The 576,716-nt window shown below is 41.2% G+C and overlaps 2 protein-coding genes across 3 annotated transcripts; both read right to left on the bottom strand.

Moving 5' to 3' along the window:
• Positions 1-61,440: 61,440 nt before the first annotated feature.
• On the bottom strand, positions 61,441-101,035 carry LOC124596639 (juvenile hormone acid O-methyltransferase-like). The gene is made up of 6 exons (XM_047135867.1): positions 101,014-101,035; positions 96,625-96,805; positions 80,414-80,634; positions 72,845-72,977; positions 67,304-67,451; positions 61,441-61,689 (listed from the first exon to the last, which is right to left on the bottom strand). Exons 2-6 carry the CDS (start codon positions 96,775-96,777, stop codon positions 61,505-61,507), a joined length of 840 nt encoding a protein of 279 aa, XP_046991823.1. The 5' UTR covers positions 96,778-96,805; positions 101,014-101,035; the 3' UTR covers positions 61,441-61,504.
• Positions 101,036-119,276: 18,241 nt separating this feature from the next.
• LOC124595121 (sterol O-acyltransferase 2-like) lies at positions 119,277-417,344 on the bottom strand. Of its 2 annotated transcripts, XM_047133717.1 has the most exons (11): positions 417,178-417,344; positions 387,635-387,687; positions 366,920-367,065; positions 326,286-326,456; positions 247,520-247,668; positions 238,896-239,035; positions 237,708-237,871; positions 150,307-150,580; positions 136,450-136,684; positions 128,135-128,274; positions 119,277-121,604 (listed from the first exon to the last, which is right to left on the bottom strand). In XM_047133717.1, the coding sequence occupies exons 1-11, from the start codon at positions 417,242-417,244 to the stop codon at positions 121,542-121,544; spliced, it is 1,602 nt and encodes a 533-aa protein (XP_046989673.1). In that variant the 5' UTR covers positions 417,245-417,344; the 3' UTR covers positions 119,277-121,541. The 2 variants fall into 2 exon arrangements, with proteins under 2 accessions (XP_046989673.1, XP_046989674.1); XM_047133718.1 differs by lacking the exon at positions 326,286-326,456.
• Positions 417,345-576,716: the final 159,372 nt, after the last annotated feature.

Here is a 576,716-nt window from a genome sequence, read left to right as displayed (position 1 = left end):
TTACGTCTATCGCAAAACATACGTATTGTTAACTTCAACTTTATTGGCAATAAAAAGTGGATGTATCAGCTCCTTGATACAATCCCACTGAGTGAAAAGACAAAGATTTCTCTGCTCTGTAAGGAAGTAGTTTTCAACTTGGCCAAAGGAAGACTGAACATATTTATGTGACAGCACTCTGCAACCCAGCGGGGCAGCCACCGCTGTGCACTGTGACTGACTTTGGTAGTTCACAATCCGAGTTTGCCCACCCCATGAATCCACTAACAAAACTTGTAATACAGGCTTTCAATGTATTCTAAGTTTGTATACGCGAACGCCATTAGCTTTCCTTTTTGACAATAAAACCTTTATTCTATCTATTTTCTTCTGTTGCAGAAACAGAGCAACAGATTTATTGAAACTCCCCGCTAACTGAAGCTAGTAGAGCGGAATATAGACACTACATCAGGTAACCACTGCCCGAGTAAGCAAGTGGGCGAGGGAAGGGGATTATCAAATGTATCTGCAACGAATCAATCTGGCTTAGGGGACAATGTGATACCGCTACTACAGATTGATGACGTTGGGAGCGTGGAGATACGAGTGATTATTTTTATTTTAATTACACGTCAAGTTCCGTAAGACCAAATTGAGGAGCAAACCTCCAAGGTCATTGAACGTGTCAGTACATTAAATTACAACGTAACATAACAGATAAAAATAAAACGTTTATGAACCCAAAAAGTCTAGCCATAAATTTGAGTAAATGCAATCAACAACACACTGAAGAATCGCCTTAATTTTTCAACAGAGTAGAGGGAATGACCCTTGAGGAAGCTCTTCAGTTTCGATTTGAAACCGCGTGGATCACTGCTAAGATTTTTGAGTTCTTGTGGCAGCTTACTGCAAATGGATGCAGTAGTATATTGCACACCTTTCTGCACAAGAGTTAAGGAAGTCCGATCCAAATGAAGGTTTGATTTCTGCCGAGTATTAACTGAGTGAAAGCTGCTTATTCTTGGGGCTGAGCTGATACTGTTAACAAGAAATGACAAAGAATATCGAGAGGCCAGTGTCAAAATACCGAGCCAAATGCATAGGGGTCGACAAGAGGTTCGCGAACTTACACCAATTATTGCCCGAACCGCCCGTTTCTGAGCCAAAAATATCCTTTTAAATGGGAAGAGTTGCCCCAAAATATAACACCATACGACATAAGCGAAAGAAAATAAGCAAAGTAGACTAATTTTCGTGTCCAACGATTACTTACTTCAGATACCGTTCGAATAGTAGAAACTTAGATTATTGGTCTGAAGCTCACGACGCGTCGTGCTCTTTGACGTGTCACGAAACAGGAATCTCAGTGACCAAAACCTTTCACAGAAGTTACTTTTGAATGGCTATCTAATAGGCTACTCAAGCTTGACGAAATCTGGACCGCAGGGCAACACCTCCACTCTTCAACCTACGCTGCTCCAAATGCTGCCGTATCACACTAGAGGGGTTGAAAAGTCGACTGTGTGAGAAGAAACTTAAGAGAAACTCTATGCGGCCTGCTGCCAACGGCCACGAAAACCTACAGATTTACTGGAATTCCTTCTGTTTCTATGGAAACGGTGACCGATTGACTCTTGACTGCTCTGTTGTTGCGGAGATCAAGGGCGTAAGTTGGTAAGAGCTGGTTGAAGGTGGTGTACGAAGCGTCAGTGGTGTACATTTTTCAGTCCTGCAGTCGGGTCTCTCAAACTTTCTGAAAGTGCTCAGATTGCTACAGGTTATTTGTTATTGGCATAAGGGTATTGCCAGTTTCACCCTGTCTCCCAGGAGAGTTATCTTGTCAGTGGAGCGCATTCAAGAAAGTTGAAACCGTCATTTCAAATCCGTATATTTTCGAAAGCTTTATAGCCTCCATAATATCCCGAAGTACATACAAAACTCCCGTAGCTGAAAAATTAAGTGATTCGCTTCTAATCAAGTTTCTTCCAAACAGCTTTAAGCTGACAGTACCAAATTTAAAGATTCATGTCAAGTGTTAGCAGTAATTGTTAAAAAGTAATTTCATACTTCACCTTGATTCTTTCTCCGAGTTCTTCCATGTGTGGATTTCTTAGATGATTTGGCGACACTGTAAGGAAGAAGCATAACGGATATTTAGTATTTGCAGTGCTATGTAGCCAACTGACAATATGAAAATTACACTGTCCATAAGTCTGCAAACCTGATACTGCATTAGGAGCACCACAGGAATAACTAAGGTTTCATTACGTTGTCGTTCTGTTAAGTCAGTAGCGTCAACGTTTGGCAAGGCTTCAGATATTTAGGACAGGCATTAGCGACAGCAATAGCGAATAAAAGTATGACTAAAGCAAACCTACTAAGACTCAATTAACATAGGAGATGCTCAAGACGGCAGAAATGAAGATTCAGGTACCACGGCCAGCATATTGTATAGGAGCTTTAAGTGCTAGTAAATGCTACAGTTTAAGCGTAATGCACTGAATTAGGATGCTCGAAAAATCAGCGTTATTTATATATTTCCCCGCGATGTATAGCTTTAATTAGGTACCAACCACTTACTACTTGAGACGCACTATATGTGCACGTGCGTTAACTTTAGAATTCTGTATGACAGAAGATAGTTACCAATGTTCAGTTTCATTGTGGCGCATAGTTCCAAGCTACCAGATCTCAACAGCGAAACTTCTTATAATGAACGTACATGTCCGTCTAATTACATTACATAAAAACGTTAAAATTCCGCTAACACGGGAAGTGCTGAATCCGTAACAGTTCAGTCTTTTCTTTCACATAGGTGCTGTAAGTGAAAAACTTCGCACGTTGGCGTAATTTTCCTGAATGGGCCAAAAGTGTCCTTTGTGGCTAATAATGCGAGGTGAAAGAAACAGAAGTCCCCAAAAAGTTTTTTCTGTATTTTGTGACAAATTAGTATGAATAGTGAAAAGATCATTAGAAAGCAATCCGAATATCAAGAAACATTGCCAAGCTGAGAAAGAGTATGCAGGAAAGTGAATAAAGTTTAACAATTCCGGTTAGCGGTGCTAGTGAGCAAAGATCGTCGTGTCAAATGTATCAAAAATGAACTGTATCTTTATGCATACAAATTTTTTGTTGTGTAACAATTAAGACTTCGAAATAATAACTTAAAAGAAACCAGACTGCAATTGTAAGTCCAAGGACATGAAAGGGATGCAGTAGTTCAGAAGATAGATGACTAACCTATTCCAGATGTTATCCGATCTATTAGTAGTAAACGAAACCAATTGATCATTTTAAAACGAAGTTCAGGGAGATGTTAAAACTATGAAGTTTACCGATGACATTTTAATTCTGTCAGATGACTAAGTACTTTGAAGAGCAGTTTTACGGAATGGATACTACCTTGGAAAAAGGTTATGTAATGAACATCAAAACTAAAACAAGTGTGCTGCAAAATAATCTAATTAAATCAGGTGATACAGAGGAAATTTGACGGACGTAGAAGGGATATAAAATTCAGGCTACCAGTAGCAAGGAAAGAATTTCCGTAAAAGAAACTTGTTTATGTGGAACAAAAATCTGAGAGTTGCAAAGAATTTCATGAAGGTATTTGCCTTGAGTGTAGCTTTGTGCAGAAGTGATACATGAACCAGTATCAGCTGACAAGAAGATAGAGCTTTTGAAAAGTACTGCTACAGAAGAATACTAGAGGTTGGCTGATGACTGGTTTGTCAGGCACTCAGCTGCGCAGTCATCAGTGCCCGTACACAGTCCAACTTTTACACAGTCACAAATGAAGATTACGGTGAAATGATGAGAACACAAATACTCACTCCCTCAGGCAGAGGAAACCTCCAACCCAACCAGGAATCGAACCCAGAACCCTGCGATCCAGAAGTAGCAACACTAGCCACTTGACCATGAACTGCAGGCTAAAAGGTTGGATGGCTGGATAGAGTAATGTGTTACTGAATGTAATGTGAGAGAAGAGAAATATGTGGCACAAATTAAGAGAGAATCGAAAAGTTTGAGGTGTGGTAGTACAGAAGATTGATAAATTAGGTGGACTGAGATGATGCTCTCCTCAGAATTGGTGAGGACAGTAGCATGTGGGAAACATTGATAAGAAGAGGACAGTGTGATAGGGGGTGTTTTAACACATGAAGGAGTAGGAGGGAGTGGGTAAAAACTGTAGAGGAAGACAGAGACTGAAATATAGGTCTATGCAACAAGTAATTGAGGGTGTTGGGTTTGCTATTCTGTGATGGAGAAGTTGGTACAGGACAAATTCGTGAAATGCCATGTCAGACCAGTCACAATACCTGTGACCACTTCTCTACACCCACCACCTCCCAAGAACAGCGATGGATTTGATTTACCATATCGTGGGAACATTTCCTACTTGAAACTAAACTACAGTACAAGAATCCTTTGTACAATACTATATAACAAACAGGATCTTCATGATAGTGGTTGCAAGCACTCACTCGTAGACTGCACATCTGCCTCCTCTGCCATTCTCTCCACTTGGACGTCTTCCGACTGTTGGAAGCTCCCTTCACCTTTGAAGTCTATTTGTGCTACTCCGACAGAAGCGCCAACGCTGCCTTCGCCCAGCGAGAACCGTCGTACTGGTGTGGACCCAGGGTCCACTTCTGAGCTCTATACAGCTCCACGCAACGGCCGTGTAGGATCACAACAGTCCACCTGTAAACACGAACGAGAATCTCCACAACCTTTCATACTCCACTGCAGACAATCTGCTACTCCATCAAAATAGCGTGATACTGCAACAGAACTGCTGGATCGCCCACTGTTTTATTAGCATAGTTTCATGCAGTGATCAAGGACATGGAAAATGGTGTAAGCTGTAATCCATTTATAACACAAGTAGACCCCATATCGTGAAAGTACTGTTCGTCAATATGACGTGGGGCGTGACTCAGTCCGAAGTGAACAAAGGAAGTCCTGCTGTTCTCACTTTCGATATTAAGGAAATGCAGCCAAATCAACAAATGTAATTCTAACCAAATGCTTTGCTACCTAAAATGGAGTATTGCATCGCTGTAGAGTGAACCCTATGTAAGAAGGTGAGCTTCTGGATTGACTACAGACAATGAAGGACGGAACACAGACTGCTACATTTGTTCCTCTACGAAAGTAGGCACCCCTGAGAAGTTGTCACATGAAGAAATACGCAAAGTACCTATAATTCGGTTAGATCCTAGATACCGATTCTGCAAGAATTCTCTGCGTTCCCTTCAAACTACTTGCGTGATTACAATTTTTAACAACATGTTATTCGGCACGCGTTCGCTCTACGATGTATCTCAGTAGGCCTACATGACTTATCCTCTGCTACGCTATCAAACTCATCTAGCAAGGGACCACTGGTTACAACTGAAGACATTAGCCTGTTTCTTGAAGCAGTTCAAACTGCTCCCGAAATTTGCATCCTTAAACTAGAGAAAACTTCACTGTTTACTTAATTTACAAAAACTCCAGCATGCTACAAACGTTTATTGTTCATTCTTAATAGAATACAGGGAAATATAGAAGTTTCTGATTCCATCTGTCTGATCCATGACATCATCGAGATGACGGACACCCCTATTTCCCAGCACATACTATGTGACGACCATAACGTGACTAAATACACCAGCAAGCTCTGCAATAAAATAAAACTAACGGGAGAAATGCCGGAAGTATGGGTGTTAGGGCGGTGGCAAGCTAATTAACAATAATTACGTGATGATTCCAAAACAAAACCGAAAAGTAACACGAAATCTTCGAGAATAAACTGCCCCCCCCCCCCCCAAAAAAAAAAAAAAAAAAAAAAAAAAAAAAAAAAAAAAATTGGAATCTAATATTTCATTTGACCTGTAGCTCAAACGAAAGTAGCGATACCAGCCACACACCACAAAGTAAATTTCGTTGTAAGACCCATAGATAGTACCAAACGAAACTAAGAAAAAAATATTTAGTTCGTCATGTTGTTGTTGATTGGAAAGTGTATATAATCAACAACATGACGAACTAAATATCAAACCCTAAAACAATATAGTAGCCAATAACTAACGACACAAAACTGTCACGGAAACAAACTTACAAAACACTGAGTAATACAGCACTAAGTCCAATGCCGCATGAACATCATTCATAAACACATTAGAAACACATATCCTACTAGAGCGCGCTACCGTTGGCGCCAACACGGCATCTGCAAGTAATTCCTTTCAGACACACCGTGCCTCTGTGACTTCATAATACACATTTACGTCTCGGGTCAAATCAGACTTGACTTGATCCATATACAGCATACATAATTTGCATTTCCAGTAAAAATTAGTCGACTTTTACCCAAAGATTTACGTCTGAAATTCTGCTTCATATTTTCCATTGAATCATTGCTGCCTGAGAATCACGTGTGACAAGCCAACAACAGTGTCAAAGACTGAATCCACACCACCAACAATCCTGTTTTTTGTCTTTGATGCAACCAACGCTTTATTAATGTATGTAACTTTTCCTTCATTAAAACTCTTAAAGGAAACATAAGTTGTTACGACTTTTGCCGTCATTCCAGATTCTGGAGGGTTTGACCTACCAATACTAGATGTCTGTTTTCACATCTGACAACATGCGACGTGACATCATAAGATGGCACAATCAACAGAACATTAATTAATTGTTCTTAAAATATAGGATGTGGCGAGATTGATCTGTAGCTTGTCCGAGGTCTACGTTACGTTAAAAGTTATACTTCGCGAAGCCACCTAATGTACTATAATGGGGGAAAGAAGAGTAGCGTTTAAGATCCTGTCAACATTGTTGCCATTAGGGACAGAGTACACATTTAATGTTTCAAAATGTGTCCAAATGAACCATCCCTCTATTTGTCTGGAAAGATTTAGGGGAAATCACAGGAAACCTAATTATGGCTGGCCGGACGCAGATTTGAACCGTCGTCGTCCTGCATGCGAGTCCAGTGTGCTAACCACTAAGCCACGTCGCTCGGTGGTTGTGAAGAGAACTATCTTATTATTGGGCGTATTTTACATGTGTGTGCGCAGTTCTGATCACGTAATGGATTAAAGCGGATGAGTAGCATCTGTTCCCTAGTTTGACAAGTTTCTGAAGTGGGATCAGTCCATTTCATTTACATTCTACTTGCTAAAATTCTTAAAAACTTATTGGGAAGTTCGTTAGACGCCATTTAGCGAAAAGTTATCGCTTTCATCAAATTCTACAAGACAACCTTAAGCAGCATAAGAGTGACAACCATCGCCAGAAAATGTATTATTTAAGTTTAATAAAAGAAGGCATATTCCAAAATTTTCAGAATAGTTCTCCTAGCTGTCAGTGAAAGCTTCATTCAGTCCACACCGAGTCGCTAAATAATACTGGAAAAAGTAATGACACAGCGCTTCGTCCTATACCTTGGTTGCTATACCTGTTGAGTGAACATTGAAAGTATTTGAATAATTCACTTATCAAGCTATGCTATCCAACGCATACATTTTAGGAATATTCGGATTGTTTTACATGAGAAACGTGGTTTGTAATACCCGGGTCGGAGACGATTTGGTCTCACTAATTCATAAAAAAATGAAACCCGTTTACCAAATGTATAACAATCACTGCAGTAGAGCACACCGCAGATAGCATTTTATGGCTAATTATTCACAAGGTTTCGAAACAGCTGTCACAGCAGCTACTGTGAAACCGGAAATACGGAAGCGTCCGTTCCCGCCCGTCTGCTTTGACCCATGACGTCACAAATATGGCGGAAACAAAAACAAACACACACACTTTCCATAAGAAGCCTAATGACACTAACGGGACAAGCGCGGGAAATGGGGTGTTTTGGATGGGGGCTACCTAAATATAAACAAATTTAGACGCCTTGCGTAGCTACAACGTGTAAGTGAAGACAGCCATGCATGAATACCCACTCACCTCCCCAGGGGTCGTAACCCCTGCAACCCATAGAAGATAAAGATGCTTCAGTAGCTGATTAGTGTTTTTTGTCTTTTAAAAAAAATCTCACGGGATAGAACGAACAGATCGGAAAGATAAATATAATGAACTAAAACAGAAATTGGAGGAAACAGATAATTAAAATAAGTAATAAGTGTTTTTAAATTTTAAAAAAAATCTCACGAGATAGAACGAACAGATCAGAAAAGTAAATAAAATAAGATAAAACAGAACTGGAGACAGCCACACTCAAACCAAACTCCGCGCCGTCATGACGTCACACACGACAACACCCTTACGTCACGGGTCAAAGCCGACGCGTGGGATCGGACGCTTCTGTTGACCCGTGAAATCATACAACCTGAAGGTATTAAACTGGCAGCTTTAAGTTTTCTTCGGTGAAGACCGCTAAATAAGACTAACAGCAAGATACACATCCAGGTTCACATTTTCAACCATCCAATACCAAAAGAAAAACTATTAACGTGCTATTTAAGAGTCAAATTTAAGTGCCCTCGTTTCATAACAGCTCAAGTGCGTATACTCCAGAATGAATGTGTGGAGTCTTAAGCGGAAAAGAAACGGCCAAACTAGCCCCCTCCTTGTTCACATGAGACCAAGACTAACTATTAGAATCTGTTACACCACTTCCATTGCCCTCTCACTGTCCTGAGGTTTAAAATGGAAATTTTTTCGCGAATCTGAGAAAATTTCTGCCAGTTTCTCAATGAATCTAAATTTACTAGGAGCACACCGTGTGTAACATGTGAAAGTGCCATCAGAATTACCAGATATTATAACGCTGTTCAAATTAAAATTACTTCAGTCCACATTCCTGCAGAAGTATGAACTGCAATTTTTCTACGCCTTGGGATACTTTCCATTTTCCACAGACTGGAAGGTCCTATATTCACACTTAATATGGCAGCAAAGCAATCAGCCATCGATCGAAAAACTTCGAAGATGGATTTGAATTTTAGTCCATAAATGAGGTCGATTGTGCCAAACTCAAGGAAGTTCGTTTCACGTGCAGTTGCACTTGAAATAAGTTCAAACCGAAATGGTAGTTATAAATTAATGTCTTAATTCCTATATATTACAACAACGGAAGATTTGCAAAAGTTTTCATTGCACATATAAATATTTTCTAGTACGAAAGGCATAAAAGTTTGAGTTGCACGGAAACCTTGCTGAAAAAGTATCTGGAATCACTGCCTGTATAAGCAAAACAAATCTATGTCTAGTAAATAGTTACGCTGCTGGCAACAAAATTCTTCATAACCGAGAAACATTTATAATTACGAGGCATGAAACAAACGACTAGCCTCACATTGCCACCAACGCACTCGAAAACACTGAAGTACACAAGAACTCGCCGAGACGGTGGACTATGTTGACATCACTGGGTCAAGCTCAACTCACCTCACCACTCTTTGGAAAAATAGCTAACAGTGCATAGGCAGATTTGCATCAACTGATTGATCCAAAGACACTAACTAAGCTATACCCGTACACAGGCATTGTGCAACGACAGTAGTGGTGTCAAAGTGTTCTGCAGTACGTGTGTTCAAGTACATGTTAATCTTTGCTTTGAACCAAGTAATGTCTTTTTAAAGAACCGAAAGAAATATTTGAGTTAAAGTCGGTGTTAATAAAACCGAGGCCTATAGGCTCCTATGCACGCACCAACCGACAGACCGACCAACCGAGCGACAAATTGGACGCGTGCATACGCTTTGGCCAATCGACCGACCACCTGTGTTACTTGTCGGAGGGTCGGTTGGGTATGCCAACCCGACAACCAACGCACCTCCACCAACAACGCTGCACCCAACAACCTGCGCCCTATGTAGCGCTGTCGTGCCAACCGCCCTCACAAAAGTTCATCTATTGTCATTACGGCGCTGTAATCGCTGCTTAAAGGCGGTCGGGACGTGTGTAGGCTGTACACGAATTCGGTTAGTCGATCGACTGGTCTGTCAGTTGGTGTGTCCATGGGGCCCTTAAAAACAGAACTACAAAGCAGTCTCTTTGAACTGCGTTGATCTACGGCATGTCTTCTCCTGACACTGGCATTCGACGTTATCGGCGTGGTCCTGATGTGTTCCTCCTTCATATATCAAGACGAGATGAAACAGGAATTTCAAGAGTTAGATGCACTCATAAAGGCGCTTGTTGGTCAGAGACGAAACATTATTCCCGATACAAATGGCTAAGACATTGTCCGGCACCGTGTTAGTGGGATCATCGATAATTTATCTGACAGGACTTTGGAAAGCCATAGAAAATGTAGCTCACTTTGGCGGAACCATGAACCCAATCCATTGAATAAGGATAAACGTTCTGGAGGATGACATTATTGTTAATACCAGACCACTACTTAAAATGCGATATGACATACGGAAACAAAAATGCGGCATGGTAGCAATTTATCAATTTGTGACATCAGTAATATTAGACAATTACATACAACAGATATGTACATTCATACACAGATACACATAATTTGAAGTTCGCAATCGATACATAGCTCTAAGTTCAGTCTTGAAATACAGTCAGAAGCTTGTACAGACTAATTGAGAAGGTCTTCCATCGTACCTCTGAAAGCTCTGACGCAACATTCAAGTGTTACATGACGTACAGTTTGCTGATCTTCGCCGCAGTCAGATTCAGGGGAGGATTTCCCTACCCACTGATGCAGCAATGCTCCACATATGTCCCCGTCAGTTCTGATCCAATTGCCGGCCGTTGTGGCCGAGCGGTTCCAGGCGCTTCAGTCGGGAACCAGGCGGCTGCTACGGTCGCAGGTTCGAATCCTGCCTCGGGCATGGATGTGTGTGATGTCCTTAGGTTATTTAGGTTTAAGTAGTTCTCAGTTCGATGGTGCTGATGACCTCAGATGTTAAGTCCCATAGTGCTTAGAGCCATATGAACCTTTTTTTTCTGATCCGATTCAGTACGCACTAGTGTCTTCGGGGTAGATGAAAACCTGCAGGTTGCTCCCGGGGAATTTTAATTAGTTGACGATGGTTGACGGAAGAGTGTTCCTGCCATTGATAGATGCAGGCACATTGCATGTTGAAGTTAGTGTCCTGCAGGCTGACTGCTGTGCTCGACGATGGCCTTTCAGACCTCAGTTGCTGGGCTTCTGATAATGAAATATCTGAATGATTAGTTAATTCTGGGTGCTTTTTTATTCTTTTTCACACGTTCAGCAATGACTGTGATCTTCTTATGGATGGTGGTGGAATGTCACTAAGCGCTGGTAGCCACTGAATGTTTATGGGACGAATACACCCTGTGATGAGGGGCATTGTTTGATTGTGCTGTGTGTTGATTATTTTAATGTAAGCACTGTTTATGCAGATGGAACAGCGGTATTCTTCAGCTCAGTGTGATAGAGCTGAAGCTGATGATCTGAGGACTGTTTCAGTGACACCCCAGGCGGCTCCTGTTAACTTCTGGACTGTACAAGGTCTCTTTAAAAATTTTCGGAACATTCGTAATTTTGCGCCAGTGGTGTGTTGGAGCGAAATGCGGTTGGCCTCCCTGCACAAGGCTGTGTTTAAATGTGTAACTGCCGGAAGTTTTATTGTAGTACATCTGTTAGTTATTCTTCAGTGCTGTATTGAGTAGCATCGTCCTTGGAATGCATCGTGTTGCCGCCAAGTTGGTCCCACGGCCTATGAGTCAAGACCAGAAAAACCTTCGCCTCGTAACCTGAGAAGAGCTTTTGGATAGAGCGAATGAGAACGAGATGTTCCTTAAGAGAATCATAACTGATGATGAGACGTGGGTCTACGATTATGATGTTGAGACCAATGTTCAATCTTCGCAGTGGGTCGGGAAAGGTTCTCCAAGACCAAAAAAAGCTCATCAGGTCAGATCAAATGTCAAAGCCATGCTGATAGGTTTCTTTGATTTTGAAGAATTAGTTCATCATGAATTCGTGCCGGAGGGACAAACTGTTAATCGATGGTACTACTGGGATGTGTTGCGACGCCCTTCAGAAAATGTAAGAAGCCTGAAATGTGGCGAGACAATTCATGGCTCTTGCATCACGATAACGCACCCGAGCAATCATCTCTGTTGGTGTGTGACTATTGCACAAAAAACCAAACCACTGTGCTGCCCCATCCTCCGTACTCTCCAGGCCTGGCCCTGAGGACCTTTTTTTATTTCAAAAGTTGAAACCCCCGTTGAAAGGACGAACATTTGCAACGAGAGACGAGATAAAAGGAAATTCGCAGACGACGCTTCGCGCGATAAAGCAAGAGGCGTACCAAGACTGCTTCCGATGGTGGAACCGGCGTTGGGAGCGATGTATCAATTGTGGAGGAGAGTATTTCGTAGGAGATCCACCCGCCAGGTTAGCCGAGAGCGCTAATGCGCTGCTTCCTGGACTCGGGTAGGCGCGCCGGCCTCAGATCGAATCCACCCGGCAGCTTAAAGACGGAGGCCAGTGTGCTGGCCAGCCTGGATGTGGTTTTTAGGCGGTTATCCACATCTCCCTAGGTGAATACCGGGCTGGTCCCCACGTCCCGCCTCAGTTACACGGTTCGCAGACATCTGAACACATTCGCACTATTCCATCGATTACACTAGACACAGACAGTTGGGGTACACTAATTCCGTCCCGGGGGGTACGGGGTGGCGGCAGGAAGGGCATCCGGCCACCCCTTAAATTAACCTTGCCAAATCCGATTAACCATGCCGATGCTGCGTCATTGCGGGAGAAAGGCACAAGCAAAAGAAAGAAAGAAAGTATTTAGAAGGAGATCATGCACAATAAGTAAGGGGTAGTCGTAGAAAAATTCTGTGGGCAAAGTTCCCGAATTTTTTGAACAGACCTGGTATTGTTACGAGTTTTGATTTTAGGTACCTCATTCTGGAGATGGATAATGTATGTCAAAGACCAGTGTAGGGACGCATCGTGAAAAGACCATGAAGGTAAAATTAGGGAGATCTCAGCTCGCGTGGCAATTTAGAAACAATCGTTCTCCCCTGGCACGATTTACGACGAACAAAAAAGGGGATAAGTGACATACAGGAAGTATGCTGCGCCACACACTATAAGGGGACTAGCGAATTAGAGATGTAGCTGTAGATGTAAGAGAAGAGTTCGTATCAAGACAATGCCAACTGCTGTGCCGAGGTGGACACACCGATTCCCAACAGACCACCGAAATCAAGCACCGTCGAGTGCGGCCAGTAATTGGATGGGTGACCGTACGGGTACGCCGTCTACTGTTCACAACTTTCTCTTTCCCTGGAAGACAGAGGGAACAGGAGGAATGGTGGCGTAAAGTTCCTATTCACCGCTTTTTCCGCCAGTGGCCTGGGTTAAATTCCAAACCTCTCCGCAGTGTCTCGCGAAGTAAGTATACGACACTGTTGATGGTGATCCGCCCGCGGATGGGGACATTAAGCTCGGCGGTCCCTTTGGTGCACCTCGAGAACAGTAGGCTATGTGTAGGTAACGGATTTCACCCTCATCTTTTATTACTCCTAACACCAACATGGAACTACACTCCACACACACGTTTCACTGTCATCTACCCGTACAGTAGGACAATTATTGTATTATACGAAATAATAGGACGTTCAAACTGCACGGTTGGCCGCTGGGCATGATAGGAATTAGTATGCGCATGCAAGGTTCGGTTTAGCGACGGAGCCCACTTTCATTTGGACGAGCTAGTCAATAAGCAAAAGTGTTGCAGTGGGGATTGAGAATCCGCATTTCGCGACCGAGAAGTCTCTTCACCCTCAACGAATGACTGTGTGATGTACAATGTCCAGTCACGGAATAATCGGTGCGACATTTCTTGATGGCATGGTGACTGCCGAACGGTATGTGAAGGTTTTGGAAGATGATTTCATCCACATTATACAAAATGACTCTGATTTCGACAGAATGTGATTCATGAAAGATGGAGCTCGACCCCATCGAAGCAGGAGAAGGTTTGATGTCCAGCAGGAGCTCTTTGGGGACCGCACTCTGGCTCTGGGGTACCCAGAGACCACTGGTATGGGCCTCGATTGGCCGCCATGTTCTACGGATCTGATCACATGCGAATCCTTTTTGTGGGGCTATGTTAAAGGCAAGGTGTACAGCAATAACCCCAAAACCATTGCTGAGCTGAAAACAGCCATTCAGGAGGTCATCGACAGCGTCGATGTTCCGACCCTTCAGCGGGTCATGCAGGATTTCGCTATTCGTCTGCGCCACATCATCACCAATAACGGTAGACGTATCGAACATGTCATAACCCAGATCCGAATATGTGTTGTGCCGTTTACATGTTGAATAAAGTTTGTCACTAATTTACTTTTTTTCATATATTCCAATAATTGTCACTCTGTACGTACGCAGCTGTAACAATTCACGAAGGAAACGTCCCTGTGGACGCGGAGGAGAGGGAAAACCATTCCAATTAGGCGGCTGAATCTGCCCTTCGGGATCTCCCAACCGTTCACACTTCACTGCTTTTTTTTCGTTTTTTACCAAAACATGAAAAAAGACGTAAAATATCAAATTTAAGATATTAATATACCATATATAATGTGTTGTCGCTGTATTGGTCCAGTTAGTCACAATGACAGACTGCGAACACGACCAGTTTAGTTTCTGGGACGATGGTGATTCACTAGTCAAAAAACAGTGTATCTTCCAGCACTCGCAATTAGCAGTGCTGTTCAGAGCTGAGATTACGCTGAATGGTTGTTTACAAAGATGGCGAATATGAGCAATTCCTGGTTTCGATAGTGCCACAGTCACCTGCGCTTCTAAGGAAGATGCACTTTTAAACTACCATACTGACTTTGTGTGTCTATAAATGTATGATTCATTGACATATCTGTGTTTAATTGGTACCAGAAGACTGTGAGGCATTGTGTCGAAAACCTTTGAAAGTTTCGATGCACTGAGCCTAGATGCTCACCGCCGCCAACAGTCTTCAATATTTCACTCTTTGAGAATTTCACAATAAAGCTCGTTTCTAAAACTGTGCTCATTTTGTAGAGAAGCTGATTCTTATCGAGAAAAGTCGAGTCACTCTGAAACATAGACTAGAGACCCACTAAAGACGAACATGGTGGTATGGTAGTCCGTAAGTTTGGATCTGTGGTCAGTTAGCACACCTGTATTCAGAAATCCACCTTAAGGAATGCTGCAGAAGGTACAAATTGAACCATTACCTTTTCCCCACATCTTTTCTGCCCGTAAACGATGTACAGCTAAAATCGATGCCCGAATTACACGGTACGAAAAAATGAAAGGGACATTTTTCTTAAACCTCGTTATTCTCCACAGTTGCGACGCAGAAGTGCGAAATTTGACTCAAACGTGCCTGCAACCTCCCTCTGCAATGGTGCAAAAGCGAGGCACCCGACGATGTCACCCTCGGGCTTGGCGACACTTCAAACAGCAAGGTGTTGATACATGCGAAGAAAAAGGCCATAGCCCAGAAGTTCATGTGAGGTGTTTGGTGGGTTCATGATGTCACATTGGCACCAAATTTCACGATAGTTCAGCCCAACACTACCACTTTCCCTCACTTACCCACATCTCACTCCTTCTCTTGACACCTGTACTGTGGAGGTCAAGATCGCGATGTCCAGCATTAAAATCATTCGATGTTCTTCTGAATGACGAAGGAAAACATTTCAGATACACCACCTCTCAGAATCGACATGAAAAGACCTCAGGTGGTGGTGTAAAAGACGTCAATGAAACCACCCCTTTTCCTTGGGGCGTTGATTGACACTCATTTCGCGATCGAAAACGACAGTCGGGAGTGTGATGTGCAACAGAAGGACATTTCGGACAACACTTTGACACTGCCTGCACAGCCTCTTGATAGATTAACCCTTCTCTAAATACTCGTGGGGCTGTAACCCCTTTGATCTGACCCTTTTGGAGTGTAGAGCGAGAATGTAGAGGGTGAAACCGCTAAAGGCCGATCAAAATCATTCGACGAAATCTGAATGTCATCCGAAGCACACTCCTGTGGCTTGATCACAGGAAGGATTTGGGTGGCGGTGGGGGGGGGGGGGGGGGGGGAGGGGGGCGATCCGATATTGATCATTGAGACAGGCATGAATAAAGGGTTCCTCTAAGACTTCCCACTTCTAGTCCGACAGCACACTCGGTGCCACCAGCGCACCTTTATTGAGCACCTTAACAATGTACCTATACAGAAACAACCCTTGACCGATTCCTAGGCACCTGTAGGCGGGCAACCCTTCGAAACCTTCCAGCTGACTGGCGCTATGCTTCTGCTTCAGCACCTGCTTGCAGGCATGCAGAATCTGAAACTGTCGAAGGAGTTGCCTGCCCTGGGCAGGTACCTAGCTATCATCGGTCAAGGGTTGTCTCCATACAGGTACATTTTTAAAGCAGTCGACGAAGATGTGTAGGAGGTGTGCGACAGTATTGTCGAACTGGGTATGGGGGTGGGGCTTAGACGGATACTTTGCTGTTTTGTTCCTGTGAACACGCCAGAGGTATCAGAACATTTCCAAAGGAGTCGCAGCCCCATAATGCCCTTAGCGAAGAGCTGCATCATCCTGCGAGAAGGGGGAAGGGTGCCGGCAGTATCAAAAGTTGTATAGCGTAAACTTTCAATGCTGGAAACGTCACAGATAATAAAATCTTCCGGGTCACATTGCCGTGGTCGAATGGATTTTACCTTAAAACCCAAAGTTTCGTCCCCATCTGCAAAGAACATTTTCAAGGGGAACTGTAGTTTCTTTGAACGTGCGATTCACACTCTGGCTCGCTAGTAACTACAGGAAAATTCCGCTTCCGTGCAGTGGCGTAACGTCACATGTTTTGAGTACGCGAGCGTAATTGGCCGTTGTCCACTGCCGTCGTCCACTGTTACTACCATTCCATGGTGGAAGAGAGGTACATAGCTTCTTCAGCACCGGAATGCAAATGTTATTCAATTTCACGTCCTCCTCCTCGCTACTGAAATTCCTGGGGTGTCTTGCAATCTCTATGGCTCCCTGTATAGCCTTTCATGGTATCCGCTTATGGTTGCCAGTACTTGAGTCCTGTCAAAATCAATGTGTTGATCTTCTGGCTGCAAAGCATGTTCCACAACAGCTGACTATTGATCTCCCCTCTCCTGCAATTGCCCCTGTGCTCTTCTAGTCGTTTTTTGACTGTTGTTTTTGTAGTACCCAAGTACGACTCCTCACAACTACGCGGAATCCCACAAATTCCACATTTTTCCAGCGGTAGGCGAGCATCCTTGGCCGATTTTAGGTGATCTTGTATCTTCCGTTTAGAGGTGTAGATCGCCATGATATTCCACTTTTTCAAGATTTTTCTTATGCGGTGAGTAATGTCTTTAATGAATGGCAGGAAAAAATTAAATTTTACTATGATTTCTACGCGGTGGTCTTAACGAACATTTAACCTCAGCTAACAAATAAGCAATCTTGAGCGATGAATCGGTGAGACGTTTTAGTTCTGCGTCAAGCAGCTCTGGTTCGCAGATTTTCCTTGCTCTCTCCACCAATTTTTTATGATGCCTCACTTTTGTTGGTGGGTGGTGGTCTGAATCCCAGTGTAGGTAATGGTCTCTGTGCATGGGTTTTCGGTAAACCGTGTGGCCCAAGCTACCATCTTCTTTTTTGAAAACTAACATATAAAGAAAATTCAATCTTCCACCCTCCTTCTCCTCCATCGCAGACTGAATCTTCGGACTAATCCCCTTCAGATGTTTGTGAAAACGATCTATGGCTTCCCTGTATAGCCTTTCATGGTATCCGCTTCTGGTTGCCAGTACTTGAGTCCTGTCAAAATGAATGTGTTGATCTTCTGGCTGCAAAGCATGTTCCACAACAGCTGACTATCGATCTCCCCTCACCACCACAAACCAAACGTATCATACACTTGCAGGAACCAAATATTCCGTTTCTTGTTCGCAGTTTCCAATGCTTGCTCCTCGAATTTTTCCACAAAGAAGTCCATAATAACCCGTAACATTTTATTAATAATATCGAAGGTTGTCAAGAACATCGTTTCGTTGCATATCGCGATGAAAACTGTCATTTTTGAGCGCGAAATATTTATAAATGAACGTCCCAAGGAGGGGGGTGAGTTCATCGGTGCCCTTAAGGCACCTCACTTAGCCTTTTCGTATCGATTCTGAGAGGGAGTGTGTCTGAAATATTTTCTCGCCCACACATAAGAAAATCGTGTGAGTTCTCTGTTGGGCATCGTGATGCAGACCTTCCTCGAAGAGACGTCAACCAAGGGTTGAAACGTTATGATGATGGGGGTGGGGGTGGGAGGCGAAGGAGAGTGACGACCTCCCCATAGTGTGATACGTCCAAGGCGACGTTGGGCAGAACCGTGGTGAAATTTGGTGCCATTGTGACTTAATTTTCTACCACACATAACACGTGAACTTCCGAGCTCTGGCCTTTCTTTTCGCATGTGTCGATACTTTTGCTGTTTGAGGCGTCGCCGAGCGCGAGTGTGAAATCGCAGGGCGCCACGCTTTTGAATCATTACAGAGAAAGGCTGTAGGCACCTTTGAGACAAATTTCACACTTTTGGGTCGCAGTAGGGGAAAATGAAGGGGTTTAAAAAAATGACCCTTTCACTCTTTTGCGCAGTGTATTTAACTTTATCATGTGCACTACGGAACATGCATAGACGAGAAATTAATGCGGGGTGGCTATAATTAAAGTGCAGCTACCCACGGAGGTCCAGTGTGAGCTGCAATTACTGTCTGGCAGCGGAACCGATTTGCGCTGCAAAAAATTAGTTCCAATTTTGGCCACCAGATGCAAATTTGGCACTGTACAGCATTTCGCCGATGTCTCCGCTGTTCATAATGAACAAACGGTGTAAGCGGCGATTAATAATAAAATAAACATTATGGCTTTCTCACTTGTTTGAGCTTTTTTGTCCACGGTCTTTCCTAATCCATTACATATGGTCGGCCGTGAGGCCGAGCGGTTCTAGGCGCTACAGTCTGGAACCGCGCAACCGCTACGGTCGCAGGTTCGAATCCTACCTCGCGCATGTATGTGTGTGATGTCCTTAGGTTAGTTATGTTTAAGTAGTTCTCAGTTCTAGGGGACTGATGACCTCAGAAGCTAAGTCCCATAGTGCTCAGAGCCATTTCAACCATTTGAACCATTAAATATGGAAACATTTCTATACGTCTTTCTTGCATTCACAGAGACAGATTTGCATAGGAGGCCAAAATTTGAACTTTTTTTCAGCTAAAATCGGTTCTGCATTAACGCATCAGAATATCTACCAAGTTTTGCTGCCACACGTTAATTACAAATCATTGTTGACTTCTGTGAGTAGCTGCATTTTCATTATAACCACCAGGCACATGGTATCCGAAATAAAACCGGCACAGGAAAGAGTATGACATGAAATAAGTAACACTAGTTCATGAACAGAGAACTGCTCTTTAGATGGCCATCCTGTTTTTTTCGAGCTGTTTCAAGTTTTCTCTGCCGTAAAGCTGTAGCTGTAGCTGTAGTAACTGTAGGTTACGATGAATGGTGTTGTTAAACTTCCTACGGCGTGTACGAAACATCTGCTTGTCATCTGCAACCCAACGAAGCTGACTGCTGGTAGATGAAAATAAAATGATGGTATGGCATTGTTGTCAGGGAGAGCTTGTCTGGCGGTGTTTGGGCGTCTGGTGCAAGTCATTTCGCTTGATGCCTCTACGACGAATCGTGTGTCTATAAAAATAAGATAAAATGGTAAGGACAACATAAGCACCGATTCCCCAGAGCAAAAAAGCTTCAACCCGGCCGGGAGTCGAACCAGGAACACCATAATGTAGGGGCAACTACGATAACCACTCTTTTTAATTTTTTTAATGGGCCACCTTAATTCACCTTAGCCCTTACATTCGCTCAGTTATTTGTCTTCCCGGCCTGGCTTCTGTGCCTTTTACCTTGTTTGTTAAAACAACGTAATTCTCCTGGACGATAGAAGAAATTAACTGACGTAACTACACTGGAGACCCAAAGAAACTGGTCTACCTACCCGACACCGTGTAAGGTCCCGCGAGCAAGGAGAAATGTCGCAACACCACGTGGCATGGACTCGACTGATGTCTGAAGTAGTGCTGGAGGGATTTGACACCATGAGTCCTGCAGGGCTGGCCACAAATCCGTAAGAGTACGAGGGGGTGGTGATCTCTTGTGAGCAGCACGTTGCAAGGCATCCCAGATACGCTCAATAATGTTCATATCTGGGGAGTCTGGTGGCAAGCAGAAGTGTTTAAACTCAGACGATTATTCCTGGAGTCACTCTGTAGTAATTCTGGACGTGTGGAGTGTCGCATTGTCCTGCTAGAATTGCCAAAATCCGTCGGAATGAATAGTGGACATGAATGGAAGCAGGTGATGAGCCAGGATGCTTACGTACGTGTCATCTGTCAGAGTCGTATCTAGACGTATCAGGGGTCCCATATCATTCCAACTACAATACGCCCCATACCATTACACAGCCTCCACCAGCTTGAACAGTCCCCTGCTGACACGCTGTGTTCACGGATTCATGAGCTACTCTACATACCCGTACACCTCCATCCGCTCGATATAATTTAAAATGAGTCTCGTCCTACCAGATAACATGTTTCTAGTCATTAACAGTTTAATATCGGTGCTGACGGGCCCAGGCGAGGCGTAAAGCTTTGTGTCGTGCGCTCATGAAGGGTACACGAGTGGGCCTTCGGCTCCGAAGGCCCATATCGATGATGTTTCTTTGAATGGTTTGCACGCTGACACTTGTTGACGGCTCATCACTGAAATCTACAGCAGTTTGAGGAAGGGTTGCACTTCCGTCACGGTGAACGATTCTTTTCAGTCGTCGTTGGTCCCGTCCTTGTAGGATCTTTTTCCGGTCGCAGCGATGTTAGAGATTTGGTTCAAATGGTTCTGAGCACGATGGGACTCAACTTCTGAGGTCATTAGTCCCCTAGAACTTAGAACTAGTTAAACCTAACTAACCTAGGGACATCACACACATCCATGCCCGAGGCAGGATTCGAACCTGCGACCGTAGCGGTCTCGCGGTTCCAGACTGCAGCGCCTAGAACCGCACGGCCACTTCGGCCGGCAGAGATTTGGTGTTTTACCGGATTCCGAGATATTCATGGTATACTCGAGAAATGATCGTACTGGAATAAATCTTGATAACATGCCACTGTAGCAGCAGTAACCGATCTAACAACTGCGCGAGACATTTCTTGTCTTGTATAGGCGTATCCGACTGCAGTGCCGTATTCTGCCTGTTTACATATCTCTGTATCTGAATACGCATGGCTATACCAGTTTCTTTGGTGCTTCAGTGTATTTCGTTTCATGAGGCAATTTCTTCCTAGTGGAGCTGAAAAAAGTGATAACGTTCTAGAGCGCCTTCTGATGACTGCATATTCCGTCACTCTGAAAACGTGATTTCTGCTTCTTCTCATTCTATTATGTCTCTCTTTGATGTAAAACTCGTGAGGTGAGGGGCGAATTGTGGCGCCCTGAAAATACTCTAAGTTGGCGTGACCGCACGGGCCGCTCGTTCAGCCGGGGCCCGGCGGCAGACACGTGGTTCCGAACGTTAGCCGGACGAGAGGGGTAGCCCCAGCGCATGGTCCAGCCGCGTGGCTGGGAATTCCATGGTGACGCTGTGTCAATGAAAGAGACTTGTATGCCGAGAGTGCCAAAGATGGCGGACTTTGTGACACCAACATGGCAGACATTTCACAGTTCGTATAGAAATTAATAGTAGCCAGATGAATCATGATACCTCAAAATTACACGTGTACATTACTATTATTTGCACAACGATTCTGATGGTGTAATCAGATGTTTAATATCTTTATTAGTTTAAAGTTGAGTATCTGACAGTAAATTATACAAGTAACAACCAGCAACGAATTTCCAAAATTTAAACACTTCATCCGATTTCGTCGATCGACGTGTCTTTAGAAAGCTATTAGTGTAAACCTAAATTGGTATAAATTACAGGCATCTAACTTGAATAGTACATGAGTTATTGGAGGTCAACGTGGCCGATTACTACCGATCGCGTCTGTCCATAAGTACTATACAGTTACACGAAAAACCGGTAGCAGCATGCTTATAAATGTATTTATTCATCTATGTCTTTGTTTATATCCGATATATACTAATCATGAAGAAATTGGTTAAATATTTACTGTGTTTAGAAAGCACAGAGACATTAGGCTACTGGCCTATCTTTTGTTGCTATTCTTTGATATATGTTTATTTAATTTGTTTGTGTATTTAATAATGTGTGTTAGAGCGTGTTTATGGTCCAGCCGTAGGAATATTTATTTAATTTCAAGTTATTTAAATGTAAATCCAGTATTTCGTATGTGTTTCAATATGTCCGTGATTGTGCGTTAGCTTGGAGACATGACAGGAGCGCTATCGCCAATCACAGAGCTCGTTATTAAGGGAGGGGACAACCACAGCGAATGGAGTTCGGCAGTTCTGGAGAGTACGGCGTAGGACACAGGAAGTGCCGGGGCGCACGGTCACGAGAGAGACTTGGAGTGTGGAGCGGTTTGCGCGTGGTCGCGGCAGATAGAAATATTTCGTAGTGCTGACTTATGCAATTGTGAGATTTCCACGGTTTCTACAGTGAAGACGTAGTGTGCGTTTAGAAGTGGATATCTCGCGAGTTTTGTTGTTGTTCATAACTTATTACGTGCAGTAGGAATCTAATGTTTCCCTGTTATTCAACTTTTATTTAATTGCTGGACCATCGACACCAGTAAGTGTTTTGCAGAAATATACCGCAATCTCAAAAGAGCTTCTACTATCGTACTCACCATTTAAAGTCGTTTGGATAGTACCCGCATATTTTTAATTGCAATTTTTCGTTTATAAGTTTATATGTTACTTTCATAATTCGCAGTTGCCGAGTGATAGAAACCTTCGACCATTCGATTCATGTGTGCATTCTTATCGTATACTGTAGACTCAGCAGTATTTGGCCTGTAATGCGGCAACTACATATCCTAACCCCTACACATCGAAACGTTTAATATTTCAACGTTGAGTTGGAGGGTACGTAATTGAGGGCCACCAACATCATTTCATCATTTTATATTATTTGGATAGCCCGCAAACTGAAATTTATGCTTGTTTATAAATGCATAAGTTCTGAAATTTTGTCGCAATCCAGTCACTTCGACATCTATAGAAATTGAAGTTCTTGTTTCGTTTTAACAGAAAAAATAACTAACAAAATAGATTTCTTCTCCTTCGTTGTAGCATTTTCCCTTTTTACCACTGTGATCCTACTTCCAGTGCGTAAGCTGCATTTAAAATATAAGGGGCGATCAAAAAGTTTCCATTCGAAGATCGTACAGGTCAGAGTCGGCATACCAAGCAGGCAAACTCGCCTTGATCACCGAGGTGCTCACCCCACTGACACACCAGGTTGAAGATACCCATTTGCTGAAACATCGTGTCCTGCTGCGCTAAGAAGCCTGTAGCTGATTGCTGCACATCCTCGTCCGACGTGAATCGTCGACTCCTCAACCTCCTTTTTAAGGGACCTAAGTTGTGATAATCGCATGGGGAGAGGTGAGGATTGTAGGGCGGTGTCTCCCACTTGAGTTTGCGTAACTTCTGCGTTACGACATTTGTGATACGAGAACGTGTGTTATCATGAAGCAGTAGCATCCCTTGTCGCAGTTTTCGCAGGACATTTCACCGTAATTGCATACATATTCTTCATTCCCTGATGGATGTCTGCCGGTGTTTGTTCTTCGATAGCCAAGAAAAGGATAACAGCACGTTGGTCCTGTTTGGGCGCATTTGGTAATAACGTAGCCATAGTTCATGTTCCCGCAATCACGGCATAGGCGAAGGAAAGACACGAATGCTACACTAATCCTTTGTCTATATGTCGATCTTATATACACGCATCGGAGTCACATTATGTGGCATGTAATCTGCAACAACGCTCTCAAAGGGAAACTTTTTGAATAATAGTAGTGGAAAAAGTATTCATCCCAAATACAACATAAAAAGTAGAGGATTTAGCAGTCTATGAACTGGTCGTAATATCTCACTCTTCCGTAGCTTGCAAAATTGTTTTCATAATTCCATTTCTTTTGCAGTTCATGGTATAACGTTGGTATTCTATATATTGTTTTTCTGGCCGCGGTATCCCTTTTTGTCTGATATTACAACTTCTTCTACATCTGCATCATCTACGTCAATACACCTCAAGAAACCTGAGTTGTGAATCGGAATATAAATGTATCTTCTGCATTACGCCTCCCACAATTGGACGAACCCGCAAAACGTATTGAGTATAGCTTTATGCGCACTGGAATCGTTTCAGTGACGATCTTATATCACGTGGTCCTGCCAGCTAATGTGAGCTGGTTTTTGTAAATGTTCTTCCACACTGCACGTCAGTTACATGAGGGTATTTACCTTCATTCTGTTTTATTCGACATTTTATTAATGTGGTGGTACCACTTCTTTCCATTGAACATTTTTCCTCCCTGGGTTATGTAGCTGCTCTCAACTGTGGCGTTTCTAAGAAAGCTGAGCTTTGAATTTATTTTTCCAACATTGATGGGTACTGCTTGACTTTGTGGTTGAATTACTTTTATAAGTAGATTTATCGTGTTGATAGGGCTGCACTTTTATCTCCTTAAGGACATTATGTACTAGCAATGCTTTGCATTTTGCGTAAATGTCTTTTTAATACTAATGCTCCTTCTTCTACTGGTAATGTGTTGTATCCTCGTCGCTACTGTTGTGTCTTCATACCGCAGAAGCAAGGGAAAGGATGTTATGGGTGACCAGAATCCTCTTTCTACAACACAACTGCACACATGGATTAACAGTGTTCTTTAATTATTTGACAGAAAGCTACTTATCTTTAAGAGAGTCCTGTGCTGTGGTACTAGCTCTTCCGTAATAGTCCAAGTTAGCCTTACTGCTGGTGAAGTACAAGTCCCGCTATGCGATGAGTGACAGACGCCAAACTGCAGTGCGAGTTGGTGCGTCAGTGACTGAGCTAGTAACTGAGCAACTACGTTAGGACCTGAGCGTCTCCGGTCAGCGGCGGCGGCCTCAATACTTGAAGTCGAGAAGGCGTTGGCAGCGTATTGCTTGCGAGCCTATCTTTGGCCTCTCTCCTGATAGGCGTGCTTTGTCCAACGCTTGCCATCGATCTTCTTGCTACATCTATGCTAATCAGTGTGCTGGCAACAGCTTATGCCAGCACATAATGTTGGTGGGCTGCATCTTACTCCAAAAATATTTCCACAGCATACGAAATATGCAGTCGCTGATAGTAGACTTTTGATGTTCACACTCGTATTCGCAAAATGGACACTACGCAATAAATTTTTGATAAGATGAGCCTATTCACTAGCATCAGTAGGTTTACTTTCTGAATCATATCAAGACTTCACTTGGAATGTAACTATTTGCTGCCCCAAATAAAGATCACCATCAGGTGCCAGTTAGTAGTCTGCATATGTTATGGGTCTGGAACCAGGTCTGGGGCTATACATTGTATCTTTCTTCCTGTGGGTAATCACCGTTGCTCGGCCAGCAGTAACGATTTTTTTAAGTTCATTAGCTTGTATTTGTTGCAGTTAATATTGGCTCCTTCTGCTTCAGATTAAGTGTTGAGTAAATGGTTTGCATGTGTTATCTGGTTTTGAATAGACATAAATATGATGAAATCATTTGCAAATACTCTACATATGCTTTTCTTTTACAATAAGCTCAGGCCTGGAAGCGGACTGTTAAGTTTCCTCAAGAACAGTTCGACTGCAGTTGCATACTGGGCTGTCGATAGTGGACAACACTGGCAGACTGACCGACTTACACTGGAAGCCTCAGTTAGTTGACCACTGATCCTCGTTTTGGACTGGGATCCTTGTAAAATTACTGTAACAAGATCATAAAATTTGTTCCAGATTACCAATTGCTGTTATGTTATCAGTAGAAAACTGTGGGAGATCTGGTCGAAAGCATTGGAAAAATCAGTAGATATTACATGGCCCCCTGTTTTACAAAAATGCATAATGGTTATTATGTCACAGTAGTCACTCAGGGTAATTATACTATGCGCAGAAAATCTGTACCTGCTGGGTTAGTATTGAGCAGTCGTTGTTCATCAAGGTTATTGGCCTAATGGATTCGATGTTCGTTGGCGCGGATTTCTTGCGTATCAATAAGATGAGCCGTTTGCAGAAGGTTGTAGGAAGCAGTTGGCCATTACATGCCTCGTTGAATATGTGAATTAGCTCTTTTTTGTATATATCGCAACACCTTAGGTAAAATTCAGTTGGTCTGCCATCTACACCTGGTGACTTTCCTTTCGAGCTTTTCAGTAATGCTTGGTACATTGGTGTGTAACACTTAAGAACGGAAGCAACATTCACATGATGTGTCACTGCAAAGTACAGGTAAGATATCTCGATGAAACGTGGGCCATACATGAAAGGACTGCTGTAATGTAGAACAGAATGTAACTAAAACAACTACGCAATGAAACGAACAGAAATGGAACTTTTGTCCAATGAAAACAAACTGATGGGAAGAACTTCCAACACCAAAAAATAATTGACGTAGAGTAATGAAATTTTGGGAATACATTTGTCTAGGTAAAATATGTAAGTGATTAACATTGGATGATCACTAGTTAATGTAAGCGTGAGATAAGTCATTGTGAATGTGAAATGCTGGTACATTAATAACCGGTGTAACTGCCCGTATGTAGAATGCAGGCAGATGTGCATGCATTCTGTTGTACAGATGCTGGATCTCAGTTTGTGGGATGAAGTTCCATGCCCATTGCATGTGTTCGGTCAATACAGGAACGGTTACTGCTAGTTGTGGATTACTCTAGAGTTGTAGTCCGATGATATCCCATATGGGCTCGACTGGAGACAGATCGAGTAGGCCAAAACAAATTTCGACACTCTGTGCAGCATATTGGTACGCGGACTAGTGTTATCCTGTTGGAAAACACCTCCTGGAACGCTTTTAATGAATGGCAGCACAACAGATCAAATCACCAGACTGACATACAAATTTGCTTTCAAGTTGCTTGGGATAACCACGGGAAATATCCTGCTGTCATAAGAAACCGCCTCCCAGACCAGAACTCCAGGTGTATGCCCAGTGTGTTTAGCACACAAGCGGGTTTGCTGCAGGTTTTCAACCAACCTTCTAACCAACATCCAGTCATCACTGGCACAGAGGCACAACCAGCTTTCATTAGAAAACACAAGTGACCTCCACCCTGCCCTCCGATTAGCTCCCGCTTGACACCACTCAATTAGTAAATTGCAGTGGGTTAAGGTCAATGGAATGCACGCTACAGGGCGTCTGGATCGAAGCTGCTCTTGAAGTATCCGATCTGTAACAGGTCATTATGTCACTGTGGTGCCAACTGCTGCTCAGATTGCTGCTGCAGGTGCAGTGTGATGCCCCAGAGCCATATAACAAACCGCGATGGTCTTCACTCTCAGGAGTGCTACGTGGCTGTCCGGAGCCCGATCTCCTTGCGGCCGTGCATTCTCGTGACCACTGCTGTCAGCTACCACATACAGTGGCTATATTCCTGCCAACACTTCCTGCAATATCACAGAATGAACACACAGCTTCTCGTAGCCCTATAACGCGACCTCGTTCAATCTCAGTGAGGTGTTAATAACGGCACCTTTGTCGCCTTCAAGACCTTCTTACCTAACATCAGCTCACCACGTCCAGTCTCAAAGGTAACTAACCCTCACGACCGCTACAGCGTGTATTTAATGCAAACTTGATTTGCACCCTCATAGTGGTGCTACTGGCGCCGCTCTTATGTGACTGTCGCGAAATTGTAATAGGCTCGTGCTTCAGATGTAGAAGGATGCCTACCAACTTTCGTTTATGTCGCACGACTCCTCCTTGAGGTTGTGATTTTTTTCCGTCACTGTAATTTCACTGAAGTCACCACGATTCATGACGATCCCCCAGCCACTGCAAAAGGCGAGATATGGTTCTTAATAAGGTGTGTGATTGTGGTGTCACCGCATGGCACCAAACTTGTTAGGTTGTAGGCTTCAAATCGGCCGCGGTCCGCCAGTACACATCGGACCTGCGAGTCGCCACTGTCGACGCTAGCAGACCGAGCGCCGCCACTCGGCTGGTCTTACGAGACAAGATAGCGTACTGGCCAGTTCTACAGCCGACTTTAATAGGAATGGTTCACTTGTTATAGCTTCAGAGATCTCATTTGCAGAGACGTTACTTATCACAGCCTTCAGCTAAGTCAGTAGCTACGACCCAGCCAGGCACCACATACAGTTTAAGCATTGACAATTGATCTATATGTGTGAAGCAATCAGAATTGTAAAGAAGTCTGCGCAGTTCAGTCTATAACTGCACTTGTAAATATTATTGTACAAAGTTAAGATCGACGTTCACCGCTGATGCTGAATTAAAGCTAAGTATTTAATTGTATTCCTATCTACTAGCTTCTAATCACCTAAGATGTTCCAGATACATCCCGTCAAGTATAGGTCATTGACCCTCACGTCAGCCTACGTGATCAACGCGTGCAATTAATGGCCACACCTCGTAATCAGACTAAGAGTCAAATTTCGTGACTCAGCCGGGTCACCTTATTTCCATGAGGCCCATAGTTCCGCCACATACATAACAGTGATCACTATGGACGTCCACACATGCTGGCCACAATGTTGGTAAGGAGCTCTTATGGTATGACGCTCCATTCCTCCATCAGCGCCGTTGACAGTTGCTGGATGATCGTTGGGGCATGTGAACGTGCTGCAGTAGCTCTCACCAACGCATCCCACATGTACTCTATGGGATTTCAGTTGGGGGAATCAGCAGGCCAGTCCATACGCCTAAAATCTCGTTCCAGAAGTTACTCCAGCTGCGCTGTCTGATAAGGTCGCGCACTGCCATCCATAAAAGTTATGTCTGGGATTAATACACCATTGAAAAGACAGACAGGGAGAAGTGTGACAGGATCAGAATGGCGATGACCGTTGAGTGTACTGTGTTCAAAGATGTAGAGGTCAGTACACCCATCCATCATTATTCCTCCCCACACCACGACAATAGACCACCAAAAGGATCATGTTCGACTGTGCTGCACAGAGTCTCATTTGGCGTCATGTGGGAGCACGTTATGTACCCGTACCTGTTTTGATGGTCCGGGTGTTATGGTGTGGGGAAGCATAATGTTGTTTGGGAATATCGATCTTCAAATCCTTCAACATGTTATTGTGCCATTGTGCTTCCCATGTGTGTCTTTCCGGGTGTGGATTCGGGCCTGTCCATTTTTATACATAACAGTTGCGTTCACACAGTTCAATAGCCGTGTCGGTACTTGGTATCAGACACACAACTACAATGAGGTTCTATGCCTAGCCAACATACAATGTTCCAGCCTTAGACGTGAGTTTTAGATCTACGACTCGGTTCTCATTTCTGCTTTACGAAAGATGTCCACAAATCTTCCGGGGCAATAATGTCCGAAATGGATAAGGACTTGTTTGCACTTGTCACTTCTATCATAACACCGTGGGCCGCCAGCCGTAGAAGTATATCTGTCTCCGCAACTCAGTAACAGGGCTGACACACAAAAAGGTTAGTCTTCACGACGATATAACTTCTTAAAATAATGGATTAAGTTCAGTCTACCAGCTTCTTTTATCTCAAATAAAGAGACCTGGATATCTTCCCACAGCTGTTCCCGTGAATTTGCAATTTTCTAGAAACAAAACGCCGTCGCTATTATAATGATCTTTAAATATTCTCTCTGGTATCATTAACTATTTATTTCATTTTTCACACAACTATGGACTATCGTGACTCGATACTTCATCGTCTAAATTTAAAATAAATAACTTCGATTAACATGAGCGTTCCAGCAATACAATTCAGCGTATCTGCAGTCACAACTTTACTTAATTACGAATCGTAGTCAGGTTGAAGCTGAGCATTCACATTTAATGTTATTGCCGTTCTAAATTGATTAAAACGACCATTTGGCTTAACAAAATGTATCTAACGATTGCTGAAAAGCTTTTCGAGATTACATGTTTATCAATGAAGTCCATCATGAAAGGCAAAGGTCCCGGTTTCGAGTCTCGGTCTGGCACACAGTTTTAATCTGCCAGGAAGTTTCAATGAAGTCCATTACTCTTAGTTAATATTTCTCAGAAGTACTGATTGTTAATGTAATTTCACTAAAAACATATTACGAACAGTCTTGAATTTTCAACGTCATGAGTTATTTCGATCTTCTCGACTGTTCCACCCTAGAAATCACAGTTTACGAACTGCGTATGATTCCCCATTACGATCAAAAACGGATCATCTTGAATTTCGAATAAACTGTTTATACGAAGAGATATTACTGTGTGTAATGTTGTCTCTAAAAATCCTACATACTCGGTTCGCTAGACAAACAATCAAACAACACTTATTAATGAGTTTTATTATCACAAGACAATTACAATACTTAACTTTGATAGATGTGTCGCAAGCAAAGGGCGACATACAAAGTAATCACTCTTCTTCAGAACAGACAAACAAGTGTGTGCTATGTAGAGATTCCTAACGAGGTGGCTAACGTTGAAACTGCTATCGAAGTGGGCTGCCACCAGTCGGAAGCGGCGCTTATGTCCTCTCCACGTAGGGGCCGCTGCTTTCGCGTTGTCGTCCTCGACGGAGGTCGGTCAGTGTGCCATTGGCTGACCTTCTTCTCACAGCTATCTCTTTTCTTTCATTCCTGACTGGCCTGCCGGCGCTTGACTCTACGCCAAGACCTTCCTCCCTCCTTCGCCCCCCCCCCCCCCCCGCTCGAAATCGACGGATCTTTGTCGTATATGGTGCACGACAACAGGGGAGGGGGGGGGGGGGGAGGCAGGAATGTGGTGGACGCTCTGATGGGCCGGAAGCTGTGGCTGCAAGGGAAGTCAGGCTTCCGGTCGTACCCTGCCATCCGGCCTTCGCATTGGTGGAAACGTCCCCCGAAAAGCGCCGAGAAGGGTACGCGTCCACCTCCTGAGGCCCATTCCGAGATGTAGGAGGTGTCGACCGCTGCGGCGTGGGTGGGTCCAGCTCCATCGGTAGAGCGGTAGGGCGAGAGGAGGCGGAGGAGGCGAAGGCTTCTTCTCCATGTGGTCGTCCTGCAGTGTCGTGATGACACCCTCTGACAGCTGCTGTGGCCGCGCTGTCCTCGACATCCGTGAATGTGGGTAAAGAGATACAGAAGGATCACCGTGCACATGACTGTGGCGAATTTGACTGTGATGCCGGCGCAGCATCCGTCTGGCCCTGAAATGAGATACCTGCATGCTCCAAGTCGACGAAGGATCTCGCCTCTCTCCCACCGTCTGCTGCCGCTAAAAACCCTCAAAAGCACAGTATCATGCGGCGCGAAGAGATACTTACGGCCCTCCTTCGGCGCCGGATGCTGAGAACGGTGGATCAGGTGGAGCAGTGTCCGATGGCGGCGGCCGTGAAGCAATTCCGCCGACTGTCGTCCACCTCGTGGACGCGAACGCTAGGAGGCGAGAAACAGTTGCAACGCTTGATCCATGGTGTGTGTGCGGGGCGAAGTTTGGCCATGGAACAGTGCACTAGTTAGATGCTGTATGCACTTGCGTACACAGTCTGTTTCAAATTCATTTGACGTGAACTGAAGGCCGTTGTCCGACGATATGGTTTCAAGCAAATCCTCGAGGCAAAAAATAGAGGACAACGCCTGAATTGTGCTATGTGACGTTGTCGAATACATTTGCACAGCAAAAGGAAACTTGCTACAAGAGTCTACCACTATCAACCAAAGAATGTTCCAAAAAAGGACCCGCAAAGTCTGTATGCACACGTTGCCATGGCGATTGCGACTTTGGCCAAGCAGAGAATTTCTGTGGCGGAGCGGACTGACTTTCCGCACACTCGTGACACTGTGACGTTATCTGTTCTATTTGGGTGTCGACTCCCTAACAAGTACAGTGCCGACGCGCTTGTTTCGTACGAACAATCCCCCAGTGTCCTTCTTGAAGTAACTACAGTACTATTTTTTGTAAAGCTTTGGGGATCAACACATGTGACTGTCCACTGTCATTTCAAACAACAATCCCACCCTTGTTGCCAATGTTTTCTCTAGGGATCCTGCATTCTCCGTTCGCCAGACAAACAATCAAACAATTCGTATTAATGAGTTTTATTATCACAAGACAGATACAAAACTTAGCTTTGATAGATGTGTCGCAATCAAAGCGCGACGTACAAAATAATCAGTCTTCTTCAGCATGGACAAAAAGAGGGCTGCCACCAGTCGGGCGTGGCGCTTATGTTCTCTCCACATAGGGGCCACTGCTGTCCCGTTGTCGTCCTGGAGGGAGGTCGGTCAGTGTGCGACTGGCTGACCTCTTCTCACAGCCGTCTCTTCTCTTCCGTTCCCGACTGGCGTGCCGGCGCTGGCTGTACGCCGTAACACGTAACAACGACTTTTTCCCCATTTCTATATTAATGACATACTATTCACCTTTCCTGAAACTCGAATTATCTTCCTTCGTTGAATCAGTTTTTAACCAATTTGACACGGATTAATCTCTCTTGAATATCCTGTCACAAATTATTGAACTTCCCAGTTTAGATTGAGATAACTTCGAAACATTCTTCAGAAATCATTTGAAGTGGTTTAACTTTATTAACAGTATTAATCGACACAGATTGAATGAAGCACACACACATTTTATTGTTCACATTTTGAGCATCTCTACAAAAGCGGTTACAACAATACATTTCATCACTTTTTCTTCGACATTTTAGCAATGTAATAGGAGTACTGTCAAATTCTCCGAGGCGTTCTTCCGTTGGCTGGTTGTCGGCTGGAATTCAATATCGACCGGTTCAGACAGGTTCGCGACGGCACCGCACCTCTGGAATAACTTGCCTCCCCCGTGGTCGTCAAGTGAGACAAAACAAAACATACACACTTTTCTCAGGTACAACAACATGGAAAACAATGACAAATATAATTAAGGCGTTGAGATCAGAAACGGGACTTGTCATTATTTTTGGGGTATATGAGTTATTACTGTAGTTGGTATTTTCACATGATTCCGCATCTGTTGGTTCTAAAATGGGAACTGTTCAGTGATTTTTCCCTCTCAAAATCAGTGTTGAAATTACGTTTCGTGCAGAAAGAGGACTGGTCACAGAGACAAGTCCCAATATTGCACGAAAGAACGTGAGGCGTGAGGGCAGCACTGTAGCAGTTTGCAATTATCAGCCGTGAGATTTCCAAATGACTTCGGTGACGCAACCATCAGACGAGTCCGAAGACGATTTACATGAATTTAGAAGGAAGGAAAGACGCCCCGTATTGTGGAAGAGGAATGTGATTACGCAAAAGAAGCTCAAGGGTTTGGAGCATGCCAACTGGAAAGCAAAACATTATTTCTAGGAGGGAAACAGGTGCAGACTGCAGGTAAATAGTCATACAATGTTCATTGTTTGAATTATCTGTACATAATATAGTATTCTGTAGCAGAGGCAAGTTGTGTAGAAACAGTGTACTAAAATGTGAATATAAATTCCTTTCATGGACTCAAGGTTTCAATTTATGTTTTAGTTGTAATACAGGAAATCGGTAAAAATATGTTATTCGCCGAGTATATAGTTTAATAATACGCTAATATCTGTTTACAGATGCCGGCGTAAATGTTCTGAGAAGTTCTCATTTGCTGAGAAGAAACTATTGTTGACAGAATTCAACAATATGCCCAACAAAGATGGACAGGATGGGTGCTTGAGAGCTCACATTCTTCCCTTCTTTCCAAAAGCAAGGAGACCACGCCCAAATTCCATTATCAGTCGTGGAAGGACAGCAAATTATTATAATAAGGTAACTGGCATAAGAACTGTAATATTATTTTATTGACCATTTCGTTTACGAATTAAGTACATCTTTGATCCACGTTTTCTAAAGTCTTTAAGGCAAATTGTTAAGGCATTAAGGTATTACGATTACGTAGATTTTTGTTTTATGATACTAATTCACTTGTATCTACAGGTTAAAGTTGGCTTCAAGGAAACTATGGTATGCAAGAAAGCTTTATTGTTGAAGTCCATGGCATATCAAAACGCCGAGTGGAGAGACTGTGCCACTTAAGTCAATATTTCAGTACACTGACTGTTGTTTAAATCAAAAAGAGGATATGTGAGTCATTTTCTATTAGCCTACCGTTTTCTATTAGTTACCTTCATCCTATGATTGCAGATTATGGGTACAACATTGCATTCTTCCTCACGAGTCTATGGGGTTTGGGAATAACGCTATTCAGAATTATACAGTTTTTTCAATATATCTCAGAACATCAGTTGAGTGACATATCCCCTTTCTGGTCTCAACGTCTCAATTATGATTAACAACCTATCTGGTATCACAAAGTAGAAGTAAGCACAGAGTGTTTCAAGGCTCTTTTTGAAAGACTGTAACTGCATCGAACTGCGCACATGGAGGAGCTCTTGGAACGAGGTGATATTAGGTGAATAGATTGGCCTGCCCGTTCTCCTGACTGAAAACCAATCGAACACGTGTGGGACGCGTTGGGGAAACGGGTTCCAGCATGTTCACATGCATCAGCGATGATCCAGCAGTTCGGAGGAACGGAACGCCCGACCACAGCAACTCCCTACCACCCATGTGGCCAGCCTGCGAGCACGTTGCAGGCCCTGCACTGCAATCCGTGATGATCACACACCCTATTAAGAAGAGTGTCCTATCGTTTGTAATGTCCAGAGGACTATCATGAGTCGCAGTGACCATAGCGTAATTGATGTCTTTGAATAAAACTGTCGGTTCCTTTCGTCTCAATGCGTATTTCTTTCAGTTACTTTCTACACTACATTATACTGCAGCAGTTCTTTTCCTATATGGTCAAAGTTTCATCTATCTTACTTGGCAGTGACGTACCATGCGAAAATTTCTTTCATCCGTAAGTTTTTCACACCGTTGTGCATTTCTTCTTCTGTAAATTCTTCGCTGAGATAAGCCTACCGCTTCTGTCAGAACGTTGTCGACATCATTCAGAAAAATTGATTCGAGGTTCTGGTCTTCTAAGGCAGCAAGCGACTCACTCCGGTTTCGATACAGCTTGTTGTTGTGTTATTTCGTCTCTAATCTTGTGTTTCTCTATTATTTAATGTCCTGCTCTTTCCAGTGTTTGGGTTATATGATGATACAACGCATTCCGCCCTTGGATGATATTGTCAACTCTTGACGTCACTTTCCGACCCGGTAGTTTCCTTTTCTGAACCGACAATATCTGCACCTTGTCTTGAACTATTAGCAGATATATTCCTGTATTTTGGTATAATTTTTTGAGGCGTGAAAGAAAATTTCTCTGTGCGTTTTCCTACTCACTTTCATTGTAATCGTATTGTCCAAGCAACCTCTGTAGTTTGGGTTTTACATTCTCTACCCACGAATTTAACCTGCTGTGATATTTCTTTGCGCTAGTGATACTGGTCTCCCACGTTTCCAGGACCATAATTCTCAGTCACTTATCCCTAAGTAAGGTAGTATTTAATTTCTTGTACTCTTTCCCACGGAAAGTTGTTTGTTTGCGGAAATTGAGTCTGGTAATATAAGCGCAATGATGGGAGAGAATTAGAGACCGCGTATACTTACTAAAACTTAAGTAACATAAATCCAGTGTATTCAGTTCGCTGAAGGATTAGTGACATAGATGAACTGTATACCAGTGAATCTGCTTTCGTTTATTTCCACCTGTCGATCATATTTAAACTTTTGATTACATATAAGAGTTCCACACAGCTGCTGAAATTTGGCTTTTGGTCTTTTTTGCTCTCGTAATAAAGGAGTTACAATCACCCTGCTGCATGTCGTTGGTGAACCAGATATAACATCCTGTTGGAAAAACTCGTTCCTCGCTCCTCGACGACAGCTTCCAGACAGAACATACAGATTTTCAAAGACTATATCTTCTATTTGTTCCGATATTCTTCTAGCGTTAAAAAGCCTACCAGTTTCTGCTACTTGAATACCGTCTTTTTTTAACATCACTGTGCCTGCACTTTCAGATCTGTTGAGAACTGCATCATATTCTGCAATTTTATTTACCTGTCAATTTCAACTTCCAGTAGAAGTGCTTTATCGATTTCAGCCGAGTGTAAGAATCTTTGGAGATATGTCAGTTTTATCTTAGCTGATAGACCGTTGTTTAAAGAACAAATTTCAGAACTTTAATAGGCCATTGTTGTGTTTTGTAGTTGTGAATTACTTCTTCTCTGTTTCGATGTCTACACTTGTTCCTGACCTTGTACTAGGTCTGGATTTTGGGCTGAGAATAGCCTTCGCCTCTCTTTTCCTAAATTTCCTCTTGGTTCTATTTCACTCTGCAGTCCTACAGTTTTCTTTCCTCTACAACGGTTGTTCGCAGACAATTCGAGCCCATCAAGGGAGATCGCTTCCGAGTAATGCACTGGTATACCATCAATCTCGCTTTTCACTATGTCAGTCCCATTAGAAACTTGACTCGACTTTTCTGTACCAGCAGAATCAACTGTGTCAATTTGTGATTGTTCTCTTGTCTCAGATGACGAATCCACAGCTGCTTCCTGTGGATGTACCACTGATTGCGCTTCAAGACTTCCCTCTCGAGGACCGCCCATCTTGTCTCCTTGAACAATCTCCTTGGCAGACATTTCTGAGTTATTTGTTGTCCTACCGCGACTGCACTGTCTTTTTGACAGTCAGGTTGTTTACCGTTTGTTTCCTCGACGGCGCGAATATCAGCTGAACTGTTATCTTCAGGTTTACTACTAGCCTGGGGTTGACTGTGAGCTAATGGATCAGTATGCCTATTCCGCGTTGCTAAATGTTCTGACTCTTTTTATGCGGTTTTAGGCTAGAGGACGATTAAAAACCGATTTTTCCCATCCGATGTGATACCATCTTGCTGTGGTGACTGGGCTTATGTAACTAACGGTATCACACCTGTACACCCATGCACGCTGAGTAGTACAGTTTACTTAACGTCAAACGTATGCCTTTAGCATTGTTGTATGATTCGTTTGTCATTTGTAGTCGACCACTATTAAATTATGATGTGTGTGTGTGTGTGTGTGTGTGTGTGTGTGTGTGTGTGTGTGTGTGTATGTGTGTGTGTGTGTGTGTGTACGTATACATGTGTAGTGTATTACAAGAGTATATAGCCAATGTCCATCCGAACTTTCATTAGAGCATCGCGTAAAAACTGGAAGTAAATCGCTTAAGAACTTTTCGAGATTTATGGTAACAACTCCTCTTATATATTACATATATTGCAAAAGTATATAGCATATCTGCCTGTTTCCGTCCGAATGTTAGAGTGTCGTGTAAAAATTTTTAAGTAGGGCGGTAAAAAAGTTTTCGAGATTTATGGTAAGATGCCAAAGGAGAGATGCTGACAAATGAATATCAAATTTCAAAGAGATGGGAAGAATATTTCAGTGACTTGTCAAATTGTGAAGACCCAACGACACTCTCTAACTTCCCCCTACCACAGACAGCAGACCCTGAATACCTACCGCCAACTGTAGAAGAGATCTGGAAGCATATAAAACGGCTTAAAAAGGACAGAAGCACAGGATAAGCTGGCATCTATGCTCAAATACACTCCTGGAAATTGAAATAAGAACACTGTGAATTCAATGTCCCAGGAAGGGGAAACTTTATTGACACATTCCTGGAATCAGATACATCACATGATCACACTGACAGAACCACAGGCACATAGACACAGGCAACAGAGCATGCACAATGTCGGTACTAGTACAGTGTATATCCACCTTTCGCAGCAATGCAGGCTGCTATTCTCCCATGGAGACGATCGTAGAGATGCTGGATGTAGTCCTGTGGAACGGCTTGCCATGCCATTTCCACCTGGCGCCTCAGTTGGACCAGCGTTCGTGCTGGACGTGCAGACCGCGTGAGACGACGCTTCATCCAGTCCCAAACATGCTCAATGGGGGACAGATCCGGAGATCTTGCTGGCCAGGGTAGTTGACTTACACCTTCTAGAGCACGTTGGGTGGCACGGGATACATGCGGACGTGCATTGTCCTGTTGGAACAGCAAGTTCCCTTGCCGGTCTAGGAATGGTAGAACGATGGGTTCGATGACGGTTTGGATGTACCGTGCACTATTCAGTGTCCCCTCGACGATCACCAGTGGTGTACGGCCAGTGTAGGAGATCGCTCCCCACACCATGATGCCGGGTGTTGGCCCTGTGTGCCTCGGTCGTATGCAGTCCTGATTGTGGCGCTCACCTGCACGGCGCCAATCACGCATACGACCATCATTGGCACCAAGGCAGAAGCGACTCTCATCGCTGAAGACGACACGTCTCCATTCGTCCCTCCATTCACGCCTGTCGCGACACCACTGGAGGCGGGCTGCACGATGTTGGGGCGTGAGCGGAAGACGGCCTAACAGTGTGCGGGACCGTAGCCCAGCTTCATGGAGACGGTTGCAAATGGTCCTCGCCGATACCCCAGGAGCAACAGTGTCCCTAATTTGCTGGGAAGTGGCGGTGTGGTCCCCTACGCCACTGCGTAGGATCCTACGGTCTTGGCGTGCATCCGTGCGTCGCTGCGGTCCGGTCCCAGGTCGACGGGCACGTGCACCTTCCGCCGACCACTGGCGACAACATCGATGTACTGTGGAGACCTCACGCCCCACGTGTTGAGCAATTCGGCGGTACGTCCACCCGGCCTCCCGCATGCCCACTATACGCCCTCGCTCAAAGTCCGTCAACTGCACATACGGTTCACGTCCACGCTGTCGCGGCATGCTACCAGTGTTAAAGACTGCGATGGAGCTCCGTATGCCACGGCAAACTGGCTGACACTGACGGCGGCGGTGCACAAATGCTGCGCAGCTAGCGCCATTCGACGGCCAACACCGCGGTTCCTGGTGTGTCCGCTGTGCCGTGCGTGTGATCATTGCTTGTACAGCCCTCTCGCAGTGTCCGGAGCAAGTATGGTGGGTCTAACACACCGGTGTCAATGTGTTCTTTTTTCCATTTCCAGGAGTGTAATTCAGGAAGGAGGTGAATACCTTATCGCAAGGATTCACAAATTAATAGAGACTATTTGGAACACTGAAAACATTCCATAAAACTGGAGGAATGCACTAATCTGCCCCATTATAACGGTAGCATGGCGATGTAAGGTCTGTTCTGATACTTGCAGACATATATAACGATAGTATGTACACGTAGTATTTGTTCTAGTCCTGTCCAAAGGCCGCTTACAACACTCACGGTTTCTACTCTTGCAATTATGTTTAGTACTTCAGATGTTATTCTAGCTTCGGTAGTTGAAGCACTTAAACACAACTACCTACTTAACAACCGCAAGTGACCTCAGATGCCGCGTAATGGAGAAAGCTGGGTCCAATGTGAAGTTATTGTATAGTCTTGCTTGCAGCTTTTCTTTCTCGTCGAACTACTTCTTGCGAGTGATAATAATACTGAAAAACACGGTCGCCAGCCAATATGACGAATCGATTGACGTTATTCAACAAATTCCCCAAATTTGGTCTTTACTATATCTTAGTTCTCATCAAAAGTTTTTCTTTTTTAATAATTTCTACAACTGAAGGAAAAGGCTAATGCACGTAGATAGCTGAATAATGACTGCTTTCAGAATTGGTCACACGCACACTTAGAACGTTCTGGTCCATGAAAACAACGATGGAACGACAATAATGCCTACTTACGTTTCTGATGGTAAAATCGGCAACACTGCCTCTGAAAACATGTATTATACACAAGAAATATTGTACGATACCTTTGTTAGTATCGAAATGATTGCAAAAGGTTTTTTTATACTTGGTTTTTCTCAGTTTTATTGAAATAGTTACTTTACGTAATTTCTTGGACAGAAGGCCTAAATAACCAAGTTCACACACTAGGCAGAATTGTTATTTACTTTACTCACTTTCAAGGCAATCTACAATCCTCCACATTTACTTTAATTGTAGCACTTGAGTGATAATTTAAATTTACTTTGCTAGAAAACACTCAGTTGCGCAATAATGTTCTACACCAATGGATTCTCGGTTTCATTCTCTTTAGTATAGGAAAGGAACCCGACTTGGAACATTTTAGGTTAAATGAGTAGTTTTCCGAAAAAAAATTAAATGATTACTGAACAAAACACACAAAAACTTGTCAACACAGCTCGTATACAGAACTATGGACGGTAAATTTCAGTAGTGTCGTTGTGCACATGGTTGCTGGAGATTTAAGTGCTTTGAAGGCACGTACCGTTCTGCAGCGACGGAAATTATTACTTGTCGTCGTGGCGTCGAATTATGCGACTTACACCATCGCAAATATGAATTTGGCTTTCCTGGGGATCTGCGTCAGTCTAAGTAATTGATGCCTTAGACCATTTCACATCCAGGAACCAACACTCGTTGCAGACGTAATTTTATATCTCATCTAAAGCGTTGCAAACTTGTACCTTAGCACTTCCCCTTCACTCACATCTATTAAGCAGTTAAACTTTAGCTTTGTTTAAACAATACTGCCGAGTACAGCGCGCATCAGCTTTCGTCACCTGCCTCAACAGAGTCTTACGCCTGTCTGACCCTCTCCACTTCTCCCCTCTCCTCCCTGTTTTCATTAGCAGCAAAAAATCTCCACTTTTTCCGACCTTCCAGAACATCGGTAAATCCCTACTGGTTTTCACCTATATTTAACTTTAGCCCTGAGCTGGTGCTGACTTCACTTTGCAAACAATTATACACAGTTAAATAAAAGATACTTACTGATATTTACATAATACTAAAAACATTTGTTAATTCCATATAAACATTAAACTTCACACCATCAAAGAATATTATCTTCTACAAACCCTATTACACACTGCATACTGTACAAATCTAATTCTTTGCTTCATTAGTGCAATGTCTCTCGACTCTAAAAAGGTCGATAGTGTTACACATGCCCCTGTTTTACTTCTGGATATCTTTGGATAATCAGGTGTAAAGCATAAACACTATTACGTGCTTTGGGTGCAACCGTCCTTCGTATCTTCCTATCATATTGCAATATTAAAAAATTTATTAGTTTCATTCGGACAATGCTTGACGCAAACTTTTTCAATTCTTAATTAATTTTCACCTTCAATAAAATTTCACTTTTTTGATTTAATGAAATGCACTTCTTCAGACTGTCGGAAGTCACAACAGTTCCTTTATCACATTTTTGAAAATTTATCTCTGTTTTCGGTTTCTGGTATTACTTTCAACATAACTATTGAGGTTTTCCTAAGTTTCTCAACCTTCGAAACTTCGTTAATATACAATTTTTTGTAAAGACTACAACATGTTTCACTCCTCTACTTTTCGAGGAAAATATCTTTTAATGTTCTCGACATTGTGATGACCGTACCTCCGTGTTGATATCGGAAATACCAAATTGTAGGCATTGTCATGCAGACATTTGTCTATCACAAATGGACCTTTGTAAATAAAATTAAATTTTAAAATTTGTTAATCAATTTCGCTCGATCTAGTGTGTGTCTTGACCAAGACTAAATCTCCCTCTTTGAACTTGCTTGTTATTACTTTTGCATCATGCTTTTTTGCATTCGCCTCAGCCTGTTTCTTCATTTTCACTCACATCATCTCCTTCTTTTCATCCAATGGGATATCATTACTTGCTAGAAACGACACTAATTTAGATAGCAAACTTCTGCTTTCATTTTTCAGAATTGTCTCATCTGGACAAAAGCCTGTAGAACTATGGGGTAATGCATTCATAGGTCTTGCAAATTCACTAACATATCTTCCTCAAACCTTACGGTTACTATTACAATAGGTTCTTATTGAGCATCCTATTTCTCTCATACAACATTCCACTGGGTTCCCTGCCGAGTGATATACTGCTGTATGTTTCACTTCTATTCTCAACTCTTTCAGACCCTCTTTCCAAATTCTGGAAACAAATTGAGGTCCATTAACTGACAATACAGCCACTTGAAATAAGCTTCCATCTTTTTAAATAAAACTTTTGCCGTAGCCTTCTTTATCGGACACAATTTTAGACATTTCGTGAACACATCTAGAACCATTAAAATTTGTACACATCCTCCTACTGTTTTCGGTAAAGACCCATTTAGATCCACTGAAACGAGATCCAAAGTACCTTGTAACAAAATACGCTGCATCAAGCCTTTATTCTTTAAATTTATAAGCCTAGCTTTCTGACACAGATCACACGTCTTTATACGCTCCATGATCTTCTTTAGCATATTATTTAATATTACTATTTGCTGCATCATTTTGTCATAGCATTTCTTAGCTCCTGCATGAGCTAAAGCTAAATGGTAGTGATCCATTATTTCAGTCTTGAACTTATTCAGGCAACAGATTCTCCAAATGTCTGTGTTTAAATCTTTCCTCCTAAGTAACACGTTTTCGTATCTTTTAAAATATACCTGAATTTGTGGTTGATTTTTATCATCCATTCGTGTTTTTATGTCCCTCCATATGTCAGCCTCATTCTGATGACGCCTCAAATTTTTAACAATTTCTTTAATTTTTTTATTTTCTGAGGTTTCCTGTTTGAAGTTTACTTGAAATTTACCCTCTTCATACCCTTCTTCGGGAACATTACTGGATCCCCTTGATACTCTTGACAATGTGTCTGTGACTACAAGGTCAGTCCCCTTTACATATTGAATTTCATAATACTACTGTTGCAACGACAGTGCCCAACGTGTTAGTCCAGCATTCAGCAACTTGCAGTCCTTTAAAAAGGTCAATGCCTTATGGTCGGTGTTAATTATTATATGTCGACCCCATAAGTAGTTCTTAAATTTGTTCAAACCCCATATAATGGCCAATGCTTCCTTTCCAGAAACCATGTAGTTTCTTTCGGCTTTGGTCAGGATTCGACTCGCGAATGAAATTTTTCTATGACTGATTTCTGCGTCTATTATTTCCTTTCGACACCTTTTCTCTAACGGGATTTGCCAATATCCGGTAGTCAGATCCAAGCTCGACGAATATTTAATCTCGTGAAACCTTTGCAAAACTGTATCTAGATTTTCTGGTCTGTCTAACTCTCTTTATACTATTTTATTTAAGTTTCGAGCATAGATTGCTACTCGAACTCCTCCATATTTCTTATTTACGATTATCAAGGGACTCGAAAATTCACTTGCACTCCTTTGTATTATGCCCCATTCCAGCATTTTTTCGATCTCTACTCGGACGGCTTCTCTTCGTGCGGAAGGGACGGTATATGGACCGAAACGAAACGGTTCGGCCGAGATAGTTTTGATTTGATATTCATATCCTCTTATCAACCCTGGAACGTCTGAAAATACGTCTTTGTACTCCCTCAGTAAATCCAAAACATCATTTCTCTGTTCAGGACTTCACCCTTGAACTTCCTTTATCAATTTTACAAATTCGGAATCTTTCTCTTCTTTGCTCAACATCTTTTTTACATGATGTAGAGTATAGATTTCGCATAGGCTATCACCAATTTCCTCTCTTTCATACTAATTGATTTGCTTGGGACACCTATTTATACATCCGTTTCCTCGAAACCTATTTTTATCTCTTCATCCTTACTGATTCTTATGACTTCATTTTTTGCAGTCAACCCCTAAACCTTCCTTTTCTAACCAGTCCATCCCGAAGATCAACACATTACTCAAATTCGGTACTACTAAGAAATCGTGTACAAAGTTATCACCTCTGATCTTGAAACCAACTAAAACCTGTACTTTGACGGGTATACTTAGTTTCCCTGTTGCTCCTATTACTTTTATTCCTGTTACTGACATAATTGCTAATCCACAATTTTTTCGTAAAACGATTGACACATCGCACTTATTTGCGATCCTGTATCTAACAAAGTCTCAATTTTTCCCCTTAAATCCTTATGGAATTATAGCTTGCTTTTCTGAAATGATCTCTTTTCCTTCATGTGCTTCACGTTTTAAATCTTGTACTACATCAATGTCTTCCCAAGACAAAGTGCATACCCTTTTATTCTCCCTATCCAATGGTTCTTTTGGTTTTGTGTCTGTTACAGCGTCTGCATCCTGTTTGTTCGATGCCCCACTTTGGTTAAAACAGACATACTTTTTGTCCTCGTGTAAATTTTCAATTAGTTCTGAATCTTTAATTAGGCTCCTCCTTCCCCATTCGTTTCCCTCTTAAGTATTAGGTAATTCGGAAAAATCTGCTTTTTCTGTTTTAGTTTCAACCCCTGTTTGAGATTGATCAGTTGCGGTTAACTGAAATGAACTTTTCCCTTTCCACTGAGATAGGATGCATGTTGTTTACTAGGGTATTTCTGGTTCGAAATCCTAACATGTCTACTTCTGTAGCTGACGATAGTCCTAAATCGTTCCCTTTGTTGCTCTTTGAGACTGTAGATTTTCTTTCGCGAAGTTCGCTAAATCGTTCCATTTGAGTATTCCCGAACCAATATGCTCGTCCTTTTGATTCTATCGCCGGGACAGCTCGCACATTTAATGCTGCGGCATTTTCAGTATTAATGTCATTGGGAAAATTCATGCTTTTACCAGCGGCCCTGTTATTGATTACTAAGCCCGATGTTACTTTTCGTATCGCTCCTTTGACGGTCCCATAAAAATCTTTAACTAACATAGGTTCCTCAAATTTTACTTGGATTCGATCGCTATTACTTTGCTCATCACAAAACAGTTCGTTAATCTGTCTTTGATCATCTACTCCTCTCTGCGCATGGTCATTCTTTGGAAACACTTGGTTCGTGCCCCTACCCAAAGTTGAACTCTTATCGCTTTCGTCCACCATAACTACAGCTCCTTCTCGTAAGCTTTTGCACTTATTGTAATACCTTCTTGTTCACTAACACCTGCAGATTGCGTTATTTTTCCTCCCATTCCGTCTTCCTCTAACACTCAACTTAAGATATCTAACATTTCTCCCTGTGCTTCACATTGAGCCATTATTAGTGGTTTTCTTTTGGTAGTAAGGAAGTATTTCTACCTCGACATCGTTCTTAGTGTTCTCGCCGGCTGCTGGCTGAGTTCCGCCAAGCGAGCGACCGGTTTTCCCGTTACTCCATCCACAAGAAGAATGACCGAATGGCACGTGAAAACTACTGTGGTATCGCTCTGCTCAATATTTGTTATGATATCATCTCAAACTGTCTTCTGGATCGAATCCAACCGTTGGCAGACACCATTATTGGAGAATATCAGGGAGGATTTCGTCACGGGAGATCTACTATCGATCAAATCTTTGTCCTACGCCAGATCATAGAAAAAAGGTGGGAGTTTTTCCAAGAACTACACATGCTGTTTGTCGACTTTAGAAAAGCATGTGATTGATCTCATCGTGAAGTTATCCTGAGGTGTCTGGAAGAGTTTGGTTTTGCCAAGAAACTATATAGTCTCACCAAAGCCTGCCTGATGGATACTACAGCAAAGGTAAAAATTAGAAATAAGGTGACTGAAGCATTCAAAATAGAAACAGGGCTGCGGGAGATCGATGGACTATCACCTGTTCTTTTCAATCTGGCATTAGATGTCGTCTAATGAACTCAGAGGAGTCCAGACCAGGGACGTGAATATCAAGTGCCTCAGATATGCCGAAGATATAGTGCAACTATCTGGGTGGCAAGAAGAATTTGGGGTAATGGCTGACATTCATGAAACAAGAGCGAGGAAAATTGGACTTCAAATCAATCGCGACAAGAAAGAATTGAAATTTGGAAATTAGTGGTAAGGTCTTATGGGACCAAACTGCAGAGGTCTTAGGTCCCAAAGCTACTTAATCTAACTTAAACTAACTTACATTATGGACAACACACACACCCATGCCTGAGGGGGGACTCGAAGCTCCAAAGGGGGGAGCCGCAAGGACCGACGGACCGTGACAAGACGCCCTAGACCGCGCGGCTACCCTGCGCGGCCAAGACGGAATACATGTTTCTACATCGCAAACATAATGAAACTCAAGAACCATTTACACCCTTACAGACAACTGAAGGTTCTTATCGTCAAGTCGGGGAGTTCAAATATCTGGGCGCAGTATCCAGAGATGAACCATCCAGTAAATTGGAAATACAGGCAAGGCCACAGGCAGGTAATCGCTGTTACCACGGCCTTAATGCTCTCTTCAAAACCAGAAGTTTGCCAAGACATTTCAAAATAATCATCTAGAAAACTCTCCTACGGCCAGTAGTACTATATGGATGTGCCACATGGAATACAACCAAGCAAGATCTGAACAGACTGATGATATTTGAAAGGAAGGTCTTTCGGAAGATTTTTGGAGTAGTTTGCAATAATGAGAGTGAAAAATGGAGGATTCGTCACAATACAGAGTTGTATGATATTTACAAAGAGCCGAACATCGTTGCTATAATGAAGACACGACGACTCCAGTGGGCAGGGCATATCGCTTGAATGCAGGACAACCGATGGCCGAAAACTGAACTCAACACCAAGGCAACCGGCAGAAGGCCGTAGGAACACCTAGAAATCGATGGAGTGACTGCGTATCCTAAGACCTTCAGAGAGTGGGACTGCTGGAAGGATGGTAGAAAGGAGCTGAAGACAGGCAGAAGTAGAGGCAATCGTGGTCCATTGGGTCTGATCGCATAAAGTAAAGAAGTAAAGCAAGTAAAAGTGGTAAGTAGACTTCCAGTTTATATATTACATATACGTGTCTGTGCAAGAGGTCACTTACTTTATCATAAACTGAAACGTCCCCTTAGAAAAATTATGAATTACTGTGCTGGTAAACTTCTACATTATTTGATTTACAAACAGCTGAGCAAAACTGAACGTACTCCGACATTTCTCTCTTTACTTATTCTGATCATCACTAAACTGTCACGCAACATTTTTAGCGCAACGCAATCTGACTTTCAATAATCCCTACAAAAGAATGGCCCTGACTAACGATAACCTATATCTTTCATTAATCACTTACCTCACAAAAATCTTCGTTACTCGAACTACTGCAATACAGCGAGCGCCAATACTGCCAGCTAAATAAAAGATTCTAACTACTGAAGGCGCTGTCTACTGATAGGCATAGTTAGCAAATGATAGATTTTGATAGAGAACAAACAACGTATTTACCTATTTACCTCAATAGTGTTCAAAAGTCATTATATATATATATATATATATATATATATATATATATATATATATATATATATATATATATATATATACAACCATCTTTACAAATTTCCTTTTTCTGGCGGACACACGTCCAGATCGTCCGTTCTCAAAACTCTGGCATCTCTCTCTCCACATCCACCACTGCTGGCGGCTCACCTCCAACTATTCAACGCTATGCGCTGTTCACATCCAGCTGCCCAACACAACAATAGCGAATATTCCGACAATGCCAGCCAGCCACAGACTGCACACAACGCAGTCAGTGATTTTCATACAGAGCGCTACGTGGCGTTACCAACATAAAAACCTAAACAGCCTACTTACAAAACGTAGCGTCCAAGTGACGCTAAATGTTATTATCTTTACATATAGCAAAGTATTATCTTCTCAACAGGCTTCAAATCGTGAGCTTCACCCTTAATTTTTGTGTATGAAATTAGTGAGTTTACTCTTCGCACTTTTGTTGCCTTAGTCGGCGGTCACTTTCAGAACACAAACTAATCATCAAGTTAACTAATTTAGTACAATTGCACTCTGAATTGCTGGTGTATCCATGTACCACCACAACAAAATAAAAACAGTGAATGGCTACGGAAGTTTGAATGAGAACACTGACATATAAAAGTTTACAAAAATAATGACAAGTTTTCATTCATCCTTTTATAACTACAGTCGAGCTGATAATATCGAAAAAAAAATGACAGACATAAATCAGGAAAGGAATGGTGCTTGAATGGCAAAGCATTTATTGGGATGGAAGCTATACAAGTTCTCTGCACTGGCGTAACGACAAGCGCCGACATGAAGATGAAGAACGATACAGCAGAGAGGACTGTGAGACGACGTCAGTAAATAGGACTAGGGCGTCACCACGACAGGAGCGGCATCTACACGAAGAGAATGAAAGCGACGCGCCGCCTAGCCACGGCCGGACAGTATAAGACGCGCACTAGAAGACCGGGACTAGAAGAGAGAAGAAGTGTGACTTGAGATCCATATGCACTTGTTGTTGTTGTTGTGGTCTTCAGTCCTGAGTCTGGTTTGATGCAGCTCTCCATGATAATCTATCCTGTGCAAGCCCCTTCATCTCCCAGTACTTACTGCAACCTACATCCTTCTGAATCTGCTTAGTGTATTCATCTCTTGGTCTCCCTCTACGATTTTTACCCTCCACGCTGCCCTCCAATGCTAAATTTGTGATCCCTTGATGCCTCAGAACATGTCCTATCAACCGATCCCTTCTTCTAGTCAAGTTGTGCCACAAACTTCTCTTCTCCCCAATCCTATTCAATACCTCCTCATTAGTTACGTGATCTACCCACCTTATCTTCAACATTCTTCTGTAGCACCACATTTCGAAAGCTTCTATTCTCTTCTTGTCCAAACTATTTATTGTCCATGTTTCACTTCCATACATGGCTACACTCCATACAAATACTTTCAGAAACGACTTCCTGACACTTAAATCTATACTCGATGTTAACAAATTTCTCTTCTTCAGAAACGCTTTCTTTGCCATTGCCAGTCTACATTTTATATCCTCTCTACTTCGACCATCATCAGTTATTTTGCTCCCCAAATAGCAAAACTGCTTTACTACTTTAAGTGACTCATTTCCTAATCTAATTCCCTCAGCATCACCCGACTTAATTCGACTACATTCCATTATCCTCGTTTTACTTTTGTTGATGTTCATCTTATATCCTCCTTTCAAGACACTGTCCATTCCGTTCTACTGCTCTTCCAAGTCCTTTGATGTCTCTGACAGAATTACAATGTCATCGGTGAACCTCAAAGTTTTTATTTCTTCTCCATGGATTTTAATACCTACTCCAAATTTTTCCTTTGTTTCCTTTACTGCTTGCTCAATATACAGATTGAATAACATCGGGGAGAGGCTACAACCCTGTCTCACTCCCTTCCCAACCACTGCTCCCCTTCCATGCCCCTCGACTCTTATAACTGCCATCTGGTTTCTGTACAAATTGTAAATAGCCTTTCGCTCCCTGTATTTTACCCCTGCCACCTTTAGAATTTGAAGGAGAGTATTCCAATCAACATTGTCAAAAGCTTTCTCTACGTCTACAAATGCTAGAAACGTACGTTTGCCTTTCCTTAATCTCTCTTCTAAGATAAGTCGTAAGGTCAGTATTGCCTCACGTGTTCCAACATTTCTACGGAATCCAAACTGATCTTCCCCGAGGTCCGCTTCTACCAGATTTTCCATTCGTCTGTAAAGAATTCGCGTTAGTATTTTGCAGCTGTGGCTTATTAAACTGATAGTTCGGTAATTTCCACAACTGTCAACACCTGCTTTCTTTGGGATTGGAATTATTATATTCTTCTTGAAGTCTGAGGGTATTTTGCCTGTCTCGTACATCTTGCCCACAAGATGGTAGAGTTCTATGTACACTGTACACTACTGCCCATTAAAATTGCTACACCACGAAGATCACGTGCAACAGACGCGAAATTTAACCGACAGGAAGAAGATGCTGTGATATGCAAATGATTAGCTTTTCAGAGCATGCACACAAGGTTGGCGCCGGTGGTGACACCTACAACGTGCTGACATGAGGAAAGTTTCCAACCGATTTCTCATACACAAACAGCAGTTGACCGGCGTTGCCTGGTGAAACGTTGTTGTGATGCCACGTGTAAGGAGAAGAAATGCGTACTATCACGTTTCCGACTTTGATAAAGGTCGGATTGTAGCTTATCGCGATTGCGGTTTATCGTATCGTGACACTGCTGCTCGCGTTGGTCGAGATCCAATTACTGTTAGCAGAATATGGAATCGGTGGGTCAGGACGGTAATACGGAACACCTCGTATCACTATCAGTCGAGATAACAGGCATCTTATCCGCATGGCTGTAACGGATTGTGCAGCCACGTCTCGATCCCTTAGTCAACAAGCGGGGACGTTTGCAAGACAACAACCATCAACACGAACAGTTCGACGACGTTTGCGGCAGCATGGGCTATCAGCTCGGAGACCGTGGCTGCGGTTACCCCTGACGCTGCATCACAGACAGGAGCGCCTGCGATGGTGTACTCAACGACGAACCTGGGTGCAAGAATGGTAAAACGTCATTTTTTCAGATGAATCCAGGTTCTGTTTACAGCATCATGATGGTAGCATCCGTGTTTGGCGACATCGCGGAGAACGCACATTGAAAGCGTGTATTCGTCATCGCCATACTGGCGTATCACCCGGCGTGATGGTATGGCGTGCCATTGGTTACACTTCTCGGTCACCCCTTGTTCGCATTGAGGGCACTTTAAACAGTGGACGTTACATTTCAGATGTGTTACGACTTGTGGGTCTACCCTTCATTAGATTCCTGCGAAACCCTACATTTCAGCATGATAATGCACGACCGCATGTTGCAGGTCCTGTACGGACCTTTCTGGATACAGAAAATGTTCGACTGCTGCCCTGGCCAGCTCATTCTCCAGATCTCTCACCAATTGAAAACGTCTGGTCAATGGTGGCCGAGCAACTGGCTCGTCACAATACGCCAGTCACTACTCTTGATGAACTGTGGTATCGTGTTGAAGCTGCATTGGCAGCTGTACCTGTACACGCCATCCAAGCTCTGTTTGACTAATGCCCAGACGTATCAAGGCCGTTATTACGGCCAGAGGTGGTTGTTCTGGGTACTGATTTCTCAGGATCTATGTACCCAAATTGCGTAAAAATGTAATCACATGTCAGTTCTAGTATAATATATTTGTCCAATGAATACCCGTTTACCATCTGCATTTCTTCTTGGTGTAGCAATTTTAACGGCCAGTAGTCTATATAGCGAAGGACATTGAGTGTTTCCATGTCGATATTTGCTTGCGATCCAAATTAAGTACTATCAATTCTATTACTGTTATAAACTCCATTAATATGATTTGCTTGTTTCTTGTTTAGGTATCCCGGAAAACGGATTTCGAGGCACCCCATATGAGGCGAGCGGGCAGGATCCAACATTCTCCCCTGAATTAATCCCTTTTACATGAATCCACTGTGAGGTTAAATTCTATTCAAATGGAATCAACTACGACCAGGTACACCATAAACATGAGTCATGCTGTAAAAGAAAACTCATCCGCTAAGAAAAATGACGAGCTTGACTATAAGCATTTTCTTACAGTTAGGAAATTTAATATTTTTCGGAATGCTAGTCACGAAATCCACCCTCGAGAGTGGTTACAACAATTTGACTATTCTTTACCACCAAAATGGCCAATTGGCCACAAACTGGAATTCATTTGCAGTTATCTTGAAGGAGAGCTCAATAGTACGTGAATGTCACACATATGGTGATTTTTATCACGCATTCTTATCTGCTTACTGGTCAGAGGCTACACAAGATCGTGTAAAACATTACATCATTATGATGCAAAGTTAGGATGCGCATCCGTACAGTCAGTCGGAATTAATTCGTATCTGTTTGACAAAACTGACGATCAGATTACGCCACATAATTTTGGCAGTTAGGTGCAAAGATGACTTGGAGGCATTCCAAGCTCTTCTGCAAGAGCTAGAATTTGACAACTATGAAAACACACAAAGAGATAATAGTAATAAGTATTGGGAAAATAATAATCCGCGGAATGACCGTAAACGCGTATAGAACTCGGACGAACCTCACGCGTACAGGGTGGACGAAGATAGGCGCGATATGCGACATCGACCGTATAACACAGATCATAGACGCCAGAAAAATGATTTTTATGATCATAGGAACTTTCAGTATAGTAATAGAGATCGCGGACCGCGAGGGCAAAGACGTTATGGAAATGACAATTATTTTAGAAGGAATAGTCGCGGTAGGGCCAACCGAAATTGGCGCGGACACGCAAATTACAATTCGGAACGCGGTGCTCATGCAGAATACAGAGCATCGAGCCCATGTAATAATTATGGTCATAACAATTATGAGAAAAAAAAACAGTTATGATGAGAGGACAAATCAAAATTGGCAGGATCACAGAAATTCCAATTTAGAGCGTGACGACAATGTAGAAATCAGACCACCCAACCCAAGCAATAATTCGCGGCAACACGAGCTGGCACAACAATGATTAGCAACAAGGACTACAAACGAACCGTTTGTAGCGGCGGAAAGCCGACACACAAACTATGTTAACTTTGTTGGACTGGAGGACATTAGAGACACATTATTACAAGAAAATGATAACAGCGAAACTATGTATGCTCATCAAATTATAAAAATCTCGGTAGGAAACATTCTACTTTCAGCTGTACTTGATTCTGGCAGCCCTGTGAATGTAATTTGCGAGACAATGTTTAAGAAGTGTGAACAGGCATCTGTTTGTCCAACCTTGCCATTATTAAAGACCAAATTAAAGAGAGTCATACAAGGAAAGAGTGTAGACGTACGAAATCAGACTTCTTTAGTTTTCAGGTGTCAAGGACACGAGTTTTCTGCAAATTTCTTAGTAGTCCTCTTATCAACAGAAATGATTTTGGGTGTGGAATTGCTACATGAATATAAAGCAATGTTAAACTTCTGTAATACTGAAGTCATGTTACGAGTAAATCAGATGCTAGTCACGCTTAAATTTCAAGGATGGCTAACAAAGGAGGATGAGGAAGTGAATTATCTGCGTCTTCTCTTTCCGCTTGAGGCACAACAACCACTGAATTTGTCTAACAGTTGCACAGATAACATCACTACGTTTTACTGTGAAACAGAACAACCCATTCGTACAGAACAATTAATTAAAAGGAAAGTTTACCGAGACGAAGTAGATCCTAATGTAGGCACTGATGAGTTATTTGAAATAACACAACCAACTTGTGAAGTTTTTTCTCACAAAACAGGAACAATACGTAACTTTCTTTATGGATTCAAGGTCAAGGAACGTAATAAATTTTTTGTACCACTATACGTCATCCCATTGAGATGCAGAGACAAAGGAAAACAGGAAACACAATCCATGTTAGAGCAGGGAATCATCGAACCTGCTGTGAGTTCATATAACAGCCCATTATACGTGGTTAAGAAAAGGGATAATTCCCTTAGACTGGTTCTTGATTCCGGACAAATTAACACAGTAATCCAACCTGAAACCGATAGACCGCGCGCGCGCGCGCGCACACACGCACACACACACACACACACACACACACACACGCGCGCGCACGTGCCAGAGGGAGGACTCGAACCTCCGACGGGGGGATTCGCGCGAACCATGACTACGCGCCATAGACCGTATGGCTATACCGTGCGGCAGACTTTCGGAAGAATGTCCACACAGTTCCGAAGATAGCAAGAGCCAAGTGCGAGAATTATCGCACAATCAGCTTAACAGCCCATGAATGCAAGCTGCTGACAAGCGTAATATGCAAAAGAAAGGAAAAGAAAATTGAAGATCTGGTAGGTGACGATCAGTTTGGTATCTTCACCATTCGTAAAGCTAGAGAGGCAGTAATCACGTTACTCTTGATAGTGGAAGCAACACTGAAGGAATCCAAGAGGGGACAATAAGGATGGAAGACGAAAAACGAAGTACTTGGTTTGAAATGAGTGTAAGACAGGATGCAGTCTTCCAATTCAAATGTTCAGTTTATACATCGAAAAGACAATGACAGCTATAAAGGAATGATTCGAGAGTGGGATTAAAACTAAGGCTTGAAGGATATCCGTGATAAGATTCGCTGATGACATTGCTCATCTCGAAAAAATGGTTCACATGGCTCTGAGCACTACGGGACTTAACTTCTGAGGTCATCAGTCCCCTAGAACTTAGAACTACTTAAACCTAACTAACTTAAGGACATCACACACATCCATGCCCGAGGCAGGATTCGAACCTGCGACCGTAGCGGTCACGTGGTTCCAGACTGTAGCGCCTAGAACCGCTCGGCCAGCCCGGCCAGCTCGCTCTTCTCATTTAAAGTGAAGAAGTGGAGGGAATAAACAGGCTTATGAGTACAGAATATGGATTGAGAGTAAATTGAAGAAATACAAAGGTAATAAGACGTAACAGTAATGAGAATACCGAGGACTTTTCCTGCTTTGAAGCAAAATTACAGATGATGGACGAACCAAGGAAGACAGAAAAAGCAGAGCAGCACAGGCAAAGAGGGCACTCCTGGTCATGAGAAATCTACTGGTATCAAACATGGGTTTCAATTTGAGGAAGAGATTTCTGAGACTGTATGTTTGGAGCAAAGTGAATCGTGGCCGGTGGCGGTGGAAAAACTGGAACAGAAGAAAATCGAAGTGTTTGAGATATGGTGCTACAAAAGAATGTTGAAAATTAGGTGGACTTATAAGGAATGAGCTTTTCTGCAGAATCGACGAAAAAAGGAACATAAGGAAAACACTGACAAGAAGAAGGGATAGGATGAAAGGTTCAAATGGCTCTGGACACTATGGGACTTAACATTTTAGGTCATCACTCCCCTAGAACTTAGAACTACTTAAACCTAACTAACCTAAGGACAGCACACACATCCATGCCCGTGGCAGGATTCGAACCTGCGACCGTAGCGGTCACGCGGTTTCAGACTGAAGCGCCTAAAACCGCTCGGCCACACTGGCCGGCAGGGTGACCGAGCATGAGTTACATCATCTCTATGGTACTACAAGGAGCTGCAGGGGGTAAAAACAATAGGGAGAAGACAGATTTAAATGAATCCAAAAAATAATTATGGTCGACCAGGGTGCAGGTGTTACTTTGAGACGAAGAGGTTAGTGGGTTGGGTTGGGTTGTTTGGGGAACAAGACCAGACAGTGAGGTCATCGGTCTCATCGGATTAGGGAAGGACGAGGAAGGAAGTCGGCCGTGCCCTTTCAAAGGAACCATCCCGGCATTTGCCTGGAGCGATTTAGGGAAATCACGGAAAACCTAAATCAGGATGGCCGGACGTGGTATTGAACCGTTGTCCTCCCGAATGCGAGTCCAGTGTGGAAGAGGTTAGTGAATGAGATGAATTCATGGTGGGGAGCATGAAACGAGCAACACGAATGATAAGATAGTTAGCCACTTGAGCTGGGGAAAGCATGGTGGTACCTCAGCCAGTGGCCACTCCGCCAATTTCCAGCGTCTGGAGCCCCAGACGAGGGCAAAGCCGGTCCCCATTCAGTGGCTGGAAGGAGATGCGGGTGTGGAGGCTTTCTGCAGCCACCTAAAGGCAGACTGGCGCATACCCTCACCTTGCTAAAGAATGGATACTTTGCAAAGAGTCTAGTGGACAGTGAGCCATGCAGATAACTGTTGACCCCCGCAGGGACTGAGGAAAACTATAAACACAAAACTGTCAAGAATGCATATGTGTAGGCGTGTGAATCTCCTAGCTACAGCAGCCGTTTTCAACTGCCTTAAAGCGAGAACCTGTCGAGCAGCCATGCACCCCCACAGGCACTGGATTGGAGTGTACACAGAAAGTGCCAAGAACTCGCACAGGGAGGCGCGTGAAACTAAAGAACTGTTGAAGAAATCAGCCTGCTTGTGGAAAAAAAAAAAAAAGAAAAAGAAAAACGTTATCTGGGAGTAAGGACGCTGCTTATAAATCACCAACGCCAGCAGATTCAAAGACGAAGGGGAAATATGAGACTATCCAGGCCTCATGCGGAGATAGCAGTGACAAGGAAGAGATGTGTGGTTGGGCTGCTTCAAAGCAGCTAAGGAATGCAGGACAGTGTGTGACCAACATTTGGAACAGCCTTGAGAGTGACAACGTAAGAATGACATCAGTTCTCGAGTCACACACCAGCCCACACAAGAAAGAGAAATTCCATCCTGCGCTGGATGCAGGGGGAGGGGAGGGGGGCTGTGGTCATGGAATGGCGATAAGTTATTGGGTGGCATTGCAAATTTAGTTTGCTGGTGACAATGTGGAGAGGAGGAAAAAAACTGAGCATACGTGAGCTTGATTGGAATTGAAGAGAACAAATGGTGAGGTGGCATGGAAGCAAGAAGACATAGGGCTCACCCACCCATCGGTCAAATCCACCTCCTGACACTGTGTTATCGCTGCTGCAGTTACGGAAACACACGGAAGCAACGCGGAGACCGGTCCAGGCCTCGCTGTAAAGCCGCCAGTTACCTATGACACTTGCCAAGACCCAGCGGCCGGCCGAAGTGGCCGTGCGGTTAAAGGCGCTGCAGCCTGGAACCGCAAGACTGCTATGGTCGCAGGTTCGAATCCTGCCTCGGGCATGGATGTTTGTGATGTCCTTAGGTTAGTTAGGTTTAACTAGTTCTGAGTTCTAGGGGACTAATGACCTCAGCAGTTGAGTCCCATAGTGCTCGGAGCCATTTGAACCATTTGAAGACCCAGCGTCTGCTGCCGTTACCACCACACGACCAGTGACTATGAAGAAGAGTTAGCGGATACATTCCCTCCTCCTTCTCCTTAATAGCTGAGTCATGTCCATGCCCTGTCAAAATGGCCCTGAGATACATAATTCTTGTGTAAAGATACTGAAATAAATGTTAGCATTCATGTTTCAATCATTTAAACTATATGTTCTATTTACTTCTCCACCCTTTAATCTCATAACCTTTTGCTTTTTGATTCCATTTAATTGTTGGCGTCACTTAATTGTTGGCATCACTTAATTATTGATGTCAATTACTGATGCCACTTTATCATTGGCACCCGACATGGGATTATACAGCACTGTTCAAAAAGAAGGAACAGGTTTCAAATATTTATTGCTTACGACCCACGAAAGATAGAAATACATCTCCAACGTTCCTGGAAAGAGAAAAGTTCAAATTTTTGTGCATTCAAAGTGAGCAACATGTGTTACACGATCAATATCAAAACGGTGGCTCATTTCCTGCCAAACACACGAAGCAGCTGGTCTCTAGTTGTCGAATTCACAGCTTCAACAATGCGATGTCGCAGACTTTCAAAAGTTCCAGGCATAGGGGGTATAAAAACGCAGTCTTTTACCTAACCCCCAGGTAAGTCTTAGTGTGTGAGGTCTCGAGATCTGGGAGGCCACTGGTAATCATCTTCTACACCACCACCACCATCACTTACTCCTCCTTCTCCTCCTCCTCCTCTTCCTCTTTCTCATCTTCCAGTCCAACGTTCTGGAATGGTGTCATTTAAGTAACGTCGGACGTGCTTGGAGAAACTGCACCGTCGTTCTGAGACGACATTAAACTTCTCGTCCCCCTACAACTGGCTGGGCCAGTGAGTTCAGAAAGCGGGGGAAGGCAAAGGCATGGCACCTCCAGTAGTACCATCATCTAGTAACATGGTGTGCTGTTACAAACCAACTATCAGGTTGATGGCAAGTTTACTTACTAGGTACCTGACGTTAAGTGGATACGTTCACCACTAAGGGGGTAAAATTGTGTGTGGAAGCTTTTTTTGTTTATTTAAACAAATGTTTAATAAAATACTACTAAAGCATTTTTGAAGCTACATCTCTGAAAACTGGTATTTTACTTTGCGGTTAAAAATTAAAAATAACTGTTTAAGTATCTTCGGAAATTCAGACCCTAATGGGGTGAAACAGGGATGAAAACTTTTATAAAAATATGTCGTTACCTTTATACTGAAACATTTTTAAAACTATATCTATAAAACTAGTATTAAACTTCAACGAAATAAGTGTTAGGGAATGAAAGTTTCTATGGAAATATCACAAAAATTCAAAAGGCATGATTAACGAATACCAGAATCGCTTTTTTGTCAAAAGTAATTTTACATTCGGAGAAGACTATGCTTCTATGGCTTCTTTGGCTTAATTAGTGTGAAAAGATTGGATGTTGGGATTTGTGAACAACATGAAAAATTCTATCAAACATTAAAAAAATACTGAAGATCATGCAGTCTACGCGAACGACGCTACGACCGGTAAGCTAGTGTGCGTAGGACACACGAAATCCAAGTTGCGTTATTATCAGTTTATTAATCTAAGCTAGTTACGTGCTTAATACTAGCAGTTGTTGATCCAACACTGCCGGCCGTGGTGGCCGTGCAGTTCTAGGCGCTACAGTCCGGAACCGCGGGACTGCTACGGTCGCAGGTTCGAATCCTGCCTCGGGCATGGATGTGTGTGGTGTCCTTAGGTTAGTTAGGTTTAAGTAGTTCTAAGTTATAGGGGACTGATGACTTAAGATGTTAAGTCCCATAGTGCTCAGAGCCATTTTTTAATCCAACACTAAGTTGTTAAAATTTTCTTTCAAATTCATGTAAAGCTGCGTTTTCTAAAGTGTGTGCACTGTCTTTCATACTGGCCAACACAAACATGAATTACATATTATACAAGAGTTGTCATAAGCCCATACCAGGTAGTCTATGGCCAATGCCGATGGTTACGAGAAAGACAGTCCATAGGATGTAATAGATCCTCTGACGATTTCATCAAAGCGTCCAATCTGGCATCGAGCTGTATATGAGACCACAACTGGACTGTATGCTTGCAAAATTAAAGCGGTCAATATTATTTCGAAGGGTTCCTGACGTGTGTTTGTAGTTCACCCACAATAAAGAAAAAGGCGAACCGCGGTGTTAAATACACTTTTCCGCCGCGGTGATAAATACACTTTTCCGCCTGTTTCAGTAAACCTTGCCATTCGGTGGTCAATGTTTCCACAACATTAGAAACATACATCGAACAATTAAAGGCATTTCAAAACGCGAAACCACCTTCACGATGTAATTGTATTGGCGCCTAGTCGAGAACAGCACATGACTACCTCAGTGTTGTTCACCAGCCTGTAACACAACCCCCGTTCGCAGACAGCGAGAGTTCTTACTCATTGTCTTCGGGCTTGTCAAACCCTATCTTGGCCTGGAGGGTCGTCGGATCTCTTCCCAACTGAGAGAGTTAGGAACATTATGGGCAGAGCGCTCCAACCAGCTTACGGTTTTGACGATCTAAAGCTCCAGTTGCTCACAATTTGGCACGATATCCCTCAAGAGGACATCCAACAGCTATATCAACCAACACCAAGGCGAATAAACGCTTGCGAAAGGGCCAAAGGGAACAAACGCGTTATTGACTTGATAAGTTTGTCAAACCCGTTCTCCTGAACAAATCGTCATTTTGTTGTAATAATTTGTTTCTCTGTATATGTGCGTCACATATATCGGTTTCCGTCTCATTCGGATAATTAATTCGTGGTGCGCTGTTTTTCTGTCTTACAGCGTATGTAGTTGTTTCAAAAACGTATGCAATACATTTAAGAATGACTTGCCTCGGGAAAAGTACGTCAAACTGCGGTGGCACGATGCAGTTACCATTACAACACGCATCAAATTAAACAAATTAAATTACTGGGAATAACTTTGTCAGCTTTTTTTTTACCATACAAATGCCATCGCATTTACCTTCTGCTTTTGGTGTATCGGGCCATGCTGACTATTGTACGTCTTCATTGTTTGAAAGTACTCTTTGTTCCTATCGACTTCCATGTGGAAAGTGTGGTGACAAGTGTTAAAGCGGACTACAAGAAAAAGGATATGCATTTTCGACTTTGTATGAAAGTACACATGATTCGACATGGCATTCGGTCATTCTGCTCTCAAACAATTACTGCACAATCCTCATACACGTTCACTGAAACATAATAAACCTCACAAAGTGAAAAAATATGATCAACTATAGGATTCTGAAAATGACTTGCAGAAATCATTTAAATAAAACTGAAGTTATTATTCAGTAGATCATGAAATGTATAGGGATAAAACATTGTCGAGTTTCGAGCTGTGCCAAGTGGTCTGAAGCCCGAGAATATTTTATTTATGGATATCGCCGCGAGAGAATGCATCCATACACGTCGTCTATAACAGCAGAAGTGACATAACAATAAAGGAAGTCCTCCTTTGACAAAACTTAGTTTAGAAAAATGAGTGTCCCAGAGCAGAGAGTGTCCTTTCTCGCTACATTTAATACAGACTCTCTGGTTTTTAAGAAACATGTTTTTCTTCGCCTACTAATTGGTTCCTTTTAAGAATTTACCAAAAACAGTGAAATATTTACACTTGTTATATAATTTACTGACTTGGAATCCAGTTTAGCGAATATTACATACCGACAATTTCAGTGTTTGACACAAGAGTGACGCATGTCGCACCTGCAAATTGTCAACAACAGGCATTTAAACTGAGTAAATACATTCTTGTCATAATTCTGTTGACACACACACACACACACACACACACACACACACACACCATACAGAACTATATCAACCATAATTCGTGGAACTAGCAAATAATAAATTACTGTAACAAATAACAAATGCTGTACCTACTGAGTTACAGCACTTGCGTTGTCAGTGCGGATCACTTCCATGACCAAAAAAGAAAAAAAATTACGTCTGAAAGCAAGAGGCTTCCATTGTTTATCATGGACAACTTTGAAATCATTATCCAACATAGGTGGACAACCGAGAGTTCCGATGAAACCGGTTCTAGGCGCTTCAGTCCGGAACCACGCGGCTGCTATGGTCGCAGGTTCGAATCCTGCCTCGGGCATGGATGTGTGTGATGTCCTTGGGTTAGTTAGGTTTAAGTAGTTCTAAGTCTAGGGGACTGATGACCTCAGATGTTAAGTCTCATAGTGCTTAGAGCCATTTGATGAAACCGAACAGAGACATGTTAATGATTGTAGGTGCACGGCATTGCATCTTGACTAGTCTAGTGAATAAATACCACGTAAACAAAATGATAGTTTTATATCCAACTCAACGATGTCACGAAAGCGTGGTACTTTGCGATTTAGGACTTGACCATGTGAAAAGGTACATAACTACTTTCTTCTCATGAACAACGCCGTTTTCTTGATAAACACTGAGAGAACGAAGCAACTATGGAGGAAAATTCATTTAACGCACTTGATAGAAAATATATACTGTTGTAATCAAATACTGACATAAATACATACATACAAAAGTTAACTGTATAAATGTAGCGTTGTAATTAGCAATACATCCGATACAAATACGCATATCTATTATGACAAAGACAATGGCACACTGCCTTCATTAGGACATCCCCCACTTCACTAAGCCAGTATTCTAGCATAGTTCCCATATTCAAGTACAAAGCAAAGATATCCAGTAGGGTAAAGGTACTGCAAATGCAGTGTCAATGCAGCTCCTAAAAGCGTTTTACAATACCTGTCCAGAAGAACAATACTTCATTACCACATTTACGTCTGACTTCGTTTTATTATACGTAGATTTTTTTTTGCAGCTTAATGGAAAGAGAACTTCTGATTCATAACATAAAAATGACATTAAATATCGTTAATCACAGCTGCGAAGTGTGTGGATGGCTCTGTATTATAGTTTCCTGCCTACGGCAGCCACTGTCGTACAGTGCATGCAGAACTTCGTCTCCCCCGTGGGCTCAGTGTAGTTTGTTAAGCCTCCAAGTTTCTCCATATGATGCATCCAGTCGTCCATAAAGTCATCCTGATGGTCTTCTGGTATGCGATTCAGAAACGCATTTACTGATTTTAGGGCAGCTGAAACAGTAAGAGGTGAAATTTGTTAGTACAAATCAGAAATGCCTGTGGTGGAGCAAACACATGGTATCATCGCTCGTAACGCAGGCATCATTTGATGGTAGGCAATTAAAGCCTCGTAGCTCTGTTTTCTTAAATTTAACAAGAGAAGCAAAAACTGTTATTTAAAAAAATATATAATGGTCGAAGCAGACGAAATGAATTAAAATTTGTGCTACACGTGCAACTATATGCCAGAAGCCTACTTATTGACAGATCAGAGAAATCCATGCACTTCTAAATATCTCTCTGTAAAGGAATACTGGTAACTGGAATCATGAGGTTTTCAGAGACATATCGAGTTACAAGGTTTTGAGTGCCTACCGACGCATTAGTATTTTAGAAACAAAGGTATCGAAACTTTTTTCAGTAGGTGAACCGTTTGTGTAGACCTTGAAAGTTGGATGCATAGTTTCAGTATTCACCCTGGATGGAAGTTCTCTTTCTCATGGGCGTCTCTAGAAATCTCTCCAACAGGATGCAAGCCTCCGTCCCACCTTTATTACTTTGAATAATTTAAGTGTTCACTCAAATTTTGTGGCAGTCAGAAAAGTGGAAGGGGCTCGTTACATCAGATATTCAGGCGGCTATTAAATTGAACTATGTGACTAAACCAACCTCCGCTCGTCATTCTATACGTATGGAAAACTATTTTTAATGATCGCTCTGAAGCGAGTACTCAGATCAACCACGGTTTAGTTTACCACTTACAGAAATTTTAAAGTCCCTCAGTAGTCTCTTTCAATCCTACATCACCTGACCTTAACAGTCACGTAAGTCAGTTTCTTTCAGCTAGTTCACAGTACGAATCTTTTGCTATTTCGTTGTTGTTGTTGTGGTCTTCAGTACAGAGACTGGTTTGATGTAGCTCTCCGTGCTACCCTATCCTGTGCAAGATTCTTCATCTCCAAGTATCTACTACAACAAACATCCTTCTGAATCTGCTTAGTGTATTCATCTCTTGGTCTCCCTCTACGATTTTTACGCTCCACGCTGCCCTCTACTACTAAATTGGTGATCCCTTGATGCCTCAGAATATGTCCTACCAATTGATCCTTTCTTCTAGTCAAGTTGAGCCACAAATTCCTCTTCTCCCCAATTCTATTCAGTATCTCCTCATTAGTTACGTGATCTATCCATCTAATCTTAAGCAGTCTTCTGTAGCACCACATTTCGAAAGCCTCTATTCTCTTCTTGTCTAAACTATTTATCGTCCATGTTTCAGTCACGGAAATCACTACACTCGATACAAACTCCTTCAGAAAAGACTTCCTGACACTTAAATCTATACTCGATGTTAACAAATTTCTCTTCTTCCGAAACGCTTTCCTTGCCATTGCCAGACTACACTTTATATCCTCCCTACTTCGACCATCATCAGTTATTTTGCTCCCCAAACAGCAAAATTCATGTACCACTTTAAGTGTCTCATTTCCTAATCTAATTCCCTCAGTTCACATGATTTAATTCGATTATTATCCACATTTTGCTTTTGTTGACGTTCATGTTATGTCCTCCTTTGAAGACACTGTCCATTCTGTTCAACTGCTCTTCCTTTGCTGTCTCTGACAGAATTACAATGTCATCGACAAACCCCGAAGTTTTTATTTCTTCTCCATGTATTTCAATTTCTACTCCAAATTTTTCTTTTGTTTCCTTTACTGCTTGCTCAATATACAGATTGAAGAACACCTAGGATAAGCTACAACTCTGTCTCACTCCCTTCCCAACCACTGCTTCCCTTTCATGCCCCTCAACTCTCATAACTGCCATCTGGTTTCGGTACAAACTGTAAATAGCCTCTCACTCGCTGTATTTTACCCCTGCCACCTTTAGAATTTGAAAGAGAGTATTCCAATCAACATTGTCAAAAGCTTTCTCTAAGTCTACAAATGCTAGAAACGTACGTTTGCCTTTCCTTAATCTATCTTCTAAGATAAGTCGTAGGGTCAGTATTTCCTCACGTGTTCCAACATTTCTACGGAATCAAAATTGATCTTCCGCAAGGTCGGCTTCTACCAGTTTTTCCATCCGTCTGTAAAGAATTCATGCCAGTATTTTGTAGCCGTGACTTATTAAACCGATAGTTCGGTAATTTTCACACCTGTCAACACCTGCTTTCGTTGGGATTGGAATTCTTATATTCTTGAAGTCTGAGGATATTTCGCCTGCCTCATACATCTTTTTCATCAGATGGTAGAGTTTTGTCAGGGCTGGCTCTCCCAAGGCTATCAGTAATTCTAATGGAATGTTGTCTACTCCAGGGGCCTTATTTCGATTCACGTCTTTCAGTGCTCTGTCAAACTCGTCACGCAGTATTCTCTCCCATTTCATCTTCATCTACGTTTTCTTCTGCAACAGGCCTACTAAAGATACTGCTTATAACACACTTGTTCCCCCTATTCTGGAGTTCTGCTGTGAAGTGTGGGACCCGCATCAGATGGGACTCACGGATGACATCGAAAAAGTACAAAGAAGGGCAGCTCGTTTTGTATTATCGCGAAGTAGGAGAAATAGTGTCACAGACATGATAAGTGAATTGGAGTGGCAATCATTAAAACAAAGGCGTTTTTCGTTGGGACGGGATCTTCTCATGAAATTTCAATCATCAGTTTTCTCCTGCTATTGCGAAAACATTCTGTTGGCACCCACCTGCATAGGGATAAATGATCATCACGACAAAATAAGAGGAATCAGGGTTCGCACAGAAAAATTTAAGTGCTCGTTTTTCCCGCGCGCCGTTGGAGATCGGAACGGTAGAGATGGTTCAGTGAACCCCCTGCCAGGCACTTTATTGTGAATAGCAGAGTAATCACGTATATGTACCCTTAGTAATATGTGTCTCTACATCCTTACATGTGTCCTCTAGCCGTCCCTGTTTAGCCATTTTGCACTTCCTGTCGATCTCATTTTTGAGCCGTTTGTATTCCTTTTGCCTGCTTCATTTACTGCATTTTTATATTTTCTCCTTTCATCAATTAAATTCAATACCTCCTCTATTACCCAAGGATTTCCAATAGCCCTTGTCTTTTTACCTACTTGATCCTCTGCTGCCATTCAGTAATATCACCTAAAAGTGTTCGAGATACTTCCGATATTCCACTTTGACACGTGGCTGCCTAGGAAACTAGTTTGGCACATGCTACTAATAACTGCTCTACACGCTACACTTTTTGATGTTCACACTGTTTAAAACTCACGATTCTACACACTTTTGTTTTACAAAACTACTTCCCACCAATTTTCCGTAAGAAAACATGTTACAGATTCTTCTCCTTATCACTTTCTAACTCATATTGCAATATTAAACTTTAGTTCGCAACAGCCCGACTGTCACCTTTGGCCCCTTAGCCGTAGACTGAGTCGCTCTAACGTCTCGAAAGCGCGCGCAAAATCTGCTTGGGATTCCCCGACCGCTGGAGCGTGACTGTCTTCCAGAACCTTCTAGAATGCCAGGATGTCGCAGCCACCGAAAATGAGATTGTGTATCGATCTTTGGTAAGAGTGTCTATAATGGTGCTGATACAAGGAGACACGATTCTGAAATTTCCGTTTTTGATGTAACTGAATTGGTAGATTTCAAGATCTACTGTGGCCCCACGTGAACTTGAGTCAAATCCTATTGTATACCAAACGATTGATACCCACTCAACATATTTTGGAAGGTGAATAACTTTGTATCTAAAAGGTACGCATATTTCATTAGTAGACCTATGTACAAAGGACAATTTATACACTGTTAATATGAAAACTGACATCACTTTACTTGAATTAATGATCAATGACGCGTATTCATTTAGCTAGGAAATAAAGTTCACTATGTCCACTGAGTGGCGACAGGTTGCTTTCCCGATTAATCAAATTTCAAATTCCATCGGCGTAAAACGTCTGAAAGCAGGCACCCTGAAACAATCGGCAGAAGGATCCAGACAGGACGTGGAAGTATTATCGTCTGGGGAGCGTTTCTTTGGCATTCACTGGGTGATCTCCCATTCTGGAAGGCACAGTGAATCAACACGAGTGTGCTTCTACCCTTGGGGACCATGTGAATCCCTATAAGAAGTTTGTTTTTTCGGCACAATAGCGTTTACTATCAGGACAATGCAACGTGTCACATAGCTCGCCGTTTACGTGCGTGTTTCGCTTTCCTCTGTCCACCAAATCCAATTGAGAATCTATGGGACCACCTAGATTCGACTGTTGGCGCCATGGATGCTCAGCCGAGAAACCCAGCGAAGCTGACCACGGCACTGGAGTCAGTATGGCTCCACATTTCGGTCGGTACTCTAACAACCCTACCACAACAAAGGTCAAAAATTAATTATGATTGTAGTGTTGCTCACGCTGCTAAATATTGCATTTTCGGGCAACAACAAAGTTATATTATGTGGCATGTGTCATAAGAGCACAGTTAATAAAGTCATTTCTTGAAATAATGGATAAACTAGGCACTCATCTTTTCGTGTTTCCCACGCTGGTCTCATTGTGAACTCATGGTTCAATCGTCGAAAATCTAGGTAGTGATGATTCCAAGCCCGGATGCAAAGAGGCCTAGGTGTTATTCTGCGATATTCAAAAGTTTTATAGATGTGTTTCATAAACCATTCTTGAAGATTAAACTTTTGCAAGTTAGGACAATGGTGACGTGAAAAAGTAATCAGCACTCCGAATTTGAGTTACACTTCTTTTTTATTACTTTTGTTGCAATATCACGTAACTCGTTCCAAAACATCACTTCACAATATAAAACATACTTGAAAATATCTTCCTCACTGTTAAAGTTCACATTTCATAAACTGACTACAATTTGCGTCTTTTTAACATGATGACCACAGCTTGACTCTCTAATAACCACTTACGTGCCCAAAAATCAGAGTTACAAGTACGTCAAAGATCATAGTGACAAAAGAAAGAATACACATAAGAATAATATCATTGCAATACATACATATCGATGTATCGAAGTACCTCTACATTAATGAAATCAAATCTAAATGTTGTCACAGAAATATGTTAAGTATTTTATAGAAACACAGTAGAATATTGCTGGTACCGAGAGGTTGAGGTGAGGTGCCGTAATGGTTACGCAATTCAAGTACCATTACAGTAGCTTCCAGAACCAGACTCTCTTCCTAAGGAACTTGTGGCACTGTCTCCAGTGGCCACAGGTTTAGTTCACTATCGTAACACATCACATGTATACTGTCATATTTTGTAAACAAAAAAAAGAAAAAACAAATCGTAACATTACATATACACACATGCCATACTAACAAATTTAAATCCATCTTAGAAACGCGTCCGCACTAGAGAAGGTGATTACTCAGGCTTTTGACAGGTGGTTATTTTAACGTGACTAAGCAGGGTACTGTACTCCAGTAAGGACATTACTCTAATTAGTAACTGGAGTCAGACACAAGTGTTACTTTTTACGAAGACTATTCGAGATGATTTACGATAAAGTGAGGACGTAAATCTAGGTGTGGAGCAATGCTAACATGGAGATAGAAGAGGACTATTCTAAGGAAGTTAAATTCGCGAATTAGGTGGCTGGTGAAACACAGAATGACCTTACCTCTGTGCTGCGCTTCGGATGGGAACACGAACGTCTGCGGACTCATGTCGCAGCGCACGACGTGGAAGCCCTCGCTCTGCAGCAGCTGACGGAACTCGCTGGCTGGGTCCTCACTGCGATGATAGGGTGACACAAACGTCTCCACGTCCTGCTGGAAGCAGCAGATTAATTCACTTCTTTGATTCAAAACTAGAAGTGTATTTCCTAAAGACATCTTCTTCGTTCTATAAGGGCATTAGAAAAACAGACAATGGTCTTTCTTTTACATATTAAAGATAGTGATTAACTGAAACAACAAGTTTACCGTTCCCAGTCACTGTTTATTTATCTCCACGGCGCGTTTCAAAGGTTTAAACCTCCATCATCAGGTGGATTTACATTTGTTAGTGTGACATGTATGTGTGTGTGTGTGTGTGTGTGTGTGTGTGTGTGTGTGTGTGTGTGTTGTGTTACGATTTTTCGGAGGAACTTGTGGCACTGTCTCCAGTGGCCACAGGTTTAGTTCACTATCGTAACACATCACATGTATACTGTCATATTTTGTAAACAAAAAAAAGAAAAAACAAATCGTAACATTACATATACACACATGCCATACTAACAAATTTAAATCCATCTTAGAAACGCGTCGTGGAGATAAATAAATAAACAGTTACTGGTAACAGTAAACTTGTTTCATTTAATGTCAATGTCCGCCACCGTAGCTGAGTACACAGCGAGATGGCTTGTCATGCTGAGAGGCCCGGGTTCGATTCACGGATGGGTTGGAGATTCTCTTCGCTCCGGGACTCGGAGTTTGTGTCGTCTTCATCATCCTCATTTCATCCTCATAGACGCGCAAGTCGCCGAAGTGGCGCCACATCAAAAGACTTGCACAAGGCGACCAGGTCTATCCGCCGGGAGGCGCTCGCCACACGACATTTCTTTCTATTTAATGTCAATAACAATCACGGTAATGCCTGACCTAAAATGTTTACTTATAAAGATAGTGACTCAAGATTGTAGTTGACTCTGGATATAGGTTGGTTGGTTGGTTTGCGGTAGGAGACCAGACAGCGTGGTCATCGGTCTCATCGGATTAGGGAAGGATTGGGAAGGAAGTCGGCCGTGCCCTTTCAGAGGAACCATCCCGGCATTTGCCTGGAGTGATTTAGGGAAATCACGGAAAACCTAAATCAGGATGGCCGGACGCGGGATTGAACCGTCGTCCTCCCGAATGCGAGTCCAGTGTCTAATCACTGCGCCACCTCGCTCGGTGCCAACGGTTTTGGCGACAAGTTTTGAGTATGTGCGCTGTGTATAACTACATTTTTGAGTTAATAAAATCGTTACCGTTACTTTACTTTACACTAGTGACCGGGTTTCATTTGAATGTCCCTTATACTTACCAGTATCATTAAACCACCAAATTGTCCGAAGAAGCTAGTTCATACACACATTATTTCAGTACAGAACTGAAATGTTTAAACCGCGGTCAGTAGCGGTCTGAAAAGGTTATTACGGCGTTGCTGGGTACGTTATGTAGAGAAATAATTGTTAACAAAAAGTTCGATACATTGCACCTTTTCTGAGTTAATAGGCATTGAATTTAGTCCACCAGACCATTGGACGCGCAAATTCAAGCAACCTGCCAGATATGGTGTCGCCAAATGTGTTCTTCGTTTGGTTTCCTGAAACCGAACAAGAGAGCGATACAAAAAGTGGACATGGGACGGTAGTAAGGATTGAACCGGAGCCAAAGGCTGAGCCGTCTCGTGCGTTATCATCTGCACTACCATAACTACCGACACTAATTGGATATGGTGTGCCGCCTGAATCTGCTCACGCAGCGGCGTGATTGGCTAACTTCAACGCCAGTTAACTCTGAAGCGGCACAACACACCGATTTTTTTCCTCAGTAGTTATTTCTCAGTAAACCTACCCTACAGGGTTTGCAGATTGCTTCTGACCGCCTTGCATAAATAATAAATGAAAACTAGTTTCATTCAAAGGAACAGGTGGATATTTAGTGATTTACAAACAGCTACTAAATACTAAAAATTGCCTACAATATTTTCTAGAAAGCCATATATCTAATAATTACTGTAGTTCCAATGTAGTATTAATTCCAAAAAATAAATGTGAAAACAATATCTGACACTAGGTTCACACTTCCTGGCCGCCTCAAACATAGAATTTAACTGGACGAAGTATAAGTCTACCGCAATGTTAATGCAATTGGTTTTAGCCTATATCGCTACATATTTACGATGCGGTAGTCACTAAAACTTAGATTTCTTCATCAGTAAAAACTTAATATATTGTCACAGTATAGTGAAACTTACTTGAGGACTAACTATTAGAAACTATTTCTGTTGGCTGTATTAATAATTAACTATCATAAAACTGATCTACTGTAGTTAGACCTAAATAGGCAATAATGGTACGCAATAAAAATTGCAGGAAGGCACTGTTTCCGAATAAGTCACTACTGCCTCAGGAATATTAAGCAGTTACTTCATTTATGTTTACACGAGTTCACTGATGACTTTCTTGGAATAACGGTTACGTACACCCTGTTTGAAAAAGGGGCGTACCGACAAAGAAAATTTTCTCACTGCATTAATAATAAACATTTTAAGTGACAAAATCTTCGAGTCGTATGTAACCAAACAGTTTACTGAAATGCCTATGATTTCTTCACTTTTTATTAGAAATTGCATGTACTCAAAATTTATTGTTTTCTACGAGTAGTTGTACTTTCCTATGTAGCACGCGTATCTGCGTCATCGTGTTTTATACGTTTCTGTCTGGCATATAGATAGCTAACACATCCACTATGTGATCAAAAGCATCCGGACACCTGGATGAAAAACAGATTCGTGCCGCCCTCCATCGGTAATGCTGGAATTCAATATGGTGTTGGCCCATCCTTAGTCTTGATGACAGCTTCCACTCTCGCGGGCATACGTTCAATCAGGTGTTGGAAGATTTCTTGGGGAATGGCAGCCCATTCTTCACGGAGTGCTGCACTGAAGAGAGTTATCGATGTCGGTCGGTGAGGCCTGGCACGAAGTCGGCGTTACAAAACATCCCAAAGGTGTTCAGTAGGATTCAGGTCTGGATTCTCTGCTGGCCAGTCCATTACAGGGATGTTATTATCGTGTAGCCACTCCGCCACAGGCCGTGCATAATAAACAGGTGCTCGATCGTGTTGAAAGGTGCAATCGCCATTCCCGAATTGCTCTTCAACAGCAGGGAAGCAGGAAGGTGCTTAAAACATCAATTTAGGCCTCTGCTGTGATTGTGTCACGCAAAACAACAAGGGGTGCAAGCATCCTCCATGAAAATCACGATCACATCATAACACCACCACCTCCTAATTTTACTGTTGGCGCTACACACGCTGGCAGAGGACGATTATCGGCATTCGCCATACCCACACCCCACCATCGGATCGCGATTCGTCACTCCACACAACGTTTTTCCACTGTTCAATGATCCAATGTTTACGATCCTTACACCAAGCGAGCCGTCGTTTGGCATTTACCGGCATGATGTGTGGCTTATGAGCAGCCACTCGACCATGAAATCCAAGTTTTCTCACCTCCCGCATGTCATAGTACTTGCAGTGGATCCTGATGTAGTTTGGAATTCCTGTGTGATGGTCTGGATAGATGTCTGCCTATTACACATTACGACCCTCTTCAACTGTCAGCGGTCTCTGTTTGTCAACAGACGAGATCGACCTGTATGCTTTTGTGGTGTACGTGTCTCTTCACGTTTCCACTTCACTATCACATCGGAAACAGTGGACCTAGGGATGTTTAGGAGTGTGGAAATCTTGAGTACAGACTATAAAACAAGCGACACCCAATCACCTGAACACGTTCGAAGTCCGTGAGTTCCGGAAACGCCCCATTCTGCTCTCTCAAGATATCTAATGACTACTGAGGTCGCTGATATGGAGTATCCGGCAGTAGGTGGAAGCGCAATGCACGTAGTATGAAAAATGTATTTTTTTGGGGGCGTTCGGATATTTTTGATCACATAGAGAAAAGTCGCGGTCATTCTAATGATCTCGATACATTATTCTGTCTGGAATTTGTTCGAGAAAATTCGCTAATATTCTACTGTTTTCTCGTACAGAAAACCTTCGACAGGTAGCGTTATAAATACGCACTATTCGCCGGACAGACTTAATGGCTTAGCTCTGCTGAACACTCACCCTGGCATTGATTATCCTATTGGCGATGTAATTAACCAATTAGCCAGGAAGAATAGGCGCATGGAATTCATCATTTAAGGAATAGAACCACAACTGCAACTTTTTTGTATCATAAGATGGCACTCTTTTGTATATGTGTACAATCAGTTTAAATAAAACTTTCTTAAACTTTGCATGTGACTATTATTTTTTATTACGATAAAAGTAAAGGTAGCTCAAGGCATCTTTAGCGCCCCCTCCTTGAAGTTTTTCTGTAACCACCACTGGTGACAGCTCGTTAAAGTTATTTGCACGAGAATACCGAACCTTAATATGAAAGCGTGACAAAGGGGTAAAGTCACCATAGAAATTAATTTGGTCCTCCATCATGGTTGCATAAGTCATAAACGACCTTAATGACCTTCAAAAAATAAATTATTGCTTGATTTTCCTAAATAAATATTTAATTTAATTTAGGTTCATTAGGCCTCCTCCTCCATTAGCCTAATTTGATTATGTGTTGTTAACCCTGTACTGACCTAAGCCGAAGTCCTGTTCTTCCTGCCATCGTACTTCACTAACTCCAGCTATATCTAACTTCAGCCTTTTCTCGTTTTAAATTCTCTAACCTACCTATTCGATTGAGGCATCTGACATTCCACGCTCTGACCCGTTGACTGCCAGTTTTGCTTTTCCTGATGACAACATTTTTACAGGTAGTCCCAGCTCTGAGATCCGGATGGAAAACCATTTTATCCAAGAGGATATCGTAATCATCCAATAGAGCTGCATGCCCTCGGGAAACATAATTGCAGTATCTTTCCGCTTTTTTCAGCTGTTTGTAACACCAACACAGCAAGGCTATGTTGGTTAATGTTACAAAGCCAAATCATCCAGACTGTTGCTCCTGCAACTAATGAAAATGCCTATGCCCCTTATATTGTTGCATCTATTATATGTGCGAGTATATCTCTATGGTTGAGGCACACAACCCATCCCACCATTGCTAAGTCCATGGTTCGTAGAGGTTTGTAACTGTATCAAGCTTTTTTTTTCGCAGGACACAATTTTTAGCAGTATCCTGCAAATCGATTAGGCGATGCAAGACAAAAAGAGCGAAAAATTTCGTTCAGAAACGTGGCTCAAAGAAAATAATTGCTTCTCTTGAGTCTTCATACTTACAATAGTCTCTCAGCCAAATGATGTCCCCATCATTTGACTGAATAAATTTTCCGTAGTTAATAGTTGTGCTTTGGACTGAGCAAGAGAGGATATCTGGCCAATGCTCTGATCAAATGTCAATGAACAAAGCATAAAATAATATTAAGTGAGCGCTGTTTGCGCCTGTACGTTACCTTCATGTACCGAGCCCAGCGAGGGTCTTTCGCCAGTTCTTCATAAGCAGCCAAATGGGCACTCTTAGCTAGTACGGTAAAGACAGCCTCTCCTCCCGGTACCAGCAGCTTATGCATATTCTGGATGGCACATCTGTAAAACGAACGTTCATTATGATTTCTGAGATTATGTGAAACATTCTCCATTTGTTGAGTTCATGTATGTCTTTATACGAAGAAACAACGGTGTACAGTTATGCATTGCCTTTCTTTGGGTAGGGGGTGCGTGGGTGAAGAGAGGGTGGATAGTTTACCATCAGACTATCTATGTCGGTACTACGACCGTTGGGCACAAACAAATACTCCTTGTAATTCTCCCTAAAGCGTCTTAACGCTTTCTCACAACTTGGCTTCTAGTCCCTCAGTTCCTCAATCACTTAAATAACTCCTGAAGGGTTTATTTTATCTATTATTTATTTATCTTGATCTGATTAGGGCCACCAGGCCCTCTCTTACATAGTACCAGAGTTTCACACATACAGTACCTTTTTTTACATAATAGTTACCTAAGAAATGACAAATCTATATGACAGATAGTATTAAAATGATTTGAGGATCTATAGTGAGAATGTGAGCAAGTATTACTATGAACTAATAAATTTAATATTGGCAGTACTTCTACTACTGATGTTGCTGCCACTAATAGTGATAACAGTAGCAACAATAACAACAATAGCAATAATGATAATAAAAATAATAATGATACCAATAATAATAATAATAATCATAACGGCAGATATAAAAAGAATTCATAGGTGTACAAGTTAAATATTTTCTGGTAAAACGACTTCTGGGGAAACGAGATTTAAGGAGACTAAGTAATTTAGGACAGTTACTAGAAGGTAAGGGTTTAATTACATGATGATCTGGAACATTCAGCATAAAAATCTTCTGTACACGTGTTACCTGCAACTAGCGCAAGGATAAATGGGGCAGAATTTTATCCAAGAATAACTTTCCCTCAATACATGTTAGGCCAGTGTGCTACGTTTCTGCAGTTCTTAGAGTGTACCTTACTCACTGATGAGGCCAGCCTTTCAAGTGACGGGATCTTCAATTACCATCGTAACAATCACGTCTGCACTTATGAAACCCCTCTTGAAGTAAGACAAAACAGTCGTCAAAACTGGTTCATCCTCAACAGATAGAGAGGAATCATTCATGATCTTCTCATTGGCCCCTACTTCTTTCCGCAACGTAAACGAACCTAAGTCTTCTCCGAGGCGAATTGCTTTATTTACTAAACGATGTACGTTTAGTCGTCATCCAGTCGATATGGTTTACGCACGATGGTACTCCGCCTGACTTTAAACAATTAGTTCTTCGGTATCTCGACAACAAGTTTCCGAACAGCTGAATTGGTCGAGGGGGTCCATTGCATTGCCTACCATATCGGCAGATTTGAATTCCATGGATTCTTTTTTCTTTGGAGATATTTTAAATCCTTGGTGTATTGAACTCCCATACCCAATATCGATAGCTTGAGGGAGCATATCCAAAATGAATTTGACTAAATACAAACCGCACGTACGGCAACGTATGAAATGCAGGCTTAGGGGAGTCACAGAGGCTGGAGGAGGGCTCTTCGAGCAACTTTTTTAAATGTAAACGGGTTTGGCAAACCTACACTGATGAGCCAAAACATCACAGCTCACCGCGACGTCGAATGCCGCCTGGTGGCGTTAGGACCACGTGAAGCGGTAATAGGTAACAGAAGTATGAAAGCGGAGCAAACACGGACTTGGGAATGCCCTAGTGAAGATAAGGGCTGTAAATGGGGAAATCCATTGCGATAAGCGACTTCGACAAAGAGCAGATTATTATTACGCAGAGCCTGTGAACGAATGTCTCGAAGAGAGCGAAGTTGTTCTATCTACGGAAAGAGATAGAAGGACAGTGAAACTACTACTAGGTGGTAAATTGTTGGACATCCACGACTCTTCACAGAACGTCGGATTCGGAGGCTTGTCTGCTCTGTGGTCTCTCTGCCGAAACAGCACGGTGCTGGTGGAAGCGGAAGTGTTTTGGAACACGCCGTTCATCGTAGATTGTTTAACATGGAGCTCCGCAGCAGACCACTCCTACGTGTTCACATGTTGATCCAACGACATCGTCAATTGCGACTACAGTGGGCACGGGACTATCGCGATTCGACAGTCGATCAATGGAAACGTATCGGCTTTTCGGGTGAATCACATTTCAGCTACCGTATGTCGATGGTCGTCTCCACAAACGCCGTCATTGAGGTGAACAGAGCTGCAGGCTGCAAGGACGCAGGTTGGTGGGAGCAGATTATGCTATGGAATGCATACTCCTGCGTTTTGCGTAGGACCTGTGGTAGTAACCAAAGACACGCTGACAGCTGCGTACCACCTTACATCTTTTCGTGCTTGATGTCTTCACTGATGGCGATGTCATCTTTCAGCATTATAAGCATTATAATTGTCCGTGTCTCGGAGCCGAAACCGTGCTACAGTGGTTTGAGGAGCATTTTTGTGAACTCACGTTGATGTCCCGGCCACCAAATTCGCCTGATGTAAATCCTATGCAACCCATCTGGGCCGCTATCGGACGCTATCACCGCGTACGCAAATCAGCGGCCAGTTATTCACGCGAATTACATGACCTGTGCATATCTCCACAAACCTACCAACGAACTGTCGGGTCCCTGATACGCAGAATCAATGACGTATTTCGTTCCAAATACGGACAAACACATTATTAAGCAGGTGGTCATAATGTTTTGGCTCATGAGTGTATAATTTTTCTGCCATAAATTATAAATCCTGTTGCACATGTTAACGTATATAGTAAATGAATCATTTTTTGCCGTGAATAATAAAACCTTTCATTCATTCCTCTATAACGAAGAATTTTCGCGTCCATGTAGAGGAGTGTGTTACACTTTGGAACAGTTTTGAGTCTTTCACCTCTAGTCAGCCTTGTGATAGAATTTTAATGTTGTTGTTGTTGTTGTTGTTGTTGTTGTGGTCTTCAGTCCTGAGACTGGTTTGATGCAGCTCTCCATGCTACTCTATCCTGTGCAAGCTTCTTCATCTCCCAGTACCTGCTGCAACCTACATCCTTCTGAATCTGTTTAGAGTATTCATCTCTCGGTCTCCCTCTACGATTTTTACCGTCCACGCTGCCCTCCAATACTAAATTGGTGATCCCTTGATGCCTCAGAACATGTCCTACCAACCGATCCCTTCTTCTAGTCAAGTTGTGCCACAAACTTCTCTTCTCCCCAATCCTATTCAATACCTCCTCATTAGTTACGTGATCTACCCACCTTATCTTCAGCATTCCTCTGTAGCACCACATTTCGAAAGCTTCTATTCTCTTCTTGTCCAAACTAGTTATCGTCCATGTTTCACTTCCATACATGGCTACACTCCATACAAATATTTTCAGAAACGACTTCCTGACACTTAAATCTATACTCGATGTTAACAAATTTCTCTTCTTCAGAAACGATTTCCTTTCCATTGCCAGTCTACATTTTATATCCTCTCTACTTCGACCATCATCACTTATTTTACTCCCTAAATAGCAAAACTCCTTTACTACTTTAAGTGTCTCATTTCCTAATCTAATTCCCTCAGCATCACCCGATTTAATTTGACTACATTCCATTATCCTCGTTTTGCTTTTGTTGATGTTCATCTTATATCCTCCTTTCAAGACACTGTCCATTCCGTTCAACTGCTCTTCCAAGTCCTTTGCTGTCTCTGACAGAATTACAACGTCATCGACGAACCTCAAAGTTTTTACTTCTTCTCCATGAATTTTAATACCTACTCCGAATTTTTCTTTTGTTTCCTTTACTGCTTGCTCAATATACAGATTGAATAACATCGGGGAGAGGCTACAACCCTGTCTCACTCCTTTCCCAACCACTGCTTCCCTTTCATGCCCCTCGACTCTTATAACTGCCATCTGATTTCTGTACAAATTGTAAATAGCCTTTCGCTCCCTGTATTTTATACCTGCCACTTTCAGAATTTGAAAGAGAGTATTCCAGTTAACATTGTCAAAAGCTTTCTCTAAGTCTACAAATGCTAGAAACGTAGGTTTGCCTTTTCTTAATCTTTCTTCTAAGATAAGTCGTAAGGTTAGTATTGCCTCACGTGTTCCAACATTTCTACGGAATCCAAACTGATCTTCCCCGAGGTCCGCTTCTACCAGATTTTCCATTCGTCTGTAAAGAATTCGCGTTAGTATTTTGCAGCTGTGACTTGTTAAACTGATAGTTCGGTAATTTTCACATCTGTCAACACCTGCTTTCTTTGGGATTGGAATTATTATATTCTTCTTGAAGTCTGAGGGTATTTCGCCTGTCTCATACATCTTGCTCACCAGATGGTAGAGTTCTGTCATGACTGGCTCTCCCAAGGCCATCAGTAGTTCTAATGGAATGTTGTCTACTCCTGGGGCCTTGTTTCGACTCAGGTCTTTCAGTGCTCTGTCAATCTCTTCACGCAGTATCTTATCTCCCATTTCGTCTTCATCTACATCCTCTTCCATTTCCATAATATTGTCCTCAAGCACATCGCCCTTGTATAAACGCTCTATATACTCCTTCCACCTTTCTGCCTTCCCTTCTCTGCTTAGAACTAGGTTGCCATCTGAGCTCTTGATATTCATACAAGTGGTTCTCTTCTCTCCAAAGGTCTCTTTAATTTTCCTGTAGGCAGTATCTATCTTACCCCTAGTGAGACAAGCCTCCACATCCTTACATTTGTCCTCTAGCCATCCCTGCTTAGCCATTTTGCACTTCCTGTCGATCTCATTTTTGAGACGTTTGTATTCCTTTTTGCCTGCTTCATTTACTGCATTTTTATATTTTCTCCTTTCATCAATTAAATTCAATATTTCTTCTGTTACCCAAGGATTTCTATTAGCCCTCGCCTTTTTACCTACTTGATCGTCTGCTGCCTTCACTACTTCATCTCTCAGAGCTACCCATTCTTCTTCTACTGTATTTCTTTCCCCCATTCCTGTCAATTGTTCCCTTATGCTCTCCCTGAAACTCTGTACAACCTTTGGTTCTTTCAGTTTATCCAGGTCCCATCTCCTTAGATTCCCACCTTTTTGCAGTTTCTTCAGTTTCAATCTGCAGTTCATAACCAATAGATTGTGGTCAGAATCCACATCTGCCCCTTGAAATGTCTTACAATTTAAAACCTGGTTCCTAAATCTCTGTCTTACCATTATATAATCTATCTGATGCCTTTTAGTATCTCCAGGATTCTTCCAGGTATACAACCTTCTTTTATGATTCTTGAACCAAGTGTTAGCTATGATTAAGTTACGCTCTGTGCAAAATTCTACAAGGCGGCTTCCTCTTTCATTTCTTCCCCCCAACCCATATTCACCTACTATGTTTCCTTCTCTCCCTTTTCCTACTGACGAATTCCAGTCACCCACGACTATTAAATTTTCGTCTCCCTTCACTACCTGAATAATTTCTTTTATCTCGTCATACATTTCATCTATTTCTTCATCATCTGCAGAGCTACTTGGCATGTAAACTTGTACTACTGTAGTAGGCATGGGCTTTGTGTCTATCTTGGCCACAATAATGCGTTCACTATGCTGTTTGAAGTAGCTAACCCGCACTCCTATTTTTTTATTCACTATTAAACCTACTCCTGCATTACCCCTATTTGATTTTGTATTTATAACCCTGTAATCACCTGACCAAAAGTCTTGTTCCTCCTGCCACCGAACTTCACTAATTCCCACTATATCTAACTTTAACTTATCCATTTCCCTTTTTAAATTTTCTAACCTACCTGCCCGATTAAGGTATCTGACATTCCACGCTCCGATCCGTAGAACGCCAGTTTTCTTTCTCCTGATAACGACGTCCTCTTGAATAGTCCCCGCCCGGAGATCCGAATGGGGGACTATTTTACCTCCGGAATATTTTACCCAAGAGGTCGCCATCATCATTTAATCATACAGTAAAGCTGCATGTCTTCGGGAAAAATTACGGCTGTAGTTTCCCCTTGCTTTCAGCCATTCGCAGTACCAGCACAGCAAGGCCGTTTTGGCTAATGTTACAAGGCCAGATCAGTCAATCATCCAGACTGTTGCCCCTGCAACTACTGAAAAGGCTGCTGCCCCTCTTCAGGAACCACATGTTTGTCTGGCCTCTCAACAGATACCCCTCCGTTGTGGTTGCACCTACGGTACGGCCATCTGTATCGCTGAGGCACGCAAGCCTCTCCACCAACGGCAAGGTCCATGGTTCATGGGGGGAGAATTTTAATATACAGTAATTTCTTACCTTTTTTAAATGATGGCATTAATTTTTCGTGTTCTGCTCTTTATTTATGGAACTACAAAAATTCGTCAGGAGAAGTAAGGTTTTTTAAATGTGAAAAAAATCTTCCAACGTACAACATGGTATTGCACCAAGGGACGTCTAGCTTACTGTACTCTAAATGCCAACGTTAAATCTTCTCATTACTGCATTTAATAGTCTGTCTGTTACATTATTGCTCTACTACACATCAATGATCAGGAAGTGACGTCAGACTATGTAGACGTATTATCAAAAGGCTACTGCAAGTTAAATACGTTCAGAAATAGAAGCTATTGGCAACTAGCACAAATTTTCGTTTAGAAGACAGGTAAAAATATGAAGGAAACACAGAATCTCAGTTCATTTTTAATTATATTATATTTAACTATCATTTTCAACATAAAAGACGGTGATTTGGTGTATTACAGACGAAGTATGGCTTAACTGTTCACATGCTATAAACCTACTTCTAAAAAATATAGAATTTTACTCATCATAGAATTCTTTACCGAAGAAGTAACGGTGTCTTCCAAATAGCTTTAATATATCACACAGCACTTAAGTGTGTGGAACTCAAAATATTTAGAAGTCCTGCACAGAACACAATCTTGTGTCCCGCAACGACAGAAACAATAAGAAATGAGTAGTACGCCTTCCTCCATGTGACAGTGAAATCAGTTACTACGATGAAACACCTACTGGGAAATATTATGAGTTGCTAGGTGCACCATTCTCCAGGTACAACACTCTCACGTACATATGAAGTTTTGTAATGTTGTAATGCCAAGAATAAACTCTAATATTTCTGAGATGTGCTATTATACACCCTGCATTCCTGGTCTCCCCACTCAGTGACGGTGGCAGATGCTACCAACTTGGATGACACACTACAGAGTCGGCCAATGTGGCCGAGCGGTTCTACAGTCTGGAACCGCGCGACAGCTACGGTCGCAGGTTCGAATCCTGCCTCGGGCATGGCTGTGTGTGATGTCCTTAGGTTAGTTAGGTTTAAATAGTTCGAAGTTCTAGGGGACTGATTACCTCACAAGCTAAGTTCCATAGTGCTCGGAGCCATTTGACACACTACAGACAGCAGATGGTATGCTTGCTACACCTACTTTACACTTGCTGCGCCCATACACTGTGTATTGGATTTCCTATTCTGTCAAGATGTTCATTTCTTTGTTCAGTTCTATGTATGTTCCATGTTCTAATACCTGTCGTCAGACAGCCAGTGTATGACCATCACGGCGAACACCTTGCCGAAGGGTGCGTACTGCCACACGGAAGATTTCTCCAGGTGAGGTGTCATTGCGTCAAATATCTCGTACGTAATGGTGCCAGGTAGTGTGTTGTGCTGCCTGCAGAACTCCAACATCTCTGGGCTGATGTCACAGGCCACCAGCTTCGTGCCAGGCGGCAGTCGCGGAGCTATGACCTGTCAGAACAAAGTACACTTTCTTGTTTTGCTCTCTGCAGCTGTGACACAGCTCAAAAAATAATTCCGTGCTTCACTCTACAACATTGGTGTGTGGAAGAGAATATAAGTTCACCAGACAAATATCACACTCTAGCCAAACCTTTACAAACTGTATCTTCTTCCCGTTACATAATGAACTACTAAATAACACCAACAGTTAACTCCAAGATAAAATCTGTAGGTAGCTTATTTATCTCCGAATGTCACATCTCTCGACAGTTTACCACAACAAATCGTACTAAAAGACCCGTTTTGGAGATATCTTTAATGCAGTGTATCTTAGCTTTGGTACATGCTTCATTTATTTGGTATTTTCGTTTCTAAACTTCAAATGTTTAGCGTTTTGTCTGCTCAAACCGCGGCGTTTATGAGTTCGCATGAGAAAACAGTGATGTCTCCATGATGTCACCCATCTTTCGCTCTGATTGGATGATGTGAGCAACCTGAACAACTGCCATGGTAAATTACACATTGTATTTGTCGTATTTTTACTTGTGTATTACAAAAATATGCAAATTAAGTGATATAGCGCACAAAATGACTCATCTACAGTATACACTGGTCTGTTGAAATTGCTTGTATTCCCTTATCTGGATTTACGCAGATTTTGTCCTTGATCCATGTTTACATCGGGTCTGGGAGCACCAAGTTCCTTTACTTTCATCTTAACCGCATGTTCCAAAATTTTACCTGATAAATTCCACACCCAATTCATATTGTGTTGTTTTCAAACTCGTCGTATGCTGCTGTTATTCGCAAGAACCTGTAACTCAATAAACCCATGCATAATACACTCACAAAAAGAAACTTGCTAACAACGCACATTAACCGCAGTTAGCAAGCAAGGAAACTAAAGTAACGGGACATATTTCGCTTATGGGGTATGTTTCCTCCAGTCATTCGTTAAACTCTCGCTGGGCGGTGATAGTTATGTTACCACACTCTAGTGCACTCTGGCGAGACATTTACAAATTTATTCAGACGTTGGGTGGGATATCCAATAGCATAAAAAAGCACTATGAAAATAATAATGCTAAATGGCACATAATGATGCAATTAAACATAAGAGAGATACACAGAGCCATGGATTCGATAGTGAAGTTTAGCGACCCTGTTCATTTCCCTTGGATGTAAGCAGTGGAACATGAAAATTGTACGCAGGTTAATAGGACACGGGTAGACTGAAACACCAGAGCTTTCGGGGCGCCCATAAGAGCTGTACTTTGAGAAGGCCAAGGGCCCAAACCTCTGCTGCACATGGCTAAGTGGCATTTCAACGCGCAGCTGGAGACTATAATCCGTTCATCATAAGAATAAACCTGATGTAAACAAACACAAACACGATGATTGGTCAGAAGCCGTAGCACACGTACACTGGTGTTGTTACGCTCTTGGAAGTAGGTCCTACTTATGTATTAGATATCTTATTACTAAGTTACGTTAAATGAAACTTTAAGATATTCAAATGTATTAAAAGCCACAAATGTTTTTCTTAATCACGCTTTACCTACGTAGTTTTTATTTAACAAATCGTGTACAGTCACAGCCTCTGCAGTGTTGTGCTTTGATTGTCGCGATGGTAGGCTGGGCGCACACTGATCCAGCATTTCACCTAAAGCAAGTGTAGCGAAATAAAATGTTTTGCTAGGTACGAGCGCTCCATGTATTTCAATGGGAGCCCGCACACTGATCAAGCAAACGTTGCGAGGCGTTTCGCAACGCCTTGAAACATTTGAGCAGTTGGTCGACGCCTGGATCCGATACAGACGATGGTTGATGTTTCAAGGAGCAAAACGTTCTGCGCATACGTCAACTCCCTTCCACTACCCACCATTACAACTGTAACGCCCAGCTCTGACCGTACAGAAGCGCCTGCTTTGTGTTTTCGGATCTGTGTTTTAGTCAAGTGTATTGTGTAATGACTGAAACAGGGGAAGATGGCGTGATCGACGATACAGTTATCGATGTTGATATACTTGTAGCCCTCGTGGAAACCAGACCCGAGTTGTACGTGATTACCAGGAAAGATCACCACAACCAGGACGTGATCGCCAAAGCATGGCAACACGTAGGTCAGGAAATAAAGATCTCAGCTAAGAAATGCATAATTAAAAAACAAATTAATAAAATTCGTGCAGTTTTATCAAGAATGGCCTTAATGAGTTATAAAAGTGTTCATATCTTGAAAACCTTTTCTTTCAATCGTTTAACAGCTTTAAACATAATGTTGTATTAAGATTTAAACAAAAATATTTCTAAATTGATTGAAAATTACTATTTAGTACGATAATAAGGTAATAATTTAATCATAATCTTTACTTTTGTACATGAGTTCATTTCTACATTCAGGTCTATACATTAATAATTCTTCACATATTGATTGATATCTTAATTACAAAAGGCCATCCTGTCTTGCCAAGGAACAGCACCTGTTGGGCTATTAAAAAAGCGAACGTAGCTTTCTCTAGCTTTGTAGGCTGCTTTTGAAGCTCGTGTTCCAGCCTGCTGTGGTTCTTCATCAACCTCAACAATATGCATAAGCTCATCATAGACTTCTGCTAGTTTTCCTTCCCTTTTTCTTATGAAACTGTGCAACACACAACAGGCTAATACAATTTGTTTAGTGACATCTGGATGAACGAGCATTGCTTGCTCAAGAATTCTGAATTTTTTAACCATCATACTAATCGCGCATTCTCTATTCTGCGAGCTCTAGATATCCTGTAGTTGTATATTTTTCTGTCATTACTTAGAAGTGTTGATCTAGGAAATAGTTCCATCATATTGATAGCCAAACCGTGTGCATCATCACCTACAAACACGTAAGGAAACGAAACGTTTTTGTTTGGGTACAACAATCGGGGTACAGGGATATTTAACCTCTTGTCAACGAATCTCTGTCCAAAGCTCGAAGAGAGAAAAACACCAGCATCATTTTTTCTTCCCGGTGCTCCTACGCCAACTACCAAAAAGTTTCCTTGAGCATCTACCACTGCTTGTAGCACAATAGAGTGAAAGTTCTTGTAATTGTAGTAGGCTGATCCACGGTTCCATGGTCCCTCAATTCTTATATGTTTTCCATCTACTGTGCCACAGCAGTTTGGAAAATTACACAAGTCTTCAAAGCGTTCAGCTACCGATACCCATTTTTCAGGTGTAGGCTCAGTCATCATATACAACGGTGACTACTTCCCAAATATAAGTACATGTCTCAGCTAATATTTTTCCGACTGTCGTTGCACCAACACGAAGATTGTAATGGACGTATTGAAATCTATCCCCAGTAGCCAGAAACCTGAAAATACCAAATACCATTAGCATACAAATAGTTTTTCACTTATTTTACTAATTTTTCATGTTTTGTTGTAGGTAATGAGTGCAAGTCCAAGTGGCACGTTCTGAGGTCCTCATACGCGAGATATCTGCGTGAGCTGAACAAAATGCCAAGTGGATCAAGTGGGAACAAGAAAAAATGGTATTTGGCTGACGCAATGAGTTTTTTGCTGCCCTACATTGGACATCCAAAAAGTACAACCAGCAATATGGCTCAAACGCGAACAGATGTAGCAGCTGAGGAAGGAACAGAAGGGAACTTGGAACAACCCACAACTGAGACAGATGTTGCCGCAGTCGCTGGTCCTTCAACTTCACTTACAGCAGCGGTCGAAATGAATCCAAGGGAAAAAAAGGCTAAGACACCAGCGGAGGTAGTGGCAAAACAATGGCTGCATATTTTAAATCGATTACCCCCAAAAAAATCATCATAAGAACATCCTATGATGCTTTATTTTAGAGGTCAATGCCGGAAATTGAAAAATTGTCTGACACCTCTCAAAGACATTTCAAAATGGATGTTGTAAAACAGCTGAACTACTATCTTGATCAAGAAGAAGGGGTTTATTCAGGCCAACCGCATGTCCCTCAAATTTCACCAGCATCAACTTCCTGCAGTTCTCATGGCAGAAACCCGCCAGGTGATTCGACACCATCTCAGATATCTGCTCAAGACGAATATAATCTTTTACAGTTTGGTGACTATTATAATTCAAATAACCTTTTGTGGTTCAACAAAAAGTAACTCTTCCTTGAGAAATATGTTTTGACGTTTCATTATAATGTAACAATTATGTTTTCAATTTCAATTGAAAAGTATTGTTTTATTTCGTTTGGTATCAATTTTATTTTATAATTAATAAAATGTTTCGACTCAGGTCTTTCAGTGCTGAGTCGAAACAAGGCCCCGGGAGTAGACATATTCCGTAAGAACTACTGATGGCCTTGGGAGAGCCAGTCCTGACAAAACTCTACCAACTTGAGAGCAAGATGTATGAGACAAGCGAAATACCCTCAGACTTCAAGAAGAATATAATAATTCCAATCCCAAAGAAAGCAGGTGTTGACAGATGTGGAAATTACCGAACTATCAGATTGATAAGTCACAGCTGCAAAATACTAACACGATTTCATCACAGACGAATGGAAAAACTGGTAGAAGCCGACCTCGGGGAAGATCAGTTTGGATTCCGTAGAAATGTTGGAACACGTGAGGCAATACTCACCTTACGACTTATCATAGAAGAAAGTTTAAGGAAAGGTAAACCTACGTATCTAGCATTTGTAGACTTAGAGAAAGCTTTTGACAATGTTGACTGGAATACTCTCTTTCAAATTCTAAAGGTGGAAGGGAAAAATACAGGGAACGAAAGGCTATTTACAATTTGTACAGAAACCAAATGGCAGTTATGAGTGCCGAGGGGCATGAAAGGGAAGTAGTGGTTGGGAAGGGGGTGAGACAGGGTTGTTGCCTATCCCCAATGTTGTTCAATCTGTATATTGAGCAAGCAGTAAAGGAAACAAAAGAAAAATTTGGAGTAGGTATTAACATCCATGGAGAAGAAATAAAAACTTTAAGGTTCGCCGATGACACTGTAATTCTGTCAGAGACAGCAAAGGATTTGGAACAGCAGTAGAACGGAATGGACAGTGTCTTGCAAGGAGGATATAAGATGAACATCAACAAGAGCAAAACGAGGATAATGGAATGAAGTCGAATTAATTCGGGTGATGCTGAGGGAATTACATTAGGAAATGAGACACTTAAAGTAGTAAAGGAGTTTTGCTATTTGGGGAGCAAAATAACTGATGATGGTCGAAGTAGAGAAGATATAAAATGTAGATTGGCAATGGCAAGGAAAGCGTTTCTGAAGAAGATAAATTTGTTAACAACGAGTATAGATTTAAGTGACAGGAAGTCGTTTCTGAAAGTATTTGTGTGGAGTGCAGCCATGTATGGAAGTGAAACATGGACGATAAATACACTCCCGGAAATTGAAATAAGAACACCGTGAATTCATTGTCGCAGGAAGGGGAAACTTTATTGACACATTCCTGGGGTCAGATACATCACATGATCACACTGACAGAACCACAGGCACATAGACACAGGCAACAGAGCATGCACAATGTCGGCACTAGTACAGTGTATATCCACCTTTCGCAGCAATGCAGGCTGCTATTCTCCCATGGAGACGATCGTAGAGATGCTGGATGTAGTCCTGTGGAACGGCTTGCCATGCCATTTCCACCTGGCGCCTCAGTTGGACCAGCGTTCGTGCTGGACGTGCAGACCGCGTGAGACGACGCTTCATCCAGTCCCAAACATGCTCAATGGGCGACAGATCCGGAGATCTTGCTGGCCAGGGTAGTTGACTTACACCATCTAGAGCACGTTGGGTGGCACGGGATACATGCGGACGTGCATTGTCCTGTTGGAACAGCAAGTTCCCTTGCCGGTCTAGGAATGGTAGAACGATGGGTTCGATGACGGTTTGGATGTACCGTGCACTATTCAGTGTCCCCTCGACGATCACCAGTGGTGTACGGCCAGTGTAGGAGATCGCTCCCCACACCATGATGCCGAGTGTTGGCCGTGTGTGCCTCGGTCGTATGCAGTCCTGATTGTGGCGCTCACCTGCACGGCGCCAAACACGCATACGACCATCATTGGCACCAAGGCAGAAGCGACTCTCATCGCTGAAGACGACACGTCTCCATTCGTCCCTCCATTCACGCCTGTCGCGACACCACTGGAGGCGGGCTGCACGATGTTGGGGCGTGAGCGGAAGACGGCCTAACGGTGTGCGGGACCGTAGCCCAGCTTCATGGAGACGGTTGCGAATGGTCCTCGCCGATACCCCAGGAGCAACAGTGTCCCTAATTTGCTGGGAAGTGGCGGTGCGGTCCCCTACGGCACTGCGTAGGATCCTACGGTCTTGGCGTGCATCCGTGCGTCGCTGCGGTCCAGTCCCAGGTCGACGGGCACGTGCACCTTCCGCCGACCACTGGCGACAACATCGATGTACTGTGGAGACCTCACGCCCCACGTGTTGAGCAATTCGGCGGTACGTCCACCCGGCCTCCCGCATGCCCACTATACGCCCTCGCTCAAAGTACGTCAACTGCACATACGGTTCACGTCCACGCTGTCGCGGCATGCTACCAGTGTTAAAGACTGCGATGGAGCTCCGTATGCCACGGCAAACTGGCTGACACTGACGGCGGCGGTGCACAAATGCTGCGCAGCTAGCGCCATTCGACGGCCAACACCGCGGTTCCTGGTGTGTCCGCTGTGCCGTGCGTGTGATCATTGCTTGTACAGCCCTCTCGCAGTGTCCGGAGCAAGTATGGTGGGTCTGACACACCGGTGTCAATGTGTTCTTTTTTCCATTTCCAGGAGTGTAGTTTGGACAAGAAGAGAATAGAAGCTTTCGAAATGTGGTGCTACAGAAGAATGCTGAAGATTAGATGGGTAGATCACATAACTAATGAGGAGGTATTGAACTGAATTGGGGAGACGAGGAGTTTGTGGCACAACGTGACAAGAAGAAGGGACCAGTTGGTAGGACATGTTCTGAGGCATCAAGGGATCACAAATTTAGCATTGGAGGGCAGCGTGGAGGGTAAAACTCATAGAGGGAGACCAAGAGATGAATACACTAAGCAGATTCAGAGGGATGTAGGATACAATAAGTACTGGGAGAAGAAGAAGCTTGCACATGGAGAGCTGCATCAAACCAGTCTCAGGACTGAAGACCACAACAACAACAACAATTAATAAAATATGTTAATAAAACTTATGGTTTCGTTTCGTTTCACCTAATGACATGTGTGATTGTATAAATAAGCAGTGCTTATTTATTATGTTCTATGAGCATGATATTTAAGCCTAAAGACTTGAATTTATGTACCATCATATTACAATATGAGCAACATATAGAAACAAAAATATACAAAATAAATTCAACTATTTTCTTGATAAATGCAGAAGAGAAACAAATTTAAAAGACGAAATAGCCCACTGATTTTATATGGATGTCCCATTTCTGTTCATATATGAACTGTGAATTGCTGCCAAAAAGAAAAAAAATATTCTATTTACTTATTTAAAAACGAAATATTGTATGTGGTCCGCCTCGGATTCTGAAGGGTAAGAAGTGGTCCTCAGCAGTAAAAAGGTTGAGAACCACTGGTATAGCTGTTCCACATTACAAAATACAGGGTGATTCAAAAAGAATACCGCAACTTTAAAAATGTGTATTTAATGAAAGAAACATAATATAACCTCCTGTTATACATCATTACAAAGAGTATTTAAAAAGTTTTTTTTCACTCAAAAACAAGTTCAGAGATGTTCAATATGGCCCCCTCCAGACACACGAGCAATATCAACCCGATACTCCAACTCGTTCCACACTCTCTGTAGCATATCAGGCGTAACAGTTTGGATAGCTGCTGTTATTTCTCGTTTCAAATCATCAATGGTGGCTGGGAGAGGTGGCCGAAACACCATATCCTTAACATAACCCCACAAGAAAAAATCGCAGGGGGTAAGATCAGGGGTTCTTGGAGGCCAGTGATGAAGTGCTCTGTCACGGGCTGCCTGGCGGCCGATCCATCGCCTCGGGTAGTTGACGTTCAGGTAGTTATGGACAGATAAGTGCCAATGTGGTGGCGCTCCATCCTGCTGAAATATGAATTGTTGTGCTTCTTGTTCGAGCTGAGGGAACAGCCAATTCTCTAACATCTCCAGATACTGTAGTCCAGTTACAGTAGCACCTTCCAAGAAAAAGGGAGCAAAAACTTCATTGGCTGAAATGGCACAGAAAACGTTCACCTTAGGCGAGTCACGTTCATACTGAGTTGTTTCCCGCGGATTCTCAGTGCCCCATATACAGACATTGTGACGGTTGACTTTCCCGTTAGTGTGGAAAGTTGCTTCATCACTAAACACAATCTTTGAAACGAAAGATTCATCTGTTTCCATTTGAGCAAGGATAAAATCACAGAAATCGATTCTTTTAATCTTATCAGCTGCAGACAGTGCTTGAACCAATTTCAGACGATAAGGTTTCATAACCAACCTTTTTCGTAGGACTCTCCATACAGTTGATTGTGGAATTTGCAGCTCTCTGCTAGCTCTGCGAGTCGATTTTCCTGGGCTGCGAACAAATGCTTGCTGGATGCGTGCTACATTTTCGTCACTCGTTCTCGGCCGTCCAGAACTTTTCCCTTTGCACAAACACCCATTCTCTGTAAACTGTTTATACCAACGTTTAATACACCACCTATCAGGAGGTTTAACACCATACTTCGTTCGAAATGCACGCTGAACAACTGTCGTCGATTCACTTCTGCCGTACTCAATAACACAAAAAGCTTTCTGTTGAGCAGTCGCCATCTTAGCATCAACTGACGCTGAAGCCTAGTCAACAGCCCCTCAAGCGAACAAATGTACAACTAAATGAAACTTTATAGCTCCCTTAACTCGCCGACAGATAGTGCTTAGCTCTGCCTTTTGTCGATGCAGAGTTTTAAATTCCTAAAGCTGTGGTATTCTTTTTGAATCACCCTGTATAACTATAAATTTTAATTATAAAGTTATTATGAGGCTAATTACGGCACTTACGAAGTTCATCAAGTGTCGTAGGTAACCACTGTGATAACTGCACATTTTACATAACCGTTTGAATCGTAACTGCAGTAAATTAAACTTACCTTAAAGTTATTAACAGTCGTTCTCCATCCAACTAGTGTCCTTTTTGGAAATTTTGTCTCCGACGAGTTCCAACAACACTTCAAAACTATTGACACTCATTCTACAATAACTGTAAAATTTTCCCGGATCTAATTTCAGTTCTGAGAGGAAAGACTTAATGTCTCTCCTCTGACTGATCAGGTGAACCCAATGTTTCCTTTCATTTGAGTCCAGCATTTGCAAAAACTGCCATAAAGCAATAGCTATGTCGACTTCCTCGTCACACATGTTAATTGCGCCACTACTGGAGGAGAACAATACAAACAATATTATGTACTGTTGCTTGAAACAAAATATTACCTCCCGCACACTGGAGTAGCAAAGAAGCAAAACGCTTGCAGCAAAACGTTGCGCAACATTTTGCTTCAGGTGAAATGCTGTACCTGTGTGCTCCCAGCCTTAATGCGCAGTTTGAAATTGGCCAAGGCTGCTTTCTGTTCCGTAGTGAAACACACGCGTGCAACACGGTTAAAAAGTACTGATAAATAGATTGTTCTTAATGCTTTTCATAAATTTACGGAGATAATCGGCTTTGAAGTTTTCCCAGCGTTGTATACCCTGCAGTCGGTAGCGAATTGGAATATGAACCAAAGATGTTATTAGTGTGGTGTTTCAAATCTCCCCGACACTAATTTTTTCTCGTTTATTTTGAAATACCTACATCTCGTAATTATAAAACTCATCATCATTTTTTATGAAGAATGCACGTCTCCTTGTTTCTAGTTACATATTGGACGCGAATTAGCGTTTCCATTTCAAATACAAATTCTTAATTATCGATGTTTTATGAAAGACTATTCATAAAAGTTGTTTGAATTAAGAAAACATAATTTAATTTTTAAGGTAATAATGAAAAAAACCAAATCCTCTTTATCTGGACTATGTCCATCGTTTTATACCACAGACATACGTAAGTATCGTAGAAATGAGAAAAACAGTCATTTGTACAGCATCGAACACATAATACAAATGCATTTTTTGCATTTGCTACTGTACCATTACAATATTAACCCAACGGAACTGATCTGGAGCCAAGCTGCGGGATTTTGCCCGAGAAGTAACAAAGCTGCCACACGTGCTGGAACTAACGCAAGCAGCTTTTTCACACGTCACTGCCGAACGCTTGCGGTATATAGAACGGCTCGGCTAGTCGTAAAAGAAGGAAAGAAAATGCTGCGCCTAGTTGGCTTCGTGGATTCCGTTGTTGATAGGCTCGTTATCAACGTAGCACGCGACACTTCCGGAACTGAAATTTATTTCTCGGATTCAGATAAGGAAGGAGCTAAGAGATTACCAGCCTACTGACTGTAATTAATGCCTTCTGTGGCCTCGATATTTAACTATACGATGAAATCCTTCAATACTCTCATACGCTATACACAGCTTATGCAGAAAAATTACCCTGTGGATAAGTCAGGCACTTTCATCATTCCTGTTTTTAATTACAGTAGTACGTTAGCTAAAAACGATAACAGGTTGTGGTTTTCGTCTAGTCGTCTAAGAAGCGTATTGTGGGAGATTTCCAGTGTATTATTTCATTCTGATTAAAAATAAATTGACATTCGAAGCTGTATTGCTCCTCTGCTCGTCTCTTTTTACGTGTGAACTGCAACTAGCCACGTCACTGCAGGCTAACTGTACCAGCTGACCGGCCAGTGCTGTCCAAGTAAAATGCGCCGGTAAAGCTGTTGTTCCGTATTACCGCTAAGTCGATGTGCGCGTAACGCATAGCACAAAACGTACCCTTACTGTCGTACTTGACAGTACTCAAGACAGCTTGGCCGCAGCCCCACGTAAAACTGAAATCCAATGAAGTTCCAGCAAAGGAGGAATACGTTCTGCAATGTTTACATCAGGTTTATTCTTATGATGAACGGATTATAAATGTTAGCACATTTCTCAGATATGCTATTTCATTCACTACATACTGTAGTAAAATTAGAATACACGCCATTATATGTTATAATCGTACTGGCAGCAAACCTACACTCCTGGAAATGGAAAAAAGAACACATTGACACCGGTGTGTCAGACCCACCATACTTGCTCCGGACACTGCGAGAGGGCTGTACAAGCAATGATCACACGCACGGCACAGCGGATACACCAGGAACCGCGGTGTTGGCCGTCGAATGGCGCTAGCTGCGCAGCATTTGTGCACCGCCGCCGTCAGTGTCAGCCGGTTTGCCGTGGCATACGGAGCTCCATCGCAGTCTTTAACACTGGTAGCATGCCGCAACAGCGTGGACATGAACCGTATGTGCAGTTGACGGACTTTGAGCGAGGGCGTATAGTGGGCATGCGGGAGGCCGGGTGGACGTACCGCCGAATTGCTCAACACGTGGGGCGTGAGGTCTCCACAGTACATCGATGTTGACGCCAGTGGTCGGCGGAAGGTGCACGTGCCCGTCGACCTGGGACCGGACCGCAGCGACGCACGGATGCACGCCAAGACCGTAGGATCCTACGCAGTGCCGTAGGGGACCGCACCGCCACTTCCCAGCAAATTAGGGACACTGTTGCTCCTGGGGTATCGGCGAGGACCATTCGCAACCGTCTCCATGAAGCTGGGCTACGGTCCGGCACACCGTTAGGCCGTCTTCCGCTCACGCCCCAACATCGTGCAGCCCGCCTCCAGCGGTGTCGCGACAGGCGTGAATGGAGGGACGAATGGAGACGTGTCGTCTTCAGCGATGAGAGTCGCTTCTGCCTTGGTGCCAATGATGGTCGTATGCGTGTTTGGCGCCGTGCAGGTGAGCGCCACAATGAGGACTGCATACGACCGAGGCACACAGGGCCAACACCCAGCATCATGGTGTGGGGAGCGATCTCCTACACTGGCCGTACACCACTGGTGATCGTCGAGGGGACACTGAATAGTGCACGGTACATCCAAACCGTCATCGAACCCATCGTTCTACCATTCCTAGACCGGCAAGGGAACTTGCTGTTCCAACAGGACAATGCACGTCCGCATGTATCCCGTGCCACCCAACGTCCTCTAGAAGGTGTAAGTCAACTACCCTGGCCAGCAAGATATCCGGATCTGTCCCCCATTGAGCATGTTTGGGACTGGATGAAGCGTCGTCTCACGCGGTCTGCACGTCCAGCACGAACGCTGGTCCAACTGAGGCGCCAGGTGGAAATGGCATGGCAAGCCGTTCCACAGGACTACATCCTGCATCTCTGCGATCGTCTCCATGGGAGAATAGCAGCCTGCATTGCTGCGAAAGGTGGATATACACTGTACTAGTGCCGACATTGTGCATGCTCTGTTGCCTGTGTCTATGTGCCTGTGGTTCTGTCAGTGTGAGCATGTGATGTATCTGACCCCAGGAATGTGTCAATAAAGTTTCCCCTTCCTGGGACAATGAATTCACGGTGTTCTTATTTCAATTTCCAGGAGTGTATTTTGTGGGTTTCTGAATGACTTACAGTGTATTCAATTATGAATTTCATCACACAATAATCCATTTGAGGCGGTGAGAATCATATGGGTCTAAAACACGGCACTGTCGGTTGTGAATTTTGTGGCATTTACTCTTGCTTCTGAAAGCTGTTGATCTTATGGTGAGTCAGATTTATATGTGCTGTAGGCCCACATTGTATTGTATTGTACCTCATTTGTATTCTAGTCAAGTGACCATGCTGACACACATTACTACTTAAGTTTAATCATTTCCACAAACGGTACTTTGTGTTTGGAGTCACATGTTTACTGTGCAGGAATCGGCTTTCATGTGTAGTGTAAACAAGAACTATGTTGCATCTGTTTTAAATGCTAACAGAAACGTAAAACAGTGAGGACGAGCCGTGAGTCGTGCTTGGATATCTCAGTCGATAGTGCACTTAACCACGAAAGGCAAAGATGCCGAGTTCGAGTCTTGGTCCGGTGCACAGATTTCATCTGCTAAGAAGTTTCATATCAGCACACACTTAGGCGCAGAGTGAAAATCTCATTCTGGGAACAGAAAAGTAAATTACCAGGAAAAGTTAGCCGCAGTGGAACTAGGGCCTCTGGGAACAGATACTTTTATTGGGAGAGTGACGAAATCAAATAAGCATGACTACAAGCGTACATGTAACAAGGAAGTGTACGGTTAGCACGAGTTGTTGTGTGTATGCAGCGTAAGAATATCTGATTTTCAGACCGGAAGTAAATTCGTGAACTACTACATCTGTTAGGAATCTTGTACATTTGTTCGAAAGTTGGAAAGGCACGAAAACTTCAATTAACAAAATAACGTGAAATGGAGAACTACGAAAGCTTACACATTATTTCGTTACTGCCCTAGACTGTACTTAATTATGTACAAAATAACAAGATTCCACAAAACAATTCTTTCTTTTTTCGGTAAAGATATGCATATTATAATAATTCTTATTATCATTACTGTTTTTATTATTATTGATAGTGTTTTTATTATTATTGGCAGTGGCTCTAGTTGCATAAACTTGTTGATAAGCATAACTGTTATATAGCAGACGCTATTAATTTCACACTCTCGAATTTATCAGAATCTGAAAACTTGTGAACGCCCAAAATGTATACTCACGAGCCGCCACAGGAGATGTTCTCTCAAATGATGGTACGATAGCAGCAGAATAGTGAAAATGCAATTGATGTAGAAACAGAACGGTAAACTCACCGATTTTGCATTGTGTCCGCCAGGTGAGATACGAGTTCAGTACATTGACAAAATGGCGGCAAGAAAAGAGCTTTTGTAGGTTGGAATATGCGAGATGTTTATCTATTACAAAAGTACAGCGTCCATTCAGAAGTGATAAGAGAAAATAATCGCCATGCAAACAGAGCATTATGCGTTGGTATCGACAATTTCAGGGTACTACTGGTTCTCTCTGTAAACGGGAACTGCTGGTCGACCAAGTTTCGTATCAGCACACACTCAGGTGCAGTATGAAAATCTCATTCTTGGAACAGAAAAGTAAATTACCAGGAAACGTTAGCCGCAGTGGAACTAGGGCCTCTGAGAACAGATACATTTATTGGGAGAGGGTGAGGGAAAGTTTCGTACACAGTCAAAAAAATAAAAAATTAAAAAAATCAACGGTCTGAGCAAGCCACGAACTTGGAACACCACAGCAAACTGTATGGAAGATTTTGCGAAGGCGGTTACATTGCAAACCATTGCGTCTGCAGATCGTGAAAGATTTAAGACCGGAACATTATGGCCGGCGCCTTCAATTTTGCATCACAGTGAAGGAAGCACTTGAGAATGAACATTTCGCCTCCCAGCTGTTATTCAGCGACGAAGCAACCTTCCTTTATCTGGAAAGGTTAATCGCTACAGTGTGAGTTTCTGGGGCACTGAGCATCATCATGAAATTCCGGCGCATGTACCAGATTCGCCGAAGGTTAATGTTTGCTGTGCAATGTCACAGACGAAGCTGTATGGGCCTTTTTTTTCTGTGAGGAAACTATGACGGGTACCACTTACGGTGGTATGTTGTAGCTGTGGTTGTTTCCACAGCTGATTGCTGATTCCATCTTCCAACAAGACGAAAGCTTCGATGTTCGCCACTACCTAAGGTGATGTGGCTCTGCTCACTTGGCCGCCCTGGTCCCGTGACCTTACACCTCGTGGCTTTTTTCCTTTGAGGGTGCATTGAGGACCGTGTTTACATCAATGCTGCTGTGATGACTGTGTTGTGAGACCAGAGGGGCACCCATAGAACATTTGTAGAGTGAAAAATTCAATCTTGGTGAATTTACGGTTCTATTCCTGCATCAGTCATATTTTACATGCAATACTTTGGAAAACATAGAGCTTTGAAACCGAATGAATCTTTTATAGTGGTCCAGCATTTAGTGGTAGCTATTACATGCTCAAATGGTTTGCAAGTCGAAATCAGGACGCCTTCTTTGAACAAATGCTCCAGCAACCAGGCAAACTGCTACAACAAATACTGCAGGTCCATGTGGTACGGAGTCTGACTATACGTTATGTGGAAATGCATGTTGATCTCTCCAAGGTGGTCCAACAGCGAGGGTCACTGATTGCAGTTTAAAATTTCTGCTATCAAAGGAAGTTGTCGACAGACCAAAGTGGCAACATTTTTATGGTCAACCTGTGTCTTTTGCTGCAGTTCCTGAAGTAGCTCTCTGGAAAGTTCAGTCGCCACACACTGGCATCTTGTTATGGCCAGCTTCACCTTGCAGGTATATCCATTCACATGGAAGTATTCAAATTCGCACAAAAACCTGGTGATAGTAACCTGTATAACGTAACTAAATCAAACACAAAAATCGGGGAAAGGCGCATCCGTGATTATGCATCATCATCATCTAATTATTATCCCTCGAGCACCCTGACACCATTAAGAAATTGATGCCCAAATTAAGCACTCATTAATTATTGTAGTTTCCGAGTTAATTTTTATTCTCAAGTGCTTCATTTCCTTTAATGTATGGAATAACAATTTTTTATCGTTTTATTGCTGTCTCTTGAGGATTTGGTATCACAGACCCAAATTCATCGCAGTGTGCGGAAGAGACTAACAGTCTTCAATTGCAACTACCCTACGTCCTCTGTAACACATTCGCCTGTTTCTAATGGGATGCCATAATTACAATGTGATGTCATAATTACAACAGACACTGAGGGTGGCGCCCTCTTTACAGTCTGTGTTAATAGCTGAAAGTAATTCAATCTTCAAAATGATTTTGTATCCAAACGGGACATTTCCGGAGAGGATCCCTTTCCAAAACTGTATCTACCAAGTCCGCTTTACATATCATAGAAGTCTGCAATAGGAATTTTGAAACACCCAGTATAGTGATAACACTTCCCAGAAAACATCAGGGACTGCAATGAGACTACAGAAAGAGGTACCTTCTTAGTGACGTCACCAGGACCGCAGCCAACGTCGAGCACCGGCAGTGGGTCCTGGGGCCAGCTGAGGGCGGACCAGAGCTCTGCAATCTGAGCGTCGGCCAGCGCTCTATATGGCGTTCCAGCGCAGCTGAACAGTCCTGGCTTGTCCATGTCGCTGCGACGTGTGCGAGCTCAAGTCCTGTAAGAATGATCGGTGAAGTTATCCCAATGCAATCAGATATAGCCTCGAAACAGGGAAAAATTAATCCAAGGAGAGGAAACGCAATAACTTCCCGTCAGTGTCCAAATCATTCGGGATGGAGCATTGGTTCAGATTGGTAGTAAGTCGATTGTAGTCTTGTTCAGCGGCTCATCTTGACATTCAGCTGAAGTGACCTATGTAAACGACTGAAATAATACATCAGAGTAGTTAGACAGGGACTGCAAACGCGTTCACTATGAAAAAGAGTCCAGTGTCTGGACCAACGTGCCACTTCTCACGGCAACCCTGTGATCACCAGCGCGAGTCTGGACAGAGGTCAGCACAGCGCGCGAGGAGGTACTCGTAACAAGTGGTGTTCTCAATCTGACCAGCAGACTACACCTGAGCCTGTGCTATTGGCAGAGTATCCGGCCACAAAGTAGCTCGTTGTCAGGTGTCTCAAGGGTTACTGCGATTGGTTCTCCCCAAGTCGAGTGGACATTGCAGGTCAGCATGTGGCCTGGAGCTGAGGTCATATATCATTTGCGGCCGATTAGAGAATGATTCTGCTGCCGCCAAAAAACATTTCCCGGAAGAACCGTGAAGGCAATGTAAGAGACATTAGGACTCGTACAGAGGCATATAGGCAGTCGCTTCTCCCTCGCTCCATTTGCTAGTGGGACGCGAAAGGTAATGAGTAGTAGTGGCACAAGGTACCCTTCATCATGCACCTTGCGGTGACTTGCTGCGCACTTATGTGGGTTTAGACGTAGATAGTACTTTAGATGTGGTCAATGGAAATTATGAGTATATTTATTACATTTAAAAGTTAATAAGTTCCAAACGCCTCAAAGTTCTTAATATCTTAACGAACAAAATGTGCGCTGGTAGCTCTTGAACAATACTACTGCGGAATTAACTTCAGATTTTCTGTTTCGGTAGTACAAATATAGTTGATTGCGAGGGTTAAAAACCGCATTTTCGTTCAAAATAAATGGCTAAACAAAAAGGTTGGGGCACTTTTACATAATAGACAACAACAGCTATGTTCTGAGATTTAATTTTACTAAGGTTTAAAATTTCACCGAATCAGATTCCTATATCCCAAAAAACCAAGCACTTCGTAAAAACTGTCATGAAGGAGTTAGTGCGCCAGTGATATCAAGTAAAGTGTTTAGATGTGCAGTTTGTATCGTAATATGTACAGTACGTGTGTAATTTTGTAGGTTTTTCTGCGACAGATCGAGGCTGTGTGAGGGCAGTGGCCATGTTGGGCTGGGTCAGTGCGCTTCGAGAGGTCGGTGAGTCAAGACGAGCGCTTATGAATGGTGTGCCTATCTCGACAAGTGTGGAGATTGGTAGAATTTCTGTAGGAGTTCGAAAACTTAGATTCGTGTCCGACAGATCTACTCGACGATTTTAACAATGAATAGCAGAGTGGTGTTAGCCGTGGCAAAATTCTGATGGACGACAGGTCTACAACTTTCTGTCGCCTTCATGTGTTAAAAAGTAAAGTAAATCATTCATCAACCCGAAGATACTGTGGCTTTGAACAGTGCTTTACTAGATGTGGTCCTGCTGAAAGTCGTATGCTGTTGCCTTCCTCCGATCTTCGAACTTAACTTACCTAGTCAGTTTTCCTAGGGGGACCTACAGTTTAAGTGCAATTCGACATTTCTTACATCAAAAAACATTGCCAGATCTTTGGATTTGTAGTCTTACACTATACCATTACTACTTTTGTGTGTGTGCTATTTCTTTCGATCTGTTTCTTCTTCGTTCTGTCGTCTGCGGTCCTTTACGGATTTCGCAAGATACCTTTCTTACTTTCTAGATGAGATCATCACTCATTATTTTGTTTTAGAAGGTGTCTACCCCCTTGATCGAACACGCTGAGCTACCGCATCGGGTGAACCACCGAGCCACACGTGTGTGTGCTATCACTAGAGAACGAAGTTGTATGTGCTAAAGAACTTTGATATATCTCGTTTTTTTATCTGGAAAAAATATAAAAAACATGCATAAAGATGCAAAAACATTTTGTTTCAATGTTGCAGAAATGTAATCACTTACGTTAAAAGATCACTTATCCATCAAGCTGACGTAGTGGTGGATTGAAACAACTTGTTATTGCAGTGAACCACGAAACATTTTCTCGACGTTTTGCATTACAAGGGTAATAGTCTTGTATATTACAGCAAAAGAAATTCACTGGCACGCGCATTTTCGATTTCACCAACGTCTACTTCCCCTTCCAAAACTTTCAGCAATTTTACACATTGTATGAAAACCATGATTTTGTTGGAGCACACTTTTAAACTCCAGTTCAATAGTTTCCACTTTTGAGCCAATTAATTTCTTCCTCAATCTTGTGCACTTCATTACCTGTCACAGTTAACAAGCTAGTTGATCTTTCTTTCTCTTTTTTATAGAGTGAAACAAAAACACAAATTTTCATATGTGTAAGATAATTCATTTTTAGTGTACTGTCGTTGAATACGTTCTGAAAAATTTCAGTTGAAGAAGCATCATCCTCATTTAGTTCTTCGATCACCGATTTCAAAATGTTTTGCATAATACACTCCTGCTTCCAACCGTGTCCCTCAACGAATGACTATAGGTCCAGGTAGAAGAGCAAAATGTGTATTTCTGGCTCTGAACATATCACTTCATGTTGGCGCTTTCACACACACCTTTTCGCCATTTGCGAGCGCCCGATTTGTCCACTTAGCAAAACAAAGTACCTATCTGCTCACATAACTCTGTCTGAACTACGTCCTACACAAGTTACGTCTATCATGTACGGTAAGCTTACAGAAAAGCTTTCCACTGCCTTCTTCATACGTGGATCAGCATCCGTAAGTAAGAGTAAAACAAATTTCATCTCATTCGAGCACAAAGCCGCTGGGATTCATTGAATAAGCGAGCTGTTATTCGATCCCGATATTTCTTTACAGGCTAATAGAAAACACCAATTGGAAACTATTTTATCATTTTGTAGCACACGTACAACATTTCCCACTTTCCTAACGCTAGAGTCCGGTGATTCGTCAATTCTTACCCAAGTTTTTATTTTATTTTCACAGTCTACTCTGGTCTTTGTTAATACTGATTTTTCTGATGTTTCAAAATTAGTGTACTTTTTAAAATGTTTCTGAGCGCCGAATTTTCAGTTTATATAAAGGAATATCACGCGAAAGAAAAATGTTGCATAAATCTGCATGACTTATCACATGACACCGTTTCCTCTGTGAAATTACGAGTTGCGTCCATGATGGATGCTTTCAAATTGGTCACCATGTTGGTAACAGCTTTGCACGTTTTTCCCCCTCTCTTATCTCATACCACTTTAAATTTCTGGTTATCCAGTTGTTTTGCTTTAGAAGGGTGGGCCCTTACTTATGAATCACCCTGAGTAAGTTACTCCATTTCGAGAATATTTCACGATGTTTACCGGCGAAAATGTAAAAGTACATTTATTAACATTGTTAGTGTTGTGTTGTATTGCTGGCGTGGTAATCATCAGAAAGCAACCGACTGATAAGTGTGTGTGTGTGTGTAGTGTTTGAGGGCACACTGCGAAACTGGTATTTAATATTAGAGTTGACTCAGACGCAGAATAAATTCATAAGTTTATTATTACTTACTTTTACAACTTACTCATTATCAGAATGCTAAATGTTTCCTTGCATGGTAAATATTGTTCAAGGACGGTTAAACCGGTGCAAAACTGCAATGAGCGTTTCAGTTTTTATAACAAATCTTAAAAGGAACATGTACTGTGCCTTGTTGTGATGAATAACACTTCAAGTCTTAACACTGTGATTTGCCGGGGTACTGGTAATTACAGTATAGCAAATTTCTCATAATATTATGAATTTCACACGCATTTTTCGTCCTTTATATGATACGTGCGCTCTGATTGCATTAGAAACCAAAACGAACAATATTCATGTCAAATACTCCTTATTTTACGATTTATTTAACAACTTCTAAAATTTATTTATTGAATTTTTGACTTATCACCATTGAGACCGTAGGGTTCTTTCTTACATTTAAAAAGTCAAAGTTTTGCCAACATGGTGAGTGGTAGGTTAAATGACTTAAGGGCTAAAGCTATGGAATTACCGCAGTCTAAATAAACTCTTTATGATTATTATTTTGATAACCAGATTACGAAACAATAGATTGAAAATGAAACAAACCTTCCAGCAGAGACGTAGAAGTGGCGCTACTTCGTCAGGCAGTTTTGCTGGCTTGACTTTATATAAAACTATCATGTGTGTCTGTGATAAGTGAAATTAGATTCCAACTGTGTTGGCATCCGGAATCCACGGTGAGAGATAATAAATCATGTCTGGTCTTTGTATTGTGACGTATCTTTATATAAAAGCTCTCTTGTCATTTCTGTTTTGCAGGTATGTCTTTGTGATAAGAGCTTCCAGGAAAATGGGCCAAAACAAAGAATCAGTGGTGGTGCGTGTGTGCGAAGTATTCTAAATCCAGTCTGTGTTTCCTTGTGTAACTCATAAAAACGTAGCGTTAGCTTATACTATAGGTTATTACTATAAGAGCAAGTCCTCTAAAGTGTTACTACTTCGACAGGGATTTAAGTTTGACCGTGATCGTGTACTAATGGAAATTAATCGGGCTGTGTTTTGTCACTTGAAGTGTTACGTTTTGAACGGATGCAACAGATATTCTAGTTTGAATCGAATCAACAGTATTGCCGTTGGAAGCTGAACTATGACAATCAGAGATGGTCGCAAGCCTAATTAGGCAAAATAATTTTAAGTAAATTATGGTCTATACTTGGTTTTGTAACCACTGTTTTACAGTGACAAATTTAAGTACCGCACAGTCATTTTAATAATAATTCAAGTTAGCCACTTAAAAAAACACTTTTTAATATTTATTTCTTTGTTGTACTTTAACTATGCCACGTGAGGCACTTTATAGAGAGAGTTAACTAGCCAATAAAGAAAATTATAGTTCTACGAACTTAAACAGCACTTTTGAACAATATTGATTACATAGTTCACAAACTTTGAAAGGAACTCCGAATATCTCCGTAACAGGAAAAGGACCATATAAAGGTAACTGATTTAGGATTATCAGTGTTCACGATACACAGTCCAAGATAGATCACTTATCATTCGAAAGTTCAGGAAATTCCTGGTCCATGCGTATATGTGCAGTACTAAACTTTACTTGAACTGCCCGTAGTTGCCGTGGCGCTCGCTCTTCTGTGGCACATTTTTCCCTGTGAATATACTTCAGAAAAGGACTTAATATTTTTTGTGTAATATGTGGAAAACATTGATTTTTGTCATGTGCAGAGCATCGAGCGAAAAGGACAAAGACAATATCTGCGTAGACAATGATTAAAGAAGACAATATATACTCTGATAACTTTCATTTGTCTGGTAAAAGAGAAGACACTGTACCTTTTCGAGTTTTATCGCTGACCTAGCAAGACGTCCTCTTCCTGCCTTTCACATAAGAGGTCTGTAATAAGTGTAATAATTGTTGATTTATCTAAATCGTTTTCAGAATACAAAATGATATTTGTTACTATTGAAACATTTTTATTTATAGGAGAATTGTGTCCTTTCCTGCAGTTATTGAAAGGTTTTTTAGTTACGATCTTACCCCATTGTTGTCCGCCGTTACGGTCGGTACAGCTATTTTTGGTAATTACGGCGCTTCTAGCCCAGATATTACTGACAACACTTATTTATTTTATACATTTATGAAAGTAGTATAGCATCTCCGTTATTATTTTCATTTTCTGAATCAAATTTTGCCGTACTGTACCACTAATGTCGAGCACGTTATTTTTCACGCAGGAGCCATTACAGATAAAACTATAACTAAATATACTTCACGCAGTTAAAATTAACAAATCAGTGTGTTACCAATATATGTATAGAATGCTGCAGTTTCAAACCCTGAGACCAAAAGAGATAACTTTCGTATTTTGTTTCTGCTTTGGTGTGCAATAACGTACCCCTACGTTAACATAACTTCAAGAATGAAAAAAAAAAGAAAATACTTACGATCAGTTATTTAGCACCCCGAAATATTGGGTGTATTAAGTCAGTGTTAACATTTTTACAGTTTAAAGGATTCTAAGAAGACCCGTGATAAAAATAGTTAACCAGTATCTATTTAAAAGACAATTTCATACAACATGTTAAAATTACGCTACACACAGACGATTTATTCACATTTACATACACAGACAAGTTACACTACAGGCATCGAAAGAAATCCGAAGATCCGATCATGACTGTTGATGTTATATGCTCTGTGAAACGTCTTGCTGGTGTTCGAATTTAAAGTTTCAGAGCAAATCAACAGATGAGACGGCATGATCACAAATAGTAATTCACATTCGAGGCATAATTGTTCCACTCATGCTATAATTCTTGCCTCGGTAAGCACTGAAGACGTTAGCTTGTTGAATGCTGACTACATATGCCACAAAGACTTCCTGCACTACTTCGAGTCAAACCACCTTTTGCACTATCGTCTAAGACTTTTCGTTGCGAAGGGAAGCCCCTCCAGTTTTTACATGTCATACAGTCTTACAGTTCCTACGCATGAAGTAGTTATTCATATCATAATTTAACGCATTTATACCACGAAAGAACGTAGTTTAAAAAAAGGACATTTACAAAATTAATTCTGGTTACATGAAGTTATGGAATAAGGAAAATTATTTAACTATTTTTCACGTCAAAGAATGTACGTAACACCGATATTACAGTATTACAGGAAACATGAAGGCCAAAAAGAGACGTAATCGATACTAGACTAAGTGCTACAGGCTGAATTTACTACACGTAGTACATTTTATGCAATTTGTTGGAAGAAAAGTGATTGAGAGCGTGTCGTAAAGCTGGTCCACCACACACGCACACACACGCACACGCACACACACACACACATATTTAATCAAACCGCTTCTTGTTTTTGCACTAATGAGGTGCGGTGCTGGATCTTGCACCACAATTTCCCACCGAAGAAAAGTCCGGTGTGGTCAATGTCAATCGAACTAGGGACCTTCACACTAGCAGCTGGTAACGCTAATCGTGTTTTAAGGTCACTGGATCGATATTAAATTCATCTTACTATTGTCACTTCTCTGCTGGTGTCGTCCTGTCAACAATATCGTATCCAACCTTGAGACACTGTGCGATAATTGTCGGTAACGCACCTGAGCAGCAGACACGCGGTACATTTTTCGTTCAGCTCCACTCTTCGTATAAAAAGAACTGGCACCTGACTCAGTATTATCCGCGAAAACGATTTTACAGCATCTCTTAACTACAACTAGCACTGTATCATTCGTTTCCTACCGCAAAAAAAAACAAGATACAAGCAATGGTTTGATCTTTACATACCAAGCGTAGATTTCGCTCTTTTCCGCTGCTAATATAACATTCTACACTCCTGGAAATTGAAATAAGAACACCGTGAATTCATTGTCCCAGGAAGGGGAAACTTTATTGACACGTTCCTGGGGTCAGATACATCACATGATCACACTGACAGAACCACAGGCACATAGACACAGGCAACAGAGCATGCACAATGTCGGCACTAGTACAGTGTATATCCGCCTTTCGCAGCAATGCAGGCTGCTATTCTCCCATGGAGACGATCGTAGAGATGCTGGATGTAGTCCTGTGGAACGGCTTGCCATGCCATTTCCACCTGGCGCCTCAGTTGGACCAGCGTTCGTGCTGGACGTGCAGACCGCGTGAGACGACGCTTCATCCAGTCCCAAACATGCTCAATGGGGGACAGATCCGGAGATCTTGCTGGCCAGGGTAGTTGACTTACACCTTCTAGAGCACGTTGGGTGGCACGGGATACATGCGGACGTGCGTTGTCCTGTTGGAACAGCAAGTTCCCTTGCCGGTCTAGGAATGGTAGAACGATGGGCTCAATGACGGTTTGGATGTACCGAGCACTATTCAGTGTCCTCTCGACGATCACCAGTGGTGTACGGCCAGTGTAGGAGATCGCTCCCCACACCATGACGCCGGGTGTTGGCCGTGTGTGCCTCGGTCGTATGCAGTCCTGATTGTGGCGCTCACCTGCACGGCGCCAAACACGCATACGACCATCATTGGCACCAAGGCAGAAGCGACTCTCATCGCTGAAGACGACACGTCTCCATTCGTCCCTCCATTCACGCCTGTCGCGACACCACTGGAGGCGGGCTGCACGATGTTGGGGCGTGAGCGGAAGACGGCCTAACGGTGTGCGGGACCGTAGCCCAGCTTCATGGAGACGGTTGCGAATGGTCCTCGCCGATACCCCAGGAGCAACAGTGTCCCTAATTTGCTGGGAAGTGGCGGTGCGGTCCCCTACGGCACTGCGTAGGATCCTACGGTCTTGGCGTGCATCCGTGCGTCGCTGCGGTCCGGTCCCAGGTCGACGGGCACGTGCACCTTCCGCCGACCACTGGCGACAACATCGATGTACTGTGGAGACCTCACGCCCCACGTGTTGAGCAATTCGGTGGTACGTCCACCCGGCCTCCCGCATGCCCACTATACGCCCTCGCTCAAAGTCCGTCAACTGCACATACGGTTCACGTCCACGCTGTCGCGGCATGCTACCAGTGTTAATGACGGCGATGGAGCTCCGTATGCCACGGCAAACTGGCTGACACTGACGGCGGCGGCGCACAAATGCTGCGCAGCTAGCGCCATTCGACGGCCAACACCGCGGTTCCTGGTGTGTCCGCTGTGCCGTGCATGTGATCATTGCTTGTACAGCCCTCTCGCAGTGTCCGGAGCAAGTATGGTGGGTCTGACACACCGGTGTCAATGTGTTCTTTTTTCCATTTCCAGGAGTGTAGAATTGACGATAGAAAGGTACTGTACTCGACATTTTCCGGTATTCGGAGATTTGTGCGTTCTAAAATTATTTGTCTTTATGATCATAACAATCTTCTCAGGTCTGATAATACCTTATTATTGTTACACTTAGATTTCAACAATATCTTTTACGCTAAGGTTAGCGCTGCTGCAGTTCTTCGCTCTCGCCTGTCCCAACACTTGTCTTATTCGTAAATCAGTGATGACGACGATTACGGTGTTGATGACTGTTGAGTTTCGGCTCTCGACACTGATGTTACAATGCTGACCTCGGGTCCAGTGTTACAGTTGCGGAAACAGTGTATGGTGACTGTTGTTACCTGAGGCACACTGGTTGGTTCTCTCTGGCTGTCAGTCTTCTGACTAGTTTGATGCGGCCGACCACCAATTGGTCTCCTGTGGCAACCCATTCAACTCTAAGTAGCACTGGCACCCAACGTTCTCGATTACCTGTTTGATACATTCCTACAGTTTTTACCATCTCCATCGCCCTCAAGTACCATATCTCAAATGCTTCCATTGCCTTCTTTTTCGGTTTCCGCACTGTCCATAATTCACTCCACAGAATGCAGTTTTCCAAATGAACGATCTCCGAAATTTATTCCTCAAAATAAGGCCGATGTTTGATACTAGCAGACCTCTTTTCGCCAGGAATATCTTTTTGTCCTGTGATTGTTTGATCTTTTACAGTGGAGTGTAGAATTTAAGGATGAAAGTTTTACCAGCAACTACCACTATAAACAACTAGTACAGAAGGCAACTGAAATAAATAAGCAGTGAGACAAACAGAAATGACACTTTTATTCCAAGACAATAATTAAACTAAAGTCACAGTAATTTATGATGGTCCCCTGCACACTACAAAAGGTGGGACATGGTTCTTAATAGGTTGTGTGATAATCCAGGCCGGCAGTACGTGCTCCACAATGCGCTCCCATGCTGGCGGGGTTGGTATGGAGTTCGTGTGGTAGGTCGTTCCATTCGGTTGACAGCTTTGGATGGTCGTTGTTGTATACGGCCGTGCTGAAATACGTTCCCCCAACGCATTCTATACGTGCTCGATCGGATTTAAGTCGGGGGAATGGGTAGGCCAGTCTATTCGCAAAATATGCTATCGTTGCAAGAGGCTCCATTATCTTTTTCACCTGCGCTGTCCGCTGTGATCGTGCATTGTCATCCACCCCTGAAAAGACGCGCATCGGGAGGGACTAAAATGTTGCAATAACTTTTACTGGTGGGTGTGTTGTGTCCACAGATTTGGAGGTCAGAACGCCCATACAAAATTATGCCTCCCCATACCATAACACCTGGACCACCAAAACGATCAAGTTCGACTATACTCGAACAGTCCACGGGTGTACGGCCGGTCCATTGCGTCCAACGGGCACAATATTTCGGCGATCAGACATGTCGCCATCGTCAGGTGCGCTGACGAACTGAACTCCTGAGGGCGGGCGGCCGTCTTAAATCCCCTCCCCCTGCGAGGCGTTCTCTCCGCGGTCCGCGCCCAGACCGCGTGTCGGCGATCGCCAAGACGCTGACATCGACGTCAGTGGTGGCGTCGGTGTAATTGCCTTGTCCGCCCTGGACGCCCGTTCATTTTCTTTGCTGGGCGTCTTTTAACTTGGAATCAATGCTGGTTCCCCTCCCTTGCTGAGGTTATAGCCGCAATCTCGGCTGATGAATCCGTCCCTGGCACGAATTTCGATAGCCTCTCTAACGACGCTGTCATGGACCGGCAATACACCTGTGGACTGTTCGAGCAAGAAATATGCCGGGAGAAACTGAAGAATCAAGTTCGACTATGTTCCTGGCTACATTACATATTCCCATCTCTCGCCATCGACTTCACTCCTCGTTGGTCCACCCCTTATGCTCGTAGCACCATCGGAGCGGTGCCGCCAATGCGTGAGTGTCAACGGAACACTGTTTTCGCACAACAAGAACATCACACCACCCCCTCCCCTCTCATGGAGTCGCTGTGCCACTGTAGGGAGAGAGGTTGTTTTGCAAACCGGTTAAATTTGTTTCCAATTGCACCTGATGTTTGCCTATTGCACAATGTAGCTGTCAGCTGCTGCTGTAGCTGACTGTGGCCAACCACCAGGGCCGGCGCAAGGCACGTGCGAAACGTGTGGCCGCACGGGGCGGCGCTTTCTGAGGGGCGGCAAATCTGCCCCCTCCCCCCCCTTTTTTTTTTTTTTTTCAAACTCAACATCCGTGCCCTAGAGGGTATTCGAAACCAAACCTCGGAGGGAGTGGCTTCGGGAGCTGTGGCATGGCGCTTCAACTACCTGCCACTAGCCGCCCCTGTTGAACAAGGGGAGGCAGGATGACTAATTTCTTCCTCGCCACTGTGGCAGCCCCGTGTTGTTTACGCCAGAGGAACAGAGAGGGGGAAGCAGTCTGGCATAAACGCCAGTATTAAGAGTGGAGCGCTGTCAGCCTGTTAAGCGCCGTGCGTTTTCTCACAACTAATTTTGCAGAAGACGAAATCTAATTGAGAAATTCGAATGCAAAGTTCGATACTTGCGGTTACATGTTAAGCCTGTAGCAATTATGCTAAGCACTTCAATGGCAGTTTCCGAGTGTTTTATTCTTCCCGCATTATGGGAAAAAAATGGTTGAACATTACTACAGTCAAACATGTCCAACGCCTACAATGGCTAGAAGTATTCCGAATGGGTAAATACGCTGCGAGTAATTACAAGTTATAAAGACATTGCTAATAAGCCTGGCATAAGTTGGGTTTCAACGTATTTTTGAAAATTTTTGCTATCTGTTTCTGATTGATAGTCAGACGTTTTGGTTTTTAAGCCATGAAACACCTGTCTCCGCTTGCATGAACAATAATTAATTAACCGGCACTTCTGTTTGGCAATACTACTCGCACACTATCACTCTGCCAACATTTATTTACTATATAATGCGTGTGAATCCATGTTTCATCTTAGTAAACTACTGGTCGCTTTGATTCTGATGAAAATCTGAGAAAGTATGGTCTTTTAGCAACAATTTCCTCTCGTCCGCACAAAACAAAATGGTTCAAATGGCTCTGAGCACTAAGGGACTTAACATCTGAGGTCATCAGTCCCCTAGAACTTAGAACTACTTAAACCTAACTAACCTAAGGACATCACACACATCCATGCCCGAGGCAGGATTTGAACCTGCGACTGAAGTGCCTAGAACCGCTCAGCCACAAATGCCGGCCCACAAAACAAAATGTTAATTTTGACACCTTCTAAAACGAAAATCCATGGACAGAATATTGCTTCTGAGGGTTTCCTTGCTAGCTTTGAAGCTCATTTCTGTTTGACAAAAGTTGTGCAGTTTTCGCAAAGTTGATATTTCTTTCTATTGTTCGTAATGCTGTAGAAATTGCTGCCTGATAATACATTTATCCATATCATCGGTCACATACTTATTGTGAGCTTCTTGATTCTTCTTCTTGGGCGCTAGGCTAACCGTAGCCTCGCTGTACCTCGTCACGTGACCTAGTTCCTGGCACTGCCGTGTCACCACTTCGCCTTTCTAGGCAATAGGTATTGTTGCGTTCTCCACAACGAAAACTACAGAATTCGTTTCGGTAGTGGCCGAGGGAGTCAAGATTGGTCAGAAGCACTTTCATTGCGTTTCGTAAGAACAGAAGAACTGGTGCGTCCGAATTTCTTGCAATTTGGGATGTAATAGGTAAGTGCTTTTCATATAACGTACAATTAGTATAGCGCATGCACGTTACTCATAAGTTAGAATTTTTCTATTTCACGATTGCAGAATAGGAATTTTTTTCCTTCTGATCTGTTACTTCAAAAATTGGCAAGTCGGCAAATAAACACACGTCGTCCCAATAGCTAGAATGAAAATAAAGCGTAGAAAAGCGAGGTGACACGGCGATGACTAATTTGTTACCCATTATTCCATAATCAGACACGAAAGAAGTGATACATGGAAATTACGACAGATGACGAGTGTCAGTTCTTTAAAATGGACAACCGCAGTGCTGTGAGTTAATATATTTCGACTAGCATTAGTACCCGTCGATGCCCAGGTGTGTATTTATTGCATTATCATGTTACTCCATCTCCTTATTCTTCCTCTCTCCATTGTCTTACGCCCCACTCTTTACGTTTCACCTGCGTCTGTAGTGAAATTCCGCCTGAAATTCAATTTCACGCGGCTCCGTTCTTATGACTTCATCTCCTGAACAGTGTATCCTACAGTAATATAATTTTCCGCTTAAGTGCAGTGGAATATCAGGAAATAGTGTTGCAAGTAAAGTTAGTACACTGACATCAGCAGTTAGTTTCACGTAATCGTTCTTTACAGGCTGGATCGAAACATGTCCGACGGTATTAAAAGACTGTCTCGCAGTGAATGTAGGAAAAGACGGGCGCTGAAGGAAGATGACGATAAGAAGCAAAAGGATGCACTACAACGATATTTCAAGCCAAAGAGAGAACGACCTAGCAGCGGCGAGGGTGGAAAAATAGATCCTGAAAGTACAGAAACTAGTGGAGCTACTGCAGCTACATCTTTATCTTCAGGACATGACCAGAAAGTCGACGAATACAGTACCGCGACCACTGCATACAGTAGCAATGCTGTCGGTGGGCCATCCACAACATGTTCAACATACCTCGTCTGGACTCAAGACCTGCTTTGTGCCGGAAGCTCCGAGATTGAAACATCAGGCAGAACTGAAATTAGGCGACCCGATTCGGAAAATACCCAGGAACATCAGCCGAAGTACTCACCACCGGAGAAGGGATTGAAGGTGAGCCTAAACTGGAAGACACAATTGACTCAGATCCCGGAAGATGGCCGGATATTATTACCGACTGCATTCGAACGACTTTGGTCATGCGATGTCCTCCCGAGTGCATTAAGGAAGTTGAAGAATGTCCTAAAAACGCGGACAACCGGCGTTTCAGCCCTGTGCACAACAGCTATTCTTTGAAGAATTCACAAGAAGCTGATCGACATTTGTTGGTATACTCGAAGAGCAAGGATGCTGTGTTCAGCTTTTGTTGCAAACTTTTTTCGTCATCTACAGTAAAAATTGTAAAGAACGATATAAGCGACAAGGGTCATCATTATCTTGGAAAATAAACACAGAATGAAATAATTCATCTTATTGGATCATCTATAACCAACAACATTCTATTAATGATGAAATCTGCAAAGTATAACAGTATAATTCTGGACTGAACACCAGATATTTCAAAAGTTGAGCAGATGACAGTTGTGGTACGTTTCGTCCAGGAGACAAGACTCGACGGGGTATACGATGTCCGAATTCGTGAGCATTTCCTGGGATTTCTTCCAGTGCCCGATTCTTCAAGCTCCACTTTGACGCGGGTCGTACTCAGGTTCTTGGAAGACAAAATAAAAATCCTATTGTGTAATATGAGAGGGCAAGGACACGACAATGGAACAAACATGAAAGGAAAGAAGTCTGGTCTCCAGAAAAGAATTTCAGATGTGAACAAGAGAGCATTTTATGTACTATGTAGCAGTCACTCATTGAATTTTGTTGTAAACGATGCCGCTATGTCTTCTAAATATGCTGTTTCCATGTTTCCGACAGTGAAAAGCTTGTATGACTTCTTCTCGTCCTCCGTTCGACGTTGGGATGTCTTGAAGAAGCATCTGCCTAACCTGTCGCTGAAGCCAGTGAGCGATACTAGGTGGGAAAGTCGCATCGATGCACTTACTCCCATGAGGTTTCAAATTGGAGGCGTTTATGATGCACTGGTTCAGATATCAGAAGAATTCGATGGCATGACTACTCACGAAGTAACGTCACTTGCGAATCAAAAAATTACACCTTTCTCACTTCTTTGGTAGTCTGGTACAATAATCTGGTACAACGTTCTGCTTCACATCAGTGTAGTCAGTAAGACCCTCCAGGCCACTGACATAAATGTTACTGAGGCCGTGGAAATGCTTGAAAAAAGAAAGCATGTTTTGAAACCTGCAGAACAGAAGAAAAGGTTATGTCTTTCTTAATGGATTCCAAAGAATTGGCTACAGAATTAGAGGTAGAAGATCTAACGTTACCACTGATAAGCGTTGCCCGGCGACGAAGTAAGAAGCCAATCAATACACTTTACGTATGAAGAAAGGGATGAGACAATAGATGACCCAACAAAATGTTACAAGATTGAATTCTACTATTATCTTTTAGATATAGTAATCACATCTTTGGATGAGAGCTTCAATCAACTGAAATCTCATTGTGATTATTTTGATTTTCACTACGACATCGGCGAGCTGAAGAATCCACTTCCTGACAGCCTGGACACAAAGTGTAGAAACTTCGCAGCGATTTTGCAAGATCACGAGTCAAGCGACATTGATGCACCGGAGTTGAGGGAAGAACTAAAAGTGTTTTCAACATTGTTGAAACTTGGAATAGGTCCAAAGGAGACTCTGAAGTTTATAGGAAGACATAATTTTTGCCCTAATGTTAACATTGCTCTGAGAATTCTCCTAACACTCCCAGTGGCAGTTGCGAGTGGAGAGATGGGTTTCTCAAAACTGAAATTGATAAAGACATACCTCCGATCAACGATGAGCCAAACTCGTTTGAATGATCTTGCAACAATATTGATTGAGCACGAGCTTGCAGAGGACTTAAATTACACAAATCGTGTGAAAGAGTTTGCACAAGCAAAAGCCAGGAAGGTACGATTTGTCTAGTATTTTTTAAAATTTTTTCATTATGATCAGTGTCTTGGTTATTTACTGTGTTGTTTCTTATTTTGTTCACCATTAAATAGTTATTGTAAATATTATTGTCCAAACCAAATTATCGTTAAATTGTAAATATATTTTGTTTTCCGTTGAATACATTATCTGTTCACAACCATTGAAAAGTGTTTATTTACGTTAACTGTAAGTTCATGCCGCGCGGGATTAGCTTAGCGGTCTAGGCGCTGCAGTCATGGACTGTGCGGCTGATCCCGGCGGAGGTTCGAGTCCTCCCTCGGGAATGGGTGTGTGTGTTTTTCCTTAGGATAAATTAGGTTAAGTAGTGTGTAAGCTTAGGGAATGATGACCTTAGCAGTTAAGTCCCATAAGATTTCACACGCATTTGAACATTTTTGTAAATTCACAAGGCTTATTAAAATTAGCTAGATTTCTTCAATCAGGTTTGACTCAATTTTAGAGCTGGTGCCAAGCGACTGTTTTGTACAAATCTGTAGAGAATGTCACCAATCAGTCGCAATTTTTGTTTTTATTTTCAAGATCTATATAGATTTCGGGACATTGTGGCTATTCTCAATGCTTTATGTTTACATCTATACCGTCATGCTGAACGTAACTGTCAACATGACGGTTTAGATGTAAGCATATATTAAAAGCTTTGAAACTGGCCACTCAATGGCCGAAACCTAGGTAGATCTGAAAAGTAAAAACAAAAATTGCGATTGATTGCTGACATTTCCTAGGTATTTGTTTAAATAAAATTCCACAAATATTTTGTAAAAAAGGGGGGGGGAGGGGGGCCGGCAATTTAGCACCTCGCACGGGGCGGTACTTGGGTTTGCGCCGGCCCTGCCAACCACCTCCTCTCCTCCCAGCAGCAGTGCCCATGGTTCGGAACGCTCACCATACACGTTAACCAAAGCTGTGAGCAGTATCAAACTTTTGCGTTACACTCACCACACCTCATATTTCTTTCAGTTTAGCGTGTGAAGTCATCCATATGATGTCTATGGGCCTTGTTGAAACGAAGAAAATCACCACGGTGAAACATAACTGTTCACTGATCCTTTCAACTGTCTCGTGTTGTGGGGCCAACCGCATGTGACACTATAGTCACGCTAGCTACACACTATGTGACGTCCAACGTTCTGTGCACGACTGGGAGAGTTCTGGCAACATACCCCTACACTTTCGTTCATTTCCACCAAGTAGTTAATGTGATACATTACTTAATCTATCTCGCTTTTCAGAGCAGCGTATGTTTTTATTGATTTATCCATCATGTGTTATTTTGCTTACGAGGTATCATAATTCCTTCATTTCGTCTACTTCGTGGTAAGTTTATCTCTAATAGCCATACACCATCACAATACGTTGTGCGGGTGCAGAGTGACGCTGGTTAAGATTAACATCATGTGGGCGCCTCTTGGGGGCGTTAAATTAGAATGTTCAAAGAAAATGCGTCTTAGCTAGCTCGATGCCGGTGAAAAAGAGAGAATCTGCAGTTTTGGTCCACACTCATGGGTGCCAGCAGTCAAAGCGTGGTTCCTCCCCCATGTTCCGTATACTTATATGCGTCGAATACCTATAAACCCTGTCGCACATGGAGTAAGGCTCACCGTAAGTTTGCTAGATGGCATGCTTGACTGCCGGGTTTCAGGGAGCGGAGATAGCTACCTCATATGCTGAACTTCCCAAACAGTGTAAAATTCGGCATGTGTGAACAGCAGGTCTCCCAAGATGGCCGATATGAAGCTTCTCTCAAACGATTTCAAATAAATTATACGCTAAAAAAAATTTGATTCTTTCACATCTTATAGCTTGATTCATCAGCATCATGTGAACTGCCTATCGTTTCTTTAATTATCACAGTTATTGAGATATTTCGAGAATAAGTAACATACTGCAATAAATTGGAAGGTTTAGCACTGAAAATAGGGGGCGCTAGGAATTTTCGTTTGGTAGATATTAGATCATATGTTGCTGAATATGAAATACAGCTGACCTACTGAATCATTCTTTAAACTTTGGAAGATATCGCTGTCGGTCTACAATCTCGAGATAACGGAAGGTATGTAAAGCCCTGCGGCCCGAACGCGCGTGACAGCCAAAAAGAAGAAGTATTTATAAATCCCTCGTATCTCGTAAACGGTTTGAGAGATCGAAACAAGATTTTGGCAAATGATAGCATTCAAAGAGGAGAGTATTTTGACAAATGACTGATACGTGAAACTTACATAACTACCACAATATTCAAGCTATTCCAGACTTTTCAGTTAAATAATGTACTATTTAAGGCCAATGATAGTTGTTGAAATTAAAATTGTGGCGTGTTTTGCAACAATATAAGTAAAGGCATTTCTCGTTCATTTTAACACTGAGTATGGGCTTTTTCATAAACTATCTTGCCCCCAGTTGCTGATTTGACACTACTGGCTATTAAAATTGCTACACCACGAAGATGACGTGCTACAGACGCGAAATTTTATCGACAGGAAGAAGATGCTGTGGTATGCAAATGATTAGCTTTTCAGAGCAGTCACACAAGGTTGGCGCCGGTGGCGACACCTACAACGTGCTGACATGAGAAAGTTTACAACCGATTTCTCATACACAAACAGCAGTTGACCAGCGTTGCCTGGCGATACGTTGTTGTGATGCCTCGTGTAAGGAGGAGAAATGCGTACCATCACGTTTCCGACTTTGGTAAAAGTAGGATTGTAGCCTGTCGCGATTGCGGTTTATCGTATCGCGACATTGCTGCTCGCGTTGGTCGAGATCCAATGACTGTTAGCAGAATATGGAATCGGTGGGTTCAGGAGGGTAATACGGAACGCCGTGTTGGATCCCAACGGCCTCGTATCACTAACAGTCGAGATGACAGGCATCTTATCCGCGTGGCTGCAACGGATCGTGCAGCCACGTCTCGATCCCTGAGTCAACAGATTGGGACGTTTGCAAGACAACAACCATCTGCACGAACAGTTCGACGACGTTTGCAGCAGCACGGACTGTCAGCTCGGAGACCATGGCTGCGGTTACCCTTGACGCTGCATCACAGACAGGAGCGCCAGCGATGGTGTACTGAATGACGAACCTTGGTGCACGAATGGCAAAACGTCACTTTTTCAGATGAATCCAGGTTCTGTTGACAGCATCATGATAGTCGCATGCGTGTTTGGCGACATCGCGGTGAAGGCACATTCGAAGCGTGTATTCCTCATCGCCATAATGGCTTATCACCCAGCGTGATGGTATGGGGTGCCATTGGTTACATGTCTCGGTCACCTCTTGTTTGCATTGACGGCACTTTGAACAGTCGACGTTACATTTCAGATGTGTTAGGACCCGTGGCTCTACCCTTCATTCGATTCCTGCGAAACCCTACATTTCAGCATGATAATGCACGACCGCATGTTGCAGATCCTGTACGGGCCTTTCTGGATACAGAATATGTTCGACTGCTGCCCTGGCCAGCACATTCTCCAGATCTATCACCAATTGAAAACGTCTGGTCAATGGTGGCCGAGCAACTGGCTCGTCACGATACGCGTCACTACTCTTGATGAACTGTGGTATCGTGTTGAAGCTGCATGGGCAGCTGTACCTGTACACGCCATCCACGCTCTGTTTGACTCAATGCCCAGGCGTATCAAGGCCATTATTACGGCCAGAGGTGGTTGTTCTGGGTACTGATTCCTCAGGATCTATGCACCCAAACTGCGTGAAAATGTAATCACATGTCAGTTCTAGTATAATATATTTGTCCAATGAATATCCGTTTATCATCTGCGTTTCTTCTCGGTGTAGCAATTTTAATGGCCAGTAGTGTATCTCAGTAACTATGACTATTAACGAAAAGGTGGACAGTTACTCATGAGGCTGACCAATTAAGCTGTGAGAAGTGTGAGAATCAAATTTGCGCCAAATAGTTTCTTTATAATCGATTGACAAAGATTACAGGTCGGCAAGCGGGCGCTTGACATTCTGTTTCACCTCAAGGGTTAACTGGCGTTGTCGGAGATTTTCCGCCCTGCAGGTCGTGATGTCAGGTGCCGAACAGGGCTCATGAATCAGCGCAGGAAGCATTCACGGAACCTTACAAGGATTTACGAGGAAAATATTACCAGAGCTATCATGGAAAATTTATTCAGGGTAAGGGAGAGTACATGTTCTAGTGAAACAGAGATAATTGTTTGCAGGGTTTAACACATTGTACATGAGCTTACAACCAGATTCCGATGAATGCCATGAATACACGAGGATGTCTGTGCCTACGGTTGATTATATTTGGAATAAGCCCGATGCACACTTGAGAGTACGCTGCACCAATTTCCTTTCAACCATATTGCCACAAGAAAAGCTTATAGTTACCTGGAGGTAAGTAAAACAGAATTCAACAAGTTTTGTAGGTTTTTCATAATTTCATTTTTAACGAAAATAGTTTAAACAATTTCTTTAACATCTAATAGTTTTAAGTCTAGCACGGAAGAATAATTTGAGTAGTGTGTGTTGTTTGATACTGATATAGTATGGGAAGAGACGAATAACCAGTCTGATCCTCATTCAACTTTTCAGTCAATCACTCACTGATTTCTTCCTGAAAATGCAGTTACTGTATTGTAGACCACTTCTTCATAGAAGGCAAAATGCTCATGACAAACATGTAACCATCATCTTGTTTTAATTTCTCATTTGGTTCATTTTCACTCTAACTTTTCTCCATCAGTAAAAATTTCTGTTTTTTTTTTCTTTTTTTTTTCTTCAATGCCAGCATGTCTTCTTGCTTCCTTTTTGTGGAAGCTAATGGATGAGTTGTGGGTTGGGACAACCCGTCAGTCTCATAATGTTCAACTTGGCCATCTCAGTAGACGAAATAATAGTTCGTTACTAACAGCAAGAAATGTGTGAGACATGTTTGTGAATTACTTTTGTCAGAACTGACTGACACAATAAAATGTATATGCACTGTCAATATTAGCTAAGCTTAAATGCTTCCAAATGACCTGTTTTTGTACTGACAATGACTAGACTGACAAAATTCTGTCCTTTATCGTACCGCTGTGACATTTTCTTCTGTGGTTATAGCTCACGGCTCCCTGCATGCATGAGAAACACAATTTGGCATCTGTGACAAGGGCACGCTCTGCTGGGCGCTGTTATTGCCAATTGCACATGCCTCCCAAAATGCTTGCATCTAAGACACTACAGTATTGTCAACCCAAGTTTGCAAGGGAAATAGCAATCAGCGCTGTCTGATCTGTGCTCCATTCAGGCCATTACTTAAGGGCCAGACTTCAGCAGTTCAGGGAAACAAATGATTTCTGCTGCTGAGACAACGTTCATATTTAGCACTAAGACCACAATGATTCATAAATGAACAATAAAACGAAATATTTTAATGAAAAATTACAATCACTGATTAGTCTGAGAGCTACCTCAGCTGTAATTAAAATTACACAAATTTAGTCAGAGCTGAATTTGATTTTAGGCAACACTACATAAATACAACATGTAATTACATCTTAACATGTTCAGAAAATGCTGCTGGTGCGTGCTCAAATGTAGGCACACCATCTACCAACAAGTACAAATGTTTGTACAACATCAATAATGTTACCAGCCTTTGGCTTAATATTAGCACCATTCAGCTTTTCAACTATGTTCAGTATGAGAAAACTCACATGTAAGTATGTGAAGTATTTTTCAGCTAACGGTAGGTTCACTCTATTGAGATTGTAGGTTTAAAAAAAATATATAATGAGAAGATACAAAGTGAGCATCAGAATATAAATCAGTCTGTATATGACCTCTTGCAGAGCCTGTGTGTGAATGCAGCTCAGGCTTAGTGGCCATAAATTGCACAATTTCATATCATTACAATTATTGCTACTTAACATACACAAAAAGTAATATAATTTGTACCAAAGTAAAGTCTGAAGCCAACACAAGTAATGGAGTTCAAGAAAATCTAGTATTTTCCTAATTCTGAGTTCCACCAAGATGCAAAAAGTCACCGACCTGTAGTTGTAACACCTTATGATTCTATAAAGGAAACGTTCTCCTGTCAAACTTGTTCAGTTATTTCCATTATTTTTCAAGTTGATAAGTAAGCCGTTTATCTATGTAAAAACAAAAGACCTTGCAGATTACGAATTTTTTGGCTTAAATAACGCAGTATTAATTTCAGAACCATATTTACTACATAATACAGAGTCTTTCAGGAGGAACAGTCACCATTTAGGGATGTTACACGAATTCTCATTTGAAACAAAAAACTTCGTATGGACATATGCCTATAGAGAATGAGAGAATGTTACTGAGCAGACTGCAAATCATATTAGTGATTTCAGTTGTCTGAAAGTGCAGACGTGTGTGCAAGTTGCGTTTTTGTTTTCGTGTGTGTGTGTGTGTGTGTGTGTGTGTGTGTGTGTGTGTGTTGCTGACAAAGGCCTTAATGGCCAAAAGCTGTAATTGTGTGAATCTTTTTGTTGTGCCTATAGCAATTCAGTATCTCCACTATATGGTGAGTAGCAACTTTCCTTCTGTAATATTGTTACATTCCATACTGGATTTTCCATTGTTTGATATTGGTGATTGAGCATATCATATGCCAGCAGAACTCTTGATCAAATGTTGCACTACTATCATACGTTCCCCTGGTAATTTGCTCATGCTTAGTGATCACACAGTCTTTTAGTAGTATTTGCTGTATACACAATTCTGAGGCACCAAACCATTTATAAGGTAATAAATATAACTAATCTCTGAATTATTTCCAGTTATAATAATATAAATATCATTAATATCTGTATATTTTATTCAAACAAGAAAAAAGCTTATGTTTTTGTGTCCTTTTCTTATTAATGCAAAGCTAGGTAGAATATATCACATTTACATTTATGTACAAATACTATGCACTGCACAGAACGTCTAGACCAGTTCACTTCCTAAACAAATTCCTATTACATAAATAATTAATCGTAACATGTTGATTAATGTCTAACAAAGATTGCCTCTTTGCAACAAATTCTGATAAGGAGTAGTATCCACCATTCTCTATACAAAATATTTAATGAAAGAAAATCAGTAATCAATTAACACAACATAACTCACGTAATTACAATACTATGACAACTGCCACCTGCACCGTGTATTGATTTCAGTGTCAAAAACATTTATATTCCATTTAACAAAATTGTTCTGTGATGTAAGCTATTCTGTTCATGGTGTGGCAGACCCATCTACTGGCAGCTCTTGGATTGACGACAATGCAACCTAATGACTGGTAGCAGTGATATTGTACTTTCAAATCGTTATAGCACACTGGCAGTGTGGTTTCTGTTGCTTGAGACTGCAGTCATGTGTGTGATTTGCATTTGTGTGAATGTGTGTGTGTGTGTGTGTGTGTGTGTGTGTGTGTGTGTGTGTGTGTGTGAGTGTGTGTGTGTGCGCACCTCTTCTATATGGTGAGTGGCAACTTTCCTTCTCAAAAACATTGTTACATGTTTTCCATCCTTTGACATGTTCAAGTGTTTACTAAATCGATTGTCTACACACATACCGACTAAACTAAATGATATTGATGTTATTGGGACTAAAATCCTACACCATGACAGAGTTATCATTTTATCTGACAGCCTTATCCACTGGGAATGTGAAGAACTACCCAAATTTCTTCTGTTGTAATGCCAACTATGACATTGCTGTCTCCTATTGTAACAGGTAATATGGAGCCTTCAAAGTGACTGGTAGACGTTATATACCCACAGATTAGATGAACTGAAATAGGTGCCCAAAATAATGCTGTCAGACATGGATGATAGGGATTCATAAGTCAAAATGATCATGAACCTGAGTGGCCTTGTGTCAGCTGTGAAATTGTTTCTGATCCCACTGCAGTGAATCTCACTTGTAGCATACCAGAAGCAAATGGGTAGTATTGTATCTAGAAAATGCATATTACACAAGAGGTTCTAGGATTCAAGTTGCTGAGCAGGTATTTTTGTTGAGGAAGTAGAATAAGAGTGTGGACACACCAAAGCAAAGCAACTGTGGAGCCAGCTGTGACTGAAAGTGGGTATGATGTTGGCTGAGTAAGTTTGTAGGTGGTGGTGGTGTGACTGCGAGGTACTAATCATGAGTCTTACTCTGGTATGAGGGCCACCATGGGCTCAGACTGGGGGAAGGCATAAGGCATCTTCTTTTGCCAAACTTATGAAGACAGGCGATAGACGTCAGGCCACGAAACAAAAATCCACGGGATGTGACAGCTTTGTTAATCTTAAGTTAAATGAACCAACTGATATGGAAGACGTAATTAAGAATCACGTATTATGATTGTATCCTCTCTGCTTCAACAACTACCTTGTAAGAGAACGTCAACAAGACACTAACTCAGATGTCCTCCAGTATTACAGCTGTGTAACACAGCAGTTGGACAGATGACAGTATTTGCTGCATTTCTTAGAAAAGGAATCTTTAATGTGGTGTGGAGTCACTTATGACTTACGATGATGTACAGTTTTGTAACAAATATATACTTGTGTTACTTTTGTGTACTTCTCTAAAAGTCAAACAACTTAACACATTTACAATTAAGACAAAATTCTGTCATTTACTTATGTACAGAAACTCATTAAGAGACTTATTCTGTACTTTCATGGTCATCAGTACTTATTGTATTATTACACAGTACCTTCAGTGTTTGTACATTAAAAGCAACATAAGGGGCTTGGGGGAGGGGATGCTAAAATGTAGCATGAGGATGCTGGTTGATAAGTAAAAAAACCAAAATAAGAACGTTACAAATGCCATATACATAGAAACATTTCACACCACAGAAGTGCAAAAGTATATCACATACAGAAGTACAACTTTCACAGTCACATTCTTCACAGAGTTAACATTGCAACAAACTATGAATACTGTAACAAAATGGACTTACTAGAACACAATTAAAATGTCTGTATATATACACTATAAAAATAATTTATTCTGGTGCACTGACATATTTTAATAGTTAGTTCTATTCTTGAAAGTTAGTTCTCTTGAGTATCCACAACTTTTGAGAGCAATCTTCAAAGTGAAGTCCTGCTTAACTTATGGTACACAAGTTGTTGTTATTCAGATGTGAGTGGAGAGCAGAACCATGACCTTGGCACAAAGAAGTCCCATGTAGAATCCTGCAAAACAAAAACCATTAACACAATGCAAGTTTGGCAGCTATGATTTTTGTATGAATGTTTGTGAAAACTGAAGTACCATGTAAGAGAGTGAGTGTAAGTGTGGATGAAGCTGAGATCTCCTGCTAATGACAATATAAATGTCATCACGATGTAGTTTCACAACATTGACAGCTGTCCCAGCTCAGGTGTAATGTGAGAGGATCCAAACAAATGTACTCTTTTACAGAAAGTATCTTTGGAACAAAATTAAACATATTTAAGATTTGTACACAGTACTGTAGTATATTATTGTCCCAGAATACATACTCAGCATGCATGGTACAAACAGAAGACGGCTGAACGAGGATGGTTGAGAGGAGGTTTTCCTTCAATTGGTGCAAAATTGTATTGAAGTTATGCTCGAAGTGTGTTTATATTAAAGAAGTGTAGGAACAATGACTAAAATAATTTGGATAAGTTCTTGCATTTGTGGTAGTTTGAAGACATGGTACTGTTCATTATGGGCATATTGTAAAGATCTTGGTAATCACGAACAGCGACAATTGATATCTCAGTTCTATGGTGATGTGATATTTCATGAGGTCATTGAAAAAATTTGGGACTCGGTGTGCACATTAAAGTGGAATAAGTGATTCAAGTTTACAGAACACTCTGAAGGTTGAACAGTGGAAGTACTTACTTGAATGTTACTAGATGCTATCAGTGAGGATAACCTAAACAAAAGGCTTCAGTAGCGAGTTGTTTGAAGGCATGTAGGCTATTTTCAAGATTAAGAAGTTTATTTGGTCGTAAGAAGTTAAATAAAAGTAAAAGGTGCCATAACAGTCACAGACTGTAGGTTCCGTGAATCCATTTGTTGATGCTAAGAGATAGACCTGCGAAGAACCGATGTGTGGTTAGTCATCATGTGATTGGATTGATCTGGTCTTCCTTGAAAGTACTTTAACTCAACAGATGCCTCTGATATATTTTAGACCTCAATAACTCCCTGATATTAAAAAGTTCTATGAACATAAGAGATTATTACCTACAACAAGATTACATTTTATCTCATTACCATTGAGATGTTGGGACATACTTGTATGACCCTCTACCTGATTGGTGGGTTAGTTGGAGAGGTGTTATTGAATACCTATTGTCTTTTACAAACCTAAATCCTCCTAACTTCTATCTATGGGGAGCACTGTAATGTCAAGTTTTTCAACAAAGGTCACCCATGCTAAATATGCTACAAGAAAACACGTAAGCTGTGGTGCAGCAATCATACCAGACACATGGAAAGCTGAAAGTCTGCACACCAGTTTGATTGTATCAACACTGTTTAGTCCAGTTGTTTCCAAACAGTTATACCTTTGCAACCACGTGTCTTATTTAAATACCCAATGATATTGTTTTCACTTGAACAATGGTTTTCACATCTAACTTGAATTTCTTTGCTCCTAAGAGTTTCTTTTATTTTCCATACTTTTACTCTATGAAGTTTTTGTTGTTGCTATGAGTCAGCTTTTAGATATTAAAGGAACAAGATCACTATTCCTAAAAGGGTTGTGTTCTTACTATATAGTTACTAAGTTAATCATCTCATCATCTTCTCTTCCGGTATTAGGCAGGAATTGCCTGTTATGGTACCTGTCTCTGTCGTGGTCTTCCTCTGTCTCTTCTCCCATGGAACATAATTTCTTGCCTTTAAGGGAAGTTTCTTTGTAGATGTTCGTTCCATTTTCTTCTGTAATCCAGAATTTTATCACTGGGGCTAAAGATTTGCAGTTCTTCTCTAATATCTTGATTTCTTAGCCTGTCTTCTCTTGTGCAGCCTCTAACACCTCTAAGGAATTTCATTTCTTGTGCCTGATTCTGGCTTTCTTGCTTCTTGGTAATCACCCATGTCTCACTCCCACAGAGCAGTGTGGGAACTGCAACAGTTTTGTAAAATTTAATTTGAGTGTCTTTCCTGGTTAAGTGTTTTAGGTTCCTGATGATTGTTCCACATACCCAACTGAAATTACTAAGCTTAATTTCAATATCTCTGCTGTACCCAAATGTCATTTCACATCCAAGGTAACTGAAACGGTTAACTTGTTCTAAAATCTTCTGGTCTATCACTATTTTGGTTCTGATTGGTTCTTTCTCTATGAAGGCCATTGTCTTAGTTTTTTCTTTTGAAATTTCCGTATTAAATTTTGCACTTATTTGTTTTAGCAAGTAGATTCCTTTCTGTAGGTCATCTTCCTTATCTGCTAGGATCAATGTATCATCAGTATATAGTAAATTATTTAAAAGAATGTTATTGTCTAGGTAAATGCCCTTCTGTAATTCTGATTTCCATATATGTATTATTTCATTAATGTAGATGTTTAACAAAGTTGGAGAGATGCAGCAGCCTTGTTGTACTCCTTTGTTAGTTGGTACCTCATTAACTGTTTTACCATTGAGATCTAGAGTGATACCTGTGTCATGATTTGAACTTTTTATTGCATTTACTAGATGTTTTGGGTATCCGTGATTCGTCATTATTTCCCAAAGTTTCTGTCTATTGACATTGTTAAAAGCTTTTTTTAAAGTCATTAAAACCAATGTGTGTTTCTTTATTATACTCTCTCAATTTTTCTATTATTTGCTGTAGAATAAAAACTGCATCTATTGTGAAGCATCCTTTCCTAAAACCCATTTCTTCCTCATGCAGTACTGCTTCTGCTGTGTTTTTAAGTCTTGTAATTAAAATCTTGTCATACGCATTGTATGCCAAGTCCAGTAAAGTTATTCCTCTGTAATTACTGCACAGGCTTTTATCTCCTTTTTTAAAAATTGTTATTACTCTAACTGTTTTCCAGTCTTTGGGAATACTCTTCTTCTTCTTCCAACATTCGCTGAAGAGATGTAGCGTCATAGGTGGAGCATCATTCCTCCATATTTTAATAATTCAGCATTAATGCTGTCTTTTTCTGTGGCTTTTATGTTCTTAAGTGATGTTAGTGTAGATGTTAATACGTCAGACTGTATATCATTTAATCCTTTCTCGTCCAGTTGTTCAATTTCAGTTTCTTGTGCTCTATGATCATACCACAATTCGCTGTAATGATTTATCTGCTTTCTTCCTCAATACTTTTTATTCGTATCTTCTCTCTTTCTGTTGTGTTTAAGTTTTTTAAAACCTTTTATGCCATTTGTTGTCTTCCTTGGAAATCATGTTTGATATTTGAAATAAACTTATCCCAGTGCTCCTGATGTGCTTTCCTTACTACACATTTAGCATTACTTCTTTTCTCCTCATAGTATTGTTTGTTCTCAATAGTGGGGTTGATTACGTGTTTTATAGATTCAACCTGTTTTTATCTGACAGCTTTCATTATATCCTAATTCCAAATTTTTAGGCCTTTTCCTTTCTGTATTCTATTCTTTTTACCGAGAGCTTCTCCTGCTACTCTGCAAACAGCATTCTTCAGAGTTTGCCATTCTTCTTCTATATCGTCTTTAGTTCGTAAGTTTGCTAGTTCTTCATTTGATCTTCTTTGGTACAGGCGTCTACTACTGCCCTCTTCAAGCAAGTATACCTTATAAACACTTTGATCTTGTTGGTTTGTTATTTGTTTAGTTATTTTCTTCCATTTTGTAAAAAAATCTATTCTGGAGATTAGTAAGAACTGACCTTCTCCTTTATAAATTCTTGTATCCCCTACTTGGCCCGCTAGCTTATCATTTACTAAGATGCAGTCAATTATTGATCTAAGTCCTCTGCTGGCCCAAGTATACTTGTTCTCTTAAAAAGTAAATTTGTGATTTTTAAATTGCTGTAAGTGGCAAAATCTCTTAGTAATTTTCATTACATATTGGTTCTCCAAACGGACCTATAACGTTTGTTTCCTATATGAAATATCCTAAGTTCATCCACAACACAATTCAGTTCAAATGCATCCTTGTACATTACATCAGGAACGTCATGCACATCAATTGTGAAGGGTGATGTTGCTAACTTGCACTGCCAGTTTCTTGCCTATCTGGAAGTTCACTGAATTGAGGGAGTCATGAGAAGGTAGTAATAAAAGCATCCAGGTGATACTTCCATAGTTCTGTCTATGGCATCATTGGCAACCATTATTGTGGTATTTTTATCTTGTAACTGCAAATGCAGATTTCTGTGGATTTCAAAGAGGTCTGCAAGGTATACTAGCGAAAATCTAAAGGTGTCATCAGTGAATGAACAATAAAGCTCTGCTTTCCTCTCTCTAAAAATAAGTAGTTCCACATCTGATTTAAATTCATGCAGCATGCTAAGCATATTGCCTTTTGAAAGATTAAAGACTGCTGTTCAGCATGTAGGTCATTACATAGGATTCAGAAAAAAAGGAGTATTCACAGCATTTAATTTTATTAATTAAACTGATGGTCACTTTCAGTGCAGTGTTCAGTTTCTTAGGTGTTTTAGCTTTATAAGAGAGCCCTTGTGTGAATCATACAGTGAGAGCCAATAGACTAGGATTTTTCCAGTAGGAAATACATTAGACATACTTGATGATATTTCCTAGTTTTTAGAAAACTGTAACGGTTCCATTATTTCTGTCTCATCCATAAATCAACAGTATACTATTAAATGAGAATGTTGAGCTATATCAGTAGAGTCTCCACACTGCAAGGCAAAAGAATGGAGACTTTTCAGTCTTTTAACTAGCTGTACTTTTATATGCAGGGCCATTTCTTTGATCCTTCATTACACACTGTTTGAAAAGTGTCCTGTCAATTTTTCAGTGACTATCTTCCCCAAAACCCATTCTGGTTGCTATAAGAATGGAAGATTTATATAACATCTCACCAATAGTACAAGGTTTTTTGCTATTAAGAGAGAAATTTTGTCTGATGCTTCAATAACTTTCTTATTTTCCTGCTGAAAGATCTCAGTAGAGCCCTTTTCATGTGATTTAAAGAATTTTTTCTGACAGCAAACTCTTTTCATTTATTTTTCAACAATGGGTGAGCTGCTGTTCCACATGTGCAGGCCACAGTGAATCATTAGTGAGTTCATTATGACAAACAACTCCCCCTGGCAGTTGGACATCATCATCTTTCAATAAACATGAATACATTCATAATATATTCTTCATTGTACAGTCTTCTTTTCAGAAATTTTCACTAAAAACACTAAAACCATAAAAATACTGCTTACTTCTACAGATAATAACAGGTGTAACACTGATTTGAGAATTCAAAAAGTGTTATGTCAGGGATAACTTTGTGATATGTGCGGTGAAGATGGTGCTGCTAGTTCTTCAAAAAATGCCCTCACTAACTATAATAAGAATATAAAATGTGTGACTACATGTTTCTGCTATATTCTAAGCTGTCTGCAGCCTCCAACCCCATAAATTTATAATAATGCCTTTAGTTTAATTTTAAATACTGGATACATAACAATTTTTGTATCCTGTGTTATCTTATCATGTAATATTACACCAATGTTAATTATGCTCCTCTGATAGTCTGTTGTTCTGTGATAATTTTTATGTTTATTTTATTGCCCTCTAGTACAACAGTTGTGTGCAGTTTTGTTCTGTAGTTTGCCTGTTTTCAAGAGGTAGTCTAGTGAGTGAGATAGTTTCATAAATGAATAAATTTAAACATTCAGAACACCAGGCTCAGAAAAATGAGATTTACGGGCCTATTTTTCTAAGGGTACAAATTATTCTTAGAGCTCCTGTTTGCATTCTGAAAACGTTTACACTGTGTGTTGATTATCCTCATGAAATGATCGCATATCAAAGCAGCAATTGGAACTGCACGTAGTATGCCTGCTGTACTGTTGTTTTGCTTTTTCTTACTTCAATAGTCTTAGAAAATAGATCATGCATGAGTGTAGACAAGTTATTTATATGTGTCCTACTTTAAATCTTGCTGAACCCAAAAACCCAAACATTTTGGGACACTTTCATTTTCTAAGGAATCATCTTTTTTTACTCATGCTTGAATAGATATCTGATTCGATGGAGGAAATAAAACCCACAGGTTTTTCAGTATTTATAGTGAGTTTGTATTTTGGTGAGCCACTCAAAGTCTTTTCACAGAACATTATGCTGTTGAGTGCAAGGTTACTGGTCTGGATCCAGTAAACAATGTGCTGGTGTTATTGACAAATAGAACAGTTTTTTGGGTACTCATATGTTCAATGAAGTTGTCCACTTAAATCAAGAAGAGTAGTGGATCTAAGACTGAACCCTGCAGTATGCCATCTTTTATTGGTAATTAGCTAGAAAGGAAGGATTGCCTCTTGTTTTATTCTTAGTGTTGAATTCATACTAGAGTGATACCTTCTGCCTGCAGTTTTTTTAGGTATGAACACAACCAGCTATGTGCTACTCCTTGTACTCCTTGTCTTTCTAATTTTTTGTGCAGAGTGTTACAGCATAGGATTCTAGCATTGTGTTTAAGCTCCTCATAAATGTTCCAAAAAGGATCGCACAAAGATTAGTCTTTAACTAAAATAAATACATTAGATTATAATATTAGTTTAAACCTGTAGTCAGATACCCGATACTAACAATAAATTGAGGGCAGTGGCGTCGAGCGAACCACTCCATCATGTAGAGGCTGGTAAGAAGCCCTGTTCCTATTGTGAAGAGCAACCACATCAAAAGATTGCTACCTGGCAGCCGATCACGTGATACAAGCATCAGACCCACTGTAAAACAACAACAACAACAATAATAATGATAATATCAATAATAAATAAATAAAAGTAAGAAACGATATTGTTAAAATTGTAGAGGAGCTGCAAGTTGCATGTACTTTTTCTTTGTTTTTACATTTCTCTCTCGACCAATACAAGCACCTTCAGAATTGTGGAAATACATTGTGTTACACCACCATGGAAAAAAATTAAAATCACAAATTTGACTTACAATGAGATAACTTACATTAAATAGCAAACAGCTACATGTTCACACATACAAGTCTAAAATACCACATCTGGTTATTAATTCAAATTAAAATTATAATTGCCACTTTTATGGGCATTAATATACATATGTCATGTACATAATAAGTTATTAATGCCATCAAAAGTAACCTATACTGACATGGATTTAATATACCATTGAGACATGATTCTTCTTACGTCTACAGATTAAGAGTGCAGTATATGGAGAAAAAGGTATTTGCAAAGTACATGTTTATTTACAATGTATATATTTGGTAGATATACTTATTTGTGTATCCTCTTGAATATAATAAATTTCAAATTGCATAGAACTTTTGTATTTAAACCAGATAACAATCAGGAAAGCCATTCATGTTGGCTCTGTCGATGTCAAACATGGTAAGGAGTCACTGCAGCCATGGGTATGAACACATTTTGAAGATTCACAGCTGGTTATTAAAATCGACTGTTTTCCTTCAGACATTCACTTATGTATGTCATATTTGTAAAAGCTCATTAAAATCATAGAGAACTAAATACAACTAAGTGTGTATGATTGCGCAATAAATAGATAAATTAATGAAAAACATCAAGTGGCAACTATTATCCTTATGTCACCAAGAACCAACATGTATGGTCTTCGTAATAGTTGTCTGGTTTTGTCATGCAAGTTTCATGCAGTTTGAAATTTGTTATCATGAGTAAACACAAATTCATGTGCACCAAAATATGTACATTGTAAATAAATACATATGTTGTAAATACTGTCCTCTCCATATATAGATGTGAGAGGAATCATATTGTCATGTCCGAATAGTGCATTTCATCTACACTAATATAAGTTAATTTTAATAGTCTTAATGACTTGTAACATACATAACATGTATCAACACCCACGAAAATGACAATTATAATTTTAATTTGTAATTTTGCTATTTATTTTCATAATTATTTTAACAGGCAGGTATAGTATTTTAGCCTTGTACCTGTGAATACTCAAAAGGCAGTGGATATTTGTTATAGTTAAGTTTTTTTAGTGTTTTTGTATTACTGTGTTTCACAATCAGCTTCACAAGGTGATTTCAACCAACACACATATTGATAAGGTTTTAACTTGCTCGATGAGAGCTGGTATGTCTTGACATTTAATCTTAGAATGGACATGACCAGAGAGTTTATGTTAACTGTACACAACCAACTTATTCCATTTTATGCAGGACGGTGGCACTAAACAACCCAAAATTTTTAATGTGTGGCCTTTTGCTATGTAACATAAATTAGTACGTTGAAATTCAATCTGTGAATTTATTTTGTTGTATAGTAGTGTAATGAAATGTGTTTCCACAGTTATGAAGATGCTCATGTTGGTTGAGTGAAAGTGTTAAAATAAATAAATAGTTACCATGCAACTTGTAGCTGCTCTACAATTTTAATTTCCAATGTTTGCTGTTCCCCTGCAGGCAAATTCCTGTGTTAGCTAAGTAAATATTGTGTTGCACTGGTTACCTGTGTCTGCATTTACAAATAGATATACAATAGTTCAAGATAAAATGCAATGTGGACATTTAGACAAGTAATTTTGCTTTGCCCTTGTTTATAAACATTGTTCAACATATGTAAACCAAAGTAATCAAACATGAAGTGAAATTTTGTAATTTTAGAGGATTCATATACAAGTGATCAGAAAAGTAGTATACAGGGTGATTCAAAAAGAATACCACAACTTTAGGAATTTAAAACTCTGCAACGACAAAGGGCAGAGCTAAGCACTATCTGTCAGCGAATTAAAGGAGCTATAAAGTTTCATTTAGTTGTACATTTGTTCGCTTGAGGCGCTGTTGACTAGACGTCAGCGTCAGTTGATGCTAAGATGGCGACCGCTCAACAGAAAGCCTTTTGTGTTATTGAGTACGGCAGAAGTGAATCGACGACAGTTGTTCAGCGTGCATTTCGAACAAAGTATGGTGTTAAACCTCCTGATAGGTGGTGTATTAAACGTTGGTATAAACAGTTTACAGAGAATGGGTGTTTGTGCAAAGGGAAAAGTTCTGGACGGCCGAGAACGAGTGATGAAAATGTAGCACGCATCCAACAAGCATTTGTTCGCAGCCCAGGAAAATCGACTCGCAGAGCTAGCAGAGAGCTGCAAATTCCACAATCAACTGTATGGAGAGTCCTACGAAAAAGGGTACCTGAACGTCCAACTACCCGAGGCGATGGATCGGCCGCCAGGCAGCCCTTGACAGAGCACTTCATCACTGGTCTCCAAGAAGCCCTGATCTTACCCCCTGCGATTTTTTCTTATGGGGGTATGTTAAGGATATGGTGTTTCGGCCACCTCTCCCAGCGACCATTGATGATTTGAAACGAGAAATAACAGCAGCTATCCAAACTGTTACGCCTGATATACTACAGAGAGTGTGGAACGAGTTGGAGTATCGGGTTGATATTGCTCGAGTGTCTGGAGGGGGCCATATTGAACATCTCTGAACTTGTTTTTGAGTGAAAAAAAAAACCTTTTTAAATACTCTTTGTAATGATGTATAACAGAAGGTTATATTATGTTTCTTTCATTAAATACACATTTTTAAAGTTGTGGTATTCTTTTTGAATCATCCTGTATTATGTGCAACATTTTGCCTCAGTTGCTATTTAAATTATGCTTTATCATTCGATGAAAAAAACTGCCCGTTTGTGCATACCAATAAAGATATTCACAAATAAAACTGATTTGCAAGTGACTGAATTATTCTTTTCTACATGATAAAGCATAAAATCAGAAAGATTCTTATACTGTAGATACAGCTAACCGTATATAGTAAAATTTCCAAGTTTTTAACCTTTAGCACTCTCATCTGTATGCTGTATAGTCATTTGAAATAGAGGACTTGAAGTTTGATCCAACTGACGATTTGCCTCAGCTCTTGAAAAATTAGTTTTCTGTGTTTTTCAGTGAACTATACCACAAATTTTAACAGTTATTTATCATCCTTTGTACTGGTCATCCGGTCATTGAGTAACCTTTTTTTTTTTTTTTTTTTTTGACAATATGTGATAGCTAGAAATTGAATTTCAGCTGTAAGATATTATTTTGAAGAGTATGATAAGACTGTAGAGTACACAGTAAAATTATCAGCAGAAAGTATTTCTGACAAACATGCAGCATGTAAGGGAAGTTCTATAATGAAGTGCTCACATTTCTTTAGTGAAGTAATAATTCCTAGTTTCATTGTGATCACTTCATAACCCAAAAGAGAGACTTTGTTTTTATGACAGTGGCACATAATCAGTGCCAAGGAGGAGTAATCTTTTGTAAAAAGAGAGAAACACACAATAAAACTGCCAACTTCCGTATCATATGATAATTTTCCTGTACAGAGAAAGTTACACTAATTAAATGTGACTTTTACAGAAATTCACTGAAAGCTCAAGTTAAGGAAAAATAGTAGTTTTTAATGACTTATGACTGCCAAGTAACATAGCTCTAAGAAACTTAAACCATACATGGAAAGAAATGCTACAGTAATGTATGGAAGGCAACTGGAAGAAATACTCAATGAGATGAACAGAAATTACATTTTTATTTGAAGACAACATATACCTTGAAATCATTGTGGTTCACGATGCTCCCCTGGACATTCCAAAAGGTGGGACTTTATTCTTTATGGGATGTGTGATCAACATGGGCAGCAGTACACATTCTGTAATGTGCTCCCATGCCGGCTACCAGGTTGGTAGGGTATTCCATTTCTCCACCAGTGTGGCTGACAACTGCCGGATTATGGTTGGTGCACATGGACATGCTGCAATACCGTATTTACTAGAATCTAAGCCACGCTTTTTTCCGGTTTTTGTAATCCAAAAAACCGCCTGCAGCTAAGTATCGAGATCTGAAAAATGTGGGTAGGTGCCGCCACAACTAACTTCTGCCGTCGAATATATGTAGCGCTACACAGGAATGCTTTGCAGGCACAAAGATAAATACTGGCGCCAAAACCTCTGCGTCAGTAAATAAATTTTAAAAAAAGGTACAAGACGAGCTTTTTTTCTCTGCCTGAGTTTCGACCACTGCATTTTCATACATTATCCAACGAAGTAAATAGAAATTTAGTATTCTTCATCTTCGAATGTAGCAGCCTTTCAAATATTCGTAGCAACAAAAATAAATTTCTTTACACAAAAATACCAACAATGCATAAGCTTTTAGGATTGTTGCACAAGTTGATACGCTGGGCTCATTAAGATTTCACCTCTTGCTTCGTGGAATTTTGTGAAGTGCTTGTTGGTGTTAGTGAACCACAATGAAGCGCTTTCATTATAGTGCGAAATTCAAGAGGGGAGTTATTTCTTTTGCGGAACAAAGTTCTAATCGTGCTGCAGGTCTGCGATACGGGATTGATGAGAGCAACATCAGGTGATGGCGACTGCAGAGAGACAAATTATTTGAACGTTGAAGTAGCAGGAAAGCATTTAGTGCGCCAAAGTGTGACCGATATCATCCGCTAGAAGCGATTTTAAATGAATTTAAGGAACAGGGTCAGAAATTGCTGCCTGTGAACGCCGAAATTTTAAAAATTAAGGCATATGAAATTACCAGAGAGCAAAAAATCGAAAATTTTAAGGCTAGTCGCAGCTGGATTGATTAGTTTATGAAACGCTGGGGTTTTTTACTTCGGAGGCGAACTTCAGTTGCACAAAAGCTGCCGAAAAATCATGAAGAAAAACTTGTGGAATTTCAGCGCTTCATAATCAGGCGGCGGCGGCGCACAGAAAAGCAATACCTTCTTGGTCAGATAGGAAATGCTGACCAAACTCCAGTATATTCTGACATGCGGTCAAATTATACGGCTGACGCCAAAGGAAAGAAAGACATGTGTTTTTACATCAGGGGCTAAAAAAGAGCGGGTGTCCGTCATGCATGCTTGCCCAGCAGATGGACATAAATTACCCCCATTCATAGTTTTCAAGCGAAAGACTTTACCGAAATTGGAAGTGTTTCCAAAAACTGTAATTGAACGAGCAAACGAAACTGGGTGGTTTTTGGAGGACATGGTGCTGGAATGGATTACGCGTGTGTGGAATCGTCGTCCTGGCGCAATGCAATACGTACGGAGGCCGTACAACACCTGCAGTAATACGAGAATTAGAGGAAAGCAAAACGGACTTGGCAGTAATTCTAGGTGGAATAACGTCAATTCTGCAACCACTTGAAGTCTGTTTGAACAAACCATTTAAGGACAGGGTTAAAGGCATGTACACAGACTGGCTTATGAAAAGCGACAGACAACAGGACGTGTAAAACGCGCAAGTTTGTCGCAAGTGTGCCAATGGATTTATGATGCATGGAAGTGTGTTCCAAATCAGACTGTGCAACAAGCATTTAAAAAATGTTCGATATCCAATGCATTAGATGGTACGCAGGACGATGCACTGTATGAAGAAATGAGCAACAAAGAATCGAGTGATAGTGATTCAGGATCATGACTGATATTTTAAACATTTCGCATAAGGTGTATTACAAACCTAATACAATTGTGTTTTAAATTTCAGCGTTTAATTTATAAGTTATTTTCATTCTTATTTTATAAGTGTTGCTACTCTGCATTGCACAGGGTAGAAAAGCGTGGAGAGCTGCATCAGACCAGTCTACGGACTGAAGACAACAACACACTCTGCATTTGAAGTCATCACTAAAAATCTGCTCCGACTGGCAAGGCTGTTTGGGATGTATGTCAATATGGGCCAACTATACATTCTGAATTTTTTCCTACCTGTGACAAGAGATGGTTTCTAGGAACTTTTATGAATCGTGAATCACATACTGTATTCTCTTCACCATAAGAATAATACGAATGTAAACATTATGCCACGTATTCTTTCGTGTTTGCTGCTATCTCATTTAAATCCTGTCTGCTGAATTAACTACGAAACTTGAGTGAGACAACAGCAAACGCGGAAGAATATACATAGCATGTCATGTTATATTCGTATTATTCTTATTCTGAATAGTGATACAGTCAGAAATGAAGCACGGCAACTGACTAGATTTTTAAATCTAAGATGACTCTAATTTCTGTGCAGAATGTAATGTACTATAGAGGCGTCTGCAAAGATTTTCAAATGGAGAAAAATTTTCGCTAAACTGCGAACATCTTCTGTCATACGCAGTCTATTATTTGATTGTTCTTTATCAAAGAAAGCAGCAATGTAAGTAACAACAAATATCAGTCTCTTGCCATTGTTTCGCTAGGAGACAATTTTCTCTCTCTCTCTCTCTCTCTCTCTCTCTCTCTCTTTTTTTATTGTAAGAGGCGATAGCGCGCACGAAAGCAACCCCTGCTGCGGGCGGCGACAGGTCGTAAACAGTCATTACCAGAATGTGACAAACAATGCATGACACAGTGCAATAATGCATTTTCAGCTTAGAGTGACGTAAACACCTATAACAAAGAGAACAGCACTTATCAGATCAAAGCAAAATAAGCAATCGATTCAAAGCTGACGAAGCACACAAAAAGGAAGGCTCCCCGTATAAATACGGACGCAGCGCCTTACGCATAGCATTGGGTATCTGGTAAAGCTTAACTGCTGAGCTTACTACTAGAACTAAACTACTGTAGTTGTATCTTCATCCATTCGACCTAAATTTGGACCAACTTTGTTTCGATTTGGAGGTGCGGTCTAAAACTTTTCTCTCCCCTTGAATTTCGAGTCTCAAATTTCAGGTGCGGCTTGGATTCGGGAATTTTTTTTTTTTTTCCTCGATTTCGAGTCTCATTTTTCAGGTGCGGCTTGGATTCGAGTAAATACAGTACATCTGCCCAATGCATCACAAATGTGTTTAATGGTATTTAGTTTGGGGAACGGACAGGTTTGTCCTCTTGGCAAATATCCTCTCGATCCAAGAGCTCCTCCACTCGTGCTGTTTGATGAAGACACACATTTTCATCCATAAATATGATGTCAGGGCTGAATGCTGCCCAGAAAACATGCAAATGTGGGAGTAGCATTACATAACACTGACTGGTAAGAATACCATATTCTAGGATTTGGAAGACAATATGTCCATGCAGTAACACTTGGCCTTCAGAATGATCATGTTCAACAATTCCCTTGGATGAACTGTGCACTCCCAAGTATCACCATATAACAGAACACCAGCATTGTTCAACATGATTGTTTTGGTGGTCTAGCTGTTATAGTATGGGGAGGGATAATGTAGCATGGGCTTACAAATCTCCAAATCTTTGAACCTAGTACACTCACTAGTTTTTCAGGGGTGCATTTAACCCAGACTTCATTTTTATGGATGTCAATGTGTGACTGCATCAAACAGCACATGTGGTTGAGCTCTTCAAACAAGAGGATATTCAGTGTATGGACTGATCTGCCCGTTCCATGACTTAAATCCCATCAAACATGTGTAGGATGCATTCCAGCATGTTCACATGCAGCAACAACTGTCCAGCAGTTATCAACTGTGCTGGTGGCAGAATGGAATGCCCACAAGTATTCCTAACCGACCTCATGGCTGTTGTGGGGTCACATCACAGAGCATGCATTACTGCCCATGGCGATCACCCACCCTGTAACGAACCATGTTCTGTGTTTTGTAATGTCCGGGAGACTATCGTAAACTGTGATGACTTCAGTGCAATTATTGTCTTTGAATTAAAGTGTCATTCATATTCATCTTATTGCATATTTATTTTTATTAGCTTCTGTAACATACTGTAGTAGCTCTTTCTATATATGGTACAAATTTTATTGAGCTGTGTTACTTGGCAGTCATGCAACATGCAAAAGTTACCTTCATCCTTAAGTTTTGCCAACCAGTGTATAAGTGAGGATATATTTCTTTAAAACTTTTCACAATGTTGAACTCTCAGACAAAGTCAGACCTAACTGATAATATATAGTTAGAAAGATGATAGTAACCTGAAAATACATCAAAGGCAATGAAGAGCATTGGATAACAGAAACCAAACATGAATGTGACAATGTACTCGTGGACAATTGCAGACAGGGAGAAAACAGCAAGTACAGCAAGAGTTCGTCTTTTCCCACCTAGCAGTTCATTCAGGTCTTTGTACACATATGTGTACAGCCAATCATGGACAACAACATTCCAGTTCCGATAGTAGGCCCTATAGGAATTAGCATTCCACCAGTCCTGAAAATAAAAATAAAAATTCTTTGTATTCAGTGTAGCACAGTTATACACTTATTTATGTTAAAACACACACAAGGTCATACTATCATTCACATTTTAATTCTTGTTCTTTTTCCACCCCTTCAGTTTCTTACCACTGCCAATAAAACCCACATACATCTCTCCTTGAGAATGTTTTTTGGACACTCCATGTAGCTGTAAATCCTTGCATCCAAATATTCTGCTAAATTGCAGAAAGAGTTTCCAATGAGCTATTCCCTCACATTTTTTGAGTATCTGGTGATATTCAATTTTCTGTGTGATGTCTAGTGGCAACCTAAAGCAGGCCTTCACACTAAGAGTTAAGAAACATTATTCTGGATAGGGATGGATAGTAGTTGTGGAAATTATTCTACTGTTAGCACTGAGGTAGTTAATTGCAGAATTCATCCTAAGTTCACATTAATTATTAACCACAGGTACCATGAGAAAGTATGTGTATCATCGTACAAGTTAAGAATCCCCACAGCCCTGAAGAGACTAGTGTAAGATGTTAAGTTATGAACTTTACATAATATTCTTATTGTGAGCTTCTGTAGAATAAATACTTTTTTGACCTTAGCTATATTGCTCCAGAAGCTCATGATATAGTAAAGTTGTGAATAAAAGTATGTAATGTACTTATTTTATTTTATTGTGAAAACCACCAGTTTTGGCATTTCTTTTGCCATCTTCAGACCCTATATGCAACCATTCAAATAAACAAACTTGTTGTATAGTGCCCTAAATCACTGGATATCGTGAATTCAATCATTATACAATTGCTTCATTTGAAGATGTGATAGCTACTGCTACACTATACTGACTAAGTGAATATGTAGCTCAGGGTATGTCAAAACTAACATAAGCAGTATACATGTTCATTTAATTATGCACAGAATGGAGTAATTTTTCTTTTCATCATTTAAAACTAATTCATATACTGTTGTGGATTAAATTGTTCTAGATGTCATTTTTGTGTAACTAATTAACTTGCCATATCACTGCAGTAGGCCTGCCATCACTTAAGTTACTGATCCCAAATAAAAACCTTGAAAACCCTGGACATGTGCGTCAAATCAGATTATTTTCCTTAAAAAAACATTCTTTAGACAATAATTTGGCTGATGGCTATGATGTTTCATGGGGAACAGGGACATGAGAGGGGGAATGTTTCCTCACTTGCATTTCAGTGCTTCAGTGCTAACAATGTCAGCGGGAGTGCACACCTTCTACCAATCAAAAAATATAAAGTGCTATCAGACTGCAAACACGTCATGTTGTGCAATTACACCGTCCAGCCAGCTATACATGCACCATATTTTGGATTTTTTCCAGTTGCCAGGCATGGCCTGCATGCCTTCAAAATTGTTGTCAACAAGAAGAAAATGATGGTCTCCCTAGACAGACGAACTAGTATGGGTCCTCCATGACACTGCAGTCTCATGCCCTATGAATTCAGCCAGCCCACACGTTGTCCATGATGCCCATGTCCCCAGCCAACAGATCATTGGCTACTCCTCAGCCCAGCATCCCGGCAGTCATCACTCTCGATGCCCAAGAGTTCATCCCCGAAGACATCTATGTTGAACTAGTTGACGGCAACCTCATAATAGATGTTAGCTTGGTGATAGCAGCAACACTTGGCAAGGAATGACTGCTAATCAGACATGTGCACAGTGCATACAGTGTCAGTGAGTGTGCTGTCTGTGTGTGGAGTGGGAAAAGCATGTGATCTATCTGCATTTGGCCGAGGGCAAAGTGTGATGGCCCTGAGGGTTGGCAGAGCATTTCAGAAACTGCAGAACTTGTCAGGTGTTCAAAGAGTGCTGTGGTGAGTGGCTTTAACACATGGCAAAACCGAGATGTAAACCATGTCCCGACATCGTGGTGTTGGGTGGCTAGCCCTCTTTACGATGTCTGACACTGTAGGCCAGGCAAATTGGTATAACAGAACAGACGGTGAACTGTGGCAGAATGAGCATCAGACTTTAATATTGGGCAGAGTACAAGTATATCTGAACATATTCCCTATAATGTGCCTCCAAAGCCAATGACCCATGAATGTGCCAGTGTTAACACCACAACACTGGCAACTACAACTGAAATGGGCATGTGGTCATTACCACTGGATTTTGGTGCAGTGGCAGTGTGTTACAGGGTCTGATGAATTCTGATATTTTCATCGTGCCAGTGGGAGGATGCGAATCCGTCATCTTCCAGGCAAAGAGCTCCTTGACACCTGTACTGCGGAACAGAGACAAGCTGGCAGCTTATGCTCTGTGGATTACTCATATGGGCATCCATGAGTCCAGTGGAGCTCGTGCAAGGCACCATCACGGCCAAGGAGTTTTGTACACTGGTTGCAGACCATGTATTTACGACAGTCATTTTTCCTAATGGTAGCAGCATTTTTCAGCAAGATATTGCATCATGTCACAAGGCCAGGAGCGTGATGGGAGTGGTTCAAGGAACTCATTGCCAAGTTCCTATTGATGTGCTGGTCTCCCAGTTTAGCAGATCTGAACCTAATCAAACTTCTGGAATGGGATTAAACATAGTGTCGGAGCTCATCATCCTCCTCCCTGGAATTTGCAGGAATTAGGTAACTTGTGTATCCGTTTGTGCAGAAGTGGTAGAAACTCCCTTTAGCGACCTACCAAGACCTCACTGCTTCCATGCCATGATGTGTCACCACTGTTATCCATGCCAAAGGTGGACTATTAGGTAGGTGGTCATAATGTTCTTGCTGATCAGTGTACTTTCATCACCGGCAATTTTCAGCCAGCTACAAGTAGCAAAAGAACAGATGCCTGCTACTGAGGGCACCAAGGATAAAGCGGAGTAGCTACAACATCTGACTACAAAAATCATTGTCAAGATGTGAGGGGAAGGCTTGCTAAGGGAGGATGACTGAGTTTAATATCCCATTGATAACATGGACATTGGAAATGGCTGCTACCAGAACTCAAATTTATCTGTAGAAAAATTATGATTAAATAGATTTTAAAAGTTTTGTGATCCCTTCAAATGGTTGCACACCAATTTGTTTTCAATGATTTGTCAACAACAGAGTTCTTCCAAAACTGACGAAGGTTTGTACAAAGTCCACTCTTTTGGAATAGCTAAAATAACATATGGCCATACTTCTCTTGATGATTATCCATATGAAGGACATCATAATCTGCAACAATAGATGGTAACAAAGGATATGCACATTGTGGTTTAGGACATCAAAAGTTAAGGCTATAATAGATGCCTAAGGAATACCAGCAAAAAGTATTTTACTTGAAGAATTAACTATGAGAAAACTTTATGCATGATACACACTGCATTTCTTTTATGCTGATCATAGCAAATATGAAATGATTTTATGAGTAAGGACTGTTAAAATTCAACTGTTTACTGTGTCTGCGTCCATACTCTGAAAACCAGTGTGATGGCAATGACAGAGTACTTTTCATGGTACCAGTTTTAGGGCTTCTTCCTGTTCCATTCATATATGAAGATGGGAAACATGTTTGTTTAAATACCTCAGTGAATACTATCATTAGTTTAATCTTGTCATTGTGATCCCTATGCAGTTAATATGTACGGGATTCTACTCATCATTTATAGCTAGTTCCTGCAATGTTGTAAGTACACTTTCCAAGATAGTTTATGTTTATGTGCAGGTGTCTGCCAGTTCATTTTTTTACCATCTCTGATACTCCCACATGGGTCAAACAAACTGGGGACCTTCTCTGAATACATTAAGTATCTCTTTTAATCCTAATTGGTATGGTTACCACACATCTGAGCAGTGTCTTAGGATGGGTCTTGTGAGTGTTTTGTAAACAATCTCCTTTGTAGACACCGTATTATTCTACCACACACTGAAGTCTGCCACATGATTTGCCTTGACTGAGCCTATGTGATCATTCCATTTTACATTGCTACACACAGATATTGTAGAAGTTGATTGATTCCAATTATGACTTTTTGACATTTTAGTCACAGTGCGGGTTCTATTACTTTTTTTAATTTCTATTTATTATTATTATTTTTCTTTTTTGTGAAGTGAACATTTAAAACAAGTTCCACTGTATGACTCCTTGCACAAATTTACACTGAAGAAAAATTTACATACTTCTATTGTAAGGACACTACACAGAACAAAATGTTATCCACCATGAATTTGGCTATGTCTGATGCTTATGCAGCTGGCATGTTTTGTGACAAAATAAATAATATATGGTTACTTAAATAGTCTGACTATCAACTTTTGTCCAGTCAGAATTACACATGGAGATATTAAAAAATATGGAATGTTTTATGAGCCTTAGATGACATTGACTGTGCTTCCATCTTAAAAATCCTGTTTTTACATATTTTGAATTGAAACAAATTTTTATGTTGTGTGTATCTACAATTGCTTTCATATTAAGTCAGAGACCAAACACTATAAAAGAGGTGGGTATTCTACAACCACATCTGCTGGGAATGCTGTAGCCAGCATTTCATGGGATTTAGCTTAACTTATTGATAAAGCAATAATTCGGATGATATCTGAGTTTGCTGCACCATCTGGATGAAAAAAAATGCATAAATAGCAAGTTGGATCCTATTGAGAAGAAAATATAAGTCATTGCACATGGCCCCCAAAGATAGGAACTGTTTAATTTGAATTACAAGTAGTAGGAACATGGACCTTATTGATAAGTTATATCACCTTCTGATGTCCATCTGTTAACACATCTAAAGAAATTTTGTGGGTGGAAAGTGTATGAAGATACACGAAAATGATGTATACAGGTATGTGCTGGATAAATTTCATTGATCTTAAAGTGGACTTAAAAAAAAGGAGAGAGAGAGAGAATATTTTTATATGGGAAATGTCATTACAGCTGTAATGGAACTGTTCAACACACTGTTTTGTCATGTGCCAAAAAACCTGGTACTTTATAATTCACAAGAATAACAATAAAGAATTATTTATGTATTTTTGATGTGCTTTAGTTATATTTGAAGCCATGAACAAGTAAAATTAGTGTTACAGCAATACTTATTTTTTTATAATTATTCATAAAATCTTTAAGAAACTATATTATCTGCTAACCATATAGTGAAAGATAGATTGCTACTTACCATAAAGATGACACATTAAGTTGCAGACAGGCACAATTAAAAGACATTTACACATAAGCTATCAGTCACAGCCCTTGTCAGGAAAAGAGAAAAACACACCACTCATTCAGACAAGCAAGCATACCTCATGCACACGTGACTGCCAACTCCAGCAGCTTGGACCAGAATGCAGGTATCATGTGAAATGGAAGCAGCAAACAATGGTTAGTCAATGGAAAATGGTAAGACACATTTTTCAGTACCTAAAAGGAAGTTTGGTATATTCTTTGATGTGGGCTGACTACTGCTTAGGCCAGTATTACACTATCAAATTTCTTTGTCAAATATCTTTGTCAAAGATATTTGATGGTGTAATTGGAACTTTGTCAAATGTTGTCCAATATTTGATCAAATCTAGGCCCTCACTGTAGATTTGATCAAAGAAATCGCTTGTCTTCTGTTCACTGCAATGTGACATGTTACCACATGGAGCGCTAGCATCGCTGCAACGTTCTGTCGTCTGTAGTGTTTTTATAAACACTGCCGGTAAATACAATTGGTGTGTGCTGACAACTACAAAATTAATAGAGACGTATGAAGCTGATGAGATGCTTTACAACGTGAGGCACCCTGAATACAAAAATAGATTAAGAAGATTGAAGACTTGACCTGACCTAACATAACCTAACCCTCTCCTGTAGCAAGGAATCGGAGTGTTACAGTGAGCCTGTCTTCTGAATATGTAGCAGTTCTTAAGTGAATATTGTGCTTTGTGATATGAGGATACACTTCACTGAGCACATATAGAAATGTATGCTCATCCATTCTTAAGTACTTGATGTAGGCTTGACGTCTTCCACTGTAAGCTCATGTAACAAGTTTTGTTGAATGCTTTTATCATGTCATCGTAAAAACCATGGCTTCACCCAGATTGGATTAGTTTTTCGTTCCATAGATCCGTGCTGAGGAGATCCTCGCAGATGTGGAACATGTCACTTTTTTAAGCTGAAATAACGATACTAATAGTATGAATAAATACAATACATCATTTGTTTCTATTAAAAATTTCGTCAATGGAGTAGACGGAGGTGGCCACTAGTAAGTCTTTCAGACTCCTTTTAAACTGATCTTTATTTGTAACTAAATTTTTTATGTTTGCTGGCAAATTATTGAAGATGAGTGTTCCTGAGAAGTGGACCCCTTTTTGAAGTAAAGTAAGTGCTTTTAAGTCTTTGTGCAGATGATTTTTGTTCCTGGTATTGTATGTATGAACTGAGTTGTTTGTTGGAAAAAGAGATATATTATTTAGGACAAATTTCATTAAGGAGTAAATATACTGAGAGGCAGTAGTTAGTATACCCAGTTCTTTGAAGAGGTTTCTGCAGGACGTCCGTCAATTTACTCCACAAATAATATGTATTACACGCTTTTGGACTCTGAAAACTTTTGTTTGACTTGAAGATTTACCCCAAAATATTATACCATATGACATTATGGAATGAAAGTAGGCAAAGTATGCAAGCTTTTTCGTTTTTATGTTGCCTATGTCTGCTAACACTCGAATTGCAAATACAGATTTGTTAAGGCGTTTCTGCAGTTCGGTGGTGTGCTCCAGCCAACTGAATTTATTATCAAGTTGTAATCCCAGGAATTTAAGACTGTCAACCTCGTATGTATGGCTCCTTTTTTTCCCCCCACTTCTTTTCCGCATGTGCACACAACGCAATTGCAGTATGTGCAACTGCTGCAGTTAATAACAAGTTGTTGTCAGCCATCTTTAACTTTGACGAAAAATTTGATGACAGTGTAATACCCCTTCTAGCGCTATGTCAATGGCCTTTGTCAAATATATTTGACAGAATATTTGATCACAAATGATAGTGTAATACCGGCCTTACCAGTACTGATTCTGATTATGGAGGTGATATCTCAATTAGTTGCATTCTGCTTCAAGCTGCCGGAGGTGTGCTTTCTTGTGTGAATGAATGGTGAGCATTTCTCTTTTTCTGATTAAGGCTGTGACTGAAAGCATATTTGTGAGTGTCTTAATTGTGCCTGTCTGCAACTTAATGTGCCATCTTTACAATAAGTGGCACTCTATGTATTCTGACAATGTTGATATTTCCACTTGCAATTTTTTGGTAAAAGACAAATATTTTTCAAATATATAAATCACCTAACATATCTTTGAAATGTATGTACAATCTGTTATCCTGTACTCTGATAGTGTGTTTCAGTAATTCATGTCAAGAAGTGTGTCAATTTGTGAAAAATACGAAAGACGGAATAAAATAATTTTGAAGAGAACAAAGATTCATACTACATAGTATTTCTTATTTGATGAAAGAATGAATCAAATCTGGATACCTCCTGGCAGCATTAGCTTAATGGAATCCTGAACCTACAAAGACTGAGCTGAAAAAAAAAATTACAAATTTAATGAGAAATAAGGTCAATGTAAAATATCTTTTGCTAACTCACTCTCATGTTCATGCAATACGTAAGTCTAAACAAATTTTTGTTCCAATGAAAATGCATTTTATGGGCAAAATAATCACAAATAATAGGGTTTTAATAATACTGGGTGATCAAAGAGTCTGTATAAATTTGAAAACTGAATAAATCACGGAAAAATGTAGATAGAGAGGTACAAATTGACACATATGCTTGGAATGACATGGGGTTTTATTAGAACCAAAAAAATACAAAAGTTCAAAAAATGTCTGACAGATGATGCTTCACCTGATCAGAATAGCAATAATTAGCATAACAAAGTAAGACAACACAAAGATCATGTTCTTTACAGGAAATGCTCAATATGTCCACCATCATTCCTCAACAATAGCTGTAGTCAAGGAATAATGTTGTGAATAGCACTGTAAACCATTTCCGGAGTTATGGTGGGGCATTGGCGTCAGATGTTGCCTTTCAGCATCCCTAGAGATGTTGGTCGATAACGATACACTTGCGACTTCAGGTAACCCTGAAGCCAATAATCGCATGGACTGAGGTCTGGGGACCTGGGAGGCCAAGCATGGTGAAAGTGGCGGCTGAGCACACGATCATCACCAAACAACGCGCGCAAGAGATCTTTCATGTGTCTAGCAATATGGGGTGGAGCGCCATCCTGCATAAACATCATACGTTCCAGCAGTGTTTATCAGCCAGGCTGGGGATGATGCGATTCTGTAACATATCGGTGTACCTCTCACCCGTCACGGTAGCAGTTACAAAACCAGAATCACGCATTTCCTCGAAGAAAAAAGGCCCAATAATGGTAGATGTGGTAAATCCAACCCATACCGTGACTTTGTCGTCATGCAATGGAGTTTCCACAATAGTTCTTGGATTTTCGGTAGCCCAAATTCTGCAGTTGTGGGCGTTGACAGACCCTTGGAGCGTGAAATGAGCTTCGTCGGTCCACAACACATTACTCAACCAACCGTCATCTTCCGCCATCTTTTGAAATGCCCACAACGCAGATGCCCTCCACTTCACTAAATCACCAGGTAACAGTTCATGATGCCGATGAATTTTGTACGGATAGCATCGGGAGGGTATGCCTCAGGGCCAACCAAACAGTAGTGTATGGAATGCCGGTGCGACTGCATGAGCGCTGACTTCCCTGTGCATAGACTAACCCGCTACAGTCTCCATTCTTCCTGAACTGTCTCAGCAGTATTACGCCTTGTGCTCGGTCGGCCACTATGGGGTCTATCGTCTAAACAACCCGTGGCTTCGAACTTCGAAATCATTCTCACCACAGCTGCATTTGTCAACGGACCTTTACCCGTTCGAATCCCTGTCCTATGGCGGTAGGATAGTAACGCTGAACTAGCACATTCCCTATTCTGATAATACAGCTTCACTAAAAGTGTCTTTTCAGGTAACGACTGCTGGCGCATCTGATTCTCTCTCTCATTACAGCTTCTTTTATACATGATTGTCATGCGCAGTAACTGACGTTTTGCTGTCCAGCATCATTTGTCGGACATTTTGTGAACTTTGTTTTTTTTTTTGTTCTAATAAAACCCCATGTCATTCCAAGCTTGTGTGTCAATTTTTTACCTCTCTACCTACATTATTCCGTGGTTTACTAAGTTTTCAAATTTTTACTGACTTTTTGATCACCCTGTATTTTAGCACTATTTTGAACATGGCTGCATTTCAGTTACAGAATGGCTGGTAAATAAGACACACAATCGGTTGCAATAAATGTTTTTTTTTTCAATTAACCACAACCATGGTTTCAACAGATTTAAAACCACTTTCTTCAAAAGGACAAGAAACAAACTTCACATTAGCAAACAGTCAGTTAGTAAAGCAATGTAGCATCTCCACATAGATATTTCAGGAACAATCTGTACATCCATTTGTAAAAATAAGAAACCTAAAATCAAGGACTTGTCACATCAGTAAAATCAATCACATAAACTTCCACAGCATGTTAAGAGTTTAGCATTTTAATCATAGGAGGAATGTCATACGTCACATCTGTCAATCATCCTGGTCTCATTCCTACTAGTGTCTGTCCCATATTGACCTTCAACCCTGTCCACAATTTCCCAGTTCACTTGGTCTACATTCTCATTCTCATCTATGCAGTCTGCCTCTTTCTCTGTTCTGTCTCTTACTCACAATCCGCTCCTCCACTTCAACATCTGGCACACAAAACTCACCTTGCTTGTACCAGGGTGAGCTCTCCAGTCCCATATCCCTACTTTTTTTTCCACTGCTGCCTTTAACCTCCCATGCTTCTGCCACCCTTCTTTCCACCCATCTCTGCTTCTCCCTATCTTTTTTATCCTCTCACCCACTATCTGGCAATTCCTCATCTTTATGAAAATGCAGGACCAGGGCAAAGTAGTCAGCTGGGAAACTTTGTTTTTGTGTGTGGTGTGTGTGTGTGGGGGGGGGGGGAGGTGGGGGGGGGGTATACTGATTAACTCTAAGGAATGATATTATCCTGAAGTTTTGCTATGTTTTCTTTCTTGTTTCCTGTGTATCAGTCACTCAATGTTCCAACTACACAGGGTGTAACAAACGTGTTGCTGAATGTTCACAAAATATTCTTTGCACATACAGAAATAAAATTTGTTATGTGACATGGATCTGGAAACACTATTTCCATCATAGGAAAACAAACAAACAGGACGTGCCAGCATTACATAACAAGTTTCCTTACATGAGATATGATTATTTAGCTTTACATTTCATAAAAGGTATCATAAAAATCATTAGATATAAATGAAAGAGTCAGAAGCAAAGGGGTATAAGTATACTTCTTATAATTTTGATAAGACTAAGTCACTTGTACCTCTTTCCTTCTGACATCCTCAAATAAGATAGATGTGTTCACTGTCATTTATTTTGCTAATTTAATATCATCTCCTAGTACAATAAATTTTAAAACAAGTTTAATGGGACTAATGCATCCTATCACAATTTTGCACAATTTTTTGGAAATCAGGAGTCAAACTGCTAGTTGATATTCTCATCACAGCCTGCAAATTACTGTCTGTTAAACAGCTTTGGTATTTGCTCTTGTTGATTTTCAAGCAAGAAAAACTTTGTTCACAAATATACGTCGATCCAAATATGGAGAACATTTTGCCTGCAAATTTCTTGATACATGGAAATTTTTCAGCAGACAAAGATTTATAAAGGTCAACCAAAGTTACAGCACTAAACATTTCTTTCACTGCATGATCTGCCTGCATGTCAATCAGTTCAAGTTGCAGCTCCTGTGGTGCAGTGTCAATATAAGCAGTGATGGGATACGATAAAACATTAAATTGAGGCTCAATTTTCTTAAAATCCTGAAATCTTTTAGTAAACTCAGCCTCTAAACTCTGCAGATAATTCCTAATATTAGCTGAAACACTTCCAGGTACTTTCTGTTTCCCTAGTAAAGAGATATGACAAAATTTGCCTTCATTTGCTTGCCTTGCAAACAGACCTAGTTTTGTTTTAAATGCTTTGACATGTGTCCACATTTCATGAGCGAACAACCCCTTTCCCTGCAATGGCACATTCAGCTCATATCTCCACTCTTCACATCCTATTATTGCAACAAAATCATGAGATATCTCATTAGTGTCCAGAAATGAAATAATTTCATCCTGTAATGCCCAGACTCTTTTTAATACTTTGCCCAAGCTGAACCACCTCACACTGTTAAGGTAAATTACATCTTCATGTTCTGTCCCCACCTCCTCAAGAAGAGATTTGAACTGTCTGTGATGGAGTTCCCTTGCTCTGATTGTGTTCACAACACCAACAACAGGATCTACCACATGCCTTAAGTCTAGTGCAGTCTTGAAGAGGCTTTCCTGATGTAAAATACAATGCAAATCCAAAATATGACTGTCTGTGTCTTTGGCTTGTTTTTTAAAAGTTTCACCATACCTATATTTTTCCCACAGAAAGCTCTGGCCCCATCTGTTGTAATGCTTACCATTTTGTTCCAGGATAAGCCACACAATTAACAACACATTCTAACAAGTCTTGACCAATGGTTCTATTTTTCATGGATACTATACCAAGTAATTCCTCCGTGATGACGAAATGTTCATTAATTCCACAGATAAAGATGAGTACTTGTGCAGTGTCTTCAATATCTGTGCTTTCGTCCACTGCCAGTGAAAACCAAACAAAATCTTCACTCGCAGTCTTTAGCTGGTCTGCATGTTCGTCACTGATTAAATCAATGCGCCGCGCTATAGTCCTTGACAACGAAATGCTCTCAAATTTGGTTTTAACCTCAGGACACAATACACTTGCACACTCTACCATGCACTGTTTAATAAACTCTCCATCTGAAAAAGGTTTGTTTCATTTAGCAAGGTTATAGTCGACCATGAAACTTGCTTCTGTAGCACCATTTTGAAGTGGCGTTTGCTTCGTAAATAACAATTGTTGCTTTTTCAAGCGTTTCACGAACTCCACTGCTTTTATTTTTCATTCTTCATCTGAAAGTTTACAGCCAAAGTCACTGTGTTTTGTTTTGTGATGTCGTTTCAGATTGTACTCCTTGAGTATGGCAACTGTATCATGGCATAGTAAGCATGCGGCTTTATTTCCTGCATCAATAAATAAATATGTGGTCGTCCAGTCTTCATTAAACAGACGGCACTTATCACCGACTTTACGCTTCTTTTTAGGAGTCATGAATGCACTGAAATAGTTTATATATAAAGAGGGAAACATTCCACATGGGAAAAATATATCTAAAAACAAAGATGATGTGACTTACCAAACGAAAGTGCTGGCGCGTCGATAGACACACAAACAAACACACAAAATTCAAGCTTTCGCAACCAACGGTTGCTTCGTCAGGAAAGAGGGAACGAGAGGGAAAGACGAAAGTATGTGTGTGTATATATATATATATATATATATATATATATATATATATATATATAATTGCTCTGAACGTCGTACTATTCACTCGGCGTGAGAGAAATACAGCGCTCCCATCAGCCACCGCATGGAGCATAAATTTGTGCCAATAGCAAATGCTTTTTTTCTGTGCCCATGGTGGCTGATGGTAGTGCTCCCATAATCCGCCATGCAGCTAGGTTGGTTGCGTGTCTGTAGAGACATCTGTCAGTAGTGCACACTACCAAGTAGCGTACGCAGACGCTCGCGGATTTTTTTAGTCGCGTGGGGAAGGGAAATTTTGTTTTTCCTATGATTTTTGTAAATGTCTTGGTGGGCCACACAAAACCCCTCCGCGGGCCACATGTTGCCTGCTATTTGCCCACCCCTGTCTTAGGGAATGTGGGATATTCTAGCTTACTGCTCATAACTTCAGAAGGCCTAGGACAATGACAATTCAAACAGAGAAAATCTAAGGGTCACTGTCAGACAAATAGCTGCAACAAAAAATATTGACCACACGAGAGTATTACATGAGAAACTGCATTATCCTTAATGTGCAACGTGTGTCAAGGCACTATCGGCAAATGATTTTCTGCACGGGTACACTACTGCAAATTCAACAATGTGTCAGCCCTCACTTTGGTGGAAAGTAAATGACTGATGTGTTGAGATGCAGAATTTGGACTCTAACATTGAAATAAAGCATTTTCAGGCCCATGTCAATACAATGTATTTTCTTTCTATAAGAGTGAGGAATATTTCCTCAAAGTCTGGCCACATCTTTTTGTTACATCCTGTGTTATGTGGTTGCCATCAATTCTTTCATTTTTTGTGTTTCGCCCAGGACTTCCCATTATCATATTTAAATTGCATGAAAGTGTTACCTTTCATGAGCATCCTTTTTTTAGTAACAAATGTTAAGTACATTCATTTATGAAGTACTAGTAATGTCTAGAACATACCCTTGTTTATTAAGCTGAATCTTGTCAGGACCAATAAAAACATGCATATAACATATTTATAAAGTATGGTTTTTCTTTTTTAAGATCATCCAGCAATCCAATGAAATTATTAAATTGTACAACCTATTAGTTTAAAAATTATTGAAATCATACCTTGTAGAACATGCGGTCTGCAAACCTTGTTATTTCAGCAAATGCATTCATCCAGGCATGAAGAATGCAATAGAATACACTAAGCATTACAGTAAGTGAAGGAACCATGCTACCAAAAATGGCTACAACCATTGCCTTAGGAGACAGCTGTTGCTTTCCAAAATTTCTGAACATGGGTACCAAGCTGCATTCAAACAAAAAGCTAATGAAGAAGATTACTCCAAAAACCTCTGTCAGATGCCATAACGCCACCTTCCAGCGGATCTGCTTAGTTCTGCAAGTCAATATAAAACAAAATGAAACAGGATTTAACATTAATATAAAGTGCATGCTCTTATATAAATATGTACCTTACTTCAGTTGTTGCAGGAAAGAATGGTACAGGCTCTATTTCAAAAAGTAGATACAAACAAAGATACCGAGAAAATATTTTTGTTTCTGAACAACAAATACTATGACATTTTACATCAACTGGCTTTAAAAATTATGTATAGTAAATAGTGTTCTCCATTACTGACAAATTAATGAGTTCTTTTTTTGAAGTTGTCCATAGTTTTTTATGCCAATTGTGGTGGAATGGCAGCCACTTCCTGGGTGATTATCTCCTTAAGTGCTTGCAGGGTTAAAGAAAAAAAAATACAAGGTAGTAAGTGACTTCACGTGCTAGGAGATGTCTCCTTATGTCTAGGAAACAACTCAACATTTATAGAAAATGCCAATAAGTGGGAGGTGTGGCACCATTTTGTTGGAACCAGACGTCTCCCTTTTCATTGCCACAACAAACTGACTTAACTTAAGTTGAAGAAAGGTCTGTATCATATGATAGTAGTGATTTGAATCAAACATTCCCTATGCCATATTCTAAAAAAAAAGTATACCCTGTAATCTGCCACTTCTTCCTACTTACTTCTGTTGCCCACATTAAACAATGTCCAATCCAAATAATTCGTAAGTGAAGTCTTTTGTGAAGATTTGAGAGGAGCAAAGATTAGAATGAACTTTCTATTTTACTTAGCTTGTCATGTTGAGTTGGCTCCATTTCTTCTTGTCTATGGTCATGGTTCTTGAAGATTTTAATGTCACATCAGGTTCTTATGGTTGGTTTGAACTAAAAAACTTGTTGCAGCAGCATTTTTTTATGTAAACATATTTTCTCACATTTTAGTATATCATACAGTATTTTGATTTTACACATTAACAAAGCCAAAATTACATTGTTCACAAAAAATACAAAAATACGTCCAATCACATCGGAGACATGCTTACGACTCTCACACTCTGCGGAAATAATATCTCAAAGGCTTACAATTTTTCTTGATAAATGAATTTCTAGTACATTACATTATTAATTTCGATTATTATTACAAAAATGAATTCAGAGACAAACATAGTAAACAGTACAGGATGGCGTGATTAATAATGGAAATTTTAAGTGTGCCAATAATTCGTAATTTCAAAAGTTTCTAAATTATAATAATAATAATAATTTTCTCTCTAAATTCAGAACTAGTACTTATACATTATAACATTGGAACTAAAATATGTTATAAAGTAATTCCTTTTCATGAATTTTAGTTTGAAATACAAACTATGACAGTTTCAGAAAAGCAACAGAGATAATATTGATCTGCTCAGAATTCAAAAAATAATACTGGTATCGACAACTACTGTTGAGGAAAAGTAATGCTTGAGGTGGATGTTCTGTTACAACACCTCACATAATATGGAATCAATGTGTTTACAATATTTTTGTGACATATAGTAAGTTTTGACAAAAAGTGTGCAAAATGAAGCCAAAAGATAAAATACAGATTGTCGAAGTTAAATTCCAAAATTACAAGAAAATTTTAGGGCGTATGAGCATAACTTCTTTATGAACATAAGTATAAGTTATGTTGAGGTTCCGTGGATATTGAGAACATGATAAAAATGTACACATTTGGTGATTTATTATAACATTTCACATTTGTACACTTTACTACATGTTAGCACACACACAATGAATATGGACGAAACGGAATTGAACAGAACAGCATATAGGAATAAAGATGCAGAAACAGTCAAAGATAACACACACATAGCTCACCACATAGTGATATCATTTAAATGGGTTTGACAAACTTAACACCCCCACTTCAAAACATTTGAGTGATATTCTTAAAGAATACCTATACCTTACAAGTTCAGGAAATCATAATGTTTCTCTTTTGTCAATCCTTTTGTCATGTCTGCACACATATTAGTTGTAAGTAAACAACATCAATGTGCTTCAATCTTTTATGATTTGAAGGATCAACAGACAAATTCAGTGCACACTGATACTCATTAAATAATTGGACAATTCTTACAGCTTATCAATTCATGTAACAAGGTCCTTAAATATTTCCAAGATGGTGGCGAGTGTAAAAGGAAGTCGTGCTTCACTGCAGAAAAAAGTAAATTTTGATGGTAAAAAGAAAAAGTGTCTAAACTGTAAGGACGAAATTACAAGGTTTAATGAGCGTATTTCCAGTTTACAATTTATAGTAGGTGCTTTAAACATGGACATGTAAAAACTTCAATCCCGAATATGTGAGATGCTGATGAACAAAGAAGATTCGTCATCAGGAAACGGAAGAAAACTGTTTCCAGGAAGGGCAATCTCAAAATAACACTGAAACTTATGTGTGTAAAAACTGTGAAACTTTAGTGCTTAAAAACAGTCAATCACAACAGCATAAAACCTTTATTGTGCACACTGCTGAAGATTCACTGAACACGCCAGTCGGAGCCGAAAAGTAATCAGACCGTTGCTAATTGATCACCCGAGTGCGAAAATTGGAAAACGCGAGATGATCTGTGTTTTAGGGGATAGTCACGCCCGGGGAACTGAGAAATGTCTAAATAATTGAACCCATACAAATGTTCTCTTTGTGAATGTCCCACAGCATCATGATTAATGAGTTGGTCATGCGTGAACCGCAAAATTGGTGTCGCTAACAAGAGTTTCGCCGAAGTATGTAGTCATTTCCAGAATTTTGATGTTATAGACACAAACATTTTAGAGCGAAGGTTCTATACAGCTCAAGGCCTTCATTTAAACACATCGGGAAAAGAGGTTCTGGTTGATAAAATATTTACTAGTGTCTCGCCTGACGAAAAATGGCTCTGAGCACTATGGGACTTAACTTCTGAGGTCATCAGTCCCCTAGAACTTAGAACTACTTAAACCTAACTAACCTAAGGACACAACAAACATCCATGCCCGAGACAGGATTCGAACCTGCGACCATAGCAGTCTCGCGGTTCCAGAATGTGGTGCCTAGAAACGCTCGGCCACCGCGGCAGGCTCTCGCCTGACAATGAAGAAACCAGGACAAGTAGCAATCTAATGCAAATTACAAACCGTTTTTGGCGAGCAGCAAACAGTAAAGCTCTCAATCACTTGCAAATTACGAAGTGGTTTAAACCTAGTAGGCCAGAAAGGCACAATCAATCGTAAAACGGCCTCAAATTACGAAATGGTTCAAGCCAAAAAGGATCATGGTGAATGAAGCACAAATTTTGCAAGCTCCAAAAATAACTTCATCACTTGATTGTCACCAAGTAGCAGAAGCCATAATCAACAAATACACCAAGAATTTTTGGCACTAATCGAGTTTAAGGGGACAAAATTTTCGAAAATATTTTTTCTCACTTTTTGATCAGTTACACTATGTTGATCTCTAAGATGTTATTTATTTTCATCCCCAATAAAAACTTTTTAATATATCGAGAGAAAAAAATTTTTCTTCTTTTTGTGACCGGATCACGAATATGTTATTTGCAAACATCATTCAAGCTAAATCGTAGCACAAAAAAGCACTCGGATAAAATCGCCTCATTCAGTTTACACTGAAGTCAAATAACAGTGCAGTTAAGTGTTAGTTCGATGTTTGTTCTCTGCGTTTGTTCTACTAACTCGCAATGACTAGAATTTTCCCTGATTTGACCGAATTTCGTATGGTAAATTTGTTCGACGTTTGTCGCGTTAGTGATTCAGCTATTGAATAGGCTTTCGCTCGTGGTTTGCTGAAACGTGAGAGATTCTGTGAAGATGGGCAATGCCTTGGCGGTGCGATTAAAATGTTCTTAGAACGCAAGCAATGTGCCGACGGTCGTATTTGGCGCTGCTCTGTAAGACGCATTTGCAGGAAAAAGATTTCAATTGGCAAAGTTTGTTTTTCTTTGGTAATCATCTGTCTATCGAATGCATTAACAAAATGGCTTACTTCTGGAGCTTCGAACTCGATAAACAAGAATTTTTGATGCGTGAACTGATAATCTCGGCTAATACGGCTGCGGATTGGAAACAGTTCTGCAGAGACATTTGCTACGAGTATTTTGTGCGAGAGCCGATTGTTTTAGGCGGTCAAGGGCGTACAGTTGAGATCGACGAAACCTGCTTTGAACGTCGAAAGTACAATCGAGGTCACAAGGTTAAGGAACAGTGGGTATTCAGCGGATACGACACTAAGACCAGAGAAAGCTTCTTCGTTCCTGTAGTACGAAGAGATGCTGCAACTTTGCTGCCGATTCTATAAATGTGCAGCCTGGGACCACTATTGTATCCGATTTGTGGGGAGCGTATAACACAGTCCAGAATCTAGGTTATCAGCATTTGAATGTTAATCATTCCATGCATTTTGTTGATCCAATTACTCACGCAACTACTTATCATGCTGAAAGCGTATGGCAGAAAGCAGAACAGAAAAACAAGCGCATGTTTGGTACTCATCGCAATATGCTGTCCAACTATTCGGCCGAGTTTCTATGGCGGCAACGCTTTGGATCAAACCCATTTCACAATTTGATTGATTACATCAGGCGCGTCTATCCGAATGCTGCAATTTAACTTGAATGATCTTTACGCATTTTTGTATTTCAATTACATGACAATTTGTTGTTTCACTGTTTCAAAACTGATGAAAAAAAGTCATATTCGTGATCAGCATTGTCAAATTGACGATAATCGGTAAAAAATCAAAGATTTCATGGGTGTGCCCTTAAACTCGATAAGTGCCGAATTTTTTAGGCATCATGTCATCTGCAGAAGAAGAAGCAAAAGAAGTTCCACCAGCAACAGAAGAAAACACAACAGCCAAGCAGACTGCACACGGAATAGCAAGCAGACAGAAAGTAGTACGCCCATTACATCTGAAAGATTTTTTTTAACTACAGATACACAGAACAAGAAGCACCCAAGATAAGTGACACCTCTACAGACAAGTCTAACCTGTCCATCTTCCAACAAAACATTAGAGGACTTAGCAGCAGAGTAGATCAGCTTTCAGTTAATATAAATGACAGAAATTGTATAAACAATGCTCAAATATTATGCTTTGCAGAACATCATAACACAAATGGCATTAGCTTATTACAGTAAAACGGGGTGACTTCGGACAGTGGGGTGACTCGGGACATTTTGACAGTGTTTTGTTTTTTATTATGTTGGCAGCAGTGGGCGGCCAGAACTGTGTTTTGCTCATTGTTTTCGTTTATGAGATGGTGTGCTGATGTCCTCAGGTTGAAGGGAACAACTTGTTATCAATGTAAGTACTACTTTTAAATATTTGAAAATTGTCAAAACATTAACAAAAAAAAGTGATAGTGAAACAGGAAGGCCTGCTGGTTGTTACGGATTAATAGTGGAAATGTGGTTAACATCTAAATGCGATCCCCACTTCTATCTCTAATAATAACCACAGAAAGATAAAAATTTAGGCCCATATTTTGGACCGAAATTTTCGATTTTGATAATGACATCGAACTTGGGGTGACTTGGGACATGTCGTTGATCGGCAGAAACCTTTCATTAGACTTAACTAAAGAGAGTTGTATGCACAAAAGCGCATTAAAATGAATTTGTTGGTGTTTCTTATACACATTGGTGTCATTGTTAGTATTTGTTTATTGTTTCATGGTTAGGTTAAGGGGTTAGGTTAGGTTATGTTAGGTTACATCACATTTGGTATTACTGTGTGTACTTGTATATCAATGTGTTTGTTTTTGCAGTATAGTTTGAAGAACATACTACTTTAAATATCTACAAGAAAACTGTTAATGTTGTTTCAGATGCCTAGAGAGTATATTAGGAAGGTTGGTGGTAGGCTTTACAAATGATATGTTACGGAGAATCTTGCAAAAGCTGTGGCAGATGTTCAAGCTAAAACTTTGTCTGTAAGACAAGCAGCTGGTAAGTATGATGTCCCCAAGAGCTCTATTCAGAGATGGGTATCATCAGCAAAAGACTCTCCACCGAAGAAATCCGGTGGCCAAACTTCTCTCAGTTCTTGTGAGGAAGACCTCATAGTAAGCAGTTTGGTAACTGAGAGTGAGTGGGGTTTTCCCTGGACCTCAATGGGTTTTCCCTGGACTTCATTGGGTTTTCCCTGGACTTCAATGGATATTAGAGTAATTGTCAAACAATATCTAGACAGGCTGGGAAAAGGAGTGAAAAAGTTTAATAACAACCTTCCACAATGGGAATGGATTGTCTTTCCTAAAAAAGACACAAGCAAATTCTGTCTGAGCGATGGTGTATGTATATCAAAAGAGCGCTTGCTAGAATTGACCAAACAATGACGCAACAATATTTTTCTGAACTTCAGAAAAGTTTCGATAGCATTCCTCCTGAAGCAATAATCAATTATGATGAAACCAACAATACTGACGAGCCTGGAGTTAAAAGGGTCATTGGCCGAAGAGGATCAAAACGTGTGTACCGTATAATGGACAGTTCAAAAGTAGTATTAGTGTCATTTTCTGTGGCACAGCTAGTGGTGAGCTGCTTCCACCATATGTTGTTTATGGTGCATCGCATGTCTATTATAATTGGAGGCAGGATGGCCCAAAAGGTGCACTTTATGGATGTTCAAAAACTTCCTGGTTTAATGAAATTATATTTTCAGATTGGTTCGAAGGAATCATACTCCCATATGTGAAAAAGCTGCCCAAAGAAGTGCCGAAGGCTGTAATAGGAGACAACTTGTCCAGTCATATCTCCATAAATGTTTTACAGAAGTGCAGGGAGCATAACATTAAATTTGTATTACTGCCACCCAATTCAACACATCTGTGCCAACCTCTTGACGTGGCTTAGTTCCGTCCACTGAAGGCTGAGTGGCGCAAAGTTTTAGAAGAATGGAAGCTGAAGAATCAGGGTCCTATAATGAAGGACAAATTTCCTGCAGCACTGAAAAAGACGCTCAACATTATGAATTACAATGACCAAACGAGACACAACTTAAAAGCCAGATTCAAGAACACTGGAATTTTTCCATTTGATCCACAATAGGTCTTGAGACTCATTCCCAAAACTACTGAAAATGAAGGTGACTCTCAAACACTGGACAATGCATTTCGTACATTTTTGCGTGAATTGTTTAGAAAGGAGACACAGCCAATTCGTGTGAGAATAAGAGACTTTCTGTTCCACCTGGTAAAATCGTATCAAATGTAGATTTGGATGATCTTGATAACTCACACTCTCATGACAATAGTGACACTAATGCTCCATTACTACCTTCAACTTCTAAGCCTTCTGCTGAAGAAAATTTAAGATCATAGAGTGAAAAATATCCGAGCTATGATAATGACACAGATGATCATCTTTCAACTGACAAATACAATGAGCACAAAGATGCCGCAATTAGAGAAACTAATACACCAGTACCTATCACTTCAGAGGATGAGTTAAATGAAGGGGACTTCATTTCTGAAATGTTTTACTATGTTGGACGAAAATCCCAAGTTGTTCTGAAAACATTAATAGGGAAAATATTGGCCATAAAAGATTCCAAAGTGAAAACTTCATTTTTTAGAAAGTCTCAAAGCAATCAGACATTTATGTTTTTCCAAATGTAGAAGACATTCAAGAAGTTTCTATTTCACAAGTTCTGTGCAAACTTGTTCCCCTCTTTGTTCGTCGTGGTCATTACAAGTTCCCGTATGAAACTGCAGAGTACCTAATGTGAAAAAATTTAATTACTGTAATTAAAAACAACATGAAACAATTCGTTTTTGTACTTTTATATATGTGAAACACTATTTTAAGACCATAAATATCATAAAAATTTCTTTTGATTCTTTTTAACTTTTCAAGATTTGTTTTTAATTTTAATATATTATAATTTTGATTATTTCATTTTAAAAGACACTAAAATTGGTATCACATATTTAAAATGAAAAAAGAAAAACATTTTCACTGTCCACAGTCACCTCTTTGGTGAGGTGAATGCAGTTTTGTGGAAAATATTTGTAGGTGTCCCAAGTCACCCCACATGTCCCAAGTCACCCCACCCTGCAGGGTGACTTGGGACACCAACAAAAATTTAAATTAAAAATAAATGACCGAATTTAAGATAATATTTGTTACATGAATGTAATCTACTGACCCAGACCTAACTTTTGATATACATATCCTTTTCATAAGTTGCATGGTCTCTGAGAAACAGCTAAGGAAACACAAAAAGTGTCCGAAGCCACCCCATTTTACGGTACATTTAGATTCTAACTACAACATTGCAAGCTACTACTCTAGAGACAACAAGGAAAGAGGTGGTGTAGCTATTTTTGTTAAAAATAATGTCATATTTAAATCTATAGATGTAAGTAAATACTGTTTAGAACAACTATTTGAAGCCTGCATAGAAGTTACAGTAGATAAGCTCCCCAGTAATAATAGTGACAATTTACAGGGTACCTAGAACTAACTTTAGGGTCTACCTGGTGCAAACAGAAATATTGTTATATAGGGTAACTAGTCCAGTGAGTGAACAGGCACCAGTGAGTGAACAGGCACCAGTGAGTGAACAGCAGAGATATACATTTAAAAAATAAGGTTTTAAAAGGCCTCCACTTCGTCTGTTGAAGTCAGTTGTCTTCTACTGACCAATGGGGAGCTAGCTAAAAGCTGATTGGACCTCCACATCAAGCAACCTCAGCAGTAGAAAATGGCGGATTGTTTGATGCATCTGTAGCTGTTGTTTACTGCTGTCTGGTACTAATGTAAGAGCTTCATCACAAGTCATTTTATTGGTGAATATTCATATTTTGGTAAACTTTATTGCTTGTTTTGTACAGTATGTACATACTGTAACAAATAAATAACATTTGTAACATTTATAAATAATGAATAAATGTTATATTTTGATGTTAGGGGGGTGTTCAGTAACTGGACACTTATAATCAAGATTTGCCAATAAATGAAGATCTGTTCATTCACTGGGATTTTTAACACTGCCTTCGAACCAGATGTAACTTGGCTTAAATGAACTGCTTAATGGAGAAAATACGTGCTAGGTTAAGTTTAAAATATCCTGTATGCCTCTGACCGGTTACTGAACATCCTGTGTTCATTCAGTGGAGGGACTGGTACAAGTTCCCAGTGAATAAACATGGCTTGTGAGATTTTTCCAGAAACGATTCCACTCAGCTGAATCCAAAATAGTTATATACCAACAGTTTCTGTTCTTAAAATTAAGCCCCAGTAACAGTTAAGAAGGCATCTGTAAGAACTTTGAAGTCGTATTTGTGTATGGTTTCCTATAAATTGGAAGTCTTCCCCCAAGTCAGTCTGATAGCCCATTTTCTTTTTAACAGATGTTTGATAAAGAAATGACCTTGCAGAGAAAGCGAAAAAAATATGATCACTTTAAATACTCAAGAAAAACAATTAGATGATGCATTAGAGGCAGTAAGATCTGGAATATTGAGTTTAAATAAAGCATCAGCACAGTATAATGTGCCAAAAGCAACATTATCCACAAAGCTTAGTGGAAAGACTATTGAAGGAAGGCAGATGGGACCAGTCCCCATCTTAACACCAAATGAAGAACAGCTGTTGGAAGTATGGGAAAGCAGAAATTGGTTTTTCAATGCATCTGGATGAGGTGAAAGATGCTGTGCACAAATTTATCATGGATACAGGAAGGAAAAATCCCTTTAAAAATTGTAGGTCAGGAGAGAAATGGGTGAAACTATTTCTTAAAGACATCCAGCTTTCACATCGTAATGCAGATATCATATCAAAAGGGAAAGTGAGGTTGACTGAAGGCATTATACGAAACTGGTTTGACAAACTTGAGAAATATATTCAGGAAGAAAACTGTCAGGACATACTTCTTGATAGCGACCGAATATTCAATGCTGATAAGACAGGAGTTGAATGTTGCCCAAAAACTGCAGGAGTCTTAGGCCCAAAAAGCTATAAATTTTTTTTTACCATTGCTCCTGGCAAAGAGAAGGAATTCGTCACTGTTTTGGCTAATTTTTCTGCTAGTGGAAAATTTATTTCCTTATGAAAGGATTCCAAAACACATATCTGAATTCATTCATCATGACAGATTCTTTGTTGGAAAGAGAGCGTCAGGATGGATGGTTGCACCAACATTTTATGAGTATGTTGCCAACTGCTTTTATCCATGGTTTATGGAAAAACAGTCCACTCTTCCTGTTTTGTTACTTTTAGCTGGCCATAAGTCTCATTTAAACTTAGAACTACTTAAGTTCTATTCAGAGGAAAGAATACTGGATCATTCTATGTTCAAGAGACTGTGACAAAAAAATTAAGATGACAAAATTACAAATATAACCTTAAAAATGCCAAGTTAAGACTACATTTGTCCATTGCAAAATAATAATGAATATGAAAAAATTAAACTTCTACCTTCACTAAGTGTTTAAAGTGCGCTACTCTATGGCACCACAGAGAGGTATGTTTTATGCTATTTCCAGATGAGTATTAGTTGTGTTATCTATGGCAGATTGTTCTATTGTTGAAAAGAATATTGAAATCAACATTGTCATAGCTCATAATAATTCTTTCTGTTGAGGTAAGCTAATTGCAATTCTTTATTTTGTAAGTTTTATAATATACATGCAGCTTGTAACACCCATAACAAAAACGATACAAAAGTTTAATTTGTGATCTAGTAAATTTGTTCTGTACAATACCTTTCTGTAAAAGTGAGGTTATGCACATGTTTTACAATATCATGCCATTGCATGGCAGTTTGAAATCTTATTTAACACTCTTAGAGGTGTTACGGGTGTTACTAATTTTTGTTTCGGGTGTTACTTAACACATGCGTAACATCCGTAACTTGAATTGGAAGGTTTACTGCCACCTTCATCTTTAGTAGGGTTAGGCCCTACATTTAAATTATAACCAAAGGGTACTATTATGAATGAAAAAAGTTTTTAACTATGTTTATTACATATGAAAACAGTCTTAAGCATGAAAACTAATTTTTTCCTCTGCATACATTTGTTTAAAGCACTACACCTTGTAATGGAACCTATTAAAGGCTTTACTTTACCAAACGCGATACCCTCCAAATTCAACCAGTTTAACGAGTATTTATGATTATAGAAAAGTTATTGTGTATGTTAACAATGATTGCATAACATGTCTCCATAAACAGTCAACCCATTAAAATATACTGACTAACTGACCCACACAAAGGTTAATATCACTTGATCACTGATATAGCAAATGTCTTCATGTAAAAACACTGAGTTCATCTCAAATAATTAATATGAAGTACGAAAAATAGTGGCCAACTTAGGTATTTTGGATCTCCTTAAATAAAAATCACCCAGTGAAACCTATTTGTTTACTAGGGCCGTTTTCACTCAGTATTCACGTAAACACTCCTATTTTACATGATAACCAATGTGATTCTTAATAATTCATGTTATTTACTTATTTATGCAAATTAGAGAATTCAATTGATAAACTTCTAAAAAACGGCCTTTTTGTAACAAAGAATTATTCTGTCAAGTCTACAAATCTGTCTGTCATTTTAATAACCTGTTAAATTATGTGACTCGATATAAATTACTAACTTTCCTGCACAAACTACGATAAAAGATGTACATGTGACTTAAAAACTATATCTCTTTTTAGTAGTTCTCTGACAAGATTATAAATACAAGCAGCAAGAAGGGTCGGGAGCAGAGCCTGAATGTCACTTTGGTAAAGTGTATGTGTGTTACTGTTCGAGGTGGATAAACACTGCAAAGAACATGTAAAAGAAGTGCTACTTTGTGTTGTGTCATTGTCTTTGGTGGACAGTGGAATTAAGATGGCCACCAGAGTAATAAATATTTGAAGCTTAAATATTTGTTAGTTTTGCTCATTATTTATCATCAAAAACACAGGATCTCATATTTTTACCCCTAGACAACCAGCTTTAGAGCCAGCATTAGCATCGAGACACAGTAGCGATCCAGCAAGCAGCGGCAATTACCACAATGCATTTCAATGGCGCCAATGACATCTTAGCAGAGCTACAGAAAAAAAGCAAGGTATTTTGTTGTTGCTGTTGTCGTTTAAAAAATTAATAGTTAACATGTCTCTACCCCAGAGTGATGAGATTGTAGGAAATGTAAAAATTGAATCAGGGGTGGGTGAACAATTAAACTTAACAGAGTGGCTAACAGGGTTTGCAACTCAAATAAGCTCGCAACTTAAACAATTGAGTGAACAAATAAATTTGAAACTTAAAGAAAACACAGACAGACTGGATAAGTTAAGTTAGAATTTTGATCTATTAAGTACTCATCTCAATGAGAAGTGTGAGGAAATTAAAACTACCCGCAGTAAGGACACTAGAGAACAGTTGATACACTCCAGAAAAGAATTTCAAGTTAAAGTTGAAAGTTTAAACAAAAACATACAAGCTAAATCGGACAGCATTGCTGTCATCAAAAACAGAGTAGATACTGAAGTAGAAAGATTAGATCAAAGAATAGACAAAACAACAGAAAACCTTAAATAAGAATACAACCTGTACACCACTAACGTAGATACAAAAGTAGAAAATATACACACTAAATATACACAACTGGAAGATGCTGTGATGTCCAAGTAAATGTTTTACAATCAAAATACAATGTATGGGCACATCCAAGTGAAATGCCATCCTAGTGAAAATTTGCACCCTATTGACTTTATTCACCACTGTAAGCATATGTTTGTAGTAGGAATGTCACATAACATAAAAATTAAGTTAGTAAAAAGGTTTCTAGAAGGGGAAGCCCTATCCTAGGCAAACGAGAATAATGATTCTTGGAATTCTATTGGAGAGTTTGAATCTAAATTTATTTGTAAATTTTGGTCACAATCCATACAAGCCAGATTAAAGTCAGAATTTATAAATAGACCAGTGTATAGAGGGAAAGTAGGGGGAATGCAAAAATTTTGCAGAGATCAATTGAAAAAACTTGCTCTCTTGAATAACTCTTTTGATATTATGACACAAATTGATGTTTTAAAAGGAAGGTTACCAGAGAGATTGGTAACAACCAGTATGGGGAGTGGAACAGGAATGTAAATAGAGATTATTATGGGAGGAGAGACTTTGAAAATTCTAGAAATAATGCTCCAAATAGGGGAGATAACGAGATATGAAAATGGTTTCAGGAACAGCACACATAGGGAGGATGGAGGAGAGATAACAGGAATGATAGAAATAGGTATTGGGGAGGAGAACAAGATACAAGGGGGTTTGTTGAAACTAGTGAACCAAATGACAACTACAAACAGACAGACCGAGGGAACCAGCCGGGAAACGGTGGACAGCCCCACTAGATGTCCGTAGTTTTGGGGATAGACAATATTATGACAGAACAACACACAACCGAAACTGGAAAAGGAGAGGATACAATGTAAAGAGTAAGTACCATGAAAATACTGATGTTGTTAGCATGAATAAATTAGAATTTAATAAAAGGTTTTGGGATACTATGAGTAAAAGTGATACAGTTAATAAAAACAGTGTTCAGGCACAGGTAGTTAGTGAAAGTGCAGAAGTTGAAGGTATTGCAGAGTTCCATAGTTGGGCTGAAAAAGATACTGGTGTTAATAACAAGTCAGACACACCACAAATAGAATCTATTTTGGGGGGTTTATTTGATAAGAAGGGGGATGATGAAGTGTTTAATGGAGCCAAAGACTCAATTGCTCAGATTCAAATACATAGGGGGGAAACTGAAGATGGGGTTGTTGTTGTGGAGGAGGAAGAAGTAATAGAGGGACATTTAAATAATGATCCTAAGTCAAGAGATGTTATTGATGAGAGTCTGGAGGAAGAAATAAAAATATTTATAGAATTGAAAACTGATGATGAGCTAAAGGTAAGTGATGTGACAAATATGGGGTTAATTTAAGTGAAATGCAGGCTAGGGAATATGTATCTGATGACAAGCTATTGCCTATTGGGAACTATGAAACACTAATCTATGACAATGGTAATAATAATAATATTAAAGAAAATATAAAGGGATGGAATGTAAATGTGTGTTTTCAAGAAAAAGGGGAAAGTTTTTAGAAGTTCTGTGGAACAACTATGGAAACTGTATAAACAAAGATGCCTTTTGGAAAGAATTAGCAAAGGTAAGTGCAACCTTGTATCCTACATGGTGGATAAGAATCAGTAGTGGACTTCATAAAAAATGAGGTGAAAACAATAGTTTGTTAAGTGGCAACACAGCGTTAAGAGGAACGGATGAAAACAAAGGTTTATATTTAAATGTCAATACTTTGCAAACAGAGAGGGATGTGTCTAAGAGTAGGAAAGAGACATTAGACTTAGGAACTAAAGAAATTGAAATTGATCTATTGTTTGAAAATACTGAAATAGACAAAGATATTGTTGAGCTATGTTGTCCATATGTTAAAAATTGTCAGGTGGGAAGGAAGAGTGTTAGTAGACACAGGAAGTCGTGTTCCTGCCATCACTTCTAGACTTAGAAATAAGCTCATAAATTCTCAATATTTTCCTGAGATGCCAGTTGTTGGATTAAAAGTGAAAGGAGCTACAGGCAGAGCCAGTAAGGTAATTAAGAAACAAGTGTTACTTACTTTTAAAATTGATAACCTAAATTTTGAACATGGATGCTTAGTAGTAGATGACCTGAATGAAAATTTCATTTTAGGTATGGATTGGATATTAAAAGTGAATGCTGGGTTTAATTTTGCAGCAAAACAAATGTGTATTATAGAACCTGTTACGCCACAAAGCTGTGTAGTGAATTTGCTAATTTTAAACTGTGGTGACAGCTGTAACCACATTCAATCAGTGTATCATGAAAATGAGGGTGTTTATTACCCGGATGAGACCTTAGAGGGAGATGCAGAGGGTCAAGAGTTTGATAAGGTAATAGAGAAAGAACTGGGGGAAGCTGGAAGCCTAAATAGTACACAGAAGGAAAAATTAAAAGAGTTATTATGGGAATTCCTAGATGTGTTTGATGACAGACCCGGTAGAGTGAAATATTATCAATGTAAATTACAGTTAAAACGTCATGAACCTTTCTTTATAAAACCGTATGGAATACCATTTGCATAAAGAGATGCTGTGGAAAAAGAAATACAAAAAATGGAAAATTGGGAAGTTATAGAAAGAAGTTGCAGTGCCTATAACAACCCGTTGGTCATTGTAAAAAAGGGAGACAATAGCGCTAGGATTGTATTAGACTCCAGACATCTGAACAAGTATCTCATCAGAGAAAACGACCACCCAGAAAGTATAGATGAGCTGTTAGGTAAATTTGAGTGTGTCAAACATGTGACAAGCCTAGATCTCACCGCTGGTTTTCATCCAGTTGAAGTTAGTCCTGATTCGAGAAAATATACAGCCTTTCTATATAATGGTAAATGTTATCAGTACACAGTCGTGCCATTTGGTCTCAATGTATCAGATGCCGACATCATCAGAGCATTAGATTTTGTACTTGGTCATGAAACTAGTTCAAAATTAACCATTTATGTAGATGACATTTTAAACATTGGGAAAACTTGGGAAGAACACCTTGAATTATTAAGGGAGGTATTTATGAAACTCAGGAAGGGAGGAATGACATTAAAATTATGAAAATGTAAATTTGGGCTAAAGGAGTTAAAATTTTTGGTCACATCATTACAGAACAAGGGATTTTGCCAGACAAAGACAAAATAAAAGCCATAGAAAATTATCCAACACCTAGAAACAAGAAACAACTCAAATCATTTTTCGGCTTCATAGGATTTTACAGAAAATTCGTCAGTAATCAAGCATTAAATGCAGTTTGTTTGTATAACTGGCTTAAGAAAAATGTAGTGTGGGATTGGACACCAGAATGTGAAGATGCTTATGACTAAATCAAAACGCAGCAATGTAACAGCCAACTTCTACATAGACCAGACGTGTCAAGTCCTTTCTGGCTAGCTACTGACAGCAGCGATGTAGGGTTAGGAGTACATTTATTTCAAGAAAAGGAAGTAAATGGAAAAATGGAACACCGAACAATCGCATTTGCCAGCAGAATTCTGCAAAAACATGAAAAACACTACACAGTGACAGAAAAGTAATTACTAGCCATACAATGGGGTTTTACAAAACTTAGAAATTACTTCTTGGGACATAAAGTAATAGTACAGACAGACCACAAAGCATTAAGCTATCTCCAAGAGTACAGGTTATACCATAAAAGACTCGCCAGATGGGCCATGTTTCTCCAGTAATTTGATTACGAAGTGAGATATATTCAGGGAAAACAAAATGTGGTAGCAGATGCTTTATCAAGACTACTTTTGGGAAGTGATTTGGAAGGAAGTAGTGGGGAAGAGGAGGGAATTTTCAAAATAATGCATCTAAAGGGCATTAAAGAGGAAAAGGAAATACAAAAAATACCAATATATTCTTAATAATTCATGTTATTTACTTATTTATGCAAATTAGAGAATTCAATTGACAAACTTCTAAAAAACGGCCTTTTTGTAACAAAGAATTATTCTGTCAAGTCAACAAATCTGTCTGTCATTTTAATAACCTGTTAAATTATGTGACTCGATATAAATTACTAACTGTCCTGTACAAATTACGAGAACAGATGTACATGTGACTTATAAACTATATCTCTTTTTAGTAGTTTTCTGACAAGGTTATAAATACAAGCAGCAAGAAGGGTAGGGAGAGGAGTCTGAATGTCACTTTGGTAAAGTGTATGTGTGTTATTGTTCAAGGTGGATAAACATTGCAAAGAACATGTAAAAGAAGTGCTACTTTGTGTTGTGTCGTTGTCTTTGGTGGACAGTGGAATTAAGATGGCCACCAGAGTAATAAATATTTGAAGTTTAAATATTTGTTGGTTTCGTTCATTATTTATCATCAAAGGCACATCAAAAACATGGGACCTCATATTTTTACCCCTAGACAACCAGATTTAGAGCTAGCAATAGCATCGAGACACAGCAGCGATCTAGCAAGCAGCAGCGATTACCACAATGCATTTTAATGGCGCCAACCTAACATCAAGTGCTAACAAGCTCCGTAAATGTAAGTGAAATAGTGCGATTATAGCAATAGCTATGACTAGGTGACCATTATAACCTGCATTATAATAGTTAATTAGGGCATTAACCTGACTCAATTGACATTCTCGTAAAAAGTTAATTAAGCCCAAAATTCTTTAGACTGCATATAGTTTATGTTTTCCATTCTAACTTTTCCAAGAACAACAATATTGCTAACCTCAGTTTTAAATTTTATATAGGCCTAGTAAACTACTTATTGAGGCAAATTCTAGTCATTCATAAGAATCTATGTTTAACAATGTCTTTTACTTTTGTCTCCCTGCACAGTGTTATGTTTATACATAAATAGGCCTACATTATCAGGATTTCTGTCTTCGCAGACCATGGCACCAGTACCAGCAAGGGAAAGAGTGAAGAAGCATCGAAAAAAGTTGAAAGAAAACCAAGAAAACAGAGAAGCTTACTCGAAGAAAGAACAAGAAAGAGACAAATTAAGAAGATTGCGTGTTAAAGAAAACTTGAAAAATAATCTACGTCTTAGAGATAAGAATCAAAGAAAAATAAGAGAGAGAGAATGAGAGGATTCAGAGAAAAGAAAAAACTAGAACTCACAAGATCAAAAGTTCCAAATGAATCTTCTCCTATTGGGACTTATAAGTGTAAACAGATATTTGGTAAAGCTCTGAAGAAAGTGTTGAAGGTAAGGCCCCAGTAAAACAATGCTCTTATTAAAAAGATGGTTTCCGATATAATTGGCTCTGAAACTTTTGTATTCGATACAAAACATACAATAACTCCAGTCTTAAGTGAAGAGAAAAAACTAAAAATTCAAGAGTTCTTCACTAAGGACGACATTAGCCGCCAATCTCCTGGGCGTAAAGATGTTGTAACTGTATGGAAAAAAGGGAGAATGTAAACAGAAATTCCAAAAGCGTCACTTACTTCTGACTGTAGGAGAGGTTTATGAGGAATTCAAAAAAACTCCATCCAGATATTTCTGTAGGAAAGTCCACATTTCATTCACTGCGACCACCTTTTGTTCTCCTATTATCATTTACACCACATAATGTATGTATGTGTGTGTAAGTACCACTACAATTTCATAAGCATACTTAAGTCTTTGAGCAAAGCTGTTCCATCTGTTCCAAGCAATCACAAGAAAATATTGAACGAATTAAGTTGTATTTCACAGAACGAAGACTGTGTTTTTGGGTCATGCCAGGAATGTCAAATTTAATTGAGCAAATTTATCCCAGAAGGCTTTGACTTAACTAAAAAGATTGTCTGTAAGTAATGGGAAAATTATGTGAAACATCGTTCTTGTCTTAGTGAGCATTCAGGGAGCTGCGATGATGCCTTAGCATCACTGGTTGACAAATTGCCTCAGTTTAAAAAACATTGCTACGTGAAGATAAAGCAGAATGATTCCTCCCAAGGAAAGAAAAACAGCCTTGACGTTGAAGAATGTGTTCTTCAAATGCACTTTGCACAGAATTATGCTCTAATTTCACTAGATGAGGTACAGAGTGCACACTGGGCGCATTCACAAGTAACTATTTGCACTTTCTGCATTTGGTTTGCAAACCATGAAGTCAGGTCCTATGCAGTCAACAGTAATGACCTTTCACACACAAAATATTCTGTGTGGACTTTACTTAAAACTGTATAATGGAGATTAAAAAAGCATTTCCTAAAGTCAAAAGAGTTTTTATATTTTCTGACAACTGTGCTGGGCAGTTCAAAAACAAATATACTTTGTCCAATCTATGTTATTTTGAGACAGACTTTGGATTGACAGTTGAGTGGAATTTTTTAGCCAAGTCACATGGTAAAGGAGCCATGGATGGTATAGGACGTTGTAACAGAACATATTAAAGGCTTTAATTTACCGAAGAATGCGATACCCACCAAATTCAACCAGTTTAACGAGTATTTATGATTATAGAAAAGTTATTGTGTATGTTAACAATGATTGCATAACATGTCTCCATAAACAGTCAACCCATTACATTATACTGAATAACTGACCCACACAAAAGTTAATATCACTTGATCACTGATATAGCAAATGTCATCATGTAAAAACACTAAGTTCATCTTAAATAATTAATATGAAGTACGAAAAATAGTGGCCAACTTAGGTATTTTGGATCTCCTTAAATAAAAATCACCCAGTGAAACCTATTTGTTCACTAGGAGCATTTTCACTCAGTATTCAAGTAATCAATCCTATTTTAGACGAAAACCAATGTAATTCTTAATAATTCATGTTATTTACTTATTTATGCAAATTAGAGAATTCAATTGACAAACTTCTAAGAAACGGCCTTTTTGTAACAAAGAATTATTCTGTCAAGTCAACAAATCTGTCTGTCATTTTAATAACATGTTAAATTATGTCACTCGATGCAAATTAATAACTTTTCTGCACAAATTATGATAGCAGATGTACATGTGACTTATAAACTATATCTGTTTTCAGTAGTTCTTTGACAATGTTATAAATACAAGCAGCAAGAAGGGTCGGGGTAAAGTGTGTTTCTGTGTTATTGTTTGAGGTGGATAAACACTGCAAAGAACATGTAAAGGAAGCACTACTTTGTGTTGTGTCATGATCTTTGGTGGACAGTGGAATTAAGATGGCCACCAGAGAAATAAATATTTGATGTTTACATATTTGTTGGTTTTGCTCGTTCTTTATCAACAAAAGCACATAAAAAACACGGGACCTCATATTTTTAACCCTAGACAACCAGATTTAGAGCCAGCATCAGCATCGAGACACAGCAGCGATCCAGCAAGCAGCAGCGATTACTACAATGCATTTTAATGGCACCAACCTAACATCAAGTGCTAACAAGCTCCGTAAATGGGAGTGAAATAGTGCGATTATAGCAATTAGCAATATCTACGACTAGGCGACCATTACAACGTGCAATGAAGAGGAGCGTGTGGACAGCTGTTAGATCTAGGAAAGTTACTATTAACAACGCAATTGACTTTTATGACTACACTCTGAAGAATTTTTCTAAAATTAAGGTACTATGGGTTGATAAGATAACAGTGGAGCATAACATTTCTGTTTTGGATGAAAGGTGAAAAATTTTACAAGCGATTCCTCAAATCCAGGCCTGCCATCACTTTCGGCCTTATAACACAACTGATTTGCTGGTTTCAAAAACAGCAGAGTCATTAATGACAAAGGTGTCAGTATTTATTACTGATGAGACCAAAGTTAAAACATTACATGCAAAAAGATGCACAAACTTCTATGAAGTGTGCAGTTCTGATGATTCTGATCAGGAGACTGTTTCACTATCTGAATCACAAGACAATATTGGAAGTGCTTTTGAGTTAAGCCTAACTAATAAAATTGAAAAGTCTGATTTAAAATTTGGGTTATTTGTCTTGGTTGACATTCCAAGTGACAAAAAGAAGCCAACCCTATCCAAAATTCAATACCGTTACTTGGGAATCTGCCAGAGTGAGGTTGATGAAGAGGAGGATGTGAAAATAATGTTTCTGAAGTCAGTAGGAAAAACTAAAACACTTTTTAAACTAGATGAAACTGATGTTTGTTCGGTGAAATTCATTGAAGTACTATCTACGGTAACAACATCAGAAATCAAACAACAAGGTAACCGTTTGTACTACCAGTTCAATTTTGAGTTGGCTGTTGCTGAAAAAGATTATTAAATGAAGTTTTTAAACCTATCAATAATAAGAAAACATTTTTGTCATAAATTAATTAGGCCTACAAAATGAGGTAAATGTTAAGTACATAACGATATCTTGGCCTAGCTGTACTATAAAATTGTAACAAAATTTTTGTGTAATAAATAGCTTTGTCCTTCAAATATGTTTTCTTAAGTACTTACTTTTATTCCAAATAAACTACAATACTTCTTTTCTTTTTATGCTATTGTAAGAGGTAGATTTATTCCTTCAAGAATCAAATCTGATGCATCTATGTAACACCCGTAACAGCTACATATATATGCTATGATGTCCAAAAAATAAAAATTTATATTTCAAAAATTTGGGGCAATACCTCTTAACAGTTGTTTTACAAGAATAAAAGCTTCATCAAGTTTGCAGAAATTAGAGAATTCCTTAACTCATAACTCATTTTTAGTCTGCCACCAAATGCAACAAATTTCTTTCAGCCTTGTGAAGTTGGAGTTTTCGGCCACTAAGAGCGTCATGGAAGACTACTGTTAGATGCTGGAAACAAAAGCATGGTGGATCAAAGTCAATTACAAAAGCAAATTTTGCTTCTCTCTTCAAAGATGCTTTTGAATCTGTTGTGGATGAAGAGAAAATATAAAAAGCTTTTAAAAAATGTGGAATCTTTCCTTTCAATGTTGAAAATGAAGATTTCAACAAATGCATGCAGACTCGCCATCAAGAGCTAATGAAAAATACATTGAATGAAGGAAATCTATGTTTTCAGAAGGAAACACTTACATTTCTATGAACAGCTTTAATTGATGAATCAAGAACCACTGAGATTAAATAGTCAGTTTTGTTTTCCATATGGAAGAAGTATTCAATCAGAGAAGGCCTAAAGCATAACAGAGAAAACAATACTTTAGATGAACCATTAATTCACTCAATAGCCCCACTGGAAACTAAATTTGAAAGCTCTGATGAAGCCAGAGCATTGCAAGCAACTACTTCTGTAACACCAGAAAGAAGATGCTCATCAGGCAGTCAAACACAAGAGATGGTTTCAGACGAATGCACCTCAGCCACATCTCTTCAGTCTGAAACACTCATTTCGGATGTACAAGAAGGCATTCATGGTTCTCAGGATCAGAACTCCAAATCCCCAACAGCAAGCACTTCTCAGGAAGGTCATCGAATCCCTGAGGAAATCTGGAAGGACCACCTTCATTGGCCAGTAATTGAAGATAAGAAAGGGAAAAAGAAAAGAAAAATTCAAGTAAACTTCCTTATGCAGTTACTTCAGAAAAGTGGATAGAATATCATGAAGCATTAAGAAAAACCAAAGAAGATAAGGAAGAAAAATTAAAAAGGATGAGGGAGGAAAAGGCTCTGAAACAGACGCAAAAACTGGGTGCATTCCAGAAGAACCAAATTGCCAGGAAAGTGAGGAAAGGTGATGAACACACTTCAACTGATGAAGATGCAATCTCTCTACATGATTCAGATGAGAGTTTAGGAGATCTGCTTCAGGACTCTGATGATTCAGCTTCTGACTGCAATCTTGAAGAAATAGAAGTAAATAAAACCTACGTAATTGTAGCTTATGAAGGCGAGTATTTTCCAGGAATTGTTACTGACAGAAAAAAGATGAAATTGAAGTAAGCACCATGACAATGTGTGGACCAACATGTTGGAAATGGCCCAAGAAAGAAGACACGATATGGTATCAGAAAGAGGAGATAAAATAGATTTCATATCCTAAGGCAATCTGTGGAATATCTTCACATATATCTCAGACTTACATTGTTGAGGAAATGAAGAAGTATAAAAAAGTGTAATAATTTTCTTTTGTTGTGAAGATTACAGTTTCTAGTTTGATAAGTGTGATAAGGAAGTAACTAATAGGCCTATTCATTCATGTTTGTGTTGTCATCAGAAAACAGGGAATAACCATAGGCTGACTAATGCTGTGAAAGTTTTCTCAGTTCTTATTAATGTAATCTGCCCTAGCATCTCATTTTTATATTTAAATTACAGTTTAAGACAGTGTTTGCATATACTCTGTTTTTCCTATGAGTATTTTGATTTATGACATTCCCAGTATTATTCTACTAAATAAAATATAAAACTGATGATATATTTGTGTGTTTTATTTATTATTATTGTATAACTGGCCTTGAAATTATACTTATAAAATTATGTTCATTTACTGGAGGGAAGCTGTTCATTCTCTTGGTTTTCTGAACTTTTTTTATATACATTTTAAAGATGAGAAAATTGTTTTTTTTCTCTAGTTCCAATTTTTGTACCTATTTGAGAGAATCTGAAGTATGTGTTTTCATCTAAAAAGTTCCCCTGCAATTACTGTAGTGGCGGCTATGAATTTTCCAATGTTAATTTGCCCTTAACTTTTCGTTCATTGGTTATCTTACACTACTCTATTTTCTAAAAATAAGGAAATAGTTATTCTTGGGGATTTTAATGTAACCTTTTTAACTGAAAACAATAAGGAGGTAGAGCACCAGCACCTGATGAAATCATATAATCTTATTCCAGTAGTTGAATTTCCCACCAGAATCACACCTGAGAGTCAGTCTTTGATAGACAATATTTTTATAGATTTAAGTAGGCACCATTGCTTCACTGTCACCCCTGTCTTGAATGGTCTTTCTGACCATGATGGACAGCTCCTCACTCTGCATGACAGTACACCCCTCAAGAAATTAATCCCCACCTGGAAATCTATTACCATAATGACTAGTGATTCATGTGAAGTCTTTAAACACAAACTGCAACAGATGGACTGGAGCCCAGAATACAGGGTGGATAATTAATGTCAATTAATATATTCATAAATGAGTTCTCAGCCTTATTTGAGGACATATTCCCAAAAAAGTTTGTTAGACGCAGAACTGGTACATCACAGAACAAACCCTGGATCACAAATGGAATTAAACAATTGTGTAAAACAAATGGGGAAGGACACTACAAAAACTAGCCACTACAAAATGTACTGTAAGATACTAAAAAAGGTAATAGAAAATTCAAAAGCATTGTATTATGATCAAGAAATTGGGAACTCTTATAACAAAATTAAGGCTATCTGGAACATTGTTAGAATCGAGACTGGGAAAACCATAAGAACTTCTGAAGAACTCAAAATTAAACATGAAGGTAATCTAGTACACGGTCCTGGTAACATAGCTAATATTTTCAAAATCATATAACAAATCTTCAGAAGAGACTCAGCTCACTGATTTTCGTCCTACGCGTCCTCCCTAAGAGCAGAAACGTACACACAATGAAACTAGCGTACTATGGATATTTCCATTCTCTTGTTGTTGTTGTTGTCTTCAGTCCTGAGAAAGGTTTGCTGCAGCTCTCCATGCTACTCTATCATGTGCAAGCTTCTTCATCTCCCAGTACTTACTGCAACCTACATCCTTCTGAATCTGCTTAGTGTATTCATCTCTTGGTCTCCCTCTATGATTTTCACCCTCCACACTGCCCTCCAATGCTAAATTTGTGATCCCTTGATGCCTCAGAACATGTCCTGCCAACCGATCCCTTCTTCTTGTGAAGTTATGCCACAATCTCCTCTTCTCCCCAATTCTATTCAATACCTCCTCACTAGTTATGTGATCTACCCATCTAATCTTCAGCATTCTTCTGTAGAACCACATTTCGAAAGCTTCTATTCTCTTCTTGTCCAAACTATTTATCGTCCATGTTTCACTTCCCTACATGGCTACACTCCATACAAATACTTTCAGAAACGACTTCCTGACACTTAAATCTATACTCGATGTTAACAAATTTCTCTTCTTCAGAAACGCTTTTCTTGCCATTGCCAGTCTACATTTTATATCCTCTCTACTTCAACATCATCAGTTATTTTGCTACCGAAATAGCAAAACTCCTTTACTACTTTACGTGTCTCACTTCCTAAGCTAATTCCCTCAGCGTTACCTGACTTAATACCACTACATTCCATTATCCTCATTTTGCTTTTGTTGATGTTCATCTTATATCCTCCATTCAAGACACTGTCCATTCCATTCAACTACTCTTCCAAGACCTATGCTGTTTCTGACATAATTACAATGTCATCGGCAAACCTCAAAGTTTTTATTTCTTCTCCATGGATTTTAATACCTACTCTGAATTTTTCTTTTGTCCTTCATTGCTTGCTCAATATACAGATTGAATAACATCGGGGAGAGGCTACAACCCTGTCTCACTCCCTCCCCGACCACTGCTTCCCTATCACGTCCCTTGACTCTTATAACTGCCATCTGGTTTCTGTACAAATTGCAAATAGCCTCTCGCTCCCTGTATTTTACCCCTGCCACCTTTAGAATTTGAAAGAGAGTATTCCAGTCAACGTTGTCAAAAGCTTTCTCTAAGTCTACAAATGCTAGAAACGTAGGTTTGCCTTTCCTTAATCTTTCTTCTAATATAAGTCGTAAGGTCAGTATTGCCTCACGTGTTCCAATATTTCTACGGAATCCAAACTGATCTTCCCCAAGGTTGGCTTCTACCTGTTTTTCCATACGTCTGTAAAGAATTCGCGTTAGTATTTCGCAGCTGTGGCTTATTAAACTGATTGTTCGGTAATTTTCACATCTGTCAACACCTGCTTTCGTTGGGATTGGAATTATTATTTTCTTCTTGAAGTCTGAGGGTATTTCGCCTGTTTCATACATCTTGCTCACCAGATGGTAAAGTTTTGTCAGGAGTGGCTCTCCCAAAGCCGTCAGTAGTTCTAATGGAATGTTTTCTACTCCCGGGGCCTTGTTTCGACTTAGGTCTTTCAGTGCTCTGTCAAACTCTTCACGCAGTGTCGTATCTCCCATTTCATCTTCATCTACATCCTCTTCCACTTCCAGAATATTGTCCTCAAGTACATCACCCTTGTATAGACCCTCTATATACTCCTTCCACCTTTCTGCTTTCCCTTCTTTGCTTAAAACTGGGTTTCCATCTGAGCTCTTGATATTCATACAAGTGGTTCTCGTTTCTCCAAAGGTCTCTTTAATTTTCCTGTAGGCAGTATCTATCTTACCCGTAGTGAGATAAGCCTCTACATCCTTACATTTGTCCTCTAGCCATCCCTGCTTAGCCATTTTGCACTTCCTGTCGATCTCATTTTTGAGACGTTGGTATTCCTTTTTTCCTGCTTCATTTACTGCATTTTTATATTTTCTCCTTTCATCAATTAAATTCAATATTTCTTCTGTTACCCAAGGATTTCTACTAGCCCTCGTCTTTTTACCTACTTGATCCTCTGCTGCCTTCACTACTTCATCCCTCAGAGCTACCCACTACTCTTCTACTGTATTTCTTTCCCCTACTTTTGACAATTGTTCCCTTATGCTCTCCCTGAAACTCCGTACAACCTCTGGTTTGATCAGTTTGTCCAGATCCCATCTCCTTAAATTCCAGCTTTTTGTAGTTTCTTCAGTTTTAATCTACAGCTCATAACCAATAGATTGTGGTCAGAGTCCACATCTGCCCCTGGAAATGTCTTACAATTTAATACCTGGTTCCTAAATCTCTGTCTTACCATTATATAATCTATCTGATACCTTCTAGTATTTCCAGGATTCTTCCATGTGTACAACCTTCTTTTATGATTCTTGAACCAAGTGTTAGCTATGATTAAGTTATGCTCTGTGCAAAATTCTACCAGACTGCTTACTCTTTCATTTCTTTTCCCCAATCCATATTCACCTACTATGTTTCCTTCTCTCCCTTTTCCTACTCTCGAATTCCAGTCACCCATGACTATTAAATTTTCATCTCCCTTCACTACCTGAATAATTTCTTTTATCTCATCATACATTTCATCAATTTCATCACCATCTGCAGAGTTAGTTGGCATATTAACTTGTACTATTGTAGTAGGTGTGGGCTTCGTGTCTATCTTGGCCACAATAATGCATTCACTATGCTGTTTGTAGTAGCTTACCCGCACTCCTATTTTTTTATTCGTTATTAAACCTACTCCTGCATTACCCCTATTTGATTTTGTATTTATAACCCTGCATTCACCTGACCAAAAGTCTTGTTCCTCCTGCCACCGAACTTCACTAATTCCCACTATATCTAACTTTAACCTATCCATTTCCCTTTTTAAATTTTCTAACCTACCTGCACGATTAAGGGATCTGACATTCCACGCTCCGATCCGCAGAACTCCAGTTTTCTTTCTCTTGATAGCAACGTCCTCGAGTAGTCCCCGCCTGGAGATCTGAATGGGGGACTATTTTACCTCCGGAATATTTTACCCAAGAGGACGCCATCTTCATTTAACCATACAGTAAAGCTGCATGCCCTCGGGAAAAATTACAGCTGTAGTTTCCCCTTGCTTTCAGCCGTTCGCAGTACCAGCACAGCAAGGCCATTTTGGTTAGTGTTACAAGGCCAGATCAGTCAATCATCCAGAATGTTGCCCCTGTAACTACTGAAAAGGCTGCTGCCCCTCTTCAGGAACCACACGTTTGTCTGGCTTCTCAACAGATACCCCTCCGTTGTGGTTGCACCTACAGTACGGCCATCTGTATCGCTGAGACACGCAAGCCCCCCCACCAACGGCAAGGCCCATGGTTCATTGGAGGGGGGGGGTCCATTCTCTTATAACATATGCTATTATATTCTGGGGAAACCAAACACTAGCAAAGAACATACTCTTGGCCCTGAATACGTGTTATAAGAACAATGAGCAGCGTAGACGCCAGATGTAGTTGTAGAAACGTTTCCCAGAAACTAAAAATTCTTACTATCACGTCCTAGTACATATTTTCTCTTATGGGTTTCATCAGCAAAAATACTGACTTTTCATCAAAGAAATAGTGAATACCATGGATATAATACTAAGAGAAAGCATGATTTGCACAATGAATATAAAAAACTGACTACGGTGCAAAATGGTGTAGAATTCTCTGGTGCAAAAGTTTTTAACGCTCCCCCTCCAGATATTAAAAACAAATTTGATGACCATTCCTCTTTTAAGGGGCATCTCAAGCAATTTCTACTGGGAAGGTCATTTTACAGTTTAGAATACCTTTTTAGCCACAATGAAAACAACACCTAGGTCTATGGACCAGATATTTTGAGTGTGGTATACCATAGTTTAACTCTGAGCAATGATGTAAGGTTCGTTTGAGGAGTCACCAGCAGGCCGACGCGCATGCGCAGAGCTGAAGGCAGTTATGAGCAGCGCTTTCTCCCGCTTTCTGGCTTCTTGAAGTGGGGCTGCGCTGCCAGACACAATCCGGAAAATTTTTTCTGCCACAGCCAAGCAGCCCGATTCACGCATGCGCAGAGCTGTGTGAGTTGGAGTGGGGGCAGACTCCACGTGCGTGTTCACTGTTCACTCTCTTGAAAGCTGTTGTGGTAGTAGGTCAGCTCTCTCGCTGTTTACACTTCATCGTCGTGAGTTGTAAGGTAAGCATTTTATTTATTCTCATATGAAGTCACCTTTACTGGGAGGAGTGCAAAGGAATTGCATGTGGTTGAAGTGCGAAATTTATTAATACTATTTAATCCAGGTGTCCAGCAAATATTAATCTGATTTTGTGTGAAGTGATGAGGCGCTGGAAATGTTCCAACCGCAAAAGAGACAAAGGATCGAAAACTATGCAGAGAATGTGGTGCCACACTATAGTGACAGTGAATTTGTAGAACATTTCTGTGTGCAGCGTCACGGGGCAGTTGACCTAATGAAAGATTTAGAAATTCAAGGTTCTATGATTATCAGGCAGGGGGAAATGCAAAACTGCTCCCACTGCAGCACATCTTGATATTTTTGTGGTTGGCTGGCCACAAAGCTGCACCTTTCACGGGTGTCACAGGTAGGTTTAATATGTGTATTTCTTCTCTGCGATTTGTTACACAGAGAGTTACTAACTTCGTCAGTGATTTAGGAAGAGAAGTTATACAGTGGCCGTCCGCTGAAGAAAGAGCAGAGACTGAGGCTCATTTCCGGGGAAATGGATTGCCTGGTGCGATTGGGGCAATCGACGGCACACACATTAGAAGTGATAGCCCGCAGAAAGATCCCCAGTTGAATATGAACAGGAAGAATTATTTTTCCATTCAAATTTTTTAGTTTCAGATCATAACTGACGGATTAGGGACTTATTCGTCAGCTATCTGGGCTCTTTGCATGACGGGAGTGTGTTCAGGAGGTCCACACTCTACCAAACGCTCGAAGGAAAGTGTGGAGATCTTCATCTTTTGGGTGACAGTGGCTATCCCTGCACCAGAAATTTTTTAACACCATTCAGAAATACAGCTCATTTGTCCAGAGTGCAGCGTGACTTCTATATAGCACTCTCAAAAACAGGGCTTGTCGTATAACATTGGGGTCGACAGAAGCGTCCGATCCCACGTGTCGGCTTTGACCCTTGACACAAGGGTGTCGTAGTGTGTGACGTCATGACGGCGTGGAGTTTGGTTTGTGAGTGTGGTGTGTTTGTAGATGTCATCGTGTTGTGGTTTCTTGTGCCCTCTGGTGGTATATTCAGGGTTTTCATTTGTGTGGTGTAATGGGCTCAGCTTGCTGTTGCTCATTATCGCGTATTGATCGAGTCTGTTTGAAGTGGAATTCGTTTCAGTGAGTTAACGATTTTGTGGGTTTGTGTGAAGGTTAATTTAGTGTCGTTCACTGTATGTCGTGTGGTATTTTTATTAAATTTAATTGGTTGTTGTTTTTTGCTCAGGAATGGATATGACAGACAAGATTAACAGCGCGCGTCTGAGGGCTATGATGGGGAACACCCCTTTAGAGCCCATTAAGTTTTTGCAGCTTTTCGGCTTATCTGCCAAGGTTGTCAAATGCTGTATGTTCAGTGAAGAAATGAAGTTGGCTAAAGTTCCAGTGATGGATGAATGTTCTGCATGTGTTTTTAGGGTTGTGGAAGGGAGGTCTAAGGCCGAATTAGTGTGGTTAATTGAGGAGTATATAGAACTGGGGTCCACAGTAGTTTCTGATGCATTTTCTTCGTGTAGGGAGTTGGGTGAGAGGGGATTCCATCATTTAGCAGTTAACCATAGCTTAGAGTTCAAAAATTATGAGACGGGGGCTTGCACCAATACAATAGAGGGGAAGTGGGGGGGGGGCTGTTAGTCAGTTCTTGGCAGGGGGAAGAGGCTCTCTTCCAACCTTCAGTCTCATTTAGATGAGTAATGGTGGCAGAAGAGTGTCCCTGAGGGCTATTGTGTTTTTCGGGTTTTCTTAAGGGCTGTGAGTAAAATGTATAGGCCAAAAGTGGTTGGTTAGGGTGGTCTGGGTAGGTGAGTGGGTGGCTGCGGCTCAGGGTGGGGTGGGTGGTTTATTTCGTGTTAGAGTGTTTGTGTGTGGGGTGGGGGGGTGTGTGTGTGTTGGTTTGTGATTTAGTTGTGGAGGATCTACACTCCTGGAAATGGAAAAAAGAACACATTGACACCGGTGTGTCAGATCCACCATACTTGCTCCGGACACTGCGAGAGGGCTGTACAAGCAATGATCACACGCACGGCACAGCGGACACACCAGGAACCGCGGTGTTGGCCGTCGAATGGCGCTAGCTGCGCAGCATTTGTGCACCGCCGCCGTCAATGTCGGCCAGTTTGCCGTGGCATACGGAGCTCCATCGCAGTCTTTAACACTGGTAGCATGCCGCGACAGCGTGGACGTGAACCGTATGTGCAGTTGACGGACATTGAGCGAGGGCGTATAGTGGGCATGCGGGAGGCCGGGTGGACGTACCGCCGAATTGCTCAACACGTGGGGCGTGAGGTCTCCACAGTACATCGATGTTGTCGCCAGTGGTCGGCGGAAGGTGCACGTGCCCGTCGACCAGGGACCGGACCGCAGCGACGCACGGATGCACGCCAAGACCGTAGGATCCTACGCAGTGCCGTAGGGGACCGCACCGCCACTTCCCAGCAAATTAGGGACACTGTTGCTCCTGGGGTATCGGCGAGGACCATTCGCAACCGTCTCCATGAAGCTGGGCTACGGTCCCGCACACCGTTAGGCCGTCTTCCGCTCACGCCCCAACATCATGCAGCCCGCCTCCAGTGGTGTCGCGACAGGCGTGAATGGAGGGACGAATGGACACGTGTCGTCTTCAGCGATGAGAGTCGCTTCTGCCTTGGTGCCAATGATGGTTGTATACGTCTTTGGCGCCGTGCAGGTGAGCGCCACAATCAGGACTGCATACGACCGAGGCACACAGGGCCAACACCCGGCATCGTGGTGTGGGGAGTGATCTCCTACACTGGCCGTACACCACTGGTGATCGTCGAGGGGACACTGAATAGTGCACGGTACATCCAAACCGTCATCGAACCTATCGTTCTACCATTCCTAGACCGGCAAGGGAACTTGCTGTTCCAACAGGACAATGCACGTGCGCATGTATCCCGTGCCACCCAACGTGCTCTAGAAGGTGTAAGTCAACTACCCTGGCCAGCAAGATCTCCGGATCTGTCCCCCATTGAGCATGTTTGGGACTGGATGAAGCGTCGTCTCACGCGGTCTGCACGTCCAGCACGAACGCTGGTCCAACTGAGGCGCCAGGTGGAAATGGCATGGCAAGCCGTTCCACAGGACTACATCCAGCATCTCTACGATCGTCTCCATGGGAGAATAGCAGCCTGCATTGCCGCGAAAGGTGGATATACACTGTACTAGTGCCGACATTGTGCATGCTCTGTTGCCTGTGTCTATGTGCCTGTGGTTCTGTCAGTGTGATCATGTGATGTATCTGACCCCAGGAATGTGTCAATAAAGTTTCCCCTTCCTGGGACAATGAATTCACGGTGTTCTTATTTCAATTTCCAGGAGTGTATTTTGTTGAAGTTTTGGTGAGTTGTAGTGTGACTGAGATTTTTTTATGTTGCATTTGGTTTTTGTTTGTGGGTTTTTTTATTTTGGTATGAGGGGGAGGTTGGGTTGGTTGGGGTCGGGGAGTTGAGGTGTGGGTGGGTCGGGTCTTTCTTTTGGTTGAGTATTTTTTCGTTGGTGTGTGTGTGCGTGTGCGTGAGCGTGTGCGTGTGTGTGTGAGTGTGTGTGTGTGTGTGTGTGTGTGTGTGTGTGAGATTGTGGTGGCCAACCTAGTTTGTGGCGCCGGAACTTTGTGGTAAGTTTTCATTGTTTTGTTTTTGGTGTATGTGTTGGGGTCTAGGGAAGTGTTTCATTGAAATGTGTTGCTGTGAAGGTTGGTATTGGTATTGGGAGATGTTTTTGAGCTACATAGGTCAAGGGAAGTGTTCAATCCCGATGTGTGGGGGTTATGTTGGTATTTGTATCGGGAGATGTGATCAGGAGCTGCTGTAGAGCTATATAGGTCAAGGGAAGTGTTCGATCACAATGTGTCGGTCTATGTTGGTATTTGTATTGGGAAGCTGCTGTTGAGCTATATAGGTCAAGGTAAGTGTTCGATCCCAATGTGTGGCGGGATCGGGAGCTGCTGTTGAGCTATATAGGTCAAGGGAAGTGTCCGATTCCACATGATATTGTGTTTAGTGGTATTTGGGGAGTTTTGTATTGTCGGTTTTTTTCCGTCGTTTTGTATAGTTTTGTATGGGGGTGGGTGCCTAAATTTGTTTATATTTACTTTGTTCCCACACAAAAAACCCCTATTTCCCGCACTTGTTCCGCTAGTGTCATTAGGCTTTTTGTGGAACGTGTGTGTTTGTTTTGCAATGTCCTCATAATGTGTAAGTAACAACATTATATGCGCCATATTGGAATCGTGGTTTATGGTCGTTCCCGCCATATTTGTGACGTCATGGGTCAAAGCAGACAGGTGGGATCAGACGCTTCCGTATCTCCGAACATTGCTTTGGTCTGTTGAAGCAGCGTTTTAGACAATTATACCAGTTAAAATTCAGGAGTGTTAAAGAGATGGCACACTTCATCCGAGCATGCTGAGTGCTACACAATCGCACCTGAGAGAGTCAGTCTTTGATAGACAATATTTTTATAGATTTAAGTAGGCACCACTGCTTCACTGTCACCCCTGTCTTGAATGGTCTGTCTGACCACGGTGGACAGCTCCTCAATCTCTGCATGACAGTACACCCCTAGAGAAATTAATCCCCACCTGGAAATCTATTAGGATAATGACTAGTGATTCCTGTGAAGTCTTTAAACACAAACTGCAACAGATGGAGTGGAGCCCAGTATACAGGTTGGATGATGTTAATGCCAAATTTAGTATATTCATAAATGATTTCTCAGCCTTATTTGAAGAGATATTCCCAAAAAAAGTTTGATAGATGCAAAACTGGTACATCACAGAACAAACCCTGGATCACAAAGGAAATTAAACAATCATGTAGGGTAAGGTGTCCTAAACTGATACAGCAAAAAATTTTCTAAGTATGGTACACCCAGTCTATTCATAAGAAAACCTTACTTATAACAAATGTTCGTACCATTATTTCTGCTGTTCTTTGGGAATGGCCAGTTATATGTTGTTTTTTCCATTATAAACTCAGCAGTTATGTAAAAAATAATATAGTCAGTCACCATTTTTCACATCGAAAATAAATGTGCACACAGTTCTACAATATTTGTCACAATCTTGGAAATATTGGTTCTGTACCCACCAAATTTGGATTACATAGACAGAAAGATGTGCTCTGTCTGCTGGATTATTCATTACCTTCACAATTATTATATGGAGTTAATTAATAAACAGTCAATATTATCCCTAAATATGATACGCTCCAGTCCCAAAATATGATACAGCATTTTCCTAATAGTGGTACAGTCTTTGTTTTTTTAATCATGCCATTCTGTTCACTGAAATGAGTGTTACTTGCTGCATTTGGCAATAATGCAGCAGTTATTGTGCTGTATTTCTTGCTATTGTTGTTAGGGCAATAATGCAGCAGTGCTTTATTTCATGCTATTGTTGACATTAGTGCAGCAAAAGCAGCAGCAGAGGATATAGACTGTGCTACAGTTTTGAGTTAGTGGTGTACTGCTATTCATCTCAGGTCTCTTTTACAGGTAGGCGTAAGTATAGGTTTCATCTAAAATAGGCCCCAACTGCTCTTAAATTTATTTTATGCCATTATTGTATAATATTACATTGGATTATTTTGGGTCATGACAGGAACAGTATGGCACCTTCATATAAGAAAAAAGGAAGGCCATATAGTGAAGAAGATATTTCTAAAGCCATAAAAGAGGTGAAAGATGGAGCTTCACTCCGGCAGGTAGCATTGAAATATAAAATGAATAAAATGTTCCTGCACCGAAGGGTACATGGTACTCACTCAGTTGTGCAAGGTAGGAAAACAGACTTGACAGCGGATCAAGAAACAACTGTATCTAATCACTCCAAGACACTTGCTAAATGGGGATTTTCAATGACAAGAGGTGAAGTGTCAAGACTTTGTGCATCAAAATGGTTTGACCACTCTTTTTAAAGATGGAAAACCTGGTTCAAAGTGGTTCAGACATTTCTGTTCGCGAAATTCATTAACACTGAAGAAGCCGGTAGCTCTTGAACTGAATTGTAGAAAAGCTACAAGTGATCCTTTTATTATTCATGATTTCTATGATAAATTAGAAGCAACATTGGAAGAGCTGGACATCAAAGATAAACCAGCCAATATGTGGAATTTTGATGAGACAGACTTTTCAGCTGATCCTTCCAGGGTACGAGCTGTTGGAGGTATTAGTCAGAAGTTTTTCCGGGATATTCAGGGTTCTGGAAAAGACAATACAACAGTGCTTGCTTGTGTGTCAGCTGCAGGCAGGGCTCTTCCACCACTTATCATTTTTGAGGGAGTGCACCTATGGAGCTCCTGGAAGAGAGCATGAGATTTATCTGGCATATTTTATTCATCTGCTGTTGATGGTTTCATGACGTCATCAACTTTTTGAGCTACTTCAGTCACTTCAGTGACACTGTGAAAGACAGACCTTTACATCTACTGTTGGATGGTCACCTTTGTCATTTAGATCCCATAGTTATTGAAAAAGCAAGGAATGAGAGAATTGCAATCGTGAAGCTGCCCCCACATACAACTGACCAGCTGCAACCTTTAGACAAGTGTTGCTTCAAGCCTTATAAGGACACTTGGAATACTGCGTTGATTCAGTGGCAAAAACGCAATCAGAGAAAACCATCTGAATCAGAAATTGTGGATCTTGTGTATAATGTATGGCCAGATGCTTTGAAACCTAAAAACATAATATCAGGCTTCAAGAACACAGGAATCTGCTCCTATGACAGGTCATGGTATCCTGTTCATTGACTGGATCCTGAAAAATTACACAGATATAATAGCCAAAACACAACTGACATGAACATATATGTTCCACCCATTCACCATTCACTTTACAATAGTCTGGTATCTCAAAATAGAACCAAGGAAGATGATAGACCTATTGTGTAATCTTGCAAAACACATACTGAAAAAGTATACTGAAAAATAAAGCTCTTCCTTGCAATGATAAGTTCAAAATCTTAATATTTTACTGACTGAACCACTTTGTGTAGTGTGTTGTTACTTTAAATTCATATTAAAACTTGTAAAAGAACTATTACATTTATTCAATTAACATTTTTGCTTCTTTCTCACGTACACAAAAATGTCAGTGCAACAGTGGTCTAACCAAGAAAACAAGTTGCAGGTGCCTCATAAAAAATTCCCTATTTCTAAAACTAATTCACCGAAGTTTACCAATCATCATAGAATACACCATTACCAAAAAAAGTGGGACTTTCAAATTCCAAGAAAAACCACAACTGTATAACATTGACCAGTTTGTCTATTTCTTAAAAAAGTGGCCTAGACCACTGTTGTACTGACCCCCTCATTTGCTAATGTCTTGCTCATTCATAAACACATACCCACTAGCTGAAGAACAGCAGTCATCAATCTGAATATTGTTTTGAATACGACTATACTTTACTTGGCATGGTCATGTTTGTGACATGACATTACCTTCCTCCAACATTTGAACTGACAAGAGGGCCTACAGTTTACAATGGACTGAGTCTGAGACCTTTGGATTTTTAGTCTGGCCAAAAGAATTTTCTATTCCATAGTATCAATTTTCGAGAGTCAATCGTCAACCAAGAAACAAATTTACATTAAATATAATGCAACACTTCAGTTTTCATGTCCCGAAAATTTGTCATTTGTAATTCTCATGTGATTATCAATAATGAATCTGACTGCAGAGAATAACAAGAAGCTATTTATCCCCACTGCCACAATCAGCAATCTTTGTTCTTAATCATGACTAAACATTCAATTAATTTGCTTCAGAAAACAGTTTATATATAAATTCTGAGAAACAATTTCAATTACAAAATTCATGCCAGTACTAATCTGGATTATTTCCTGTTCTATAAGGTGCTAGAAGCAGGGTTTGTAACATTTTGCTCAAAGTGGCGGAGATGTTGTGTGTACAAGTGAGTAGTGTTCCTGCGAAAAACGAAAATAATATCGGTAAAAGTACAGTGTGTGTGAATTGTAAGGACGAAATTATTCAGTTAAATGAGTGTATTTCTAGCCTTCAGCAAATCGTCAGTGTATTGAGTAGTGAGATGTCAGAACTTCGAAAAGAAATAAGTGAGTCATTAGTCAAACAAAAGGCCAGTTCTCTTCCGCAAAAAAACTCTAACGAGAGGACAAATATATCATATAAAAACAGAGATGTGAATACGAAAGCATTACCAGGGAGTAAAAACACCAAGCAGTTAGCGGTTAAAAACAAATTTCAAGTTCTTTCCGTGCGTGAAGACGCGGATTTAGGCCTAACATCGGTAGGCCTAAGGGAACATGAACTTTTGAACCAACTTTGTAATCATAATGGTGATACAGGCTCTGAGTTCAGCATTAGCGCAAACAATGAAGGTGCGAAATTGAGCATGCTATCTATTGTACATAATAATGGGACATCTATTGCACGTAGTAATGAGAAAGACACTATCAATCAAAACGTACAACAGTGCAAAGACGAAAGTAATGTATTATTTTTAACGGACAGTCACGGCAGAAAAATGACGAAACTACTCAAAGAAAACACGAAATACGACGCAACAGGTTTTGTGAAGCCAAAAGCAACAGCAAAAAACATTATTGGTGTTGATTTACAACACAAAATGTCGGGAAAAAATGACTATGTCGTGTGCATAGCGAGTGCAAATGATGTTGCGAAAAACGAAGCAAATAACTGTCTCACTGAACTAAAGAAATTCCTGGAACGCAGTAAACAAAAAAATACAATAGTTGCAACATTACCACACACATATGATCTAATGTATCACTCATGTGTAAATAAAGAAATTCGTAAAACTCACATTAAAATAAAACAGATGTGTTCTTTGTTTGGAAAATGTAGCGTCCTTGATATAGGCAAATTGGACAGATGCCAGCATACCAAACACGGAATGCATCTAAATTATGAAGGAAAAACTTTGTATGTAAAATGATAAATGAAATCATTGCGAACAGAGAGAGAGTGAACAAGAAAAATTCCATGTACCGGTATGGGACCAGTCTCAACAAAAGAAAAAGAAGCATCCTCAAAAGGAGCAGAATCGTCAGTGGCGGAACCAACAGCTAAAACAACATATTCAGCGGTAACTATTGCCCGTCCTACACGCAACAGAAAACAAACTCAGCGTTTTTTATGGTGAGTAACACGAGCGATGAGGATTCAAAGTTGCGTGAAGCATCTCTCTCGTGTGTTCAATATGAGTTTTCCACACCCCAAGCAATACTATCAACTAATGTACTGAAAAAAACCACTCCTAGCAAACATCACGCAAATGCAGAGGTGAGAAAAAAATCAAACTTTGTCTTTATTCCACCAAAATATATGTAGCCTCAAGAATAAAATAGGCCAGTTGCTAACAAATTTAAAAGATGAGTGTGAAAGTGAGCCTGATATACTGTGTTTCTCAGAACATCACGTTATGAGTGGGATCCACATGGTACAGATTGAGAACTTTAGTTTAGCTACTCATTACCGTAGATCTGTTATGGAAAAAGGTGGTGTTGCAATATTTATAAAAAATAATATAGTGTATAAATCCCTAGATTTAAGCAAATATTGTGATGAACAACATTTTGAGGTGTGTGGCATTGAGTTAACAGCAGACAGTGCAACTGTTATTGTTCTGGCTGTTTACAGGGCACCTGCTGGAAATCTAAATGTATTTCTAAGACAAACTGAATCACTTCTGGCCCACCTATGTAGGAAAACTAAATCTATCATTGTTATGGGTGACTTCAGTGTGGACCTTTTAACAGAAAATAGAAACAAGACAGATTTTGGACATTTAATGTACTGTTACAATTTAGTACCAGTGGTGAACACTTCAACTAGAGTAACTGCCAGCTCTAGCACTTTAATAGATAATGTATTTGTAGATAAGGATATTTGCAATAATTTAACCATGAAAAATATTATAAATGGTCTCTCTGATCATGAAGGGCAATTCCTCACTGTAAACCAAATGAATGTACAAAGAAAAGAAAATTTCATTTGGAAAACATTTAGGATTATAAACAGACATACCACTGAAACCCTTAATCAGCAATTACGGCTTGTGGACTGGTTTCCTGTATATGCTACAGTTGACGTCAATTCAAAATTTAATATATTTATCAATGAAGTTACAAGCCTTTTTGAAGAAGCATTTCCTAAAAAATCAGTAAGAGAAAACCTGTTCAAATCTGAAAACAAGCCTTTGATTACTAAAGGCATCAAAATCTCTTGTAAAACAAGAAGGGAACTATATGCTGCAGCCAGGAGTTCAAATGGCAACAGTAGGATTACACACTATAAAATCTACAATAAAGTTCTGAATAAGACAATTCAGACAGCAAAGAACATGTGCTTGAAGGCAGAAATTGACAACTCGAGCAATAAAGTAAAAACTATCTGGAAATTTGTAAAGAAGGAAACGGGGAAAAATGCAGTTTGTGGTGAAAATATCCAAATCAAAAGTGAGGGTAATCTTGTTAGCGATCCAAAAACAGTTGCAGACACATTCAATTACAATTTTTAACAGTACCAGAAAAAATAGGTTTACAAGGGTCCATGAAGCAAGCCCTCAATCTTTTGAAAGCTGGAGTACCTGGTTCAGTGCAACACATGAAGGTAAAAACAGTCACTGTTCAAGAAATTGAAAGAGTTATTAAATCCCTGAAAAGCAAAAACTCTGCTGGAATTGACAACATTTCTAACAAATTATTAAAATACTGCTCCAGCCCTGTAAGTAAAGTCCTTTGCCACATTTTTGATGCGCCACTTATGCAAGGAAAAGTTCCTGAGAGGCTTAAGCATGCAGTTGTAAAACCGCTGTATAAGAAGGGGGTAAGACAGATACTGATAACTACAGGCCAATATCACTACTGACAAGCTTTTCAAAGGTTTTAGAGAAACTAATGCATGCCAGGATAGTTTAGCATCTCAGTGAACACAATAGCTTCAGCAAAAGTCAGTTTGGATTTCAGAAAGGTTTGTCAACAGATGCAATATTTGCATTTACTGGCAAACTCTTGGAATCTATCAACAAAAAACTGAAAGTGATTGGCATATTTTGTGACCTAACAAAAGCATTTTACTGTGTAAATCACCAAATTCTTTTACAAAAAGCTGGACATCTTGGTATAAGTGGTGCAGCAGGGAAATGGCTCGACTCATATCTGTCAAACAGGAAACAAAAAGTTTTAGTAGATGGTCAAGATGGTGTCCCAATATCTTCAGAATGGGGCACCATCACATGTGGAGTGCCGCAGGGCTCAGTTCTGGGCCCCCTACTTTTTATTATATTTATAAATGATCTTCCTCTCTCTACAGAATATTGTAGATTCACCATTTTCACGGATGACACTACACTACTTATTGATAATTCAGTAGATAAGCTTGGGGTAACGGCAAATAAGGTTTTAAATGAAACGGTGAACTGGTTCAACATTAATGGTCTTATTTTAAATTACTGTAAAACAAACTACATTCAGTTCCACAAAACATCCACAGATGAGGAAATATTTCTAGAGGTAGGTGAGCAGACAATAACCAGGGTAGATTCCTCAAAATACCTAGGCTTGCGTACTGATAGCAAACTGAATTGGTCCAACCACATCGTGGATCTGTGCAAAAGACTAAGTTCAGCAACATACGCATTGCACATTGTTTCTTCTTATAGAAACATGGAAACCATGAAGTCAGCGTATTATGGTTACTTTCATGCAATTATGGCATTCGGAATTATATTTTGAGGAAATCAGCCACTGGTTAAAAAAGTACTGTGTGTACAAAAGAGAGCCATAAGGATCATGTGTGGAGTCCATCCTAGAGCCACATGCAGGAATCTTTTTAAGAAGCTTGAAATACTTACATCCACTGCGCAATATATATTCTCATTGATGTGCTTTATAAGGAAAGAAAAATCCATCTTTAAGCTGAATAGTGCATATCACAGTCACAATACTAGAAAGAAACATTATATCCACTATGAACAGCCAAATCTAAGTATGGTGCAGAAAGGAGTCCATTTCAGTGGCTGTAAGATTTTTAATGCCCTCCCTTCAAGAATTAAGTGTTTGGTAGATGATGATCTCCTGTTTAAAAAAGCCTTAAGGCAGTTCCTATTGCAAGGATCATTTTATACATTAGAAGAGTTCCTGAACTACAGTGTTTAACATCTCTTGTATTGTAAATTGCAAATGTATGCCCAAATTTGTATTTGTAATACCGAATATTTTTATTGTAAACATATATTTTGCAATATTTATTTCTCTGTAACACTTATTATTTTGTAATCTTTATCTCTCTCTAAAATGCGTTTTTGTAGTGGGACCTAAGTTACTGTTTACTATTTTTTGTTTTGTAATCTCTATCTATATGTAAAATGTATTTTTTTTTGTAGTGGGACCTAAGTTTCTGTTTACTGTTTTTGGTTTGTTTTATGTATTACCATAAATTCAGGCAAAAAGCTTGTAAAATTGACACGTTCCATATCCTGTGATAATGTCACAACATGGATCACTGGAACAAGAGATAAATAAATAAAATAAATAAAAATAAAATGTTCACATAGTGCAGGATTAGTGTCTAGAGTTTGGTTTGGTACAAGTTGCAGTCTGATCAGGTGCATTCATTGTATGATTAAAGCAAGTTGCACATTGTACTTTTGAGAAAATGTTTATGTGATGGTCAAATCAGGAAAGCAAATGCAAAGAGACATTTGACATTAATGATTTGTAAAATATGCCGATTATAAACATAAAATGAGATCATTGGCAGGTACCATACACATGCAACATTCATAGTCATTTTCACTGGTTTTTAATTTGTTTTCACTTTCTATATGTAATGTTTGATGTAATCTGTCACTCTTACCACATATGTGTATAGCAAACATGTAGTATTACTTTCGTCTGATTGACTGCTTTACTACTACCTTTCTACTGATTGTTTACTGACACACACTACTATATCCTTGTGAGTTTATCACATTCGGAACAATGGAGTAAGAAATAAATAAAACAAGCTTCAGAAGGAGCCTATACTCAGCCTCTCTGCTAGAAAGAGCAACAGTCTTTTGCTTTGCACTCCTGACTTTCTGTCTGAAGGACAATTTGCCCAATCTGCATCTACATAACCATAGTTCTAACTCTCCTTTCCTAAATTTTAGTAAAGAATTTTTAGTTCCCTTCAAATATTTCAAAATTCACTTAGCACATATCCAATGTGTGTGTTTTTTAGTATAAGAATTATTGAACTAGCTTAAGTAGCTCACACTAAAAGAAATATCAGGTCTTTTAAGTACTAATAAATACATTACTATTAGGGTTTGATAAGGTACATAGTCAGTTCTAGTTTCTTCCTCATCTAGAAAATCAAGTTTGGTTTCAATAGGAGTCTTTACAGTTTTACAGTCTATCATACTCAACCTTCTCATTCACTGATCAATATAGTTCTCCAGCGATGCCTATGAGCTGAGGATGACAGGGCAGCCAGGCAGTACCATCGGGCCTTCATGACATGTTCAGGAGTTTAGTTTCTTTTAGTTCTTCTGACTTAAGGCTAACACACCTTTAGCTTTATCATATTTGTTTTCCATCCCCAAACAATTTTAAGCCATTCATAAATCCTTTACTTCAAACTCTGAACATAACTTAGGCTACTTTTCAAAAATTCAATCTCACTTGAGTCATTTGAAAAATATGAAAGTCATGAACATATAAAGCTGTCATAGTAACTAAGCCTTTATCTTTCGTAAACAAACATGGTTCTAAATCAGATCTCTTGTAACCCAGACAGCTTTTACTCTCTGATTCCACACTCTGGATTATTGCTTTAAATCATACATAGCCCTTTCTAACTCCAAAATTTTTCTTTTATCATTACAAAGATTTAATCCTTCGTGTGGTTGTATGAAAATATATTCTTTGAGAATACCAATTAAAAAAGCAGTCTTAAAATCAACAAGTGTAATGTTCAAATGTAGTTCAACAGATAAAGCCATTAGAAGTCTTAGTGTTGAATGCCTTACCACATGGGAAAAGGTCCCATCATAATCAACTCCACGTTTCTGAGTGCATCCTCTTTGTCACTAGTCTAGCACAATGCTGCACTTCACCTACACCGTTTTTTCTTAAACACCCACTTACACTGAACAACACTTGAACTTTCTGGAAGATTCGCCACTTCCCACGCAATGTCGTCTTCAAAAGCTTGTATCTCATCATCCATAGCACATTTCCATTCTTCTGCATCAGTCCTGCTAAGGGACTCCTGCACGTTTGTTGGGTCCTCGAGCTGATCTGAAGTTCCAGCAGAAAAATAAATCTCATAATCATCAACTCTTCTATTTCGTTTGAGCTGCCAATAGCAAGATCACTCTCAAGTAGTGCGAACACAAATAAGGAAAGTTAATGGTTTAAATTAAAATACACAGCATTCATATATACTATTAGTGTCGAAGATTAATAAGCTGGAAAAGAAGCTAAGCTTCCACATATAATGTTGTATCTTAAAGTGTAACACTAGCAAAAAACATCATCACACAAATATGCCAGTAAAATGACGTAAATGTCTGATCTTTTGGGCTCGAAATTCTTCTAAATGGTCGTCCTCAAAGAGTTGATTTTTAACTGAGAGTCAAAAGCTTTTTGATTTAAGAAATTCATCGTACAATCTCGCACATAGTTCATCTTGCGTAAAAGGAAATCTGCTTTGAATGTAACGCTTTTCAAACCACCATTCGCAATATTTTTCCGCGACCTGTTAGAAATAGGTTCGTTTCAGCAGTTGGAAGAGAACGCCAAATAACAGGCGTCACCGCGCTTGCGCAGCTACGATGACGCAGGAAGCCCATATGTTCGTATGTGTAAAACATTAAAAGATCTTACATATTGCATAAAAGAAACAAGACATCAGATGATACTTCAAGAGCGTCGAAATTTCGTGAACCATACTAAAACACATAATTCGGCTTAAAATGCACACTCGTATGTAAATTTTCTTGGAGTACCAGTACTGTATTATCTCATGCTTGGTTCTTTATTATGGCATAATGCCATACGTGCACTTGAAATGCAGCGAACAGTTGAAACTGGCCAATAGTGTGAAATTAAACACTTCGTTTCAAATAAATTGATTGCCTCAGCAGAAAAGATTAACTTTAAGCCAAATCTCTTTACCAAACCGGCAAAAATAACTTCATTGTTCTGTCAGAAAGGCGGAAATAAAATCTGAAACTAATAACATATTTTAGCCTTCCGTAATTATGCGAACGTATTTTAATTCATTTGATAGCTCCCGGCCACAAAAATCCGTTTTGTTATCATTTAACGTGAGAGCAATAAACGAAGAGGAAACATAAGGTCACGTGGACGCTCCCCACCTCAACTCAGACTGCTCTGTTCATCAGCCCCAGATTTACGACCCGAGGCAATATTAAGCAGTAGCGCCCAGCCACACTTCTGTAACCAGAAGTGGGAGAAGGTACTACTCTCACGTGACTCAACTGCGCATGCTCAAGAGCCCGCCCGCAACAACTCAAACGAATCTAATTTAAACAGTTGTCATGTCACGCTCATTGGAGGCAGTTTGTTGTTATAAAGCATTGCATAGTCTTCCTAAAGCCTTTGACACACTTTGCTGTTGGCAGACGCTTGTATGAGCACTGTTTTGTTGTTGTATATGGCGCATTTCCTTTGCAACTTAAGTTTTACTTACGTTTTCTTTTTTCTCTCGTTCATGTTTTGTTGCTGCAGTATTATTCTGCAGTAGCGGGATACAGTAATATCCTTTGTTAGAGTATTGGTTCCTACCAGTCAGAATCACAAAAATTTAACTGAAAGTTAAAACAATGAAAAATTCCCCGAATTCTAAACAATTCCCGGGTTTTTCCCGGTTTTCTCCCGGATGAAAGAAATCCCGGGTTTTTCCCGGATCTCCCGGTTGTCCCGGATCGTATACACCCTGGTTTACCTTGCCAACTTTAGGCCTTGAAAGAACTACCAGTTCCATGTCAAGATGTTTGCTTTTGATTGCGTCCATTGTGATTGGTATTCCTGAATGCTAAATTGCCATTAACATGGGAGAATATTTTTCTAGCAATCCTGCTAGCAATAACAAACCAATCCATTAATCATTAATAGCAAATTCACATAATTAGTCACTGAATCACATTTTTCTAGACGTGTTGATATCAGTGTTCTCAATAAATTTGTTCTTCTCCAAAAACCAGAGTCGTTAGTTTCTTCCACAAGTTCACTGTCGTGTTTCTTCTCTTATGCGCACATATAAAAATGGATCAAACATAAGAATTAAGAATTTGGCCTTCGTATCTTCCAATGAAATTACTTCTGAGAAACATTTCGCTAATCCTTCGAGAATAAGCACATTTTCGATAGTGAACGCCCAATCTCCATAGTTCTCACGTGCTTTCAGCTTCGGCCAGTGATCTCCATACTAACATCACTGGCTTCGGCACATTTTAGATAATTTGTCGACTCAAACAATAGTTTGTGAATAGCAGCACACTGGACTTTGGATCACGACACACGGGTTTTAATCAGTTATTCCTGATACTTATAACGAAAGGTTATCTGGGTACCTGAGCCCATAAGCTGTTGAGGTTATGTGGACTTTGAGAACATGATAATTAATAAGCATGTACACAATTCGTGATTTATAAAAACACTGGTACAATTTACTACATCTTAGCACACGCCCTATGAAATGGACCAAATGTCACTGTGACTGAAGAGAACAGCATGTAGGAATAAAGATGTAGAAACAATAAAAGATAACACACTCATAGCTCGCCACATATCGATACCATTTAAATGGGTTTGACAAACTTAACAGGTTAGCTTACAAACCACTGCAAAAGGTATATAAGGAAATACATAGCATCTCGCAAACTTCTGATTACAACAAACAGAGTTCTTCTTGCGTAGAAGTTGTCTATAGTCCAAATAAGTGTGAAACCTGAGTGGTGAAATGGCAAAATTAATATATGGTGACAGTTTCCAAAATTATGGACAAAATTCACGTGAAGTTGCTTTAACTTCGTACAGAATGGTCTAATCTAGTGTAATCTCTAAGTGTCTTTTGCATTTCAATGAATGATGTTTAAATGCCTGTTAATGCTATGTAAAAATGAATAACAAAATATTACAGAAAATGTTACCATAATGACCTAATGTAAATGAACATAATTCAAAAGCGAAACATTGTTCCACAAACATAGTAAATACCACAAGTATAAGCATATTAACCATCATAAAGTAGAATTTAGATGTATAGGAGTATATGATAAATAAAATATTACAGAAAACGTGAGAAAAACATCTACTACACAAGTCATAATCTACACGTACATGAGTACATGGCATTCAGACTTTCAGGTCTGTGGAACATTATGTCCCAAGATAAATGATATGAAATCAAAACTACAACATTACAACACCAAACTATAGAAATAAGTGCAGAGACAATGTGAAGTACTAGAATTAAAATTATAGTCACACCTTCAAAATCATCAAAAGAGAAGAAAAAATTCAGAATCTAAATTTACAATGATGGGTACTAACCAGAAGAATATACTCAATCACTAGTAGAAGTACAGCACAAAATCAATCAGCCACATAAACCACAGTATGTAAGGATATTTTGACTCATGAAAAGTGAAAATAATGAAAAATATAGGTCCTATGCTTACAATGTGGGGACCCACCAATGAATCCAAGCCATACTGGGTACACAGCAGCAGAAATGTTTCAACACAGTAAAATAAATATAGTTCATAATCATATACCAATAAGTTCATTCATATGTAAAGGATAATTAGAGGAAGTATCTAGCCTCAATCAATAGTTGTACACACTCCTTGAGTGCACACACACAGTTGCAATGACCATGGGTACCCAAAACAGAGTTAAAAATGAGTTTGCTCACAACTCAAGTTCCAATGAGATACAATAATGCAGTACTCAGGATAAATACAGGTAATCAGAGTCATAAATAGCTTTGAATGATGACATAGCAGGAGGACCACAATCAGTGTGTGAAATCAGAAATGTATAAATCATGTTATATAGTATACACACAAATTATGATTGTAACCTCCTCACAAAATTCTTTCTGATTTAATCTAAGCTCAAAATTCATTCACATTTGGCGTAACCTCAAAACAGAAAATATTAACATAAATATTATTCACGTTTGGTGTAAGCTCAAAACAGAAAAATTCCTAAACCTCTCAACAGTAAAAATTATAATTATGTCGTTCACATTCAGTGTAACGTCACAATAAAAAATGAATTCAGTAACGTGGTAAAAAAAAACAATGTAACTAACCTCTCAATTAAATTGTCACTCACTTATGACTTTTCAGTAATTCACTGTGAATTTAACCTGGTAAATTTTGGATGACAGCAGTGCTGCATCATGGCCCTGAAAGATCATTTTGAATAAGAAAAAGGAAAAATTCTTACCTCAATGAAGTCGGCGGATATATCTGCTCTTACAATAAATTTTTCCGGCACAGCTCTGTGCAATGCTGGCCGACCAATCGGTCATTTATGAAAGGAAGCAACAGATTTTTCTATTGCAATAATCAGAATTATCATGGATGGGAGGAATTAGTAAATTCTTTAAATTGAAATGAATGGTTGTTAAAAGTTACTTTTTCTGAGGAAGATTATTATTACGAGAGTTTTAAAAACATTTACATGCGACTTGAGATAACATTACTACATACGGGCGAGGCTGCTTTTTTACCTCATACAATAATATTCAGGCTCCGACATCGCTGCACCGTGACCGGGCCACCCAACACGATACACCATACCAGACCAGAGCAGACTCCAGACTAGCAACAACTTACTGCTACAGCTACACAGTTCCTACTGCAGTCAACACTGCTCTCTGGCCAGAGATTTTCTTATACCTTGCATATCGCAGGCAGCGCATGAGCAAGACACTTCTTACATGATCACAAACATAAATCACTTTCACACTATTTGGAAATTGTTCATACAAACTATTATAATTAACGTTAAACTTTAAAACTGCAGTAGAAATAACACCATTGGTCAGAATCACATCAAATTCCAATGGAATATTATCGAAGAAGGGGGAAAACGTATGGCAGAAGAAAAATAAATAGTTACAAAATGTAGCAATAGATGGCGCTGTAAGCATCATAATTTAATAGTGGTAGACTACAAATAACAAATGAGTCATACAACAATGCCTAATGTGTATGTTTGACACTAAACAAACAGTACAACTCAGTGTGCATAAGTTACATAAGTTTACATAAGCCTATCCACCACGGCAACGTCATGTCACATCAAATGGAAAACATCGGTTTTTGTCCTGAGGCCAAAAACCACATAAAAAGCATCAATTACATCGGTTTTTAATGGTCCTGACGCCAAAAACTGCATAAAAAGCATCAATCAAAATCAAATTGGATTATTAATTTCCGCGTGACTGGCAGAAAACATGTTCAATATGCTGTCCACCATTTTCGGCAAGAAGATGAAATCGAGAAACAGCATGTTACACGACAGATCAAAATGTTTCTGGGATCACGTTCAGATTGTGTTGTGCAATGCATACCTTCAATACAGCTCAGTTTGCAATCGGAACACTGAACAAAAATCTCTCAGTAGTCACATGGCTTGATGTCAGGTGATCAGGACGGCCAAGCGGTAGGGAAATGGCGGCTGATAATTTCGCATTTCTGTAATGCTACTTCAGCAGCTACTTAACTGGATTTGCAATGTGCAGAGGTGCGCCATCTTGCATAAAAATGATCCCATCCACACATCCACGCTGTTGGAAAGCTGGGATGACGTGTTTGCACAAAACACACTCATAGCTCTTACCAGTGACGGTACAGGTAACAGGACAGGACTGTCTCTTCGAAAAAACATGCCCCTATTATAAATGATGTAGTAAACCCTCACCACACAGTCATCTTTTTAGGATTACGTGTTACTGGTTGTTTTGTGTGTGGATTTTCCATTGTCCATATTCAACAATTCTGTGTACTGACATATCCTGTCAGAAGGAAGTGGACTTCGTCTGTCCACAAAATCTTCCATGGCCAATCATTTTCTACTTCCAAGCGTGCAAGAAATTCTAAGGCAACCAAAGTTAAACAAGATTTAAAGTTACATAATGTATTGGGGAGTTAATCCCCCTACTTGAGAAAACATTCATCTACGTGGAATAACACTGTCGAAAGCACTAACTTCTTTTCTAAGCAAATAGTTCCTTGAAATTGACATAAATGCAAGAATTTTGCATATAGGATAATTTCTTGGCTAGCAATTTACAAATTTCAATCGTAAGACTGATGTAGTTGACAGTAACTTGAGTACATTACTCAGCACCTATGATCTCTTGAAAGTCGACTGGACCCACAAGGGTGCAGCCATACAGGAAGGTGTGAGTGGATCCACCCACATCTTTCAATTTCCTCCCTAGATTTCTCATCACACGCTCAACGGATAGGTAACCTCCTGTATAGCTTTCACATCGAATCCTGAAACATTGTTTTATGCACTAAGTATGCTGTTCAATACCTCCCTCACATCACATGGCATATGTTTTGCCTATTTATACTGAAAAAAATGAGTATTCTGGGTTCACTTCAGAATGGATTAAAAAGCGTTCACACATATGGTACATTAACACATAGAGCTAAATGCAAAACTTCTGTAAGAGGAATCTGAATGGAAACAGCATGTGGCAATTGTTTATGATAGAAGTTTACAATGCTGAGAAAACGTCACAAATCACGATCAGTTGTGGGTAAGAGAAGGTCCCTCAACATGAGAAGATGTCAGACTAACGTCATTAGTGGTTGCCATCAGAATCAATAGCCAGCTAACTTGTCCACATCATCCAGCAGACGTCAGCATCATCCCAGTTGATCATGCCCTCCTGTACACCTCCCAGTGGAACTGTCATCATGTGTCACCAACATGACCCTTGTCGATGTGCATGGTGTTTGATGAACTTGGTGTCCATTTAATACTTGACAGTTTCATCTGATATCCCACACTGCAGATGTCGACGAGACAGCCATAGGTACAGACTTTCTTAAATACTATGGTTTGTCTTCAGATCTACAAATTGCAACTTAACTACATCATGATAGCGGCACCCGTATTTTGAGATTGTTTGTTTGACCCAGGCCCTTGCTTCCTAATGAGTGACCCATTTCACTCTGCTCTAGCTAGTGTTCTTCACTGAATTCCTATCCGGCTTCCTTACTTGTTGATTTCATGGTCAAGCTCTCAGAAGTCCATTCCCTTCATGCTCACAATGATGAGCTCAAACAATTTATCAGCGCCATGTTGGAGAACCTGTCAAGGGCTCACTGCATACGCTGCAACCTCAAATGTTCACCTTTGATGCACAGCTCCATCACACGGCCAAAGCCAGCATGTCCCCAGAGGAACCTCAACATTCAGACATGAAGGTTAGTGACATTCCTTGTCTCACTGTGCCTGTTAACAACATGTGGCTCAGGTTTGGGCAGTTCTCAGCATCAATGGCGCTGAAATTAAACTCCAACAAGTTGCAGCTTAACTGTATGAATATAACCTTGCTTGGTCATACTGGAACTGTCAAAGATTATAATTTTTGTAGCTGCGGTAGTTTGGGGAATCTGCCAGCCAGGTTGTACTGCAGGGTCATAGAATCTGTGAGGCATGCACAATAGGAGTAACTGGATGCTATGATGAATCCATGACAGTAGGCATGAGATCGTGATTGAGGATGCCATATGGAGCAGGAATGTAGTGCGCTGGAGGTCTTGGTTAACATGACAAGATTGTAGCCGCACATGATGCACAATGCAATAGACAAAGGTATGATGTAGGCCAGCACAGATAGAATGATGATGGTCATTGGACTCCGGGGCAGAAGTTGTAAAAAAGACATATTAGCAGTACTGAACAAGCACTGAGGAACATGGACCAAAAACGAGTTTGTCACTTGTTCAGAAGGAAGACCTATGGGGCTGCAGGCAGTGTAATGTTAACATAGTAGGAAGTTGTCACTTGTTGAGCAGAAAGCACATGTGGGGCTGCTTGCAGTGTATTGTTAAAGTAGTAGGAAATAACATCAGGCTTTGGGGTTAGCAGGTCAAAGGCTGAAGGTGCAAATGAAACTTGATCGTCGATATAACCTTCCATAAGAACTGATGGTGGCATAAGTGTCTCCAACCATGTCAGAGCCACGGAGTTTAGGTATGCCTCTGGTGTCTACCATTGCTTCAGCCATTCCCAGATGTGAAACTAGGAAACACTGGTATTGTATCACTCCACTGATTGTGATCAATGGCCACAACAACCATCATGGACAAACACAAGAAACAAGTAATTAGAAAATGAAACAATTTAGGGCCACCAATGGCAGTAGAGATTACTACAATCGATCATAGTAGAGCAGAAAACGCAGTTTTCGTATGGAGATAAATTACTATCAAGAGGTAAGATACACAATGGAACAAACAACTAGCTAGAACCGAACTGTCAAAGATCTCCATTCGCAGAGATATCATTGTTGCATTTGCTGCCAACAGCAAATTTTACGGTGCTGGAGCTTATAATGCTGTTTCTGTCGTTTCTAAATTTATCTAAATTCCCTCTATGTTGCAATTTTGATTCTGAAAACGCTATATTTTCATTTATTTTTGCATATATCTGTTTATCCTTTCGTGATTACGTTTTTAGATATTAAAGTATTTAATGATTATTTTTGGAATATGTATTCTGGCTTGAAAGTAGGTGACCACTATGCATTTGTAGTGGAGGTTTATATCTGTAATGGTACTTCTGTGATTACTACTCAGCGAGCACTTCACATTCGCTTTGTACTTGGCTGACATTATTCTTTTCCTGAAACAAAAACTATTAAAGTTTGGGAATCAAGATTATGGACATCAGCTTCTGCACTGAAAAGAAAATCTACTGGCCAACCTCGGAACTGTAACAATGACTGAAAATATGTATCCATCCAGCAATCTCCATCTGAAACAGTCAGCTGCCCTGCAATTGTGTAATAGGAATGCAAGATGAATCTTGCACAGAGATCTTCATATGCACCCATACAAAATAGTGGTTACTAAAGAATTAAGTAAGAGAGGTTTTGAAACTTGCAGAAGTGTATATGAAGAAATTCTTCAGAACATTCTTCCAGGTGCTATTTTGATGTCTTCTGATGAGTAAATGATGACTAACTGACAACCTCAGCTGCCAACAAGTGTTGTTGTTATACCTCGATGTGGACAGCTGAAAATGTGTGTCCTGACCGGGACTCGAACCCAGGATTTCCTGCTTACATGGCAGACGCTCTATCCATCTGAGCCACCGAGGACACAGGTGAATAGCGCGACTGCAAGGATTTATCCCTTGCACGCTGCCCGTGAGACTCACATTCCCAACTGTCCACAATTCTACATATGTATTGTACCTTATAGACCTGATGAGACCTACTCCCACTTGTCAGGTACCATAATTAAATAAAATTTCCGCTACTGAGCAGCTGAAAACTGTCAGGAAATTCACCAACAAATACTTCACAGCCATGTGACATTTTGGTGCACTATTGCTGAGTACTATGTTGGGTTTGTAATGGGACATCCTGCTCTAGCATTTCTTTTCCTCAACAGTAGTTGTCGATACCAGTATTATTATTTTTCGAATTTCGGACAGGTCGGTAGATACCAGTACTATTTTTCGAATTTTGGACAGGTCAATATCATCTCTGTCGATTTTATGGAAACTTTCACGTAATTTTACACAGTATGTCATATTTCAAGCTAAAATTTATGAAAACGAATCACTTTACAAAATACTGTAGGTTCGATATTACAATCGGTAAGTACCAGTTCTGAATGTACAGTTAAAATTATTTTCTTTAGATTGATTGATTTTTATTGCTCAAAAACAAAACATTTACAGGGATGTAAAGCTTGTATAAGCGACGTCAATAAATGTACAAACAACAATGACAATAAATACATAAATAATAAATCTATGTTGGAAATTATGCTCACAGAAATCTTCCATTGTACAAAAACAATTTTGAATTAATAAAGTTATTACAAATATCTTAATTTTTTTCAGCTCCACACTCTTAACTGACTCTGGTAGTGTATCAAATAGGTCTACAGATGTGTGTTTGAAGTTGTTTAGAGTTTTGGTATATGAGCAGTAGTCTTTTCTTACATCATTACAGTGCCATGTGTTATAATTATGCACTCAGAATTCAGATCAAAACTAGACAATTTCTTTTTAATGTACAAGAGACATTGAAATGTGTATATACATGGCAAGGTCATAATACTAAGTTTAATGAATAATTCTCTGCAGTGAGTTCTAGGTGGTACTTTACATATCAGTCTGACAGCTTTTTTCTGGGCTGTAAATAAGCATTTTGAGTAGCAATTATTTCCCCACGAGATTGTCCCATAAATCAAATGAGAGTGAATATGACTATAATAGACACAAAGCAACATTTTCTTGTCTACTGTTGCTTGTAATTTTCTGAGCATAAATATTCCTTTAGAAATTTTTGGTGTTAAATAATTCACATGTGCCTGCCAGCCTAAATTATTTTGCAAAACAGTGCCAAGAAACTTTACAGGAACTGTCTCTAAGGTGATTCTATTGTTATAAGAAATGTTAAATTCCTGTGTTTTATTTATGTTCATAGACAGGCTATTAGCATTGTACCAATCAGAAAGTATATCTACCTTGAGTGAGGTAGAGTTACTTATGTTATTGTTTGTAGGCACTGTAGCACTTAAACTGATATCTGCATACAAGTAACAGTTTGTAGTATCATCTATTGCATTCCTAGGTAGGTCATTCATATATAATATAAACAAGAGAGGGCCCAAGATTGACCCTTGAGGAACACCATGGTTAAACGGTAAGAAACTAGAATATTGGTTATTGAAGTAAACAGTTTGAGATCTTTTAGATAAGTATGACCGAATAATTTTAACAGCAGAGACTGAGAAACATACAGTTTTTAATTTCAGCAGCATAGTGTTGTTGCACACAGTGCCAAACGCTTTTGATAAATCAAAAAACTTTGTACTTACAAAAAAATTTTCTTCTTTTACTTCAAGACAGTTACATATGTAGCTCATAACAGCATCACATGTTGATAGATTTTTCCTAAACCCAAACTGGCTATTTGAAAGTAATTGACGAGAATCTAGAAAATTGATTATTTGTATACTCATTAGTTTCTCAGTGACCTTGGATAAAAGTGGTACAAGAGAAACTGGCCTATAATTGCTAGGCAAATTATTGTCACATTTTCTGTGGACTGGGATTACTTTTAATTTTTCAGGAAAACAACTTTCATCAAAGAAGTAGTTTATGATGCGACAGAGTACCTCTGCTATATTATGACTACTAAGTTTCAATATTGTAGAGCTGATATTGTAAATATCCAGTGAATCACTTTTGCTAAGAGAAAGAATGACAGAGTGTACATCTTCTACAGAAATGTGTTCAAAATAAAACACATTTTCCATAGCATATTGGTTTTTATAGGCAACATCCAAATTGTAGCTAGGTTCATGTTTACTATCAGGTATCTTAGTAACTACACTATCTACACTGTTTACAAAATAATTATTACAACTGTCAGCACTAATTTTGGATCTAGATACAAATTCTTTGCTACCCAATGCTAGATTCTCATTAATGATTTTCCACATTTCTTTTGGTTTATTAATAGCTTGTGCAACCAATTTGCAATTATATTCTAATTTAGCTTTCTTAATACCCATTCTGTACTGATATTTGCATTCTTTGTATCTTATTTTGGCACGCAGACAAGATGAATTCTTTGCTAGGTAGTAGAAATTGTTGCATTGATCTTTAAGTTTTCGTAGTTCCTGTGAGTACCACTTATTTTTATTGATAGTCGATATCCTGCTCATTTTAACACATTTGATCTTTAGTGGCAGGCTAATGTTAACTGCCCACATGAATAATTCAAGAAAGTTGTTGAACTAGTTTTCTGCTCCAGTGTTACCATACACACTCAACCAGTTAATTTCTCTGAGACATTTTAGAAAAACAGATATATTACAGTCACTAATTGTATGTTGTGTCTTATAAATCACAGAAGGCTTGGTGACATTAAAAATCACTGCATCCATGTTTACATGAATAATAATTCCATGATGATCAGAAAGAAGAGTGTCAATCACATTTGCATCGTATTTTGAAGAATGAAAAGTTGTAACAATATTGTCTATACAATTACCTATGTTTACACTACCGGGTCTGATGTTTACATTCTTCACCATGATATTCATCCCATAGCTTTTAACTAAGCTATTTATTTCCAAGTTGTCAGAAATACTGGAGTTGAAAGTAATATTAAAATCAGCCATCAGAATTACATTAACTTTCATTAAAAACAATGTGTTTAATAAGATGTCCAACCTCTCAAAAAATTCTCTCTTATTTTCCAATACTGGGTTTCTGTAAATAGAGATAAAGACTGTTCCATAAGTCACAATGTAACAGGCAGATATTTCAAAAGTTTCCTCCACAGACAAATTTGTTACACTAGGTAATAGTCGAAGTCACGAATTATTGGCACACTTAAAATTTCTATTATTAATTACACAATCCTGTGCTGTTTACTATGTCTATTTCCTGATTCATTTATGAAATAATAATCGAAATTAATAATGTAACGGAAAACAGAAGAAATTCGTTTATTAAGAAAAATTGTAAACCCTTTGAAATATTGTTGTTTCCGCAGACTGTGAGAGTCATAACCATGTCTCTGGTGTGATTGGACGTACTTTTTTATTTTTGTGTGAACAATGTAATTTCGGAATTGTTAATGTGGAAAATCAAAATACTGTATTATATACTAAAACGTGAGAAAATATATTTAATTAAAAATGTTGCAACAACAATTTTCAGATTTATTTAGTTCAAATCAACCATGAGGACCTGATGTGACGTTAAAATCTCCAAGAATCATGCCCCTAGACAAGAAGAACTGGAACCAACTCAAAATGACAAGATAAGTAAACTAGAAACTTTGTTGTAATCTTCGCTCCTTTCAAATCTTCATAAAAGACTTGGCTTACTAATTCCTTGAACAGGACATCGTCTGCTCTGGACAATAGATGGAAGTAGGAAGGAGGGGGAGATTACAAGTGTGGGCGTTGTCCATGATTAATTGGCTAATAATGAAGATTTGTCTGTCACAGGAATGGTTTTATTCGTTGATTTTTAAGATTTATGTATGAATAAATTTTTGATCACATTGAGCAAAACTGTTACTGACCAACAAAGGAGATTTATACCAACAGTGATGACGTATTACCAATAATGATGGATCGCATCAAATAAAAGGGAGGAGGATTTTACAGGTACAGCCAGGGGCATCAGAAAGGAAAGATAAGTAAAAATTATTTGTGAAGTTAATTTGTTTGTGGACTCGTGCACTTGTTAACAAAATTAATAGGGATTAGGGATGAACGCAAAAGTGAGGTAGAAATGAAAGCTGCAGGATCCGGTCTGGAATTGCTTGAGCTGATTGAAAGTCAGTAAAGAAACAGTAAAGACTGACGTTTTGCAGTTGATTTTCGCAAAACTAGAGGAAATGGAGAGAAATAACAAGACAAATTTAGTGCAGTCAATAATCAGTTAACTGAAATAAGAACAGATAACGATGGCAAATTTACTTCAGTACAAAGACAATTAAATAACTTGAAAACTGAAAACAATAGCGAAATGTACAGGGCACAAGATCAGATAGCTGAACTTAGTAATCACATTCCAGAGTTAAAAAATGGAGTGTCAGAGGGGTTAAAAAGTGTGAACGAAAAAGTTGGCGTTTTAGAAAATAAATTTAATGTTTTGAAAAATGCGTTAGTAGCTGAGTCAGCAAAACAGTCAAAGTATATTGTTGATTTCAGAGTTGAACAGAAGACTGCAGCGGAAAAATGGAACAGTTTAAACCAAAAAATCTTAAATATTAAAAACAACCTGCAAATTAATGTAACAGTTTTAGGTCAAAAAATTCAGCAGTTCAGGAAATTTATGTAAATCAAATTGTGTGCAAACAATGATATTGTGTGATCCAACACTCCTATCAGAAGTTTTCCATCAGACAGTTTACATCCAGTGGACCTTCTGCACCACTGCAGTGATAGCTTTGTGTCAGGTGTGAATGGCAATCAATCAGAGAATTAAATTTATTGAAAGATTTATTGAAGGCGATGCTCTGTCATAGGTAAATTTAAATTTAAGTCAATGGGAAACATATCACAGTCTGTAGAAAGGTTTTTTAAATAAATTTTGGTCGGAAGTAGAATGGGGGAGAATCAAAAGTGTATTTTTCAGTGGTCCTAATTATAGGAATAGGGATGGCCCTTTGAAAGGTTTTGTATGAACCAACTTAAAAATCAACACATCTTGACAAACCATTCGACGGAATGACCTTGACTGTTGCACTTAACCTTCACGCGGTCGCGCGGGCGGTGAAGTGACCGCCTTTTTGCAATTTCGCGCCATACTTACTCCACAAAGGTAACGAGGCGGCGGGAGGGACATGTATTCTCTAGTTGCACCTTTTTGCGACAGATGCTGCTCAAAGTTCGTCCAAGTCGCACCTCTCTGCCTCTCAGGGCAAGTTCAAGTAGGTCCAAACACGTTCGGCAGTCAGTTTACCACCTCGCGAGCGCTTACGGCACTTACAAACACGGTCAGTTTACCGCCTTGCAAGCGTTTACGGCACTTACAAAAACGGTCAGTTACCGCCTTGCGAGCGCTTACGAGACTTTGTTCTACTTGTCTACTTCGGGATGTAAGTATTTATTTTTGTAATTCCCCTATAATTCCTCAATTTTATAGACTCTTCCAATTCTCTAGTGAATGTGCATTACTTTCTATAAATTTTGCCATTCACAAGTTCTGTTTTTCTTTCTACTTTAGCACTTCGTCATTCTAAGAAATTTCTGTTGGCAAAAGTAACAATTGTTTTTATTTTTTAAAGGGAACGACGAAACCTTACGTCTGATGACATATATAGAATCTTGGCTGAATTGGAGAGAGAGGAACCAGAGGGGAAAGACCATGAGGAATCCGTAGAAGATGACGTTTCCGATGGCCCAGATTATGAACAAGAAGGGATTGAAGATGATATACATGAAAGTGAGTCGGAAATTGATTTGGAAAACGGGGGAGAAAATGACATAGATCAACAGGAGCTACCAACAAATGACATCAGATTTTATATAGGTAAGGATATGGAAACTATTTGGGCTAATAGTGCCAATATTACCAGCAGAAAATCAAAGTCAAAAAATATAATCAAAACTCTACTAGGTCTTAGAGGACAAGCCAGACAATGTGAAACTCGACTGGAAAGTTTTCAGTCTATAATAACTCCCAAAATCGTAGAAGGGGTCGTAAGGTACACGAATATTTATATTGAAAGAAAAAAATTGACACATCAAGCACTGGCAGAAGGAAGCAGTAACTCTGAAGTACGTGAAAGGGATTATAAGCCGACAACAACAGCTGAAATGCTAGCATTGTTTGTTGCTCTGTTTTTGATTGCGGTCAAAAGAGGAAACCGTGCAAATTTTTCTGAATATTTCAATAGCAATGAAACAGGTCTGCCAATTTTGCGAGCCAATTTCAGCCTAAACAGATTTAGATTTTTGCTACGAGCTATAAGATTTGATGACCTAAACACGAGATTGGAACGTCAAGCAATGGACAAACTTGCTCCTATATGAGAACTTTTGTCTTCTTTCATTGCTAACAACCAAAAATCGTTCAGTTTAGGGGAATTTGTCACTATTGATGAGATATTGGTTGCTTTTAGAGGACTAAGTTCATTCATCCAGTACATGTCTCAAAAACCAGCCAAATACGGGTTAAAAATGTATGCATTGTGTGATGCACGCACTTTTTATACATGTAATTTAGAAGTGTACTGCGGAAAACAAGTACCAGGCCCTAACGTACTCTCCAACAAACCATACGACTTGGTCGCTAGATTGGTTGAATGCATAGAAGGAACAAATAGAAATGTAACAACTGATAATTATTTTTCAAGTTACCCATTGGCTGAATACCTCCTTAGCAAAGGCCTCACTTTTTTAGGTACAATGAGAAAAAATAAAAAAGAAATTCCCCCAGAATTTGTGACAGTAAATGGAAATACCGTGGTAGGAGACTACATGTTCGGTTGTCAAGATGACAAAACTTTGATTTCTATGATTACAAAAAAAAAAGGAAAGCTGTAGTAGTGCTCTCCGCAATGCATGATGCTGACATCATTGATTAAGATACCAAGAAACCTGTACAAATCACAGACTATAATTCAACCAAAGGTGGAGTTGATACTGTAGACAGACCTCATGTGCTCCAGAATTTCAACATCAAGAAGAACACAAAGGTGGCCTGCATGTATATTTTTCGGCTTACTTGACTTGGCAGGAATAAATTCGTTACGCATTTTTCAATTCAACACAGGTAATATGAAAGAAAAAACGAGAAGACAATTCTTACATGCGTTATCTTTGGAACTGATGAGCGAAGACCTGAAACAAAGAGCTAAATTGAAGCATTTACCAAAAGATTTGTTAGTATTTTTGGAAAATTACAGAGAGAGTGACGTAGTTTATCCAGCTGTATCAGCCCCTACAAGGAGAGGAATATGTTATTTGTGTGGCTCAAAAAAGAATATAAAAACAAAGTGAGAATGCGGTGAATGTGGAAGAAACGTCTGTCTATGTCATTCAACCACGACAGTTACGTGCAATAATTGTTGTCAGCCTCAAAACGAAAATGAAATGGATACAGACTGATCAGCATTTTTCATCTGACAGAAATGTTTGTGACGTTTGCAATCAAAAATTCTTTTTTCAAAGCAAAATTAGCTTTTCTTGTGACGAGTTAAGACAGTGAATAATTCTAGTCATTATATAGTCCCAAAACATTACAATTAAAAATGGTTCTTATATTTCATTTGGGTATTGGGCTTCCTTTTTGTATTCCATTGCATATTTTATTGTCAAATAAATAATTTTGATTACAAATGTGTTTGCAATATTGTGTGAGATATCCTATGTCGATATTTTATGGAAATATGACCTTTAAAAACGGAAAACCTCTAGAGATTGATGGAAACATTCGCGCGGTCGGCCAACCGCCTGCGCGAGCGCTCACGTGACTATTTCTAGCGCGAGCGCATGAAGGTTAAGAGGGGATTACCAGAAACGTTCCAGTGCGATTTGGTACATGGACCTGACGGCTGTCTTAAACAGGCTGGATAGAGCAGTAGAAAGAAGTATTTACCAAAATAATAAGAATAATAGAAATCACAATGGGAGTAATCACAGAAAGAGTGATAATGGTAACTTCCATCAGGATCAAAGTGTCAATAGAGAGAGATTTAATGAACAGCAGCAGGATAGAAATAATGGGAATAGCCATGGGCATTTTAATAGAAGAATCAATCGTAGAAGAACCTACTCAGGAAACAGCAGTTTGCCTCAATGAAGGTCCACAGTTTTGGGGTGAGGAAACATAACAAACACAGTACCCCTAAGTTACACTTGCAATTAGACAGTAACAACAGTGTTAATGATATGTCATATGTAACTGAAATTGAACAGTAGGAATATCAGATTTTTCATTTATGTTTGGATCAAAAGTTTTGGGATACCTTGTTTAATTATGGTGATGTAAGTGCTAATCACAAAGCAGAATGTTAGAATTTTGAGTACTAATGATTTCTTCTCTTGGGTGAGAAACAGTGTAGTTGATGTAAGTAAATCAGGTGATGACTGTATTGGATCTGAAGTAGGTGGTATTTTTTATGTAGATGTGAATGAGAAATGTGAAGTAACTGAGGTAGGTAAGTCTGAGACTAGTGGTTTATTGCAACTGAATGTAGGTGAGGTATATGACTTTAAAGGACAGCAGACTTGTATTGTCAGTGATGTTGCTGATGAAGCAATTTTGGAGGAATATGATGATCATGAGTATCAGGTATTTGTTGAGTTTAAGAATAATGAAGTTTCAGAGTTATTTGTAAGTGATATTGACAATACAGGTTAGGTAAGTGATGATGTAAGTGAAGGTCATGGAATACCAGTCTAGTCAAAAGAGGCTTCCAGTAATGTCTCGCAGAGTAATGAACCAAACAGTAAAGGTGAGGTATCTGTGAGCCTAGAGAATAAAGGGGAAAACTTTTTTATGTTTGTTTGGGACCAGTTTGATGATAACTCAGATAAAGGTGCATTCTGGAATAAGTTGGCTGTGGTTAGTCAGAATTTGTATTACAATTGGTGAAATTAAGTGAAAGAGGATCTAAGCGGGAAGTGTAATTTTGCAGTAATGTGTTTTGTATCCCTTCTGTGACAAGTGATGTTAGTTTTGCCATGGAATTTATTCATTGTGTTCAATCTTTACCTAACAACATGAGTAATCAAAGTAATGTTATGATACCTGTAAAGTTGATAAAACCTTGCGAAAGTGTGGATGGACCATTTTATGAAATTCAAAGTGATCTTTTGCATGAATTGTCCGGCAACAGAGACAATGATTCAGATTTTGGGCATCCTTACGTAAAAATTAACATTGATTATTGGGAAGGCAACTGTCTGATTGATACAGGTAGCATAATTTGTGATATATCTGAACAATTTAGGGGCAAGATCAAGTATAATAAGAATTTTGTGGAAATGCCCATTGTAGGTGTAAAGATAAGAGGAGCTACAGGCAAGCAAAACAAATTGGTAAAATTTCAGGTACTTTTACCTTTTAGTGTAGAAGACAAGACTTTTGAACATGGATGATTAGTGATCCTTAGTCTGGAAGAAAATATACACTATATTTGCAGATTCATACTATATAATTCTGGTATGTAATAGATTTGTGCTTTAGATTTTGATACATATATGCCATCTGACTTAATGGGTAGATCCTTTTACAATTTTGAAATGTGACAATACCATTAAATATCTAGTGATAAATTTCTTATTTTAGAATGCTATTAGTGTTAAATATTATTATTATTCTTGTTTACTCTGCAGAAAGTGATTTAATTTAATTGTCATGAACTCTTTTGGGTAAAGTAATGGGTGTTGTGGTAAATTGAGTGAAGACACATTTTATTCATCTGCTCTGTAAATATTAGGAATAGTATCTTGAAATGTCATAAGTGCAAACCTAACATATATGTATGTTAAACACATAAGTCCTATGTCAGTGCATCATGGACTGTAGTCCATACCTCATTTTGTACGCATTTGTTGGATGCCACGTCAGTGCAGTTCAAATTGTCTTGCTTGATTTCTTTTGATCTGCTAATTGCTAAGCATATGTCACTTTGAGATAGCTTTAGTATATTTATGTATATTGCCTTACTAGTTCATTTCTGTGGTCAGAAGTAATGATCGAGGCACTCAACAAACTAAGGACTGCATTTATTCACACACTGTTATGCCTGCTCACACAGTGCATATATAACCATTGCAGCTGATGTGAGCGACACCTCAGTCAGTGCTCTCCTACAGCAACACATTCGTGACACAGCTCGGACCCATGCTTCTTTTTGAAGAAACACATGGCGTCCCAGCACGAGGGATCAACATTCCACCATGAGATACTCATGATGATAACATCAAAGGATGAACAGTCAAGATTTTCACAGAGCATAAGCTGCTTCTGATGCCACCCAAAACCAAGCACAAGACCTTCCACTGAGGAGATTCAACTATAAGGACCTCATGAGTCAATACACTACAGACATTTGACACATACAAGGAGCGGAAATGCAGTAGCGGATCATCATTCCAGGATAAATTCAAAGTCTTGGATAATTTGGCTAAGTCTGCACCAGGATGCCAGTTCAGTCCTAAACATTGTGGCCCACCATCAGCCAGACTACACTACTACTGTTTGTTGTGATTCATTGACTGTCAGTAAAGCGCACCCTGACTTTAAGGCTATTACATGCCTCATAGGATAACATTTTGTTTTGCCCCACGTGCAGAAGGACTGCTGCATCTGAGCACAGGTTTGTATTCTCTACCAATATAGCAGAGTCAGATGCCACGCATGACCACCGTTGGGCAGTTCTGACATCCCAAAGGGTTGCCTCTGTCACTTGCATCTCAATTTAATTGGTCCCATTTCCTTGTCCAACGGATGTAAGTACATCCTGTCGGGTATCAATCACACTACCAGACGAGTCAAAACTGATCCCCTGGCCAACATAACAGCTGACTCAGCCACACATGCCTTTGTTTCCAAGTGGATGAAGTGTTTTGGCCATCCCTCATCCTTACTATAGACCATGGACAACAGTTCGAATCCCTGCTGTTCTCCAAATTGTGCACATGGTGTGGTGTAGACAGACACCATACAACTGCATATCACCCACAGAGTAATGGTCCCATTGAATGAAAGCATCAGACCATTAAAGCTTCCCTAACGTGTCACGGAGGTTCATGGTCAGAAGCTTTATCTTGGGTTCTGCTTAGTATTCGCACAGCCCACCAAGATAATTTAGATAATTTGAATGCCTCCCTGGATGAAATCCTCCATGGTGAGCTGCTTATATTACTGGCTGAGTTTGTTGAAGACACTGCTCTCCCTCCATGGAGGACTTACACGCATTAGTTGAGTGTTTTCATTCACATAATAGGAACATTCGCACACCTTCCCCACATGCTCACACACTTCCATGAGTGCTCATTTGTAACAATGTAGCTAATTGCGAGTTCATCATGTTCCGTGGTGATAGTGTCTGGTGGGGACTCCAACTGCCTTACTCAGGCCCCCCACAAGGTCCTGAGTCACTCAACTAACAATTTAAACATTCTTCTCAATGGAGAATGCCAAACTGTCTCTCTTAATAGGGTGGAGCCTGCTTGGACCATGGACGATGAGCCCCCTTTTGACTATTGATATGCTCTGCTGGCACCAGTCCATGATAAAATGATTCCATGTGACATTGACTCTCCCATGAGGGTTAACCCTCCCAGTGTGTGCATCTACAGCACCCCTCTGTTTGGCTTCTTTCCTGCAAATGAGGTTGTGAACTTATGTGAGTGTCTTTTCACTTCTTCCTGCTATAATGCTACTGTGTTCATAGCTGATGTGTCTGACTTCAGGCCAGATAACCTCTGTTCAGCTACAGGCCAGTATGCTCTTCATACTGGTTGCTCTTCCACTACCACAGGAAAATCTGTCATCCTGCCATGTCAACCACCTGCAGTCATTTTAGCTACCTTCTGACACCTACAAAGACAGTCTCATGGTTAAATTTGCTAACAATGACTGCCCCACCATCACTGTCTCACTGTAGGTTCCTACAAAGGTTTGTGAACCCTCTATGGACAACCAACGTTTTGCATGGACTGATATTTGCGTCCACCAGCATGGTTCCAGGACTACATCATTGCCAATATCCATGCTCTGGACCACTGTAGATCTCCAAAAAATCATCCTGCTGTGCCTTCCTTTAGGACTAGCTATGACATGACTGGTCAGACAAACTTTCCATACAATATAACCAGCATCACCCCACTGTTGCTTCCGCCTACACAGCCACATATTGATATCACTCCACACTACTGCGGTGTGGGGGGGGGGGGGGGGGGGGAAGGGTAGGGTCTGTGGTGGCTATCAACCATGAATTTACTGTTGGCAGCAAATATATCAACAATATCTCACAGATATGAGATGTTTGGCAGTTTGGCTCTAGCCTGTTGTTGATGTACATGTTTGGTCCATTGTGTCTGTTACATCTTGATAGTATATTATCTTCATATGAAAGTTGGGTTTTCTATTCTGCCATGATCAAGTGTAGTCACATTTACCCACAAGGTAATAGTCTTAACTTCAAACAAAAAGTAAAGCCTATAACAAAGAGCTTTAGCTGTTGTGAGTGTTATTCATGGGGGAACAAATAAAAAAATGTTCTCCTCATTTTTTTCATGCACTATTTTCTTATGGAATAACTCCAGGTGACAAAAGACAATTAGGACTATTTACGTCAAGGGTGGTGAATTGTGTTAAGTTAATAACCCATTATTTTGCACAATCTTGGTAATCTTACATTGCATCCCAGAAGATATATTCATAAAGTTCACACTGAATATTTAACTAAAAACAAAGAAATAACATGTACAAAATCTGACACAAGTATTCTGAAGCAAGGATTCCTTCATCTAGTAGAAAGGAGGAAAGTGTTTGTACAAATCTGACTATCCAAAGAGGAAGTAGGAAGGTTCTGTAGGATGTCATATCAAGAGAGACAGAATAACAAGATGAATCTGAAATCAGTACTTGAATTTGTGCTGGCTTTCATCTTTGACAGCACTAGCAAACATTGTATAGCAGGCACTGAACAAGGTGCGCCTGTGACAAGAGAACATCAAGACACACACCCAAGGCAACGTGCATATAGGCTGCCACCACAGACAGAGTTGTCAATCAGTCTGAGTACGTTGCATCAGGATTCAGACAGCATTGCATCTCAATACATCACACTGTGCTCTACTCTTCCACAGTAATAGTCGTTGCCTCACACCTTAGCTAGCTGTGAGGGAATGTTAGTCAGGGTATATAGCTGTTAGGTGGACATGGACAAGATTCAAGAATTAGTACAAGTTGATTGCTGTCAACCACAGAACTTCAGACTGGACATCACTGAAGTTAAGTACCCAATTGGTTACTGTAATAAACTGTATTTGTGTTGTAGTGAGAGGAAACCAACAACCCACCTATCATACCACCCTCTACTCATCCAGCCAGGAACCAAAAAACATTACAGGAGGGCAAAGCCACAAGTGGTGATGAGTTATGATGAACAATGTTTTGTTTGGTTTTCATGTGTTCTAGTTTGCTGCAGGGGAGCTGTCATTGCAGTGAGTCTGTTTGGTAATTTGTTCTTGTTGTTGCATGTGTTACAGGACGGGAGCTGCAGAACTAATCTATTTCTCTTTCCAGAGGTTTTGCACATTGGTTTTCATATTTTGCCCTAATTTGTTAGTGTTAGAATGGCTATCCTGCCCTCTCACCCGCAGAATGCTCCTGCTCAGGAACTAAATCAGCTTTTTCAGCTTCAGAACCAGCAAATCGCCACTTTGCTGTCTACTGTACAGCAACTGCTTGCCGCACAAGCTGCATCAGCTGCCCAACCAACCAATGAACTGATACAACCAAATAACATTCCACCGTTTCGCCACTTCGATGAAAAAGGAAAATGGCTCGAATATCTCACCCAATTCCAGGCCCACTGTCAAGTCCATCGAATTCTAGGTACTGTGAAATCTCATTATTTCTTCTCCACTGTGGGAACCCCTGTGTTTCCCTTAATTAAAAAACTCTTCCCTACGTCATCTCCCGACGCACTCTCCTATGATGACGTAGTAGGTGAATTGAGTCAGTATTATGAACATCAGATTCATGCCACTGCAGCCAGATTTCAGTTCTTTCACTTCAAGAAAAAGCTGCAACAGATGTTCCATCACTGGTATACCAACTCACAGAGTCTCACTAGGAAATGTAAATCCATGTGTACTTGTGGCAACTTTTATAGTGACAAGACGATTCATGGTGTGATCACATACAATGTCCCTGATAGCAGAATTAGAGAACAGATTCTCAAGTACTCTGATCCTTCGCTCCATCAAGTGTTTAAAATATTAGAAAAGTTCGATTCTGGTGCCATAGCTGCCGATAAATTTGATCAAGACCCGATTTCTCGGGTCGAGTCACCTCTTGCCCGTGACCGCCTCACTCAGCCGCCACAACGAGCATGCCTACAGATGCACAGAGAGCCTAGTAAACAAGAAGCCAGGCCTGTAAAGCAAGTGAAGTCTTTCCCTCGTTGTTCGCTCAGCATATGCAGCAAGAATGCCCACCGTGCAACGCGACATGTTACTAACGTGGAAGGAAAGGCCATGTCCAGGCAGTTTGTTTGCAATGGCGAGAGAACGCCAATTCCTCCCACTCTCGCAACAGGTCTCATACACATTCTGTGTATGCAGTGTTTTCAAAACTGACCACAGTGAAAGGTCTCTGTTGGATTCCTTTCATGTTAATTTCTTAAATCGGTTGTCATTTACGGCATAAATTTCTCTTCTAAATTTACTGTGGCGTTTCTGACTATCTGGGAGGAGACTGAGTAGTGGAACGTGTTACTTTTACACATAAATAAGAACGATCTGTCACACTACTACACTTTAAAACACAGTTTATATGTAATTCATGTCACACAGTCTCATACGGAACCTACATCCACTTTCTTTCATATACTGTGTTATGATAAGACACTGTCATCCCCCTTCCCTTCTGTGTGAAAGAATGAATGAGCATATGTATTTCTAGTTGCATGCTGGATGGTAGCAGACAAGCCTGTCTGCTAGAGAACAGTAGGACCAATGTCGGAACAGGTAGCTACACTTTCTAAAAGCAAAGAGGTTTCTATTCTTAGTATGGTCCTGTCTGTCCCTTGTCATGTTGGTATAGGAAGCTGCCTCTTTGGTCACTTCCGTTTGTATTTGTGAGCCACCCCTCAGGAAGGGACCACGGCGGTCGGTCCGTGGCGAGCGTCTGAAGTGGTAAGATCTCCAGCTAAGAGCGTGTCTGCTAAGTCCGTAGGACAATGGATTTCTTAAGTTCAGCCTAACTGAAAATTTAATCACCTTCATTTCAGGTTTAGCTCTAAAATATCTAATGTTATCTTAAATTGCAACGCAGTGTAATTCGAGTGTGAAGTTCAGAATATATTCCGGTAGTTGCTTTGTCACTACTTTGTGAGTAAAGTGGAACCACTTGTTGATCAGTAACTCTAACTAACATCATCAATCTTCAATGTGAATGTGCGTGAGATTATAAAGTCTCGTCTTGACAATATTTTTCAATATAGCAACTTTTCTTTATGTCCAACCCACGTGGGGTGTACTTTGTGAGACCAGTGCCACGTGCTTATACAATTATTTGACCCATCAGGTTAATAGTAAGACGATAGTAACCAGTTCGAGGTTTTTCTTTAGTAAATTGCATTTCGATGTAATTTATTTTAATTATCAAAATTATTGTGGAGTTACCCTCTTTGTGTAAACCAAGTTGACCCCGTGAAGCATGTGGTGAGAGCATCAAAGTAGCCCTCAACTATTCTTTTTGGGAAGATTTCACAGAGAGTTAGTATGAATTTAGTATACCAGTGTGTGGTAATTACATGACGGACAGGATTGCGCTACGAACGTAACTTCTTTGGGTGAAAATTGAATCGGTTGGTTGTGGTTAATTTCCTCTTGCATATGTTTCAACGTTTCTTTGTGTGTTATTTTATGAATGCAGTGTTGTATGTAGTCTCCCAATCTTGGCTCCCTATTTGATGTGTTCCGTAAGATTACAAACTCACATTTTTACAGTCCTAAATAAGGTACCAGCTTAGTTATGACTCAAGTTTAATATACTGAAATTTCAATGATCAATGTTAAAATAAATTTCCAAATATAAACTGATTTATTTCTTTTCATTTAAATTCTCTTTTATATATATACATATATATATATATATATATATATATATATATATATATATCATCGGTTGTCGCATGACGATTAAGAGATTATAAATAATGTTAGTCTGGTTGGGAATTTGGTAGGCTAGACTGGATACCTGGTGAAACAGTAATGCAAGGTTAACTTCCCCAGACAGCTCACAGCCTTTAACCTGCTTTTATTGTCTATCAGCACCACTTTCATAGCAAATTAAAGTAACAACATTACACATGGCGACCCCGTTCTGTGATCCCACTAGACTCTGGAATCTCTGAAACGTTAGATTCAAAGTGTTGTATAATCTTAATTTTTTTTCCCTACAGTGCTCAAACAACTTCTGCGTTGTTTCTGAGGAGACTTTCAATGGATTCACTTCGTTGTTGAGCGGCGTTGTGTTGTTTGTCTTGTTTTGTTTTCTACACTCCTGGAAATTGAAATAAGAACACCGTGAATTCATTGTCCCAGGAAGGGGAAACTTTATTGACACATTCCTGGGGTCAGATACATCACATGATCACACTGACAGAACCACAGGCACATAGACACAGGCAACAGAGCATGCACAATGTCGGCACTAGTACAGTGTATATCCACCTTTCGCAGCAATGCAGGCTGCTATTCTCCCATGGAGACGATCGTAGAGATGCTGGATGTAGTCCTGTGGAACGGCTTGCCATGCCATTTCCACCTGGCGCCTCAGTTGGACCAGCGTTCGTGCTGGACGTGCAGACCGCGTGAGACGACGCTTCATCCAGTCCCAAACATGCTCAATGGGGGACAGATCCGGAGATCTTGCTGGCCAGGGTAGTTGACTTACACCTTCTAGAGCACGTTGGGTGGCACGGGATACATGCGGACGTGCATTGTCCTGTTGGAACAGCAAGTTCCCTTGCCGGTCTAGGAATGGTAGAACGATGGGTTCGATGACTGTTTGGATGTACCGTACACTATTCAGTGTCCCCTCGACGATCACCAGTGGTGTACGGCCAGTGTAGGAGATCGCTCCCCACACCATGATGCCGGGTGTTGGCCCTGTGTGCCTCGGTCGTATGCAGTCCTGATTGCGGCGCTCACCTGCACGGCGCCAAACACGCATACGACCATCATTGGCACCAAGGCAGAAGCGACTCTCATCGCCGAAGACGACACGTCTCCATTCGTCCCTCCATTCACGCCTGTCGCGACACCACTGGAGGCGGGCTGCACGATGTTGGGGCGTGAGCGGAAGACGGCCTAACGGTGTGCGGGACCGTAGCCCAGCTTCATGGAGACGGTTGCGAATGGTCCTCGCCGATACCCCAGGAGCAACAGTGTCCCTAATTTGCTGGGAAGTGGCGGTGCGGTCCCCTACGGCACTGCGTAGGATCCTACGGTCTTGGCGTGCATCCGTGCGTCGCTGCGGTCCGGTCCCAGGTCGACGGGCACGTGCACCTTCCGCCGACCACTGGCGACAACATCGATGTACTGTGGAGACCTCACGCCCCACGTGTTGAGCAATTCGGCGGTACGTCCATCCGGCCTCCCGCATGCCCACTATACGCCCTCGCTCAAAGTCCGTCAACTGCACATACGGTTCACGTCCACACTGTCGCGGCATGCTACCAGTGTTAAAGACTGCGATGGAGCTCCGTATGCCACGGCAAACTGGCTGACACTGACGGCGGCGGTGCACAAATGCTGCGCAGCTAGCGCCATTCGACGGCCAACACCGCGGTTCCTGGTGTGTCCGCTGTGCCGTGCGTGTGATCATTGCTTGTACAGCCCTCTCACAGTGTCCGGAGCAAGTATGGTGGGTCTGACACACCGGTGTCAATGTGTTCTTTTTTCCATTTCCAGGAGTGTATATTTGTGTGTTTTATATGTATGCGTTTTTTTTCTCGCTTGTAAATTGCTCTGACTTCGATCAAAGATATAAATTTGTTTTGCATGTGAAAAAGTGCGTACTATGTTGGGTACCTTTCGTGTGACTGTCGTAATTTTTGGGGGACACATTTATTTTGATTAGTGTGTCACGTACCAGGTATAAATTGAACTAATGCAGACTCGTAACCAAGCTAAAAGTAGGTGGTCCAACAACTTAAGCAACATGGACCAAGGGGATAATTTGATTTCGAATATTAACGCGTCGGACGGTTCCGAAAATGCATTGGGGAATATTTCAGAGGAAATGCAAAACAGGACGAATGGGCTCACATCAGAGCCAGAAATTAATTTGCCTCCAACTAACCAAATTGATTTGGCAGAACTCAAGAAAGCCTTATTGCAACAAAATAAAGAAAACGCAGAGAAATCTGAAAAATCGATCCGCGAGCTAGGCGAACAAATGACACAGAAATCTGAAAAATCGATCCGAGAGCTAGGCGATCAAATGACGCAGAAATCAGAAAAATCGTTCCGAGAACAAAAAGAATCATCCGAAAAATCGATCCGAGAGCTAGGCGAGCAAATGACGCAGAAATCTGAAAAATCGATCCGAGAGCTAGGCGATCAAATGACGCAGTAATCAGAAAAATCTTTCCGAGAACAAAAAGAATCATCCGAAAAATCGATCCATGAGCTAGGCGAACAAATGATGCAGAAATCTGAAAAATCGATCCGTGAGCTAGGCCAACAAATAGACGAAAAACTAATCCAGCAGACAAATAAAGTCGACAAGTCGATGCAGAGAGTGTCCGATGATATCTCACAAAGAATAAACAATCTGGGAAGTGAAATAAAAAGTGATATTATGAAAGAATTAGGCCGTACATTTGAACAAATCGATGACCGTCTGCAAGCCTTAGAACAGGGCAAGCGGAGTCGCGATGCTAAATCTAAAGAGAGCGGAGAACAGCTACTTAGGAATTTCCAAGCGCTGAGAGAAGAATGCCAAAGAGAACACCAGCAGGTACTCTCGAGGATCCAAAAGGCGGAAACGCATTGTCCCACGTCCGTTAGCAACACAGTAGCAGACAACAGTCAAGCGATTCGCGCACTGGAACAGCAAGTAGAACAATTGAAGCAGACTGGGGCGGAGGACAACAGACAAATACATGATAAGATTGTGGCATTAGCGGACATCGTAGGCACGATGAAGGTGATGGAAAGCGAGAACAATACTACACCGGTAGCGGCCGCAGAGACCGAAGAAGTGCGTTCGCTTCTTAGATTTCAGAAGGGACAGTTCGAAGTGAACAGGCGGCACAAAGCTGTAACAGGCGAATTACAAGAACGCGTGGCGCATCTGGAAAACCGCATGGCGTGTGATTACGAACTCGCCAATAGCACTAAAAATAGCCGTACGAACAGTGCAAATAGGGACTCCGGCCACGAGGGAGATTTTGACGACAGGGAAGAATGTATTTTGAGGGGCAGACATGAGAAAAATAGAAACATTCAAGTGCCTCGCCGGGAGGAAATGCGGGGATTTGATTTCAAACATTTCCTTATGGTGAGAAAGTTTGAGATATTTCGAAATTTGCAAAAAGGAATACATCCAAGAGCATGGCTCAAGCAATTTGAGTTCTGTCTTCCCCCCGACTGGTCAGGTTCACATAAGATAGAATATATGTGTGGCTATTTGGAAGGTGAACCGGCGATTCGCATGAGGTCGGCAGCGCGTCACTGCAACTCCACTCGGGAGTTTCGACAAGCCTTTCTCTCCACCTATTGGTCGGAAGCGGCACAAGATAGGGTCAAGCATGGCATAATTATGCTGCCAAATTTGAACCAGTCTGGTTTCGGCAGCCCAGCACGCCTATTCGACCACATGCTGCAGGCGAATCAACTTCTATACGATCCATACGGACCTGCGGAACTAATTAGGATATGCATCACCAAATTGCCGATGCACTTGCACCACGTCATTCTTGCGGGACGATGCAAAGAGGACGTGGAAACGTTTAAGACACTTCTCCAAGAGTTGGAATATAATACAGCAGAATGCCCGCCTAATCAGGCACAAAGTTATTACGGAGCACAGCAGTGCGATCGCAGTCATGGCCGTGGTACTAATCAACGGCGTGACTGGTCGTCGCGACACGAACGGAACAATAATCGGGACCGGCCGTATAGAAACTGGGGTAACAGTCGCGAACACAGGTGGAACAACGGAAACGATCGAGGATGGGGACAAGATCGTGAACGCAACAGGTACGGCAACCAGAATCGATACGATGAACACGGTGGAAATAGGATTGTAGGCGGAGTACCACATGATGTTGAAATTCGGCCGGCCAACCCTAGACATAATCCAGCAAATGGAAATGAACGAAACCGGCAATGACAAATGATCAGCCCAGAAGGCGTCCAATCGGAACAAATGAGCGACATGGCAAATGAGTAGACAGGACAGTGAGGAGTAGAGAGGACGGTGAAGAGAAACAATTAATTAGTTTACATTTGTGATAAATGCATTTTGAATAATATGTTGGTAAAATAGTGATAAAGATGTTTCTATGTGATTGATTGAAGTGATGTTTGTAGTTTTTTTCTTTCCTTGTGCAATTAGGATTTAGGTTGGTTCAAATGCGAAGGTAAAAGGTTTCTTTGTGAATGAGTGAAATGCTGTTTATGGTTTTTTTGTGTAAATTGAAAAGAGTCGCTCCTGAGAGAAGCAAGTTCTGTGTTGAATTAATGCAAAACTTAGGGGAATATCCGATCTGTGGGTATTATGGGTCTGGCAAACCCAGGTCCCCAGCTGTTAGTAGCCTTATTTCCGATTTTCTGCTTTCAGTGCTACTATATATCTATTACTATTCTATATCTGTCAGTATAAATGAGGATCTCTTACTATAGTGTGCATGCTGTATGAATATTTTAAGATAGGAGAACTCCGAGAAAGGAATGAGTAAGTTTAGAATCTTGAAAACAGGATGCGATAATACGATTGTTTAACCATTGGCTTCCCAATATGCGATGATATGTTAATATTGATGATATATGTCTTTTTTGCTCTTTATAGCTGAGTATGTAAAGTGCTGTCTGTGGATTTCGTCAGTATATTGATTCCCTTCAAGGTGAAAGAAGATTTGTGGTTTGTGTAATTTACGTGGCCCTGAAATATTATTGTGGTAGTCAAATACGAGCATTTTTTCAGCAAATGGAGAATGGAACAGAAATATGGATCCTTTCTGTAATCTTGATTGATGTTGAGCCAAAGCCTGAAAAATTATTCCGCGTTAATACTTGTCCTAGAAAAGCGACGTTTATGTGTTTTGCTGATGCTGTGAGCATTACAGCTTACTGTTTTCGCTGGTGTGGGATGCACTGCAGGCTATATGATTTGTACTGAGGAAATTTCCCTCTTGAAGGTAGAGGAAGATTAAATAATTTTGATTATGGGACCGAAGGAAAGCTTGGTTTCAGGTAATAAGGATGAAGCAAAACATTTGTCATTTAAACGACAGGAGGATTCGGATCTTTTGTGTCTGTTGTAAGTTCAATATGTTAAGATGAAACTGTTTTACAGAATAGAGGAGACCACAATTTTGCCATTCATGAGAAATGAATCCAGAATAACCACCACAGGCGAAATAACTGATTTGGAAGCGAAAGGTAACTTAAAGAAGGAACGAAATGGGTAAGAAAATGTAGTATAACCTGTATAAGGAAAATATTTTTACCCCGCTCAGAGTCATCTGTGTGATTAATTCTTGTGATAACGTAATTTTAGATGAAATTGTCTTACTGTTTTATGTGTAAACATATGAGTATGATAAATGTATAATTGCGAGTCTCTTATCAGGTGTGTCAACTGGTATAAATGTTTTGGCGTGTAAATAACCATTGTTCTTTTTACTGTGTATGTTTAAAGAAAGTTTCTCCACATTTATCATGTGGCAAGACATATGCCGCGAGCGTCAGGAAGAGGCCGAATTAGAACAATGTTGTAGCGGTATAAACACTGTGTTGAAGTAGCAATGAAGTAGCTAGTTGGATTAACTAGTAGTGGATTGAAGTAGAATTTTGAGTAATGCATGTTTATGGATGGTTAGTTTGTAGAATAGACAACAGGTGTGCATGTGTGTGTGTGTGTGTAAATAACATGTGAACCCTATGCTGTCCTGACCTATACTTGCACAAGGCATAATCCTATTCATTTTAGTGAATTAATAAGTAGCATTTGATTTATTAAAACGCAAGTGAACCACATCAGTGATGTGGATTTAGATATTATATTGTCAGTTCATTTAATTTTTATTTTTATACTGTCAAGTCATTTCACTTTTATTTTTTATATTGTCAAGTCATTTAACTTTTATTTTTATATTGTCGATTCATCTAACTTTTTTTTATTAAAAAAAATTAAGTCTCACTTTTGTTCTTAAAAATTGTGAAAGACAATACTAAGTGGTATTATGTATGACATTTTGTAATCACATAACTATGATGAACTATTTCTGTGAATGCAGTTGAGAACGTGAAAGCGAACTGGCTAAACTCTTACGTGACAGCGGGAGCAGCGAGGAGGAGGGCTAGTTGTAAACTGGCGGGTTTCCCAGCAGGACACACTGTCAACCGGGCCACTTCGGGAGCGCGGTCGACAACAAAAGAAGGGCACGCGACAAACACTTTCCCTTGCACCTGGAGCTAATGGGCGGCCGCACCAGTGCGACCCTTCGTGGAGGCAATGACCTGAGATGGGCGAGCGGTCCACCGCGCGGAAATCCATCTGCTGGCAACGTACCACACGCACGCGACCGTGGCGAGACAGGCGCGGTGAAACGGCAGAAGACAGGGGATAAAGGGGCGTGGAGCCTTTTGACAGGTACTGTCCAGAGAAAATGGCAGACTTCAACGACGCCTATCAACATTTCCTGACGGATGCCCACAGTCAAGCGACAGTAAATCATGGTTCAATGTTCTCTGGTCGCTAAGGGTGGCACAAAGAAGAGCCATTAAGTGTCATCCTTGCCCAGGAATATCAAACCGGCGAGCCAATTGAGAATAACTCAAGAATGTAACAACACAAGGGGCGTGGAGCCTTTTGACACATACTGTCCAGAGAAACTGGCAGACTTCAACGACGCCTATCGACATTTCCTGGAGGATGCCCACTGTAAAGCGATAGTAAATCATAGTTCGATATTCTCTGGTAACTAAGGGTAGCACAAAGAAGAGCCATTAAGTGTCACCCTTGCCCGGGAATATCAACCTGGCGTGTCAAAACGAGGACACCGCACGAATTTGACAACACAAACATGGAACCAAATCGAGATGTACGTGACACGGGCCACCAAGAGAAACTTCATGAGAGGGCAGAGACGGCGGGATTGCACGCAACAGATGGACAAAAATCCCTACTGACAGCTGTGCCTCGGAACAGTGGAACTACTGAGTGTGCCAGTGAACAGTGATTATACGGTTCTTAGTCCAATGCATATACGTGTGTTCTCTCAGAGAAACTTTGATCGTGTATTTTGCAGGGGTTCGATTTATTGGTGTTTTTTTTTATTAGACTGACTCTTGTATTTTGCAGGTGTTTTATTTATTGGTGTTTTTTTTTAGACGTTGACTATTGTACTTTCAGAGCTGTTTTATTGATCAATGTTTGTTTTTGTGTGAAGTATTAGATTTGTGATTTTTGTTTCGTAAATTCATTCCTGTGGCATTGCTTCTTTTATCAGTCAGATGGCTATTAATGCTCATTGGACTGTGATCGATTAGTCTTTGCATGGGGCATATTTATAGTGAGGAACCCCTTAAGGGTAACAATCACATAATTAATTGTAGTTTCAGTATAATGACACAGTGATCATTGCTAACTAACTGAAATATAATAGGGTCATTGATTAGTGCCACAAAGTTATTTTAATTCTACAAATTATTAGTTTTATAAGATATAGATTTTTTTGTGATAACCACTTCGTAAAACATGTTTTTTCTCTTATCATTTTTTTTGCTTTTGTGGATTGTGCATTGTAATGTTCTGCTTTTTAATATTGATGTTATTTTCATGTTCTTTTTTAACTGCTGTGGCACCTTTGCTATTTTCATAAATTTTACTTGTCAATTAACAGCCATAAATTTTCCTGTGATCAGTTGGCTCTTGCAATGAGCAAATACTGGTGAACTCCATAAGGGTAACAACTAGAAATTGTTTTCATATTAATGACATAGGAACCATTCTTTTTACTTGCTGACCGAATTAGGTCTACACTATTTTTTAAATAGGTGTCACAGATTGTTTTTTTTTTCTCTTTGAAATTGGTAGATTCTAAAGGTGTGTGGAAATTATTGTGTTTTAGCAAGTAGCTGGTGACCTTTTGCCTTTTCTTTACATTTTTGGTTTAAGTTGGGTGTGAGAAGCCTGCTTGGGAATGTCCTAGCATGGCCAGAAAATTCCCTGCACAGTCTTTTCCCGGAGCGTTGGGGTTATGAAAGGTCTCTGTTCGATTCATTTCATGTTAATTTCTTAAATCTGTTGTCATTTACGGCATAAATTCCTCTTCTAAATTTGCTGTGGCGTTTCTGACTATCTGGGAGGAGACTGAGTAGTGGAACATGTTACTTTTACACATAAACAAGAACGATCTGTCACACTACTATACTTTAAAACACAGTTTATATGTAATTCATGTCACACAGTCTCATACGGAACCTACATCCGCTTTCTTTCATATACTGTGTTATGATAAGATACTGTCATCCCCCTTCCCTTCTGTGTGAAAGAATGAATGAGCATATGTATTTCTAGTTGCATGCTGGATGGTAGCAGACAAGCCTGTCTGCTAGAGAACAGTAGGACCAATGTCGGAACAGGCAGCTACACTTTCTAAAAACAAAGAGGTTTCTATTCTTAGTATGGTCCTGTCTGTCCCTTGTCATGTTGGTATAGGAAGCTGCCTCTTTGGTCACTTCCGTTTGTATTTGTGAGCCACCCCTCAGGAAGGGACCACGGTGGTCGGTCCGTGGCGAGCGTCTGAAGTGGTAAGATCTCAAGCTAAGCGCGTGTCTGCCAAGTCCGTAGGACAATGGATTTCTTAAGTTCTTTATGTCCAACCCACGTGGGGTGTACTTTGTGAGACCAGTACCACGTGCTTATGCAATTGTTTGACCCATCAGGTTAATAGTAAGACGATAGTAACCAGTTCGAGGTTTTTCTTTAGTAAATTGCGTTTCGATGTAATTTATTTTAATTATCAAAATTATTGTGGAGTTACACTCTTTGTGTAAACCAAGTTGACCCCGTGAAGCATGTGGTGAGAGCATCAAAGTAGCCCTCAGCTATTATTTTCGGGAAGATTTCACAGAGAGTTAGTATGAATTTAGTATACCAGTGTGTGGTAATTACATGACGGACAGGATTGCGCTACGAACGTAACTTCTTTGGGTGAAAATTGAATCGGTTGGTTGTGGTTAATTTCCTCTTGCATATGTTTCAACGTTTCTTTGTGTGTTATTTTATGAATGCAGTGTTGTATGTAGTCTCCCAATCTTGGCTCCCTATTTGATGTGTTCCGTAAGATTACAAACTCACATTTTTACAGTCCTAAATAAGGTACCAGCTTAGTTATGACTCAAGTTTAATATACTGAAATTTCAATGATCAATGTTAAAATAAATTTCCAAATGTAAACTGATTTATTTCTTTTCATTTAAATTCTCTTTTATATATATATATATATATATATATATATATATATATATATATATATATATATATATATATCATCGGTTGTCGCATGACGATTAAAAGATTATACACAACGTTAGTCTGGTTGGGAATTTGGTAGGCTAGACTGGATACCTGGTGAAACAGTCGCTCAGTAATGCAAGGTTAACTTCCCCAGACTGCTCACAGCTTAGAATCCGCTTTTATTGTCTATCAGCACCGCTTTCATAGCAAATTAAAGTAACAACATTACAACAGGTTCTAGCAGTTATCCAAATAAGGTTATGCCCTCATCTTGCCCCAGTGCAGTGTGACGCCATTCTAACAAACTACTTGTAACACTAAAAATTGCTGGCATTGTGTTGACCTTCAATTGGACAGAGGTGCTTCTGTAATTTTGCTTAATCATGCCATGTACAAACAGTTAGGCTCACCAGATCTGTCATAATCTAGCACGTACGTCACTGCATACAATGGACAGGAAATCCCAGTACAGTACAGTTTGCCTGCCACTTACAAATCTCACACTAGGACAGTGAATTTTACTCTGTTGCAATCAAGAGACAGTGAAAATGTTTTTGGCTTAGATTCGTTTGACTTGTTTGGCCTTAGCATCCAAGGCAATGTATTTTCAGTGACTGCTTTTAATCCGAAAGACAGTGTAGCTAGTTTCCTTAAGGAATTTCCTGACCTTTTTACTGATGGACTTGGAAAAGCTAATAATTCTGTTCTGCACATTACCCTGAAAGACAATGCACAGCCTTAGTTCCTCCGGGCTTGGCCCACTCCCATTACTTTACAAGACAAAGAAGCCAGTGAATTAAAAGAATTGCAAGACAATGGTGTGAATGCTTCAATACATGCTAGTCAATGGGAAAGTCAATTGGTTTTGATGCCCAAGCCTTCAGGTCGCATTCGAATTTGTGACTTCAAAACTACAGTCAGTCTACAGAAAATACTTGGAACGTATTCAGTGCCTTGCCCTGAGGAGCTTACGGACAGTCTTGGCGTAGGCCGTTACTTTTCTAAGATAGATTTTCGTGATGCTTATTTGCAAATGCCACTAGATGATGAATCACCGAAAGTGTTTGTTGTTAACACACACTTAAGCCTGTTCAAGTATTTGTGTTTGCCCTTCAGCAGTGCCTCTGCACCCACCATTTTTCAACATTACTTGGAACAGCTGACTGCTCATGTGCCGTTCCGTTCGAACTACCTTGATGATATTGTTGTCTCAGGTGTACGCCAGAGGATCACATTGCCAATTTCTGTACTCTTTTTAGAGGGTTGTCGGATTTAGGACTCTAGTGTCATCTCAAAAGTGTGAATTTTTTCAGACATAACTACAATACTTAGGTCACGTGCTAAACAGTCAAGGTGTGCACCCGCTCCAATCCCATTTGCTTGGAATCTATGATCTGTCTGTTTCTGGCAATATATCTGAACTACAGTCACTGCTAGGCAACCTGACATACTACATTTGTTTGGTTCCTCTTACGGAATCGGCACTGTAATTTCACAAAGAACTGGTGCACATGACAGACCTATTGCTTTTGCCTCAAAGTTGTTAACCCAAACTCAGTGCAGTTATTCACAAATTGAGAAAGAAGCACTCGCTATTGTGTATGGTGTGACAAAATTCCATCACTATCTGTTCGGTCACAAGTTCTATTTAATGACAGATCACAAGCCTTTGCAGTCCTTGTATCATTCGCCAAAGCCGGTTCCTATATTTACTGCTCTAAAATGGCAATGCTGTGCTTTGATTCTATCCCAGTATTAGTACAAAGGTATGTACAGATATACAGCAAAGCATGGCAGTGCTGACGCTATTTCTTGCCTTCCGAGCAGCCCCAACTCTGACTTTGATTCCTCTGACGCATCTTGTTGCCAGATCGACGCACAGGACTCTGAATTGCTGCACTCTTTTCCACTGAATTACGGAAAAATTTCACAGGCCATGGAAATGGACCCTGATTCGAAGATTTTCTTGCATTACATTTGCATGTCTTGGCCTTTCTCATTGAACCATATTCAGAACTTGGAAGTGCACCAATACTTTGGTTGTCATTAGTACAATTTAACAGTGGCCAATCACATGTGCTCATTGCCACAATGTTGCAAAATGACGTGTTACAACTGCTTCACCAAGGACATTGGGGAATTGTTCCCTCCAAACAGATAGTGCCCCAGCACTGTACTTGGCAGGACATTGGCACTCACATTGAAGAGATGATGTCACACTGATGCGTCCTCTGAGGCACCTAGCTGGGGTTCACGCGGCTCCCCCTGTTGGATGTTTGAGTCCTCCCTCGGGCATGAGTGTGTGTGTTGTCCTTAGCATAAGTTAGTTTAAGTTAGATTAAGTAGTGTGTAAGCCTAGGGACCAATGACCTCAGCAGTTTGGTCCCATAGGAACTTATCACAAAAAAAGTAATGTCACAGTGTTGCGCCTGGGCAGACAGTCAATCCACTCCGCCACCAACATTCTCAGCTTGGCCTAAGACTCAATAGCCATGGGAATGAGTGCAAAATGATTTTTCAGGATCGTTCTGCGTCACTTGTTGACATATGGTGGTAGACTGTTTTAGCAAGTTACCATTTGCAGTGCTCATGGACTCTACCACATCGCTTAGCACCATTCAAGTGCTGTCCTCAATTTTTCCATTGAAGGATTGCCTGAAGTCATTGTTACAGATAATAGACCTCAGTTCAAGTCACAGGACTTTCAACAGTTTTGAGAACAAAATGGCACTCATCATCTAACAAGTACTGTGTTTCACTCCCAGTCCAACAGAGAAGCAGCAAGCTTTGTACACACTTTTAAACAGTAGATGGCGATGTTCTCACCTTCCACACACAGAAACAGCCACTGCAACCCTTTCTTGTCTCTTATCGCTCCCACCCACATGACGGACCATCACTGCAGAACTTCTGCATGGCCTCCGCTATTGGACACTGCTTCACTTGCTCCACCTATTGCAGGATCCGGCGCTGCCTATGGTCCGCAAGTATCATTTTGCACTTTGTGATCTTATTACTTGCAGGGTTTTTGGCCAAGGTCAGCACTGGGTGCGAGGCAAGATCCAGAAACGCATTGGTACATATTTGTATCTAACTGCACGTCTCGATGGTTTGCAGTGCCCTCACCAGAATGGTTTGCCCTGTGAATCTGCTGCTTTTCTTCCTCCAGATTCACGGCCACACTGAACCATGCGTACATTGCAGCCATCTGCTGGTACCACCACAGCATCCCAGGATGAACCAATGGACCTCACACCCTCGCCTCCACCATTATCACTCTCCAACTCGATGGACCTGGACACACCACTGCCCTCGTCACTGCCGCTGCAGACACCCTCAGAATTGTATGTGTATCCTGAACAGAGTTTTTGGGAGGACATTCCTCTGCTCTCACAAGCCAGAGGGTGGGGTACAGCCAGGAACACACTGTCCTCCACAGCTACAGCTCCTGGCTCATCACTACATCCAGCTCCCCCCCCCCCTCTCTGTTGTTGTTCACACTTCCAGTATGCCACAATGGTGTGGAATTTGGGGGGTGGGGGGGTGGGGGGAGGAACATACTTGCATACGACTTTCCCAGCACACCACTTGGCACCAGGAACCATTGTATAGCAGGTGCTGCACTAGGTGCACCTATGGCAAGAGAAGACCAAGACATGCCCCCAGGCTATGCGCCAATAATGGCCCCTGGGCACCATGCATATAGGCCACTGCTACCAACCGAGCTGTCAGTCAGCCTCAGCACCTCAGTATGTCACATCGGGACTCAGATCACATTGTATCTCAATACGTCACATTGTGCTCTAACCTTCCACAGTGACAGTCATTGCCTCACACCTTAGCTAGCTGCGAGGGAACATTAGTAATTGTATATACTCCTGAGATAGGCATGGGCAAAATTCAAGAATTAATACCTGTTGACTCCTGTCAACAACAGAACTTCGGTGGACATCATTGAAGTTAAGTACTCAATTGGTTCCTGTAATAAAGTGTATTTTAACCATGTGTGCATTTTGTGCAGCAGTGAGAGGAACCCAACCACCCACCTCATCATACCACACTCTCCTCATCCAGCCATGAACCACAAAACATTTCAGGAGGGCACAGGCACAACAGAATACATGGGGCCATCTAGACCAGGAATATTAATTAACTAAGATTTATTTATTTAATGATTTAAAAATCATCCAGTTCATGCTACAGCTTATATTGTACATTAATACACAGTTTTAAAATTAGTAGTGGATTGAGTGTATTTGTGAAATCACAGGGGAGGGAAACTAACAAAAATATCTGAGTACAGTTGATGAGATGTAAGACAGACATTGACAGAAAAAAGTGAATGAAGATACAAACAATGGAGAAGAAGAGCTTGCTTTAAAAAGGAAGAGACATTTTCAGAAACTACAACATATAAAAGAGAGACAGAATGGTAACACAAAAAAATCAGTAAATGTGAAGGAAGGGGAAGAGAAGATGATGAATAGGGAAGGGGGAGTGGGAAGAAGGTACATGACAGCAAGAGTGTATATGAGATTAAGTAAATTCAAAACAGAAAGATATCTTCATAATCCATTGTTAATAAATTGTAATGTGGGGATAGTGATAGTGAGATGCATTTCTGGCCAAAGAGCAGAGACATATCAGTCAGTGAGACAAAGACAGCAGTGCATTCTGACTCATGATATGATGTAGTCCTGTTGATGTACTGCATTTTTTGAATGAAGTATTTCACTATCAGCCATCACACTCTGTTATTGGGACATTCATTGTCACCTCTACCATAAAATGCATGATGCAAATTTTCATATGAATCTTAATGCGCAGTAACAATGTGGGCATCTGTTATAGTAAATGCAGCATTAGCAGCTCTCTGGAACATCCCATCTGGGATTAATGTGAGTGAAGTGCAGCTCACTGGACTGTGATAAAACATGAGTTTACAATGGCCATGAGTGCAATGTTACTGACCAACAGAACTCTTAGTACTCTATGATGATGGCAGCCAACAGACAACTTGTTGCTGAACTTTGAATGGGAATTTAACCCAAATTCTCAGTACTGTGCACAAAACCACTAAGTAGAATTTATTTGAAACTGTAATATGGTTCACAAGTCAACTGCAATGTCTACGCTCTGTAATGTGACCAGACATATGACCACTTCACGCGTACCTACGCTATATTGTGACAACCTGGGAGCTGCGTTATCTCCTGTGCCTCAATTGCAGGAAGGTCTCTCATTGGTGATATAGGTTTGGCTGACTGAAACTGAGCCACATCAAAGCTGTTAGCTATCTCACAGACTCAACTCCCAATGTAAAATGACACCATTTTGACCAGAACAACCCTCTTTATGATTCACCACCTTGGAGTGTGTATTTAGTTCATAAAGTACTTCAGATGATGACAACCGATTCATCACTGTGGTTTGTCATCCAATATAATCACATAATCAGTGATGTCATATTTGCATAACCTACCCATAACAAGAATGATGCAGTCAGATCTGCACTATTACAATGACTCTCAAAGACAACCAAGCAACAGCTAAAACGAACTATGCTGATAGAATGACATCTCAGCTTTTGTGATAACCCTGAGTTAAAATTGACCTCATGCCAGATGCTGCCCATTTTGACACTCTGGATTGCTATACTTCCAGCACAACTGCAACTGACAATGATATCAAATGAAGCTAAACCCCCGGGAAAAGGTTTTATGCCAGTGGTCAGAATGTTTTAAAACTTCTGCACCACCAGAAAAATCAATAATTCAACCATCACTGGGCACCCCACTGACTGACCTGGTACTATCTTCCATGATTATGCATCAAGAAGATGTCACTACCCTCAATCAAAAGGAGCAATGAGCAGACCACAAGTCACATCAGTGCTACATGGCAAGATGGCCATTGGTACCATGGACATCAAAGTCATGGCTGTTCTGGCACAGTTTACAGTTTTGGTGCCATGACCTGTGACCACTGTGCACTGTGTATATTCAAAAACTTCAGACACTGGCTGCTACAAGCCCATCACCTTGCATAATACCAGCAATTTTCTGACTGTCACTATGGGTGACTCTAGCACATGCCCCCTTGACTTCACACCTGGGAGGCTGACTGTACATCTTCGATCATAATTCAAGAATGCACTTGATGGAACACCAGCACTACAGCTTCATGCACCTAATAAGTCAAACATCTTTTGTAAATTGAAGGTGGAGGTGGAAGAAAGGAAAGCAAATAGAAAGAACTATTGATATCAGCTGCACTGGGACTTCACACGTAGTCAGTGGCAATGAATGAAAATGTGTGCTTGACCAGGATTTGAACTCTGGATCTCCTGCTCACTAACTACATATGTTAACCACTGCACCACTTGAACACAGTCTTTGTTGCAAACTGCATGGATTATCTTGGCATGCCTCTTGACCGACCCAAGCTCCCAGCTATCCGCAGTCCCTGTCCGTGTCCTCCATGCTTGCTGCTTTGAGATTTCCATAGGAGGTCTGATGTAATTGTGCATCTGCACTGAAGGTGGTGGATTCACTGTTCATCAAGGTGAATCAATCATATGAATACATAATATGTATCACAGCTGCGGATTCAGTGTGATGTCTGTTCTTTTGAACATGTCCAAAAGAAAAGACACCATGCATTTATACAATTCAGTGAATCACAGTACACAGACCTACCACATGCAGCTTATAATTGTCACCTTATCACCAACTCACATGGACCTTTTATGTCACAGAACCAGTAGTGGGAATTGACTTCCTACTCTCTCTCCCTCTCTCTCTCTCTCTCTCTCTCTCTCTGGACACATAACATTCTTTGCTCCTGCACCAAGATATAGGTTGCCACATTCCAGTCACCGCCAAGGCTGTCATGGCCAAGTTCATGGGCTGCACCTTTGTAAAAGGCTGCGTAGCCCATTTCAGCATGCCAGACATGGTAACTACAGACCAAGAGTGCCAATTTGAATCAACACTGTTCAGCACAATGTTAATCTATGTGGAATCAAACACAACTGCGATACAGCCTGGCACCCCAAAAATGAGTTGAATAGTGGCACGGGACCCTCAAAGCTGACTTTATGTGCCATGGCGGGCTGGGGACAGAAGCATTACCATGGGTAATGCTTAGTGTCTGAACCAATTTCAAAGAGGACCTGGAAGTGTCCCACACTGAGACACTATATGGTGAATTACTAGACTTCCTCACTTAGTTTGTTCTACCCATGTAAGACACTGAACAAATGGACCTATCTACACTGGTTCTGTGGGTAATGGACCATATTAGACATATCCAAATGCCACATCCTTCTCCAAACTCTGTGCCCAAGGTCTTCATACACAAAGCACATTTACATTACTAACATATCATGCCACTGGACAACATGGTCTGGCCGGCACTACTGCTGCCATACGTAGGACATTTTTTAAGTTCTTAAAGAGAGGCACACATGCATTTGACATTCCGATTACTGACACATGAATGACCATTCTGATTAACTAATTGAAACCAGCATGGGTTCTCCAGGAGAATATTGTCACCAATGGTGGCAACAACTGGCTACAACAACTGGCTACTACCTAGTGTGTGGGTAGTAACATTACTGTCAAACTCATTGATAATGACCTTTGCTGTGCTGCCCACAATGGCAACACTGACACGGGATGTTACATGCATCCAATGACTTACTACATGTACACACTATTCTGTGACATTGACCATGTCACTATATCATCCTGCCTTTCAACAGATGGCATCCTCACTATCGCCTGCCTTATGCTCCTACCATCATTGCTGGCTGCACTCCCACCACAGGCTGGGAAGTTCCTACTGCAGAGGTGAACTCACTACTGTTGCTCTCTTCATCCCCAGCTGGACAGAAAAGTACTGGTACAGTCACATGAGATATCTTTCATACCACCTGCTACCCGACCAGCACCAGTGCTTCACATGACATGACTATGAGAAATGTTACAGGCATGTCGCACTTTGCAACCAGCCATGACACATCTTACCACGCACAGAGAGCAGAGGAATATCTGTGGCCCAGTCAAAGACAGCAGCATATTCTGAATCATGATATGCTGTAGACATGATAAATTGTTCTTTGTGAATAAAATATACCCACTGTCAACTATATTGACTCCAATATTGGGATGTTCCCTGTCACCCAGTAAGGAAATACTTCCATAGTAGAGTTAGGAATACAACACATTGTTGGAGAGAAGTTTTGTATACAAGAAGTGTGAGTAATGATATGAGAAAAACAAAATACAGAGAAGGTCTGGCTGAACATTAGTTACATATAGTGTAAACGAACAATGAAATTGAGATCAAATAGGAAACCCAGACATTTGAGCAAATTAAATCTTTGTCTGTTTGTGTAACAGTATAACAAAGTTACTATGAATGGTGTCTTGTATTCCTCTGCACTAGGAATGTCTTTACAAATGACTAGAAAAGTGACCTGCATAAAACTTCATCTTGATAGACCTTACACCAAATTTTTGTCAGGGTGAATTGCCATCTATTACTATTTCAGAAATATGAAAGAAGATTTTCTTCAGTTATGGTGGCCTTTATTCCTGCAGGATTTCCATTCATATTGACACTGTGTACCAAAAACAGAAAAAATACATTTTATTCTGAAACTTGTTGTTTAGTAATCTGCAACAGCCAGTGCTCACAAGTTTTGTTAAGTTTTTGAGGTTTAGTTAGTTTCTGTTAACCCCCGAGCAGGTGTGTCTAAGCATAAAGTGCGCCAACCACAAATAAAATTGTTTTGCACCATTCCATTGTTGTTTCACAGTTACAAGCCCATGCCTATTCATTCATTATTGCTTCAGCTAACACAGTAATAAATTGTTTTGCCATATATCCATGTGAGCAGCAGTAATATAAAATAAACAGCAGGCAAGATGTGAAAAAATTTACATTGTGTGCATGAAAATGACACAGGTTGTGGGCTAGTCACACAATCCCACAATGAGGCAGTTGTCTACAAGATAATTAGTAATTGAATAAGTGGCTGGCTGGGATCTGATGCAGCTGCACTGTTTAAAACTTCCAGTAGTCATTACCGTGGGGTATCGCCTGTACATGGCAACAGAGTGATACGATGGAGGTTCATTTCATTGTTGAACTAAAAAGTGCTTTAGGTCATATTATGCAAGTTTATTTTGCCATTCATTAATTACACTAAGATTAAACAGTGATTTTGTACATACATGTTTGCCTTGGTAACATAAAGACATATGTTCAAAGTACGCCGCATGCCTGCTCGTGTTATGAAAAATGGCACCCCTGCCTGAGAGCTAAATATAAACACAGTGCACACAGTCAACATAATCAGAGATTATTATTCTTTCTGACCGGGTTTAGAACTCTTGGAGGCACTATATGAAATATTAATGAATGATGGCAAATGAAAACTCGATTCTAAAGATGTGATTTGCTGTAGTCGAACAGTTAGGCAAGGCACAAATTCACGAACTTTGTTTCAAGAAATTTTTCATGAATATCTTGTGTACTGACATTGGAAACGAAAAATATTGTTGAACATTCTCATAGCTACATTGATGTACTCATTTTTATGAATTTTCAACTCTATAGGGGAAAAATTGTTAATAGAAGGGAGAAGAAAAAATGTTGAACTTACCTTGGATATGACTCTCTATAAACAAGGGCTGGAGCAAACATGAAATACACAAAGTGGTTGAAGTCTGGTAGTAGGACACCTGTTGCATCAGTATGAGGCTTGAACATTTTAACTTTTGGCACTTGACTTCGTAAAAATGCGTAGCTCTTCATTATCATTCGCATCTATAATACAAAATGTAAGATTAACAAATATGAAATGAGTGCAAAATAATATGATGACGAAACATTCTGGATGGAATATGTGCTTTTCTAAGAGAAAGAACACACTATGAAGAATAAAACGTGAGCAAATCCCTTAAAAATGACCATGACACAACTGAACTGAAGGAGAGTACATATATGATACATCCAATTACAAAACATTGTAAAACACTAATTTTATTACGTGGTTAAGTAGTAATAATAGCTATGTTGGTTATCAGCTTACACTAATTATTATTTAATGGTATTTGAGACATTTCTCTGTAAAGTACTCACATAATTATTAATTAATTAATAGTAAAGCTCAAATCAGACTTTATGTACACTTCTTCACATTAGAACAGCGATTAAATTAGATTTATTTCTGCATTCTGGCCCAAGATGCTGAAGTTGGCCATAGTCTTTGCATGAAGTGTGCTTGCTTGCTTGTGTGTGCAAATTGTGTGTGTGTCTCTCTTTGACTGATGGAGGCTGTGCCTGAAAACTATATGTAAGTGTCTTTTAATTGTGCCTGTCTGCAACTTGATGTGCCTAATTTATGGTAAGTAGCAATCTGTGACTTTTACAGTTTGCTTTGAATTCTTGATCAGCATGCTTCTGTCACTGACAAACATTGCAATTAAAAATTATGTCTGAAAGCAGATCACAGATATCTGCTAAGAACCGTATGCTAAGCCCTGAAAGGTGCCTTATCTGTAGTTCCTTCCCCATGACCTTACTTTTACTTAAATCCCCGTTGTTGATATTGTTGTATGACACTGTCTTCTGTTATGGAGATAAGGTTACAATTATCTTTGGAGGTGATTGTTCCTGAATGATCTACTTATTATGGATCTATTGGAATAAGAAATAAATCTAACCTAATCTGTAACCTAATCTGAAGGAGTCTACATAAAATATGATTTGAACTGTACTACTACTTCATTAATGATTACGTAAGTACTTTATAGAGAAATGTCACAAACATACAGATTCCAAGACTTACCTGCTCACAAAGGAGGATCATAACTGAGATAGGAGGTAACTGATTATATTGTATAACATGTACTGGGAGCACCAGGAAACCAACTTTGAAGGCAATTAGGACAATCAGAGCACTATTGTCCAGAAGTTGTCTCTGAAATCCTGCAAGGAAACTGATGAATAAGCACATGCATAGAATTCAACTTTCAGTGATGTCAATAAGGAAGTTCACATACATAACTTTCTCTACGTAGCTATATTTTGTAATTAACGTCTTAAAATGTGTATCATACCACAGAAGAAAAGATTGTTAGTTGAAAAATGGGGATTCAGACTCAAATTTATACTTACAGAATACAGGAGATATCAATTTCTGGCAAACAATAACTCAAGAAGTATGTTAGAGAAACCAATGCTGTTACTGTTATGAAGTAGCCATAGGCCGATTACATCACACTTCTGGCACAATGTCTTCACCTCGCAGGTTTACTTACCATTGGCCCACAGGGCTTCCTTCGTGATAAACAATTTACAAACATCTCAAGGGTACCACGTGTTATTGACATGATACCATTTACAAATAGTCTGTTGATTCTCTGATTGTCACAGGCACCACCAGCCACACTGAAGAGCAGTGCATGTATTAAGAAATCTACACTACTGCTATTGAGAAAACATGTTCCATCTGCTTATCATGTGATCACAGTCGAACTTCCTCCTGCTAGATATTTAAGGCAGAGTACAACCTCCAGCAACAGCATGAAACTGCTCGTTCTGTTCCACAACAGAAGCCAGCTACACCTTGTAACCCATCAACTTGAACTTGCTAAGACCATCCCAGACACTATTGTCTATACTGCGCAATCTCCGCACTTCTTCATGGCATGCCACACAGCATGACCCTACAGACATTTCTGTTACAGCCACTTGAGATGAAGCCTCCCTACAGAATTATTATCATACCAGTGGACTTGGCTTCTGTTACTTTTGAGTGCTCACAACCGCTCTTTCAGTTGTTAACTGAACCAAACTTTATATGAAATTGTGCCATGAATAAAGCGTTCTGAAGTTCAACTTGGCAGTCATCGTTCACAAAAGCTTCCATTACCCACTGTGGGCCTTAATGGTCACAGCTAATATTCATTTCCTCAAACATGTGATAATTTTCATATAAACTGAAACAAGCTGGCCATGTTTCTTTTACTTTGTAACTTGCTTCTCTAGTGAGGGTTTTCGTTCAATAACTTACAGGTCCATCTAAAAATGGTCATAAAACACAGAAATTTCTGATTACTGCTTCATATTGTTTATGTTTGTCAGTAAAAAGGTTGAATTGCAGGTGCATGAAAAACATTGATTAGTCAAGACTATGACAACTATCAAAGACCCTGGATGTGTTACCAACAAGAGCATCTAGCCCTCCTCAACTGAAGATCTTCAAGATACAACAAGAAGAAATGTGCAGCTACAGTCTGTATCAGCATCATTGAAAGCAGTGAGAAGATCTTGCACATGACAACACAGACCTCCAGCCTACAACCAGGGTTTTCTGTGTGCAGGAACAACAGCTCTCAGCTAGCAGCCCACCAAAATACAACAGGTGCAGAAATTAAACTCCATAAACCTACATTAGAGGAGAACGTGGTGAATGGTGCCCCAAAACTTTATCTACAGTCTAAATCACACAAAAAAGCAATCTGTCCCAATGGAAAACAGACATTAGTACCTCTTACAATATTAAAACACAATGTGCAGTCAATGTTTAGTAAATTGTTAGAAATAGAGCTACTCCTGAAAACTAATTTACAATTGGATGTTCTCGGTATCACTGAGCATTGGCTAACAAAAGGTAATATTGGAAAAAAAACACCAGTTGGAGAATATAATCTAGTTAGGTAATCTTGTCAAAATGAAAGTAAGGGAGGTGGTACAGCTATCTATGTTATAATGAATGTGAACTACAAACACCTCACAAAGCACAACAATATTCTGACAGTAAAACATTTTGAATTTTCTTCAATTATCTTGACAGACTATGACATTGATACTGAACTTGTACAGACCATAAAATCCAGATTTTCAAACACTCCCTTGAATCACTCTCTTGGTATGCTACTAAATAAACTTCATACAGTCAATAAAATTTTGCCAGTGTGTGGAGATTTTAATATCAACTTCCTTGAACATGGAAAGAGCACAGAAGAACTCCTAAATATTAGTAATTCATTTGAGATATCTCCAACTGCTGAAATTCCAACAAGGATCAATGAAAACACATCAGCAGCTCTCAACCAGATGTTTATAAATGTAGATAAGCAATACTACTCAACTGAAATCATTAACACAGGTTACAGTGACCATGAAGCCCAGATGCTAACAATAAATTTACACTGAAAAAAATCAATGTCCTATAAAAAGTACAGTGCAAAGGCAGCTTAATGAAGAAAACATAATTAAAAACACTTATCTTCTAGAGACTAAGAACTTGTCAGAGGAACCTGAAAAAAATGATGTGAGTAGCAAGCTTAATTCCTTTCATAAAACATTTCTTCATTAGTTCCTGGCATAATTACTTTCACAAAATATTTCTTCATTAGTTCAACATTGCATTCCCATTAAGAACTGGAAACAAATGCAGAAATTCATGTGTAACAAAATGGATAATAGTCTCTAGCCAAAAAAGTGCTACCTGAAGAACTATATGAAATACATCCCCCAACAATCAGTCTTTCCTTCTCATCCCGTACTGTAAGTCTCCCCTGATCTGCAGTTCTGTGTGGCTTTCCCAAAATCTACCACTTTTCCTAGACCTCTTCAGTCCCTTTCCTTCACCCTTTTTCCTTCCCCTTCAACCCCACTGCTTGAAGAATGAGCCACGGGCTCCAAAAGCTTGCCAATTACAAAAGGTTTTTATACGAGTGTTCTGCCACTGCTTGGTGACTAGATTTTTTTATCTATTCAATTAAATAAGTTTGTCAATAAAATACCCTGAGATGGATGATAAGTTTAGAGCATTCTTTAAGTCTTAGTGCACTGTCTTCTAAAAAGTAATTCAGCAAGCAGAAAAATTATATTATGATAAATTAATAACAGTATGTAGAAATAAAGTGAAAGACATTTGGAAAGTTGTGAAAAATGAAACTGACAATCAGAACCATCTTATAAACAAAACCTTGAAGCTCAGTCTAAATGATAAGCCAGCCGCGATGGCCAAGCGGTTCTAGGCGCTTCAGTCCGGAACCGCGCGACTGCCACGGTCGCAGGTTCGAATCCTGCCTCGGGCATGGATGTTTGTGATGTCCTTGGGTTTAGTTAGGTTTAATTAGTTCTAAGTTCTAGGGGACTGATGACCTCTGATGTTAAGTCCCATAGTGCTCAGAGCCATTTTGAATCTAAATGATGAGTTGACATCAGAACCCAAAAAAATCATAAGTGATTTTAATGACTATTTCAGTTCAATAGCTGAAAACCTGATAAAGAAGAACTGCCATAGAGCCAGTACACAACACCCTACACATGTGGAAACCATAAAAGCCTCAGTGTTTCTCCACAAAGCCTCAAACACTGAAGTGCTCACAGTTATAAAAAGACAAAAAAATAAATTCTCCAGTGGCAGTGACAACATACCAGATTTTATTGTAAGGAATTGTGGGGAATACATTGAAGAACCATTAACTGTTACAATTAATGCATCCTTTAGTAATGGACTTTTACCTGACCTCCCGCAGGTTGCTAAAGTTACCCTACTCCACAAAAAGGGACTACGAAATGATGCAGCTAATTACAGGCCAGGAGCACAACTCTGCACATTTTCAAAAATATTAGAGAAATTGGTTTACACCAGATTAGAAAATTTTGTTAACACATTCTCTTTACTGTTGGAGCACCAGCATGCATTTAAAAGATCTAAAACAACAACCACAGTACTGTATGAATCTCAACACAACCATAAAACCATTAGATAACAAAGAAATTTCTACTGGTACTTTTTTTAGATTTGTCTGAAGCTTTTGACACTACTGAGCACACCATACTCCTCAGGAAGTTGGCCAATAAAGGTATGAGAGGAACTGCGAACCAATGGTTAGATTCGTATCTATGAAACAGATTGCAAAAGGTCGAAATAAAATTAAAATAAAAGAACATCAATGCCCATAAGTGTATTGTGCACTCCTCTGAAAAAATATGCCTGTTATATATGGTGTACCGCAAGGCTCAATCTTGGGACCCATACTGTTTCTGTTGTATGTTGATGACATAAACGGCTATTTGCACATAAAACAAGTATTCTGGTAACTGGCACAGACAAAGCTGACCATGATCAAAATATTAAACCACTTATGTCATCATTGAGTGACTGATTCAATGAGAACAATCTCATCATAAATGTGCAAAAAACATACACATCAGTTCTACCTCAAATGAGCTATCAACTGTGTATTACATACTAAGGGTACTCAGCAAATCAAGCACTAAAGTAGTTCTTACACAAGTATGTTATTCTTAGTAGAGATGTCTTTAAAATGCAAAAAAATGCAACAAATAATATGCAATCTGAGGCAACAGAGGCAGGCAACATTTCACGAAACTTGGCATTATGATACTGCCATCTGTTTACATTTGTAGTATTATACCATTTGTTAAATCTTATCTATTAAGCAAAGACAGCCCATTAATATTAAATGAACACATTCATAAGTAAGAAATGAGACAGCAGTCTAACCTACGTATCTTTCAGGCCAGAAAAACTTGTTACCAAAAAGTGTCCTAAATGTTGGGGTACAGATGTATAATAACCTACCAGCTGAAATTAAACAGAAATACCAAGCGTTTTCAGATATAAATTTAAAAAAAATCTTCTGGAGCAAAACTTTTACACAATAAATAATTTTTTTGAAAAAGGTAATAAATAGTAAATTTCTTAATAATTGATCACTTACGCATGATTATAGTGCACGTTTCCCTCAAATATGAACAAGTGAAAGTACAGTGTAATATGTATTACCATGTTGTAATATTGAGCAAACTTTCAAGAAACAACTAGAATTGTAACAATGTAATTGTAAAAATAGTTGTAAAAATGTATGCTGACTTTATCAATATCATATGTGCAAATTGTACAATATTATGACTACTTGGATCAATAAAATACAATACATGCAATACATGAAAGTCTGGGTTCCCAACAGTGCTCACACTACTTGCAATCCATGCACACATATGTTCCTCAAGCCTTTTACCCATCAGTTCTGAAGTGATGGTACAGTGCCTACAGTTCACATTAGGAATGGAACAATCAATATGTGGCTGGACGTGGTTAAGAGCCAACATATTGAAAGGGCGTCTTCTTGACTGGTAAGTCCACTGATTAACATCCTCAACTGCAGTTTAGGAGAATCAATTTCAGTTCCTCTTATTATCATTCTAACTTAAATTACTTTCAATCACATTAGGCAAATGCTAGTATGGAACCTTTAACTGGCCTTATTGTTTCTTTTCTTTTTTCCCTGCATGCCAATGAGCCATTATACTTTGTAAAATTCTCCACTGCAGCTAGCAACCCTAATGGATGTTTTAGATTTTCCATCTTGTCTCACAGAAATGGTAATACACAGTTGTAATGATTTTGTTACTGTCTAAGTATGACAGAATTAGTGAATATATGTAGCTTCACAACAATTTTCTCTTTTTAATTTTTTATTGTTACTAGCATACTTGCCTTTTGGCTACTGACAGTAGTAATTTAACAGTTTTAGAGCCATGTCCATTCAAGAAAAAATTTGCATAGATAGAACACAAATCAGATGGAATTTATGTGAATACTGTTGTAGTCTACTGATGTCATGGAGAGCAGCACTACCATCTGTCAGTAAATTTACATCTGTAGACATAAGAACAAGTATTTAAAATGTTGCAACACTGTGATAAGACGAGGTGGAAACATACAACACACGTGATGTCAGCTTTCAGAGATTGCTATGTATGCTCAATTACTTGCCAGATGCATTCTCTTCACACAAAAGTACAACATGGTGTGATGAATGTGATGTAATGCTTACAGTGAGTGAACAGAGGGACTATGAGTTTGTAATGCCATTTATGAACAAGTTATAGTTTATAATGAGGGGTGATTTCTGCCCTCTGTTCATCTGGTGTGTCCCTAGCACATTTTACGAAAACCTGCCAATACTGTGTAACAGGATTGATACAGTAAAGAGCCATTGTGCTATATTGGCAAGCGAGGGCACTATAATCTGTACTGACAGACTTTGCGCACAGGTGGAGGGACATAAAAAATAATCAAGTGCCACACTTGGCCTATGGCCAGTTTTGTGGAGTACCTTTATACTGTATCATGTGCTGCAATGTTACTAGACACCTTTTAGCATGTGTATTATATCTCTGCCGGCCGAAGTGGCCGTGCGGTTAAAGGCGCTGCAGTCTGGAACCGCAAGACCACTACGGTCGCAGGTTCGAATCCTGCCTCGGGCATGGATGTTTGTGATGTCCTTAGGTTAGTTAGGTTTAACTAGTTCTAAGTTCTAGGGGACTAATGACCTCAGCAGTTGAGTCCCATAGTGCTCAGAGCCATATTATATCTCTGTGTTCTATTTTGTTTCATGAACCATGATAACCTTGATAATCTGTTAACTTATGGATATTAATGTACAAGGTGAATTAAAAATGTTTGTGATTGGACTAGAATCCAAATGGCAGTGTCTGTTTCATGTGTGTGTGTGTGTGTGTGCCTGCACATGGAGAGTACACAGCAACACACTAGGCAAAAAGTATTTGATGACAGCAGCCTTTCAGAAACAATGAGTGTGAAGCATTATGTGAGACTACAACAGGGAAACACATGGTGTTTAAGTTTCATAACAATTTGTTCAAGAAAATAGCAGTGTTGCTTTAACTGTATAGAGCAGAAGCTTCATCTGAAAATTGTTCTAATGTGATTCATGAGGGAAAGGAAACCCTTTTCTTTCACAATTTTCTTGAGCTTTCCACTACATCAAGTAATTAAAAGCCCATAAGCTTCTGGCTGAATGCTCCTCATTAGTTATGACAATGACTGAGAAGTATTCTGCTGAATGCTCGGGGATATTTGACCACTCAGTGCAGCTGGAAACTCAAAAAAAATTTCTATTGTCATGAAACCATGCATTCCTAAACCTTTTAGGTTGACCATCAATAAGCATAAAAACAGACCTCAGACAAGTGTGACTGATACTAAAACAAAACTGGCTATTGCCATTGTAGCTGATACTGGAGGAAATGAGAATCACCAAAAGCAAGACAGTTATAACTCCATCATTCATAGATATTTGGGTAATTGGAAGATCTGTTCCCAATTTGCAACACAATAACTGAAGGTGTCATTGGAAGAAAATGCTAACAATTAATTTAGTAGAGATTAGTCTCATCATGGTACCTCTTGTGTTTTCCAATGCAGCACAGGCTGGTAACCAGTACCACCATTCATACTGCTAGAAATAACTGTCTACTAAATAAACTGTTTTGTTTTATTACACTGATGTGCTTGTCTTTCAATTTAAGCAACATACAACCAGCAGTGACTCAAAATATCACTCTTGTGAAATAGCACTTTCTTTCACCAATCCCTTCAACTGATTGATGAACAGAAACCAAAATTAAAATGTTGGTGGTTTCATTGACATGGTACAAGTAAATTTAACAATCTGAATAGGGACCAAATTGGTCAATCTTCATATCAGTAAGGAGTGGATGCTTTTGGCACAGATGGCATATGGTGATTATTTTATATAAAATGACCTCTAAAAAGCCCAGTTATTCATGGAAGGGTTGTTTTAACAGTAAAATTCAAGGAATGTCTTGAACAATGGCTAGAGAAAGTTGATGGTCAATAGGCATTACTCTCTACCTATCTTATGGAAGTTCTGTGAGTATGGTAAAAGAAATCCATGGTGGATATGAATGGTGGAAGGAAAACTTACCAAATAGTTGCAGAGCTAAATTATTCTGTGAGTCTCATATATGTAAGTGTGACAAACTAAAATGTGATATTTATGGTATAAGTTATGTTACTAGAAAATATGCAAGAAATATGAGCATTTTTTCAGAAAAAGCTCTGTTAACAGTAGAAACATTTAAATTTTTACTCTATAATTCACTTGTGTGTCGTAGGTAAAGCATTTTTTACTACTAGTTAAGAATTTTTTTTCCATTTATCTTCATAGTCAGAGGGTGAGGTTGTAATGGGAGTTGTGAATAACAAGAATAAGTATGGCTGCAGAAGAAATGAATGTCATGTAAAGAATATCACTGATTGATAATTTTAGACAATTTTATATTTAAATTCTCCCTACAAACTACAAAGAAAATGCAGCAGATTTCTTACGCATTGATTCATATTTTATTTTGTAATAATGAAACAATCCAAACATTTAATACAGAAAATAATTTTCATGGCAGATAGCCACAAATATTGAACTGCACTATTTGGCAGCATATTTTAACTTATCCACTGTGCCACATAGCCTTATTCTGCTTATAATGAATGTATAGTACATGTAAATACAGTAATTTTCTACAAGTCTAGAAATATATATTTTTTTACAGAAGTTCATTTTACGTTTGGCTTCATTTATACATTTGACAACTTACCAGAAATAGGCAATGAAACGCGAAATGATGCCCAGTGACAGAATGCAATGAACAGTGCAAATACTGCAAGTTGCATGGAGGTCCAGGTTGCCATTACAATGTGCAGTCCACCAAAATTCCAAAATATAGTTGAGAAGCCCAGCTTCAACCTGTGTAAGAATTTTAATCATTATACCTCTCAATTTAAAAAAAAATTAATACCGTAAAGCATCATTCCTAGTTACAAATCAAGTCTTCAGCACTTATTTGATTGACTTGAATTACATGAATGCTTACATACAACATATGTTAAATCTGTAGTACCAGTAAGAATATGATTTAATGAATGTGTACTGAATAAATAAAACATGCACAAACAAACAGCTGTGCGAAAATGTGTTCAAAGCCATAATTATTCACCATTATGAGTGGGAATTAATACTTGGACTTGTCGCTTTGATCAAATATTATCACTGTTATGAATCTATACTTACAAATACAAGAGATTTCAGTTTTTCTATTACACTATTCAATTTTATGTTTATGCACTAGCTGTTAAATACATGTGGGTCCAGATGCATGCTAGCATACACAGTATGAATATAAATATTGTGTAAATGTACGTATGGAAGTTATTAACAGGACTTTGGACTAAAAAAACGCTTTCTGGTTCTATACTGTTTCTTAAGTTAGGTCAGTCTTGCTGACTGAGGGTGAGGAGCATTGTCAAACTTGATGTGGTGAACATGTGTGCAGAAGTGTCATGAGTCATTCAACACAGTATGTACTGTGCCAACTTCACTGTTAGTGATCATGAGGATGGAAAACATGGAACTACTGTCTTAACTCAAGAAACAAGTAATAGTGCAGACACAAAGTACAAGACTTTATTGATCCACATTCAAGTACATTCAAGCTTAGAAACAATACAATCAGCAGTAGAACACATATGAGAATGAGCACCTAACGTGCTGTCTTTATATAGCAAATAACTCTGGTAGATGGCGTGGCAGAAGCTGTGCCGCGAGTATGAGTTGTGGGTGGCCTCTTGTGGCTGGTCCATGCAATGCTGAGGGTGGGTCTTCGATTGTAATGCATTGGTGTTTAACTGTATTTTTCCTACTTGTCACTACTTCTTGCGAGTGTTTTTGCTTTTAGGAAGCTTTAATTGTCGAGTGCTAGTAATAGTGTTCCATAGATTTCGTGGTTGTTTTGAATTCAGTCAGAGAGAGTCCCTTTAGTCAGCCATAGTGCCAGTAGTGTCAGTGTCGTCGTAACTGCCGTCCGCTTCACGTCTGCTGTGCAGCGAGCTACCTTAATTTAAGTATTAACTGTATTTTTATTACTTGTCACTTCTTCTTCCGTGTGTTTTTGCTTTTAGGAAGCTTTAATTGTCGAGTGCTAGTAATAGTGTTCCATAGATTTCGTGGTTGTTTTGAATACAGTCAGAGAGAGTCCCTTTAGTTAACCATAGTGCCAGTAGTGCTAGTGTTTGTTTTGAATGCAGTCCAGAGACAGGTAGTGCTATTTCCATTGTTTTCTACAAGAAGTGGCTAGTATCCACAGTTTAGTCAGTTTAGTCAGCCACCTTTAGTGAATTAGCAGTCTAGTTAAAAGTTGATTAACTCTCTACAGTAAATTGATTCCTTAGGATGGATAGGATGTGTGACTGCTGTGTACGGACGCAGGAGGAGCTGGCCACTGTTCGCGAACAGCTGAACGTGTTGATGGCCGCGGTCAGCCGTCTTCAGGCTGCTGCCTCGGAGTGTAGCGGCAGTGGGGAGTCTGGTGTGTCGCATGGTACACCCCAGGTGTTACATGCTTCACCCACTGTCCCTGCTGTCGAGACATCTTCGCGGGTACCGGGAGCGGTTGGGCCACCCTCTCCCCAAGGGGAGTGGCGGGTTCAGCGGCGTTCACGGCGCACGAGGCGGAGGGTCAATGTGGAGGCTGGCCGTGTGGCATCGCCCGCTCTGCCTGTGAGTGGACATGTGGCCGCTCCTTCAGCAAGGTCCGAGCAGGCACACGGGGGGAGGGGTTTATTAGTGATTGGGAGCTCCAACGTTAGGCGGGTGATGGAGCCCCTTAGGGAAATAGCGGAACGGTCAGGGAAGAAGGCCAGTGTTCATTCTGTCTGCTTGCGGGGGGTCTCATCCGAGATGTGGAGGAGGCCCTGCCGGCGGCGATAGAGAGCACTCGGTGCACCCGACTGCAAATTGTTGCTCATGTCGGCACCAATAACTCCTGCCATCTGGGTTCAGAGGTCATCCTCAGTTCGTACAGGTGGTTGGTGGAACTGGTGAAGGCGGAAAGCCTCGCTCGCGGGGTGGAATCAGAGCTAACTATTTGTAGTATCATTCCCAGAACCGATCGCGGTCCTCTGGTTTGGAGCCGAGTGGAAGGCTTAAACCAGAGGCTCAGACGATTCTATGGAGATCTTGTGTGCAAATTTCTCGACCTCCGCTATTAGGTGGAGAAATGTAGGGTCCCCCTGAATAGGTCAGGCGTGCACTACACGCCGGAAGCGGCTACAAGGGTAGCGGAGTACGTGTGGAGTGCACATGTGGGTTTTTTAGGTTAGAGAATTCCCTCCCTAGGCCCGACAAGACGCCTCCTGAGACGCGGCAAAGTAGGAGTAGGCAAAATGCAACAGGGAATAACAATATTAATGTGCTAATAGTAAACTGCAGGAGCGTCTATAGAAAGGTCCCAGAACTGCTCTCATTAATAAACGGTCACAACGCCCATATAGTACTAGGGACAGAAAGTTGGCTGAAACCAGACGTAAAAAATGGTTCAAATGGCTCTGAGCACTATGGGACTTAACTTCTGTGGTCATCAGTCCCCTAGAACTTAGAACAACTTAAACCTAACTAACCTAAAGACATCACACACATCCATGCCCGAGGCAGGATTCGAACCTGCGACCGTAGCAGTCCCGCGGTTCCGGACTGCGCGCCTAGAACCACTAGACCACCGCGGCCGGCAAAAACCAGACGTAAACAGTAATGAAATCCTAAACTCAGATTGGAATGTATACCGCAGAGACAGGCTGGACAGTGAAGGGGGAGGCGTGTTTATAGCGATAAGAAGTGTAATAGTATCGAAGGAAATTGACGGAGATCCGAAATGTGAAATAATTTGGGTGAAGGTCACGGTTAAAGCAGGCTCAGACATGGTAATTGGATGTCTCTGTAGGCCCCCTGGCTCAGCAGCTGTTGTGGCTGAGCACCTGAAGGATAATTTGGGTAATATTTCGAGTAGATTTCCCCACCATGTTATAGTTCTGGGTGGAGATTTTAATTTGCCGGATGTAGACTGGGAGACTCAAACGTTCATAACGGGTGGCAGGGACAAAGAATCCAGTAAATTTTTTTTAAGTGCTTTATATGAAAACTACCTTGAGCAGTTAAACAGAGAACCGACTCGTGGCAATAACATATTAGACCTTCTGGTGACAAACAGACTCGAACTATTTGAAACAGTTAACGCAGAACAGGGAATCAGCGATCATAAAGCGGTTACTGCATCGATGATTTCAGCCGTAAATAGAAATATTAAAAAAGGTAGGAAGATTTTTCTGTTTAGCAAAAGTGACAAAAAGCAGATTACAGAGTACCTGACGGCTCAACACAAAAGTTTTGTCTCAAGTACAGATAGTGTTGAGGATCAGTAGACAAAGTTCAAAACCATCGTACAACATGCGTTAGATGAGTATGTGCCAAGCAAGATCGTAAGAGATGGAAAAGAGCCACCGTGGTACAACAACCGAGTTAGAAAACTGCTGCGGAAGCAAAGGGAACTTCACAGCAAATATAAACATAGCCAAAGCCTTGCAGACAAACAAAAATTACGCGAAGCGAAATGTAGTGTGAGGAGGGCTATGCGAGAGGCGTTCAATGAATTCGAAAGTAAAGTTCTATGTACTGACTTGGCAGAAAATCCTAAGAAATTTTGGTCTTATGTCAAAGCGGTAGGTGACTCAAAACAAAATGTCCAGACACTCTGTGACCAAAATGGTACTGAAACAGAGGATGACAGACTAAAGGCCGAAATACTAGATGTCTTTTTCCAAAGCTGTTTCACAGAGGAAGACTGCACTGAAGTTCCTTCTCTAGATTGTCGCACACATGACAAAATGGTAGATATCGAAATAGACGACAGAGGGATAGAGAAACAATTAAAATCGCTCAAAAGAGGAAAGGCCGCTGGACCTGATGGGATACCAGTTCGATTTTACACAGAGTACGCAAAGGAACTTGCCCCTCTTCTAGCAGCGGTGTACCGTAGGTCTCTAGAAGAGCGTAGCGTTCCAAAGGATTGGAAGAGGGCACGGGTCATCCCCGTTTTCAAGAAGGGACGTCGAACAGATGTGCAGAACTATAGACCTATATCTCTAACGTCGATCAGTTGTAGAATTTTGGAACACGTATTATGTTCGAGTATAATGACTTTTCTGGAGACTAGAAATCTACTCTGTAGGAATCAGCATGGGTTTCGAAAAAGACGGTCGTGTGAAACCCAGCTCGCGCTATTCGTCCACGATACTCAGAGAGCCATAGACACGGGTTCACAGGTAGACGCCGTGTTTCCTGACTTCCGCAAGGCGTTCGATACAGTTCCCCACAGTCGTTTAATGAACAAAGTAAGAGCAAGCATATGGACTATCAGACCAATTGTGTGATTGGATTGAAGAGTTCCTAGATAACAGAACGCAGCATGTCATTCTCAATGGAGAGAAGTCTTCCGAAGTAAGAGTGATTTCAGGTGTGCCGCAGGGGAGTGTCATAGGACCGTTGCTATTCACAATATACTAAATGACCTTGTGGATGACATCGGAAGTTCACTGAGGCTTTTTGCAGATGATGCTGTGGTGTATCGAGAGGTTGTAACAATGGAAAAGTGTACCGAAATGCAGGATGATCTGCAGCGAATAGACGCATGGTGCAGGGAATGGTAATTGAATCTCAATGTAGACAAGTGTAATGTGCTGCGAATACATAGAAAGATAGTTCCCTTATCATTTAGCTACAAAATAGCAGGTCAGCAACTGGAAGCAGTCAATTCCATAAATTATCTGGGAGTACGCATTAGGAGTGATTTAAAATGGAATGATCATGTAAAGTTGATCGTCGGTAAAGCAGATGCCAGACTGAGATTCATTGGAAGAATCCTAAGGAAATGCAATCCGAAAACAAAGGAAGTAGGTTACAGTACGCTTGTTCGCCCACTGCTTGAATACTGCTCAGCAGTGTGGCATCCGTTGATAGAAGAGATAGAGAAGATCCAACGGAGAGCAGCGCGCTTCGTTACAGGATCATTTAGTAATCGCGAAAGCGTTACGGAGATGATAGATAAACTCCAGTGGAAGACTCTGCAGGAGAGACGCTTAGTAGCCCGGTACGGGCTTTTGTTAAAGTTTCGAGAACTTACCTTCACCGAAGAGTCAAGCAGTATATTGCTCGCTCCTACGTATATCTAGCGAAGAGACCATGAGGATAAAATCAGAGAGATTAGAGCCCACACAGAAGCATACCGACAATCCTTCTTTCCACGAAGAATACGAGACTGGAATAGAAGGGAGAACCGATAGAGGTACTCAGGGTACCCTCCGCCACACACCGTCAGGTGGCTTGCGGAGTACGGATGTAGATGCAGATGTGGATGGAGAGGTGGCCACACTCACAGCTCATATCCATGAATGATGTATAGAGTTTTAGCATCATTCCCATTGGGGAAAGGGCGCTCCTCTGCAGCGGGTATTAGGATGGCTGTTGACAGCTCTGTGGCATCCATGGTGGTCGTCACAGGTGATGGCAGTGGTGGAAGTGGATTCTAGGCCAAAACTGGTAAATAGGAACTCAAGAGGCATGTCAAGGCATAATCTATGGAAGAGTCTGCAACACACTCTTTCATTTTAACCTTGGACATGAGGAAGAGACATTCCATCACACCATTGATTTGTGGTGGAAAGGAATGCCTTGATGGATGCAGAAATCATTGAAGGCCTGAGACAAACTGTGAACCATTATCTGTAACAAGTGTATGTGACAATTCTTCAATAATTTTTTTTTCAATAGAAAAAAATGCTGTACTTTGAAGTATAGCAGACAACGTATGGAAATTTAGAGAAGGCATTGATAATCAACAACCAATAAGAAGTCAGGAATGGTCCCATGAAATCAATATCGACATGTTCTCATGGATACTGCAATGCGAGCCACAGACAGAGCGACTCCCATGGCGCAATAGGTCAAAATCGTTTTGTAAAGGGTCAGAAGCCCTGCCTGGAGGCCTGTCTGGCCAACCTTGCTGAAAAAATTGAACAACATGGTGCAAAACCAGATTGGCAATTACAGCAGCTGAAATTTAGGGAGTCCATAATAGGATGCCCTTCCACTGTATGTTATGTCTCAACATCTATGTGAGAACAAAGGAGCTCATCCCGATCGAATGTAGGATCTGGCTGCAATGGAAGCCAGGACAGGGCATCGGCATTGGTATGCTGTGTGGAAGGCCAAAAATGTATTTCACAGTTTTAGCGAGACAGAAACGAGGCCCAGTGCTGGAGAAGATGTGCTTCCTTGTTGGGCAACGAGGAAGGAAGACTGAACAATGAAACGAAAGGTTGTCACCCGTAATGAGGTGGAACATAGATCCACACAAGAATATATGAAAATTTTTAAGCACGTAGATGATAGCAAGCACTTACTTTCCAACTTGGGAGTAGTGCTACTGAGCTGAGTAATGCATTTGTAACGCATTAACTATCGCACATTCAGAACGATTCTCATAGTGATGCGCAAGAATGGCCCTGAGGCCATACTGGGAGGCATCTGTAGCCAAGACCAGGTAACAAACAAGGAGCAAAATGTAAGTTAGATTTCAAAAGTGTGAACACAAGTTCGCAGGTCGGTGTCCACATAAAGGGAACGTTCTTGTGGAGTAATTCCTGGAGAGAACGGCCCAACATAGTGGCACCCAGAACGAATTTATGATAATAGGCAATTTTCTCTAAAAACTCTTGAAGTTCTTTGACATTTGTAGTGTTATGCAGAGCATCCTGAGAAACCTCAAACCCCAAATACACAATTATTGGTTGCTGAAAAAAGAGAGACTTGCCAAGTTGTACTTTATCCAAGACTGTGAACAATGAACGTAAGTTGCATAAGTGTTCGTCCAGGTATCCACCCTCCACGACGATGTCATCGAGATAGTTGATGCAAACAGAACAGACATTGTCAGTCGTTCCAAAAAACACTGCAAAACTGCAGAAGCGCTAGCTTCACCCAACTGCAATCCAAAGAGATTGTTAACCACATGGAGCCGTTCCGGATTGTCATACAACAGAACCTGTAAACAGTATTCAGATAAATCAATTTTAGAAATAAACTGGTCAACGGCGAGTTTCGCCGATAACTCGTCCTGGTGGGGCAAAGGGTAGGTGTCAGTGATAGATGGGCGTCAATGGACACGAAAATCGCAACAAATATGAAACTGACCGTTCGGTTAACAATAACGATGTGGCAGACCACTCACTTGACGTAATAGGCTGAATGATCCCCAACGGCGTCAGTCTGTCTAACTCTGATTTCACTCGATAATGCAAGACCACTGGAGTAGGGCGTGCGCGGAAAAATCTCCGGCTGCGCCTAAGTTTCAGAATAATATGGGTCGTAAAATTAGTAGGACAACCTAGCAATCGGAGAAAAAGAGTTGAGGATGCAGACACAGGATCTAACTGCTGGTGAGGGACCTTATTGGAAACGAGGTGCACTGCATCCACAGTAGAAAATCTGAAAACATTGAAAGCATTCAGACCAAACAAACTGTCGCTGCCAGCATCACTCGCTACCAGAAAAGTCAAGGAACGAAACACAGATATATACACAGTGGGAGCCGTAAACTGGCCTAAAATTGGAATATGCTGCTTGTTGTAATTCATCAACTGTCGAGTAACAGCAAATACTGGAGATCCTACGCCCAAAGTCACAGCTGCACCCGTGTCGTTTTGACACCGTAGCACTTTGTCTATTGCTTGCACTTCAGTAACTAGCTTATTGGTATTAGTGAGCACTGGAGACAAGCCATTAATATCCATGCCCGTTTCTGCAAGAGAAGGCTGGGAACGACACAGAGATGCCGTACACTGAAGCGACAGAAGATACGGGATAGCGATATGCACCTATACAGATGGCAGTGGTATTGCGTACATAAGGTATAAAAGGGCAGTGCATTGACGGAGCTGTCATTTGTATTTTGGTGATTAACGTGAAAAGGTTTCCGATGTGACTATGGCTGCACAACTTGAATTAACAGACTGTGAACACAGAATGGTAGATGGAGCTACACGCAAGGGGCATTCAATTTCGGAAATCGTTAGCGAATTCTATATTCCGAGATCCACAGTGTCATGTGTGTGCCGAGAATACCATTTTTCAGGCATTACCAAATTTCAGAACTTACATCTGACCACAGTCAATGCAGTGGCCGATGGCCTTCACTCAACAGCTGAGAGCAGCGACGTTTGCATAGAGTTGGCAGTGCTAATAGACAAGGGACACTGCGTAAAATAACCACAGAAATCAGTGTGGGACATATGACGAACGTATCCATTTGGACAGTGGGGCAAAATTTGGTGGTACTGGGCTATGGAAGCAAACGACCGAATCGAATGCCTTTGCTAACAGCATGACATCATCTACTAGGCCTCTCCTGGGCTTGTGACCAAATTGGTTGGACCCTGGATGAGTGGGAAATCGTGGCATGTCAGATGAGACCCGACTGCAGTTGGTAAGAGCTGATGGTAGGATTCAGGTGTGGCATAGACCCCAGCAAGACATGGGCCCAAGTTTTCAACAAGGCACTGTACAAGCTGTAGTTTGTTCTTCTGCCACGGCAAACCCCCCGAGAACTAACTGACGCCCGATGACCAGGAACAGAAGCCATCATGGTGACGTCGCACCAAGCTTCAATCTAATCGCCAGCAGCATGAGACACCTCGAGGGGTTGGGCCATCAAAGACTGATTTTCGAAATGGAGTGCACGTTGACGCACTTTTAATAGGTCCAACTAAATGATGGCGCAACAGACGATAGAAACAGCATAGGAATCATGATTAGCATCAGTAACAAACTGAATGTGTGACGGAAGCTGTGGAGTTCGGCTGCTCGAGCCCGGTAGGACGGTGGGGCTGTTTATGACGAAAACAGAACTCGATATGTGCCACAATGATGTGCGTGCATTTACGGTGATAATTTGGCAACAACTTATGCAACTCGTTGAACGGAAGTGACGCTGGTTCCTGGAATGGGGCTAAATGGCACGACAACTGGTAGAGCGGAGGGGAAATCCAAGAGAGAAAATAAGCCTCACACATGTTAGCATCAGTGACACCAAAAGCGAGGAAGTGTAGCCGATTGTCACTTCTCGTAAGATTCTCAGTCCTCGGCCACACCATCGTTAAAGGGTGCAGGGAGGCGGGGGGGGGGGGGGGGGGGGGGGAGGGGGGCGGTGAGGGCAGTGCCGACGCCGACGGCGTAGAAGCCTGCATAGTCAACGTGGCTGACAAATTCATATTAGCAACCGTAAGAGCCTATTGCTGCTCAAGAAGATTCTAGACCAGTGCCTCCATAGACGTGAGAACCGAGGTAACAACCAAAGAAACCGAGCACAGGGCAGTGAACACCACACCCGTCGCCAATTGTGTCGTAACCTAAGACACAAGCAATAGTGCGGCCACAAAGACCGAGAGGTTATTAAATGCAGATGTAGGGGAAAATTACGAAAAAATTCTATTTTTTATTGCATAATTTATTAGACTGATTCTTTAGAATAACTTCGTAAAGTTTCATAATCGAGTTCTGGATAGAAATATGTTTTAAAAGAGTTTGTTTGGGCGTCTGCTCCTACCGTGTCCCCTCTTTTTTGTTGTGATCCAACCCTTCTGTACGTTATAAATATTTTTGTGTGTTCGTTTTTCGTTCACAAAATCGAAACGAACTGCAGATGAGTCTAGAAGACTGTGACAAAGTTTACCTTTTTTGTCCTTTGTTTACAACGTGCTTTTTAGAAGATGGAAAGCCACTGTGAGGTAGAGATGGGTCGAACTCGTTCATTCCCGTGAACTACTTCGTTCGTTTCACTCTTTGCCGTGAAGCGTTCAAATGAAGTAGTTCTTTCACGAAGTACGGAAGCCTGGCGAAGTTGCCCAGTTCGCCGCTCAGCCGCGGCTACGCTCGCTTCGCCTCGCTCGTACAATAAAGCTTCGTAATACTTCATAATTTTACCAACAGATGGCCGAACTATGCACTAACGTGCACGGAACGTTTTACGCTCTTACAGTGTCTGAGAGTTAATAGAGCATGGACGAAGGGGACAAAGGAAAGATAAACAGAGAAACCTGTCACATATAATCTTGCTCGACATTTTCTCATGAAGCGCCCAAAAAAGTCTTTATCTGCCCAGTGAAACGTTATTTGTTGTATTCATGGACTGAAAACTAGGGCTACCAACGAAATGCAGTCCAATTTTATGTTCCTTTTAAAATTTAATGCAAAATAGAATGAGTGTGCTTACCACTGTTACAAAGTCTATATACCTACGTTAAGTAATTATTCAGAAGTTTTCCTGTAGATTTTATTTTTGTTGAGAATAATAACCCTCCAAACTCAAAACGTAAACTGTCACCTGTAGTCATTGGTACAATTTCAGGTAAAATCCCTCTTTATTTTCTTTGGACAGCAGTTTCTGTGTCTTTTCACTCTCATACAATGGCTAGCAACTCGCGATCGCGTAAAAGTAGTGAAATTTGGGGTTTCTTCGCCAATGTAGGTGATGGGAAAGCAAAGTGTAATTGTTGTTCTAAGTGTATTTCATATAAAGAAGGAAATACATTTAATCTAGCGCGTCATGTTCGAGTGCTGCATCCAACAGTGTCATTATCAGTCAGGCGCTTAGGCCGGTATTACACTATCAAATTTCTTTGTCAAAGATTTGATCAGGGATGTTATCAAATATTCCGTCAAATATATTTGACAAAGATCTTTGATGTAGCGCTAGAAGGGGTATTACACAGTCATCAAAGTTTTCGTCAGAGTTCAAGATGGCTGACAACAACTTATTATTAACTAGAGATGGGTCGAACTCGTTCATTCCCGTGAACTACTTCATTCATTTCACTCTTTGCCGTGAAGCGTTCAAATGAAGTAGATCATTCATGAAGTCCGGAAGCCTGGCGTAGTTGCCCAGTTCGCCGCTCAGCCGCGGCTACGCTCGCTTCGCCTCTCACGTACAATAAAGCTTCGTAATACTTCATAATTTTACCAACAGATGGCAGAACTATGCAGTAACTTGCACGCAACGTTTTACACTCTTACAGCGTCTGAGCTAACTTAAATAGAGCATGGTCGAAGGGGACAAAGGAACGATAAACAGAGAAGCCTGTCACATATAAAGAAGGTATTACATTTACTCTTGCTCGACATTCTCTCATGAAGCGCCCAAAAAAAGTCTTTATCTGCCAAGTGAAACATTATTTGTAGTATTCATGGACTGAAAACTAGGGCTACCAACGAAATGCAGTCCAATTTTATGTTCCTTTTAAAATTTAATCCAAAATAGAATGAGTATGTTTACCACTGTCACAAAGTCTATATATCTACGTTAAGTAATGATTCAGAAGTTTTCCTGTAGATTTTATTTTTGTTGAGAATAATAACCCTCCAGATTCAAAACGTAAACTGTCGCCTGTAGTCATTGGTACGATTTCAGGTAAAATCCCTCTTTCAGTGTTATTAACAAACCTTTTATTTTCATGTTGGCTGTGCGTGCTCACACAGCCAGCCTCTTCATTTGTATCTGTAATATTCATTTGTCTGCAAGCGCTGCGAACGTTAGGCTACCGGTAGACTGAACTGCACAAATAGTCACGGGTAATGATGTCAGCACTGCAGGAAGCAGCTGACGCTGCCTTCCCCTCGCCCCTCACCTCCCATACCCCTCGCAAACGTATCGTTTCCCACAAACGCCGCGCGATTCGTCGACGGGCAGTAGAGGGGGGACTGAAGTGAAGGGAGAATGAGTGACGTAGCGCCGATGTAATGGGATGAGGGAGAGGGGAAGAGAGTGAGTGAACTAGAAAAAAGTGTGGTGTGTGTTATCTGTGAAGAGTTTGAAGCACCAGTTCATTGAAATTGAGTGGTTAGTTCACACTTCACTGGAGTGAAGCGTTCATTTGAACGACTCATTCGCGAGCTCCCCATCACTATTATTAACCGCAGCAGTTGTACGTACCCCAATTGCATTGTGTGCACATGCGGAAAAGAAGTGGGGGAAAAAATGGAACCATAAATACGAGGTTGACAGTCGTAAAAGACCTGGGATTACAACTTGATAATAAATTCAGTTGGGAGGAGCACACCACAGAACTGCAGAAACGCCTTAACAAATCTGTATTTGCAATTCGAGTGTTAGCAGACATAGGCAACATAAAAATGAAAAAGCTTGCATACTTTGCCTACTTTCATTCCATAATGTCATGTGGTATAATATTTTGGGGTAACTCTTAAGGTCAAACAAAAGTTTTCAGAGACCAAAAGCGTGTAATACGTATTATTTGTGGAGTACATTCACAGACGTCCTGTAGAAACCTCTTCAAAGAACTGGGTATACTAACTACTGCCTCTCAGTATATTTACTCCTTAATGAAATTTGTCGTAAATAATATATCTCTTTTTCCAACAAACAACTCAGTTCATACATACAATACTAGGAACAAAAATTTTCTACTCAAGGACTTAAAAGCACTTACTTTAGTTCAAAAAGAGGTCCACTACTCAGGAACACTCATCTTCAATAATTTGCCAGCAAACATAAAAAATTTAGTTACAAATAAAGATCAGTTTAAAAGGGGCCTGAAAGACTTACTAGTGGCCAACTCCTACTCCACTGACGAAATTTTTAATAGAAACAAATGATGTATTGTATTTATTCATACTATTAGTATTGTTATTTCAGCTTTAAAAAATTGACATGTTCCACATCCACGAGGATCTCCTCAGCACAGATCTATGGAACGAAAAACTAATCTAATCTGGGTGAAGCCGTGGGTTTTACGACGACACGATAAAAGCATTGAACAAAACTTCTTACGTGAGCTTAACAGTGGAAGACGTCAAGTGGTACATCAATTACTTAAGAATGGATGAGCTTACACTCCTGTATGTGCTCAGTGAAGTGTATCCTCATATCACAAAGCACAATATTCACTTAAGAACTGCTACATCTTCAGAAGAAAGGCTCACTGTAAGACTCTGATTCCTTGCTGCAGGAGAGGGTTATGTTATGTTAGGTTAGGTTAGGTTAGATCAGGTCAGGTCTCCAATCTTCTTATTTTATTTTTGTATTCAGGGTGCCTCACGTTGTAAAGCGCCTCATCAGCTTCATACATCTCTATTAATTTTGTAGTTGTCGGCACACACCAATTGTATTTATCGGCAATGTTTATAAAAACACTACAGATGACAGAACGCTGCAGCGACGCTAGCGCTCCATGTGGTAACATGTCACATTGCAGTGAACAGAAGACAAGCGATTTCTTTGATCAAATCTACAGCGAGGCCCTAGATTTGATCAAATATTGGACGATATTTGACAAAGTTCCTATTACACCATCAAATATCTTTGACAAAGATTTTGGACAAAGAAATTTGATAGTGTAATACCGGCCTTAGCGCCCCCTGCTCCTGCATCTTCCGATATTTCTTGGAGAAAAAACACGGACAATCCGGAACCAACATCAGCAAATGCCAGAAGCGAACAGCAGTTGGTGCCAGAAAATAACAGTATCACTTCATTATCAGACAGCAGACATCAATATCACGGAACGTTACCTATATATTTTCCGAAAGCTCTTTCTAACAAAAGAAATCAGGAGATAGATTTCGCACTTCTGCAGACTGTTGTAAAGGATTATTTGCCCTTCAACATAGTGGAAAGCAAACATTTCCCAAGTTTTGTAGGCAAACTGAATGGTGCTTACAGAATGCCATCTTGGAAGACCATTTCCAACACACTGCTACAACAACAGTGCGCCATGGTGAAAGAAATTGTGAGAGTCAAAATTAATTCTGCGGAAGCGGTTGTGCTGACAATGGATGGGTGGACCTCAACTACAAATGAGAATTATTTGTTGGTGACAGCACACTACATTAAAGATCTGGAGCTGTCGCCTTCCCTCCTAGAGTGCATTAAATATGACGAAAGCCACACGTCAGAAAAACTCTCGCCGGCCGAAGTGGCCGTGCGGTTAAAGGCGCTGCAGCCTGGAACCGCAAGACCGCTACAGTCGCAGGTTCGAATCCTGCCTCGGGCATCGATGTTTGTGATGTCCTTAGGTTAGTTAGGTTTAACTAGTTCTAAGTTCTAGGGGACTAATGACCTCAGCAGTTGAGTCCCATAGTGCTCAGAGCCATTTGAACCACTTTTGAAAAACTCTCGGAAGAACTGCTACGTGTCACAAGGGAATGCGGCATTCAAGAAAAAGTCGTGTGTGTTGTCAGTGGCAGCTGTAAGACTCACAGCCTGGAAACACATCCCCTGCTTTGCGCACACACTCAATTTAATTGTTCAGAATGGGCTTCCGCATATTTAACCCATTCTGAATAAAGTAAAAAAAATTGTTGAATTTTTTAAAAGAAGTTCGCAGGCCTGCACGAAACTGAAAAAGATGCAGGAACAGTTAAAAGAGCCAGTTCTGACACTAAAACAGGACATTGTTACAAGATGGCTAAAAAAAATGGCTCTGAGCACTATGGGACTCAACTGCTGTGGTCATAAGTCCCCTAGAACTTAGAACTACTTAAACCTAACCAACCTAAGGACAGCACACAACACCCAGCCATCACGAGGCAGAGAAAATCCCTGACCCCGCCGGGAATCGAACCCGGGAACGTGGGCGTGGGAAGCGAGAACGCTACCGCACGACCACGAGATGCGGGCGTTACAAGATGGAATCCAACCTATGATATGCTGCGAGGTTAAGAATTCCCTAATGACAGTTATCACTCTGAATTATCCGGATCTTCCAAATATGACTGCAGAGGACATTGCGAGTGTAACACAAGCCTGTGACCTGTTGAAAGTTTTCAAAGATTGCACTGAGGAAATGTCAAGTGAAAATGTTGTCAGTTGTACTCCTTAGTCGCTCGTTGAAAAAATGGTGTTGCAGGTTTGCTAATAACACTGAAATTCATGTAGACGTGCAACGGATGCCCGGAAAGTTAGCTGAAGACCTAAAACGACGATTCAGAAATATAGAGGAAAATTCAATTTTCGAGGAAGCAACTGCATTGGATCCCAGTTCAAATTACATGGTTTTTCTGATAAAAATTCTGCTGAGAAGGTGAAATTAAACCTGATCAGGCACTGTGAGAAATTTGTGAGGAACACATCCACTGCTACTGCAACAATCTCAGTTCCAACCACTGAATCTACTAGTAGTCTCTGGCTCGAATTTGATGAAGTGTTTTCCAGGCTGCAGAGTAATCCACACTCAAGAGCTGCTGCAATAGTGGATATTTACAAAAGCCCCTGCTACAGAGACAAGGCAATCCACTTCAGTGGTGGTCTGAACGGCTGTCAGTGTACCCCTCGCTCTTTGAACTTGCAAAAATACGACTGTGTATTGTCGCAACCTCGACGCCGTGTGAAAGAGTGTTCTCGAAGGCAGGATACCTTATAACTGACAGAAGAAATCGCCTGACAGGAAAAAAAGTGGAACAAATCATGTTTTTAAACGGAAATCTCTGAACAATCACCAAATCCGTTGATGTTTATTCATAAATATATATAAGTGTATTTTTTAATTAGGACAATCGTCAAATTGACATTTAGTGTAATTATTTCAATAATGTGTACGAGATAAACATTTCTACATGAACGATTATCTTTCAAGCGTGGATTCCACGCATGCTTCAGTTCCAGACTCACAAGGTAAGCATTTTATTTTCATGTTGGCTGTGGGTGCCCACACAGCACTGCAGGAAGCAGCTGACGCTGCCTTCCCCTCGCCCCTCACCGCCCATACCCCTCCTAACCCTATCGTTCCCAACAAACACCGCGCAATTCGTCGACAGGCAGTGGAGGGAGGGCTGAAGTGAAGGGAGAATGAGTGACGTAGCGCAGATGTACTGTGGGAGGGAGAGGGGAAGAGAGTGAGTGAACTAGAAAAAAGTGTGGAGTGTGCTATCTGTGAAGAGTTTGAAGTACCAGTTCATTGAAATTGAGTGGTTAGTTCACACTTCACTGGAGTGAAGCGTTCATTTGAACGACTCGTTCACGAGCTCCCCATCACTACTGTGAGGTGTTAATAGTCTGACAGACAAGGAAATTCACACTTTACAAAATATTATGGAAAAGCTATCAGGGATAACTTACACAGTGTGAAAACAATGCATAAAGCTGTGTGGGCAATATTCTTTCACAAACTTTCCACACATGATAATCTTCAATGTTCTCTTTGTGACAAATCGCGATATAAGTATCTTCTGGCAGAAGCCAGTGGAAAGCCATACACCCACAAAAACGGTTTGCAACTTGCGTTTTAGATGTTATAAAACCAACTTTCAAGTACCCAGCCAGTATTGAGCAGCTGGAGAAATGTGTAAGTGGGAAAACACAGAATACAAATGAGAGCCACAATCACGTTATATGAATGCGTTGTCCAAAAACAGTATTTGTATCCTCAGTTGTTGTGAAGATAGCTGCATGTGATGTCTGTCTAGTGTTCAATAGTGGAAAGTTTGGTAGGAGACTAGACTTCCATTCAAGTTCATTAACACTGAAGATACTCAGAAGCATCGATCAAGCACGAGTGGACAAAGCTCAAACAGCAGAACAAAAATGCAAGAGCTGGCTAGGTAAAGGAGGCAGCGGAAGACGAGGAAGAAAATAAAGATTATGGATGTGGGCAGCATTAGTCACTAGATTATGGCAATTTTGTCAAAAATTGAAATAAATACTTTAAATGCGAGTTACCATAAACTGACCATTTGAATTTTAATGTACTTTTTCTCAGCAACTATAAAAGCTACCTGTGCAGGCTAGCTGCGCGGTGTGTACGTGTGTGTGTGTGTGCTGTCCTTACCGTAAGTTAGTTTAAGTTATATTAAGTAACGTGTAAGCCCAGGGACCGATGACTTCAGTAGTTTGAGTTTGGTCCCATAGGAAATTGCCAGCCTGGGTGTCCGAGCAGTTCTAAGCGCTACAGTCTGGAACCGCGCGACCGCTACGGTCGCAGGTTCGAATCCTGCCTCGGGCATGAGTGTGTGTGATGTCCTTAGGTTAGTTAGGTTTAAGTAGTTCTCAGTTGTAGGGGACTGATGACTTCAGAAGTTAAGCCCCGTAGTGCTCAGAGCCATTTGAACCATAGGAAATTGCCACAAATTTCCAATTTCCTATAAAAGCTAACATCCTGAAACTTGACGTAGTGCTCGTACCACATTTGTAGTTCTCTTGCACCCATTTTCCCGCTGTTGCATGCTGTGACGTAAATATTGTTTACTGCTCTCGCAACATCACGCGCACAAAAAAGAATCACAGGGGTCAGAGCACCTCCAACTCCTCGCGGCACAATAAATAACTTTCCAGCCAATTTACCATCCAGATTAACAGTCGGCATAATTGTATATGAGTGTGTTAAGTCATTGATGTTAGTTGATCTTGATACAACTCTCTTCGTAACTCTAATTTCCAGGGTTCCCTCTGTATGGAGTTGAAAACAAATTCCTTACCAAACGGTGGGAGGAGTTTACCTCACCTACAAATTTTTGAACCGATACTGCAATCTGCTGTGCAATGTCAAATTAGCTCTTTGTTTGAAATTTCGTTATCTTACGTCTTCCAATCGGGTAGTACTGTCTGAAGTTATGCAACCATCCACTGCTTCCATTGAAATCACTGTAATCAATGTCAAGTGCAATGTCCCGTGCAAGTTGATGTGCATAACGTGGTAGGTCAGTGTCATGCAGATCTTGTAGATTGTATCGAGCCCCCTTGAAATGCGCAAACACCAGATTTTGTAACAAATGCGCCTTTTCCTCCATCGGTATCTACAGTTCTTCTTACGCACTACACGGCCATATTCCTGAGAACTTACTCGAAATCCGTTCATAATTATATATATATATATATATATATATATATATATATATATATATATGCTGCAAGTGATCTTCCATTTACGTAATTATGTCTAGTAACTCCATCTCAAACAGAGATTCTCCTTTACTATTTTCATGTCTGACAAGGAGGATGAACTACATGGCTCGACACATTTTTCAATATCAGTTTCACTTGTTAAGTATGTATCGTCACCACTGCACTCATGTGCATTGTCCACACAGTCGAGCATATACAACACCACACACTCCACTGACTCATCTTGCAGAAAAGCTAATATTTCATCTGCCACTTCCTTCTCACCCTGCAAAACTCCTTGGATTCCTTTCTGACGAAACGTTAATTTTAGCGACTGTTGGTGTAGGTACAACGCAATGTCTGCTTTGTTTATCGTTGCCATTGCTCTGCTTTGTATCAACAACACCACTAGCACTCACTGTTGTGAGTTACTTGTCGACTAAGTGGGTCAACTAAGCTCTGTAGAATCATTCCATGTAGGCTTTCACGGCCAGCGTCTTTATCAGTAAACTCTTCCGGGCTAAGTTGCCGTGGTCGATCTGTAGAACTTCTTCTCCCTGACGTTTCGTTCTCAACTGCGGAGAACATCTTCCGAGGTGAGTCGACGACTGGCTGCTAGGAGCTGGGGCCGCCGCTTATATAGAGATCGTAGGGGGCGCCACCACACGTCACATGGCGTCGATGTGCAGCTATCTCTGGCTATCGTCTGTTCTCTCGATTGCAGGCAATCGATTGTCACGTGATTGATGCAACGTCGACCGCCATATCTTATCCAATTTTAATCCTTCTTCTTTACGATTAAAATTGTATTGATGTTTGTGGATTTCAATTGCCTCTCTATACATACGTGTATAATAGTGCGACGTCCTCGCTAGCACGCTTGTTTCACCAAATTTTATGTCGTGATCTCCGTCCTTAAAAACATGTTCCGCTACTGCCGATTTGCCGATATGTCCCAAGCGACAGTTTCTTTTGTGCTCCGTCAACCGTGTATTGATGCTTCTTTTGGTAGTTCCTATGTAAACCCTGCCGCAACTACACGGAATTTTATATACCCCTGGGGTGGCTAGGGGGTGACGAGCATCTTTTGTTGATCTTAGGCATTCACTAATTTTCTTAGTAGGTCTAAAAATGGTCTCTACCTGAAACTTGGCTAGTACTTTTCCAATGCGATCCTTGATATTATGGATGAACGGAAGAAATACTTTTCCAGCTGATGGTTGTTGCTGTCTCCTATTTTTAGGCATTTTTCTATTTGGCTGAAGTGCTCGATTAATCTCGTTTTTTGTATAACCATTTTTCGCAAAGGCCATTCGTAAATGATTTAGTTCTTCTTGTAAGTAGCCTGGTTCACAAATATTATTGGCCCTATCCACTAGTGTTTTTGTGACCCCCCTCTTTTGCCTAGGGTGGTGGTTTGAGTTCTTATGGAGGTAGCGATCGGTATGTGTACCTTTCCTGTAGACCTTATGGCCTAAGGTCCCATCCGCCCGTTTGTTAACTGATACATCCAAGAAGTTAAGTTGTCCATTCTTCTCCTTCTCCATAGTAAATTTAATCTTTGGGTTGATGCTATTTAAGTGTACCAGAAAATCATTCAAGTCTTCTTCCTCATGATTCCATATTACAAAGGTATCATCCACATACCGATACCACTTCGAGGGGCTTTTTTTGGCCGACTGCAATGCTTGATGTTCAAAATATTCCATGAATAAATTCGCAATTGCGGGACTTAGGGGACTTCCCATGGCTACCCCATCGATCTGTTCATAAAATTCACCATTATACTGAAAATAGGTTGAGGATAGACAGTGTTGGAACAAGGCTACTATATCAGTAGGGAACATATTGGCTATATGGGAGAGAGCTTCATCAACTGGAACCATCGTGAACAAAGACACTATATCAAAACTGACAAGTATGTCATTAGGACCGACAGTAATTTCCCTCAATTTCTCAATGAAGTGTAGAGAGTTTTTAATATGACTCTCAGTTTTGCCTATGTGAGGTTGTAACAAAGAGGCAAGGTGTCTGGCTAGTTCTTGGGTAGGAGCTCCAATTGCGCTGACTATTGGTCTCAAAGGAACATCAGGTTTATGTATCTTTGGTAATCCATATAATCTCGGAGGATAAGCCTCCGTTTCACAAAGATACTTTTTAACTTCTGTAGGAATTGAAGACTGTTTTATCAGACGCTTGGTGGCATTCAGCACATTCGTTGTGGGATCCTTTTTCAACTTCTTGTATGTGCTGGGTTCCAGGAGATCACTGATCTTCTTGTGATAATCCTCAGTATTCATTAAAACAGTAACATTTCCCTTGTCAGCGGCAACTATAATAACATTCTTGTCTGCATTGATCTCCCGCAATGCCTTCCTTTCCCCTTGAGACAGATTGCTGCTGGGTGGCTTAGCTTTGCGTAATATCCTGGAGGTTTCCATTCTAATTTCATCAGCAGAATATGATGGTAACTAACGAATTCCTGCCTCTATATTAGCAATAATGTCCTCCACAGGAATCTTGGATGGAGTTATTGCAAAATTCCCTCCTTTAGACAGAACAGAAAGTTCTTCCTTAGACAATTCTTTTTCCGATAAATTAATAACCGTTTGGGAATTGTTTGGAATCGCTGTTTCCTGTCGACCCTCTTGTAGACGATCAAACTTGTCCTTCTGCCTATTGGAAGACACTTCTGCACTAATCTCCATAGATCTAAATGTTAAACTGTCCACTTTGTTCCAATGACAAAACTGCATAGTAATGCTAATAAGTAAATGAAGATTTAGCAGTTGGCCTCAAGTTCTAGGGGACTGATGACCTCAGAAGTTAAGTCCCATAGTGCTCAGAGCCATTTGAACCATTTGAATCAGAGGTCTCCTGTTGCCTCAAGACTTATTGTTGCAACGGTGTGTATGCAGATCATTTACACATCAATAGCACAAGCGATTTTGAGGTACCAGGCAGAAACTCCGTATTAGTACGTGGTGTAGCCTCTGCAGGCAGCAATGTAGGCACATACTCTGGCGTCTAGTCAATTTTACAGATGGCGAATACTATCTTGGGATGCATTATTTCACTCTTTCTCGAAATGTTCATGTAGATCCGTAAGAGTTGTTGGTTGACGAATCTCACGAGTCACTTCTTGTCCCATCATGTCCTGTACGTGCTGGACTGGAGACAAGTCGGGAGATCGTGCAGGCGAGGGAAGTTTCTGCGCGTCTTGCAGAATAGGTCGAGTTTCACGAACAGTGTGTGTGTGTGTGTGTGTGTGTGTGTGTGTGTGTGTGTGTGTGTGTGTGCGAGCACTATTCTGCTGGATCAACACATCACCTTACAGGTGCAAGAACGGCAAAAGAACAAGTCTAATAACACTTCTGCACTTACCGACTGCTGGTTAGCGTCCCCTTCAAAAACACCGAAGGTGAAAGAGTTGTTGCCTGTCAGACCCCACACCATAAGACCTGGGGAGAGAACAGTGTGTCTTGAACAAATACACTCTAAGGGACAGACTCATCACGTCTACTTCATACGCACAAACGACTATCACTTGCGCGCAAGCAGAATCTGCTTTCATTTGCGAAGACCGCAGTGCGCCATTACATCTTTCAAGTGATCCTCTGATGGGGACAGTCGAACTGTGCACGTTGATGCTGTGGTGTGAGTGGAAGATGGGCAGAAGTGTGTGTGCCCGTAGTCCCATTGCTAATAACTGGTTCGCAACAGTCTGGGCTCACACGCACTTTCATCCGTGTGTGGTGGGTATACGATCTGCCACTAGCCTTACAATACGACAATCCTGGTGGGCGTCTGTGCTCTGTGAACGTCCAGAACCTCATCGACTGGTGTGAGTATGTTCACGTGACCACTGCTACCAGCACTGTTGCACAACTGACGAAGCACGTCCAACTTGAGTTGTCATTCTTCGAAAGTCCATCCCATCAATCAGTAGGGCACAATTTGACCCCTTTCAAGCTTGCTCAGTTGAGTGTAGGAAGCACGAGTGCGTCTCCGTGGCGTGGTTAGCTGCTTGCTTCACATGTTTGCACCACACTGAGCCTTCTGTATGTGAGCATTTTCCATTAAAGGGCAGACACAGACGGCACTATGCCACTACGCTGTCTGTTGATGAACGACGCTGCAACCATTACCAGTACGTCTAGTATAGCCCAGATAGCATATCCTATCATCAGATCAATATCGATGTCGACTTTCCAATTGTACTAATGTTTTCCGGCAGTGTACCTGTTTTATGAGCACCATACTATCTCCCCACCGTGTCTTTAAATTTTGAATGGGTGAATATAATTCTCAATAATGCAGAATTTTCTTTATTTTGGGTAACTTGTCAAACAGTACTGAAACTAAGACAACGAAAAGAATCCTACATGCAGATCTTGAGAGTCAAATTTGATGAAAGTAGAAAACAAACAGTACACCTGTGTCAAAATAAAAGAGGTGACATTTAATAAAGATATTGTTGAATGCTTGTTAGTCACCCTGAGATCGCATTTTTAAAACACTAACTTCGGTTAAGTAATCTGTGTAGTCTAGTACACCTCCCAATCACAGTATCACTAAAATCTGTTTCACCTACAGAGAAAATAGAAGGGCCATACAGTGAGCACACATTAACAGAAAACACAACTTCAGTCTAATGAGAGATTTTTAGTTACAGAAACGTGCGTGTCCCAGTTTTAAAATGAATTGGACGCCATGCAAAGGAACTCTTCACATAGACTGAAGACCATTTTTTACAGTGTAAATTGATACTGTCATTGAAAATACGAGGCTTGCCCAGAAAGTAATGTGCCGCATTTTTTTTTCTCAGTCAAAAACAATGCTACAAATGCGAAAGGTTACGTATGTATTATTTGAATTCTTCTGAGTGACTGTGTCAAGTTCCCGTCGCTTCCTACAGATAGTGTAGCTGCAGGACAGTTTCAAAATGGCGTCTGTAGTTGATGTATGTAACAAGCAACATGCGGTCGTTGAATTTCCCACTTCAGAGAAAGAAAAGTGGGGAATATTCACTAACGTTTGTGCAACGTCTATGGAGCATCTGCTGTCGACAGCAGTACAGCTAGCCACTGGGCACGAACGGTGAGGTCACCAGAAGGCGGTTCGGCGGAGCTCCACGATTTTCAGCTATAGGGGAGACAATCCACGGCTGTCATACCTGACATGTTGCAGCGAGCTGATGATGTCATTCGACAGGACAGACGCATTCGTTGATGATATTTTAAGGGCGATGAGGAGGTGATTCACAAAGTGAAGCACTGGCTCCATCACCAGGACAAGGATTGTTACCAACAGGGCATAGATGCTCTTGTTGCGCACTGGAGGAAGGCCATAGAACGGGATGGAGATTTCCTGGAAAAATTGGGTGTGTAGATAAAACACCATTCTTCATGTGTGTAATTCTCATTATGTTCAATAAAGAATTGTTGAAGAAAAAAAATGCGGTGCTTTGCTTTCTGGGCAACCCTTGTAGCATCTGGGGAAGTTGAAATACTACCTGAAGGTCATCCTGCCTCATTATGGGACTATGCACAAGGTGTGGACTTGCAAGTGCAACCTTAAGACAAAACTGAATTCAGTATGGTAGTTTGGATGAAGTAAAAATGCAGCAAATGAAGCAAAAACATTTTGTTGGCTTAAAAAAAGCAACAACTTTTTCAGTCACCCAGTATCATGATCGATTGTCTTTTATCTATCTCTTAATGTGCTACTTTATCGAGTTAATGCGGCCAAGCACAGTGATCAGAAAGTGCATTCTCATAATTTTGCACCTGTTCACATACTGCATTTTGTAAAGTTAAGTTGCACAAGCGGCGCTTCGAAATGCTTGGTCACCCTAGTCTCTAGATTTGGCCTCAAATGACATCTATCGGTATTTCTTAACCTCAAAAAATGGCTTTGAAAAAGGAAACTTGTTGAATAGAGATTTATAAGTGAATATTAAAAGCAGATGGAAAAGAACTGTTATTTTTAAGAACGAAATAACTTTAATCTCATTGCACAATTGGCATCGAGCTTAATTGAGATTGTTGTTGTTATCTTCAGTCCTAAGACTGGTTTGATGCAGCTCTCCATGCTACTCTATTCTGTGCAAGCCTCTTCATTTCCGAGTAAGTACTGCAACCCACACCCTTCTGAATCTGCTTACTGTATTCATCTCTTGAGTCTCCCTCTATAATTTTTATGCCCCACCCAAACACGCTTCCATCCAGTACGAAACTGGTAACCCCTAGATGCCTCACAAAGTGTCCTACCAACCGACCCCTTCTTCTAGTCAGGTTGTACTACAAATTTCTCTTCTCCCCAGTCAGATTGCGTTGCGCTAGGATATTGTGGGTCAGTGTTGAGATGATAAAGAATAAGTAAAGAGAAAGTGACAGTACGTTCAGTTTCACTCAGCAGTTTAAGTAAAAACTCAATAGCGAAGTTTCATCTTCTCAGTTATTTCAGTCCAAGTAAGTAAAAAATTTTAAATAAAGAAGGTTCACTATGGAGCACCAATCAACGAAAATAGACAGGCACTCACAGGGAAGGCCGCTGGCGTCTAACACGGGCCGAGGCACTCACGTGAGCCGTTCAAAATAAAATCATATTGCACCCCAACAAGAGAAGTGACAAGAGTCGAAAAGCGACAGTTTTAGTTTGTATCACTGAAAAACACGTCTGAAGCGTCCCAACGTTCACGAATAATATAATGAAATCTATTATCAACAAAACTTGCTTGAAATTTGAAAGAAGCTTGTATTGTTTCAATTTCAGTTTTTTAGAAATAATTCTTTAGGTCGAGTTTTCTGAAGTATGGCATTTTCTACGCAGCTTGCCCTATGTGGGATGCATCATTTATAAATCCCTTTACAAAAGACAACCTTCAAGGATGTGGAACAGCTGAAGTTACGCACTGACATGCAGAAAAAGTCATTGCCGGATGCTTGTGCAAACTATACTAACAACCACTTGGATATTGCCTCAGTAGACACGCAGATACTTTCAGAAAGTGATCTGCTATTTCATTCTGACAAAGGGAGGCCACAGCGTTGGGATCACAGATTTACTTGGAACTTTGTACACCTTTAGTAGAGAATGAAAACAACACAATGAGCAAGTAGTAAGGTGCACTACTCTGACAATTCTGAGAAAATCGCAAGAGAAGTTTTATGCGTCTATTACGTAAGTGATGTACTAATTTATATGACTTTTGAGAGGTAATATAATTAAAGAAACCAAGTGTACTTGCATGAAGTTTTAGTGAATTTCATGTTATTTGACTAGTTAATGTTTTTAATTAGATTTAATTATTAGAACGAAAATACTTACGAATGTTAACAAGTAAATTAAATAAGGCATTGAGTTTTTCTGAAAATGTATGCCTTATTTGCGAAATTGGTTACACATGTAATTTGATAACATACCCGGAACTACTTTGCAAAATGGTTCAAATGGCTCTGAGCACTATGGGACTTAACTTCTGAGGTCATCAGTCCCCTAGAACTTAGAACTACTTAAACCTAACAAACCTAAGGACATCACACACATCCAAGCCCGAGGCAGGATTCGAACCTGCGACCGTAGCGCTTGCACGGTTCCAGACTGTAGCTCCTAGAACCGCTCGGCCATCCCGGCCGGCAACTACTTTGTGCCTCGGCACTTCGAGCTGGAGACACAAGGGCGAACCCCATTTGGCAGTTATCCTGTGCAGCCCCGAGACATAGCTAATGTAGCAAGAACGAATAGCGTAGGCATAAAGTTTTTCAATATCAAAGAATTTACACTACAAAAATGAAGATTCAAGTGGGAGTCGAACAGTCGCCTCATGATTAGATTAGATTAGATTTACTTTAATTCCAATTGATCCGTAGTGAGGAGGTCCTCCAGGATGTGGAACATGTCAGAAAAACAACAATACATGACAAATATTTACAACTAAAACAAATAAGCTAATGTACCATTCCACAGGTCCCAAGTGGAATGATCGTCATTTTTAATGAACACTAAGAGTCATTTTACAAACACTAATGCACTGAATTTAAAATAAAAAAGTTTTGTATTTATTTATAAGGTAATACAAACACTGTAATACTTATTTACAATGAACACATTACTGCACTGAAATGGTGCAGAAGTTAGATTATACTAACACACACACACACACACACACACACACACACACACAAATTTTCAATGAACCCATTACTGCACTGAAATTGTGCAGAAGTTATGTTGTACTTACATACAAATCAGTTGGTTTTACTAAGAAATTCATCAATGGAGTAGAAGGAGTTGGCCACCAATAAATTCTTTAGGCTTCTCTTAAACTGAATTTCATTGGTTGTTAAGCTTTTTATGGCTGCTCGCAAGTTATTGAAAATGTGTGTTCCTGAATAATGCACACCTTTTTGTACAAGACTAAGTGACTTTAAATCCTTGTGAAGATTATTCTTATTTCTAGTATTGATTCCATGAATTGAGCTGTTGGTTTGAAAAAGTGATATATTTTAGTGACAAATTTCATTAAGGAATAAATATATTGGGAAGCGGTAGTTAGTATCCCTAGTTCCCTAAACAGGCTTCTGCAGGATGTTCTTGAGTTCTCACCACATATAACTCTCACTGCACGTTTTTGTGCCCGGAAAACTTTAGCTTGGCTTGATGAATTACCCCAAAAAATAATCCCATATGACATTATGGAATGAAAGTAAGCATAGTATGCCAGCTTTTTCATTTTTATATCCCCTATGTCTGACAAAATTCGCATTGCAAACAGAGATTTGTTAAGACGCTTCAGCAGTTCTGTGGTGTGCTCCTCCCAGTTGAATTTATTATCAAGCTGTAATTCCAAGAATTTAACACTGCCCACTTCTTCTATCTTCTTCTCATCGTATGTTAGACATATACTCTTGGGACACCCCTTACAAGTTCTGAACTGCATGTAGTGTGTTTTTTCAAAGTTTAGTGACAAAGAATTGGCTAGGAACCAGTGATTAATGTCCACAAATATTTTATTGGCTGATCTTTCTAAGATTACACTTGATTTGCTATTTATTGCAATGTTTGTATCATCGGCAAACAAAACAAACTTGGCATCTGGTAATGTTACTGATGAAAGGTCATTGATATACACAAGAAAAAGTAAGGGCCCCAAAATGGAACCTTGTGGGACTCCACATGTAATTAGTTCCCAGTTGGATGATGCCTGATAGCTTGATACATGTCTCTTTCCTAATAACACCCTTTGTTTCCTGCCAGAGATATAAGATTTGAACCATTTTGCAGCATTTCCTGTTACACTATAATATTCTAGTTTACTTAAAAGGATATTGTGATTTACACAGTAAAATGCCTTTGACAGCTCACAAAATATACCAGTTGCCTGCAATTTTTTGTCTAATGAGTTAAGCACATTTTCACTGTAAGTGTAGATAGCCTTCTCAATATCAGAACCTTTTAGAAATCCAAACTGTGACTTTGACAGTATGTTATTTGAGATAAGATGGTTATAAAGACGACTGTACATTACTTTTTCGAAAATTTTTGAGGATTTTGGCAACAGTGAAATTGGACGGAAATTTGATGCTATTTCTTTATCTCCCTTCTTAGACTGTGGCTTAACTTCAGCATATTTCAGCCATTCAGGAAATATTCCACTAATAAACGACTGGTTACACAGATAGCTTAATATGGTACTTAGCTCAGAATCACATTTTTAATTAACTTTGTTGATATTTCATCATACCCACTAGATGTTTTTGATTTTAAAGATTTTATGATGGACATTATTTCTGTTGCGGTAGTGGGGGTCAAATTCATATTATGGAAGTTACTTGAAATGTCTGGTCTAAGGTAATCCATAGCAGCATCTACCGAACCTGACAACCCCATCTTTTCAGTAACAGTTATGAAATGTTTGTTAAAAAGCTCTGCAACACTGCACATCTGTCACCAATGTATCATTTACTCTTAATGCTATTTGTTCCTCTTCATGTCTGGTTCTACCGGTCTCCTCCTTCACTATATCCCATATTGTCTTTATTTTGTTATCTGATATAACTATCTTTTCCTTGTAGTATATTTGCTTTGACATCCGAATTACAGTCTTTAATATTTTGCAGTATTTCTTATAATGTGCTATAGCATCAACATTGGAAATGTTTCGGATTGACAGATACAGTTTTCTTTTTGTTTTACAAGATACCCCTATTCCTCGAGTAATCCATGGCTTCTTTGTAGACTTTGCTCTAACCTTGGTAAGTTTTGGGGGAAAGCAGTGTTCGAATAAGGTAAGCACTTTATTACCAAAAATGTTATATTTTTCATTCATGCCATGAGCGCTGTAAACATCAGTCCAGTGAATGTCTCTGAGGAGTGTCCTAAAATAATCAATTTTTGGCTTACTGATTACCCTCTTGAGCTCAGATTTAACAGATTTTATATCCTGTTCAGTATTAACATTTAACAGAAGGAACTGCATGTCATGGTCTGAGAGGCCATTGACTATTGGTTTTGTAATATAATTTTGTTCATTGGACTTTTCTATAAAGATATTATCAATGGCTGTTTGTGAGCAAGTGGCTATCCTAGTGGGGAACTTTACAGTGGGAATTAAGTTGAATGATAGTGTTACTAACTCAAATAAGTTCTTATTGGGAGAGTCTTTGAGGAAATCTACATTGAAATCACCAGCAACCACTATTTCCTTGTTTTTGGTTGTTAAATGGGCCAGTACAGCTTCAAGGTGGTTGACAAACAGATTAAAGTTACCTGCAGGTGCTCGATATACACTTAATATTATGAAAGATTTTTTGTGAAATTCTAATTCTGTTGCACATGCTTCCATATGCTGTTCTAGGCAAAATTTATGAATGTCTATGTTCTTAAATTTATGACAGTTCCTGATGAATGTGGCAACTCCTCCTTTCTCCATTTCTGATCTACAAAAGTGAGATGCTAACCTAAACCCTGTAACACTTAAAAGTTCTATACCAGTGGTCACATGATGTTCAGAGAGGCAGATTATGTCAGCTGGGTTTGAAGACTCTAATTCATCTATGCAGATAGTTAATTCATTAATTTTGTTACTCAGTCCTCGAATATTTTGATGCAATAATGATAGCTGACATTTCGCATGGACTGAGTTAAAATTGGGTGGAGTTAAAATATCTGCTGACAGTTGAAAATTCTTAACCAGTGGCTGTTTATGCTGATGTAATAAGCTGGGATTATGTTTTTTTATTTCTTTCTCAAACTGAAGGTTTGTCTCAGTTCTAACCTCTCTTAAAATTTGCTTTCTTTCTGTCCTCCCTACCCTAAAAAAGGGTCTTTTCTGAATCCTATAACCACTGGTATTTTACCACTCATGACAGTGCCTCCTCCCTTTAACTTTCCTGCTATTTCCCCAGCCAATTTACCCTGCACATTCGTCTTACGAAGCTCGAATGCTGACCTCTCGCACAGCATGAACTAAGACCCTGTAGCTCCGCGCAGATACGTCAGTTACATAATAGATCCTTAAAACGTATCTTGCGTTTTTCTCGGAATTCCCAGAGTAGTGAGCCTTACTACTTGCAAATTATGTAGCTTTAATGGCCAACTAAGGGTGTATGAAGTTTGAAGTAAATCCGTGATCGCAATGTCGTGGCCTCCCCTTGGAGGTTACTTTGGAATAAAGTGATGTGCTACTTCATTCTAAGTGCGCTGATGGGTCAGTCCGGTGGACTGCCATTCAGAGTACCCAGGTTCGATTTCTGTTACAGACAGGCACTTTTCCTTGGTGGGAGAACTGGAACAGGTTGTCTTCAGCCTCGTGAGGCCAACTGCAGAGCTGCTCGACCGATTAGTAGTGGTTCCTATGTCAAGACAACCCAAGCGACTGGGAGAGCGATGTGCTGGCCACATGCCACTCCATACCGCATCCAATAAAGTCATTGGCCGAGGATGATATGGCGGTCGGTCGGCGTTGTTAGGATCGCCAGGGCTGGGCACGGAATTTACGTTTTAACTTCACCACCCCTGGAAGTGTGATGGGTGAGGGGGAGGGAGGAGCTGGGGCATTAGGGCAGTCAGTCCAGGTTCGCGTTCGTTTGTAATATCTCTCTACTTTACTGCTTTTTTTGCTGTTACGATCATCTAGGCAGATATAATGAATTTTATCTGTGTAGCTGGCTCTGTCAGAGATTAAAGAATTTCCTGTCGGGGAAAAAAACGGATAAACGAGAAACGATTTACTTATGTTGCTCTTGTGAAACTGCATGTACGTAAAAGCGAAAGATACGCGCGCAGTACAAAAAACATGCCACTTCTGTACTCGGAATGCAAAAATAAAATGAGCCCGTTATTTCGTAGTCCAAGGTGGAAGAAGAAAATCTCCTTGGTGTGTTATGTAACTGACGTGGCTGCTTTTATTCAAATACCATTAACTTATTACATGAATTTTAGAGGATTTTAAGATGCCGCCGTTTGCCGGAGAACGATCAACAACCGGTCGGTCGCAAGAAGAGGTAAAGGTTTTCAGTCACGTTTGAGATCTTAAAGCCAGTACGTAGCTTCACTGATTTTAATAGAATGCTGTCAGCTGTATATTTTCTTTCATTCTTATATTTCTTTCGACATAGTAACATGAGCATTTCATAGTTCCGTTACAGTTTTCGATCTACCAGTTGACAGTTGACGATGCAATGCAAACTCCTTGCAGCATGTGCATTTAGTCTGAAGAAGACCACTCGAAACCTTAACATGTTGTGAAATGCTCATGTGATTGCGTCCAAACGTGGGTCAGGCACTATCTCCAAGACAGTGTCATTTTTTCCAAAGTTAAAACCTGGTTAATATGAACAGTGCTAGTAATCGGAATTTGCAAGTCGCCGAAGTGGCTTCAACTCAAAAGACTTGCACCAGACAAATGGCCTACCCGACGGGAGGCTCTAGCCACACCACATTTAATTTTCATCGGAATTTGCACACCGAATCCAAATATTCATATAGATTATGAGAGGAGTGGCTAATACCACGGTCTTCAGTTCCTGTTTCCAGCCTGACACGTCCGACAGGCTGTTACACTTTTCTACATGAACATAATATTCTAGTCAGAACCCTAGACAAGGGCGCAAAATCTATTTGGAAAGTATTTTTACCGCTAGTATTGTGGTCATGATGAATTTCACAGCTCATCCTAAATTCACTCGTTCTACTAAATACAAATTCATTAGTGAATAGCTGCGGTCGCATGTGAGTGTAAGACTCCCAGGTTTCTGGAAAGTTCTCTACAAGATATCCAGTTATCGACTTTAAATTCTATCAAATAAAAACCTTTTTCGCCTTAGTTGCATTACCGCAGAAGATCATGACGTAGGACGAATGCTGAGGTTTTGTTAGATATCGAATATTTGCATACTTGGAAATACACATGGTTTATTAGGTTCAGCACAAAGCACATACAACAACAGCAACATACAGAGAAACGACACAGGTGCGTATTACCAACCAACGAACATAAAATACTGCCTTTAGTTATCAAAGAACACCAAAGATGTAAAATACTTTAACACTCTCCCTTATTTAATTACTTGCAAAGTCCAAACTTATTACATAAATACTGATATCTAATGGAAAACAGTGCTTTTGTTAGTATATCAGCAAGTTCTTCTTCAGTGTCTACTTTTGCAACTGTGATTTCACCAGCGCTAACTAGTTCATGAACAAAGAAATGCCTTGTATGAATATGCTTCGTTCTTCGGTAAAACTCAGGATTCTGGGCAACCCGGATAGCAGCTTTGTTGTCAACCTGCAGAACTGGTGTTGCCTCCAATTGGTCCAATTCTGTCAGAAGCTTCTTGATCCAGACAATTTCCTGAGCAGCTTCACTGGCAGCCACAACCTCAGCTTCAGTTGTGGATATGGCAACAGAAGACTGCCTTTGACTAATCCAGGAGGTAGGTGCCCCAGAATACAGACAAAGAACACCTGACGTTGAGCGCCCAGAGCCAAGATCACCAACATGGTCAGCATCATTATAACACTCTAAAACTTGCTTCTTAGAATTGTTTTTATATAGAAGTCCATAATTTGTTGTGCCTTTCAGGTATCTCTAGATTCTTTTAACTTTCACTACATCACGATCTGTTGGTTTTTCAATATTTCTTGGCACAACACTGACAACATATGCAATGTCAGGACGTGTCCCACACATCAGAAACATCAGTGCTCCAACAGCTTGCCTGTACGGAAATTCAGAGTTGCAAGGACTTCCTCCTGTATCATTGCCCTTTATAATGGGTGTAATTACAGCCTTGCAGTTCTTCATGTTGAAACGCTCTAGTATTTTCTCTGTGTAATGAGTTTGACTTACACATACAGTTCCGCGTTCGTGTTCGTCAATTTCCAGACCTAAAGAACTGACGTAATATTAAACTCTTTTCTTGAATCACTGACAATGTCTTCAAGTTGCTGTTCACTGTGAGATGCAATCAGACCATCATCAACATGCAGCACAAGGAATATTTTCTTACAGATTTTCTGTCTCACGAAAAGACAAGGATCAGCTTCACTCCTCTGGAAGCCCATTTTAGTGAGATAATTACTGAACTTCTCATTCCAGCAACATGGAGCCTGTATCAGTCCGTATAGACTTTTCTTCAAGCGACGTACTCTCCCAGACCCATCATCACATCCTTCAGGTTGTTGCATATAAATGGTTTCTTTTAAATAACCATAAAGAAAAGCAGTTGAAACATCAACTTGTAAATGTTTCATGCTCTCACTTGCAGCAACACTTAGTAGTGCTCGAATGGTAGACACTCTAGCTACAGGACTGGATGTCCAGTCATAGTCAACTCCTCTCTGCTGTGAATAACCCTTAATCACCAATCTTGCCTTGAATTTATTGACTGACCCATAGCATTTGTTTTAACTTTATACACCCATCTATTAGGAATGGCCTTCTTTCCATATGGTAGGTCAACCAGATCCCATGTTTCATTTTCTTGAAGAGCTTTTATTTCAGAATCCATGGTTTCCTTCCAGAAATCGTTTTGAACAGACTTCATGGCATAGTTGTATGTTTCTGGTTCCTGGAAAGATATTGAGAGGTGCATTACATAATCATTAAATTTTCGTGCAGGTCTGAGGGTGAACCGATCACACAGACCTGGTAAAGCTTCTCCACTTGTGTCTTCCTGATCTTCCCCCTGAGGGTCTTCATCTACATCCAAGGAACTGCCATCCACTTCACTCTGACAATCAATAACATAATGGTTTTCAGTCTAAGGTGCTGTATCCTCATGATTGAAAACATTCACTGGAAGAGTTGAACATTTCTCACTCTACAGTGGCCGCTCCTCAAAGATGACATCTTGTGAACTAATGAGTTAGCACACCTCTCCACTATAAATTCTATAACCCTGATTGTGATCATATCCAATAAGGACACCTTTCAGTGCTTTTCGGTTCATCTTCCTTCTCTGTTGTTTTGGAATATGAGTATAGCAGGTGGAGCCTGTCACCCGCAGATGTTTCAATCTTGGTTTCTTTCCATACCACAGTTCATATAGAGATATTCGTGGAATACTGGAAGACCCTGTTCGGTTTAAAATGTAGGTTGCAGTGTTCACAATCTCTGCCCAAAGTTCTGTGGAATGTTTCCGTGTGCATGTATTATTATGGCTCTGGCAGTTTCCACAACTGTGCAGTTCTCTGTTTCACTGCACCCATTTTGTTCTGGAGTGTATGGCATTGTGAGGCGTTGAATTGTACCCTCTTCGTGAAGAATCTCTTTTGCTTGTTTGTTGTCAAAATCTTTCCCATTATCACTCAGAAATTCCATGATGGTATGTCCAGCAGCTTTTGCTTCAGCTATGAACTGCCTTAACATTTCTGCAACTGAAGACTATTCTTGTTTGAAATATGTTGCCATAAACTTTGTACAATCGTCTTGGAAAAGAACAAAATACCGGTGCCCTGACACAGAAGGTACTTGAAAAGGACCACATACATCAGCGTGAATAAGCTCACCTGGTTCTGCTGTCCTCTTTCTGGTGCCAAATGGTAAATGATGACCCTTGCCATAAATACAGCCTTCACGAAGTTCACTGTCCATTTCCAACTCAATTTTTAACTCGCTATTAAGTATAGACTTCACATGGCGCTTGTTCTGGTGTCCGAATCTTTCATGATAAAGCTGTAACGTATTGTCTCTGCTAGTGGTACTAACTTCACTAATGGAGCTAGGTTTCACATTTCTTAACCAAGTTTAAAAAGGCCTCCAAAGCGATCACAGACAACTACAAATCTAGTGACATTATCAATCTTAAGATGACAAATTTCTGCAGCTGATTATGAATTTACTTTCTGGATGTTTATCCTGTGCTGCAAGAACAGAGAATAGATTCTTGTGAATCTGAGGTACATGCCATACATCTGTCAAGGTAATTCTGTTCCATTTTCCTCCAACTGCTGCTTCAGTGTCTATTGAACATTTTCCAATTGCTTCAATATGTCACCATTAGCTGTAGTAACTGAGTGTTTTGTTAGAAAAGGCTGAAATGTCTTGACACAATTCCTATCATTTGTAATATGACTTGTTGCACCATTGTCTATATACCAGTCCTCATTTCTACATTCAGAGTTCATCACAGAAGATGTCACAACAAGAAGTAGCATATTTGTATCTGCAGTAGCTGGTTTTGGAGGTTTGCCATCAGCTACCCACTTTCTGTACACTTTAATTGTATGGTTGGGTTTCTTGCAGTAATAACATACTAATTTATTTTTCTTCTTTCTCTCCATTGGATTTACTTGCTGAAACGACAGCCTTGATGAGTCTGTAGTGAGGGGTTCTTGTTTACTAAAATCATCTTCCTTTGTACTCAAAGCTTTTTCATATGCACATAATTGATTCGTTAAATTATCAATTTATTGTTCTGTCATCTCTAGACATTAGCATCCAACTAGATTTAAACGAAAAATAGTCTTTTGGTGGTGTACCTAATATTTTGCAAATCAAAAACAAATCAGGCATTTCTGAATAATTTATGATATCTTTAGCGGTTTCCTGTTTCAATTCACTCCACAAATTTTTCAGTTTGGAAATGTGTGTCGCGATATTGTCTTTAGGAGCCTTTTTCTAACTAAAGAACTGCAAACAATGGTTGTAAACTTTGTCTTCAGAGACACATCAAATGTTTTGTATAATTATGTCCATACTTCACACGCTGTATGTAGAGGCATTATTTTCTGCAAAGTTTCTTCCGACATATTAGGGTATGGGGGGCTATAGGGCCAGGGCGTGTAAAGTAGCCACTTGCTTTTATTCTCTTCGAGAGTGCTGTAACCTAACGGAGAAAACTTAAAACTAGTCAAAGAGAGTTCTTTGGTATTGCCAGCGAGTCTTGTGGAGATAGACGGGCGCACTCGTCTGCAGTGACATATTTTGTGTTTTCTATACGTCTGATGGAAGGTAAGTGAACAATTCAATTGCGTATATGTACAATGTATGTACTGCGACATTTAATTGCTACAGTGTTGGTAAAACGTTATATTTTAACCGTGGTAACTATATATTAATTTATTTGGTAGTTACGTATTGTCGTTTTCAGACAACAATCAGCGTAATTTCGTACAGTCGGGCGAAGTGGCCAGTCGACTGGTAGGGCAAAGCGGCCAAGTGGCCACTTTCCCCCAACATACTCTCAATAACTTGCTTAGGCTATCTATTTTAAAACAGCTGATTGATAATAAGAAAATAGTCTGAAAATACGTAGGTATACTAAAGTATTAATATATTAACCGATTTTTGAAACGTATATTCTGTTATTACAGGAATGTGCAAAGACGCCGTCAAATTATTTGAGAAAATCATTGCAACAATTGTGGTATTCCCAAGCTATGCAACAGGCACTGGAAGCTGCAAGAAAAGAAAAGATGCCCTTTGCAACAGCAGCCAAACAGTTCAATGTTCCAAGTAACACACTTAAACGAAGATTCCAGAAGAAAAGCTGTGATGTTATTGAAAATAAGAAGATTCTTGGAAACTTTAGACATGTTTTCAACGAAAAGCAAGAAGAAGAACTTGTTAGTCACATTTTTGACATGGAACGAAGATATTATGGCATATCAGTAACTGATTTACAACACTTGGCGTTTCAACTTGCTGAGCGGAGTAATCTACCACACCCATTTAATAAAGAAAAAAAGATGGCAGGCAAGGACTGGGTGGCACAGTTTCAGAAAAGACAACCAAACATAAGCCTTAGGAAGCCAGAATCCACTTCAATGGCCAGGGCTCAGGGCTTTAATAAAGATAAAGTGCAAAGATTTTTCAACGTTCTCCAGGAACTGCAAGAAAAACACTTTTACCCTGCTCATAGAATCTACAATGTTGACGAAACTGGTCTAACGACAGTTCATTCTAGAAATTTCAAAGTTTTCTCTTGTAAAGGCAGACGCCAAGCTGGTGCTATTACATCAGCAGAAAAAGGTTTGCTTTCAACAGTAGTCATATGCATGTATGCAGGGGGACATTTATTCCACCCTTTAGTATATTTCCCAGTCAAAGAGTGAAAGTTGAACTTCAAGATGGTGCTCCTCCAGGAACTGTATTTGCCCGTCATCACAGTGGATGGATGGTGATGGATATTTTCATGAAATGGTTTGATCATTTCTTGAATTACACAAAACCTACGGCTAACAATCCAGTCCTACTAATTCTGGATGGACACACCATCCACTCAAAAAAAATAGAATTTAAAGAAAATGCCAGAGAAAACCATACAACCGTAGTGTGTTTGCCACCACATTGTAGGTACAAACTACAACCTCTAGATGTATCATTTATGGCACCTTTCTAAACATTCTATGCCAGAGCTTGTGAAAAGTTTCTCCGAAACAATCCAGGAATGGTAATAATACAATTCCAAATCAGTAAGCCTCTTGGAGAGGCATTTCTGCTGGCAGCGGTACCGTCTACAGCAGTAAATGGATTTCGTAAATGCAGGATTGTTTCTTTGGACCCGTCTATATTTTCAGATGGAGGTTTCGTTGCTGCACAGGTGTGCATATCGGACATAGACATAATCTGTGGAGAAAACTTAAATGATAATAGAAGGGGACACTGTAAATGAGACAAACAAAGAAACTGAAGGTGTTAAAGATGTAGTTAATAGGCCTATGCAAATACAGCGAGGAAGATAAGGACACTGAATGTTTTTATTGTAATGAGGCTTTCTCTAAATCTAAAGACAATTAAGGTTGGATCAGATGCTCTGATTGCAAGCTGTGGGCTCATGAAGAATGTGCCGGATGTGATGAAGGTGAAGACGTGTTCATGTGTGAATATTGTAGAGATAAATGACTTATGACCCTAATTTGACTTTCTCATGACAAATGATGCACTGTAACTCGGAAAGTAAAACTATTAACGTTTTGTATAATTTGGTAAATTGTTAATAAGTTTGAATATTTTTCTCAAATTTAAATAAATTCCATTCTGTGAATGTGTAGGCTACGTTCTTCATTTCGCAATTCCTTTCTATTCACAGTGTCCTAAACTTGTTCTTTGAGTCTTTTTTACCTTTTATCTACCTGTGGCCACTTTGCCCTACCTACTGGGCAAAGTGGCCATTTTGCAGACATTCATTTAAGCCCACTTCTCTACTACAGAACAAGGTATTGAGTAATAATACAACTTTTTTATGGTTCTATAATTTACATAGCATTATAAGATACATTCTAAATGCTTATCTGTCAAATAAAGTAAATGAAACAAAACGTTTTTCTTAGGGTGGCCACTTTACCCAGCTTTCCCCTATAGTCAAAACAAGTAGAGCGTTGCTGTCTGCTTTGGTAAAAGCTTCTGACATTCCACACCAACCCCCACCTGGGAACTGGTGCGAAAATAAAAATGGCAGTGCACTTTGTGGGACTCAAAACCAGTTGCTTCTGGACAGAAACAAGGAAACAAGAAAACTGCCCAGGTGCAGGAGAGAAAGGTAAGGTTAGTGTACTTTATTTTGGTTGGGAAGCTGAAGTAAAGATTGGTTCCAATTATGTAATTAATCATAAATATTGGTCCTAATTACACAACTATATATATAGGGTTACACAAAGAGTGCTTAAAATCGCAATACAGCTGAAAAATTGGTGGTTCCATACAACTGCTGTTAACTTACTAGAAAAAAATTTCACAATATGACTCGAAACTAATGGTAGACATGTTCAAACTCTATCCTTCACCTACAAGCTGGTGGGAAAAGGCTTTAATGGGAGGTACTATCTTTATTTTTTTGGTGGGAAATATATTCAGGTGATGAGAGTATTAGACAGAGAGTAGTTTAATAAGTGTATTACCTGTAAGCATACCGCTGAGTACTGTATCTATTGCTGTTTGACATCAGAGCTCACTACAGATGCCTGCTCCACAATCACTCTGTAGCCCAGGTAACAGAAGCCATTACACGCCACCACATCTGACGGAAAATGCTTCACTGCTCTAATCACCTATCGAAACTGTCGTGAAAACACCAGCACTTGTAATGAACAGGCCATAATGTAACACATGTATTGTGGAAAATCGTCGTCACAAATGACTGCAGAGGGGCCGATACTAAAACGTGCATTCTCCTCATTGTATGATAACAAACTGCCAAAATAAGAGACCCTCTTACCTCGCCTAACCCCTCCCCTCCCTCCCTCCCGCCATCTACAGGGTGACAGAGGCTTTATCAAACGGTCAACTGCTACCACATGCAGCACATTTATTTACAGCATACCACCACCCCACAATGGTTGCTGATCACATCAGCCCTTCGGCAAAACAAAAGGATGTATAGTCAGCTAAACACCTTGAAATGAATTAGGGCCACCTCACCCCACATGCTGCACCCTGGTTGGGCGACAGCTGCCTAGTGAGACCACACACACACACACACACACACACACACACACACACACACTGGTCTGTCACCACACTACCCCCGCAAATGCCCGCTATTCTGAACGTGAAAGCACTATTCTGTAACAATTATATTTAACGTTAACTCATCATTTATAATCGTGCATCAGTTAAAAAGGAAAACACGATTGCGATCGTAACAAATGTCTTCTTTCAACGAAAATAGGTGCAGTCTGTATTCTTTTAGTTTTATGAGCAAAATCGGTATAGTTTTTACATTCGACTGCAAGATGCAATTTACATCTCGTCATTTTGCGACATCCAGCGAAGTGGATTGCAAATGATCAGATTACAGACCACCTTGCCTAAAATTGGGGAAAAATCTTCCACTATTTTGCTGCAAAAACTACCGATCACCATAGAAGGTCGTCATTATTTCAAAACCGTCAACAGAGTAACGAAAAAGCGAGAATTAAAATTCCATAGAAAATATCTGCGTTAAACAATTTTTTTCAGCTTGATGGACAAATTACATGACCTGAGAGCGTCTCTTGTGTTCTAATCAGTGTCTGTAAATAAACTGTCATGCACGTGTGTATTACAAACATTTCAGACATGTAAAATAACATTACAGAATACAGCCATTCATGCCTGTTGGTTACCTGTCAGAAAAAACACGATCATTTTACGTTTGACAACAACAGGCTATAATTCAAGAGGACATTGCTGGTTTGTACACTATGGCAGGTTCCATTTTTACCAATGCGATGCTGCATCACATTGGCGTTTATGAAACAAATCGTGAGTGCCTGTCTTGTAACAGAAACTCCAATAAGATTTTACCACATCTCTCTCTTTTGATACATAAAATACCGTTTGTGTTTTGACATTGAGCATATTACATACACACATATACACATATTGCTCTGCTAGAGCAGGTGACCAGTGGCCGAAGTCACTTGCACAGACCTACGTACAGTTTTATCAACTTTCTAACAGACTATCAATCACAAGAGAGTTCCTGTATTACTCCTTCATAAGCAGTTTAATACACTGTTTTTTCGTCTGTAACACATACAAGCAGTGTAGAACTACAGCTTTGTACACTGCCATACACTTTGTTTTTCTACCATGGTTTCAAGGTCTGTGTCATGTGCTACATTGACATTAATATGTTTTAATCCATTGGCTCTCACAGAAAGCTGAACACTGCATGGTGTAAGCTAGGCAGCTCCCGCAACATACAGGTTCATAGAAAAGAAAAAGGTGATGTATGTCATTGACAAAAATGTGGAAGGCATCGCAATGCATGGAAACTGGAAGAGTCTGTGGCACTATAGAGCGGTTGCAACAGCTATCTGAAGGTGATGACCTATACAGTTAGTCTCATCTTCCACAGCAACGGGTAACAGATGTCTCTGTGTTTGGTTTCGTAGTGTCTGTTTCCTCATTTTGCCTTCATGTACATGATTGCTGTTCCGGTGTTGACAAGGTTCAAATGGTTCAAATGGCTCTGAGCACTATGGGACTCAACATCTGTGGTCATCAGTCCCCTAGAACTTAGAACTACTTAAACCTAACCAACCTAAGGACATCACACATATCCATGCCTGAGGCAGGATTCGAACCTGCGACCGTAGCGGTCACGCGGTTCCAGACTGACGCGCCCAGAACCGCACGGCCACACCGGCCAGCTGTTGACAAGGCCAGAAGGTGCTGTCCACAACATGCACGAAGTAGTAAATATAAAAAGAGGTATTGTTACCTTTTTGGGAGGAAAAAGAACATGTGGAGTGCATCGCAGCACACGAAAATAGGATGAGTCTGTAGCAATGAGGAATGCTTCCAAACAACTGTCTGAATGTGATGACCTCTACATTAACCCCATGCTCAACAATGGCAAGTAGCAGATATCCAGTAGCACCAAGGTTCTCTCCATCTCAATCAAGTGTTGTAAGTCAGTCCTTATGTGGTAATCAACAGCATACCAGTGGATGGATTGGATGAGAAAGATACTGTTGACATGGGATGGTTTTCTGTAATATGCACCACAGTTGATAGCATGATCAATTTTAGCAATTTTACCAGTTGTTCCGTAATTTCAATACTACACAATGACACTACCTTGCAAAGTACCATATACTAGATTGCGAATGCAGATAGATGAATGTGTAGTACATCCATTCAGTCATGTATACCATATACTACACTGAAAATGCATGTGTGTGACTGTGCATTTGGCTATACACACCAAAGTATACCAGTTGTTCTATAATTTCAATGCCACCATGATACAGCAGAATACTTACCATTTTCTGTATCATCGCTAAATCACCCCTCCACTACTTTACTGGTACCATACGGTAGATTGCAAATGCAGATAGATGACTGGGCAGTGCATCCATTCAGCCACATACACCAAGCGTCCTATACCGATACAATTACGTTATATAAATATTTCCAGTGCATCGATCATAGTGGAGAATTTACGATTACGACTGGCCATCTGTCCCTGCGTGGATGGGCGCTACAGAATCTTCTCACAATTGTAGGATAACTGTGGAGATTGACACATCCGTCCCCCATTGTCCTTGACCAATCCTCCCTGCGACATGGTCTCCAATTTAATCTGCAACTGACCAGAAGTCTGAGGGTCCTACACCCATTACATTCCATGTTTCAAGAAAGAACAGGGCGAGCTGTGTACATAACTGCTGTTCAGTGACGACCATTCCACACCACTCTTACCCACATCACCCATCCAAATGCAGAAGATCTCCCCAGGTTCGTGAGTGTTGAGGGGGATAGCACCTCATATCAATGTATAGCAGACGTGAGAGTGTTGCAGTGATATAACAGACAGTTATGAAGAAACATGTGGTTTATACATAATGGAACTCCAGACAGATGGAGTTCCAAACATTTCATCTATATCAGCTATGCTATCAATTCTGATGTATTGTTCCACCATCTCGAGTCAGTACCAGGAGGTACATGTGGTATCGATAGCTATGATGCCACGGCGTAGGTGCAAGTTCTTAGGTTGGCACTACAACAGACACCGACGACAGCGCCCTCTAGCTGGCTGTGCGGCTCTACGAGCGCCGCTCCAGATTCAACCCATTTGATTCCGAGTAGACGACGAAGCAACTTTGTTTTTATTTCATAGTGAGCGAGCCACTACTGATTTTGCCTCTGTAACTTCTGGCCAATGTAGATTTGATTGATGTACAGCTTCACACCTATGTGCTCATCTCAGTCGAAGTTAAGTACAATTGATGTATTCAAGTTATTGTGTTGTGATATAGTAAAACCTCTTTTTATTGCAGTACGGAGGGTTCTACTTCACCTGCTCCTCCTAGTTTCCTACATTTGGCCTACCCTTCAGTTTACAGGAGCAGACCCACGTGCCGCCTTCCAGGCAGGATACAAAAGTACAACAACCCTGCAAGTTACCTACCCTAATCACTATGGTGACAACTTTAAAATGATAAAGCTACTTTCTTCTACGCTATTCTGGTGTCCTAGCAAGGAATCGTTAGTGTATATCTGCTGCTCGAGCTGCTTATAAACCAACTAAAATAAAGTCAGGAGACTGCTGTTCTGTCTCTTAGGAAATTAATGGATTTTATACTTCTTTTTAAGTCAGGAACATATGTACCCTAAATCACACTTCCCACCCCAGTTGCGCTTATCATTAGTAGTAGTATTGGTTTTGACATATGTGGCTATACCTCACTTGGAAATAGAGCGAGGAAAAACCGAATGAATATTTTCGATAACTGACGTCCTGCTGCATGAAAATGCACACGAAGAAGCAGCTACTTCTTACTAGGGATTAAGCGCCATGATCAGTAATCAAAGGAGATGTAACAGTCTTATTGCTGGCAGCATTCCTCTTGCACAAAGAAATCCTGGTCTGATGTTAGGTAGCTATGCTCATGTGTAGGACAATAAAGCAATTCCGTCTTAACTCCCACACGTCTAGAGTAACCCCCCCCCCCCCCACACTGTATTAAAATTGATATACATGGCATCAGTCCACTCTCCTACAGAACACTCTAGGGTGTAGGTTAAGTCTGATTACTTAAGGAATAAAACTGTTTGTGAGAACCAGGCATAATTTGGTAATATCTAAATTCGATTACATATGTGAGAACACATTTATGGGTTGGGATACGTATGTTTTTCCTGCCTTAATGTAGCTCCTCTGTGTAATACTTACGTCGATTTTGTTGAAGGATGTGTTATGAAAACCCACGTAGTTGACAGGGGGAGGGGGATGGTTAAATGTGATGCAGCCAGAGCATAATTTTTATGCTTTTCTCGATCTTTGGTGTCCGGGTACCCCCAACCCACCTCAGTTCCCTGCCTTTCAAGGCACTTTTCCTGTAATTTTATGTATTATCAATCAGTTTACATAATCTTGTAAGTGTTTTCGCGATTTTACATATTCCATCGTATTTTCCTCAATTTTTCGTATTTCTTATCAATTTGTCGTAATTATAACAAGTTTTTCTTGATTTTTACTGATTTACTGTCATTTTCCATGTTTTTTTGATATTTTTCCATATGTATATAGTCATATTGCCTTCATACCCATGTGTTGTTTGATTTTATATGAGGATATGAGCATGTCCTATACACCAGTCTATTAAAAAATTCTAAGAATTCACCTCTTCCCAGTGATCTCCATGCATGTATTTTGGATAGGAAGATCATGAAAAGTATAGCAACACTCACCTCGTATCTAGATGAAACTCAACGAGTGGTGCAGTTTGGAAACTCGTAATCTGGAAACAAAGACATGTACTGCTACGACACATTAGAGAGCTTGTCTGCAGACTCAAGTAGCGACGCACTTGATGGAATCTCAGTCTGGCACAGTTCTACACATTCCTCTGACTTCCACTCTGCTGTGTAGGGATGTGCAACAGGGACTTGACATGTGTACATAGTTGATTTCTGCTGCTGCTTTGATATTTTATTTTTCCATATGTACATGTCTGTACTGCTTACTAAAAGAGCTTCGCTACTTTTGTTTACACCTTAGAACTCTGATACGTCCCCACAACCATGCCAGGACATATGCAAACTGTAGATTTTGGGTATTTTTTATTGTATTAATAAGATATTTGTCAGTTGACAATGTGTCGACTGCACCTAGTATGCTGGAATTTGGGAATTTCCCCTCTCTGTTCCTATGGAGTGCACACCCATGGCAACATAATCTATAGACAAACATTTAGTAAGTTATGCATTCCAACCGCAACAGTCCGCTGGTGACAGCTCTACACATATACATATGTCTCGATTTCAACCGCTTGTGTGTGTAATTGTCGACAGTGCTGCAGACCCTGCAAACAGCGAAAAACTAGGCAATGTAAACAGATTTAAATCCATGCTGCTAAAGAATATAACATCTTTGATGTAAGTAATATTACCAATATTTCGTAACAATATTGTCTAGATTCTCCAGTAATAACAACAGACGAAGACGTCCAACTGCACCTATCACACCTCCTTGTATGCTCTTAAACATCTATGATGATGACACATGATCGTCCCAATTCTGCTATTCTGTGTGCTAGACCATTGTGGGATGGTGGTATGCTGCACGTAAATGCTCTACGAATGGCAGCAGTTGTCTGTTTGAAAAAGCCTCTGTCCCCCTGTAGGTGGCAGGACAGACCAGAGGGAGGAATGATGGAGGGAGGAAGGGGGAGGGATGAGGGGAGGTAAGAGGGCCTCTAATTTCGGCAGTTTGTGATCATACATTGAGGAGAATGCATGTTTTACTATCGCTGCCCCTGCGATCTTTTGGGACGACGATTTTCCCCAGGACATGTGTTGCATTATGACCCATTCATTACAAGTGCTGGTTTTTTCACGACAGTTTCGATCTGTAATTAAAGCAAAGAAGCATTTTCCAGCTGATGTGGTAGCATGTATTGACTTCGATTACTTAGGCTGTACAGTGATTGTCTGTAGTGAACACTGATGTCAACAGTGATAGATACAGTCCTCAGCTGTATGCTTACAGGTAATAAACTTATTAAACTCCTCTCTGTCCAATTCCAGCATCTCATCAATTGAATGTATTCTCTACCAGAAAATAAAGATAGTACATCCCACTCCTGTCTTTCCCCACCAACTTGTTGTTGAAGGATAGAGTTTGAGCATGTTTGCCATTAGTTTCATGTCATATTGTGAAATTTTTTCCTTGCAGGATAACATCAGTAGTATGGAATCGTCAATTTTTCAGCTGTATCACGATTTTAGGGCCTCCTTGTGTACCACTATGCATATAGTTGTGTAATTAGGACTGATCTTTATGAATAATTACATAATTAGCACCAATCTTTACTTCAGCTTCCAAACCAAAATAAATAAAGTACACTAAATGAACGTTACACTCCTGCACCTGGGCAGTTTCCATGTGTTGGGGGTGCACTTGGGCTTTCCATTCAGAAATACCAGAGTTCAAGTCCCAGAAAGGGCACGATCATTTTTAATTTCCCACCAATTCCTGTCTGGGAGGTGGGATGGGATGCCAGCACAGCTCTGGGACAAATAAATTCACACATTTTTTGAAATTTCTACCAAAATTCGAAATTCATACCAATAGGGTAGGGGAGGGGGAGGCTGACAAGGATTTGTGACCATATTCCAGCTGAGGATACCACATGACGTCATATGGGGTTGGGATAGGGGTGGAGTAATGGTGGTTGGTGGGAACGTAGTTAAATGAACAATTTAATTAATTTACATATCAATTTGATATCAAAATTGGGTTCAGCTCCCCATTGCCGCACTATTGTTGTATCCCTGATGAATGCATATGTGATATATGCACAGCAGTTCATAGACACCCCTATGACGGGACACCTGATTATGATGGATATTTACATATGAAAATTGTGGGCTACATGCGTATTATTAGAGAACTCCTGATGTCGTCACCACCTTGAAGGACGTTTTCCTGCAGAATTACTCTCAATAATCTCGCAACAAACGTGCGAGGTGCATCAACATTTATTCTATTTCACTTTACTGTCCCTTGCTTTGCTGAAGAACAAATACAATGAACGCATTTTGGATGTCATCTAATTTCAAATCTTGTTGTTGATTGTCCTCCACAAATTGCAAAGGTAATGAAAGTAATGAAGGGCAACTGTTAGAGCTACGTCTATGCCATTTACAGGTTAGTTATAGTTTACACTACTAAAGGTTGTAAGAGGTGCAACAATGCTCTGCCTGCAATAGGCAACACTTAGGAGAGTCTCTGACCAGAGAGTTGTTTATCGTTGCTAGTCTGCGTTTGACCGCGCGAGACGAAAGTAGTAGTAGAGCGCGGGAGACTGTTGCAGTTGCGAGTTGGACTCGGACGGTAGTACTGAGGAGGCGTCGGCATGGGTCGGCGACGTGCTCTGGTCGAGATTCGGGATGAGGTATATTGTTAAATAAGGTAATGAAGCAGCATTGCGCATATCTGATAATGTAATGTATATTAATTGTATTTAATTTGTTCAAGAAATGCCTCAATAATAATTTTGTTTTCAAAGCAATCTCTTTTGAAAAGAATCATTCCAATTGAAACAATATTTCCTATGCTTTTCCTCCCAGAATCAATTTACCAGATTAATTATTGTACAGGGCGTAAGGTCAGCTATGCTGCCCTTTAATTTATCAGATTAATTATTGCACAGGGCCTAGGACAGCGCTGCTGCCCTATTATTGTGGGTTTAATGATTAAATTTCATTTCTCAATTTTTGTGTTGAGTTTACATTGCGCCATTATTTTTCAATAATTTTGTAGCGAAGGTACAGTCGCTTTTATTTCAATTTATCGATGTTTTGTGGGAGCTCAACAACATTTGGGTCATTATTATTCAGTAAATTTTGTGGGGAACTAACTTTTGGCACGTTTTCACTATCATAGACTTTCCTTTTATTTTTGCTGGGAAGTCACACTTGGGGTCTATTTACATTAACATTTAATTATTGCCTTTTAAAAAAAAAATTACGGGAAGGTTACACTTGGCTCCCATTCCCATTTTTATTAACATAATTTTTAAAATTCTGTGGGGAGGTTACACTTGGCAACATCCTGTCCAGGATCGTATTTCTTTGTGAATCTTCTAAGAAACAGTCAGATATCTGCTCTTATTTGCTTAAATATAATTAGGATTTGGTGCAACGCTTTTACCAATTTTGTCAATTTCTTTCACAGATCATCGGCAATTCGTTGCTCTTTGTTGTACTTGTATTTGTTGGATTCTGCATTATTTTTGTTTCATTTGTGAATAATTGTGATTTGTGTAAAAATGCCGCGAAAGACTATTAATAGTACATCGCGAGGTGTAATGAATGAAATTACCGACTTAAACAACTTCACCAATAGTACTTGTGACACGCAGTGTAATGATGACAATCCTGCGTTCACTGACAATCAGTGCGTTCCAACCACTAATGATGATTTTTATCTTAATGATGAACAAACGAACTCAATTGTGTCCTCTGTTAGTTTGACGACAATTGATGATGCGGGGCGCTCTATTGCAATGAGCGGTGCCCAGCTTAACACACCCGGTTTGGAAAATTCAAGTGACGTACAGACAAATTTTTCTAATGAAAATGAACAGGATACCCAAAGTACGACGGATTCATTTTATTCCGAAATATTGACTGACAGTGTACATTCAACTGCAAACCTTTTTGTAAATTACAGAATATCCAAATGGATACACAAAACGCGACAATTGCAGATACAGCATCACACAGCACAGAGAATAGAGTAGGTAATGTTACCTTGGAACAAATTATGGAAATATTGCTACAAAATAGGGAAGATTTCAAACAACTTAATGAAAAACAAGACAAACAGAGTGAAGATAACAAACACTTTAATGAAAAATTAGACAACAATAATGAAAATTTCAAACAACTTAGTGAACGGGTCAAACAACAAAATGAAAAATTAGACAACAATTGCAGACAGCTTAGTGAACAAATTAGAGCCGTTGCCGCGCAGTGTCATGACACTAAGGAACAGTTGCGCGAGGAAATTGAGGCTTGTTCAAGAAAAAGTAGCGAAGAAATTAGATCTGTTGCTCAAGAATTAAGGGATATACAAACAACTACAACAGAAACACTTAGAGAAGAAATTAGCGCAGTCGAAGACAATGCTCTGAAAAAGCAACACAATTACGCGACGAATTTAAATTAATGACCGCAGAACTTTCGCGCACAATAGACGCAAAGATAGACGCGAAATTCGAACAACAGAACACTCAAATTGACGAACGCTTTAATCATCACCTGCAAAACAGTGATACGCGTTTCCGTAAATTTATACAGGAACAGAATAAAGTAAAACGACAAGTCATGGAAACAATCACGGCACAGAGACAGGAAGACAAACGTAAATTGTTTGCGAAAGCAAAAACGTATGTAGACAACAATATTGTTTCAGTGTCCGATGAAATTAATACCATCAAGCAGTCGAACACAGAATTACGTAATGAAGTTTCTGATCTTAAATCGAAAACAGACACGCACACAGCAGACTTTCAGACGGTGACAGACAGACTCGAACAATTAGAATTAACACAGGATTCCGAGGTCATTAAAGCAGACATGAAAAAATTGAACGAAACCACAGGTAAAATTCAAAAACAAATTAATGCTTGTGACACTAAAACCGATGATCAGGTAAAAATACTGACTGAAAAATATGATGAATTGGCCAGTCGTATTGACATTATTGAAAGTAATAATGACAGCAAATTAGACGATACCTCACCGGTTTCATTTAATCACACACCTGAATTCCAAAATCTACAACAGACAATCAATGAGATCGATTCAGATAATAACACATTACGTAAAAAATTGTCATGTTTACAGCAAGAGGTAACAGAGATAAAAAATGTTTCAGGGTTTAACACATTACACCAGACGGCACTTTGCGAACATTTGTCAGACTCACGCAGCGCGCATAATTTGGCTAATCTACAGAGACCACACGACTTAAAATCCGAAAAGGTACGCGACTTAAAATCTGAGAAACTACGCAACTTGAAATGCGAAATGACACAGACAAACAGATTCTCACAGTAACCTGAACGTGTTCTCAAATTCAGAGACGAGAACGTAGATTATGAGCAATTTTTATCCGTAAAAAAATCTAAGGAACTTAATAATGACAGAACACAGGTACATGATTTGCACTGTATACGACAATTTATTTTTGTACTTTCACCGCTATTGCCTGTAATGCGGAAGCTGGCTATGAACCTGATACGACAATTTGTTTTTGTATTTTCAATGGCATTGCCTGTAATGCAGAAATTTGAATTAGCATGGATACAGCAATTTGTTTGTGAATTTTTACCGCCATTGCCTGTAACACAAAAGCTAAAAATTATTTGCAGTACGTAATAGACCTCAGGGGATTCATTATACTTTAATGAATATGTGCCGTAGCGTGCATAGGGCCCCGAGCTGTAGTAGTGCTGTTTCATCTTTAGTTTTCTGCACTGCTGCCTTCTCTTCTACTATCCTTTATATCTATCAAAACAGCTCTTTAACTATTGCTCTATCTAGGATTAAGAATATGTAATGAAAAAACGATAAGACAAATTTTTACCGAAAGTGACATTTTCATTAGACGCTCCAGAAATGACAACTGCGAGAATTTTAATAACAGATAAAATCGTAATCATCAGTATGTGTAAAATTAACAGCAACAGCGAATGCATTTTAGTAACAATAGATGTTTCTCACCACAACAGCATGAAAGTCAGCCGCTTAGCATACCTAACCAACAATGCAGTCTACAAGGTCAACCAAACTTTAATGTTTCGCCGCGTGCACGTATAGTCTCAGCTCCAACAAATAGTAACGCACAACAGCAAAGAAATAACTACGTATAGAAACACACTATTTCAATTCCTATCGCAATGCACCGTATAGAAGTGACTATCATGACAAACGTAAAAAAAATAATGAGCACAATTTTCAGCGTACATTTAATAACAGTCGATCTTCTCAGCAGCAAGAACATCAGCAACAACATATTATCATGAATGAACCAGACAATAGGTGTTATCTATAGCGTAATACGTCAGGAAGAAATAATAGAACAGTTCAAATAGTCGAAATGCCACAGCATCCTCCCTTAAATAACAGCACATACGATAGAATTTGACCAGACACAGTACAGGTTGCATATTCCAGTAACGGAAGCAATAATTTTGGCACGCAGAATCTTGTTCACGAAAAATGTTATTAATTTTGACGCCATCCGACACACGTTTGCATGAAAGACAGAATCACGACGTACGTAGATGACATTCTTATTGCTGAAGCTAACTGGTCTGAACACAATCTGATTCTTGGACAACTGTTGCAAACTTTTCGTGCACAAGGACTCACAGTTAATCTCAGTAAATCACACTTTGGTAAAACTTCTATAAAATTTCTTGGACATGTGATTTCAGCAGAAGGCATTGCGCCTGACCCGGAAAAACGTCAAGCTTCACGTGACATTACCGTTCCTACGACGAAAAAACAACTACGCAGCTTTTTGGGTTTAATTAACTTTTTTCGTAAATTTATTCATCACTCTGCTTTAGACACACCTAGATTATGCCAATTGACAGGTAAAAACACTATTTGGTCCTGGGATAAGCAAGCACATTCTGAATTTATGAACCTGAAACATGCTCTGTTGAATGCACCACTTTTATCGCACCCAGACCTTACCAGAAATTTTTCCATTGCCACCGACAGTTCTAACACCGCATTAGGCGTACACATTTTCCAGGAAATTGAAGAAGATGGCTCTACAATAATTAAAAACATCGCATTTGCAAGCCGCATTCTGTCGCCTGCTGAACGAAATTATTCCGTTACAGAACTGGAAACATTACGTGTTGTATGGGCTTTTACGAGATTTCGGCACTTTCTTTATGGAAGACACACCACCGTTTACACAGACCATAGAGTTATATAATTTTTACTTTCAGCTAAATTTACTCACGATAGATTAAGCAGATGGAAACTTTATTTACAGGAATTTAATTTTACAATTGTTCATATTCCCGGCACACAAAATATTATAGCAGACGTACTATCTCGTTCTCTCAGCAACAATCAGCAAGAAATCGCAACCAACTTCTGCAAAGCAAATTTCAGCGTTATGTACATTCAACAAGTTGCATTTGAAAATTTTATTTCGTCGTCATTACAGGACATAGCAAAAGAGCAAAATAAAGACAACGTGTGGAAAGAAATTAAACACCTTTGGCAAGATAGGAATAATGTTACGATTAGAAACCATTACACTGTACGCAATGACGTTCTGTTTCGCCGCTCTCATCCTGACAGCAACAATTGGTTATTATGCATTCATGATGAACTGGTTAACAAATTAATATGGTATACTCATTTAAGTTATGCACATTACGGAGCCAGAAAATGTTTTCTTATACTGAGCCAGAACTGTTATTTTACCAACATGGAGAAACGTATACGACGAGTTTTAGCGTCATGTAAAATCTGCCAGAAAGCTAAGTCACACACAACTTCACATATTCCTCCATTACATCCAATTGTACCTGTTAAATTGAGACATATGGCCGCTGTAGACATTTTTGGTCCAATTCCGAGAACTAATAGAGGTTTCTGCTACATCTTTGTCGCTGTTGAACTCACTTCAAAATTTGTTACTTCCACTCCGTTACGCAAAGCTACTGCTAAAACCGTTTCGAAAGCATTTGTAAAGCATTTTCTATTTCATGTAGGGCATGTGTTGAAAGTAATTTCTGAAAATGGATCACAATTTCGTTCTGCTATATGGACACGCATGTTACGAGCTAGAAACATTTCTCCGATCTATATATCCAAGTACCATGCTTCTTCGAACCCTTGTGAACGATTAATGAAAGAAATTGGTAAACTGTGTAGAATTTACTGCCATAAAAAACACATTGATTGGGACACACACATACACTCATTCCAGGATGTAATTAATTCCATACCAAATGAATCCACTACGCTATCTCCGACTGTTATACTGAAAAATGTTGAACCACATAACAAAATTAAAGAATTAGTAAATTTTCCTACATCTTGTCGATTACGACACCATGAAATAATTGACATTGCGCTGAATAACATCAAACGCGCCGCAGAGCGCCGGAGAAGACAGCAAAAACAGGTTTGTACACGCCGTGACTTTCACATTGGACAGAAAATATTAGTACGTACACACTATTTTTCTAACAAAGGAAAAGGTAAGTGCAGTAAATTTGAACTTCTATACGCAGGTCCATATCGGATTCGCAGCATTCCTCACCCCAATGTTGTACACGTCGAAACTTTGAGAACCAGAAAATCGAAAGGCAATCACCATGTCTCCAATGTTAAACCCTTTATTGAATGAACATACTTTATGATTTATCAGACTGTAATACATTTTCCAGATATTTATATGAACACTTATTGATGATTATCGTATTTTTTCTTGGCAAGTGCCCGGCAAGGTAAGGTTAGCAGGTCGCTCTTCTTGTCGTTACACATGAGACCGTGCATATTTTTCCAGATGAACTTACACATTTTTTGACCACCTATGCAATTATATTTACATGACTACTTACTGATGATTGTCGTATTTTTTCTTGACAAGTGCCCGGCAAGGTAAGGTTAGCAGGTCGCTCTTCTTGTCATTACATATCAGACCATGCACATTTTACATTTTTTATGTATGTATGATTGTTTTCCTGTTTTGTTTGTATGCACTATGAATTAGTTAAGATATAGCAAACACCAGTTGACTTTGACATTTTTGCCCTATGATATCTCAACATCGTGACCATTTTTACGTTTTTTGCTGCTGTATTATGATATTCTGTGTACATTTTTGCACCTGTACACTGTCTATGTTTTGGACACATTACGTTTTCTGTCATGTTATGCTATATGCTTAATTATGTTACCATAAACCAGTCATTATGTAGTGAGTATATGATGTAAATGCAAGACATTAATCTTTGTTTATCAATTTCAGAAAGAAATGATGCGTGTAAAGGAAATAAATTAAACAGAAATGGGAATTTCACCTTCAGAATGATCGAAAGAAGATGCAAACCTTGTGAGGAAGAGTAAATGGATCAGGATTAACAAGCATTAACAAGAATGTACTATACACATCGTAGAATAGCAGTCTTAACTAATTTTTTCTTTCAGAATACGAGGCGATTGATGCAGGCTGTCAGACAGAACTACACATCTTAGTTTTAGTGATGAAATATGCTAGAGATAAGGAATAGTTATGTAATGAGTAATGAAGTGATTTGTTTTGCAGATGATAATGAATGCTGATAAATAATGATGAAGAATATGCTATTATGAGTAATGAAGTTTTTCTTTACAGGTGATAATAATAATGGAGTTATGATAATGAAGTGATGAATAATGAAGTTTTTTCTTTACAGATGAGGATAATGTTGAAGTTATGTATTTATGCTATGTAGTTATTTAAGTATTTGTTGCAGTTCGTTTTGACAGTATATGTTTTATTGCGTAGTAGGATAGATGAAGGTTTTGGAAGGGACAGCTATGGAACACACTTCTATACACATTTCACTGCCTGTTAATTCGAGGTCACTACTTTTCAGCACAAAATGCGTTTCTTCCTTCAGATTAATAATCCATTTTTTGTATATTTTTTGCAGGAGAAATTATTCATGAAATTAATGTGCTATAAGCAGTTATTCATTAAGTCTATGTCATTTATGAATGTGATCACATATACTCTATTTGTTTCATAATCTTGCAACAGCAGACTCATGACGAATGACGTTACACATTTTCATTTACAGCAACGACCCAAAAGAAAATTTTTTTCTCTCCCCAGTAATTACCCAACGCAATGCATTGCCAGCAAAAATAAAAAATTTATATATGTATATATATAATAATACTTTATAATTAGGCAATGAATGCCAATGTTCTCTGTAAATGACTTCTGATGATGTATAATTATGCAATGAATGCCAATTTTTCTGTAAATGACTTCTGATGACGTGTAATTATGCAATGAATGCCAATGTTTTCTGTAAATGACTTCTGATGATGTATAATTATGCAATGAATGCCAATGTTTTCTGTAAATGACTTCTGATGATGTGTAATAATGCAATGAATGCCAATGTTTTCTGTAAATGACTTCTGATGATGTGTAATTATGCAATGAATGCAATGTTTTCTGTAAATGACTTCTGATGATGTGTAATTATGCAATGAATGCCAATGTTTTCTGTAAATGACTTCTGAAGATGTGTAATTATGCAATGAATGCCAATGTTCTCTGTAAATGACTTCTGATGATGTGTAATTATGCAATGAATGCCAATGTTTTCTGTAAATGATGTGTAATTATGCAATGAATGCCAATGTTTTCTGTAAATGGCTTCTGATGATGTGTAATTATGCAATGAATACCAATGTTCTCTGTAAAGCACCACATGAACATTATGACTTCTGATGACTTATAATTAGCAAATGAGTGCTAGTGTTCTATGTTGTAATTAAGAAATGAGTACAAATGTTCTCTGTAAAGCACCACATGAACATTATGACTTCTGATTAGGCAATGAGTGCCAATGTTCTCTGTAAAACAATTTCTGAACATTTTTCTGTAATAATACGAGTACATACATGGTACATAAATGTTCAATAACTGGGCTATGAATGCCACTATCTACTAATGTAATTCTCAATGAAAACTAGTATATGACTTAATGTCCTTCACCTTCTGACCTAACTACCCTGAATTACTGCAATATCCGTTTGTCCTGTATATACTTTTGATCATGGAGCACTATATTTGTTTTTTGCACTAATTCTACGTTGGTGTGCCTTGTAAGAGCGTGGTGTTGACACGACATGCTATCCACCACCGTGAGCGATGGAGACGTTATTATGGTCCCACTGTTTGGTGTACCTGATGTACTGCCAAAATGATAACATGGAATATTACTACGACATTTCAGTGTCTTGGCTACGCTGATAAACACTTCTGGGAAAAGAACTTCAGATTGTCTCACTTGGTGTTGTACTTCTGTGGAAAGATATGGACTTTCAGTGCAGCTGCGTGCAACCTAAAGTGCTACAACCATGATGCAATCCTTCCCTTTCCTATCCTAATTCTTGTAACATAGTGAAACTCATTTTTTTTGCTAACATGATTTGTATTCATGGCCTATACATTATTTTGAATTGCTGATATATTCTGAACTACAGTGCATGTGCACTTATGTAATTTGTCAACATGATTTTTTGCCATTACGTTTATTTGTTGTAAAAAATGCTAAAGAGTTGTACAGTGCATGTGCACTTTTGTCATTTTTCTAACATGATTTCTACTCATGTGCATTTTGATTTGCTGATATATTCTGAACTACAGTGCATGTGCACTTATGTCATTTGTCAACATGATTTGTACTCATTACGTTTATTTGTTGCAAAAATGCTAAAGAGTTTTACAGTGCGTGTGCACTTTTGTCATTTTTTTAACATGGCTCTACTCATTGTATATGCATTTTCATTTGCTGATATGTTTTGAACTACAGTTCATGTGCACTTATGTCACTTGTCAACATGATTTTTTGCCATTATGTTTGCTTGATGTGAAAATGCTAAGGAGTTTTCCAGTGCGTCTGCACTTACGTCGTTTGTTTTGTACTCATTGTATATATTTTGTCATTACCTGATATGTTCTGTACTCGGTGCATGTGCGCTATATTTACTTCATGTTCTGCACCTATATATATATGTGTATATTCTGTGATTGTAAAATTAGTTAATTTGGAAAAATTTGTTGCTCATGGCAAGTCCAATTGACTCACCATCGCTGCCAAATTTTGCCCCCCCAGTGGAGGGTTATGTAAGAGGTGTGGTATGCTCTGCCTGCAACAGGCAACACTTAGGAGAGTCTCTGACCAGAGAGTTGTTTATCGTTGCTAGTCTGCGCTTGACCGTGCGAGACGAAAGTAGTAGTAGAGCGCGGGAGACTGTTGCAGTTGCGAGTTGGACTCGGACGGTAGTACTGAGCGGGCGTCGGCATGCGTCGGCGATGTGCTCTGGTCGAGATTCGGGATGAGGTATATTGTTAAATAAGGTAATGAAGCAGCATTGCGCATATCTGATAATGTAATGTATATTAATTGTATTTAATTTGTTCAAGAAATGCCTCAATAATAATTTTGTTTTCAAAGCAATCTCTTTTGAAAAGAATCATTCCTATTGAAACAATATTTCCTATGCTTTTCCTCCCAGAATCAATTTATCAGATTAATTGTTGCACCGGGCGTAAGGTCAGCTATGGTGCCCTTTAATTTATCAGATTAATTATTGCACAGGGCCTAGGTCAGCGCTGCTGCCCTATTATTGTGGGTTTAATGATTAAATTTCATTTCTCAATTTTTGTGTCGAGTTTACATTGCACCATTATTTTTCAATAATTTTGTAGCGAAGGTACAGTCGCTTTTATTTCAATTTATCGATGTTTTGTGGGAGCTCAACAACATTTGGGTCATTATTATTCAGTAAATTTTGTGGGGAACTAACTTTTGGCACATTTTCATTATCATAGACTTTTCTTTTATTTTTGCTGGGAAGTCACACTTGGGGTCTATTTACATTAACATTTAATTATTGCCCTTTAAAAAAAAATTACGGGAAGGTTACACATGGCTCCCATTCCCATTTTTATTAACATAATCTTTAAAATTCTGTGGGGAGGTTACAAGGTTTTACATGATTTTTTGCCATTTTATTTTGTGTGTTCGTTAAATAGTTATTTATAATATCGACTCTTCATGCATCTATCTCTGCTTGGATCATTATTTACAAATATTGTATGTTTGATATTGTATCCTTTTTTCTGTATTCATGACACTTGTACAACAGGCGCTGGATAACAATCTGACTCAAACCGGTCGCACGTTAAAGAATAATTCAAACAGCCACTTACTGTGATATGTAAGATTAGATTAGATTAGATTAATACTAGTTCCATGGATCATGAATACGATATTTCGTAATGATGTGGAATGAGTCGAATTTTCCAATACATGACATAATTAGGTTAATTTAACAACATACTTAAGTTGATATAACAACTTTATTTTTTTTGTGTTTTTTTGTTTTTCTTTATTTTTTATTTTTTTATTTTTATTTTTTTTAATATTTCTGTTTTTTTTCTTTTTTTCTTAATTTATATCTAAAAATTCCTCTATGGAGTAGAAGGAGTTGTCATTCAGAAATTCTTTTAATTTCTTCTTAAATACTTGTTGGTTATCTGTCAGACTTTTGATACTATTTGGTAAGAGACCAAAGACTTTAGTGCCAGTATAATTCACCCCTTTCTGTGCCAAAGTTAGATTTAATCTTGAATAGTGAAGATCGTCCTTTCTCCTAGTATTGTAGTTATGCACACTGCTATTACATTTGAATTGGGTTTGGTTGTTAATAACAAATTTCATAAGAGAGTATATGTACTGAGAAGCTACTGTGAATATCCCTAGATCCTTAAATAAATGTCTGCAGGATGATCTTGGGTGGACTCCAGCTATTACTCTGACTACACACTTTTGTGCAATAAATACTTTATTCCTCAGTGATGAATTACCCCAAAATATGATGCCATATGAAAGCAATGAGTGAAAATAGGCGTAGTAAGCTAATTTACTAAGATGTTTATCACCAAAATTTGCAATGACCCTTATTGCATAAGTAGCTGAACTCAAACGTTTCAGCAGATCATCAATGTGTTTCTTCCAATTTAATCTCTCATCAATGGACATACCTAAAAATTTGGAATATTCTACCTTAGCTATATGCTTCTGATTAAGGTCTATATTTATTAATGGCGTCATACCATTCACTGTACGGAACTGTATGTACTGTGTCTTATCAAAATTCAGTGAGAGTCCGTTTACAAGGAACCACTTAGTAATTTTCTGAAAGACAGTATTGACAATTTCATCGGTTTATTCTTGTTTGTCAGGTGTGATTACTATACTTGTATCATCAGCAAAGAGAACTAACTTTGCCTCTTCATGAATATAGAGTGGCAAGTCATTAATATATAATAAGAACAACAAAGGACCCAAGACTGACCCTTGTGGAACCCCATTCTTGATAGTTCCCCAGTTTGAGGAATGTGCTGATCTTTGCATGTTACGAGAACTACTTATTTCAACTTTCTGCACTCTTCCAGTTAGGTACGAATTAAACCATTTGTGCACTGTCCCACTCATGCCACAATACTTGAGCTTGTGTAGCAGAATTTCATGATTTACACAATCAAAAGCCTTTGAGAGATCACAAAAAATCCCAATGGGTGGTGTTCGGTTATTCAGATCATTCAAAATTTGACTGGTGAAAGCATATATGGCATTTTCTGTTGAAAAACCTTTCTGGAAACCAAACTGACATTTTGTTAGTACTTCATTTTTACAGATATGTGAAACTACTCTTGAATACATTACTTTCTCAAAAATTTTGGATAAAGCTGTTAGAAGGGAGATTGGATGGTAATTGTTGACATCAGATCTATCCCCCTTTTTATGCAAAGGTATAACAATAGCATATTTCAGTCTATCAGGGAAAATGCCCTGTTCCAGAGAGCTATTACACAGGTGGCTGAGAATCTTACTTATCTGTTGAGAACAAGCTTTTAGTATTTTGCTGGAAATGCCATCAATTCCATGTGAGTTTTTGCTTTTAAGCAAATTTATTATTTTCCTAATTTCAGAGGGAGAAGTGGGTGAGATTTCAATTGTATCAAATTGCATAGGTATGGCCTCTTCCATTAACAGCCTAGCATCTTCTAATGAACACCTGGATCCTACTATATCCACAACATTTAGAAAATGATTATTAAAAATATTTTCAACTTCTGACTTTTTGTTCATAAAGCTTTCATTCAATTTGATGGTAATACTGTCTTCCTCTGCTCTTGGTTGACCTGTTTCTCTTTTAATAATATTCCAAATTGTTTTAATTTTATTATCAGAGTTGCTGATTTCAGACATGATACACATACTCCTGGATTTTTTAATAACTTTTCTTAATATAACACAGTAGTTTTTATAATTTTTGATAGTTTCTGGGTCACTACTCTTTCTTGCTGTGAGATACAGTTCCCTTTTCCGGTTACAAGATATTTTTATACCCTTAGTAAGCCATGGTTTGTTACAAGGTTTCTTACGAGTATATTTAACTATTTTCTTGGGGAAGCAGTTTTCAAATGCATTTACAAAAATGTCATGAAATAAATTATATTTTAAATTGGCATCAGGTTCATGGTATACCTCATCCCAGTCTAACTGCTGTAGGCTTTCCCTGAAATTTGCAATTGTTAAATCGTTGACTGAACGTACTACTTTGGAGGACTGTTTAGTGTTGCTGAATGGAGCTATGTCATATATTGTAACTAGCTGTGCACCATGATCAGAAAGACCATTCTCAACAGGCTGAGCATTTATCTGGTTAAACTTATCTTGGTCTATAAAGAAGTTATCTATCAGTGAGCTGCTATCCTTTACCACCCAAGTAGGAAAATCAATAACGGGTGTCAAATTAAAAGAACCGAGTAATACTTCAAGGTCATTTTTCCTATTACCCTCTTTCAGAGAATCTACATTGAAGTCCCCACAAATAATAATTTGCTTCCCCCTGTCTGACAGATAGCAGAACAAGGAGTCCAAATTTTTCAGAAATAGATGAAAATTTCCTGATGGGGACCTATATACAGTTACAATTATAAATGTGCCGTTATTTAATTTAAGCTCACAGGCACATGCTTCTATATGTTTCTCTACACAAAACTTTTTTGTTTCTATACTTTTTGCACAATGATAACTTTTGACATATATGGCAACTCCTCCTTTCTCCATATTTTCTCTCATTACATGTGCAGAGAGCTTATAACCACTTACATTTACCTTATCCATATCAGTAACAATGTGATGCTCAGACAGGCATAGTATATCTATTTCATTCTCAGCTTCTAAATCTTCTAAACAAACCAGAAGCTCATCTACTTTATTCTTTAAACTCCCAATATTTTGATGAAATATACTTACATTATTATTAATTATACTTTTATGAGAACCTTTCCTTATTCTGACATTTGCAGTACTCTCCTGTCTGAGTTTCTCATTGTGCTTAGGCCTAGTTCCTATACCAGTGGTCACATGGTGTTCATTGAGGCAGATTATGTCAACTGGGTTGGGTGACTTTAATTCATCAATGCAATTACCTAGGACTGAGATACAACTTGGTGGAGATAAAATTTCTGGTGATTGGTGAAAATTTATAATTGGTAGCTGTGATTGGTGATCCAATGTGCTAGAATTGTGCTGTTTAATTTCCTTCCTAAACTGAAGATTTGTTTCAATCCTGACCTCTCGTAGAACTTGACATCTTTTGGTATTTTACCATTCATGGCAGTGCCTCCCCCCCTTAAATTTCCTGCTATTACCCCAGCCAGTTTAGACACTGAAGTTTACAATCACTTGAGCCACCTGCCATAAACTTTCTAAGCCAATCTAAAAGGCTACACCATCACACTAGTAAGTGATGTGGTTATTTTTGGGCTAGTTAATGCAAAATGTTGAAATAGTCTTCACTGCCCTCTAACAGTGTCCTTTGCAGATATTGTGTATAGACTATAACTCACATCTTTAGAGTTATTCATTCAGCATTTTTTACTAGTGTAACCTAAGATATGGGTTAGTTATTTAGTTACATGATATACCATGGATCATTTTGCACGATAGATCGTAATGTGGACTGAGTCATTTTACAGTCACATTTATAATTTTTTTGATATACAGATCCGAGTTAGTAATTTCTATTCATCAGCTTTTACTCATTACAATAACAGAAATAATTGAATGGAGTAAGAGTTGTCAAGAAGAAACTTTCTAAGGTTTCAGATTTTACTTTTCCCTCTGTTGCACTTTTATAGCGCTGGGTAAGTGATCAAAAATTTTTATGCAGCATTGTGCGCCCATTTTTGTGCCAAAGAGAACATTAATGTGGAGTAATGAATATCATTTTTCCTTCTGGTATTTTAATTATGTACACCACTGCTCCATTTGTACTGCAGAGGATTATTTACAACAAACTTCATGAGGAAATAAATATACTATGAAGCAGTGTTCAGAATCCCCAACTCAAACAGGTGACTAGAAGATGATCGTGGGTGGGCACCATATATTACTCTTTCAGCACGTTTCTGAGCACTGAAGACTTACTTTCTTCACTTTGAGCTTCCCCAAAAACCGAATATACGCAAAATATGTCAACTTACTGTTTTGTCTCTCCCCAAGACTTGCAATGATTCTATGTGCAAATGTGGCTGAACTAGGTATTTTTAGCAGGTCCAAAATGTGGTTTTTCGGTTTAAATTCTCATCAATATGGACACCCAAGAATTTTCAAGTTTCCACCCTATTTATTAGTTGCTCACCACGTGTTACACTTATGAGTGTAGTACCCCAAGATGTGCAGAAGTGAGTGTGTTAATTTTTTTTAAACTGAGGTTGAGACCATTCTCAGAAAACCAGTCATAATACTTTTAAGAACCTTGTTTATCATTTCTTCTGTTTCTTCATGCATGCTTGTGCTTGGACTGATTAAAATACTAATGTCATCTACAAAAAGAACTAATTCTGAATCTTGTATATTAGACAAAAGGTCCTTTAAATTATGAGCAATAATAGTAGACTTAAGACTGAGCCCTGGGAACCTCGGACTACCTTGGTCGAATTGCTATTTTCAAAGTGCTGCATTCTTTTGGTTAATGGGACATTATCCATTGGTTGGCTATACTATCAATGTAGGCTGGAAATTACTGGTGTAGGTACTCTGTATTTATGGCACGTATGATTCAAGACATTATTTGTAGCAGTAGAAAGGAGTAAACCGGATAAATACGGAAGTAATGAGAAGTGGCAGAAATGAGATTACTCTTACACTCAGCAACAAAATCTAAGACAGAAAAGCGAAGGAATTGTGCTACCTTGGAAGCAAAATAACTAGAGCGGATGAAGCAAGTGCGACTAAAAAACATAGCACATGCAGAGAGGGTATTCTTGGTCAAAGGAAGTGTACTAGTATGACTCATCAGCATCAGTGAGAGGTTAATATGGTATGGTAGTGAATCATGGACAGTGGGAAAACCGGAACAGAAAAGTAATTAAGTATTTTAGATGTGGTACTGCAGAAGAACGTAGAAAATTACGTGGACTGACAATGTAAGGTATGAGAGGGTTCTCCACAGAATAGACGAAGAGGTACTTATGAAAAACACTGACAAGAAGAAGAAACTGGATAATGGGACATGTGTTTAGGCATCAGGGAATTACCTCCATGGTTCTAGAGGGAGCTGTAGAGGGTAAAAACTGTGGGGGAAAACAAACTTTGGAATATAATTGAAGACCTAGGGTGAAAGTGCTACTCTGAGATTAAGGTGTTAGCAGAGGACAGGAATTCGTGGAGGGCCGTATAAACCAGTCAGAAGATCGTTGACCCAAATAAAGAGTATCGTTGAGTGTCATACGAACTTAAGGACAATATATTACTGAGGCACTGCCACCTAAAATACAACAGATATGATAAAATGAAAATATATGTAAGTGGTCCATCTCACTCATAGGTGTACGTGAGATACGGACCATATAGAAATGGTTATACATGAAGAAAATTTTTATTTGGAGTATTTTGTAGTGAATATAGAATTATACTATTAAATATTTTACTCCAAAACAATTTTATCAGTTTATTATAAATCTTGATTAAATACTAACTTTTCTATTGAGTTGTTGTTTTGTTGAAGCATTAGCCTGTCTTTCTCTCACCACAGCAGTTACGGTTACTGCCAAATATTGAACCACATTCATGTGTCCATAGTGAACAGCAAACACTGAATCCAGTCGTCTTTTGTATTGGTTTCGTAATAGATTTCACAACATCCAACACATTCATCTTCATCCCATTCATCGAAGTTGCTTTCTACAATGTCTTCAGTGTTGTAGCTTTTTGCATCTGATGAACATGGTGAGCTATTTGAACTATTTTTTCCTTTTTAGCGTCTTTGGTGAGTTTTTCTGGTCACTATTATTTTCCTTTGGTGTTCTTTTTAGTGACTTTTTTCTGTTTCTTTCCTTATGACTCATTTTCTTTACCGTTTCAATAAGTTGAGCAGATTTTAACACTTTGGATAGAGGTGCTATCTTATACAGGTGCTATTTTCCTCTTAAAATTCATAATTTTATCAATGGAAGGAATAGGTAACATTTCTTCCGAAACTTTTGCCTGTGTTTGCTTAGGAGCAGTCTGTTTTGAAGTGGTTATCCCGGAAATTTTAGGTTCATAGGAGTAGTGTGAAGTTGTGTCAGTGAAGAAATGTTACTTGTGCAGATAACTCCGCTCTTTTGATGTGCTTGGGATCACAAGGTCTTTTGATGAGCTTTGACATGGTTGGTTGGCCTGTTTATGAGATTTTGCTCTTCTATTTGTTGGCACAGACGTACCTTACGATAATACACACAGTCTGGGAATGCAGCCATCTTCATTGGGATTATTCCACATGCCTTGAAGCTAAATTTAATTTTAGTCCATCTCCCCCACATTAAAACACGTGGTCCATCTCTCCTGAACAACATTGGTCCGTTTATCCCGTACGTATGCGAGAGACGGACTATCCCTATTTCTGACCGCATGTAGCGAACTCTTTGGCCTCTTTAGATTAGTTTTATGCCTACATTTCTGTAAAACTCGGAGTAAAGAAAACTGCATCAAGAGTATACTAAAATTATACTACTACACGATAAAACTTTTCGGATTACTAGAACAGAACTAACAGGAAAATGACAGCAATACTTTTGCGCCACGTTATCCACAAACGTGCTTCCTCTCACGTAGCGGGAGCTGCTCTATAGCGGCGCATTTGCGAAATACGCGACTGGCCCACCTTACCCAGTGGTCCAACACTCCCGGACTTACCCTATGGGACTGGCGATTTACGGCCTTCCTTTTATGAGTCTTCCCGCTACGATTTTCGGCACACCTGGTTGCTGCAACACTGCTTCAGTGTTATTCATATTGAACATCTGAACAGAACATCAGCAAATCTTAAGAGATACAATCCTAGTGCAATGTCAATGCCAATGCCGCTCCCCCCCCCCCCTCCCCCGTCCCCTCCCTTCCCCACTCTTCCCGATAAAATACCTAGCTGATGAGTCCGTCTCAGTAGAACAAACTTCAGAATTTACACTGCAAACGGATGACCGACCATTCGGTAACACCATCTGTGCGACCAACCACTATGACTGTTTAACGTAGCTTCTCACAGCACATTTGGTAATATCTTAGTACACAGGTGAAACCTGGCTTTTTAGTTTGAAGGTACAGTGGAATCGGATCACTTTTTGAAGTACAACAACTGTACAGTACTCTATACACCAGAAGTATTAACGGCAACAATCGACGACGAGAGTTACATTTAAATTCGCCCAACCGTCAGCATACGTGGATCTTGGCTCTAGAGTGTCATGTAACTTTTTTTTTGAGTCATCAGTCTTCTGACTGGTTTGATGAGGCCCGCCACAAATTCCTCTCCCGTGCCAACCTCTGTATCCCACAGCAGCACTTGGAACCTACGTCCTCAATTATTTGCTGAATGTATGCCAGTCTCTGTCTTCCTCTAGTACCATGGAAGTTGTTACGTGATGTCTTAACAGATGTCCTATCAACCTGTCCCTTCTCCCTGTCAATGTTTTCCACATATTCCATTCCTCTCCGATTCTTCGCAGAACCTCCTCAGTCCTCACCCTATCAGTCCACCTAATTTTCAACATTCATCTATAGCATCACATCTCAGATTCTTCGATTCTCTTCTGTTCCGGTTTTCCCAAACGTCCATATTTCACTACCATACAATGCTGTGTTCCAAACGTACATTCTCCGAAATTTCTTCCTCAAATTAAGGCCTATGTTTGATACTAACAGACTTCTCTTGGCCAGGAATGCCCTTTTTGCCAGTGCTAGCCTGTCTTTGATGTCCTCCTTGCTCTGTCCGTCATTGGTTATTTTGCTTCCTAGGTAGCAGAATTCCTTAACTTCATCTACTTTGTGACCATCAATCCTGATGTTAAGTTTCTCGCTGTTCTCATTACTGCTACTTCTCATTACTTTCGTCTTTCTTCGATGTACTCTCAATCCATATTCTGTACTCAGTAGACTGTTCATTCCATTCAGGAGATCGTGTAATTATTCTTCATTTTCACTCAGGACAGCAATGTCATCAGCGAATCGTATCATTGATATCCTTTCACCTCGAATTGTAATTTCACTCCTGAACCTTTCTTTCATTTCCATCACTGATTCTTCGATGTATAGATTGAACACTAGGGGCGGAAGATTACATCCCTGTCTTTCACCCTTTTTAATCCGAGCACTTCGTTCTTCGTCGTCCAGTCTTATTATTCTCTATTGGCTGCTGCCGTATTGTATATTACACATCTCTCTCTGTGGCTTACCCCCTATTTTTCTCAGAATTTCGAAGATCTTGCACCATTTTACATTGTCGAACGTTTTTCTTGTTGCAGATCCTATGAATGCGTCTTGATTTTTCTTTAGCCTTGCTTCCATTATCAACCGCAACGTCAGAATTGCCTCCATGGTGCCTTTACCTTTCCCAAAGCCAAACTGATCGTCATCTAACACATCCTTGATTTTCTTTTCCATCCTTCTGTATATTATTCTCGTAAACAACCTGGGTGCATGAGGCACTTGTCGGCGCTTGCAGTTTTCGGAATGGTGTGAATGATATTTTTACAAAAGTCACATGGTATGTGGCCAGACTCATACATTCTACACACCAACGTGAATAATCGTTTTGTTGCCATTTCCCCCAATGATTTTAGAAATTTTGATGGAATGTTATCTATCGCTTGTGCCTTGTTTGATCTTTAGTCCTCCAGAGCTCTCTTAAATTCTAATTCTAATACTGGATTCTCTATCTCTTCTATATAGACTCCTGTTGCTTCTTCTACCACACCAGACAAATCTTCCCCCTCATAGCATACAGGCCTTCAATGCACTCTTTCCACCTATCAGCTCTCTCGTCTGCATTTAACAGCGGAATTCCCCTTGCATTCTTAATGTTACCATCCTTCCTTTTAATTCCATCGAAGGTTGTTCTGGCTTTCCTATACGCTCCGATAATCTTTTTTTTTTTCTTCCGATTTCTTCACATTTTTCTTGCAGCCATTTCGTCTTAACTTCCCTGCACTTCTTGTTTGTTTCATTCCTCAGCGACTTGCATTTCTGTATTCCTGAATTTCCCTGAACATTTATTTACTTTTTTCTTTCATCGATGCACTGAAGTATTTCTTCTGTTACCCATGGCTTCTTCGCAATTACCCTCTCTGTACCTATGTTTTTCTTTCCAACTTCTGTGACGTGCCTTTTTAGAGAAGTCCATTCCTCCTCAACTCTACTACCTACTGGGCTATTTCCTTACTGCTGTATCTACGGCCTTACAGAACTTCAAGCATATCTCGTCATTCCTTAGTACTCGTACGTCCGTATCCCAATTCTCTGCGTATTGATCGCTCCTGACTAATCTCTTAAACTTCAGCCTGCTATTCATCAGTACTACATTGTGATCTGAGTCTACACTCCTGGAAATTGAAATAAGAACACCGTGAATTCATTGTCCCAGGAAGGGGAAACTTTATTGACACATTCCTGGGGTCAGATACATCACATGATCACACTGACAGAACCACAGGCACACAGAGACAGGCAACAGAGCATGCACAATGTCGGCACTAGTACAGTGTATATCCACCTTTCGCAGCAATGCAGGCTGCTATTCTCCCATGGAGACGATCGTAGAGATGCTGGATGTAGTCCTGTGGAACGGCTTGCCATGTCATTTCCACCTGGCGCCTCAGTTGGACCAGCGTTCGTGCTGGATGTGCAGACCGCGTGAGACGACGCTTCATCCAGTCCCAAACATGCTCAATGGGGGACAGATCCGGAGATCTTGCTGGCCAGGGTAGTTGACTTACACCTTCTAGAGCACGTTGGGTGGCACGGGATACATGCGGACGTGCATTGTCCTGTTGGAACAGCAAGTTCCCTTGCCGGTCTAGGAATGGTAGAACGATGGGTTCGATGACGGTTTGGATGTACCGTGCACTATTCAGTGTCCCCTCGACGATCACCAGTGGTGTACGGCCAGTGTAGGAGATCGCTCCCCACACCATGACGCCGGGTGTTGGCCCTGTGTGCCTCGGTCGTATGCAGTCCTGATTGTGGCGCTCACCTGCACGGCGCCAAACACGCATACGACCATCATTGGCACCAAGGCAGAAGCGACTCTCATCGCTGAAGACGACACGTCTCCATTCGTCCCTCCATTCACGCCTGTCGCGACACCACTGGAGGCGGGCTGCACGATGTTGGGGCGTGAGCGGAAGACGGCCTAACGGTGTGCGGGACCGTAGCCCAGCTTCATGGAGACGGTTGCGAATGGTCCTCGCCGATACCCCAGGAGCAACAGTGTCCCTAATTTGCTGGGAAGTGGCGGTGCGGTCCCCTACGGCACTGCGTAGGATCCTACGGTCTTGGCGTGCATCCGTGCGTCGCTGCGGTCCGGTCCCAGGTCGGCGGGCACGTGCACCTTCCGCCGACCACTGGCGACAACATCGATGTACTGTGGAGACCTCACGCCCCACGTGTTGAGCAATTCGGCGGTACGTCCACCCGGCCTCCCGCATGCCCACTATACGCCCTCGCTCAAAGTCCGTCAACTGCACATACTGTTCACGTCCACGCTGTCGCGGCATGCTACCAGTGTTAAAGACTGCGATGGAGCTCCGTATGCCACGGCAAACTGGCTGACACTGACGGCGGCGGTGCACAAATGCTGCGCAGCTAGCGCCATTCGACGGCCAACACCGCGGTTCCTGGTGTGTCCGCTGTGCGGTGCGTGTGATCATTGCTTGTACAGCCCTCTCGCAGTGTCCGGAGCAAGTATGGTGGGTCTGACACACCGGTGTCAATGTGTTCTTTTTTCCATTTCCAGGAGTGTATATCTGCTCCTGGGTATACCTTACAGTCCAGTATCTGATTACCTCTTCCTCTTGTGACTCTTGAACAGAGGATTCGCTATTACTAGCTGAAATTTGTTACAGAACTCAATTAGTGTTTCTCCTCTCTCATTCCTTGTCGCAAGCCCATGTTCTCCTGCAACCTTTCCTTCTGCTCCTTCCCCTACAACTGCATTCCATTCCCCCATGACTATCAGATGTCCCTTTAAGTACTGTATTACCCTTTCAATATCCTCATATACTTTCTCTATCTCTTCATCTTCAGCTTGTGACCTCGGCATATATATATGTGAACTATCGTTGTCGGCGTTGGTTTGCTGTCGATTCCGACAAGAACAACCCTGTCACTGAACTGTTCACAGTAACACACTCTCTGCCCTACCTTCCTATTCACAATGAATGCTACTCACGTTATATCATTTTCCGCTACCGTTGATATTACCCTATACTCATCTGACCAAAAATCCTTGCCTTCTTTCCATTTCAATTCACTGACCCCTACTACTCGTACATCTAGATTGAGCCTTTGAATTTCCATTTTCAGATTTTCTGTCTCCGCTACCACATTCAAGCTTCTGATATTCCGCGCCCCGACTCGTGGAACGTTATAGTTTCGTTGATTATTCACTCTTTTTCTCATTATCACCTCCCCCCTGGTAGTCCCTTTCCAGAGATCCGACTGGGGGACTATTTCGGAATCTTTTGTCAATGGAGAGATGATCATAACGCTTTTTCAGTTACAGGTCGAGTGTCCTGTGGATACACGACATGTGTCTTTAATGCCTTCTGCATCTTCATGCCGTTGAGCATTGCTGATTCTTCCGCCTTTAGGGGCAGTTTCCCACCCCAAGGACAAGAGAGTGCCCTGAAACTCGGTCCGCTCCTCCGCCCTCTTTGACAAGGCCGTTGGCAGAATGAGGGGTGACTTCTTATGCCGGAAACCTTTGGCCTGCCAATGCTGATTATTAATCAAATTTTAAGCGGTGGTGGGTTTCGAACCCGTGACCGAGGACGGTTTGATTATGAGTCAGTGAAGCTAGCGGTAGACCACGTGTAACAAGTTAATAATACTCAAATAACTTATGTGAATGCAGTCGGTGACAACCGCCTATATTTCGACATGAACCGTGTCACATTTTCAGGGCAAACTTGTAGCAAGCAAGCGCTATGGAAGGTAATAACTTCAGCCTGGAGAGCATTTCGTGAATGATAATACACACACACACACACACACACACACACACACTGGACACTAGCGCCACCACACAGCCAAAGAAGACCGACGCCAGAAGTTGTCGATATTGAAAATTACTAAACAACGGCTGAAGTGTCCCTCTGTTTTCTGACAAGGGAGAGAGCAGGATTCCACGCAGAATTTAAGCAAAAACCTCCGGTTTCCTCGGCTGTTAGAAGCGTGTGTGGCGCTTATGCTGAGTACACTGGTCCCCCACGGTTTTGTTAGTCTGACCGATATCTAACATGCCACAACTGGAAGGAATACGATAGACACCCAGCTAAAGCACACCAAGGTCATCCTTAATGGAACCTAAAAGGATCGTAGTCTTTGAGGTCGGAGAAAAGAACTCACATCGCATTTCCGTAAAATAAGGCCAGTCTTGTTACAGTTGCTCCCTCTATAAGGCAAAAAGGCCGTAGTCCTTGGTGCCAACTCAGTATTGTCATCAATCACCCGATGTACGGTTGGTCAATAGCGCAAAGCCCGTCTCATCTTGTCTCACTACATCCATTCTGATGGAAGGTAACCTCAAAGTAAGTTACCTCAGCTGACAAATTTTCAGGTCTGAAATAACGTGGGATTTGTGAGCCAAGGTACCAAGTACCACTTCACGCTGGGCCTGACGGTTACAACTATCAGCTTGTAGAGTAGGCTTTCTGTAAACGGTGCGTCGCAACGAACCGTCAGCCTTCTTCCTGATCAACATATCAAAGGAGGGAAGGCAACCATCCCTTCTCGTATCCATAGTGAAAAGAACATTCGCGTGGACTGAATTCAGGTGTTCTAAGGAGTCTTTCAAATTCTTAGAGCCATGAGGCCAAACAACGGAAGTATACATATCTTGAAAAAACACGCTGGTTTCGAAGCCGCTGACTCCAAGGCAGGTTCCTGGAAGTCTTTCATAAATTTACAATAATAGGCGCAAAGGGCTGTCTGAGGGCTGTCTGCTCATAGTACTAATCACTGAATAAAAAATTGGCCAGTTTTTAGTAGGATTCGCTACCTGAGAATTTCATACGAACTTAATTATGTGTATAGACAGTTCATGAATCCTGGGCACCGAGAATCTGAACGATTTTTGTCTGATATCCACACCGATATTAGCAAGATACACTGAAGAACCAAAGAAACTGCAACACCTGCCAGGTTTCCTACGAGCACGCCCAAGTGCCGCAACACGACGTTGCATGGACTCGACTAATGTCGGAAGTAGTGCTTGAAGGGACTGACACTGTGAACCCTGCAGGGCTGTCCATGAATCCCTCAGAGTGCGATGGGGTGCAGATCTCTTCTGAACAGAAAGTTGCAAGGCATCCCAGATATGCTCAATAATGTTCGTGTCTGGGGAATTTGGTGGCCAGCGGAAGTGTTTAAACTCAGAAGAGTGTTCCTGGATGCACTCTGCAGCGATTCTGGACGCGCGGGGTGTCGCATTGTCCTGTTGGAATTATCAAAGTTCGTCGGAATGCACAATGGACATTAATGGATGCAGGTGATCAGACACGATGCTTAAATACGTGTCACCTGTCGGAATCGTATCTAGACATATCATGGGTCCCATATCACTTCAACTACACACGCCCCACAGCATTACGCAGCCTTCACTAGCTTGAACAGTCCCTTGCTGACATGCAGGGTCTATGGATTCAAGAGGTCGTCTCCATACCCGTACACGACCATCTTCTCGATATAATTTGAAACGAGACTCGTTCGACCAGGCAACATGTTTCCAGTCACCAACAGTCGAATGTCGATGTTGACGGGCCCATGTGAGGTGTAAAGCTTTGTGTCGTGCAGTCATCATGGGTACAAGACTAGGCCTTCGGCTCCGAAAGCCCATATCGATGATGTTTCGTTGAATGTTCGCACGCTGACACTTGTTGATGGCCCAGCATTGAAATCTGCAGCAATTTGAGGAATGTTTGCACTTCTGTCACGTTGAACGATTCTCTTCAAGTCGTCGTTGGTCCCGTTACTGTAGGATCTTTTTCCGGCCTCAGCGATGTCGAAGATTTGATGTTTTACGAGATTCCTGATATTTACGGTACACTCTAGAAACGGTCGTACATGAAAACCCCCACTTCATCGCTACCTCTGAGATGCTGTGTCCCATCGCTCGTGCACCGATTATAAAAAAACCACGTTCAGACTCACTTAAATCTTGATAACCTGCCATTGTAGCAGCAATAACCGATCTAACAACTCCGCCAGACACTTGTTGTCTTATATATAGGTGTTGCCGACCGCAGAGCCGTATTCTGCCTGTTTACGTATGTCTGTATTTGAATAAGCATGCCTGCACCAGTTTCTTTGGCGCTTCAGTGTATTTGTTCTGGGGATCGCAAGAATTTCGAAAAGTTTCAATTTTAATTTGGAAATAGGATAACAAATGACAAAAGACGTACCTTTTTTGTCTGATGTAATTACAAATCGACGATTTATTGATTTTTTTTTCGCTGTACTGTGAAACCTTGCTTTTTGCCAAATTTTATGATTTAAGGTTAACTGGATGTACACTATGGGTCTCATAAAATTAATCGAGGTAGAGAAGTGAAGAGCAAAGCTTTGGGGTGCAGTTTCATATCCATCTCGGTATAAATTTCACACAACTGTGCTGTAAATATGCTTTATCGCTGGGCTTAGGAAACATATTTAGTGTGGATCCCGGTAATTCTAGTGGAAGATTTGACTGCAAACCCGTGAGTTTTATACCGTTGTCTTCACATTTCAATGCCATTAAAAGGAAGTACACCTTAGGAATGTTTTTATTAGTAATACACCATTTTCAGTCAAAGAAATTTATTGACCGGTTTCGGAGTGCATCCCTAATTTGGGTTGGACTAAAACAGCTTAATAAAATATTGTGACTGTAGGTGGGGCGTATTACTAACAAAAGCAATCCTAGCATATAAACTGTACTCACAGACATAATCGACCAAGTGTGTGTTAATGAGGTACGTCTTTCATCCACTTCCAATCACCGTAAATTGCATAACAGAGGGTATGTCCCACTGTACCTGTTAGATGGCTTCTTTACGTTCCATTCACGTATGGAGTGCGGGAACAGTGACTGTTTAAATGCCTCCGCGCATTCTGTAATTAATCTAAACTTGTCCTCATTGTTACGGCAGCGATACGAAGGGATATTTGGACTGTCAGTTCAGTTTCTTCACCGTCTCTGCTGCTCTTTTACAGCTCAAACAAACCTGTGACAACTTCCGCTACTCTTCTCTGTATACGTTCAGTATCCCCTTTTGCCCCTATCTGGTGCGGATCCAACATACTTGAGCAGTATTCTAGGATCTTGTGTGATTCTAGTGATCTTGTTTTCAGATTATCTGTTTTTCGCTAGTATTCTATATACAACGGACCAAAGTCTCCCACTTGCTTCACCTACGACTGAGCCCTTGCGACCTTTCCATTTCACGTCCGTACGAGGTCTTACACCCAGATATTTGTGTAAGTTGACCGATTCCATTTCTGACTCACTGGTGTCGTAGTCTTGGGATACTACGTTTTTCGTTTTATGAAGTGGACAATTTTACATTTCTGAACACTGAAAGCAAGTTGCCAATATTTTCACCACTTTGAAATCTTGTGAAGATTTGACAATATTTGTGCAGCTTTTTCCAGATAGTGCTTCATTACAGATAACTGCATGACCTGCAAAAATCTGACATTATTAATATTCTCTGCGTCGTCATTAACGAGTAGGGGTCCTAACACACTTTTCTGGGACACACCCGAAGCGGGACCGATGGCCTTGGTAGTCTGATCCCTTCCACCCCTACCAACAAACCAACCACACCCGAAGCTACTTCTACTAATGGTTCAAATGGCTCTAAGCACTATGGGACTTAACATCTGAGGTCATCAGTCCTCTAGACTTGGAACTACTTAAACCTAACTTAACTTAAGGACATCACACACATCCATGACCGAGGCAGGATTCGAGCGTGCGACCGTAGCAGCAGCGCGGTTCCGGACTGAAGCGTCTAGAATCGCTCGGTCAGAGCGGCCGGCCTTCTATTAATGTCAATGACCATCCATTCAAGATTACACGCTTCGTCCTCCCCACCAAGAGGGTTTCATAAGATCGATATTTTCGGAATGCATGCCGGTTGTCACTGAGATAATGAGCTCAGAATGTTTTCTAAGATTCTACAGCAGAAGGATACGAAATACTTCTGCTGCTTCTGCTACACTTCTTGTGCATGGGTGTGACCTGCTGCTTTCTTCCAACTATCTGGCATGGCTTTCTGTTCGAGGGATTTACGGTTGTGGTTAAAACAAGGGATAACTCAGTCGCAATATAATGTGATACGGGATTCCTTCGGATGCTGAAGCTTTGTTCAGTTTTTTCGTACAACAGTTACTTCGTTCTCTCGGTAGTCACAGAAGTTGCTAATGGTAACTACATAGATTAATAGCCTCCAATTTGACTACAATGACTTTCCGCAAACCTTATTTCAGTATTTGGAAGAATTTGTAGCACTAAAGCTCTGTCTATGTTGAGTGGCACACTATCAGCTGGCTGTTGATGCAGCTACTCTCCTGTTAGATAAGCTATGGAACATCAGTGTAAGAGACAACTAATGAATTTCTACTCTGGTAACCGAAAACAGTTTGTAAAACGCAAATCAGTTACAAACTACGGCGTGCCCTCACTTTATTCAACATGTAAACGTCACAACAGATATCTGGGTATATGTTATGACATTTCTATATGCTTGCCATCATTGTCGATGATGTTGCTCAGACGAAAAGCGGAATTCTGCATGACCCGCTGAAGTTTCGGAAGATCGATGCTGTCGATGACCTCCTGAATGGGTGTTTTCAGCTCAGAAACGGTTTTGGTGTTATTATTGTAGACATTGTCTTTAATATAGCCCACAAAAAGGAGTCGCATGTGTTCAGATCCAAGGCCCATGCCAGTGGCCTCTGGGTACCCCAGAGCCAGAATACGGTTCCCAAAGTGCTCCTCAAGGACATCAAACGTTCTCCTGCTTCGATGCGGTCGAGCTCCGTATTGCATGAGCCACATCTTCTCGAAGTCAGGGTCACTTTGGATAATGGGAATGAAATCATCTTACAAAGCCTTCAAGTGACATCAAGGAATATCGGGCCGATTATTCCGTGACTGGACATTGCACACCACACAGTAACTCGTTGAGGGTGGAGAGCCTTCTCTATCGCGAAATGTGGATTCTCAGCTCTCCAAATGCGTCAGTTTTGCTGACTGACGAACCCATGCAAATAAAAGTGAGCTTTGTCGCTAGCCAAACAATATTCACATCAAAGTCTGTAACGTCCCCTTAGAAAAATTTATGAATTACTGTGCTGATAAACCTCTTACATTATTTGATTTTTTAAACAGCTGAGCAGAACTGAACGTACTCAGACATTCCGCTCTTTACCTATTCTGATCAACACTAAACTGACACACAATATTTTTAGCGCAACGCAATCTGACTTTGAATAATCCTTACAAAAGAATGGCCCTGACTAACATTAACCTATACGTTTCACAAATCACTTACCTCACAAAAATCTTCGTTACTCGAACTACTGCAATACAGCGAGCGCCACTACTGCCAGCTAAATAAAAGATTCAAACTACTGAAGGCACTAACTACTGATAGGCATAGTTAGCAAATGAAAGATTTTGATAGAGAACAAGCAATGTATTTACCTTGATAGTGTTCAAAAGTCATAATATATATATATCAGTCCATGATATCCAATATTACAAATTTACTCTTTCTGACGGACACACGTCCAGATCGTCCGCTCTCAAAATTCCGCCATCTCTCTCCCCACATCCACCACTGCTGGCAGCTCACCTCCAACTGCGCAACGCTACGCGCTCTTAACATCTAACTGCCCAACACTACAATAGCAAACAACAATGCAAACCAGCCACAGCCTGCGCACAGCACAGACAGTGATTTTCATACAGAGCGCTACGTGGCGGTGCCGTTACCAATATAAGAACCTAAACAGCCTACTTACAATTCCTGTTTCTCAATTCTGTGGACAGTAGTGTTGGCGAAACACAACCGCTGTTCCATGGCCCTGGGGATTAATGGCTGATGGGTTTGGATTTTGTATGGGAAGAGATGCAGGTCTTCAACAATCTGTCGCAGCGTCTCCCGGTTGATTCACACCTGCTGTGCAGCTCGTCTGATCGATTTCCTGGGACTGGCTGGAGAGACAGCGCGTGTCTTCTCGATGCTTCCAGAGCTTTCACCCCTTTCGGACCACCGACATTGCCAACACTGTAATCACCAACACCACCCGTTCACTCAAACTTGCGAATCAAATTCTCGATTGTTAGCACACTTTGACCGGCTGTCTTCAGCTTGCACTCTGTCGCAAACTTGCTTTGAGCCGCAGTTGGGCTGCTATTGCTCGCATAATAGGCCTTTACAAGCGCTATAACCTCAGTCACCCTGTACTGTGACATTTTCACGTGCAAATGCGCGTTCTAATTCCCATTATGCACCGCGGCCAACCGCGCAGTTTGACCGTCCTAACGCAAACTGAGCTGTTCACAAGTTATGAAGATTTTATTTCATGTACTTCAATATGCCACCCTCTCTCTGTATATATACGTTTAATCTACAATTTCTTGGTTTAACCATTCAAAGCAGTCTGAAACTGAGGATCCATGAATGTTGACTCTTTTTAGTGCGTAAGCCGTGTAAGGATATATATGTAGTCAGTATAATTAGAAAGTTTTGCACAGATTCTGTTGTCCTAAAGATTGCACCCCATAACTTATTTTCCGCATAGCTGAATAGCTGGAACGGTTATTTGATGAGCAACGACCAAAGCAAATCTCAATAAGCTACTGATTAAAACGGCTACAAGAATGATGGGTGGAACTAAATATTAGTAATCATGATGTGCCCTTTCTGCAAATATTGCTACGCTGGCCATAATAACCACGTATATTCTAAAATCTACTTTGAACGAAACACACACAACACTGTGTGTGTTTCATTCATAATGTATGAAATATTCTGCCAAGAACCGACTGAACAGGCAATCAATGCAAATGTACATTGCTTTTTGAAGGACTGCAACCCAACATCTGTTCTGATGTGAAACAGAACAACCCCAGAAATGAAGAAAAATTTTACATCTGTAGCCACGAGCAGCTTGCAATGAAAACGGTCCGCGACATGCAGGATTAAATAACCCAGTGCATTGAGATATATATTATGCCTCTGCACACAGTGAAGCCTAAGACTCACTTTTAAGAAATACGTTCGACAAAACCATTTTTACGTGGAGAATAAGAAGTGTTTGAGAAAAAGTACGTAAACAGAAGCAAACTATTTATGTGTAATCATATCCGATGTCAACGATATAATCAGCAGACTATATTATTGAGTTGTGTATGAAGATTTGTAGTCTTTGCTGTTTTGTGTAATTGCTGTGAATATTCGATAGTAAATAAAGTACAGGGTGTATCAAAAAGAATCATCCGATTTTAAAAAGTCATAACTACTATGTTATTTAAGATATGTGCGTGAACAACGTACTGTTGGAGAGAGCAAACTCTCGAGTTTTACGTGGTTCCCACTTCATTTCTAGTAAAAATGGTGTCGTGACAACAGAAAACGTTTTGTGTTTTACGTTTTGTGCAGTGCGGGTCAGTAATAACTGTTCAACGTGACTATCACACAAGACATGGTGTGGATCCTTATACAGCACAGAGTATTAGACGATGGCATGAACAGTTCTGAGAAACAGGTAGTTTGTGTAAAGGAAAATCGCCGGGTCGTCTCCTAGTGTCGGGCCAGCCAGTGTGACGGAGCGGTTCTAGGCGCTTCAATCTGGAATCGCGCGACCGTTACGGTCGCAGGTTGGAATCCTGCCTCGGGCACGGATGTGTGTGATGTCCTTAGGTGAGTTAGGTTTAAGTAAAGTTCTAGGGGACTGATGACCTCAGATGTTAAGTCCCATAGTGCTCAGAGCCACTTGAACCATTTTTGAACCTAGTGTCTGACGCAGACGCCGAACGCATTCCCCATAGTTTCACAAGGTGTCCGTAGAAATCCGTTCGCCGTGCAGCTCGACAGCTCAACATACCCGCGACGTCCGTCTGGCATGTGTTGCGTCGACGTTTACACATGAAATGGTTCAAAAGGCCAGCCCTATGGGACTTAACATAGAGGTCATCAGTCCCCTATAACTTAGAACTACGCAAACCTAACTAACCTAAGGACATCACAAACATCCATGCCCGAGCCAGGATTCGAACCTGCGACCGTAGCAGTCTCGTGAGCCTTATGGGACTTAACATAGAGGTCATCAGTCCCCTATAACTTAGAACTACGCAAACCTAACTAACCTAAGGACATCACAAACATCCATGCCCGAGCCAGGATTCGAACCTGCGACCGTAGCAGTCTCGTGGTTCCGGCTTTACACATGAAACCACACAAAATTCAACTACTGCAAGCTCCTCTTGAAGGTGACAACCAACAACGTGTGGTGTTCTGTAATTTCGTTCTTGGCAAGATGGAGTATGACAGTTTTCTTCCATGCTTAGTGTTTCGTGACGAGGCAACATTCCATTTAAATGGGAAGGTGAACCGTGATAATATGAGAATATGGGGCACGAAACAACCACATAAAGTTTTACAACGTGAGAGGGACTCTCAAAAATGTAATTTATTTTGTCCAGTGTATTGTCCATTTTTCTTTTCTGAGAACACTTACAGGAAGCACATATCTCGATACGCTTGAGAATTTTCTTTTCCCACAATTGGAGACTGATTCGAATGACTTAATTTATCAATAGGATGGGACACCGCCACACTGGCATCTCAAAGTTCGGGAATTTTTAAATCAAAGGATTACTGAACGATGGATCGGTCGCACTGAACCAAATGCTTCAGCCTTACGTTACTGGCCTCCAGGGTCACCGGACCTGACTGTATGTGGTTGTTTCTTGTAGGGGTTTATAAAATACTCTGTTTTAATGTGCCTCCGATACCAGCAACAACGAATGAACTGAGACACCGCATAACAGCAGCTGCGGAAGCTGTAACTCAAGACATGCTCACGGCAGTGTGGGAACACTTTCAATACCGCGTTGACATACGTCGTGCATCTCAGGAAGGGCATATTGAACACTATGAAAGGGTATAAAAATCGTTTTGAGTCTCCTGTTTATCAAAAACAAAATTCATTGTATATGTGATTAGTCTCAGAACTATTGAAACAATAAGGAACTTACTGGCCGTCAGCGACGAGGTCGTAGACGGCGGTGTGCAGGAAGAGCATGAGCAGCACGGCCACGAACATGTTGTAGACGGTGTGGAGGTGTTTCACTCTCATCAGGATCGTCAGCAGCGACTCTCTGGCCAGGAACTGTTTCTCCGGCAGCCCTCCCGAACTGGGGTGGTGTCTGTGGAGAGATCCAGAGATGCACCTTTACAAGACTCTGTCCTAACGACTCACTTACTCATCCACCATAGTCCACTATCTTGATAATAGCAATGACCTCATAGGTCAAATTACAGGGTGACAATTATTGAACTATATGAAAGAAATGTAAGTTATTTACAAACTACGGCGTGCACGCACTTTATTCAACATGTAAACGTCAATACAGGTATTTGGATTTAGGTTGTAATATGTTCGATGTGCCTGACGTCATTGACGATGATGTAGCGCGGAAGAATAACTAAGTCTATGACCTCCTGAATGTCTGTTTTCAGGTCAGCAATGGTTTTGGGGTTACTGATGTGCACCTTGTCTTTAAATATAGCCCACAAAAAGAGGTCGCGTTTGTTCAGATCCGGAGAATATGGCGGCCAATCGAGGCCCATGCCAGTGGCCTCTGGGTACCCCAGAGCCAGAATGCGGTCTTCAAAGGGCTCCTCAAGGACACAAAACACTTTCCTGCTACGATGAGGTCGAGCTCTGTCTTGCACGAACCACATATTGTCGAAATCAGAGTCACTTTTGATCATCATCATCAGTGTTCTGCGTAAAGGCAGGTTTTCACATGGTAGTTATCCAGGCTGTCCGGTCTTCTGCCATCCTCTTCAGGTCTGCATAATTTCCTCTTCCCTTTACGTCGTCTATCACCTTGTATCTCCTTCTTCCTCTCAGTCTTCTCCCACAAACCAATCCTTCCAAAGCATCTACCAGCAAGCACTCCCTTCTCAATGAATGTCCCAACCAGATCTTTTTTCTTTCTCTTACAACCTTCAGCAGACATCTTCTCTCACCAACCCTTTCCAATACTCTTTCATTACTCACTCTTTCCATCCAGCTTATTCTTTCCATTCTCCTCCACATCCACATCTCAAATGCTTCTAAACTTTTTTCATCCTCTCGTCTCAGTGTCCATGTTTCTGACCCATATAGTGCCACACTCCAGACAAAACATTTGCCAAGCCTTTTCCTTAGTCCTTTATCTAATTTGCCACATAAGAGTCTCCTCTTTCTGTTGAATGCCTCCTTCGCTATGGCAATTCGAGTTTTCACCTCCTGGTGACATCTCAAGTCTTCAGTTATTGTGCTTCCGAGATATTTAAATTCACTTACTTGGCTAATGGTAGACTGTCCTATTTTAATATTGGACAGTCTGCGTCTTGTACTGATGACCATACTCTTTGTTTTTGTTGTGTTTATTTGCATCCCATATTCCACACAAGCTTCATTCAGATCTTTGAGCATGTTATTCACTGTCAGCTCACTTTCTGCCAGTAATTCCATGTCATCAGCAAATCTTATACATTCTATTCTCTTTCCACCAATACATATTCCTCTTTTCCCATCTAAACTTTTCGCAATAATCTCTTCAAGTTATACGTTAAACAACAGTGGGGAAAGGCAACAACCTTGTCTAACACCTCGTTCAATGCTGCTTCCTTCTGACATTTCATTTCCAATCCTTATCGCTACTTTCTGGTGTAAATATAGATTCTGTATCAGTCGTCTCTCTTTCCAATCTACTCCTTTCCTCTTCGAGATATCCATCACCTTGTTCCACTGAACTCTGTCAAAAGCCTTTTCTAGATCTATAAAAACAGCAAAGATTTCTCTACCCGAATCACTTTTGATAATGGGGATGAAATCATCTTCCAAAACCTTCACGTACCGTTCACTAGTCACTACGCCATCCAGGAAAACCGCGCCGCTTATTCCGTGACTCGACGTTGCACACCACACGGTCACCTGTTGAGGGTAAAGAGGCTTCTCGGTCGCGAAATGCGGATTCTCAGTCCCCTAAATGCGTCAATTTTGCTTATTGACGAACACATCCAGATGAAAGTGGGCTTCGTCTCTAAACCAAACCAAACAGCGCAAACTAATTCCCTTCATGCCCTGCGTTCAACCGTGGAGTTTGGACATCCTAACACAAACCGTTCAGAAGTTACGACTATTTTATTTCATATAGTTCAATAATTGTCACCCTGTACATTTATATAAAATTTCCTGGCATGTTAGAACTGTACCGAGCCAGTATTCGAAACCTAAACCTTGTGTTTCGCTGACAGTGCGCTTACCGAGTGAGCTACCCAGGCCCACCGACGACCCCTGCTCACAGCTTTACTTTCGCCACTCTTGAAGGTAAGAGACCGAGTAGACCTGTGATGTGCATCTGTGTAATTCAGTCGGTAAAGAACCGCGGAAGGCAAAGGTCCCAGTTTCAAGTACTGGCCCGGAACACAGTTTTATTCTGCCAAGAAGTTTAAAATCAGCGCACACTTCGCTGAAGTTGAAAATTCGTTCTGGATACATTTATATAAATCATTATAAAATCACTTTCGCTTTCTTTTCCTGTGCTGAATCTCGAACTAATGAGAATAACACGGCAAATGCCACAAGCCGATTTTTCAGGAACTTTGGTCACTGGAAGAGGGGTCAGAATATGCGGACACATGTCTCGTCTTATCTGTAGATACTTGACTGTTATTGAGAAAACGACGGTTAAAATTTTCTAGGCACTTTATTAGCCTTCCAGCGAACACTTACCTCAACTGAAGCGGTGGCACAGTGGCTAACGTCTAGGTTTCACGGCTTAGCACCCCGATTATTACTTATGTTTTCGTTTCTTATTCATCTACCCCAACCCATAAAAGATTATTACACGGATGTTTTCCAGTGTATATTGAAATAACATTTTCCTTATTCGCCTAATTGTATGCCTGGTAAACAAATTAAAAAGAATAGAAGAAAGAAAAGAACAATAAGTGAATCAGAAAACTATTTGAAATAGTTTTCGGTGTAATTCCTGTAGTGTATCTCGATACATAAAAATTTGCAAGCGCTAGTTTCCGGTAAAGTGATTCGCTAAGCGCAGTCCGCAGCGAAACTATTGCCAACGCGAGAAATCTTTAGCAATTTTCGTGACGTTTCTTTCCCGATTGAGATTCTCTTCCTGATGAGTAAACCCAATTGTAAAAAATACACTCCTGGAAATGGAAAAAAGAACACATTGACAGCGGTGTGTCAGACCCACCATACTTGCCCCGGACACTGCGAGAGGGCTGTACAAGCAATGATCACACGCACGGCACAGCGGACACACCAGGAACCGCTGTGTTGGCCGTCGAATGGCGCTAGCTGCGCAGCATTTGTGCACCGCCGCCGTCAGTGTCAGCCAGTTTGCCGTGGCATACGGAGTTCCATCGCAGTCTTTAACACTGGTAGCATGCCGCGACAGCGTGGACGTGAACCGTATGTGCAGTTGACGGACTTTGAGCGAGGGCATATTGTGGGCATGCGGGAGGCCGGGTGGACGTACCGCCGAATTGCTCAACTCGTGGGGCGTGAGGTCTCCACAGTACATCGATGTTGTCGCCAGTAGTCAGCGGAAGGTGCACGTGCCCGTCGACCTGGGACCGGACCGCAGCGACGCACCGATGCACGCCAAGACCGTAGGATCCTACGCAGTGCCGTAGGGGACCGCACCGCCACTTCCCAGCAAATTAGGGACACTGTTGCTCCTGGGGTATCGGCGAGGACCATTCGCAACCGTCTCCATGAAGCTGGGCTACGGTCCCGCACACCGTTAGGCCGTCTTCCGCTCACCCCCCAACATCGTGCAGCCCGCCTCCAGCGGCGTCGCGACAGGCGTGAATGGAGGGACGAATGGAGACGTGTCGTCTTCAGCGATGAGAGTCGCTTCTGCCTTGGTGCCAATGATGGTCGTATGCGTTTTGGCGCCATGCAGGTGAGCGCCACAATCAGGACTGCATACGACCGAGGCACACAGGGCCAACACCCGGCATCATGATGTGGGGAGCGATCTCCTACACTGGCCGTACACCACTGGTGATCGTCGAGGGGACACTGAATAGTGCACGGTACATCCAAACCGTCATCGAACCCATCGTTCTACCATTCCTAGACCGGCAAGGGAACTTGCTGTTCCAACAGGACAATGCACGTCCGCATGTATCCCGTGCCACCCAACGTGCTCTAGAAGGTGTAAGTCAACTACCCTGGCCAGCAAGATCTCCGGATCTGTCCCCCATTGAGCATGTTTGGGACTGGATGAAGCGTCGTCTCACGCGGTCTGCACGTCCAGCACGAACGCTGGTCCAACTGAGGCGCCAGGTGGAAATGGCATGGCAAGCCGTTCCACAGGACTACATCCAGCATCTCTACGATCGTCTCCATGGGAGAATAGCAGCCTGCATTGCTGCGAAAGATGGATATACACTGTACTAGTGCCGACATTGTGCATGCTCTGTTGCCTGTGTCTATGTGCCTGTGGTTCTGTCAGTGTGATCATGTGATGTATCTGACCCCAGGAATGTGTCAATAAAGTTTCCCCTTCCTGGGACAATGAATTCACTGTGTTCTTATTTCAATTTCCAGGAGTGTATGAATTAGTATAGGAACTGATATAAGAACGAAATACAGGAAAGAGGGTTTAAAAAACTTCTACATCTACGTCTACGAGATTACTCTGCTATTCACAATAAAGTGCCTGGCAGAGGGTTCAATGAACCACCTTCCAAGCTGTCTCTCTACCGTTCCACTCTCGAACGGCGCGCGGGAAAAACTAGCACTGAAATTTGTCTGTGCGAGCCCTGATTTATCTTATTTTATCGTGGTGATCATTTCTCCCCATGTAGTTGGGTACCAACAGAATTTTATAGGAATCGGAGGAGAAAACTGGTGATTGAAATTTCATGAGAAGATCACGTCGCAACGAAAAACTCCTTTCGTTTAATGATTGCCAATCCAGTTGATGTATCACGTGTATGGCACTATCTCCCCTATTCCGCGATAACACAAAACAAGCTGCCCTTCTTTGAACTTTTTCGATGTTATCCGTCAGTCCCACCTGATGCAGATCCCACACCGCACAGCGATACTCTAGAATAGGGCGGACAAGCATGGTCTCTTTAGTAGACCTGTTGCACCTTCTAAGTGTTCTGCCAATGAATCGCAGTCTTTAGTTTCCTCTATCCACAATATTATTTGTGTGATCGTACCAATTTAAGTTATTTGGAATTGTAATCCCTACGTATAAAGTTGAATTTGCAGCCTGCAAATATGTGTGCCTTATCGCGTAATCGAAATTTAGCGGATTTCTTTTAGTATTCACGTGAATAACTTCACACTTTTCTTTATTCAGGGCCAACTGCCACTTTGCGCACCATACAGGTATCTTATCTAAATCGTTTTGCAATTCGTTTTGGTCATCTGATGACTTTACAAGACGGTAAATGACAGCATTATCTGCAAACAATCTAAGAGAGCTACTCAGATTGTCTGCTACGTCGTTAATATAGATCAGGAACAATAGAGGGCCTATAACACTTCCTTGGGGAACTTCTGGTTTACTCGATGACTTTCCGCCTATTACTACGAACTGTGACCTTTCTGACAGGAAATAACGAATCTAGTCGCACAACTTTGGCGATATTCCATAGACGCACAGTTTGGTTAGAAGACGCTTGTGAGGAATGGTGTCGAAAGCCTTCTGGAAATCTATAAATATGGAATCAATTTGACATCTCCTGTCGATAGCACTTATTACTTCATGAGTATAAAGAGCTAGTTGCGTTTCACAAGAACGATATTTTCTGAAACCGTGCTATGTGTCAATAAATCGTTTTCTTCGAGGTACTTCATAATGCTCGAATACAGTATATGTTCCTACACCCTACTGCAAATCGACGTTAGTGATATAGGCCTGTAATTCAGCGGATTACTCCTACTTCCCTTTTTGGGTATTGGTATGACTTGAGCAATTTTCCAGTCTTTAGGTGCGGATCTTTCTGTGAGCGAGCGGTTGTATGTAACTGCTAAATATGGAGCTATTGTAACAGCATACTCTGAAAGGAACCTGACTGGAATACAATCTGGACCGGAGGCCTTGCCTTTATTACGTGATTTAAGCTGCTTTGAGGCCTTGGAGCTCTGGTTCTTTCCCAATACAGCTACAACAATTTACAACTACAATACCGATCGTTTCTACAACTACCTTGCTGTGTTTTACGTGCCTCTTTTAGACGGACTCCCTTTCTGTGGTTTCCTGTGACCCTCTAACCTAAAAAACCGCCCAGTCCTTCCAAACAAACCCCTTTACCCGTTTAGCCCCTTCCTGTGTGTAGTGGACTCCTGACCTATTAAACGGAACCCGGAAATCCACCACCCGATGGCGCAAGTCAAGGAATCTGCAGCCTACACGGTCCCAGAACCGCCTTAGCTTCTGATTCAGACCCTCCACTCCATTGTGCACTAAAGGACCACAGTCTGTTCTATCCACGATGCTCCAGATGGTGAGCTCCGCCTTAATCTCGCAAGCAAGACTGGCAGTCTTTACCGTTTCCGCTAGCCGCCTGAAACCAAAGAGAATCTCCTCCGATCCAAAGCGACACACGTCATTGGTACAGACATGAGCCACCATCTGAAGTTGGCTGCACCCTGCACTCTTCATGGCATTCGCAAGCACCCTTTCCACATCCAGAATAACTCCTCGGTATGCACACGGAAAGCACACTGGTTTCCTTCCCCTACTTGGCAGCCATGTTGCTAAGGGGTCCCATTACGCGCCTAACGTTGGAGCTCCCAACTACCAGCAAACCCACCGTCTGTGAATGCCCAGATCTTGTGGGCTGAGAAGTTTCCTCTGGAAGAGGGTGGACGGCTGCATCCGGCTTAGAGACTTCGTCAGCCACAGACAATGACCGAAACCTGTTCGTCAAAAGAAACCGGGGAGACCCTGCAATCGGACCATAGAAAGTCTGTCGCTGCCTGCCAGACTTTGGCATGATCTCCCACTTGACCACGGGTGAGGGGTCAACCTCAGTGCAGGCAGTATCCAGGGTGGTCACAGCAGTGGCTCGATCGAGGGACACGTGGATGTGTTCGACGCCCCTCGCATCCCCACGTCTGACCCCCTACAGTGATGCCCCTTGGCAGCAGCCTCAAGCTGTGTGACAGAAGCCAACACAGCCTGGAGCTGTGAGCGATGAATCACCAACTTAGCTCGCATCTGTACACAGCAATCACACTTCCTATCCATTACTGAAGGCGCTCCTGTTTGAAGCTCATAAAAACATAACAACCGAATGGTGTACTCGGCTTATTAGCAGCAGGAATTCAAAGTGCTCTCTCACTCTAACTGACACTGAGCTACAGTAACCAAAACAAACAAAAGCCTGTACGATACGAGGGTCGATAGCAACGGCGGTACTGCACGATACAATGTTATTAAAATAAAAGGTTGTGCCTAGTAAGCATTCGAACGCGCAAGAAATTACAATAATAAACTAGTAACTACGCAGGTATCTGTAAATAAGTCGCTCCTGTTGGAAGCTCGTAAGATATATAAAAAACGAACGGTATACTCGCCTTATTAGCGGCGTGCTATCTCACTGACCGTCTAACAGACGCTTGAAGGTACTATGTACACACATATTATGTAATAAATGCATTGCACTTACTGTGAAATCCAATTGTAATTTCTGAATTACTGCAACATCCTTGAATCTTCTAACTTGATAAGAAATATTGGTGCAGTAACTTTCTATGGACATGGGTAGATAACTGACAAAAATAAAATAATAGCAACAACCGCGTTTCGAACATGGGGCGCGAATGTGAGGGGCTGCAACGCTACCCCCTGCATGCTAAAACTAAATTACGTCGGAAACTTTCGACATCGTTTTCTGAGATATGGTCGAGTATTTAGGGAAGGCCGAGACATGAATTCGCTGATTATGACTCCTCTTCCACTGAACGAAGTTTCTAGAAGATCGGGTTGACACTTTCCGTGTTCTACTCTTAAGTTAATAATATTCATCGTATTACTTTTTATTTCTGCTACTATTATAGCTACCTTTACACGAATCTACATGTATTTTTCCTACGAAATCTCTTTTCACTTTCAGTCGAGTGTTCTTCTCCTGTCACAGGAAAGGGTCACACGTTTACGATTTCGTTACTCTTCAGTAACCAGCTGAAACACAAGAGGAGCCTCAGGAGAACGGGACATTGCATTTATTCTCTTTTGTGGCGCATTATCCGGAAAGAAAGGACAGACTCTTAATGCTACCTGGTAGCATTAAGGAAGACCTCTGACTACGGAAATCTGGGGTCTACAAGAGCCCCTGACAATGTGGCATGACTTACACAGGTCAAACAGTGTGTGCTGTCTAAGACCGTTGCAGAAAGAACCAATGGCACACCAGACTGCAGCAGCATAACAAATCGGTATCTGGGGAACATTGCCTGCCGCAATTATACTGTGGTCATAATAGTCATGCGATATCTCCTAATATCTTCTTCGAACTCTTTTTGCCCGGCGTAGTACCGCAAGTGGGTGTGGCATGAAGTCGATGGACATCCCCTGCAGAAATATTGGGCCATGCTGCTTCTATAACAGTGCATAATGCGTTGCCGGTGCAAGATTTTGTGCACAAACTGACCCCTCGATTATGTCCCATGAACGTTCGATGGGATTCATGTCTGGCGATCTGGGTGGCCGAATCATTCGCTCAAATTGTCCAGAATATTCTTCAAGCCAGATGCGAATAACTGTGGCCAGTGACATAACATTGCTGTTTAGGAGCTGCAAATGGTCTCCAAGCAGCTGAACACAAAAGTTTCCAGTCAATGATCGGTTCAATTCGACCAGAGGACCTAGTCCATTCCTTGTGAACACAGCTTGCACCATTATGGAGCCACTACCAACTTGCACAGTGTCTTGTTGACACTGCGGGTCCATGGCTTCGTGGGGTCTGCGCCACACTGGAATCATAACACCAGCTCTTACCAACTGAAATCGGAACTTATCTGACGACGACGCGGTTTTACTGTCGTCTAGGGTCCAGTCGATATGGTCACGAGCCTAGGAGAAGCGCTGTAGGCGACATCGCGCTGTTAGCAAAGGCACCCGCGCCGGTCATCTACTGTCATAGCCCATTAACGCCAAATTTCGCCGCACTGTCCTAGCGAATACGTTCGTCGTACACGTTTATATCTGTGGTTATTTCACGTAGTGTTGCTTGTCTGTGAACAGTGACAAGTAAACGCCGCTGCTGTCCGTCATATAAATGAAGGCCGTCGGCCACTGCGTTGTTCGTGGTGAGAGTTAAAGCCTGAAATTTGGTACTCTCGGCACGCTCTTGACACAGCGAATCTCTGTATACTGAATTCCAATAAGATTTCCGAAGTAAAAGGTTCCATGCGTCTAGCTCCAACTACCATTCCGCGTTCAGAAAAAAATGGTTCAAATGGCTCTGAGCTCTATGGGACTCAACTGCTGAGGTCATAAGTCCCCTAGAGCTTAGAACTACTTAAACCTAACTAACCTAAGGACAACACACACATCCATACCCGAGGCAGGATTCGAACCTGCGACCGTAGCGGTCGCGCGGTTCCAGACTGTAGCGCCAGAACCGCTCGGCCACCAGCGGCCGGCCCGCGTTCAGAGTCTGTTACTTCCCGTCGAGCGGCCGTAGTCACTTCGGAAAATCATGATGTTTCTCGCTACTGCTGATTACTTCTCACTACTTTCGTCTTTCTTCGATTTGCTTTCAATTTATAATCTGTACTCATTACACTGTTCATTGCATTCAAAAGGTTCTGAAACTCTTCTTCAGTTTCACTAAGGATAGCGAAACTTAACACTGATATCCTTTCACCTTGAATTTTAATTCACCTCTTGAAACTTTCTTTCATTTCCGTCATTGCTTCTTAAACGTGTAGTTTGAACAGCAAGGACGAAAGACTACACCTTTTTAATCCGTGTACTTCTTTCTTCGTCTTCCACTTTTATTGTTTCTTCTTGGTTCTCTACATATTGTGTATTACCTGTTTTTCCCTATAGCTTAGCGCTATTTTTCTCGGAATTTCGAACCTTGCACTATTTTACATTTTCGAACGCTTTTCCAAGGCCAACAAATCCTACGAACGTGTACTGATTTTTCTTCATTCTTGCTTCCATTATCAACCGCAACCACAGAAGTGCATCTATGGTGCCTTTACCTTTCCTAAACAGATTGTCATCTACTAGATCCTCAATTTCCTTTTCCATTCTTCTGTATATTATTATTCTTGTGAGCAGCCTGCACGCATGAGCTGCTCAGCTGATTGTGCGGAATTGTCGCGGTTGTCGGCTCTTACAGTCTTCGGAACTGTGGGGATTATATTTCTCCTGAAGTTTCTTGGTCTATCGCCAGCCTCAAATTCTGCGCATTAACGTGAATAATCGTTTTGTTGCCATGTTGACATGTCCCCCAATGATTTTAGAAATTCCGTTGGAATGTTAGCTGTCGCTTCTCCTTTATTTGATTTTAAATGTTACAAAGCTCTTCTACATTTTCATTCTGATACTGGATCCTCTATCTCTTCCCCATCGATTACTGCTGCTTCTTCTATCACAGATTAGATTAGATTAGTTTTTCGTTCCATAGATCCATGCTGAGGAGATCCTCGTGGATGTGGAACATCTCAACTTTTTTTTTCCTTCTCCCTTTTTTTTTAGCTGAAATAACAATACTAATAGTATGAATATATACAATACATCATTTGTTTCTATTAAAAAATTCGTCAATGGAGTAGTCTTTCAGGCTCCTTTTAAATTGATCTTTATTTGTAACTAAATTTTTTATGTTTGCTGGCAAATTATTGAAGATGAGTGTTCTTGAGTAGTGGACCCCTTTTTGAACTAAAGTAAGTGCTTTTAAGTCTTTGTGCAGATCAGTTTTGTTCCTGGTATTGTATGTATGAACTGAGCTGTTTGTTGGAAAAAGAGAAATATTATTTAGGACAAATTTCATTAAGGAGTAAATATACTGAGAGGCAGTGGTTAGTATACCCAGTTCTTTGAAGAGGTTTCTACATGACGTCCGTGAATTTACTCCACAAAAAAAAAAATGGAAATGTCGTGTGGCTACGGCCTCCCGTCGAGTAGACCGTTCGCCTGGTGCAGGTCTTTCGATTTGACGCCACTTCGGCGACCTGCATGTCGATGGGGATGAAATGATGATGATTAGAACAACACAACACCCAGTCCCTGAGCGGAGAAAATTTCCGACCCAGCCGGGAATCGAACCCGGGCCCTTAGGATTGACAGTCTGTCACGCTGACCACTCAGCTCCACACATAATACGTATCACGTCGTCCGATAAGTTCTCCCACCCATAGACGTCTTCAATGTACTCTTTCCACCTATTCACTGTTCTCCTCTGCATTTAACAGTGGAATTTCCATTGCATTTTTAATGTTACCAACATTGCTTTTAATTTCACCAAAGGTTGTTTTGACTATTCTGCATGCTGAGTCAGTCCTTCCGACAACCATTTCATTTCGATTTCTTCACATTTTTCATATAGCCATTTCGCCTTAGCTTCCCGGCACTTCCTACCTATTTCATTCCTATGCGACATATTTATGTATTCTTAAATTTCCCCTAATATTCTTTTACTTCCTTCTTTCGTCGATCAACTGAAGTATTTTTTCTGTAAATCATGCTGCCTTCGCAGTTGCCTTCCTTGTACCTACGTTTTTCTCTCCTACTTCTGTGATTGGCATTTTTAGAGGCGTCAATTTCTCTTCAGCTGATCTGCCTATTGAGCTGTTCACTATCGAAGTATCTATAGTCTCAGAGGACTTCAAGCTTCTCTCTTAATTCCTTAGTACTCTTATATCCCAGTTCTTGGCACGCTGATTCTTCCTGGCTGGTCTCTTAAACTTCAGCGTACACTTCACAACTACTAAATTGTGATCTGAGTCTGTATCTGCGCCTGGGTTCGCCTAAAATCCAGTATCTGATGCCTTTTCCAAGTATACCGACTCCTCCTCTTGTGATTCTTGAAAGGAGTATTCAGTATATCATCTGAAATTTATTGCACAACTCAGTCTTTCTTCCCTCTCATTCCTACGAAGAAGCCAATATTCTCACATAACCCTTTCTTCTACTCCCTTCCTACAGCCGCATTCCAATTCCCCATGCCTTAGTTTTTCATCCCCCTTTACGTACTGAACTACCCGTTTAATAACCGTTTTCTATTTATTCATCTTCTACTGCGACAGTTGCATGTATGCCTGAATTATTGTCGTAGTTGCCGATTCTTACGAGAACAACGCTATTACTGAACTGCTGATAGTAACACACTTTTTGTCCTACCTTCCTAGTTAAACGAATCCTACTCTCGTTATTGCATTTTCTGCTGCTTTTGATGTTACCTTATACTCCTCTGACCATAAATCCTAGTCTTCTTTCCATTTCGCTTCACTGACCTCAGCTACATCTAGATATAGCCTCAGCATTTCCCTTTTCAGATTTTCTAGTTTCTCTAGCACGCTCAAGCTTCTGACATTTCGCGACCGGACTCGTAAAATGTTACCCTTTCGTTGGTTATTCAATATTTTTCTGACGGTCACCTCCCCCTGCGCAGTCCCCTCCCGGGGATCCGAAATGGGGACCAGTCAGGAATCTGTTGCCAATGGAGAGATCATCATGACACTTTTTCAATTACAGGCCACATGTCTTGTGGATACACGTTAGATGTCTTCAATGCATTGGTTTCCATTGCCTTCTCATTCCTCATGTCGTGGATCATTGCTGATTCTTCCGCCTTTCAGGGGCAGTTTCTCATCCCTAGGACAAATAGGGTGCCCTAAACCGCTGTCCGCTCTTTCGTTTTCTTTGACAAGGCCATTGCAGAATGAGGGTGACTTCTTATGCATAAAGTTATCGGCCGCCATTGCTGATTATTTGTGTTCTAAATTTAAGCAGAAAGGGAGGGGGGTTTCGAACAAAGAACCGAGGACGTTTTGATAAGTAATCAAAGAACATACCCCTAGTCCTATGATAATCACATTAGTTAGTGATTGTCTTAAACAGTTTATTTGCTACCACACTGTTATCGTGGATAATTCTAGCCAGAGACATCACAAAGTCGTTTACTAACTCCTGAGAAATTGAAGTTCAGTGGATGGCAAGTATTTTTCCCAGTCAAAAACGCTACACGCCAATTACACAGAGAGCAGCACTTGCTACTACTGGCAACTCCACATTGCTTCACGGGCGCTGCGTGGGCTTATTTGAACATTATTATGAATACTAATTTCATCGGGCATTTGTAACTATTAATTAATCCAGTCGTAATTTGAGGCAGAACTAAACAGTATTGGTTGTTACACATTTATATACACAATTAAATGATTAATCAACTGGAACTATATGGTTCCTGACATTTTCAAGTCTCAAGCATCTTCGAGGCATATAAGAAGCGACGAATGAAAATTTCTACCAAGGTCGGAATTGTAACCCAGGTCTTCTGCTCACTAGACAGATCAACTAACCACTACGCCACGCTGGCAGTGGCTTTGCAGAACTACAAGGTCTACTCTAGTACGCCTCCCTGTTTAAATTGCGACAACTTTCGAGGCACTGCATATTAATTAAAACCAAAGGCTTACTTGATTAGGAAATCCAGCAATTTAAATCAGTACTCCAGGAAAGTTTATTGGTGTAGCTGAACACCAGAGGACCCTGACGAAGATACCAGCAGGGATTGAAACGTCGATCGTGTAGAAAAACATGATGCCTGACACCCTAAAACATTTTACCTCCAATACAACGGCTGCGAAAGCCTGCAGACTTACATTTGATTATCAAGTTGTTCTGTAAAATAAAAATTCGTTAGCAAAACTATACACTGTAGGCGGTAGATAAGTATAAATTACTTCCTGGCAGATTAAAACTGTGCCGGACCGAGACTCGAACTCGGGACCTGCAGGATAGATTCTGTGAAGTTTGGAAGGTAGGAGACGAGATACTGGCGTAATTAAAGCTGTGAGGAGGGGGTGGTGAGTCGTGTTTCGATAGCTCAGATGGTAGGACACTTGTCCGCGAAAGGCAAAGTTCCTGAGTTCGAGTCTCGGTCCAGCACACAGTTTCAATCTGCCAGGAAGTTTCGTATCAGCACACACTCCGCTGCTGAGTGAAAATTTCATTCATATAAATTACTGTCTAAACAAAATCATGTATGACTCAACTGAGTCTATCGCGATTTAAAATAAATATTTTCTTCGTCATTTTTTGTGAATTTCGACTACACAGTCATTGGAAAGAACTGCCTACGGTACATACGGTCATATACAGGGTTTCCCATGAGGAAGGGGCAATATTCAGTTATATACAGGAAAGATGATTCGAAGCAGAAGAGTCCATCAGATATGACCGATGATGCCTGAGCCAGTTCCTAATAGGGGGCTACAAATCCATATATGCAACAAGCGGCTCCCGACATGGGATTTAGGTAAATTTGCTGGATCCATCGTTTTAGGTATCGCACCAATGATTTTCAGTGATATTCACTAGATAATCAAGTGTCAGGATGAACTGACATATGGCCACAATGTAACCGTTGACATATCACCAGGCGATTCCGCAAAAAGCCGTCTTGTACCAGCCAATCACTATTTGGCGCAGTGGGTAGGACAGTGGGCATCCTAGTCGTCCTCGGCTGTTACTCGTCAAATGCAGCGAGAGTAATCTTGTGTTTGGCTATTTGCGACAAAGGTGAACGCCTGAGCAGTCGGTTGACGTGTCGAGTGAAGCGGTGGCATGGGTTCATTACTATCCAAAGCTCAACAATTTTATCTTGGAACTCTTCCATTTGGTCCGTGTTTGCATAGAAAAACAATAATATCAGAAATTGAGTCCGCCTTGATGCAAAACACCTTGTTCTTCGCTTATTTCTTTATTCTCCCAAACTAGTTTCGGCGACAAATATCACAATCATCAGTGGGGTTTTTAATCTTATTTTTTGTATGTAACAGCATGTTTTTGAGAATTATTGTCGCTGTTTGCGGCATATTTTCTGTGCACTTTTTTTCTGTTCCCGTTTTTACTCAGCGAACATCATGTCATCTGCAAATTCGTTGGATGGTATCTAGCTGATTCTATACACAGAAAAACAAAACTTTCACACTTTGTTTATGATTAAGAATATTCTTTTGTTTTTCTGTATATAGAATCAGCTACATACCAGCCTACCGACTTGCAGAGGACATGATGATCGCTGAGTAAAAACGGCACCAGAAAAAAACGCACAGAAAATATGTCGCAAACAGTGACAATAATTCTCAAAAACGTGCTGTAACATACTATAAATAAAATTAAAAAAACCTACTGATGATGGTGATATTTATCGCCGAAACTAGTTTGGGAGAATAAAGAAATAAACGAATAACAAGGTGTTTTGCATCAAGGCGGACTCAATTTCTGATATTGTTGTTTATCCAAAGCTCGTTGCCGCCACATTGAGGTCTCTTTCGCAGAGAGCATGGTGATTATCCAGAAAACTGTCGTAAACTGTCTAATCCAACTTTTTCTCCAGGGGAGTGAAATGCGCAGAAGACATAATGCAAAAGCGTCTTCAACAGTTTCCCGTCCATTGTAATGAGAGGATTGGTAGCGAGTCTGATACCTTCCTCCGACTGGGAACGCAAGGTAACTGCTAGGGCAGTCGTCTCAAGTGTTACACCACGCATGCGGATCATTAGTGTTAGAGTTCCCTTCTGGGATACGACGTCATTACTCGTAAAACTGTAGCTTCACAATCCCCATCCGACGGTAACGAGCATTTCAGGTAGTATGTGTGACAGAGCGAACGCGCATGCGTCCTCGGAAGTTACTCGTCAATCGCAGTGAGAGATTTTGATGAATAGTGACGTATTTATGGGAGCAATGGTTAAGAACTCTTGGGAAGTTGGGCGTAACGGTTGAAATCTAGTTATCCCGAGGGAACCTAGACTCGGCAGTGGCCAGAGGTGGCTGACGAAATTCTGCAGCCTTCCACGGGCTGCAGTTCGACGCGGCGGCTCAATGTACTGATATCGCCGATGAGTGTCATCCATGCAATGACGCAGTGTGATTGGCTGAGGTGGAGCGATCTCCACATGGTCCCCCTTGGGCACTAGCTGCTGGCTCTAGCTTGTCAGCGGCTGACTGGACTACTCGAAAGTGGAGATCAGTCCTCTTACAGGCTCTTTTCCGTGCGCTAATGTTAATAGGCGTGGGCAGACCGCGCGAAAGTAAGGTGGCCTCAGTGAAAGAACGTGTTGTCCTCCTGAGGGCTGGGCGAGTCCACTGCTTGTTCCTAAGGGGTTCAAAATGTTCAAATGTGTGTGAAATCTTATGGGACTTAACTGCCAAGGTTATCAGTCCCTAAGCTTACACACTACTTAACCTAAATTATCCTAAGGACAAACACACACACCCATGCCCGAGGGAGGACTCGAAGCTCCGCCGGTTCTAAGGGGTGGCCGCCTCATTAGGTGGTCGTGTGCCGACCTACGCACTTCGTGCATTGATTCTCTTTGCTATCTATTTACCACAGAGCATTAGACAGGAGTCTCAGCGCGCTGTACGTACGGCGACAGTGAAAGGTGGCTACACTGAGTCACAGCGCCAGCGATTGCGCCAAAGAGTTTTATTCCGCCGCCTCCACTGGCAGTGCTTGTTCAGAAGTTGCTGTGGGAAGTCGTAGTTGAGAAGTTGCCGTGGGCAGTGCTTGCTGAGAGGATGTCGATAGCTGTACTAGTTGAGGCCATGTCGTGTGCAGTTGTTTTGATGGGCTAGACAGCAGATGTAGTTCGAATGGGGATGTTGTAATGATCAGAGTGTATTTTTCCTCAATATATATGAAGGTAAAAAAAAATGTTTTTTTACTTCAAATTCCTAACTAACAATTTCTCTTGGTCACAGGTTCAGTCAACAAAGCATCTGTCTTGTGTTCATGTATTAGAGTGTAATTCTGGTTTCTATGTGCAATTATAGTATTTCTGTTTTTTTTTAATTACTTCAGTGTAAATGGTATTTAAAATATCTTGTCATATTGAGGAAGAACCGTGCCAGATGTGTACGTTGAGTCACACTTCCACACACAGAACAGTTACACTTGTGCTTTGTTGTTTCGTAGCTTTTATAGTTGCTGGGGACTTAATTAATTAATTGTGTTAACAGAAATTTCCTTTCATTCTTTGTTGTTATTCTACGCAGTCAAATTGCGAACTAATACTAGTCAGGGCCAACCGGTTACGAGACTGCTTAACCGGACAGACAGCGACTAAAATTAAAATTATTTGTATTATATTTAATTAAGCCCCCATGCACGTGGCGACCGCTGCTTCGGATCGTCCCTTGGAATTCTTTTGATAGTAAAAATAGCAGACAGTACTATTGTTGAAGTAATTTGTAGTTTAGTAATTGTAGTCTATATTGCATGTGTAGATTTGGTAATGAACATTTGTAGTTGTCTTGTCTTTCTTCTAATGGTATTTTTGCAGAATTTAGTTTTTGATGTCTTGTATAAGTGTTTGACAATTCTGAGCAATTATGAAGATTTCAATTGTTCGTTAATCTTGTTGGAGGGAAGCATTTCGTGTGAATGGTATTGTTGGTCATAAAGTGTCATATTGTGTGTAATTTTCGTATAGCGACGAGTTTTGTATGTTTTGTAAATGATTACGCGATCGATGAAAAAGGCAAAAATGATGGATAGTGAGAATGACGAAATTGTTAACATTGCGAACTCGCCAACACAAGATTACAGTATGATGAATAATGAAGTAGAGAACAATTTAATAAGCAGGGAAAATAGTCCGGAACCAGTTCAAAATTTTTCACAATTAAAGAATTTTCAGAATACGAGATTAACGACAGAAGATTCTGGAATAGTATCGAACACAGATAGCTTTACAGCTATGACGAAGGAAGCTGGTTTTGCGGGAAATGTTAGGGGCGAAAAGAATTTCGAACCAGTTAATATGGAGTAGTTGATGAGTGCAATATTAAATTTGGGATCTGAATTAGAAACAGTGGGATCACAAATAGGAACAATTAAAACTGAGATGGGAACAATGGGAACACGGTTAGACTCACTGGGATCACAGTTAGGATCTGAATTAAAAACAGTGGCAACACGGTTAGACTCACAAATAGGAACAATTAAAACAGAGATGGAAACAATGGAAACACGGTTAGACTCACGAATAGGGACATGTTTCAAAAACATGAAAGATGAATTCAAGAAAGAAATTAGAGAAGAAGTACGACCAATTTTGAATGCTCACAGTAACAGATTAATTTCAATAGAAATTAGACAAAAGGAACAGGATAGAGAACAGGAAGAAAGAGATCGCGTGATAGTACAAAAATTTTCAGAGTTACATTTACAACGTGCACACGATAAGGAAGAAATATTTGAAAGAATCAAGGAATCAGTACCAATTGACAGACTAAATAACCTAACGCAACAGTATGAACAGTTAACTACTAAATGTGTCAATAATGAAACCCGAGTCGCGACACTTACGGAAGACTTAAATAAACAGAAAGAACAGATAGGCGACTTATCGGAAAGAATTGAGGAGATTTCAGATAAACTGACAAGTCTTAGTTTAAATGGGGACAGAGATTCAGATGATACAGCTCCATTGCCATTTGCAGAAACAGAAGAGTACCAGAACATAAATAAACATGTTGAAAATCAGGGAAAATTTAATGAACGCGTTAAAAGGGAATTTGAGGCGTTACGAAAGCAAGTCAAACAAATTGAAAGCGAAATCGTAGGAAAAGACAGTAGAAGAAATTTAGAATCACAGATAGCAGCGGGTTTTGAAGAAAATAATTTGTTTCATTTACGAGATGCAACAAGAGAGCGCCAGGCGCGCGAACTTGACAATAATCGACATTCGGACTGGGACAGACGCGGTAGGTCTTTGTCGCCACGAGGCGAAAACGTTGACTATAAACACTTTTTAACTGTTCGGAAATTTAAAATCTTTCGCAATTCTAAGTATGACATACATCCATGTTCATGGTTAGACCAATTTATGTACGCACTTCCACCAAATTGGCCACTAAGTCACAAACTGGAATTTATGTGTGGATATTTAGAAAACGAACCGGCGACGCGGATACGCGCACTTATTAGAGATTGTAATAATTTAAATGATTTTTATCATGCATTTCTATCGGCATATTGGTCCGAAAACACGCAAGACAGAGTCAAACACAGTCTTATTATGCAGCGTAATTTTAAACAGCCTGAGTTCCGCACGCCAGCAGAATACTTTGAAGACATGATTCGAAAGAATCAGTTCCTTTCCAACCCTTATAGCCCGACTGAATTAATTCGCATTTGTTTAACTAAGCTGCCACAATCCCTAAGACAAATTGCTTTAGCCGGAAGATGTAAAGACGACATTGAGACTTTTAAGACTTTGCTACAAGAACTTGAGTATGACAACGACGACGGTACTTATTGTAATTTTTGCAGTAACAGTAATTGCAATAGGTTTTCAGAGAGAAGAGATAATGATCGGAACGGACGTTATAGCGGCAATTTTGAGAATGACAGACGAAACAGACAGGACAATAGATACCAACCTTATGACAGTAATAGACGTTCTAACAGGATTTACACAGACAATTATAATAACGAAAATTCCTACCGGAATAATCAGTCATACGGAAACAGTAATCGGTATCATCAAGATAGAAATTATTCACACAATAATAGAAATTCTTACTACAGAAATAACCAGGCTAGTAGATCTAACAGTAACTTCAGAAGTGACAGTCGAAATTACACAAGAAGTAGTCATGCAGATAGCCAGGAAAACAGAAATTTTAACAACAGACACAATCAAGAACTTTCATGTAACAGACAGGAGGGACCTAATTGGCATCCTCCGCGTGACAGAAATTCCAAGAGGCAAGTGCAAATCGTAGAAACTGATCCGCGAAATGACGTGAATAGTCAAAGACGTGACGCGAACAATCGACAATGACTTGTAGCTTCGGCTTCTGGCAGCAATATAGACGGTTCAGAAAGTAATGACACTACGACTTTACACTACGTACACCTGGAAGACGTGAGAGACATTTTGCTAGACGAAAAGGAAAATAATGTAGACGCATTATTACATCCTGTTATTGAAGTATGTGAGCGTAAGAATAGGTTCACTGCGGTTTTAGATTCTGGGAGCCCATTGAATGTTATTAGTGAATCAGTTTTTCATATACACTCCTGGAAATTGAAATAAGAACACCGTGAATTCATTGTCCCAGGAAGGGGAAACTTTATTGACACATTCCTGGGGTCAGATACATCACATGATCACACTGACAGAACCACAGGCACATAGACACAGGCAACAGAGCATGCACAATGTCGGCACTAGTACAGTGTATATCCATCTTTCGCAGCAATGCAGGCTGCTATTCTCCCATGGAGACGATCGTAGAGATGCTGGATGTAGTCCTGTGGAACGGCTTGCCATGCCATTTCCACCTGGCGCCTCAGTTGGACCAGCGTTCGTGCTGGACGTGCAGACCGCGTGAGACGACGCTTCATCCAGTCCCAAACATGCTCAATGGGGGACAGATCCGGAGATCTTGCTGGCCAGGGTAGTTGACTTACACCTTCTAGAGCACGTTGGGTGGCACGGGATACATGCGGACGTGCATTGTCCTGTTGGAACAGCAAGTTCCCTTGCCGGTCTAGGAATGGTAGAACGATGGGTTGGATGACGGTTTGGATGTACCGTGCACTATTCAGTGTCCCCTCGACGATCACCAGTGGTGTACGGCCAGTGTAGGAGATCGCTCCCCACACCATGATGCCGGGTGTTGGCCCTGTGTGCCTCGGTCGTATGCAGTCCTGATTGTGGCGCTCACCTGCACGGCGCCAAACACGCATACGACTATCATTGGCACCAAGGCAGAAGCGACTCTCATCGCTGAAGACGACACGTCTCCATTCGTCCCTCCATTCACGCCTGTCGCGACACCACTGGAGGCGGGCTGCACGATGTTGGGGCGTGAGCGGAAGACGGCCTAACGGTGTGCGGGACCGTAGCCCAGCTTCATGGAGACGATTGCGAATGGTCCTCGCCGATACCCCAGGAGCAACAGTGTCCCTAATTTGCTGGGAAGTGGCGGTGCGGTCCTTTACGGCACTGCGTAGGATCCTAAGGTCTTGGCGTGCATCCGTGCGTAGCTGCGGTCCGGTACCAGGTCGACGGGCACGTGCACCTTCCGCCGACCACTGGCGACAACATCGATGTACTGTGGAGACCTCACGCCGCACGTGTTGAGCAATTCGGCGGTACGTCCACCCGGCCTCCCGCATGCCCACTATACGCCCTCGCTCAAAGTCCGTCAACTGCACATACTGTTCACGTCCACGCTGTCGCGGCATGCTACCAGTGTTAAAGACTGCGATGGAGCTCCGTATGCCACGGCAAACTGGCTGACACTGACGGCGGCGGTGCACAAATGCTGCGCAGCTAGCGCCATTCGACGGCCAACACCGCGGTTCCTGGTGTGTCCGCTGTGCCGTGCGTGTGATCACTGCTTGTACAGCCCTCTCGCAGTGTCCGGAGCAAGTATGGTGGGTCTGACACACCGGTGTCAATGTGTTCTTTTTTCCCTTTCCAGGAGTGTATGTGTAAGAATTATTGCTTGTCCTGTGTTTCTAAAGAAGGAAGTGTGAATTTGACTGTTGCCAGAATGCCGAAATGTTTGAAATTTTTCGAGTGTTTAACGAAATCTGAATCAGACATAAAATGTTTAAGGTTTCTTACTTCTGATGTTTTCGCTGAGTATTATGACGACAATGTGTTCATTCATGACAACGACAATAGATACAGAGACGGGATGGATGATATAATTAATAGCGAAGAATTAATTAATGAAAAGGTTGTAGGGAAGCAGCCTACTCACGCCTTATAAAATTCTCATCAGTCTTTCCATTGTGTGCCAGCCAGTCCGCTGTAACTAGCTCTGACGTCATAAATGTTGCGCAATACTTTACAAATCAAGCAAATAACCTGAAACGTTTCTAGCATGTCAGGAGTAATACTAAATTAATGTGTGTTGAATATCAGTTCAATAACTTTAACCATTTTCGAAATTTGGACGTTTCTCTGTAAAAATCATTGGCGCAACAGAAAAGAGCTAGAGACTTAAAAATTTATATTTAGATTCCTTTTTCATAATTATTTAATAGAAACAGTACTTTGGATCTCACAAATTAAAATTTTTGTGGAAATTCATGATTTTCTGTTTTTTTTTTCTTAAAAATTAAGGAAGTAAGATAGATTAAGTAGGCTAATAAATAAGGCTAGGATGTTTAAATTTAAGTAGAAGGGAGATTCGCTATAATCATAAAGATGTGAGAAATTTCAACTGAATGACTATAGCGATAGCGTATCTCCAAAGGGCAAGTTCAGAGTTCGTCTACTGCGTGTAGTGTAATTAAATTAATTCTCTCGCCCAAAATACTTGACTTAGCCACGTCAGACTTTTATTATGATTACTTACCTGTGTTCTGATTGCGCATTTAAATTGAGAGCTTCATCGGTAATCAGCAAAGGAAGCAATGATTTATTCAGCCCAGCGGCTAGTCGGGATAGCCGATTTGATCAGGCGTTCCCTTAGCCGTCCGCACCGCGGTTTTATATATAAGAACGCTGCGCGAGAGAAGAAGGCCCCAGTTCTCTCCAGATGCTGAATAGCACACCATCTGTGTCGGGAGTCGCGTCGCGTCGCGTCGCGTCGGTATCATTGCTATAAACATCCTCGGATGCCGTATTAAGTTACTCGGGATACGCGTAACCATGAAATCATTTTCGAGTGAAGTGTTAATTATGGGATGACTTTCATTATCTATCTTCAGTTTGCGTATGTCATATTTTTACGTGCCGCCGCGGGACAGACATTCTACCATTATTTCAGCGTGGCGTTTGATGAACCTTATCAAATTATGGCGAGCATTCATTTAAACATTTAATTTGGACAGTTATAGTTGCATCAGCGCATTAGACTCTGAACTGCTCTGTTAGTCAGATTGTGTGGATTCTTTTTTTTTTTTTTTATCTGTGACTTTCAGAATATAGAGAACGTTTTTTACGCGATCGGTTTTGATTATGAATCCCAGACAATCTCCTAATTCCTCAGAGCTATAAGCTGTAGCTATAAGTGTATTTCTCAGATGAAGTGGACACTAGGAATTCTAGTTACAGGCTTCACAGTATGCTAAACACTTTCTGGTTGCCAAAATTGTAGTTAGAAAGCCAGTGTTGAGAACGGCAAAACAACAGCATAAATAATAGGAACAAAATAAACAACACAATATTCCACCCGCCGCCCCACAAGGTTAAGAAAGCTGAAGTGCCAGATGACGTTGCAAGAGAAGAACTGCACCAAACTTTGACTTCACATCCTACAGTATTTAGTCATCACACAGGAACTATACAAGGCTTACAATATTTATTTAAAGTAAAAGAACACACACCATTTCGAGGAAAAACGTACGTTATTCCTTTGGCTTACAGAGACAAGGTTAAGAGTGAACTTCAATACATGTTAGATCAAGGCATCATTGAGCCAGCAGTCAGTCCTTATACCAGCCCATTACACGTCGTTCTTAAAAAGGATGGGTCAATTCGTTTGGTTCTGGATTCCAGACAGATAAATAATATCATCATTCCTGAAACTGACCGTCCACAAAATTTAGATGAACTTCAACATTTCCATGGAATTAAAGTTTTATCCACAATTGATATGCGCGCAAGTTTTTGGCAAATAGAACTTCACCCTGATTGTAGAAAATACACTGCCTTTTTAGCCTTTGGTAACTTATCAATTTCGGAAATTACCGTTTGTACTTACTGTATCTTAAGCAGCATTCATTCGTAGTTTAAAGGAAATTTTACCTGTTTACCTTCGTGACAACATTACTTCATATGTTGACGATATTCTTATTGCTAAACGTTCTTGGAGTGAGAATAACAAAATTTTGGATTCATTATTACGTATTTTTGCAAGAGTTGGCATTACAGTGAACTCGGAAAAATCTGAATTTGGTCGTTCTCAGATGAAATTTCTTGGTCATATTATTTCTACAGAAGGTATTCTTCCTGATCCAGAGAAACTAGATGCTATTCGTAATTATGCTGTTCCTACTACAAAACGTGATGTTCGTAGTTTCCTTGGCGTCTGTAATTTTCTTAGACGCTTTGTTAGATTGGACAATTTGACCACACCTCGTTTATGTGAACTATCTGGAAAGAATTCTAATTGGTGTTGGGATGGGGAAGCTCAATCAGAATTTGAACAACTTCGTGATGCTTTAGTTGCTGCTCCACTTCTTTCACATCCGGATTTATCTAAAGATTTTTGTTAGGCGACGGACTCATCATACAAAGGCCTAGGTGCACATTTATTTCAAGGGATAGAAGAAAACGGCGTTGTAGTACAGAAAACTATTTCATTTGGAAGTCGTGTTCTCTCTAAATCAGAAAAGAATTATTCGATTACGGAACTTTAAGCCTTGGCTGTTGTTTGGGCTTTCACAAAATTTCGGAAATTTTTGTATGGGAGACATACTAAGGTTTACACCGATCATCGAGCTCTGGAATTTCTTATGTCAACAAAATTAACTCATGGGAGATTGTCACGATGGGCGCTGTATCTACAGGAATTTAATTTTAGTATTGTTTACATACAGGGTTCTTCAAATATTATTGCTGATGCTTTATCACGTGCACCTATGGGTTTGAAACAAAGTGCTGAGGAGGACTGCAAGGAAAACAATTATTGTTTGATGTATATTCAAGGTGTTGCGTTTGAAAATTTTATTTCGTCTTCGGCCCAGGACATCGCTAAGGAGCAGAATAAGGATCCAATCTGGAAGGACATTAAGTGGAAGTGGAGGAGAAAGGAAAGCGTAGCGATTAGACAGTATTATTTAGTTCGCAATGATATTCTTTTTAAACGAAAATCGGTCGACAACTCTAATTAGTTTGTATTCCTGATGAGTGGGTTAATAAATTGATTTGGTATACACATTTCAGTTATGCACACTTTGGTCCCAGAAAATGCTTTCATAAATTACGAGAAAATTGCTACTTCAGTAATATGGAAAAACGTATTCGATCTGTTCTTGCCAAATGCAAATTATGTCGAAAGGCTAAGCCGCCAACTATTTCTCACAGAGCACCGTTGTTTCCTATCATTCCAGCGAAATTAAAGGAGATGGTTGCAGTTGATTTGTTCGGTCCAGTGGTTCGTTCTACTAATGGTTTTGCGCACATTTTGGTAGCAGTGGAATTGACATCAAAATATGTGTGTTTTACACCTTTACGCAAAGCAACAGCTCGTTCAGTATCTAACGCTTTCATCAAACATTTTCTTAAAGAAGTGGGTCATGTTGATAAGGTTATATCAGATAATGGATCACAGTTTCGCTCTAAAATTTGGCTTCGTACTCTACGGCGTCGTAATATTAAACCAATTTTCATTTCACTTTTTCACCCTCAATCTAACGCTTCAGAGAGATGGATGAAGGAAATCAATAAATTGTGTCGACTTTATTGTCATCAGAATCACAGAACTTGGGATCAGTATCTTCATATTTTTCAAAACATTGTGAATGAACTCCCTAATGATTCAACTTCTTTACCACCTATATTGATATTAAAAAATAAAGCACCGACAAATCGCATTTCTGAAATAGTGCCTTTTCCTCCTACACGGAAACTGCGGCATTCTGAAGTTGTGAACCTGGCTCTACAAAATATTGCATCTGCAGCTGCTAGAAGAGAGAAATCAGCTAAACGTCCTGGTCGTTTAAAAACCTTGTCAGTTGATCAAAAGGTGTTAATTAAGTCTCACCGTTTGTCTCAAAAAGGAAAAGGCTTGTGTCGCAAATTTTTTGCTGCTTTATAACGGTCCATATAGAGTTCGCAAAATTATTCATGATAACTCTGTCGAAGTAGAAACTCTTCAATCTCGACGCTCTAAGGGAATACATCATATATCGAACGTTAAAATTTTTGAGGAATGACATACTTTTGAGAAACTGTTACACGTAAACATGCAGAGAATACAAGGATACCGCGCCGTATTCAGGCGGCGGCACATACTCAAAGCAACAGTCATGTCTGCGCGCCGCACAAGGCAGTCGTTGACCGCAAGCAATTACTTCCTACGTCACGCTTACCTACAGCTGATCGAGCGCTCAGTGCGAATGCTCTGACAGCCGTAAACAAATAGTCTAATTTCTCCGAATAAATTCAGTATAAAGCTATAGTGACTTGATAAATTATGTTATTAACGTTCAGTTTTTTTCAGGATACAGTTGTATAAAATATTTAAGAACTTCAGGTAAATTCTGTGTGTGTCCGACGTTAAGAGGACTTGCTATCGAGAACATTTCAGGAAGAATGTAATTTCGAAGAAGAAAGTAATAAACTAAAAAGGTAACTATTAATTGAGTTTATTTTTCAGGTAACATATTTCCACTTAGGTACGTACTTTAGACGCAATTTGCTGCTCGCGATTACGTGATTTATACTTTGTGCTAAATTTCATGTTCTATGATTTTACTTGTGAAGCGACGTGCTTGCGTACATTACCTGATTTTGACAATGATTGATTAATGAACAGGGTTGTTACTTGTGTATTTTATGCATCGCTCGGCTGCTATGCTTTTTCACTGATGTCATATTTTTTTATTATGTGCCTGCTGTGCTTATTTATTTAAATTATAATTGTAACCTGATTAGTTGTGCTGATATGGTTATGTATGTAGGTTATACTTTGTGATGTATCTGCTTGCGCCTTCATGTTTACTTATTAAGATTACATATGAACATTTATTTGCTTATGCTGATATGATGCTAATGACCTGTTTATTATGTAAGATACACATTTCTGTTTTGTTGTCATAACTACTCTTTAATTTGGTATATAGAAATTCTGATATACGGTGTACGAACATGGAGTTTGGGTCACACCATGGTACTAATTATAGATTTTTTGCTTGGCAGAGCCTCGTTGTAGGGATTGTGCTGCATCCACTTGTTGACATTCTGTTCTCTACTGGTATATTTACTCGCTATTGCATGTTTTGCTAACGCTCAGTGCCTTATATTTTTAAGATAAGAAAATGAACTGCTATAATGCTACGAACGACATTGGTACAAGAAACTTCATTGAAGTCACATGAGCTGGAGGTTTTATGGCGGCCGTATAAATTTATGCTAATAGGAAGGAAGCTAACGACATGACATACCAACACTAGGTTTAGACCATTGACAGTTATTACACTGCATTCTTCGTGAGCAATTGAAATAGCAAGTGACACTTGACACAAGAAATACTCCACATGTTTGCTTCTGTTTTGCCATGATTCTTGAAGTGGTGTACACACTGTGAAATATTACGATCGTTCACACTCCGTACTCGTACTTATTTACTGAAAGTTATTCAAACTAAAGGCTGTTAGAGGTAATGTATGCATTTCTTTTATTTAATGATGGACAAGGTAACCAAAATGTATTTTATAATTCATAATGAGTAGAAGATTTGGGTCAGATGGATTACACAGAGGTTGTGTCTGGACATTGTGTCTTCGGATTGTATGGGATGATGAATTTAAGTTTGCACTAGAATTTTATCTGTACTTGTTGGAGGAGACTGACTAGAGGAAAGAGTTGTTATAGAAGTAAAATGATATTGGTTATAAGGTTTATATGTATTGACGTATTCAAGAGGTGTTATTGAGGTATTGAGAGTGTGTGAAGTTGATGATTATTGGAGTTTTGGTGGACAAGAGGTAAGGTAAATGGTATTGATGATAAGGTTTATATGTATCGACGGAAGAGGTATTATTTAAGTATTAAGATTTTGTGATGCTGATGATGATTATAGGAGTTTTGGTGGATAAAGTAAGTGAGGAGCATATTTTTTTGTTGGTTTATATGGAACAAGGAGGATGAAGATGGCAGACTAGAACACTCAAGTGGAAGGAAGATTGTCTACACACACAATTTTTTTAAATCAATTTTGGAGAGAGGAAGTATTTGCATATCTTGGCACACTGACAGTTGTTCAGCAACCTTACATTTGATTTGGCTTGGCAAACATTGGTCTTGACATGATGACTATGACGTTGACTAACTATTATTGACTGTTATACACTGTTACCACTACTACTTGATACACATGTTGAACATCAAATTTTGACAGAATTGCATTTACACAGTTAACACTATTCAATTACACAGTAGTACTTAATGTGGATGAAAGATGAGTGAGTGTGTTTTGTGTGTTTTCCTTTCCTAATCCCAAATAATTGGTACCGACCTATCTCCTAAGTATTATCTTACTTGTTTGTTGTGGCTTCCACTGACACCCATAAATATTATAGGTTTACTGTTATTTGTGTACTGTAATAGTTAATATGACAATTATCTGATATCATTTGTGTGTGTATTACAATTTGTATGTTTAGTGTAAGAGCATTGATAATAATTTTGTAAAAGCAATTGTGTGTGTGTTCAAACTGTTGTTCGTGCTTACACGTATTAACATTGGTGGGTGCCACTTGGAAATGTTTAATTACTGCTGATGAACTGTCTGATTAGTGATAGTTAATATTATAGACTGTTACCTGCACTTGTTCAACATGATGGGTGCCACTTAGAAATGTTTAATTTCTGCTAATGAACTCTGATGAACTGTCTGATTAGTGATAGTGAATATTATGGACTGTTGCTGTCTGCACCTGTTCAACATTGCTCGGTGCCACGAATGGAACTGATTCTACTGAAATAATGTCACTTGTTGCTGTCTGCACCTGTCAACATTACTGGGTGCCACTGATGGAACTGCTTCTACTGACATAATGTCACTTGTTGGTGTCTGCACCTGTTCAACATTGCTGGATGCCACTGATGGAACTGTTTCTACTGAAATGATGTCACTTGTTGGTGTCTGCGCCTGCTCGCCATTTCTGGGTGCCACTGTTGGAGCTGTTTAAATACTGCTGATGAAATGTTATGAGACTGCTATTTGCACCTGTTGACCATTGCTGGGTGCTACTGCTGGAACTGTCAACTACTCTGAGGAGTGCTACTTGTTTATTGAACTATTGACAAGATATTATGTGAATATTTGTATAAACAGATTTTTTGTGTATTTACTGTTTACGAAATGTTATGAGACTCTTACCTGCACATATTCGTCATTGCTGACGCTATTGAATGAATTGTTTAACCACATACTTGTGTAAACTATTATGTACAATCACATGTATGCAAGTATTTAATATTATCTTTTATTTTTGTCTGTATTTTTTTTTGACGAATTTGGTGGAATTTTCGCCACCAATGCTGGCAAAAATACCATCAAATTCTAGCCCGTGGAGGAGGGGCATATCGTGCATGGGGGCTTAATTAAATATAATACAAATAATTTTAATTTTAGTCGCTGTCTGTCCGGTTACGCAGTCTCGTAACCGGTTTGCCCTGACTAGTATTAGTACGCAATCTGACTGCATAGAATAACAACAAAGAATGAAAGGAAATATCTGTTAACACAATTAATTAATTAAGTCCCCAGCAACTATAAAAGCTACGAAACAACAAAGCACAAGTGTAACTGGTCTGTGTGTGGAAGTGTGACTCAACGTACACATCTGGCACGGTTCTTTCTCAATGTGACAAGATATTTTAAATACCATTTACACTGAAGTAATTTAAAAAAACAGAAATACTATAACTGCACATAGAAACCAGAATTACACTCCAATACGTGAACACAAGACAGATGCTTTGTTGACTGAACCTGTGACCAAGAGACATTGTTAGTTAGGAATTTGAAGTAAAAAAAAAATTTTTTTTACCTTCATATATATTGAGGAAAAATACACTCTGATCATTACAACATCCCCATTCGAACTACATCTGCTGTCTAGCCCATCAAAACAACTGCACACGACATGGCCTCAACTAGTACAGCTATCGACATCCCCTCAGCAAGCACTGCCCACGGCAACTTCTCAACTACGACTTCCCACAGCAACTTCTGAACAAGCACTGCCAGTGGAGGCGGCGGAATAAAACTCTTTGGCGCAATCGCTGGCGCTGTGACTCAGCGTAGCCACCTTTCAAAAGTTCTTCATAATCAGGCATGTATGACTATACGCAGAGCGATTAAATTTATGTCTGAAGAGACAAATGAAGCAAGAATCTCCCTAAAAGTGTACTCGAAATGGGATGCAGGAAGTGCTTAACTTTTCTGTCACTAAGTAAATAGAATAAAGGAGGAAAAGAAAAGCATTGCTTCAACTACTTCTCAAAGCTTCACTACTTCTGCATAGATACGGAAAAAGGAGAAAAAATCGTATGTCTGCGTAATATTTATGAACAGATTATTAGTGGACTGACAATTTCCACGTCACACGTCCTTTATTTTTCTTTGGCAGTACCTTAGTAAGCTACTTGAAATGAAACAGTCTTAGTTGCAAAATATTTTTTATTTAGAGGAATGTCGCGTTTTGCCCTTTTGGGGCATCATCAGATTGACGTAAAAATTGATGTGGAAAACCAACATTCTTCCATTAATGCAAATGTTGGTTTTCCACATGAATTTTTACGTCAATCTGATGACGCCCAAAAGGGCGAAACGTGTCATTTCCTGTAACTAAAAAAGATTTTGCAACCGAGACTGTTTCATTTCAAAACATTCATAACCGGTTGCTATACCAGGTGCCCAGCACGGAGTGAAACCATATTTTCTTAGTAAGCTACATTGTCTGCTACTCCATATTTACACTGATGAGAAAAATCTCAAAACAAAACAAAAAAGTCACTGTAGAGTAATGAAATTTTGGAAATCAATTGGTCTAGGTAACATATTAAAATTATTAACATTGCAAGATCACAGTTTAATGTAAGTGCGAGATGAGCCATTGCAAATGTGAAATTCTGGTACATTAGTAATCGGTGTAACCGCCAGAATGTTGAATGCAAGCATCCAAAAGTGCTTGCATTGTGTTGTAGAGGTGCCGAATGTGAACTTGTGGGATGGAGTTCCATGCCTGCTGCACTCGGACGCTCAATACAAGGACTGTTAATGTTGGCTGTGGATGACACTGGAGTTTGCGTTCGATAATGTCCTATAAGTGCTCGATTGGAGACGAATGTGGTGATCGAGCAGACCAAGGCAACAAGTCGACACTCTAGAGCATGCTGTGTTACGATAGCAGTACGTGGGCGAGCGTTATCCTGCTGAAAAACAACCCCAAAATGCTGTCGATGTATGGCAGCATAACAGGTCGAATCATCAGGCTGACATACAAATTTGCAGTCAGGGTGCGTGGGATAACCACGCGTTTGCTCATCCTGTTATACGAAATCGCACTCCAGAGCGTAACTCCAGATGTATGTCTAGTGCGCCGAGCTGGTTGTATACAGATCCTCAACTGGCGTCCTAACTAACACACGGCCAGCCCTGGCACAGAGGCAGAATCAGCTTTCATCAGGAAACACGCCCTGCCCTCCAATGAGCTCTCGTTTGACACAAATGAAGTCGCAGATGGCGGTGGTTTGGGGTCAGTGGAATGCACGCTACAGGGCATCTGGCTCTGAGCTGTCCTTGAAGCAATTTGTAAGAGTTCTTTGTTTTAGTGTGATGTCAACTGCTGCTCGGATTGCTGTTGCAGAAGCAGTGCAATGGGTCGGGGCGATACGCTGAACACAATGGCCCTCCCTCTCGGTAGTGCCATATGACCGTCCAGAGACCGCTTTTCTTGCGACTGCAGAATCTCGCGACCACAACTGCCAGCAATCATGTACAGACGCTACATTCCTACCAAGATTTTCTGCTTATTGCTGAAGCGACATCCAGCTTCTCGTAGCCCTATTACAGGACCTCGTTCAAACTCAGTGAAGTGTTGATAATGTCTCCTTCGTCGTTTTAAAGGCGATCTTGACGAACATGAACTCATCACATCCAGTCTCAAAGGTAACTAACGCTCATTACCGTTAAAGCAAACCTGATTTGCTTCCTCGTATTTGCGCTACTATCACCACTCTTATCCGCGTGGCGCCAAATTTGAATAGATAGCTTCCAGATGTAGAAGCACACCTACCAACTTTCTTTTTGTCGCACAATTCCTTGGTGTTATGATTCTTTTAGTCAGTGTATTTAATGATGTGTGCAGTGCTTCGATATGAACTAGAAAGTGTGACAGTGTCTTCGCCTGTGAACCTTTGCAGTCACCCCCTTCGAATACTGCCAGGAGACACGCGCGCTGTCCAACACACTTACTGAACGGCATTCCTGATGAGCTCGCTTTCAATCGTTCCCACCGATAGCAGCTGAACGGCTGTCGAAGGAGAGGTACTGTCAGTGAAGTGGCACAAGGATGCTGAGAGCATTTGCTGAAGTTGAATTTGACTTTGATCATGTGTGGTTCTCTGTTCTACCAACTTACATGCCTCAGAAGCATGTCAGTCAGATTTGGTGGAAGAAAGCGTTGGAACTTTGTGTGCGATTTGCGTCTGTGGAATTCACAGGCAAAGTGAGCCGTAGTCATCGGCGCTTGTTCGACTTATTTGGGGAGCAGTTTTGTGTGTAGATTGTACGAACATTATTTGGAGATATCCACCGTATCGTAAGGTACTTTAAAGTTTGTAGTACAATGCGTGTGTGTGTGTTTGGTATCGCGATAGACTATTGTAACAGAAAGTGATTTTATTCATGGGCAGTACAAACGCTGCTCGTTTCTCTTGGCCGCTTTTCGTGGCCAGTGCAAAATTAAAGCTTACCCCAGAATTAATAAATACTGAACCACATCGTCACTGAAGAGGCAGTAGGGTTACTTGAAGCGGAAAAGATGGACTAAGACCAGTATGAAGACGCCCCTTCGATATCCGCATTAGTTCTTAAGTTATTGTAAGTTAAATGTTATAAATAATTCCTGAACTGTAAAAGCGAAGCCGGCCGGTGTGGCCGTGCGGTTCTAGGCGCTTCAGTCTGGAACCGCGCGACCGCTACGGTGGCAGGTTCGAATCCTGCCTCGGGCATGGATGTGTGTGATGTCCTTAGGTTAGTTAGGTTTAAGTAGTTCTAAGTTCTAGGGGACTGATGACCTCAGAAGCTAAGTCACATAGTGCTCAGAGCCATTTGAACCACTTTTTTTGTAAAAGCGAATATCTCGGCAACGTACAAAGCGACTGCAACAAACTCGTAGAGCTGTATCAGACTGTGGGAGTCGATTTACTGAAATTATTCACATATTTAAATGACAGGCCGAAAAGTGCATTTCGCCCATTTAAAAACAGATTTTCTTACGAAATAAATTGAGAAACTTTAAAAAAGTAGCGGCAGTGCTGTAAACTTTAGATATATAGGAAATTACTTAATGTATGATATAAACTGTTTGTAAATATTTACACTTATAAATCCGAAAATGGAGGAAAACTATAAAAAATTATTGTTTATAAATAAACTATAATGAAAACTTATAACAGCGTAATATTCCTTGGAAAATTTCCGTGTAATTGGATGTATCATATGTGTGTAAAAGGTTCCAATTAAGATTTTAGCAGGTTTCATGTTCAGTGGATTAACTGATTTCAGTGGTGCTTGACCGAGGTTTCCTGGGTGAACCGTGGCAATATGGAGGGAAGTCTATGTTCTGAGGCCGTTGGAGGCGGTCAGGCTGTGTTAGTTTGAGTTTCGAGAAAGTTTTATCTGATGAACGGTGAAATAGCCGCTAGTTCACGTGTGTAAGTTATTCAGAGTTCCCACTTTCGGACATACAAATTTTTCGGTGTCTGATGGACTTGTTATTTTTAGGGGTTGCGTATGACAAAAACCGCACTTAGACGCATTCAGTGTGTAACCATATTGGACTTTAGACTTCGAGATATTATGGAACTTAAATGGTTTCCTAGAGATGATTCACGCAATTAATCATGGTTTATTCAACCGCCTTCAAGATATTAAGAAACTAGGTCAAGCTATGAAATTAATTTGTTGTGAACTGTGACTTTCGATTTTCTTATATTCTTGTTGCAAATAAACTCGAATGTGTGAAAATTTAGAAAATACGTAAGTACATACGTCATTTTTGCACAGAATATCCCGCCTAAATTTATATTAAATACTTTTGTGGGACATTGGGTCATTTGCGACGAATGTGAGTTGGCGTCCTGGAACCACTCTGTGGCAATTCTGAACGTGTGGGGTGTCGCACTGTCCTGCTGGAATTGTCCCAAGTCTGTCGGAATGCACAATGGACATGAACGGCTGCAGGTGATCAGAAAGGATGCTTACGTACTGATAGACGTATCAGGGGTCCCATATCACTCCAACTGCACCCGCCCCACACCATTACAGAGCCTCCACCAGCTTCAACAGTACCCTGCTGACTTGCATGGTTTATGGATTCATGAGGTTGTCTCCGTACCCCATACGTCCATTCGCTAGTCCATCCGCTTTGAAACGAGACTCGTCCGACCAGGCAATATGTTTCCAGTCATCAACAGTTCAATGTCGGTGTTGACGGACCCAGGAGAGGTGTAAAGCTTTGAGTCGTGCAGTCATCAAGGATACATGAGTGGGCCTCCGACACCGAAAGCCCATTACAATTATGTTTCGCTGAATAGTTCGTACGCCGACACTTGACGATGACCCAATATTGTAATTTGCGGAAGGGTTGCACTTCTGTCACATTGAATGATTCTCTTCAGTCGTCGTTGGTCCAGCTCTGGCAGGATATTTTTCTGGCCACACCGATGTCGGAGATTTGATGTTTTACCGTATTCCTGATATTCATAGTACACTCGTGAGATGGCCGTACGGGAAAAATCCCCATTTCATCGGTATCTCGGAGATACTGTGTCCATCGCTCGTGTGCTGACTATAACACCACGTTCAGATTCACTTAAATCTTGATAACCTGCCATTGTAGCAGCAGTAACCGATCTAACAACTGCGCCAGACACTTACTGTCTTATACAGGCGTTGCCGACCGAGCGACGCATTCTGCCTGTTAACATATCTCTGTATTTGAATACGCATGCCTGTACCAGTTTCTTTGGCGCTTCAGTGTATGAGAGATTAATGTTCATCGGATGGACGTAAATGTTATATGACACATTGTTTTTATAGTTGCTCATTCTGTTATCTGGCGTAGGTATTACCTGATGAGTTAACTAAATGTTTGCTGATGATTGATTGATCATTGTGGAACTTTCGTTAACTGAAACGTTTTTCTGTCTGTTCTAGTAGCACCTGAATACATTTTGTACTTTGTTGAATTTCTTTTGAGACAGTGAGGTCAAGCTCTATGTAATGACATAATTCCGAATCTCTAATACTGCTCAAATCTGAAACACTAAATGTTGATTGCTGATTTTCCTGGACTACATTCATCTCAGTTGTCAAATACGACGTATAAAAACAAAGATAATAACAGTGTGCGGGACTTCTTGTATAAAATCAGTTTATCTTTTCTGAATGAAATGTTACGTTTTTTTGTGCCCTGATACCTTACCACTCCTAGCTCCTCACTTGCAAGCATTTCCTTGTCTCTACTCGGAAGTGTTATACTGCAGTCTCAGCGCACTATAGGTGCTTATATGCAATATCATTAAATTCATGTCGGATGATGAAAATGAAGGAACAATCTCATTACAAAGTGTGCTTGCAGCTATTGCAGGATCTGCTAGTTTTTCCAGTGCTGTAATAACAATGAAGCAGGGGACGGAAAAACAGAACTGTTTCTCAAAGCTTCACTACTTCAGCATATACCTTAAGAAAGGAGAAAAAGATTGTGTGTTGGTGAATGGATTATCACTGGATTGTCGCACTATTTTGAAGTGACGTGTTCTTTATCCTACATTTTCAGTATCAGTAAGCAACGTTGTCTACTATGCTATATTTATTTACACCAGTATTGTTTCATGAGGATTTCTTCTGGCAGTACGTTGTTGGAACTGTTTCGGTTTGCTTGATCCTCTGTTCATTTTACTTTCTTTTTCGGCACTCCAATGTGTAATTGTTACCTTGGAACGTCTGTTTTTGCCTAATAATTGCTGATATAATCTATTAACACGATCATTTACAGACTCCCGGACTATTGGTTAAAAGTTACGTGAAATAAGCGTTTGTGCGCTGGCCGCAACTGTCAGACTGCACCTTCCGCGCCCTGCGGTGGGCGTTCACAGGCGGACGCACACCACTGCCGTCGTCCCCTCCGTCGCCACGCCACCTGGGCAGGTACCGGCACTCTTGTACTAAACAGAGAGCTAGGACTAACATCTGGGCAATGGGGCGCCATCAATATGTTTATGCTAACAAATTACTGAAACTGGGTCTGCTTTATAGTACATGCAACCCAGCTTTTTATCATTCTGTTATTTAATCCATTGTGGTCGTCTCAGACAACACATGAGACCCTGGATCTGAGGCACTGGACAAAGTTACGGCAATAACGTAAGTACAGTAGCTGACAAACCCGGCATTGCTCGGGTGTTCATTTTGCCAACTTTCTGTTAGGAACGAAAACAAAAAGAATTGTATTCGCAGTGTAACATCGAAGAAATTTCATATACGTGTATTCGTGATAAGACCTTTGCAATTATGAAACAGTCATACAAAGAAATACCATAATGTTCAAATCATTAAGTACAGTATCCAAATTAAGAAAGATAGTATGTAATAGACAAATTCTCTTTAATGTTTATTTAACTTGGAACTTTATTGTCACCTATACCTCTATTTATATGTCGAGAGAACTGGGCGCAGCTCCTTTGCGTATCTGCAAAGGGATTTTCTAAACGTTTACAAAATCGTCTTTATGGCAACGCCCCTTCATAGCTGTGTAGACAGCTATCGTTTTCGCCTATAGCCATTTACGCTTCGTAGTTTATAGTTGTCAAAAGTGTTGTCAGGTGTGAGGTTTCTAAGAAATTGCCTCGATTGTAAGAGTCTCTTAGTAGTAAAGAATAAGTGTTAAAACTTCATGCATATTCGGAATTTCTTCACGTATAACATCGTTTATGACGTGCTATCTCTTGAGCTATTACGGGTGGGTGGTTCTTATCCTCACAGCATTTTTTGGACGACAGTAAGGGACTGCTGTGTACCAAGTTTGGTTCAAATTGGTACAGTAGTTTAGGAGACGTGATACGCACATACACACACAAACACACACATACACACACACACACACACACACGCACACACACAAGCGCCAGAGAAACTTGTCTAGGCATGCGTATTCAAACACAGAGATATGTAAACAGTCAGAATACGGCGCTAGGGTCGGCAACGTCTATATAAGAAAAGTGTCTGCCGCAGTCGTTAGATCGGTTACTGCTGCTACAATGGCAGGTTATCAAGATTTAAGTGAGTCTGAACGTGGTGTCACAGTTGGTGTTTTCCCGTAGGACCATTTCACGAGTGTTTCGTGAATATCAGGAATCCGGTAAAACATGAAATCTCCGACATCGCTACAGCCGGAAAAAGATTCTGCAAGAACGGGACCAACGACGACTGTAGAGAATCATTCAACGTGACGTAAGTGCAACCCTTAAGCAAATTGCTGCAGATTTCAATGCATGGCCATCAACAAGTGTCAGCGAGCGAACCATTCAACGAAACATCATCTATACGGCCTTTCGGAGCCGAAGGCCCACTCTTGGACCCTTGATGACTGCACGACACAAAGTTTTACACCTCGCGTGGGCCCGTCAACACCGACATTGGACTGTTGATGACTGTAAACATGTTGCCTGTTTAGACGAGTCTCGTTTCAAATTGTATCGATCAGATGGACGTGTACAGGTACGGAGACAATCTCATGAATAATGGACCCTGCATTTCAGTAGGGGACTGTTCAAGCCAGTCGAGGCTCTGTAATCATGTGGGGCGCGTGCGTTGGAGTGATATGGGACCCCTGATACGTCTAGATACGACTCTGACCGGTGACACGTACGCAAGCATCCTTTCTGATCATCCGCATCCATTCATGTCAATTGTGCATTCCGACAGACTTGGTCAATTCGAGCAAGACAATGCGACAATGGTTCAAATGGCTCTGAGCATTATGGGACTCAACTTCTGAGGTCATTAGTCCCCTAGAACTTAGAACTAGTTAAACCTAACTAACCTAAGGTCATCACACACATCCATGCCCGAGGCAGGATTCGAACCTGCGACCGTAGAGGTCGCGTGGTTCGAGACTGAAGCGCCTAGAACCGCACGGCCACTTCGGCCGGCACAATGCGACACCTCACACGTCCAGAACTGCTACAGAGTGGCTCCAGGAAAACTCTTCTGAGTTTAAACACTTCCGTTTGCCACCAAACTCCCCGGACATGAATTTTAATGAGCATATGTGGGATACCTTGCAACGTGCTCTTCAGAAAAGATCTCCACCCATTCGTACTCTTACGGATTTATGGACAGCCCTGCAGGATTCGTGGCGTCAGTTCCTTCCTACTTCAGACGTTAGTCTGAGTGCATGCCACGTCGTGTTGCGGCACTTCTGCGTGCTCGCGGGGGTCCTACACGATATAAGGGAGTTGTGCCAGTTTCTTTGGCTCTTCAGTGTATGAGACGTATGGATTCATGGACACTATGGATTTGAGAAATTACAGACAGGGCCCCGAATTGTGTTACAGAAAGTAAAACCATACAGATCTCAATATCTCCTTAAAATAGGCTGGATACGTCAGTTTGAAGGCCGAACAGAGGCAATGGCGTATCACCTTCAACACGAACGTGCTTAGTAGAAAACTATAGTGTTCAAAGTAGCCTTAGGTTTACATTCACCTTTACCTAAGGCGGATCCACGCTAGACCAACGAAGGTCAACGACCGACGAGCAACCGCTTCGTTGTCCGTGAGCTGCTGTGTACAGGTGGAAAATCGGAGCTAACGAAGCGGTTGGCCTTGGTTGCGATTCGGACTGCTGGCGGTAACTCTCTCTCAGTAGAGACGGCGAGTCGAATGATAATTGGTGCAGTAGCGATTTTCTACACCTGTTTGAAAGGGTATGTATTTACTGATTGGAATACGGAGACACCGTTCAGACTGATAGTTTTATCGTGAACGGGAATGTTTAGGAAACCATACAAACTGCGATTGTAAAACAAATTGAAAACATTAGGCGCCTGGAGAGAAATCAGTGAGCTGTTAGAAAATAATACCCACGATGTGAAGAAAAGCGGAATCTTTATGGATATTTAATAACTTTTCTTTCATAATGCGGGGACACAGTCATAATACATTTCTCTAAAGTCAGTACCGCCATTAGACTGTTGTTTATTTACAGTATTAAATTTACACTTACACAATCATGATTTCAGCTTCAAAGTGCCATTATCAAGCGTTTTAAGTGTTATAAACTGCTTGGGATGGTGTACACAGTAATGAAGCAAAGCTCTGCCAGATATATCGACTCTTAGACAATGTGTCTAATAGCGTATTTTAATACGACAGTATGCCATCCCAAACAATTTTTAACACTTAAAACACTTGATAATGGCACTTTGAAGTCGAAATTACGATTGTGTAAGTGTAAATGTAACATTGTAAATAAACAACAGTCTAATGGTGGTGTTGTTGTTATTGTGGTCTTCAGTCCCCAGACTGGTTTGATGCACCTCTACATGCTACTCTATCCTGTGCAAGCTTCTTCATCTCCCAGTACCTACTGCAATCTACATCCTTCTTAATCTGTTTAGTGTATTCATCTCTTGGTCTCCCTCTACGATTTTTGCCGTCCACGCTACCCTCCAGTACTAAATTGGTGATCCCTTGAGGCCTCAGAACATGTCCTACCAACCGATCCCTTCTTCTTGTCAAATTGTGCCACAAACTACTCTTCTCCCCAATTCTATTCAATACCTCCTCATTAGTTATGTGATCTACCCATCTAATCTAATGGCGGCGCTGACTTTAAAGGGCTTTATGGACATCTTTTTACTGCATGTACAGCACTCCTAAAAGAGGAGTTTTACTTTGAAATTTTAAGGCCTACGCAATTCAATAACAATTCTAAATCTGTAGCTCTCATTCGAAAAAAATTATGAAATAGCCCATACCCTAATTCAGCTTTATGGACAGACAGTTTTTTCCCACCACACAGCTACGTGCTTTTTTAAAAGCGAGGTCATTCTCATGCGTCGTGTCTTGTATTTGTTTTTCAGACGATCAGCTTCTTCCAGTAGAGTAACAGCTGCACATGCGACGACTGCTAAATCTTCTCCGCTCGTAATATCGGCCGGTGGATCTTATTAAAAAGCTACTTTATAACAATGACCAAATGGGAGCAACTTCGACACATTATCAGAGTCAGCTGCAATTCCACGTGGCCGATTCCCTTGGTACGAACCCCTCGGTTTGGTAAGTATGATAGCCTGAACGCCAATGCGTTGGCGACCAACGTTCCGCTAAACCCACTGGCTGTGTTACGTTTGCCCACAGTGTATGTGCTTTTAGTGGAATACAAAAATGAAGAGGAGCGGCGGCAGCGGCGCCGACGTCTGTACTCACCTCCTGTTGCGGTACTTGACGTCGTCGTAGAGCAGGTGGTGGGACGGCGAGGGCGGCGTGGCCGGTGCCTCTGCCACTCGCAGCGCATCCTCCACCAGCTGCTGCAGCTTCTGCTCCAGCTGCTCCACCGCCTCCGTCTGCAGCTGCTGCAGACACAAACACAACCAAAGGCTTACTCTCTCAACTACAAAACTACGACACAAACTACAGTAAACACTAATATGGGCTTTGTAGTAGGAATGAGAGACGAGAAGGATTAATGAAGTTCTGCATAACTTTCAGCTAGTAATAGTACACTACTGCTCATTAAAATTTACACCACGAAGCTGACGTGCTACAGACGTGAAATTGAACCGACAGGAAGAAGATGCTGTGATATACAAATGATTAGCTTTTTAGAGCATTCACTCAAGGTTAGCGCCGGTGGCGAAACCTACAACGTGCTGACAAGAAGAAAGTTTCCAACCGATTTCTCATACACAAACAGCAGTTGACCGGCGTTGCCTCGTGAAACGTTGTTGTGATGCCTCGTGTAAGGAGGAGAAATGCGTACCATCACGTTTCCCACTTTGATAAAGGTCGGATTGTAGCCTATCGCGATTGCGGTCTATCATATCGCGACATTGCTGCTCGCCTTGGTCGAGATCCAATGACTGTTAGCAGAATACGGAATCGGTGGGTTCAGGATGGTAATGCGAAACGCCGTGCCGGATCCCAAAGGCCTCGTATCACCAGCAGTCGAGATGACAGGCATCTTATACGCATGGCTGTAACGGATCGTGCAGCCACGTCACGATCCCTGAGTCAACAGATTGGGGACGTTTGCAACACAACAACGAACAGTTCGACGACGTTTGCAGCAGCATGGACTATCAGCTCGGAGACCACCGCTGCGATTACCCTTGACGCTGCATCACAGACAGGAGCGCCTGCGATGGTATACTCAACGACTAACTTGGGTGCACGAATGACAAAACGACATTTTTGTCGGATGAATCCAGATTCTGTTTAGAGCATCATGATTTTCGCATCCGTGTTTGGCGCACATTGGAAGCGTGAATTCGTCATCGCCCTACTGGCGTGTCACCCGGCGTGATGGTATGGGGTGCCACTGGTTACACCTCTCGGTCACCTCTTGTTCGCATTGACGGCACTTTGAACAGTGGACGCTACATTTCAGATGTGTTACGACCCGTGGCTCTACCCTTCATTCGATCCCTGCGAAACCCTACATTTCAACAGGATAATGCACGACCGAATGTTGCAGGTCCTGTACGGGCATTTCTGGATACAGAAAATGTTCGACTGCTGCCCTGGCCAGCACATTCTCCAGATCTCTCACCAATTGAAAACGTCTGGTCAATGGTGGCCGAGCAACTGGCTCGTCACAATACGCCAGTCACTACTCTTGATGAACTGTGGTATCGTGTTGCAGCTGCATGGGCAGCTTTACCTGTACCCGCCATCCAAGCTCTGTTTGACTCAATGCCCAGGCGTATCAAGGCCGTTACTACGGGCAGAGGTGGTTGTTCTGGGTACTGATTTCTCAGGATGTATGCACCCAAATTGCGTGAAAATGTAATCACATGCCAATTCTAGTGTACTATATTTGTCCAATGAACACCCGTTTATCATCTGCATTTCTTCTTGGTGTAGCAATTTTAATGGCCAGTAGTGTAAATACACGTTCGAAATTCGCAGGAGATTGAGGCATACTTGGAAAAGGTCTGGAGTGCAGGGAAAAGCAGTTTAAAGAATTTTAATAACACAGCAGATATTAGGAAGATGGCTGGTATAAAAATTGAAGAGGCAGCCACTCTGCTGTGCCCTGAAGTCTCCAGCATACAAGGTTAGACCCGAGTCCAGACGCGTCACAAAATTAAGAAAGCTTCACCACACTCATCTCGTTATCAACTGAAATACAAGGCAGATCATCAGCTAAATTTGCTACTGCCTGCTTATCACAGTACGAAACGCACTCAGTTAAAATGTGGCGCACAGTAATTTGCTTGTCACAGGTCCAATGCGGATGCGGGCCAAGGCCTCACTAGAGCGAATGGTTGCATTCCTGTCTTACACCATTTTAATCCGAGCACTTTGTTTTTATTCTTCCCTTCTTATTGTTTCTTCTTGGTTACGGTACATTTTGTATATTACGTTTCTCTATAGCATACCCTTTTTTCCTCAAAATATCAAACGTCTTGCACCATTTTACATTGTCGAGCGCTTTTTCAAGGCCGACGAATTCAATGAAGGTGTCTTTATTTTCCTTTTCCGAGGTCGACAAATATGAATTTATCTTATATTTTCCTTAAATACCTGCCGAGCGCGGCAGTCGCCCGGTCTCAGGCGCCTTACCACGGTTCATACGACTATCCCCGTCGGAGGTTTGAATCCTCCCTCGGACATGGGTGTGTGTGTTGTCCTTAACATAAGTTACTTTAAGTTAGATTATGTAGTGTGTAAGCCTAGGGATCAATGACCTCAGCAGTTTGGTTCCATAGGAACTTACCACCCCGTTAAATACTGGGTTCAAAATATCTAGGTCCTCTGTCCTTAAAAGAACCGTTGTTGAAGTCACTAGCCATACTGATCTATTGTGATACTGTCTGGAAGACAATGTATATATTTTACTTATGTTTCTAAAGCGATGTGTGGTTGCCATATAATTATTAAAAATTTTCCTATATCTTGCTTCCGTTATCAGTCGCAAGTCAGAACTGCCTCTGTGTTGCGCTTAACTTTCCGAAAGCCAAACTTATCGTTACTTAAGACAGCCTCAATTTTCATATCCATTGTTCTGTATACTATCCTTTTCAGCAGTTTGGACTTAGTGCCGTTAAGCTGATTGTGATGTAGTTCTGATACTTTTCAGCCGTTTGTATCTTCGCAATTTCGTGGATGATCTCTTTTCGAAAATCTTATGGTGCGTCTCCGGGTTCATAGAACCTACACGTCATCTTTAATAGTGGCTTGGTTGTCGCTTTCCCAAATAATTGCAGAAATTCCGAACGAATGTTATCTATTCTTTCTGCCTTATCTGATCACAAATCTTCCAAACCTCAAACTCTGACACTAATGCTGGATGCCCTATGTTTCCATATCGACTGTCATTCTTTCCTCAATGGGATCATAAGAAAAGTCCTCTCCCTACGAAGAGGCCTTCGGTGTATACTTTTCACCTGTCAGCTCTTTCCTCTGCGCCTTACTAGAATTCCTATTACACTCCTAATTTTGACACCCTGCCTTTTAATTTCACTGAAGATTGTTTTCAATTCCCTTATGCTGAATCAGCCCTTCGGACGATCATTGATTTTTCGGTTTCTTAACATTTTTGCTGCGGCCGTTTCACCTTAGCTTTCCCGCACTTCCTGTTTGTTTCGTTCCTAGGTGACTGATATTCCGTTATTCCTGAATTTCCCTAAACATTTTTGTACTTTCTTCTTTCGTCGAATGTAAATATTTCTTCTGTTGTCAACTCTTCGCGTTAACACTAAGAGGCGACGTGAGCTAGGAGTAGTAAGGAGTCTGAACGAAATACGTGGATTTGACGGAAGGCCTACATCTCCACCTAGACCGGCATGCATGCACAGCAAGCTACCGCACGCTACGTAGCGGAGAGATCAATCATTTCCTTTCATGTTCACTCGCAAATAGTGCGAGACGAAAACGATTGTCTGTAAGTCTTCTTATGAGCCATAACTTCTCCTGTCTTCATGACTTACATTTTTCCACATCTGTCAACCACCACACCAATTACAAATTTTGTCCAAGTCATCCCATACCCTCTTCATGTCATGAAAATCTTACGCAAAACGTATGTTGGTGGCAGCAGAATCGTTTTGCAGTCTTTTTCAGTTGCCGGTTCTCTAAATTTTCTCAATACAGTTCCTCGAAAAGTACGTCGCCTTCCCTCAGGGATTCGCATGTGGGTTCCCGAAGTATGTCCGCAACACTTACGTTTTGTTCGAACCTACTGGTGACAAATTTAGCAGCCGGCCTCCGAATTGCTTCGATGCCTTCCTTCAATCCGAACTGCTTCGAGCAGTACTCTAGCTCGCATCAGCGTCCTATATGTGGTCTCTTTTACAGATGAATCACACTTTCCCAAAATCCTCCCAATAAAATGATCTCGACCATTCGCCCACCCAACCAAATTCTCACGTACTCGTTCAATTTCATATAGCTTTGCAACGTTACGTCCAAATATTTAAACGATGGAACCGTGTCGAGCAGGCCACTACTGACGATGTGTCCAAACGTTACGGGTTTGTTTTTACTACTCATCAGCAATAACTTACATTTTTCCACATCTGTCAACCACCACACCAATTACAAATTTTGTCCAAGTCATCCCATACCCTCTTACAGTCACCAAACTTCGGCACAGTCCCGTACACCAGTCATAAGCAAACAACCTCAAATTGCTGCCTACCCTGTCCGTCTGATCATTTATGTATATAGAAAATAATAACAGTCTTATCACACTTCCCTGGGTCATTCCTGTAGATACCCTTGTCTCTGATGAACACTCATGGTTGACGACAACATACTGGGTTCTATTACTTAACAAGTCTTCTAACCACTCACATATCTGGGAACCTATTCCATATGCTCGTATCCTCGTTAGCAATCTGCAGTGGGACACCGTGTCAAATGGTATTCGAAAATCTAGGAATATGGAATCTGTCTGCTGCCCTTCATCCAAAGTTCGCTGTAAAACTAACACTAAACTCCGCCCCAACAAGCCATGAAGACCCAACGGTACCGACCGGCCGCCGTGTCATGCTCAACCCACAGGCGTCACTGGTTGCGGATATGGAGGGGCATGTGGTCAGCACACCGCTCTCCCGGCCGTATGTCAGTTTATGAGACCCAAGCCGATACTTCTCAATCAGGAAGCTCCTCGGTTTGCCTCACGAGAGCTGAGTGCCACCCGCTTGCCAACAGCGCTCGGCAGACCGGATGGTCACCCATGCAAGTTCTAGCCCAGCCCAACAGCGCTTAACTTCGCAGATCTGACGGAAACCGATGTTACCACGGCGGCAAGGCCGGTGTCAGATAATCGCGTGAGAAAATGGTAAGCTCAGTTTCGCACGAGCGATGCGTCCTAAAGCCGTGATGATTCGTGGGCAAGGTTCTCGGTCTCAAGAAAATTTATTATATTCGAAGTCAGAATCCGTCCATGGACTCTGCAACAAACCGATCTTAGGGACATTGGTCTGTAATTTTTTGGGTGCGTTCTTTTGCCCTTCTTATATGCAGGAGGCGATGCACCTATCGTCTAGGCTAGAGCCATTGATTAGTAATCAAAACGTCCACAGTACCGGGTTCTAATGCCGCCACCGCTTAAAATTTTATTAATCATCAGCCTTGTCAAAGAGGGCGCAGGAGCGGACAGAGGTTCAGGGCATTCTCTTGTCCTTGGGGTGGGAAACTGCCCCTAAAGGCGGAAGAATCAGCAATTATCAATGGCATGAGGATGTAGAAGGCAATGGAAACCATTGCATTAAGGACACATAACGTGTATCCACAGGATATGTGGCCTATAATTGAAAAAGTGTCATGATGACCTCTCCATTGGCAAAAGATTCCGGAATAGTCCCCTATTCGGATCTCTGGGAGGTGACTGCAAAGGGGGAGGTGACTATAAGAAAAAGACTGAATAACCAACGAAAGGGTAACATTCTACGAGTCGGGGCGTAGAATGTCAGAAGCTTGACCGTGGTAGGGAAGCTAGAAAATCTGAACCGAGAAATGCAGATACTCAATTTAGGTATAGTAGGGGTCAGTGAAGTGAAATGAAAATAAGACAAGGATTTCTGGTCAGAGAGTACAGGGTAATAACAGAAGAAAATGGGATAACGAGAGTAGGATTCGTCATGAATAGGAATATAGGGTAGAGAGTGTGTTACTGTGAACAGTTCAGTGATAGGGTTGTTCCTATCAGAACGACAGGCAAACCAACACCGACAGCTATAGTTCAGGTATACATGCTGACGTCGCAACTAAAGATGAAGAGGTAGAGGGAGAGTATGAGGATATTGAAAGGATAATACAGTACGTAAAGGGAGATGAAAATCTAATAGTCATGGCGGACTGGAATGCATTTGTAATGGGAAGGATTAGAAGAAAATGTTACAGGAGAATATGGGCTTGGGACAAGGAAAGAAAGAGGAGAAAGACTAACTGACTTCTATAATACATTTCGGCAAGTAACAGCGTATACTCTGTTCGAGAATCAGAAGAGGAGGTATACTTGGAAAACGCCGAGTGATATGGGAAGATTTCAGTTAGATTACATAGTGGTCAGACAGAGATTCCGAAACCAGATAGTGGATTGTAAGGCGTACGCAGGAGCAGATATACTCAGATCACAATTTAGTAGTGACGAAGAGTAGGCTGAAGTTAAGAGATTAATCAGGAAGAATCAAAACGCAGAGAAGCGGGATACAGAAGTACTAAGGAATGACGAGATAAGCTTGAGGTTCTCTAAGGCTATAGATACAGCTATAAAGAATAGCTCAGTAAGCAGTACAGTTGAAGAGGAATGGACATCTCTAAAAAGGGCAGTCACAGAAGTTGTAAAGAAAAACTTAAGTAAAAAGAAGGTAACGGCGAAGAAGCCTTGGGTAACACAAGAAATACGTCAGTCCATCGATGAAAGAAGAAAGTACAAAAAGGTTCAGGGAAATTCGGAAATACAGTAATACAAGTAGCTGAGGAATGAAATAAATAGGATGAAATGGCTGCATGAAAAATGTGAAGAACTCGAAAAAGAAATGTTTGTCGGAAGGACTGCATCAGCATATAGGAAATGAAAGGAAATTTAAAAAAAAATGGTTCAAATGGCTCAGAGCACTAGGGGACTTAACTTCTGAGGTCGTCAGCCCCCTACAACTTAAACTACTTAAACCTAACTAACCTAAGGACAGCACACACATTCATGCCCGAGGCAGGATTCGAACCTGCGACCGTAGCGGGCGCGCGGTTCCAGACTGAAGCGCCTAGAACCGCTCGGCCACACGAGTCGGCAATCACTGGAGGAAGTGGCAACAAAACAACTATGCAGTTGGTGTTTGGAATGTATGAATCTGGTGACATACCATCTGACTTTCGGAAAAATAACATCCACGCAATTCCAAAGACTGCAAGAGCTGACAAATGCGAGAATTATCGCACAATCATCTTAACAGTTCATTCATCCAAGGTGCTGATATGAATAATATACAGAATAATGGAAAAGAAAATTGAGGATGGGTTAGATGGTGATCAGTTGGCTTTAGGAAAGGTAAAGGCACCATAGAGGGACTTCTGACGTTGCGGTTGAAAATGGAAACAAGATTAAGGAAAACTCAAAACACGTTCATGGGATTAGTCGACCTGGAAAAAATGTTCGACAATGTAAAATGGTGCAGGATGTTCGAAATTCTTAGAAAAACAGGGATGAGACAGAGGAAAGGAAGGGCAATATACAACATTACAAGAGCCAAGAGGGAGTAATAAGAGTGGACGACCAAGAACGAAGTGCTCGGATTAAAAAGCGTGTAAGACAGGGATGTATCTTTCGACCCTACTGTTGAATCTGTACATCGAAGAAGCAATGATGGAAATAAAAGAAGGTTCAAGGGTGTAATTAAAATTCAGGGTGAAAGGATGTCAACGATACGATTCGCTGTTGAATTTCTATCCTCAGTGAAACTGGAGAATTACATCATCCCCTGTATGGAATGAACAGTCTGTTGAGTACGGACTATGGATTGAGAATAAATTGAAGAAAGAGGAAAGTAATGAGAAGTATCAGGATTGATGGTCACAAAGTAGCTGAAGTTAAGGAATTGTACTACCAAGGCAGCAAAATAACCAATGATGGACGAGCGAGGAGGACATCAAAAGCAGGCTAGAAATGGCAAAAAGGGCGTTCTTGGCCAAGAGAAGCCTACTAATATCAACCATTGGCCTTAATTTGAGGAAGAAATTTCTGAGAATGTACGTCTGGAGCACAGCATTGTATGGTAGCGAAACATAGACTGTGGGAAATCCGAACAGAAGAGGATCAAGCATTTGAGATGTGGTGCTACAGACGAGTTTATTTATTTATTTAATAGTATGGCTAGGGTCCCCCGTCGAACAGATCGTTCGCTTGGTGCCGGTCTTTCAATTCGACGCCACTTCGGCGACCTACAGTCGATGAGGATGATAGGATTATGATGAGGACAACACGACACCCAGTCTCTGGGCGGAGAAAATTCCCCGACCCAGCCGGGAATCGAACCCGGGCCCAGAGGATTGACAATCCGTCACTCTGACCATTTTTTCTTTTTTTTCATTTTGTTCGTTATTGATCGTTGTGTTTGGTCGTTGCGGACGTCGCAAGACATCCTGTTCAAGTTCGGTGGTTGATCCTTCCACCTTTTTATTAGAGAGGCCAACCGGCTCTCTGACTGAACACGCTGAGCTACCGTGCCGGCACCCATTCAGCTACCGGGGGCCGGACAACAGACGAATGTTGAAATTAGGTAGACTGATAAGGTAAGGAATGAGAAGGTTATTTGCAGAATCGGAGAGGAAAGGAAAATGTGGAAAACACTGATAAGGAGAAGGGACACGATGACAGGATGTCTATTAAGACATCAGGGAATGATCTCCATGATACTAGACGGAGCTGCAGAAGGCAAAAACTGTAGAGGAAGGCATAGTCTGGAATACATCCAGCAAATAATTGAGGACGTAGGTTGCAAGTTTTACTCATAGATGAAGAACCTGGCACAGGAGAGGAATTCGTGACGGGCCGCATCAAACCAGTCGGACGACTGATGACTAAAAAAAAAAAAATATACAGAAATTACACGCCCTTTTCCCCAGTGATGCATCTGTGAAGTAAATGTTAGAGAATACGACAGTGCTTGTACTGCTCCAGCGTTTGCAATCCAAGTAAACGTGACAGCGGAAGTCGATCGAGCTCAGAGGCCTGTTGACAGTATCCAACAGATCGATATAGCCAATACGAAATTGCAACAGGTATGCTTAGGTAGATTAAGTGGCGACTTTTAGAGGAATGTGACTCTGAATTCGTGAAACCTTGCCAGGTGACACGTATGTAAGAACCCTTTCCGATCACCTGCTTCCATTCAGGTCCACCGTGCATACCGACGGACTTGGGCAATTCCAGCAGGACAGTGCGACACCCCACACGTCCTGAATTGCTACAGAGTGGCTCCAGCAACACTCTTCTGAGTTTACTTTCGCTGGCCACCGAACTCCGCAGACATGAAGATTATTGAGCATATTTGAGATGCCTTGCGACGTGATGTTCAGAAGAGATCTCCACCCCCTCTTACTCTTATGGATTTATGGACAGCCCTGCAAGCTTCATGGTGTCAGTTCCTTTCAGGGCTGCTTCAGACATCAGTCCAGTTCATCCCACGTCGTGTTGCTGTACTTCTGCGTGCTCGCGGGGGCCCTTCACGCAATTAGTCAGCTGTACCAGTTTCTTTGGCTCTTCTGTGTATATAGCAGCTACTGGAATGCAAAGCCATCACTAATGTAAGCGTCTCCAGTTGCTTGTAATGTTAATGTTAATGCTAGTCTTCCTAACTGTTATGTGGTCATCATTAATTCATGTTATGCCATTAATCTATCTCCTCATTTGTACTGAGAAGCCTGCCAAAAGTGTCAACCTACATATTTCCAATGCGAAGCATGAACTGCTGTTCACTGCAAGTCCACGACCTCCACACATTTCAGATTTACGTACTTTTCCCGACACTTTAGCAGAACAGTACATAGTTCTAAAAAATGATACAACTCAGAGGGATCCTTCGTGCAGTGGGTCACTAAAACTGCATAATTTCGCAATACGCTAGTGTAAATACGGAAAGCACCAAATATGTCATGTAAGCTTCAGACTGGGATGAATACAAATGTTACTGTTGGTCCCAAAATCTGTTAAAAAAAGCATACAGCTACACGCAAACCTAATTATTTCGGGTTAATAACTCAACGTCTAGCGACTCGGCCACGGTGAATCCTTGCAATAACCAAGTCATTGATCTTAGGATCCCCTGAAGGCTTTTACCGCCATTGCGTCATTACTTGAATTTAATTATAAGAATTCGTACCGAGAGTGACGTGTTTGTGCAAATCTTTCGTGCTCCATCCCCTTGAAAGGGTATTCTGCAAGTTAAAACACAAAAACGTAGAACGCGACGAAGTCAGTATGGCGTATGTCGCATCGAGTGACACGTCGGTTTGACGACACTTCCCTCATCGGCTGCTAGCAGGGGGAAGAGTGGCGGTAGCTGGTTAAGGAGCCTCGCAGGCTTTGACGTTTTATGCACTCTCTCGCACTTGTCTCCCATAGTGACTAATTGCTTACAGTCACAATCAGTATTATTCTACATTTACTCTGAGTCAGAATGTAGGAAGGAACAAGTGCTATCTCACAATCATCTCCAGTCGCCGTTAAAGTATTTGACTGTATAGTCTCAGAGCGAACTGCAAGTAGAGGGCTCGTCTTTAATAGCGGGAGACGGAATGCAGAAACCGGGAGTTGCTAGAAGGATTAACATGTAGAATGGTAGAGTGTACAAGCTGATGCGCAAAGTCATCAAGCCTTGTAAGACATCTGTGCGAATAGGGTTGAACTTTTGGGAAGTAAAATGTTCTTAAATTGAATCGTTAAATTTTCTACAGTTAGACTGAAATTCAGTGGGAAAGGACACCAGTTATAACATTCGCTGCTGACATTGCTATCCTCAGTGAAAGAGAAGAAGAATAACATGATCTTTTGAATGTAATGATAAGTTTGATGAGTAAAGAACATGGAATGCGTGTAAATAGAAGAAAGAGAAACGTAACGAGGAGTAACAAATGAAAACAGTGAGAAACTTAGCATGGGAACTGTGGATAACGAAGTAGGCGAAGTCAAGGTATTGTGCTGCCTAGGCAGAAAAATAATGCATGACGAACTGCGCAAGAAGGACATCAAAAGCAGAATGGCACTGACAAAAAGGAATTCCTGGCCAAGGGAAGTCTAAAAGAGTAGAACATATGCCCTACTTTGAGGAAGAAATTTATGAGAATGTACGTCTGGAGCACAGCATTCTATGGTAGTGAGACATGAACCGTGGGAAAACCAGAACAGAAGAGAATCGAAGCATTTGAGATGTGGTGCTACAGAATAATGTTGAAAATTAGGTCGACTGGTAAGGTAAGGAAGAGGAGGTTCTCCGCAGAAATGACGAAGAAAGGAATATATGGAAAACACTGATAAGGAAAAGGGATGAGATGATAGGACATATGTTAAGACATGAGAGAATGACTTCCATGGTACTAGAGGGAGCTGTAGAGGGTAAAGACCGTAGAGGAAGACAGAGATTGGAATACATCCACCAAATAATTGATGACGTATGTTGCAAGTGACTGACAAGGGAACCTCCCCATCGCACCCCCCTCAAATTTAGTTATAAGTTGGCACAGTGGATAGGCCTTGAAAAACTGAACACAGATCAATTGAGAAAACAGGAAGAAGTTGTGTGGGACTGTGAAAAAATAAGCAAAATTTACAAACTGAATAGTTCATGGGAAGATAAGCAATGTCAAGGACACTAGAAACACAGGAGCGCCGTGGTCTCGTGGTAACGTGAGCAGCTGCAGAACGAAAGGTCCTTGGTTCAAATCTTCCATCGAGTGAAAAGTTTAATTTTTTATTTTCAGTTTATGTGACAAACTCTTGTTTTCATCACTTTTTTGGGAGTGATTATCACATCCACAAGAAAACCTAAATCAGGCGAGGTAGAAGAATCTTTTTACCCATTCGCCAAGTGTACAAGTTAGGTGGGTCGACAACATATTCCTGTCATGTGACGCACATGCCGTCACCAGTGTCGTATAGAATATATCAGATGTGTTTTCCTGTGGAGGAATCGGTTGACCTATGACCTTGCGATCAAATGTTTTCGGTTCCCATTGGAGAGGCACGTCCTTTCGTCTACTAATCGCACGGTTTTGCGATGCGGTCGCAAAACACAGACAGTAAACTTATTACATTGAACAGAGACGTCAATGAACGAACGGACAGATAATAACTATGCAAACATAAAGAAAGTAATATTTTCACTCGAGGGAAGACTTGAACCAAGGACCTCTCATTCTGCCGCTGCTCACGCTACCACGGGACCACGGCACTCCTGAGCTCATATTGTCCAGGATGTTGCCTATGTGGCCCATGGACTACTCAGTTTGTATATTTTTGCTTATGTTTTCACAATTCCACACAACTTCTTCCTGTTTTCTCAATTGATCTGTGTTCAGTTTATCAAAGCCTATCCACTGTGCCAACTTATAACTAAATATGAGGGGGGTGCGATGGGGAGGTTCCCTTGTGAGATTATGTTGTTGGTACAGGAGAGGAATTCGTGGAGGGCCGCATCAAACCAGTCAGAAGACTCATGACTAAATAAAAAGTGTTTGCACCCTTATTCACTTCGTACGAGGGCAACAACTTCTCGCATCCATTATAAAATCATCTGTGCTAAGCATCCTGGGAGACTTTGTCACTCACTCTGCTAAAGGTAACTTGGCAGACCTCAGTCGATGTTGTCGTTACCTGATTGCGTTATGCAGACCACAGCTCCGTCCAAAGCTGGTGACAGGACCTGTGCCAGGACGAGACAAGGTGGAGTTCCCAGCAGACCGTCTTGAGCCACATTTCAGCTGGTAATCTCACCCGAGGCAAGTGCCAGGGCGTCGATGATACTTGTATTCAAAAATAAGCTGGATTTTTAGGAAATTGTCGGATGGGTGGAGAAGACTGTGTACAGGACTGATGCAGAAAACGTAGTGGCTAGTATTATTACGCAATGATGGACTGAAACAAACTGTTCCAAAGCTGAATGTGCCGCTGAGCCATAAACCTTTTTTTTTTTTGTGGTTTTAGGGCGCACAACTTCAATGGTCATTAGCGCCCAGACTACGTTAGGAATGCATCGCGAGGCACACGTTTAAAACAGCAACTAAAAGGGAAAACACGATAAAAGATAGACTGACAGGCATAGGATTAAAAAAAAACAGCATAATCAAATGTCCTTAGAGAGGTTTGTCAAGTCGATAAAACGAAGAACGCGAGCAGCTGCTCGTGAGTCATCCGCTAAAATGGCATCTAGAGTACATGGCAGGCCAAGATCAAGACGCAGTGTGTTAAAATCCGGACGGGACGTTAACATGTGGCGGACCGTCAGTAATTGCCCACATGGGCAGAACGGCGCCGGCGCAGCCGTCAGCAGATGGCGATGGTTGAACCAGCAGTGTCCAATTCGTAACCGGGCCAAAACGACCTCCTCCCGCCGAGAAGGGCGTAAGGAGGACGTCCAAGCCGCGGGAAGAGGTTTCAAGGCCCGAAGCTTGTTGTCCGTAAGCGCAGCCCAATCGCCATGCCACAGCGATAAAATGCGCCGACAAATGACCCTGCTCCAATCTGATGAAGGGACACAACAAGAAGCTGTCCGAGGCTGGAGGACCGCAGCCTTGGCCGCAGCATCTGCAGCTTCGTTCCCAGGGATACCGACATGGCCAGGAACCCACATAAAGCTAACTGGAGAACCGACGTCCACCAGCTGCTGAAGAGAGCGTTGGATCCGGTGCACGAAAGGGTGAATCGGATACGGATCACTGAGGCTCTGGATGGCGCTCAGGGAATCGGATCAGATGACATAAGCAGAATGTCGGTGGCGGCAGATGTAAAGAACAGCCTGGTAGAGGGCAAAGAGCTCAGCTGTGAAGACCGAACAATGGCCATGGAGCCGGTAGTTGAAACTTTGTGCCCCGACAATAAAAGAACACCTGACCCCGTCATTGGTCTTAGAGCCATCTGTATAAATGAAGGTCGTATTAAGGAACTTCGAACGAAGTTCGACAAAACGGGAGTGGTATACCGAACAGGGGGTAACCTCCTTTGGGAGCGAGCTGAGGTCAAGGTGAACGCGAACCTGAGCCTGGAGCCAAGGTGGCGTGTGGCTCTCGCCCACTCGAAAGGTTGCAGGGAGTGAAAAATCAAGGTGTTGAAGGAGGCGACGAAAGCGAACTCCAGGGGGTAGCAGGGCAGAGACATACAACCCGTATTGACGGTCGAGAGAGTCGTCAAAAAAGGAACGATAAGACGGGTGGTCAGGCATTGACAGTAGCCGACAGGCATAGCGACAAAGCAGTATATCGCGCCGGTAGGTAAGTGGCAATTCACCAGCTTCAGCATGAAGACTCTCGACAGGACTAGTATGAAACGCTCCGATCGCAAGACGTAAACCCCGATGTTGTATGGAGTTGAGGCGGCGTAAGATGGATGGCCGGGCAGAGGAGTATACGAAGCTCCCATAATCCAGCTTGGAGCAGACGATCGACCGATATAGGCGAAGTAGGACGGTTCGATCCGCTCCCCACGACATACCACTAAGAACACGGAGGACATTTAGAGAACGGGTACAACGGGCAGCCAAATATGACACATGTGGAGACCAGCTAAGTTTCCTGTCAAATGTTAGACCTAAAAATTTTGTTGTCTGCACGAATGGGAGAGCAACGGGACCGAGTCGTAAGGACGGTGGGAGAAACTCCTTGTAGCGCCAGAAGTTAATACAGACCGTCTTCTCGGCAGAAAAACGGAAGCCATTGGCGACACTCCAGGAGTAAAGACTGTCAAGAGAACGCTGAAGACAGCGCTCCAGGAAACAAGTACGCTGCGCGCTGCAATAGACGGTAAAATCGTCCACGAAAAGGGAGCCTGATACATCAGCTGGGAGCATATCCATTATTGGATTGATCGCTATGGCGAAGAGAGCGACGCTCAAAACTTGAGCCCTGTGGCACCCCATTCTCCTGGCAAAAGGTGTCTGACAGGACAGAACCCACACGTACCCTGAACTGTCGATCCATTAAAAAGGAACGAATAAAAAGAGGGAGGCGACCGCGAAGGCCCCATGTATGCATGGTGCGGAGAATGCCCGCCCTCCAACAGGTGTCGTAAGCCTTCTCCAAATCAAAGAACACAGACGCGGTCGGGCGCTTCCGCAAGAAGTTATTCATAATGAAGGTCGACAAGGTAACCAGATGGTCAACAGCAGAGCGGCGCCTACGAAGTCCATATTGTACATTGGTAAGTAGGCGTCGAGATTCGAGCAGCCAAACCAAACGAGAGTTAACCATTCGCTCCATCACCTTACAGACACAGCTGGTAAGCGAGATGGGTCGATAACTGGAAGTTAAGTGCTTGTCCTTCCCCGGTTTAGGAATCGGGACAACAATAGACTCGTGCCAGCATGCGGGAACATGTCCCTCAATCCAGATGCGATTATAAGTACGAAGAAGAAAACCTTTACCCGCAGGAGAAAGGTTCTTCAGCATCTGAATATGAATAGAATCAGGCCCTGGAGCGGAGGACCGTGACCGGGCAAGTGCGTTTTCGAGTTCCCGCATGGTGAATGGGGCATTATAACTTTCGCGATTCGAGGAGCGGAAGTTAGGTGGCCTAGCCTCCTCTGCCTGTTTTCGGGGGAGGAAGGCAGGGTGGTAATGAGCGGAGCTCGAAACCTCTGCGAAAAAGCGGCCGAAGGCATTGGAGACATCCTCAGGGGCCACAAGGACGTCATTCGCGACCGTCAAGCCAGAAACTGGTAAGTGGACCTTAGTGCCAGATAGCCGGTGCAGGCTACCCCAGACAACAGAAGAAGGAGTAAAACTGTTGAAGGTGCATGTGAAAGCAGCCCAGCTGGCTTTCTTTAATAATACGACGACACCGCGCACGTAATCGTTTATAATTGATACAATTCGCCACTGTAGGGTGGCGTTGAAAGGTGCGTAAAGCACGTCGACGAGCACGTAAAGCGTCTCTACATGCCGCGGTCCACCAGGGGACCGGTACGCGACGTGGAGAAGAAGTAGTGTGAGGGATGGAATATTCAGCAGCAGTGAGAATGACTTCCGTGAGGTGTGCGACCTGACTATCGTAGCTTGTGAAGGTTTGATCCTGAAAGGTCGCCCTGGAAGAGAAGAGCCCCCAGTCGGCTTTGGAGATGTTCCAACTCGTTGAGCACGGAGAGGGGGTGTGCTGCAGGAGATGGATAACACACGGGAAGGGGTCGCTCGAATATGTATCAGAAAGTGCATACCACTCAAACCGGCGTGCAAGTTGGGTAGTACATATAGAGATGTCTAAATGGGAATAGGTGTGAGTTGTGTCCGAAAGAAAAGTAGGGGCGCCAGTATTGAGGCAGACAAGATTGAGCTGGTTGAAAAGGTCTGCTAACAGGGAGCCCCTCGGGCAGGATGCTGGAGAGCCCCAAAGGGGATGGTGGGCATTGAAGTCTCCAGTTAACAAAAATGGTGCAGGTAGCTGAGCAATAATTTGCATCATGTCTGCCCTGGTAACGGCAGACGACGATGGAGTGTAAACGGTACAAATGGAAAATGTATAAGTGGGGAGAGTAATTCGGATGGCAACTGCCTGCAGGCCAGTGTGCAATGTGATGGGATAGTAGTAAATATCCTCCCGGACCAGCAACATAACCCCTCCATGAGCCGGAATACCTACCACAGGGGGTAGGTCAAAACGCACAGAGGTGTAGTGTGCCAAGGCAATTTGATCGCATGGGCGTAGCTTCGTTTCCTGGAGGGCTACGACGAGTGGACGGTGCAAGCGGAGCAGCAACTTCAAGTCCTCTCGGTTGGAGCGAATGCTGCGAATATTCCAGTGAATAAGTGTCATCGTGAGAAGAAAAGTAAGATGAAAGAAGGGGTCACCTCGAAGGCAGCTGAGGGCCTGGCTTCGAGCGAGCACTGCCACCGCTATCAGTGGGTGGACAGTCATCGTCCATTGGTTCTATAGGTAAGATGACCGGGAGGGGGAGCTTCCTCCGCCGGTGAATCGGCCAGATGTTCGGCTACCAGCGGTGCGGCCAGGCGAAACGGATGACGGCCTGGGGCGGCAACCGCTGGGTGGCGCAGGAGAAGAAATGCGCCGTGGCGGAGAAGGAGAACTGTGCTTCCTATGAGCCTTCTTGGAAGGTCGTTTGGTGGAAGTACTGGTCGATGGCTGGGAGTTCGAGGTACGTAAGAAGTCTTCACGGGACGGTTGCTTCTTGAAGGCCCGTGCATCTGACTTCTGGGTCTTCGTCTTGGCAGAAGCTGATGAAGGGGCTTGTGTCTGTGGGGTGACGGGAGGAAGAGGAGACGTCGACGGCGCGATCTTAGCACTGGCCGAACGGACGACCGTGGTGCTGAAGGTCAGATCGCATGTCTGGTAGTCCGAGGAGAGGCGAAGACAGTACTGTATTTCCCCGCTGGGAGCAGCGTGGGCTTCCTACTAGCAAATAGCTTGCGAGCAGCCGAGGTGGACACTTTCTCTTTGACCCGAATTTCTTGGATACAGCGTTCTTCCTTATAGATGGGACAGTCGCGGGAGGACGCTGCATGGTCACCCTGACAGTTCACACAACGAGGAGACGGAGGTGGACAGTCACCCTCATGGGCATCCCTGCCACAAGTGACACATTTAGCCGCATTGGAACAAGACTGGCGAGTGTGATTAAAACGCTGACACTGGTAGCAGCGCGTAGGTGTCGGGACATAGGGGCGAACAGAAATAACCTCGTAGCCCGCTTTGATGCGCGATGGCAGCTGAACGCCATCAAAGGTCAAGAAAAGTGTCTGGGGCGGTACAAGGTCATTGTTGACCTTTTTCATGACCCTATGGACAGCCGTCACACCCTGCTCAGCGAGGAAAGACTGAACCTCCTCGTCAGTCAATCCGTCGAGTGATCTAGTATAGACCACACCACGAGACGAATTCAAAGCTCAGTGAGCCTCCACCCGGACAGGGAACGTGTACAGGAGTGTGGTTCGAAGCAGTTTCTGTGCCTGAAAGGCGTTCTCAGTTTCTAATAACAAGGTACCATTACGCAACCTGGTACAAGACTTAACAGTTCCGGCTATGGTATCTACGCCCTTCTGGATAACGAAAGGGTTGACAGAGGAAAAATCCTTTCCGTCCTCAGATCGAGAAACGACGAGGAACTGTGGGGCAGGCGGTAGTACTTTTGTCACTGGTGGCTGGTCAAGTTTCCGTTTGTGGGCAGAAGTCGGGAGAGAAGCAGAAGAGAAATCCATTGCGGAGGAATCCCCCATGATTGCCAGCGTCTCCGATGGCGCGCTCCTTCCTTGTGGGGACCCTCTCAGAGGGCACTCCCGCCTTAGGTGAATGTTTACACCCCAGGTCACACCTCCCGAGAAACAGACGGAGGGACCAATCGGCATGGTCAGAAGGTATCAGGCAATCACCTCTCCCTGGGCCTGGCCTTTACCAGGGGGTACGTGTGTGCCTTACTTGTCTACCCAGGGCGGGGAATTACGCGTTACCCCGTCACCGGCTACGCATGCGAACGCGTGGGTCGGCCTTCAGGCACGCACAGGGAGGAAGGAAGAAGAGGAAAAAGAAGAGAGAGAGGACAGACTGTCTCAAACGCCGAGGCGGAGTCCAGAGAAGGCAAGGAGAAGAAGGCAAGGAGAAGAAGGCAAGGAGAAGAAGGCAAGGAGAAGAAGGCAAGGAGAAGAAGGAAAGGAGAAGAAGGCAAGGAGAAGAAGGCAAGGGAAAGAGTAAGGAAGACAGTGAGATGGAGAAGAACAAAGAAAGGAACCAACCAAAGGAAGGAAGAAACGAGAAGAAGTGAAAAACCAAAATGACCACAAATATAGGTCGTGGAACCGTCCGTCTCCGGACGCAGGCGCTAACTACCCCCTTGAGGGGGAGGGACTCCTTTCAGTCGCCTCTTACGACAGGCAGGAATACCTCGGGTCTATTCTAACCCCCGGACCCGCAGGGGGGGCCATAAACCTGGCAACCATAAACCAGTCAGGATCAGACCAAGGCAAGGCAAGAGTGGTGTAAAAAAGAAAAAATGCTACACACTTACGCATAAGTGCATCTTGAGAACTTACTTTTTACTGCAATACAGCCTAAATCATTAAATATTTACAGGGTTACATTTATTGAACTATATGAAGAAAAACGCAAATTGGTTACAAGATACGGCGTGCACATACTTTATTTAACATGTAAACGTCACTACAGACATTCGGATCTTCGATATGCCTGCAATCATTGGAGATGATGTGGCGCAGACGAATAGCGAAATTCTGCTTGACCCACTGAAATGTCGGAACATCGATGCTCTCGATGACTTCCTGAATGACTGTTTTCAGCTCATCAACGGTTTTGGGGTTATTGCTGTACACTTCGTCTTTAATATATCCCCACAAATAGGAGTCGCATGTGTCCAGATCCGGAGAATGTGACGACCAATTGAGGCCCATGCCAGTGGCCTCTGGGTACCCCAGAGCCAGAGTTCGAAAGTGCTCCTTCAGGACATCAAACACTCTCCTGCTTCGATGGTGTCCTTCTTGCATGAACCACACTTTGTCGAAATCAGGGTCACTTTGGATAATGGGGATGAAATCATCTTCCAAAACCTTAACGTATTGTTCGTTAGTCACCGTGCCATCAAGGAATATCGCACCGATTATTCCGTAACTGGACACTGCACACCATACAGTCACCCGCTGGGAGTGACGACACTTCTCGATCGCGAAATGCGGATTCTCAGTCCCCCAAACATGCCAGTTTTGCTTATTAACGAAGCCATCCGAATGAAAGTGGGCTTCGCCGCTAAACCAAAACATATATGCGCATACTAATTCCCATCATGCCCCGCGACCAGCCGTGTAGTTTGAACGTTCTAACACAAACCGTTCAGAAGTTATGACGATTTTACTTCATGTAGTTCAATAACTGTCACCATCTTGAAAATGTTAATGATGAGAGTTCTGCGTGAAGTGAAGACTGTCATCCTCCCTATGCATAAGTAACGCCCCACGATTTCTTTTTTTAATTTAGGTCTGTACTTACTCTCTCATGGTATGTTACTAACAATAGAAATCGGCTGTAAGTGAATTGTATTACAGTGCAGAAATAATTTTATGTTGTATTGAATACCTTGGTTTGGAGCTCAGAGCGAAATTCTGTTTTTCAGTAAAAAAAAAAAAATATTTTAGAAGCGTCTACCGTCAAACTGAGCAAATTCAAATTCACGTTCAATGCATATATTATTATCCAGACTTTCACTGAATTATCTAAGTATCAGGATTCAATTACTAGAAGTCGCCATTTGTAGCACTACACCTAACAGTATTAGTTATTAATAAGTTTCCAATTTCCGTTACGTGAAAAATTTATTGTTTGTCGATTATCAATGTTCACATACAAGTGTTAACCAGGCAGCACTACACGCGGAACAGTTACATAACATCCACTATTGCAGCACCAGCTATTTTCAAAACAGTGTTTCCTGCTGAGAGTGTAAGAGTTTCATTTCTATGCTTTACCCTAAATAGTGTACAGCAGACAGTCATTAATGATGGTTATTAGTAAATTGTAATCAGAGAATTTCTAAAAGCGACGTCTCTTATTCTCAACACGTCACATTTACGTAAAGATGAGAAGCAAATGTTTAGACTGTCACACGCGATTTGATGGTCTATAAAGATACTGATAATGTAAGGTTACAAGTGCTCTTCACAGGATAAATAACGTTGTTGCTATAGCTAAGACTCCAACTAAAAAATTGTAGAAGCACCGAGGTATGAGGAAAATGGAAATAAGTAGTGCTTTACCTGTATTCGCTCCTTCAGTTCGAGCACATCAGGCACCGGCTTCTTTTTATCTTCTGGAAATGGAAGGAAAACCATTAAGAATAAGCAGATACTGAAACAAGTCATCTGTATGTAAAATAAGGTGCGCGCGCGCACACGCGCGCGCACACACACACAAACACACACACACACACACACACACACACACACACAAAACACCGTGAAAAGGTATAAAGACAACTAGAAAATCGTGTTGCAATAGTCCGCACTAGGACGTCTAAAAGCATTAAACAGGTAAGGAAGAAATAAAAGGACGATATCCTTGCAGCAAGTTGCTTAGTACCACTGTTTCTATGCTGTTCATTTTTGGAACACAACCCACGACTAGCTTAGGGACAGAAGTGATTACACTTTCTGCAGGACCTGACTATTATTTTGTAGGACAATGCTCAAGCATGTACAGTGCAAGCTGTTATTAGTACGATCTGTAAATAAATAGTTGCCACTATTCAAGTTCCAACCCTCATATTAGTACAACTAGTTTCGAAACTATTGCTCCGTCATCGGGTGCAACATATCATATGACCATGTTCTGGACAGATATGTACCGAGAAGAACAGTTCATAATGGGAGAGAGCACCATAGTATATAGTCACAATAAAAAAACTTCTACGGCAGTAGAATACTGTGTAACAGGTGTACAACAAAGCATAAGGCTACAGATATAGAGATGCTGAATGAAACTCGTTTGCCTATCAAGAGCGCAAAGCGTAAAGCCGTCAATGACTACCGTAGCAGAATATTGTCAAATCACCTTTCACAAAATCAGAGAAATTCTGGTCGTATGTAAAGGTTGTTAGTGGGACCAAAGTTAGTGTCAGTCCCCAGCTAATGAGACGGGAATTGAAACAGAGGGTAGCAAAGCAAAAGCTGAAATGCTTGACTCAATTTTCAAATGTTTCGTTACGAAGAAAAACCCAGGAGAATTGGTCTAATTTAATCCGCGTACCAATAGAAAGATGAGTGAAATAAGTACTAGTGTCAGTAGTGTTGAGAAACAGCTGAAATTCTTAAAACTGAACACAGCTCCAGAGCCCGATGGAATCCCTATCGGATTCTATACTGTATTTGTGGCTCAGATAGCCTCTCCTCTAAATATAATTTATCATAGACCCCTAGAAAGAAAAGGGTGCCCAACAGGTTGAAAAAAACACAGGTCCAGTGGCTGTTCGTGGGTATACATTCTGGGTGTTTACAAATCTTTAAATATTAGTATTCGCTGTACAACAGTTATGCTAGCGGAAATGAAAGTTTCAGGGAAAGTATACCATCACTGGTGATAATGCATTTTCACTGGCTCATTTAGTGGGAGTGGATTACTGATTCCACTTCTGTCAAACAGCACGCATTGACTAGGGATAGTGCACTATCATTAGTGAATGTACACCTTCACTGCCAAGAGGTAAGGGATGTGAACCATGGCTGTAATAACAAAACAGTCGTATTTCGAAAGTTGCATTTATCACCTGTAGTTCGAAAACATAGTCATTACGTAAAATTCATTTATTGCAGCAAGGACGTGCACCATGGCACTTTGAACTGCACAACACTTTTTTTTCCAAAAGCAACTCAGAGTCTGACATTTTTGCCGGCAGTCCCATTTCAAGAAGCCCTGGCCACTTCCCATCGACTGAGACTCCTCAACTGTCCTCAGGGCAACAGTTTTCTCTGCTGGAACTTCCTCCTCTGAGATTATTCTTAGAAATAAAGTACTGAACTGGGACCTGAAACAAAATGTTGTAGTTGTAGCCGCAACAGCATTTCGTATAGTCACTTCCATATTTATTTAAAAACAAACAATTTATCATCGTGCGTATAGTTGGCTCAGCACACCATCTCTTGTCCCGATTCAGTAGAAGCCATCGGCCGTTGACTGAAGGACGACACCCAAGATCGACCTAGCATCTCCTCTTCCTCTATCGAAGTCGGGAACTGGAACTCTCACAGTACAGCCCTTTTCCACTGTAGGAAAGCAGCGATCTGAACACTGCCGCATTCATTGCGCTTGTTCTTCTAAGCTCTTGTACGCTTCAGTTCTATATTTTTTAATCGCGCGAGTTGACTCATCTAAATCAGTCAGTAGTCATGCAGTTGCGCATGTGCAGAAGCTCATTAAAAAGTGCACAAGTTAAGGTGTGCTCGCGACCCTGATGCCAAGTTTCACCGAACCTAGAGGAGCAATGTGTAGCATACCCCAGGACATTTGTTTCAGATTACCGCATCTACATTTAGTTTAACAGCATTCAGAGAAAAATAACCAATATATCAGCAAGGTGTCAAAAATTAGGGTGTTCAAGTGCTCTTATGGTCTTATACAGCAGCCGGCACTGCACAGGTCACATCCGTCTACAGGAAGGGTTGTAGAAATTATTCACAAAATTGCCATCTAATATCCTTGACGAGTGTTTGTTGTAGAACCTTGGAACATATTCTGAGCTCAAACATAATGAAATGTCTCTAACAGAATGGCCACCACCATGCCAAATACCAAGGATTCCCAAAGTATCTGCGGCAGCCGTGGTGCAAAAATACGTGAACGGGCCAGATCCGCTCACGGCCGGCCAAGTTAGCCGCGTCAGAAACACTACGTGATCAAAAGTATCCGGACACCCCCAAAAACATACGTTTTTCATATTAGGTGCATTGTACTGCCACCTACTGGCAGGTACTCCATATCAGCGACCTCAGTTGTTATTAGACATCTTGAGAGAGCAGGATGGGGCGCTCCGCGGAACCCACAAACTTCGAACGTGTTCAGGTGACTGGGTGTCACTTGTGTCATACGTTTGTACGGTGACATTTCCACACTTCTAAACATCCCTAGGTCCACTGTTTCTCACGAGATAGCGAACCGGAAACGTGAGGGACACGAACAAAAGCGTACAGGCTGAACTCGCCTGTTGACTGACAGAGTCCGCCGACAGTTGAAGAGGGTCGTAATGTGTAATAGCATGACATCTATCCAAACCATCACACAGGACTTCCAAAATGCATCAGAATCCACTGCAAGTAGTATGACAGTTAGGCAGGAGGTGAGAAGACTTCGATTTCATGATCGAGCGGCTGCTCATAAGCACACATCACGCCGGTAAATGCCAAACGATGCCTCGCTTGGTGTAAGGAGCGTAAACAATGGACGATTGAACAGTGGAAAATCGTTGTGCAGAGTGATGAATCACGGTACATAATGTGGGGATCCGATGGCAGGGTATGGGTATGGCGAATGCCCGGTCAACGTCACCTGCCAGCGTGTGTGGTGCCAACAGTAAAATTCGGAGGCGGTGGTGTTATGGTGTGGTCGTGTTTTTCATGGAGGGGGCTTGCGCTCCCTGTTCTTTTGAGTGTCACTATCACAGCACAGGCCTAAATTGATGTTTTAAGCACCTTCTTGCTTCCCACTGTTGAAGATGGTTCAAATGGCTCTGAGCACTATGGGACTTAACATCTGAGGTCATCAGTCCCCTAGAACTTAGAACTCCTTAAACCTAACTAACCTAAGGACATCACACACATCCATGCCCGAGGCAGGATTCGAACCTGCGACCGTAGCGGTCCCTCGATTCCAGACTGTAGCGCCTAGAACCGCTCGGCCACCACGGCCGGCCACTGTTGAAGAGCAATTCGGGGATGGCGATTGCAATTTTCAACACGACCGAGCACCTGTTCATAATGCATGGCCTGTGGTGGAGTAGTTAAATGACAGTAACCCCTGTAATGGACTGGCCTACGCAGAGTCCTGATCTGATACTATAGAACGCCTTTGGGATGTTTTGGAACGCTGACTTCTTGCCAGGCCTCACCGACCCACATCGATACCTCTCCTCAGTGCAGCACTCCGTGAAGAATGGGCTGCCATTCCCCAAGAAACGTCCCAGCACCTGACTGAACATGTGCCTGCGAGAGTGGAAGCTGTCATGAAGGCTAAGGGTGGGCCAACACCATGTTGAATTCCAGCATTACCGATGGAGGGCGCCAGGAACGTTTAAGTCATTTTCAACCAGGTATCCGGATACTTTTGATCACATAGTGTATCCGTAGGCGTGCGTACCTGCCGACAGGCAAAACTGTGGCGACGTGCGGCGCGCACGGACGCAGGTCAGCAGAACAGTCAAGTGCCAGTGCGAAATGAGCTGCCGGCGATACCCACACGTTCCCGCTTTACATCGGACATGTGAAACCCTGAATGAGATTTTCACTCTGCAGCGGAGAGTGCGCTGATATGAAATTTCCTGACAGGTTAAAACTGTGTGCCGGACCGAGACTCGAACTCGGGACCTTTGCCTTTCGCAGGCAGCTGCTATACCATCTGAGCTACCCAAGCACGATTCGCGACCCGTTCTCGCAGCTGTAATTCCGCCAGTACCTGGTCTCCTACCTTCCAAACTTCACAGAAGCTCTTCTGCGAACCTTGCAGAACTAGAAATTCTGGGAGAAAGGATATTGCGGAGACATGGCTTAGCCACTTCCTGGAAGATGTTTCCAGAATGAGATTTTCACTCTGCAGAGGAGTGTGCGCTGTTATTTAACTTATTGGCAGATTAAAACCGTGTACGGGACCGAGATCCGAACTCGGGACCTTTGCCTTTCGGGGGAAGTGCTCTACCATCTGAACTACCCAAGCACGACTCACAACCCGTCCTGACAGCTTGAATTCCGCCAGTATCTCTTCTCCTACCTTCCACTCCGCTGCAGATTGAAAATCTCGTTCTGGAAACATCCCCCAGTCTGTGGCTAAGCCACATCTCCGCAATATCCTTTCTTCCTGGAGTCTAGTTCTGCAAGGTTTTCCTGAGTTTGGCACTGATATTTTTATCGCAATTACACATCACATTACTTGGCAAAGAAACGACAAAATATTTCTGCAGTAGTGATTTTAGTCAAGAAATCTGTAGTGCCGCACACCAAGATGAAATTACTATAAAAATATCAGTGCCGACCTCAGGAAAATCTAGAAAATGTACACGAAGACGACATTTCTAGATAGAAGCTGGAATCATACAAACATGCTACAACTGTCGATGTTGTGAATGAATAGGACGGAACGCAGTATCGTACAATACATAGCCTACTAATTGTTTTCAGTAGCTACGAAAACGGATTTAAAACACCTTCAATAGCGGTCGGTTGTGTTCATGAGAGTTAAGATTGAATTTACGGACATTACTATATTTTTGAAGCTGGATTTTTTGCTTGTAAGAACAAGAAATGTGTGACTAAGGTGGTGTAGTTTTTATACTATTTAAAAAGCACTTCTAAGGTGATCATCAAAGTCAAAATAGTCCCATACTAAGGGAAGCGGGGTAGGGGACCAGGTGGAGGAATGTTACACTGAAGCGCCAAAGTAGCTGGTACAGGCATGGGTATTCAAATACAGAGATATGTAAGCAGGTAGAATACGGCGCTGCGGCCGGCAACAACTATAAAAGACAAGAAGTGTCTGTCGCATCTGCATCTGCATGGATACTCTGCAAATCACATTTAAGTGCCTGGCAGAGGGTTCATTGAACCATCTTCACAATTCTTTATTATTCCAATCTTGTACAGCGCGCGGAAAGAATGAACACCTGTATCTTTCCGTACGAGCTCTGGTTTCCCTTACTTTATCGTGGTGATCGTTCCGTCCTATGTAGATCGGTGTCAACAAAATATTTTCGCATTCGGAGGAGAAAGTTGGTGATTGGAATTTCGTGACAAGATTCCGTAGCAAGGAAAAACGCCTTTCTTTTAATGATTTCCAGCCCAAATCCTGTACCATTTCTATGACACTCTCTCCCATATTTCGCGATAATACAAAACGTGCTGCCCTTCTTTGAACTTTTTCGATGTACTCCGTCAGTCCTGTCGGGCAAGGATCCCACACCGCGCAGCAGTATTCTAAAAGAGGACGGACAAGCGTAGTAAAGGCTGTCTCCTTAGTAGGTCAGTTACATTTTCTAAGTGTCCTGCCAATAAAACACAGCCTTTGGTTAGCCTTCCCCACAACATTTCCTATGTGTCCTTTCTAATTTAAGTTGTTCGTAATTGTAATACCTAGGTATTTAGTTGAATTTATGGCCTTTAGATTAGACTGATTTATCGAGTAACCGAAGTGTAACGAGTTCCTTTTAGCACTCATGTGGATGACATCACACTTTTCGTTATTTAGGGTCAACTGCCACTTTTCGCACCATTCAGATATTTTTTCTAAATCGTTTTGCAGTTTGTTTTGATCTTCTGATGACTTTATTAGTCGATAAACGACAGCGTCATCTGCAAACAACCGAAGAAGGCTGCTCAGATTGTCTCCCAAATCGTTTATATAGATAAGGAACAGGAAAGGGCCTATAACAGTAACTTGGGGAACGCCTGAAATCACTTCTGTTTTACTCGATGACTTTCCGTCAGTTGCTACGAACTGTGACCTCTCTGACAGGAAATCGCAAATTCAGTCACATAAATGAGACGATATTTCACAAGCAAGCAATTTCACTACGAGCCGCTTGTGTGGTACAGTGTCAAAAGCCTTCCGGAAATCCAGGAATACGGAATCGATCTGAAATCCCTTGTCAATAGCACTCAGCACTTCATGTGAACAAAGAGCTAGTTGTGTTTCACAGGAACGATGTTTTCTAAACCCATGCTGACTATGTGTCAATAGACCGTTTCCTTCGAGGTAATTCATAATGTTCGAACACAATATATGTTTTAAAATCCTACTGTATATCGACGATAACGATATGGGCCTGAAATTTAGTGGATTACTCGTACTACCTTTCTTGAATATCGGTGTGACCTGTGCAACTTTCCAGTCTTTGGGTACGGATCTTTCGTCGCATGAACGGTTGTATATGATTGTCAAGTATGGAACTAATGCACTGTCATACTCCGAAAGGAACGTAACTGGTATACAGTCTGGACCAGACGACTTGCTTTTATTAACTGCAAACATTGCACAATGGGATGGACCTAATCAGCTAAAAGGGTAACATAATCGTCGGCAGTGCCGCGTGGGGTAGTAGTGCGGTCTGAGGCGTCATGTCGCGATTCGTGCGGCTGCCCCCGTCGGAGGTTCGAGTCCTCCTTCGGGCATGGGTGTGTGTGTTGTCCTTGGCATAAGTTAGTTTAAGTTAGATTAAGTAGTGCGTAAGCTTCGGGACCGATGACCTCAGCAGTTGGTCCTATAGTCCTTACCACCACCAAAAAAAAAAAAAAAAAAAAAAAAAAAAAAAAAAAAAAAAAAAAAAAAAAAAATCCAATTTCCAAACCTCGGCAGTAATGCGACATTGCAGAGTGTCCATGTGGTACATGAGAACACCGCGGTATGTCGCCCACATCACTCCTGGGACGTAAACACGAACAAAAGCGGGAAAGAGTGTGCAACGAGACTCATCCGACAACATGATTTTTTCCTGTGCTCCGTAGTCCACATGTTATGATTATGTCACACGTCTCCCTGTTACGAGCATTGCATCACTGGCAATGGTTTTGGAATTATTCCAGCTCGTCCTGCAAGTGTTTGTTTATGGAGCTACTCTCGTGTTTTGTCGCTGCCACGGTTCGCGAACGCGATACACAATTCTGCAGTGACTTTCTGCTGTTTTCGACCGACTAATGTTCGTCACAGGCCTCTTCAATGACGGTCTGTGATGATCAGTAAACACACGCCGTGGTCGCCGTTGTAACTCAGCGGATTATGTTTTTTCCGCGTTCTCTGTATGGAGTGTTTTCTTCTATACGGTACCTCTTGAAAGACCAAACATTTCAGCTACCTTGGCTACGGAAGCAGCCACCATACGTGCACTAACAATTTGCCTGCGTTTGAATTCACTTAGTTTCCACATAATGTACTGACAACTACACGGGACATTGTAGTGACCACGTCTGACACTTGGCAAAGCATTGGGGCGTTGTACAGGTGCCGTTTGTGGTAAAATACAGCAGCGCAGCCTGTAGCCTCTGCTAGCATGTGCATTTATATTGTAATATTATTGGATTTCAGCTACTTTGCATGTGAGATATTTGCCATAAAAGAAAAGGACAGGCAACGAGCTGTAGTTCGTAAAAATGCTAAGCATCACAGCGCGAGAGTAAAGAGTCGTAATATATTTTTTTTTTATGTGGACCTGTACCAAGACACGCGTCCACCGTTTAAATACTATAAATAAACACTATGGCCCGCTGGGCGCAGATATTTAAAATCATTGCCGCAGCGCTTGATAGCAAGAAGCTGCGAAACAGAAGAAAGACCAATCTGTCTTTTGTTAAGAAATATTCTAGAGACTTCATTATCCCTAGTACTTTTGGTCGCCGACATGTTAAGACGTACTACATAGCATTGCTACAAGTTGTATTTTTATTTTGTGTAAAAACTGTGTGAAACGACGAACAAACATTTCGGTAACTCGGGTGTGGGTACAATGTACTTACGCACACGCGAGGACATTTAATTTTAAGAAGGAACGGACTCACAAAGCAGCGATTATTGGACTGCGCCATGTACAAAAGAAATATCAGATGTAAGTCATACATTTATTGTGTATTTGTCAATGTCTAGAAGTTTAAAGCCAGTTTGTTCAAAATATATTAATATTTTATGATGCAGTAATTTTCTTCGTATTCTTTTCTTTCACTAACCAAAACTGATGTTCAAATTGTATATGAGCTTTGTTACAGGTTCACTCTTTATCGCGGTGTCTCGATTGTATTTGGGAGACCACTAATTTGTTCAACTTCAGATCTGTTAATCTTTCTCTTACGAAATTCTACTAATTTGCTTTCATTTCCATGTTTATATTCAAATAGGTCCCTTAGGTATTTTCATCGAAGATTCTGATTGCTTGAAGGCAATCCGGGTAAGAAAGTCAATTAAGAAAACTCCTTCTCGTAAGCAATCCATACGTCTCCTGAACACAATCGAGAACCGACGCATCGGTGATCAATTAATAATTTCTCTCTCTTTTTAAGTCGTACTAAAAAATGGCCACATAGGATAGCCGTAAGTACGCAATCTAGCGTTAGGTTGCATTTTGTCAGTAAATATTACCGACCAACAGTTACAGCATCACTATTACTATTTACTACTATTTCTTATCCAGAATAAGCAAGTTCCTAACGCCAGAATGTTCAAGTATACATTTATCGCTGTGTTTTCGTATTTTTTCCGAACCCTTGTAAGATAGTGTAGACAGCATATATCATTCTTACCACACGAGATTGGCAGAAGACTGTATCTGTTCACAACTTAATGGCCGTAGACGTTAATTAATGACGAGAGCCAAAAAGGTACTAACTTACTGATACATCTGCTCCAAAATTAGAAATGGAGGGACGATCGAAGCTCACTGAACGTATCTGTTTGCTAGCAGGGGAAACTCCCCTTCGCACCCCTGTCAGATTCAGTGGTACGAGGGCCCTGTGGGCAGCTCGTCAAAAACTGAACGCAGATCAAGCGTGAAAAGGGGAGAAAGTGTACTGAACGGCACGGGAACTCAGCATGTTCGGTCAAAGGGTTAGTTGCCCTCTGTAAAAGAAAAAAAAACCGAGTAAGTGGATCAGCAATGAACATGAACGGGTGTCATTGAGCGTCCGCTCTGACCAAATGAAACGAAAAAACGAACAAAATGAGATCATAAAAAAAATAGTAATCACGGTGATGGACTGTCAAGCGAGCGAGCAGTGTTCAAACCTTTACTTTTTTTTCGCTTTTCGCTATATTCGAATTTGTGTCTGTGTCATGGTGTAACGTCCGTTTGCAACAGCGAGATGTAAGGCAGGGACCTATAATGACAGTTGATTCTGCACAACTAACCTTCTCTTCATATATTTCCTTTTAATTTTATATGGGTAACTGTATTCGTCTTTTAATGTATCACAATTGGTTTCTATGATAGTTATCAATTTTAAAAGTCTACTACATGTATTTTACCTAATGTGTTTTTAGCAGATTATGTTTTTGCGTAAATGATGAATACATCTAAGCCCACAGTAGCGACATCTAGGGAGGATGTAGGCAAACAGATTTCTGGTAGCTTCTGTACTTCAGTAGCCAGTTGCAATAATGACTGTGTGGACGATGTGGCCTATTCTACACCTTGTTTTAGATCTATGTAACGATGCTGTGCAGATTATATGTTTTAACGATGCCATTATGACCTTATCACTTAAGGACATGGTGTAAAAAAGGAACGTCGTACCGTATTTTGTCTGTAAATTCCCTGGTTGTATGATAGTATATTCTGATACGTATTGCTGTATTATGTTGAAAGACACACTGCTCACTAGGTGTATATTTTTGTATATTGTAGATCTGAGGATGGTAATTACGGTCTGAAACCGGTCATCGTCCAAAGAATTGATATTGTGATCTAAGACTAGAATAAAAACCATTTGACAGTATTGGATCACTGTTTGTATACGCCACTAGGTCGCAGTTGGTTAAACTAGTGCCATGCCTGGCTTACGACAGAGTCAAAAGGCTCTGTAAACTGAAGCAGAAAATCAGTACTGAGGTAATGAATATTAGTTTCAATAAGCAGTGTCTTGCAGCACGTGCCACACCGAATTATGCGAAAGTGTGACGAGGGCCTCCCGTCGGGTAGACCGTTCGCGAAAGTGAACATTAACAACGGTCAGCCCTCGCCTTGATAATCAAAGCCAAAAGTGAGAGCAACTGGATTAGGGCCCAATTACGTGAATCGTATAAACATAAAGACTTGCTAACAAGGGAACATCCACATCGCACCCCACTCACATTTAGTCATAAGTTGGCACAGTGGATAGGCCTTGAAAAACTGAACACAGATCAATCGAGAAAACAGGAAGAAGTTATGTGGAACTATGAAAAAATAAGCAAAATATACAAACTGGGTCGTCCATGCGTAAGATATGCAACATTAAGGGCAATGTCAGGCGAGGAGCGCCGTGGTCCAGTGGTTAGCGTGAATAGACGACTGAAAATTTTAACTTTTTATTTTCTGTTTATGTGAAAAACTCTTATGTTTTCATCACTTTTTTTGGAGTGATTATTACATCCACAAGAAAACCTAAATCGGGCAAGGTAGAAGAATCTTTTCACCCATTCGCCAAGTGTACTAGTTAGGTGGGTCGACAACATATTCCTGTCATGTGACGCACATGCTGTCACCAGTGTCGTATACAAAATATCAGACGTGTTTTCCTGTGGAGGAATCGGTTGACCTATGACCTTGCGATCAAATGTTTTCCGTTCCCATTGGAGAGGCACGTCCTTTTGTCAACTAATCACACGGTTTTGCGGTGCGGTCGCAAAACACAGACACTAAACTTATTACAGTGAACAGAGACGTCAATGAACGAACGGACAGATCATAACTTTGCGAAAATAAAGAAAGCAAAATTTTCAGTCGAGAGCAGATTTGAACCTAGGACCTCTCGTTCCACAGCTAACCACGGGACCACGGCACTCCTCGCCTGACATTGCCCTTAATGTTGCATATCTTACGCATGGACGACCCAGTTTGTATATTTTGCTTATTTTCATAGTTCCACACAACTTCTTCCTGCTTTCTCGATTAATCTGTGTTCAGTTTTTCAAGGCCTATCCACTGTGCCAACTTATAACTAAATCTGAGGGGGGTGCGATGGGGATGTTCCCTTGTAAGTAAAGGAGCTTTCGATTAACATTTTCAATCAAGTAACGAACTGGCTAGTACTCAGTTTCAATTCGTTTGGCAAGAAATTTCTAACAGCGTAAGCATTAATGTTGAAAGAATAGAAAAGAGGCATAACAAAAATTTAGGCGTATTGCTAAAGCGTCAGAAGACTAATGTTGTAAAAAGTAAGTATGGCGTTGGAAAACATCGCTTTTATGATAGAGCAGCTAACTTGACAAATATCGAATTGAATAGGGATGAAAATACTTTGCTGAATAAAGGTTTACAACATAGTATCACTCCTAATCCTAATAATCGAACCATTACAAGAGTCATAGCCGAAACTAAAATGGCGTGTGAAGCAGCTAAGATGATGAAACTAGAAGTTGCGGACACAGCCGTTAAAGTTAATAAAGCTTTATCCAGTCAGTGTAAGTTGGAAGTAGGCTGTTTATGTTTTCTTATTGGCAACGTTACGTAGCGCTCTGTATGAAAATCACTGGCTGTGCTGTGTGCAGTCTGTGGCTAGTTTGCATTGTTGTCTGCCATTGTAGTGTTGGGCAGCGGCAGCTGGATGTGAACAGCGCATAGCGTTGCGCAGTTGGAGGTGAGCCGCCAGCAGTGGTGGATGTGGGGAGAGAGATGGCGGAGTTTTGAAATTTGTAAGACTGGATGTCATGAACTGCTATATATATTATGACTATTAAGGTAAATACATTGTTTGTTCTCTATTAAAATCTTTCATTTGCTAACTATGCCTATCATTAGTCAGTGCCTTCCGTAGTTTGAATCTTTTATTTAGCTGGTAGTAGTGGCGCTCACTGTATTGCAGTAGTTCGAGTAACGAAGATTTTTTGAGGTAAGTGATTTGTGAAAGGTATAGGTTAATGTTAGTCAGGGCCATTCTTATGTAGGGATTATTGAAAGTCAGACTGCGTTACGCTAGAGAAATATTGTGTGTCAGTTTAAGCACAGTCATGTATAATTTTTATAATGGGACGTTTCATATGTCGACCCTTAGCCGAGGATACCTCACTGGAATCTGCTGATTTTGATCTTGTAGTTTGTGTAATTAGTGTAGCTATTGTTTATTGCTAGCGCGTAATCATAGAGAGAATTTCCTTTGTAGTTGTAGTTTTCATTCTTGTACAATAAAACAGTAGTGGCATGCATGTAGATTTGCACTAAGTATTTCGCAGCTGCGCTTGCAATTAACTAGATATTATTTTCAGTGCTATGTTAATGTGTTTTCTTATTTTACTCTTCCAATTGTGCTTTTCTGTGTTATTGTGACAATAATGGCGTGTGAAAAACGTAATACTAGGCTCCAAAGTAAACTGAGAAATGACAGTGAAGACGAAAGCAGTGTGTTAGCGCCACCGAGTAATGAATTAACTAATGTTCAAAGTAGTAATTTGGTAATTGTGCATAGGGAAATGGAGCGGGCGGCAAATAATGGTGTAGACAGTGAAACAATTAGTGAACAGGGAAACATTATCGATCGATCGGTCAGCAACAGTTCGCCTCAGGAATCCGAAATGACAGGACACAATCTTGCAAATACTGTAGATTCAGGTTTTGGGTCCTTGTCAAAATGTGAATGTTGCCGGTGCAACTTCACTGCCGAAAAGCACTGAGGAACATGTTTCAGACACCAGTGCATTGTTATTACAGTTAATGCAACAAATGGGACAAAGGCTACAAAAGTTAGACACAATGCTTGAACAAAATCAGAAACAAATGGGACAAAATCTTCAAAAGTTAGACACAATGGAACAACACCAGGGACAAATACAACAACAGTTAGACACAATGGAACAAAATCAGAGACAAACACAGCAAAAGCTTCAAAAGTTAGACACCGCACTTGAACAAACACGTGAAGATTTAACTACTGAGTTACATAACATTGAATCGAAATGTCAAAAAGTCTGTAATGACGTAAAAACACAAATTTGTGAGCATTACCAACCTATTTTTTTGCGTCATGAAAATGCATTACAGAATCACGAAGCAGCCATAAAAGAACTGCAAACTATTGTTCATGAAAATCACGACACCTTGCAAGCTAGAATTGACTCAGTTGCATCTACCGATTCGGTTACGCAACTTGCAAAAACTCAGGAAAACTTAAAGGACACAGTAGATACGATTTCAACACAAATGGACACTCTGAAACTTGGTTCAGAAAAGCACACAGAGGAAATAATTTCACTATCAGATAAAGCAACCGAACTTTCAGATCAGTTCACTAACTTATCTATAAATGTAGATGATGATCTGAATGACACAAGACCTGTAGCCTTCACGGACACTGAAGAGTATGAACAAATTAGAAAATTCAAACAAAATCAAAATCAAATCAATACACAGTACAAAAGAGAAATCCGGGAAGTACAAGATCAGTTGGCACAAGTAATACAAGAATTACATATTTCAGAGGACACTCGCACTCCAGTACGGGAAGAGGGACATAGAAATACGGAACAACCACAAAATAATAACACAGGACACTTCGGAAATCATGAAAGAAATTGGCAAGGCGCATTGGATTTTGAGATGGAACAGCCGAAACGAAGTAACAATGAGCGATGTGCGACTCGCCGACATGATGATTGTGACTATAAGCTGTTCGTTACTACATGTAAATTCAAAAAATATAAGAATTCCGGCAACGACATTCATCCACAAGCTTGGCTTCATCAATTCTCTCATTGTTTTCGTCCCAACTGGTCATTATAGCACAGATTAGAATTTGTGTGTGGCTATTTAGAGAATGAACCAGCTGTAAGAATGCGATCTGTCATTCACGATTGCCACAGTGAAGGAGAATTTTATCATGCCTTGCTCTCAGCATATTGGTCTCAAGCTACACAAGACCGAGTAAAACATAGCATCATAATGATGAAACATTTTGAACAATCTGAATTCTCCAGTATTATCAAATATTTTGAAGACATGTTGCATAAGAATCAGTATCTTTCAAACCCATACAGCCCCTCAGAACTCATCCGCATTTGCTTAATCAAACTGCCTGAACATTTACGACATATTATTTTAGCAGGACGTTGCAAAGACGACATTGAAGCTTTTCAGGGACTGTTACAAGAACTGGAAATTGACACTGACAATAGCGGAACGCGAAAACAGGAGCCCAACAATTACAGGTCACATCTTTCACAATTCCGCAATGACAGAAATAATACATGACAAGGCTATTCTTACAACGTAAATCGTTACCAAAACAGACACCACCCGTATGACAACCGTTGGCAGAGTAGTAATAATTACAGGGAAAGATCACCTCTCTGCGGTAATGACTATCACAGAGACAATCAGAGAAACAGACAACATGGGAACCAAAATAATTATTATCAAGGGAGACAGAATAGCTTTAGATGCAACGGTCCAGCGCGCAGTTACGATTCAGGGAGAAATTCTCCACCACGTGACCGACAAGAAAGAAACTATGGAATCTACCGACATGACGACATACATATGATCGTAACGACAGACCTGAATTGCATCAGAACTGGCGGGATTCAAACAGAGCAGGGCCCTCTCGACAAGGTGAATTTGTAGATGTTAGGTCTCCAAATCCCAATAACGACACGCGCCAACAAAGACACAATACGCAATGACTCATGCCGCTGGCAGCCACAAAACGTACTTATGAAACTGACGATGCAGCTGCCGTAGCTAGTAATTACATAAAAATGGAAGACATTAGGGACATCTTACTCCAGGAACACGACGTAAAACATAACAACATTGCATATCCTGTGATTCACATTACTGTAAATGACGTAAAATTTACGGCAGTACTTGACTCTGGCAGTCCCATTTCAGTAATTAGTGAAACAGCTTTTAGCAAATGCAACAAATCGAACGATTGCCCCACACTTCCGTTCCGTAAGATTAAATTACAAGGTGCAATCGTTGGAAAAAGTGTAGATGTATGCCAACAAACCAACTTAGAATTCTTTTGTCAAAGCCACAGCTTCTCTATGAACTTTCTTATTGTTCCATTATTGTCAACGGAAATTACATTGGGAGTAGACTTTTTGAATGAATACAAAGTAATCTTAAACTTTCACGATGCTGAAATAAGTTTAGAGAAAGAAAGTTAGTCAATAGCTTTGAAATTTGAAGATTGGCTTTCAAACCATGACGAGGAGATTAATCGGCTTTACTTTCTGTTAGACAACAGTTCGGAATTTTCTACGGAACTAGACACTAACAATCACTCTGCAAGTACTGAGAGGGATGATATCGACGGCATATTTGAAACTAATGAGTTAATTCAGAATAAAATTCAAACAATTGAGAATTGTAATGACACAGATAGGCAGGACCTTTTTGAGATTTTACAAGCACATCCTACAGTTTTTACTCACAAAACAGGAACAATCAAGGGATTTCAATACCAATTTCGTGTTCGTGAGCATACAAAATTTTGTGTTAGACCATACGTAATTCCAGCACATTATAGGGACCGTGTTAGAACAGAAATACAATCTATGCTTGACGAGGGCGTTATTGAACCTGCAGTAAGCTCATACAACAATCCATTACATGTTGTTGAGAAGAAAAATCGATCGATCAGGCTTGTCTTAGATTCGAGACAAATCAATACTATCATTATTCCTGAAACAGACAGGCCGCAAACGTTGGAAGAACTTCTTCAAAATTTTAATGGTGTAAAAGTGTTGTCTTCTATTGATCTCAGATCCAGCTTTTATCAGATTGAACTTCATCCAGAATGTAGAAAATACACAGCTTTCCTTTGTTTCGGCGTTTGTTATCAATTTCGGAAACTTCCTTTTGGTTTGAACATTTCTTCGGCAGCATTCATTCGCGGGCTAAATTCCATATTACCTGAGTTCTTGAAACGTCACATCACCTTATATGTGGACGATATTCTGATAGCAGAAGCCTCATGGGAACAACATAATCGCAACCTCTGTTGTGACTTGGCAAGACAGCCAAGCCACTACGAGGTGAAGCCGAAAGGCACGCGTTTAAGCTCACGCAGGATGGCGTGAGGTCTGGAACAGGACAAGTAATGAAGACTAGCAAATAAAGTACATAGCTTCTAGAATACTTAACTTTAATCCATAATTGGTGAACATCTGTCTGACGGTACATGCATCACAAGATAAATAGCAAATGATAATGGCGCCTTGCTAGGTCGTAGCAAATGACGTAGCTAAAGGCTATGCTAACTATCGTCTCGGCAATTGAGAGCGTAATTTGTCAGTGAACCATCGCTAGCAAAGTCGGCTGTACAACTGGGGCGAGTGCTAGTAAGTCTCTCTAGACCTACCGTGTGGCGGCGCTCGGTCTGCAATCACTGACACTGGCGACACGCGGGTCTGACATATACTAACGGACCGCGGCCGATCTAAAGGCTACCACCTAGCAAGTGTGGTGTCTGGCGGTGACACCACATCCTCAACAACGAGTTACATATTTTTGCAGAATCTGGAATTACAGTTAACTTGGAAAAATCTGAGTTCGGTAGGACAAAGGTGAAGTTTTTGGGACATATTATTTCTTCTGAAGGCATTCAGCCGGATCCTGAAAAGTTAGAAACAATCAGAGCCATTCCAGTTCCATCCACAAAAAAAATAAGTCCGCAGATTTCTAGGTCTCGTAAATTTTTACCGTCATTTTCTGAATATGCAAATTCTTGTTACACCAAAACTTTGTTCTCTCACTGGAAAAAATACTATTTGGAACTGGGACGAACAAGCACAGTTGGAATTCAATTCTTTGAAAGAATCGCTACTTAACGCGCCAATACTTCCAGATCTGCCACAAGATTTCTGCCTTAGTACGGATTCTTCTAAAGTCGGTCTTGGTTCCCATTTATTTCAAGAAGCCATAGAAAATGACACTACCTTTCAGAAAACCATTGCTTTTGCTAGCCGAGTGCTAACAAAATCTGAAAAAAATTATTCCGTTACTGAATTAGAAGCTTTAGCTATCGTTTGGGCATTTGACAAATTCCGTTTCTTTCTTTCTGGCAAGCACGTAAAAGTATATAGTGATCATTGTGCATTACAATTTCTTATGTCTTCAAAATTAAATCATGACAGGTTAAAACGTTGGGCATTGTTTCTGCAAGAATTCCACTTCACAATAGTCTACATTCCCGGCAAGGAGAACATTGTTGCGGACGCACTGTCACGCGCACCAGCTGGGCTTGAGAAAAGTAACACAGAAGGAAACCTCAAGAAAAATTTCAGTATTCTTTACATTCAGAAAGTCGCCTTTGAAAACTTCATCACCACATCTTTAAAGGACATTGCTCATGAGCAAGATAAAGATCCGATTTGGAAAGACATCAAAAGTAAATGGCATGAAAAGACGCACACTCAGATTCGGCATTATTATCTGGTTAGAAACAACATACTCTTCAAACGCTGCACTGTTGATGACAAGCTATGGGTACTTTGCATTCCAGACGATTTTGTTAATAAGCTCATTTGGTACATTCATTTCAGCTACGCACATTTTGGCCCACGAAAATTTTATCATATTCTTCGAACGACTTGTTATTTTAACAATATGGAAAAGAGAATTCGAAGAGTCTTGTCTGTTTGTAAATTTTGTCAAAGGGCGAATCCATCTACTATCTCACATCGTGCTCCGTTGTTTCCTATCATTCCTTCCAAATTAAAAGAATTTGCTGCAGTTCATCTCTTGGGACCCCTTGTCAGAACATCGAATGGATTTTCGTACGTTCTAGTCGCTGTTGAATTTACTTCAAAATTTGTTTCTTTCACTCCGTTACGTGAAGCCACTGGACGGTCTGTATCCAACACCTTTGTTAAAAATTTCTTACGTGAAGTTGGCCACGTTGCTAAAGTCATTTCAGATAACGGACCGCAATTCAGATCTGCTGTTTGGTCACACATGCTTCGGAACCATAAAATCAAACCCGTTTTTATTTCATTGTACTCACCACATTGTAACCCGTCTGAACGGATTATGAAAGAAATCAATAAGCTTTGCAGACTTTATTGTCACAGAAAGCATCAGCATTGGGACAGATATTTACACTTATTTCAAAATGTGCTGAATGAAATGCCTCATAACTCCACTGCTTTACCACCCACTTTTGTACTGAAGAATGAAGAACCACCGAACAGAATCAGATAGCTTGTACCTTTCCCGAATACACGTAAACTTCGACACAAAGACATAATTGATTTGGTTATTAAAAATATAAAATCTGCAGCAGACAAAAGAAAAAACTACACGGTAAAGAAAATGCAAAGAAATTATATATTGGTCAGAAAGTTCTCATTAAAGCTCATTCATTGTCACATAAGAAGAAACACTTGAGTCACAAATTCTTTCTGATTTACAATGGACCTTACAGAATCCAACGTATACCACATGATAATTGCGTTAAAGTTGAAACTCTGCGTACTAGGAAGAGTAAAGGATTGCACCACATTTCAAGTGCAAAACCGTTTATTGAGAGATAACCTGTTTTTTTTTAATTTAGTCTTTACTATAAAATTTTTCACTTCACATTACTAATACTCTTTGTCACACTTAGAAACTGTTAACATGTAACTATGTTTTAAAATAAACTATCCAGTCTGTAACCTAGGGAACATATTTAGACAGTAATTACGAATACATTGTTATAGTGAACAGACGACACAGTGTTATTGTGTGTGTACATTCTTGCTTGTTAGTGGCACGATTACGTAATGACCACAAGGCTCACATACTTAGAACATGTACCAGTACTGCTAATGAGATTTTAATGCAACATTTTGGTTTACTTGAAAATACATTCTGGATTTAAAGTACTTTATGTGAGATATCAGATGACACAGTGGTTAGTTTATTTGACAGCTACACGATTATATCACGACGCTACTAATGAGTGACACAGTTTATATTATTGCTTTTCCTCTGTATCTGTTTTATATCCGCACAGTTTTTCTGTATTATTCTGGAAAGTAAAACATGTTTTAGTAGTAACTTTTGTGGTATAGCTACAAAGAGACAGCCTTTTCCGTGGCACAACAATACGTTACATTATAGTACTTTCTTGATCACAGTAAGGTACGTAATAACAACGATATCTATACACAAAGCATTTCACTTTCGTTTATGATGAGGTAAGTACATTGACTTCAGCAGAACTTTGCTTACAGAGGACGATAACTACGACTCTTCCACAGAGATTATCTTACAACAAGACGCACAGTTTAGCGCTACAGTACATGTATTTGAGTTATTAGTTTTGTGCTTAAAACATTTATTTTTAAAGATTTTTGAATTACAAAGATACAGAGGTTTTCCGTGATACATTTCATTCTATTGCTGTAATCTGTAACACCTGGGGGTATAATTACGTTTATCCTCAGGGGGGTACACACCTACTTTGTGTACCATGTGTGTGGCAAGCACAAGGAGCCCTAGCTAATATGGTATTTGCTTATACAACTTTACACATCGGTACCATATTTCTCTAACACAGAATTACACAGCTATCTGATCATTTAACTGAGAGAGACAAATATTTATTTTACTACATCAGTGACAGATGTTTACGTAATTACACAGTTGGATAACTTCACACTTACGAAATTGTATTTTGTCTGTACTTTGTGAACTGTTCATATTTTTTCAGAACCACTGTGATACTATGAGAGCTTTGAATGATGTATTTGGTATGGGATCATGATTTTAAAGTACGTTTGAGGTAGATGACACTACTGAAATGAGCAGAGAATTTTTTTTAGGTTTTGAAATTATTGGAGGAAGCTACAACGATTTTGAGAATTGTCTGAGATGTTATGATAGTATTATGATGATGATATGTATTATGCTGTTGAGGTACGTATATGATCAATAAGATGATGATACCGTATATGAGGAATTTGATTATGCTACGTATTTCTTATGATGAAATATTGAAGAAGTGTCGACGAATATGTATATGTATAATAAGGTAAAGAATAATGAGTAGTGGTTAGGGACTCTGATTTGCGGAAAAGGATGTTGGAAACCAAGAATCGTACTTTAGAATTATGAAATGTGTGTACATGTGTGAATGTATCACAATGCCACTGAAAATTTTTTGGACACTGTTGTATTTATAGGATTTTGTTTCTACACATTCGTAACGCAAATTCTCGACCTGTGAAATTTTTTATATGAGACTGCCACTGTAGCGGAAACTGCTGTCGTAAATATTTCGGTAGGAAAGTTAAGTGACCTTCACATAATGTGTTGTGGGCACCCAGCTGCACGATAGTTGCCTGGGAAAAAGCCATTAGTACGTGCCTTTCAGAGGCACAGGTGGAGAAAAAAAAAAGGAGGCCATTATCCTCGCTATCGACTTTCCTTTGTAGTAAGCATCGCAAATATGACACGCTGAAACTTGAAAACACATGATTATACTGTGGCGCTCTTAATTTATGATATTTACTAAAACGCCTAATGAAACGATGAGAAACATTTCACGGCTATTGTCTTGCTAGTTGAGAGAAATGCCATATGGCTTGCTTTATGTATTTATTTACTCATTTTGTTTAATATCTAGTTTCTAGCTGCACTGCAGCATTGGTTAAAATAAAATTTGATAGATGTACTAATATAGTTATTTTATGCCTACAGATCCAGTCAATAAGAAAATTTATGATCTACTTCCAAGAAAACAAGAGCACATAAATAGACATTTCCCTTCACAGGAATTGCATAAATAATTTTTTTACGATTTGGTAACTTATCTGCCAGTGTAAGTTCTTGTGATGCATCACTCTAGTGTTAAGATGTCCCATAGGTACTAAACATGGCCATTTTTACTGTAATATTTTTTCTGCTTGAGCTTTGTCATGTTTAGATATAAGTTATTGCATTTGCTGCTGCTTGATTTGCCAATTTCCATTTTTTTTGTCATTGCTGTTTGTGTTAATTGTTCTGTGCTGCTGCATTGCCTCATCCATTAGTTAAGCATCTGAGCTCAGTAGATTTAAGTTAGCTTAAGAGGGGGTAGACTATATAAGAGAATGAGTTCCGATGAATTGGAAGACGTGCATTGAGAAGTCATACGAAAAAAGTACAGAAAGCAGGTATAGACAGGACTTTTTGGAAATAATGAAGAACGAAGGGAGATCTCTGAGAAGTAAAGAAAGTTTTGTTTGCAAAATACTACAGTGAAAGAAACCCTGTCCTTCCCTTGTGTTATCCCACTATGTGTTTACATACCCTTGTGTATTTGTCTTTTTCCTGTCTTTAAGTGTTTAGCTAATGAGGTTTATGTTGTAGAATTTTTCAAATACTATGTTATTTACTTTGTAAAGATGTTTAGACATTATTCATTCTGCTTTGTTTTAATGCTCATGTGTGAAGTTGATGATTCGAAAGTTATTCTGATCTTTTATGTATGTACTCATGTCATAATTCCTGTAACACTGATGTATATGTTATTTCGATTCTTTTGTAAAGCCTGTACTACAAATGTTATCTGTATTTTTATGTTCTTTAATGATGTATTTTGTACGTTTGTAATTGTATTCTTATATTATAAAATTGTAATTGACACCAGTTCATCATATTATTAACTTGTAAGTTCCATTTCACTGCGCACGTTTCTGTTGCTCATAGTATATGGACAATATGTGAGAAGTAGGGACTGTTAGTGTTTGCACGTGTGTTAATAATTCAGCAAGGGACTGGATAACAGCGTTGCTGGTTCTAAGGACAATTCCAAAAACCTTGTGAGTGCACAAGTGGTGGCTATGGACTTGCTATATTATCCGCAAGACTCTTCAATGGTGATTGTGCACCTGCACAGTCACAACAGATGGCTACTCGCCATCTCTACAAGGACTACAGTGGGTCTGCATCTTTGATGATCCACCAATACCATTATTTCTACAAGGACTGCAGTGGGTCTGCACCTCTGGTGCCCCACCAATACCACAATCTCTACCAGGACTACAGTGGGTCTGCACCTCTGGTGGCCCACCAATACCGTAATCTCTACCAGGACTACAGTGGGTCTAATCTGTGATGACCTGCCTACCAATATTCATCAAAACTTCGAATGACTCTGCTGTGGGTTTCCTCTGTTGTGACCCATTACATGTCTGCATGTCGAGAATCAGCACTGTCATTCCGTTGGAAGGACAACACTACTTCTTCAAGACTGTATGGAAATACACTACTTCCGTGTGCATTTTCTTTTACTGCTCAGACTTTGAGAAAAACACTGCAATTTTACTGTGATGAATGATTAGGACTGTCTTTATGATGCACTGTGAGAAAATTTTAGCTTTTGACCAACGTGTGTTCATTTGATATCTTTGCTATTGTAATTATGAAAAATGTTATCAAATCATTTTTGGCCACTGTCCAAAACAATTTGTAAAATTTTTTGTGGGGTGCATGGGGGCTATGTAAGTAGGCTGTTTATGTTTTCTTATTGGCAACGTTACGTAGCGCTCTGTATGAAAATCACTGGCTGTGCTGTGTGCAGTCTGTGGCTAGTTTGCATTGTTGTCTGCCATTGTAGTGTTGGGCAGCGGCAGCTGGATGTGAACAGCGCATAGCGTTGCGCAGTTGGAGGTGAGCCGCCAGCAGTGGTGGATGTGGGGAGAGAGATGGCGGAGTTTTGAAATTTGTAAGACTGGATGTCATGAACTGTTATATATATTATGACTATTAAGGTAAATACATTGTTTGTTCTCTATTAAAACCTTTCATTTGCTAACTATGCCTATCAGTAGTCAGTGCCTTCCGTAGTTTGAATCTTTTATTTAGCTGGCAGTAGTGGCGTTCGCTGTATTGCAGTAGTTCGAGTAACGAAGATTTTTTGAGGTAAGTGATTTGTGAAAGGTATAGGTTAATGTCAGTCAGGGCCATTCTTTTGTAGGGATTATTGAAAGTCAGATTGCGTTGCGCTAAAAAATATTGTGTGTCAGTTTAAGCACAGTCATGTATAATTTTTCTAAGGGACGTTTCAAACTCTTCTAATGCCGTCAATCATGACAGTCGTATCTTAAGAGATCTTAATACAAAGTTAGAAAAAGAGAAGGCAATGGTCATTCACGCAGACAAGGGTAATACAGTGGTCCTTATTATGAAAAGGACTACATTAAGAAAACAGAGGAATTCTTCTCTGAAAATGAGATAATAGAAGTTCACAAAGACCCAACACGGAAGTTCCAAATAGATTTACGGAAAAAATAGACAGCTCCCAATTTCTGCTTAATGATTACGAAAAGAAATCGCTAAAAATGATGAATTCTAAGCTCCCCAACTAAGATCGCAGGTTAAGATACATAAGAAAGGAAACCAAGTCCGTCCAATTGTTAACAATTTGTCATCGCCATGTTGTAAACTAAATAAGTTTCTTAACGACAAAGTTAAAGCAGTGTACACTTTTTTTACCAATTTTGGGGTGAAAAACAGTTCTGACTTTGCTAATGCGATTATAATACAGTCTACATATTCCAGATAATGTGACACTAGCTTCCCTAGATGTAATAAACCTCTACAGTAGTGTCCCGATAAAGAAAACGATTCAGATTATTAAACTTAATCTACTATAAAAAGATTAGTATTGCAGAATACACAGAATTAATAGAACTTTTAGAATTTGCATTAACTTATAACTATTTTACATTCAACAGCAAAATATATCAACAAAAAGATGGACTTGGGATGGGTAACAGTTTGGCTGGTACGTTAGCAGACATTTTCATCAACTACTTAGAATGTAAGTTCTTTGCTATGTTTCCACGACTGAAAGATAAGACTATATATTATAAACGTTATGTCGATGACATCTTGTTACTGTTAGAGGGGAGAAGAATGAGGCTACCACATTTGCTCAAGCCATAGCCAGCATGCTCCAAAAAATAACGTTTACTACGGAAATAGAAGAAGCGAGTTCCATTAACTATTTAGACCTTACCATTAAAAAGGTTGATAACAGACATAAATTTTCGATTTTCAGAAAGCCTACATGTACAGATACCATCATTGTAGCCAGTTCATGCCATCCGCCACAATGTAAAACTGCCTTTTTCACCTCTATGATCCACCAACTTTTTAGATTACCATTGGCCGACAATGAATTGCGCCAAGAACTTAGCATATTAAGGCAAATTGCAGTAGCCAACGGTTTCTCAGCTAAAGATGTTATGCGCCCGTACAATAGGATAAAAAAACAGAAACTAAATAGTAGGAAGACCCACAATCATCTAGAAAAAAGAAAGAATAATGAAAACCTGAAAACTATTCCAATGACATTTTACAGAAAAATGTCCCAACAAATAGAAAAGTGTTTGAATAAATCTAAGGTTAGATGTGGTTTTCAAGTTAACAACACTCTGAAACTCAGTGTAAAACACAGTATGAGTAAAGATTCTGATAAATTTGACGGTTCTGGGGTTTACAGGATAGTTTGTAGTAGTTGCGACAAATTTTACATCGGTCAAACTGGCCGTTCTTTTAAAATTAGATTCAGGGAGCATTTGCAGACACATAACAAAACTGCATTGGGAGTGCATTTGGCAGAAACCGACCACACTGTAGGAAATATCGAGAGTTGTATGCGTATTCTACACAAGGCAGAGAAGGGTCGCACTCTCGACTTGTAGAGGAGTTAAAGATTTATAAAGCCAAAAACCATGAACCCACTAGGGTGTCTAACGCCTACTTCGCTTTGTTTGATAATGTACTACGATAACCAAATTATGCCTCGTGTATTTATACCTAGCCTTACTTGGTGATTTATCTCGAGAACAGTAGGCATTCGCCTTACTTCCATACATTAGTCGCTCTAATCCTGAAACTGATTATGTCGTATACATATTGTATAGCCATACTATAAAATTGTATTTATTGACTGTTAATATGTTGTTTAAACGTTTTCTGTTGGAGACATAACACAATGTATGTAAAACCCTCTAGTGGTTAAGTTCTTACAATCGGTGCGTGCCTACATAACATCCTGGCAGCCGACCCAACAGAGGGCGCTGATCATTGATCTGTCTTTTTTTCAGCTGTCATATAGACATTTTATCTTTTATAGGGAATTTATAGGTTGCTACAGGCAATGTATTACGTATATTAGTTGTTGACCATAAAATCACCATAAAAAGGGTCAGATCTGTTCTCTCCATATATTTCCTTTAAATAATGTTATATGGGTGACTGTATTCGTCTTTTAATGTATCACAATTGGTTTATATGATAGTTATCAATTTTAAAAGTCTGCTACATGTATTTTACCTAATGTGTTTTTATCAGATTATGTTTTTGCGTAAATGATGGCTACATCTAAGCCCACAGTAGCGACATCTTGGGAGGATGTAGGCAAATAGATTTCTGGTAGCTTCTGTACTTCAGTAGCCAGTTGCAATAATGACTGTGTGGACGATGTGGCCTATTCTACACCTTATTTTAGATCTATGAAACGATGCTGTGCTGATTATATTTATATGTTTTGACGATGCCATTATGGGCTTATCACTTTAAGACATGGTGTAAAAAAGGAACGTTGTACCGTATTTTATTTGTAAATTCCCTGGTTGTATGATACTATATTGTGATATGTATTGCTGTATTACGCTGAAAGACACACTGCTCACTAGATGTATATATTTGTATATTGTAGATCTGAGGATGGTAATTACGGACTGAAACCGGTCATCGTCTAAAGAATTGATACTGTGATCAAAGACTGCAATAAAAAGCATTTAATCTATTAGCAGCCGAAAGGAAGTGGTTTCCGAACGCAAATGGGAACCCACAAGCGTTGCTGACAAGGCGACAGGTCAACCGAATCCTCCAGCGGAAAAAACGTCTGGTGTGTCAAACACGGCATTAGTGACAGTACGTGTATCATACGGTAGGAATCTCTTACCGGGGCACCTAATTTGTAGTCTGGTGAGTGAGTGAGGTATGTCTCCTTGCGCGATTTAGGTGTTCGTACGAATGCGATCACTCCCAAGGAAATGATGAAAACATAACTGTTTATCACATAAGCTACAACAAATCAACGCAACAGTTTCACAGTCATGTAGCTTCTCTGTGCTCTGTTAAAAGATATGTTTTTAACGTTTTTGAAGATGCGTTCCGTTTTGTAAGTTTCGACTCTTGAATTCCTTTGCTGTAACTAGCCCACACCTGTTTATTTGTTGTTTTCGTTTCTGTGAGACGTCTATGTGGTATCTCACGTGCTCCCACTATTCATCACGTTTACTTACGACGGTAATTTATTCTTACCACACGACTAATATTCTATAACCATTGTATGATACGACAACCGCCATGATTCCAAAAAGAGAACAAACATTTCAGTGATCGGACAGACAGTTCATAATATTGTTAAAAATAAATAAATAAATGGCAATGGCAGAGCGGTTCTAGGCGATTCAGTCTGGAACCGGGCGACCGCTACGGTCGCAGGTTCGAATCCTGCCTCAGGCATGTATGTGTATGATGTCCTTATCTTAGTTAGGTTTAAGTAGTTCTAAGTTCTAGGGGACTGATGACCTCAGATGTTAAGTCCCATAGTGCTCAGAGCCAATAAATGGCATAAAGGACTTTTGAACACAATTTGTCTGCTTTACAGTCCACCACCGTGACGACGCCACTGTTATTATTTTTCCCTGAATATTGAACTTGTTAAGCTCGGACCGTTCACTGTTCCTATTTTGCTTTTTTTTTCCACAGTTCAGTACATGTTCTCCCTTTTTTCATGCTTGATCTGTTTTCAGTTTTTGATGGGCTACACTGGGCCATCTTAACGCTAAATCTGAGAGGGGATGGGATGATGAGTGTCCCTTTTAAGTTGCACACATATGTCCCTTTTTTTTCTTCTTTATTGTGATTTCATTCCCCTGCCCCATATGGGCAGTGGCACAATCCGCCGCTCTTCATCCGAGTGACATGACAACTAAAACAAGAATAAAATGCTACATATGTAAGGCGATAAAAAAGGGGAACACAAAACAGAGTAAGGGGAGATAATGGACACAACTATGTTCCTCAACTTCTCGCGGCGTAATGAATAATCCATTAAATTTCGGGCATGCAGCCGCGCAAATAAAATTTCTTCTACTGATATTTCGGCCGCGTATCGTCCGGCCATCTTCAGAGCGAGTCACAAGAGTCTTGTGACTCGCTCTGAAGATGGCCGGACGATACGCGGCCGAAATATCAGTAGAAGAAATTTTATTTGCGCGGCTGCATGCCCAAAATTTAATGGATTAACTATGTTCCAGTTTGAATTCAATTATAACTCGTTGCGGAATGACAGTAAAGACAGCAACGAGAAGAGATTGGAAACTGCTAAGAACATCAAATAGAATGTTAGGAACAGATATGGACGAAAGAATAGAATGAACGCAACGCGTTACAGCGACAGCTAGAGGAATATGAAAGTTGTATTGTTAAATAGTCCTTATGCAAAGTAGAGCAATAATAAGACGTCAGCTAAATACTTGTTGTCAGCTACCACACAGAGAGGCCACGAGATGGCGGTTGCGTCAGTGTGAATAAGTTATACTAAAAGGGAGTTGGTGTGGTGATGGAAGTAAACCACAGTGACATAGTTTAATTCCTTGTCGTGTTAAGTCAGTGCCGCCATTAGACTGTTGTTTATTTGAAGTGTTACATTTACACTTACACGATCATGATTTCAGCTTCAAAGTGCCTTTATCAAGTGTTTTAAGTTGTAAGTAGGCTGTTTACGTTTTTATGTTGGTAACGCCACGTAGCGCTCTGTATGAAAACCACTGACTGTGCTGTGTGCAATCTGTGGCTGGTTTGCATTGTTGAAATATTTGCTACTGTAGTGCTGGGCAGCTGGATGTGAACAGCGCGTAGCGTTGGGCAGTTGGAGCTGAGCCGCCAGCAGTGGTGGATGTGGGCAGAGAGATAGGAAGAATTTTGAGAGCGGACGATCTGGACGTGTGTCCGTCAGAAAAAGGAAATTTGTAAGACTGGATATCATGAAAAATATATATATATATATATATATAAATATATATATATATATATATATATATATATATATATATATATATATATATATATATTTATATGTATATATATATATATATATATATATATATATATAATTACTTTTGAACACTATTAAGGTAAATACATTGTTTGTTCTCTATCAAAATCTTTCATTTGCTAACTATGCCTATCGGTAGTTAGTGCCTTCAGTAGTTAGAATCTTTTATTTAGCTGGCAGTATTGGCGCTCGCTGTATTGCAGTAGTTCGAGTAACGAAGATTTTTGTGAGGTAAGTGATTCATGAAAGGTATAGATTATTGTTAGTCAGGGCCATTCTTTTGTGGGGATTATTGAAAGTCAGATTGCGTGGCGCTGAAAATATTGTGTGTTAGTTTACTGTTGTTCAGAATAAGTAAAGAGAGAAATGTCTGAGTACGTTCAGTTTTGCTCAGCTGTTTGAAAATCAAATAAAGTAAGAGGTTTTATCAGCACAGTCATTAATAATTTTTCCAATGGGGACGTTTCAAAGTGTTACACAGTGCCTAAAATGGCATACTTTCGTATTTAAAATACACTATTAGACACACTGAGTATCTCAGTGATAAAACAAAGCAGTAGACTTTACCAGAAATATCGACCCTTAGACAACGTGTCTAATAGTGTATTTCAAATACGAGAGTATGCCATCTTAGGCACTGTATAACGCTTAAAACACTTGATAATTGCACTTTGAATCCGAAATCATGATCGTGTAAGTGTAAATGTAACATTTCAAATAAAGAATAGTCTAATGGCAGTACAGACTTTAAAGAAATATATGATGACTGTGGCCCCGTATTATGAAAAAAAAATTATAGTTTATTTCGGTGTTAGTCTCACCTGGAAGAGTGGACATGCGATCGCCCGCCACTTCCCTCACACTGGTCTGCGAGGCTTCGGTCTCCATGGCGAGCTACCAGCTGCACCGATCACCTGCCACTACGCGCGAACACTTTCCACTTGCGGCGTGCTGCACGTACTATGCAACCGCAGCGTCCCTGGCCCTGTCTCAGAGCCGACTGCAAGGAGGAGGTTGGGCCCGAAGCGAAACGGAATGCAGTTGGCTGGCGCAGTGACGTCACTATAAGAGCAGGGCGAAGCAGCGGTTGGCGGAGCGAAAGGATGTTAAGCACAAAAAACTACTCATAACTGTAATAAGTGCTCATACAATTATTTAAAACAGTTGATTTACATGTTTAGACGCTAGTAGTAGATGAAGAGCGCCACTGTCACAATTTCACCCATCTGCTGCAGCCTCCTTTTGCATTTTAAGCCTCATATTTAGGGAGAGCACGCGAATACATTGTTCTAACATACAGTATGATGATTTCTGGTGAAAAACCAGCATATGTAGTTCGGATAGCAGCGCAGATAATTTTTACTATATATCTTTCCTTCGAAATTCTTTGCAAACCGTTAAATTCATTAAGAATTAGTTCAAGCTATGAGGATTTATGTATCCAGTCACCTGTCAGAACTCTGAGCCTACCGAGAGATAGGTTGTCAGCCCACCAAAAATGTTCTACATCTATTGGAGAATGAGTTAAAATAGCACTAGACGGTATGCCCAGTGTGTCGTCATAGTTTTTTGCACGATTATGCGATGTAGCCAGCTAGGTATCGGAATCCTTCTTCAGAGCAGTCAGGTCCCTCGCTGACAGCTGATTCTTCTGGTGCAGGTTGAAGAGGAAATCTTACAGTTCTGTTTCACCATCTGCCATTTCCGGTGTTTCGCTCATGTGTGCAAAATTCCTCTGAACGATTGTGACGTCAAGAGTCCAGCACTGTCTTCTGCTTCTACCATATTTCATAGAAGAACATCATGAGCGCTGTGCCCCAGGAATAGCAGCTGTAACCAACGTTCCACTTCTGTTGAGGAACGATTCGAGTGATAATGATAAAGTCCTCTTATCTGCGAGAAAAAATTCTCCTGCCCATCTTGGCTCAACTGTTCTTTCGTGAACATCCTTGTGCATCCCGTAACCACAGGATAACGTATTCTTATCGTTGGATCTTCGGACATTCAGGATGTCAAATTCGTCGTCTGCAACCTGAAAACCTCTGAACCTCTGCTTCCTCTTCTTCGGGCATCAGGTTTCAAATGGCTTTAGCCGTCGTACTCAAAAAAAGTTGCATAGCTAAATAAACCCTTTGACGTGCTCTGCCCTTGACACTGAGGTGAATTTGTGATAGTTTAGGACACAACTTCATTTCACTCCTATCTAATGCGAGCAGCCTTTCTGCAATAGATTGGTTAACAGTTTTCCCACTTGGAAGTCTTATTCCATCTTCCAGAAGGGTGTTCCTCATTAATTTAAATAAATGTGTAACATTTCAAAACACCCAGAATGTTTTATTTTCATATTGCGGATTTGGGAAGCGGGAATTTGCCTCTGTTGCATTAAGACCTTTCCACATAGATCGATTTTTTGTGCCGATATCACACTGCAACAACATTGTAGCCAACATCTTGTACGGAGCAGATGACAACGTTTAATGATCAGCTGTTATCTCTATGTCAAAATCATAGTAGACTGGTTGCTTCCATCCTGAAAACAAACCGCGTGTCGTAACAAACGACACGTTAATGTGCGGCCCTACAACACGATTTTCAATAGAATCGTAAGTAATACTAATGTCTACATTCAGTTCGTCGAAAGCGAGCACATATACACGTTCAGATTTTGACAATATAGGTGACTGGGCTTTCATTAGCTGCAAAAGATCTGTAAGCACATCAGGAAAGCATCTGAAAAAGCGTGATGTCTATCTTTCCAGCATTGATAGTCAAGGAAGCGGGAAACCAAACTGATTCCGTGTAAACAAATAAAGACTTCCTAGACACAGTAGGAAGAGTAACTGCTTTACAAATGTCCTCTCTTTGCCACTTTGCTTGTTTCTGTCCACTCAGCAAGCAGTTTATCTGCGTTCTTGAAAATAATTTGCATAGTATTCCAGTCACCTTATCCTGCACCCGCTTCTTTTGATACTTGCGCAACACAAACTTTCACTTTTAGCTTCAGACATTCTCGCTATACCTCACATAGCTGCCAGTTTGTTGTTCGAATCTTCCATACGTTTACGAAATTCACTTTTTTTGTTTTTAGGAGACGCTGTAGTCAGGTGCTTGAGTGTACTTATGCATTGTCTTCCTTGCCTAAAACCCGTCTGCCCTATTCGAATAAACTGCATCATCTGTATTCGTGTTACCACTTTCACTGGAGACACATTCTGGTATGTTTACACCGAAATGGTTCAAATGGCTCTGAGCACTATGGGACTTAACTTCTAAGGTCATCAGTCCCCTAGAACTTAGAACTACTTAAGCCTAACTAACCTAAGGACATCACACACATCCATGCCCGAGGCAGGATTCGAACCTGCGACCGTAGCGGTCGCGCGGTATAATATAATAAAATAATGGAATAGATGATAATAAAATGTTGAAATGCGTGGCTTTTTAAAATGTATTGAATTAATGATATTAATTTTTCGGCATGAATGACAAGCACAATAAGCTGAGCTATGCCTGGAAATAAGTTCGTATTAGTTCATATTATCTTGCAGGGCGAAGTAGTTTCTTTCTCCGCTGTAGGTTTGTGCTTACCATTCTTTATAAGCTACGTTTGGTCGCCGTGTTCACCTTTGAAGTCTTGACCGTGTTCCCATTAAGCTTATCGGATCTTCGTAATTTTCCAAAGTACACAGGTGGGCTTCAGTTCTTGTACTTATTGTACTATTTGAAATAACAACTCACACGACCTTTCTGTTAATAAAACAATACTGTATTTTTCTAAACGGTGCACATATGAAATACATACTCCTCAATTAATTCATAGCGACCCCAAAATGGCGGTCTACAATTACTCGCTAAAAATGGCGTGCTTCTCACTCGTGCACTATCTGAGCGCGAATCCTTCCTTCCTCCTAATGGTACCAGAAAAAATCCTCTGTTTTTTAACAACTGAAAGTCAAAAAATACATGACGGTAGGCATAGGCTCTATGATGGGCTACCGCTTCATCTTCTCTCTTTGCCTTTAAAGAAGACGAAAACATAAAGGAAATGCAAAAGGTTTATCACAGCGGTTCCAGACTGTAGCGCCCAGAACCGCTCGGCCAACCCGGCCGGCGTTTACACTCAGTACAGCATCTAGTTTGAGCTCTTTCCTAGGTGGTAGATTAAGAAATTCTGCTTGAAAATCACGGACGTAATCACCAGGAGCGATGTTTTCGGTGGCACTTCGTAATTCAAACTTTCTGCAACTGAATGTCTTTTGGGAATGAACCATAGATTTCATCCGACCCTTTTGTCTTCCTGCTGTAGGGCAGGAATCCCATAACACCATGCGAGACGTTTTAAAATAGAACATTTATCAAACACCGCAAAGCACCTCGAACAAAAGCAAACAACACAACTATTTTACTTGCCTCGCTACAAAATGGAGCTGCGCGCTCCCACATGCTACTATGATGACGACATGCGCATTGTTCAGCGGACTAAGATCCCATTTGGGTTTCCCCTGGGTGAACTCATTAGTATGTTCGATAAACTATCAGTTTTGGTTTGTTCAAACTGCCCTTTTAGACTTCGACTAATCGTGCCTTCCGTTGTACTGCCAGTGGTAAAAGACGGAGCTCCTAGTTCATTTATAGTTACAGTTTGTAGTTTACTATCAGTATCTGTCATTTCCAACATACTGTGGGATTCGTGTACTGTTTCTGGCACCGTTTCTACTTCCGACAAGCATTGGCTAGCTTGCTATCCTGCGCATTTCCTTTGCCTGACCATATTTGTCAGACAAGGAAGACCAAGGCTTTCGGCACACAAACAAAAATGAAATCACAAAAATGCCCTACACAAGGACTGACACAGAGGAAAGCACACACACACACACACACACACACACACACACACAGTTATACATTTCACTACGTTTACCCTGGTTCTGCCGTGCATTGACTATTTCTTCACGACAGTGAATCTCAGTTATTGCCGTTCTTACCTGAATTATATACGGTTCATTTACTTATTCTCATTTTAAAGCCTGGTCCACAGGCACCGTTTTCTGTCAGTTTTACATGATCATGCCGGATCTGTCAAATAAAACATTATGTTTGGACGGAAGTTTGGCAGTCTTGCGTGAACTGAGAGAACTTTGAAAGACTGATGGACTGGAGCTTCGTGTACATGGAAGACTTCCAACAAGTCTGCGCATACAGACGCCCGTCAGTCTTATCACTCAAACCTAGCTCCGCTGCCAGTCTATTACCTGTCCACGATAAGGATAAACAAATGTACCACTGGAACCTCTAAACACATGTAACTGGCCACCACCAACCACGGAAGTGCGACATGAATTCACCAATCGATTTGTTTCACCAGAAGGGAAAGTCAGATGGCAGTATAGAAGTCTTTAAATTTTGGGCCATTTTTTAAAGTTACCGTAAACATTTTAATATACTGTTACCGAATATTTCGTTGTACTATAGACAAAAGATATTCGATATTTGCGTACGACAGCCTCTGAAAACTTTTAATTTAAGTGAAGTCTACTCAAAGCTTGTTTCGAAATTATAATTGTGAATTCCAGGTCCTTTTAGTTCCTGCCAATCGCTAAAAACTTTAGCGTTGCAGTGAGTCTCTCATGGGGGCTAATAGCGACCCTCATGACGCTCTCTTCTTTTGCAGTTTCCAGAGTTACAAGCGCTAACAGTTTAAGCTACGTCTCTGTGTCTATAAGTAAGCAATTGCGCCCGTCTTCTGGTTCCTGCCGTAGTTCTCGGAGAAGATTCACGTGGGCGAATGTACCTCTCTTCCACAACCTATCTCGGGACCATCGTGAACGATGTGCAGACTTTATCTTCTTGTTCAGTTTAAGAACACATAAGGCAACTGTCATCACTAGCCGTTTTTTCTCCAGGATAATTTCGGAACAACTGAGCAAAAAACTGAACGGAAATTTGAACGCTGTAGCTGCGCCATTTCTGTCAGTCTTCTCGTCGATCCTTCATGATCATGCAAGACTGACGACAAAACTTTACGTGTAGATCTGGCTTAAGAGTTTCCCAGTAGCTTGTCAAGTATGTCCTCTTTCTCTCAGTGGGATATGAAACAGATTTATACATATACAATTACCTCTCAGTTTTGAAGTGTTTCAGGCCACTAAGATACAGGGTGTTACTTTGATGATGTATAAGGTACGAAAAGTTGTGGCAAGATGTCTGAGCTGATAGAAGTGCAGAGTCGTTGCTGTACGCGTTGTTCGTATTAGTGTCTCCTGCAAGTAATGAAAATTTACACTAATGTCAAGCTAACACTTTCGCAGACTAAATGGTTCATATTTGTTAGCATTTAATAAAAGAAAAGACAGTCGCATAAACTATACTGTTGCACTTGATATACGTGGGTTCTGTAAGTCATACCACAAAACGCACCTATTTGTGAGGCAATAAAGTGATTTGCAAGAAATGTCGTAAAAGAACTCACTCCATACTATCAGTACAATTGGAAATTAAAAGTCAATTACTTACGCAGTTTCATATAGTCAAGCCAGGAACGTATGTTTTACCCTTTTCTACTTAGGTCAAATTCTGGTATTTAAATCAAAGTGTTTGTGTTTATATACTTCCCAGGCTCATTTATTCCATATTTTAAGCATTTGTTACGCCTTAGAGTGCACAGTTGCTTTTAAATATACTGAAATTTAAAAATCCGCATAATAGCGGACCAAATCGCGGTCAGCCGATAATCCTTTTCGCCTCCGCAGTAGGTGTGTTAAATTGTTTGAAAAACTCACTTAAGTAGCAAATGGAGGATATTATGTAATAAATGAATATATGTACGTTCAATGTTGCTTTACATTGCATTAAGAAACCATGATAACACTTACCAAAAGCTGGACCTATAAGTCCAGATAAGAACTATCGCTCTTGTAACAAATGAAACAAAAGTAGCTCGATAGGACATAGAACAACGAGATCAAAACCAAACGATCAATAGAGATCAACAGAGCGAGATTCTAATTGTGACTTACTATTTATACATTGTTTACAATGGCAGCGGTTCTTATATGGCTGCTTGCATCTATATCTTTCTGATTATCTTTCGTATCATTATTACCTGACATAATTACACAGAATGTCCCTACATCAGGGTTTGTCATTTTTACTCGTTAAAAAATCTTGATTGTTAATTTTTAATGTCACTTTTTCTACACGTTATGTACGGTTTATTCAATTCACTACCCAAGGGACGCAACAATTTTTCCGGACAATTCTCTTGAACTTCAGTCTAATTTGGGTCTGTATCTGTTTCTGTATACGCCCTACACTCCAATATTTGATTTCCTTGGTATTTCGAAAGGATTTTGGTCGAATAAAGATTCCTCCGAGACACCGCCCTGCATCTCCGTTGCCATGCAATCGTATGCGGTTTGTGTGTACTGATTTTCCAAATAATCTGTTAGCATTCATGAAGAGTCGTCTCCAAACGAGGCGGTATGGCCAAGAGAAGCCCCCTCCCCCGCCCCTCTAAATCTCTGGTCTACTTAATGCGTACTCCTATCCGCCAGAGCAGGTAAGTATACTTAGTTAACGATTTTGTACTTTCGCTCTAGCGGTGTCTGTTTTAAAAATAAAAATATATTTATTTTTAAAATGGTTAATACGCAGTAGCTTAAATTACTGAGTTATGTATAGGTGGTTAAATTACATAAAAGAGTAAGAAGATGTGCGCATTTTATCCTTAACTGTTTACTCTTACCAGAAACTCCCTCTTTAACACAATTGTATCCATGATTGAAATACTGAGAAATTGCGCAAGTTATATTTTTTTAATGCCTGGCTTTTCGTTTCGAGAATTTCTTCTCATTTTGAGTACATTTGTTTGTATAAATACTTTTTGTGATATTTGCAAGTGTAATTTTCTGCCCCTCTTGCACTATATTAGTCCTTCAGAGGTTATACTGGAATTGGAAAATCGAACAAAATAAATCTGGGAATTTCTTTTTATATTCTAATGTTAGAAATAGTACTTTTGTCTGTTACAAGAGGTGTTACATTTTTCGTTGATTATGTGAGTCACATAAAGTTGTCAACTATAGATTTTATTTTATAAACTGAAGAAACCGCACTACAGTTGTTTAATCAACAGTATTTTATTGTACGCACAACCGGGGTCGGAACACTTAAAAGATTCATCAACTGGTGTAAAAAATAAAATCGGTTAACCATCTGAGGTCATCCTCATCTCAATGTTGTCATGGAACCAAAAGTTCCGCATCAAAACATAAAAGAGAGGGACCTTAAAATACATAAAAAACGTTCTTCTATGCTAAGCGCGATAACAGATTTCCTGAAACTTCCTAGCAGATTAAAACTGTGTGCCAGACCGAGATTCGAACTCGGGAACTTTGCCTTTCACTGGAAAGTGCTCTACCATCTGAGCTACACAAGCACGGCTCAGGACCCGTCCTCACAGCTCCAATTCTGTCAGTACCTCGTCTCCTACCTTCCAAACTTCACAGAAGCTCTTCTGCGAACCTAGCAGCGCACACTCCGCTGCAGAGTGAAAATCTCATTCTGGAAACCTCCCCCAGGCTGTGGCTAATCCAAGTCTCCGCAGTATCCTTTCTTCCAGAAGTGCTAGTTCTGCTAGGTTCACAGTAGAGCTTCTGTGAAGTTTGGAAGGTAGGAGACGAGGTACTGGCAGAACTGAAGATGTGAGGACGGGTCGTGAGTCGTGCTTGGTCAGCTCGGATGGTGCCGGCACTGTAGCTCATCGTGTTCGGTCCGAGGGCTCGCTGTCTTCTGTAATAAAAAAACTGAGTTAACCGATCAACGACGAACTGAAAGGGATGTCATACGACGTCCACCCAGAGCAGATGCAACGAACGAAAACGAACAAAATGAGATTAAAAAAAAAAATGGTAGAGCACTTGATGGCGAAAGGCAAAGGTCCCGAATTCGAGTCTCGGTCTGGCACACAGTTTTAATCTGCCAGAAAGTTTCCCGTTTGTATTACCGGCCGCACAGCACGAGAGAACGGTTTTTATGGAATTTATAATCTCCCCTCCATCCTTTCGATGCGGAACTTCTGGTTCCATGACAACAGTGGGAAGAGGATGACCCCAGATGATAAAGTGATTTAGCCGGCCGCTGTGGCGTTGCGGTTCTAGACGCTTCAGTGCTGAACCGCACTGCTGCTACGGTCGCAGGTTCGAGTCCTGCCTCGGGCGTGGATGTATGTGATGTCCTTGGGTTAGTTAGGTTTAAGTAGTTCTACGTCTAGGGGACTGATGACCGGTGTTTAAGTAGTTCTAAGTCTAGGGGACTGATGACCTCAGATGTTAAGTCCCATAGTGCTTAGAACCATTTGAACCTTTTTTTTTTTTTTTTTTTTTTTTGATAAAGTGATTTAATTTCTTACACCAGTTGATGGAAATTTAAGTGTTCCTAAACCTGTCGTGTATGCGATAAAAGATTGTTGATTAAGCAACTGTCCTGCGGTTTCTCCATTTCATAAAATGAACTTACAAGAGTTGCGACTGCCCCATAAGAAGAACGCTTTGAAAACTTATTTTACCATTACTGACAATTTAATTCTCGATTATGTTTATATTTTGTTTTGTTGTAGTTACTGAGTAGAGTCTATGAGCAAATGATCGTACCATGTGTAGAAGTATGAAACCGGAATTTGCATATAAATGGTGCTAGCCGTCAGTGTAGGGCTCTTGAGACCGTGTCTACAGCGTCACATGCTTTCTGTAACGGTTGACGACGAATGTCAACACACAGTAACGCCAGTTCCACACATCGGTATCTGTTTCAAACCCGTAAACATGTCGAGTTTCGTGCCTACGAACTACTATTTGGCGGACAGCATTGGTTTTCTGTTATCATTTGAAGAAAACTACTGCAGAATCGCATCGGATGTTTGTCTAAGCTTACGGCGAACATGCTATTGGGAAAATACAGTGTTTCGAGTGGTTCAAAAAAATTCAAAATTGGTGATTTCGACGTGAGAAACGACGAGCGCGGGAAACCACCGAAAATGTTTGAAGACAATGAATTGCAGGCATATTTGGACGAAGATGATAAACTCAGCAGGAACTCGCGGAACAATTGAACGTGACGCAGAAAGCTATGGGAAAGGGTGCAGAAAGTTGGATATTGGGTTCCACATGAACCGAATGAAAGACAGCATGCAAATCGAAAGACACTTATGATATGCTGCTCTCCAGATACAAAAGAAACTCGTTTCTCCATCAAATAGTGACAGGTGATGAAAAATTGAAAGAAAACAATGCTCTGTGTTTGGTGGGTTCAATAGGGTGTCATCTATTACGAGCAGGTAAACCCGATGAAACCGCTAACACTGATCGTTACCAACAGCAAACGATTGATTTCAATCGAGCATTACGTGAAATACGGCCGGAATATGGAAAAAGGGAACACAAAGTCATATTGTTGCACAATAACGCCCCAGCACACACAGTAAAACGGGTTCGGGGGAAACGATCGAGGTGATCAGCTGGGAAGTACTAGGGCATGCGGCTTATTCTCCAGACTTGGCTACGTCCGATTATCATCTGTTTGCATCACTGCCACACGCTCTCGTTGAGCAACGCTTCAGTTCGTATGAAAGTGTACGAACATGGCTCGCTGAATGATTCGCTTCAAAAGAAGAAGTATTTTCTTGGTAGGGCATTTACAGCCTGCCGGAGAGTTGGGAGAAATGTATAAATGGTAATTATTTTGAATAAAATATTGTTTATCAGTTTCAGACAAGACGTGTAATTATTGCAACCAAATTCCGGTTTCATACTTCTACACCTGGTATTTGTTACATTCACTGACGTTATTTTATTGATATGTCAACAATGTCAAAACCGGATATTAATGCTCGGAAACGAAAAAAACTGAAAAATGAGTGTTGAATATCAACAAAGATAACTGACAAAATTCCTGATAATCAGTACTTCTGTGAAACTGAAAAGTAAGTGTAGGATATCAACAAAAATAACTAACAAAATTCCTGATGATCAGTACTGCTGAGAGTTCATATACAGGAAATAAACTTGAAGAAAAATATGGAGTGGGCAGCTATCACCCTTTTGAAACACAATGCGTTTTGTATATAGTGCCTTAAATTTAATTTTAGAGGCACGACTCGTCTTGAAAAACGAGTGCTGTAATGTCAATAATGGAAGTTTTTGAACCCTCCCCACTACTGGATAAATTTCTGTAGAACCCGACAATCTGTTGGAAATGATTGATACTGATACTAAATTACAAACTGAAACTATAAGTGAACTAGGTTCTCTGTCTTTTACCACTGGTAGTACGACGGAAGGCACGCGTAGTCAAACACCGCCTAAAAGGCAGTTTGAACAAACCAAAATTGATAGTTTAGCGAACATACCGATCGGTTCACCTAGGGGAAACCCAAATGGGATGCGTGTATCGCTGAACAATGGGCATGTCGTCTTCATAGGAGCATGTGCGAGCGTGCAGCTCCATTTTGTATAAAGGCCAGTAACAGTTGTGTTGTTTGTTTTTGCTTGATGTACTTTGAGGTCTTTTAATAAACGTTTTATTTTAAAATGCCTGACTGTGATGTTATGGGATGCCTGTCGTACAGCAGGAAGACACTCGTTCCCAAAAGACATTCAGTTGCAGAAAGTCTGGGTTATAAAGTGCCACCGAAAAGATCGTTTCAGTATTACGACATCAATAGTGTGTTCTTTACATTTCCGCTCCTGATGATTACGTCAGAGATTTGTGACCTAGGAAAGTGCTTAAACCAGAGTCTGTGCTGAGTGAGTGTAAATATACGAGAAATTGTTCCCAGTGTTAGTGGTAATGCGAGTGCAGATAATGCAGTTTCTTCGAATACGGGAGACGGTTTGCAGGCAAGGAAGACAATGCAAAGTGCACTTCAGCATCTGACTACGGTGTCTCCCAAAGAAAAGAAAAATGGAACAGGCAACAGCTACAGACAAGTGTAAGATTGACAGAAAAACAGAGTATTTCGTAAACGCATAGAAGAATTAGAGTATGGGAACAACAAACTGACAGCTGTGTGTGCAAAACTGAGGTATAGTGCCTGAAACTAAAAGTGAAAGCACGTGTTGCGAAAATAAAATATTAGTAGAAGTATCAAAAGAAGCGACAGCAAACAAGTTGACTGGAATATTAGGCAAACTATTTTCAAAAACGCAGATAAACTGCCGGCTAAGTGGAAAGATAAGTAGCAAAGAGAAGACATTTGTAAATGCAGTTACTCTTAGTACTGTATCTAGGAACTGTAATTTGCTTTCAAGGAATCATTTTGGTTTCTAATTTCCTGGACTATTAGTAGTGGGAAGCTGGACATCACGCTCTTTAAGAAGTATGACGACACACTGGAAACACTGTCTACTTAAATTTTAACTCCTTCTCCAAAAGATTTGGAGCATTTTGGGTGGACTGAAGACCTATCTCGCGGTGGGCTCAGAGTTCCGACAGGTGACTGGCTACATAAATCGTCACAGTTTGAACTTATTTTAAATGAATTTAACAGTTTATAAAGTATTTCGAAGGAAATAAATGTAGTAAAAACTATCTGCGCTGCCATCCAAACTAAATGTTCTGGTTTTTCGCCAGAAATCATCAAACTGAATGTTAGAACAAGACTTTTTATTCACATGCGAAAATCCCAACAGTGGCTCCCTTCGTCTACTGCTAATATCTAAACAGGTAAACCAACTGTTTTAAATAATTGTATGAGAACTTATTGCAGTTATAAGTAGTTTTTTTTTTTTTTTTTTTTGCTTAAGAGCCTTTCACTCCGTCAACCACTGCTTCGCTTTGATACTATAGTGACGTCACTGCGCCAGCCAACTGCAGTCTGTTACGCTTCGCGCCCAACCTTCTCTGTAGTAACCTTGTTTTCACCAACTGCTGACCCATTTGCAGACTTGTTACGCAAGTTATCAGGAGCCAGACCAAGAGAGAAACAAAAAATTACAACAGCGTAACCGAGAGCTACACACGTAAGTGAAAGCCGCTCTCAACACGAACGTTTACAAGCAAAGCAAGATACCAAGATTTTAAAAGAAATAAAAGATGGGTTTACTCAGTTGAAAGATACGTACAAGGACCTACCGAAATGTACAGACGTTTTCCATGCTAATAACTGCCCTGCAATCAGAGCAGTTACGAGAAAAAGTGGAGGTGTCAGAATTAACACAAAGTTTCGACACTAGCGATCGAAGCCAACGAAAAGATTGAGCACAAATATGAGGAAGAAAGTAAGAAGCGTGATGAAACTTTTAAGCTATGGTTGCAAGTAACGATGGCGAAATCATTCATCACGTAGAGGAGAAGGTGAAGGGTATAATACAGAATTTATTAGGGGATAATCCTGAAAAACGTATAGTGAACAGCAATGTAGCAAATGGTGTGCTTGGTGACACAGTTTTAAAAACCAAATATAATACTACGCGCGACGCCACGTACCAGACTGTAGAACCAGATACTATTTCACAGCAACAGACAGCCAATGCAGGTAGGTATAGCAATGGTAATATGTTTCAGTTTGTGAGTATAGACCCTCACATGTTGACAGTTATCCATGAGGTTTGCGATAACAGAACACATGTAACATTCTGCGAGGGGTTATCTCACAAAATGTGAGCAACTTAACTGGATGTGACCACTGTCCTTTGCACCAAAATTCAGTTGTGGTGGCAGTATCTCCAACGTCGCAAGTAGCTACGGGTGAGAGTTTGATAAAGAGAACACAGTTCCAACCTTTTACTGACGTCAAAAAGTCAGTTCCTTTTACTGACGTTCAAATGGCTCTGAGCACTATGGGACTCAACTGCTGAGGTCATTAGTCCCCTAGAACTTAGAACTAGTTAAACCTAACTAACCTAAGGACATCACAAACATCCATGCCCGAGGCAGGATTCGAACCTGCGACCGTAGCGGTCTTGCGGCTCCAGACTGCAGCGCCTTTAACCGCACGGCCACTTCGGCCGGCTTTACTGACGTCAAAAAGTCAGTTCACCCAGTCGTTTTCATACTTAGTTTTAGGAACATATTACCTATAACGTCGAGTAAGAGGCAAAGATTCATTTCGTGCGATCTCACATCCAAACTGAACCAGCCTTGTGGGCTATGCAAGCCTCTGGATCTTGCAAAACGCAGGAGATGTTTGAGAAAGTATTCCTTGCAAAATTTTGGTGCGCCAACATTCAAGAAAGACTTAGGAAACATGTTTATTCACCTGAATTTTACAACACTAAATAGGGTACGTTAAGAAAGAATTCTGCAAAATACATCAACACGACAAGATATTGGGACAAACCAACACTAACAGTGATGTTATCAGTTTATTGAAGGCAAGATTGTCGCATCACGTAAAAGAAAAGTTAATTAACGTGTCAGAAAACGACACAGTACAATTTATGTCAGTATTAGATTCAATCGATCTTATGCAGGAAGATCTGAGGTACAATAACGACCGTAGCAATGGCTAGATGCCCTCAACAAAACGAAACAAAGGAAACCATTTGCCACAATACAACGTCAATGGCAACAGAAAGGGTGATCATGGTAATAATAGTAACCATAAACCACAAAACTGTTACAACACCAATGACTAACCAGTCATTCAACCGAAAGAGAGGTCATAAGAACAGAGGTAGCTCTACTCCCAGCAAAAATCATTAGTGTAAGAGTTCTAAACAAGGATATTCTGCACCATGTCCCAGGGCAGAGTAATACTCCGAATAATAATTTTAATAACCCAAGAAACGTCACAGCGTTGAGGCTTCAGACTTCGCAATGAATGAGAATGCTCAAGTGGCAGCAAATGCACATCACCCGGATACATCTGCGTCAAAAAACTAAATTCAGACACAATCCGCTCTATGTTATTCGCCATGGAGAACTGGGAGAGAAAACTTACTCACTATCTTAGCCATGAATTACTATTATTGAGGCACAATGACGGATGTGCCTTGCAAGAGGAATTATTAGGAGAACACGGGTCTTGCCCAAGTACAGAGAAAAAGACGGAAGAGGCTATGGTGGGAGGTAGTGTTTACTGGAGCTTCCTCCTACGTGATGAGCGTGGAGTTTTTCAAGAAGCTAACGCAAGAGCAAAGAATACCCACTTCGCCAGTGAAAAATTGTCGGGTAACTGGAGCCACAGGGACACAGTCCCAATTAATTAAATCTGAAAAACACGTCCTAATCGACGTCAGAAAGGAATCCATATTAAGTTACTTTCTTGTCGTCTGGAAACTCTCGGTCACTTGTCTTTGGAGGAAGCAAAAGGGACAAATTGACCTCTCTCGTGGAGAAGTCATGTTAATAAAGGCAAACAAGTAGCTGTGGCATTAGTGAGGACCAAGGAAACACATGGTAGATACTGCCAGAACGTAAAAGTTTTATGTATTTGTGATACCATTGAAAAGGAACTTTCTTGCTTTGATGGCAGGGAAGGAATTGTGCCCCATATTGAAGAAGCAATAGAATTAAGGACACGGGAGTCAGAATTCTTATCCACAAAGCAACAGGATGAGTTGTAACAATTGTTATGTGACTATGTCGAAATATTTTCAGACAAGCCTGGAATAGCCAAGGGCTATGAGTACAGCACTGAGGTAATGCCTCATGAAACGTAGGGCCACGCCATTATTCTGTAGCTTGGAATAAGAAGGATGAAGTAACCAATGAAATACACAAAATGATTAGATGGGATATAATAGAGCCTTCACTTTCACTGTACAGCAATCCTTTGCTTGCAGTAGCTAAGGCTGGAGGCAAATTATGCCTAGTCTTAGATGCTCAAGAAATAAATAAAATAATAATATCTTTACGAACCAGAACTGAGAATTTGGAAGAGCTAACCCAAAAGTTTTTTGGTGTAAAGTTTATAACAACGATCGATTTAAAAGCCTCCTATTGGCAGATTCTCTTAACACAGGAATCTAGAAAAATATACAGCTTTTATATTTCGCAGACATAGTTATCAGTTCCGTCCTTTAGGGTTGAAAGTAAGTGCCAGAGAATTCATTACAGCTCTCGATACCGTCCTAGGCCCAGATATATTAGACAAAGTTACTGTCTATGTGGATGACTTACTAATTGTTATGTCCACAAGGGAAGAACACATATAAAATCTTGAAAGACTATTGCAAAGATTTGCTGTAGCCAGGGCGATGGCATAGTTAGAAAAGTCAAAAACTGGTAGACGAGAAACAAAGTTGCTAGGTCATATCATTTCGCCAGCAGGTATTGTACCTGACCCGGAAAAGCTTATAGCAATGGAGGAGTTCCCACGACTTCGTACAAAAAGACAGTCAAAAGAGTTTGCCAGCGCGGTGTCATTCTCCCGTAGGTTCCAATCAGGCCAAGTATTGAATTGTGAGTCGATGCTAAGCTTACTTAAGAAGAATGTACCATGGGCATGGACAGAGAATTGTAACAACGCTTTTAACGATAGCAAAACAGTATTGTTGTTTGCGAACCTTCTGCACCTTCCAAACATGGACAACGAGTTCTGTATTGCTACAGATTCTTCCCCATACGGACACAGATGATGTCTGTTCCACACAGAAGAAGTAAACGGGCATTAAGAATTGAGAGTATTAGGATTTGCTAGCAGAGTAATGACTAGCTGCGAGCGTTCTCACTCGATTACAGAGCAAGAAGCCCTGGCTGTATTGTGGGCGGTCAAGAAGTTTCCATTTTTACGTATATGGCAAGCCTCTAATCTACTTTGATCATCGGGCGTTATGCTTCTTGCTGACTTGCAAGTTGCTTCACGATAGGATGTCGCGATGGACATTGACACTGCAATCATATCAGATCAAAATCATGTACGTGAAAGTCAGTGACAATGGCACTGTAGATTCGTTTCCTCAATTACCGCAAGGGATGGACGAGCTAACCGGGCTCATGGAGCAGTATACTGAGTTTAATGTGTTCAAGATTACAGATCAAGTACATAGGAAATATTTCCTACAAATGTGTAAAAATAAGAAGGCTCTGCAGGATGCAGGCAATACGTGGAACAAAATAAAGACAACTCTGAAACACGATCCGACGTGTTCCCTTAGTCAGCTCTACAAGATAGAAGATTCTATTGTGTATCGCCGAAAGAGTGTAGATTCACAAGATTGGTGTGTATGTATTCCAGCGACTAATTTTACTGACTTCATCTGGTACACACGTTTAACATGGGGTCACGTTGGTATTAACCAATGCGTGAATATACGCTACTGGCCATTAAAATTGCTACAGACGCGAAATTTAACCGACAGGAAGAAGATGCTGTGATACGCAAATGCTTAGCTTTTCAGAGCATTCACACAAGGTTGGCGCCGGTGGCGACACCTACAACGTGCTGACATGAGGAAAGTTTCCAACCGATTTCTCATACACAAATAGCAGTTGACCGGCGTTGCCTGGTGAAACGTTGTTGTGATGTCTCGGTTAAGGAGGAGAAATGCGTACCATCACGTTTCCGACTTTGATAAAGGTCGGATTGTAACCTATCGCGATTGCGGTTTATCGTATCGCGACATTGCTGCTCGCGTTGGTCGAGATCCAATGACTGTTCGCAGAATATGGAATCGGTGGGTTCAGGAGGGTAATACGGAACGCCGTGCTGGATCCCAACGGCCTCGTATCACTAGCAGTCGAGATGACAGGCATCTTATCCGCATGGCTGTAACGGATCGTGCAGCCACGACTAGATCCCTGAGTCAACAGATGGGGACGTTTGCAAGACAACAAACATCTGCACGAACAGTTCGACGACGTTTGCAGCAGCATGGACTATCAGCTCGGAGACCATGGCTGCGGTTACTCTTGACGCTGCATCACAGACAGGAGCGCCTGCGATGGTGTACTCAACGACGAACCTGGGTGCATGAATGGCAAAACGTCATTTTTTCGTATGAATTCAGGTTCTGTTTACAGCATCATGATTGTCGCATCCGTGTTTGGGGACATCGCGGTGAACGTACATTGGAAGCGTGTATTCGTCATCGCCATACTGGAATATCACCTGGCGTGATGGTATGGGGTGCCATTGGTTACACGTCTCGGTCACCTCTTGTTCGCATTGACGGCACTTTGAACAGTGGACGTTACATTCCAGATGTGTTACGACCCGTGGCTCTACCTTTCATTCGATCCCTGCGAAACCCTACATTTCAGCAGGATAATGCACGACTGCATGTTGCAAGTCCTGTACGGGCCTTTCTGGATACAGAAAATGTTCGACTGCTGCCCTGGCCAGCACAATCGCCAGATCACTCACCAACTGAAAACATCTGGTCAATGGTGGCCGAGCAACTGGATCGTCACAATATGCCAGTCACTACTCTTGGTGAACTGTGGTTTCGTGTTGAAGCTGCAGGGGCAGCTGTATCTGTACACGCCATCCAAGCTCTGTTTGACTCAATGCCCAGGCGTATCAAGGCCGTTATTACGGCCAGAGGTGGTTGTTCTGGGTACTGATTTCTCAGGATCTATGCACCCAAATTGCGTGAAAATGCTATCACATGTCAGTTCTAGTATAATATATTTGTCCAATGAATACCTGTTTATCATCTGCATTTCTTCTTGGTGTAACAATTTTAATGACCAGTAGTGTAATAAAGAGATATGGTTATGTTGTTAACCTAAAGAGAAAGGTGCAAAAGATAATCCGCACGTGTGAGATATGCCAGACGGCAAAACTGCGTAACGTGTCAGATAAGAATCTCTTGCACACAGAGGTACCTACACAACCACTACAGGTTGTGTGAGTTGAAATAGCGGGGTGTTTGCCACCTCAAGGGGTGGAGTTAAGTACACATTAGAACTATATGATATGTTTTCAAAGTAATTAAAACTGTATTGTTTGAAGGCCTCAATAGCCACGTCTTTATGACGAAAGATAATATAGGACTATATTCCCAAGGTAGGCAACCCGAGGGCAATAGCTTCTGACAGTGCTTCGTACTTCAGTGGTTACAAGTGGAGGCAAGCCATGAAGGAGCTTGGTATAAAACATATATTAATATCCTGTTTCCATTGGGAGGCAATTCCAGTGGAACGGATATTTAAGGAGGTAAATAGATCCATGAGAACTCACACACATAGTCAACATACCCAGTGGCCGGACTATGTATTTGATAATTTGCACAATATTGTGCCACATTCAGGGACAGGATTCATGCCAGTCGACGTACTGTTGGTCAAATGAGAGAATGAGGAGTGTATAAGTCCATTACCGCAGTTACATAGAGGTAACCGGACTAGAGAACAGTACCGTAAAGCAGGGTTTGGCTACCTTGACAGAGTCTGCCATATTGAGGAAAGTTAATTATGACAAAAGTATTAAAAGTACTGCGTCATACAATATGAATGATCTGGCGCTAGTAATGACCCGTCCTAAGTCTTGTGCCTTTAGTAAACGAAAGCAGTAAGAGAACCCATATAAGATCGAAGCCATACCAAATGGGTGTAGCTTCTTACCGGCCAAAGGAAAGACCAACAAAATCAAATGGTTGTACCCATACAACAATTTAAAGAAATTTGAACGTAATAGTTAGATAATTTTGTAACTACTTAGTGTATAAGATTTATGTTTTTACAGAGCTCAACATTTCCTTAATTTTGCACTTAGTATGTAAGTTGGTGATTGTAAAGTCAACGCCTGATTACTTTCTGTGTATTTAGCGTGTAAGTTTGCAGAAGATTCACAGAATTTAAAGTCATGTTTCAAGAATCAAGCAAAGTTTAAAAAGACTGCGATTAGCAGTGAGATGAATAGGAAAGAGCTGTTGCTGTAATGCAAAGTTTCCGTACAGTTTTATTGCACATGACAATATTGCTCCATTTTCCAGTTTCTCAAAGAGATATGCATATTTGAGATTGATGCAAATTAATTAAAGATTATCTTTATGTAAGTGTGTAAATAATGTCTACTTTGATTGCACTAACAGGAATTTTATAGGCTTGGTGTAAGCTCTTAGCATACACAAACTTATCTTGCTACTTAATTTCTTTCTACATTTGGAGATTTATTGGAACTTAGTTTCAGGATGTATAGGTATGTGTTAAGAGAACATATACTGACGTTCTTAAGGTCAATGAGAATAGTTACATGTAAATAAATATACAGGGTGAGGCAGCTAAGTCATAACACCCCTTGTATCTCCCCAACCGTAATAGGTACAAAGATTCCGTTTGGACAGTGAATTGCAGGGACAGGGGCTACTTGAATACATTACATTTCATGTTTGTGCTATTTTTATTACAGAGATATAAGGCCATCTTTGGTTTTTTTTAATGTAATCCTATGTTAAATTTTAGCGTAACATGATGGGCTTAAAAAGACGGTTTCAAATATGAGTATAGCATAATATTTAGGCGAATAGTGTTTGAGACACAGATATGCTCCCGTATCGTATTCGTCCTTCGAAGCGGCGCTGTCCAATGCGAACTTTCCTGTTGACCACTGAGGAACTTAACAGGGAAGGCGTTGTTTTGATGCTTCTCGATAACGCCGCAAGGTGACAGACGAGGTAGCTGGAGAGAAGGGTATAAATGTGCTGCTGGGGTAATGAGACATGTATACCAACGAAGAAAAGTTAGATATGCTACCGAGCGAGGTGGCGCAGTGGTTAGACACTGGACTCGCATTCGGGAGGACGATGGTTCAATCCCGCGTCCGGCCATCCTGATTTAGGTTTTCCGTGATTTCCCTAAATCACTCCAGGCAAATGCCGGGATGGTTCCTCTGAAAGGGCACGGCCGACTTCCTTCCCCATCCTTCCCTAATCCGATGAGACCGATGACCACGCTGTCTGGTCTCCTTCCCCAAAACCAACCAACCTTGGATATGCTTCTAGTGTATGGTAAAAGCAGAAAAAATGCTGTTAGAGCAATAAAGCGATGTGGAGAGCTGTTTCCTGGTCGTGATCGTCCTACGCGCCAGCTTCTTGCACGTATTTGAAAGAAACTATTTGAATCGCGATCATGGAACGCCATACAGAGGACAAGTCAGAAAACTGGAACTGGCGAGGTACATGAAGAGGGCGTGTTAGCTTGGGTCATAACGACCATACTGTTTCGTCGAGACGTATCGCCTCGGAATGTGGTATAAGTCAGAGTAGTGTTCTGTGCATATTGCACCGGCATAGATTTCACCCGTTTCACCTCTCATTACATCAAGCACTCTCCGATGTGGATTTCGAACGACGCCCGGAATTTTGCCGGTTTGCTCTGCAGGGTCTACAAGATGATCCAACGTTTTTCAACGGGTGCTTTTTACTGATGAAACGACTTTCACCAACCACGGTAATGTGAATTTGCATAATATGCATTACTGGTCAATAGAAAACCCTCATTGGCTTCGACAGGTACAGCATCAGCAACCGTGGAGTGTTAACGTGTGGCTCGGCGTCGTCGGAAATGTCATTGTGGGGCCGTACGTTATTCCGGATATACTAAATGGCAATAACTATGCACAGTTCCTGCGACACGTTCTGCCATTTTGCTGGAAGAGGTACCGTTAACTACGCGTCAGTACATGTGGTTCCAACATGACGGCTGTCCTGCTCACTCTTCCCGTTTGGCTACAGAGCTGTTAAATGAAAAGTTCCCGGATTGTTGGACAGAAGTGAAGTGGCCAGCCCGGTCTCCTGATTAGACCCCTCTTGATTTTTTCTGTGGGGAGCAATCAAACATAAAGTGTATGCTCAAATATCAACTACGCCAGACGATATGAACCAACGTATCGTCTGATATCTAACTTGACACCCTCACAACAGTTCACAAATCATTCGAACGGTGACTACAAATGTGCACTGCAGCAGAGTGGAAGCATTGTGAGCACATGACTCAGTAAAGTTTTGTATCATGTACAGTATGTATTTTGCATCTTTGTGTGTATTTGCTTCGTATTGTGATCAATAGTAAATATTTTCAAATAAAAAACAAATACGTACGAAATAATTGTGACCAATAAGGGCCTCCTCATTTACATTTGTATTTCTGTTATTTCAAATGTATTAACATCTTGTAGTATTTAAATACTGTATGTTGTCTACTGTTTAGGTATCACAGTTGTCAAATAACTGAATAATATTTGCACGACATCATCAGTTAATTTTTGCGCAAAATATCGCGCTGCGTATTACTATTGTCGGATAAATGGGCGTGTTTGTGTAAGGACGGACTCGCGCCGTTTCAAATGGCTCTGAACACTATGGGACTTATCATCTGAGGTCATCAGTCCCCTAGAACTTAAAACTACTTAAACCTAACTAATCTAAGGACGTCACACACATTCATGCCCGAGGCAGGATTCGAACCTGCGACCGTAGCGGTCGCGCGGTTCCAGACTGAAGCGCCTGGAACCGCTAAGCCACTCCAGCCGGCTCGCGACGTTTACCATGTACTCTACACAACAGGAATGGTCGCACTGGACAACGCCCCTTCGAATGATGAACACGATATGAGAACATATCTGTGTCTAAAAACTATTCGCCTAAATATTATGATATACACATATTTGAAACCGTCTTTTTAAGCCCAGCATGTTAAGCTAAAATTTAACATAGGATTAAATTTTAAAAAACCAAAGATGGCCTCATATCTCTGTAATAAAAAATAGCACAAACATGAAATGTGATGTATTCAAGTAGCCCCTGTCTCTGCAATTAACAGTTCAAACGGCATCTTTGTATCTACTACGGTTGGGGAGATACAAGAGATGTTATGGCGTAGCTGCCTCAACCTGTATATTTCTGTATTCCGAATTGTAAAGTCAAGCCAGTGTCCGAAGTCACGATTTTGAAAACCTATACTTAAGGAATTGACAGATGGAAGGCAGATGCTATACATGTATGCATTAGGCAATGTAAAGACCTGTGATCAATGTACTACATGCTTTTCCACTGTAAATAGTTCAAATTGGTAAAGCATTAATAATGTACAGTGACAAGGTATCGTGTTATAGAGAAGTGTGTCAAGTAACGAAGACTTATACCATGCAGTATGTTTATGGGACTAGCTGTGGTAACTGAAAGCATGTTACTTGAAAAGGAAACAGTTTGTCATGGAGATCAGACGGTATGGAACGTTTTTCAAAATGTCAGTACACTCTGAAGACTCGTAAAACCTATGTTATGTTTTGCGTGTGTATAAGCCTCTGGCTCAAGAACAGAACTGTATGGATAGCGGGATACATCCCAAACGTGGACCAAATATGTGTGGAACTCCTGATAGTTACCTGCAAACAACAATTCAGCATATTCGCTAACGGTCGGTGAGATTGTCAAAAACAGCGTACGGACGTGAAGGCAGTATTTTTGGAACGCATAGTACCAGCGGGCGAACGGTCATGCCACAGTGGTAATACCGGTTCCCGTCAGATCCCCAAGTTAAACGCTGTCGGGTTGGGCTAGTACTTGGATGGGTGACAATCCAGTCTGTCCAGCGCTGTTGGCAAGCGGAGTGCAGATCAGCCCTTGTGAGGAAAACTGAGGAGCTACTTGATTTAGAAGTAGCGGCCCCGGTCACGAAAACTGACAATGGCCGGGAGAGCGGTGTGCTGATCACATGCCCCTCCATATCCGCATCCAGTGATGCCTGTGGTCTGAGGATGACACGGCGGCCGGTCGGTGCCGTTGGGCTTTCATGGCCTGTTCGGACGGAGTTTTAATTTAGTTATAGTACCAGCGGGCAGCCGCCAGACAAGAAAAGTTTCGACTGCGTGTAAGCTGCGTTTACGTGAGATACATGAACTTCGTAATGCCTGCCGCAGTGATCTGATAGGTAGTACGACATTGGAGACGCATCACCAAGGAACCAGAAATGGTCTTGATGGGTCAAATTCTTGACTAACGAATATGCGTTCTTTCCCTAGCAAACAACAACAAGTTTGGACAATATCCAATACATAATTGGGGGTTTCCGTGACCTCGCGTGCTGAAGATGTGAAGCCCAGGCGGTTCCAACCAAGCCGAACGAGACCACACACGTAGGAGGCGTATGCGGGGCAGCCATCCAAAACCGACGGGGTCGCGGTTTGACTACCGTTTCCTTCCGGGCGTTTCCTTCACACACACACTGAGAATCAACGCACCATGTTCCAGACTTTAGCGACGGCACTTCGAGTCCCGCTGGTGGTCCTAAACAACAAGATGGAGGACAGAGAAACATCTTAAATGTGCATGTGAAAAACCAGAGTACTGTGTGGTACCCCATGGTCTGAAGGAGATACGCGTGGAATTTATTGCTTATTAAAATGCTTTATTTGGAAAATATTGTACAAGTGCAAAGAAGAAGATCAAGAAACATTCTGATGATTTTTTCAAATGCTAAACCTGATATACGGTATTTAAATAAATAATGTGTGTATATATAAAATCTCAAACTGTGTTTGTGTTTTATTTCATATCGCTCTCATTATAGTCCAAGTATCACACTTATTAATTTTATTATTTTCAGTGCTGCACCTATAATCATGCAGCAGCTGACAATTGCCTCAAACACCTCCTCACCAGTCACTGTCAAATTGAATTATGAGGCTACTTTCCATGGTAATTCCTTGTGTAGCCAATATAGCTCAGTTGGTTAAGTGATAGAGCAATAGCAGCTACACAGATTATTTCCATCCTTACAATTGTGTCTTTCTATATATGCCCAATACTTGCAGGTACTTGACGTACTTGTTACCATGGCAGCGTGGATGAAACATCCTCATCACAAGAACTGTGTTTTGGTGACTGGTTCTGTGAAGGTGCAAAAGGAGATCTGAAGAAGAAGAAGAAGAAGAAGAATATAATACTCCTACCTGAAGATATACGAGCAGTTATTGTAGGTCCATCCAATTGTGGTAAGATTAATGTTCTCATGACGCTGCTAATACACTTAGATGGAGTCCGACTTCAACTTGTTTGTAAATTTTTAAAAACACTGTTTCATCCCAAGTATCAACTATTGCTGGAGATATTGCGCGGTGTGAAAAGCGTTACAGACACGACATTCAGCGAAAGCTGTGATATCCCCCCCTCATGAAAAAGTTAAGTAAAAGACTGTGTTCATATGTGACGATCTTTGTGTGCGAAACTAAGACCAAATTCGAAAATATTTCTGTTTCGTTCGTCGTAAGGGTACTGACGTATTTTATATAAGCCAAACATATTCCAGAATCTCGAGCAGTTGGTTAGAGATGATGCAAACCCCATTATAGCCTTCAAACAAAACAATCTGAATTTAAACGCATTCATCAATCACACGTAGGAACTGACACATAGTACAATGATTTCGTAAAGATAAGTGCTGCTTGCTGGAATCACTCACAATATGGGTTTCTCGTTATTGATAAAACAAGAAAACTGAATGATGGTAGGTACAGGCGAAACTTCCTAGAGCTTTTGTGTATATAGCTCGGTAAGAGAGGTGGCTACATCACTACACGCGGCACCGTGGACAAATTCACGCGCATGTCTGGCTCTCAACCTGAGAGAATGGGTATACAGCGTGAGTCACCTAACATTACCGCTGGATATATTTCGTAAAACACATCAAATACTGACGAATCAATTCCACAGACCGAACGTGAGGAGAGGGGCTAGTGTAACTGGTTAACACAAACCATAAAAAAATGCACGGAAGTATGTTTTTTAACACAAACCTACGTTTTTTTAAATGGAACCCCGTTAGTTTTGTTAGCACATCTGAACATATAAACAAATACGTAATCAGTGCCGTTTGTTGCATTGTAAAATGTTAATTACATCCGGAGATATTGTAACCTAAAGTTGACGCTTGAGTACCACTCCTCCGCTGTTCGATCGTGTGTATCGGAGAGCACCGAATTACGTAGGGATCCAAAGGGAACGGTGATGGACCTTAGGTACAGGAGAGACTGTAACAACACATTACGTCCACATGCTAACACCTTTTTATTGGTCTTTTTCACTGACGCACATGTACATTACCATGAGGGGTGAGGTACACGTACACACGTGGTTTCCGTTTTCAATTGCGGAGTGGAATAGAGTGTGTCCCGACATGACAGGCCAATAGATGTTCAATGTGGTGGCCATCATTTGCTGCACACAATTGCAATCTCTGGCGTAATGAATGTCGTACACGCCGCAGTACATCTGGTGTAATGTCGCCGCAGGCTGCCACAATACGTTGTTTCATATCCTCTGGGATGTAGGCAAATCACGGTACACATTCTCCTTTAACGTACCCCAGAGATAGAAGTCCAGAGGTGTAAGATCAGGAGAACGGGCTGGCCAATTTATGCGTCCTCCACGTCCTATGAAACGCCCGTCGAACATCCTGTCAAGGGTCAGCCTATTGTTAATTGCGGAATGTGCAGGTGCACCATCATGCTGATACCACATACATCGACGCGTTTCCAATGGGACATTTTCGAGCAACGTTGGCAGATCATTCTGTAAAAACGCGATGTATGTTGCAGTGGTCTCCGATACACACGATCGAACAGCGGAGGAGTGGTACTCAAGCGTCAACTTTAGGTTACAATATGTCCGGATGTAATTAACATTTTACAATGCAACAAATGGCACTGATTACGTATTTGTTTATATGTTCAGATTTGCTAGCAAAACTAACGTGGTTCCATTTCAAAAAAACGTAGGTTTGTGTTAAAAAACATACTTCCGTGCATTTTTGTATGGTTTGTATTAAACAATTACACTAGCCCCTCTCCTCACGTTCGGTCTGTGGAATCGGTTCGTCAGTATTTCATGTAGTTTACGAAATATATCCAGCGGTAACGTTAGGTGACTCACCCTGTATATAGCAGAATATTCGCTTGTACATGGATGCGGAAATTAAGATTATCACTCGCAAATTTGGAGATATGCGCAGGGAGTTAGGGACTTATTAGCAGACTCTTCTGAGAGTGATCGAAGCATTAAATGAGTTAGTTAATGAAATCGGTAAGAAAGTAACCGACTTTACTGAAAAGGTTGACGCTATTGAAATTACAGTTGCTAAGGTTAGAGCCTTGACTAGAAGAAGGGATCGGTTGGTAGGACATGTTCTGAGGCATCAACGGATCACCAATTTAGTATTGGAGGGCAGAGTGGAGGGTAAAAATCGTAGAGGGAGACCAAGAGATGAGTACAGTAAACAGATTCAGAAGGATGTAGGTTGCAGTAGGTACTGGGGGATGAAAAAGCTTGCACAGGATAGAGTAGCATGGAGAGCTGCATCAAACCAGTCTCAGGACTGAAGACCACAACAACAACAACAAGGTTAGGGCATATGGATCGGCAGCGAACACTAAGAGCGATCTTTAAGCAGGTTACTGAATCTCTCAGGCATTTCTCAGCAAAAACAAGAGTACATGATAGCGATGGTGTTGCCATTGACGAATTAAGTACCCGGCAGGCCCCTGGCCAGGTAGACAGATCATTCGGCGTCAGCACGGGAAGATCGTACATGCTAGGAACACAGCCTATAAATGTAACTGATGACATAATACAGGTTGGTGATGGGCAGGTTGAGAGAACACCTGGCTTCATGAATCTTATTTTCCTAAGACACACTATAAATCGCATTAATTATTCAGTTAATGATAGGGAAATGTACCGTGAAATACTGCATTTGACTGATGCACGTAAGATTGCAAAAACAAGAAATATGAAACCATTAGAAAACCAATACTTGATGGTGAAAGCAACAACAGCAGCGGTGATGGCATTGACATGGAGTATAAAGCAGTGAACAATCGAATCCCGCAGTATATATATTATGACGACCCCAACGAGCTAAGAGACTGACTACGTTTGCTCGTGGGTATCAGCTGCAGCAGGTAATACAGCTTTTTCGAATGAGGTTGTTTCAGTAATCTCCGGGCCTAGAGAGAGAGTTGTTATCCGTTGAGTATGGAGACAGTATTTCGATAACTGCACAAACCAACCCTAATAGGCATGTTATGATTGAAGGTTTGTATGACTTATGGCAGGCTAATCTTTTGGATATGAGGGACTATTCACATGATAATAATGTCTTCAAATATTTTAATAGTTATTGATACGTACTCCAAATTATCTAGGTATTACCTGTTAAAACATAAACGGGGAGAAATGTTGCGGATATGTTTGAGCGTTTGTTGCAGACAGGGACGAATTTCATGGCCGGACCAACACGGACGAGAGTTTTACAATAGGTATTTCAAGACCGTGATGCAACGGTATGAAATATATCACCACTCAGCATTCACCCACTTGAAGGCAAGTATCGTGGAACGTCTGAACACAACAATAAAGGGCCAAATGTGGATGTGTTGTAATCGTAGAAGGTCATGCAAATGGACTGATACCTTCCAGAAATAATTGCTCGGTATAATCGAACCAAACATAGCAGAATAAAAATGAGACCAATCAATGTTCATGATAATGGACTCATGGATACGGTGTACTATCGCATTAAAATACTGGATCCATGCAGAAATTTAATATAGGTGATTTGGTGTGTAAATCAAAAAACATGGTAGCAATTGAGAAATCATACTTGCCAAACTGGTCAACAGAGATATTTACAGTTTCAAAGGTGCAAAGAACGAATCCTAGAACTTATATCTTGAAGAATAGTAAAAGTGAAGAAATTGCAGTTTGCTTCTCCGCTGAAGAGTTACAGAAAAGCTCAGAAATTGATGTGTTTCTCGTGGAGCGAGTCATAAGACGTCGGAGAAATAGAGCGGTAGTCAAATAGCTTAGTTTTCCTGCTCCGCAAAACAGTTGGATTGATGCTAACGATTTGCTATATAATGGGGTGCACAATCCACAACCATCGTAGTAGCATAACAATGCGTGCTAGGAGACGCATTGGTAAAAGGTGGTGATAATATAGACAAACTACCAGTGGAATTACACATTACAGGATACAATCGCTGTGGACCTGGGACAAGGCATCAAAAACGCTTGACAGGAAGTGATAAGCGGATGAATCTGATCGACGAAGAGTGTATTGAACATGACATTAAATACGTTGCAAATACAGATCTCCCAAGTCATCACAGTACTTTAGCTGATAGGCAAAGGCGATACGCATAAGGAAGAATATTGGTACAGTTCAGCGCACTGCAGCATTTGCAGTCGATACAGGCGTGCGTGAAAGATTAAGTTGACGAATTTCAAGCAAGTTATGAATGCTGCACGCTGTGCACTAAAGAAGAAGAAGAAGAAGAATGTATAACATCACAACTCTGTGGATGATCATACATTTTCTACGTGTTTTACGAAGTTTGTTTTATTAGTTGTACTGAATATTATTCATGTAAATACACTCCTGGAAATTGAAATAAGAACACCGTGAATTCATTGTCCCAGGAAGGGGAAACTTTATTGACACATTCCTGGGGTCACATGATCACACTGACAGAACCACAGGCACATAGACACAGGCAACAGAGCGTGCACAATGTCGGCACTAGTATAGTGTATATCCACCTTTCGCAGCAATGCAGGCTGCTATTCTCCCATGGAGACGATCGTAGAGATGCTGGATGTAGTCCTGTGGAACGGCTTGCCATGCCATTTCCACCTGGCGCCTCAGTTGGACCAGCGTTCGTGCTGGACGTGCAGACCGCGTGAGACGACGCTTCATCCAGTCCCAAACATGCTCAATGGGGGACAGATCCGGAGATCTTGCTGGCCAGGGTAGTTGACTTACGCCTTCTAGAGCACGTTGGGTGGCATGGGATACATGCGGACGTGCATTGTCCTGTTGGAACAGCAAGTTCCCTTGCCGGTCTAGGAATGGTAGAACGATGGGTTCGATGACGGTTTGGATGGACCCTGCACTATTCAGTGTCCCCTCGACGATCACCAGTGGTGTACGGCCAGTGTAGGAGATCGCTCCCCACACCATGATGCCGGGTGTTGGCCCTGTGTGCCTCGGTCGTATGCAGTCCTGATTGTGGCGCTCACCTGCACGGCGCCAAACACGCATACGACCATCATTGGCACCAATGCAGAAACGACTCTCATCGCTGAAGACGACACGTCTCCATTCGTCCCTCCATTCACGCCTGTCGCGACACCACTGGAGGCGGGCTCCACGATGTTGGGGCGTGAGCGGAAGACGGCCTAACGGCGTGCGGGACCGTAGCCCAGCTTCATGGAGACGGTTGCGAATGGTCCTCGCCGATACCCCAGGAGCAACAGTGTCCCTAATTTGCTGGGAAGTGGCGGTGCGGTCCCCTACGGCACTGCGTAGGATCCTACGGTCTTGGCGTGCATCCGTGCGTCGCTGCAGTCCGGTCCCAGGTCGACGGGCACGTGCACCTTCCGCCGACCACTGGCGACAACATCGATGTACTGTGGAGACCTCACGCCCCACGTGTTGAGCAATTCGGCGGTACGTCCACCCGGCCTCCCGCATGCCCACTATACGCCCTCGCTCAAAGTCCGTCAACTGCACATACGGTTCACGTCCACGCTGTCGCGGCATGCTACCAGTGTTAAAGACTGCGATGGAGCTCCGTATGCCACGGCAAACTGGCTGACACTGACGGCGGCGGTGCACAAATGCTGCGCAGCTAGCGCCATTCGACGGCCAACACCGCGGTTCCTGGTGTATCCGCTGTGCCGTGCGTGTGATCATTGCTTGTACAGCCCTCTCGCAGTGTCCGGAGCAAGTATGGTGGGTCTGACACACCGGTGTCAATGTGTTCTTTTTTCCATTTCCAGGTATGTATGTTGTTCAGCTACAAATGCTGTTTGTTATTTAAGAAAGTGTATGCATGGAATGTTAACATTTTGTAAGCAGACACGCTGGCCTAGTCAGGGAAAAGATGTTGTCAAAAAGTGTCATAAATAGTGTGGTATCGATAGCAACGATGCCACGGCATAGTTTCATAAGTTGGCAACTATGAGACACCGACGACAGCGCACTCTAGCCGGAGCGGAAGAGCTCCACGGGCTCCGCTCCAGATTCTCGCCATTTTGATGAAGAGCAGACGGCCGGTACACTTCGCTTCAGCTTCGCACCTCAAGCCAAAGTTATGTACTACTCTTGTTGCTAAAGTAAAGGTGATTTTAATTCACACTGCAGTACCGGAACTTTTCACCGTTTCCTGCTCCTACCCTTGCGCCGCCTTCCAGGAGGGATACAAAAAATAGTACATGCATTATCGCTCGGCATGTGAGCGCACCTAAAAAGTAGCAGTTCGGAGTCGGTTGTGTGTATTCGCCAATGTGGCTATGCAAAAGTTCGGAGATGAAAAAAGATCTGTTTCTGAAGTGCAGAGCAATGAAAACTGAAATGGTTGTTTTGACAGATGTTTAATATGAGCAAGCTATGTGTATGGCATTTATTGGGCACAGTACAAGTGCGGCAAGAGTGATTCACATAACATCAGGAGTACTGTGGGCCCTTGTTATTGGCTATGGTATGGCAAGAAGATCAACCTGTGCCCTATTTTATCGCTAAATGAAGTCACTCGACAAACCAACGGCATCATGAAGTGAAGTAAGATCTAGACTTTTTATAACTAGAACTGTATTAGGCTGACCAGCATAGTTGGAATTTTTTTGTTTAAATAACATTGTTTTCGTGCATATTTTCACGTAAATAATTTTCCTAAGTTGTTATTCAAGTAGTATCCATCCCATCCCTTTTTACAAACAGAGATAATCAGAAAATGAACTGAAAATGAAGTGAACATTAATCTCTTAGATTATCAGAACATAATTTTTCCAACTTTTGGACAATTACATAATAATGAAATCTTTGGCTGAAGTGCGAATAATGTCAGAAATAGCATGATGCAGAAGCCAGTATTATTTCATTTGCTAAAAATAGAGTAACTTTCATAATAAAAAAAATTGCAGTAAAACTTTACGTAGCTTGGAAACTGAATTTCATTGTCAAAAGACAGTTTCTAATTTATAGCTTGTGGTATAATTTATAACTTTTATAACAAAGAAATATCAGAGTACCTGCTAGGTAAATGACGGTCCTTACCAATGAGTAAATTCAAACAATCTTTCTGCTTGCTACAAATACGACAGTCAGTATTATGGTGAGTAACGTATAAAAAGTTTCTGTCCACGGCCAGTAAACAATCTTACTTTAATTGAGCTTTGAAAATTAATATAATACGTTGTATGTGTTTGCTATTTGATTATTATTTGACTACTGTGACATAAGTGTTGTGTAGTACTTGAAAGTGTGCGTTTGGTGCTGTTCCTACGTAACGATGCCAATGACTATACGTACGTAAGATTTGCTTACGAATATAAAGTTCAGTTTAATTTAATTATCCAAGTTCCAGTGAGGAACTGGCGACCATTGGTTATTTTCATTAATGCCACATTTGAAAACCTTTTTTCCAAATTTTCGACTAACTACTGTTAATTAAAGACTAGTTTGCGTAATAAAAATATATAAATTTAACCGTACTTTGTTTCTAATCGTCAGCCAAAGAGGTAGGAGGGTTACACGTGGCTCCCCGTGACAGGGGACTGTAGTACGACTGTCCCGTGCCTTGCAAAATTAGCAATGGTTAATTTCAGTGATTAATAGTGAGAAACTTTTAGTTACAACAATGCAAGCAGAATTGGGGTTACAGCGTAACGATACGAGCGTAGATATGTTTGACAATGTTTCAGTTATTGACGATAAACTAAACAATACTGGAGGAGCGGAATGTGTAAATTATGCAAAGGTGAATCAAGAAATATTGGATGACAGTTATGATAATTTGGAAATGGATGACACAGGATATAAAAATGATGTAAACGTAACAGAGACGAAAGAGAAACATACAAAGGAATAGGGTAGTAATTTGCCGGTATTTAGTACGAATGCTTTAATGCAAATGATTCAAAAAATGAGTGAGCAAGTAAGCAGTGAGATTATCTCTGTGAAAAGCGAAATTATGAATTCAGTAAGCAGTGAGATTAGCGTCGTGACGAAGATCGTGACGAAGGCCACAAGTAGTGCGGTAAGTTCTGTAAAAGAGGAAATACATGCAGCGAGAGGTGAAATAGAAATTTCAAACAAAACCTTGCAAAAATAAATAAATGGATTTAGCGCGCAGGATCAGGGACTTTAGCCTATGTATTGCAAGATACAGGTGTGCCAACAACCAGCAGCTAAGAGAGCTCACTACCCTGGGGAAGTAGTGTTATCTCGTGAAAAAGAGGGAATATGTCGATTGCTTTGATGCAAATGTCTCTGTAGCCGCCAAATAAGTGGATTAGATTAGTACTTGTCCCATAGATCATGAATACGACACTTCGTAATGATGTAGAACGTGTCAGGTTAATAAGTGTCTATACAAGATATTACATTACACAAAATATTACATGACACTTAATATATATATATATTGGGTGGGACGTGGGGAAATTACCCACTTACTGTATCCAAATATTCATCTAATGAGTAGAAGGAGCTGCCATTAAGAAATTCTTTTAATTTCCTTCTAAATGCTGTATGGCTACCTGTCAGACTTTTGATGCTATTAGGTAAGTGAGCGAAGACTTTTGTGGCAGCATAATTTACCCCCTTCAGAGCCAAAGTTAGATTTAATCTTGAGTAGTGAAGATCATCTTTTCTCCTAGTATTGTAGCCACGTACACTGCTATTACTTTTGAATTCGTTCGGATTGTTAATAACAAATTTCATAAGTGAACATACATACTGTGAGGCTACAGTGAAGATCCCTAGCTCTTTAAGTAAATGTCTGCATGATGACCTTGAATGAGCTACAGCATTTATTCTGATTACACGCTTTTGTGCAATGAACACTCTATTACTCAATGATGAGTTACCCCAGAATATGATGCCATACGAAAGCAGAGAATGAAAATAGGCGTGGTAAGCTAATTTATAGAGATGTATATTGCCAAAATTTGCAATGACCCTAATAGCATAAGTAGCTGAACTCGAATGTTGCAGCAGATCTTCAGTGTTTTTTCCAGTTCAACCCCTCATCAATGCATACACCTAGAAATTTTGAATATTCTGCGTGAGCTACCGGTTTCTGATCGAAGTCTATATTTATTAATGGTGCCATTCCATTTACTGTGTGGAACTGTATATATTGTGTTTTGTCAAAGTTTAATGAAAGCCCATTTACAGAGAACCACTTAATGATTTTCTTAAAAACATCATTTACAATTTCATCAGTTAATTCTTGTCTGTTGGGTGTGATAGCTATACTTGTATCATCGGCAAAAAGTACCAGCTTTGCATCTTCGTGAATACAGAATGGCAAGTCATTAATATAGATCAAGAACAGCAGAGGATCCACGACCGAACCTTGAGGCACCCCATACTTGATTATTCCTCAGTTTGAGAAATCACCAGTTATTCGCATATTATGTGAACTGCTTATTTCAACTTTCTGCACTCTTCCAGTTAGGTATGATTTAAACTATTTGAGCGCTGTCCCATCCATACCACAGTACTTGAGCTTATCTTGAAGCATTCCATAGAAAAGCTATTTTCCTTCTATTACATTCGTAACTCTGCTCAGGACATGCTCGCCTTTTCTGTGCCATGGTAGTTCGGCTTTTTTGTACCATAAAGTGGCATTTTTTGTTCTGGTTCCCAACTTTTACTCTACCATAATTTTGATATTTGACCGCTACAGCTTGGCAAGATATGGAGATTTTTGCCAACTGATCCAGTACAGGTTGCTTTATTATTTTTCGAACCATGTTGCTTGAGCTAGGAGTCGTTAGTTTGGCTCCTCTAGGTTACCTCCCTGATATGGTTGAACCTGTCGAGTGTTCTAAGAGAACAAAAACCTCGCCAGCCACGTCAAGCTCACATGCCTTCGTGAGGTTTTTGTTTCATTTCTATATTTTTTTAAATTTTTCATATTTTTTATTTGTTATTTTTATTGCTTTGTTAAAGTTTTATTGTTACGGCATAAAGTTATGTGCCGGTACGCCAGTCGGGAGCGATAGAGCAGGAAATGCTGTGAGAAGAAGTAGGCCAATCGTACGTCGACCGGATCTCCCTGCAGGACGACAATGCGGCAGCAGCGGACCCTATGCGAAGAGGACATAAACGTCGCACTCAATTGGTCGCGGCCGGGTCTACAGAAGCTTGGATAGAAGCGTCAACTCTGATCACTTGCTTGTACTGTCTATGTAACACGGACTTGGGAATTGTTACACTGAAGAGATGTCTTATTTTGTCTGTCGCCCTTTGCTTGTGACACATCTGGGTAACACCAATTTAACCCTGCTGTTCTGTTCACTTTTACTTGACATATATACTGTTCGGGTCAATATGACCCGACATATCAAAATGCTTTAGAAACATAAATTTTGGTACAGTTTTAGCTATCGACATTGTTGTTCTATTCCAGTACCTTGTTAGTAATAATAATAATAATAATAATAATAATAATAATGGTAATAATAATAATAATAACAATGCATACAACTTTATTGAGGGATATTTTTCATTTAAATATGCACATAAATTTGAAACAACAGACAGTTTCCATTACAGGCATTCAACTTAGAAAGCACTACAGTTTTTCCATACTTCTATTCTTATTGTTGACAGTTTAGACGTAAGTATTGACATTTTCTAACAACAGACAGTTGTCATTACAGATATTCATCTTAGAGCACACTACAGTACAGAACACACTACAGTTTTTTTATTACATTCCAACATAGAAAGCACTACAACTTTAGAATCCTCTCTTCTTACTGATTGTAGTTTAGGCACAAGTATTCACATAAATTTGAAACAACAGAATTTTCAATACAATCATCTTATAAAATACTACAGTTCTTTTCTTACTGCTTGCACTGTGGACACAAGTAGGTTACATGTTTCTTGCAAATATGTTTACTACATTTTCCACACACCATGTTTGTTTTATTGTCATTACTTGATGGACAGAACTTACAGCGTGCACGTTTTGTAGATTTTCTTGTTGTTACCGATTCTGACACACCACCCACATCATTCGGGTTTTGGATGCTTGTGACCATTCTCAAAGAATCTTCTGTTCTTGGGAAATGCGTTCTTGATGCAATATGTTCTTTTATCAGTGACTTTCCAAGTTCCTCCAAGAATATTCTCCTTCTAGTCAATTTGCTTGCATTCCAATTAGGGTCAACCGAAATCCACAAAACGTATGCATTATAAGCAGAAACATCAAGAATATTGTAGAAAACTATCATTGGCCACCTATTACTTTTTCGTTTGCATGTATATGTACCTAATAACTGATCAAGCGTGTCTACAGCACCTTTGGTTGAATTATAGTCCAAAATCATTTTTGGCTTCTTATCAGCCCTGTCACTGATTTCCGCATCATGGTGGAGAGTGCTCATAAGTACAACATTCTTGTGTCTCTTAGGAATATAATTAACCACAGTAGTGTCATTTGTGAAGTAAAATGAAGAGCTGTGTACCTCCTTGTTGGTCATTTTGTGTGGAAGCTCCGGCTTATTTTTCCGTATAGTTCCCAACATAGTCAATTTCCTTTTCAGAAGCAGCTGCCCCAAATTGTACGACGTAAAAAAGTTGTCACACGTGATATTCTGACCACGTAACTCAGAAGTGAGATCAGATACCACCCTCATTCCCTGATTTCTTTCTGGTGCCGCTCCACTCACCTTTCCTGTATAAATTTGGGCTTTCAGTACGTATGAAGTTTTGCTGTCACACATGGTCCATATTTTGATCCCATATTTTGCCGGTTTACTTGGGATATACTGCTTGAATGGACAGCGACCTCTAAATGCTACTAACTGCTCGTCAACAGTAACATTTTCTCCTGGATTATACAGTTTAGGAAGGACCTCTACCCACTTCTCCCAAATACTACGAATTGCGGCAAGTTTGTCAGTACGTCGTCTTTCCTCTCTAGTAGATTTCTTGTCAAATCGCAGGACACGTGATATCTTACAGAATGTTTCATGAGACATGGTTGCTCGAAATATGTTTCGCCCAGTATCTTTATCCCACAAACTTTTTGTAGACTCCCCATGAGATCGATATACACCCGCTAGGAGTAAGAGTCCTAAGTATGCATGGAAAACAGAACCATCAATATCTGTCCACTGTTCACCATAAACTCGCTGCCCTTCAATATTTGTCATCTCTATTATTTCATTTTGAAGCGCTGTGTGAAATACTGCTTCAAATGAACATTTTACATCAGATATTCTGCTGACTGCATACCTGGTAACTCCTGGGGTACTCTTGATGATGTTCGAAGCTGGTAGGCGACCATGTTGTGCTGGTGGATGCAACTGCCATTCTATATTCCCATTTTTAGAAAGAAAAGTCTCTACACTATTTTGTATGGGCTGTGGACTGTCGTAACTGTCATCGGAACACTCGCTTTCAGATGCATTGCTGATGTGATCTTCAAACTCAGAAAGTGATCCTTCATCTGGTGAGGCATTTACTATTTCTTCCAACTCACGATCATTCAATGGTCTCATCGCCATGGTGTCACAAGTCAAACTGGGCAGAAACAAAGCATTCCAATTATTGAGAACTGCCAATTATTATTTCCTGGGGAAAGCAACAAACAAGCCCATTGTTGTGAACGCATGGAGCTTTAGGTGATTGTTGAGAGTAAGTTGGAATGATGCAGTCACTATTCCCACACAACACAACAAAAATAATTTTCGCCATTTCCAGATTTTAGAAATAAATACGAGTTACACTAAACATATTTGTGTCGGGTCATTATGACCCGAACATTACATATGCAACTATTACAGTTGAAGCCCAAACTTCTTAAACTTTTTTAAAACCTTTTAAAACACATGCTGCTCATCCATTTTCAGACAAAGTCACAAAGTTTCATAAATATATATTGGTATTTACATAATGTAAAATAACGTTCATATTCGTTTCGGGTCATATAGACCCGAACAGAACAGCAGGGTTAAGGACCTGTAAATTTCATTTTGTAGTAAAACTCATTAGTGCGATTTCTTTGAATGCTGTCTAGCGATCCGAGAAAGTAGGTTTCCTAGACTAGGCTGGATTTAACATTTATATTTTTCATTTTGTTTAATTTTTAACGGAAATATTAAATACTGTGCGAAGTTTATGATAAAAATGTATGTAAATGGTTTATATTACGAAGATAAACTTATGATACGACCAGGCTACATGGTTAAACTCACAAGATGAACGATTCGCGCAACAAATAATAAACTACTGAAAAGTCAGACCTGAGTCTCTGCCTGCGTATAGAATGTTCAAATAACTTGCGGGAATGTAGCCGGGTGACTTTGTCGACAGCCGCCGATAATTCGACAGGACCACACACTGCCAGTTTCAAGGGAAAACTGCAAAAGTAAGTGCTGTGCAAGGGAATTTAAAACCACGGTCTTAAGAGAAACTCAGGAAAGATAACAGGAGGAGGAGGAGGAGGAGGAGAAGATTATTGTTCAACGTCTTGTCGACAACGAGGTCATTAGAGACAGAACACAAGCTCGGATTAGGGAAGAATGGGGAACGAAATCGACCGTGCCCTTTCAAAGAGACCATCCCGGAATTTTCCCGACCCGATGTAGGCAAATCACGGAAAACCTAAATCAGGATGGCCGAATGCGGGTCTGAACCGTCGTCCTCCCGAATGCGAGTCCAGTGTGCTAACCACTGCGCCACCTCGCTCGGTGGAAAGACAATAATCACACACACACTGTAGACACTAGCGCCATCACAAACCAAAGATGGCCAACGTTAGAAGTTATCGATAGTGAAATTAATAATTAACGGGTGAGGTAGGATATAATCTGTCCCTCTGTTTTCCGACAAGGAAGAGAGCAGGATTCCATGCAGAATTTAAAAATAAGTCATCGTCTCTGTTTATAAGGTTGCTTTCTAATTTAATTTCAACAACTTCCTCAAGTAGGAACACTATCTCAATAGCTGGAAGTGCATGACAGAATCTCCGTGTTGTTATATTCCATAGTATTACCGGTGCCAAGACAATGATATCCAATGGCGGTTGTCGTAAGCGTCTGTGCCGCTTATGCTCAGTACAGCGGTGTTCCACAGTCTTGACTTATTATTGTTATTAATTCCCTTGACTCTTTATGTGGAGCAAAGGGTTGCAACAAAGGATCGGCATATTGTTCTGTCTTCTGCTAGTATTTTCATTTCTTCACATCCTATTCCTTGCTGTTGACCTTCTGCTTCAGATGATCGTTTCCACGACATTCTGGGCCTGCCTAGTCTCCGTCGTCCAAGTGGGATACAATAAAGTTCTCCCTTCTCAGTCTGTTCATTTGGTCTCCCAAGTGGGTGTCCTAACCATCTCCACTTTCTGCTTCTTATTTGCAGCTCAATTGGCTTCTGGTTGGTTCTTTCCCAGAGTGGTTTGTTAGACATGACGTTTAGCCGTCATACCCTCAGCATGTTCCTCGGACATCCATTGTTGAACGTCTGCAGCTTATGATTGTCAGTTTCCATTTTTCCACAGATTTTATATTACTTTCAAATATCCGCAAATTGTACCTCAATGCTACTTCCTTTGATCTGCAAATAGAGCGGGGAGATGTAAAAGCGGCTATGGCTTTGTTGATCCCGCTGTTGACGTCCTCTGTGGTAGCACAATATGGTGTAATCATGCTTCCGAGGTAGCAAAACTTACCCACCCCTCCGATTAACTGGCTTCCAAGCTTAAGCTCTTTGGTGTTGTCATCGTTTGCCCGCCTGTCTTTTGTTTTCTGGGCATTAATTTCCAAAACGACTTCCTTCGCCGCAGATTTCAGATATTCTAGTTCCGCTTTCATGCTGTTGGGACTGTGGGATAGAAGGCAAAGGCCATCTGCAAAACCCAGGTCTTCTAGGTGTGTTCCAATGCTCACTTTATACGTTGATTGCATCATTACAGGATTCAGTACCATGTTAAATAGTCTCGGTGAGAGCATGCAGCCTTGCTTGATTCCTGTTTCCACTCCTATTGGATTTGAAGGTAGACCTTGATGTTGAACCTGCCACGTGTAGTTTTCACACATACAGTCCTGATAGCCTGACCAATGCAGCCAGTTCCACAAGAAAGTGTACACCGTTATCTGTATGAAATAAGACACTATTATAAACAAATGTTTACATGCAAATACGTGTTATTACTAACTGCACAGTTACGTAATAGTTAATCCAATCGCCGCCATTTATAGCTTGGCACCTTAGCCCTCTCTCCGGTACATCATCAAAGTTTCTACCCTCAAAATATCGTTTCACCCACTTCGCCTTTGACCTTCTAAGAATTTTAGCAGCAGATCCATAAGAAAGCTTTGGTCCCTTTGGATGACTTAACAAGGAACACTGCCTCGTGACGCTTTAGATACTTTGCACCCATTTTAAACTGCAACTGACAAAACAAAACATTCAACTCTCACACTGTTTATCAATACACTGTGCAAAAGCGCATTGATTACAGATTCGAGGCCATTACCAGAGATGTCACTGCGGACGTTACATTTAAAATTAAGATGTACACTTTCTTCTGGAACTGACTGTATATGACATGACACAACTGCAAGGAATACAGCAGACAGCTATCAGCCTTCAGATACAAATAAGTAAGAGTAGGCTTCCTATAAACAGCATGTCTCAACGTACCATCCACCTTCCTCCTGACCAACACATTAAGTAAGGGAAGACAACCACCATTTTCCACTTCCATCGTGAAACGAACATTCGTGTGAATTGAATTCAGGTTTTTTAAGATGTCATTCATAATCCCACTGCCACGAGTCCAAAAAACAGAAGTATCTACTTCTGTTTTTTGGACTCGTGGCAGTGGGATTATGGATGACATCTTAAAAAACCTATATATACACTCCTGGAAATTGAAATAAGAACACCGTGAATTCATTGTCCCAGGAAGGGGAAACTTCATTGACACATTCCTGGGGTCAGATACATCACATGATCACACTGACAGAACCACAGGCACATAGACACAGGCAACAGAGCATGCACAATGTCGGCACTAGTACAGTGTATATCCACCTTTCGCAGCAATGCAGGCTGCTATTCTCCCATGGAGACGATTGTAGAGATGCTGGATGTAGTCCTGTGGAATGGCTTGCCATGCCATTTCCACCTGGCGCCTCAGTTGGACCAGCGTTCGTGCTGGACGTGCAGACCGCGTGAGACGACGCTTCATCCAGTCCCAAACATGCTCAATGGGGGACAGATCCGGAGATCTTGCTGGCCAGGGTAGTTGACTTACACCTTCTAGAGCACGTTGGGTGGCACGGGATACATGCGGACGTGCATTGTCCTGTTGGAACAGCAAGTTCCCTTGCCGGTCTAGGAATGGTAGAACGATGGGTTCGATGACGGTTTGGATGTACCGTGCACTATTCAGTGTCCCCTCGACGATCACCAGTGGTGTACGGCCAGTGTAAGAGATCGCTCCCCACACCATGATGCCGGGTGTTGGCCCTGTGTGCCTCGGTCGTATGCAGTCCTGATTGTGGCGCTCACCTGCATGGCGCCAAACACGCATACGACCATCATTGGCACCAAGGCAGAAGCGACTCTCATCGCTGAAGACGACACGTCTCCATTCGTCCCTCCATTCACGCCTGTCGCGACACCACTGGAGGCGGGCTGCACGATGTTGGGGCGTGAGCGGAAGACGGCCTAACGGTGTGCGGGACCGTAGCCCAGCTTCATGGAGACGGTTGCGAATGGTCCCCGCCGATACCCCAGGAGCAACAGTGTCCCTAATTTGCTGGGAAGTGGCGGTGCGGTCCCCTACGGCACTGCGTAGGATCCTACGGTCTTGGCGTGCATCCGTGCGTCGCTGCGGTCCAGTCCCAGGTCGACGGGCACGTGCACCTTCCGCCGACCACTGGCGACAACATCGATGTACTGTGGAGACCTCACGCCCCACGTGTTGAGCAATTCGGCGGTACGTCCACCCGGCCTCCCGCATGCCCACTATACGCCCTCGCTCAGAGTCCGTCAACTGCACATACGGTTCACGTCCACGCTGTCGCGGCATGCTACCAGTGTTAAAGACTGCGATGGAGCTCCGTATGCCACGGCAAACTGGCTGACACTGACTGCGGCGGTGCACAAATGCTGCACAGCTAGCGCCATTCGACGGCCAACACCGCGGTTCCTGGTGTGTCCGCTGTGCCGTGCGTGTGATCATTGCTTGTACAGCCCTCTCGCAGTGTCCGGAGCAAGTATGGTGGGTCTGAAACACCGGTGTCAATGTGTTCTTTTTTCCATTTCCAGGAGTGTATATATAAAAAAACACGCAGGTTTCAAAAGCTCCGACGCCAAGGTATGTACCTCCTCAAAACCTTCCATAAACAAATTGGCAACAATAGGTGACAAAGGGCTTCCTATCGCAACTCACCTGTCTGCTCGTAGGACTTGTCATTGAATAAAAAGTAAAAAGAAGTCAACATATGTCAAAATAGATTCGTCAATTCAGCGCCAAACCTAACATCAATCAACCGTAAGGAATCAAGGCAGAGGAACACTAGTTAAGAAAGAGAGACCACATCAAAACTTACTAGAATATCAGAGTCATTCAAACACATTCCCGCTAATTGATGTAAGAAATCCGCCGAGCATTGCATTAAAAACTCAGGTGAACATTCATAATTTAAAAAAAAAATGTGTACTGATGTGAGTTAGTAATTCTTGCCCACCAACTTTTACACATTATAGTAATAGGAACACCTCTATGGAACAGAAGGAATTGTCAAGAAGAAAATTTTTCACTTTGTTTTCAAATTTTACTTTGCGATCTGTCAGACACTTTATATTACTGGGCAAGTTATAAAAAAAAAAATAGTTTCAGCGTTTTGCGCCGATTTTTGAGCCGAAGATAACTTTAATTTGTTTGAAGTAATGATTGTCATTTGTCCTTCTGGAATTGTAATTATGTACACCATTGTTGCTTTTCAACTGCGGTGGATTATTTACAAAAAACTTCAAGAGTGAATAAATATATAGTGAAGCAGCAGATGTCTACAAGATGATCGTGGGTGTGCACCAATATTGTGCTACCAGCATGGTTCTGAGCAATGAAGATTTTCTTTCTTAAAGATGAGTTACCCCAGAACATTATTCCACATGACATTATTGAATGAAAATAATATGCACAGTATGCCAACTTATTGCAAAAATTTGCAATGATTCTGAGTGCAAATGTGGCTGAACTAATAATCAATTTTTTAGGAGTTCCAAAATGTAGTTTCCCAGTTTAAATTCTCATCTGTAGGGACACCTCGAAATTTTGAAGTTCTACCTGTAAAGGATCCGTGATCCCATGAACATATATGCTAGTATCCGACGCCCAGGTCGATAGCAGACAGGAGTCGATTGTCGAGCGCTGCAGTAGGCAGTGAGACTAGTATTGAGTGCGAAGTAGTACTGGAGAGTGTCTAGCGAGAGGTAGTGCGGGAGAGACGGGCAAGAATGGTGGTCGAGTGAGTTGTAAACGGTAAAATTCACCGGAGTATGACGAGTGAGCACGTCCCCCAGATCGTCGTGGGGTTGACCCTCACTAATACCGATTCGCGAGTGATATGAAACAGAAAGTGACAAGTGCCGAGTTACGTGTTTCGCGTCGGCCAGCAACAACCATGGATTGCAGTGAGGATTGTTGTGAATGTTAACCATCAGCATTGCGTGTGACGAAGTGCTGAAAATCAGCAATCAATAAAAAGAGATAACCACAATTAGACGTGTAAGGCGAAGGTAGCAACTGCCTCAGAATTTGTGTGTTAGTAGGAAATATATATCAGTTTTGTACATCGCAACCTTTGTGGTCCTTAATAATAGACAAACTTTCAATCATTAGCTATTCCGTCTCAGAACAGCCGCACTAGGTTGAAATACCCCCGAAACCACAGCAGAAAACCCGATAGCCTTTCATCCATTAAGCACACGGTCATATAATCATAATAATTAAATGTTTGGCGGCTTCGAAAAATTACACAAAATCCAATAGAGGAATTTAATGGGGGGGGGGGGGGGGTTTCATCTTGGCTCCCGTGAAAAGGACAGTTGAATCTTCGTATCCGAACAATGATTTATTAAGCACCATTTTTGGTTTCAGTAGAATGACATTTGCAATTATCGGACAATTTTTGTGCAAGAGCAACCCGGTATTGTCGTTACCGTGACTGAAATCAGTGTATTCCAACTAGAAACAGAGTAATATAACATTTATGGTGATATTAGAAATCGCGGGAACGAAGCACAATGTTTAGACAATGCAGTGCAAAGTGACTGAGAAACAGTAGACAATTTGCTATTACGGGTTTAAACGACAAGAGCAGTCTTAATAAACAGTGTATTGAAGTATCGACACGAGAACCTGCGTGAATTGCTGTTAAATTTGTACTCTAAGAAAAAGAGCGTTTGTGCGTAACCGCGAGTGAACTAGCCAAAAATTCCGCTACGAAAGTATCAGGAGCATGTTTTCAAGTGACTTTCTATCCGAAATTATCTTTTGAACGGTGTAAATCGCTCAATTTGATGTGGACCCATAAATTGTTACTGCAGTTGCGAGTGTTGACTGTGGCGTAATTGTTGGATGACGTCACACAGACTGTGAGCGGCTAGCCAAGGAATCTGAGGCGTGAAGAAGTTCCACACGCCGCGATAGCAACGATTTGGATAGCGGAGATGTACCACACTGACCAGTGACTGCAGCGGAGCCAAGTGGCTGAAGTAGAAACAACGACGACGCGGAGTTCGACATCTAGTGGCGAACCCCCGAAGTATACGACGCCTGCGCCACCTACCCGCTGATCAGCGAAGTACGTGAGAGCAGCTCCATCCCGTCGCCAACCACCGAACTACGAGACTGCGTCAGCGCGATTCGCCGCGGACGTAAACAGTTGCACACGGCACCACACGAGCTACAACGATGCTTCGCTTGACAGCTGCCGATCCGGAGGAGCCAACGCCAACACGACTAGTAGCGCGACTTCAAACGTTAAAACATCGCGACTTCGACGAGCGTCGACGGGTGAGTGAGGACGAGTTGCTGGCGCGAGACTGATTAATATTGCACTATCTTCAGAACGCGGAAGGAACTTCATATTAAATTTGTCAATTGCAGAAAATATAAGAATAGTATTTTTTTAACATTTTTTTGCGAATTTTCTCTGAAGCATGGTATGCTAATATGCATGTGTTTTCATGCTGTACAGCACAGAATAGTGTCTCATTTGCATTATTTATTGTAAACTAAATGTTTATATGTCTTCTAAGTTGTGTGTATGTTACTTCGAGATTTTGTGTATAAATGCCGTCATTGATGTTTGATGTGGATAGGCTTCTGTAATTTATGGTGTTCAATGGAGAGGTCTATTTTGCCAGTCTGGGTTAACCGAATACAGTGAAGGATTATTTCATTACTAGCTAATTAGTGAGTGTTTGGCTTACAAGGAGGTTATTTTTAATTAATTTATTTTTTCTTATCTGTGCATAGTGAATAGTTGAGAATGGATCCTGAATTGAAAGAGAATGTTGTGGAGGAGGTAGTTAGAAAAATGGAGATAGGGCAGGAGGACAAGGATGAGTCAGGAATTGGTAATAGTGGAATGTCAATGAACAGCCCATTGGGTCATTCAAGCGGTTACCCTGAGACACCAGTAAAACCAATTAGAAAGGAACTGAGTCTTGAGGATGGAGAATCGCAGTCAGTAATACTTAAGGTGCTCCAAGGAATCAACAAGCATATGGGAGGGATGCTCCAAGAAATCAACAAGCGAATAGAAGGGGGAAATAACGAAATCAGGAAAGAAAACAAAGAAAATTTAAGGAAAGGGCTGCAGGAATTCCAGGAACAGATGAGAATAACTCTTCAGGAGAGAGATGACAAGCTACAGGGGAAGCTAGATCAACTGCGAGAAGAGATGAACGATATGAGAGTAATCGGAAAAGCTGAGAGGGATGTCAAGGAAGTCAAGACTGAGTTGGAGGGGAGAATGCGAGAAATGGAACCACACCAGAACCAACGGATTGAAGATGTGGTGCAGGTGCAGCAGCTGTGCCAGGTTAATGTTGGTAAATTGGGAAACAGGCAAAAAATTGGAAGAGGCTGTGGAACATATAGTCACAAATGAGATCAAACAGCTACAGGAGGGAGTCCAACAGCTAGAAACTAAAGCCGAAGAGATTGATAGGAAGATAAATAGTGCCACCTTAACAGTAGGGGAGGGCAAGCTCGTTATATTAGTAAATGCTGATAATATGTATACCTGGCCCACGTGGGGCAAAAATATAAACCCAAAGGGGCATTGCATCCAATGATATTTACTAAGTGGTTACGAGGTGTTTTCCCAGCACACTTACGAGATTCAGATAAAATTCAGTTCGCAATAGACAGAATGGAAGGTGAAGCTTTCACCTGGGGAGTTAGGAAGAAAGAAGAAGTTACAAGCTACAGTCAATTTGAGGAAGAATTTTTAAAGAAATACTGGTTCAAAAGTCACCAATGTGCTACACTTTAAGATTTATTGCATCGCAAGTCCCTTAATATCTGGAGGGGTACCTTGAGGGAATTTGCTGAGCATCTATGGGATTTGAACGAAACATTGGAGCAGCCATTGAATGACGACATAATGATATCAGCAATTAAAAGGAGTTTAAGTCATAGGATGCAAGAAAACTTATCTGGAAGCCTGATTAAAGATAAAGATACCTTAATGGAGGTATTGAAGCAATTAGAAACTATTCGTGCACAGGAAAACAATCAGGTGTTTGATCAGAACCAAGGTGGAAATAATTACCATCAAAGTCAGTTTAATGGCCCACCAAATTACAGAGGTAGAGGTGGGGGTAATGGACATAGGAACCGTGGCAATGGTCGACAGTTTCACCACAATCATAGGAGAGATGATGATGACAGGAATTATGAGAGGGGAGAAGATAGACGAAGGGATCATGAGGTACAAATTGAAGAAAGAGAGGTGTAGGGAGCTAGCAACTCTCTTGCTGGTATACCAAGTGGCGACTGGTACACTCCCAGCTGGGTGAGACTTTATTTCTTATTTCAAGTTTCACTCCTCTACCATCTTTCTCTATCCTTAGGTTAAGAAAGTTAGTGTGTAGTAGTTGGGATTGGTAGTGGTCATTCAAGTAATTCAGTCAGGAACCATGTAGCACATCTATAGTTGACTTAAAATAAGGATAAGTAGTTACTGTTGATGTAGAGTGTGAGATGTCAGAGAATCAATAAGTCAAAAATCAGCTTAGTGTCAGTACATTGCAAAATTATTAGTGCCAGAAGTAATAAAATGAGAACCAGATCAGAAAGCTAATGTTTATAAAATGTGGTGGGAAGCTAATTGGTCAAGCAAGAGTTTGTGTAATCTTATAGAGTTGTTTTGTGATGCATGAAAATATCAAACTGTTGTAAGAAAGTTGAAGTATTGTATCAGCTTAAATGATGTGAAATATGATGAACAGAGAGGCCAAGGAGCCTGGAGTAGTAAATTTATGTAGTTATTGCAGCGAATATGGAGTATTGATGTAAGTTGAAGATATATATTTATTTGCAGTTGAAGTTGCTGTTAAGTTGAGGGAGTTATGTGTAATGAAATGTATTGAGTATGAGATGTTTGAAGTATTGAAGTGTATGGAGGATTGGTGTTGGTTGAAGATAGATATACGTTTATTTGCAGTTGAAGTTGCTGTTAAATTGAGGGAATTATGTGTAAAGAAGTGTATTGAGTATGAGATGTTTGATGTATTGAAGTATGTCATTTAGCACATGAGCAACATCTGTTTGCAAGTTATTTGTAGGTATACATGTTGATCTGGAGTATGCTGATAAAACAGAAAGGGTAAGTCATGAGTCATGAATAATTCATGTATCCAATTAGCTATCAGAGTCAGTTATGGTTATACTTAGGTCAGGCTTCAGAAGCAGGATTGTGGCACTGTGTGATAAATAATAAATAGCCGTATGGTGGATTTGAATTAATGTGAATATAACAGGGAATACTGTATCTCTCATCTAAGCTTTAGTGACAACAACTCACATATAGCAGTAAATGAAATGATCCGTAATTTAAAATTTTTCATTGGATGAGCACATTAGTTATAGTCATGCAAATAGTTACATGAGACATACTTAGTGCAATAATGGAGCATTTAATATTATTGAATTAATCTGTAGAGGTATGGAGGATTGTAAAATAATTGCATAAGTCAAGGTGTAAATGTTATATTTTGTTTTGATATTCAATTTTGCTTGTGTTAAATGCTCAAATGAATAAGTTGTGAATTTCTTCCTTAATATTAGTGTGTATTGGCCAAGTGAGTTATAAGTTAGAGTGATAGTAGTATGGACAGCACGAACCCCGCTGAAAGGATGGCATACCAAAGGGGTAGCTGGCATTCAAGTAATTTTTTATTTTTTTTTTCGGTCTTTGCTGTAGCAAGTAATAACAAATGTGTAGTTAACGGCTCGTACAAACCTTTGAAAATGAAGATTTTTGATAATTGAACGTAAGATAAGTCTGTAAAAATATTTACCATGCCATATTGATTAGGATAGAGTGATGTTGTATAAAGTTTCTGTAGGGGCAGTTTGCTACCGGAGTCAATAGGGTATTATTTGTGATACGATGTAATTTTCAGCATTTGAACCAGAACTTATGTTCCTCGTTTTCATTTGTATGCTATGAATTTTTTCCTATTATTCTTTTTCGCCTGTGGCTACAAAGAATGTTTTTAGGGCGGGGATGTAGGGGATCCGTGATCCCATGAACATAGATGCTAGTATCCGACGCCCAGGTCGATGGCAGACAGGAGTCGATTGTCGAGCGCTGCAGTAGGCAGTGAGACTAGTGTTGAGTGCGAAGTAGTACTGGAGAGTGTCTAGCGAGAAGTAGTGCGGGAGAGACGGGCAAGAAGGTGGTTGAGTGAGTTGTAAACGGTAAAATTCACCGGAGTATGACGAGTGAGCACGTCCCCCAGATCGTCGTGGGGTTGACCCTCACTAATACCGATTCGCGAGTGATATGAAACAGAAAGTGACAAGTGCCGAATTACGTGTTTCGCATTGGCCAGCAACAACCATGGATTGCAGTGAGGATTGTTGTGAATGTTAACCATCAGCATTGCGTGTGACGAAGTACTGAAAAATCAGCAATCAATAAAAAGAGAGAACCACAATTAGACGTGTAAGGCGAAGGTAGCAACTGCCTCAGAATTTGTGTGTTGTAGGAAATATATATCGGTTTTGTACATCACAACCTTTGTGGTCCTTAATAATAGACAAACTTTCAATCATTAGCTATTCCGTCTCAGAACAGCCGCACTAGGTTGAAATACCCCCGAAACCACAGCAGAAAACCTGATAGTCTTTCATCCATCAAGCACACGGTCATATAATCGTAATAATTAACTGTTTGGCGGCTTCGAAAAATTACACAAAATCCAATAAAGGAATTTAATGGGGGTGGGGGGTGTTTCATACCATATTTATTATTTTATTGACAGGCAATACACTTGTAATTGGTGCAGTACCAGAAAACCAGTCAGTGGTAATTTTAATAACACTGTTTGATATTTTTTCGTTCTTTATGTATACTTGGATTAACTGCAATACTAGTCATATGCAAAGAGAACTAATTCTTTTGTTGTATATTAGAGGAAAGGTCGTTTACATAGGCCTATATGAGGAACGATAGTGGACCTAAGCTTTGGGAAACCCCATACATGATTCCTCCTCAGTCAGAATTTCGTGAAGTACATTAGTTGAATTACTAAGTACAGTTTTCTGCATTCTTTTCGTTAGATACTGCATTATCCACTGCGTGGCTATACCATCAGTCTCATAAACCATCACTTTGTCTGAGAAAATATTGTGATCACGCGGTGAAATGCCTTAGATAGGTCTCTGAAGAGACCAACCGGCGGTATTGTATTATATAATGCTAGTAATTGTTGGCGAGTGAATATGTCAATGCATTCCTAGTAGAATAATTCTTCTCAAATCGAAATGTGATTTTCTGAGGCTATTATTGTTGGTTAGGTGAGATAGTATGTCAGAATACAACACCTTCTGAAACATTTTGGAAAATAATGTCAGCAGTGAAACCGGTCGATAGTTATTGCCATATCTACTATTACCTTTATTAAACAGGAGTTTGACCACGGCGTATTTCTGTCTCTCTGGAAAAATGAATTGAGTTAGTAATGCGTTATGTATTTCAGATAAGACAGTGTTTATGATAGCAAATTTTTAGTATTATATTGGAAACATAATCAAAACCAGACGAGTTTTCATTTTTGAGAGGATACTTAATTTTCGTAATTTCAGACGGAGAATTTTGTAATTCATTCATATGATTCAATTCTATGTGAGTTGTTCTGTGGGTGGTTGTCCTGCCTCTCGTTTCGCTAGATTGCATATAGCCTTTTAAGTCTGCTGTCAGAACTAGTGATTTCTGACGCAATGTATATTTTCCTTGACTTTGTAATAACTTGTCTTAGTAATTCTGAGTAATTTTTGTAACGTTCTACTTCTGCAGGATCTCGACTTGTTCTTGCCAACAGATACATTCATTTACCTTTTCCTTTCACAAGATACTTTAATCCCTCTAGTGATCCATATTCTCTTACATGGCCTTTTAATATCCTTTAAGATTAGCTTTTGTGGAAACCTATTTTTAAATAATGCTGTGAATTTTATCGTGGAATAGATTAAACATTATATTAACATTTGTTTCATTACAAATTTCATCCCAGGTCATCTCTTGTAAACTATTCTTATAAACATGTCCTAGAGTCATCAATTATTCTTACTTATTTCCACTGAGGAATATCCACACTGTAAGGCAGCACCTTATATATCGTAACTAATTGTACATCGTGATTGGAGTGAGTATTTGTAACTGGGTAAATATTTATTTTCTTGCTTCAAGGTTAACAAGAGAAAACATTTCCAATTAGGGTCTTACAGTCTTCATCCACCCATGCTGGAAAGTTAATTACTGAGGTCAAATTTTAGGATCCAAATAAGGTTTCTAGATCATTTTGCCTACCAGTATTCCTTAGAAAATATACCATGAGGTCATCACAGACTATTAACTGCTTGCTGCCGCCGCTCGGTGTGGCCGTGCGGTTCTAGGCACTTCAGTCTGGAACCGCGTGACCGCTGAAGTCTCAGGTTCGAATCCTGCCTCGGGCATGGGTGTGTGTGATGTCCTTAGGTCACTTAGGTTTAAGTAGTTCTAGGTTCTAGGGGACTGATGACCACAGATGTTAAGTCCCATAGTGCTCAGTCATCTGAACCATTTTTGCTTGCTGCGGTCTGACAGGTGTCGTAGTAAGAAATCGAGATACCTCAAACAGTTCAAAATTTCACAATGTGCATCTGTTTTAAAAGTGAAGTAGTTTCCAGTATTAATTCACAAGCATACACTTCTGTGTGCTGTTTTAGTTGTATGGTCATCAGTCCAAAGACTGATTTGATGCAGACGTCCATGCAACACTATCCTATATAAGTCTCTTCATCTCAGAGTAATTACTGCAATCTACATCCTTCTGAATCTGCTTAGTGAATTCACCTCTTGGTCTCCCTCTACGATTTTTACCCTCCACAGTTCTCTCCAATACCAAATTGGTGATCCCTTGATGCCTCAGAACTTATCCTACCAACCGATCGTATCTTCTAGTCAAGTTGTGTCACAAATTCCTCTTCTCCCCAATTCTATTTAATACCTCTTCATTAGTTACGTTATCCACCCATCTGACCTTCAACATTCTTTTCTGCACCACAGTTCAAAAGCCTCTATTCTTTTCTTGTCTACACTGTTTATCGTCAGTGTTTCACTTCCATACATGGCTACACTTCATACAAATATTTTCAGAAAAAACTTCCTGGCACTTAAACCCGTACTCGATGTTAACAAATTTCTTTTCTTGAGAAGCTATTATTTCCATCGGCAGTTTCATTTTATATACTCTCTACTTCGACTATCATCAGTTATTTTGCTGCTCAAATAGCAAAGCTTATCTACTACTTTAAGTGTCTCATTTCCTAATCTGATTCCCTCAGCATCACCTGATTTTATTCGACTACATTCCATTATCCTCGTTTTCCTTTTGTTGATGTACTACGTGCTGATCACTAGAAAATCTAGCCGTTTTTGAACTTGTGTTCTGTCTTAATACATATAGCAACTCATTTTCCCATAGTAGTTCTGCATGGGGAAACTGTTAGTGTGTAATCTTTCATGTGTAACTTATCTAACCATGTGGTTATATAGTGCTCAGATAGGCATAGGATGTCTATATTTTCAGAGCTCTCTGTATTTTCCAAACAGACAAAATGCTCTTCTACCTTAATATTCAATCCTCTAATATTTTGATGAATAAGCTAACCTTACTTCCCCGTGCGTTCTTCAGCGTTTTGTGGGGCTCTTCTGTTATTTTCGCTACTTTCAAAACATGTTGCCTGAATCCTGGCCCTGCCCCAAAAAAGTTACCTCTCTGACACCAGCAGCCACAGCGACCTTGCTCTGTGTGATGGTGGCCCCCCATACATTTTCTACAAGTGGCTCAACCAACCTATCTTCCCCTTTCCCACTCAGGACGTATCTAGCATATTCCCATATTACAACTGTAGCAACAGGCAGTGCACTCATATGGCATTTCATTTCGGTCAGCAGCAGCCCGCTCAACAGTGTCCACACAGCTCACAACAGTATTGATCCAGGATTGATCGTGGCGCTGCAGGACCTCCGCAAAACTCACTCTTGTGATTATAGCTGCTGCTCCTTTTCTGTCCACGTCACCCCTAAAGCTGTAATTTCTGTCCTTAGCCAGGATGTTTCCCACTATGCATACTGCAATAACCTGACCCTCTTTTCCAAAATTCGCTATGTCGTTTTTCAGCTGATTCCAGGATTTTCCCCACTATGCCTACTGCAATAACCTGATCCTTGGCTACTACCTAGCAGCAAGACTCTTTTCTTTCTACTCTCTTTTCATTTAGGCCTACACATTTTAGTAGATGTCTGCAGCATCGTAGTGTGAGCTACAGCTGGATGAGGCTCTTCCCCCTCATCTTCAGGTAACAAGTCAAAATTATTCGCTACTGTAGCCGACGAAGTTGAAGAGCTATCACCTTTATTGTCCATTGCTTCTTACCTTTAGCCAGTTCCTGCGTTCTCCCCCCCCCCCCCCCCCCCAATCAGCCTATCTACCTCAAATTCCGCAGTTCCTAATTTAACACGAAGGGCACAAATCTTTGCCTCCTGCTCAGTGATTCTCTTGTCTTTTTTTGCACAGCCCACAGTTCCAATAGGGATCCCACTGACTGAGATCCCCATTCAGTTCGCCACTACAGTCACCCATGTGAACTTCCAACCCGTAGTCTACACATACTACTCCCTCTTTGAAAAACCTATGGCAGTATTCATACTTATACTGTCTGCAACAAGGATAACATGCTTCACAACAGAATTAAATGACTTAACACACTTTACACTACACGGATGTTCGTTATTTATAAGCTGCAGAAATTTGGTTTACAGAGTAACGTGTGCAGGTGAATGATATAACGTAATCATTTGCTCTTACAACAGGAACTCAGCACTCATTTAACTGCTGTATCTGTTAATTAATTTACTCACAACTGACTGTAACTATAATGTACGCAAACGATATGTAAACAAACTACTTTACTGTACACAAACTGTAGCCAAACAATCTACTAGTGCAAAAAATGGTTCAAATGGCTCTTGAGCACTATGGGACTTAACATCTATGGTCATCAGTCCCCTAGAAGTTAGAACTACTTAAACCTAACTAACCTAGGGACATCACACAACACCCAGTCATCACGAGGAAGAGAAAATCCCTGACCCCGCCGGGAATCGAACCCGGTAGTGGGAAGCGAGAACGCTACCGCACGACCACGAGCTGCGGGCAATCTACTAGCACAAAAATTTCTAAATCAAACATTTTAATATATAGGCTACTTGGTTGATTGGTTGATTTGGGGGAGGGGACCAAACAGCGAGGTCATCGGTCCCAAGCGGGTTGGGAAAGGATGGGGATGGAAATCGGGCGTGCCCTTTCAAAGAAACCATCCCGGCATTTGCCTGGAGCGATTTATGGAAAATCCTAAATCAGGATGGGAGAACGCTGGTTTGAACCGTCACCCTCCCTAATGCGAGTCTACTTTCCGGAAATATGAACTTAATAATGAATAGACACGCTCTACTTAAACTGCTGGAAATAAAAACAGAACCATTAAAAGTCATTCTCTCAGTTACCTGAGCCAAAACATAAACAGAAATACGGCTATAACCCGACGTTACTATTTTTTCACGTTATCTGGAATAATACTTAAAGAGAAGTGATACCTTTAATGGTAAGTTTAAAAAACACACTAATTCACATATTTAATGAGTAATTTGTAGTAAACTAAATGTTATTACAATATAAATAACTTATTTTTATGAGAGTGCAAACGCTCGCACGTCCCATCTGGCGAAAAGAGGACCAGTGGATACCCTCATTGGAAAACCGCCACTATGAAAACTGAGACTGCAGTACTATAGCTCTGTTTCCATATATCATGCCTCAGCTTCTTCTGGACCCATGTATCTGGAGAACTGGGAGTATTAGTGAGCCGTGACAGTTTGTCGCAATCGAATGGCGTCTTATTTCTGCCTGAGTTACTGCCATATCGAGTTGCTGACTTGCCTCTGTCAGTGGCAGCAGCAGCGCTCATCGTTATTAGTACTGCTGTACCATCTTTGGTGTGACCGATATATTTCCGTGTGGTGGTGTGTGTGGCAGTCGGTCAGTTGGGACAGAGCAGTGAGGAAGTCGCGGCGCGAGGGCAGGTCAGGACCACTGGCAGCGTGCACGTGCGGTCGGTTTGTGAGGCGCTAGCTGTGAGAGCTACAAAGTTCGTTGTCCACCGAACCTGGACACTGAAGTTGAGCGATCAGTGAACCTGCTATGAATCCTCAACTGCTGTGACATCTCTTCATTCATTGCCAGTTGTTGCTTGCTGGGCCATTCCGGCTAACAGCATGTAACCTCCCCCTCACTCATCGACCTTAATGACAGTGAAAAATTCAACCGCATGTACCTAATGGAAATTTGGGAAAAGCAATCGTCACCGAAGTTAATCTGTCGGTAAAGAGGGAGGAAAGGGTTACATCTAAATGAAAGGAAAAATGCAAATGAAACTGGTGGAAATTAATTTGAAAAGGGGTAAAGTTAATGAAGAAAGTAAATGTGCGGCCGTTACGTTAACAATTAACTAGCGGTAATTAGATATTTGAGATTTGGGGAAATTACGGTCGCCAGTCCTAAGGACAATTACTATAGTAACTGAAAAAGAAAGGTAATTACACATATAATTAGCACTAGAAGCGTGGCAACTGAAGGTTGACACGTGTAGTGTGAAAACTGAAAGTTTGTCAGAAGTAATAACTTTCGCTGCACTCTGACTTAATTTAGCAAAAGAATTAATAAGACCGGAAAACTGAAAGTTAATTTAGTGACTGAAATTAATAAGAAGCTTTCTTTCTTAAGCACATCGAAATTCAGTAAAATACGGTTAGTCTTGGACTACCTCAACAATCATTTCAAAAGCTACTTGAATCTACGCAATTTAGAAATAAGAGATTTAGCTTTGAACTTGAATTAAATGATTCTGAACAATTAACAATTGTACGATTTAGTACTTACCAAGCTGAGCTGCAGTCACAGGTAAGCTAAAATACGGTAACTAAACTCGCACTCTTAATTTGTGCTTGCGTAATCTAAATATTGTAGCCAGCTATGAATACTTAAACTGAACTTTGAAATTAAAGCAGTGAAATGGAATTATGCTGGCGTTTGAATTTCAACGACACTCGGGTTCATTTCCGAAAAGGAAGGGACCCTGCTGTAACGCAATTGGGACAATGAGCAACAAAGGTTCATGCTAAGTAGCTGTAATTTTGTGATGCAACAATTTTAAAAGTTTGAAAAGCTGAGGTCTGCCATACAGTTCTAAAACTTTACGTGCTTCCAGTCTTCCTTGTTGGTTGATTGAAGGTTTGAAGCCGTCGATCGAGGATGTGGCGACAGTCACTCATTGTCGGCCGTCGCTGTTGCAGAAGCTGGATGTTGGCGCGCCTTCTTCTCGACACGGTGACCAGACGAAACGGGCTCTTGATGTGCCCCAGCTAATGCTTCCCGTCCGCGACACCATGTCAGAAACTATCATCGCAAGTCGAGCGCAATTACATGCTGCCAAACCCCGAAAGCGCGGCAACTCGCGGGAGCTTCACACAACACACCTGCTCCACTCGCTACTCCAGCCAGACTCTCTCTTGCTCTGCCCGCGCTCCACGCTGCAGAGTTAACACTACCAAAGATCCTACACACTTTGAGATTCTTCACACGACTTATCGATGTAATCGTTCGATAGCAGTTTTCCCTAGGCAAGACCCAGCGTAAAAATACAAATAATCTTTACACAACAAACCAATTATACATCGACATAAATGCATAAATATATATATACAAATAGTAAAACAATTACAATATGTAAAGACATAGAAATATCATATATTCATGTAGCAGAAATAAGGAAAACAAATTATATTATAATAGATGGAAATAGGTGGATATGCATTTCCGGCGTTACACGTGCCCCACATTGTCTGAGGATGTTCATGTAACGTAAACAGACTCAGAAAATGTCCCAAAAAAGAAACAGCGGAAATGCATATGCTCAAACATCAAAAAAATTTAGCATTCGTCTAATTAACCATAAACCAATTTTTAGACAATAATAATTGAGTGGAGACACTCCTAATCTTATTCCACTCTGTCATCTTGCACAAAATAAAACAGGTTGACAACATATTAAAATTCATAGAAAATATAGAAAATGGTTTAGCTATTCCAAAATCATTAAAATTCGTAACACTATGAGAAATGGAATACTATTTGCAAAATTAATTAGTGTGCATGGTCATAAAAACAGGTACATCAAAATACGCAAATAAATAATTAAATAGACTACACATTTTGTATAACCCTTTCATAAATAATATTCTCGTCACGAGAATCTATTTAACGCTAAACAAGAAAATAATGTACAGCAGATCGACAAAAACATAAATATTAACAGCAGAATTCTTTCACATCAGCTGTCCGGGAAGAAAAACAACTTGCAAGTACAAAGAATGCCGACAGCGGCACAAGAGCCGACAGCGGCTCTGCCTTGCCAGTATTGTTGCACCCGCCTGTGCGGCACGCTTGATCTCACTCGCCCTTGTAACGGCGTTTCCAGAACGTCCGTTTCACTGAATTCTTTAGGAAAAACTCACTCCCGAGTAATCTCAAGGAGTCCCTTAATACTATCACAGTGGATAACTCAACACTGTCCATCATCACACGCATGTACTAGCCTGAAACTTAAAACAGCGTCTAAGTACATCGGCAATGACTAATAAAACACACATTCATGAAATCTGACAGCTAGTTACAAAAGCATATTTACATTCCTTAATCTACTGTGACTTAGCTGAAAACTTAAACTAGCAGCTTGGATTTTTCAGTTGGTTAAAACGTCTAATCAAAATTAAGTACTTGTTAATTACAAGTTCTTTAATGATCTCTAAGTCAGGCAAAAGCATCGCAACATGGCACATCCTTAAATCTTACACTCTATATTACGTACTGTACAAATTACCCATTGTGTGGTATTAATCGATCCTAGGTTGGTACAATTTCAAGTCTACAATGTTCCGTATACCTAATAGTTTTCCAGAGCGTGGATATTCTGAGCAATAAGCATTTTTGTGAGGTATACCAATGACTTTATATGGTCCATTATAAACAAACTTAAATTTTGAGATTTCATGGTCTATCTCGCTCGATTTCTCATGAGCTTTTACAAGTACTAAGTCTCCGATTGCAAACTTAGCAAAACGCGCTTTAGCGTCATGACGACGTATGCGAGCATCGGCTTTTAGCTTCATTACTTCTCGCAAACGATCTTTTTTCACACCAATACTAATGTTAATCCGTGGAGGGAATTTGATTATCTCTTCCACTAAACTTTTACTTCTGTCATCCAACAGGATTTCCTCTGGAGAAAATCCCGTCGATTCATGTCTCAAGGTGTTCATAATTCTCTCAAATACTGCTACATATTTGCCCCATGCCCTATGGTTGTGATGGCAATAGGTACGGGAAAGTCGGCCTCGTCTTTGTTCGTGTGTTACGTTTGACACACCGTCTACAATACTTTCCAATTCACTTTCTACATTATTGTAAAAGCCGAGATTCTTCACATTACAGTAGTTCAGATTCGTACCTACGTCAATACCATCCGGCCAGTTAACAATGTGTATAGGCTGGTATTGCCTATGCACACCGTCTCCTGCCTCGTCAAAACTAACTACTATTGTTTTAAGTTGTGACGTACATGTCAAAGTTTTGCTTTCGCAATTAATCACTGCACGGTATTTTAATAGCCAATCTAACCCGATAATTACTTCCGCAGTTAAGTCTGGCACGACGACAAACTCTTGTTCAAATCGTGCCCCACATATCTCGAAGTTGACAAAAACCTGTTTTGTGACCGGTTTACTGGCCTTCCCAGTAGCACCGATAATTTTCACTCCTGTTACTGGCATAACTACGATGCCAGGTCTGTCTTTCAGTAACTCAAATATTTTCTCAGATACAGCACTCAATTCTGCACCGGTGTCAATCAACACGTTTAGTTGTAGGTCGTGCATATTAACAGACACTATCTGTCTACACTTGTCCTCGACTGTTTCTTTATTTTCCCACAGTAAATCCTCGTCTATATCCAGGTAATTCCAGAAAAAAACATCCGGCTTTGATCCTAAATCCGGCTTATCTGGCGGCCTTTTCAGCCTCTGTTCACATACAGTTTTAATTTCAACACGTTTGTCCTGAGGCTTAGTCTGTAGCTTCGCCTCCAATACCGAAACCTTTTCCTGTAACTCGTCAACTAGTGAGTGTTGCTTTGCTATTAATTCACTAATTGTCACCTTTGTTGATTCCTCTTTGGCCAGATTGATCTCATCTGCCAATCTACCTGGAGGAATGTGCCCAGTCGCATCTGAAATTACTTCCTCTGGATCTGCGCAACCCACACTGCTACCGTCTGACCGCATAACGTCAGCTCTAACCTCATACACGCTGTAATCTACGTGCTTTTCTACCAATCGTGTCCGGCTATCAGTAAAATTTTCGTAATCTTTCTCCTTAATGCTGTCGCAATGTTTAAACTGGATGTTCGCGTCGGATGGGTCGGCTACTTCTACCACTACAACTTTCGGTAAAGTCTGCCGGTTAGGGCCAGAACTTTCCGTTACTACTTCAACATTCAACTCCTGCGGGACGAAACACGACGCATCTTGCTCGTGCTCCCCATTAACATCAACTATTTCTAGTAAAGTCTGCCGGTTAGGGCCAGAACTTTCTATCACTTCACAACTACTATCTTCCTGTGGGACGAGACGCGGCAAATCCTGCCCGCGCTCCCTATAAACACTTCTCCCGTACAGGCCCCTATAATCTCTTAGTTCGTCGTATAAGCGACCGAACTGCCTTAACCAGACCTCATCCCTCTCTGCATCCCCTCGCTCAATGACGGACATTTTATACGACATCTGATATTCTCTCAACACTTGCGAATCATTCTTAAACTCAATCTCCAGTTCTGCTGTGGGTATTACAGCTGCCACTTCATAATCGATTTCCGGAGCACTACTTAAATTGTTCTCACTGACAGTGAATGTATTTTCTACTGCCGTGTATACAGCTGATCTACTACTTGTGGGCGCACTCCTTTCTCTTTAACACTGGCACACTCTCCCGCCGTTGATTATTCCCTACGGAATTTTCATAACGACGACACCTGAGTTTTCTCCTGTTATTGGGCCGCCAAAATTTCTCCACGCCCGGTCGGCCCCTCACCGGCGCGGCTAATGGTTTCCCTGTCTCGTCCCAGCAGATACGCTCCTCGGATGCTGCTGAGGCGGCTGATCACACCCTCTGGCGTTTTTACTATTCTGTGAAGCCCGTATCACGTTAGTATGATACTGGTTTCCGTCATTCCTGTTATTATTTGCATTGTACCGATTGTTATTACGGTCCGAACCATTATTGTTATTGCTGCCATGGTTGCGGTATGCATTATTCCCATGGTTATCGTTGTTGTGGTTGCTGTGGTACCCGTTGTTCTTACCACGGCCTCTACCGTTGTCGCGATTATTGCGCCAATTGTCCTCGTCCTCCACTCTTTCCACGAAATCATTTATTGTCCTGTAATTGCTTCCTACGTAGCGTTTTTTATCATCTGAAAGCTTTTTGTAGAGTTCCCAGACTATTTCGGATTCCGTGCGGCGATCACGCAAGTATTCCAACTTGCGGATCCAGCCCTCACAAAACTCCTTCATCGAACCGCGCGAATTCGCATCGAAAGGCCTCGATACGACAAATTCGCGCCAGACACTTTGCTGTTTTTGCTCTGACCAGTATTCAGCCAGAAACAAATTTTTAAATTCGTCAAAAGTCAGGTTCGTAATTTTGAGGTTTAAGCCCCAACGCTTGGCATCACCAGCCAACACATCAATAATCGCATTAATTTTTCTCTCATCAGTCCATGATCTGGGTAAAACTCTTTCACAATTCTTAATGAAATCCGTCGCGTGTATACCGCCTTTTTTCAAGGGGTCGAACCGCTCCTCTTTCGTCAACAATTCCGAACTATGTGCATAGATTGGCACATAGCTCTGTTTTTCGTCAAGTTTCTTTTCTAATTCCGACACTGTCGTAATTACTTGGCAAGTGGTTGTCGCAAGCGTTGCCACTTCCCTCTTTTTCTCTTCGCAGGTATTAGCCTGCTTCGTCACTTTGGTATCTACTTCGGATACTAAAGCCTTTAAAGTTTCCACCTTCTTTTGATCCTCTTTTTTCACTAATTGAATTTGTTCCGTCACCTTATTCTCGATGATCGGAGCAACTGATTCTCCTACACTTTTCTCGATTCTGCTAATTTCGGAATTAAAACGAGTATTTATGCTCGCAATTTCCGCCTGAACGCCTATCATTTCCTGTTTAAGATTACCGATTTCGGTATTAATTACAACAATATCTTCTTTGATTTTATCAACTTTTGTGTTAACAACTCCAACATTGTTGATAACAACGTTAATAGCTTTGCCTGAGCTTCTTGTTTGGCAGCCTGAGCTTCTTGCTTGGCAGCCTGATCTTCTTGCTTGGCCGATTGACTCTTGATTTCGTTAATCAAAACATTCAATAAATCAGTTAAATTCCCGGAAACTACCGGTTTTACTTCCGTAGCGGCTTCCTCTTTAATTGTCCCCCCGTATTCGTCATCAAGGGATTCAGATTTGACTTTCACTTGCGATTCCGAAACATTTTCTAAAGTTTGGAATTCCATTTCTGCTCTTTGTTGCGTTTCGGCGGTCGCGTCTTTCATGCTAGCCGCCTGCCCCTGAACAATGTGTACCGCGGTGCGCGTTTCCCACTGTTCGACCGATTGTTCCGTATCCAAGTCTACCAAATTTTGGCAATTGTTGCCTTCACTCATTTTAATAATTCTCAATATACATGCCAAATCTCAAATATAATTAGGATTACTCCCACTACTTATTCTCGCTGATGTAACGGCGTGTACGTAACCAGTACTTTGTTACGAGATTTGCACCATACAAAAGTCGTGTCCAGAACACCCTCAAAACTGAAGATTATCCTGTCCCCAGGTCGCCCATTGTAACCTCCCCCTCACTTATCGACCTTAATGACAGCGAAAAATTCGACCGCGTGTATCTAATGGAAATTTGGGAAAAGCAATCGTCACCGAAGTTAATCTGTCGGTAAAGAGGGAGGAAAGGGTTACATCTAAATGAAAGGAAAAATGCAAATGAAACTGGTGGAAATTAATTTTGAAAAGGGGTAAAGTTAATGAAGAAAGTGAATGTGCGGCCATTACGTTAACAATTAACTAGCGGTAATTAGATATTTGAGATTTGGGGAAATTACGGTCGCCAGTCCTAAGGACAATTACTATAGTAACTGAAAAAGAAAGGTAATTACACATATAATTAGCACTAGAAGCGTGGCAACTGAAAGTTGACACGTGTAGTGTGAAAACTGAAAGTTTGTCAGAAGTAATAACTTTCGCTGCACTCTGACTTAATTTAGCAAAAGAATTAATAAAACCGGAAAACTGAAAGTTAATTTAGTGACTGAAATTAATAAGACGCTTTCTTTCTTAAGCACATCGAAATTCAGTAAAATACGGTTAGTCTTGGACTACCTCAACAATCATTTCAAAAGCTACTTGAATCTACGCAATTTAGAAATAAGAGATTTAGCTTTGAACTTGAATTAAATGATTCTGAACAATTAACAATAGTACGATTTAGTACTTACCAAGCTGAGCTGCAGTCACAGGTAAGCTAAAATACGGTAACTAAACTCGCACTCTTAATTTGTGCTTGCGTAATCTAAATATTGTAGCCAGCTATGAATACTTAAACTGAACTTTGAAATTAAAGCAGTGAAATGGAATTATGCTAGCGTTTGAATTTCAACGACACTCGGGTTCGTTTCCGAAAAGGAAGGGACCCTGCTTGGTAACGCAATTGGGACAATGAGCAACAAAGGTTCATGCTAAGTAGCTGTAATTTTGTGATGCAACAATTTTAAAAGTTTGAAAAGCTGAGGTCTGCCATACAGTTCTAAAACTTTACGTGCTTCCAGTCTTCCTTGTTGGTTGATTGAAGGTTTGAAGCCGTCGATCGAGGATGTGGCGACAGTCACTCATTGTCGGCCGTCGCTGTTGCAGAAGCTGGATGTTGGCGCGCCTTCTTCTCGACACGGTGACCAGACGAAACGGGCTCTTGATGTGCCCCAGCTAATGCTTCCCGTCCGCGACACCATGTCAGAAACTATCATCGCAAGTCGAGCGCAATTACATGCTGCCAAACCCCGAAAGCGCGGCAACTCGCGGGAGCTTCACACAACACACCTGCTCCACTCGCTACTCCAGCCAGACTCTCTCTTGCTCTGCCCGCGCTCCACGCGGCAGAGTTAACACTACCAAAGATCCTACACACTTTGAGATTCTTCACACGACTTATCGATGTAATCGTTCGATAGCAGTTTTCCCTAGGCAAGACCCAGCGTAAAAATACAAATAATCTTTACACAACAAACCAATTATACATCGACATAAATGCATAAATATATATATACAAATAGTAAAACAATTACAATATGTAAAGACACAGAAATATCATATATTCAGATAGCAAAAATAAGGAAAACAAATTATAGTACAATAGATGGAAATAGGAGGATATGCATTTCCGGCGTTACAAGCAACGTGTGCTGTGTTGGAGTCGGCGAAATTTTGCAGCCGTCTTCCTGTATGGTCTTTTAACTATTCAATTGGTTGTTACTTACCAGTGAAGTGCACCAGCGGTATTTTCTGCCTTGTGACTGTTAACGCCACACTTACCAGCCCTGGTCGTTAGCGTAGTTTTCCGGCAGTGTGTTTTTCCTCGCCGTGTTGATGCTGTCCAGCACGGAATGTAGTTCGACAGCCTTTTAGTTGTTTGTTTATATTTTTTTCTTATGAGTTGTTATTGTGCCATGGCTGTTTTAGACTCCAATTTTGAAGACGTAGTGCTGCTGGTATCTTCGTCCTTGGCTGATATTTTCCATTGTCGTACCATTGGTCAGGCGGAAGGGAATTGATTGGGTTGTTGGTCGGTCCTTCAGCCGTCTCTGGGTCGGGTTGCCATCTGATTATTTAACCTTACTTTGGCTGCCTGTCTCACCTCACCTTACGCTAGAGCTACCTCCTGAGGCCGACCCTTGGAACACTTCTGAGCACCACTGTTCTGCTGGTTTTAGATTGTGATTTTCATTTTAGTCTGGAGTGCTGTCTGAGGCCTTCAGCCATCTATTAATTTAGTTTGTTTTAATTTTAAAATAAGGTCTTCAGCCGACTAAAATTAAAATTTGAAGACTGATTTGTTTAAAAACTAAATTTTGAAAGTTTGTTCTATCTGAATTTCTTGTTATCGAGGCCTTAAGTCCTGAGTTGTTCAACGTCCAGTGTGAGGTCTTCAGCCGAGCTTTCAAGTGAAATATTTTTAAGATAAGGCGTTCAGTCCACTTAAATTAGAGTCTGAAGATTGATTTGTTTAATAACTAAAATTGTTATACCTGAAATTCTTGTTATCCAGGACCTAAGTCATGAGTTGTTCAATGTCCAGTGTGTGGCCTTCAGCCGAGCATTCACGAGAAATGTTTTTAAGATAAGGCCTTCGGCCGTCTTAAATTAAAATTTTGAAAATTAATTTTTTTCTTAAATTTGCTCTATCTGAAATTCTTGTTATCCAGGTCGTAAGCCCTGAGTTGTTCAACGTCTTGTGTGTGGCCTTCAGCCGAGTATTTACGTGAACTTTTTTAAAGTAAGGCCTTCAGCCACGTGTATTCTTTAAAGCAGTTTTATAACTTGTGTTCAGGCCTTCAGCTGTTCTTGTTTTTGGGGTGGTTTTGGGCCTTCAGTCCAGGAGGTATGGCAAGTTTTCTTAACTAGGCCTTCAGCCGAATTGTTTTAATTTGATCCTTTTAAGGCAATGTGTAATTAAGTGGTTCTTAGGAAAATAAAAGTTTGTGTCTTTTGTGGAACTAACAGTAACTGATTACGGCCCCCTCCACAACCATAACCTGATCCGCTCTATCCTGCAAAACCGGATTTCAGCTACACTCTTCCTCTGTTCTCTTGTTGCCTGTGTTGGAGGTAGAAAGGGTCTGATTACCCCCTTCACTCTGATACAGTCTTTTCTTGGAGGTGTTAGGTTCAAGACCCTTTAGTTCCCTCCATTTATGTTTACGAAGCCCTTCTTCACCTTCCTGTTCTTTTTGTTCTGGTCTATTGCCAGATGCAGGTACGGAAACAACTTCCATCGTTTCCAGCCCCGATGCTTGGGTGCCTGAGGTCTCTTCAAATCCATCAGTCTTTGTTTTGTTTTGTTCCATGTCTGTATTCCACGAGAATAGTGGGTTAATTTGGTCGACGCCACGGAACTCCAAGCGATGGAAGCCTAGTTACTCAGAAGGCTCGCCTGACATCCCTGAGGCTCCGTTAATGGGTTGAGTATCTCGGGAACTGGGGAAGAATGCGAGAGTGGATATAGAAGAGATGGAGCGTTGTGGGACGCTCTTCGCCTATTTGATCCACTGAGATCAGTCCGGCGTGGAAGACCGTGCCAGTAATTGCACTACAGTTGGCGAAACCCTCAGCTCCATATGAACATGCGAGCCTCGCTGCCCACACGGTCAGTGCGTCGACAAAGCAGTGTTCCCAGGACAGGTTTTAGTCCATTGCAGAAGTCACCTTTTGGTGAAAAGGTGCAGCATGTATGTCGATAAATATTCAGTATATTGTCTTCGTCAGTTTTTACAACGTTGTCATTTTCAGTGTTGGAATCTGCTTCACCCTCAGCAATTAATAAAAGATACTTAACTACGTCTTCATCTTTGGTAAAATCAGTTCATAATGTAAATACATAAACTAAGTGAATATGCCTAAATAATATTTCAGCGAACAGATATATCACTCATACTAAAAATGGGAAGTAGAGGCAAAGGTAGGACCTGTTTGGACCATGGGAGCAAACATTTTCACATTTTTACATTATATTTTTATGTGTTACGACGTACGATATTGTTGTGCCTGTGTTGTTCAGACGTACGATGCGATGTTCCTTCAGACATGCATGCAAGTTCCTTTTTCTCACCGACCACCCACCTTTCAATAATTTGGAAAGGAACTAACGGTGTGGTTGGACCGAGATCTTGAGAATCTCTTTTTGATACCCGAAATGTGCTTACGACAGCATCGAAATTTGGTGAAGAAACTCCTGAACAGGTCAAAACGCATTTGAAAAACGTTTTCTTTCGCAGTAAGGAAGAAAACCATCTTTATTATTGGTAGCTTCACGGTGTGCTCAGTGTGAAAGAATTATTTGCAACATCTTACATGAGGAAAAGAACTTCATCTGGTGATCCCAAAGGGCTCAACGGCGGAGGTACAGCCATGAGAATATGGCTTTCGATGTTGGAAATACTTTTTGAGAAGATTTTCAGATCTAGTTCTGCTGAATGACTACGGTGTCAATTTCCGCTTGAGAAACAATATAATCATGCTGTAGCCACTAGCACATAATCAGTTCTCCTCATCAAAGCTTACCAATATACTGAAATAAGCCTGATACAAATTAGGATATGTAGAGGACCACCTATGACAATTTGAAGTCCTACTGAATTTATTGTTACATTGTGTTCTCCGTCGTGCTAATTATGTGAAAAGATTTCGTTCATTTTATATGCATGGTGTAAAAAAGTTCTGTTTTAAGCGTTCCTTAACAAATTATCGGTATTGCAATGATTTTGTATCGTAGTAATAAATTACTTACTATTTTCAGTTAACAAAATACGTGGATGCGAAATAATAAACCAAAAACAAAAAAGAATATAAATGTAAAACGTAAAATTACAATTTAAAACATAAAACAAATGTAATCAAAATAGCTAATTAGAATAGCAATGAATGTTTAGATATTTTAATTACTTATGTTTAAAATACTCCGACACCACACTGTGTACATCTTATTTTCCAAAAATTATATTACAGAAAGCAGTTTTGTTACGATATTTGTGACTTGACAGCTTCTTTAATTTATGTTGTAACAAAAGTTTTCATTTTTCAAAATTAATTAACCATAGTGGGGTATTTTGCGAAATTTCAGATTGTTGCAAAAGTTGATTATAAAGTTTCAAGAATGTTAATTGCATATCAACTTTTATATGTAAAACGTTTTACATTTATCACCGTTTCGAAGATATGTCCTCTAAACCTAACACAAAAAATTACCTTTCTGAGAGTCTTTACCCCACTTAGAAGTGAAATTGGGCACAAAAAAATACATGTTACTTTATTTGTCCCCTCTACACACCCACAAAGTTTTCTCATTATTGTTTATTGATATTCGGGAATATTCCCTTGTAAGTGATATTCTCTACCATTTTTCATAGTTTTGCCGAAAATTGCGTTATTCGTAAGATTACAAAAATCTGTGTCAAACCTGAACTTCACCAACGCCCTCTTTTCGGTATTGAGATCAGTGTCTTCCTTCATCCAGGGACAATGAAGAAAATTACTTGATTCAGTTTCATCCTCAACTTGAGACACTGCTGGAGATGACGATAAGGTAGTATTTACAACATATTTCTGTCTAGCATTGTCAACAGCTTGGGGTGGGAACCGTTTTCCAGAACTCGGTGTTATGCGCTGTGCTTGTCAGCCAGACTAAAAGAATTTGTGAAATATACGACTAAAACGTACCCAGTTTCAGAATCTGACTGCACATCTGGGAATTTGCCCCATCTGGCGATCTCTTTATCAGACAATCATTGAAACCCTTCCATAGGTAGAGACTGTTGCTTGGCATGCCCGTATAAGTTGTTTACTAACTTAAGTCGCCAGATGTATTCAACCGTTCAAGCTTTCGCAGGTTATTTGTCTCTGCGTGCCATTTACACATTTGCAAAATACTTCGTGAGTCCATCTTTCAGACTCAACAGACATCAAAATCAGTCAAGAGTTCATTGTTGACACATGTCTCTTTCATCATGGCGTGCTACGAAAGCCTTGGCATGGTCTATTAGAAGGCAGGATCGATATAGTATGTTCCCAGGCATACACTCTGGAATCGTTCGAAAATGTCTGCAAATAAGCTTATACTTCTGTGCATATAAGGCTTTAGACATTGCCCTACATTAGAGACGTTGAACTCCTGCCACACGTGCACTGGTTCAATACTATGCAGCTAATGTGGCAGCGGCTGAAAGAAAAGCGGTTGTATCAGGCAATGCGGTTTTGCTGAGTTTCTCCCTCGGCTCGAGATATTTGCGTGGGAAAGCCTCATTCTTCATCTTGAGCTGAAACTTAGCGTCATCAGGAAATGCAGCTCAAGTGAGATGTAAATCATCCTGGTGCATGGTTTCAGAAAGTTTCTGTCGTGATACCAGCATGAATCTCAGTGACTCCAGGATGAATAGCGTAATTTTCTTGGTGATTGTTTGAGAAAACGGAATGCATTTCTCTATGCAGAGAGGCAGGACATTATCATGATATTTGCTCAGATTGTAATCAGCCAAGGACTTGATAAGGAAATGAACATCACACCCAGTTAAACTGTGAATGAAAACTGGTATATGTCATGAGAATTGATCATTCATGTCGCAGGCATTGTGTCCTGCACCGCGGAATTTGCCAGTTAGATGGCACTGATCTCTTCCTAGTGTTTCAACTGCTTTATCCAGTGGCTGCCTAAAAATATAGCCATCAACTGCTTTCCTGTACAGAAATTTATCTTCTCACATTTTGGTCACGAGAAAGTTGATGACACAAATCTCATCAACTTTCTTTGCAAGACTTTCGTGCTCAGAGAGCAGTCATCCCACAGGATCATCCACAACTTACGAATCAAAATGATTAAGGCTCTAGAGTCATATGCACATGCAACTTGATATGCTGTCACGAAAGATACGTGCAGTCTGCGAGAGTCGCATGTGAGGCAGTGGGATCACCCTTGCAGCCCACCACAGGATGAAAAAGGCATTCAGAGTCAACATATATAGCAAAGGCTACTTGATTACTGTAGAGACAATTTTTGTACGTTAACGGCATTTCTACACGTACTGAGACCTGTGTGGAGCACTTCAGCAGATATTATGTTAATTGCTCACTTGCGGTAAATGAGTCCAAGCAACTAGGGCAGAAACGTCGTTGACCATCTTTACTCATTTGGGTGGAGGGTAGGCACGGCATGCTTTTGATCCAGGTATTGTTTTCCAGCAGCAGCACTGTTTCTCAACTTCGGAGATTAACTACAAATCTGCGTGTATCACACACTGATCAGCGAGTTTCGAAAAGCAAAGGGGCCCAACAACTTTGTGTGTAACAATACTGTCGTCTGATTTCCACATCTGGGTCTACATGTACACAGATACTCCGTAAGCCACGCCACAATAAGGTGCGTGGTGGAGGGTACCCCGTAGCATTACTTGTCATTTCCCCACCAGTTCCACTTGCAAATAGAGAGAGGGAAAAACGACTGTCTACACGTTTCCATACGAACACCAATTTCTGCTATCTTAACTTGTTGGTCCCTACGCGTGATGTTTCGTTCTACAGTCAGCTTCAAATGCCGGTTCTCTCAATTTTCTATGTATTATTTGCCGAAAAGAATGCCACCTTCCCTCCAGGATTTCCCATTTGAGTTCGAGAAGCATCTCCGTAATACTTACGTTTGTTCGAACCTACCGGTAACAAATCCAGCAACCCTCCTCCGAATTGCTTCGATGTCTTCCTTCAGTCTGACCTGGTACGGATCCCTAACCCTCGAGCAGTACTCAAGAATAGGTCGCATGAGCATCCTATATGCGATCTCCTTTACAGGTGAACCACTCTTTCCTAAAATTCTCGCAGCAAACCGAACTCGACCATTTGCCTTTCCTACCACAGTTTTCACACTCTCGTTCCACCTCATATCGCTTTGCATATATATTTAAACGACTTGACTGTGTCAAGCTGGGCGCTAGTAATACTGTATCCGAACATTACAGGTTTGTTCTTCCTACTCATCCGAATTAAGTTATATTTTCCACATTTAGGGCTAGCTGCCATTCCTCACAAATCACTGGAAAATTGGTCTAAGTTGTCTTGTATTTTCCTACAGTCTTTCAACTTCGACACCTTACCGCACACCACGGCATCAGCAGCAAAGAACAGCAGACTGCAGCCCATCCTGTCCGCCAAACCATTTATGTATATAGAGAAGAACAGCGGTCCTATCACACTTCCCTGCGGCACGCCTGACGATACTCTTGTCGCTCTTGAACACTCGCGGTCGAGGACAACATACTAGGTTCTATTATTTAAAGTCTTCGAGCCATTCATGTATCTGTGAACTTATTCCATATACTCGTGCCTTTGTTAACAGCCAGCAATGGGGGACCGTGTCAAATGTTTTCCGGAAAACTAGAAATATGGAATCTGCCTGCATTCCTTCAGGCCATATACATGAACAGAAATATGTCGACTGTTGTTTACCGAGACCTGGTAACGATGTTGAAAAATAGACATGTGTCTGTGTGACTTTGAAAGGTTATGCAGCATTTAATAAAAGTTACTTTAGTTGCCACAATAATTCATAACTTAATTTGTGTAGTCCCCTTTCTGGCGTTAGGAACTTGCTTATTAATAATAGTGATGCTGTAACTGTTGGTTGGTAATATTTACTGACAAAATGCAACCTAACGCTAGATTGCGTACTTACGGCTACCCTGTGTGGCCGTTTTTTAGTACGACTTTAAAAGAGAGAGAAATTATTAGGCCTAATTGATCACCGATGCTCCGGTTTTCGTATGTGTTCAGGAGACGTACGGATTGATTACGCGAATAATTGACCTTTTGACCCGGATTGCCTTCACGCAATAAGAATCTTCGATTAAAATACCTAAGTGACCTATTTGAATATAAAAATGGAAATGAAAGCAAATTAGTGGAATTTCGTAAGAGAAAGATCGGAAGTTGAACACATTAATGGTCTCCCAAATACGAGTACAATCGAGACACCGCGATAAAGAGCGAACCTGTAACAAAGCTCATATACATTTGAACATCATTTTTGGTTAGTGAAAGAAAAGAATAAGAAGAAAATTACTGCATCGTAAAATATTAATATATTTTGAACAAATTGGCATTAAACTTCAAAAGCATTGACAAATACACAATAAATGCGTGACCTACACCTGATATTTATTTTGTGGATGGCGCAGTCCAATAATCGCTGCTTTGTCAGGCCGTTCTTTCTTAAAATTAAATGTCCTTGCGTGTGCGTAAGTATTTTGTATCCGCATCGGAGTTACAGAAATGTTTGTTCGTCGTTTCACACAGTTTTTACACAAAATAAAAATACAACTTGTAGCATTGCTATGTGGTACGTCTTAACACGTCGGCGACCAAAAGTACAAGCCGGCCGGTGTGGCCGTGCGGTTCTAGGCGCTTCAGTCTGGAACCGCGTGACCGCTACGGTCGCAGGTGCGAATCCTGCCTCGGGCATGGATGTGTGTGATGTCCTTAGGTTAGTTAGGCTTAAGTAGTTCTAAGTTCTAGGGGACTGATGACCACAGATGTTAAGTCCTATAGTGCTCAGAGCCATTTGAACCAAAAGTACGAGGGATAATGAAGTCTCTAGAATATTTTTTAACAAAAGATAGATTGTTCTTTCTTCTGTTTCGCAGCTTCTTGCTATCAAGCGTTGCTGCAATGATATTAAATATATGCGCCCAGCGGGTCATAGTGTTTATTTAGAGTATTTAAACGCTGGACGCGCGTTTTGGTATAGGCGCACATTGAAAAAATATATTTCATCTGTTTACTCTCGCGCTGTGATGCTTAGCGTCTTTACGAACTACACCCCGTTGGCTGTCCTTTTCTTTAATGACAAATATCTCACATGCAAAGTAGCTGAAATCCAATAATATTACACCTTGTAAACTTCGTTCAGTTTTAGTCATCAGGGCTTGTTTCCTTCACTTAGTTAACTACCGTATTTTATTAATTTTATCTGAAAACGTTGATATATTTTGCTATTTTCATCAAGGAGAGGGGAACTCCGAAACAATATAACGATTTTACAGACTAGTTGGTCATAGGGTAATAAACGGAGATACCTGTAAGCACCCGTTAGACAAGTGTTCGAGCCATAATTTCTATAGGCTGATAATTTGTCGATTCTCTGCTATTTCTGTCGCGACTTTCAACACTAATTCAATTAGGGGAAAGAAAGGGGGCAGATGAAAACATCCCCACTGGCCGGAAACGTCTCCACAACACTGGCTCACGTCTTCACTCCATGAAACGCAGGAGAGAGTTTTTAAAACAGATTTGGAACACTGGCACACGGTCTGGTACTAAGCAGCTGCACGCCAACGTCTTTGATTTTCAACGCGGGTTGGTTTTTGCAAATTGTCTGTTGGCGTTCACAAAAACAGTGCCTGTGCACCCTTGATAGGAACTATTCGCTGCGAGCAACGTTTTTACTATGTTGCAGCAGACACATGTTCACCTTGAAGGTCCGTGTACTTGCTTCCAGCACCATGTGGTGCGACAGGACGCAAACTTAGTCCAACAGTTTAGCGTTATTTTCCGGTCTGGCTGTAGAATCTGAGACGGATTCACGGACTTCAGTCACAGTTTTTAGGAACTTCATTCCAAACAATGATTTGAGGCATCTCTCCGTCCTAGTCTATGCAGCTGTGTGTCTCTTTATCTCTTTATCTGTCTACCCTTCAACCTATAACCACTTGAACTTGTTTAGGCTTCGGTCTCAAACTTTTATGTCCAAAAGAACCTTCAGTAACCAAAGCTAACTATTCCTTGATGCCTCGGAATGTGACATGTCAAAACTTCCTGTCTCTTAATAATGTTGTACTCCGTTATATCCGATTCGATTCAGTGCCTCTTCATTAATTATTCCATCAACCCACATAATCTTAAACACTCATCTGTAACAACACATTTCAAAACCTTGTAATCTCTTCTTTTTTGTGTTATTCTCTGTCCACATTTCACTTCTATACAAGACTACACGCCAGACAAATAGCCGCTTTCAGCTCACTATCCGTGACATGTAACTGATCTTCAAGTTCTTTTCCATCTTTCGTAGAATCTTTATGTCATCGACAAACCTGAAGATATTTACGCTGAAGCGCGTAAGAAACTGGTATAGGCATCCGTATTCAAATACGGAGATACACTACTGGCCATTAAAACTGATACCTCGAAGATGACGTGCTACAGATGCGAAATTTAATCGACAGGAAGAAGATGCTGTGATATGCAAATGATTAGCTTTTCAGAGCATTCACACAAGGTTGGCGCCGGTGGCGACACCTACAACGTGCTGACATGAAGAAAGTTTCCAACTGATTTCTCATACACAAACACCAGTTGACCGGCGTTGCCTGGTGTGGTGTGCGTACTGTAAGACCTTCGGTACACACACCATCAGATTATTTGACTTGTCGCTCTAGCGAAGTAGGCGAGTGTCAGCAATATGTCTCGTGGTCTTATCGTGGCGTGTTTATCTTCTGCCGTTAGATCAGACGATAGAAATGCCACTTGCACGCTTAGAGTAGCAGATTGACGGTGACCAACTTTAAACAGAACTTGATTAATTTTCACACACATTTATGAAAATAATAAAAAGCATAGACGTTACGTAACTTGATTCTGGATGCTGTTTACAACTGACAATCTGAAGTTCCTTTGGTCTTGGTATGTTAATCTTATTCTCACATATCTCTGATACTTGACAAAGTGTCTGTTCATTTATCTTCATGGCTATGCACAGGAATATGGTAATCTTATTAGGCGCAGACTGAAATTTGACTATAGACTGGTACAGACTAATGTAGAACTCGTACAGATTGGTACAGACTGGTGCAGACAAATGCAGACTCCCTAATCGGAGGTCTGTACACTCGTTATAATACCTCGCGCATTCAGGTATCACTGCGCGAGTGTGATCCACGAGGAGAAAAGGTTATACGTTAGCACCAATCTCACTGGCTGCATTACATATTAATATGCGGATCGGGGGAAGCAGAATTTGGTCCCTCTCTAAGACAGCGCCATCTCGTAGTGCGGAGATGGATGAGCGCTCTGCGCCTGCGCTGTTGTGCTTAGCGGGGCGCGCTCTAGTGGGAAAGTTGTGTACGCGCTGACTACACGGAACTATGTACACAACATCCCTCCCTTCCAGGGGAAGAAAAAAAGCTTTTGAAGTTTGCTTGAAAAGCCTTTTTTTTTTTTTTGCTTCCTTGCTTTCCGGCGTGCGTATGTCTGTGGGTGCACACATGTTGCTCCCCGTGGCATTCGCCCGCGGTCCGCTAGGAAAACCCACTCAAAACCGACGGAACAGGGAACCGGAGAAGCAAAAATTTAGTTTGCATTTCAACATCGGCAAATTGGTCATAGCGTAAATCTAATTTCGTATTCGACGTCCATCTTCTCTGGGGATGTCGGCTGTGGACGGCTGGTGTAGTCGGCTGTCCATGAAGGTGCTGTGTCGGCGTCGGTGGCGGTGTCTGCGTCGACGGCGGCATCGGCGGCGTCGGCTGCCGGTGACGGCGTCTGGAATCCTGCGAGCTGCTCGGGGTTGACATCTGCTTCTGAGTCTGCAAAATGAAACAGCCTAGGAGTTCTGCCTATATGTGACTGCTGTCTTTGCTGCTGTAATTGATTAGTATGGCGAATAACTATGCCGCTTTGCGTTCTTATTCTATACATGACATTTCCAATGCATTCTACAATGATTCCTTGTGTCCAAGTACGTTTTCCTCGACTGTAGACAGTTACGAGGACTTTGTCGTTTACGTGGAATCGACGTCCTTTCGACGTTCGTTGACCATTTCCTGGATGCATTGTGGGTTTTAGGAGAGACATCAAAGTCCTGTGTTGTCGCCCATGCAGTTTTTCTGCTGGTGACTGTGCCTCGTGCGGAGTAGCTCTGTATTGTGACATAAAAATTAATAAGGAAGTCTCTTTGTTGTACTGTTGCACCAACTTTGTCATGTGTGCCATGGTCGTTCGTTCGAATCGTTCGACGAGTCCATTAACCTCAGGGTGAAATGGTGCCGTCCTGTAATGTGCAATTCCGTTCATCTGACAGAATGACTGGAATTCTTGCGACATAAATTGTGTGCCGTTATCGGTCACTAAGGTTTGAGGCAATCCTTCAATGGAAAAGATCTTTGACAACGCTTGAATTGTTGTCGCCGAAGAAGTTGTACGCATTTGTAGTACAAAAGGGAATTTTGAAAATGCATCACTGACAAGTAACCAAGAAGTTCCAAGAAAAGGACCTGCATAGTCAATATGCAATCTTGACCAAGGTTCTGTTGCCACGGAAAATATTGTCTTGGCGTAGCTGATTGATGCGTCTGACATAATTTACAGTTCGAAAGCATTGTTTCAATATCTTTATCAACATTCTTCCAGTAGCAATGTTCTCTGGCCATGCGTTTCGTGCGTACTATGCCCCAATGACATTGGTGTAACATTGTTAGCACTTTAGTCCTGAGAGTTTTGGGTATAACTACTCTTGTTTTTCCCGTTTCACTGTGAACTAATATGACGCCTTTGTGCACTGTGAGAGCATGTCTCATGTTCCAATAAGATTTCAGTTCTTGCTGAGCTAACTTGTTCTTATCGGTTGGCCATTCCGTAAGAATATACTGCTGTATCTTTGATAACACTGGATCTTTGGTCACTAACTTAGCTATTAAGGTGGCATTGACGGGTAAATTTTCCACTACGTCCTCACTGATTACGTCGATCTGAAAACATACGTCCTCTGATTTGTCAAAACGTTCATCTTGACGTGAAAGTACATCGGCGTTGGCATGTTTTGCCGTCGATCTATGTAAGATCTCGTAGTTGTAATTAGACAATAGCAATGCCCAACGTCGTAAACGCTGTGCTGTTTTAGTGGATACGCTATTATGCGGTCCGAATATTTTCACCAATGGCTTATGGTCTGTGAGCAGGATAAATTTTCTTCCGTATATATAGCCATGAAACTTCTTCACTGCAATGATAATTGGTAGTGCCTCTTTTTCTACTTGGCTATAGTTTCGTTGACTCTAGTTTAATGTTTTCGACGCGTATGCAATCGGTCGTTGAATTCCTTGATGTTTATGGGAGATGACTGCACCGCCTGCCGCCGTTGGATAAGCAGCTGAGCAGCAAGTCGTATACTCCTAGCTCACTCATTTGTTACATAGTTTAATTCTTAATTTCTTTGCGTGTTTTTGGTACTTGCATTGTTTAATTCATAAATTTCGGGCGTATTATAGTATTTGAGAGTTGTAGCATCGCGTTTTAGTACCTGAATAGTGTAAATTCGCGTAGTCGTTTGTCTACTGTTTTTGTTTTGAACGGCCAGTGTCGGTTGGTCACAGTCAGTGTGCTCCCTGCCGCCGTTGGATAAGCAGCTGAGCAGCAAGTCGTATTCTCCTAGCTCACTCATTTGTTACATAGTTTAATTCTTAATTTCTTTGCGTGTTTTTGGTACTTGCATTGTTTAATTCATAAATTTCGGGCGTATTATAGTATTTGAGAGTGTAGCATCGCGTTTTAGTACCTGAATAGTGTAATTTCGCTTAGTCTCCTTCCGCCGCCGAGCAGTGTCAGCAGTGCGCAAGTAGCAGCATTACTGCATTTACTAGGCAATCTTGTATTTTAATAACCGTTTAAATTTTGTCGATTTGTTTGCGCTCTCTGTAGATTAGTTCAGACGTTCTTTGCAAAACAGTTTTTAGCATGGATGGGGACTGCAACTGCTGTGTTCGGATGCAGGCTGAGTTGGCATCCCTTCGCTCCCAGCTTCAGGCAGTGTTGGCTTCAGTCACACAGCTTGAGGCTGTTGCCAATGGGCATCACTGTGGGGGTCCGGATAGGGGTTTGTCGGGGACGGCCAGCTCGTCCCACGCATCCCCTGATCGGACTACGACTGTGGTTGCCCGGGATACTGCCCGCATCGAGGCTGATCCCTCACCTGTGGTAGAGTGGGAAGTCGTTTCAAGGTGTGGCAGGGGGCGAAAGACATTCCGGAGGGCTGAACGGAAAGCCTCTCCAGTTTGTCTGACGAACCGGTTTCAGGCTCTGTCTCAGGCTGATACTGATCTTCGGCCTGACATGGCTGCTTGTCCTGTTCCAGAGGTTGCCCCTCAGTCTGCAAGATCCGGGCAGTTGCAGTGGGTGGGCTTACTGGTAGTTGGGAGCTCCAACGTCAGGCGCGTAATGGTGCCCCTTAGGGAAATGGCAGCAAGAGAGGGGAAGAAAACCAATGTGCACTCCGTGTGCATACCGGGGGGAGTCATTCCAGATGTGGAAAGGGTCCTTCCGGATGCCATGAAGGGTACAGGGTGCACCCATCTGCATGTGGTCGCTCATGTCGGCACCAATGATGTGTGTCGCTATGGATCGGAGGAAATCCTCTCTGGCTTCCGGCGGCTATCTGATTTGGTGAAGACTGCCAGTCTCGCTAGCGGGATGAAAGCAGAGCTCACCATCTGCAGCATCGTCGACAGGACTGACTGCGGACCTTTGGTACAGAGCCGAGTGGAGGGTCTGAATCAGAGGCTGAGACGGTTCTGCGACCGTGTGGGCTGCAGATTCCTCGACTTGCGCCATAGGGTGGTGGGGTTTCGGGTTCCGCTGGATAGGTCAGGAGTCCACTACACGCAACATGCGGCTACACGGGTAGCAGGGGTTGTGTGGCGTGGGCTGGGCGGTTTTTTAGGTTAGATGGCCTTGGGCAAGTACAGAAAGGCCAACAGCCTCAACGGGTGCGGGGCAAAGTCAGGACATGCGGGGACCAAGCAGCAATCGGTATTGTAATTGTCAACTGTCGAAGCTGCGTTGGTAAAGTACCGGAACTTCAAGCGCTGATAGAAAGCACCGAAGCTGAAATCGTTATAGGTACAGAAAGCTGGCTTAAGCCAGAGATAAGTTCTGCCGAAATTTTTACAAAGGTGCAGACGGTGTTTAGAAAGGATAGATTGCATGCAACCGGTGGTGGCGTGTTCGTCGCTGTTAGTAGTAGTTTATCCTGTAGTGAAGTAGAAGTGGATAGTTCCTGTGAATTATTATGGGTGGAGGTTACACTAAACAACCGAACTAGGTTAATAATTGGCTCCTTTTACCGACCTCCCGACTCAGCAGCATTAGTGGCAGAACAACTGAGAGAAAATTTGGAATACATTTCACATAAATTTTCTCAGCATGTTATAGTCTTAGGTGGAGATTTCAATTTACCAGATATAGACTGGGACACTTAGATGTTTAGGACGGGTGGTAGGGACAGAGCATCGAGTGACATTATACTGAGTGCACTATCCGAAAATTACCTCGAGCAATTAAACAGAGAACCGACTCGTGGAGATAACATCTTGGACCTACTGATAACAAACAGACCCGAACTTTTCGACTCTGTATGTACAGAACAGGGAATCAGTGATCATAAGGCCGTTGCAGCATCCCTGAATATGGAAGTTAATAGGAATATAAAAAAAGGGAAGAAGGTTTATCTGTTTAGCAAGAGTAATAGAAGGCAGATTTCAGACTACCTAACAGATCAAAACGAAAATTTCTGTTCCGACACTGACAATGTTGAGTGTTTATGGAAAAAGTTCAAGGCAATCGTAAAATGCGTTTTAGACAGGTACGTGCCGAGTAAAACTGTGAGGGACGGGAAAAACCCACCGTGGTACAACAACAAAGTTAGGAAACTACTGCGAAAGCAAAGAGAGCTCCACTCCAAGTTTAAACGCAGCCAAAACCCCTCAGACAAACAGAAGCTAAACGATGTCAAAGTTAGCGTAAGGAGGGCTATGCGTGAAGCGTTCATTGAATTCGAAAGTGAAATTCTATGTACCGACTTGACAGAAAATCCTAGGAAGTTCTGCTCTTACGTTAAATCAGTAAGTGGCTCGAAACAGCATATCCAGACACTACGGGATGATGATGGCATTGAAACAGAGGATGACACGCGTAAAGCTGAAATACTTAACACCTTTTTCCAAAGCTGTTTCACAGAGGAAGACCGCACTGCAGTTCCTTCTCTAAATCCTCGCACAAACGAAAAAATGGCTGACATCGAAATAAGTGTCCAAGGAATAGAAAAGCAACTGGAATCACTCAATAGAGGAACGTCCACTGGACCTGACGGGATACCAATTCGATTCTACACAGAGTACGCGAAAGAACTTGCCCCCCTTCTAACAGCCGTGTACCGCAAGTCTCTAGAGGAACGGAGGGTTCCAAATGATTGGAAAAGAGCACAGATAGTCCTAGTCTTCAAGAAGGGTCGTCGAGCAGATGCGCAAAACTATAGACCTATATCTCTTACGTCGATCTCTTGTAGAATTTTAGAACATGTTTTTTGCTCGCGTATCATGTCATTTCTGGAAACCCAGAATCTACTATGTTGGAATCAACATGGATTCCGGAAACAGCGATCGTGTGAGACCCAACTCGCCTTATTTGTTCATGAGACCCAGAAAATATTAGATACAGGCTCCCAGGTAGATGCTATTTTTCTTGACTTCCGGAAGGCGTTCGATACAGTTCCGCACTGTCGCCTGATAAACAAAGTAAGAGCCTACGGAATATCAGACCAGCTGTGTGGCTGGATTGAAGAGTTTTTAGCAAACAGAACACAGCATGTTGTTATCAATGGAGAGACGTCTACAGACGTTAAAGTAACCTCTGGCGTGCCACAGGGGAGTGTTATGGGACCATTGCTTTTCACAATATGTATAAATGACTTAGTAGATAGTGTCGGAAGTTCCATGCGGCTTTTCGCGGATGATGCTGTAGTATACAGAGAAGTTGCAGCATTAGAAAATTGTAGCGAAATGCAGGAAGATCTGCAGCGGATAGGCACTTGGTGCAGGGAGTGGCAACTGACCCTTAACATAGACAAATGTAATGTATTGCGAATACATAGAAAGAAGGATCCTTTATTGTATGATTATATGATAGCAGAACAAACACTGGTAGCAGTTACTTCTGTAAAATATCTGGGAGTATGCGTGCAGAACGATTTGAAGTGGAATGATCATATAAAATTAATTGTTGGTAAGGCGGGTACCAGGTTGAGATTCATTGGGAGAGTGCTTAGAAAATGTAGTCCATCAACAAGGGAGGTGGCTTACAAAACACTCGTTCGACCTATACTTCAGTATTGCTCATCAGTGTGGGATCCGTACCAGATCGGTCTGACGGAGGAGATAGAGAAGATCCAAAGAAGAGCGGCGCGTTTCGTCACAGGGTTATTTGGTAACCGTGATAGCGTTATGGAGATGTTTAATAAACTCAAGTGGCAGACTCTGCAAGAGAGGCGCTCTGCATCGCGGTGTAGCTTGCTCGCCAGGTTTCGAGAGGGTGCGTTTCTGGATGAGGTATCGAATATATTGCTTCCCCCTACTTATACCTCCCGAGGAGATCACGAATGTAAAATTAGAGAGATTAGAGCGCGCACGGAGGCTTTCAGACAGTCGTTCTTCCCGCGAACCATACGCGACTGGAACAGGAAAGGGAGGTAATGACAGTGGCACGTAAAGTGCCCTCCGCCACACACCGTTGGGTGGCTTGCGGAGTATCAATGTAGATGTAGATGTAGATCCCGTAATCTGACGAGTCCGCCGCAATAGTGATCAACTTTTGCGGGTCATATGTCGTAAGACATTTTGCGTCTACTAAACTTTGTTTCAGTTTGTCGAATGCGTGCTGGCATTCTTTGGACCAATTCCACGCGACTCCTTTGCGAAGCAATCTGTGCAACGGTTCGGAAATTTCAGCTGCTTTCGGTATGAATTTCCGGTAATAATTAATTTGGCCTAATAAAGCTCTTAGTTGCTTTAAGTCTTTCGGAGATGGCAATTTCTGTATTGCTTCTATATGCTGTGGTGTCGGACTGATTCCGTTATTTGACAATATATGTCCTAAATACTGAATTTTCTTGGCAAAAAATATACATTTGTCCTTGTTGCACCTGAGATTGGCCTTTCTGAGAACCTTGAACAGTTCTTCCAGGTTATCTAGTAAATCTTGTGGAGATTTTCCCGAGAAGATGATGTCATCGAGATAGTTAACTGCGTTAGGACAGTTTCTAAATAATTGTTCCACGTAACGTTGAAAGATGCTTGGTGCGCTAGCGATACCAAATGGTAAGCGCTTGTATCTGTACAATCCAAATGGAGTATTTATTACCGTAAACTTTTGTGTATCTTTGTCTAAAGGGATCTGCAGATATGCTTCCTTTAAATCCAGTTTGGCGAAATACACCCCCCGTGCTAGTTTGTATATCAGTTCTTCCGGCTTCGGAATCGGGTATGTATCTATAATGCACTGTGAATTGACAGTATTCTTGAAATCTCCACAGATACGTAATGATCCATTTGGCTTTTCTATGACAACGATTGGTGTTGCCCAGGCGCTACATGTGACTGGTTCGATAATACCATTACCTTCTAAACGGTCAAGTTCTTGTTTTACGCGTTCTTTCATTGCGTAAGGGACAGTTCTAGCTTTGCAAAACTTCGGCACTGCATTCGGTGTCAGCGTAATGTGTGCCTGGTAATCTGTTACACTGCCTGTCGCGGAGGAAAAAATATCGTCGTACTTCTGCAACCCTGTTTATAATTTTCCTTTCGGAACTTCATGTGTGACCTGTTTTGCTTCATGGATTGTGAAGCCTAATTCGTTAAAGAGATCCAGACCCAGCAAGTTTGATGCCTTATGGGTGTTAACTACTGCTAAAGTAGCTGTCTTCGTAAACTGTTTGTAAGTTACTTCCGTCGTCAGTGCACCTTTGACTGGAATTTGTTCATTACTGTAGCTGTACAGTGAGCTGTCAAAATGCTACAATTTAGAAGAACCTAGTCGTTTATGCGTGTGCAGATTTATGATAGAGATGGATGATGCTGTGTCAATCTGGAATTTGATAGGTATTTTGTTCACCAGTAATGTGACATGCAAAGACTTGTTCCTGTTTTGTACAATAGCATTAACTTTATGTTTAACTTTTGAAACCTCAATATAGTCTTGCCTATTCATATCGTCACACGCATTGGAGGTATACTTCTTAAAATTAGCACTTTCTTATTGCTAAGCTTATTTCTAGACTGTACACTTTTCTTAGTACACACTTCTGATTTGTGCCCTTTTCGTTTGCAAAAGTCACAATGTGCGTTACGATAGTAACAATTGTCTCTGTGATGATTGATTTCACATTTAAGACATGATTTCAACTTTAGTCTTTGAGTTTGGGTGTGTGATCCGTTCTTAGATCGCGTGAGCCTAGCCTTGCTGTTCTGTTTACCGCCTTGGGTACGTGGGCCGCATTGACCCGTGTCGCGTAGAGATGGGCAAAACTGTTCTTTTCAGAGATCGGATCTGAACTGTTCACTCCCTGAAATGAACTACGTCTTTTTCATGACTCACCACTCATTCACAGTAGAAAATAAATGGAAGGCACATTGCCCTTTAAACTTGGTTTATTCCAGTACTATACCTGTATTTTGATCTTATTGGATCCTATTTTGAAGTAACACAGATAATGAGTAAGAATTTTGTATTGTTTATTGAAATTTCCGCGATATGACAAAGTTTTTGATTATCGATTTATTTTGCACTATCGTGGTTTTTTGGGTGATCGGAAAATGTTGTAACTTGAGATTTACATTAACAATGTATTTGGCTTTAATGTATTAAAATTTCATTAACCTCGTACAAATACATCCCAAGCCATATACTTTTAAAGTGAACATTTCCTTCCGAAGACGCCCAAACTCGCTAAATCCGTACTACAATTAGAAAAAATATATAAATTTGACTGTAAGGCCAAAGTGCTGCATATAGCCTTATGCAGAATAAAACAAGGAAAATATTGGTGTATCACATTTTGTGATACGTTTATTGGTTCGCTCGTAATTAAAGTGTAAATTCGAGTGTCCATAATAAAAATCCTATAGTAAGAGGAGTCGTCAGTAACCTCATCTGATCAGTTTAAACAAATAAAAATAAAATAAAAACAAATGATGTATACATAACATAATTATGTAATATACATATCGGTATTAGTACGAAGAACAATATCCAGAATAGACAAACTCCGATGCAGAGGCGCTGAGTCAAGCTGGTCGAGCCGCGAGCTGTATTGCTGCGTGAGCTAAGACCGCAGAGACCAGAGTGACACCTGAGTTGCTTTGCTCAACGCTCTGGCTAGAGTCGAGAACAGTGGGGTGAGCGTTGAGCGGGCGAGTTCCGAGGGTGGGGGGAGCGGTGAACGCCCAACACTCACCCGCTCCGAGACAAATCGTCCGTTCTCTTGCGAGCAGGTTGTTGCAAGTAGTTCTTATGTTCTCCGCTAGGAGGCTCTCTGTCCTGTTGCTCGCATCAACTGCCCAGAGGGCAGGACGTGCGACTGAAACGATCGACGGAGTGCGATGCTAAGTTAAGGTGCGCCACACTGCACGCGGCAGAGGAAGCACAGAGACGGCACGGCATATGTGAAACACAAAATCCAATGGGGCACTGCACAATGCACGCAGCCAAGGCAGAAGCAGGGCAGAGGCCGGCGCCGGCTGTGTTGTGTGGCGTGCAGTGTGCTCTGACCAGCAGAGGCCCCGCTGACCTGCTCCGACTCTCACTCTCTCTCTCTCTCTCTCTCTCTCTGTCTCTCTCTCTGCTGTGTGAAACGTTTGGAGCTACTGTTCTTTTTTTCTGAATCACTGATTGTTCACTCCTTTGAAAGATTCAACTCTATAAAACAGTTCAGGAGCTGATCCCCCATCTCTAGTGTCGCGTGCCTGTGTGGCGAACACGTCACAGCTGTCGTCTTGTGCCACACTCACAGAAGCTTGGCTTTGTTCGTGAGCTCGAATGATTGGTAAACATACTTGCAACGACGCATTGATTAAATTAAGGAACTCTTTCCTTAATTTCTCGTCTGGTGAATGCATTATGAGCATATCACGTATTAAAGAATCTGCATAGGACTTTTTACACTTTTCGTTTTCACAAACAAATTTGCAGTTCCTAGTTAATCCTTGCAACTGTGTAATCCATTCCGTGTATGTCTGCTGTGCCTTATTCTTGCATAAGTAAAATTTATGCCTTGCAGCAGCGACATGCGTTTGCTTGTCGAAGTATTTTTCGAGGAAGTCTTTAATAGCCGGGAATGACAAATTTGTCGGTTCACAAGTCGGATTCAGTTTTAAGATAAGGTTTTAGATAGCTGCGCCGCAATTTGCCAAAAAATCAGATCTTTTCTCTACATCACCTGATATCTGGTGTGTGAGGAAGTGCTGTTCCAGGTGTGCTGCATAGTCCGGCCACGCTTCTTCCTTGCTGTTGTAAACTGTGAAAGGTGGTGCTGAAGTTTAATTTGTAGCGGAGACGCTACGGCAGGCTGCGACTCCAAACGTTCCACTCTTGTAAGCAAAGCCTGTTGCGTCTGTTGTAGTTGTGCCATGAGATTTACGATCTGCGCCGTGAGGTCCACGGTTATCTGAAAATTCCAAGTGCGATTAGATTACTGCAATAATGATATTTTAGCTGCAAGAGAGCGGGTTAGCAGTCAAGTATGTATCTTCCAGAAGTCCTCTGTGATCTATTTTATCTCAGGCTCACACGTGGTCATTTGTAATTGTACTGAAATCATCTGTTTCCTTAGTACCTCGTCGCCAATGTAGTGTGCGTACTGTAACACCTTCAGTACACACACCATCAGATTATTTGACTTGTCGCTCTAACGAAGTAAGTGAGTGTCAGCAATATGTCTCGTGGTCTTATCGTGGCGTGTTTATCTTCTGCCGTTAGGTCAGACGATAGAAATGCCACTTGCACGCTTAGAGTAGCAGATTGACGGTGACCAACTTTAAATAGAACTTGATTAATTTTCACACACATTTATGAAAATAATAAAAAGCATAGACATTACGTAACTTGATTCTGGATGGTGTTTACAATTGACAATCTGAAGTTCCTTTGGTCTTGGTACGTTAATCTTATTCTCACATATCTCTGACACTTGACAAAGTGTCTATTCATTTATCTTCATGGCTATGTACAGGAATATGGTAATCTTATTAGGCGCAGCCTGAAACTTGATTACAGACTGGTACAGACTAATGTAGAACTCGTACAGATTGGTACAGACTGGTGCAGACAAATGCAGACTCCCTAACCGGAGGCCTGTACACTCGTTATAATACCTCGCGCATTCAGGTATCACTGCGCAAGTGTGATCCACGAGGAGAAAAGGTTCTACATTAGCAGCAATCTCATTGGCTGCGTTACATATTAATATGCGGATCGGCGGAAGCAGAATTTGGTCCGTCTCTAAGGCAGCGCCATCTCATAGTGTGGAGACAGACGAGCACCACACCTGCACTGTTGTGCTTAGTGGGGAGCGCTGTAGCGGGAAAGTTGTGTATGCCCTGACTACGCGGAACTATGTACACAACACCTGATGCCTCGTGTAAGGAGGAGAAATGCGTACCATCACGTTTCTGACATTGATAAAGGTCGGATTGTAGCCTATCACGATTGCGGTTTATCGTATCACGACATTGCAGCTCGCGTAGGTCGAGATCCAATGACTGTTAGCAGAATATGGAATCGATGGGTTCAGGAGGGTAATACGGAATGCCGTGCTGGAGCCCAATGTCCTCATATCACTAGCAGTCGAGATGACATGCATCTTATCCGCATGGCTGTAATGGATCATGCAGCTACGTCTCGATCCCTGAGTCAACAAATGCGGACGTCTGAAGGACAACAACCATCTGCACGAACAGTTTGACGACGTTTGCAGCAGCATGAACTATCAGCCTGGTGACCATGGCTGTGGTTACTCTTGATGCTGCATCACAGACAGGAGCGCCTGCAATGGTGTACTCAACGATGAACCTGGGTGCACAGATGGCAAAACGTCATTTTATCGGATGTATCCAGGTTCTGTTTACAGCATCATGATGGCCACATCCATGTTTGACGACATCATGGTGAACGCACATGTACTCATCATCGACATACTGGCATATCACCCAGCGTGATGGTATGGGATGCCATTGGTTACACGTCTCGGTCACCACTTGTTCACATTGACGGCATTTTGAACAGTGGACGCTACATTTCAGATGTGTTACGACCCGTGGATCTACCCTTCATTCGATCCCTACGAAACCCTACATTTCAGCAGGATAATGCACGACCCCATGTTGCAGGTCCTGTACGGGCCTTTCTGGATACAGACTGCTGCCCTGGCCAGCACATTCTCCAGGTCAACTGAAAACGTCTGGTCAATGGTGGCCGGGCAACTGGCTCGTCACAATACGGCAGTCACAACTCTTGGTGATCTGTGGTATCGTGTTGAAGCTGCATGGGCAGCTGTACCTGTACACGCCATCCAAGCTCTGTTTGACTCAATGCCCAGGCGTATCAAAGCCGCTATTACAGCCAGAGGTGGTTGTTCTGGGTACTAATTTCTCAGGATCTATGCACCCAAACTGCGTGAAAATGTAATCACATGTCAGTTCTAGTATAATATATTTGTCCAATGAATACCCGTTTATCATCCGCATTTCTTCTTGGTGTAGCAATTTTAATGGCCAGTAGCGTATGTAAACAAGCAAAATACAGCACTGCGGTCGGCAACGCTTATGTAAGACAACAAGGGTCTGAGATAGTTGTTGCTACAATGGCTGATTATCAAGATTTAAGTGAGTTTGAATGTGGTGTTATAGTCGGTGCATGAGCGATGGGACACAGCATCCGCAAGGTAGCGATGAAGTGGGGATTTTCCCGTGCGGCCATTTCACGAGTGTACCGTGAATATCAGGAATCCGGTAAAATATCAAATCTCCGACATCACTGCGGCCAGAAAAGGATCTTGCAATAACAGAACCAACGATGACTGAAGAGAACGTTCGATCTGACAAAAGTGCAACCCTTCCGCAAATTGCTCCAGATTTTAAAGCTGGCCCATCATGAAGTGTCGGCGTGCGAACCGTTCAACGAAACATGATCGATATGGGCTTTTGGAGCCGAAGGCCCACTCGTGTACCCTTGATGACTGCATGATACAAAGCTTTAAGCCTCGCCCGGGCCGGCCGTTGTGGCCGAGTGTTTCTAGGCGCTTCAGTGCGGAACTGCGCTGCTGTTACGGTCGCGGTTTCGAATCCTGCCTTGGGCATGGGTGTGTGAGATGTCCTTAGGTTAGTTAGGTTTACGTAGTTCTAAGGCTAGGGGAGTGACGACCTCAGATGTTAAGTCCCATAGTGCTTAGAGCCATTTGAACCTCGCCTGGGCCCGTCAACACCGACATTGGACTGTTGATCACTGGAAACATCTTGTCTGGTCGGACGAATCTTTTCTCAAATTGTGTCGAGCGGATGGACGTCTAGTGGTGTGGAGACAACTTCATGAATCCATGGACCTTCATGTCAGCAGGGGACTGTTCAAGCTGGTGGAGGCTCTGTAATTGTGTGGGGCGTATTGTAGTTGGAATGATACGGGACCCCTAATACATCTAGATACGACTCTGACAGGTGACACGTACGTAAGCATCCTGTCTGATCACCTGCATCCATTCATGTCCACTGTGCATTCCGACGGACTTCGGCCATTCCAGCAGGACAATGCAACACCCCACAGGTTCAGAATTGCTATAGAGTGGCTCCAGGAACACTCTTCTGATTTTAAACACGTTCTCTGGCTACCAAACTCCCCAGACATGGACATTGTTGAGCATATCTGGGATGCCTTGCAACGTACTGTTCAGATCAGATTTCCACCTGCTCGTACTCTTACGGGTTTGTTGACACCCCTGCAGGATTCATGGCGGCAATTCCTTCCAGCAATACTTCAAACATTAGTCGAGTCCACGCCATGTCGTGTTGCGACACTGCTGCGTGCTCTCTGGGGCCAACACTATATTAGACATGTGTACCAGTTTGTTTGGCTCTTCAGTGTATTCCTGCTTAATCACATTTCATTCTTTCCTCAAATTTCTTTTTTCATTTCTTGCTTACTCAGTCACTGTACAGATAAAATAACATCAGCAAAGGCTACAACCCTGTCTTACTCCATTATCAGTTACTAAAATGGTTCAAATGGCTCTGAGCACTATGGGACTTAACATCTGAGGTCATTAGTCCCCTAGAACGTAGAACTACTTAAACCTAACTAACCTAAGGACATCACACACATCCATGCCCGAGGCAGGATTCGCACCTGTGACTGTAGCGGTCGCGCGGTTCCAGACTGAAGCGCCTAGAACCGCTCGGCCACAACGGCCGCCTCTCAGTTACTACTTGCCTTTTTTTGTCCGTAAACTCTTACACATCGACAAGCCAAAACTTTACGACCACCAGCTTATTTAACGTGTTGGTCCACCTTTGGAACGCAATACAGTTGCTGTTCTGGACGCCATGGATTCGACAAGTCCGTGGCAGTTTCCCAGAGGCCTGTGGCACCGTATATCTATGCAGAGGTCATGCAATTCCCGTAAAGCACGCCACCTGATATCTGATAGCGTCCCCGATGTGTGTCTTTGGGTTCACACCAAGCCAATTTGGTGGCGAAAGCACCAACATTAATTCACTATCAAGCTCCTCAAGCCATTGTAGCAAGATTTTGTAACAATATACATATTACTACCGTTGTCGATTAATCAGAATCAGTTTTCAATTGACTTCCTTCACCGTCCTTCTCTAATCCGATGAGACCGATGACCTCGCTGTTTGGTCTCTTCCCCCAAACAACCCAAAACCCAGTTTTCAGTTCATTAGTTGGCAACGTGTGTATGTAGTGCGGACGATCTATCTGAAGGCCAACAACTAAGTTGGAATGATTTATTAGTAAGCAGACGCCACCTAGCGGCAATAGTACGGAACAAAGAAGAGCGACGTCATGTGCTAAATGCTTAACTATAGGGTGCTGTCACCTAACGACAAAAAAAAAGTGGTATTGCGGCGGCGCGATTCGTTTATGGGATTAAACTAGAGATGGGCAAACTCGACCATCCTTGGGAACTAGTTCACTGGTGACTCCTCTTGTTTGGGAACCGTTCATTTTTACTCGTTCACTGTTCATTTGTGCTTGGTATATGGTTCTTCGAACGCGACATGAAGAATGGACTCGTTTAACTCAGAATTACGCCGCCGTCAAAGTACCACTCAGCATTCGAACAATGGTGCTACAGCAAACTCCACCAAGTAAAATGCCTCACAGATGAACAGACATTTGGAGAACATGTTACAATACACCGGTCTACTTTCAGTGCCGATGCCAGGACACTTTGTACGCTGCTGCATCGAAGGAACGCGAGGTTTTGACGACTATTATGTCGCAAGTGTGAACCACCACAACACAATTATTCTCGCCAGTCAACTGCAGATCACTGTAGTCGACCTGTGGGCTGAAGATCTTTGCCTTACTCTGGACGAGGTCACCCCCAGCACGCCACAGCCGTTCCCCTTCGCTTTAGAGAGGTACCAACCACTCGCCTAGCCGCCAAATTTAGGAAAACGTAGTGGGGCGACCATCTATAGAGGTGAGGCCGACGCAGATGAAAATCGTCCGTGCACCACAGTTGCCAAGATGACAGGAAATCCCGTCACCTCGTTATCGATAGACAGTCAGCCCAGGCGCTAAGAGACACAGCGGCTTCTTTTTCTATAATGTCGAATACTTATCGGCGCCAGCTGAAGGTCGCAAATGGGAAATTCGTTCAGCCGACAGGAACAGGTATTGCAAGAATAACTTTCAATGCCAGGACACAGTCCTCCGAATTTGTCATTTTTACATAATGCAGTCATGACATTCTCAGATGGGACTTTTTGCAGGCGCCACAAGCAATCATAGAGTTATATACTTTGGGGCATCAGAGATCCAGGCAAACGAAACAGTTTGCACTGGACGGTTCTTTGCCGCTGAATACGTTACGATTTCACCATCATAGACGAGATGTGTGCGAGTCGTCAGCCGAGATGCTCAGATAAACTATGGACTTTTTGTCGGTTTGAAAAAGGTACTCAGCTTCACAAAAGGGAATTACACTACTGACCATTAAAATTGCTACACCAAGAAGAAATGCAGATGATAAACAGGTATTCATTGGACAAATATATTATAGTAGAACTGACATGTGCTTATATTTTCACGCAGTTTGGGTGCGTAGATCCTGAGAAATCAGTAACCAGAACAATCACGTCTGGCCATTATAACGGCCTTGATACGCCTGGGCATGGAGGCAAACAGACCTTGGATGGCGTGTACAGGTACAGCTGCCCATGCAGCTTTAACACGATACCACAGTTCATCAAGTTGCTCGGCCCCCGTTGACCAGACGTTTTCAGTTGGTGAGAGATCTGGAGAATGTGCTGGCCAGGGCAGCAGTCGAACACTTTCTGTATCCAGAAAGACCCGTACAGGACCTGCAACATGCGGTCGTGCATTATCCTACTGAAATGTAGGGTTTAGAAGGGATCGAATGAAGGGTAGAGCCACGGGTCGTAACACATCTGAAATGTAACGTCCAAAGTGCCGTCAGTTCGAACAAGAGGTGACCGAGACGTGTAACCAATGGCACCCCATACCATCACGCCGGGTGATACGCCAGTATGGCGATGACGAATACACGCTTCCAGTGTGCGTTCACCGCGATGTCGCCAAACACGGATGCGACCATCGTGATGCTGTAAACAGAACCTGGATACATCCGAAAAGGTGACGTTTTGCTATTCGTGCACCCAGGTTCGTCGTTGAGTACACCATCGCAGATGCTCCTGTCTGTGATGCAACGTCAAGGGTAACAGCAGCCATGGTCTCCCAGCTGATAGTCCATGCTGCTGCAGACGTTGTCGAACTGTTCGTGCAGATGGTTGTTGTCTTGCAAACGTCCCCATCTGTTGACTCAGGGATCGAGACGTGGCTGAACGATCCGTTACACACATGCGGATAAGATGCCTGTCATCTCGACTGCTAGTGATACGAGGCCGTTGGGATCCAGCACGGCGTTCCGTATTACCCTCCTGAACCCACCGATTCCATATTCTGCTAACAGTCATTGGATCTCGAACAACGCGAGCAGCAATATCGCGATACGATAAACCGCAATCGCGATAGGCTACAATCCGGCCTATATCAAAGTCGGAAACGTGATGGTACGCATTTCTCCTCCTTACACGAGGCGTCACAATAACGTTTCACCAGGCAACGCCGGTCAACTGCGGTTTGTGTATGAGAAATCGGTTGGAAACTTTCCGCACGTCAGCACGTTGTAGGTGTCGTCAGCAGCGCCAACCTTGTGTGAATGCCCCGGAAAGCTAATCATTTGCATATCACAGCATCTTCTTGCTGTCGGTTAAATTTCGCGTCTGTAGCACGTCATCTTCGTGGTGTAGCAATTTTAATGGTCAGTAGTGTAAATACATGTAAGATGTACAAAAAGCTTTTACGTCAGTGTAGACAGTATGGCACTAAGGTTGCAACGGATCAGCTGTACCGACCATACATGAGCGTCTCGGTTGAAAACACGAGGAATTTGTTGCGGGATATCATAGAATGGTGTTTCAGCGCCTATAGTTTCACGAAATTCCGATAGGTGGCGGCGGTATACGTAGTCTTCAAAATGGTCTCTGTAACAAAGGTGCGTTCCTGTCATTGAGTTTCTTTTATCGGCAAACCAGAGCATCGCGGATATTCATGGGCGGTTGCTGCCTGTCTTCGGAGATCTGGCAGTGAGCAAAAAAAGCACGGTGATGCGACAGGCGCGGCGTCTGTCGTCATCACATCAAGGACGCGCGAACTTGTCCGACCTCTCGCGTGGCGGCCGACCGCACGTGGTTGTAAAACTGGAAGAAACGAGTTCGGCGTGTTCGTCGCCATGAAAGTGCAAACGAACTCCTTCCCCATGATAAAGGAGGGCCCACACAAGTCTGCACACCCAAGAGGAGCTCACAAAACTTCATTTGGCTGTTCTTCGTCACCCACCCTTAGCCCGGATCTCGCACCTTCCGAATTAAATCTGTTTGGCGCACTGAAGAATACATTTCGCGGGAAACAGTGCATGGATGATGAGGAAGTTGTTGACGCAGCAAGATGTTGGCGGTAGAGTGGTACTATGCGGGCATACAGCAAAGCGGTGTAAGGCCGTCGCATTGAAGTAGATTATGTCGAACAACAAAATTTAACAGCCAAAGAGTGGGGATTAATATCATGTATTGGAATAAACACATCCTGCTTTCAGGAAAAAAGTATTGTGTTATTTACTGGGCTCCCCTCGTAATAGCGCTATGTGGCTGCAGTAAATATGTTTCCTGAGTAATGTAATTACGGCTGTGATGGTGGGATAATGATTTTCATTACTTGTTTGGAAATCTGTCAGCATTCTGGAAAGCAAAGGATTCACAGTACATTAGCTGCTGCAGGGCAAAAAGAAGAATTAAAGTAATTTATAAAGCATCAGCCATTGATTTGTCTTTGGCGTTCGCAATAAAATACTGCACGTGCACCCTGAGTAACATTAAATGAGCTACAGCGTCTCGCCAGTCAGACCTGTTTTGGATTTCCTGGCTACAAGCATCAGACTAACTTGGGCAAGCAAACACTAGAAAAGGGCCCTTCTCAGGAGCAAACGACAAAAAAATTCGGACCTTCAGACCTTGTTTACGAACTAAATATTGAAGAAGTTAGCCGAGCTGAAAGTGACTATTTGTCAAAATTTCTTTTAAGTAATATTCACGTGGTTTTAATCGAAGAAACTGATGCATCAGACGAAGAAGATCTTGGTAAAAGAGGAAAGATATATGGCAATGAGCTTATTGGGGCAACTTACCACAACACATACGAGGGGTCTTTGAAAAGTCCGTGCAAAAATAAAAACTGCTTAAGTGTTAGGGGTAAACCTTTTTTTGTTTTTCGACATAATCTCCTTTTAGACTTATACACTTCGTCCAACGCTTTTCTAACATGTTGATCCTTTCCGAATAACATGAATTGTCCAAGTCTGCAAAATAGCTATTAGTTGCTACAATCACCTCCTCGTTTGAATAAAATCTTTGTCCCGCCAGCCATTTCTTCAAATTGGGGAACAAATAGTAGTCCGAGGGAGCCAATTCTGGAGAATAGAGGGGATCTGAAACGAGTTGGAATCCTATTTACGTTAGTTTTGCGACCACAACTGCTGAGGTGTGTGCCGGCGTTTTTCTTGCAGCTCGGTTTTCAAACGGTCAAATAACGATGAATAATATGCACCTGTAATAGTTTTACCCTTTTCCAGATAGTCGATGAGGATTATACCTTGCGAATCCCAAAAGACAGTCGCCATAACCTTTCCGGCCGAAGGACTGGTCTTCGCCTTTTTTGGTGCAGATTCTCCCTTAGTAACCCATTGTTTAGATTGTTGTTTGGTCTTAGGAGTATAGTAATGTACCCATGTTTCATCCACAGTGACGAAACGACGCTTAAAGTCCTGCGGATTCTTCCTGAACAGCTGCAAACCATCCTTGCAAGACTTCACACGATTCCATTTTTGGTCAAGCGTGAGCAATCGCGGAACCCATCTTGCGGATAGCTTTCTCATGTCCATATGTTGATGCAAAATATTATGTACCCATTCATTCGAGATGCTCACAGCACTAGCAATCTCACGCACCTTAACTCTTCTGTCATCCATCACCATATCATGGATTTTATCAATGATTTCTGGAGTCGTAACCTCCACAGGGCGTCCAGAACTTTCAGAATCACTTGTGCCCATATGGCCACTCAGAAAATTTTGAAACCACTTCTAAAGTGTTCTAATCGAAGGTGCAGAGTCACTGTAATGTTTATCAGGCTTCTCTTTAGTCTCCTGAGGCGTTTTGCCTTTCATAGAGTAATGTTTAATCACCACACGAAATTCTTCTTCGTCCATTTTTTGACAATCACTCGACTTCATTGCTTCACACGAATGCCAAACACAAAGAAATAGACCATTATGGCTGAAACTTGGTGTGCGTTCTTTCCAAAGATGCTACTAACTAAATATGACCTCAATAGGCGCCGATGGTGTCATCTCTCGGACTTTCCACGGACTTTTCAAACGCCCCTCGTATGGTGTTACTACTTACGGTGAAGCTAATATTGAACGTGCAAACCTAATCTCAGCAAATGCAGGTGATGAAATTCATAATTTTTCAACAAAACTTGAAGAGCTCACTACCCATAATATCTACAAACCACCCAATGCAGGATGGGCGACAAAAGTTCTACAAATTGCCGTCCATCCATCAATATATGCTGGTGATTTTAACAGTCACCAGCAACATTGGAAGTATGAACGGAATAACGACTGTGATAATTTTCAAATAACTTCCGGGAATTCAGCCAGGTAACACTTTCAGCGACCGCCGATATTTCGGCGGGAGAACACCCCGCCATTTTCAAGGCAAACTGCAACGGACAGGCGGCGTACATGCAAATTTAATACCTCGGTTCTCGGACCCAAGCAGGAAAGATAACACACACACACTGAACACTAGTGCCACCAAAGATGGCCAAAGTCAGAGCTATCGATAGTGAGACTATGAATTCGCAGGTGAGGTAGCATTGAGTCTGTCCCTCTGTTTCTTGACAAGGGAGAGAGCCGGATTCCAAACAGAGTTTAAACAGAAACCTCCATCCCTGTTAACAAGGTTGCTCGCTAATTTAATCTCAACTGCCTCCCGAATCACACTGTCCCAATAGCTGGACGTGCATGCCAATATCTCGGTGTTATTATATAACATGGAGTGACCAGTATACAAGCAATGTTCGGCAATAGCAGATCTATTTGGCTGCTGTAATCGTGTGTGCCGTTTATGCTCAGTACATCTGTCCTCCACGGTCCTGATAGTTTGACCAATATATGCCATGCCGCAGCTACAAGGGACACGATATACACCCGCCTTACGCAGTCCAAGATCATCCTTAACGGAACTCAAAAGTGCTCTAATTTTAGATGGAGGTCGGAAAACACATTTCACATCGTATTTCCGTAAAATACGACCGATCTTATTTGACGTGTTTCCTACGTAAGGCAAGAAGGCAGTAGACTTAGGTGTTGACTCAGAATTATCATCAATCACCTGATGTACAGTTGGTACGCACGTTCAATCTGTCTATCACTGTAACCATTTTGACGAAATGTAACTTCAAGATGGGACAGCTCAGCTGGCAAAGTCTCAGCGTCAGAAACGATATGTGCCCTGTGTACCTTGGTACGAAGTACCCCTTCACGCTGAGCCGAATGGTGACAACTATTAGCTTGTAAGTACAAGTCGGTGTGAGTACGTTTCCTGTAGACTGCATGTCCCAATGATCCATCATCCTTCCTCCTAACCAACACGTCGAGAAAGGGAAGGCAACCATCCTTTTCCACCTCCATCGTAAAACGAATGTTCGGGTGGATCGAGTTCAGATGTCCTAGAAAGACATTCAAATTCTCCCTACCGTGAGGCCAAACAACGAAGGTATCGTCAACGTATCTACAGAAACAGGCGGGTTTTAAAGGCGCCGACTCCAATGCACGTTCCTCGAAGTCTTCCATAAACAAATTTGCGATCACAGGAGACAACGGACTACCCATCGCAACTCCATCTGTCTGCTCGTAATACTGGTCATTAAATAAAAAATAAGTGGATGTCAACACATGCCTAAAGAGATTAGTTAAATCAGCACCAAACCTGGCTTCATTTAACCGCAACGAATCAGACAGAGGAACACGAGTGAAGAGAGAGACCACATCGAAACTCACTAAAATATCAGAGTCATTCAGCCTCAGTCCCTCCAAACGACGTAAAAAATCAGCTGAGTTCCGTATGATGTTCACACCGTCCTACTTGTGGACTCAACAGAGAAGCAAGATGCTTGGATACACAATATGTCGGGGCGCCGATGTTACTCACTATAGGACGGAAAGGAACCCCTTCCATATGAACCTTTGGAAGGCCATATAACCTAGGGGGAACCGCACTATAGGTGTTAAGCCTCTTGATTGTGTCCTGCGACAAACCACTTTTCTTCAGGAGGCTGTTGGTCTTTCTCTCAACACTTTTCGTGGGGTCAGCATCGATTCTGCGATACGTTGAATCAGATAGTAAACGTTGCATCTTTTGTACATAATCATGTTTATTTAAAACAACGGTGGCATTGCCCTTGTCAGCAGGTAAAATAACAATACTGGGATCAACTTTGAGAGAGCGTAAAGCAGCCCTCTCTGCTGCTGTTAGATTACTCTTGGGTGGACGAGCCCTAGTCAAAACACGGCATGCCTCCCTCCTAACTTCCTCTGCAGCGTCAGGAGGTAGTTTGCAAACTGCCTGTTCAATTGAACTAATAAAATCAACTACCGGCAAATTCTTCGGAGTGGGTGCAAAATTTAATCCTTTCCCTAGCACGGATAAGGTTGCGTCGTCAAAAGATTTCTCTGTGAGATTTATCACAGAACGTCGAGATATAACATCCGACTCCGCGCGATGAAAACGTTCAAACTTTGCCAAATGCCGGGCAGTAACGGAGTTGTACTCCCAGTCAGCTTGGGTCCATGAGGCACCGTCCAACCAATCCCAAGTGAAATCAGACACTTCAGATGCAACCATTAAATGAAAACGATACAATTCTTTGGAAACAGAATCCAAACGTCGACGAGTAAAACGAATCCTTTCGCGAACAAGAGCCAAGCCAGCACGTTGCTTAATTCGATTGGCGGCAGGAGAATTAATTCGGTGCACAACCTTAGCAAATGTTGGGACATGATTTTCATCACGACACCTCAATAAAAACGACAAAGCACATTGCAGTCTAACTCGACAGCTACGAAGTTTATCCAACTTACGTAAACACCGATACATTTCCTCCCCGTAGAGGTAAACAATGTGAGACCTGAGTTTCTCCTGGCGTATACAACTTTCAAATAACTTCCGGGAATTCAGCCAGGTAACACTTTCAGCGACCGCCGATATTTCGGCGGGAGAACACCCCGCCATTTTCAAGGCAAACTGCAACGGACAGGCGGCGTACATGCAAATTTAATACCTCGGTTCTCGGACCCAAGCAGGAACCGCCTGTTTCTATAGATACGTTGACGATACCTTCGTTGTTTGGCCTCACGGTAGGGAGAATTTGAATGTCTTTCTAGGACATCTGAACTCGATCCACCCGAACATTCGTTTTACGATGGAGGTGGAAAAGGATGGTTGCCTTCCCTTTCTCGACGTGTTGGTTAGGAGGAAGGATGATGGATCATTGGGACATGCAGTCTACAGGAAACGTACTCACACCGACTTGTACTTACAAGCTAATAGTTGTCACCATTCGGCTCAGCGTGAAGGGGTACTTCGTACCAAGGTACACAGGGCACATATCGTTTCTGACGCTGAGACTTTGCCAGCTGAGCTGTCCCATCTTGAAGTTACATTTCGTCAAAATGGTTACAGTGATAGACAGATTGAACGTGCGTACCAACTGTACATCAGGTGATTGATGATAATTCTGAGTCAACACCTAAGTCTACTGCCTTCTTGCCTTACGTAGGAAACACGTCAAATAAGATCGGTCGTATTTTACGGAAATACGATGTGAAATGTGTTTTCCGACCTCCATCTAAAATTAGAGCACTTTTGAGTTCCGTTAAGGATGATCTTGGACTGCGTAAGGCGGGTGTATATCGTGTCCCTTGTAGCTGCGGCATGGCATATATTGGTCAAACTATCAGGACCGTGGAGGACAGATGTACTGAGCATAAACGGCACACACGATTACAGCAGCCAAATAGATCTGCTATTGCCGAACATTGCTTGTATACTGGTCACTCCATGTTATATAATAACACCGAGATATTGGCATGCACGTCCAGCTATTGGGACAGTGTGATTCGGGAGGCAGTTGAGATTAAATTAGCGAGCAACCTTGTTAACAGGGATGGAGGTTTCTGTTTAAACTCTGTTTGGAATCCGGCTCTCTCCCTTGTCAAGAAACAGAGGGACAGACTCAATGCTACCTCACCTGCGAGTTCATAGTCTCACTATCGATAGCTCTGACTTTGGCCATCTTTGGTGGCACTAGTGTTCAGTGTGTGTGTGTTATCTTTCCTGCTTGGGTCCGAGAACCGAGGTATTAAATTTGCATGTACGCCGCCTGTCCGTTGCAGTTTGCCTTGAAAATGGCGGGGTGTTCTCCCGCCGAAATATCGGCGGTCGCTGAAAGTGTTACCTGGCTGAATTCCCGGAAGTTATTTGAAAGTTGTATACGCCAGGAGAAACTCAGGTCTCAGACTGTGATAATGTTCTTGTTGACTGGGCTGAAAATAACAACCTTTACCTAGTTTTTGACTCCAAGTATTTCGATACATTTGGATCAGCTGCATGGCAGAGAGGCTATAACACGATCCTCTGTTTTGTCTCCAATGATCGTAAAGACCAAGCAGTTTCTATATCAACAAAATTCGTGCCAGACTTCCTACACAGCCAACACACACCTGTTATTCTCAGTACTGGCTTATCCATCTCACTGGTTAAGTCAGTGCCACGACCTAGACGGAATTCTAGAAAGGCAAACTGGCAGGATTTCTCGAGCACCTGGAAAAGTATATTTGTTTCGTTCCACCAGAACGACAGAGCTACAGCCGTTATGTTGGAGCTGTTCTCGCATCTGCTAAGAAACGTATTCCTCATGAATAAAGGAGAGTATATATTTCAGGATGGGATGAGAGATGTGAATACCTATGTGATCAGTTTAACAGAAATGGAGACAGTGCCAATGAAAATGAACTCCTTCATAGTCGCCCGCGCGGAGGGGCCGCGCAGTTTGAGGCGTCATGTCACTGATTGCGCGGCCCCTCCCGCCGGAGGTTCGAGTCCTCCCTCGGGCATGGGTGTGTGTGTAGTTCTTAACATTAGTTAGTTTAAGTAGTGTGTAAGTCTAGCGACCGATGACCTCAGCACTTGGATCCCTTAATAATTTACACACATTCATGGTCTTGATAAGTTGGAAACAAAAACATAGGAACAGAGAAGGTAACCGCGAAGAAAACGTGGATAACAGAAGTACTTCAGTTGATCGATGAAAGGAGAAAAATCAAAAGTTTTCAGGGAAATTCAGGAACGCAGAAATACAAGTCGCTAAGGAATGAAATAAATTGGAAGTGAAGAGAAGCAAAAACCATATGGCTACACGAAAAATGTGGATAAATTGAAAAAGAAATGGTTGTCGGAAGGACTGACTCAGCATATAGGAAAGTCAAAATAACCTATGGTAAAATTAAATGAAAGGGTGGTAGCACTAAGAGTGCAAAGGGAATTCCATTGTTAAATGCAGGGGGGAGAGCGGGTAGGTGGGAAGAGTACATCGAAGGCCTCTATGAAGTGGAAGATTTGTCTGATGTAATAGAAGAAGAAACAGAAGTCGATTTAGAAGAGACAGGTTATCCAGTATTAGAATCGGAATTTAAGAGAGCTGTTGAGGACTTACGATCAAATAACACAGGAGGGCTAGATAACATTCCATAAGAAGCTCTAAAATCGTTGGCGGATGTGGCAACAAAACGACTATCTAGTTTGATGTGTAGAATGTATGAGAGTGGTGATGTGCCACCAGACTTTCGGAAAAACATCATCCACACAATTCCTAAGACAGCAACAGCTGACAAGTGCGAGAATCATCGCACAATCAGCTTAACAGCTTACGCACCCAAACTGCTGACAAGAACAATATATAGAATAGAGGAAAAGAAAATTGAGGATGCGTTAGATGACAATCAGTTTGGCTTTAGGAAAGGTAAAGATCCCAGAGAGGTGATTTTGACGTTGTGGTTAATGATGGAAACAAGATTAAAGAAAAATCAAGACACGTTCGTAGGATTTGTCGACTTCGAAAAAGCGCTCGAAAATGTAAAATGGTGTAAGATGTTCGAAATTCTGAGACAAACAAGGGTAAGATAGGGGAAGAGACGGGTAATATACAGGGTGGTCCATTGATAGTGACCGGGCCAAATATCTCACGAAATAAGTGTCAAACAAAAAAACTACAAAGAACGAAACGCGTCTAGCTTGAAGGGGGAAACCAGATGGCGCTATGGTTGGTCCGCTAGATGGCGCTGCCATAGGTTAAACGGATATCAACTGCGTTTTTTAAAATAGGAACCCCCATTTTTATTACCTATTCGTGTAGTACGTAAAGAAATATGAATGTTTTAGTTGAACCACTTCTTTCGCTTTGTGATAGATGGCGCTGTAATAGTCACAAACGTATAAGTACGTGGTATCACGTAACATTCCGCCAGTGCGGACGGTATTTGCTTCGTGATACATTACCCGTGTTAAAATGGACCGTTTACCAATTGCGGAAAAGGTCGATATCGTGTTCATGTATGACTATGTGATCAAAATGCCCAACGGGCGTGTGCTATGTATGCTGCTCGGTATCCTGGACGACATCATCCAAGTGTCCGGACCGTTCGCCGGATAATTACGTTATTTAAGGAAACAGGAAGTGTTCAGCCACAAGTGAAACGTCAATCAAGACCTGCAACAAATGATGATGCCCAAGTAGGTGTTTTAGCTGCTGTCGCGACTAATCTGGACGTCAATAGCATACAAATTGCGCGAGAATCGGGAATCTCAAAAACGTCGGTATTGAGAATGCTACATCAACATCGATTGCATCAGTACCATATTTCTATGCACCAGGAATTGCATGGCGACGACTCTGAACGTCGTGTACAGTTCTGCCACTGGGCACAAGAGAAATTACGGGACGATGACAGATTTTTTGCACGTGTTCTATTTAGCGACGAAGCGTCATTCACCAACAGCGATAACGTAAACCGGCATAATATTGGGCAACGGAAAATCCACGATGGCTGCGACGAGTGGAACATTAGCGACCTTGTCGGGTTAATGTATGGTGCGGCATTACGGGAGGAAGGATAATTGGCCCCCAATTTATCGATGGCTATCTAAATGGTGCAATGTATGCTGATTTCCTACGTAATGTTCTACCGATGTTACTACAAAATGTTTCACTGCATGACAGAATGGCAATGTACTTCCAACATGATGGATGTCCGGCACATAGCTCGCGTGCGGTTGAAGCGGTATTGAATAGCATATTTCATGACAGGTGGATTGGTCGTCGAAGCACCATACCGTGGCCCGCACGTTCACCGGATCTGACGTCCCCGGATTTCTTTCTGTTGGTAAAGTTGAAGGATATTTGCTATTGTGATACACCGACAACGCCTGACAACATGCGTCAGCGCATTGTCAATGCATATGCGAACATTACGGAAGGCGAACTACTCGCTGTTGAGAGGAATGTCGTTACACGTATTGCCAAATGCATTGAGGTTGACGGACATCATTTTGAGCATTTATTGCATTAATGTGGTATTTGCAGGTAATCACGCTGTAACAGCATGCGTTCTCAGAAATGATAAGTTCACAAAGGTACATGTATCACATTGGAACAACCGAAATAAAATGTTCAAACGTACCTACGTTCTGTATTTTAATATATAAAACCTACCTGTTACCAACTGTTCGTCTAAAATTGTGAGCCATATGTTTGTGACTATTACAGCGCCATCTGTCACAAAGCGAAAAAAGTGTTCCAACTAAAACATTCATATTTCTTTATGTACTACACGAATATGTAATCAAAAATGGGTGTTCCTATTTTTAAAAAACGCAGTTGATATCCGTTTGACCTATAGCAGCGTTATCTAGCAGGCCAACCATAGCGCCATCTGGTTTCCCCCTTTAAGCTAGACAAGTTTTGTTCTTTGTGGTTTTTTCGTTTGACGCTTATTTCGTGAGATATTTGGCCCAGTCACGATCAATGGACCACCCTGTATAATGTGTACAAGAGCCAAGAGGGAATAATGAGAGTCGACGACCAACAACGAAATGCTCGGATTAAAATGGGTGTAAGACAGAGATGTAGTCTTTCGCCCCTACTGTTCAACCTGTACATCGAAGAAGCAATGATGGAAATAAAAGAAAGGTTCAGGAGTGGAATTAAAATTCAAAGTGAAAGGGTATCAACGATATGATTCGCTGATGACTATCCTGAGTGAAAGTGAAGAAGAATTACATGATCTGCTGAATCGAAGAGTTTGAAATGTGGTGTTACAGACGAATGTTGAAAATTAGGTGGACTGATAAGGTGAGGAATGAGTAGGTACTTCCCAGAATCGGAGAGGAAAGGAAATTATGGAAAACACTGATAAGGAGAAGTGACAGGATGACAGGACATCCGTTAAGACATCAGGGAATTACTTTCATGGTACTATAGGGAGCTGTAGAAGGTAAAAACTGTAGAGGAAGACAGATTGGAATACATTGATCAAATAACTAAGGACGTAGGTCGCAAGTGCTACTCTGAGATGAAAAGGTTGGCACAGAAGACGAATTCGTGGCGGGCCGGATCAAACCAGTCAGAAGACTGATGACTCAAAAAGAAAAAAAATGCAAGGAAGTTACGCTGGTCTGAGACGGTATAAAACTTGAATTTCAAACATTCGAGGAGGAAGGCTTGGTCTTTGCTCCGTAAATTTTGTGACTCCTTTAATAAATCTGGTAAGAAGCCTGGCATTTCAGCCCTTCATATTGATAACCATATAGTAAAGACGTTCAGGGCCCCCTGGTATAAATAGCATTCCGGGATCAAAAAAGAGGTGACAAATCTAAAAGCTCAGTGTCCAAGCGTTTCAAAATTCTCTTCCATATTCACCCTACATGAAACAGAGGTAGTTTTAGCAGAGGAGAATGGCAAGAGAATTTTTAGAACACCTGAACAGCATTCACGGCCACATCAAGTTTACGATGGAAGTCGAGACAGATGGTGCATTGCCCTTCCTTGACGTCCTCGTTCTACGGAAAACCAAGGGGCACCTCAGCCACAGTGTCTACAGGAAACCGACACACACAGATCGGTATCTGCACGCTCTCAGCCACCACCGTCCGGCACTAAAACGTGGCGTTCTGAATACCCTGCGTGCTAAACCGCTCCCGGTAGCTGAAACTGAGTCAAAGAATCAACAACGAACTTGAACGGATGTCATGTGACGTCCGCAACGACCAAACACAACGAACAAAAAGTGAAAGAAAAGTGGTCAGCGCGACAGACTGCCAATCGTAAGGGCCCGGGTTCGATTCCCGGCTGGGTCGGAGATTTTCTCCACTCAGGGACTGGGTGTTGTGTTGTCCTAATCATCATCATTTCATCCCCATCGACGCACAAGTCGCCGAAGTGGCGTCAAATCGAAAGACTTGCACCAGGCGGGCGGTCTACCCGACGGTAGGCCCTCGTCACACCCCATTATTATTATTATTATTATTATTATTATTATTATCGTGCTCAAGTCCTCTCAGACGCAGAAAGCCTGCCACTAGAACTGAGCCACCTCCGTAAAGTCTTCCGGGAAAACGGGTACAGCCACGGACAGGTGTCACAGGCTATATCTGGTGTGACACACAAGAAACACACCAACAGAGAAGAGAAAGCAAGAAACTTGTGTTTTTGCTTTCTGTGGCATAGTGTCGGGAAAGATTAGCCAGCTCCTGAAGAGATATGACATTTCATCGGTGTTCAGGCCCCCAGCAAAAATTCGTCAGCTCATGAGGCCTGTGAAGGACGATCTAGGGCTTAGAACACCTGGAGTGTACAAGATACCATGTCAGTGTGGCTGTTACTACGTCGGCCAAACAGTACGTACTGTGGAGCAATGCCGGACGGAACACGAGAGGTGCTTACGTCTACGCTATCCAGAAAAATCAGCCGTGGCAGAACACGCCTTAGAAAATGGACACCGAATTCTATTCGGCGAAACATCTGTCGTTATGAAGACGAAGGGATTTTGGGATAGCGTCATAAAAGAAGCTATTGAAATAAAAACCTCAGAAAACACCATCAGCAAGGACGGCGGTTTGCAGCTCAGCACAGCCTGGGGCCCGGCCATCGTGAGGTTAAAACGGGCGCAACGGACGCGGGATGAAAACATTACCGTATATGGCGAGGAAGAGAGCACCAGTGACGTCACAGCCAGCAGTGCGGCTATATAACGACACGACCACGGCGGCACAGCAGTCAGTCTTCCCACTTGACAATGACCGGGGAGAGCTCGGTTGAAAGCTCGTGGGATTTTAACCACCTGACGCGGCTGGAAGCCTGAGAAAATTTTATTCATTCATATCGCCGCGAAACCATGCATTCATACATCAACAACATTTGGCTGGTAAACATGAGCATTTGCTATAAAATTAATGATATCCACCTCACGCTGGTAGTTTTGTTTTGGGAGAGGGACTCTAGCCACTCGGTAAAGCATTGCACGTGTTCCAAATAAAAAGAATCTGATAACTGAAGCGTCATTTTCAACGTCTGCTCTAACGCTTAGTGGCGGATGTTCCTCCGACGGGATAGTTTGTAATTGTTAATTGGGTTACCTGTCTGGTGGCGCAATTAATTCGAGGCGACAATGCGGAGCGGATTTCCTGTATACATATTCTGACACTACTGTCCCGTAGTGCCACAACGCCATGGCGCGTATTACGAATCGAAACTGATTGAAATGCTCTACCACTGATATTTTTCTGTGCCTCATACTTTTCGCGCAGTTGTCTTCTGAAAACTCAGAGGTACTTAAGAATATCCCAGTATGAGTAGTGCTACGTAGAACTCATTTTACTTTTATTACTATACAGCGAGAGATATTGAGGCAGATCGGATGCTTTAACGAACTCGAAATTTTGTTCGAAGTTGAATTTGGCGGTTTCATGGCATCCGTTTGAACGTTATCGTGTGGGCGCGAACTTGACAAACACTTTCAGAATTGAAGAATAACTTCCGCAGCCAAGGATGGAGGTGTGGAACTGAACGACTATTACTCCTGGTCTGGCTGCTGAAATATTAGGTTGGTGCAAAAGTTTGTATCATTTTTCCTTAAGCTAATAAACACAACAGAGACTTTAGTCACCAATAATATATTCTCCTTAATCTTTTACAACAGTGTGGCAATGCTGAGGCAATGATAGAAATCACGTGGTTTTGAGCCGAAGAACTCGTCCAGCCATGTCCGGAGCGCTTTTCCATCTGGGAAGGAAGTTCCTTGAAGGTTGTTCGACAGATAGCGGAAAAGGTGAAAATCTGAGGGCTTCAGATCAGATGAATAAAGCGGGAGTGGAATAACATCCCAACCCAATTGCCGTTTACTGTTTTCTGTCAGTGTAACAGAATGTAGGCGGGCATTATCGTGGAGTAGCATCACTTCACGCAGTGTTCCTGTTCGTTGACCTTGGACCGCGTCTGCAAGACGTCTCAGTTGTTGACAATAAATGTCAGCAGTGTTGGTTACACCCCACGGTCGCTGTTCCACCATATGTCTAATATTATCTCTTGTGGATGCTCGCCGGTCTTTGTGCGTGCAGTTGCTGCTTTGTTAGGGTTCAACCATTCCTTTCTTTTCCTTACGTTGGCATCAGTAACGATGCAGTATAGGTTTGGTCGCTTTTGTTCGCGAGCCAACTGAGGAGCAAACAGAGATGCACATACGACCACCCTGTGGTTTTTGTGATTTTGGCTTAGAGCATGCGGCATTCATGTACCCGGTTTTTGAACCTTCCCCATTCAACGAAAATGTCGTGTGATGATGGAGTGATCGCAGTTCATCTCATTTGCTTTTATCGAGTACACTGACGAATATCACTGTGGATTAATGCGTTTACACGATACTCATCAAACCCCGAAGGTCTTCCTGAACTTGGAGAGTCACTAATGTCAAAACGATCCCTGCTTAAAACGAGAAAACCATTTTCTTGCCGTGGTCTGTCCAATGGCATTATCCTCATACACGGAGCAAATGTACGTGGCTGCCTCCACCGCTGTCACCCCCCTACTGAACTCAAATAGAAGAATATGTCGGAAATATTGTGATTTATAACGTGGCACCCATTTTTCAGCATTCACAACTCCATTCACTATCCCCAAATGAGACAATGACGATATGTAAACTAAAATAGCAACAGTGAACTACAAATACACTCCTGGAAATTGAAATAAGAACACCGTGAATTCATTGTCCCAGGAAGGGGAAACTTTATTGACACATTCCTGGGGTCAGATACATCACATGATCACACTGACAGAACCACAGGCAGATAGACACAGGCAACAGAGCATGCACAATGTCGGCACTAGTATAGTGTATATCCACCTTTCGCAGTAATGCAGGCTGCTATTCTCCCATGGAGACGATCGTAGAGATGCTGGATGTAGTCCTGTGGAACGGCTTGCCATGCCATTTCCACCTAGCGCCTCAGTTGGACCAGCGTTCGTGCTGCACGTGCAGACCGCGTGAGACGACGCTTCATCCAGTCCCAAACATGCTCAATGGGGGACAGGTCCGGAGATCTTGCTGGCCAGGGTAGTTGACTTACACCTTCTAGAGCACGTTGGGTGGCACGGGATACATGCGATGGAGCTCCGTATGCCACGGCAAACTGGCTGACACTGACGGCGGCGGTGCACAAATGCTGCGCAGCTAGCGCCATTCGACGGCCAACACCGCGGTTCCTGGTGTGTCCGCTGTGCCGTGCGTGTGATCATTGCTTGTACAGCCCTCTCGCAGTGTCCGGAGCAAGTATGGTGGGTCTGACACACCGGTGTCAATGTGTTCTTTTTTCCATTTCCAGGAGTGTAAAAAACGACAGTCTATGGGTAATTCCATAGCAACCAGAACAGCAATATGTAAAATAAAAACTAAACGAACTTATGCACCAACCTAATAATTCCAGTTGCTGTTGAAACCGCTGCTCACATCTCTCCATTAAAAATACTACTAGAGCACTTTCCATGTTGAAATTACCAAGCAGGATGGCACAGAGGCAAGTCACTGTACTCGTACCCGGGAAGATGGTGGTTCATTTCCCCATCCGGCCATCTATATTACCATTTTCTATGCTACCTCTAAGGTGTTTAAGGCAAATGCCGGGTGGTTCCTTTCATAATGTATCGACCGAAAACTGCATCCCTTTTTTGACTTAGATATAAAGTAACTTAGACAGATTTATCGCACCCTGTGCCTTTTTTATCAAGGGCACTTTAATCAAAAATATTCTGCTTATAATGTTAACGTGTAACTACTGCAATCACTGGGATACGATAGGGTAAAGAGAATTGTAAAGGCCCCCATAAACGCTCAAACATGTTTGACGAAATCGCTCTTATCTAGCCATGGATTTGCCATCCAAGCCGGTGAACGTTTAAGTAGTGTTTGTCAGTTTCACCTCAGTTTGTAGCAGACGCTATTCGTGTTCATGTGTATTTTGAGCGTAGTGAGTACGGCCACAAATGCAGACAAAGTAGTCCTGGCATTCAATTTGCATCGTGTTTAAAGAAGAACGAGAAAAGAAGACTTGATCCAGGGAATGGCTTAAAATGAGAGTGGCCGAGTGGTTCTAGGCGCTACAGGCTGGGACCGCGCGACCGCTACAGTCGCAGGTTCGAATCCTGCCTCGGGCATGGATGTGTGTGATCTCCTTAGGTTAGTTAGGTTTAAGTAGTTCTAAGTTCTAGGGGACTGATGAACACAGCAGTTAAGTCCCATAGTGCTCAGAGCCATTTGAACCGTTCTGGGACTTGTTTTCTCCCTGAGTACGAACACACTACTGAGTTTCAGCCACTACATAGTTTGTACTCGCTATATAACGCAAGTAAAGTAGGTTTACATCACCAGTATAAAACTGGCTACGACGATAGAAGATATGCATGAGTTACAAAATGAAAGAAGGCGGGAAGACTAGCATTCAGCGAACCGTCTACAGCCAGGTCACTGGACACAGAGCACGATCTCGTATCGGGCAAGGATGGGGAGTGAAACCGGACTTGTGGCACTGAAACGTCCCAGTACTCCGATAGATCAAACCACTTGAAACAGTCACCGCTTACTTGCGGATTTCGTAAGCAAGACTGTCGCTTCCGAATACTGCCATATCGAAATGAGTAAACATATTTAACTCACTGCCGACAATGACTATGATAATTCACTCGGCTGCAATATCTTTGACATGGAATTATTAACGAACATTAGGATTGAAGTTGGTTCTGAAATTTCACGGAAATAAATATTTACTGCTAGCTGCGTGTAGAACTCGGCAACATAATTTTATATTATGCTTGCTGAAACAATTGTTCCCTGTGCTTCATGAATTTAGCATGTCTCAATCACTCTTCTCCACAGTTTTGACACAACATGATCAACACCTTGAAACATAGTGTCATTACAATAACATTTAAATAACCTTGAACACTACCTGACATAGACGTCGCAGCACACTAACACTTACTTAACTTGCCAAATTTATTTTTAGAAGAAATAATCAGATGAGAAAATTAAAAGTTTCAAACTACCAACACTCATTATAAAATACGAACTGTTAAAAAAATATTGATATGCTCCACACCAAGCGATCAACACTTCACAATAATAAATAAGTATAAATAAATTGCTTTCAGTATTTGTTTAGTGCCAGAATTCAAATTAACTTAAATTAAGCAATATCTTTGAAGTGAATACCAGGTTGAAAGCCTTTTGTTATGCAAACTGGCTGTTGCTTAATTTAAATTTACTCGGGGATTTTTCATAGGGAAAAAGTGTGACACAACCCTATTAAGTTCTGTTATATATTTATGATACTCGGCTATGCCAACAGGAATCTCGTTATCAGGAACCTACCACAGGTAATAAAGATGTGGTAAATCTGCTGTCGATATCCATGACAGTGAAGAAGGAGACATTTTCGTCAACAGTAGTAGTAGGGCAAAGCAGAAATGAGGACAATTTCCTGGTGTGGATTGCTTACATCAGTGGCAAGCATACATTGAGGGGCAAACCTATTGTTCTGCTTAACGGTTGGCCTTAACCTATTGTTCTCTTTTGACTGACAGGTCCTTAACCTATTGTTCTGCAACAGTTTTAGTATCAAATTAATTAAATTATGACAGCTGACTGATTTATGACTCCCTCGCCCTCCTCTTAACCTGTTATTCTACTAAATGGCTTGCAATCCCCAGTGGATAATCCGTCCTTCTTGGAAAGCCTCTCCACCCCACCCCTCCCCCAGTTCCTCCTCCTAACCCACCCCTCTTGTAATTCTTCTCACTGATACAAACACACATTCAGGCCTGAGTTTCTCGCCTACCCCCCTCCCACTCTATCAGTTTCATTGGCTAATTAATTAAATGGATAAATTAATGAACCCCTCCCACTCGGGGAAACCCCCAGGCCTCACACTCCACTCCTCCACCTGGAAATTGACTTACAAAGGACTCAGTTGATTGGCTATTCGACAGGGAATCTACTGCAGTGTATGCAATATTATTTAAACAATTTCTGTTAGACAATCCAATATCTGGAATATTGTTTATTTAAACAATTTATTGGATACAAGGTGGTGTCTGGAATATAGTTTATTTATTTATTCAAAGAATTTGGTGGGAAATCGATTGCAGTATGTGGAACACTGTATTTAAATATTTTGAGAGTGACAAGGTGGTGTTGAATATTTAAACAATTGTGGCGCTTTTTTATTCATATCACACAAGGAATACTATCAACATAACTCACCACAAGTAGTTACACTGTTAAAAATCTTTTGATGATGAAGCATGCACCATCCACCATCCACTGGGCCGACCACTTTGCATATTCCTGCACAGGCAGACTGCACTGTACACCCGGCGACCGCTTGGGCCTGGCGACTGGCAGAATGGATGTCACGCTAATCCCTGAACAAAAGCTTCAAGTGGCGGCAACCCTTTGATACTTTATATCCGAGAAATTCCTGCCGAAACACATACACTCTCTCTCTCTCTCTCTCTCTCTCTCTCTCTCTCTCTCTCTCTCTCTCTGCCGGCCGGTGTGGCTGAGAGGTTCTAGGCGCTACAGCCTGGAACCGCGCGACCACTACAGTCGCAGGTTCGAATCCTGCCTTAGGCATGAATGTTTGTGATGTCCTTAGGTTAGTTAGGTTTAAGTAGTTCTGAGTTCTAGGGGACTGATGACCTCAGAAGTTAAGTCCCATAGTGCTCAGAGCTATTTCAGCCATTTCTCTCTCTCTCTCTCTCTCTCTCTCTCTCTCTCTCCCTCAAGGCGTGTGCCTCTGCCATGCCTGCACATGGTGTTGGTCATGATTGGATCAAAGCACAAACAGACCAGGGTTTACCTGATAATCCCCCAGCTGTGGGTGTCTTGGAAATATTCCCTCACTCTATCAGATTGATTGACCGATTAATTAACTCAATATCTTTTATGTAGGACAGTTTTTCCTTGCTCCCTATTCGTGGATAATAGGATTGGAAATTTGGATTTGATACTGCAACCACACAGTTTCCAATTTTCCAATTTCTACCGGATTTTTATTACCATTGCCTCCTCTCGTTGGATACTGGCGCAGTTAGGTCATTTGATAGGAAGTCTGCTACGTTAAAGGTAGCTGAAAATTTCAAATTTCAGCTCAGTTGCGTGCTATGTCTTAAACAATCTGCAGGGGGGCTGTATTGGTGTGTGTGCTCACAGTCCTGCTATCAGAAACAATAAATTGATCAGTCAGGAATTCGACTTTGGGATTGCGTTTTTAAATCACTAATATAACCGTTAAGATGGTTCTCTCATCAACATCAGGACGAAAAATGAGCAAGAGGAGGAGCAGTAGGAGGAAGGGTCTACCGTGTCGTAGGCTAGGAACAACAACAAATGCTGCTACGAGACAGAGCACACTGCAATATACTGAGAAGCACTAAACAACAATCCTAGTATTTGTCACAGCTGGATGCATAAGATCGCTAAAAACACTCAAACATACAGCCCACTCACCTCCCAGATGTCCACAGACAGCGTGCCTATCCCCTCATACACTGTCAACACCAATTCTCAGGGGCCAGAGAAAACTGCCACAGTCATAGACATGCATGTATGCAATAATGCACCACTTTGTCCATGGAGGGCATCTGGGGATGACTGGAGTGGTAGTAATGCCAGCACTTGGCAGTGATTGATACTGAATTGCTCAAGTTTTCACAGAGAAAAAAATGAAACACGCCCGATCATGGAGACAGGACGCTTATTGAGTATTAGTTCGCTATTCCGCTATCCAGTGGGTGCCACCGCCAGGACTTACCCCTGCAGATGCAGGCAAGAACCGACTAGGTGGCCAACCGGAACTTTTCTTTGCACCCACTACTCGACAGAGCCTTAAGCCAAAAATGCCCATTCATTCCAGCCACAGGCTACCTCTGCCACCATCCAGCATGCGGAACAATATCGTCTAGGACACCAGCCACTGTAATTAAAATTCAGACAATATCAAATTCAGTCTTCAATTGCAAGGTATAATTTTTTATACCTAGATTTTGATGCCAATAATGGTATCTTCTTCAGAACCTATAAATTAATGCATACGGACATATATTAAACATTGAAATACATCATCAATCTAATTATTTCATAATAAGAAAAATCGTGACACAAAAATTAAACCATTTTGAGGGCCAAACGATGTCCTTGTCACAGAATAAAACTAATACAGAATAAAGACATATAATCATAAGATTATGTCTGTCAAAACCAAAAACAATAAGAAAAACGTAGACGGAGCTACGCCGGGCCAGGAATAAGGGTCACACGTAAGCAACAAGGAAACTTAACGTCGCGATCAATTCCACGGCGAGGCTCAGCCAACACTAGAGACAAGCTGTCTCAAAATTACTTAGCGCAACGTAAATTGTAAATAAAATGTGACAGGAAACAGTCCTGCAAATGGACAAATGCCTACCTATGATTCAGTACATTAAACAATTTTCCTAAGAACTAGTTCTAAGTCAGGGCAAAAAAATTTACATTCAAATATTATAATAAGAGGACGAAACTCCACTACAGTAACTAATAAATTAGTACGGGAGACACAGGCGTGCGAAGCATGAAATATCTTGAGCATAAAACAGGCAAATTAAGAAACACATTTGCAACTGGTGTCATTACCAGTATAATACAAAATATATGGAGACACAACGTACAAACGCACTATAATAAAGGGACAAAGTAGATAGGAAACAGCATTGGCCATTCGAAGCGGACCGTGGGTCAACTCCACTGGAGTAAAGGTTGAAATCATTCGAAATAATTTCTATTTTTTAGTTGAAGCTGATCATTAAGTAAATTTTCTCTATCAATAATAAGATGTTTGAAAATTTGCAATTCTTGAAGGGTGTCTAACTTACATCCTTTGACTTCATTATGCAAAAGTTCTGCATCTTTTAGAGGCTTGGGAGCATGGGCCATTTGGACAAGATGTCCAGCAAGTGTAGATCCTCGTGTTCCATCACCGCTTCTAGTCGGCAGACGCTCTTTAAACCTAACAGACAGGGCACTCCCTGTCTGGCCAATGTAATAACATGGACATTCAGCACAAGTGATCTTATATACACTGGAGAGGGGTGATTTATCAGTACCTTTATCAAGAGAATGGACTAAATTCTTTTTAAGGACATTGGTGATAGAGTAAGAAAATTTATACCCTAGGTTTTTTAATAAACGGCCTACCTTGTAGGATACGTTACCTACAAAGGTAACTGATATGTATTTCGTTACCTGGTCTTGATTGTGGGTACCTGACCTAGAAAGCAGATAGGAAACAGCATCGGCCTTCGTGGTTTTTTTTTTTTTTTTTTTTTTTTAAACAACTGTCTCACTATACTGGGATTATATCCAGTATTCTGAGCGATGTTTTCGAGAACCTTTCATTCGTTCTGTAGATTGTCTGGCGAAAGCAGAATGGGCTCGATGGATACTCGAGTGAAAGAAGGCCATTTTATCGGCCTGAGTATGGGTGGAACCAGCTGGGATGACGTTGTCGGAATAGGTTGCTTTTCGAAAAATGTTGAAATCTGTTTTGTTGTCAATAATGGATAGAGTCATATCGAGATAGTCTAAGGTCCTATCAGCTGTGTCATTTTCTTGCGTGAAGCTGATTTTTTCAGAAACGCAATTGTAAAAGCTTTGCATCGAAAACTTTTGCAGACAGATTTAAAAGAAAAAAACCGTATTTATCCATAAAAATTAGATGATTTGTTTCTGTGGAAGAAAATGATTTGTTTCTTTGGAAGAAACGAAGGATAAACAAGACATTATGGAGCATATGTACACAAAGTCAACGCCTTAATCGCAAGCAAAGGATGGAAATACTATTTTCAATACAGACCGATCACGAGTTGGGTATGATGGTAAGTGGACGAACTTAATTGAGTTTAGGAGAAAAGCAGAGGTATGCTTTGGTGAAATCTATTTCATCTGTATCACATTCTTATACTGTCCAACTTTATGCGTCGCCTCCTGGATTTCTTGGTACAAAGATATACTTTACTTTCAAGAATAAATTTGACAATGTGAGAGAGCTAAAAACACAGGAAACTTCTTTTAATACAAACACACACAAAACCATGTTATTCGTTAGTTAAAAAATGTTTTTAATCCAGATGCAAAAGAAAAAACTTAGTGTGTAAGTAGGCTGTTTAGGTTTTTATATTGGTAACGCCACGTAGCGCTCTGTATGAAAATCACTGGCTGTGCTGTGTGCAGTCTGTGGCTGGTTGGCATTGTTGAAAGTTGCTATTGTAGTGCTGGGCAGTTGGCTGTTAACAGCGCGTAGCGTTGCGCAGTTGGAGGTGAGCCGCCAGCAGTGGTGGATGTGGGGAGAGAAATGGCGGAGTTTTGAGATCGGATGCTCTGGACGTGTGTCCATCAGAGACAGTAAATTTGTAAGACTGGATATCATGAACTGCTATATATATTATGACTTTTGAACACTATTAAGGTAAATACATTGTTTGTTCTCTATCAAATTCTTTCATTTGCTAACTATGCGTATCAGTAGTTAGTGACTTCAGTAGTTTGAATCTTATATTTAGCTGGCAGTATTGGCGCTCGCTGTATAGCAGTAGTTCGAGTAACAAAGATTTTTGTGAGGTAAGTGATTTGTGAAAGGTATAGGTTAATGTTAGTCAGGGCCATTCTTTTGTAGGGATTATTGAAAGTCAGATTGCGTTGCGCTAAAAATATTGTGTGTCAGTTTAGTGTTGATCAGAATAGGTAAAGAGCGAAATGTCTTGAGTACGTTCAGTTTTGCTCAGCTGTTTGAAAGTCAAATAGCGTAAGAGTTTTATCAGCACAGTAATTCATAAATTTTCCTAAGGGGACGTTTCAAGTATTGCTTGACTGTTGGCTTGGGCAAACCGATGGAGCTCTAGTTCAAGAACCCAAAATTTAGAAGCCCTTAAATATAAAACGGATTCGCACAGAAATAATTCCCCAAAGAACTAATAAATTCATCCATTCGATAGGTGTCTACTTTTGCAGGCAATATAAATTTGTTGTGAGCAGGTTCGAAGACTGCATTAGTAAAAAATTTATTTTGGACGTGTCGCAAGATACTCTATATTACCGAGTGTTAATAATGAAAATTCATTCTGTTGTACATCACAAGATGTGTTCGCGTGATTTAAAGGACGTGATTATATGTGACTGGCACACCTGTGGATATGTGATATATGAAATTGTAACGAATTTCAGTAGCGTTCTAGACTCAATGCTACGAATAGGAGTTAGTGATTGTGGGGTCGTACATGGTGAAGACAGCTGATTGGTTGGTTTGGGGGATTAAAGGGACCGGACTGCTACGGTCATCGGCCCCGTGAAGACAGTGCTTTTATTAATTATTTGTACTGTTCTCAACAGATCTGCCTGGAGAATTTTGTAATATAGGCCTCATTATCGCACATGAACACTATTGAATATTGTCGTACGATACAGCATAATACTCCAGTATAGAAATGACATTTTACAACAGAAAAGTACAAGTCCGTATTTGTAGAAACGTTATATCTTATACTGAATGTTAACGAATATAACATTTGTACGTATAGTTACGCATGTACGATGAGAGGCAAAAAGACTGCCCGGCCCGAATAATTTGTGTGTCCAAGAGCAGAGCATTGCGCATGCCCAAGTTCAGACGTGCCAGCGTTCACAATTCTAACGGTCTGTGGAGCTTCAGATTGGTGTTTACATCGTCAAATACAAGCAATATAATAGTTAAGATACAGTATATGACAAGATTAATTACAATTTAACTCTTCGTATAATTTCTTTTGAACTTCATTATTCGAGCACGTGGAAAAGGGTTTAAATGTATAAACTGCACTTCAGTATGATCACTACGACGAACGTTTGGCATCTGTTTCAATGGCTGAGTGAATCCTGTGGTCAAGAGGTAGCGCCTTTGACTAGTAATCACACGTCATTGGTCTCGGGCTCGAACCTTATCTCACTGCTTGCATATCGCCGGCACGGTAGCTCAGCGTGTTCGGTCAGAGAGTTGGCTGCCCTCTGTACTAAAAAAAAAATCTGAGTAAATAGACCAACGATGAACTTGAACGGATGTCATGGGCCGTCTGCCCCGAACAAATGCAATGAACAGTAACGAAAAAATGAGATCAACAAAAAAGTAGATAGGCTGACGGCATAAGTTCCAATGTAACTGCCTGTCTTTATTTTTCTTTTATAATAGTGCAGGTAATATTTTAGACCTTAATTCGCTTCAAATTATAAGATTGTAGGCTTTTCCAGGTTCCACATTTTTCCGAAAGATTCCAGTTTATAACCGTCTAATCTTTAAACAAACAGGCGAATGGTCGTAGTAAAAATATTGAAAATGAATATATTTATTTGTAATTATTTCGACTGCCACTTGGTGTCTCTATAGTTTCCAGCTAAGAGAAACGCATCAGCTGATTGGCATATTTTTCTATGTCTTTAGCGTGGTTTACACCAGCGAATGGATGTGCCTTCCAGTATCTGTTACTTCCAGTTTAATATTCGTTCTCCAACTACGGTAGGCCTATATCAGCGATACGCTAAAAAGAAGAGATCCTTAGCTCCTTGATAGCTTGTCAAGCTGACAAGCTATACTATACTATACTAGTAGCTGTAATATGTGTCGGATCGATTGTCACTGCAAATGTTTTTTATCGTGTCGCAACTGGTTTGTGCTTCATTTACTTTTTGTTATTGAACTATATGTTCTTTTCTAACTTTTTCAATATTCTCTTCATTAAATAACTAATTATGGTTTGTGAATTTGGTCTGTAAAAATAATCTTCCTTGGACGGTCTGACCTCCCACAACAATGAAAATAATCATTCTGGAGGGAAGGGGGGGGGGGAGGGAATATTGCATGGGGGCTTAATTATTATATTTGAAAATCATTTTTATTTTTGGTAGCTGTATGTCCGATTACGCTGTGTCTCGTAAACGGTTGGCCCTGACTAGTTTTAGTACGTAATCTGACTGCATATAACAACAACAAAGAATGAAATGAAAATTTCCTGTTAACACAATTAATTAATTAAGTCCCCAGCAACTATAAAACCTACGAAACCAAAGCACAAGTGTAATTGTTCTGTGTGTGGGAGTGTGACTCAACGTACACATCTGGCACGGTTCTTCTTCAACAAGACAAGAAATTTCAAATACCATTTATACTGACGTGATAGAAAAAAATTAGAAATACTATAATTGCACAAGAAACCCAGAATTACACTCTAATACAAGAACACACGCCAGATGCTTTGTTGACTGAACCTGTAATGACGCATTATTCAGGACACTGAAATAATGAGAGAGAAAAGAAATTTTTTTTTTTTTTTTTACCTTCGTTTATATTGATGAAAAGCACTCTAAACATTACAATCTCTCCACACCGACTCGCCACTACGACATCTCAGCAAGCACTTACTACCACGAGTTCTCAACCAGCACTGACTACTACGAGTTCTCCCCAAGCACTGACTACTACGAGTTCTCCCCAAGCACTGCCAGTGGAGGCGGCTGAATAATACTCTTTGGCGCAATCTCTGGCGCTGTGGCTCAGTGTAGCCACCTTTCAATATTTATATGACCTCCCATAAAAATAAGAGTAATCTTCCTTATAGGGTCACACAAAAACACAAATAATATACGCACATCAAAAAAAGTTTTGCATCACCTCGGTTCCGCGAGTTCCGGAACCTGTTCAGAAAATTGGAATAGAGATCAACATAAACATCATTTCTGCCCTTTTTATTGCTCATGAAAACCACACATTGCATGTTGCACCACCATACAGCGACACCTTCAGAGATGGTGGTCCAAATTGCTGTGCACACCGGTACCTCTAAAACCCAGCAGCACATCCTCTTTCATTGATGCATGCCTGTATTCGCCGTGGCATACTATCCACAAGTTCATAAGGGCACTATTGGTCCAGATTGTCCCACTCCTGAACGGCGATTCGGCGTAGATCCCTCAGAGTGGTTGGTGGGTTACGTCGTCCATAGACAGCCTTTTTCAAACCATCCCAGGCATGTGCGATACGACTCATATCTGGAAAACATGCTGGCCACTCTATTCGAGCGATGTCGTTAACCTGAAGGAAGTCATTCACAAGATATGCACGATGGGGGCGCGAATTGTCGTCCGTGAAGACTAATGCCTCGCCAATATGCTGCCGATATGGTTGCACTATTGGTTGGAGGATGGCATTCGCGTATCGTTCAGCCGTTAGGGCGCCTTCCATGACCACCAGCGGCGTATGTCGGCCCCACATAATGCCACCCCAAAACAGCAGGGAACCTCCACCTTGCTGCACTCGCTGGACAGTGTGTCTGAGGCGTTCGGCTTGTCCGGGTTGCCTCCATACACGTCTCCTACGATTGTCTGGTTGAAGACGTATGCGACACTCACTTGTGAAGATAACGTGATGCCAATCCTGAGCGGTCCATTCGGCATGCTGTTGGGCCCATCTGTTCCGCGCTGTATGGCGTCGTGGTTGCAAAGGTGGACCTCGCCATGGACGTCAGGAGTGGAGTAAAGCATCATGCAGCCTACTGCGCACAGTTTGAGTCGTAACACGACGACCTGTAGCTGCACGAAAAGCATGTTTCGACAAGGTGGCGTTGCTGTCAGGGTTCCTCCGAGCCATAATCCGTCGGTAGCGGTCACCCACTGCAGTAGTAGCCCTTGGGCGGCCTGAGCGAGGCATGTTATCGACAGTACCTGTCTCGCTGTATCTCCCCCATGTCCAAACAACATCGCTTTGGTTCACTCCGAGACGCCTGGGCACCTCCCTTATCGAGAACCCCTCCTGGCACAAAGTAGCAATGCGGACGCGATCGAACCGCGGTATTGACCGTCTAGGCATGGCTGAACTACAGACAATACGAGCCGTGTACCTCTTTCCTGGTGGAATGACTGGAACTGATCGGCTGTTGGACCCCCCTCCGTCTAATAGGCGCTGCTCATGCATGGTTGTTTACATCTTTGAACAGTTAAAGAGACTGTGGCTGTGATAGAATATCCACTGTCAACGTCTATCTTCAGGAGTTCTGGGAACTGGGGTGATGCAAACCTTTTTTTGATGTGTGTATTAGCAAGTAGGTATTTATTTTGAAATTTATGTTTTTGGTCTAATAACTACAAAGGCCTTATACAGATAAATGAAATAAAATAAAATGAAGAGTATGCTACGTGTAGCTTTAGTATTTTGCCCACTTGCCTTAGGCATCAAGAACAACTTGGATCCTTCGAGACGTAGAATTGAGAAGTCTATGGAAAAAGTCTTCATCCATGACAGTTCTCTCCCATGAAACGTGAACCAAACCCCATACGGCATTCACAGTTTCCGGAGGAGGGTCTGGACAATTTTCCCACAGAGTCTACTTAAGTTCAGCCCATACTTGCTCTATGGGATGGGGAATAGGTGACTTTGGGGACAACGCAAGGCACTGAATAATATTTTTCTTCCTTTGAGACCAGCTCTCAACCCTAACACTAGCGTGTGATCGTGATGGATGATTATCATGCTGGTATGAGAAACGTCCTTTGGGGCGCCAAAGTCGAGCTCCAGGAATAACAACATTTTCACGGAAATGTCCGTAGCATCTCTGCTCGTGGACTCAGTTGTGCACTCGTCGGAGAAAATGACTTTCCTTCAATAGACATCATCCCAGGAACTCACAATTGATAGTCTATCCACTGCTTGTTCGTCGGATAACGGTTCTTTGTTAAGAGCAAGATGGGACCTGATTCCATGGTCCTTTAATCTTCCAAGAGTTGTTCTCGACGAGCCTCGGAAATGTGAAGCTCTCCTCAGTTCCCGAATGAGTGACAAAGAACATTCTGTGCTACTCTGACCAATTCTTCATCTTGTCTCCTTGTAGAGACTCGACACTCGTCCATTTCTATTCATTAGCTCCTTATTAGTTACGTGATCTACCTAGCTAATCTTCAGCATTCTTCTGTAGCACCACAGTTCAAAAGTCTCCATTCTCTGCTTGTCTAGACTGCTTATCATTCATGTTTCACTTCCATACATGGCTACACTCCATGCAAATACGTCTGCTAAGACTTCCTAACACTTAAATCTATATTCGATGTAAACAAGTTTCTCTTATTCGGAAACTAATTTCTTGCCATTGCCGTTCTGCATTTTATGTCCTCTCTAATTCGGCCATCATCAGTTATTTTCCACCCTAAAGAGCATACTCATCTACTACTTTAAGTGTCTCATTTCCTAACCTAATTCTCTCAGGATCACCTGATTTAATTCGACTACATTCCATTAGCATTGTTTCGCTTTTGTTGACGTTCATACTATATCCTCCTTTAAAGACACTGTCCATTCCGTTCAATTGCTTTTCCAACCCTTTAGTTGTCTCTGACAGAGTTATAACGTCTTCGGCAAACCTCAAAGTTTTAAATTTTGCTCCCTGAACTTTAATTTCTGCTCCAAATGTTCCTTTTTTTTTTTCTTTACAGCTTCCTCAGGGTACACATCGAATATCATTGGGGATAGGCTTCAACCCTTATCTCACTCCCTTCTCAACCACTGATACCCTTTCATGCCACTCGAGTCTTATAACTGCCGTCTGGTTTCTGTACAAGTTTTAAGTACCGTTCCGCTCCCTGTGTTTACCCCTGCTACCTTCAGAATTTTGAAGAGCGTATTCCACTCAACACTGTCAAGTGCATTCTGTAAGTCTACAAATACTATAAATTTAGGTTTGTCTAATCTTAAACTAGCTTCTAAGAGAAGTTATAGGGTCAGTATTGTCTCGGGTGTTTCTATGTGTCTCTGGAATCCAATAATCTTCCTCGAGATCGGCTTCTACCATTTTTTCCATTCTTTTGTAATGAATTGGTGCCAGTATCTCGCGACCATGATTTATGAAACTGATGGTTTGGTAATATTCACACCTGTCAGTGGCTGCTTTGTTTGGAATTGTAATTATTACATTCTTCTTGAATTCTGGTGGTACTCACCTGTCGCATACATCTTTCACACAAGGTGGAACATTTTGTCATGGCTGGCTCTCCAAAAAGTAGCAGTAGTCTCCAGGATCTTCTGGTCACAATACGCTATACTTCGTTTGTGGCAAAGATACTTCTGACAGCCACAGCTATTCTTAGAGAATATTAAAGAAATCGTCTGAATATACTATTGGATTAGTATAAATTGTTGTCAAACAAACAATATATGCCTGTTTACTGTTCTCCAATGTGTAACCCCCCCCCACTATATATTGTTTATGTGTGGAACTGAGTCCAACTTTACCGCCCACTCTATAAAATCTATGTATTGCCAAAAACTATGTTCCCACAAACTGCTATCCAACTTAAACTCTTATGCTAACCTTTGACTAAACAGAACCTAATTTGAACTCAACTGTAACTGATCTTGTCTCTGTATTAAATGCGCAACGGTAGTAAAACAATTGTCTGGCCCTACTCAAAATTTCCACTTACCTTGCATCTTGACAGCATTCTTGCACGTTTTTCAAAAATACAACAGCAGACAGCAAGCTAGATATTTATTTCATGAATTTCTATAAAAATCAAACAGCTTAATCACTTAATATGTTAACCCACAACTCAGAGAAGTGGGGTGGCCTCTCTCTCAGCTCTGTGAAGTTAACTAGCTGACAATAAAAAAAAGCTCTCTCCGTCCGATCATGCCATGAAGGCCCAACGCTATCAACTGGCCGCCGTGTCATCCTCAGCCCACAGGCGTCACCGGATGCGAATATGGAGGGGCATGTAGTCAGCACACCGCTGTCCCGGCCGTATATCAGTTTCCGAGACCAGAACCGCTGCTTCTCAACCAAGTAGCTCCTCAGCTTGCCTCACAAGGGCTGAGTGCACCCCGCTTGCCAACAGCGCTTGGCGGACCGGATAATCACCCATCCAAGCCCAGCTCGTCAGCGCTGAACTTCGGTGACCCGGCGGGAACCGGTGTGACCACTGCGGCAAGGCCGTTGCCGGCTGGCAATAACCACTCCGATAAATTAGCTGCGCAGTGCTGCAGTCTTACCTCAAACTTCTTCTCTACAAAAACAATCAAGTTATTCAAAATTTATACTCCTTTCATCTTTCATTGTATACGTCATATTTATCCTTGCTGTGCTTTTTTCGTCTAACAGATACAAGTCCACACAGCATTACTAAATACGTTCATCACCCACCACACTTCAACTAATAATGTATCAGACTGCGCAGAGGCAAAGACTGTGCCACGACAAGACCAAAGATTATTTAGCTGTACCGTAACTTGCTCTCTCTCTCTGAAGTGCAGTCGATAACATACAAAAATCAAAATGACATGACCACCTTACACATCCTCCACCTTCCCCGATTAGAATCTTGTGCAAGGGTCATTTCAAATAGAAATGGGACGAAGACAAAATTCTAAACATTATAGATGGGAACATACAAAACATTTTACAAATACAAAGAGAAAAATAGTTTAACGAGAATGTGAGTTAAAGAACTATAAGTGAAATATTTATATCAAATTCAAAAACATGTGGATGGTTGAGCAATAGAATTCACTAATGGTTCAACTTTTCATTATGTCCTTGAGAACGCTCTTCACAGGGCTACTTTGAAAGCGTATATGTCGCAGTTTATACTGAAGTAGTATTGGTGATCTACTCTGTTTTTGTAGCACAAAGGAAGTAAGTCGGTGTCTATATCAAACAAGACCCACATTTCTGAAGCACAGCCACGTATGTCAGCAGTAATTTGCATGATGAAAGCAGGTAGAAGAGTGTCCTTGGCACAAACGACCAATTTTCTTTAACTCGTTGCAATAACCTCACTGTTGTGAGAAGTTATGTGAAAGCAGGCTCAGTGAGACTAAACACAGTTCTCAGTTGACAAAGCCACAAACGCAGAGACAGTAAAAACGTCTTAGTAACTGCTTGAAGCAGACTGTAGATCCACTGACAACTCCAAAGCTATCTCGTGGTATTGAGGAGTTCCTTACGAAAGTCAGTTGTAGCTTGTATCAGTGAAGTATGCCAACATGTGACATACAGTATTTCAATATTTCAATATGTTATTGGTAGAAATATTTCTTTTGCCCTGGAAAGTCTCAGTCATTTGTGGTGAATGGTCAATCAGCTACAATTTTTTACATTTACACTATAGAATTACCGATGTTAAGACAGCAGTACTAAGATTTTACATCATTGTATATGTGGAATGCACGTGTAGTGTAATGGTAACAACTGGTTTCTATGTCTATAAGAAAACTAACAAAAAAAATGCATCATGGTTTTACAATAATGAATCACAGAAACATCAGACAAGTAAATCATGTGAAACAGTGTACAGTAATAGGCATGATAATAAACAATTATAATATCTGTACAGAATGACCGTATGGAAGATTGTAAGTATATTCGAACAAACATGTTTGTGTGGATATCATTGAAATACACAAATGTATAGGGAGTACGGTAGAAAGAGACACATGAGGATCGTAATCCCACATGAGAAATAACACATAAGGATAGTCGTCATACGCACAGATAAGGAGAACACAAATATACTGTATAATTAGGAAAAACATGGATTAGGGAGTAACCAAGGTTCACATCAAAGAATACTTTATGGTCTCAGTCAAACGTCAGTCTATGATTATACGCACTATGATAAGTTATTAGCATGCTATTTAGTTATACTTCATCCTTTAGTTCATGCACCTTTTAATCGTTTTGCCTATGATTTCATCAAAACTTCAACAAATACCGCTGTTTGCTGTACTCTTTACTTCTCTCTGTCCTATGTTTCATACATTCTCATAAGATTATATTATTTAGCTCCATTGCCCCACCTAAGCATTTGTCATCTTTACCCTACTTAACCATTTCTCATCTTTTCTGTACCTAATCATTTCTCATATTTGCCCTGCCTAACCATTTCTCATATTTACCCTACCTTATCATTTGTCGTCTTTGCTCTTTCTTATCTTTTTCTCTTTGTCTCCTGCTTACACACCTTTCATGATTTCTTACAAATCTTAAATGAATTACGAATGCAACCTACAGCACTATCCTTAACATAATTACTATATTAATCGTGCTAAATCCTGTAGTACCAATTTCTACAGAGAATAAACATTACGAAGAAACTCAATAAATAACATAAGTATAAAAGACAAATACGAACAAATCCTTAAGCTAAAGCAATGCATGTTATTATGTTACATCATACGTTAATACAAGAAGACAGCCTGCAGTGTCACGTATGTTAGTAGAAAAATCTGTATAAAAGAATCTAATCCTATGCCACAGCAAAAATATAAAGCTGAAAAGCAGACGAAAATCATCATGTAAATCTGAGAAATAGGAAAAACATCATCATTAATGTCCCACATACTTCTTGTATAGTGTCTGTCCATGTGACCCTTCGCTAGAGATGAATTTCATTTTCACTTCAAAAATTTAAAATTTCCCAAACACCTAGATCGTTATGAAATAGTACTCGCGTTTCGTTTGCGTCGGAAAGTGAACCGATTTTGTGACATATTACAAGTTCCTAATCAGGGGCGAATTATTTAGTTTCACATGATTGCTTCGGTAGTTACGTTTTTGAATCTCTGCGTATTAACCTAATTTATTAGACACAATTCCTGCCTTATCGTCAGTGTCTACAGTAGAGTTCTGCAGCACGTGCCGATAGTTCATTTATCTGGGTAGTTTAGTTTTCCATGGTCTTTAGTATGGATAGGGACTGTGATTGTTGTGTGCGGATGCGACCTGAGCTGGTGACACTTCGTTCTCGGCTCCAGGATGTGGTGGCTTTGGTTACAGAGCTTGATGCTGCAGTGGATGAGCACCACTGTTTTGGGCCGGCACTGGGGATCCAACGGACGTCCAGCACGTCAGAGTCCTCCGATCGGTCCTCACCGGTGACCAGCCCAGTTACTGCTCCCACTGAGGTTGACCCCTCACCTGTGGTGGAGCGAGAGATCGCCCCGGGGTAAAGTAGGCGGCGAAAGACATCCCAGGGGCTGCACGTAAGGCATCCCCAGTTAGTCTGACAAACAGGCTACAGGTGCTGTCTGTGGCTGTCGCTGACCCAGATGCCGTCAGCTGTTCCTGTTTCGCCGGCCAGGGTGGCCGAGCGGTTCTAGGCGCTACATTGTGGAACCGCGCGACCGCTACGGTCGCAGGTTCGAATCCTGCCTTGGGCATGGATGTATGTGGTGTCCTTGGGTTTTAGGTTTAAGTAGTTCTAAGTTCTAGGGGACTGATGACCTCAGAATTTAAGTCCCATAGCGCTCAGAGCCATTTGTCCTGTTTCTGAGGAAACCTCTCAGCCTGCAAGATCCAGACAATCACACGGGGTGGGATTATTGATAGTTGGGAGCTCCAACATTACGCACGTAACGGGGTCTCTTAGGGACATGGCTGCCAAGAAGGATAAGAAAGCCAATGTGCATCGCCTATGCATACCGGGAGGAGTCATTCCAGATTGGAACGGGTCCTCCCGGATGCCATCAAGAGCACAGAGTGCAGCCAACCGCAGGTGGTGGCTCACGTCGGTACCAGTGATGTGTGTCACTTTGGATCAGAAGAGATTCTCTCTGCTTTTGAACGGCTAACAGAAGTCGTAAAAGCTGCCAGTCTTGCTTGTGATATGAAAGCAGAGCTGACCATTTGCAGCATAGTCGACACGACCGATGGTGGACCTCTGGTACAGAGCCGAGTGGAGGGTCTGAATCAGAGGCTCTCATACAGTTCTGCGACTGTGTAGGCTGCAGATTCCTTGACTTGCGCCAAAGGGTGGTTGGGTTTCGGGTTCCGCTGAATAGGTCAGGAGTCCACTATATGCAGGAGGCGGCTGCACGGGTAGCAGGGGCGGTGTGGCGTGGCCTGGACGGTTTTTTTAGGTTAGATGGTCTCGGCAAAACACAAAAAGTGCTTCAGTCACAAAGGGTGCAGGCCGAACACAGGAAGAACGTAGATACAGGAACCATCGGTATAACAGCTGTAAATGGTCGTAGCTGTGCTGGGAAAGTTTCTTGAGCTCCAAGCGCTAATAGAATGTACTGATGCTCAAATCGTTATACGCACTGAAAGCTGGCTAAAGCTGGAGACAAGCTCAGCCGAAATTTTTGCGCATAACCTAACGGTATTCGGAAAGGATAGGCTGAACACGGTTGGAGGGGGCGTGTTTTTTGTTGTTAGAAGTAGTGTATCTCGTCACGAAACTGAAGTAGATGGTTCCTATGAGTTAGTATGGGCAGAGGTCATTGTTGGCAACCGGAATAAATCAATAATTAGATCCTTTTACCGACCGCCCAATTCAGATTGTAACGCTTATATCGATTAGAAGTAGGTTTATATTATGTAACTGTGTAGCTGTAATTATGAAGTGTGTGTTCTTTGTTAGTTAAGGTCATTGATTTGTGACAGTAAATTTAGATTTTTGTAATGTATATAAGGAAAAAGCTAAATGATATTTAAAATAATGGCATTTTATAATAAGTGTATATTTAAAAGAAAAACAATGTTATTGGAAACTGGTACATGCTTAGGACACTTGTATTATAAAATGTAAAAGATGTAGGGAAGTCCCTCCACAACAGAAGTGGCTTCGCGCGATTTAAAAGGTGGTTCTGGCGGTCGAACTGGCCGACTCCTTGGTGTGGACGGTACGCAGTCAGTGGCTAGCCGTTGCACGTACACATCGAGGGTGCTAAGGGAGGCAATCGGAGCTGCTTTGCAAGGAATTTTGCCTCGGATGTGGATTTGGCTGTTGCATGGTACTCACGGCAGTAAGGAATGGTTCTAAGATGCTAAAAATCCATCGCCAAGAAGAAAATTTGTAGAGCATTCAAACATCAAGAGGTAGCCGCATGTCTCTTGCCACCACAACTTCGCCACTGCTCCACCAACTTCGTGCATACAGATGTGTATCAGAGCATGGACCAGTTAATTTGTGTGAGTGATTTTAATAACAATCCAGGTGCTATAAACCTGTGTTTAAAACCAATCTTCCATCCTGATCATGAACCTACGCGGGGTCCTTTCCTAAGTGTTTATAAAACAGAGTATCATGTTTCAAATGAACTAGTGATTTATTCATGTTCGTCAAATGTGCAATGATTAGCAAAAGTTTAAGTTAGTTAGAATTTTGCTAAAGTACTATCAATTTATTGCAAAGTATCGTTCTGCAAAAATTCAGTGCCAGACTGTGTAAATGCTACTGTCTAAAATACCTGCTTCACAGGTGATGAAAAAGGCACGTAAGTTAAACTTATTTGAAACATAATACAGCCTTGATTACTATCATGAACGACTTATTTGAAGTTAACTGAGCTCAGTGTTGAAACAATTTGCCTTGAAAAGTAGAAACATAAACTGTTCCAAGTGAAGCTGAGAATTAACTTAAGTTGAATTAAATTTTGATCCTGAAATAATCATAGAGGTTGAATAGTGGTACTATACGAGTTTATGGGTCACTAGTATATTCTTCTCATATTAGAAAGATAACTGGAATATTATTGCTACTAAGGAAATCTGATATATTTCTTTAAATGGGAGTATAAACAGTGTAACTGTGATATTATTATTATTTTGTATCTTATTACTGGTTGTTACAAGTCCGTTAAGTTAGAAGCCCCTCCCTGTCCAACTTCAGTTCGGTGCTTCCTGCAGTAACATCTCAGTACTGAGTCATGTAATGATCATGATTGTAGCTGTTGTTATTATGTGTTGGGTACAATTTTGCTTACTGGTTTATGCATTATTGGTAACTACGGCTACCCACAGCTTAGACTGCCCTTTGTCCGTTTGCATCCTACGTGTTATTCAAAGGGAATCTTAATGAAAGTCACTTCAACGAGTAATATTCAATTTTCTTAAACATATATTTTCAAATTAATGTGCCTAATTGGCTGGCGACCGTTCGATTTTTCATTCGTATATGAATTTTACTACTATCATTAACCCCAAAGTTAAAGTCTGTTTCGTTTTTCTATTAGTTGCACCACATTCAAAATTACAGTCCGATACTTTCATTCATTAGGCAAACAAGCGGTCAAAATTACACAAATCCTCTCAGAAGTTACAATAGCTTGTGTCACGGCAGGTTAGTGTTATAAGATGATACAATTTGAGTTTGATTTCAAACACGTACCCGACTCATACGATTATAGTTGGTGGTGACTTTAATTTACCCTCGATATGTTGGCGAAAATACGTGTTTAATTCCGGAGGTACGCATAAAACATCATCCAAAATTGTGCTGAACGCATTCTCTGAAAATTATTTCGGGCAGTTAGTTCATGATCCCATGCGAATAGTAAACTTCTGTGAAAACACGCTTGACCTCTTAGCAACAAATAATCTTGCGTTAATAACGAGCGTCAAAACGGATACAGGGATTAGTGAACACAGAGTTGTCGTAGCGAGACTGAATATTGTAACCCCCAAATCCTCCAAAAATGAACGAAAAATATACCTATTCAAAAAAGCAGATAAAAATTCACTTGACGCCTTCCTGAGAAACAATCTCCACTCCTTCCAAATTAAAAATATAAGTGTAGAACACATGTGGCTTCAAATCAGATTAATAGTATCGGCAGCAATTGAGAGATTTATACCAAATAAATCAACAAACGACGGAGCTGATCCTCCTTGGTACATAAAACGGGTCAGAATACTGTTGTAGAAACAACGAAACAAACATGCCAAATTTAAACAGACGCAAAATCCCCAGGATTGACGATCTTTCACAGAAGCTCGAAATTTAGCGTGGACTTCAATGCGAGATGCTTATAATAGTTTCCACAGTGAAACTCTGTTTTGAAACCTGGCAGAAAATCCAAAGTGATTCTGGGCTTATATAAAGTATGCTAGCGTCAAGACACGATCAATTACTTCTCTGCGCGATAGCAATGGAGATACTATCGAAGACAGTGCTGCCAAAGCAGGATCACTAAACACAGCCTTCCGAAATGCCTTCACAAAAGAAGATGAAGTAAATATTCCAGAATTCGAATCAAGAACAGGTGCCAACATGAGTAACGTAGAAGTAAATATCCTCGGAGTAGTGAAGCAATTTAAATCACTTAATAAAAGCAAGTCTTCTGGTCCAGACTGTATACCAATTAGGTTCCTTTGATAGTATGCTGATTCATTAGCTCCATACTTGACAATCGTATACAACAGTTTGCTGGACGAAAGCTCCGTACACAGACACAGGAAAGTTGCAGAGGTGACACCAATATTCAAGAAAGGTTGTAGGAGTAATCCACTAAAGTACATGCCCATATCATTAACGTCGATATGCAGCAGGATTTTGGAACATATATTGTGTTCGAACATTACGATTTACCTCGAAGAAAATGGTCTATTGACACACAGTCAACGTGGATTTAGAAAACATCGTCCTTGTGAAACACAACTAGCTCTTTACTCGCATGAAGTGTTGAGTGCTATTGACAAGGCATTTCAGATTGATTCCGTTTTTCTGGATTTCCGGAAGGCTTGTGACACTGTACCACACAATCGGCTTATAGTGAAATTGTGTGCTTATGGAATATCGTCTCAGTTGTGCGACTGGATTCGTGATTTCCTATCATAGAGGTCACAGTTCGAAGTAGCTGATGGAAAGCCATTGAGTAAAACGTAAGTGATTTCTGGCGTTCCTCAAGGTAGTGTTATAGGCCTTTTGCAGTTCCTTATCTATATAAATGATTTGGGAGACAATCTGAGCAGGTGTTGTAGGTTGTTTGCAGATAACGCTGTCGTTTAGCGACTAATAAAGTTATCAGGAGATCAAAACAAATTGTGAAACGATTTAGAAATGATATCTGTATGGTGCGAATATTGGCAATTGACCCTAAATAACGAAAAGTGTGAGGTTATCCACATGAGTGTTAAAAGGAATCTGTTAAACTTCTGTTAACGATAAGTCAGTCAATTCTAAAGGCCGTAAATTCAACTAAATACCTAGTAATTACAACTACGAGCAACTTAAACTGGAAGGAACACATATTGTGGCGAAGGCTAACCAAAGACTGAGTTTTATTGGCAGGACACTTACAAAATGTTACAGATCTACTAAGGAGACTACGGTTGCCCGTCCTCGTTTAGAATGCCGCTATGCGGTGTGGGATCCTTACCAGATAGGATTGACGGAGTACATCGAAAAAGTTCAATGAAGGGCAGCACGTTTTTTATTATCGCGAAACTGGGGAGAGTGTGTCACTGAAATGATACAGGACTTGGGGTGGACATCATTAAAAAAAAAGGCATTTTTCGTTGCGGCTTAATCTTCTCACGAAATTCCAATCACCAACTTTCTCCTCTAAATACGAAAATATTTTGTTGACACCGACCTACATAGGGAGAAACGATCACCATAATAAAATAAGGGAACTCAGAGCTTGTAAGGAAAGATATAGGTGTTCGTTCTTTCCGCTCGATATACCAGATTGAATTGTGAAGGTGGTTCGATGAACCCTCTGCCAGGTATTTAAATATGATTTGCAGAGTATCCTTGTAGATTTAGATCTATCTGTTGTTGTTGTTGTTGTGTTGTTGTGGTCTTCAGTCCTGAGACTGGTTTGATGCAGCTCTCCATGCTACTCTATCCTGTGCAAGCTTCTTCATCTCCCAGTACCTACTGCAACCTACATCCTTCTGAATCTGCTTAGTGCATTCATCTCTTGGTCTCCCTCTACGATTTTTACCCTCCACTCTGCCCTCCAATACTAAATTGGTGATCCCTTGATGCCTCAGAACATGTCCTATCAACCGATCCCTTCTTCTAGTCAAGTTGTGCCACAAACTCCTCCTCTCCCCAATTATATTCAATACCTCCTCATTAGTTACGTGATCTATCCATCTAATCTTCAGCATTCTTCTGTAGCACCACATTTCGAAAGCTTCTATTCTCTTCTTGTCCAAACTATTTATCGTCCATGTTTCACTTCCGTACATGGCTACACTCCATACAAATACTTTCAAAAACGATTTCCTGACACTTAAATCTATACGTGATGTTAACAAATTTCTCTTCTTCAGAAACGCTTTCCTTGCCATTGCCAGTCTACATTTTATATCCTCTCTACTTCGACTATCATCAGTTATCTTGCTCCCCAAATAACAAAACTCCTTTACTACTTTAAGTGTCTCATTTCCTAATCTAATTCCCTCAGCATCACCCGACTTAATTCGACTACATTCCATGATCCTCATTTTGCTTTTGTTGATGTTCATCTTATATCCTCCTTTCAAGAATCTGTCCATTCCGTTCAACTGCTCTTCCAAGTCCTTTGCTGTCTCTGACAGAATTACAATGTCATCGGCGAACCTCAAAGTTTTTATTTCTTCTCCATGGATTTTAATACCTACTCCGAATTTTTCTTTTGTTTCCTTTACTGCTTGCTCAATATACAGATTAAACAACATCGGGGAGAGGCTACAACCCTGTCTCACTCCCTTCCCAACCGGTGCTTCCCTTTCATGTCCCTCGACTCTTATAACTGCCATCTGGTTTCTGTACAAATTGTAAATAGCCTTTCACTCCCTATATTTTACACCTCCCACCTTCAGAATTTGGAAGAGAGTATTCCAGTCAACATTGTCAAAAGCTTTCTCCAAGTCTACAAATGCTAGAAACGTAGGTTTGCCTTTTCTTAATCTAGCTTCTAAAATAAGTCGGAGAGTCAGTATTGCTTCACGTGTTCCCATATTTCTACGGAATCCAAACTGATCTTCCCCGAGGTCGGCTTCTACCAGATTTTCCATTCGTCTGTAAAGAATTCGCGTTAGTATTTTGCAGCCGTGACTTATTAAACTGATAGTTCGGTAATTTTCACATCTGTCAACGCCTGCTTTCTTTGGGATTGGAATTATTATATTCTTCTTGAAGCCTGAGGGTATTTCGCCTATCTCATACATTTTGCTCACCAGATGGTAGAGTTTTGTCATGACTGGCTCTCCTAACGCTGTCAGTAGTTCTAATGGAATGTTGTCTACTCCCGGGGCCTTGTTTCGACTTAGGTCTTTCAGTGCCCTATCAAACTCTTCACGCAGTATGGTATCTCCCACTTCATCTTCATCTACATCCTCTTCCATTTCTATAACATTGCCCTCAAGTACATCGCCCTTGTATAGACGCTCTATATACTCCCTTCCACCTTTCTGCTTTCCCTTCATTGCTTAGAACTGGGTTTCCATCTGAGCTCTTGATATTTATACAAGTGGTTCTCCTTTCTCCAAAGGTCTCTTTAATTTTCCTGTAGGCAGTATCTATCTTATCCCTCGTGAGATAAGCCTCTACATCGTTACATTTGTCCTCTAGCCATTCCTGTTTAACCATTTTCCACTTCCTGTCGATCTCATTTTTGAGACGTTTGTATTCCTTTTTGCCTGCCTCATTTACTGCATTTTTATATTTTCTCCTTTCGTCAGTTAAATTCAATATTTCTTCTGTCACCCAAGGATTTCTACTAGCCCTCGTCTTTTTACCTACTTGATCCTCTGCTGCCTTCACTACTTCATCCCTCAAAGCTACCCATTCTTCTTCTACTGTATTTCTTTCCCCCCATTCTTGCCAATTGTTCCCTTTTGCTCTCCCTGAAACTCTGTACAACCTCTGGTTCTTTCAGTTTATCCAGGTCCCATCTCCTTAAATTCCCACCTTTTTGCAGTTTCTTCAGTTTTAATCTGCAGTTCATAACCAATAGATCGTGGTCAGAGTCCACATCTGCCTCTGGAAATGTCTTACAATTTAAAACCTGGTTCCTAAATCTCTGTCTTACCATTATATAATCTATCTGAAACCTTTTAGTATCTCCAGGGTTCTTCCATGTACACAACCTTCTTTCATGATCTTCTTTCATGTATCTGTTAGACGAAGAAAAGGCAGATTAGTTCTACAGAATTCAGTAGAAGTTAAATTTTGAGTGCATGTAGCTATATACAAATAAGATAAAAAGAATATCATTCATCAGAATAAAAAAAAAAATAGACGCTAACACAAAGACAAATCACATAAAATTCATTGAGGTACTGTAACACTTATATCGACTAGTAACAAGTTTATATCAGGTAACTTTGTATCTATGATTATGGAGAATGTGTTGTTTGTTAGTTAAGGTCATTGATTTGTGACAGGAAATCTAAAGTTTGTGATGTTTATATGGAAAAAGATAAATGATTGTTTAAAAGAATGAAATTTTATAATATATGTATATTTATAAGAAAAACAATGCATATTGGATGGATGCTTAGAGCACTTGTATTGTAAAATGCAAAAGACGTGGTGAAGTCCCTCCACAACGGAAGTGGCATGGTGCAACGTAAAAGGTGGTTTTGGCGGTCGAACTGGGCGGCTCCTTGGTGTGAACGGTACGCAGTCAGTGGCTAGCCGTTGCACGTACACATCGAAGGTGCCAAGGGAGGCAACTGGAGGCAGCTTTGCATGGAATTTTGCCTCGGATATGGATTTGACAGTTGTTTGGTACTCTCGGCAATAAGGAATGGCTCTAATAAGTTGAAATAATCATAGATTTTGACGAGTGATACTCTACCAGTTCATGGGTCCCCACCATACCCTTCTCATATTAGAAAGATAATTGGAATATTATTGCTCCTAAGGAAAACAAATATAAACAGGGGGATATGGGCAGTGTAATTGTGGTATCATTTATCTTTATTTTTGGTTTTTACGTGCAGTTAAGATAGAGGCCCCTCAGGACCATCTTTAATCCTGCACTTCTTGCATTAACATTTCAGTACTGGTTGGTAACTGCTGCCACCCACAGCTAAGAGTGCCCGGTGTCCACTTGTATCCTGTGCGCTATGCAAAGGGAAATGTTAATGAAATTAACTTCAATAACCAACATTCAGTTTTCTCAAATATATATTTCTTTATTCATGTGCCTAATTGGGCTGGCTACCGTTTATTGTTTCATTCGTAAATGAGTTTTACTACTTCCATTAACCTCAACCTTAAAGCTTGTTTAATTTTACCGTTAATTCCAATATATTCAAAATTACAGTCCGATACCTTTATCCATTACACACATGTGCGGTCAGAATTTCCCAAATCCTCTCAGATGGTAACATTAGTTTGTGTTACAGCAGGTTAGTGTTATACGTGGCTTTTCCCGAGACAGGACTTAAGCTTAGGTTGTTAGGGTAGAGTAACGTATAACGAGCTAGTGTTATAGTACCACATACTAAAAGAGTGGGCCATAGTACAGAGTAGCAATCACTTGTGAGCTACATCTTTGCAAAAACATTTTTCGTGCATAAACGGAGACAAAAATACACACTCTTCGAATTATTGTAACGTATAACTGTTACATGTTGTGTTCCTCCAATGAAAAAATGACAGTATACGTTTGATAAAATGGTTGAATAATTTGAATCAGATAATTGTAAACTACACATCAAAGAAAATCTGTGTTGTCTTGAGTCACATTACCTTCATTCACTATTGTCATCCAACCATATCTTTTTAAAAACTTACCTTTTATGATTATAAACGCGAAGTGCACCAAGATGGCATAAAAATTTACTGTGAAGAGAAACAGGTCCCTATGCCCTAACCATTATTCACTGGCTTTTCCTCTTCATTAATCATCATAATCATTGTCTCTTTCTATTACAGCATACATCATAAATATCATAATTGTCATCTCAACGTATACCACCAACATAAATCTCATTATCCTGTTACAACATTTATCATATTCGCTGTCTTCGTCTCAATATATACTTCAAATAACAATTCCCTGCTCCATTGTCGTCCACCTATTTCCACGTAACAAGACCTCACAGCTAGATCGTAAATATTACAGTTCCCTAAACACAACTTCACGACCTCACAACATAATCTGAAAAACTTTTTATATCAAAATACATATCACTCTTCTTTCCACACAACATAGTTACCATCCTAACTGTCTGTATATCGCATCAAAAGTGGTAGAAAGTGTTAAATGTCTCTGTATTATTATCACTTTGTACAACCAGTAATATTTCTCAAGTGAGCAACACTTTGCTGGTAACCTGTGCATCCTCTCAGATCTGGTTCAAAAAATTATATGTTCTTATTAGAAATTGTATGTTCTGATTCGAGTTCTAGATGAAATGTCGAAGTTCGTAGCAGTTTGTTTAGCGTACGCGTCATGGCAGCAAGACTAGAGTCGCTCTGGCATGTGATGCAACAGCATTGTTTATCGCTAACTATATCTATGCGCTGTACCTCAAGAAATATTTTAGACACAGGTGACATGTAGTTCCATCATCCAGCTACCACTTTAGTATACAGATTATTCTATAAACCGTTTGATATGCGAAATACAATTGTGTTGCCTTTTACCACACTGGTGTTACTTACCATTTCAGATCTCATTTGTGCTACTAACATTGCTGTTCATCACGCACCTTTACTACATGCAAGCTAATGAAATATATCCATACAAAGAAAAATCAGCTTCAACAAAAACATGGTCCCTAACATAAGGCCTAACCATTACCTACTCATTCCTCATAATACATAATCATTCCTAACCATAGCATTTTTCTACTATATTATCATCATATTCCTCACAGTCACAATCATCTTCAATAATCACTAAGAACTTCAACGTATTTATCTCTACTGTATTATCATTATAATAACCTCACATCTTATAATACCCTCGTATTTCGTAAATCGTCAATAGTAAATACTCGCTGCTCTGTTTCATTAATCAATTCTTACACGTAAAAGAGTCCTCAGTCACACTTCATAAATGACACTGCAGGGCAAACAAGCCTTCATAACTGCGCAACTGGTCATGGAAAGAAAATCTCCACAAAAATACATATTAACCTCGGGCTCACAATTTCCTTCAGACAACACAATATTACGTTAAACAACCTGTAATCATTCCTTGAACTGGTAGAAAATCCTTCAAATACTTCCAGTTCATCAGTACCACTATTATTTGCAAAACAGATTTTCCATTTGGACAACACAACAACTATCTCATTAATCTGTGTATCATATCAGAAATGGTACTAAATCATTCATTTTATAACTCACGACTGCTACTGCTGTCTGTAAAAGTTCTGGTGTTCAAAGCTGTCTCCTTGTTTCGCCAATCTGTATTTCACTCCAAAAAATTTCGTTATCGAGAGCACAATTCCTGGGACGATCAGTAAGATGTTCCAGATGTTTCTACAAGTGATCAGAGTTTAGTGCTGTAGCAGTGGTATATTTTGTGCGATGTGTCTCATTATATATTGCCGGAATTGCAAGTCGGAGTTGTGCAATACATTCCTATCGTATATTTTTGTGTATGTGCCATAATCGAACTTTAATAAAAATCCGCTTGTTTTTCTCTGTGTCTTTTGTTAACGGTCTCAAATATTTATTAAATGCAAGTGATTTTTTTATTTAAACATTTTTTAATCGCCTTACATTTTGTTATTGTCATGAAATGTTTGTAATCAAAGCTTTCAGTTTTTGTCAGTATCAGAATGTACTTTGTCGCCAATATGACACATCCTTAATCAATAGCTCTCAAGTCACTAAAATTATCTTCAACATATTTACACTCCTGGAAATGGAAAAAAGAACACATTGACACCGGTGTGTCAGACCCACCATACTTGCTCCGGACACTGCGAAAGGGCTGTACAAGCAATGATCACACGCACGGCACAGCGGACACCCCAGGAACCGCGGTGTTGGCCGTCGAATGGCGCTAGCTGCGCAGCATTTGTGCACCGCCGCTGTCAGTGTCAGCCAGTTTGCCGTGGCATACGGAGCTCCATCGCAGTCTTTAACACTGGTAGCATGCCGCGACAGCGTGGACGTGAACCGTATGTGCAGTTGACGGACTTTGAGCGAGGGCGTATAGTGGGCATGCGGGAGGCCGGGTGGACGTACCGCCGAATTGCTCAACACGTGGGGCGTGAGGTCTCCACAGTACATCGATGTTGTCGCCAGTGGTCGGCGGAAGGTGCACGTGCCCGTCGACCTGGGACCGGACCGCAGCGACGCACGGATGCACGCCAAGACCGTAGGATCCTACGCAGTGCCGTAGGGGACCGCACCGCCACTTCCCAGCAAATTAGGGACACTGTTGATCCTGGGGTATCGGCGAGGACCATTCGCAACCGTCTCCATGAAGCTGGGCTACGGTCCCGCACACCGTTCGGCCGTCTTCCGTTCACGCCCCAACATCGTTCAGCCCGCCTCCAGTGGTGTCGCGACAGGCGTGAATGGAGGGACGAATGGAGACGTGTCGTCTTCAGCGATGAGAGTCGCTTCTGCCTTGGTGCCAATGATGGTCGTATGCGTGTTTGGCGCCGTGCAGGTGAGCGCCACAATCAGGACTGCATACGACCGAGGCACACAGGGCCAACACCCGGCATCATGGTGCGGGGAGCGATCTCCTACACTGGCCGTACACCACTGGTGATCGTCGAGGGGACACTGAATAGTGCACGGTACATCCAAACCGTCATCGAACCCATCGTTGTACCATTCCTAGACCGGCAAGGGAACTTGCTGTTCCAACAGGACAATGCACGTCCGCATGTATCTCGTGCCACCCAACGTGCTCTATAAGGTGTACGTCAACTACCCTGGCCAGCAAGATCTCCGGATCTGTCCCCCATTGAGCATGTTTGGGACTGGATGAAGCGTCGTCTCACGCGGTCTGCACGTCCAGCACGAACGCTGGTCCAACTGAGGCGCCAGGTGGAAATGGCATGGCAAGCCGTTCCACAGGACTACATCCAGCATCTCTACGATCGTCTCCATGGGAGAATAGCAGCCTGCATTGCTGCGAAAGGTGGATATACACTGTACTAGTGCCGACATTGTGCATGCTCTGTTGCCTGTGTCTATGTGCCTGTGGTTCTGTCAGTGTGATCATGTGATGTATCTGACCCCAGGAATGTGTCAATAAAGTTTCCCCTTCCTGGGACAATGAATTCACGGTGTTCTTATTTCAATTTCCAGGAGTGTACATTAGGACAGTAGAAGAAAGTTCCTTGTACTAAAATAAATAGTAAGAGAAAACTAGTCTACCTAGAAACTGAAAAATAGTTTACATCCAGCTCAGGGAGGCATCGTTCGCCAATCGATGTATCCAGAAAAGTATAATGGATCCCGTATCTACATTTTTAGATAATAAAATACATGGAATTCAGATTATCATCTCTTTTCGTAATTATTTTGCTCAAACGCTCAGTATTATTGCCCGCGAACTGTTCATTGTCGTGTGTGTATGAGCATTTTTGTATAAGAAAATAATCGCCTAAGTTGTCTGTATGTTAAGTGTTTGTAAACGTAACCGTAAAATTTCATTATTGACAAAACTTCCCTGGTGTGCCGCCGAGGCTATTTGCTGTTTCGACTGCGAGAGGAACTGTGTTTCGCGAAAGTCATCTAAATGACATGAATACATACAGACACAGAAAATGCCAAAACATGAATCCAAATGACCAAGCTCATAACACATTTTCTTTCACTATGTGTAACTGTCGATCCATAAGTCTTACATGACCGTCTGTATGCGGTTTCAAAGCTTCACGTTTCTTTATACGTAAAGAGCAGCTAGTGAAACGATATCTGAGGTACTCTAATGATAGCTGTTTCTTCTTGTTCATCACAGGCTGGGATAGTCAGATGCTCGATGTCTTGTTCTCCATGAGTTGGAATGATACAGGGTGCAAAATGGTTCTGAGCACTATGCGACTTAACTTCTGAGGTCATCAGTCGCCTAGAACTTAGAACTAATTAAACCTAACTAACCTAAGGACAGCACACACATCCATGCCCGAGGCAGGATTCGAACCTGCGACCGGAGCGGTCGCTCGGCTCCAGACTGTAGCGGCTAGAACCGCACGGCCACTCCGGCCGGCGGTACAGGGTGCCACATTGTTTTCTTTGGATAGTTTTTCTAGTTTGTCATTGCGCGGATCTATTTGACTGTTTAAGCTCGTGTCGGCTAATCTTGTATTGTTTGTTAACGTACAAAGTTGTTATTTTTGTTTTCCAGAATTTAGTGTCAAAGTTTCCACTTGTTCGTTAATTTCTTTTACCGTTTCGGTAAGCTGTACCTTCTGTTCTTTGTTCTATACTACAGTGTTAATTTTAGCTAACAGTTCGTCCTTGACTTTACGCTGATTTGTTTTCAAGTTTTCGTGTTCTGTTTCAAGGTAACGTATGCTAGTTACAAAGTTGTTAATTATTTGTTGAAGGTCATGTTTAATTTCTTCCCTAATCTCCACTGACAATTTTTTTTTTTATTTCATCTTTTCCTGTGATTTTCTGTTCTCTTCTTGCGACTTCTTTTAGTCCTTCCTAAGTGATTTACTATTTAGAACCTGTAATTTCCTATTCTCCTCCTGTGATTTTCTATTTTCGTCTTACGTTTTTTTTAAGCATCTGACGCATTGATTCTAGAAATTTTGTCGGATTCGCACATTGAGATTCTATATAATTGTTCACTGAAAGCGATGTGTGTTGTGTTCGTTCAAAAGACATTGATGCAAAACCTGATTCTGATTTATCTGTTACCAGTTCTAAACTTTCGCAGGACTGTGGCGACTTTGTAAGCCTTCGCTAAACTGTAGCGACTTATCGTCGACCGACTCAACTTCAGAATTCACGTTTTCATTGCCCATCGTTTGTTCTGTTTCATTATTGTTCGCTTAATTGGTTAATAATTGTGGATCCTCGCATTTTCGTGCGATCTCATGTATACTACAGGTATTTGCTAATTGCTCAAGGTGGTTTATCTCATCTTGTAATATACGCGAACTATTACTTGGTATCTCCCAGCCGAGGGTGTGGGGAACGGGCAGCGAGCACTAGGCCGGCTGAGGGGTGAGGCGAGGTGAGGAGGGGAACGACCTCCGACTCCGCCTCCATGCACTGCAAGTGCGCATTGCAGGCACCACAAACGTGTTTGTTAAACGCAGCTATGTGTAAGACAGAGTTAATCGTCAATTAAATACTTCGTGCTATCGAAATTGATATCACTGTTTGTAATGACATTAAATAAAGACATTAACGTCCTTCGTTATCAGTTACCGTATCAAAATAAATGCGGTATTAGAAGTAGGTAAAAGAACAATTTACGACACTAGGAATGGAAGTTAGCTTACTGTCTATTTTTTAAATTTACTGCATGCCACACCTTTCAGCAAAGCTATAATAATATCTAACACAAATGTACAATGAAACAAGAATGAAACAGCCCAATTTTGCTGAAGCTTCTGATAATTCCGATGCACCAACAGTTTCACTTTCGCGCGTAATCGTTTTCTCTGACTCGTCACTGGTATATGAAGTGCCGACGTTGACAATGCGGTTGTCAATGGCTACTTCCATCACACCGTCATGCCTCCAGTACTCCTGCTCAAGCTGTTGTACCTTTTTGCAGTCTTCCTCTGTAACAGCCTGAAAACAAGTGCTTGCAAGATGACATGTTACCTGCAATGTTGCGCTGCCGAAAGAATCTTTTTACTTTTGCCCACGTTAGCTCAATGCATTCAAATCTCAATTTTATGGCAGCAAGCGAATTACTTTGTGGCCCTTTCTTGTTGTCAGTATGTCAATTGCATACGACTTCGCTGCAACCCTATTCTCCCGAAACTGGGGGTATAGAGCCTCCTTTGTCATACTCTCTTCAGATTGGTTTTTTCTGTTCTGCAGCCACTACATCATAGATACTTTCCTATAGTATTTGGTGGGCGGTTTGTTGTCTGCTGTGATGAGGTGCATTGTTTATGACCATTACAGAGTGTGGAGTAAGATTTGGAAATACAAGTTCCTCGAACCACTTTTCGAAATTGGCAGAATTCATAAGCCCATGGTAATCTCACTGGGTTGATTTGGCCCAGACCTTTAGCTCTGCCTGCCTAACGAATCCGTTTTTAGAACCCACACTTCCAACTATTAGTCCTCTGGAGACGCTTCCGCACGCAATAACACCAACAACATTTTTTTTTTTTTTTTTTTTTTTTTTTTTTTTTTTTTTTTTTTTTTGCCAGCATTTGCCGCACGTTAGGTTACTGTCCATCCAGGATTCGTCTAAATAAAAATTTCTGTTCCAGCCTCCCTGATATTTTTCAACTCGACGAGGAACCGGGGCCGCCAATGCATAATGTCACCACGTTCCAATAATAAAGTCCTCTTGTTTTCAACCTTTCTCCACACGAAACCAATCTATCTTCACCAACCAATCTTCTTTCCAAGAACTGGCAGAAGTTTATGCACAGTGGGCACAACCTTTTGCACAGTGTAAACCTCTTCTATTATGTCCCTGATGACTCGTTTGTTCAAGTCATCAACAACTGCTTCAATTTCCCCGCTTTTTCTCCTGAGTGGAAGAGAATAAAACGCTTTTTACGAACTAAAACTGCATTAGAATATTTTCATAAATGGGTTAAAGTGTACGATTAGTCATTACTAAAAGCATCTGTCTTTCTATTTGCTGTATCAGTAAAAGAGTACACATTTGAAATTAATTATAACCAGATGTGGAGCTATTTAGAAATATTCTCTGATAGGATTATAATTGAAACTGAATTGTTTTTACCGGGAGTTCCTGGGGATACGTCTGGGTGATTCCCGACAAATTCTCTAACTCTCGCAATATTACGCAGGCTCTTCCCAGTATACGTCGTAGCTCTGAGGGAAGATTGCCCAATCGGGTGTAACAGCGATTTTTTTTTTTTTGTCGTTATCGCAGAACTTCACTACATTCATCATCATTTTACGACAAGCGCTCCTGATAACCGGATTCTTTTTCCGAACTGGAGTCGACAGTAACTCCACCCATGGTCCAGCAACCGGATCATCACTCATTTTCGAAGCAGTGAAAACAAAGCTACTACACACTGACAGATACAGCACAGCTAAGCGACCGATATAGCAGGCAACAAAGCAGACGACACATGCAGTCTACTCCGCACAGTTGGCAACATGTACAAATCGTCACGCCACGAAATCTCCCGACTGCTGCCGATAGTTTCCGGTCCGGAACTAGGGGCCCGCATCCCAAGCTAGAGTTACCGTATAGTAGGTACTCGTTATTTTGCAACACTCTCTGTTGCCTTGTGCTACGAAAAACTTTCATATTGTTTATTGTTGTACCAAACACGATGAAACACTATTGCTTGTAGAAACAAAATGACCAAACAAAGAAAAACAAAACTTTACCACTGCGCACACAAATACTCAACAATGAAATAAATCCACACAGAATTTGCACTATTATTCCAACTGTTTACGTAACGAAGTACCGATAATCGTCACACGACACAAAATTTCACAAATTGATCACAGAATTTTAAATGAATTGTCTGTAAAAGACGTACATCATTCGTAAAATTAGCGCAGCGGTATTTTTGATTTTTAGAAATCCAACACTATCGGACTACTTATTAATAAGAGAACCAACGAACAATCCTGGCAGAAAGATCAACATATGTACCCTCCCCACTATTGCATGATACTTGCTTTCCGCAAAGCCTTGGCAGGCATCCTCAATTTGAAAATGGCACCTGTGGAAATTTAATGAAAGACGCCTACGACCGTATGTGTGAGCAAACATCACTACACAACATTTCAGCTTCTTGGTTAACTTTAAGTTGAAAGTTTGAAAAACTTACTTGGAATCGTAACGGATATATGGCGTTGCTCTGAGAAACCAACAATATTTATTTAATACACTACTGGCCTTTAAAATTGCTACACCAAGAAGAAATGCAGATGATAAACGGGTAGTCATTGGACAAATATATTATACTGGAACTGACATTTGATTACATTTTCACGCAGTTTGGCTGCATAGAGCCTGAGAAATCAGTACCCAGAACAACCACCTCTGGCCGTAATAACGGCCTTGATACGCCTGGGCATTGAGTCAAACAGAGCTTGGATGGCGTGTACAGGTACAGCTGCCCATGCAGCTTCAAAACGATACCACAGTTCATCAAGAGTAGTGACTGGCTTATTGTGACGAGCCAGTTGCTCGGCCACTATTGACCACACGTTTTCAATTGGTGAGAGATCTGGAGAATGTGCTGGCCAGGGCAGCAGTCGAACATTTTCTGTATCCAGAAAGACCCGTACAGGACCTGCAACATGCGGTCGTGTATAATTCTGCTGAAATGCAGGGTTTCGCAGGGATCGAATGAAGGGTAGAGCCACGGAGCGTAACACATCTGAAATGTAACGTAAACTGTTCAAAGTGCCGTCAGTGCCAACAAGAGGTGACCGAGACGTGTAACCAATAGCACCTCACACCATCACGCCGGGTGATACGCCAGTATGGCGATGACGAATACAACGGCAATCGCGATAGGCTACAATCCGACCTTTATCAAAGTCGGAAACGTGATGGTACGCATTTCTCCTCCTTACACGAGGCATCACAACAACGTTTCACCAGGCAACGCCGGTCAACTGCTGTTTGTGTATGAGAAATCGGTTGGAAACTGTCCTCATGTCAGCACGTTGTAGGCGTCGCTACCGGCGCCAACTTTGAGTGAATGCTCTGAAAAGCTAATCATTTGCATATCACAGCATCGTCTTCTTGTCGGTTAAATTTCGCTTCTGTAGCACGTCATCTTCGTGGTGTAGCAATTTTAATGGCCGGTAGTGTAAAAATCATGAAAAATACTCTTTGATCACTCACTTTACTTAATAGTACGATTATATGGAATGCTGGCCCATCATCAGTAATACAAAATTAAATAGCAATTTTATCCAACCTGGTTATCTCTACTAACTATGATGACTGTAGGAGCCATCACACAGAGTGTCTATACTCACCAGAGTCTCAACAGGAAATGCCTAACCGTCTCCCTTCGTCCGGGGTCCACACACGGTGACCGGAAGGGCTCAGAGAGTCTGCATAGCGGCTATTTGCCAACCTAACGGCGCCTACTAAAGCGAGGTGAACGTATGTCTCTCTGGTCCAGTGCACTCAATACAGTGGTTGGCTAAACTACATCTCCACGTTCACAGAACCTACAGTAGACAGCCCACGCAAACGTCAGCAGACGAACCGCATTCCCACTTACAGACTATGCTAAGAGTGATAATGTAACATAATTCCGAATAGTTATATTGCTCTTCCCTGAGTGTCAGAAGGGCAACCAGGTGTGTTCTGAGTATAAGAATATCGTATCACGCCATGTACCGGCTCACATGGAGCCGTTACACTATATATTGTTACCTGTCTGAAATCTTTCCCCAGCTTTAGTTCCCACTCCATAAAATCTATTTTCTGTCAGAAACTATGTCCCCACATTCCCTTATCCAACTTTATCTCGTATGCTAAACTTTGACTAAGCAGAACACAATTTCAACTCAACTGTAATTGATCTGAATGCAGCTTGGCTTTGTATTAAATGCGCAACGGAAGTACAACAATTATCTGCCTCAAATCAAAATTTCCACTTACCTCACTTCTTGACAATATTGTTGCAGATTTCTCGAAATCAAAACAGCAAACAGCAAGCAGGCAGCGACTAAGCTATATTTCTATTTCTAAATACATATTCGAGGTGTAGCATGTGGTAATGCGTAATGACAAATATTGGGATGGGGAGAGTAAGAGTTGCCATGAAATGGTATTACAAGACAAAGGTTTTAGAATGAAATATATATTAAAAAATGCAGAGTAATACTTCGCTTGATGTTCACACATAACGATATTCTGAACGATATGCTTAACAAAGTGAACTGTTAATGGTACATTGTTAATGTTATCTTAAAGACTTGTTATCTTCCATTCTTTAGATGCTTTGGCGTTTGCTGTTTATTCTGAGTGGGTATCGTTGTCTGCCGTTAGCTGTCAGCTGTTACACATTACAATAAACTCTGCAAAAACGACTTATTTTCATGCTTCATTTAGTGCGCCTGATGACAGGTTATGGGTCCAGGCACATAAGCCTGTTTGTCAGTGTTGTGACAGATTTGTTTGGTGGAGTCGTGCGTAACAGTGAAGTTTGACGTTAACGGCGTTGTGTTGGCGCGCTGTAATGGAACAATCTACGCATCAGCTCTAGCGTTTAAAGTTGTCTGGAGGTGACAATTGTGCAGTGTGGAAATTTCAAACGGAAGTGATACTCGGAGGAGAAGGCCTTTTAGATACCAACGGCATTGTTATTAAGCCACCACAGGAGAAACAAGCTAGAGTAAAAACATGGCAGGAAAAGGATGCAAAAGCACTCGAACTTAACTGTGACGCGGTTGAAGGTTGCACCACTCATTCATCTACTTTCGTGTACGACGTCAGCCACCATGTGGACGAAACTGAATACTGTGTATCAAAAAGGGTCCGCAGTGAGTGTTCACATAATTCAGCAAAAGCTTTTCTCGCTCCAGTTAGGTGATGACTCGGTGGTTACAGTTATGTCGAAAATAGAGGTAATCAACACAAAACTGAAGAAAGCGGGTAAACCACTTTCAGATAAAATGATAATAACAAAAGTGTTAATGTCATTGACAGAGTGATATGAACATTTCCGTTCAGCATGGAAGTCCATCTGCTTTGAGAAGATTTCTCATTATTACCTGTTGTGCTTGTGGTAAGGAGGACCATTAAGCAAAGGACTATAAAAGTAAAGCGAAGAGAGAAACGAGAAGTTGCAATTATTGATAGGAAAGAGGTCCCTTGAAGTCAAATTGCAGGGTGTTGAAATCGAAGGAAGGTAAAAAGACTCGGGATGTAGATACCTTTATGTGTATTAATCAAGGAGTTGACCTTGTGTCAAGGATACAGGTGATAGCGAGCATATGTGAATAAGATAGAACTGTTTACGTAACTCGACAGTGTGCCACGCTCAAAGAAAGCTACTGTGGGTCACGGTAAACTTCTTGATGTGACTGGGCATAGTACTGCGCAACTGTATGCATGGAACGGAGTTAAATTTATCGCAACAGTTCTTAGTGGAGTGCTTTTGGTGCATGAATTGAAATTAATCTGTTTTTTGTAAGAATTGTGTTAGTCAAAGATATGTGTTAAGTGTCAGACAAGGAACAGTGTGAATTCTTGAACAGTAAAGGTGAATTTCGTGCATTATACAAACGTGTCAACAAGATGTATCGTGCAGGATGCCAAATGAAACACAATCAGCGGTCTAGTTTCTGAATGTATTTTATTTGGCCACCAGTTTCGGTGATTTGCTATCTCTTCTTCAGGCCCCTGACCGACGCCTAGGAAGATTCCACCTCCTTTCTGGTCAAAATATGGGACAGTAATATAGGTATTAGTACACTACTGGCCATTAAAATTGCTACACCACGAAGATGACGTGCTACAGACGCGAAATTCAACCGACAGGAAGAAGATGCTGTGACATGCAAATTATTAGCTTTTCAGAGCATTCACACAAGGTTGGCGCCAGTGGCGACACCTACAACGTGCTGACATGAGGAAAGTTTCCAACCGATTTCTCATACACAAACAGCAGTTGACCGGCGTTGCCTGGTGAAACGTTCTTGTGATTCCTCGTGGAAGGAGGAGTAATGCGTACCAACACGTTTCTGACTTTGATAAAGGTCGAATTGTAGCCTATCGCGATTGCGGTTTATCGTATCGCGACATTGCTGCTCGCGTTGGTCGAGATCCAATGACTGTTAGCAGAATATTAAATCGATGGGTTCAGGAGGGTAATACCGAAGGCCGTACTGGATCCCAACGGCCTCGTATCACTAGCAGTCGAGATGACAGGCATTTTATCCGTATGGCTGTAACGGATCGTGCAGCCTCGTCTCGATCCCTGAGTCAACAGATGGGGACGTTTGCAAGACAACAAGTATCTGCACGAACAGTTCGACGGCTTTTGCAGCAGCTTGGACTATCAGCTCGGAGACCATGGCTGCAGTTACCCTTGACGCTGCATCACAGACAGGAGCGCCTGCGATGGTGTACTCAGCGACGAACCTGGGTGCACGAATGGCAAAATATCATTTTTTCGGATGAATCCAGGTTCTGTTTACAGGATCATGATGGTCGCATCCGTGTTTGGCGACATCGCGGTGAACGCACATTGGAAGCGCATATTCGTCGTCGCCATACTGACATATCACCCGGCGTGATGGTATTGGGTGCCATTGGTTACACGCCTCGGTCACCTCTTGTTCGCATTGACGGCACTTTGAACAATGGACGCTACATTTCAGATATGTTACGATCCGTGGCTCCACCCTTCATTCGATCCCTGCGAAACCCTACATTTCAACAGGATAATGCACGACCGCATGTTGCAGGTCATGTACGGGCCTTTCTGGATACAGAATATGTTCGACTGCTGTCCTGGCCAACATGTTCTCCATATCTTCCACCAACTGAAAACGTCTGGTCAATGGTGGCCAGGCAAATGGCTCGTCACAATGCGCCAGTCACTACTCTTGATGAACTGTGGTATCGTGTTGAAGCTGCATGGGCAGCTGTGCCTGTACACGCCATCGAACCTCTGTTTGACTCAATGCCCAGGCGTATCAAGGCCGTTATTACAGCCAGAGGTGGCTGCTCTGGGTACTGATTTCTCAGGAGCTATGCACCCAAATTGCGTGAAAATGTAATCACATGTCAGTTCTAGTATAATATATTTGTCCAATGAATACCCGTTTATCATCTGCATTTCTTCTTGGTGTAGCAACTTTAATGGCCAATAGTGTAGATTTCTGCTTGCTATAGTGATCACTTCAACCATCATCTGCTGACTCGGTAGATGATGATTGAAGTGATCGCTGTAGCAGTACTGGTGGCTCCTGTTTCGATCAGAACCGAGGTGGAATCTCCCTATTCGTCGGTCAGGGGCCTAAAGATGAGACAGCAAATCGCCGAAACTGGTAGCCAAATAAAATACATTCGGAAACTAGACGGTTGAAAGGTGTTTCATTTGACATCCTGTATCGAACAGCCGGGTCCCGCAACCATCTCTGAAAAGAAGGACATACTGAGACTAAATGTACGGTATCGTATGTTGTTTTCACTAAACGGAACACAATCAGAACTGTCACTGGTTACTTTGACGTGTGCGGATAAAACACACACTGTGGTTGGCAGTAATGACACTAGTAAGCTTTCGTCAGTCAATATTGATAGTTGCCTAGTCAGTTGGTCTAAACGTGTTGAAAACTTGAGTGTGTAGCGTAAAAAAAATTGTGTCATCAGAGCATTAAGCATGGGAAAGTTTTTGTCATGTAGAGGAGTGAGCTTCATTGACGACTTCAGCATTTGTGAAGAATGTTTGGCAGGTACACGATATCTGTCAGTTCGTCAAGAGCTAATGCCCCACTTGAACTGGTTCATGCGCACGTTTGTGGACCCATGGAGATGCATTCGCTTGGAGGAGCAAAATATCGTTTGCCTTTAAATGATGACTACTCTGGTTATCACAAAGTTTTCTTTATGAAAGAGAAGAAAGAAGTTAAAGGTCTGATTAGAATTTTATTGCAAAAATTGAGAGAGAAACTGATGTGAAAAATAAAGTCATAAGGAGTCATAATAGACTGGAGTTTATGAATACTGACTTAGGCATAGTTTTGAGTGAAAAAGTCATAACTCATCAAAGGAACATTGTGTGCACACCACAACAAAATGGAAGAGCTGAAAGGGAAGTGTGCGTATTGGTTGAAACTGCTCGTTCATTGATTTTAGGAATGCCTTAACGTTTCTGGGCTGAAGCAGTTAACTCGATGGCTTATGTACTAAATCGATAGAACTGGTCCAAGCCCTGTAGAAATAAAAACTCGTTTTGAAAATTTTTTAAACTCGTATGTCTGTCCTTGTACCCAAATAAAAGAGACTGAAACTAGACCCCAAAAACAAGATACGTTTATTTATGGTTGTGATCATAATGTGAAGGGGTAAAGAATATTTACACCTTCGACAAAGAGAATTGAGGTGCTTCGAGAATCATGAAGGAAGGTTGTACACATGGAAGAACCCTGGAGAACTCAAAGGTATCAGATAGATTATGTAATGGTAAGACAGAGATTTAGGAACCAGGTTTTAAATTGTAAGACATTTCCGGGGGCAGATGTGGACTCTGACCACAATCTATTGGTTATGAACTGTAGATTAAAACTGAAGAAACTGCAAAAATGTGGGAATTTAAGGAGATGGGACCTGGATAAACTGACTAAACCAGAGGTTGTACAGAGTTTCAAGGAGAGCATAAGGGAACAATTGACAAGAATGGGGGAAAGAAATACAGTAGAAGGAGAATGGGTAGCTCTGAGGGATGAAGTAGTGAAGGCAGCAGAGGATCAAGTAGGTAAAAAGACGAGGGCTAGTAGAAATCCTTGGGTGACAGAAGAAATATAGAATTTAATTGATGAAAGAAGAAAATATAAAAATGCAGTAAATGAAGCAGGCAAGAAGGAATACAAACGTCTCAAAAATGAGATATACAGGAAGTGCAAAAGGCCTAAACAGGGATGGCTAGAGGACAAAGGCAGATGTACTTGAGGGCAATGTTATAGAAATGGAAGAGGACGTAGACGAAGATGAAATGGGAGACATCATACTGCGTGAAGAGTTTGATAGAGCACTGAAAGACCTATGTCGAAACAAGGCCCCGGGAGTAGACAGCATTCCATTAGAACTACTGACAGCCTTGGGAGAGCCAGTCCAGACAAAACTCTACCATCTGGTGAGCAAAATGTATGAGACAGGCGAAATACCCTCAGACTTCAAGAAGAATATAATAATTCCAATCCCAAAGAAAGCAGGCGTTGACAGATGTGAAAATTACTGAACTATCAGTTTAATAAGTCACGGCTGCAAAATACTAACGCGAATTCTTTACAGACGAATGGAAAAACTGGTAGAAGCTGACCTTGGGGAAGATCAGTTTGGATTCCGTAGAAATATTGGAACACGTGAGGCAATACTGCCCTACGACTTATTTTAGAAGCTAGATTAAGAAAAGGCAAACCTACGTTTCTAGCATTTGTAGACTTGGAGAAAGCTTTTGACAGTGTTGACTGGAATACTCTCTTTCAAATTCTGAAGGCGGCAGGGGCAAAATACAGGGAGCGAAAGGCTATTTACAATTTGTACAGAAACCAGATGGCAGTTATAAGAGTCGAGGGACATGAAGGGGAAGCAGTAGTTGGGAAGGGAGTAAGACAGGGTTGTAGTCTCTCCCCAAAGTTATTCAATCTCTATATTGAGCAAACAGTGAGGGAAACAAAAGAAAAATTCGGAGTAGGTATTAAAATCCAGGGAGAAGAAATAAAAACTTTGAAGTTCGCCGATGAAATTGTAATTCTGTCTGACACAGCAAAGGACTTGGAAGAGCAGCTGAACGGCATGGACAGTGTATTGAAAGGAGGATATAGGATGAACATCAACAAAAGCAAAACGAGGATAATGGAATGTAGTCGAATTAAGTCGGGTGATGGGTGCGGGAATTAGATTAGGAAATGAGACACTTAAAGTAGTAAAGGAGTTTTGCTGTTTGGGGAGCAAAATAACTGATGATGGTCGAAGTAGAGAGGATATAAAATGTAGACTTGCAATGACAAGGAAAGCAAGGAAAGAGAAATTTGGTAACATCAAGTATAGATTTAAGTGTCAGGAAGTCGTTTTTGAAAGTATTTGTATGGAGTGTAGCCATGTATGGAAGTGAAACATGGACGATAAATAGTTTGGACAAGAAGAGAATAGAAGCGTTCGAAATGTGGTGCTACACAAGAATGCTGAAGATTAGATGGGTAGATCACATAACTAATGAGGAGGTACTGAATAGGATTGGGGAGAAGAGGAGTTTGTGGCACAACTTGACTAGAAGAAGGGATAGGTTGGTAGGACATGTTCTGAGGCATCAAGGGATCACCAATTTAGTATTGGAGGGCAGCGTGGAGGGTAAAAATCGTAGAGGGAGACCAAGAGATGAATACACTAAGCAGAATCAGAGGGATGTAGGCTGCAGTAGGTACTGGGAGATGAAGAAGCTTGCTCAGGATAGAGTAGCATGGAGAGCTGCATCAACCAGTCTCAGGACTGAAGACCACAACAACAACAATGCAGTCTATATAGGTATCAAACATGTGCAAGTCTGGATTTACGGAATTCTTTAAAATGTGTCTTACATTATGTTAAGGGAATCATAAAACTGAGTCTGTTTTTTGCTAGGGATAAAAAGTGTACTGATCGTAGAATTGGTTATGTGGACTCTGAGTGGGCTGGTGACAGAGTAGACAGAAAGTCCAGAAGTGGCTATATTTTCAAAGTAATGGGGTGTAGTGTTTCGTGGGCATCTAAGAAGCAACCCACAGTGTCTCTGTCATCAACAGAATCTGAATTTGTAGCCTTAAGCATGGCAAGTAGTGAAGCCTGTTGGCTCAGTAATTTGTATCACACTCTTTCTGGCAATCAAAGAGCTGTTGTACTTTATGAAGACTATATGACAGTAAGAAGCCTTTGCAAGATACAACAGTTCCGTCATAAACTAAAGCATATAGGGTGAAAATTTTATTCGTAAGAGAGAAAGGCTTTACTAAGAAAGCTATGTTAAAGCAAAGAGCACACTAGGTAAAATAAAATTTGAAAAATTTAGAGACTTGTTGGGACTTACTTAGAGTTTGTAATTTGGTTTTGTACACTGACAACTGACATTGAGGGAGGGTGTTAATGGTAGAATGTTAATGTTATCTTAAAGAAGGAACTCTGTTTTCCTTTGATTTGTGTTATCTTCCATTCTTTATATGCTTTGGCTTTTGCTGTTTAATCTGTGTGTGTATCGTTATTTGCCATTGTTATAAGCTGTTACACATTATTTGCCATTGTTGTAAGCTTATTTTCTTGCTTCATTTACTGCGCCTGATCACATGAACAGTGATTTGAAGAGGTTACAATGTTAACAGAGAATTTCTATAAAAAGTAAACAGCTTAATCAGTTAATATGTCAACCCATGACTCAGAGAAGTGGTTTGGTCTTTCTCTCAGCACTGAGGAAGTTAACTAGCTGACAATAATCATTCTGACAAGTTAGGTGCACAGTGCTGCAGTCTTACCTCAAACTTCTTCTCTACAAAAACAATCGTATTATTCAAAATCTATACTCCTTTCACCTTTCATTGTATACATCATATTTACCCTTGCTGTCCTTTCTTCACCTAACAGATACAATCACAAGTCCAAACAGCATTACTAAATACGTCCATCACCTTCCATACTTCAAATAAGATTGTATCAGACTGCACGGAGGCAAATACTGTGCCACGACGAGACCAAAGATTGTTTAACAGTAACGTATCTTGCTCTCTCTTTGAAGTGCAATCGGTGACATATAAAAATCACTGACATGACCACCTTACAAAAGCTGTGGAAACACTAAAACTCATAACCTCTATTTAATGTACAGCACTTCGAAACCAAACTTCAAAACGGCCTGAACTACACGGTGAGTATATTAATTTCGCATCCCACTGTAGCAGGCTCCATAGGCACTCCACGTGTGTAACAACTGTCCTCCCAGACAGAGCCTCTCTTACCTGTGTAGTGCCTGAACAATTTAGATGTGAAGGTTGCCCAGAGGTTTTCCATCAACGACCGTTGCAGTTCATCACATCAGGGCGGAGCACACTTTGAGCCCGAGACTCTTATTACAGCAGTTTTTGCTATCCTCACAATCTGGGAGGATAAGCCAAGGTTCCCTATGGTGCACAACTTTCCACCGCTGCGCCATACGGTGATCGCTGAAGCCCGCCCATAGCTTATGGTTGCAGAAGATGGATGACACTCCCCAGGCTCCATTTCGGGCCCCTGAGTTCACTAAACCCGTGCCTAGCCAACAGAACTCATCTCACTGAACTGCTCACCATTTGGGTCAACCGGAGTGGCATTTGGAGCTCATGAAGTGCCACAGACGTGACGAGCATTACCCGACAGAAATGGCTTAAATCTAATTGAAAACACATATTCTCTTCTCAGACATTTTATTTCAACTAGTAAATTATTAAAGCGTTTTATAAGTGAGTACTGCACCGCTTTCTCTGCCAAAGTCACATACACCATCAGGAATTGGAGAACATTTTTTTCCCTCTAGTGTTGTGTTGGTGAGTATCTACGAGGGTCACTCCAAAAGACATGCACACTACACACTATTTTTTTAATCCATCTTTTATTCAACGTGTTTGAAAGTTTTAGATACATCCTTTAGGAACAATATTTTCATTTATCCACATAATTTCCACCCTCTCAACTGCATTACGCCATCTTGGAACCAGCGCCTGTATACCCGCACGGTAAAATTCTGGACCAACCTGTTGGAGCCACTGTTTTGGCAGTGTGCCCAAGGGAGTCATCATCTTCAAACCTTGTTCCACGAAGAGAGTCTTTCAGTTTACCAAAGAGATGATAGTCACATGGAGTCAGGTCAGGACTGTAAGGCAGGTGTTTCAGTGTTGTCCATCCGAGTTTTGTGATCGCTTCCATGGTGTTTTGACTGATATGTAGCCGTGCACTATTGTGCAACAGCAAAACATCCTGCTTTTGCCAATGTGGTCGAATACGACTCAGTCGAGCTTGAAGTTTCTTCAGTGTCGTCACATATGCATCAGAATTTATGGTGGTTCCACTTGGCGTGATGTCAACAAGCAAGAGTCCTTCGGAATAGAAAAAGACTGTAGCCATAACTTTTCCAGCAGAAGGTGTGGTTTCGAATTTTTTTTTCTTGGTTGAATTTGCATGGTGCCACTCCATCGATTGCCTCTTCGTCTGTGGTGAAAAATGATGGGTATTCTGCTAACACTGCCTTCCCCTATCCCAACGTAGCGTGACAATTCGTTCACTGTGATGCGTCTGTCAGCAGTCGCCAGTTCGTTAACTCTCTGCACATTGTCTGGAGCGTGTGCAGTACGAGGCTTGCCGCTGCGAGGACAGTCCTCAATATTGCCATGCCCGCTTTCATCACGTAACCTGCTTGCCCACCGACTAACTGTACTGCGATCGACAGCAGCATCTCCATACACCTTTTTCAAACTCTTGTTGATGTTTCCCACTGTCTCGTTTTCACAGCACAGGAATTCTATGACAGCACGTTGCTTCTGACGGACGTCAATTGTAACAGCCACCTTGAAGGCATGCTGTGACGGCGCCACTCACGGGAATAGGTTGAACTAAGTTTGAAAACAAGCGGGAAGGATGTATCTACACACTGTAAAACTTTCACACATGCAGAATGAAAACTGTATTTTTACAAAAATAGTGTGCATTTCTTTTAGAGTGACCCTTGTATTACTCTCAAACAGCGATGGGTAGTTGACAACAAATTTCATGAGTCAATAAATGTACTGCGAAGATGTGGTATACAGTCGCAATTGTTTAAACATATGCCTGGAAGATGTACGTGTGTCAATTCCACGTATAGTTCAAATTACTTTCTTTTGAGCTTGGCATGTACTATGCCCTACCCCTCCTTTATCACCTAAGTGCGCAGTCACGACAAAGTCGATGTTGAGATGACGAACATAAACTTCTAAACGTAGCAGTTACAGAGGAGAAGACAGCTATTAAAATAACAAAATTATAGTAAAAGCTTTAACAACGTAAGCTTTCTTGTAACCATCGAGATAATCATTCTGAGGAAGTAAACGAAGTTCTCTGTGAATTATCGGTACCATGTCATAAATTCTTTGTTAGTCATAGATGCAGTTCACAGAACAACAACTCGAAAAAAAAATTGTTTATGCAGTTTCCCTCGTGAATAAAATTGCGTTTAAGTAGAAAGCAGTCAATCTCAGTCTCATGGAGTTGCAGATATCGTCCAGATCGCACTTGTGACATCCATGTCGCCCTTATAATGTTTCTACCGAGCGAGATAGCATTGGCGATAAGATACTGGCGCATATTCGTCGGAACAGGGCTAATGTAAACGTCCAGCCATACTCCATAGATTTCCTGTGATTTGCATAATTAATATGACTAGAGAAATCGCGTATCGCTGGGCTACATTGCATGGTTCCAGTCAAGTACTGTGTGTTGTGTGGCCTACTGAAGATTTCCAGCTTCACCAATGGCCTTTTGTGACGAAATCCGCAACAACTGATAGGTGCACGCAGTTCCCTTCGCAGTGTTTCCTCGGAAACTGATTGAAATGGACATCCATTTACTGACCAGCAAACCGCGTTCTTACGCGAAGAAACTGTCAAATTCATTGAGTGTGTGGACAAGGGCACGTCCAAAAAGGATCGCCCATTTCTGACATTCTGCCACGTCTTCATGTTCACTTATGTTACTGTGCTGATTCCATCCAACCAACTGGCAATACACGATTAGTTCAAAAGTATTCAGCACCTGTTACTGGACATTGATACGAAGGGCGTTCAATAGGTTATGCAACACACTTTTTTATGAAAGCAGGTTGGTTTCATTCAGGATTCCAGGATTCCAGTACATCCCCACTCTCTTGGTTTCAAAACCCTATTTTTCAACGTAATCTCCGTTCAGTGCGGCGGCTTTATTCCATCTTACTGGGAGGGCCTGTATTCCCGCATGGTACCACTCAACTGGTCGGCGTCGGAGTCAATGCCTGAGATCTCCTCGTCATTAAAGTACAGCTTCGAACGGAGAGCAGCCTTCATTGGGAGAAACAGATGGAAGTTGGAAGATGCGAGATCCGGGCAATAGGGCGGGTGAGCAGCAACAGTCTAATGAAGTTTTGTGTATGGTGAGCAGATTTGTGTGAGGCCTTGTGTTGTCATGGAGAAGTTCGTTTGCGTTTTTGTGGCGTCGAACACATTCAAGTCGTTTCTTCAATTTCGTCAGGGTAGAACAATACGCTTCAGAGTTGGTCGTTGGACCTTGAGGGAGGACGTCAAACGGAATAACCCCTTCAGAGTCCTTGAAGACCGTAGTCATGAATGTACTGGCTGACGATGCGGCTTCGAACTTTTTCTTCGGAGGAGAGGTGGTGTGTCGCTACTCTATGGATTGTCGTCTTGTTAACGGTTCTAAGTGATGATCGCCTGCGACGATGTTCAACCGAAAATTGTTACGACCAGTGTCGTAACGCGCAAGAAATTCCGCACAGATCTTCCTTCGTTGCTGAATATAGTCTTATTTCAGGCGGCGCCCAGCTGAGTAGCGAGGTGTTTGAGCCGTGGTAAAAATGGCTGTTTTGAAGAGCGCGCCGCAGCGCGTAGTGTGAAGCAACCGCCCTCCGTTTCTGGCGGTGGCGCCGCTGTGGCAGTCGCAGCTTTGCTGTCTCCCTCTGGTAGGAAAGGGGAAAGGTTGCCTGTTCACATGCATTAAAGGGGCGCTATGAGCTCGCCAGTCGGTCAGTCTGGGTCAGTCTGGGTCTGTCTCTCGCCCGCAGTTGTTAGGCAGTTAGTGTCTGTCTGTCGTTCGGAGTGCTAGTATGTCTGTCGTTCGGATCAACCTTTAAAGCCGGAAAAATGAGAGTCTTTCCACTCGGCCAGTAAGAGAACTCAGCGAGTGGTCGCCCGGTCGGGGTTTAGTTCCTGCATCTGAGTCTGCGCGTCAGGCCGCCAGTCTGCTCGAGTTTGCTCAGGCAATGGTCTTTGGCGGTTGGATCGATCGGTTGGTCGGTCGCGCACTGAGACACAAGATGACTTATCCGCCTTGAGCGTCGGCGCGTGTTAGGTCGCCACTTGAGTCCAGTGGGCCGCGGCGTACAGTGAGGGGTGGTGGCTTCGCGGTCGACACGAGAGCAACAGGAGTCAACCCACGACATCAGTCTGGCCGGTGCGAGCGGCGACGCCGTGAGACGGGAGATCGGCGCGCCTTCCTGCGTCCGTTGAAGCGGCTGGCAGCATACGGTTCGGGAGAGCGATTTGGGGGTGCTGCGCCAGGTCTTCTCGAGAAATCGCAGTTTATTAGAAGTTAAGTGATTGCTGATATGTTGTTTGATTTACTCCTGTTAAGTTCTACTTGGTCTCTTGGTGAGGTCGCCAGCCGTTTTGCTTTGGGGTCGTCCCACCAGTCTTCTCCGGTGGCCCACCCGCGGGAAAGTGGTTATTTATAAATTGGTTGGTCCGTCTTTCCCTTGTGAAGTAGGGGCCGGTTAGAGCATCCTGCGGTTCGGGTTGTTCGGTAATCTCCCTATAATCTACCGTACCTTAGTAGCTGCCTCTGTCATGTTTGTCGGATTTGGTGTGTTAACGAATTTATTGCTTGAAGTGTAACGGCCTAATACCTGAAATATGTTTTGATCTTTGGAAACTTTGATATTATTGCCTGTGATCTTGAGAGGTGGTATCTGTGTACTGTATAGCATCTTAACTATTGTTTGGCCAACCTTGTAGAATTTTATATAAGATTGTATTTCATGGGCTTTTATTTAAATGATCATTTTAGTATATAAAGTTGCCACCCTTTCACCGTAAGACTTTTCTTAGAAGTTAAAATCAAGTTGCACCTTCGGTGGAAAGGTTAATATTTTAATTGTTAGTGTTTTGTACCATTTACATCCCTCCTACGGGTGGTGGAGGGAGGGGCGGGTGCATAGTTTGTGTGCTTGTGTAAATTGTTAAAACTCTTAGTTTAAAGTAATCTGGTGTGTTGCAGATTTGCACCAGTGTAGTCTTTCAGAGGCTGTTGTGAGCGGTCGTAACTACAGCCGTGTCAAAAGGGAGCGGCATGGTTCTCTGCCCAAAAGCTCATACTGTCAAAACTTGTTTCTTTCTGCCTCTAAATAAATTGTAACTTTGATATTTAGAGAGTGCTTTCTGATTATAATTTTAAATCTGGTTCTTTTAAGAAATGCTTTTAGGCACTATTAAAGTGAATAAAATTCCCATTTGTTAAAAGGAGTTTGGTTATGATTTCATCAGTTACTCCCTGGCAACTACTTCCATGCTTACATAATGTGATTAAATCTGTTAATGTTCTTAGTGAATCGCTAGTAAATAAAATAAATTCTTAAGAATAGTCTTTGAAAATAAATCACGGTTCAGTGTTTGTTTGCGATGCGTCGATCGCCTCGAATGAGAGTGTCCGCACGTCCCAACACTGCAGGCGTCACAGCTGTGTGGGAAGGTCGGCACATGACACATTGGACAGGTTTGCGCGAACTTGTTGCGATGATGACAGACGCCTCGCCCAACGACTCAATGTGCTTTTGTTCACTGCCAGGTCTGCGAAGACATTCTGCAAGCGCCTATGAATATCTGCGATGTTATGGTTTTCCGCTAAAAGAAACTCGATAACAGCTGTCTGCTTGCAACTCAAGTCCGTTTCGGACGCCTTTTTGAAGGCTACGTATATCGCCACCACTTACTGGAACTTCATGAAAATATATGGGCTGAAGCAGGAATCTTCCACGATGTCTCACAACAAATTTCGCATTTTTTTCAACCGATATTGGCCGAGAAAAAATTTGTTGCATTACTTGTTGAGCACTGTTCGTATAACTATGGCAACCCTTCAACTTCCTGACGGCTTCAACTCTGCTGGGCACACTTTCAGTGTGGTGTCCGAATGTCTGTGGAGAAATGGCAGACCATTCTTCCTTAAGAGCCTAAACCACGGAAGGTAGTGATGTTGTACTGTGGGGTCTGGAGTGAGGTCGACGATGTAACTCGTCCCAAAGGTGTACAATTAAGTTCACATTGGGGCTCTGGGCAGGCCAGCCCATTTCAAAAATGATATCATCCACAAACCATTGCCTCACAGATGCTGCTCTATGACAGTAAGTATTGTTATGCTGGTACCGCCTTCGCCTCTGAATTTTATTCCACTGTACGTAGTACACAGTGGTGTAAAATTTATTCACATCCTTCCACTTTTTACGTTTTCTTTAGGCGGGTTCGATTCCCGGCGGGGTCAGGGATTTTCTCTGCCTCGTGATGACTGGGTGTTGTGTGCTGTCCTTAGTTAGGTTTAAGTAGTTCTAAGTTCTAGGGGACTGATGACCATAGATGTTAAGTCCCATAGTGCTCAGAGCCATTTGAACCATTATTTTAGGCGGGTAGGACGTCAAAAATTTAATATAATAATAATAATTCACGCGATCAGATCCAGTGGACCTCGCGGCACCACAGTCAGAACTCTCCATCTGTCTCTGTCTTCTGCTATCTGACTCCAGTTTTCCGTGACTCCCAGCTGTAACAAGTCTTCTCTCACTCCATCGATCCACCTCTTTCTAGGTCTTGCCACTGGTCTGCAGCCTGACGGGATCCAGTCCACTACAAATTTTGGGCCGCCTTGTTGCCTCCATTCTAACTACACTACTGGCCATTAAAATTGCTACACCAAGAAGAAATGCAGATGATAAACGGGTATTCATTGGACAAATATATTATAATAGAACGGACATGTGATGACATTTTCACGCAATTTCGGTGCATAGATCCTGAGAAATCAGTACCCAAAACAACCACCTCAGGCTGTAATAACGGCCTTGATACGCCTGGGCATTGAGTCAAACAGAGCTTGGATGGCGTGTACAGGTACTGCTGCCGTTGCAGCTTCGACACGATACCACAGTTCATCAAGAGTAGTGAGTGACTGGCGTATTGTGACGAGCCAGTTGCTAGGCCACCATTGACAGACGTTTTCAGTTGGTGAGAGATCTGGAGAATGTGCTGGCCAGGGCAGCAGTCGAACATTTTCTGTATCCAGAAAGGCCCGCACAGGACCTGCAACATGCGTTCGTGCATTATCCTGCTGAAATGTAGGGTTTCGCAGGGATCGAATGAAGGGTAGAGCCACGGGTCGTGACACATCTTAAATGTAACGTCCACTGTTCAAAGTGGCGTCAATGCGAACAAGAGGTGACCGAGACGTGTAACCAATGGCACCCCATACCATCACGCCGGGTGATACGCCAGTATGGCGATGACGAATACACGCTTCCAATGTACGCGGATGCCACCATCATGATGTTGTAAACAGAACCTGGATTCATCCAAAAAAATGACGTTTTGCCATTCGTGCACCCAGGTTCGTCGTTGAGTACACCATCGCAGGCGCTCCTGTCTGTGATGCAGCATCGCAGCATCAAGGGTAACTGCAGCCATGATCCCCGAGCTGATAGTCCATGCTGTTGCAAACGTCGTCGAACTGTTCGTGCAGATGCTTGTTGTCCTGCAAACGTTCCCATCTGTTGACTCAGGGATCGAGACGTGTGTGCACGATCCGTTACAGCCACACGGATAAGATGCCTGTCATTTCGACAGCTAGTGATACGAGGCCGTTGGGATCCAGCACGGCGTTTCGTATTACCCTCCTGAATCCACCGATTTCATATTCTGCTAACAGTCATTGGATCTCGACCAGCGCGAGCAGCAATGTCGCCATACGATAAACCACAAACACGATAGGCTACAATCTGACCTTTATCAAAGTCGGAAACGTGATGGTACGCATTTCTCCTTCTTACACGAGGCACCACAACAACGTTTCACCAGGTAATTCCGGTCAACTGCTGTTTGTGTATGAGAAATCGGTTGGAAACTTTCGTCATGTCAGCACGTTGTAGGTGTCGCCACCGGCGTCAACCATATGTGAATGCTCTGAAAAGCTAATCATTTGCATATCACAGCATCTCCTTCCTGTCGGTTAAATTTCGCGTCTGTAGCACGTCATCTTCGTGGTGTAGCAATTTTAATGGCCAGTACTGTACATATCCAGCCCGTTCCAGTCTTTTGCTTCTCATCACTCCTAAGATATTAGGCTCCTTGTACAGCTCTTCTAATTCTGTGATATGGCGTCTTCTCAATTCTCCAGTAGTCTGATCTCGGACTGGTCCAAATATTTTCCTGAGGACCTTCCTTTCAAATGTAAGCAATCGATTAAAATCTTGTTTTTGAGTGCTCCAGGTTTGAGAACCTTGAAGTACTACTGACATTATTAATGTCGTTAACAACTGCAGTTTTAGTTGTTGAGAGACACTCCTACGTTTCAGTATAGGGTCTAGAGACTGACAGCATCTGTTTCCCGCCTGCAGCCCTTTATCTCTGCTTCAGTTGATGTTACTTCTACAAAATTGATCCAAGATATTTGAACTCTTTCACATGTTTATAGCTGGTGTTGTTTACAATCAAATCGTGAGAGTTTTGGTTCTTTCTTCCTATCGTCATATACTTAGTCTTTTCAGAGCTAATTTGTAGACCGATCCTAGCTGCAAATAACTCCAAGGTCCGGATACTTCTTTTCAGATCTTCTTGTGTGCATGCTAATAGTGCAG

This window comes from Schistocerca americana, chromosome 2, assembly GCF_021461395.2.
Source record: "Schistocerca americana isolate TAMUIC-IGC-003095 chromosome 2, iqSchAmer2.1, whole genome shotgun sequence".
In the NCBI taxonomy this organism is placed as follows: Eukaryota; Metazoa; Arthropoda; class Insecta; order Orthoptera; family Acrididae; genus Schistocerca; species Schistocerca americana.
The sequence above is the reverse complement of the archived record's forward strand: the minus strand, read 5'-3'. Positions and strand labels throughout refer to the sequence as shown.

Coding starts and splice junctions, on each gene's coding strand:
- LOC124596639 (XM_047135867.1), bottom strand. CDS start 96,777: ATGGACAAGCCAGGACTGTTCAGCTGCGCTGGAACGCCATATAGAGCG. Junction 80,635..96,624: donor CTGGTGACGTCACTAAGAAG/GTACCTCTTTCT, acceptor TTGTTCTGACAG/GTCATAGCTCCGCGACTGCC. Junction 61,690..67,303: donor ATCCGAAGCGCAGCACAGAG/GTAAGGTCATTC, acceptor TTACTGTTTCAG/CTGCCCTAAAATCAGTAAAT.
- LOC124595121 (XM_047133717.1), bottom strand. CDS start 417,244: ATGGAGACCGAAGCCTCGCAGACCAGTGTGAGGGAAGTGGCGGGCGAT. Junction 387,688..417,177: donor TCGCATGTCCACTCTTCCAG/GTGAGACTAACA, acceptor TTCCATTTCCAG/AAGATAAAAAGAAGCCGGTG. Junction 326,457..366,919: donor GTCAAGTACCGCAACAGGAG/GTGAGTACAGAC, acceptor ATCTCTCCACAG/ACACCACCCCAGTTCGGGAG.